Source organism: Tachypleus tridentatus, chromosome 7 (assembly GCF_004210375.1).
Source record: "Tachypleus tridentatus isolate NWPU-2018 chromosome 7, ASM421037v1, whole genome shotgun sequence".
Classification (NCBI taxonomy): domain Eukaryota; kingdom Metazoa; phylum Arthropoda; class Merostomata; order Xiphosura; family Limulidae; genus Tachypleus; species Tachypleus tridentatus.
This window is the reverse complement of record NC_134831.1, coordinates 73,748,174-74,286,510: the sequence shown is the minus strand read 5'-3', so window position 1 is coordinate 74,286,510 and position 538,337 is coordinate 73,748,174. Positions and strand designations below refer to the sequence as shown.

The following is a 538,337-nucleotide window of genomic DNA, read 5'->3' as shown; positions in this document are numbered from 1 at the left end:
GGAGGAAACTTTCTCATTTATGTAGCACAACTGCACGACACATGATCGGTCATTCTCGTTTCACATAGGTAGGTCCAAAACCTCTAGAAATTACCGGTACAGCTATTGAAGGACATTGTCCCAAAATCCTGAAATAAACTCACTTTATGCAGTGTTTTTCAGAAGACCAAATTAATGGTTCTTCTTGACCAGTGGCGGCGCCAAGATATTTTCATTGGAGGCGAACTGAGCTAAACTGTGGAAGGGCTTCCCAAAATGCCATCAATATGAAGTATAGATGGTAAATTATAATAATGGAGTTGGTCTGATAGCTGTTTTGTCATCAGCAGTAGTTTTTCTATGTCCATCAGACTGGTTACGAACTGCTGATCTAGGAGGATGCACAGGCCCTTTGATTCAATGGCTCTGTGGACATTGTTCCCCTCCACAAGACGCTTTAGGGTTGTCACAATGGCAGGGAGAGTTCTTTTCACAGCCGGACAAGCAGCATGTTGGCAAGCCCATCTTGTGTCTCACAGTCACTTCAACTCTATGTGCTGGTTCACGGGTTCAAGCTCCTTCTGTACCTTCAGAAATTCTTCATGCACAACCGATGTAGAGAAGAATTTGTGCAGCTTCTGAATTGTCACAAAGAACTCTGCTGCAGCCTGGACGTTGTGCACACAATCAACTAGCACAAGGTTGAGCCTGTGTGCTTAGCAGTGGACATACACAGCCTGAGACACCTCTCTCCTGAACCTCTCCTGTATGCCACTGATGTGCCCTGACATGACTGCAGCTCCGTCATAGAACTGGCCAATGCAGGCATTATGGTCAATACCACATTTAGCCAGAGTCCCCATGATTTTCTTGAGCAATGAATCTGCATCCAGACCATCAGCAGCTGTGAAGTCCAGGAACTCCTCGTGAAGGCTCTGTTGGTGGAGGTACCTTACCACAATGGACAGCTGTTCTTATTTGCTCACATCCTTTGTTTCATCCACCATTAGAGAAAAATGCTCAGCTTTCATGACTTCTTTGCTGATATCCTTCCTGATCATTCTAGCTATGATGTCAAGCTGTTCGTTTTGGATATCATGGTGCGTGTACTTGGCATTGCCAGGACCACTCAGCTTCTTCTTCACGATTTCATCATACCTGGAAATCATGTCAAGAAGTTCCAGGAAATTTCCCCTGTTATCTGACTGACTACCTTCCCTGTTATCACTCTGGGCTTCATTCTGGCAGGCTGTGTAGAGCAGTGCATCTATCATGGTTCTTATGTAATGTCGGTTTTTCTCCAGAGTTTTAGCATGACTTGCATCGAGAGCATGTTGGATCCTTGCACCCTTTGTTTTCTACAATTTAAACTCTGTCCCAGCTTACATGGCAAACTTGTGTCCTGCAGAGTTATCATGGGACTTCAGTGATGTAGTCGCCTTCTTCCAGTTCAGGAAGTCTTTATGGGTGAAGGACTTTTCAGTTTACTGAAGTGTGTGTGACTAAAAAGATGACATGCAAAGCAGAATGCAGCGTCTTGGGTCACAGAGTACTCCAGTCACGAGTGCTGATCACGCCAATTCTTGTCGAATGACCTGTACTGGCTGCTGTATTCTGTCGCCGGGTATCTCTTCAAGTCTGAACATGTAGGACCACCATCTGGAAGCTGGCTCAGGTCCTTGGGTCCTGGTGATAGTTTTTCACCCTGGGTGTGACTGGTGCCCTCTTGCAGCTGGGGTCCCGCACTAGTCGTGTCTGCATTATCATCATCACGATCACCACTTTCCTCCTCACTTGTACCATATGTGTTTGTAGGACCATCTACTCGCTGCCTCTTCTTGGGTAGCAGGTAGTGTTGTATAATCAACCCTATATTTTGGTGGGTGATGTTTGACTCTTGTCTTGTGTGTTGGTGTCCTTGTTTGAAAACATGTCGCTGATTTTGACTTCCTTTTATTAATCGAAACTGAGTGTATGTTCCAGTGTGAGGCCGAGTACCAGAGAGAGCGAGAGCCACGTAAACAAACATAACTCCCTTTTATACAGAGCATGCGAATGTCAAAGTGACCCCCGAACCGTCTGACTGCTAGTATCACTTGTTCATTCCAAGTTGTGTTACTTTGTATGAAAAGAATGGGAATTTCTCTCCTTATATTGGCATTAGGGCTTACAAAGGATATTCATTTTAAACATCGGAATATAAGGAAAAAGATATAACATACATACTATTGGGTCATTTCATGAATAAGGAACAAATAACAACTAAACATAGTTCAACAGTACGAACAACTGCTCTGCGGCATTGAAATCACCAAATTATATTAATAGCACATGAAAATCCAGAACATATTCGTGAAATACTGTCAGAGAAAGTGTTTATCTTTAACCATATAGCACAAGTACTTCATTAGAGGGTAGTGATAATGTAAAATTACAGGGCTAATTAGGGAACACAAACACAGCTTTGATAGGGCATGTTATAAAACTGTGGGCAGCTAATGAGAGTGAGTGTGGAGTGTGGCTGGCATATGGATCTCGATCGGGCTGAGCCGATCGTTAGCCGTACGCAGAGCGTACGCCATGGTCAGTGGCTCAGTGACCATATGCTTAAGGTGTTCGAGGCGGGAATCGCGTGCTCGAACAAAGCAAACCCGCGACATGGATATTGAATGGTCATAGTAGCACCAAAACAAAATGTCTAAATATCAGTTGATCTTCACAGAAAGGCTGGTTTCTTCATAAGTTCACATTATTCATACAGGGCAAACTGTGATTGTGATATTCTTATTATCATAAGTGTGACAAGCACCTGTTACAATAATGTAATTACTACATTACATTAAATTAGGCACTTCTAAATAGTCCAATGACAATTTCAAATTTCATTCTAGAATTGTTTAGGAGTATTATTTGTTCAGTTAACATATAAGGTTATTATCTAATGATAAGTATAACATTAATTGGATTGTAAGTCACAATTAAGTGACTTAATTAAGTGTATGCCACAATCATCAGTACAATTTTGGATGGCTGATACACAATGCAAAATGATCTCACATAGAACACAACACCAGCTAAATGCTTCATAGTTTTGATCTATACACAATACACTTATACATGCATGCTATGTTTTACTTTCGATAAAAGATAAATGAAATTAATGGGTAAATACCTGTGAAATCTTTGGTTTATCAAGTAAAATCCCTGATGATCTGTTGTAACTTAAAATCAACGTGGTTGTCTAATCTTCGTCAAAGCTCAAGATAGCATGGCATTACACAGGGAGCGGCAATACAACACATGAGTTTCAGTGCATTCAGTAAGTTGCTATGGGACACATGACACATACTTCCGTCTTAATGAAGACGTTGAGTTCTACAGATCTATGTCTCTTTGATGTTAATTGTTAAGCAACAACGACGATTGTGTTTTCCATATTTTATGAATATATGTTGGTAACGATATTGGGGGGCTGAGGGGTTTGGCTCATTTGGAGGGTTCAAGCTTCCCGTCCCCCCTGGCGCCGCCACTGTTCTTGACCGTGTGTTATTTGAAAATCTACACATATTCAGAAGTAAACATTTTATATAGAAAAACGCTATAACACAATTCCTGTCTTCGTTACCTTAGACTTGTTCCAAGCTAACAATAAACTTTTAGTTTTAAAACCAATAAACTTCAGTTTTGCACTGGTCAAGAATTATGTTAACCCTTTCTCACTTCATGAAATATTTTTGTACCACATCTGTCACAACCCTCAAACCATGGGTACGTATTTGAAACATACTCTTTTAAACAAAATAAATGTGATAAATAAGCTTTTTCAACACAAAATACTGCATAATCCGAAAATAAAACCTTCAAAAAGATATACACATACACACACATGTACAAATTACTCTTTAAAAAATAAATTATATTTATGTTAACCGTTTAGCATTGAAAACTACATGTTCAAATTATTCTTTGGCAATGAGAAAAATTACCCTTCAATTATAAACATCAAGTTTTAAATATAAACATTAATACAAAAATGCCCTTTATCAAAGGCAATCTACCTCTTTAAAACAAATCGGTCTAATGCACAATGCATGATCAGAAAACAAAACAAAAGAGAAAATGTCCTTTACAAAAATTGTACATTACAAACAGACCTTTTACAACAATAATTGAAATAATACAAGTACACTTGAGGAAAACATCATAATGATAGAAATCGCTTTCAGAACGAAAAATATAGTACCTTACATTAAAATAATATATAAGTATCAAGTACACGTCACATGTTTAAATACAAGAAATCAACTCGTCAATCAGGGAAATAAATACAAAACTCTTCAGTTAATAGTGAAAGTCACACTTGAAAATAAACCTCAGACAAAATCCATGTGTATTCATAAAAATCAATAATTCCATATATATCATGGTCATATTATTACTCACGATATAGTATGCGTACATACACATATATATATATACTACATAAATGAACGTGAAACTCTCACATCTAAATATAAAATGTAAACTTTAACTACATACCGAAATTCTGAAAGAAATTACAGGAATAAAATAGTTAAATAAAAATAATCTGCAAGACATATACATATTTACAAGAATCACTGGGAGTAGTACCACAGCTTCCCAATGGTGGGGCTCCTGAATGGACTCCTGCCATAAATGTCCTGATGTCAGTAGACATCGGTTTGACATGGATCATCTGCTTGACAAGTTCGGTTGTACAGAGGTTGGCCATTAGTTGGTCTGCTAACTTTGTTGCTTTGATATTTAAGTTTCTAGATCATAAAAAGAGCCCATCAAACCACACGATAAAGGACTTCACTAACTGGGGATTTCTTCAGCAATGATATATCTTCTTATGATAGTGTTTATCAGAGATTTTTGGCACACAAAAGAATAAAACATATGCTTTTGGTCAAATAAAACAAATTTGCCGGAAGCATCCTTAATTGATTCTCTAGTTAAAGTCAAGATTGAAAACGTAAAATTGGTGAATCTGGAAATTGAGTGAGCCCATAATTAGCTGTGACGACCATTACACACTTCCTAAAACTAACTGTAAAAAACCCTAAAAAACACAGTCTCGAACTAAAGCATTTAAAAACAAGAGCAATCAGAGAGACTGAATACCCTCCGCTCGTTGCTCCTATTCGAGAATGCATGTGTTTATATTAGGTGTCAAATTTCACCTTCAAAAACTAAGAAATCCTTCTTTTCAGATCACGAATGGTCAACGTTTCGGATAATTTTCGATAGTGTAATGAGGAATTTCAGTTTTAATGTACCCATGACATTTGGTACAAATCCCATCATACGTTACAGAGGCCCGGCATAGCCAAGCGTGTTAAGGCGTGCGACTCGTAATCCGAGGGTCACGGGTTCGCATCCCCGTCGCGCCAAACATTCTCGCTCTTTCAGCCGTGGGGGGCGTTATAATGTGACGGTCAATCCCACTATTCGTTGGTAAAAGAGTAGCCCAAGAGTTGGCGATGGGTGGTGATGACTAGCTGCCTTCCCTCTAGTCTTACACTGCTAAATTAGGTACGGCTAGCACAGATAGCCCTCGAGTAGCTTTGTGCGAAATTCAAACGAACTTTACAGAGTTATTAATCCAAAACCACGAAAATGCTCTATCACTACATTATAAAAATGTTTCAAAGTTATCCATAATTCGGATATGGATTAGGATACGGACTAAATTTTGGAAGAGCTGCCTCATACTGGCTTCTCATCTTATGTGAAATTTTTGTGTACATCGGTCTGTTAGTTTTCGAGATAAGCGTGCGGAAACACACACGAACGCTATTTGTGTGCTTGTAAACTCTTTTAATAATATGAAATATCCACATATCTTACTATTTCATATACATGTTATTAAAAAACAACAACAAAATTTTATGTAGGTACTAATCCTCCACTTTAAACAAAGGTTATTTACTACAACACTTCTTCTAAAAAAACTTCCACTTACTTGGTCATGTTTTTATGTTACGTTTTTCTGGAGTGGGGTCATACTTATTTCAAGAGATGGTACAGATGCTTTTACAGTTTAGTCAGTGGAGTATTTAGGTAGGAGTACTTGGTCTTAATGAGCAAACATTGATAATTGTATTCTATGTAAAATTGTATAGGACCCACAAAAATTATTAGCTCCTGGGCCTACACAATCTTAAATCCACCACTGAATTTAAGATATTTTATGGACTTATTTTCCTTGAATACGTTTGTCTAAAAATTGTAGTATACTATATTAGGGCTCTTCTCTGGCTTAGCCTGTAAATATGGTATTTATTATTTTTTTTCTATTACTTGTCCTTTGTATAAGTTTATTTCTAGCCCAGAAAGCCAGTCAGGGTTATAATGCAGATCAAAGCCAGCTAGTAAGTAATAGAAACAAATAATTTAGTTATAGCAAATAAAGGATACTTTTTATGTGTAAATTTGTGTACTTTTACTTCCTCTGCATAACATTTCTGAAATCTATGAAGTATGGTAACTCAAAATATTTCTGGTAGATATTTGTATATATGAAAATACACACTTTAGAGTACCTTGTAGAACCAGATTCTATAACTCAGCAGTTCCATTGCATGAAAAAACCACAAGTCGTAACATATCTACACGAGGGCTATCTGCGCTAGCCGTCCCTAATTTAGCAGTGTAAGACTAGAGGAAGGCAGCTAGTCATTAGCACCAACCGCTAACTCTTGGGCTATTCTTTTACCAACGAATAGAGGGATTCCCCGCTTCGTTATAACGCCCCCACGACTGAAAGAACGAGCATGTTTGGTATGATGGGGATTCAAACCCGCGACCTTCATATTACGAGTTGTTATAATGTAACGGTTTATCCCACTATTCGCTGGTAAAAGAGTTGGCAGTTGGCGGTGATGACTAGCTGCCTTCCCTCTAGTCTTACACTGCTGAATTAGATACAGCTTGCGCAAATATCCCTCTTGTATCTTTGCGCGAAATTCAAAAACAAACAATTTTATAATAATCCTAACTTCAAGCGCCTAGTAGCAAACATCAAAGTTAAAACATTGAAACTATAGTTTACAACAATACATATATGGAAACAATTAAGTAAGTATTTACGCTTAGGATGTTTTTCTTTTTTTTCTGTACGTATACTTGATTACCTCTACTTGTTTGGTTAGTTTATATTTATAAATTAATCCGGCACAAAAGTAGCCAAAAGAATTACATTATTTCTTCGGTTTTGTACATTGTGGAAAGCCAGTAAGTGAACCTGTGTAAAGTGAATTATTATATAATTGTACGTGTTTTTGATTACGTATGAAATATTTATCCTGTTAACTCTTCATATAGCTGAAAGTGTTTTACTTTCCATGTTTAAGTACAGTTTAGAAGGAAACAATTTTATTACTCCAATAATGTGTAACAATTAAGATCAAATTGTGACATTCAACAACGAAGAATCTTTCGCAACCTCAATAGGCCTAATTTGAAATCATGGCGGATGGAGTAGACATAGATTTGTATGCAGAGGATCTGGAACATGATTTTAACCAGGTGAGTGTTTAAAAATACACCTAACCACTTAGTTATACTACGTAAGATATTTTAATATTTATGAACTTTGTTTTAAATTTAAATGTGTTTTAGTATAAGAACATGCGCTAACTACAGTCCTTAGGCTTCCCACTTACAACGATTAACACTAAGAATACTACCATTACCAGTGAAATTAAAATTAAAAAATAAAACCACTGCATGATGTTTCGCAATCAGTGTTCAAGTACAGTTTGTAGCGCTAGTACTAGTAAAATTGTAGTAATAATATAACTTTTAAGTACTATTATTACTATAATAAGTACACGTACTAGGTTTAACATTAACATTAATAGTCATAATACTGTTGCTGTTGGAAAGGTAACTTACTCCGTTAAAGTAATATACTGAATGTGAATACAATGTTAATTTAATTGTGTACAGATGACATGCAAAAATAGACATTAACATTTTGTTTATAGAAATCAATTTCTACGTATTTAGATATAAATTGATTGTGATAAAACAGTGTCAAAATATTTTGATATCTGATAGCTATTATTTTGACATCTGATAACTATAATTATGATACCATTTTGAAAAGTCATTTTTTGTTTTCCCTAACTAAGATATTATTACTGGTAGTACTATTAGTAATATTGGTTTATAGAATTGTAAAGCAAAGGTATTAGGTATGAGATTTGAAATGAAGGATTATTGTAAGTGTTAGTTATTAAGAAAGAAGTATTTACGTTAAGAATTGAAATTACTGATCTATTGTTATTTGGTAGCTACTGAGAATTTAAAACATTTAAATTATTTAAACTAGTAATATTTAAGTGTAACTGATTTCTCGGTTTACATCATAGCTGCATTGCTTAATAGTATCAGTATTACTTTAGTAATGAAATTTTATTTTAAGACTTGTGTACAATTTAATCTACAAACTGTGAAACAGATGTAACTTTCTAGTTAGATTCATTCATTTTCCAGGAAATATAAAAGTATTTTTGTCTCTAATAATGGGTTTATAAGTTCTATGGAATATCACAATCTTATCAAACCATTACATCTTATTTACTTGAAAATTGTTAAGGTGTAATTGAAACACCAGACTGTATTGACCACCATTAGTTTTACCTCATTGGAAAGAGCTTAGCATACATGGTCAATGTTAACAATGTAATAATTCTGTATATATAACTAAGTTATTAGCTTACATTAGATTTTGTTAATTACTTTGTTATATTTGACATTGTTGTGACTTCATTTTCTAAGCATTATTCTATTATTGAACGTTCTTAAATGTTATTCCATTTACTTTTGGTTGTTATGGAAAATTTAACTTTTACATCCTGTAGCTTATCCAATGTTTTATTTAAGTAATAGAGGTTAGTTGTATTAGACATATCATATAGTACGTTTGATATATAATTTATCTTTACAACATTTCACATTATTATATTATAATCAGTGTACAATTATTCTAGCTAATTATTGTGAGATTCAGTTATTCATTTAATTGTTTATTATATATTTTTTTTGTGTCTTCATTAACACTGGTATTTACTGGCATTATTAATAATGTCCTACCAATTGACTTTGCATTTTAACGGTAACATGTTCTCGCAATTTATCTAGGATGTCTGGCCTTTCTGAAAGTACACTGTTTAATTGGTTGTTATTAACCAAACAATGATTTTAAGGAGAATTGTAGAAAAATTTCTTGTATGTCGTCATGCTGATGTTACGAATATTAATTCTATAACAGTTAGTGTTTATGTGTTCTGTAAGTGAGACTTGTGCTATTCTTTTCTTAATGCTATTTTCATTAATAGTATTGATTAAAAAGTTGCTTTTTCAATAGGTTAGCAAGTGTTTGGATTAGTTTATGTTCAGGTATGGTAGAAACCATAGAATAGTAAGAGCTTAAGAGGAGTTTGGTTGAGTTGTTGAGACATTAGGGTTGGATATAGAAATTAAGGGGGAAAAATAGCGCTCATTTAATTGTGTAAACTTTTAGGAATATCCAGTGGTTGCTAGTTACTGTTTTACATATCTTATTCTGACTTGAATAATAATCATCATAACTTAGCTTAAAGATGAAAAAATCTCATTTTTAATAAAAAATATGCATTAGTATTATAGATGTACAGCTGAGTACCAGGTTACAATTCTAGAAATTGTGCCAACTGGCACTGATTTTTCATGTGGAGATTGGCCATCTTGCAGGAGGTAAAAGAGAGTTCATTTACTGATGTAACATTCTTGATCTATAATATCCCATTGATTCCTGATCTTTTATTTTTCCTAACTAATCCATGTGATGCTTTGTGTTTCAGCAGCTTCATTGACTCTGAATTTTAATGTGATGTAAACCTTCTGTGGTTCACACTTTTGCCTTATTTAGTGCAGAATACATTAATATCCTTCTGCTGTTGTTATGCCAGAATTGATATAAGGGGCTTTTCTTTTCAGCTTGTTAGTTTCCTTAATTAGTTTTATCCATACATTGCCTGTTACCTATTACTACAGCTAGGCAGTTAGTTGAATTTGTAAATGTATTGATTAATCATTAGCCTCATCAATCAGTTATTCCCACATTATACATATGTATTTGGAATAACTGGACACACTGATTTTTTTCAGTAAATCAAGAAGCAATGAGTCTCCAAATTTAGTTGAGGAATTTCTATACTGTAAGTGTGTAATTTGTGGGAAACTTGGTATGGAACGAAAACCTGAAATGATCAATATGGGTTGAACAAGTGTCAAATAATGCAGAAAAGTGAAGACAGATGTAATATTTCCTTTTCAAGTTAAGAAACTAACACTTGTTAACATTTGAATTGTAAACTGTTTTGATGTCAAGGTAAAGATATGCAAGCTTTGAACCATTCAGTATACAGAGGAATAACTAAATAAAGTTTTTTTCAACATATGGTATGTATAACTTGGCTGGTTCTATCAGCAAGTCTTTCTTGTCAACGGTTCAACATATTTGTTAGAGAAGAGCAACAGCAACATAACTTGAAAGTTGTACATCAGTTAGAAAGTGTATGAATTTGTTGGTGTCTTCAATACATATATTTTTGAGTGCAAACAGAAGTACATTTATTTTAACCCATAATCATACCTAGAATGTGCTATTCCTTGAAAAGATGAACTGAACTTGATAGCAAAAGAAATTACTTTTACCAAAAACTTTGAATGCTCCAAATTTAAAAATTTTGAATTTAAAAAGCAATATGTTTTTACAAGCTATTTTGTTCATATTTAATATAATATCATTAATTTTACTGTCAAGGCCAAAAACTTTAGGATTTTAAGCTGTAAAATCTTGTTATTAAGATGTAGGGAGATAAGAATTCTTTAAAAGTGTAACCAAATCATAATTATCAGTAGTGGTTAAAACAAGAAAAATAACAAGGAATTTCATGATTAAAATGTTTACTGAAATTGAACTTGTTGGATTAAACTACACTGATATTTATTTTGTGAATGTGTTTAAAAAGGTTGAAAAATTCCTTATCAAATATGGTTGGATGGGTTGTCAAAAAAAATAAATTTAATCTATATACTCTGTGTTTTGGTTAATATTGAGGGCAGTTGGAAAGGTCAAACATATCTGTAATAGAAGCAGTTTTCTTTCTTTAGTATGATAGTAAATCTGTCAGAACTTATCTTGAGTGGAGGATATTGTCAAGAGTTTGGAAAAAAAGAGATTAATCATTATTTTGGAAATCGGGACTGGATTCAGTGATCAGTTTTCTGTTTTGATAAAGGCTATTTTGGAGCCAGGGCATCACTTAATGTCCTTTAATGTGTAAAATTATGTGGGCACTCCACCAAATTCTGATAATCGTGAATATACCAAATGTATACATCTCTATTAGAACATAGAAATTTGTTGAAGATATGATGATTTCTTGAACGAAGGCTGGAATTATGTTTGTAGAATTTATTATTATAGACAGTATTAATATCATTAGAATTTTTTGTTTACTGTTTTATTTTAGGTTTGTTTCATATACCATCAACAACTAAAAGTTTTTATTAAAGTTGTTGTTACTCCTGTTGTAATGTGAAAGTAAAAAAATTTAATGTTTCAAAGAAATGCAAATGGTATGACATCACAATATAATGATATTTTATGTGAAGTTTGATTATCCTAGTATTGTTCATTTCTTTTGTTTCCAAGCCATTGATTTGACTTTTCAGTAGGGTTGATTTAAAAAGAATAAAAAGGGGTACTTAAATATATTTATAAATATGAACTTGTTTTTAAATATACATGATAAAAATAATTATGAATTTTAATACTTTGAAGTTTTTATGATTATTAAAAATATTTTTACAGGAGACCATTTTTTATGGATTATGGAGTTTTTAATTGGAACTTTTAGCATTGAAGGAATGACCATGTTACATAAAATAGGATTATTTTTCTTTCCAGGAAGGAGATTACAACCATGACTCAATATTGACCTTTATGATGATGTTATTACTGCTTCTACAGGAGATATAGGTCATCCTGATGAGGTGTGTAATAAATATCCTTTCATAGCTTTTTGTAAATGCTTTGATCTAAAATGTATATTTGTTTTCTGACCGTTTCTTGGTTTTAAGGGTAGACACTTTTATTAACTTTATTGCTTGAATGAAGTGTCGAATGTATCTCTTGGGAAATGAACCACTATTATTGTAATGATACAAAGCTTTTTATTTACAAGACTGTTGGGTGTTCCTCTGTAGGTTTAATATCTATTAATGCAAGACCCTTGTATTGAAAATAAAACCTATAAATTCATTTTGAATGTCATTTTTAGTGACTTTTGCTTTCCTTTTTAATAATAATCTAATTAGAATGTAATTATTTACAATTATATTTTTACCTTTATCCATCTAGAGTATTTATTGCTTGCACCATGTAGTCATTATATGACCTACACTTTATCAAACTTTTGTATTGTCTATTTTGGTGTCCATTTTTCTGTTTTGTTCTGACTAGCATTTTAGAGCATGGAAGACACTCACCAGAAAATTTGAACTGGCACTTTTCATTGCAGGTTTTTATTAGCTTATATACAACAACACTTATATACAACTTATATACAAATAAAAGATATAATTAGGTGCATCCTGTATAAGTTTGGTGAGAAGGATAGAGAAAGGTGTCCACAGTATTAGGAATCAGGAGCTCAACTGAGGGTTGCTGGAACACAGGGAAAAGTTTATAAATAGAAATTAACATTGATTACTGCATGTGTGAACTGTTCCAGTGTTCCATGTTTTTGAAATTATTAATTTAGAAGATTGGCTGATGTCATTAATTCAACCTTGTTCATGTTTTTTGTTTTTTTTTAAATAATCACTTCTTAAAGAAATATCATTGCATTTGATTTAGGGCTTAGTGATTAACTCAGTTACTTGATATAAATAATAAACTTTGAGCATTGATTGCATCAACTAATGTTACATCAAATTATCAATTAATTGAATTGTACGTTTATGATTATCATAATTTTACCATCGTAACTCACAGAAACAAGTGTCCAGTTGGTAATTTGCTGATTCAAAATAACAGATATTGGCTCATGTCTCACTTAAATATTATTTTGTAGAAAATCGTGAATAATGTTTTACCCATGATAATCATATTATTCTTTACCTCTAACTAGTGGAGTACCATGTGCTCTTAAGTTTACTGTCCCAATTTCTAGTGAATATGCACCTAAAGTAGTCACCTGTTTGGTTACCTTGATGTATTTGTGTATTTTCTCTTCACATCAACATATTTGATTATCTTTATATAGTTCTTTGATGCATTTATGTTTCTATGGATTTTACAGTGGATGACCAAAATCAAGCTCATGTAACTTATTTTAACCTACACCTAATAGTCACGTCACTGGTAACTGTTATTTGATATTTTTCCAGTTGATAATCAATTTCAGGAAGTAATGTGTATTTTCACCAACAAAATATTAGTAGCTGTAGTTGAATATTCTTGCAAACATTTGTTGGAAGAAACACACACAAAATTGTCATATTTTCAGTTTTGGTACAGCTCTTGTACTTCATTGTGTAACTTGCATGTATGATCTTACATTGTGTAACTTATTGGTTTGATAAATTTTTGTGGTTTTCAGTTAATGATTAAAAGAAATAACTTAATTCTAAATTATATCTGCAGACATCTAAATCAAGGATGGTTCAAAACTGTGGTTAAAAAAACAAAACCAAATTAGCCTGCTGTGAGAATAATTGATTAGTTGAAAGTAGTTTATCAGTGAGATTGATGATTAATCACTAGGAACATTTCACGTATCATTCTAGCTCTAATCACGTGTTGTAAAGTCATGATTATGACAAAATATTAAAACCCATACATGCAATTTTAGAATAACTAGCTGAATACATGTGGTGCAAGCACATTAAATCTGCATGTGACATATTCATGATATCATATCTGCACTCTGAGAATGGAGAAAAATAAAACTATCTGTAACACAAAACAGAGGAGAAATGTGAAAATCATGACCTGACTGAAAATCTACATGCACACAGGATAAAAATCTCTCAAAGTTGGGGTTGCACATCACATAATAAAAAGTTTTTTCCAGTATCATATAAGCAAACACTATTACTCTATGATAACAGTAATTTACAAGAGTTTATTATATCAGATGTCAACTCCTTAAAGTGATAATTTTTGAAAGGCTACTTGCCAAAATATTCATTGTTATGAAAATAATTTACCCTACTAGTATTTTGGGTAGCATGTCTTCATAAATATCCTAATATCATTTCTCTTTAAGTACATTATAATTTTCTTGTCTATCAAAATTTTAAATGCTTTAGTGTTGAAATATTTTATATTAACATGAATTACTAAACAATTTTAAGTTTTGATGGCAAATTCTTGTAATAATTGTTGAGTTCATAAACTTTTGTTGTTTTTGTCCTTAATAATCACAGTCATTATTGTAACAGCTGCAGTTCATATCTAGTCTTATCTTAATCTTTATAACATGTTTTATAGTTTGGGATAAACCAGGATGGAGTTTCTACAAGATCAGTGCCATCAAGTGGAGGGCCTCCCACAAAACGTGTAGCTGTTTATGTGGGCAACCTCACCTGGGTAAGTTTCTTGTGTGGCACAGGTTAACTTTTAAAAGAATGTTATTGGAAACTTTTATCTCGTGCAAGTATAATTTTATTTTCTATCCAGAAATGTTTTTCTTGATTAACATTTTGGGAAATCTAATAGTTGAATCTAGTGCCTTTTGACTAGTAAACTTTCCAGCATTTCACTTTATATAAATAAATCATTACCAGTTACGTTAGGCGATTAAATAATGCAGTTCTATCAGGAAATAACTTGTTATAACTATCAGAGGGTACCTGGTAAAGAAGCAAAAATGTTATAAAGGACAATGTACCCCTTCCTTCATTCATTAGTTATTGAATCACTAATGATCTTGTCATATGCAGACTGTCCTTTCATTCTCTTCTTACCATAAATCATAGAACAAAGCAGCCCATATGTGTCACTGGACAGTTTATTGTTTCCATACCAAAATTTTCAGTACTTGAACCAGCCACTAGTATAGCGGTATGTCTATGGATTTACAATGCAAAAATCGGGGGTTCAGTTCCCCTCGGTGGGCTGAGCAGATAGCCCGATGTGGCTTTACTATAAGAAAACATCTATACAGTAAGAAGTTTATTTTTATTTTCTAGGAGATTGGTTTGTTGTTGATTTAGTAGCTAGTTTGAGGTATATTAACAATGTGCATCCAACTTGTGAAGGATTTCCTCAGATCTGGGGCTTTTATTAAAAATATAGGAAAATATAAAAAGAAATAAAAACAAAGAAAAATAAAGCAATGAATTGGTTGTCATTATCAAAGTTAATTAAACATGGTAGCAGCAGGAATAACTGATATACGATGTTGGGTTATAGCTGCAACTAGGTATGAATAATTTCAGTTCTATAGAAGAGAAACTTTATATAGTTGTTAAGTAGGTAACTAATTTAATGCGCACTTACAGCTTAGCCATTGACAAGATATCTAATCTGTATCATATAAAGAGCCAATCTTGAGTTACTTATCACTTCTGAAGAGTTTGGTCTTTTTACTTCAGCTGCTTCTATTATCAACTCTACTAATTTCATGTAGAGTTCTCATATAGCTCTTGTGAAACATTAAATGTCATCTCATTCTGTTGTAAGGAATAACTTTTATGAACCACAACTTTGATATCTATACATTTGTCATGTGGCTTTTCTGTCCTGGTAACCATGAGTACATCCATCACTATTTTTGGTTAAGTATGATCCCCTGTACTAATGCACCTCAGAATGACTGGTATGGTTATTAACACTTACTAATAAAGCAGAGAACAATGTTTCAATCTTCTCAAGTAGAAGTGTTAATAACCATACCAGTCCTTTTAAGATATATTTTAACTTGAAGTGGATTTTTCGTCATCAAGGATCCCTTGTACTGTTATTAGGATGTTGTTGGTGGGACGTTGCCTGGTTAGTTTGACGGTCAGTCACAGTGTAAATTACCAACATATAACTCTTGGCTGGTGCAGATTATTTTCACAGTGAGAGCAATCCATTAATATTTACACTTTTTCCCATCTTTTTGTTAATTGTTTCCAGTATTGTATGTTATTAACTTCTGTCAAAATTAAGGATTTTATAATATGGGTTTTCACATGTATTGAAACACTGCTACGTATTTAAATATGTATGCCATTTATCTCTACTTTTCTAACTTGTTTCATGTAAACTTAACAGTGTGAAAGCAAATCATTTTTAATAAGGTCTAAGTATAACATCTGTATATTTTATGATTTTGTAAGCTTAATGAAAATAACTTGCTGTTTCAAGCTAAAACTAGTTACTAACAGCTTAGATAAACACTGTCAGGTCAAAAAGAAGTGTTTTATTTTTGCCAAAAAACTGTTAATGTTTGATTAGCTTACTGGATGCAAGTAATTAGAAATAACTTGAATAATTCACTCTCTATTTACAACTTAAATATTTAATAAAGTAGTTGTTTTCATGTGTAAATTCAATTTTCAAGTGTGAGTTAATATTTTTTAAACTGTTGTAATTTTAATGCTTATTTAAATTTTTGCATTGTTTTAAAATTAATTTTCTCTGTTGATCCAAGCCAGTTTTTCTTATTTAGTCTTTCATATAATGCTTAATTTCATCATTCTCAGTCAGCTTATAAATAAATGGGAATTCTGTGATTTTTTACAAAGTGTTCACATAATTCTGAACATCTTAGAATTATGTTCCTGTCTGTTTAACTTGAAGACTTAGAAATATGTTCTTGGTAACTCCTTATAAAGGTGAAAAAGCAACAAAAAACATGCTTAGATCTTGTATTTTTCTTGGTTTGGAACATATTGTGACAAAGCAAAATGTCTAGGAGTCTTGCAAAGCTTTACTGTCATGCTTGTTTTGGGTTTTAGTGGACTACAGATCAAGGCGTCATTGATGCCATCAACAAACTTGGTGTCAACGATGTTTTGGGCGCCAAGTTCTATGAAAATAGAGCTAATGGACAGTCAAAAGGGTAAGGAAATTGCAATGTTTGGTTGTGTATCTACAGTTATTAACTATGTGAAACATGTTGCAACATAATGTGTTTACATAAGGCCAGAAAATTCTGTTAATATATAATTATGCATTGTATTACATGTACTCAAACATTTATGCCTTTAAAAAATGGCATATTACTTCAAATTAAATCAAAAGTAAACTGTGATTAATGTACTATCCTGTTCAGTTTTGTGGAGACAAAGAGCTAAATGTTCACATGTGGTAAGGCCTGGCATGATTGGGTGGGTAGGGTGCTTGACTCATAATCTCAGGGTCGTGGGTTCAAATCCATGTCACACCAAACATGCTCGCTCTTTCAGACATGGGGTTGTTATAAGTTAACAGTAAATCCCACTATTCATTGGTAAAAGAGTAGCTCAAGAGTTGGTGGTGGGTGCTAATAACTAGATGCCTTCTTTGTAATATATCACTACTGAGTTAGAGATGGCTAGTGCAGATACTCCTCATGCAGCTTTACGAAATTCTAAAACAAACAAGTAAATCATGTGTAATGTAAGATGTGAAGAAGGGTTCAGTTCCTTGTTTCATTTTTTTTCGACAGGTAGTTGCAGTCCATAAAAGTTTTCACATCTACTTTGGTAAAAAGTTGATAAAATTGGGTATTTTAATGCCCTGTTTGCCTAGTATGAAGACAATGTAATTAGATCCCCTCTCCTCCCATTATATTATCAAATATCTATCTAATCTGTATGTGAAAACTTCAATCCTCATATTTACTGTTTGTAGTACAACACTGCAAAATTTCACATATTCACACATAAAAGCAGTTTCCTTCATCACTAATTACTGAAATACAATCCTTGAAATGGGATTCTCAAAACACATATTTCAGTAACTTAGAAGTTTCAACTCTCTTTTTTTGTTTCTTTCTCTGCCACAGTTATAAGTTAACAATTCTCCTAGTATCAGTTTTATTTTTATTTGCACAATAATTAAAAGTAGAATATTCTTTCTTTATGGTGGTATAGGTATTTCCAAACTCCCATGACTGAGAGAGACAGTATGTGCTAATGGCAGTGAAAAACTGTATAAACTGATTACTTTAAAGTTTTGTAGGGAGATTTTCTTTCCATATATTTATTTTATTGGTATTTTGAAATGCCACTATAAGAAGAACATTGTTTTCATTTGTATTTTAAGGATTGTTAGTAAGGTACTGTGAGAGAAACCTATAAATGCTTATTTATAACAATTGTGCTACAGAGGTTGGAATGTTTTTTTTTTTGTATTGGAACAATTTTACACTCACAAATATTTAAGTTGTAACAACCACAGTTAACATAAAGTTATGGTGTAATGGATGGATCAAAATGACATTTAGACATTGCTTGGCATTTTATGAGTAGTATGATTCCACCAAAAATTCACTCTGTTTGAGAATGGTATGTAACAACCCTTTATGATAAAAAGAAACAATGACAAAAAACAAAACACATTCAGATCACAAGAGTAGACTCAATCAGGATTTTAGAATGTTCATGACACCAAAAATAATGGGATATGGATCATTTTGGGAACTCTGGACCATTAAGAAAAAGGCTTCAACAGCCTATACCTTTGGCATGCGATCAGACTGTTGGAACAGACAGGTTTATTTTGTTCATGATATAAGCAGTTCTCTCCAGTTACCAAACACAAATAACAGATACTTGTGGGTTGAAAAATAGAGTTTCCTCTGTTTTACGTTATTTTTTACCACTAGAGAAATTCTAAAGTCAATTTTAAATATTAACTCCAACTATATTTCCACAGTTTTTGAAATATAGCTGGAATCAAAACTGGTGTAATACAGTTTAAGGTAACAAATAAAATCAACTTTAAAATTTTTCAAGTGGTAAAAAAATAATTTTAACTCCATAATATTTTAGAATCAATATTTTGTCATTTTCTGGCATTATTTATCTAGTGTGATGTTTGAAGTTAAGTATGAAGTTACACAATGAGCTATCTGTGTTCTGCCAACCATTGGTATCAAACCCAGTTTCTAGCATTGTAAAGACTAGACATACTGTAGTGAGTGTAATGTATGAAGGAAAAAAAGTTTGTATTTTCATTTCTGTACAGCTTTGGAGATTTACCTCTCAACAAAACAGTCCACTTGTTTATGTGTTTCAGAACTGTTCTGTTCATCCTAGAGGATAATTATTTTTATAAGAAACTATTGCCTGTTGAGAACATATCACCTATTTCTTGATTTTCTGTCACATTGTTTAGTCTTTGTACAGGCCTTGTATTGTTTCAGTACAGTTAGATAAATCAAGGGTTGTAGATCAGATATATAGGTTTAAGAGTTTTTTGTTTTTTTTAAGTTTCTGTAAATGTTGTTCAATTCATTTGTAAATTGTGAAAGGATTTAAGAGATCAATTATATTGGTTTTAAAGCTGCACAAATGTTTTTCAGTGAGAATAAATCATATAATTTGAGAAGGAAATTTGTACATTTTAAAGATGGGTTGAATAGGTAATAAAGAACATTATTGCAAGTTTAACACTCCTACGAAAAGACGTTTCTAGTCCTGATTTCTCCAAGCCCGTTTCCCTGGCTGTGGTTTCGCTAGATAGTAGATAGGGACAGTGGGAATCTCGTTAATCCATTCATCAATGGATTTAAATGGCAATTTCATTTAAATACAAAATTATTAGCCTAATATTAATAACCTTTCAAGTTGCTCTGGGGCCTATTAGGCCCCACTTTTCGTAGGAGTGTTAAAACTGCAACAAATGTATGGTGTTTTGAGAAGGTTTTATGATCATCAGGTACAAACAGTGTTCTTAGACACAGGAGTGTGTGTGTTTATGTTTGTGTATATGTATAGACACAGTTTGAAATGAAAGTGATATGGCAGGAGATAGCTTAGGGCTTAACAAATATATCTTTTTAAATACATATTATGGTTTTATTGAGTTGCAGTGCAAGTAAACATGAGTTGTTTTTTATTATTCACAAAATGTCATTAAATTTGATAAATTTAAGTAAATATACTTTCATCTCAGTATCTTAGGCAATTGAAAAATACTTTGATAGTTGAAATCTTTATTGAATATTATCTTTGTCTTTTCTATTCAATAGATAATTAGATAATTCTTAACCAATAATTTTATTTTTAGAGTATTTTAACTAATATATTTGTTAGGGTGGTATTACCACCCATTTTCTATACCTCTTTGTAACTAATTACACTTCGTAGTTTGGAGTTTCAAAAGTACATGAAGTTGTTTTCTTTTTTAATTGTTAGCTTGAAACAGTGGCTGAATTTTTCTTTCTTTAGGTTTTGTGTAGTTTCATTAGGATCTGAAACTTCATTCCGAATTGTCATGGACAAACTTCCAAAAAAGTGAGTACAGATGAATCTTCTGGTCATTTGTTCTTTGTCATATGCTCAAAGGTTGAATTAATAATTAATTTTAACTTGTCAGTGCTTTCATTTCTGTTTTGCAGTTTGATTAAGATTTGTAATTATATTACTCAGTAATATTAATGCTGTATAATTATGTAATTCTTAACTGTTTACCTGTTTTATTACTGGATTTTAAAGAATATTTGTACTGTATTGTATGTCTTGTGTATTTATTTCACACTTTAAGTGTGAACTTTTCTGTATTATGTGGCTCCTAATCTGATCAAATGTAAATGCTGAAGTAAATTTGTAGGTTCACAGTTGTGGTATGTAAATTATGGTATGTTAAAAATATGAATGCTACTTTGCTTCCTGGAGTGTTGTAGCTCACCATCATTGTACAAAGTGCAATAAGCTATAAGTATTTAGATTACCTGTAATTGATAAATTAGTGTGCTCATGATAACCAATATGATAATAACTACTGTGTTTATCCTATTGTTTGATTTATATATTTTTCTATTCAGAGAACTTCATGCACAAAACCCTGCTGTAACACCATACAACAGACAGAGCTTGAACCACTTTGAAATGCAGGCTAGAAAACCATCTCCAGGTAAATAAAACCCATAAACTTTTATTGAAGAACTCTAATAAATTAATATTAAAGAATAGAAAAGATTTTCATCTCTTCAGTGGTCACAATATTCGAAAATAAAAATTATTCAAAAATATTTATAAAAAACGAACAACAAATAATTATTATATGAACATTCTATCCTTAGCCATGATATTTTCATTTTTCCCTGCATTACTTGCATAACTTTTTGTGTAGGTATGTCATTAAGAGCTAGGGGCTAGGACTTTCTTTGTCACCTTGTAGCTCAGCTGCTTTCACTTTTTATATAATAGAAAGTAGAAGCAGCCATTATTACAATGTAGTTTTCAGAATGGTATACAGGTAGAAATTATTTCTTTAAGTCTATAACCTACTTTCTTTTGGAAATGACACAAAATTGGAACAAATCCTTGTACTTGAAGCTTGAAGATTTCAGACAGGATAAATTAATTTCTTTTCCTTGGAACACAGTAAATATAATTAATTATGATGAGCAGTTAAATTCATAATAGGAAGTTATGTGTTTTGCTGCAAGGGCACTTGCAGCACTAAACCCCTGTAAGGATTTGAAAGGCTTTGAGAAATGATTTTTAAATACAGTCCACTCTTACAACTACATGTGTTTAATAATTTTCTTTCATGTATTTCCTCACTCCATCTGTTGCACTTCATTTAGTATAAAAATCTGTCTACTTATTTTGGAAAATTTTAAATTTGTTTTCTAATTTGATTTATCAATTTTGACAGTAAGTTAATAGCAGTTAGCACATTCCAAATTAAATTCAAATCAAATTTTAAAATTTTCCTACTAGAAGGTAGGAAACTGGCTGACAGCACTTACTACCACCTTTTTTATTTTGTTGTTCAATTGCTGATGGAGGGAAGGCAGCTCGCAGCATCTACTACTAGAATTTTTTTTTTTTGTCTTTGCTTGTATGAGCTATGATTTGAGAAAACAGTTGATTTTGCTTAACTTTGTGAAGATAATATAAATTATATGATATAATTTTGTTTTATCTTTGTGTTATTGGTATTTTTTTCTTAGGAACTCCTGGTCGAGAAGGAATGGGAAGAGGAGGATCATTGGGTGGAGGAATGAGGGAGAGAGATGGGAGAGGAGACAGAGGGCAGCTTAATTTGAATAGAGGAATAAGTAATGGCCCACTACCTTTTCTCCCTCAACAGCGTATTCATGGACCTCCAGTGGGCCCACCACTTACACAAGGACCATCACCACCTCAATTTCATCAAGGTGCTTTTTTTATTTTCTTTTGTAAAATCATATTTATTTCCTCTATGCTTTACACTCTACTGAGACATAGATGAACTAAAACATGCATATTATACCCCTTCTTATCTCATCCAATCTTTCACAAAATGTCAGTAATTCTCTGACATTTGCTATTGGATCATTTATAACTAATTACAGTGGAATCCCTCTAAAGCAGCCACCTTTGGGACTGAGACAAACTGGCCTGACTAGAGGGGTGGCCTGATTACAGGGGTTCCACTGAACATAATTAGGGATTATGCAAACAAAAAAAGGGACTGTAATTGAGTGACTGCTTAGAGGGTTTCACTGTAAAACAAAAAGTTCTGCTTTACATGATTCCTTTGGGAGCTAGTTCATTCAGATGCCAGGTTTGGAAATATTTAGTCTCAGTTTCATTGTTTATGTTAATGGTGTTTATCTTGATTAACTAATTATATTTTGAAATTTATTTATAGCATAGTTATAAAGCTGGTTGAATTATATTAGTTTTAGGACATTACACTTTTTTTGTGTGATAGTATTTTGTTTAAATTGCATTTTTGAAATAAGAATTTAAAATGTTTTTGACCACCAGCATCAAGGTCTATAGTGCTTTGCCTGTTAATGGCAGAGAGGCAGATTCCATACATAGGATTAAATTTCTGTATTTATGTGAATGTTTTTTATTTATTGTTATAAAGGTAAATAAAATGTAAAAATTAAAACCTTATTAGGTTATATAAGAACATTTAAATGAAAACAAAAGTTAAATGAAATTTCTTGTTATAGTCCATCAAAGTACACTTATCATGAGGATGATTGTGGCATGCTCGTAACTTGATTGTTTGTTTGTACAATGATTTATAGCTGTTGATAAATGGCTTTTGATGTACTCCAAGATGGTGCAAGTGCAGCCATAAAACAACAAGACTAAATGAAACCAGATTTAAAAAGTCTTAACTTTGACTGCAAGAATATAAAGTATGTAATTACGAGCTAAATGTGCAGTCATTATAGAGTTTATAATTTAGATTTCATATTTTTTAACTTTTCATTTTACCCTACATTGCCAATTTTTGCTACAGTTAGTGTTGTGATAGAGAGAATAACAAATGAATGAAACATTACCATGGTGTTATGATAGAGAGAATAATAAATGAATGAAACATTACCAAGAAAATCATTGGATGTTTGTTTAGTAGGCACTAGATATTATGTGAATGAAATATGAAAACTGGAGGTTGAAAACAAGTATTAATTAAAAATTATTATTATTTTGTGTGTGTGTGTGTGTGTGTGTGTGTGTGTGTAAAACAGACTTTCATGCTTTTTAAAAGCTTGCCAGATTTATTTAAAGATACAACTAATAATTTTAGAAATATAGTAAACATTAATTTTCCAATATGGGTACTCTGTGCATTTTTAACCCTATCAAGGCAACGCCATTTTTAAACTACTTTCTGCACATATTACTGTGTAAAATTGAAACTTTAATTAAATTGCTTTAATTTTTTTTTTCCTTTTTATGAAGTTATTATATTAAATAATGGTTATTACAAATAATGATTTATATACAAAGTTTTAAGAATTTGCAAACAATATTGTCTTCTATCCTATCCAGAACTTTGTGAGATGTCTTATTAATGGTTCAAAACAAGCGAATTACGAATTGTTTTACTAAGTTCTGATAATTTTAAAATAATGAAACTAATAAAAAAGAAGAAAAAAAAATCTTAAGAAGATTTCTCTTCCATGGGAGCAGCACCTCCACCATCACATATCCATCACCAACAGGGTCCACCACAACCTGGACCTTTACCAATGCTTGGCCCTCCAGGAATGCCTCCACCACGAGGCATTCAAAGACCTCTACCACCTTGTCCAGGAGTTCCACCTCCAGGGCCACCTGCAAACATAAGAGTGGTGAGATTAAATTCACACTTCTTCCTAGGTATCAAGTATAAAAAAGTTTTTTTTTTATTTGAAAGATGCTATTGTATTATTTTAACATTTTAGAGATTATACTCTGATATATTTGCTATGATTGAATGAACTAAAATTATTCATATGTCAATTTCTTGAATCTTTTTAAAGCTGTTGAAGAATGCAAATATTTGAGTATATGTGTTACATTATTCAGATCCCTGATTTAGTAATGTTATCCTTTGTGAAATTACATGAAAAATAGTAACTTTAACAGCAAATACAAGCTTTTTCGAAATCTCTAGGAAACTGCGAGTACTGCATTATATGCATTTTTAGAGCTTTATATAGCTTGGTGTTTAGAGCATTAAGTTCACAATCTGTGGGTCATGTGTTTGAATTCTATCATTAAACATGTTTGCTCTTACATGTGTAGGGGTGTTATAATGTGATGATTAATCTCATTATTGTTGGAAAAAAAAATCCCCAAAATTAGAAGTGGGTATTTTTTGACGAGTTGCCTTCCCTCTCATCTATCATTTCTAAATTATGGATGGCTAGCACACGGAACCTTCAAATGTCTTTGTGCAAAATTCAACAAATAGACAGTTAATTTTTCAAGTAGATAGTATACTACATGTGAATAGAACAAACACTTAATATAACCAGCTGAGTGAAGATTTTTTTTGCTTATGATTTAGCCTCCTCCAAATGGTCTACCACCACATGGACTCAGAGGTCCTCTACCTCCTGATACTCGAGGACCACCACTACCACGGAATGAATGGGATAGACCTCCAGGTATAGAGCTTTTGATAACTCTTAAAGTGCTTATAGATGTTATTTTGTTACAAAACTGGATTTTTGAATATATTTCTAACCACCTATATGTATTTTAACTTTAATTTGATATTGTTCAAAACATCCCAATGTATTTTTAAACATCAAATTAACTTGATTTTTGTGATATCAGATCTTTGAAATGTCATGATCATTTAACAAAAGAGTTGTTTAAATTCTGGAAAAGAAATCATAGCATGGAAGGTGCAAACTATGTTGTCATTCAGTGTGAAAATAATCTCTTGGACATTTATTTCTCATGATTTCAAAATCTGACAACATAACTGGTATAACATACGTGTGTTATCCTTCTTAGCTTATTAAACATTTTAGACAATGTAAATATTGAATTTAACACTGAACTACAAAATTTTGTCTTGAGCTTAAAAACAACTTTGGAACAGTGAAGTTGATGTCTAATTTTAAGAACTTGTACTGAAATTGTGGCATTAGTTACATTATTGTACCTATATATTATAAGAGCAATATAAATAAGAAGTTACTGGTTGTAAATGAACAACTATACAAAAGAAACATTTTTGAAAATTTTAGTATATATTAAAATTGTTTCTGGGGATTCATAAACAAGGATTTTAGAAAATTTAGGTTTTGAAGATAATTAATGTACTTTATGTTTATAGAAATGTTAGGTTTTGAAGATCACTTGGGTGTGAGGTCTTACAAGTTATGGAAATATGGTTTGAAGGCTGTTGAGATTGACAAAAAGTTTGTGGTTGTGATATCATTAGAGCTGTGAGGTAAAAGAGCCATGGAAATGTTAAATTTGAAGGATAACTAAGGTGTTTATCCTGGTAGAGTTAGGGCAGGAGCCAAAATATCTAGATTAGTAAAGTTGCATTATGTATTAATTATTATGTGGTATAGAATCTTTGTTGCAATATAGTTTACATTAATTCTACACAAAATTATTTTGTAGAAGTAGTAATGTATCTGTTGACTTCAGTGAGACAAGCACAGTTATGAACTTTCTGATCTTCATTTGTTCCAGGGGACAAGCAGATTCAAAACTGTTTGTTTGATTAGAAATTCTTGAAAATAGTTATTGATGTTTCTGTTCTCTGTAAATTATAAAAACTTTAAAATTTTGCATATTTTGGGCTTACAAGTTTTAATATCTAGCAGATATATAGGAAGTTTTGAGTTTCAACATTATTAATAATAAAATCTAGTGCTAGTGAAGGTAAAACTTGTGCTACCAAGGTTTTGGAAGAAATCTTTAAACATGGTAACTTTCAATAAAAATGGGCATCTCATACCCTTGCAGCATCAAGACAGTCTCTACCAGTTGTCCATGTATAGCACTCATGTGACCATTATTACCCCAACAGTCAAGAAATTGCACATAGATATTTTAAATCAATGCCACTAGCTATATTCAGTCATACTTCAGTATTTTTGTGCTGGAAAAAAGTACAAAAAGACGTGTGAAATATGGAACAATTATAACAGTAAGATCTGTTCCCCATCATTGAACATTTGGAAAATAATTTTAAATGTGGAGACTAAAACAGTCATGTTTTTTTTTGCATTTGGTCAAGGATTTCAAGCTAACAAACCATTGAACTACAAAATATGGAATAGAATAATCTATTTGCTGTACATTCATTACCAACAGTTCTGTGCCATCTCTGACAGCAGGCCCATTCTGGACTATTTAAGCTTTTTGTTACCACCAAATTATATTTGAGAATTTAGTTGGACAGTTCAAATGGATAGATTGAGAAATCTACTGCAAACTACAATAAGAAAGTATCATGGAAGGCATGGCTCAGCTAAAATCATTTTGCATGAGTTTAAAAGTATCAGCTTTAATGCCATCGACTCTTTTGCGATGGGGTTTTTATAATGTACATGAGTTCATCTACACACTTGCACACATTAAATGTTTGCACTATAACATTTGATAGAGAATGTGCATCTTCACAAAATGTGATAGGTAATTTAGTAAAGAGTACAAGTATTTTCTGTACAAAATATCTGATTTGTTTATGAAAGTATCGAGTCTGTTTCATTACTAGTTTGAGTGTAAAGTGATTTCATGTTATGATTAAAAAAGACTATTCTGTGTCCTACAAATCTCAAATATTTTATTTATCTCTTAAAAACTCCTAATTACATGTTCAGTATTTGTTTTCAGTAAGACTTCATATTTTGTTATTTTCTATACTCTAACTATGTGGGGTCTGTCACTTGACCAGCCTCATAACCATCATAAAAAAAAAGGGGGGAATAAATATAAATTATGATTCTATGTGCTTGAATTACTACACATTATAATATGAAAATACAAATGTTTAATCTAAGTTGTTTGTATTGATGTAGTGCATGTGCACTCACATTATGTATCCAATAATATAAAACTGACCTTTAGTCTTCCCTGTTTTTGCTGTGTTTTAGTGGACTAGTAATTTGTAATATACAGTTACATTTCAATTATATATTATTACTATTTAGAAATAAATTATTAAACTTGTTTTTCTTAAAATAATTAACAATATAAATCAAGAATAAAAGCAAACAAGTATTTCTTCTCATTATGACTTTTGAACTTGATTGCTGCTGGATGTAAGTTGCTAATCCTCTTAAAATTTTGCATGTGAAGGATATCAAACAAAAAATTGTTTGTTTTATATGTACAGATGAATAACTAAAAAAATCATAAATAATTATACTGATACCATAGGATTCCAATTTAATTTATTAAGCTTAGTAACTAAAATTTATTTAGATAAAAAAAATATGAAACTTTGAGCAAGCTAAAGAAACAACCTACTTTCTTGAAATCTTGGTTTGAAAGAACATTGTAGCCTTTTCTCACATTAATATGGGTGAGAAAACCACTAGGGGGACATTCTAAACTGTTGATTGGTTATTCACATATCATATATTGAAGTAGGTGCACGTAAGGGACCATTTCCAAAAATGAAGACTTGAACTTAACCCACCATGTTTGGTTTGGTACATAAGCAATATCTCAGAGAAATAAAAATATATGAGGTTCTTATTTTGTATTATAGCTTGTTAATGTTAGTAATTTGAGTTCATAATTTGTGCAGAACTATAGATATAGTATTCTAATATTACCAACATCAAATTTTGAACATTGTTGTATTCAATGAACCATGTGACTCACTAAAATTTGTAATTAGATGTGTTCTTTTAATATTCACTTTTAAATTAAAAAATTTAACTCATATGTAACATTGAAGTTTGAATTATAATCTACAATTGGATTTGAAATTTATTAACATAAGTTCATGAAATAGTAGCTCAATAAGATTTTGAATTCATCTCTACAAATCAAATGATATGGTCTTTGACCTGTGACCTGTCCCAAAAGGGTTAAGTAACCTTCCAACTGAAAGCCATATGAACTGTTGCACATTATGAGCTGCTTTTTTCAACTGATTTTGAATGATTAATCAGAAGTATCCAGAGCAAAGTTTGATAATAGGATGTGGAGAAAAGAAGAAACCTTAGCCAAACTTGTAGAAAGTCTGGAGAGGCTTACCGAATTAATTATCATACCCTAACTCTCTTCTTGAAGTGATGGATATTTTTGGATCATGACCAATGTGTAAATGCCATAATAAATGGAAGATATGTAAATTTTGCTGAAAAAAATTTTGTGTGCATATTTAAAAGATAATCTGAAGTTGATAGTGGATCTAGAGTCTTTTAGTCATGGATAAATAAAGACATTATCTTAGTTACAGGATCATCAGACCAAGTAGTATGAAACATCATTCAGTGATGATAGTTTACAATAACTAAAACAGTTAGTTAGATGTCTAGTTACACAGAATGGAAGAAATGAGCCACAAGACAATACATGTTTCAAGTGTAAGTTAAATTAACTTTATTATTAGGAATTGTAAGCAAAAGTTAGTATCAAATAAAACTCCTCCCAAAGGATATTTAACAAGAGGAATTGTTAAAGATGTAGGAAACCTGACCATTATTTGAAACTATGAAGAATCAACAGCTGTTAATATATAAAAAAACAACAAAGGGCTAAGTGGATACCAAGAAACAGAAATCAGCTGGACCTACAGGTCAAAGTTTGGCTGAAAGTACCCAATCTGCCCTAAATGAGATAAAAAGCTCAATACTTAGAAAAGTATCTACAATTTCACAGGTTTATTGTTAGACAGCTTTGCAGCATTTTGATTGTCACTGTTTCTACAACTATGGTAGTTGGATCTGATTTGACAATAAAAGATGGAAAATTTTCACAGCAACAATGCAAAAAGGTGGAATGATGCTAACAGCAAATGAATATTAAGTTCCAGCAAGAAGGAAGTATAAAGTTACCCTTACATAGAAGGTTTCACCTTGTGATATATGGATGATCAACATTGAGAAAGAATGCATATTGAGAAAAGGCTTCATGCTGCAACACAGATGCAAGATTAGGCTAGCTTCAAATAGCTTATATTCTGTAATCAGGATATCTGTGTGCATTACATGAAAATAACTATAATAAAGATATTCTTTTCTGTAACAAAAAGGAAAACAGTCATTGTACCACCAAAAATTGAATTACTCATATCAGGACTTGTTAAAAAACAAATTTACATCTAGTGACTTGACCATAATAGAATTAAATATTTTGGCATGTTTTGGTGGAGATTAATAATTAATTTTATGATTTGTTGTGTTCATGACCACAACAAATCATACATTAGAGTCTGATTTGGATAGGGCATTGCAAGGTATAAGGTTGTACAGGTGATTCTTCCACACCAAAGAACATTAGAACTTGTCACCTTTGAGGATAGATGTTGGAAGTTTGTTGTCAAATCTTTACAAAAGGACATCTTACTATCTCATAAGAGGTGTATGAACTGAGCTATGGATATCTTATATGTTATAAGTGTCAGAGATTATATAACTTGTTCACAGAATATCAAGATACCTCCTCCAATGGACTTCATGACTTTTGTTTAACAAGTAAAACATCCTGTAAAAATTGATGAGCACAATCAGTTGATTAGCTGTGAAATTTTATAAGTTTACTCGTGTGTTAATATTTCCATTGGAACATCATTTTTCAACTTAGTCATACAACTAACACTGGACGCACGTAATATGTTTCAATATAATTCACACTTTTATTATGGGTTCATTTAAAAGTGATAGACAATTTTGTTATTCAGATCTGAGATCCAGACAAAACCCTGTAGTAGCAGGTGTTGTTAACTGGCTGGCTGCATGTAGCCCATGTCTGCATGAGGTGTTATGCAGATTAAAATTTTATCTAACATTGGCTATTTTTGTTAGAAGTTTTCATATGTAAGCTTGTAATCAAAATGCCATACCTAAAGAGCCTCATAGTATTAAATGTTATTATTTCTATGTAGGGTATTTAAAATAAAAGAATTGCTTTAAAAAGTATGATTAATAAAATAGTTGTATGAGGGTAGGTTAGTATTTTGTTCTAGCTTCTTCAGTTCTTTCAATCTTAAATTCTATTACCCATCTTTGATTTTGTTTACATATGTGATATTTCAGAGCAATGGTCTATCACATTAGAAGGAAAAGTAAAATGGTAATTGATTTAGTAAAAGCTGCACTGTAAATGTAAACAATCTATGAAGAATTCTGATCAGTTATGTAAATCTTTGTCGTTGATTTTTTACTTGCAAAGCAGCTCATAAAACAGTCTTGACGAAACTCTTTTTACATGAAGTATCATAATTAAACCTTGCCAATCAACTAAAATACATCTTTTAAAAACAATTTTATTTCTCTAAATTTTATAATTGGTACCCTAATGTTTGATTAATTAACTAGATACTGTGTATATATCCTTAGCTGCACATGTATGCAGAAATTAAGACACGAAGGTGTTACACAAATTATGTTTCTTTATATAAACATTGATAGATGGGAAGCTTCTTTGTGGTATCTAATTTTTTACAAGATTAGTCCTTCAGCATGGTTTTGTTTCTGTACATGATGTATTTGCACAATTTTTGGTAAGTTCTTACCAGGGTCCCAGGCTCTCACTTTTTTTTCAGTGTATAATAGATAAAATTTAATAAACTCAAAAATAAGAAGTGAAAAAAGCATCTCAGTGTCAATGAAAACTTTTATTTACAATGTACACATCATGCTGTTTCCCTTATGAGTCATTGTCTGCAGTGCTTAACATTTTTATAAAATATCCATTTTTCATCTCCAGTCACTAACCTGTACAAAAAGAGGTGAGTTGTATTCGTGAGAGTGCAGAGAAGTGCAAATGTGCACTCTTGCTCTAAGGTTGGCTTGTGTCCAATTATGGGGGATCCATTTTCCAAGTTTTGACACCTTTCCAAACTGTTGCAGATGTGAGCTGTTGAATGAGTTGAATTAAGCTTCTGTGCTAGTTCTTCAACTGTTACAACACAATCTTCATCAAGTGAGGCTGGCAGCAAGTCACCATTAAACTCAACATGATGACCTAAACGTGACGCATCACTTAAGCTGTAGTCACCTGATCTGAACTCCTGAAACCACCTTCGACACTTTCTTTCATTGAGAGACTCCACACCATAAACACCTTGAATGTTTTGTGTAGTTTCTGCTGCACTATTGCTTTTTTTAAACTCATAAAGCATTATATGCCTAATGTGCTCCTCAGACACATCCATCTTCTTAAAGGTTTAGTTGATTAATGATCTGAAAAATGGAGTTGGGTTAGTTTCATTTATTTGTCTGAATATTTTTATACACATCTTACTACATATTTTAGTCATTAAAGCCTTCTACAAAAACAGAAAGTGCATCATCATTTCTGTCTTTGTGGAAGGCTTTAAAACTTAAAGTTTTTGAGTTAGATGAAGTAAGGCAAATAACAATAACTTTTACATTTTCTTTACTTTTATAATAATAAATACAGAATACACTTCAAAAACAAGAGATACAATACTTACTTTTCTTTTTGACTGCCAATAAAACTTAGCCCTACTTTTTTATACTAATTGTTCTAGTGCATTAAATAATTTTCACTTCATTACATAATGCACACCAAAGAACACAGAATAATAATAATATACAAAAAAGAAACTGTTCCTTAACTATCACATTTTTATGGCTTTCTAACTGTGTGACAGAAGTTATTAAAATTCAGCTAAGCTTATTGATGTGTTTCCCATGGAAACAGAGTTTGAACTGGAAGTAAAATAGACAATTCTCTGTATAGACAATAACACAATATAATACATCATTTGATAAAAAAAAAAACGTAATTAAAATTATTGGCAAGCTCTGATGACAACATTATGATGAGTAATTTACATCAAATTTTGTTCTTGTTTGAGAGGTGGTAAAATATTAGAAAAGAGGGAAGACAGGTAATTAGTTTTTTTTTGTAGAAGGAGAGATTGAGATTTTTTTTCATTTGATCATGAAACTAAGAACTTAAGTTTTAAGTAATACAAAACTTTGATATATTATCTATGTTTTGGTGCTGAGTTTATTTATATAAATCGACAGTAAAGTAGTCTAATTAAATTTTGAATACAACTCTATGAGAGGTCGTGACAAAGTTCTAAACAAAGTGCATGTGCTTGCCTAGCATATAGAATGTTTTGTAATGTGAATTGGGTGCCTTGGGGGACCAAATCTTGTGTGTCTTGGCAAATTCATTTGCATAAAGGACCTGGAATTTTGGTTAACTAGAACCCTTTCAGTGTATTATCAGTGTGTTTGATGTCTGACCATGTGTGAAAATATTGTTCTTTTTTTTTTTTTAAATAATCAATGGTAAAATATTTTCAGCCCAACTTTATTTATGAAATGAACTATAAAAGAGATGCTAATGAAATATCTTTACGTCACATCTATTAACTAGTAAAGGAAAAGGCGATGTTAGGTCAGCCTCGTGTTTTTTTATTTCCCTTTTAATTTTTATTCACCTCACTTTTGCATACCCAACACAGAACAACCGTTACCTCCAGGTGTTACTTCCATTCGACCACCACACCTTGGTCCAGCTGGTAAGTCCCTCCTATATTCTGTATTCAAGTAATTTATTGTTTGAAAAATTGTGTGTATACACAGCACGTACTGGATCATATGTTCTCTGTGAACAATCATTGTGTTACTTTATTGTTACTTTTAATTTTATAAGATCTTCTTCAGGAAATAATTTTAAAATTTACTTAAGATTAACCATTTGGCATACACAGCTGTCATCACCACAGTTATCTCTCTAGACTTGTTACATTTATTTTCAATATGCATTCAGCAATGAAAAGAGCAGTTCAGATGTGTTGTGATTCAAACCTTATTACTGGTAATTAGAATCCCAAAACGTATATGGTAATTGGAGGGTAAATTACAGTTTTTTTAACCATACTTTTATTAAGGTAAATGTGTAGAAATAAATTCTTCAAAAAACATGCTAAGTGTTCAGAATATTAATTTAGACTGCATAAGATTTATTTAAATCTTATCAGGAACATTTGTGTGATTGGGTGAGAACGAGAAGCATATTTTAGCTGATCAAAAATATTGTTAAAATTTTATTTAATCTTGTTTACTTGTGTGTTAATTTAAAAATGAGTTACTGAATATGAACCTAAATACCCACCATAAAAGAAAAATAATAGGAATTTGTATCGCATAATATTTGTGACAAGGTAAAATGCCATAATAAAATATAAATCATCTCCTCGGTTGATTGTTTGGAAGTTGGACATCTAATGATTGGAAATACAAGTACTGGCTCATTCACCCTGTGTTCATAAATGAACATTTGGTAAATGTTATTGTACGTTGTTGGAATATATGACTTTTCCATTCAACACTGGAGCAGATGCACACATACACACTGATTACTGGTAGTTTCACTTTTCATAATTGTACCATACCTGTATAATAGGGGTTGTAGTTTTTGAAGAGAGGGTACAGTACTTGTGTATATTTTTTAGACATTCAGTATAATATTATGGTGTTTTATGTTTTCATAATTAGGTAGATTTGAATTGATAAAGTTCTTGCATGATAATTAGATATTGGTCTTCTCTTGGTAATTTTTGATTTGTAGCCTTCATGACACTTAGATGTGTTGTAATTATTTATAATGGTGTTGGGTAATCTGCTTATTACAAAACTTTAAGAGGGACACACTTCAAATATGGGGGAAAACTCATAGGTTTCATAGAAGATCAACACATCTAGAACATGATCACCACAACCAATAAGAGATGGTTGACACTAATTTTGAGTGTTTAAAAGTTTAGTTCTTCTTGACCTTTCATCTGAAATAAGTTTTTGTTGTTGTTTTCTGTTTTTCTTTAAAGGGCAAATTTAGGGTCTGTCTGAAGCATGTTCTCATTGCATCAAAATGTAATAATATAAACAGTTGCAAGATAAGGCTGCTATCATGTGTGAAAATAATGACATTCCACAGAATTTATAGTTTAGTTTGCTCACTATATGCATTGCTGTTTGCAAAACTATAATTTTTCAGATTCTTCTATGAAATTGAGATGCATCTGATCCCATGTTCTTACAGTGAATGTAAACCTGTTAAATGCTGTAGGATGGAGTGAATATTATCTCTAAGAAGAATACTGCTGAAAATCTTATTTTCTATTAAATAAAGTTTTGACATTTATAGATAAACTGTTTTATGCCTTGTAGTAAGAGAGTGTATCTCACTGGATGTCTGGTAAACAAACTGTGTTTTAACCATCTGTACTCTGAATAAACATCCAGTGGTGTCAGGAAGTATCCAATCAAATGTGGAGCATTTATATTACAACAATAATGAGATATATTGAGTCAACAGAATTATGTCTGGACAAATGTGTTATCAGTTTTCAAGCAATTTTGCTTTCTGCTATAAATACTTGAAACACTTGGAGTCAGTTTCTAATACCTAGCACCTCAAATTTATCATTGGATGTTTGGGACAAGTTTTTCTTGTATATCTAACCTGATGAACATGTAATACCCTTTTCCTCACCTTCACAAAAATAATTCATTTTATTACTAGAAAAATTCTTCAGTAAGATTTCTAGAAATTTGCATAAAGTGTTGAAAAATTTATAATGGCAAAAGTTTATAATATGCACACAAATGCCGAAAAATGTGTGCTTGTAAACAACAAATCGAAACAATGTACATATATCTGTAGTTCACAAACCTTCTGCATACTACCAAACTTGTTTAAGGTATTTCAATAATATTATAAAAATACATGAAGGATCTTAGTAAGGTTTCATTGGTAGGTGTATAAAAATATATATAACACAAAAAAATTGCATAAAATAACTTTAAACTGATTTTGGTTTAGTTTATGTCAGCACTAATGTCAACCATTATTTTATCTGTTAGTCTGTGGAGTATATTACATGCTGCATTGTGAAATCCCAAAGGCTGAATATTGAAAACCATACAAATATGAATGAATATATATATATACACACAGCTCAGATTCCAAATGTGCTCTGTGCTATTCTTGACAACATTGTCCTGTCAATGGCATTGTGCTGATGAATATCCAGCATTTTGACTGAAAAGCCTATTGATATGAAGTGTTTTGTCCAAAAATAAAGTGGATTTATTAGAATTAGAAATAAATAGTTTTTCATAATATGTAATGGTTTTACTTAATAAATAGCCCACTTTCTTTTTTTATAGTTTTTTCTAGAACTTTTTTGGTGAAAGATGCAGAAAAAATGTTTTCTTAAAACAACAAAATTGAATTTGCATCTGAATATTTTGTGTGTATGTTAGTGTAATTCAAATAAAATTATTAATAATCACACACATTCAGTTTCTCTAACAACTGACAAAAGACAAAACCAAAAGTATTCACTGTTTCACTGTTTTTCAACTTATGAATCAGATGTATTTCAAAACACATTAGTATTGTTTTGCTGTTTTGCAAAATTAATCATAAAACGTGAATGTAATGTTAGCAAAACTCTAGATGTAAATGCATTTAAATTGTGCAAATATTTAGGTAATCATTACATTATTTCTTGCATCCTATGTGTATGTGAATCTCAGAATTACTGTTCTTTACTGTTTGCTGTTAAATAAAAGCAAAAATCTTAAATATTACATTCTACTTGTGTGTTTTGTGTGCAACTGAGATGGGGCAAATATATTTTTTATAAAATTTTATTATCGATGAACAAGAAATTTTTATTCAAAAATTTCATATTCTGAATGTTCTTTTGATTTTCATATAAGTAAAACATCCAAGTGCCTTCTCTCTCTCTTCTTTTTCTGATCTAATTGTGGTCCATAAATAGCTTTGAACACTTTAAATTCTGCAACTCCTTTCTGATTTACTAGTGGGATAAAATTGTATGAGATTACAAAACACACGGTAGGCTGATAAACCAATGATTATACATCTTGGATCACAGTTACTGATGAAAAACTGATCTGCAAGTAATAATATTTTATAATAGTGGTTTTTCATTAGTTTTATATTACAAATTATGATTATTTTCCAGTTACATTTAACTATGTTCTAATTATTTTTGGTTTTCTGTCTTACCAGGAATATGGAGGAGTGACATTGTTTGTTTATTCTTGAGAACTGATCTTAGCTGCTGCTTTAGTAACATTTTAAACCTGTGTGTGCAAACTTTACAAAAACCTAACTATCTAAACACTGGTTCCTTTTATTTCCATAGTGTCTCACCACCCACCAGGAATGCCACCTACAACTGCTCCTCCTCCACACAGGCCACCACCCCCTGGTATGTATTCTTTAACTGAATTGAAGGATATCTTTGTTCATGCAAACATATATTATTTGAATAACTTGTCTTTAACATTTCACTTTAAAATGAAACAGTTATTGGCTCTACAGCTTATTGTTTGTGCATAACTTTGGAAGGGAATGAAGAATTAAAAAATTTTATTGTAAGCACTGGTTTTATTTTCTAGGATATAAATTTTATATTTTCAGTACCCCTTCCAGGACATGGGATGCCTCCTACTATACCACCACCCTCAAGTCATCCTCCAGCACCACATGTCAATCCAGCCTTCTTTCCTTCACACAGCCAGCCCCAAGGCATACCATCTGGACCTCCTCCCTCATCTCAGCCTGGGGATATGTACAACCGACCTCCACCCAGTCAGTACCCAGATTATCGAGGACCTCCACTTGACAGGCAAGTTGTTACTATGTAAACTTATTGATGATAAAATTTTAAGGATAGCTGAATTTTGTGTATGTAGTTGTAAACTAAATAAATGAATAGTTTATAATAGTGATTTATTTCTACAAAAGGTGTTTCAAATTTTATATTTAAGTAAAAACAAAACATCGAATTAGCTTGCCTGGAGATGGTTTAGTCTGAAAATTCTAGAATATTTGTACAGAACAAGTACTATGATTGTAGAAATGAAATACACCATAAATGTGCTGTAAAGCAACCATGTTTATATCTTGTGTCCCAGAAGAAAGAGATTAAAGATCTGTGAATTATATGGTATATTTTTTTATGTAATTAATTTCCAAGTTTATCACTTTCTTGTTTTCTTAGTTTTAAGTCCTTTCATGCATGTAATATTCTCAAGATATTTGGTATTTTTAAATGTACAATGTTTGCTTTTTGAACTTTATTTATTTGGAGCATTTAAGTGTGTATGGATTTTCATTTATTATATTATTTGCAGAAAGCTAGGTGTCATTTGACATAAAATTGTAATGTATAAATTTTATAGTTAGCTGTGGATACTGTGTAATAAGTTGTTTTTAATTTTTAACATTCCCACAGACAAGATCATCAAACTGCACCTCTCAGTGAAGCAGAATTTGAAGAAATTATGAACAGAAATCGCACTGTCTCGAGCAGTGCAATTGCTAGAGCAGTGGCAGATGCTAGTGGAGGTTGGAAATAATTTTTAATGATAGTATATATGTTTGCAACGTGTAATTAATTTTCTGTTTTGGTAGTAATGATGAATAACACAACCACAAAAGTGACCATTAATATTTATTGAGCATTTCAAAATGCAAACAATTTCCAACTGTAAGTACAAAACAGTTATGAATGACACCATCAATATTGAATATAGTTATTTCATAAAACCATAAATAATAAAATTTAATTATGAATAGATGTATATTGTTATGAGCTCAAAGCTACTTAGGATAAATGAATGTAGTTTCATATTACAATTTGAAGTTATTCTAGAAAGACAAAAAGTATGACAAAGATTTAACTTCTTTGATGGTTACAAGGTTGGTCAAATTGACCAATCCCATTTTGAGATAGGATAGAAAAAATTTCAGATAAAATATAAAGTTTTACTAAACAAAAACTGAAATGTATTTAGAAGGATATAGGGAATTACACTAGGAAATTTGAGATTTTTGAGATGAAGAAAAGCATTTTTAATCTTAGCATGAATATTTTTTTACACATGAACTATTAAAAACAAGTACTCATTTTATTTATGGACAAATCTCTAGTTTATTACAAACACTTCAGTAAAATGTAAGATTCTTTGTATGTGAAAGACACAACTGTTAACTGAAAGACTGCCAAATTTTGTGAAGATGTACAAACTATATTGAAAGTTAGAAGTCTTAAATCTATAAAGACTTTAAACATGTAAAACGAGGTTATGTGATCAGTCAAATTGATCAAGCTCATGTTAAGATAGCTAAACATTTTAAGTATCTGATATTATGACCATTTTGTGTAAAATGGAATTTATACAAAACATATAAAATTGTGTATATGTATAACTAAATACTTTGAGATATTCACAGAAAAGAATAGTTTGAAATATCATTAAATGCTGTGTTGCTGAAGGTACATGAGTAAAATGAGTTCTCTTACATAAGGTTATAAAGTTTGTTTTGTTGCAGGGGAATATGCTAGTGCCATTGAGACCTTAGTGACAGCTATTTCATTGATCAAGCAGTCTAAGGTAGCTAACGATGACCGTTGTAAGATCCTGATAAGCTCTTTGCAGGACACTTTACACGGAGTGGAATCTAAGTCTTATGGATCACGGTAAGTACTTTAAAGAGTGAAAGAGTACCATTGGGGGTAACTTCAGTTATTGAAATTTTCATAGATTATTGCTGAAAAATATTAAATCATTGATGTTTGTATGTTTCTTAAAGCAATGGTCAGTTTTATTTATTACATCTTATCAAATTAAAAACGTTTTTTAGCAACAAAGATCGTCCAAGGTCGAGAGAAAGAGACCGCTCACACGAGAGATCCTCTCGCAGAGAGAAGTCAAGTCGCCGCGATCGCTCTCGAAGCAGGGAGAAAGAATATAGAGAAAGAAGTCGTGACCGTGATCGATACTATGAAGATCGGCACAGCAGAGACAAAGACAGAGATAGAGAACGTGAGCATAGAAGTAGCAAACATTAAACGTAAGTTCTCTGAGAAAGGTTATTTTATGGTGTAAGTTTTAAGTTTGACTTTAAGGAGAAAAGGGTTGTAAATATTTCTGTTTTTGCTTTTGACCTCAGATAATATTTCATAAGTCATAACAATATAAAAAAACAAAGATGTATACCATAGCCAGGACAAAATACTAAAAGCACATGGATATTCCTTTTTTCTTCTTACTTTCTCCTTAATAATATCCAGCAATCTTTGTAATTGTTAATATTTGCAGTTATACCTGCTTGTGACTAAACAGTTGACTGTCAGATGTATAGTACAGGAACTTAGCTCTCTCGTATCTTTTGATGGCTTTGAACAATTTGACCTTTCCAAAAGCTGTCACGTCGAACTCTTGAAGAAAACAAACAAACAAAGACAGAAACATAACAATTATCATTTAATTCCAAAATATGGTAACAAACTTTTACACTAGACAAGTTAATTTTAACAAGGTCTGATGTTAAAATTATAATGTGTATACTGTAAAAGTTTCTGTTATTGTAATTTGAATTAAAAATTCAGTTTGGTAAGCTCTTCACTAAACATTAATAACAGTTATTAAATTTAAAATTATTCTTAGAGCAACAAAATAATGTATTAAATTATTATAAGCTTCTGTCCCTGTGCAGTTAAAATATTACATATCTTATCATTATAAAGACATCACAATATTTATCTACCAGCTCATTTCTCATTGTTAATAAAGAAGTTATTGAATGCAAATTACCCCATAGACCTCCTTCTGGCATCTTATTCAATACTGGCTGAGCTGTCCTTTAGATTGTGGTAAATATAAACTGCTCATTTTCTTTTCCAGCATTGCCTTCTAGCTAAAGTGGAACTATCACTAGAGAAACTGTTTCTGTCACTGGGAGTGGAGAAGTTTGTCTCTCGCACGTCATGACTGTGATTCCTTCAAGTTAGGGGAGACATGGGCTGAAACTAAATCTGTAGGATATAGTTTAGCTAAAACTTTAATAAGTAATATAAATCTTATAAATGTTTATAGATTTTATTAATTTAGATTCAAGCCAACATGTTAAAATTCTGTGAAGTTCTGATGTAGTTTTGTATGTTCTATTTTAAAAGCAGAATGTTGTTGCCATTCATTTTGGTTTTTAAGACCCATAAGAAAATAAAATAGTAGCTATTTAAAGTTGTATACTTTTGAAGCACAGCATTGCAGAAATGTTCACAGAAGTCACAAATGTATTTTCTGCACTACTAATATTTGTATAAAATTTGATGTCATTTTGAAAACAGCTAAGAAAGTTAAAATTCATGTGGTTTATTTGCTGTTGCTGACATTATGTCCCACTACTTGTGTCAAGAAACATTGTCTGCAATCCTTTTGTAATTGCTTTTGTAGTGAGAAAAAAAAAGTTGACTAAGGAAATTGACTAGCTCAGTTTTTACCCATAAAATTGAAGATACAGACATACATTACTTTCTCTTTGGTAGTAAACATGATGATGGTGTGATAAACTCCTTTTGGAAAAATCCTCATTTATAAACATTTTTTTCCAAGACTTTATATAACTTGGAACTGAGTTAGTACTGTTTAATGCAATAAGAGTAAAAACTAAAGTTTTTTATATCAGTATTAGGTTTTATAAGTAGTATCTGAATATGTTAAGCTGCTTTAGGGATTATACATCTCAGATGTTTCAGGCCATGTCTCTCCATCCTACTGAAGTAGGGGCCTCTTTCTTGTGGTTGGATGATATAAAGTTTCTTTTTATAAATCTTGCATGAGAGAAAATAAGTTTTCCTGTAAAACATTAAACTATTAAGTATATTTTGATGAAATAACATTTCAAAAATGTTGCTATTCTATCAGTCTGAGTATCTGCAAGTAAATGTAGCACATTGTGCTTTGATCTTGGTATTTGCTAGAATAAGAGAGCATTATAAAGTTTGAACACTTCAAGAGTTGGAAGTGTGTTACACAATGAATATTTATCTCAAATTCGGGCTACTTGTTGCCTGTGATATTTACGTAGATGTGGATAAACTAATTATTTTGTAATTTATTATATTTGTATGTTTTTTTTTTATATGACACCTTGTGTAACAAATAGTATTTATACAAGCTACAAGCATGGGTAAACCTTGTGTGTGATAACTTCTACTTGGGAATGTGTTTTCACAGTTTTTATACTTGATATTGTTTTGAGGTTGAATAATAAAAGAAAAGTTATTTATTATTAAATGATTAGATTTTGTTTCAATGTTAACATTAAAAACTTTTTTTTGTATTTTCTATTAATTTGTAAAGTATATCTTGTCAAAAAACTTCTTGCTATTAAGAATTTTAATCTTATTTGTATTTGTTTCATGAGGAAGCATAGTGCTACGTATTAGTAAAATCGTAGAAGCTGTAGCTTGAATTTAAGGAGATCTGTATAAATTCGTAATGTGTAATTTTTGTTTTCGTAATTTTGTATAAATTTTGTACTTGTTTCTAGTAATGTATTTGTAAAAAGCTACCAAAGTGTGCATTATCTAAAAATAAATGTACTGATGGCATGGTTTAGTAACATTTTACTCCTCTGTATTTTAAATGTAAATGAATATTAAATCCACTGAAATAGCTATTAGAAATTTTGTGGCCATGTGGTTATGACCTAACCATTATGAACACACATCACACTTTTGATATACATACTTAACTGTCTCAGTGTATTTAAAAAAGAAAGTTGATTTGTAATTGTATTGAAATAGTCACAATACCACAGTGATAACTTTATACTGTGTTCCATTCTTGTAACAAAAGTTTCACTTTGAAGTACATATAAAGCTAGCATGCCAAAATGAATTCCACTGTCAGGAATAAATCTTATGGATATGTTGCATGTGTTGGATAGAATAGTTAAAAACAGCAACTGTAAACTAAATAATTCATCACATCTAAAATGTGCTTAAGTTTATTTATCAGTAACTTCAGATCAAAGTTATCTACTTGGATAATGCAGAACTAAATAGTAACTCAGTAATAACTAGCATAGCTAATTTAATTTGTAATTTTAAGTAGGAGAAAGTACTTCTATAAACCAAAAATTGTAATGGCTAGGATGCAGTTATTCATTGGTTAAGTACCCTTACTATTATTAGTATTTTTTTCTGCAATTCTTATGATGGTATGATAATAATAAACTAATAAATGAAAATATATTAAACATTTTAGCTGATACTGTTAATGAAAACACCATTAAATAATGGAATATAACTTACAAGACACATGAGAAGTAAGGGGGGGATAATAGACCGAAAATGCAGACTTGTTTAGGAGTAAATATGATTTGTGCAACATGCTAAAGATGTGTGTTTTGTTGTTTAATTTGCTACTGTAAAGGCTTTTACTGCTGTTTGTCTAATGTTTAATGTATTTGTATGGCAGTTTGTTTATAGTTTTAATTTATGAGAATTCCTTATTTCTACTGTCTAGATAATCATAAGTTTTTAATTCCATTTTTAAGTTAGTATACATAAAAATGAAGTTTAGATACACTTATCACCATTTTGTTTTATAGTGTAAGTAGTTTTATATTTCTCCCTATATTTGTGAAGAAAATATTCCATATTCTTAGAATTTATTGTAAATTTTTCAAAAATAGTATAGCAGGCTTGAATTGTGAATGAAGTATCGAAGTATACTTTTACATTACTTCAGTGAATGTAAATCTGTAATACAAACATGACTTGAAAATAACCTTTTAGATTATTTTAAAATTAAGGATTTTAGGAAAAACATTATTCTAGGATAGAATATAAAGATGATGGATTTAAATATGAAATCTTAGTTCTGTCAGTTAGGCCATACTTAAAACAAACAAACAAAAAAAAACTTTCTCCATGGACATTTCCAGTTAAATAATCTGAAGTGGCAAGTGATATTATTTTGCAAACATTACACACACACACACACACACACACAAGCACACACATATAAATAAATAAATTAAACAAAAAATGGTGCATTGACGGAAAGGATCCCAGGGTACAAGCTATAATGTGGGATTATAAAAGTACCCTAGGTTATGGAGGTGACTGGGGAATAGGACCCACATTACAGTGGGGATACGCTGATTATAATCCCACACTTTAGGTTGTACCCTGGAATCTTTGTAATTAGTGCAGTTTTTTAATTTAGTTTTCTTGTTTTTAAGTTATAACAAGCTAATATAATGAGTCAGAGATCTGGATTTGCTGTTTTTAAAGCAGTTCTTTGTGAATTTGCTTATTTAACTTCATTAAAATGTATTCATTTTTACTAAAATATATATATACACATATATACTGTATATATACAGAATAAGAAAAGTATTTTAGAAGTGTATTTGAACTACAGCCTTTTCTGAGTGCATGCAAGATTTAACTATGTGAAGAATATTTATAGACTCTCCAACAAATAAATAGGTTTCACTTGTACTTTATGTAACCATTCAAAAGCACTGTACACATCATGTTTTCAGAGAACACCATTCATTGACAAGGTGTTTACTGCTTATGTTTTTTCAAAGAACTCTGTCATGTTTTAGCATCAAGACCTTTGCTATGCGAATTATCATACAATGGCATTACAACAACACAAATTGTGGGTTAAGGCTGTTTATATAATCATTGTCTAAGACAGTGGCTCCCAAACTATTTTAGTCTGAAGCTCCCTTGATATGAATTAAAACTGTGAGGGCTCCTCCATCATATAAAATGAAAGTTATCAATTTAAAAAAAACAAAAAACCAATGAACTTTAATGATATCTGTGAAGTACTTCTGTTAAATTGTATGTTTGTAATTCAGTGGTGCCTTTTTTTTTTTATCAATTTGTATGTATCATAATTAGACCATTAGCAATTTGTTATGTTTGGGTTAAATTTGTAGACTGATGAGAAGTTAAATACACAGTTAATTTTATGTAAGGCTATATTTTTTTAATTTTAAAATACGAAGCATTCCTGTAATTTAATTAATTCAACATAGTATTTATATGGTTATTATTTATTTAGAATTAACATAATTCAGCATCTTTGTTTTGGACCCATTTTTGGTGGTCTTCAGAAAGAGTTTCACAGCTCCCACTGTTAGAAACTGTATAAACGTCCATCTAGTGATTTACCATAATGCAACATGGTTCAAAATATACAGAAGTGGCACTGTAGTATGAAGCTTCCATTGGACATACAAGTTATAGCTTGTGTTGCAGTGACATCACTATGGAGCTCATGATCATTTAGTAACTAGGACTGACTACATGTACAAGTATTGTTCTTGTAATATTACACAAGAATACTACCTTATAGCAAAAGCATAAATATGTGTATAGAAGATTGTATTGAATGCCACATGCCTGTGCAGAAGACTTGTAGCATTCCCCTGTTTCATCTGGCATTTGGTCTGGTAAGTAATGTCTCAAAAACTTCCATTTCTAAACGCAGGATTTTCTGTACAATATTGGCATTATGATTGGTCCGTTTCATCAGATGTAAAGCATATTGTATACTCATAGCATGTTTTGCATCAAAGTTCTGGAAACCAATTGAATTTTATTTTTTATTTTTATATCTTGACTTGCAGATTTACTTGCCAGTGATTCATCCAAGTACAAACAGATTGGATCAAGCATACCTTCAATCTTTTCAATAGCTGTAACGTCATGTATATCAAAGGGTGTGTCTTTCAATTTCATCCCACTGGATTAGATTGATACCATTGCAATCACTAATTCAGTGGATGCTTGTTTGAAACATGAGAATTTCTCAGCCAGATTTCTAACTACTGTGAGAGATTGTGTCATAGCATGTTTTTGTATTGTTTTTCCATGGTAGTAAGGCTTAGAGCTACATGTTGCATTGCTAGATTTAATATTGCTATGCATCCCTCTGCAAGATTCACTGAGCTATGATGTGGTGCAGTACTGAGAGTTACCAGCATATCAAAATCAAAGTATATGAATAGAGCTCTGACAGCAAGCTTCACAGTTTTTTATGTAATGTGATGATTGGGTCTACCATCTGTAAACTGAGTCAGGATTTCATCATATAATTTTATGCCATCATGGGATTTATATCTACAGAGTATCTTACAAAGTTTATTTGCATGTATAAGAGGTGTAAATAATTGAAACTATCCTTCATGGTCACGTGAACTTTTCCCTTAAAAAATAAGGTATTTTATATCCTTGTGAATATTTGTCACAAATGCAACTAAGGGGAAAAGTTCACCAATGTATAGATTGATTTGCAGCAGCATGTTTAGGACAAAACTTGGGAACAAGTATACACAGTTGTGAACCATGACTACTTGATATTGGCTCATTAACACAGTTTTGACAATTCATGATGTCAGATATTACAATGCTTTCAGTTGAATGTTCTTTTATCTCTTGGTAACAACTCTCATTCAGTATGCACCAGATGAGTAGTTTGACAAACATACTTTTGCTGCTTATATCTATCGCAGTCTTCAGGAACAGTTGCTGGCCCTCCCATGGAATGGATACAATTCCATTAACAGACATGGGTCCATAAATACAACCAGACTGTCAATCTCTTTGAGAAAATATGCAATATTGTTCACCTGATGTTGATTCCCTTTGTTGGTTTACAACAAAACCCTGGGAAAGCTATGATGCTCAGTTCTTGGTCAAATGGTATTTTCATGCTTGCTGCTACCTTTTGATCACTGTTTCATTGTGCATCTGGTCCTTTTATTCTTTGTACAGTAATTTAATGAAAACTATCAGTAATTTTTTTTTCCTCTAATGACCAAAATACAATCAGTAGAATCTTTTATAAAGTTTAAGATTGTTGTTCAATCATTCTTGAGATTCTATTCCTATTTATTTGAAATATATATTTGTAGCCTTTGTGTGTCGTTTCAAAAATTATTTATTTTTCTAGACATGCTGTTTAAGTTTATTTTTCAAAATTTAGGCCTAATTGTTTTCCTTATGAAAAAAAAACAACTTAAAAATCCTAAAAGCTTTGATTAAAGTTGAAATTAGGAATGTAGTAATATAAAACAAAGGAAATATATGGCATTGCTTTTTCTTTTGTCATTCTGACTTTTTAATCAAAATTACCAATCAATTTTTAAACTAAAAGAGATGGCCGATTTATTAATAAAAAAATCTTTCTCCTTTTTTGTTTTGGTAAGGGCATTATTAAATTTAAAGTTTTATTTTAATGTTGAATGAAACAAGAACACTTCATCACAGTAAGACTTTTGTTTTTTACCTACTCTTTTTGTATCATGCATAATTATTTCTTACAATGGTAAGAGTTACCAATAGAATATCAGTATATTACTGCTCAGGACAGTTTTTTAACATAAAATTTTGTTACAAGTTGGGTTTCTATTCTAGTCATAGTTGATAGGTCAGTGAAGTAAAAACTGAACTGTGATATCATAAAGCTTTTCACTTAACATACATGAAGAATTAAGTTTGTGTTTATTTAAGCTTATTTCACAGGATCTTAACATGCATGAAGAATTAAGTTTGTGTTTATTTAAGCTTATTTCACAGGATCTTAACATGCATGAAGAATTAAGTTTGTGTTTATTTAAGCTTATTTCACAGGATGTTTGTAAGGTTTTGTTACTGTTGTACCAAGTTATTAACCAGAATTGAGCATTCATATTTTTAATTGCAAGTGTGAATTGAACAGCATGATTTATTAAGCTGATTTGATAATGTTAAATTCTTTATCACTAAATGTGGATGAACTAGCAAAAGCTTAAACTGATACAAACTGCAATTCTCAGATAGCTATGATATGAAGTTTTATGTAGTTCTATGTTTTCATTACTTACCCAACCACTAAAAAGTTAAAGGAACTCTTGAATGTTAGAATGCTCCGATGGACAGTTTCAAACTGTTTAATTTTAAAAATATGTTAATAGAGATACAAGTATAAAAATATATTGATAATTTTAGCCATATTAATACCCTTGTCTGATTTAAAACTAGAATTTTGTATTGCTCTTTTTAGTTATTTCTGTTTTAAAACTAGAACTCTGTAATTAGTGAACTATAAAAATAAAGCAAAATATAAGTAAAAAGAGCTTTATGTAGTTAAAAATGGAAGAATAACAGAACATCCTCTTATGTTTCTCAAACTTCACATACAACAAATATTAGTTTGAAGAAAAGGATTTTAAGGTTATACACATTTGTTTATGAAAGAAGTTTTAACAATAAAAATAAATTATAAGACTAGTGTGTGTTTTCTCTAATAGACACATTTTAAATCCTCTACATCTTGGGTAAAGATATATCACAATTAAGGAACTGTTTAATTTCTATTTTAAACATCTGTACCTGGAGTTGTTTGGGCAAAACTTTGTAATGTCTTTTTAATAAAAGTTTTATCCACTTTTTTGATTTTATGCTTTGACAGGAAATTTGATATTTCATGATTACACAGTTCACAAAGCATGATTTTAACTGAAAGAAATGTGTTATTTTATGAGGAATGGCACATTAAGAACCTTTTGTTAGTTACGGAGAGTAGCTAGGTGCACCAGTCAGAGTGCATGACGTTGTTTAGTGTATTAATACTGTATCTTGCCATATCAATCAGAATTGTTGCAATACTGTGAAAAAATTGTGTCTAAAATACAAGAACATTGAAACTGATTGACATATGTAATTATTAGTGGTATTTGTAGGATGTTCTCTGTATTTGGTTTCTGGGGTGATTATATATGTAATGTTTAGTTATTTCTGTCATTTGTTTTGTAACTGTGTAATTGTCTATAAAAATATACAATTGGAAGAATAAAGGTTTATATATATATAAGGTTCAAAAGGTACAAATATATAACATTCAAACGGTATACACACACACACACACAGAGAAAAATATTCACACATTTTGAAATGTTATTGAATTCATAGGAAACATACCATGAATACAAAGTTTACAAGCCACTAATCTTGTGCTTCTAAATATACTTCTAACTTGACTTGATGCAAGTTTCTCTTTTAAAATATCATTAATTGGAAACTGTTTCTTGATAATTATCTTATCACTTCTTTTTACACTTAACTGCATTGAGTTACTGCACAAGTTTAGAAGTTTAAAATTATAAGGTATAGTTTTATGTAATATGGCTAGTCTTGAAGGTATTGTTGTAACTTAAAAATGTTTGTATTTGAGCTGATAATTTGAAAAAAACATTAATAAAATGTATTATTAGACTTAACGTGCAAACACCATTTATGGTATTACTGGGAGCATTTTAGCTTTTATTAATTTAGTGTGTTGTGAACTTTATCTGATAATCACGTCATTTTAAACATGGTGGTTTTTTTTATGTACATTACATTTCATATTAACTTTCATAATGTGTAGCAAAACAAAATGTCTGTTTTCAAATTTATGTCACAAAATGTTTTTCTGTTACAGATTAACTGATTTTTTTTTTTTACTTCAGTCGTAAAATAAGTATGAAATATTAGTGTTTTACTTGTGAAACAAGCCGTTAACATGTATGGTTTGTTCAGTTTCATGTTACAACTTACATTGATGCAATAAAGTTCAAATATCATGTATAAATACAAGAACACTGAAACTTGGTATAGACATCATTAGGATTTGTATTATATATATATAGTATTCTTTATATATAGATTACCTTGATTTTCTGATGTGTTAAATTGTTCTTGTGTGTGAACATAATAAGATGTGCCTTTACAGTTGCAGTAAGTTTCTGAAAAAATATTTATGTACCAATGTTTTTTTTCGTTTTTTTAAAGAAAATAATGTATATTTTTATTTTTTTTAAAGTTTTAGTTCTTTGGGTATAAAGTAGTGTATTTAGCTACTGAAAGCCATAACCTATGTCCTGTTATTAGTGGTCAGTGTACTAGTTGCTTTTCTTGTTGTGTATTTGACAATGCATGTATTATATTTGAACTGGTACATGTGATATACAATATATATATATAGTCTGTTAACCCTCCAAGAATGAAACTGGTAGACTTGACCAACCTTGGAACTGAAACTAAACACTATACAACTGTGAATACCACATATACTTTTTACAAAATATAGCAAACTTTAAGTAAACATGATAATCATTGTGCACCCACAACAAACAATATGGATGTTTTCATAAAACATTTCTATTAAAGATCTGCTTTCACATTTTTAAAATATTTATCAAGACAGTCTGAATTAAAGATAATTTCTATTTTAAGAATAAACAAAATTTGTTTTTTCATTTTAACTTTGCATAATCACTAGAACCTCTTAAATGAGCATCAGAAGTTTTGTTTGGTAACAATTTACAGTTTATCTTTTATTTGCTCTACTGTAATGTTAATTTAAGAGAAATATCACTGTACAATGAAATGAGAAGTTGAAATTGAAATAAAAATCACTAATATTCTGTGCTGCTACATGATTGATCAGAAAGTTCCAAATTACTTATAGTTTCAATTATTTTTTTTAACATCCAGTTTATTTTCATTTTTTGCTTTTATTGTTATACTTTGTATCATTGGAGTAATATTCTTTGTGTAAAAGAAATCATAATTGAAGCCTAATGATATAATGCTACATTTCAAAGTGTAGCTTGAGCTAGTATAGTTACAGATATTTTTTTCTTTATAAGTGTTATTAGGCTGAACTGAGAAGTTTAATATTTTTGTATAAATTATAAAATGGTAAATAAACAGAATATGTGAAAAAACAAGGATTTCTAGTACTCTTTGTACTTGGATAAAAGTATTTGATCTTACTTAAGCCTAGTTGAGTTTCACAAATTTGAGTGATTCAAAGAATAAATTAATTTAGTTTTTAAATGTGAATTTTAGAACACATAAGATACCTCCTGCACTTGAACTTCTCAAAGTACTGTATTTGGCTTTATTAAGTAAGTTATGTCAAAATTCCAAAACAAATCAAGCAACTCTTGCTGATTGAAGGATAACTGGACACATAGTTGTAAGATTTATGCAGAGAAGAGTAAACTTTTTCTATTGGTTACAAACATGCTCGTTAGCTATGTAAAGTTAATCAAACAATCTGAAAAGTCAGAGAAGAGAGCAGCCTTGATGGTGGATTAGAGAAATTTATTGATATTTTAGTAAATAAAAAAGGTTAATTTTTGATTATGATATGAATATGTTACATATTTGTTTCTGACTGGTTGGAAATGTATCAGCCTAGTTCAGAAGTTTTGAAATTATGAAGTGGATAAATTGAAATGTAAACAAATTTTGTGACACAAAAAATGAAGTTTCAGATTTTTTCAAATTTTTGTATTTAAGAAATTAATACTTAGTTTTGACCTTAATTTTTTTCTTTTACCTGTGTTTTCATGCCAAGTTTATTAAAAATTGATAGTAAAGTTGTTTAATTAAATTGTGAATGTAACAATAAAAATTCCAACTTGAACATTATGTAACTGTATGATAAGAGCTAAAACAGTGGATTCACATGTCTTGTAAATGTTTTAAGCTCAGAAACTGTTCTAATAAGTTAACTTGATTATATTTAAAAAAAGAAATTATTATGATGTTCGTTATGCTTTGATTTCTTTAATTATTTATTCTCATAATACATTATAACATTCACTTATGTTTTATATATTGTAATTGTACTTTTTATGTGGACTCTGAATGAAAACTTATTACTAGCATTACTGTAAAATTACTTCATAGTGTAACTTAATGAAACTGTGTACCATATCTAAGTTATGAACTTGTTATGATCTAAATAATTGATTTGTTTTTAAGTAATCTTGCATATTTTATGAGTGTTGAAAAAAAACGATTTAGAAATTTTTTACAGCTTTTTTTCATATTTCCACTGAATGATCTTCCCATGTGATCACTTAGACAAGTTTGTGTTTAACGTGTCTCATATTTTCCTCCAAACCTAACACAAAATATTCATATTTTGCAGTGTAATAACAGAATAAAGTAATGAACAGTGTAAAATACATTTATAATAAAATATTTTCTATCGTATTGTCTTGAGATTACCTTTTTGATTTTATGAAAAGCCCTGAAACAAAAATGTCTTCTCAAGATAAAACAAAAAAGACAAGTAAGAGACCTCCCAGAAAAGTGACAGTTAAAGTCATCTGAAAAAAATTTTTTTGGTGAATAATGTTCTGCCATATATAATTCTTCAGTTTTACAAGATCACTGGTTAGCTTTTTTTTTTTTTATACTAGTATTAACATTTGAAATACTGTTGCTAAATAACTTAAAGAAATATTTTATTTTTAAATACATTTATATTTATTAAATCACAATTTGTGCAAGTCAAAATTGAAGGAACCTAAGCATTTTTCATGAGTGGTACACCAGAGACTAGTTGTATTTAATTATATAACAATGAAACAATCTAGGTTAATTGTTCAGCTTCAGCTATTATGATTGACTGTGAAATATGTGTTATAGTTTACATGGCATGTCTGTATTTTAATATTTATCAGGAAATTTAGATTGAACAAGAATGACATTTTTTGTATTACTGTATTGATTTTATTTTATGTATGTATCAAGGTACCTTATGTGTTTAATAATTTTTGGAGTATCTTGATTATGCTAACATAAATTTTAACAGTTACAGAATGTGTTTTTTTACTGTTAAAATTTTAAATGGTGTGAGAATCAAATAATTTTTTAGGTAAACTGTAAAACTGTTTTATGTTACGAGTTAATTATATGAACAAAGCAAGTACTCAGTTCTTATACCATAAAACAAAGAAAATTCTTTTTTTTTCAAACCAATTGTATAATTTTTCTAATGCATGCTTATTTATTTATTAGTTTTTCTTTAACATTATATGTGTGTGAACTTGCTGATTTTTGTGGAGCTGTTTATATAAAAAACCAATATATATACATCTGTGTGTGTGTGTGCGTCTGTGATGTACTTTGGATCAGATCTTTTTAAAGAAGGATTTTTAATTGTTTTCGAGAAAGTACCTTTTTATTGGTTTTTCAGTAATTTTATAACTATTATTGATATGTAATCATTGTTAAAGTACGTTAGGCAATGAATATTTTAATAGTATATACGTAAAATATTGGTTAGCTTAAATTCAGATAAAGGTTTAAGAATGTTAAATATGTGAAGTGAAGAGAGCAAATCTTGTGTTTTGATTTAACACATTACTGTGACAGCTTTTAAATTTTTTTTTTACATATTAGGCTTTTCTATAACTATATGGAAGTTCTTACAGGTACTTTCTATCTTGGATTTAACTTCTGTGGTCTGTATTATATCCATTTTAGTGTTTAAGAGCCCTTTTACTCCTGTATTAATCGATTTGGCAAGTAACAGATTTAACTACTTTGCCAGTGTCACATGTAACCAAATATTATTATTGTGACTTCTAAGATTTGATTTACAGATAAGCTACTCTTGGTGTTTTATGTTGTGAATGAAGTTCAGTATCTGTAGCAGCGTAATGAATTTATCAAGATATATAATAAGCATTAACGTTAGTGTAAAAACACTTACTTTGTTTCTGTGCATTATTGTTCAGAGATGTCTGTGTTCCCTTGGATTTAAAGCAGGGATATTAAACTAATTTTACATTGCAGGCTAGATTTATTAATAAGTGATAATTCAATAGCTATATTTCATTCTTCAAAACAGTGTTGTGCAGTTAATGTGGTTTAACAATATATCTGGACTTTGTTGAATAAGAGATGCTTCTATTTCACAGCCATATTACACATGAAAATGTGGAGTGCTTTATACAAGTTTAACCTCATTAGTTTTAACACATGTAAGGAAGTAATTCTTCCAGATTATCAAGACCCTTGGATAGTCAAACCAGTCATTTTGAGTACAGTGGACATTATTGATAGCATACATTGTTCCTCATTAATGGTACTAATGATTAAAGATTGACTTGCAATTGGTACACAAAAAGCAACTCTATGTATAGTAGACTTACCATTTTATCATTTTGTGTGTCTGTAATTAATAATTGTACACATTGCGTAATCAATTTTGTTCAAACCATTTATAACTTGCAGAATACTGAGTACATATACTGCACTTTTTGTGCTAACAAACATTGCATTCTAATGATGCTGAAATTTCTGTGTTTTCATTTTCGAGCAGTGTGACTTACATTGAATGTGGCATATGCCACTGATGACCATTTACTCTCTGTTATAATTTACACACACACACACACACACATTCCAACTGTGAAAGTGTTTTGTGGTCAGTAATGATCACCCTGTTTGATGTTCTGATCAACTCCCACTTGACTGTCATGGAATCTTACAGATAAGTGAATCATGTATTCATGATAAATGTATTTTTGTTATAAGAATAGATGTGTTAATTTAGAGTGTAAATGTATGAATTATTGATTGATCTTATTACTCTGAAGATCTGTATGTGAAAGTAGTTAGAATTGTCAGTGTCTGGAGTAGTAAGGGTTCATTGTACATTACAAAGGTGATATCTGTATGGTATGTAGTTGTAAGCTCTGTTAAAAGCATTTGGAATGTGTTTTGTTAAAAATATCCCTGGAGTTTTAAGTTTAACACCCCTATCCAAGAATATAAAACTGACCAAATCCATGCCATGAAAAGATTCCATTGTCTAAGTAAGAATGAATCAAGGGCTGTTGTTACTAACATATAGTTGATGACATACAACATATATTTATAGTTGAATAATATAGATGCACAAGTCCAGAAAGTAACACAAAGGCTGAAAACTGTTTGTGCTACTCTGCTATTAGCAGTTTGGTGAATACATACAATATTACATTTGTGTGCGTGCATGTGTGTGCGCGCGCGTATAGTTCAGTTATATCGATATACAAGTCCAGAAAGTAGCTTTAACATTGAACATTGTTTGTGCTAATCTGCTATTAAAAATATGAGAATGTTGAGTGAAACTAAATTTTGCCTTTACAATACTCTGATAGTAAACAAATTACATGTAATTCATAAGTATAGGAAAATATAATGCTCTTGTTCCTTGAAATCAAAAGAGACATAGAGTATAGTAACTGTTTGTTGAGTTACAGTTAGAAACAATTACATATAAAAGGTACTTAATATTAAGTTACAATCTTTGTGTGTATGGACATGAGAGACTGTCTGTTAGTCTGTAGAGTAACACTGACACCACTGTGTGGGAAATATGTTAAACTAAACTTGTTTATTGATATAATGTGATAGGAGAACTTTTCATGAGAGATTTTATTGAATTAAAAACAAAATTTGTTTTTCATAAAATTATTGATAGGTGGTGCAATAGTTTAGCTGAAAGTAGGTACATGTTACTATGATAATAATTAATTGAGATTTAATTTTTTGTGCATTGTAAGCCCCTCCAGTATGGTATTTACTTTAAATTTTACCAAAGTTAGCATGTGGCTTTACTTTTTTAATAACTAAACTTGTGCATGAAATCAATTATTTTTGTAGACAAGATTTTAGTATATTTTACTACTTCAAGATGTCAGTAAGGATTAACTACTAAGCCTATTATATCATCTGTTGAATGATTTAAGGTAAAAACAGTACATAAGAACTTCCACATGAATATCTTCACACTTAAATGATTAAGAATTGAGGTTAAGTAATTTAAAAAGTGCTACACCATTAAGAGATTAAACACTTTTACAAAAGTGTTAAAGGTTTCAGAAAGGAAATAATCATATTTGTCCCTAAATTTTGTGTTGTGAACTGAATATTTCTAGTATCAGTCTTCAAGCAGAAATTATTTAACTATTAAATAGTAAAAAAGATAATATAAAGATAAAAAAATATAAGACAGTACCACAACTTCCTTTTTTACATGTAGTTTTTATGAATGTAAATAGTTTTGTACCTCTTTAGATATGTAAAGAGAAACTTGTACACCAGTATATGTTTTAAATTATATATTTGATAGGGTTAATTTCTGTTGGATAATATATAATTAGGTTTAAGCTATTTTTGTACACTTGTATTTAAACGTGCCACCTTATTGTAGGCGACATTAACTACTTAAGATAATTTTTAATTTCTGTTTTTTAATAAATGTTAAACTATTTGTTACATTTATTAGAATTTTATAGATACAATTGCTTAGATTTATATAATAAAAGCTATTTTACTAAGTGCAGCAATTTTATTTAACACAAAATTCAACTCATGATAGTAACAGTAGGAAGCTTTATTTTTGTTTCTGGTTTTCTAGTCCTTAAATACTTGCTTTGTTCTGAAGAACTGATGTGGTGAATTTTGATCAAATTGCAAAATGTAATGCTACTATGCACTAACTAATTTTAGAAACCTATACATATTTATGACTTTAATACACACACTGAGATTTTAGTGTGTTATCTGTATATCTATTAAATTTTTTCCTGTTAGAATGAAACCAGTAGTTGAATATAGCAGTACATCAGAAACTGGACTAATAAATGACAAGTATTATAACACAATGTGGTTGCTAAGCCTTCCTGCAATGTTTAGTAAGTTTCATAGTTCAGCCCAATACACTGAAGGCTATTTTCCCATGTTGTTACATATATATAATGCCTGTTGTGTTTCAACTACAATCAACAATTGTTAATATGTTCGATATTGGTTTATATATCATGTTATGAGGAAATGTTCATCATGTGTTACTTTGTATTTACAGTAACCTACACTTACAATTTGAAGTATTAATTATATAATAAACATATTAATGCTAAGGAAATATTGATTTATGTTTTACAGAAGATTCATATTCCAAAGGATTTTTCTTTATAAATACTCATCTACTTATTAACAAGAAAAGTTGCCATTTAAGTAATAATTAATTTTATAACTGGCACCAGAATCTTTAATTGCAATTTCAAGAAATATGATCAAAATTTTAAAGGTAATTTTTACAATTGTGTGATAATTCAGAACACTTGTATAAAATGTAACTTTAAAAATACTATTGGTAAGACAAAACTATTTTCTTGAGTATACAATGTTAATTTTTACTTATAATTAAAACCAAAATGTACATTGTTTTTAAAACATTACTAGCTGTTTGTGGATCAAAGTTGATATTATACAATGTTTGTAACTATTTTGGAAAAATTTGTTTCATGTTTATAATCATAATTGTGGAAGATGAAGTTAATTCAGACAAAGGTGTTACAAATTTTCAATGTACCAAATGGATACCTTTTTTTTATTTAATTATTGTATAATATATCATTGTTGCATTCATACATTCTACTGGTTTTGCATTTAAGCTAAAGAATAAAATGAATTTTCCAATGATCTAAATATATTTTTAGTGAACAACACTGTAGACTCTTTACTAACATCTCATGCAATATATATTAACTTCAATTTATATTTTAAGAAACATACCTATCTTAACATTCAAGAAACTAATAAATTTATTGAGGCTATGGAGATGCTGTTTTATTTAATTTATAGAGATAAACCCAATAAGAGAAAATAATATAATACTTTTAGCATTTCCAGTGGCATCATCTGAAATTTTATAGGGCTGCAAAGTATTACTATAAATTTGAATTTTGTGTAAAATTACCAAATATGTATGCTTTTTGGTGCATTAATATACAATATGGCCAAGTGACAAAGGGCTGAAGGTCTTTTAATATTTTAATAAGTCATCCTGGAGTATTAAGACTCATTTTTCTTTTTTGCACACAGCCTCTCAAGATTTACTAAATTACTTTAAAATGTATTTTTTGTTATTGGAATACACTCTCTCATTTAAATAATTTCCTTGATAGTTTTACTGGTATCTACAATGTTTTCTTGTCGAAAAAGTGTAACTTGTGTGACAGATATCGAATGTGTTTCTTTTGTTTGTTGATGCTTTTAGGCTTGCCCAGCAGAGGCATGCATGCATGCATGCATCTGAGATGGTGATACCAATTGTACCAGTTTAGTCTGAAAACCTTGGCTCTTCCCAGTTTTTGTTGCAGTTTGCTCATCATTACCCTTGCTTGAAAGTGTAATAAATAACAGCAAATATCTCATCTCCATTTGCAAGAAGTCTTTATACCACGAGTCATTACAACTTCAAGCTTCCAAACACACAAGACATGAACACCCTTCAAGTGGACCACAAACCTATTCAATAGTTTTTTGTCTATTTCCCATGCGACAGTGAACCACATTCCACAAGTGTAGCTTCCATACAGCTGGTGTTAAAAGAAATTGCCTTCATTTTGTGCTAAGTTTCTAAATACTCGAAATATTACCATGGAGCTGATTGAAAGTTTAATGTTGCCATTGTTCATTACAGGTTTATCTGTAGAAAGTACTACTTAAATAAAGGCTTGTTTGCCAATTGAGGTGTGTAAATCAAAACTAATTTTTTAGCTCTTGAATGAATATGCCAGGTTTTAATAAACAAGTTATATGAATATATTTGTTTCTATACAGGGGGTAGATTTAAATATGATAGCTAGAATATTTGTTCTTAAAGCATTGTATGAAGACTGAAATATTTCTTTTTTTAATGAAAGAGTTTGGGAGAATTAAAGTACTTACATGAGTAAACTCGATGTGTTAAAATTGTGTGCCAGACTTTGGATTGGAGAACCTCGAGTTTCAGTTTATGCTTTGTACTTTTAATTGTATTTACATTATAAAACTGCTGGATAATAATAGTATGTTAAATAGTTGGTGGTGTTGACCAGATATTTATCTAAATCAGGACCCTTTTGCCTGAAACTTAGGTTTCATATCAACCCTCATTTAAGTTAATAACATAAAAGGTCAAATATGTGTACAGATAGTAATCTTGTTCCAGGAATGCCTTCTTTCACACTAGTATATATTATATTTGCACACTTCATTATTCAGACATGATTCATTAAATTTGTTTTCCTTATGTGCAATTGCAGATCTTACACTTTTAGAGAGAATGCTATTCACAGCGTGGTCCAGTATCTGAGGTAAATGAGTTGGTTTTCCAGGTTATCATCACATTTACTCATGTTTCAACTGGAAGTTGTATTGCAGGGTATTGTCTATAAAATATATACTCTTCAAAACAAGAAACGCAAAATGGATATTTTTTTATTTTAAAGAGAAATATATGTAATAACGTTACAAGCTCAGAGTATGTAATGTTACACGTGTTAAAGCACTGATTGTCAGACCAAAATGACAATAAAAGTTGTGCACTTTGAAAACGGAGGAAAACATCGGATTTTTCGCCAAAACGCATGCGTGTCCAATAAATTTGTTTGAGGGATCTGCATGTTCTGCAAGTGCAACATGTGCAAAATCCCTATAAAAGTGACGGGTTCTCGGTTTCCATAGCTCAGTATTATGCCACCAACACGCAATACAGTTATGCCAAGACTGACTGAAGCACAACGCAACAATGCCATTGGTCACTTGGAAGCAGGCAAATCTCGATCAGATGTTGCCAGAGCTGTGAATGTCCACCAAAGCACCATCACAAGGCTATGGAATCGTCACTAACAACATGGATCAACTTGTGACCGTCCATGATCTGGCAGACCTCGTGTGACCACGCCCGCACAAGATCGCAACATTCAGTTACGTCACCTTCGAGATAGGACCACTACTGTGACGTCTACTGCCTCAATCATACCAGAGCTGCGTAGGATTTCCAATCAGACCGTATGCAACCATCTAAGAGATTCTTAGGCCCCATGTGCAACCCATCATGGTGAACACCAACGTTTTTCAACATGACAACTCCCGTCCTCACCACTGTCTTCTTGAGACACCACAACATCAACGTTCTTCCTGGCCCTCCAGATCACCAGATTTAAACCCCATCGAACATCTTTGGGACAAGTTGGACCGACTTCTGCTACGGCGACAACCTCAACCACAGACTTTACCTCAGCTTGCAGCAGCTTTGCAGGCTGAGTGGACAGCCATTCCACAGGATGTGATTCGTCATCTCATCACTTCCATGGGCAGGAGATGCCAAGCAGTTATTGATGCTCACGGGGGGCATACTCGTTATTGACGTTGAGTGATGTTAAACTTCAACTAGTGAGCGTGGACTTCGTCTTTGCAGACTTTGGATGTTCAGCAGTAAATGTGCAAAGTTTCACACATGTCATACAGAACTACTCGGAATCTTAACAATTTGTCTCATATTTTGCCTTTTGCGTTTCTTTTTTTGAAGAGTATATCATATTGTTGTCATCTGAACATTTATGACTTTGGTAAACTGAAATATCTTCCTGATCCTTGTTAAGTACAGTCTAGACAAAAAGTCTGTCCCTGCATTGAAAGTTCATGTTAACAATAGTTTTTTTGCACTTTAGTAATGAACTTATCAAATTGCAACACTCTGAAAACAAAAACTTGAAAGTTTTGTTAACGAGGATGTCACATTACAAAGAGAGATGAATCTGTCATACGTCATGAAAGTGAAGGTTGACAGAGAAATACATCTTGGATTAATAGTCGAACCTTTTGCCAGTTGGTGTCAATATATGTAAATCTAATCAAAAATACCTTATGTGTGGATATTAAGATGTGCCAAAGGTTGAATTCAGTGTGTAATTTAAAGTAATGAGATCAGAAGTGGTCGCCAAACTGGCAGCTACACTTACAGCATTGGTAAGAATTTTGCAGCAAATATTTATTCATTGGTCACATTTTTTGTTTAACTTTGCATATGATGGTGGCAAAAAAACTAACTAATGGATAAATATTTGCTATAAGTGTAGCTACTACTTTTACCATCAATTTTGATTTCTTTTATTCAGCTCTGTGTTTCACTGCACCTTTCTGATTAAATATCATTACTCTTTTGTCAGTGCACATCAACAAACCTCACCAAAAAAGGAAGCACCACTCAAGAGCAACTAACATTAGTTTTAAGACTGCAGTAGGCCTTTATAGCAACAACTAGATTCTTTAAAATATATGGTGATACTTCTTCCTTTCTAAAATAAGTGTTAATAGCTTCCTTTACTTAAGCCATGAAATTTAGATTAACAGTTTCTTGTCATCACCTCCATGTAATTAGTACAGCAGTATCAACCATCCTTATTTACATTAATTGCTTAAGCTTGTATTACCTGATGCTAAACACTCTTTAATTAGAATACTTCATAAAATTTAGTAAACCTGTGCTGAAACATTGGCAATGAATAATCAATAACAACACTATATCTGATTACTCTTTTGAAAACTTGAGCTAGAAACTGCTAATCTAGTTTGTTTGACCTAACATGCTTATGTATCTGCATGCCCTTTCACCTTAGTTTTGCTATTCTAATCAGCTATCTTTAATGCAAATGACTAAAAGTGCAAAGCTGTAATGAAAATGTTAGGCTGATAGCTCATGTGAGTTTTGGCACAGGTGTGCTCAGAACATTTGTTAAATAACTTTACTTGTGTTGGTTATATTCACACCAAATGAGTTCTGATTGTAAGTTGTAAATATTTATCAGTGTACCAAATTAAAAGTTCTTATAAGTTTGTTTTTTTTATCAAATAGTTTTTATACATTGGATGAAAAGAGGGGAAATGGAAATGTTATACCTTGGGTATTTCTTAATGGATTGCCTTGAAATTTGGTAGATGAAGCAAGAGTCCAGTAGAGTACATCCACTAAAAATATGTAGTAGTAACCCAAGCTACATAATGTGGAAAACTGCCACTCCCCTTAATACATATAACAGTACCTCATAAGTTTTGTTGTATTAGTCTGTAAAACATTGGTAAATGAACCCAATTGTTCCCAGCTGTTTACAGAAAATATTTAGTACCTATATACGTGTCCACTCTTGGATCTGCTAAGTATTGTAGGAAATAATATATTAAGTTAACTCGTGTATAATTAGTGTTATTAATACTGAATATATTACCTACATTACAATTATTGTCCATAAAAATGTAACTTGTTAAAATTTAAATTAAATCATAGTATCTGTAGTTGCCACAGAGGTAATCTTCTTGAAATATTCCCTCACCCATGGTCATGTCAACAGTGGTTACCACAAAGTTGTAGTTTCTTAATTGCATAACTAACAATATGGCAAGTTTATGGGGTACGTGATTGTTGTGACCATACAAAATGTTATACCTTATGGTTTCAATATCCCATTAGGATGACCTTGTGTCAGATCTTATAAAATGAGAGGAAAAGATGATTTTATGTACATCTGTTAATGACAGGTACCAATTAAAATACATGTTCTTCATATATAAATGTGTGTTGAGTAGTTTATATTTCCTCTAACAGTAATGGTTCTGTTTAGTTAACAAATGCACATTTTAACTTTATTCAGATGATAAAAACTTACATTACACTTTTCTGATAGATGATCTCTGTACTGTAGAATATTTTTTGAAAGATTATTTTCAACTGTATAACAAATTCCTTTCTCAAACTGTGAAAAGAAAAAGTTTAGGAATTTGTTTTTAATATTCCAGTTACTAATTTAACTTAAACAAGAGCTAACCACATAAATTTTCTTTTCTTTCATTACTTAATTTTCTGAAATGAGATACCAATATACAGAGTACACTTTAATTTCTTAAAGGTTATTTCTTTGTTGTTTGTAGTTCTCTGCTTTGGGAATTCTACATAAAACAAATAACCAGTTCTTACAGTCAAAACCACTTGACATATCTCAAAAATAGTTAAGTATATTTCTATTATGGCATAAAGTTTGAAGTTAAAAGATCAATGCTACCTAAGGGTTTCATCAGTATAATAACAATACAAACATTTGGATGTCCACTTTTATTACACTTTTCTTTCTTCTTGGTTTAAGAAGCATACAAAAGATATTTCACACAAGTTTCTTTATGCCACCATAGCTGATGCAGTAGAAGATTCACTGTAAGAGGTGAAAAAATATGAGTAATTAGATTTACCTGAATAATTAAAAATGAGTAATTAGATTTACTTGAATAATTAGAGATTTACTATACTTCATAAACTACAATCACTTCTCACAAAAATTGATATCTCTATTCCACATATTAATAGGTTAAAAGTTTGATAATGGGAAAAAACTACCCTAAATGGTAAAATGTAAGGTCCAAAAGTTATACTTTAGCAGTAAAAACACTTTTAAAGCCTGATACAATTCAAAAACTGTCTTTTTCACATGCAGGTTTGTGACGGTCTAGAAACAAAGATGAACATTTTAAGGTGGAAGAAATTAATAAAAGTACACATTAACAAAATGCCATGTACAGGAGTTGAACAAAATATTGTAAAAACTGGTGAAAGTGGTTTAACATGTGGTTAGTTTCACCTTTGCCTGTTAAAAATATTTTAATTCTTTATTGTTGAACAACTGCAAGTTCTTAAAGTGTGCTGAGAAATTAAATTTCATTCCTCATGGAAATTTGACATAAAGCATGGTGTTCATTCCAGATTATCATCTAGCCATTTTATATTATCTGATGAAAGCAGAAAAATAACTGTCTTTCTTTAACAATCTTTGACAATGTTCCTCTTTCAAAACAAGGATGTTGTGTAACCTCTGGGCCACTAGAACAGCTATTAACTGAGCTACTACATGTCTTCTTTGAATATCAGTTAAAGCCATATTTCTTTCCGATGTTGCTTGACAACTAATGTGGAACAGAAGTTTATATAATACAATACAGATCAACAAGTTAGTGGAATTATAAATCAATAAGTCAGATGAGGATCTAGTCCAGTCTACCATAATGTGGTGGTGCAACTTTGTACAATCCACCTGTGTTCCAATATTCAAACTTTGTAATTTTTAATTCATATCAACATGCTAGCATCCATTTCTTTCTGCACTAATTACGAGAGTGAATTCACTAGAAAATTATTCTAACATACAGACAAAAGGTGAATAAAAACAACTCAAACCTCTTTATACAGTTAACAATGACAAATATTGGTCTTTCCATACACAGCCAAATAAAGAGAAATACTGCTATAAAGGAAATCTAACTAAAGATATTAACTAAAACCACGTGTAATAACTGTCCTTGAAAGAGTAAGTGATTAATATGGAATCTGTACAAGTGATCCAATCTTCTCTAAAGATAAAACAAAATAATAGACCAGTACTTACTACTTCCAGTTAGGTGGAAGGATTCTTTTACTCTTGTAATAACGAGCTAATCTGTGAATTCTGCTTTCAACTAAAATCAGTCTGAATTTGGAATCTTTATCCTGTTAAAGCACAACATGGTAAAAATTATAACTGTAAGAAGAGCTAGGATGTCTCAACATTACTTAATGAGAACAATGACAATTATTACTTTAAAACAGTTTTATGTTTCTTGTCCTATTACAATCAAGACTCAGAACTGTAAAGTTAAATAAGTCTTAATGTCATAAACAAACATCCAATTCATGAAGTTTTAAGTGCAAGCAATATTATACAATTGCAGTGTGATATTCTGTTTCACAAAGAAAAAGTATCAAATTTCACAGTACCAATACTCCCAAATGTGCAAGTCCACCAATTTTTTATTATTATCATTATAATGTTTTATCAAGTGATTGATTCTCAAGTTCTACAAATCACTTATTTTTTTTCCATTCTGATATCATCCACAAACACCATTGAAGAAATTGGTAGTTTACATTAGTACAAAACAACATGGGCAGCTGTGTATGGGAGTCTTGTTTTCCTAGTTATAACTTTGAAATCATTTTGTCTCACACATACACACACACCCCTTCCCCTATGATACCTCCTGCAAACACCCATGTCTAACTAAAGTGAGAAGTGTTGCTGAAAAAATTCTGAAAATTTGGATAAGTAACTAACAAAGTACTTCTAATTCACAAGTACTTTGAAAAATTCTGGACATGAATGATACCTGGGGTTCTGTCACTTGACCCTTGTGGGTACTAAATCTAATAAAAACACCCACTATCCTTTCTTTTAAATACATCAATCTTACCTTCCTATTCCTTTCCAAATGTTTACGAATAGCAACAGCTTTTTTAATCAGGTAGTACAAGTCTTCAGGATAATCTGGAGCCAAGCCTTTAGCTTTAAGAATCCTCAGAATTTTGTTCCCTGTGACCCATCTTACTTGGGCTACTCCATGGGAATCCCTCAAGATAACACCTAAGATGTGTGTATCAATGTTCAAATACAGGATAGAGAAAAGCTAGTGGTAGTGAGTTAAACATACAATTTATTAAAATTAATCAAATACATCTTTAATACATAAAACTTTTATGGAAACAAAAATAGTTTGTTGAACTATTTAAAAGGAAAATGAAATAAAAAATATTGAACAAAGTAAATTATTTTATGACAAAAAATAAATAAAAAAAAGAAATAAAAACACCAAAAAATATCTTACAATTCTGTATCACCTCATACTTTATAAAGCTGCTTGAGAATCAGTGTTTAAACAATTATTTTATTAAAGATAAAGTTTATCTGAAGCATCTGAACTACTTTAGAGATTACATAAATCATGAATTTCACAAAGACATTAATAAAACAAATTTCAAGGAAAAAACTCATGGTATCAACTCACCAATTTGAGATGGAGTCAAACCTTTCTTTGCCAACTTGCAGATTTGTTCCTTTACATCATCTGGAGTTAGCTTTAACCACTGAAAAAAACACAACACATTATCAAACAGTATAATGAACTTAGCTACATATACAAATGGCTCCAGGTCTCTGGCAAAAATATAAATTTTGATTTTATGTTATTAAAAATATTAAAATGTAGTTAAATACAAGTTTACTCCTTCAAAAATATAAGTTACACTTGTGCAAATAATGTGTCATTTGATTTATTTCATTTCAAAGGTTACTTTTATAAATGAATACCCTCCAACATACTTAAATTATTTTATGGCACGTTTTATTCTGAAATTTAAAAAATATATAATAAAATCAGTACATTGTCACTTTTGACTGTAGTATAAAATGTTTTTATGTTACTATTCAGTACATAAAAAGTTTACAACTTTTTAGTAAGTTATTTAAAGATTTTGTAATTTTTTTATATTTCATTATGTTTTACTGCAAATACTTTTACAAAAACATTTATTTCTTTAAACTAAATCAAATATAACTTACAGTTGGAACACTGCGTCTATATGGAACAGCCGACTGGGATATACCCTTACTGAAAAAAGTGGAACTTTTTATATCAGATAGAAAGTAAAATGTTATATGTTCATATTAAATCCAATTATATATCTTAATGTCTACACTTTATGGAAATTACACTTGTCAAATCTTTTACTTAAAGTTGAATTATTATCCAACTGGATGCTCATAAAATAATTTCAAATATACGTATACAATAAACATCTGTCTAATAAATTACACTGGACAAACTGCATCAAGTCCTAGAATTCAGTAATTTATTAAGAAAAAAACGTCCTACAAGGTGAAATGTTGTTTAAAACAATTCCAGAAAACAAAACAAGGGCCTTAAAATTATAATTACTCATGAGAAAAAGAAGAGATAATAATGCAAGTATCACCTTTCAACGATATTCTGTTAAAACCACAAAAATTTAGTGGCTTTCTTGTGAAATGGTTTTATCTGTCTTTCTAGATACCACCATTAAAGTGTCAATATCTGTTTATTACTAACAGGAGGTGCAACACTATCATATTGCTTTCCATTAGAAAAAACCCAACAAAAACCACAGCATTCTGTATACAAGTCCATCTGATATATAAAATTTCCCCATGAATGAAAAGGATTATATTAAAAACAGCTACTGCAGGAAATTTATACTCAATTGTTATCACAAATTTGAAATTTTTTACCCTAGACCTAACTTGGAATATATTTTAACCATAACCATTTGTAAAATAATGCCACAGAAAGACATGTATCAGTGCCTTAAAGCAGTTCAAAAGCATAAATGCTTCTGAAAGCTAGCAAGTAAACTGATCTTAATTTAGCAAGGTTGTGATTAAGGCAGATGTCACATATACAGTTACCTTATCGTGACCCTTGCATTTCAATTAGACATTATTTTCCCTTCATTTGTACTTTCCTTGTACATAAACTTCCGTTATTATAAAACATTAGTTTTCGACCTATGTACCAGTTGATTTCCACTTAGTTTAATTTCAGTTTGTAAACTCCTGAAGTGTTAAGATGTATCTGACAGTGAGACAGTCAAATGTATTAGCAATCTGATTAGTTATTATCAACTTCATAATAGATACAATATCAATTGCTAAGAATGTATTTTTCAGGAAATAGCTTTCAACATAACTGTTAAATTTCTTCTGTCTTAATGAATGTAGTTGTTATGTGAATTATTTTGTTTTCATTTATCCTTCTATTATTTTTCATTTTAACTTGCTGTTAAATTAAGCAAACAGGATTTACTCTGGAGTCAAACTGTAGGTACTATTGTGATGAGTTTAGTTCTTTGGTTAAACTATTTTGTCCATAGCAAAGGCCTAATTATTACACAGTGTTAACTGTTAGTATTAAGAGAAATGTTTACTCTTAAACTTTTGTTTAACATGTAACTAAACACAGATGATTATTTATATTAATAAGTTAACACCTAGATAGTAGAAACAGTATTAGGAGTAAAGTTATAACACTAGAACAATTAGAGAGATGTTCCAACATCTATTCTTCAGCATCTAATGATTACACATGTCACAATATTCAAGTTGAAGTACTTTTTATTCTATCATACTTACAGCCTAGTCACTAGATGTAAAGTATTCGCTAATATGTCCCAATATGAGTATTTACCATCCTGGTGGTATTTAAACTGCCCTTCCTTTTCTAAACTATTCAAATGATATTTTGTGGTATGCCACAGGCACTGTTTAGTTTACTAGCACTATTTACTGTGATAATTTAACCAATGTACAAAAGTTTTCTTTTGCTCAAAAAATCAAGAAGCACTTGCTAAAACAGTTACACATTTGAGTGTTAGCAAAACATCAGTAGCAATGTGCAACATGTACACAAATATATTTATACTCTTTTCCATAACTTACCCAGCAGCATGCATATATCCCATCTTTACACTGTTAAAAGATATTAAAATTATACTATTATTCAAACTGATATAGCACACATAGCCCCTGTGTAGCCTCGCACAAAATTCAAAACAAACTGATATATGAAATAAAATGATTTCAGGAAGAAAAATTTCAAACGTACCCAACTTTTTCACTGTTTACATGTTTTTCGTATTCAACATTTTTACATTGTGTTGAGATTTTTCGAAGAGCTCTCAGATAGTCAAGAAACTATGATTTTGCTTTCATTCACTTGAAAGCTGCAGTGACCTCAGCTACATGATTGGTCTGTGTTACTTCTACTCCAATTACTATGCCAATCACAATTCCATGTGAAAGATGAACAACCAGCTGTCTTTAATTACACATTAGCACTGATATATTAATAACATTCAGATGGATAAATGTTCCAGCAAGTACTGCTTGATTTATAGATAATAAAATAGTGTTTCATACATTAGTTATATTACTGTAGTAAATAATGATGATACACCAAAAGAATGCCAGTGACACACCAGAAAACACAATTTGTTCTTGATGAGAAACCCACTTGAAATAAAAAATGTATCTCAGAATGGTTGGTGTAGGTATTAACACTTTTAATGATAAAGCAGAGAACAATAATTGTTAATACCCATACTAACCATTCTGAAAAACACCATTTGAATACTTGGGAGAAAGAAGAGTGGTTTAAATGCCACCCAAAAGTTAAATATTCATATAAGGACAAAGTATATGTTTTACAACTAGTGACTAAGCTATAACAGAAAAGTTCTCTATCTTACCTTCAATATTGTTACCTAGGTAAATTTCACTCTTCAGATCCAGAAGAATAGAGGAGATAAAACTTCTAAATGGTTCAATATTATTACTATACTCCTAATAAAACTGTTTCTACGATCTAGCTGTTAACTTAATGACATAAATAATAATCTGTGTTTACTTACATGTTACACTTAAAGCTAACAAAACTTTAAAAGAGTAAACATTCCCTTACCAACGTGTACTACGTAGGCCTAATTGACTGCCATTTTCGCTTCTACTTATCAAAGATGCAGAAATTTCTCAAACCCTGCTGCATACGTTTTTCTTCTAACAACACATAAATATCAAATTCATACACTACTTCGAAGACGACAAAAATACGTGAACAAATATATTTACAGACTTTCCTTCATAACTTACCCAGGAGCGTGCATACGTCCCATCTTCCCACCTTGTTACCACGCTATAAAGAGACGGTATTAAGATTATACTGTTGTTCAAATTACGATACAAAAGAGTTCAGGAGGAAAATATTTCAAGCCTATCCAGTTTTGTTTTTTTTTATCGTTGTTTATATTTATTGATAAATATATTCACATTTATTTTTTATTTTTATGGGCATAATATTTCAATTGTTAACATATTTTTGTATATTTTATTTTATTCGTTATTTAGGAAATGTTGTTTTGCAGAAAACTTTACTGAGAAGTAATTGGGTAAAAAAATAAGTTAATACGATGCAGATTATATGTTTTGTAAAATCAATTACATTTCTTTCATAATTGAATTATTTAAATCTCATTTCTTGCTGTTCTATCCTTCTTCTTAGTGATAACCATTGGGAAAATATCAAGCACTCTCTTGAGTCTATAATACTCCATAATTCAACATATGCTTGATTTCAGCACTGGTTGCATCTCTGGTGCATATGGTTATACAAACACAGCATCTAACTTCTATTATCACCATACTGAGTTCCTTTCTTTGTGTCGAATTCTGATATTTGACAGAATCCTCAGATGCTCAGAAAACCACGATTTTTCTCTACTCACTCGAAAGCTGTAATGGTCTCAACTACATTGGCCTACGCTATTTCTACCCTCATTATTGTGCCAATGACCATTCCATGTGGAAGAAGAACAGCCAGCTGTCTTTAATTGCATATTAATACTTATATATTACTAACATTCAAACTGATAACTGTTCTGGTAAATACAGCTTGATTTACGGAGAAAAGAAAACAATGTGTTTCATACATCGATTATATCATCGAGATGTAGAGTGTCTGTAACACACCAGAAAACAACATTTGAATATTTGGGAGAAAGGAGGACGGTTTAAATGTCACCAAAAAACTTAAATATTCATATCAGAACATAGGCTATGCTTTACATTCAGTGACTCAGCTATCACAGAAAAAATTATTCCAATGTTTCATAAATATTGTTACGTAAGTAATCTTCAAATGCTGAAAAACAGAGATGATACACCATTTGATTTTTTTCAATTGTTTACAGGCTTGTACTCTCCCTTTTAATAGTTTCGTTGTTATCGAGCACGTATATTTTAAGACAATTAAATAAAGGGCAAAGTAAAAACAACGTATTGGGAGCTTGCATTTTATCTAGATCTCTTTTTTTTTATTGGAGCGTCACTTAAGGGGGCCACCATTATGATTTTTTGTTCTAAATCAAAAACAAAATGAAAAACTTCTTTGGCAACTGTTTGTAAGTAAACATTAAATCAACTAAAGAAAGAACTAACCAATACTTCTATAATAACGTACTGAACTCTTGAAGACCTATTTGAAACAGATACAGCTGTAAGTAATTTTGCAGTTATCGAAAGTACGTTATAGGAAAAGAACACGTGATCGCCTACCATAACAGCGGAACACAAAATTCTACAGAAAGAACTATTAACTGTTGTTTAAGACTCATGTATTTTCCAACACTGCCTTTTGGGATAAAAAAGTTTAAACTCCAGGCAGATAATGCAACGTTGAAGTACTTAATGAATATTCAGAATTCAGTAAGGCAAATAACAAAATAGATCCACACCACTGCAGTAGTACAATTTTAATATAAATCATTGCCCAAAATAGAGCAGTTCGAATTACAATGCATTATTCTAAGGGTCCTGTATTACCAAAGAATGTAAACACTGTAAAAATATATACGCACAAATTAATAAATACAACCAACATGTAATGCAACAAAGCAGAATCCAAGTTGAGACATATTTGGATGAAAATATAATAATAATTTTGTTTGACACCAATTTGAAAAATGTTCAAATGAAATGTTTGTTTTATTTGTCTGTTTTGAATTTCCCGCAAAGCTACACGAGAGCTATCTGCGCTAGCTGTCCCTAATTTAGCAGTGCAAGATTAGAAGGAAGGCAGCTAGTCATCACCACCCACTGCCAACTCTTGAGCCACTCTTTTACCAACAAATAGTGGGATTAACCATCAAGTTATAGTGCCCCATGGCTGAAAAGACGAGCACGTTCCGTGTAACGGGGATTCGAACTTGCAACTCTCAGATTACGAATCGAGCACCCTAACCACTTGGCCATGTCGGGCCTGTTCAGATAAATGATATGAATATTAAGCCAATTAATTAATAGATCGGGAATAGTGCAGAATGATCCTTATGGTATACAATTACCCAATAAAGCCAAAGATGTAGTGAGTACATAAAGGGAGATTTACACGCCTATGAAAAGACTTATTATGTTAAAAAAGGAAAAATATATCAGTTGAGATAAATTACAACATAATTTGTATTTCTACAATGACTGCAATTAGGTGTACTTCATCACGTTGATAACCGTATAAGTTAGCTCTTTGAAAACACTGGAGAAGACAAAAGAATATTTATTTTGGGTTGATTGCTGGAAATCTGTGGAAGAGTAGTGTAAATCATGTGGACTGTGTTGTGAGTAAAAATATCCATAAATGAAACAGCATGAGCAATTATGCTATTGTTGCGTCACTTGAGAGAGCGTCTATCAATTTGCATTAGGAATAAATACATCTTATTAGTGATAGATTAATTTATCAAAATGATATATGCATGTGTTACTCAGAAGTGTGAACTCTGTTATTGGGATGGTTCTGTTGTTTGGTTTTGAATTTCGCGCAAAGCTACTCGAGGGCTATCTGCGGTAGCCGTCCCTAATTTAGCAGTGTAAGACTAAGAGAAAAGGCAGCTAGTCATCACTACCCACCGCCAACTCTTGGGCTGCTCTTTTACCAACGAATAGTGGGATTGACCGTCACTTATAACGCCCCCACGGCTGAAAGGGCGAGCATGTTTGGCGCGAAGGGGATGCGAACCCGCGACCCTCAGATTTTTTTCAGTATTTTCTGTTTGTTTGGTTTGGAATTTCGCACAAAGCTACTCGAGGGCTATCTGCGCTAGCCGTTCCTAATTTAGCAGCGTGAGAGTAGAGGGAAGGCAGCTAGTCATCGCCACCCACCGCTAACTCTTGGGCTACTCTTTTATCAACGAATAGTGGGATTAACCGTTACATTATAACACCCCCACGGCATGTGTGGTGCGATGGGGATTCGAATCCGCGACTCTGAAATCACGAGTCGAACGCCTTAACCCGCCGAGCCTCTTTATGTGACATTTTAATATCAATTGGCCAGATTATTATTTATTAGGAATACCACGTGATACAGGTCAGTTGATAACCAATAATTCATTCAAGTTATACATTTTATTCCGCACTACACCTTAATATTTTATTTTTCTTTCTAGCAATTATTGAAGATACAATATTGTTCTGAAATACAAAAAAAAAAAGTTGATTATTATTTGTATATTTATAATGTTGGCCAACAGATAACACGGTCGTCGTCTTTTTGTGAAGACTCATTTTCTTGGGGCAAGATTACATACGTAAACTTTCTTCACTCTGTCCACCTCGAGAAATCGAGCCTCGAACTACAGCGTCGTAAGTACGTAAGCTTACCGTTGACCTGCCGCAAGTCTGGATTTTTTTTACTCTAAGAAGGAAATCATTAATTTTGACTACATAAGTCTCTGGTCAAGTTCATCCACTTTTTCTAAGATGCAGTCTAATAATCTTTTGTGTGAGGTCTTACGACATTGTTGAAAAGATCTTTAAAATTCCCTCCTTTTCTGAACGACTTCTGATATTTATGTAAAATTTTGATTCTATATCCTATTTCTCATAGTCTTATTATATATTGTGCTCACAAACAGATTCTGTTGGAATTAGCAGACGACTCCTAAGTTTATTTAAAAACCTTTTTGTTAATAAAAACTTTCTTGATTAAAAGTTCATAAATTCAGTAAAGTAACTTGAAGTTTTTCTTCTGCTGAAAGCCAAAATAGGTAATTGATTTTAAATTAATTCAAGTTATATATTTTTTTACATTCAAACTAGTGATTCGATTTGGGTTGTTTCGAATTTCACGTAAAACTACACGAGGGCTATCTACGTTAGCCGTCCCTAATTTAGTAGTGTAAGACTAGAGGTAAGGCAGCTAGTAATCACCACCCATCGCCAACTCTTGGGCTTCTCTTTTACCAACAAATAGTGGAATTGACCGAAACATTATAACGCCCCTACGACTGAAAGGGCGAGCATGTTTGGTGTAAAGGGGATTCGAACCCGCGGCTTACGAGTCTAGTGCCTTAACCACCTGGCCATGGCGGGGCCTAACTAGTGATATAAAAAATCATTGAACAAATAGAAACATTAATTGATCAATAACTCACCTATTCAACAGTAGAATGATTTTTAAAACTTCATCAAATAATATTTTGTCTAGATAAACATTAAGCCTAAACAGAAACTATGTCTAACCAAAACTTATTTGGCTGTAAAATGATAAATTTTTTTCTGAAAATCAAAACAAATAAATAATCTGAATATAATACCAATTCCATTTAGATATTTCTTTACGCTGAAGTAAATAATTCAATAAACAACAAAAACATTACTTCATCAACAACTCTCTTATTATGTTATTGAATAACATTTTAACTTAAATAATTCTTACATTCTTCACCCTCTAACTGACTCCAATGGCGACAATTTTTATCGTCCAACATTAAAAACTACTCGCAGTTTATATAATGATTTCTTACAGACCATTATTTTTTGACCCTCAGTGGCCCAACGGTATGTTTGCGAACTCGCACCGCTAAAAACTGGGTTTCAATACCCGTGGTGGGCAAAGTACAGATAGCCCATTGTGTAGCTATGTACTTAATTCTAAACAAAGAAACCATTATTGGTCTCGGTTTTACATCTATAAACCAAACTTTTTAAACATTATTCCAATGAATAAGAAACGCATGTTATTATGAGACTTTTTAATATACAATATAATGATTAAAGTTCTGTAGAATATTTTTAAAACTATGTCATGGGAACGTTATAATGAGACGGTCAATCCCACTGTTCGTTGGTAAAAGAGTAGCCCAAGATTTGGCGGTGGGTGGTGATGACTAGCTGCCTTCCCTTTATTCTTATACTGCTAAATTAGAGCTGGCTAACGCAGATAGCCCTCGTGTTGCTTTGCAAGAAATTCAAATAAAACAAACAAACAAACGTACGATAGGCCTTTTTTTCTATACGTCGGCCTATTATTGTTAGATAAAATCCTCATGTCCTGTCTCTTTTATTTGATACGCCAACAACCCACAACACCTGTTTTTCCGCATACTAGATCGTTAACTTTTGTTTGTTGTAGAAATCAAACATTGTGTATGCAGTATTTTTGTTTCGAACTATGGAATGCCACATTAAAACGCGTTTCTAGTAAGAAGACTGTAATAGTATTTGAACTATATTTTGTCTGTTTAGGATTCTGTCTGGTGAATGATTTTATATACTTAAGCTAAGGTTTAGAGCACTCCTAGCATTTATCAAACAAGTTTGCGATAATTTTTAGTCGTCAGTGGCGATATACATAGAACACAAAATAAATGTTAAAGAGCAGGCTTAACCGAAACTGTTTAACTAATAACAAATACTGACGTTTCAAGTGACGTTTGTTTCAGGTACGGTTGCTTTATAGTGAGATTAGTGAGTGTCGAACATTATATCTTCCATGTTAGAAAAAAAAAAACGGCTTTACAGATTTGTAACAGCGTATTCTCGTGATCAGTATTGTTCGAATCACCTCAGTTTATCATTTATTTAACAACCTATTATTAATTAAATATTAGTTTGTTTGTAATTAAGGCTCGGCATGGCCAGGTGGGTTAAGGCGTTCGACTCGTAATCTGAGGGTCGCGGGTTCGAATCCACGTTACACCAAACATGCTCGTTCTTTTAATCCGTGGGGCGTTATAAGAATGATAATTGGTAAAAGAGTAGCCCAAGAGTTAGCGGTGGGTGGTGATGACTATCTGCTTTTCCTCTAGTCTTACACTGCTAAATTAGGGACGGCTAGCGCAGATAGCCCTCGAGTAGCTTTGCGCGAAATTAAAAACAAACAAACAAACAATTGTTTGTAATTAATGACAAAACTACACACAGGGCTAGTTGTGCTCTGTCACCACGGGTATCGCAACCCGGTTTTTAATGTTGTAAATTTGCAGAAACTCCGCTGTGCCACTGGAGGACATTAAATATTAGAACTTAATGATAATTACTAGAAATCAGCAACAACTGAAGAAAAAGAAACATAGAATTCTAACGTCCAAACAAAAAAAAAGAAATATAGAATACTAATGTCCAAACAAAGAAATAAGTTACCAAATGAAGTTACTGCATATAAAATGTCTTTAACCAAACTTAAGAATGTTAAATTTCGCTAGTGAATTTATATTAATATAACCACAATTTTTGACGGCTTCCATAAAGTAAAGAAATTTGTTTGATGTACATCTAGAATTTATACGAGTTGAGTTTTCTCTGAATTTCTCTTGCTTTCGAGACATTTTCACATCACTCCAAGTCCTGATACAATAAAGTTTTGCTTATTGAATATAACAGTTATCAAATAGGACAGCGACGTCTACAGGAGAAAATTATACAATGGGGCTGAGATTCAGATGATTTAATATTAGCGCGCTGTAGTCTGTGGGTTAACTGGTAAGTACCGTTAGATGACCTTGAAATGTATATATATAAATGAACGTGTTTAGTATTTTATTAATAGAAACTAGTTTGGTATTGTAGTGAGTACGATGTCGTTGGTAATTTCGAAACGAAAGAAGCTTAGTAAGAGATGTAATTCCATTCAGGAAATAGCTGTGAATGTCGTAATGGTAAAGTTAACCGGTAGTAGGCTTAGTACTGTAAATATGAGTTAGTATTATTAGTACTAGACATATGGTATGCATTTTATACAATTATTAATATCATTTAGTGCAGCTTTAGCTTAAAAGATATACTTTGTAGATAATTAAATTAAAAAGTCAATTTAATAAATTATTAAACCTTAAATGTATATGTAAAAAAAAAAAAAAGAAAACGGCATTTCTTCACACACAACGATTATGTTATAATTTAGAAATCAAGAACAAAAGTACATTGAGCTGTGCTTTATAAAAATATGATTTTAATTAAAGATTTTTAGGTTTACAAGGATTGAAAAACAATAGGATATTTGGAAACTTAATTTTTGAAACTAAAATATGAATCTATTAGTAATGATAAATTATTTTGTATTTGCGGGACAGTGCCATGAAACAATGTTGATGTATAAATAACATTGCGTACATAAATAAGTAATAATCTAATTTTGTGTATGCCTTCTCGAAAGTATTTGAATATGTGAAATAGGTCTCGCAAAATAAGTACAGTACTGTAGTTAACTTTAAGCTTAGTCAAGGCTGAATTAGATTTAAACACATGGTCTGTTATATTGGATTAAATTTTGACAGGGTAGGAGTCGTCTTCAGCAAAAACAGTTTTGTTTTTCCAACAAGGTTGGTTGACCTTTGGAATAGGTTACCTTCGGACGTTGTGAAGGCGGTACGTTTAAGTGAGTTTAAGAGAAATCTTAAGTATATGAATAATAAGGACTGACTTTAGGCTGTTTTTAAAATCTATTTAATAGTAGTTTAAATTAGAGGATGGAACAGCCAATATAGACTAAGAAGTCCTTTGTTATCTTAAAATCTGTGCACCAATAAACATACTTTAAAGGCATAATTTTTAGGTACAGTAATAGTAATCGTAAAACCAAAAAAGTATGAAACCGCAAGTTTTAACGAAGTAATTTTGTAATTATGTGCTGGAAGTCGTGGCCATGAACATGCCTGTAGAGTACGTTACAGTACTGTTAACTTTACCTTTGATAGATCGTATTTTATGAAATATCGCAAATAGAAACCTTACTTTGCCCAATTTTCTTCCGCAACAACCACACCCTCCAAATGGCAAAAAATATGTTTCCCAACTCAACTTGATACTTAACAAATATCAAACCTCCTGGGGTGTTAATTGTAGTAGCTTAGCTTGAGTATTAGCTCTGGATAGAGCTAATGTATTTCTTCGATATCTTAAAAATAACTTTTTTTTTTCTTTTAGCTTCTACGTTTTTTAGGTTCCAGTCTGGGTAAAGTTTAGTTTTTCTTTGAGTGTTCCCTATCCCTTTTACATCAATTTCTTTGGTACTGGATCTTGTGATACCTGTCGACTACAGTTTCAGAACGCATCTCTGGTTTCTCTGTTAGGCTTTACGTTTGTTTACATTCGTAAACATGTATAATTATATATGTACATTTATTTACCCCTCGGTGTGGATTCCTGGACGTGGTGAGGCGACCTCCCAGAGAAGGTTCTATTCTTTCAGTTTACTTCCTCTGGGATGTAAACATCCACCTATGTGTTTGTATTGCGTGGCGACTCGTGAAGAGGAGGAGAGGATCCTGGTGGTTGAGGGGTCCAACCCTAACACAACACTTTGGCCTTGAATTCCTTTTGACGGGTGGCCTTTGGGTACCCCCCTAGGGTCAATCGACTGGTTCACTTGGGCTAGGATCAACCAAGTACCAGTGTTGGATGTTCTCAATTAGTGTTGTTGTCATTGTACCTGATGCTGGTGTTGGGTATAGTGCTCACTAAACCCTGGCGTAGCTCCAGTGGCCTTGTTTGTACGGATCCATGGTGGATGGGGTCAGTGGGCACCAAAATATTCTTTCTTTATTATGGATCCTCCAAATACAAATTTAAATAAAATAGTTTAAAAACAGGCCATAGGTAAATGACCACGTCTTGAAGATTCTGAGCAGCAATCTTTAACATCTGTAACACCTGTTGTACCTCATTTTATTATACTACATTCTCTTTCAGACAAACCTTTAGGGCAGTTGTATCTCTTTTTAATTCAGAAGGGACTAGAAGAACTTGCTGGCTCTCCAAAGTCAGTAAAGAAGCTTCGATCTGGTGACATATTGGTGGAAACATCCACATCTCCACACAGTGAACTCCATTTGTATTCAAAGGCGATTGGGAATATATTGAGGTTACACATCATATTACTTTGAATTCATCATGAGGAGTTATTGTTGAGAGGGATTTGAAGAACATCCCCGAGTCAGAGATTCTCGCTGGTTTCTCCATCCAAGGAGTTGTTGTTGTTTTGATTTAAACACAGAGCTACACAATGGGCTATCTGTTCTCTGCCCACCACGGGTATCGAAACCCGGTTTTTTACGTTGTAAGTCCGCAGACATACCGCTGAGCCATTGGAAGGCCCCAAGTAGTTTCCGCAGTGAGGCGTATTTCCACTCACGAAGATGGAATTATAATGCTTACCAATGACCTCATTCTAACATTTACATTACAACGTTCACCTGCCACCATCAAGGCAGGTTATCTTAATTGCAGGGTACGGCCATACGTTCCAAATCCTCTCAGATGTTTCCAGTGTCAGCGGTTCGGTCACTTTAAGACATCATGTCGTGGTTCCTTGGCGTGTGCTCGTTGCGGTGGCAAGGACCATGATGCTTATGAGTGTGAATCGGACCCTTATTGCGTGAATTGCAATAGCTCTTACTCGTCCTACTTTGGTTCTTGCCTTAAGTGGTTGGAAGAAAAAAAATTACAGTGCTTGAAAACGATTCAAAACATTACTTACCCTGAGGTTCGAAAGTTACTGTCCACCACTTCATCTCGGTTGTGTGCTGTTGCACTTCGTTTCACTACTACAGTGGGAGTGCAGACGGATCTCTCTGTGCCTCTGAAAAAAAATCGTTCTCAAACAATATGAAAAGCCTTTTGACCTCCATGGTTAAGAAAGTTGATGAATCAATGTCAACACCCATCTCTGTCCCTACCATTGATTTCAGCAAACCCCTAGATCCACTTCCTTTGGTTCCAGGTACGGGAATTTTCTCGGGTACATCTTCTCCTGCCCAATATGAAAAACGATTCGTTCACGTCTTCAGTCGTTGGAATCTTCTTCCAACGACAGAGTCCTGCCCAATCGATCCAGGATAGGATCCTTGGAGATCTATATACCTCCCACAAATAAAGAAAAAAAGACGTGGTCGAAAACAGAAGAGCTCTCCAACCATTTTGCTTACACGTAAATATAAATGGCCACTTTAATGCAATGGAAATGTCGAGGTTTACGTTCATATCTGGATGACATCAAAGCACTGCTTACTTTTTACCATCATGCATGTACTTCTTTACAGGAAACATTTCTGAAACCTGTCGATACAGTCACCTTTCGGCAGTTTTCTCTGTATAGAAATGACAGGTTGCACGGCCTGGCATGGCCAAACGTGTTAAGGCGTTCGTGTTAAGCTTTGCGCGAAATTCAAAACAAACAAACAAATAACAGGCTGTGTGATGGACGAATACATGGAGGGGTGGCGCTGTTGGTCGATCAGCATGTGCCAATCTTGTCTTTGCCACTCGACACACCCATAGAGGCCGTAGCCATCCATGTTTCCTTGGGTCGTACCATCACTGTTTTCTCTACCTGTCTCTTGCAGAGACTTATGATCAATCAGATCTTGATGCTCTCATTGAACAGTTGCCATCTTCCTTTTTAATTCTGGGGAACTTCAATGGACATAATCCTCTTTGGAGAAGTGCTGATACTGATGGGAGGGGTTGCTCTGTGGAGTGTATGGTCTCAGATCACACCTTTCTCTTTTCAGTGCTGGTCCTTATATTTATTTTCATGCACCTAGTTAGTCCTTTACTGCTATTGATTTCTCAATTTGCTCTCCTTCACTATTCTTCCACTTTTCATGGACGATTGACAGTAACCCACGAGGCAGCGATCATTTTCCTACCATTTTGAAAGAGACTAGCCGTGATCAATGCAACGTGACCTGCGTGCCCCGATGGAAACTGGGTCAAGCCAACTGGACCTATTTCACTGCTCTTACAGAACGTGATCTTGCAATGGATAGAAGACTGCATGGCAGCACTGACTAACTGTATTATAAAGGCAGCTGTTCAATGTATTCCTAAAACCTCGACGCGTTTTCCACGATATCGTCGTCCGTGGTGGAATTCTGCCTACCACATGGCACGGAAGGCTCAAAAACGGGCTTGGGATACCTTTCATAGGTATTCTACGCTTTCGAATTTATCACTTTTCAGCAGACCCGTGCACTCGGCAGGTAAGACATCAAAGCCAGAAGGAATCTTGGATTATGTTCACAACCAGCATCTCTTCAACCACCAGTAACAAAGTCATATGGAACAAGATTCAAAGGGTCCGTGGACAGTATAATTCTGTTTCTTATTTGATCTTGCTCTCTGATAGCCAGGAAGTAGCTGATACCCGGAGCATCGCCAATACTCTAGGTGAAAGCTTTTGCCAGATATTTAGCACTTCTGCTTCATCCTCCACCTTCTGAGCCATCAAGACTCAGGCAGAGTGATAACCTCTTTCCTTTCGGGATGATTGTCTCTATGACTATAATCGCATTTTTACAATGGTGGAATTCAAACTAGCCCTTCATCAGTCTGGCAGTACATCGGTCAGACCTGATGAAATTCACTTCGAGATGCTGCACCATCTTTCTCCTGCTTCTCTTGCTATTCTTCTAATTGTTTTTAACCGTATCTGGCAGGAGAATGTTTTTCCTCATGCCTGACGCCAGGCTATTGTCCTACCTTTCTCTAAGCCTGGGAAGGATCCCAAGATTCCTTCAAACTACCGTCTAATTGCTTTGACTAGCTGTCTCTGTAAGACCTTAGAGAAACGTCATTGAAACGTCGATCAGAGAAGCCTTTCTCAAACGACAACATTTTTATCACTATTCTTTGAACTTGAGAAGGCTTATGATACTACGCGGAGGTATGGAATTTTGTTAGACTTTTACTTCTATGGGTTACGTGGCCATTTGCCATAGGAAAGAACGGGAAAGTGTCAAACTCACAGCACTTGGAATCTCTCAGAGTTGTGTTTTGAGCTTCACACTTTTCAGTATAAAGATTAATGCCATCACTGGACAACTCCCACTTACTGTTGCAAAACAGGCTCTATGTCGACGACTTCCACATGTCATGTCAGTCATCGAACATGGGTGATATTGAGCGGCAGTGTGTGGTCCACTTCAGCAAACGGTTGTAACTTTTTTCTCTCTAAAAGCGTTTGCATGTACTTTTGCAGCCAAGGTGGTATTCACCCTGATCCTGAACTCCGTGTCAGGGAAGTTGTGCTTCCGGTAGTCCCTGAGACAAAATTCTTGGGGCTTATCTTTGACCATAAGCTGACCTTTATACCACATATCAAGCAGCTACGAGTCAAATGTGCAAGAGCACTGAACATTTTCCGTGTCCTCTCTTCCACCAGTTGGGGAGTGGGTTGATGTTCTATGCTAAATACAGGGTGTTCAGAAAGTCACTGTGCACTTATATATTTATTAACAGACATGTTTCAATATAGAATACAGGAGGTAAATATGTTCATCATCAGGGACTTTGGCTCTGCACAGGGACTTTCCGCGCTTCCCTAGTCCAGAGCTTTCACAGAGAGTCTCATGAACCTCCTCTACATCTCCACCATTTGTCTTTACTGTATGCTTCAAAACTTCAATCCTTACCATAGCATCCCACCTGGAGTTGTGTTTTCCTTCCTCAGTGGGCCATGCTTTTTCAGAACAGACGATCTTACATTGCTCCTTTTGGCCATCGTATCCAGGCGCAGTTGGATGAATTGGGTCTATCCTTGGATAACATTGCTGTATCCACTGGTCAGCCCATCCTACCATGGCTTATTACAATCCCCAAATGTGACCTTTCTTTAAGCCATCTGAGAAAAGCAGATACTCCTGATTGGAAATACTGTCTGTTATTTGCTGAACATCTTTCAGACCATCCTTCCATTCCTATTTATACAGATGTTTCGCAATCAGTTGACTGTGTAGGCTCTGCCATGGTTTGTTGTGGTTTGGTGGTTGTGCACAGAATCCCCTCTACAGTTTCTGTGTTCACTACTAAACTGTACGGCAATTCTCTTGCCCTGGATCACATAGAAATTAAACAGTACTCGAATTGCACTATTTATACTGACTAACTTAGTTCTCTACTGGCCCTGGAATTGCTTCACGTTAGTTTTCGCCAATATTCAAAACTGACTGTTACATTTCTCTCTAACATCTACTTCTCTCCAGTTTTTCTGGATACCAGGCCACATTGGAATTCACGGGAACGAGCCTGTCGACACCACAGCTAAGTCCGTCTGCTCTGGCGCTATCAGTGCCGTGCCTGTTCCATATATGGACTATGATCCTCTATTCAAGGCTCGGATCCGTGCCAGTTGGCAGTGGACTTTGAGTGAGCAACGTGAAAATAAGCTTTTCCAGATAAAACCCTCTATCGGATTTTGGCCGTCTTATGTCCGGAGAGATTGAAAAGAGGAAGTTGTTCTAACTTCGCTATGGTCACAGTTTTTTACTTCATGATTTTCTTTTATCTGGGACTGATGCACCAATGTGTGGTTTGTATGATACTCAGGTCACAATAGCCCACATTTTACTGTCGTTACGACTCTCAACGACGGCACCATTTTAGACATGTTTTGCCCCAAGGTTTATCTCTAACATTGAATAGAGATTGGTGGTAGTGACAATGTTCGCCTTATAAACGTTTTTAATTGTTAAAGGTCATTAACCTTTTTAACGATATTTAAGTTTTTAATTCATAAATTAGACTTTGTTTTTTTTTTTAAACTATGATTCTTTTTTGCGCTTTAAAATACAGCTAGTTCGATACGAAATTAGAAAATGACTGTGACGTCAAACAACTCGAAACCAGGAATGGAAAGACCAACTTCAGGTGATTAACGCTGATGTTTGAACTCACCCGTCAGTCATTCTGGCGAGTTATGATAATTAAAATTATGCCACAGAAAGTCTCTCAAAACTTGTATTACTTTACTTTCTCTCTTACCGCTGTAGACTAGATATAAAAATTAGTTTTAATGCTATTTATGTTTTCAATTCAAATATTAAGCTTTGTTTTGTTTTACTTGATTCCTTTTTTAAGAATTTTAATAATTTTACTTTACTTTTTTTACCGGATGTTTGGCGCAGATAGCCTAGTTGCTTTCAAACATAAAACACCAAACAACAATCAACATTTAGTTATTTATACATAGTTATAGACATTTTGTTCACAATCAAACCTGCATATGCTTTTCTTTTCCTCTGTTTCATATTGTAATATATTTTGCCTTCCCTCGGTTGAGAGAATTTACAACGTTACAAATCTGGTTTTGATACCGGTGGCTGGCACACCACTGGTAGCCTCATCTGTATCTGTGTGTTTAACTACAAAGAAACAAAGTAATGTACTTTATACCTCGAGCTGGTATAAATATAAATTGCTTAATTTTCTAATACTCCGGGTATTAAATCCCTAATACTTAAGAAAATTCCATAGGTCAAAGTTCAGCCTGTAAAAAGGGGTTATATGTAGTAATGTAGTTGATTGTGACATAATTTCCTTTCTTAGAAAGAAGAGGGGGCAAATTGGCACAAGCTAAGTATAACTGAAACAAAAATATTCCAGGAACTTGCAGAGGAAGGTAAAGCAGTACGGTGTATAATATCCACTGCAACTTGCAGAGGAAGGTGAAGCAGTACGGTATATAATATCCACTGCAACTTGCAGAGGAAGGTAAAGCAGTACGGTGTATAATATCCACTGCAACTTGCAGAGGAAGGTGAAGCAGTACGGTATATAATATCCACTGCAACTTGCAGAGGAAGGTAAAGCAGTACGGTATATAATATCCACTGCAACTTGCAGAGGAAGGTAAAGCAGTACGGTATATAATATCCATTACCGATGAGAACGTTTGTCTAATTCCAGGGCATATCAAACCTATTGGGATAACACAGCCACAGCAGTGATCTAGGCGCTGTTTATACCATCAGTTATATAAACAAGAATTGTTATGACTTGAACTAGATTAAGCAAAGTGAAGTGTAATTATTATAAATGTTATTTAAATCGTACACAAGTCAGCACACTTTAAACTGGTATATTAGCGTTCAGCCTGCTTCATTTACAGGAAATGGGTGGATCAGCGGAAACCTACAAATTTAAGAACATATGAATTAAACACATTTTTATCAGAAGTGCTGTTGTCATTTTTTCGTTTGTCTAAAATTGATGATTTCATCCTATTCAGATAAATTAGTTACTCTACTGGTACTGAAATGATATTAAGGTAAGCAGATTCTTCACGCTACAATTAAAAACTCTTTTTTGTTACGATTTCCTTTAGTATGGTTTTCTCTCTCTCCGCGTGTGTGTGTATGTATAATACACATCTTGCTTGACTGAATTAGTGTGATCGTTAACAGATAAACCTGAAGTCGTACACTGACACAAATAACTAGATTTATACCGGTTACAGAACAATTTAGAGGGCTAATTTCAGACTAATAATGCGACGATAGTGTCCAAAGTGTTGAATAGGACCATAAATAATTTGACAAATAATTCATTTTATATGTAAAATGCATACAGCAATTAATCGTGGGATTATCTTTGTATTACTGTTGATATTCTTCGTTTATATTTTTATATGATTCATATATTATTAGAAGTGTTGTAACCAACAATCTCTGGTTGTAAATAATTTTAAAAACATGCATGATCTTGACGGTATTTTCAAGGTTAAACTAAGTATAACAATTCTATTCTAAACCCTTTCATTTAAGTGGGCCGAGTGGTTAGCATGTCCGGGTTGTGAACCTCTTGGTTCAGGGTTCACATTTTGTTGTCGCATAGCCTGCAGCATAAACCTATTCCACACTAAGGGTCGTGGGTGTGCCATAAGAGAAGCGAAAATCCAATTATTTGGGCAGTCAGTATTGGTAAGGAGGTGTTGGCGAAAGTTGTTGACTTTCCTATAATATAACAATTAAATCTTAGGGACATTTATTCATATATAGCCTTTGTGAAGAAGCTTTATGCAAAAATTCTAAACATTTGTACAGGAAGGATGTATTCGCAATATAGTGCCATCTAGCGCCACATAGTTGATACATAAGATTACTACATTCAGATTATTAGACACAGCAGAGATAATGGTAGTTTATAATAAACGGTTCATTGAATACCTTTCCTTTGAAAGAAGCAAGAGATCTAGTCTTTATCAAAAGTGCTAAGTGTTCGGCAAAAATGGCGTTTTATCAATTAATCAGATATTTTACTTTGTGTTCTGTGGAATACAGTTTGTTCTTTCCGAAACTTCTAAATGGTACTATAAAAAAACAACAACATAAAAACTCTGTCTTTCTCTTTTTTAATTGTCGTATTTCAATATGAAATCGCAGGAATATTAGTCTGTTTCTGTTTTACAGTAATTCTTATTTCATATGTAGAAAGAAAATACTTATTTATTTAGGAATTATGTGTGTATTCTTTTCTCGGTTCAAAATTCCAAATGGAATATATTTCGTTATTTTGATTGCATGCGATTTTACGACAAGGTTTTTAAATTTAAACTCGTAGAATCTTTATAAGAATTTTAAATGTGTGCAAATGGCGAACATGTTCCCTAGGAAAAAGATGTATATATATTTTTAAACAAAACCATTGTTCCTTCAATCGATAAAGCGGAAGGCTTAAAATATTCTTTGTAATGTATTTGTTTTCATATAAAACATTTTTGTGATCCCGAACTTTCAAAAACTAGGTGGTGTTCAACGCTGGTGACGATTAAAATATAAACGTTGTTGTATGGGAGCTTACTTTGTAGTATACTGCATATTGCTTCTAATCTCATGTCAGAAAATACATTATCGTTACAGGCCAAGTTGGTTATGGTCAGTCGAAAGCATTTCCACTACACAAGACTGTACCGCTCCCCGCTAGTACGGCAGTAAGTCTACGGATTTACAACGCTAAAATTAGGGGTTCGATTCCCCTCGGTGGGCTTAGCAGATAGCCGGATGTGGCTTTGCTAAAACACACACACACACACAAGACTGTGCCCATTTACTAAGAAGTTGGGATTTGATAAATGTCACATTTTTAAGAGATAAATAGCGATAATCGCTAGATAGCGCATAAAACCTTCACTAACCAAGCTGAAAGTTCTCTACACTATTTTTACACCGTGACTAAACCCACCAAATGTTAATTAGATTAGAATGTTTAAAAATAATAATATCATGACAGGCACGAATTTTTATGTACCAGAATGTACCGGCGGTAAGAGATATTAATGTCCATAAAATGAAAATTTGAGGTAAGGGTGTAATCCAAGGATCTCAATCAGCGGAGTGCCTTGGAAATTAAATAGTGTTATGTTTATTTCAAATAAAATCAAATTCTAGGCATTTCTGAGCAATAACAAATATATATTTTAATGATTTTATTCAAAATGTATCCAGTCGTATTCTGAGTATATGAACTTTATTTCACATAAAAATGTTCGACTCGCACTTTCCACCCCTTTTATCTTCACTTGACACTAATATTCTAGATTGTTTTCAGACTATGTAATTAGGCTATAGCAAATTGAGATGTATGAACTTGCATTAAACAAATGTATGCTCCATCATATAAAAGAAAGTTAATAATATAAGTGATTCTGTTAGTTTGTTACATTGTTAGGTTTCTGTATAAAGAAACAGTGTGAATCTGGCCATGATAATACAACTATGTAAAAAGAGCACAGAAGATAACTTGTTAAACTGCCATCTTTCTCAGTGTCTTATCTGCTTTTAGCGTGGTCTAACATAACTAACTATGAGGGGTGGTCTGTTATTTCGTACATAAGGATAAGTATACTTGCAAAAAACATTACAATTAATCTTCCCCTTGTGAACAAAAATGCAAACTGATGGGCCAACGGTAAATTTACGAAATTACGATGTTAAATCCAGGGTTCGATCATTGCGGCAGACTATTGGTAGTTCATTGTTTCCGATTGTTATACTACTCTTAGTTTTTGTATCAAGTATTCAATATTTCTGGACTCTTTAGAAACAACACTGACAGTATTAACACACTCTTCAATTCGTTAGCTTGGTCCATACTTAAAGGTGTTAAACTATCGTTCATATATCACTGCTCGAATTGAGGAGGAACAGAGGGTGACACCGTTCCCACTTTTAGAGTAAATACCACTTTCATCAGAACCATGATGGCATTTCGAGGCTGACTTAGGCTTAATGAAGACACATCCTTACAATTACAATTTGTTGATTATTTCTCCATCAACCAGTGGGAAAATTGTTTTGTAGTTCACTCTTTGTTTGGATCTAGTATATTTTTGTGTATGAAAGTATCTTTATAGAGTTCTCCCTGTTCAGTGCTTACAATTTGAAGAGTGTACACTGTTTGTAACAGAATTGTATTTAGAAGGTAATGTCATCACGTTAATAGCTATTCGTGGATCTTCTTCGAGATTATTTTCGGTTCTTCTGTATATATATATATATATATATATACTCTTTTACCCATTGTTCTCACTTGATAAGATCTATAATCCACTTTTATGGCCTTCACCCACTTGTTGCTTCTATGCAGGGTCTGAATTCTGATAATACCTCCATTTCTTAAAAAAATATTTTATCTTTTTAAATGACCTGTAACAATAATATGCATGTTTACCGTTTCCATCTGGAATAATTATTGGTACTAAGCTCACGAAATAAGGGTAAGTTGGCAAACATGTTGGTCTGATGGCCAAACAATCTCTGCAGAAGCGAACATTAAATTCTTTCGGTTGTTGTATTTCCCCCATCGAGTCAACCAAAGTAGGTATCCATTACTGTTTTTCGTATCATACATTTGATGTTTTCAGGGAATTTTCTGTCTTACTATTCAACTGTGCACGAAATGGTGAACTTTCCGTGTCCTAACTTAGAGTCCTAAACGAGTTCAATTCTTATCTATTGTAAGAAGAACCACTGCCTATTCTTATTTGATCACATATTTCAGGACGCGAGACAAATAGCTTTTAATTTTTGAATAGCTTCTTCTGACACTCCCTTCCTCATGTATTCCATTAATTTAAAATTCATCAGTATAATAATTCATTTTGTTGTACATCACCTTCTAATGGTTTATTATCTGTTTCTGTAGTTACGTATCAGTAACAGACATACTTTCCAAACCTTTCCATCTCACAAGGAACCAAGTAACTGTTTTTCAATTTCAGCATATTTCATTGTTGTTTAAATGAGTAATGTTAATCATATTCTATGTACTTGATTCTGAATCATATATACTGCAACAAATAAGTGTGCTCGAGTCAAAACACTTTATTACCTCTGAATTCCTCATACAAAATTAAATAGTATCAAGAAGTAGGTATTCCATGAAGATACTCTTTCCATTTAAGATATAGTTTACTTGTAAATAAATCACGTATGGAAGCTGTAACCTTACAAACACATTGGATGAGCTGCAAATAGTTAACCATAGCAAGAGGTATCTGTTCTGCTGGCTTTTTTTTTTCGAGTTAGCTGTTTCCGCTTTTGTGTATAATTTTTTTAGTCCTGATGAAGTTATAACATGACTGTTATAACCTTCGTAAGTATAGCTGTAGTTCATCTCTATTTAACTTGATTCCATTTACTCTAAATATTTGCAAAATATAGATAAACTTTTAGTTATGGCCAACAATTACTTCATCTGTGGAACCAGCATGGCCAGGTGGTTAAGGTACTCGACTCGTAATCTGAGGGTCGCAGGTTCGAATTCCCGTCACACCAAACATGCCCTTATAGTCGTGAGGGCGTTATAATGTGACGTCAATCACTATTTGTTGGTAAAAGAGTTGGCGGTGGGCGGTGATGACTAACTGCCATCCCTCTAGTCTTACACTGCTAAATTTGGGACGGCTAGCGTAGATATCCCTCGTGTAGCTTTGCGCGAAATTCAAAACAAACCATACCACAGATGAACGTTTCACCATGAATACTTACATTAAAGGATTCGACTTATTTTTACCACTTAATTTTTGTAATGTCTGCCATTGATGAGAAGTCATTCAGTCGGTATATTGACAGTTCTAATGCCTCCTAACTTTTAAGCTGTAACGTCACATAACTCGAAACCAGGACTGGAAAGGCCACTTCAGGTGAATAACGCTGGTGTTTGTACTTACCCGTTAATCATCCTGGCGAGTTATGACCATTCAACTTATGCTACAGAATGTCCTTTAAACCTAGTATTACTGTAATTTTTCTTTTACAGTTGTACACTAGATATATTAATTTGATTTAATGCTGTTTAAGTTTTAATTCAAAATTCAACTTTGTCTTGTTTTACCTCGATTTCTTTCTAAGAATTTTAATACTTTTACTTTACTTTTAACTTTGTACCGGATGTTTGGCGCAGATAGCCTAGCTGCTCTGTGGCATAAAACGCCAAACCAGCCAACCTTAACTTTTAAGTTCGGTTTAACCCTTCTTGGAGTTTTATTTCTTATTACAATTGCTACTTTATTGTTCACCAAGTGTTCTTCTTTGAACACATCTTTTAATCGATTTTCAGTGATGGCCTAATTCATGTGCCATATTTCTTTGTTTCTTTGTGTCAATTATTGGCTACAGTGTCAAAATCGTCGTTCGATCCACTTAGTATTGCTAAATATCCACAGTGATGAGTTACAATTCCATAATCTAATATCGATTTTACATTTTAGTACACAATAACAAATGCAGCACCGTATTTCTGGTTTGTTTGGGATTCGTAAGTCCTATATTTTCAGCAGGTCTGATCCCACTTCTGTTAAACATAAAGGGAGTGGCATACACAAGTATTGTTAGTCTTTTTTTTTTTTTCATTTGCGTATTTTAAAATATTATTGATTATATTATTTGTATAATATTTACGTGCGTGTAAAATTGTAATAACATTTACCAGAACAGCACGTGCAAGCAGTTTTGTTGTTGCTGATGTTGATCAGTGTAATGAGTATCTCACGTGGTTAAGAATAACCAGTTATTTCTGTTTCATAATTTAAAAGTTACTAACCTGAGAAAAAAAGCAATATGTTGATCGCATATATCAACATTAACAGTATTTAGGGAGTGAGAACCTAAAATGGTTTAACTTGTCCTTCATTCGACTTTTAAATGGTCTAAAATTGGAAATGAGTAATCCAGAGTCCTCAACTAGTCAACACAAAAGTTACGCCGTAGAATGAATTTGTATAGGTATACATTGTTTGTTTGATTTTTGAATTTCGCACAAAGCTACTCGAGAGCTATCTGTGCTAGCCGTCCCTAATTTAGCAGTGTAAAGCAGCTAGTCATCACCACCCACCGCCAACTCTTGGGCTACTCTTTTACCAACGAATAGTGGGATTGATCGAAACATTATAACGCCCCCACGGCTGAGAGGGCGAGCATGTTTGGCGCGACGGGGATGTGAACCCGCGACCCTCAGATTATGACTCGCACGCCTTAACACGCTTGGCCATGCCAGCCAAGTATACATAGTGTTTATATCCTGCTTTGGTGGAAATATTAGTGTGATTATTGTTAAAGATCAAGTTTACCCCACTTGTTGACTTCCGGGTATCAAAGTTTTGTGACCTCAAACTGACATGAAAGACTGTTAACAGAACGTTGTGGATACTAGAGACCATAAGAAGCGTGTATACATCTTACCAAAGATTGACATGAAATTGCCAGTGTTTGTAGAAAAAAATGAGGGTAGCTTTGGTTTCGTTTCTTGTACTAACATGTCATGTAGTATTGGACAAACTAAGTACCATAGTTAGTTCCTGGAGAAGATTTCCTTTAAAAATAATCATTCCACACTGATGATAATTGTGGTTTGATGTGCCTTCACATAGACATACACATATGAATATAGAATTTTTCATTGGTTAAAAATGTGACGGAAGGTAAAGCTCGTGCGATTAGTTGCTGAAATTGTCTTTTAAACTTAGAAACTAGCAATGAGTCAAACGTTAGCAAACAAAAAATACCTAGAAACCAGTGAAATATCAAAAAATAAAATATACCTTGAAACCAGTCAAACATCAGAAAACGAAAAGTTCCTGGAAACAAAATTTCAGAGAACAAAATGCACCTAGAAACCAGACAGACGTCAGAAAAAAGTGCCTAAAAACCAATCGAATACCGGAAATACAAAGTTCGTAGAAAGAAGTCAAACGTTAGAACAAAATTTATAAACGTCTTTTTAGAATTGGCAGTTAAATATAAAACTAGAACAGTTGAAAGAAATGATGTGTTTTGAGATTCGGCTGCGACGCTCAAATAAAGTTGAAGCGCTGGACAAGAGATTTTTTGACCATTAAACTAAGAATTGTTGTCCTACCTGTGGACAAGAAGACTTAAATGGTGCTACTGGCATTCGTTATATAATATAATAATTATATACATTGAATTTTGTACCTACGAAATAACGTCATTTAATAACTCGTATATTGTGCGGTTAATATTAGGGCAGATTTTAAAAGGTAATTACTCTAACGTGAAAATAATGTATAAACATTACACCTTCCACGTAAATTACTTTAAAGAATTATTACGATATTAAACAATAACATTTTAGGGTTTTACAAGAAAAAATTCTGGTCTCTGAATTACAAATTTATGTTATGTTGAAAGCTTTTATTAGTGGTCGCCAGAAACTTGTACTTTTAATCGGTGATATTGTTTCGTCGTATGTTTCTGATGTTCACGGCCACAATTCGCATTGTGTGTTGTGTGATTCTGTTGTATTAAGTACCAACAAGACTGTTTCTTGTGTGGACCTGCAAGCGAAGGTGTTTAGGTTTTGCGGACTATTGGCGGTTGTCCAAGAGCTTACATTCATGGTTTGACAAAACAAGGGGTCTTGGAGAGCGCTATAGCATAAGCTCCGTCACAGGGATTTGGGGCAAGATATCGGAAGGCAGAGGCTTTCTAGAATATATATATTTCTGGATAGTAAAAACATTGTATTATTGATGACGAGACACCCATTGCATTTTGTTTTATTTCTATCTACGTAACATTTTTGCATTATTGTGATATTTTTCTTTTATTTTGTTTCGTGTTTTGGTTGTTGTTTTTTCTCATCCTTCAAACCTGTGCATTTACTAAAACTTGTGTCATCAATCGAGGCTTCGGAAGCGCGTGACTTCTACAAAGTGTGAAACTGTGGGTACTTGCATAAGTTTACCACATGTGTAGTGTCCAGTTTTTGAACGAGAAGAGTGCATACGTCAGCAGAGAAACCCCATAGCCAAATTTTGCGGTAACATGTGATCAGCATGTATATTTCCTAATAAAAAGGTCTATGAACTTGCTTGACCTTTTTTTTTTTAATTGTCTAATTCCCAGAATGCAATTGAATTGTTCGTCAGAATACTTTTAAACTGTCGCTACTCTTCCGTCTAATCACGCGGTGTGGCCTAGTTGGGTCGCGGGTTCGAATCCTCGTCTCACAGTTTATTTTATATCTTGTTAAGTAGAGAGTTTTGAAAATATATTGTTGGATAATTTCGGTTTGGAATAAATTTAAAAACAGTTTGGTATGTTGTACAGTATTTATTCGGACGTCTCTTTACTACTTGGAAAAATTACTTTGATTTGTTATGATCGTGGTCACCATTTATATGTTTGTCATCTCAAGATTTCGTTTATTTTCATTCCATTTAGGAGATTTGCCATGGTCAGAAACTTAGTAGAATGCTGTTGTCAGTATCGCGTTTGCGCAGTACTCTTGCCAGAAAATAGCTTCTTTATACGTTCTACTTCTGGATAAAAAAACCGGTAATAAATAACTGAAAATAGCTGTACATGATCTGTAAAATAACCACCAAAAAGTAAAGTTGTTATGATAAATAACACTTACAGTTCAGAGAATGTGAGATTACATTTATTTTAAAATTAAACGGAATACTTTGAAATACACTATTGTTCTGCCACAAGAGAGTAGCTCAGAATATAACAGTTAATACTGTGGCTTTAGGCTTAAATTAAAAGTAGAAATAAAAACTACTGGTCCCTTGAGATATAACAGCAACCTTGTTGTTAGTGAGGTAGTTTAATCTAGTATAAGTCGTTAGCATGAGCGATTGATAAGTTTTACACAAGTACACATTATTCCATATGTATATACCAACTTTTATGAAGCTTCTTTTAGTTAAAAAGTTTTAAGCTGTATGCACGTGGACATAATGACCACTGTGACTTCATAATGTAATATTGTGGGCTTCATGATCTCATGTGGGTGTAACAGATTTACTGTTATACATTTATTTTAATACCTGTGTTTGTTTCAGTATGCATGTGACGTATGTTGTAAAATGTGTATTGTTCTTTAGATTTGTAGAAGATTCTCGAGAGTAAGAATCAACAATATATGCTTTACCAAAACACTAGCATATCTTCGAAAATTGTTGAACCTCGGAGAATCTCGCGTAATGAGTATATAAAAGTAAGCCATCACAAAACAAGTAATAAAATATTGTTGGTCAACTATAGTCAGCATACGATAAGCCTTGGAAGTTATAATTGTGGTTACCAGAAACTTTTATTGATTTTGAACATTACAAACCGTCAACTTTAGTGAATTAATTGTGTCGTTAGTATTTCTACGAGGACATTAGATATCTTTGTCGGTAAAAAAAAAAAAGAAGTTTGCTCATAAGCGGTGTGAGACCAGCTAAGAATAAAGTGCTAGGTATCTTAAGCGAAGTGTAACAATATCAACTCGGAATTAATTTGCTCGTCGTGTACCTGTTCTGTCGATAAAATATTCTGTTCTAGACCGGATAGAAGACTCATTATTGTTTGTAAAATTCTTCTATATAAATTATTGTTTGTAATAACCATTATTATAAGTTGTATTGTTGTTTTTGTATAATAAAATATATTTGTGTTAACAAAGAAAATTGTGTGTGTAAATCTTGTTGGCAAATATCATAAATTTGATACATATTTATATTTAATTAACTTCTAAGTTCATGTTAACATTTCCGGCTATTTGAATTTCTAACACTCCTACGAAAAGACGTTTCTAGTCCTGATTTCTCCAAGCCCGTTCACCTGGCTGTGGTTTCGCTAGATAGTAGATAGGGACAGTGGGAATCTCGTTAATCCATTCATTAATGGATTTAAATGGCAATTTCATTTAAATACAAAATTATTAGCCTAATATTAATAACTTTTCAAGTTGCTCTGGGGCCTATTAGGCCCCACATTTCGTAGGAGTGTTAATACGTAGTGTACGCAACATAATAAACTATAATATGTAACATACATCATACCAGTTACAAGTACAAGTTACTTCACATATGTAGCTCAACTTTCACGAATTTCAACCAAGTTAATAAGTAAAACCATCAGTAGTGAGCAGACAGACAAATCCCCCCCCCAAAAAAAAATGAAGTGGGCAATAAGTTCTACACAATTTCATAGATGTAATGTTTAATGAGCTAGGATAAGTGACATTTTATACAAATTGTTTAACATTATTAATACACTAATAATGTATCCCTAGTTATATCATTTGTGGGCCCATGTAAAGTATTTAATTACTGCAAAAAATAAACTATGGCTAAACACATTTTTTCTGTAGATTTTTCTGCATATTAATATTATTCAACAACATTCTTTATAATTTCTAACAGAGTATCTATGGGCTGTAGAAATGTTACAGGAATATACGCTATAAATGTTCCAGTACTTTGTACAGTCCCAATTTTTGTTAAAATAAATATTTTACTTTTCCTTCTTTTTTAAGTAACACGTGTTGTTTGAGATTAAATAATGTTTCAACAACTGCTAATTCATTTTCAAAACCCCCACAGAATGTGTATGCATCATTAGAAAAATGGATCCCACTTACCTAGACGTGGTCTGGTGTTACAGTTGGGTTGCGTTTTCTTTAAACACGACAATTCATTTATTGTATTCTGAACTTGGATTCTATAAATGTTAAGATTAAAAGGAAATCGTATGTCATATATTATTTCTTTTTTGAATAAAGTATAGTGGCCCTAAAGAAGTTATGGCTTTCTTTAAAGATTGTATAATTTCATAATTTTTTTTTGAACTCGTCCACTTTAAGTAGCAATGCTGCTTTCAAATCTCAATCTCCATAAGAGAACTAAAGGACACTATTTGATGGTTAATTCATGGTATCAAGTTAAGAAATGGTGTTTTCTTTTTGGTCTTTCCTAAGGAAATAACTGATGCCAAAGCTCAAATATACTTTTCGATGTGATCATGCATTACAGCAACTCGCTCCTGTGATTGAATGGTGCTATAAGAAAGTTCAAAAGCTTTCTGTACTATCAACAACATTCTGTATACCTCTTTTGACATATCTACTTTTGTACTCGCAAATAATGAAAGAAAACTAATAAAGTACCACAGTTGCACAGCATTTCCATTTAATTTACTTGTCGAGGATTTGGTTCAGTTGGCTTATTATGTGAAATAGTTCTTTGGAATGGGAAACATTCAGTTTTGTGTTTAGGTAATCATATATACACCATTTTACAGATTTTTAGAAAACAACTGACACCATATTGAATTCGTCTCTCAAACAAATCATACCTAAACATGGAGGTAGTTCTGGGATACATGCATAATGTTTTCTAACTCATTGAAAACAGACTTAAATTTAACTCAATCAGAATATAATATGCCACGTTGTGCAACAAGCTCAACACATCATTTGTAGCTTTCTACAGTCTTCTGTTCAGATTAAGATGTCATGATCAATATTTTTCCTGTACAAATCATGATTTTTAATCAAGCAGAAATGGTAAAATTTGACACTTCACTAATGTTTCAATTTTGTGTCTTTTCAAGTTATCTTTTTCACAGTTTTATACTTGGGCATAAGTATGTTCCTTTAGTTTTCAAAATCCTATAGTCTTTAAATAATGTGTATAATATCTTTTTTGTCCAAACAAACATTTTTTTTACAGAGCAGGACAAGTTGCAAACTATCAGTATTAATACATATAACTGACTCTAGGTTACTAGATGATAAATAAACCTCAAATTCAAAGGAACTTCAATAAAATATAAGATTTAGGTTATTATCATTCTTGTCAATAAAACCTGTTTGTCTACATTGTACTGCCATCGACAAAGTTTGTTTGTAAAATGTTTTCAAAAGGTTTCAGAGCTGGTATATGTTCGCAATATCTTATTGAAATTAAGATCGGTGTATATTGCAACTGGAGCCGCATAGTTGACCTTTGCAATACTTCGGTTTAGTATAATTTTATCTTTAAGAGCTATCTTGTGTATTAGAAATTTTCGAATATGTACACACTGTTCAAATCGATTACATCATTACATTATTTAACATTTTTTTGTTTTAATAACCGAATCTGAAACATGAAGTTTTGATTGTAACCTTAACAAAGGCATTAGTAATATTTTCTTGTAAGCAGTTTCTAACTTTATATCAAATTTTATTTTCGTCTACAAAACTATTGAATCTAACAAACTGCCTTCCTATGAATTATCATCAAAAATACATTTGTGTTGAGCAACCCTTAAAAAGTTTGACTTACTTTCTATACTCTTGCTGGTTTCTTCTTTTCCACTTGCTTCAGAATTAAACCTATTTATATGAATTGGATCTAGATTTCTTCAAGTCGTCATTTCATGTCATCTACGAAAAGTTTATTTGAATGATAATTCATTGCTTCAGCTTCATGTACAACTCAAAAAGATAAAGATGTGAGATGTGGTTTCTTAAATGCTGAAAAAAGTTCAAAAAGTATGTTTGATATTTCACATTTTTGTAAACAGGAGATAATTGTAGTTTGAGTATCTTAGTGCCACATCATTAGCTACAAACCTTGTTTAGTGATTTATCAGGTGTTGATTGTTTTAATATATTATATTACGTATTATACGTTACTTTGGATGAGTCTCCGATGTAGTGTTACGTATGTTAATATATTATTATTTCATATAACCGGAAATTTGAATCTACAAGTTAATAAAGTGTTAATATGCTTCATATTTATGTTATTTGCTGATAAGATTGACACAGATAGTTATTTTTTTAAACACAAATATATTTTAATATCAAAATACAAAAACAATGCAATTTATAATAACTGTTATAACTGGTAATTATTACAAATGACGGTTTATACACAAGAATTTTACAATCTTGCAAACTATACTGAGTCTTGTGTCTGGTCTCGAACTAAATGTTTTACCGACGTTCACGGAGAGTTAATTAATTCTTTATTGATATGCCTGTACAATTCTATGAGAATTCATACACTTTCGCCGACGACGATATCCTTATAGAAATAATAACGTCAGAAGATATTAATTGAAATTGAACATTTTGTAATGTTCTAAATCTATAACATTTCCTGGTCCATTTCTGTAGTTTCCCGATTAACAGGCGTTATTCACAATTATAGCTTCCGAGGCCTATAGCATAATGACTGTAGCTGTCCGACAATATTAACACTATTCCGTCTTTCGGCGCGTTGGTTTTTAGATAAAAATCACGCGAGTTTCTATAAATTTCAGCAATGTTCTAACGCATTTTCGTAAAAAAAAAACACGTTGTTGATTTTACTTTCAAGAATGTTCTATGAATTCCAAGAACAGACAGAACTTACGCAATACACAGTCAACAATATAAATAACAGGCAAAAAAGAAAATTACACTGAAACAAACGTAGGCACTAAATTAAATGTACAACAGTAAATATGTAACAATTATGTCTTACATTTACATGAAAATTAGAAGAAAAACATTCCAAATTTCCTGTTATATCCGTCAACTCCACAAAAAACAACAACATTATTATACGCATATTAAGTTGCATAAAGCTTATTGTGAACTGCGTACTTATTACCGTATTTTACGCCTTATAAGACGCTACATTGTGGATGACACACCCTAATTTCGAAAAGACGATTTCAAGAAAAAATATTTTGACTCAGCAATCAACACCTTGATGTAACCTTGACGTTTTCAACCTTCTGAGTAAATACAGTCAAATACATCATATTCTTTACAATATATCGACAATATTTGTTAAATTGAATGAAATTACAACCTGTATGAGAAACCGTTTCAAGCAGACCTTAAGCTAACTTGCTTTAACCCATCACTTTTGTCTTGAAAAACGCATGGGGATTTTTCAGGGTATTTTTAAAGAAGAAAGTACGTCTCACATGGCGTAAAATACGGCAACATCTCGGCTGTGAAATACGGTAATTGTAGAATAATTATTGATGAAATTTCAATAACAAGTTTATATCAAGTGACCCAAGTTCCTTATAAAATAGTATATAACTTAGAAAACAAATACCTGAGACAGAGAGTTACAGAATGCAGAGTCTGAGTTGTTAGGTCGTGATATCTGGGAGGGTCAGGTGCACACCAGATCTCTTTTTTTTTTTTTCCCATTTATGACCGTCAATATTAATTATTAATTAACCCTCTCGGTATGGGCTCGGTGTAATACACACGAGTTCGTCTGCACGTGCACACGATAAGCATTTACATTGCAACTTTTGATACAGCATGTGTATCTTCACAAAATTAGGTAGACTTTCAGTAACGATTACAGGATTTTTGTATACAAAAAATCAGTTACCAGTCTTAGTGCAAAGTAATTTCATGTTATGATTTTAAAAAATATTCTTAATCCCAAAAATCTCAAATATTATTTGAGTAATTTCTAAAACCTCCTAAATACGTTTCAAATGTTGGTTTTTGGTCAGACTTTATGCTATTTTCTGCACTCTATGTGGGTCTGTCATTTGACCAACCTCGTAAACCTCATAAAAAATGAAGAAATAAGAATTATGTTTTTTCTTGCTTGAATTACTAGATATTATAACACAAAATACTTTATTCTAAGTAGCTTAAGTCTCATAACCCTATTTATTTACACTTTTTTTATTATTTTGACCTTCCAGTCATACCTAGGAAACATTACATAACTTGCATTGATGCGGTGCACGTGCACTCATGTTACATATCCAGTAATATAAAACTGACCTTTCTGTCTTCCCTGTGTTTTAGTGAACTAGTAATTTCTAATATACAGGCACATTTCAATTATTATACATTATATATATATATATAGATTATTACTATTTAGAAATAAATTATGAAACTTATTTTTCTTTAAAACAATAAATCAAGAAGTAAAACAAACAATTATCCCTTCTCGCTACAATCTTTGAACTTGGTTGCTGATGGACGTAGGCTGCTAAACCTTTTAAAATTTCGTATGTGGAGGATATCAAACAATTTTTTTTAGGTTTTATATATACAGTTGAATAACCAAAAAAATCATAAATAATTGTACTGGTACCGTAGAATTTCATTGTAATTTATTAAACTTAGTAACTAAGATGCATTTAGATTTTTTATAAAATGAAACTTTTGACTAAAGACACAACCTACCTTCTTGAAATCTTGGTTTGAAAAAATGTGTAGCCTAAATACATTTTAAACGTTTGTTTGCAGTAAGTCTTTATATTTTATGTTTTTTTCTATACTTTAACTATGTGGTGATCTGCCACTTGACCAACCTCGTAACCATCATAAAAAATTAGGAAATAAATATAAAGTATGCTTTCGTGATAGAATGACTACAGATAGTATAACACGAAAGGTTTGTCATTAACACAAATGACCTTAAATGACCTTTTCCCGGCCATGTCCATGAATGAAAATCATCGTTTTTCCAGTTTATGTTACAACAATTCGTAGTTTGTCGTTAACACAAATGACCTTTCCCTGATGGTGACCTAAAAAGGTCGAAATGTTGTTTTGTACTTTATCTTAATTACAGTTTAAATACGTTACCAGCCGTGGTTAGAATACAAGAGGGATTCCTCAGTAACCGCGGCACTTAAAATTAATATAGGCAGGAATAGAGTAAATTAAAATATGAGATATTGGGCGTGATCAAATAATCAATGTAAAGGGTTTGAACTTCTGAGTCCAAATTTGTTATTATATCTCAAATCGATCGAGAAATGATGGAGTTTTGGGCTAAAAGTTCGTACTTAAAGAAAAACACCTGGAGTCATTATTTGAGACGCTGTTTCGCGGCTGAAAACAAAAGTCTTGTTGACTCTGCAGTCACATACTTTTGTAATTTTAATATCGTCTAAGTACTTTTAGGCAAAAATTTCGAATTTTTGGAAAACTATCTGTAGATGAGTTGAGACTAAATACTTAAATTAAAACCTTCAAATTGAATAAATTATTTCGTACAAACAAACTGTTTTAAAAACTGCTGGTATTACGGTTATTTCGCCCGAAAATTCTTTCAAATGAGAGCTTGGAAATGAACACAAAACACAGGAACAGGAATCTTGTTATTATTATTGTTATCTGAAATTGATAATTATCATTGGAGATTTTAGGGCACCCCTGTACGTGTGAGCCTTGGGTCAATTGCCAAATCCTACATCAAGTGTGATTCACCATTGGCTATTCTGCTTGCGATTCGCTTAAAATAAAGGGAGTACTGCCACTTGAGAGAAGCGTCGATATAAAATAATTTTTACAACGCCCATAAGTAGACAGGCCTAAGCAGGAAATACCATTTGAAAAGGTTTTAGTTTATCTTATTTCTGTTAGGATTTAGATTCAGATGGTCGACCACCGTTGATTTATAATACGTAGGTAGGTAGCATTTGTTTTTATATATCTAAATAATACCTGAAGCTAATATTTTAAGAATAATGTATTATACGTATGGTGTTTTAATGTCTGTTATATATCACTCTAAATCTACAGGGTGGCCCGTAAGTTCCTACCCATCTATGTGTTTTGTCTAAACAATGTTATAATACTTATGATGAGTTGAAGGCAGCTGTTAACGCGGCATTTGGAACAATAAACCCTGCTATGTTGAAGAAAATGTCTCACAGAACATGGCGTCGCATAATATTATGCAGCGAGAATGAGGGACAGCACACAGATACACTGGATACGTAAGATATATGGATGGGTAGAGACTCACGGGCAACCCTATATATTTATGAAATATTTGAAGAATCTATAACATATACACTACTCGTTTACTCATTAGTAGTGAATGATTTACGATACGAAGCCAAATTTTACATGCGAACCCTATTCATAGTCAAATCAAGATAATGCTTTTTATAGTAAAAAACTATATATTGCATATATGGTATGTTTTAGTTGTCTTTCGCTCACCATAATGTATCTGTGTTTGTGTAGGGTTTGATTATTTTAATAGTTCGTGTATATTTGTTTTTTGTCTATATGTTTTGATGTTCTTTTATTCTGTAGATACTGAACTGTTAAATAATGAACAAACTGATACTAGATCATATGATAACTAATTACAAGGATAACTATAGTGATAGGGGTTTGTGTACGTCTGTATATTACAAATAATATAGCTATCGAAAAGCTGCATATTTTGAGGGTTTTAGAAAAAGAAGTTGATACTGACCCCCTTTTTAAAACATTTATATATACCTTAGTGCAAGTTATGAGGCTCTGAACTCCTATTTACAGTATATTGTAGTTTATAACTGAATTAGTGACCACATAAATCCTGGGCTTGTTTTTTCTTGGGTTCATGTAAAGGTTTCTCGGGTTGTAACTTAGTCGTTTCTTTAATTGATCTTTACCCACATACACTTATGGCGTTCAGTAGTTAACAACTTGTCTTTTTTATTCATTTTTATCCACAATCAGTCTCTCATACCTTTCAAAATTATCGACATAAATCAGAATAAAAAAAGTAAAACTTTTCGTGTAATAATAAAAAGTGCACTTTTTGTTCTAAAGTTAGACGTGTCATCGTTATTCTAACAGATCTCAGCTTATGAATTGGTGTTAGAGAATTGGTTGACTCTGATAGTAGGAGTTTTAGTAACAACCAGGGAAGCGTATGATCTGGAATCATGTTTTACCAAATTAAGATAATAATCCTTCACTTTGTTGTTGCTTTAACTTGTGTATTAAAAGTGTACAGTTAATACTTGAAAAAAAAAGCCTAATTGTGTTTAGTTCATTACGTTACATTTGTTGTTATTTGTAAAAATTGATGTCTATACAATGTACATTAAAATAAACTCATCTTTGCACTGAGCACGTTGGGTGTTGTAGGCCACGGTTTTTCGTTAGTGAAAGTGTGTTCATTGTTGTTTATATTAGATAAATAGGTAGTATATAAATATCAGTTTATTTTAAATAACAATTACTGTTTGTTTATTTTTTTAAGTGTATCGTTCTAAGTAACAACAGCGTTCCATCAAAGTATTAGTACTGCTAAATTAGTAGTGAAATAGAAAACAATGACTCAATGTTTTGGGACTGTAATATTTCCTTTATATGTTTGGTTTTCCTTTATGGACATATTAATTTATGGGAATTTAATCTGAAAGTAATTTCAAGCAGTTAGATGAACAAATATTTTGATTATAATGTTTCCATTCTGTGTTACGGGAAAATTTGTTGATACTATGAGAAGAACGGTCAGTGACTTTTGTTCTGTTTCCTATGTGACGGTTCAATAATGTTTGTGCATCTAGACTTACAGGATTTCCCATTCTAGTAGGAGAGTTGTTGTATGTTTGGTTAATTGGGGTCATTGGCCGAAGCTGCAAGCGAACCATTGGTCAAATATTACTATTAACACAGCCGGTTCTTACCCGACCATCTCTTTTACTCTAATGAGAGAACTGGAATTTTCAACCATAATGGCACCATACGTGAAAGGGGTTCTAATTGACCATGTCAGATACCTCCTATGATTTAGGTAGCTGTTTTGATTTTGAAATACTGGTCTAAATGGTCAGATCAGTCACCTTTTAGGATTGCGAACGGGGCGAAGGGGGATAACAGTATTCCTCAACACCGCAATTACGGAAAGTTACCTTTACAAATTAAATTTCTGTTACGATATTTTTGTTTTCCTTCTTGGATCAAGGTATTTGTTCTTAGTTTTGAACTTCTTGTCTCAAAGAAAGCCGGCCATAACAAGCTGACCAAAATCTCTTCACTCCAAGTAAAATAACGTCATAACCAAGAGTGGGGTGAAGAGAAACCATGGACCTGAAAGAGTTCGTATCAGAACCACTGTCATGCGTTGGATAAAGTGTTATATCAGAGGTTCTCCTAGGATTTGGGTAACTGTCTCTTGTTTTGAACTAATGATCCAATTTGATAGGTCAAAAATCTCTCGGACTTCAGATAGCCAACCCTAGTTTTGAACTACTGGCCTAAATGGGGACATCAGAGATCTATAGGTTTTAAGTAACTGCCTCTAAATTTGAACTACTGACCAAAGGGAAAGCAACCAGCTACTAGTACTTGTCATTAAAAATGATTTATTTTGATCGTTTACCCGAATGGGAGGAGTGGCTATTGCATTTTATTACGCGCCCACAACTGTAAATATGGAAGAGCTCAACGGATCACGTGCCGAATCCCACTTCAATTAGGAACTAATTACTTGACCATGTATAGTTCAGACAAAAACTCTTAGTCCTTAAAATCTTCCACGAACCAGCATTGATTTAATATACAAATAAAATCGACGTTTTCGATTATAGTATGGTAACAAGAATTCTAAATTAATTATTGTTCATTTGTTCAAGGTGCAGGATATTTTCTCTTTCACAACTTTCTGCTTTTGGAAACTGTATTGCTTCGCTGTTTTAGATTTAATAAAAGTGTTCGTGACTATATATTTTTGTTTTTCTACCTATCTAGTACATTCCTTATTTTATAAGGATTATTCAATTTTTGATGAAACTTCTCACTTTAGCTTGATTTAAACAGCCTAACTGATCTGTTGAAAGACTGTGTATAAGTGTTTTATCAGAACTTATCACTCGTGATAAACGACAACAACATTGGATACATTCCTTATCTTTTTTATATGCAAAAACGGCTCGTTTGGGCTGAGAAAACACTTTACATAGAAGAGCGAACAACGTTTCGACCTTCTATGGTCATCGTCAGGTTCACATTCCTTATCTGTGTAGGTATAGTTGAATCTGTGGCTCGGCATGGCCAGGTGGCTAAGGCACTTCGACTCGTAATCTGAGGGTCACGGATTCGAATCCCCATCGCACCAAACATGCTCGCCCTTTCAGCCGTGGGAGTGTTATAAGGTGACGATCAATCCCACTATTCGTTGCTTAAAGAGTAGCCCAAGAGTTTGTGATAGGTGGTGATGACTTCCCTCTAATCTTACACTGCTAAATTAGGGACGGCTAGTGAAGATATCCCTCGTGTAGCTTTGCGCGACATTCAAAAACAAACAAACTTGAATTTTGTACACAATTGCTTTGTAGTTACAACTGTAATAAGCACGTATAAACTGCTTTATCGATAAAATTAATTGTAGTTACAAAATCCTATTTATACAGATTGACAACTGTTTTTATAAAATTTAAATTAGTGCAGTTGTTGTCCAAGCAATTGTTGATGTAAATAATTTTCGACCAATATTAACGCCCCCCCCCCACTCCAGTGGCACGGCGGTATTTTTGCAGACTCACACTGCTAGAAACCGGATTGCAATACCCGTTGTGGGCAAATCACAGATAAGCTCATCGTGTAACTTTGTACTTAATTCCAAAACCAATATTGAGTCTGTTCCATCCCAGCCGGCATAGGTAGCTCTAATATACACACTATAGCGAAAGGTACTGGTTATAATAGACATATGTGGTTGACATATTATCATATTATTTTTCTTCACTGTAATAATTCTTATAATTTATATATATACATATTTCTCTGATTCTCTAAGTTTTATAGTGTTAGGGTTTTGTAGCGAGCAGTTACTGTGAAGGCTTAAGGATTTAAAAGTTTTTATATATTCCAGGAAAGGTATTGCTATTTAGATTGATCGTTAAGCCTCGTTGTGTGAGTAACCGTAAATTATGTTTTCAAAGTATAATTATGAATTAAATCCACATAATGTTTGTGTGAGACTACCACCATGTCACTGGTATTTAATAGTTAATGGTAATTACACGTAGTTGGTGTAATTACTATTAATTCTGTACACAGAGCTGCATGAATTTAATTATCATTTTACTATATATATTTGTTGCCATACTCATTCTCGCATATTTAGGGTTTATTTTAAAATCAACTAGGCGTAAACAGAGCAACTAAGAACGAAATAGTGATATATGCAGTGTAATATGAAAGTTTGGTTTGAATTTCGCGCAAAGCTACTCGAAGGCTATCTGCCCTAGCCGTCCCTAATTTAACAGTGTAAGACTAGATGGAAGGCAGCTGGTCATCACCACCCACCACCAACACTTGGGCTACGCTGTTACCAATGAATAGTGGGATTGACCGTAACATTATAACGCCCCCACGGCTGAAATGGCGAGCATATTGGGTGTGATGGATATTCGAACCCGCGACCCTCGGATTACAAGTCGAATGCCTGGCCGTGACGGGCCTGTAATACGAAAGACTGATAGAAAGAAAGCATTCTGCTATATTTATTAAAAGAATTGACCTTTTTTTACACATTAGAATAAGTAGCTTCTAATGTTTTTTAGGAATACCATATATGTCAAATTACATTTATTTTATGAGGAATTTAAAACTTTCGATAGGCGAATTTCTAGAACAAGTTGACAAACTGTTCATACTCGCAAGTTTCGTTTTATTGAATGTAGTTATTTAATATTTAAATTCGACGTTCCATTACTGTACTTAGTAAGACATGTTTTATTTAGGGATAGTAGATAAAGAAAAGAAACGTGTATAAGATTAACTTGTTCTTGTTTAAGAGGACACCTTTTATGAATTCCTAAGGTCGCGATCACGTAAGGCAAATATCAATAGAACATTTTGTGGAACATACCCTAATGGCAACACTGACAGGGGTCGAGAGGGGTATTTTTCTAAATTTTAAGATTTTCAAATTAGTAACATTTTTATTATTATTAACTACTCTGTACGTTTTTTATCGATGTGCAAAACAGTGCGAAATGAAGACTTTTGCACTCTCAGTATCATCAGCGGACTCCTTTTGAAACACTCTTTTGATATTAAATCCATTGTTAATCAACCACATCATAAACCCTCAATGGCCAGTTTTGATGTAATCTCCATCTTCACCGAAGTCCCAACAACTGAAGCCTTCAAGATGGCTACAGAACTTTATATATACACGATCCCAACCCACTGACACATCTTCGCAGCAAAAAATGATCATCATTTATGGCGATCATGACACATGATGATACCACCTCACGCATATGAAAAAAATACTTTTTATGATAGCATATTCTAAATAAATGAAAGTATATTTGGTTAGTATTTTAAATTTAAAACTTAAGTATATTGGAAGATTGTAACTCTTGATGTATTATTAATATACGCTTCCCTTAATGTATTAAAATTCACAAACAAACAACGTTTTATAATACGCAATAAAAATATTTATTTAAACCGATCAAAGGTCTTGAAAGTTACTCTGTGTTTCAACTTGATTTATAGTGCAATACCTTATTAACGTTGCTACTTCGTGAAGTTGTCGATTGCTTGCTCGTGCTTTCTAGCGCCTTAACAAATAGTGGAACGTTTTGTGTTTGGTTTTTGTTTAGTGTTTGAAAAATTCATCAATTTTTAAACGGAATTCTGGGAATAACAGTTTTATCTGCGTGTGGAAGTATGTGTGTGTTTATATATATATATAGAGAGAGAGAAAGAGAGCTTTTGGGTTTAAATTGTAAAATATAAAAATGTTGAAACTTATTACTCGCTGTTAAGAGTCTGACATATCATACATAGTTGATTTTAGGTGGGGTTGTTTTGGAAGCCTAAATGAATGAGTGATTTCCAACTATCTAATTTTGTATTTTAAGTGCATATTCAAAGTAGTCTCTCTTTATAGGTGCTTTTAATTTAAGTCTAAGATACCTTAAAAAAAATCATTAAAACTTCAAGTTTCTTTTGTCTGCTTGTAGCGCAAATCTGTAGGATACTGTTTGCACTCATTTTGAACCGATAGACTACAGAGAAAGAAACTAGCCCAAAGCAACCACCACCAACTTTCAGACTACTATAATGGAGTAGTGAGTTTTGACCGTCACTCCTATAACGCACCGATATCTTCATAGGCGGAACGCGATCTTACGGCAACAACGCAAAAAAAAAAAAAGGGTTTTATTTGGGGATCTTTTGAATGAATAACAATTTGTAAGAAACAACTAGTTAAAAATGATATTATAAGCAGTCAGCAAAGAGTAATTTTTATTTCACTTAGGTAGCTGCAGTAAATAAGATGTTTGTTTTTAAGCACAAATCTACACTGTGGTCTGTTTATACTGTATCTGAAGCAGGTGTCAAAACCAGAGTTTTTGTCTTAAAAGTTACTAGAAGTACCGCTGAGCATGAATGATATTAATATTGTGCATAGGTTGAAGGTCAGCGTGTGGCAGCAATCGTAAAATATATTATTGTATTGGGGGACGTCTAGAAAACAAACATCATTAAAAATATTATCAGCATATCTAAAAAATACAAAACTATATCCCAAAACCGAGACATATTTCGGATCACTGTGTCCGACATAACACAGACTATTATAAGTACGTTTAATCAGAATGAATGCACTGACGCCTGCCTTTTCGACGCAGAGGAAACCTTCACAATGTATGAGCAAAACATGCTTCGCATGAAACTGTCGCGTGGGTTTCCAATTTTCAACTTATCAAGTAAATATTAATATATAGGACATTTTCTCAGAACATCTTATTCCTGAGGCAATTGTCTCAAGGGTGGTATGTGAGTGAAATGCCTTTTGTTGAACTAGATACACGTTTTTGTTTCCAGATGATGTGGACATGTAGAGGATAGTTGCGACAAATCTTGAGTAAACAAAATAGGAAACTTCTGCTCTCCCCTTTCAAATAATATCCTAGCGGAACACTTCTCGAGGTACCTACGTCGGTTAAATTTCTGGGCTTAACTTATGATTTTTTAACAGAATTGGACGTAAAGACATAAATGACGTCAAAACTTAAATTTGGCAAAGGGCCAATGACTTACGAAGTTTGTCTCGTAACAACATATCGAAAATATACATTGTCCAATGGTAAAGAACATCTGCCCTGAATTTTTAAACATACTAAGTCACTGTAACAACTGTGTAAATCAGTAGATTATTTCAATAAAGATTTAAACACAAACGATTTACTAAGTTCGCTGAAAACTTTCATCGTTTACGAATGATATAGATCGAAGTTTCTCTCACCATTAAATACTGTAATCTAGCTTGTATCACGGCAACTTGATATTAGATAGTTAGGTGTAAAGTTTTATTTTATAAGGGTAATTGTGCTGAAATAGAAGCATTAGTATATTTCTGTGTGAAACCATGGAATTGTTTGCGAGTATAAGATTTTGTGTTTGATCAATTGATTAAAAGCGATGTAAATGTTAATAAGAAAGAAGATTATGTTGTTCTTTGGGGGGGGGCGACATAGTCTGAAAATGACCACTTGTTAGTATGTGTGTCTGTGTGTGTTTTAATCTAGGACATTTGTGGCGCGCATGTAAAGGCTGCGTGTTTTGAAATCGCTGCTAGTGTTATAAATGACTACGGAGAATTGCGTAGGCTGTTCCTTATTTATTAAATTAGGCCCAAGCATCAACATCCTGAACATGGAGTATGAAAGTGATCCCGTTTGCACTTTATCATCTCGGGTCTTATAACCCAAATCACAACCACTGAAACAATAAAGTATGTCATCCACTTGCTTAAGAAGACAGGAAGAGGGAATTTTTGTCAGAATCTTGGACAAAAGAACGGGACTCGGAATAATTTGATATATGTGCAATACGAGGGTTGTTCAAAAAATACGCGGACTGACGTCATAAAACAAAATGTACTTTATTTAGAAGTTACAGGTCTGGGACCCCTTCAAAGTACTCTCCTCCCCAACGCACACACGTATCCCAACGGTGTTTCCACTTGTTGAAACAGTCCTGGTACGCTTCTTTTGTAATGTCCTCCAGCTCCTTCATCGCATTTGCCTTAATCTCGGGAATCGTCTCAAATCTTTTTCCTTTTAAGGGTCTTTTGAGTTTGGGGAACAAGAAACAATCGCAAGGAGCAAGGTCAGGTGAGTAGGGGGATGGGAAAGAACAGTGATTGAGTGTTTGGCCAAAAACTTACGAGTTCTGAGGGCCGAATTTCGCAGCAACGCGGTGCATCTTCAATTTTTCGGTCAAAATCTCGGAACAAGATCCAACTGATATCCCACACTCTTCAGCAAGCTCCCTGACAGTCAGACGTCGATTTGCCTGCACCAGGGTGTTGATTTTGTCGACGTGTGGGTCGTCAGTTGACGTGGAAGGACGTCCAGGACGCTCATCATCTTCAATGGACTGTCGACCATCCTTAAAACGTTCATGCCACTTGAAACATGCCGTACGCTTCAAAGCAACATCACTGTAAGCCGTGTTAAGCATAGCAAAAGTTTCAGTCGCAGATTTTCCAAGTTTAACACAAAATTTCACAGCAAGTCGTTGCTCCTTCAGGTCATTCATTCTGAAATCCGCCAAACGAAAAAATCGCACTTCACTTAAAACCGCGTAGCTAATACACAAATGAAGATATCTGCAATCGGGAAATGGTGTCGTAATCAGCTTATCTGTGCAAACCTAGCAACACCAAACGGATTCCCCTGGAACCAACTGGAGCCGCGCAATTCAAACAGTCCGCGTATTTTTTTAACAGACCTCGTATATGTTGGTGAGCATATATCGAAAGTAAACATGTGAGGGAAAATTACTGTTACACAGACTGATCTCTAAGGCTGAGATAATGGGGACATAATTAATTAATTAATTGTTTCTTGATGCTAAGGAGATTACCCTAACTAATTAGGTCCGACATGGCCAGATGGGTTAAGGCGTTAGACTCGTAATCTGAGGGTTCCGGGTTCGAATCCTCGTCACACCAAACATGTTCGCCTTTTTAGCCGTAGGGACATTATAACGTGACGGTCAATCTCACTATTCATTGATAAAGAGTAGCCCAATAGTTGGCTGTGAGTGGTGATGACTAGCTGCCCTTCTTCTAGCCTTACACTGCTAAATTAGGGTCGGCTAGCGCAGATAGCCCTCGTATAGCTTTGCGTGAAATTCAAAAACAAACCAAACAAACAAACCTGACAAATTGGAGGAAGAGGTTAACGAAACCTGACCCTCCTGGGTAGATAAACATCAATACCCAAATACCCATACAGAGAGAGAGAGAGAGCGAACCTAACAAATTAAATTGGCACTGACATCGTAATTTATGATTCAGATTGAAGTTTCATATTTTTAAAAATCTAAATATATCTTAGTTACTAAGCTTACTAAATTATAGTGGAATTCTATGGTATCACTGTAGTTATTTATCAACTGCATATATGTAATATTACAAAGTAGTAATATTAAGAAGTTTGAATTGTATAATTGTTAAATACTAGTAATCAGATTTGTGTTTTGTTTTGATAAATATTTTTCCCAAATGTTAGGTTTTAAGTAGAGATTTCCTCTTATTGACCAAGTTGTCAACTAAACTGATACATTTGATCACCACCTAGTGATACATTTGATGTAGGTATAGAGGTTTTGCAATGATGTAAAAAAATCACGTAGTCTACGCTATAGTTTATTTCGCCATATTCGAGGTCAGTTTATTTTATTCGTTTTATGTGAAAACAAATGACAAGTTGGCCTTCTACTTTTGCATTGTTTAGAGCTATGACTCATCTCAGCGATGCGGGTAACGAAGGATATGTTGTTAAATTCTATAGCCGTAGAGTTTCAGATTCACATGTTTTACCGAAAGCGATATGTTTGCTACTGGCAGGACATAGTTTTACCGAATCTCATGTTGCGTACTGTCAATTGTTTGACATCTAATATGGTTGCAATGAATAAAACAGGAAATTTCGTGACGTCACGAACAAGACCTTTAAAAAGTATTTCCTATCTATCGTGTGCTTTTCCAAGCACCTCATTAGAAAATTAAGCGCTTTGGAGACAACGAAATTAACATGTTAAACACTTTGGGCCAGTTTCTCTGACATCTTTTCCCAGAAACTTCAACAGTTATATAATTTAGTCAACCATTTCTTCATAGCTTATATTTTGATAGTGATAACTTGTGTTTTTTGGTTGGATTTCTGTTATAATCAGTGCCTCACTTTCCTAATGGCATATTATGGAATTATCTCAGTTGTGGTCCCTGAATAATTAATATATCGTTTTAGTTCTTTATGTCATCATTTTTTTTATTAATTAACGTCAAAAAGCTGTCTTTATTTCTTCCCATCAAAAGGTTTACCCTTTTGCCAAGTTTGTTTCGTTTTCGGTTCTAAGAAGACATCTAATAAAATGGAGGATTTTTTTCCACCAATTTTGATTGAACCGATTTATTTTCTCATCTCCATTTTATAATTTTTTCCGGCAGTTAAGGTTTGATCGGGATTTTATTCTGTAACCTTTTCAACTTTCACAAAAATGGACAAGACCATCTTTAGTGATGGGTGTTAATAAGCTACTTAGAGCTCACCATATGTTTTGAAAAGGAGACAACACTCTTAATAAGTGACTCACTGTAAATTGCTCATTAAATGTGTACAGTTTATTCTGCATTAAATACAATTCTTGTCTTGTAAGACTATGAAAGGAAGCTCTTTTACCAAAAGTCATCATCTGTGCTGTTGAACAACCACAGTTCGACAAGTCCTAGGATTTTCAACACAATCACTAATCAAAATCCTGACCAACCTGACAACAGTGGACAGCTGGTGCCGCGAAAGTAAGTTCCAGGCAGCTTGATGAACTGAGACTTAGGCTCTGCTTTCCTGGAAAAGAGATGTTGGGATTGGGATAAAGAGGAGCTCTCCAGGTTAGTTGAAGTATGTTCATAGATGAAAAAAAAAATCCGCCAAAGAGCAGAAAACTGTATAATAGGCACGAGAAATCATCTGACAAACAATACTAGAAGGCTGGAGAAATCATCTGACAAACAATACTAGAAGGCTGGAGAAATCATCTGACAAACAATACTAGAAGGCTGTAGGTTTGCGTTTCTTTTTGGGGTTTTTTTTTGCCACGACATATATTTCCTTGCCTCGTACTTGAATCTAAGACCTGTTGCGTTCTCTACCAAATTAGCTGAGTGCTAGTCTTTTACTGATTCTTATTAAGGCTGATTTTAATTACTCCAGTTACTAAAGGAGCACCTTATTCTCTAGAACCACTTCTCCTATGTAAACATCTATTTATATAATGTCACCTTTTTAATATATACAGAGTTTTCTTCCTTTCAGTTTAGGCCCGGCATGGCCAGGTGGTTAAGGCACTCGACTTGTAATCTGAGGGTCACGGGTTCGAATCTCCGTCACATTAAACATGCTCGCCCTTTCAGCCGTGGGAGCGTTATAATGTAACCGTCAATCCCACTATTCGTTGGTAAAAGAGTAGCCCAAGAGTTGGCGGTTGGTGATGATGACTAGCTGCCTTCTCTCTAGTCTTACACTGCTAAATTAGGGACGGCTAGCGCATGTAGCCCACGAGTAGCTTTGCACGAAATTCAAAACAAACAAACAATCCTTTCAGTTTTCAATTAACGTGTATTTAGAATCATTACTTGTTCATGCAAATATTATTAATACATTCTAGTTTGTACTTGCATTGGAACATCATATTGTCTTACAAATTAAATCTGACTTTGATTATGTAAAGTGCTTATTCTAATTTTTTGCTGGTCTTCAGTGTATATTATACAATAATGAAACTGTTGCTTATGTGTATGGTACTGGAAAAACGTTTTTATTACGCGAATCTCAACTTTGCGCAGTTTTTATCCTGTATATATGTAGATTTTCAGTATTGGTCACGTTCTTCCCGCTTCGCCTCCGTTTCTCGTCGCGGAGAACTTTATTTTTCTCCATTCGAATGTACAGAAAACATTGGCCAACTGCATTTGCTGCGCGTAGTGGAGCAACACGAAGATAAAAAGGGTCAAACGCAGATTCGACGTTTACGGAGTATTTGGGATGTTTTTGTCTTTGTTCAGATATAGCGTCATAGCGTTGTGCGGCTTTAAAACAACAGTTTTCAGTTCTGAGATCATAATAATAATACGGGGCACTCGTAACACGTCAATTTTGTCGCGGAATTTGATTCAGTATTAAGTAAATGAAAGCTGTGGTTAGTTTTTATGAAGTACTGTACCTTTATGTCATTTTAAATTAACTGAACAACTATATTAGGTTCAACACTGAATGTAAGAAACGACCTAAAACTTGTGTCTAGTTATCGCCAGTGTAGACTGTCTCTCTCTTTTCATTGGCCACTTAAGTCCAAATAGCTATCAAGCTGCACGTGTGAGGAACAGCCACATAGTACAATACAACGAGTGGAATATAGGTTTGCCTGATGTGATTGGCATAACTAGCTGAGGTGATACTATTCTTCAAATAGGCTATAAATAGGTTTAGGAGATTAAGATTACTGATACGACCCGGAAGCTATTCGTGTCTTGGAACTATTTTGTTTTTATTCAAGTCTTCTAATATTCCATATTCTGTATTTACAGCCTAAGTTCTCCATTTCACTTTTTACTTGAGTTTTAAACAATCAATTTTTATTTCATTCTTTGCTTAATTTTTAAACATTTCAACTTCTCTGTTTTCTTTCTTCACTTCTCCTTCGTTATCTTAAAGTGTGTTTTGTGTGTGTTTTTCTTTTAGCAAAGCCACAAAGGCTATCTGCTCAGCCCACCGAGGGGAATCGAACCCCTGATTTTAGCGTTGTAATTATCTTAAAGATTTTGTATAAAGTAATTTTATAATCAAATATATGTTTTCTTGTCTTATTTACACAAAATACCACCAATCAAATCCTCTGAACTTTGTGTAATTTTCCGGATTTAAACTTTCATTTTTGATTTTATTCTTCGAATTGCGTCCCCCGCTAGTACAGCGGTAAGTCTACGGATTTACAATCAGGAGTTTGATTCTCCTCGGTGGGCTCAGCAGATAGCCCGATGTGGCTTTGCCAAAAAACAAAACATATTTCTTCGAAGTGGCACAGCATCATATCTACGGGCGGACTTAAACCACTAGAACCCGAGTTTCGATACTCGTGGTGGGCAGAGAACAGATAGTCCTTTATATATCTTTGTGTTTAATAAGAAACAACAATAAAGGAAATATTGTAAATTTTCAAATCAAAATATTTTCTAAACTCTGACGCTTATTGTGAGTAATATTGTAAACTATTATCTGATTGATTTATTTTACGAGTTATTTTTTTAATGAAAAGTTTATTTTTATAAGGATTCGTTGCAGATGTTGGTGTCACTCAGAGTACATTTATTATAATAATGCTTAGTGTGTCCTCTTAAAATGCGCATGCGCCTTTCAGTGGACGTAAACAAATCATATATAAATATATTTTAGTAATCGTACAATAATGTATTGAAAGGTTATCAAAATTTTTGAAAAGCCCTGATATTAGGTTGTAGAATAACATTATAAGTTTACTTATTGAAAGCATTAAGACCTAATAGAAAAAGTACAATGTTATTTCTTTATCGCATATTTACCAGTAAAGGTACAACATTTAAACATGACCGTAAATGCCTCGCGGGTCTTTGTCAGTTTCCTTTTTAGACATGTAATTACTTTGTAAGTAGAAGTGAAAACAAAGCGAGAGGCTTTGAAGTAATGTCTATTTCTCCTTTAAACATTGTTTTTTGGTTTCACGAATGAGTCTTCTGTGGTGATGGTATTTGACAGATTTCACTATTTTATGCATCTGTATATACAATACGTATTTAATCCACGCGCTCACTGGTAATAAACGCGTGACTAAAACACGTGTTGTATAAATATATATATATATTTTCGTTCCCTTACAACTCTGTTTGTAGGCCAGTTACTATGGTACGTTTAACTATGCTCATTTTATGATTTTTAGTTTTTATTTGAGTGTTTATGTGTAAGAAAGTGATATGCTTAAATTATATTAAAGGTGACGTTAATTATGATTATACATGATTTAAATGGCCCGAGTATGTAAAAAGCAACGAACACCTTTAGATTGGTTGGTATGAAAACAATTATTTATTATAAGATTTACTTACTTGGACTCACGTGTGAGTTAGATTACATTGTCATTTTCTAAACGCTCATCGGTTCTATTACCGTGCAGCACGGAACTATCTAATGAGTTACGGAAATGCACAGTGTTCTTACCAATATCATATACAACTAGAATAGCCAGTTTTTACTACAGTTTATTCTTTAAAAAAGTATTTAATTTTAATTTTAGACCTGTAATTTTTATTGTGTAACAGCAGCTGACGTGATAGATTTTTTTTTCCTCTAAAAAAAGAAACAAACAAGACATAATAAGGATATACAGGATGGGACAAGAAGTATACGGTTAATTCATTTAGAACAAGATATAATTTATAAATTCTACTTTGAAGCAAATAATAATTAAACTGGCTTTAATAGTATTTTCTTTAGTATCTCCGTACAGTACAAAATGTACCAAGAATTCAGTAATTTTCACCCCACTTTGTTCAGACATTACTTTTCGAAAGCACGAGATGTCATACACATGGAATGCAACAAGGCAGAATGCTACACCATATATCGTTTATTTTGTATGCACAAATAGTAGTGATATATAGCGTTGAAGGAAAACTCGTAATCTCAGTGGTATTGATTGGTAGGACAATTCACAATCTCACCTTACTTTGCATTTTCTTGACAAATGATTCTATTTGTTTGTTTGCAGTTGAGCACAAAGCCACGCAATGGGTTATCTGTGGTATGTCCACCACGAATATCGAAACTCGGTTTTTAGCGATATAAGCCATCAGGCTTACCGCTGAACCACTGGGGATTGTGTGTGTGAAGACCGATCGTAATTTTTTTTCTTTCAACAGAAATATCATTCAGGTGTTAGTAAATTAGATGAATGTATATCAAAACCTCATGAAATACCACAGATAACCCTCTCCCAGTGGCACAGCGACGTGCCTGCGAACTTGCAAAGTTCAAGTCCGAGTTCCTATACCCGTGGTGGGTAGAGCACAGACAGCTCATTGTGTAGCTTTGAGTTTAATCGCACACACACACACACACACATATAATAATTTGTAGATTAACAAATTAAATATAATGATTTATTGTTCAGACTATATAGTAGTAACATGCTGCAATATCAGATATTTTAACTTTTTCATTTGTCAAACATCGGTAATCAAAGTTTTATTTTGATTTGGTGAATATTACCCCAGATGTTAGATTTCGTTAGAAGGCGTATATTTAATGCTCTGAAAGTAAGGTATTCAGTTAAACAAACTGAAGGCATATTTTTATCTACAACTAGTAAATTTATACATTATGTTGTGTTTTACATTTCATAATACACAGTATAGTTTATCTTTAGGTTAATCTCTCTTGAAGAAGTGTTGGATGTTTTGAAACATTTTTTTATATGCATGGGAACTATCATTATTGGTGTGAATTACTTTTATAGACAAGTCATTCTTGTAAGCTTCTTGTGTGCTTAATTTTATATTTGAAAGTTAGTTTGAAAATAATTCTTAGAAAGGTCAATGTGAGTGTTTGATGATAAATCTTCCAAGCATCACCCATGACCTTTGTTGCTTACGAACGTTAAATTCATGCACGCGAAAGAAGATTCCAGTTATTTCTTGCTTCAGGGCTAACCACGCGTATTTATTAAGTATCGAGTAAGGTCATTGACACGAAACTAGGCCATTCTACCTAACATACGCAACGCTGAGCTTACCTGGCTGATATATTTAAGTTGCTTGTGAGATTTGTAGATTTTCTAATTTATGTATGATACTCAAATATCAGAAACATTTATCCTGTACACACAAGATCCTTATTGTCATACATGTAGTCACGATTTTACATTATATTGTCACGTCTCTATGTTTACAGCCTTTTGTTTTCGCCCTCAAAAATCTTTGCATTTTGTGGTCTGAATTCTGTTAATTTTATTTTTGGAATTTAAGTTTATTTTGAACCATGAACCTTCCAGTGGTACAGCAGTATGTGTGCGGACTTACAACACTAGGAACGGGATTTCGATACCAGTGGTGCGCAGAGCACATATAACCCATTTTGTAGCTATGTGTTTAACTACAAACAAACCTGTTGTGCCACTTTCATTCAAACTGAGATATAAGTAGCTATGCTTTAGAACTATATATAACCAGTATGTTATTATGAACAGCATATAGGGCCATTTAGGTCACAGTTAACGCACCAGTATCTATATTTTGATGTGCTGTATATATATAACAAAATATTGTTTCTTTGTTCCGTAGTGGGAGCTTCACTTCCAAACGACGATTAAGTATATTTACCTTAACATTCTACTTAGCAACCAGGTTATTGTTAGAAACTCTTCGAAATATATAGACATATGAACTACCACACCATGCCAGCTTGTTTTTTTTTCCTTTTTCGGCTTCAATACGAGCGCGTTCTTGTTAGGCTTCGAGACGTTTATTTTCTCTTTCAGCGATTTCTTTGCGTTTTAATGATTGGTTGCAGTTCATCAGTTTGTTGCTTTCTCACACAACACTGGTTTTTCAACAATATATTATTTAGTTAATCTTTTTTTATTGATTTTTTAACCTTTGATTCTAAGTTTTGGCACTTTCGAGCAATTATTTTTTACTATATTTTTATAGTTTTTAGAGGGTGGGTGATTCAAGAAAACCTTGATAATCAGATATCAAATCTTGTTGGCACTGATAAATATAAAGTAAATTAATATTTGTCTTTTAGTTTAAATCGAATTTTGTGTCTGATTCAAATCACGGGCACGGGCCCTCAATTTATTACATTACATATTATAATTTATCTCGGACAAGTTTCCAATTTATTATGTTACGTATTACGATTTCAAATAACCTAAAATTTTAATTTAAGTGAATTGAATATCGATCTATATCAAACTTATGATATTTGCTAACAAAATTGATACACAATTTTCTTTCTTAACACATTTATTTGAATATATAAACAATAATACAATTTATTATAACGGTTATTACAAATAAACTTTTTATAAATGGAAGTTTTACAAACATACAAACAATGTTGAGTATTCTACTTGGCCTGGAACTGAATATTTTATCGATGGTTCACGATGAGCAAATTAATTATATATTGATATACAGGTATACTTCACTTGATGGGAAGTCAGCTAGTTTCTTCACAAGTGAGTTTTTTCCCCAACGAAAATATCTAATGCCCTCGTAGCAATACTGTTCCAAATCTATAAACGTTCCTGGTCAAACATTTGTAGTTTCCCGATTGATAAGCGTTAATCACCGTTATCGCTTCCGAGGTTTATAGTGTACTAACTGTAGCAAACCAAAAATATCAAACTGTCTCTTCGCGTTGCGTTGGTTACCTTTTGTAAGCTTTAAGGCGAGTTTCTTGAAAGTTCAGTTGGCCACAATATTTTCAAGACGCGCCAGCGCTTTCGTAAAACATATATTCTTGATTCTTACATTCGTAAGTATTCTACGTATTTAGAGAATAAACAGGATTTTCGCAATGCGCATTTAACAATATAAGTTACGAGCGTTTCTAAATATATTTGTGTATATATATTCATACATATATAAAACTGAAACAAACATAGATATTAAAATACATATGTAATAGTAAATCCGTTTCCCGTATTTCGGCGCACACGCTAGCTAACCTGTAGTAGACTGTTTTGATCTGAATCTTATGCTTGTTAAAATTTGTCTAGAACCATTCTCACTAGATGGTTTTATGAGTTTTCTAGTCATATCGACTGTGTGAAGGTTTATAAAGACTTGGAGATTACGTCAGCCTTATTTTAGTTGTAGATAACGTTTAAGCCTCCTTTTTTGGAAGTACTGGTGTCTAATGATTATAAACAAAGAGATCGAGTTTTACGTTCTTCGACTTGTGTCTCATGTAGTAGATAGCTGGAGTACCTGTCCCCTGGACGGAAGTTATGTAAATTCATCATTAATGAAAGGTTATCTTAGGACAGGAAAAGTTACTTACCATATATGTAATTGTAAAAAAAACAAAAAAAAACGCTAATAAGAACTGTAAAGCGCTAAAATGTGAAATCGCTAATTTGCTTGTATCTCCATTCGGATTCAATGAATTTCCATACCAATATTGGTGAAGATCTGTCATGAACCTGCGACATAGTTACATGAACATACAACAGGTAGTGCTATTATACACAGATTCAATTTCATAAGTTAATGTTTATTCTGTTGTTGTTTTATCTGCAGTATACATTAAAGGTACAACGTAGAGATATAGTTCTCTAAAGTAGTAAAATTATGGAAATAGTGTGGCTATGACAGCAGTTCCCATATCTAGTTAGGAATTATTTGTGACTACAGTCACTCTAGAGGTATACTGTAGTGATAATTCATTTATTTTCTATACTTATCTTACAAGTGCAGAAGACTGGTCGTGTATTAGAGTCGTATGGTCAAATTGAATTTTATCATTTGTACACCTTATAAATGCATTAGTTTTTTCATGTTAATAATATTCAACACTATACCAATTATTTTACGTAACTAATTCTTTGTTCATAAACTTATAATCTTTGTGAACAAATAATAATTTTTTCATAAGTTGAACTAAACTTTGCGAAGTTGTTTTCCTTGAAAGGAACTGATTACACAGAAAAGTGAAAACTGATGTCAGTAAGTTAGTGATTCATTATCAGTTTGCTACTTTAAAAAACGACAAATACATTATATTGGTTGGGTGCAGTTCAGAACACGTTAAGGCGCTCGACTCGTAACCTGAGGGTCGCAGGTTCGAATCCCGTCACACCAAACATGCTCGCCCTTTCAGCCGTGGGGGCGTTTTAAAGTTACAATCAATCCAACTTTTCGTAAGTAAAAGAGTAGCCCAAGAGTTGGCGGTGGGTGGTGATGACTAGCTGCCTTCCCTTTAATCTTACACTGCTAAATTAGGGACGGCTAGCACAGATAGCCCTCGAGTAGCTTTGTGCGAAATTCCAAAAAACAAACAAACAAACCTTTAATCTTACACTGCTAAATTAGGAACAGATAGCCCTCGTGTAGCTTTGCGCGAAATTCAGAACAAACAAACACGTGTTCTTTCGCGTTCTTAAATGTACACACATATATATATATATAAAGACATGGGCGGAGTTGTAGTTATCCACGTGACTTCCAAGCATTGGAGATGAAAAATAACAATGTAGGTTCTGTTTACGAACTTGCTATTTTTTCTACAAACAGATACGTGCTCCAAGCCCAAATATAAGCAGTATTTTTGGTCAATATATTTCTTTTTTAGTTACTTTTTAATGGCTAATTGACTCTCAAGAACTTGTTGAGAAAATTAAAGCTTGATTGTTTATTTACAAACCTTAAGTATATTTATGTATTCGCAGCATTAGTTTTATAAATCTAAGTGAACGATTGGCCTGAGCTTCACTTATTACACATAGCTTAAAATAGAAGAAATAAAAGTATTTTGTTTTCTGTCCTATTATACTGACAGCTCGTTAATCTTACAAGAAATAACTATATAATTTATATATAATGTGTAGTAGTGTTAGAGAGCACAAAACCACACTAAGAAATATTCCCAAAAAATACCGTGACACTGAAGAAGACACGAAACGCGTCGAACCTAATTTCTCTAATATCAGAACTCCCGAGAGATTTTTCTTTTGTTTGTAGTATATAGGTCAGGTATTTGTTAATATATATATATATATATATATATATATATCAAAAGATTGCGTTAAAAACATGAAGTTCAAATACCTAACTAATTATATTAGTTTGTTGTAACGTAATAACAAGCCGAAACAAAAATAAATTAAATAATAATAAACAAAAAACGCTGCACAAATAAAAAAGATTCCATGGTACAAGCTGTAGTGTGGGATATAAAATGTACCTCAGGTTTAGGAGGTGATTGAAGAAGTAGGACTCGCATTTCAGTGGGGATACACCTTTTATCAGTCTTAACCTCCATTCTCCAGTATCAGGTAACCTGAAGATGACCTAAGAAGGTCGAAACGTTGTTCTCTGCTTTATTAGTAAAAGTGTTAATACCCATACCCGCCGTCTTTGGAATACATTTTTACTTCAAGTGGGCTTCTCGTTATAATGAAAATCTTCAAAAACCAGTTCTTCGAAATAACAGTTAATTGCCTAACCAGAATTGTGACCCGGTTTTCGTCTTCCTGTTTTTGCGGGAATTAAAATAAACATTATACACCCAGTGCTATTTGTGAAAACTTGTAATACTAATTATGTACTGAACTCGTAATGCGTATGAATGTTTGTGTCTAAGAATTTTTTCGAATAGTTTACGACATAAGAAATATTTGTGAATAGAAGTGTTAGAGAGCACAAAGCCTCAGTAAGAAACATTCACAGAAAACAGTGTGACACTGAAGAAAGCACAAGAGACGTGTCGAAATTAATTTCTGTAGTATCAGAACTTCTGAGAGTTTTTTTTTGTATATAGGTCAAGTATTTGTTGAAATTCCTGCGTCTCCATCTATGCTTTCAGGTTGTGTTTGCCAACATTTGTGTCAGTTCTCTGGCTTTAGGGTGCTCAATTCATTTATCTCAATGTTTATACCAGTTCCTGTACATGGAGCACCGCTTTATGATTATATTACAAATTTTCCTTTCTATATAACCTTGGGCTTATTGTGAAGCTGTATAGATTTCGTGTTTTCGTGTAAACATGACCCTAGGCTTGTTTTCAATATTGAATGTCTCTTTCTTATGTATGTCTTTTCGTCCAAATTGATTTTTACCAACTTAGGTCAGGAGAGGCAATATCTCTCTCCAGGATGGTTGGATATTTGAAGTTAAAGATGTCCCTTGTACTTAATGACATTAAAGATTATAAACAAATTTTGAACACCAAGACCATTCGGTAAGAGACTTCTGCAAAGTCTACTCCAGCTATGATAAGCAAAGTGTAGCATCTTGTAACAGTCGAGGATTCACGAAAACAAATATCAGTAGCAAAAATCGGTTTCATGCGACAGTACACAACATAATCAAGGAGAATCTGTGTCTGGAAACAAGACTAATAAAGATTGGGGTCAACAGAATAAGGCTTCCAGTTATGCTTCCCATATCTCGAGCAGCTGGAGAATGAAGTGGATATTTATGCTGTTTCATATGAAGACATACCGATTAACTCACTGACGCTGCACTTACAAATTTTTGTTTGATAGGACTTGTGAAACAGGCAATGAGAAATTATCGCCCTCTTACACTAGAAGAATTACGGAAGGACCGGCAAGGTCAGGTGGTTAAGGCGCTCGACTCGTAATCTGAGGGTTGCGGATTCGAATCTCCGTTGCACCAAACATGCTCTTCTCTTTCAGCCGTTATAATGTGATGTGATGGTAAATCCCACTATTCGTTGGTAAAAGAGTCGGCAGTGGGTGGTGGTGAGTACCTCCCCTCCCCTAGTCTTACACTGCTAAATTATGAACGGTTAGCGCAGAGAGCCGTCGTGTAGCTTTGCGCGAAATTCAAAAACAAACAAACAAACAGAATTACGAAAAGCAAGCAGGGAGGAGTGGTGTGCTTCGGACGTGACATCTTTACGATTAAGCCTTTTGCAATGGAAACTGTGTTGCAGGACTGTTGTCAAGAACGTTAGATAGAGCTTTACCCAATGTGGTGACATGGGATGTAATGACGTGGATAGGTTCCAAAATAGTTTTATTATAACGTGTTCAATCTCTGTATAAGTAACTCTACTAAAAAACACACGCATACAGCTACATATTTGCAATAAACACTAAGTACCGAAACACTATTGTTCATAATGAACGGGCACTTAATACATCTTTAAAACTTCCTTAAAACTTCTCAATTTTGTAAAATTGAATCATTTAGTGCAGTGTCTGAAACTGGGGCTCTCTTGGATACTCAAAGGAGTCCACTTGCCGTAACAGAAATTTTATAAAGATATTTAAAAATATATGGTTTGTAAAATTAAATTTATGTGAAGTAAAACATTTAATTTTAGAATACAACTTTTCATGTACATATAATTTAGTTTTTTTTATCGAAACAAAAAAAAACCGATAAATTTTGAGGGTCCGCGAGAATGTTTTAAATTAAAAGGGGTCCTCGAGTTACTAAAGTTTGAGAACTGTTTGAAGACCAAACATTTCATTCAAGAAACAAAATCTTGAATTTTGTACTTAATAGTAATTCGAAGTATTTATGTGAATCGTATTACAGTTTGTGTTAATACTGTAGTGATTAGTAAAACAAAAGCAGAGTGGATTATTACGTTAAAACTCTTTAAAGCTGGAAACTAAGTAATTGGGTGTGTATAACACACAAAGACACACTTCCTAGCTGTAAGTACCTAACGTCATACTTTGCCCTACTTTTGTTTTGCTGTTAAGTTAAGGGACTCGGCACTACATGATTCAAGAAACCGGTCACCAGGTGGAAGCGAAGACGTTATTTTACTTATTGAAGACTTACACTTTTCTTGTTGATATTGTGAAAGGAACGTTGGCAAGACAAGTGATAATCTGTAAGTAGTGTCATCGTTTATTTACGTAATACTTAAGGCGCTTAAACTTCTAGAATTCACCTAAAATGCGAATATTGTCATTCTTAATTGTTTCTATATTACTTTAAGCAGAAAGCACTCGGAGTTTTAGTATCGACTAAAGACTGCTGTAGAACTAATTACTTCAACTTTTAAGTTTGTTGGACGTATTAAGTTTTAATAATATTCGTTGTTGAACGAAGCTGGTAAATCCCTTAACTTGTCGGAGTTAAGCCTTTTTCTACCGGCTAGGTGGACTTTTTAAAAAAGAGGTAGGGGGGTAAGTGAAACTGAAATTTGGTAAAAATAATGCATATTTAACAAGGAACTTAATGCAGTGTTAATCTGTGCAGGGTTAAAGTATTTTTTTTAAATTTAATAACCTTTTGAAATGGTAGCTTTAATATGTTATTTACATGTTATATTTATGCAGTAGGGAATTACTACAAGCCAGTGATGTGCATGTTTATTGGCACAAAGCATTGAGTGGTGTATAACCTACATTTTCATAGCAGCACTCAAACCTTCGTAGCACGTGTATTGTGATATATTCGAACGTGGCCTGATCCAGGAAGTGAACGTGTTATCTTTTTTTTTTTTTCTCTCTTTCTCTCCCTCATCGTCACAACTCCCCAAAAGGAAGAAGAATATTCATCAGGATGATTAATAACACTGACCGATAAATAAAAATGTAGTTTCTTCCTCGCTACAGTTCACTCTAGAAAATACACATTGGTCTTCATTGCTACATTATGTTGTACAGATTCTGTCGTTTATTTTAGTAATGTTGCAATATCTTGCCTACATTTTATATTTCTGTCGTAGAAAGGCAGTTTTATTACTAGCCAGTAAAGAGCATGCTTCTTTGGTACAAGGCATTGACCGGTGTATAGCTTTAAGTTTTTTCTAAAAAACATGCTAAGCACGTCATAATATTTGAACGAGATGTGGTCCAGGAAGTAAACATGTTCTGTATTAATTTTGTTGTTAATGACACAACTTTAAAAATGAAAATGCAGCGGGATTGTTGATAACACGGTTCAGGAAATAAAACGCGCTAAAAAACGCGTCATGACCTTTACTGCTATCTGATTGGTCAAAAACCTATTTCTTCTTCCTTTTCTCAAAATAATACTTTAATGAAACATTTATTGTTTTTTGAAATTAAAGTACGTAATGTCGTTATGACTTCAGTGTTTAATGTGATTTGTTTAGAGCCAGTATGTTATTAAATAGTGATTTACTAGAATCGAAGTGTAGAAATGTATCTACAGATTTGTGTGTATGTATCTATATAATATATATATCCTTGTCCTTGTGCAGGTGATTCGTGTGTCTGAAGGGGGGATTGTAAGGTCCAAGGTTCGGACCGTAATATGCAGCTAAACAACATTATCACTTCTTGCTATTCGTGTCTTGTGACCATGACGATTAAGACTAGTTGACTTTCTCTGGTCCACGTCCCTAAATTGGGTAAAAATACAAATCTCTACTGGCCCATTAGTCCATAAGGTGTCTTTCAGTTTGAAATAGCAAGTTCAATGAGGAATGGGTTGTTGAAAATAGTTATGAGTTTGTTTGTTTTTTAATTTTGGAATCCGTTTCTTAAAAGCCCGTATAAATTACCAAGTACTTATTGTTTTTGTGTTTTACTGTCTGATTACTAAACAATTTGTGCCTGGCATGGCCAGGTGGGTAAAGGCGTTCGACTCGTAATCTGAGGGTCGTGGGTTCGAATCCCCATCGCACCAAACATGCTCGCCCTTTCAGCCGTGGGAGCGTTATAATGGTACGGTCAATCCCACTATCCGTTGGTTAAAGAGTAGCCCAAGAGTTGGCGGTGGTGGCGATGACTAGCTGCCTTCCTTTAGTCTTACACTGTTAAATTAGGGAGGCTAGCACAAATAGCCCTCGTCTAGCTTTGCGCGAAATTCAAAAACAAAGTCCTTTTACTCTGTTCTGCATTGTGACTTTCTCCTTTTACTCTGTTCTGCATTGTGACTTTCTCCTTTTACTCTGTTCTGCATTGTAACTTTCTCCTTTTACTCTGTTCTGCATTGTGACTTTCTCCTTTTACTCTGTTTTTTCTCTTTTGGTGGATAACTTTTCTCCAACAAAACACTTGTTTTTTAAAGTATTTCAATTCGTATATAATAAGTTACAGAACTAGTGTTTAAGGTGTTTTCTTTTAAGAAATTCCAGAGAGCACTTTTAATATTAGGCTAATAAATTTGTATTTAAATGAAATTGCCATTAAATTGATTCATTCGTCAAATGAAATGGCAATTTCATTTAAATACAAATTTATTAGCCTAATATTAATTAGTTACTCTGTTTACATCTGTTTTTCTTCACATTCGCAATGCAGTTAGTTACTCAACATCTGTTTTTTTTATGTTGTTGTTGTTGTAAAATTGAAGCGAAAATGCACGAGATTTAACGGGATAATAATTTAATAATTCAACAAAAAATGTTTGAATCGTAGACTGTAAATAAATATTCGTAAAATTTACTACTTTGGAAAGAAATGTAAAATTAATTAATTAAGAGTTATTATTTTTGTATTAAAGATACTCAGAGAAGTTTAAAAGAACGTTTTGGTATGTTGTATTTTGATAAAAGAGTGACGTAAATGAGTACCTAAACATCTTTATATTGTTGTTGTTGTATTTATAAGACGCTTTCTATCAAAACATATTCGTTTTGTAAAAAAAAAAAGTACCAAAACAAATTAATAATTAAAAATGTATTTACACAACTTTGTTTTCATGTGTAAGGAAATTCTCTCACACATTACTAATCTCTCATAAGCTAGTATCGTTTTTATCAATCTCATGAAATAGAACCAACTTATCAAATATTTTCCATCATAAGACTACTCCTAGCAATTTGTCACGTGTGTAGAATTTTTTCGCTAATCTGCCATATACTAAAACTTTCTCGACGAATCTCTCACATATAACTATGCTCATTGAGCGAACGAGTTTCTCGTTTGCTTGGAATAGTTTTCTGATGTATTGTCTGTCTGTTGTCGGGATTTTGTCATTTGAAGGCCTGGAGACCTTTTTCTGTTCTACTTTCGCGCGCACTAGAAATATTTCTCCTATTCTCTTACTTTCTCTTTGTCCATCAAAAACTAGGAGAAATTCTGTTAATATCTACAATGTTCAATCTCCTAACTGTTTACGTTCACTGGGACTTTCTCAGTTTTTGACATGCTTGAACCATTTCGTACAGTTAATACCTACATTACATATATTTTATAAACTAGTAAAATTAGTGACAGTAGTTCAGAAATGTGTTGTAAAGTGGAGATACTTGGCTAGACATGCAGGTTTTGCAATGAAGCTGCTAAAAACAGCTCTTGTGCTGCCAAAGTCAATTCAATCTAGTAGTGGGATGCATGCTATCAGAAGATTTATATAACTTACAGTTGCTATACAGGTCAAATATGTTTTGACGGCTCTGATCATATGTCAAGCGGAAAAGTTAAAAATAGGCTCTTAAAAGCGTGATATAAGGTTTTGATTGTATAATTTAACCTTTTTGTAATACATCATTCATAAAATATATGAAATCTATTTGTAAGTCGGATTTTACCTTCTATATCTGTTAAAGTTTTTACATTGTGTTTTTATCTGATTTATTTGGAGTTGAAAGTTTAAATTTAACTTAACAATGTGTTATTATTTGTATTAGTACGATCTTTGTATAATTCCTTATATTATAACATGATACATAAACTTTCACCCCAAAATAATTTGTGTGGGACTTTCGAATGTAGCTTGAACAGAAAGTTAAAAAGTAGGAATGTTGTCGAGTTAGCACGTGTAAAATTTGTGTCAGGTGCAGGCCTGTGGAAAGAACATGAAGACAGTGCCTCTAGAAATGAAACCAGTTGCACAGAGACAGACAAATGAAAAGATGACACAAATAATATAAATAATAATAGAATACGTTTCATATTCTTAGACGTCTTTGAACTCTACCTTTTCCTGTTCATAACATTTTAACCATAGACTGATATGAATTTACCGAATTAATTAAGAACGCTGACGTCATGGTGTTTTCAAACGTACGTTAGGACAGAGGTTGCTCCGTCTTTAGGTTGCTTTTTTTTTTCATTCTTCTCTGAAATATCATTTAATTACATCGAAGTTGTAAGTTAAATCAACTTTAATATCTAAGACTATTACAACCTCAATTTCAGATTATAATTTACGAATTCGCTTTCCAAAGATTTACAGATACCAAACCTTCTGTGTTTGTATTTGTAATAATATAAATATTTTTGTTTTTATTATTGATATCACTGTTTATGTGTAGAATACGTGGGTATGCTTATATTAAAGTGCAACTATTGGTTAGTGAGCGACGCACAGGAACAAAACCTTTACACAGAGCCCCAAGAAATCTCGTTTTTCTTGGTCTCTTGTTGAGTGCGTTGATAAGAATTCGTGTCAATACTCAATAATAATTTTCCTTTTATATTTGTTACTCACATGTTTTGAAGAATGGTCATTGTTGTATTGTTCCACAGAAGCCCTAAGGAGTAGAGATAATAAAAAATAAAAACAATGATATGTAGGTTTTTTTAAAATAAATGCTAAGGTGTGCATTTTTAAGAGGGTCGGATGAACTACATAATCAGATATTTATAACCTGCTTGTTGAGGTTATTTGTGCTGTTTCTTTGCGGGACAATACATTAAATTCCACCCTTACGGTTTGACAGTATAATCGCTGTTTCACTGAATTTCTATGTATTTTTTGTAGTTTTCTTTGAAGTAATTACACGTCTCCTTGTCGTTTGTAATTTTTTATATCTTGTATTAATTCTGCCTTTTAGGCTAACAGCAACGCGAGTGCGTAGTAGAAATGGATCAGTTAAGAAAAAAAAACTGCAGCACGAGTTGTTATAGGGACCATTCTGGTTCCCACTGGTAACTTAAATGGTTGTAATAAGAGGTGAAATCATCACCATTTACCCAATATCAGTTCTTATTAATCTGTTAGTGTGTGTCGTATTGAGGATCTGTAGTTTTTAATCTCTCAGAATTTTGTTTCGTTTTGTTTTTGTAATTTAGTCTGATATTCATGGTTTATTTCACTGTTGTTTGTGTTTGCAGTTCAGTTTTTTTTATGGCCAGGGTTTTTCGTTGCTGTTATTCATTCCATTTTGAAAAACATTTTGTTAGTTACGTTTACATCTGTTTGTTTTTTCTTTTAGTCCTTAAAAAATCTTTGCATGTTCTGGTCTGCATACTATTAATTCTGTTTTTGAAACTTGGTTGTTTTTGTGTATTACGAGTCTTCCCGTGATACAACGGTATGTCTGCAGACTTAAAACGCTAGAAACCGGGTTTCGATACCCGTGGTGAATACACAACACAAATAATTCAATGCATAGCTTTGTGCTGAACTACAAACAAACATAATTTTCTCCATCATTTTATATCCAGATATTTCCATGAGGACTTTGTTCACTGATGTTTTCTGCCTGGACTTTTCATCAGGATTTTCTCATCGTTCTCAGTGTAGACTTTAACCTCTATTGTTGTTCAATCTGAGGGTCGCGGATTCGAATTCCCGTCGCACCAAATATGCTTGCAGCCGTGGGGACGTTATAATGTCATGGTTAATTCCACTATTCGTTGGTAAAAGAGTAGCCCAAGAGTTGGCGGTAGGTGGTGATGACTAGCTGCCTTCTCTCTAGTCTTACATTGCAAAATTAGGGACGGCTAGCACAGATAGCCCTCGGGTAGCTTTGTGCGAAATTCAAAACCAAACCTAAAATATCATTAATTGGAAACTGTTTCTTGATAATTATCTTATCACGTCAGTTCTTTTTACACTTGACTGCATTGAGTTACTGCACAAGTTTAGAAGTTTAAAATTATAAGGTATAGTTAGCCCTCGAATAGCTTTAGGCGAAAAACAAACTGTTGTTTTTTCATGATTTTCATTTTGTAAAAATAAGATTTAGTTTATAACTGTTTTCGAGATATTCCATTTTTTTTTAATAGTTGGTTATTACTTTTCTACATGTATTTCCTACTAGGTCATTACTGATTTCATGTTGATTTTTTGAAATTCCGTCTGTGATTTGCCCGAGATAACTGCGTGTTCAAAAAAAATATTTGCCCGATTAATTTTACGTATTAATTAGTTATTTGCCATAAGTTATCATGTTATCCTGCTTTACGATAAGCTATAAAAATACGAAATAAAAAAACTTTTTAAAACTCATTTCCAAAATAAATTAGAAAAACCGACACAGAAGATGTTAAGGTTTTCCCTTTTTGTTTTCGCCAAAATTTTTCGTTACTGTTTTTATAATCGTCAGTGCTTCCAATGCGTTGATTAAAGATTGTATATCTCGTTTTTTTCGATATCAAATTGTTATGGTTGGTTAAAACTATTTAATAGGTCCAGCATGGCCAGGTGGTTTAGGCGCTCGACTCGTAATATGAGGGTCACGAGTTCGAATCCCCGTCACACCAAACATGTTCGTACTTTCACCCGTTGGGGCATTATAATGTGACGGTCAATCCCACTATTCGTTGGTAAAAGAGTAGCCCAGAAGTTGGCGGTGAGTGGCGATTATTAGCTGCCTTCCCTATAGTCTTACACTGCTAAAATAGGGACGGCTTGCGAAGATAGCCCTCGTGTACCTTTAGGGGAAATTCAAAACGAACCAAATAAACTTTTTAATAGATATTTATGAAATATATATTTTATCTAATAAATAATCTCTCAAGTACCTCTAAAGGAGCAGTTTAAATTTTTTGAATATTTTTCCGTTACTTGTATATTTATATTTCCACCCGATATTATACTGCAATAAAAGATTTACGAACGTGACACTATTGTGTACTTTGAGTAGGAACGTTCGGTATAATAGTCTTACTGGTATAATATTGTTCAGGTTTGTTGTGTACATAATAAACCTCCTTATTTCATATTTTTAGGCGTTTTATCAAAGAGGCTGACTCCAGGAGGAAAGTTCACTCATACCTGAAGGACAACTGAAAGATATCAAGTACGTCTGTTATTAGTATTTCACTTCAAATAAAACGTGTTTACTCGGATTCTTGTATTTGTGTATTCAACTTATGCAATTGCATACTTTCCCTTTTCATCATTTTATTTCTAAAATTCACAGACTCACGATAAATTCTAGTACGCCTGTTTATATTTACCTGCCTTTGACTTCTCCCTTACGTATCCATCTGCCCTTTTACCGCCAAAAAATGTTTGAACTACAACCTTTTGAACAGAGAGAAAGAGAAAAAATGTTCATTAAACATTACTTGAAAACATTTGTGTACAAATGGCTTCATGTGTATAAACGTTCTCTGCTAATTTTGTTAGACATTCATCAGTACTTTTATTGTATTATAATTCTAATTTTAAATATAATTTTTAATTATAATATTATAATATAAAATAATTTTTAAACATAGACTGCCCCTCCCTGGGGATTTACAACGCTAAAATCAGAGGCTTTATTCCCCTCGGTAGACACAGCAGATAGCCCGATATGATTTTGATATAAGAATACACACATACACACAAAACATAGACCAGATGCTTAGAACAAGATTTCAGAGTAATGATAAAATATACTTGTACCATTTTTTCAATCTGTGTATATTAACGCAGGAGTATTTTGATGTTAAGTCATATGTATTGGAAAGAGAATTTGCTTAGAAATTTCATTGGGCTTTAGATCATGGTTTTTCAAACTATGCTCCGCGGAGCCCTTGGGCTACGCCATAGTTATCTGGGGCTCCGCGAGGAAATTTTAAAATGTTAATATTTTTTCCTAAAACTGTAAAATTGACTCAGAATACACTGTACAAAAAAGTAAAATATATCTTTAATATAATACGTTTATCGTTTACTGGGCCCTTTTGATACTTTATTCTGCCTAACGCCAGACGATTTTATATAGCTTAGGGAAGTTCTTGCGGTGAAAGTGTTAATACAATCTGAATTTAACTTCGACAGTGGGTACCACTGGTTTCTAGGCCCGGCATGGCCAGGTGAGTTAAGGCGTGCGACTCGTAATCCGAGGGTCGCGGGTTCGCATCCCCGTCGCACCAAACATGCTCGCTTTTTCAGCCGTGGGGGCGTTATAATATGATGGTCAATCCCACTATTCGTTGGTAAAAGAGTAGCCCAAGAGTTGGCGGTGGGTGGTGATGACTAGCTGCCTTCTCTCTAGTCTTACACTGCTAAATTAGGGACGGCTAGCGCAGATAGCCCTCGAGTAGCTTTGCGCAAAATTCTAAAACAAACCACTGGTTTCTAGTAGATATGGCACCATTTCAAGATTTCATGCGCCATTGGAGACAGCGAGATAGCCTAGAAATTTTCGTACGAAACATCTGTTAAACATAGATGGTGATGCCAACTCTCTGTCTTTTAAAAGCCAGATCTGAATTAGCGGCTGAATCTCGAACCAAATGACAAATGACTTTATAGCTGAAACTTGTTCAAATTTGAAACATTGGGATGCAGTATCAGTTGTTTCAATTTCAATATATATTTATATAAAGTATAATTATATTTATGACAATTATAATTGGTAATTGTTAGGTTAGATTAGATTCGTTGTAGTTTAATTAGACAAACTTGGTCATGTGAGCGTATGACGTCATTTTCATATTGTTTCATTTCGTTCGAGATTTAGACGCACGTCAGATCTAGCTTAATATTTTGAAATGTGGCTTAATTTCTATTAAAAAATAAAAATTGTAAAAATAATAGGTGTTCCTTTCCCTTTATAAAAATATGTTATTCTAGCGGCTTAGCCTATTTTCTACAAATCTTTATTTCTGACTTCGTTATGACAACACTGATCTTAGGTCAGCATGTTATTGCGCGATGATAAAACTCAAGTACTTGAACGAGTTTTTACTAAGAAGCTATTTTGTGTCCGTGAAAATACTTTTGAAGTGCCAAAGATATAACAATACCTTTTCAGACAAATTAATAATTAGTTGTCACCCTTATAACGTTTCAGTGCCTGATTATCAGTAATAAATTTGATACGAGTAAAAATCTTCCTAGGCCTAATACGAATTCATCGGCGTTATCGTCGTGTGAAAGCACTTCAATGCACGATGATACAAGAAGTACTGAAACAAAAAGAAATTAAAGTATGATGAAAGTTTTATTGAATATGGTTTCACATGGACAGGTAATGAAGATGGACTAAGTGGGTTGTGTGTTGAATGTGAAACAGCGTTGAGTAACAGTAGTTTGTATCCAGCAAAGTTAAAACGGCATCTAGAAACTAAACACTCTCAGTTAAAAAATCCAACTTCTGAGAATTACAAAAGAAAGCGTTTGCAATTAAATGCAAGTTTTGGTTTGGTTTGTTTTGAATTTCGCGCAAAGCTACACGAGGGCTATCTGTGCTAGCCGCCCCTAATTTAGCAGTGTTAGACTAGAGGGAAGGCAGCTAGTCATCACCACTCACCGCCAATTCTTGGGCTACTCTTTTACCAATGAACAGCGGGATTGACCGTACCATTATAACGTCCCCACTGCTGAAATGGCAAACATGCTTGGTGTGATCACCCTTTCAGCCGTGGGGGCGTTATAGATGCAAGGAAAGTCACAATTCGTTCATTTGTCCATCAGGACAACAAAGGTGCTCTTATTACTTCATATTGTGTTAGTTACCTATTGCAAAAACAGGTTAAGCTTATACAATTGCAGAATAATTAATAAAACCATGCGCAAAACATTTGGTAGAGTACGCGATTGATGAGAATGTTTTGAAAACATTAACTGTGTGTCCCTTTCTGATAACTCGGTTTTCGAAGAATCAAGGATATGTCAGCAGTTTGATTAACGGAGTTAATAAGGAGAGTAAAAGGGAGTCCAACGTTTTCGACACAGATGGATGAATCAACAGATGTCGCATGTTATGCGATGTCGCTTGCCTTTGTTCGCTATATTCACGAAGCTAGTTTTGAAGAAGACATGATAATTTGCAAACTTTTGCCTACTCAAACAACATTGGAAGAAAAATTTAAACTGATAGATTTATTTGTGGAAGGACATGAGATCCAATGGCAGCTTTGCTCAAGTATTTGCACTGATGGGGCTGCAGCTATAATTGGAAAATTTTCAGGCGCAGTAACACGCATAAAAAAGAAAAATCCGGACATCGAGAGTACCCACTGCTGTCTTCATCGTCATGCATTTGCAATGAAACGAATGTCAGAAGAGTTAAAAGAGGTATTGGGTGATGTCATAAAAATAGTTAATTTTGTAAAATCAAGACCAGTCAATGCGAGGATCTTCAGTTTAATCTGTGAGGATATGGGAAGTTTGCATACTGAAGTCTGGTGGCTTTCTCGGGGAAAAGTACTTGCTCGGTTTTTCTAATTACGTGATTAGATAGGTTTTATTTTATCTGAATGCAATTTTGAACTTGAATACAAATTAAGGGGCAAATTCTTATTACAGAAAGTGGTTTACCTTTCTGACATATTTGCCTATCTAAATGAACTGAATGCTACAATGCAGGATACCAGGGTAACGTACTTCAAAGCTCAGAGTAAAATGGAAGTGCTTTAACGTAACCTAAAACTTTAGGGTGGATGTATACTTATGGAAGAACTTGACTTATTCGAAAATCTGTGGGTTTTTTTATTTATGAATGAATTTTTCTTAAGTGAATATGCAAAAGTTTCAGTCTTGCAGCAGATATCTGATTTGTTTAGAACTATTGGAGAGTAATTCCCTCCTCACTTAGAAAAAATTACTATGGATTCAAAATCCCTTTGTTGATTCTGCAAATACCAACGATTTGCCTTTGAAATAGAAAGAACAGTTTATAGAAATTTCAACTGATTACACCCTAAAAACAAAATTTCAGCAAGAAGAAATTACACAATTTTGGGTTCAAATGGCCATAGTAAGTAACTGAAGTAAGTAACAGAGCTTTGAAAATTTTGATGCGTTTTCCAACAACATTTCTTTGTGAGCAAATATTTTCACTGTATACAGCTACAAAGACCAAATTTAGAAACAGGCTAAATATTAAAGATGATTTGCGCTTGCAGGTATCAACCATAACTCCAAATATTGAACTACTTTGTGAACAAAGGTAAGCTCATTCGAGCCACTAATAAATACATAAGTACAATGTATTTTTACTGACATAAATTTTGCAAGCAGAAATTTGTGAACAAGTAAGTAGAAGTCAAAATATTTCTTTAAATATTGATACATTTAGCAAATTTACATTCTAAAACCTTGAAGTGAACTTTATCTGGTGCTAGTGACCGATTATTTCTATTTTTAGTGATTTTTTCATTACAGCTCTGGAATATTTTTCTTTCTGATGTAGAGCTCCGCAGGTCTAAAAAGTTTGGGAACCCCTGGTTTAGGTAATGAGTACACCTCACTGAAATAAAATTAAATCTTTATTCACTGTACAAAGGCAGAAGGTTTCATAGAGAAGCCATATTTCAGACAGCTGAGTTAAATAGTAGTGTTAACTTTTTACAGATATGACCTGTTTATTACAAACTGTGAATCGTTCTCACGCCTTGAATTTAGTTTACATAATAGAATGGCTAGGGATTGTTAGGAACCTTCTGAATTTATCATTCGATATGAGCTTATCACTTAGAAACCAAGTTGGCCTGGTAATACTAATAGGCGCTTGTGTGTAGGGTGAAATATGATGAGTGATAACCAGATCTATGTAAGGGAATAGGGCCAGCAGTAAAATTTTAATTAAATAACCGACTACTAACCAATGGTAGGTGAGAACCGATCAAGCGAAGTTGAAGACACATGATCGTAATAAAGCAAAAGCTAGTCGAGCGTTATCGAGATACAAAACAACAAATCGGTAGCTGGTGTAATTATAGTAGAAAATTAACCAGGTGGAGATACGGTAGAAATAATATTGAAAATGATTTAAATGATGGCGGAATAACATATCGTGAAAATTACAAAACTAAAGTGAAGATGATTCATTTACATCAAGAATCGCCATCAGTGCCTCAAATGTTATTAAAATTAGCAAAGATATGTTTTTAATCTATTTGTTTCTACTATAATTTTCGGTTTTACACGCTGGCACACCCCAGTGGAACCGTATCTGTTTCCTGATGTAATAGAAGTATTCGTGGGCAGTTTTTTTTTCTAACAAAGCATTTTAACACTATATAATATAACAAGTTATGCACATGGGTACGATATGTTTAATTATCGTGTGAAGAAGAAACATAACCTAAAAAATTTGAAGATTATCGGGGCGGTCAACCTGAAAGTATAAAGTATTCAAGGGAAATAGAGAACAATGAACCACTTCAGTTTCTCTATGTTTAGTGTACAAGAATATTAACTCCGCCATGTCTAATTGTTGCAGTTTTTAAAACCAGTCTCGCACTGATAAATATCCAACTCTACAACATTTTTGTTATTTCAAAATATTCACCACTAGGTACAAAGTACTCGCTCTTTTTTCCACATCCACACAAATTTTAAACTTTCTACATTAACTTTCACGAAGGAAATCTTATTGTGGGGTGCGGGTTAGCTCTTTAGTACAATTCTAGATTTCAATTTTTGGGCGTGCGTTAGCCCTGTTGTAGATTTTGAAGCTAACGAATCGGATTCGAACCATGCGATACAGGGAAATATTCCCCGCACTTTAAATAAACGATGAGTGAATTGACAGTCAATCCCTCAGCATGCGGGCCTGCTATGGCCAGGTGGTGAAGGTACTCGATTCGTAATGTGAGGGTCGCGGGTTCGAATTCCCGTCACACCAAACATTCTCGCCCTTTCAGCTGTGAGTACGTTATAATGTGATGGTCGATCCCACTATTTGTTGGTAAAAGAGTAGCCCAAGAGTCTTCAGTGGGTGATGATGACTAGCTGCCTTCCCTCTAGTCTTACACTGCTAAATTAGGGACGGCTAGCGCAGATAGCCCTCGTGTAGCTTTGTGTGAAATTCAAACCAAACCAAACTCTCATCATGGATGATGGGTGGTAGAGTGGTGCTTGTTTTCTTGATAGTTTATAATTATGGAAGACGATAGATAACATTAGTCGACGTACCATAAATACAAAATACAAGCACAGTCTTGTAACTGATTTAACAAATAATAGACATACAGAACGGTACAAAAATGAAGAAACATCGAGGAAACTATTACTATTCAGGCACATAATAGTAGGCTACTGTCAATAGATATAAACTGTACCAATGATTAACAACCTCACGATGATGCACCAATATGCAGATGATGCAGAAAAAAGAGCACTTTTATGTCTCTAAATGACATAAAATTAAAACTGTTTTAAAGCATTATTTTCCTAACTTGAATGTAGTACGTGGTGAAAATTAATAAGTGATTGAAAAATCAAAAAGAATAAGTTATTGTCACGTTTGTTTCGTTTTGTAATGATTTCAATTAATTGCGTTTGAAATTAACGCGTTTAAGAATATATGGCAAATATGTTTTATTTTGTCAATTGATTAGTGATGTTTGAAATTACGGCACATCTTTTATATTGTCAATTGGCTAATCAGTGATGTCTGAAATTATCTATTATACTGTCACTTGGTTAGTGATGTCTTAAATGTGGCACATTATATTTTATATTAGTACTCGGTTAGTGATGTCAAAAAATATCCTACGACCATGAACTCCGGGTTTTTTGTTTGGACGTTATATGTTTAATTGTTTTATTTTATCACTATTTAACGCTATAGATGAAACCTCAAATAATTATTGGACACCGAAATTAATCCATGCATTATTTCTTTCTACTAGAAAGTTGTGCTCACTCTAAGAACTGTAGAACTAGACCTAGAATATGGCGGCTTAAGACTGAATCTGATGCATTAACGGCTGGTATGGGTATTAACACTTTTATTGATAAGCAGAAAACAACGTTTCGACCTTCCTAAGTCATTTTCAGGTTTGCCAACCGTTGTTCTCTGCTTGTCAATAAAAGTGTTAATACCCATATCTGCCGTTTTGAGATATATTTTTATTTCAAGTGTGTTTCTCTTCATCAAGAATTGCTGAACCTGATGTAACTGTGTTCGTTAGCTAGATACTATTAAGGTATAAACAAGCTGCGTATCGCATTACAGTTTAACGAGAAGTGGTCATAACTATAGTTGTTGTCGTTAGATTATGTTAACTTCACATATCATTTTGAGTTCCGCTGGTATGAAGCAATTAACTAAATACATATAAACAGTTAAAAAGAGTACAACGTCTAACTAATTAATTAAAACAAGAACCATCCTTAAAATGACTAGATGTTTCGGTGTCCTTACGTCACCATCTTCAGGAGTAAGAGTTGAAGTTTGGTCAAGACTTGTGTACTAAACTTGGACCAACTTCTTTATTCAGCACAGTACCTATGGTTTTTCCAGTATCTGTTATTTCTCTAGTATTTAAATCTGAACTCAATCTGATTAATCAAATTACCATTAGTCCCAGTCTATAACATGATATGTGCTCCATAGTGGCATAGCGGTGTGTTTGCGAACGTATACTCGTGGCGGTCAGAGCACAAATAGCCCTTTGTGTAGGTCCGTGTTTAATCACCACGAGATGTGCCTCCCGCATGTTCTGCTAAAGTCTATTTGTGTGTATGTATTGCACAAGTGTTGCTTTAACTTCCAGTTAACTAAAGTTTGCAATCTTTGCTGTACCAAATAATGAGGTAATGAATTATGCAAGTCACGGTTTATAACATCTGTTTAAAAAAATGTTTACGAATGAAGTGATAATTGTGAAACTTGCAGCTTTGTATATAATACAATTTTTTCAAAATTCCTTACACGCTGTTATCAGCTATTGAAATATGGGACGTATATTTTTTAAAACTAAACACTTGATGTTATTCCCCCTTCCCCGCCAGAGAGCGCATGACTCTCCCATTGCGGTATACAATTCTTTTTCAGCACATGTTCCCCTTGCGGCATTTTGCAGCTCTTGTCATGGATTTGTGGAGACGAAATACCGATACGATATGTAAAACATGCTAAATCGACACACCTTAAAAAAATTAGTTCTGTATATCAGATGGATACAGATAAAAGTAAGCTAGTGTTAAATGAATAATTTATTTTAACTTTCATTTTCGATAAATGTGTTAAGGATACTTTCTTTTTGTTCTTGGGGTAGGATTGTCAGGAAAAAATCCTGTTAAATAAACGTTTAAAACAGTGAAGACGTTTTCCATTAGATTTTCGGTGGCACAAAAGTAAGTTTGGGGACTTGTAACGTTAAAATTCAGGTTTCGATATCCCTGGTGGGTACAACACAGGTAGTTATAATGTAGCTTTGTGCTTAATTACCAACAAACAAACAATTGCCCCTTATTGGTCAGAAAGTTAGTTACCGATAAACGTTTCTAATATTCATTGTCTGACATTTCGGTTTCATGAAATTGATAACGGTTGTAATGTTTTAAATTATTAGTGAAACTGTGATATAAGGTCAAATACATTACTACTATTGGATAATCTCCATCAGGCATTTCTACGATAAGAAGTTAAGCTGCTGAAATGAAGATAACAGACATACCAGTAACTTGGATCATCGCTAAGTTTCGGGATATACAACGCTAAAATCCGTGGTTCGATCCTTCGCTGTGAACAGAGCGCATATAGCCCCATTCTTTAGTTTAATACACTAAAATCAACAACGACCAGTTAACAGCGACTAACGTTTATCGAGGACACACCAGCAGTAGGTTACAAAGTCTAAAGTAAACTATCATGTCATTGAAGTAAACCTTTAAATTGTAAACGATGTAAAAGAGATTTTCATACGAAATTGTAGGTCGTTCATCCGCAATATTCCTATAAAAAAACAATCTGACTTCGTGTTATTTTGAAATTAAAATTTTCGTGTAAGTATTAGTATATACACGCAATTATCTCGATAAGAAGTTACCATAGCACCTAGAGAGATTGTTTGTTTTGGAATTTCGCACAAAGCTACTCGAGGGCCATCTGTGCTAGCCGTCCCTAATTTAGCAGTGTAAGACTAGAGGGAAGGCAGCTAGTCATCACCACCCACCGCCAACTCTTGGGCTACTCTTTTACCAACGAATAGTGGGATTGACCGTCACATTATAACGCCCCCACGGCTGAAAGGGCGAGCATGTTTGGCGCGACCGGGATGCGAACCCGCGACCCTCAGATTACGAGTCACACGCCTTAACATGCTTGGCCATGACGGGCCACCTAGAGAGAAAGTAGACCTTATCCCTCACATTGTATAAAGTTAAACAATATAGAACAATAAAAGAAAATTAAAGCGGTAGAGTAGGTAAATTTCTCTTTTCTCTTAACTGTTTTTGTTTAGACACAAATTTAACGTGTCACAAACTTTAAAGTACTTTGTATACAAAAATGATATTTTAGGTTCAATCGTCGTACAGACTATTGTAACAAAATTATTACCGTTTTTTAATAGCTTTGGTTTGTTTGCCGTGCCTTTAGTTACACATTAGAAATTAATAAATGTTTTTTATGTATGTTTCATAACGATGTAACAGCAAGAGTGTAGACAAGGTTTGGATAATGGGAGGGCTCATGTGTTAAAAAAAAGATGCTCGCGTAGCGACTATTGTAGTTATGGATGATTGGTTTTATATTGAGGCTAAAAACCTAGTGGCGGGGCTCAAGGCCACGTTAACACCTTTGATTGCAATTCTTTATGTTCATATATACCCTACTACTATAACACCTTACAACCGTCTAATAACTTCACTGAGATTACATAACCCAGTTTATAACGCTTGAAACTAGGTTTCGATAGCCGTGGTATACAGATAGTCCACTGTATGGCATTGCACTTAACATCCAACCATTGTTTTCATTTTAACTCATAATTACCACAATGGAATTACAGAACTTAATGTTATATTACTACATTAAACTGTAATCGCCTTATTTACATTACATAGCCTATTAACTCATTATTACTTTGAAATGTCTGGTTAGCTGATTGCGTAAACCAGTAATGAATGAATCACTGTACTGCTACGTAGCGTAAGAGGTTTGTCTTTTCACGTTTAGTCGCCTAATGATTTCGTCGAGACCACATAACTCAATAGTTTGTTATCACTGCAAACTGTTTAATCGTTTCGTAACGAAATTTTTAAAAAATCACGCCTCATACGAGAGTACAAGTAAAATGGTAAACTGTAGCATAACATAAGTTCGGTACCCACCGTCTGCAAAGCACGAGCATTACTTTATTATCGGACAAATTCAGTTTGAATATGTTTTACAGTATAGTTTGTCATTGTTATTATTATGGTAGGTTATTTCGAACTGTTTACATTCGACACTCGAATAATTTACACAGCCCAATAACACGTATATATCAGGTCATTCTTTAAATAATGTCCGATTTTAGGTTCAGGAAAAAGAAAGGATTTCAAACGCTTTTAATGTTCTTTAATCAGTAATGTATGTTCCATTATTATTATTATTACAATTAATTACTTCCTGTCAACGATTCACAAGCTTCTAAATGCCACTGCTATAAAATTCTTGGGGTTTGGAGAAAAAAGAATGTGGAAAGGGTAGTTTTGACATCTTCGTGTGTTTCAAGCTCTTTTCCATCAAGATAGTTCTGCAAACTTTGGAATAGATGATAATCAGATGAAGCAAGGACTGGAGAATAAGAAGGATGTGGAAGTTTATCCCAGTCTAGCTCTTCAACCTTTGAAGATGTGATCCTTGTTGTTTGGGGCTGTGCATTATCCTGGTGTAACACAACAACTTTACGATTGATCAAAACAGGCCTCTTTTTCTTTCACGCAACATCCAAGTGCTCTAACTGTTGACAATAAAATCTAATGTAATCGTTACATTGAATGGCAGCAATCAAAGTGGATCACACCAACAATATCCCACCAAACACTTAACAATACTTTCCTATGTTGGAGGGCCATTTCGGGCTGTGCTTTAGTCAGTTTACCTGCACTGAGCCATTGTCTGTGGCGCTTAACATTTTTATAAAACATCAATTTTTCATTTCCAGTCACTAATCTGTCCGAAAAAAGTGAGTTACGTTCACGAGAATGTAGAGAAGTGCAAATGTGCACTCTTGCTCTAAGGTTGGCTTCTGTCAAATCATGGGAGACCCATTTTCCAAGTTTTGACACCTTTTCAAGCTGTTGCAGATGACTGTGAGCTGTTGAATGGGTTGAATTAAGCTTCTGTGCTAGTTCTTCAATTGTTACAACACAATCTTCATCAAGTGTAGCTAGCAGCAGGTCACCATTAAACTCAACAGGATGACCTGAACGTGGTGCACCACTTAAGCTGTAGTCACCTGATCTGAACGTCTGAAACCACCTTCGACATAAACACCTTGAATGTTTCGTGTAGTTTCTGCTGCACTGTTGCCTTTTTTAAACTCGTAAAGAATTATATGCCTAATGTGATGCTCAACACATTTATCTTCATAAGGATTTATTTGATTAATGATCTGAAAAAGTGGAGTTGGGTTAGTTTCATTTATTTATCTAAACATTTTTATACACGTTCTACTACATATTTTAATTATTAAAGCCTTCTACAAAGACAAAGTGCATCATAATTTCTGTCTTTGTAGAAGGCTTTAAAACTTAAAGTTTTTGAGTTAGATAAAGTAAGGCAAATAACAATAACTTTTACATTTTCTTTACTTTTATAATAATAAATACAGAATACACTTCAAAAACAAGAGATACAATACTTACTTTTCTTTCAAAGACAGAAATGATGATGCGCTTTCTGTATTACATTTTCGGACATTACTTATAGGATGACCTGATATGGGAATTAGGGTCAGCGTGGCTCAGTGTCTAGTGCTCTGGACTCGTAATAAGAAAGTTACGAACTCGATACTTGCTCGTTACACGTTTTTGTTCCTTTAATGAGACATTTTAACCCGACTACTTCAATCTATCCAGCAGTATACTTTGTACCAGCGGAGTAACCTTCGATAGAATGACGTCTTGTCCGGAAGGTTGTGCCACCATTCTGATATGTGTGTGCTCTTGAAACTGGAGCTCTGAACCGGATCCTATATGCTGTCTCAACATGGGATGGATTTAACTTAACATATATTTAAACCCTCCAGGATCTGGTTAACGAATGTAAATTATAAAGTTCTAATATCAACACAGTCAGCTGTAGCTGAAATTCTCAGAATTAGGCCTCATTAATTAACTATAATTACCAAATCAAAGTAGAGACAACCCTAGTGACTCAGCGGGAAGTCTGCACGCTTACAGTGCTACAAACCGGATTTTAATACCCATGGTGGGCACAGTACAGATAGCCCACTGTGTGGCTTTGAGCTTTATATGAGACAAAAACACTAATATTTGTTTGTCACGATTCCGTTGCGCAGTGGTCAACTTAAAATTCCACGGGCAGGGTTGAAGACGAAAAGAATGTTCCTGAACACCCCAGTTAGGGAGAGAAGTCTCTTGGCATGTATCCCTTCAAACTAAACCCCTGTCACGAACGTGTTAAATAACGGAAAACATTACAAACCTGGCATTAAAAAAGTGTGTATTTAAGCATTACTCACAAATTTGCAACAATAAAAGAAAAAAGGGTAAATCATCGGTATCAACATTTGCACTCAATTCCTGTTGATAAGTTTTACAGTTTGCCGTAAGCAAGGGGGTATTCTTTTCGCAGATTATTAGGATAAGAAATGCTAAAATAGTAAATTTACAATAAAGTCAAATCAAAGTTGTGGTTTCTAGACAGTCTAATATGGAATGAAGGCATCAGTTTTAAGTTGGGTGTTCGTAGTTCTAAACTTTTATATTTGTACAGATGTTATTAAGATAGTTTGTAAGTGTGAACTCTGCTATGTTTAAAATATCTACCACACATAGTCAAGAATAAATACAATATACCAGTAACGTGAAAATAACTTTGAATGGTCAGGGGCTCGTTGTCGAAAAAATGGATTTTCAACCGTAGCAAGAAAAACGTTTTTTTTCTAGGGTGATGGGGTGGGTTGGAGGTGTTAATGGAAACTGCGGGCTGCTCTGATACTCGTAGGGAAATATCAGGCGCGTCTTTTATTACATGTGGACGTTTTGTTATAACAGAGAAAAGAGGCAGTTTTGGGGCAGAAAGGTGGAGACTTGAATCACCAACTCCATCCTCCGTGCACGACACTGGAATTTTCAAAGAATAAAAAAAATCTAATTAATTTGTGTATAATTTATTGGTAACTTGGAACGGAATCGATTACAAGTTCTTATCTCTTGTGAAAATTGACGATCCGCGAGCATACGAGAAATCGCGAGGAATTGACATTATGTTTTATTTTAGTGGTGCATGTATACGTTCATGTATTTATTGTAATGATACTCGGTCCTCGTCTGTCCTGACAGTGGGTTTTCCTTCATTTTAACAGATGTAGATAAAAAGACCGATATATATATATTTTAATAAACACTTTGTACAACATATTAACAATTATTTGTTTGTTTGGAATTCCGCGCAAAGTTCAACGATAGCTGTTTGCGCTAGGTGTCCCTAATTTTGCAGTCTAAGACTAGAGGGTGTGTGTGTGTTTTTCGTATAACAAAGCCACAAAGGGCTATCTGCTCAGCCCACCGAGGGGAATCGAACCCCTGATTTTAGCGTAAGACTAGAGGGAAGGCAGCTACTCATCACCATCCACCGGTAACCGTTGAGCTACTCGTTTCCCAACGAATAATGGGTTTGGCCACCACAACATAACGCCCCTTCGGGGACTCGAACCTGCAACCTTTAGATTACCTAACTACCTGGCCTAATAAAAGTTAGCCACATAATTATATTACAATTTTATTCATTGATAATATTAAGCTTGCATAAAGTTTAGCTCAAGAACAAGACAAAAACGAGCACAAGTTACAGAGATAATTTGTTTCAGTGTCTAATATAGACCATACTTAACAAAGGCTAATATAATGTTAGGCCTGCGACAAGTGGACTTTATATATTTCGGAGTCTGCGATTAGATTTATTTTGTATCGTTTTAGAAATCCTGTATTTGAAGAAATACTCTTGCAGTAAAAATGATAATTTCACATCAAACGTTATGTTTGTGTGTACAATACACATGATTACTGATATCAACACAGTTTGGTTAGTTGAATATATAAACCAATAATGAATCACAGTACTATTATGTAACGTAAAAGGAATGCCTTACATTTTAAGAACGTGCTTAGAATATAATTTGTAGGTCAAGAAAAAACGCTAAGTTTTAAAACTTTAATGTTGATTACACAGGGAATTCCATTTCGGTTTAAGTACTGAGGCTTTTTTTTTCTTCAATTAAACGGTTTGGAATGCAGAAAGAGTAATTTGAAAACATGTTAACATAATTTGTAGCTTTCCAACCCCAGTTGAAAGAACGAACTGGTTCCAGGCGAGAGCGAGAGCGTAACCGAGAAATTAGAGCAAATTTACATAACTAGAAATGCTGCCTATTTTATATAAGCCTAATAAGACATCTCATAAGGAAGAAGTGAAGAAATAACAAGGACACTTAAAAACATTTCTCTAAATTTTACAATCTTCTAACGAAGTGGTTTCACACTTTCATGCGTGACACGTGACCAATAGTTGTACCTGGAACAAAGATAAACAATTGGGTTGTACTTCTTATGCTTATAGAAATTCATTTTGACATCCTAGTCCGTCATCGTGGATTGAGGTTTTTTTTTTTTGTTTTGTTTTTTTGCATCTGTAGTGACCAGTTCTAGAAAGTTCTGTATATTTAATTTCAACGTGGGGTCTTATAGATTTTGAAAAGGAGGAGTAAACTCTTACCCAGAGTGCTCTGTGCACTTACAACGCTAGAAACCGGGTTTCGATACCCGTGTTGGGCAGAACACAGTCCATTGTTTAACTTTTGTACTTAGTAACAAATGAACAGTTACCTCATGTTTGCCTTATTTATGCTTATTTTTATTCCCTTATCTGTGTTTACGAACCCTCAGAAGACCTCCATCAACACAGAAGACCCCCATCAACACTGATTTATTAAGAATATCAAGTTGGTGAGAGCAATCTTAGCTTTTCTTCGGGCGGAGTATTAAATTACTTTTTAGTTGCAGGTAATCAAAATGAACTTTTGTGAGAGACCCTTGGAAATCTTTAAAAACAACAACACACATTGGCACTTAGTGTTCGTATTTGCAAGCTTTTCCGATAAGATGATACGTTACTGTTTACAAAAGACATAAAATGATTTTTTGTGCAGAAAAGAATAATTCTGAATGAGACTTGTTTCGAAATATAGAACTATTTTTTAAATGGCCCCCGTTGACATAGTTTTGTAAGATGACAACTTGTAATGCTAGATTTCAGAATCCGGTCCTCTACGGATGGGAACAGTGTAGACATTCTTTTGCGCAAAAATGCGCGTAAAACAAGAGAGAAGATGTTCAACGCGAAGCTACATAATGGGCTGTTTGTGTTGTGCCCACCACAGGTGTAGAATCTCGTATTTTAGCGTTATAAGCCTTCAAATGTTCTATTCTGTTACTGGGGTAGGTTGGTATAGTGTTAGGATTAATACAGATAAAATTACAGGAGAGGAAGTTCTTTCAGCCAACAGTGACATAGCGGTAAGTATGAAGGCTTATAGTCTTTCTTACTTTCGTCGGCAGTGATATCTGTAGCTTCTTCAAGATATAGCATTATCAACATGTTATTAGTAAGGTTATTTATCCTGTCATATTAACTATTGTTGTACACACACACACGTGTATATATTCCAATATTTGTCGATCAACTGTGGATGGCCCGGCATGGCCAGGTGATTAAGGCACTCGACCAGTAATCCGGGGGTCGCGGATTTGAGTCCCTGTCGCATCAAACATGCTCGCTATTTTAGTCGTGGGGCGTTATAATGTGACGGTCAATCCCACTATTCGTTGGTAAAAGAATAGCCCAAGAGTCGACGGTGGCTGGTAATGACTAGTTGCCTTTCCTCTAGTTTCACACTGCTAAATTAGGGACGGCTGGCACAGATAGCCCTCGTGTAGCTTTGCGCGAAATTCAAAACAAACCAAACCATCTGTGGATGTTTATACGGAATTTTCCAACTGGGGACACGTTATTGGTGGATTCAACCAGCCCTATCTGTATCTGTTAAATTATACCCACCAATACTTACTATAATTTCGAATTTATTGAGTGTATCTTTAGTGAATCTAGGCAAGCCTTCAGTAAACAATAAAAATATATTGTTCGATTGGTTTGTTTTTAATTTCGCGCAAAGCTACACGAGGGCTATCATCTGCGCTAGCCGTCCCTATTTAGCAGCGTAAAACTAGAAGGAAGGCAGCTAGTCATCACCACTCACCGCCAACTCTTGGGCTATTCTTTTACCAAAGGATAGTGGGATTGACCGAGCATTATAACGCTACTACTGCTGAAAGGGCGAGCATATTTGGTGTGACGGGAATTCGAACCCGTAAACCTCACATTACGAGTCGAGCGCCTTAACTACCTGGCCATGCTGGCCCATATTGTTCGAATAAGCATCAGAATGTTTAGTAGAGTATTTCTATTAGAGATATACAACTGATTTTACTGAGTCGGTTTGGCTATCAAACTCTGACTGGTATGAATGAAAGTTTATTTCAGTGTTAAGAATGAAAATACGTTTTTCATCTCATACTTTTCACATTTCACTTACGTAACCTCTAGAACATTCTAAATGAAAATCAGGGTTGTTGTTTTTTTTCGGTAACACTAACTACAGAGAAAATTGAAAAATATGAAATAAAAACAAGGGTATACCCCACCCACCTCCTTAGAATGACTCCAGGTTTAACACACACAATTATTTTTTATAATAGCTTGCTGTCTCTAACCTTTTCACAACTTCTTTCAGGCCCGGCATTGCCAGGCGATAAGACACTGGACTTGTAATCTGAGGGTCGCGGGTTCGAATCTCCGTCACACCAAGCATGCTCGCCCTTTCAGCCGTGGGGGCGTTGTAAAGTGAAGATCAATCCCATAGATAGCCCTCGTGTAGTTTTGCGCGAACTTCAAAACAAACCAAAACAACTTCTTTCCTTTAAACCTCTTTTGCACCTGATCCTCCTGGGTATCTAAAATCCAACATACCCAAATACCCACAAAGAAGAAGCGAAGCGTTTAAACTTCACTCTTCTACTTTTCATTGAATTTCGTCTAACTGCTAATAAACTAGCTTAACAAAGCAATTATTTATCCGTTGAGAGAACATTTCGAGTCATGGTAAACAAAGTATTGAACTGTGATACATGAAGCATGCATAACATCCATAAGTTCTCGGATTTACAACGTGAAAGTCAGGAGTTCGATTCTTCTCAGTGTACACAGCAGCTAGCCTGATGTGGCGTTGGTGTAAGAAAACACACAGTACATAAAACAGCTTAATTAATAATAAAGTTTTTCATGTAAATTTTGTAATTGTATTTAAATTCTTTGAACTGACTTACGTTTTGAATGTTCACATTCTGGTTACTTTTATAATAATAAGTAAAATAAATACAAATGAGAAAACAAAACATTTAGTGCTTATGTGTGGGATCTTTCACTCGATCGCTGATTGGCTATTAACATCTAACTCTACTTGTTGGTAGGGTTGTTCAATGTATGTAAAAGTATTATTTTTAAATTCAAAACTGCATCTTGAATATAAAATATTGACAAAAAATATTGCACTAAATGTATTAGAATTTAACTAGGTTTCAAAAAGTCCCCTGTAGGTGGTTAAAATAAACACCACAATGGTAAAAAAGAGAAACTTTTTAGAGGGTATAGACTGGATTCTTCATGTTTCAACGTTTACTATGTCACGACCAAAAAAAATTTGAGGACTTTTTTTTACAAAATTTGTTGTCTGAATGATTCGTAAAAGTCCAGTAAATTAAAATGTTATCTTTGTCTTGGTTATAAATAATCAAAGAGCAAATCACAGATAGAATTATTAACATATTTTAAAAGACAGGAAGGTCTGGCGTATTTATATAAAACAAATAAACAAACGAAAACTTAGCAGGTACTTCGGGCCCTCCGCTAGTAGAGTGGTAAGTGTATGGATTTGCAACGCTAAAACCAGGGTTTCGATTCCCCTTGGTGGGCTCCGCATATAATCCGATGTGACTTTGCTTTAAGAAAAACACATACACAGGTACTTCGGTTTGAAAATCGCCTGGAGTTTACCAGAACCTTTAGGAGAGAACCAGGGGCGATAAGAAATATTCTGTTTTTCTTCGTCCCTTTGCATATTGGAAGAGTAAGGCTATCCATTGAAGTTCGTGTTTGGACAGATGTTGAATTTGGCATTGAAGGTTCAGTTTGGAAAGCTGGAGTGAGGGGGAGCCGGAAGAAGGTTGATGATGTTTTTTGGAGTGAGTTGAATGTTTGTAGATAATGCTTACCTTATAATTTAGAAACCAACGGCCTCTATGGCCCTTCAGGGAAGCGAGACCCGTAAATCTTATGCCTGAGAAATTTGATGAGGGGGGTAGGTTACCCAGAGAAAAGAAAAACTTCAGAAAGAAAGAAAACTAAGGAATATCTATATTATAGGTGTGTGATTTACGAGATCCTTAAATTATGTAGGAGAAGAGACAGGAATATCTATACCAGGGGTGGGGAACTTACTTTTCATAGTGGCCACAATTGTGACTAATGAAAACTTTGCAAAATGTATCAAATCATTCTTTTGTAATTGTTTCGCAAGGAGGTTTAGCTTTAATTGAAATTCATGAATAGACTGCTCACTTATTATTTTACCTCTTCCCTGAAGCTTCATATGCAAATTACTCAAGTTAGCCATCATGTCGCACAAAAAGTGCAAATCACACTGTCATGACAAAGTTTCGATTTCAGGGAAATTTTCAGTCTTACCTTTTTCAACAAGATTGTTTTTGTTTGCTTGTTTTTGAATTTCGCGCAAAGCTACACGAGGGCTATCTGTACTAGCTGTCCCTAATTTAGCAGTGTAAGACTAGAGGGAAGGCAGCTAGTCATCACCACCCACTGCCAACTCTTTTACCAACGAATAGTGGGATTAATCGTAACATTATAACGCCCCCACGGCTGGGAGGGCGAACATGTTTGGTATGACGGGGATTCGAACCCGCGACTCTCGGATTATGAGCCGAGTGCCTTAACCACCTGGCCATGCCAGGCTGTTCAACAAGATACTCTTTTATTTGAGGAAGTAAGAAAGTAAATCGTTCTACGACTTTTCTTTTACTTAACCATCATACATTTGCAACATCAGTAAAATCCTCAAAAGTACAGTTATTGCTTTACTTCAAAGACTCAACAAACTGTAGATGGATGAGAGAGCTTCCACTTCTAATATAATTCACAATTCTTACAACCATGTCCATCAAATTTTTCAATTCATCACTTTCAAACATCTGAGCACATAAATTTTCATGATGCATAATACAATGGAAAGATGGCAGTATGGATTTCACTTTATTTTCAGCTAAATGCTGCTTTAAAAGATAAACAAATCCTAATTTCGCCCCAGTCATGGCGGGAGCACCGTCTGTTGTGACAGAAACCTGTTTTGTTTTTGTTTTTAAATCCAAATTGAATTTTCTTTGACATTTCAAAAAATATTTCAAAGATGTTTTTTCCACATGCTTGATCTCGTAATCCAAAAAGGCCAAACATTTCTTCCCTCATCTGAAGATCTCAAGTTACATATCGAACCCAAAATATTAACTGTGCAGTGTCACTAACATCAGTTGACTCATTTAGTGCTTAAGAAAAATGCAAACAGTCTTTTAATTGTTAATGCAACTGATTTTCTGTCTTTTGCTAACTCTAGCATTCTGCAGACAATTGTTCTTCGACTTAATTGCAAATTATTTACCTTTTGAAGACTATCATCTTTTATTTTTGAATTGTATTTCTCCAACTGAGTTTCAATGACCACAGTAAATATTTCTTTTACTAGTTCAGCTTCAAAAGTGATTTCTTTTTTAAACTAGAATCCAAGCTACTTTATAGCTAGCTAATGTAACTAGTTCTATCGAGGATAAAAACATTTTTAGGCCTCCCTTTTGTTCATGAAGTTGTGCTTTCAGAAGGCTAATTTCATTCATATGATTTTTGTTATCAACTGGAAATTTTACATTAAATTTGTTGTGAAAACTGTTAAAGTGTTGCTTAAGGTTGCATATTTTATTATTCCTAAAAACCTTGTTACACAAAAGACAACACTGGCTTATTATTTATTTCAATCACTGCAAATTTCAACTCCCAACTTTCATTAAATTCTCGTTTCACGTTTTACCAGTCACGTGCCATTCTCTTTTCGACAGTAATGCCAGAATCAATTAAATTAAAGTAATCTGAGGGTCGCGAACCTTTTACCAAAGAATAGCCCAAGAGTTGGCGGTGGGTGGTGATGACTAGCTGCCTTCCCTCTCGTCTTACACTGCAAAATTAGGGACGGCTAGCGCAGATAGCCCTCGAATAGCTTTGCGCGAAATTCAAAAACAGACAATTAAATTCAATGGGATTAAAAACAAAATATATTTAAACACTTGAAAGTTGCACACTAAAAATATGGTTGCAAGCGCATGCAAAATAACGCACACTCGATAACAAACATCTAAACCAGACTGACATTGCAAAATAGGTGGAGTCTGTGGCAGTGATGAAGCACGCGACAGTAGCGATGACCTGAGGCAGTGCAGTTGCTGATTACGAAATTTGCGTTAAAAAAGTAAATGATGGAAAAAGTTGATTCCTAAACTCAATCTGACTACGTGGTCAGTGACCATCCCTGATCTATACTATAGGTATGTGATTTACAAGAGACATTTTATAGGAGTGCAGATACGAATATCTATACTGTAGGTATGTGACGTACAAGAGACATTTTATAGGAGTGCAGATATGAATATCTATACTATAGGTATGTTATTTACAAGAGACATTATATAGGAGTGCAGATATGAATATCTATACCATAGGTATGTGACTTACAAGAGACTTGCATTATATAAAAGTAGAGAGAAGACCTGGAATTGCAAACTCTGAGTGAATGAACGTTACATGATACAGAGAAGTAAAGAGTGAGGATTTATTTAGATTTCCTTTTAAAATTAAGAAACTAGAACTTATATGATGTTGAAATTTTATCAAAACGTAGCTTGTAACCAAAATAATTAATTATAAAGTTGTTTAATTAAAATTTGAATATAAATAAATGAAAGTTTGTGCATATTTTCCAAGCTTTGATGCTTTGTGGACTTTTATTATTTTTATGTTAACTAATACCGACGGTTGAGCATATTGTACTGAACCATTGATTTTAAATCAAACAGCATAAATACATGCCGGTCAAATCACCTGTTAATTTCTGTGGAATCGGACGTTGTGAAATTGTCGCCCTCTACACTAGATGAATTATGGAAGCAAAGGAGAGAGTATTGGTGTGCATTGTACGTAACAAGCCTTTCAACGCTGCCTTTTACAGTGAAAACTATGCTGCAGGGTTATTGTTTAGATTCACGATCGCCAGATGAAGCCTGACCGGACGACGCGACATATACTATAACGGCGTTGTGTGGCCTCAAAATTGTTTAATGCAATATATTCAAATTCTGTAACCTTGCAGTACAGTTGGTTGGCTAACGAAAAAAAGTAGCATGAATCACTAATCTTAATACAATTTACTTGACGTGAACATACTTAAATATTTACAAACATTCTAATTATTCATAATAGATGTTTTGAGTGAGCTAATTACTCACGTATATAAAGAGTCAATATTGCGTACGTAATTGATTTTAGAACTTTTCTAATAAAACAGTTGCTCAATCACTTAAGCTATATGCTAAACTCGTTTAATTGTAAGCCAGCGTATTACGTAATTACGATTTCTTGGTTAAAACATTTACTACATAATACTTAGAAAGTTCTAAGGGTCCGAATAATCGCTGTTTTTTTAGAAACCTTGTACCTAATGCTATGTATAATCAACTTTAAAGTTTTTACAAGCTGGAAAGTTTTTTATATCTTATATTTAGCCAAAAAGTGCTTTCGGCAGTCTGTCATTGTTATACAAGTGACTTCAGCATTAAAACAAATACAAAAGCTGTGATGTGTTTGTGACATTCTAATGTGCTGTCGGCCCTTCTTCTCCATGTTTACTCTTGTCGTTGTTTTTCTTTGTGTGAAATAAAGTTAATTCTCTACCATATTTCCTCGTACAGCCCAAATAAAACTGGTTCACATCATCAACAGTTACGTGCAAATTTAGAAAAACACACACAAAAAAAAACAACATGTTTAATACGCTTGAAGTTCTATAAATGTGGTCCTTCTCGTTAGAGCCGTGAAACAAAGAGAAACGGTGCACACGAGGACTTTACCTTCCAATGTAATTTTTGTGTATATCTGATTTTCTCTGGTCAATAACTTCAAGCAATCAGTAGCTCTCAAGTATCATCTGCAGGGTCGAAAGTAAGTATTTCCTTTAAAAATACTGTGATCGGTGATTTAACTTGTAATACAACTGAGATTTCTCTTGCTAAATTTATATATGTATAGATTAGGATGGTTTGACTCGGGCCAAACGTGTAGATATTAGATTTTTGGATTTTTATCCCAATTGCCTACGAAAGGGACCAGGCATGGCCTGTAGTACTTGACTGTGAACCCGAGGATTCATGGGTCACAGAATCGTGTTATTTACTTTAATACCATGGGTGCGTTATAAGAGTAAAGGTTAAATTCCATTATTCAGTTAAAGTACCCGAAGAGTTACCGGTGTGTGCTGATGTTGAATTCCCTCGAGTTTATCAGTACCAAATTAGTGACGTCTAACGCAGAGAGCCTTTGTGTAGCTTTAGTTCGAGTATCCGACAAATTTGTGTCATACCTTCTTTAAAATAAAAATTACATTCGATTTAGGGAACCTTTTATGTTTGTTACAGTGAAGTCACTTCTATAGAAAAGTAGTTTACGAAGTGAAAATTCTTCAAAGGTCGAGCTTTTAGTATGGAATAACAGTAATATTATTCGCGATGTAAGATAAACCGTTAAAGCCGTCTAAGTTACTGGATAGCAGACAAAACATGAGTAAGTGCCGTTATTCGTACTATCTCTGTGAAGTGATAGTTGGAACCGCTAACAACAAAACAGTCGAGTTGCAGGTCCGTTACGCATGCCATGATTTGAAGAGTACTCAGTACGTTTTGTTTTTTTAATATAAAAATACAAGATACGGTTTTAATCCCATTTTATTTATATATATTATATATGCTTTAAAATCAATGCATATGAAGTTCGTGCTTTAAAATGAGCTGCTCCGTGTATTCTGATCAACCTACTTTCACACCTGTGTAGCACACGTATTGTATTTCTATACCAGTGTGAATCTTACATTACAAGAAACTATGTTTGAACTAATTATACCTAATCTTTATGTTTATGGCAAAAATTTTTCCTAGGTGAATATATTTATTCATTGTGTCAAGATGTATTTCAGGACGGCTGGTATGGGTGTTAACACTTTTTTTACTAATAAAGCAGAGAACAACGTATCTTCTTGTTAACAAAGAGAAGATGACCTAAGAAGGTCGAAACGTTGTTCTCTGCTTTGTTAGTGTAAGTGTTTATACCCATACCAGCCGTCCTGAAATACATTTTAATTTCAAGTGGGTTTCTCGTCATCACTAATATTCGATGTGTCGTTAGTAACGGTGATATCAAGCACAGTGGCCAAGTCGGTCCACTTTCTGATATACAAGTGTTTACCAGTTAGTTTGTCACACTTCCTAGGATCTAAGAATATGGCTTTTGACTGTTTATTGTTCAGCACAAAGTTACATAATTGGCTATAAAAACTTGCTTTTTAACAGTATAAGCCTTCCGACTTGCCTTTGAACCACGAGGAGGAGGGAGGGAAATATATTTAAATTTATGAGTATTTTATTCAGTTTATTTAAATGATGCTTTGAATGATGACACAAAACAAATTATTATTAGAATGGATATCACAAAGACTCTTGGTATAGATAAAGTATGTTTAAGACATATATAATTCTTTTCATAATAATTGTTTGCAATTAAGCACAAATCTACACAATGGGCTATCGAACTTAAAACGCCATAAATCGGATTTCGATACTCATGGTGCGTAAGCACACATAGTCCATGTAGTTTTGTGCTTGACTATAAACCTACAATCGATGGGCTGTCTGTTCTCTGCCCACTATGGGTATCGAAATCAGGTTTCTAGCGTTATTAGTCCGTGGACATATCGTTGTGCCACCGGGGAGTTTTTAGGTACACTGGTTAAATTTATGAAACCTCTATTATAACCTGCTAGTTATGAACTAATACGTACAATTAAACATTCAAACTATGGATTATTTATGATATAGTATTTTATGAGTATCGTGTGATCAAATTTAGTTGTAAACAGTACATTTACTGAGGGCGAGCTTCGTAGGATGTTTTTTTGAATGTATTGTGTTGTAATAATAAAAAATGTTATCATAAACATATTTGCAGCATATTCAGAATTTTTATATACCTGATTAGGTTGTACATGCGCACAGGTACACAAATCTCGGAAAACAAGGGATTTCACAAAATCTTATTGGCTGAATATTAGAATAGAAACTGATTTGTGTTTGCAGTTAAGAAACAAGTTAATAAGTATGAAGAAATTGAACAAAACAGGAATATTCTAGTATATAGCTAGTTACACAATGGGTTATTTGCACTTGTCTACCATGGGGAATTGAACCCAGAATTTTAGCGTTTTATATCTGCAGACGTAATGTTTACTCACCAGGGAATGCGACAGCTCTGCTTTACGGCATTTACTGTCGCATCGGTAAACCCACATGGTCAACTTAAGTTGTCATCCAAATCAATTAACAAATGGGGAAACAGACACTGTTCAGATTGGTATCTGCCACAGAAGTGAAAGCCCTAGAATGATATTTGTAAAAGATCAGTAACATATGTACCTTTTTTAAATTAAAACCTTACTTAAAGACGTGAATTTAAAATAAAACTAAATTTGAAACTGTACTATAGGAAGGTGTAACTTACGTACAGATACGTAAACCACAATGGGTTATCCGTGCTTACGTACAAATACGCCTCACAAAGGTGCTCTTATAGAATTAAATGTTACTTCAATATACTGCTTCTAAAATTGTATCTTAAAATCACCAGTTATATTCTAGTGTAATCACCTGTGTTGCAACAGAATTGGGTAAAACAGGCCCTTAGTTTTTTTTGTAAAATAGCACCAAGATCAATGCTCACCTGTATATAGAATTTGACCTTGCTGTGTTGGCTTGATGGTTATGGCGCTCGATTTACATGCAATCTGTGGGTCGCGGTTCCAATCCAATAACGGAATATGCTCACCCTTTCAGCCTCTAAGGATACTATAATGTAACATTCACTCCCACTATTCGATTAGAGTACACCAAGAGTTGGCGGAGTGTGGCATTGACTAGCTTTGTTTCCGGCAGGTGGTTAAGGCGTTCGACTGGTAATCCGAGGGTCGCGGGTTCGAATCCCCGTCTCACCAAATATGCTCGGCCTTTTAGCCGTATGGGCGTTATAAAGTGACGCTCAATCCCACTATTCGTTGGTAAAAGAGTAGCTCAAGAGTTGGCAGTGGGTAGTGATGACTAGCTGCTTTCCCTCTAGTCATATACTGCTAAATTAGGGACGGCTAGCGCATTTAGCCCTCGAGTAGCTTTGCGCGAAATTAAAAAAAACAAACAAACATATCATGTACATGTTCCGTGAGAAGAATGTGTCTGTGTTGGTGTTTCTATATAGCTTATATAATTATTTAAACTTGTGTCGTCGGCAGCCCTTCGATAATCGAGGATGACGTAGAGAAGGAGGGGGGGTCAACGCTTGGATTGTCGACTGTGCTTCCAACTTGGAGCCCAGAATTGCTTCCCTTATACAAAACATATAGTAGAGTAAACTACACACGCTTTATATCTTCAACACAGTAATAAAATCACAAGGTATGTGAAGTAAGTTACATAAGCTTTATATCATCAACGCAATAATAATATCGTAAATGCAAATAGTAGTTTATAACCTGTATCACCAATAATATTTTAAGGTGAGAAAACAGATTTTATTTGCTTTATATCATCAGCACAGTAATAAATTCTCAAGATTAGTACATTAAAGTATGTTGGCTTTATATCATCAGCACAGTAATAAATTCTCAAGATTAGTACATTAAAGTATGTTGACTTTATATCATCAGCACAGTAATAAATTCTCAAGGTATGTAAAGTAAGTTACATAAGCTTTATATCATCAACGCAATAATAAAATCGTAAATGCAAATAGTAGTTTATAACCTGTATCACCAATAATATCTTAAGGTGAGAAAACAGATTTTATTTGCTTTATATCATCAGCACAGTAATAAATTCTCAAGGTTAGTACATTAAAGTATGTTGGCTTTATACCGTCAAAACAATAATAAATTCTCAAGGTTAGTACATTAAAGTATGTTGGCTTTATACCGTCAAAACAATAATAAATTCTCAAGGTGAGTACATTATAGTATGCTGGTTTTATACCATCAACACAATAATAAATTCTCAAGGTTAGTACATTAAAGTATGTTGGCTTTATATCGTCAACACAGTAATAAATTCTCAAGGTGAGTACATTAAAGTATGTTGGTTTTATATTATCAACACAGTAATAAATTCTCAAGGTTAGTACATTAAAGTATGTTGGCTTTATACCGTCAAAACAATAATAAATTCTCAAGGTGAGTACATTAAAGTATGTTGGCTTTATACCGTCAACACAATAATAAATTTTCAAGGTTAGTACATTAAAGTATGTTGGCTTTATATCGTCAACACAGTAATAAATTCTCAAGGTGAGTACATTAAAGTATGTTGGTTTTATATCATCAACACAGTAATAAATTCTCAAGGTGACTACACTGAGCTATATTGACCTTATATCGGCACACGAATAGAATTTCCAGGTTACAAAGTAGATGATGCAGCATTACTTTGTTTTTATTTAAATATCGGGTGTCACGTAATTCAACATGGAAGATACTGTTATTATTAGAAAAAGTTTTTGTGTCTTTGCAAGCTTAGTTTGTGCCTATTCACATGTGTATACATATATATGTGACATTTAACATTATCGATGTTCAAGCCTATTCACATGTTTATACATATATATGTGACATTTAACATTATCGATGTTCATTGTTAGAGTTTGTTCTACCCATTACTCGAAGTTTAATCAAAACGTGTGAAGCATTCTATTCCAGCGTAGTAAACCCAGTTCCAGTCTAGCTGTACATGGTGGTTTTTGATAATACGTTATGTTATATAAGATTACGCAAGAACATAGGCAGATCGAACTAGTATGTTGTTCAGTTATCTATAACATATTTATACTGTAAAAAAACAACAACAACACAACACCACTGTATGTAATTTTTGTGTTGCTGATTTATTGTTAGTAGGCTGAAAGTTGTAAGAATCGAAAATTAAAGTAATATTTTTGTAGCGTTGTGTTTTGTTTAGTGCAGCATTTTCCTTGCAAGTAATCTGCTTCTAGAAGGATAAGTGATAGCGAATATTTTATGCCTAGAGTACGGATGTTGATGAGAACGTAAAGTAAACGTAACAACAGAAAGTTGTAACGAATGGGGAACCGACCTAAAAGAGGTCAGTGCTTGCCTTAATTTTTGTACACGTATATTGAAGCGCCATCTCGTGATAAAAAATACATTTCTTCATCAAAGACTTGACCTGCCAGTGCTTTTTTGTACTGGTTGAAGGTTGTTCATGGAAATAGTGGACAAATGAATATTGTAAAACTCGGAAGTTATTTAGGGGTTTGAAATATTTCTAAAGGCTACTTAAAGACGCTGTTTATTTAAAAACATATTGCAACTTGACTTATTTTTTCTGTATTAAAATCTCAGATAATTTAACTTTAAATAAAAGTTAATAATATAGAGCGCGGAAAATATTCCTTGATAACTGTTTTTTTTTAATCCAGATCAGAAAAAAAATGAATGATTTTGTAGTAAATCTATATAGTATTTGTAAAAGTGGATTGTAAAAACATGTTGGAAGGTTTTGAAAGAAGTCTACATATCATTTAAATCCTGCTTAAAATTTAATTTTTTTTTTATTAATTGTACTGTACCTAATCCAAGTTAATTGTCTTTTCTTTTGTTTATTAATTACTAGCTGGAGTACTTATTCGCTGGACGGAAGTTATGTAAATTCGTGATTAATGAAAGTTTATCCTAGGACATAAAATGTTATTAACCTAATGTGTAATTATAATTAAAAAATAATAAAAAAACGCGCGCGCACACATGCACGCGCAAAAAATGCCAATAAAAACTTCAAAATGGAAAACCCTAAGTTTTCATGCATTTCCGACCACAAGATTGATAACGTATGTGCACTTCTGCGTGAGTCTAATGAATCTCCATGCCAGTTTTGGTGACGATACATCCACACCATGCGAAGTAGTTACGTGGACATACAACAGACTGTACTGTCATATTGAGGCCCGGTTAAGGCACTCGATTCGTAATCTGAGGATCGCGGGCTCGAATCTACATCACGACAAACATGCACGCCCTTTCAGCCTGGGGAGCGTTATAATATAACGGTCAATCCCAGTATTTGTTGGTAAAAGAGTAGCCCAAGAGTTGACGGTGGGTAGTGATGACTAGCTGCCTTCCCTTTAGTCTTATACTGCTAAATTAGGGACGGCTAGTGCAGATAGTCCTCGTGTATCTTTACACAGTATTCAAAAACAAAACTAGTTTATTGATATAGATAGTATGTATGAGTAATTCTTGGTTAATTTGAGACTTAAACAACATGAAATGTCTTCGAAGAAAATTTACGATGAATGCAGACTGTCAAATGTTTTTTGGTAAAAAATCAAATCAGATAGGAGCTGTATAGATATTTGTTGGAAAGTATAAGTCAAACGAACATAATGTGATAAATTTTGCGCCAAAAATAGGAAAAGAAACAGAAATAAGTCGAAATATTCATTTGCATGCATCTATGACTGTTTTAATTTCGCACTAAGCTACACGGGGACTATCTGCGCTAGCCATCTCTAATTTAGTAGTGTAAGACTAAAGGGAAGGCAGCTAGTCATCATCACTCACCGCCAACTCTTGAGCTACTCTTTTACCAGCGATGAGTAGGATTGACCGTCACATTACAACTTCCCCACAGCTGAGAGGGTGATCATGTTGATGTAACAGGGATTCGAACCCGCGACCCTCAGATTAGGAGTCGAGCGCCTGGCCTGTTCTATGATGTGAGGTAAGAATTCTAAAAACAAAACTTAATATACAAAATACATGCAATTTTAGCTTGTGCATAAAATATTGCAGAAATGTTTGTTTATAGTTAAGCACAAAGTTACACAAAGGACTATATGTGCTCTGCCCACAACAGATATCGAAACTGTTTCTATCGTTGTAAGTTCCTAGACATGCATGTGTCACTGGGAGTTTGGAAAAATAAAAATAACTTATTTTCGCATGTATTTGTGTCAATCTGAAAATTCTATTTTTTCTGGTTATTTTATAACACAAAAATATATATAATAACATATATATATTATATATATATAAAACTTCATGTAACGATAAACATCAGCTTCATTTCAAAAGTTTGAAATAGAAAATTCAGTGATCTATCATAAAATATAGTGTATCTGACGATTTTATGACCTTAGTTACTCAGTTTTATACATATATATCTGATGGCAATGCGTTCATAATGCAATTTATTAAAATATTATACGGACAAGATCTGGCTGAGGGTGTCGGAGATATGTTTTTATTAAGGATAAATTTAGTACATTTAACATTACATTATAGTGGCTTTATATCAACAACACACTAATAAATTCTCAAAGTCAGTAAATTATGTTGGTTTTATATCATCAACACAGTAATAAATTCTCAAGGTGAGTACAGTAAATTATATTGGCTTTATATCAACAACACAGTAATAAATTCTCAAAGTGAGTACATTAAAGTATGTTGGCTTTATATCATCAACACAATAATAAATTCTCAAGGTGAGTACAGTAAATTATGTTGGTTTTATATCATCAACACTGTAATAAATTCTCAAGGTGAGTACAGTAAATTATATTGGCTTTATATGAACAACACAGTAATAAATTCTCAAAGTGAGTACAGTATATTATATTAGCTTTATGTCATCAACACAGTGATAAATTCTGAAGGTGAGTACAGATAATTATGTTGGTTTTATATCATCAACACAGTAATAAATTCTCAAGGTGAGTACAGTAAATGATGTTGGCTTTATATCATCAGCACAGTAATAAATTCTCAAGATGACTACATTGAAGTATGTTGGCTTTATATCGTTAACGCAGTAATGAAATTATAAAGGCAAATAATATTTGATAACCTTGTATCAGCAATAATATCTTAAGGTGAGAAAAGAAATTTTATTGGCTTTATATCATCAACATTTTAAAGTTTTAACTTTTGAATAATTAATTCTTAGTAATCGGGTGTTTAGATATTTTTTTGTTACATAGATAACTTAATTGTGCTGACACAAGGAGCACCATCTTTTGTGGGTATAAAAAAGACCCACTTAAGGGTGCCGACCTCATTTTCTACGCTTTTGAACAAATACGCTTGCCGTAGGCTTTGATTTCTAGACTATAAAATTATAATACGTGATTAATGATTAGGCCTTTTGCATGTTTAAAATGAACAGTTATATATGCATATAACTATTGTGTTCCGTGAAGGTATCCAGTAGCAGACACCTGAAAGCTTGGGTTTCTTTAAGGTAACCAGGAACTTTTAAGTATGAAAATCCTTACCTTTCTTGAAGAATAACTCTTTAACATTTACATGTTAATATTTTTTTCTCACCTAAAGATGGCCAGTAACACAAGTGTTAATATTTCTGTGTTTGTCTTTTAAAGGAGACAGGGACTGGAACAGCATCTCAAAATGGCGGAAGAGGACACGTCTCCTATTGCAGCGTTTTATCAGGATCGCTCTGTTCTTATCACAGGAGCAACGGGTTTTATGGGAAAGGTAAAGTCATATAGTTTTTATTTTTGTATTAATGCTATTGTGATAAAACGTGCAATTCTATCTCTAAACACCTATGGTTAAACACCTATGTATTGATAAACTGTTTTATAAGAGTTGCATTGTTTGTGTGGCTTACGGTGTAATTTTGTATTATTCCTGTGTTATTGGACATCTCAAACACGCACTTTGGCGGTTAAATAGAAAGGATGAGGGCTAAAGCTAAATGTCAGAGGTATATTTCTGCGATAGTCACAACTCTGTGCCTCAACCAAACAAACCCTTTGAGCGTAGCTTTTAAACGTCTTAAGAAGTAATTCGTTGTGAACTTTAAACCACAAGGGTGAATAATTTTAATTTTAATTACCTTCGTTAAGTATCATAAAACATTGGGTTTTTCGTTATGGCTTCGTGATAGTGTGATATTCTCAGATTCACTGACTTTCTCTGACTTCGACTAATTCTAACAAAGAGAAATAGATTTGGACACAAGTTCACAGGCTTTAAAACAATCTTCATTTAAATCGCGCAAAAATTAAAGTAAAAGGAGATTAGTGTAAGTGTGATGCCTTTACTGGTTGAAGATGTGATGTGATGTTTAGCTACGTGAAAGATTTTAACAGTAATGGTAAAAGTAAAGTTGAAGTTCAAATTATCTGTGTTATTGTTTAGCTCTTGGAAGTTATTAAATTAAAATAATTTTTTCCCAAGTTAAGAGGACATACGATTAAATACTAACAACAACAGTGCCGTTATTGTCAAAGTGAAAGTGTTACCCAAATAACTGTCGGGCATTTACATTCTAAAGAAAGGAATTTTATGTCCCTAGGGCATCATTCGACTTGCCAGTAGAAAATATAATTACCGCGTTCTCTACAAATTGCGCTAAGTATTATAACACCAGTCTTTCGTCCTAGATAATGATCGTGATACCTTGTTGACTGACCTACTTACGTGAGTAACGGAGGCGAGAGGAAGTTATTGACTTCCTTGATTAACTTTCTGTATTTAATCCAAAATATTTAATGTGTACATGAAGTCTGGAAAAATTGGTATACATATATATAGTGTGTGTGCATGTGTTAGCTGGTTCAGTTACCTTATTTTTGATATGGTAATTGTAAGCTCTCCAACGATGTATATCGGACATTTTTTTTTAAATAATACCCAATGAGAGAGCATATTTTATCTTTTTAAATAGATGTTTGGTTTTGAATATAAAGACACAAGTACTTAATCAGTTAAGATAGTAAATTATTAACTACCTTCTACAAAGCATGGAACGTAGTTAGAAGTTAAATAACAAAAGAAAGAGAACGGTATATGCAGTTATTGTTTCTATACTTTCTGCTTCCTTAACCGGTACACTCGACTTTTGTATATATATATATATATAACAACTGAGGGGGTGGTGCCCGGTTATCTCTGTTTCCAAGCAAAGGGGCCAGAGATATTCAAACCGAAATACCTGTCAGTTTTCATGGTTTATGGTGGCAGGAACGCTTGCATATCAGAACACCAAGTAGGGCTGTTTACTTTCACCCTTTGTTCTCTACCCTAACAAACTGTTTTCTGGGTTAATGTTATATAGTAGAGTTAAGTACAGTAACACATTTAGTTTTCAGATACATAAGTGACATGAACGTGCTAATAGTTTAAGACGCACCTAATTCAAGGATCCACGTAATGGGATAAGTTAAATTTAACAAGATGAACGTAATATGCTCATGATATCAAAGTTTTAATATGTGTTGGACTTAATCAAAAGAATGTAGAAGTTATAAAAACTGAGTAAGATACATCGATTCCTTGAGGTTGGCACAGCGTTTAGCCCAGTGTGGCTTTGCTCCAAAAAGCATTGATTGAGATGTAAATAACTTGTAATTTTGGATTACACATTTAAGTGAGTATCAAAAACCTAGCAGTTTAGTCACGTGTTAACGAGTCCTGTGGGACTAAATTAAAAATTTAGTGTTTAAAAATATAATAGGCCTAATAACAGTGTCTTGTGTATAATAGTAATCAGAGAATCTTCAACTTTATGTCAGTAAATTATCGATAAAGCCTAATTTTTGTAACAGAAACTTAACTTTCTTTTTAAGTCTATGTTGACTTAGCTGTCATCTGTTTTTATAAACTAAACTTTCCTCTATATGCTTTTCATAAAAAAGTGTCAAGATCCATACAGTTTGTGAAAATTTGCAAAAACAGGTTTGATTAGAGTGGCTTAGTGATGTTTTGCTTTACGAGTAAGTAGCTCATGGCCAGTTGGTTAAAACGCTCAACTCGTAATCTGAGGGTCGCAAGTTCGAATCCCCGTCGCACCAAACATGCTCGCCATTTCAGCCGTTGGGGCGTTATAATGTGACGGTCAATCCCACTATTTGTTGGTAAAAGAGTTGGTGGTGGGTGGTGATGACTATCTGCCTGTCCTCTAGTCTTACACTGCTAAATTAGGGACAGCTATGGCAGATAGCTCTCGTGTAGCTTTGCGCGATATTCAAACAAACCAATAAAACTTGCACATGATATTTTAAACTAGCGTATTCAAAAGGACTGTTATATAGGTATGTGTTTAGAAAAGAAGATAACTTATTATGATAATAAATTTAACACAAGATAAAATAATACGAAATAGCCTGTATTAATCTAATGCATGTCTTTATTAATTCAAAACAAACCAGTATGGTTGTTTTAGAGCAGGGATCGGCAACTAACACCCAGTGGGCTGGATCTAGCCCTCAGTCCCTAAACGAAATATTACATCCACCCGGCCCGTGGTGGTCCTAAAAAAGAATTCAACTATGTAACTTTATGTGGCCCTCCATCCGCTCACAGACATAGCCTCTGGCCCCTGTGCGGAAGGAGGTTGCCGACCCCTGTTTTAGAGGGTGAAGATGTATTGGTGTTGATTGAAGGACATGTGTCTTTGTAAGAGTTGTAGTAATGCTTTCAAGAATGAAGAGAAGGCCTGAGTTTTTGGTATTTGGAAAGATAAACATTTAATTTTACAAGAGAAACTGAAGAGACATTGCAATGAAACTTTCTAATCGTAGTGAGAATAAGGATTACGGTGTGAGGTGTATGTTTTCACTTTCACGCATAGGTCATGTATAGTAATTGAAATTAATTAATTTTAACAGTTTGATTTTAACTCTTATAATATAAATCATATTTTTAATTGAGCTTTACAGCGAAACTGCTCATTAGCGTTTCCGATAAACTCTTTTTAAGAATGTTTCAAAATACGTGATTTTTTAAAATTAATTATCGTGGCCTTTGCATAGGTAACGTCCATCACGAAGGTTTGTTTGTTTTGGAATTTCGCACAAAGCTATTCGAAGGCTATCTGTGCTAGCCGTCCCTAATTTAGCGGTATAAGATAGCTAGTCATCACCACCCACCGCCAACTCTTGGGCTACTCTTTTACCAACGAATAGCGGGATTGACCGTCACATTATAACGCTCCCACGGCTGAAAGGGCGAGCATATTTGGTGCGACTGGGAATCGAACCCGCGACCCTCGGATTACGAATCGAACGCCTTAACACACTTGGCCATGTCGGGCCCCTTATGATACTTAAGAAGTTACATAAAAACCTATAAAAATGACAGAAAACAACTGGAAAGGAAAAAAAAAAGCCAATTTGATTATTTTGTGACCAACTGGAATAAGAAGATAGACAGCACGTACACAACATTTGTTATGAGAAAATGTAACTAAGATCATGAAAAGTTCTGGTTTTACAAAAGCCAGTGTTAAAATTAGGATTTAAGATCGTATTTAAACAGATCTCGTCGAGTGCGTTTAAAAAAACAACAACATATAGTTTTACAGATTTTTCTATTATATAATAAAAGAATTATTAACAAATAATTAACATTTGTTAATTAACAAATTAACAACATTTTCAAAGGAGGCAGGCCACATTTTTGTCAATACCCTGAATATATAAATAAAATTTCGTTTCTCAGGAACATGCTATATATTGGTACCTTTGGATAAAATATTAAAACAGACAATGACCATGTGAATTATATAAACCCCTGTTCGTCTTCTGAGGAAAAGTCGCCCTTTTCCCTACTGATAAATGGTATCTTTAGCATCTTTTAACGGAGGTTTTTTTTTTTTTTTTTTACTTATAATCCCGAAATATAACTTTGCAATTATTTTTTACTTAATTTTCACAGGCGTTAATAATGCCTTCGATCGCTGGAGTGTTCCCAGTTTTTCTATTCGGATCCTATCTAGCTGGCTCGGCATGGCCAGATGATTAAGGTACTCGACTCGTAATCCGAGGGTCGCCGGTTCGAATCCCTGTCACACCAAACATGTTTGCCCTTTCAGCCGTGGGGGCAGGGGCGTAGATTTTTTACACCCGATGGAGGGGATGATTTTTGCAACCACTTATGTGGACTGTTCAATTTGCAAATTGGTAATCTCTAATTACGTAAACCTGAAAGCTGTAAACATGCAGTCACAGAGTAATCTTGTTGCCACAATACTTGCATGTATACTTAGGCCTACTAACTGATACAAACTATCGCTTCGATCGAAAAGCTTAGAAGCACGCCTATATTAAAGATGTGATTCTCGTGTTCTTACCAATCGAATTATATAATTAGGCCTAGATGTAGGCTTTTTCAGTAGCCGAAATGTACAAGAACAAACACACAATTTGTAGGCCTGTGATGCAATAAAACAATTCAACAGACCAAACTGTAGGGGGGATGATTGTATGCACCATATCCCCCACCTAAAATGAAGGGGGATGTATACCCCCATCCCCCCAGGATCTACGCCCCTGCGTGGGGGCGTTATAATATGACTGTGAATCACTCTGTTTGTTGATAAAAGAGTGGCCCAAGAGTTGGCGGTGGGTGGTGATGACTAGTTGCCTTTCCTGTAGCCTTACACTGCCAAATTAGAGACGGCTAGCGCAGATAGTCTTCGTGTAGCTTTGCGCGAAATTCAAACGAAACGAAACCTACCTAACTTGACGTGATAATGATGTTGAAGACGATGTGTCATACACATACGCTATACCTGATCTGGTTGTGGGAATTCCTTGCTTAAAGGATTTTTATATAGCAGAAAAAGTGCCGAAATCTAGGAACTTCTTCCGCCTGTACTAGCGATTGAGTTGAACCAAAATGAGAACGGACAATTAAAAGGAGAAAACGTGAAATAGGACTTATTTAAATCGTGAAATCGAGCCTGACTATCTGTTTAATTGATTTGCCAATAGGGAAATAATTAAGTAACTAAATTACAGGTTTTTAGACGTTAACACGTGTGTGGCATAGTTTCTTCAACACATTGTGATTAAAATAAAAGTGGAAAGGTTTACATCTATAGTGCTGAAGTAAGAGTTAAGTTTTTATTAAAGATAAATTAAACTCGTAAGTGAAAGTAACGAAATGCCGTAACTTTCTGTTTTCACAATGTCGCTTTGCCCGGCATGGCCAGATGGTTAAGACACTCGACTCTTAATCTGAGGGTCGCGGGTTCGAATCCCTATCGCACCAAACATGCTTGCTCTTTCAGCCGTGGGGCGTTATAATGTACGTTCAATCCCACTATTCGTTAGTAAAAGAGTAGTCCAAGAGTTGGCGGTGGGAGGTGATGACTAGCTGCCTTCCCTCTAGTCTTTACACTGCTAAATTAGGGACAGCTTGTGTAGATAGCCCTTGAGTAGCTTTGCGCGAAATTTAAAACAAACAAATTTAAATACATGGACAAAAAATATGCTAGAGAGTGTATGGGTGACTGGGTAAAATAATTAGTCCCTAAAACAGAAAAATTATTATTACAGTGTCCTCTAGTTTTTAAAACTCTTAAGTCGTATGTCGATTGTAAAGAAATTGCCGTGTTTACGTGACGACTTTGAACAAGAGAAAATTCGCTATACCAGTGCAAGATCTGATCTGATCAGTACCAAAGCACGTAATCTGTTAATACAATCTTGTTGCTAAAAAAAACGCAAATTTAGCTTTTTTTAAATACAGCTTGCCAGATATTATGATGATAAAAACTGCCACTATTGTCTGCACGAATGAAATTCCGATTTTAGGATTAATAGTTAATTGCTTTTAAAGTTTCTCTTTGACAGTCATTTTCACGGAAACGTTTCTTTTGATGTGCTGTGCGTGAAAGGTATATAAGCACAATAAATAAATAATTATAGTATTCGCCAGAGATATTGCAATACAGCGATACGATACAATTTATCTATATACAACAAATTTGGCAAGTTTGACCAACCTCGTGACCATATGAAAAATACAGAATAAATCAAATGTATCATTTTTTCCCTTCGAGTTACTTCAAATTGTAACAGGAATCTACAGTTGCATGGTGCTTTAAATAACTTAAAGCTCTTAGCATTATAAATCTGTCCAAGTTTATTGCTAGGACTGTTAAATTTTGTAACAAATAATTGGTAAATCTTCTGCATTTAGATACGTATCGTATCTGCTCTAGTATTCACATGTGACATGACAAACATGAAGTTAACAATCATCTATATCGAGCCGATAGTTTGTTTGTTTTTTGGATTTCACACAAAGCAACACGAGGACCATCTGCGCTAGCCGTCCCTAATTTAGCAATGTAAGATTAGATGGAAGGCAGTTAGTCATCACTACCCACCCCCAGCGAATAGTGTGATTGAACGTCACATTATAACACTCCTACGGCCAAAAGAGCAAACATATTTGGTGTAATGGGGATTCGAACCCACGGCTCTCGGATTATGAGTCGAGTGCATTAACCACCTGGCCATGACGGGCCCCAATATCCATAAACTGCGAAGTAGTAGATGAAGGTGAAATATTAACTGCATAAGTTAAACTTGAGCTAAGTTTTCAAACAACACTTCTTTTACAAGGTAGAAGTTGAATAACAATTTAAAAAATGGTGCTTTCACAAGTAAATACGTGTAAGTGTTCAGCACTTGTAGTGTTTAACAACAAGTAAATAATTAAGATAAAATTTTGAATTATGTGAATATGAATTTTAATTATTTATGTGTTTATTTCAAAAGTGAAATTGAAAAAATATACATATTCAAGACTTTTTTCAAAATTTTTTACTTGAATGTTGACACTACCAAACTTTAGAAACAATTTTCTGAAACCACATTTGGGTAAAATTATTTTATACAACAACTAACAACTGTTTCATGAATTATCAGTTACCTTTGTGGGAACTACATTGTGATAGAATGTTGTGCCATATTTGTTTTAATAAAACTAACGTTAAAGATACTTTATCTGCCCAATTCGTTCATATTTTCCTGATAGATGACGATAACATTTTTATGAACATATTTGCCAAAATTGTGATATTTTATAAATATGTTTATGGTTTTCTTTTTGTAAATACCACACAAACCTGACCATAGGCTAGCTTGTAACTTTTTTTTTAACACCTACCTTCACCTAATTCCAGCAAATAGTTTAATGCACTTATTTGTTATTGCTATCATTATCTGCATCATTACAACCCGAATATTGCTTCCTTGTGGTTCATATTACGACCTATCTTAGTTGTCATGGGACAGAAGCATGTGAAATATTAAATCCGTATAAAAGTGTTATTGTAAAGTTAAGTTTGAAATATTCAGCATGAAATAGTAGTTTGTATGTTTGTTTAAAAAGTATTGGGAAATAGGCCTACTTGTTTGAAAAGAATGTTTTAAATGCTTAACTTCCTTGTTTCAACCAAGAATACCTGTTTAAGTTTCAATCAAATGACAGGTTTCCTTGAGACATATAAATTACAGTGTTATGATATTGACAAGGTTTATTGGTTAATTAAATCACCATTTGTAATGCATTGAGTAGTAGGGTTAAAAATTGAGATTTTTTGCTTCAAAACTTGTTTATTTTGCAAATGAAGTAAACGTTTTATTGGCAGGTTGGGTGGATGAAATATGTATAATAGTTGGTCAAATTATATACTTTCTATATTTATTGTTTTTTTATAATTATTCTTTGTCTGATAAGCACTAAACATTCTAATAATTGTATTTTTTATTACCTTGTTTGATAGTACAGAAGTATTCCTTTTGCTGTGTGTATCTTTTTTTTTTCTCTCTAGGTATTGGTGGAAAAATTACTTCGATGTTGTGGTGGAATAAAAACTATTTATGTTTTGTTGCGATCCAAAGGAGGACGAAACCCACGAGAACGGCTGGAAGAACTACTTAATGCCAAAGTACGTTGAGTATTTTAGTTTCAAATTATTTAATTAACAGACGTTTAGAGAAAAAAAAATCATCTGGGGAAAAAATATTTCTGTTCTGTATCACAGAGAATAAATTAAGTAACCTTTTAACTTTTAATTGTCAATTTGGAAAGAAAAAATACTTCATATTGCAATAATTTTAATACTTTGTTGTGGCTTTATATGTGTAATTAAACACCACAACTGTGACAAAATGAATATCTGCTGCTTAGGTTTGCCACTGTTCTGCATAATTATCATGAAAGTTTAAACAACAGAGGTGTAGGAGACAAATTAAAAGTGGGGCTCCCAAGGTTTATTTGACCAAACAGAGCTAGGCAATGTGCATCACAGGAGCACCCATTATGACCCCCAGATGTCACTCTACAATAAAATGTATTATTTTATTTTTGCAATGTTGTTTGAAAATTAACACAGTCATAATTAAAATTCCCCAGAAATTCCCATCACAAAAAAATGACATTCTTGTCCATTGTTAAATAAACCAAGTGACTAGTTTCTACTTATGTGTGGAACGAATTTTTTATGTGCATCAGTATCAAGGGAATGTACAGAGGGGGATATTTTTTGACCATTGACTTCATTGGATCATTAGGCCATTTTGCAATGCTACCTGTTGGTTATTTGGGCTTTAAGCCTAACCATTGCCAGGGACATTAAGGCCATCAGTGTGTTGAAACTTCTCACCATTACTGAGGATGTGCTCAGCTGGAATAGTAACATAATGTTTTGGGACAACATGGAACCTATTGGTCTATTACAACTATTCCATCCTCTAAACTTAATTAAAATAATTTTTAAAAAAATCTTAAGGCCAGCCTTTATCATTCACATACTTATCAAGCTTTTTCTTAAAGTCGTTTAAGTTTACTGCCTATACAACATCCAGAGGCAACCCATTCCAAAGGACAACCACCCTGTTAGAAAATGGAACTGTCTTGGTTAAAGATTCCTACCCTGCCAAAATTTATATTTTTGTCCTCAAGTACTACTATTTCCACTATTAAGTGAGGAAAAAGATGGTGCATCAACACTATCAATTACATTTACAATCTTAAACACCTTAATCAGGTCCCCTCTAATTCTTCTTTTTTAAGAGAAAACAGTTTGAGATATTTCACTTTCTCCTCGTATGACAACCCCTTCATCCCAAGCACCATTCTAGTAACCCTTTCTTGGAAACCTTTTTAATACTTAAGTGTCTTTTCCAAGATAAGGAGCCCAAGGCTGAACACAATCTTCCAAATGTAACCTAATCAGTGAGCTGTACAATGAAATTATAATATCTCTAGACTTGTACTTAATATTTCTGTATATACAACTTAAAATCATATCTGCCCTACCTCCAGCAACAGTGCACTGCTTGAATGGCTTTGGAGACTGAAAACCATTGCACCAAGATCCTTTTCTTTCATGACACTGTTAAGGTCATTCCCATCCAAATTATATTTATAATTCAAATTATGTAACCCACATGCATATCTTGCATTTATTATAATTAAAACCCATTTACTTGCTCAACTAACGAAATTATTTACATTTTGTTGGAAATCAGCATCAACCTTTTTACAGCTAGCAACAACCAGGACCATAATATCTTCAGATTTATAGTAATTTATTAACTATTCCCTTATCTATGTCATTAATGTAAATAAAAAAGAGCTGAGGCCCTATGACTTAGTTCTGAGCTGCTCCACTTGTAACATTAATACATTCTTCCATCCATCCACTTTTCTATCTAGTTTGCTAACTTATCTCCCATAACTACAGATAATTATTTTTACAAGTCCTTTATGTAGAAATTTGTCAAAGGTTTTCTGAAAATCTAGACACACCCTTGCATAAAAAAGCAGTAACCTTTTCAAAGAATGTAAAAGAGGTTTTTAAGGAAGAATTTTCATTTAATGAAACCATGTCGATTATTCAGCAAAATTCTAAATTTGGTGTCCTAATTTTCTGTTTCACCAACTTTCTAAATCTCCTGTCATACCAGTCAGTTTAAGTTTCTTGAATTTATTATACTTTCTTTTTAAAATTTTTTCTTAAACTTTTTGTAAGTCTTTATTTTTACTTGCACCAACTGTTTTCTTTCTATAAGGAATGTGTTTACCCTGAATATTCAAAAATATTCCACATCTGATCAGTGTCTCCAAATAACTCAACTGGCAAATTCACAACAGATAATTATTATTGCATCCTTTTAAAATTTGTTTTGTAATTTGTAACCAAAATATCATTATTTCTTATCTCCATATGCAGTAAAACATCAAATCTAATGAAGCAATGATCACTTGAACCCAGATGTTCTCTTATTTTTGCCCTCTTAATTATATCTTTATTGGAAGTTAACAATAAATTTAAAATAACATTGTTTTTAGCAGGTTCCTTGTCTAATTGGTGAAGAAAGCCTCACTGAACAGTTTACAAAAAGCTTTCACCTTCAATCTATGTCTATTATTAAAGCCACCCATACTTATGGCTTCATTAACAGCTGAAATCTCAATATAATTGCAAGGTTCTCTATTTTCAGCAGTGTCATCTGGTAGTCTGTAACAACTTCCCACTAAGAGCCTTTTTCCTTTATATCTACTACTATAAACCCAAATGGATTCAATCTCCTTGATGTTATCTATGACATCCTCAACTTCATTAGGATGTAATTCACATTTTACATGTAAAGCAACTCCTTCCTCCTCTAGTACTCTGTCCTTATTAAATAACCTGTAACCATGTGTTTCAAAAATATTTCTTGTCATCAGAATCATCTGTTTAACCATGTTTCAGTTCTTCCCATTACATCAAAATCCTCCATTCCTATCAGCACTCTAAAGTCATTTATTTTACTTCTTATACTTTTACCATTACAATAGTAACAATTAATCCTATTCATATAGCTAGTTCTATGTTAATATCCTGTGCTAAATATTCTGCCTTTTTTCTTTTTACATTTAGTTTTTCATAGCCCTCATCACTGCCTAGTCCTCGTTTAAAACCTTCCTTACAGATAAGTTAATAGCTTCAGCAAACGAGACAACCCTTACCTTATTTAAATGTAAACAATTCATTTCACTTGATTGGTTGTTGTGTGACTGTACAGCTTAAAGGGAACACTGCTATCAGTCTTCTTTTTTTAGTACATTTTAATTCTCTTGGTAACTGGTGCTTTGAATTATTAGTTTTTAATGTATTGTTTTCCACTGCATATGTCACTTGAGTTGTAGTAGGGAAAGTCAGATCATCCTTGCTACTGTGACTGTGAACTAAATATTAAATTATTTAGTCATAAAAGTTATAGAAACACTTTTTAAAACTAGAAAACTTATAACAATGTTAACTTTATTTATTTAAAAAAGCAATTAGAATTCTAACCTTCATAAGCATTCCATTTTTATTTATATTTTGAGAAAAGTTCCAACTGTTGTTCCTAGCTGTAGCGTAAATACAAAGTATAAGCAAATAATAATGATGGTTTTATTTTCCAAAAGAAGAAATCTCCAAAATGGCGTAGACAATCGGAAAATAACGGTTGACCTTTTTTTCTTGTAAAAGTTGAACTTTTTGAAACTAAGTGTAATGTATTAACATATATGTTTTTATAGTAAAAGGTACATATCTTCTAAGAAATATTGTTTTTTGATATTGTGATGAAGTTTTACTCAACAGATGTTTTTCACGTATCTCGATGTACGGTTTAACTTTGTAGATTTTTGATGATATAAGAGAAAACCAACCACACCAGCTGTTGAAGCTGGTTCCTATCCATGGAGACATAACTCTTCCTGGTCTTGGTATATGTTCTTCAGACGTGACACTCCTTGCAGGTGATGTTTCTGTAGTTTTTCATTCAGCAGCCACTGTTAAGTTTGATGAACCTCTTAAGTAAGTAAACTTGTGTCAGAATATTGAACCATAGTTCTGAATATTAATAGCTAATCTTTTTTTGTACATCATGGATTTAAAAAAATTCTAATTATCAAACTGTATTGGCTTACCTTATGTACAGTTTTAATTTCTATGTCTTTGAAAGCTATTCTGTTAGATAGATATCTGACAAACTTGAAAATCGAATCAAAATCTGTTTAATATCTACATATTGACCATAAGGAAACTAATAACCTAGAGACTGATGATTTATTTGTTTTAGTGGCATGGAAGGTACATTAAGTGCTTCTTTATCTGGGCTTTTAAAGTTTGGAAATTTAATTATAAATTATTGATACTGTTAATATTTAGAATTAAACTTGTGAACAAAATGACTTGCATACCAGTTATATGATATCAGTAAATATTACTTTAAGGATATCAAGCACCTAACTACATTTGATGCTATAGTTCTGGAGAAAAATTGTAGATTAATTCACAAAACTAATGTATTTGTCCATTAGGGGTCAAACTAGGTTACTGATTGATGTAACTATTGATGTGTAACAAAAGAGTAAAATCTAGTTTTTCAGTACTGACAAAATATTTCTTTTAAAAAGAATGAGAAATAGGATAAAAGTTGTGCATTTATTATTTCAGTTATTTTGAAATGTGTGGTTGTAATATATCGTGCCAAATTTGTCTAATAACTCATGTTGTGTTTTGGTGTGTGTAGTTATTATGGTTGTATTTTTCCTGATTAATTTTATTAGATTAATCAATCTTTTACACTAATTTTTTTAACCAGTTATTTAATTAATATATTAGCGATTTATATCTCTTGAGATAAAAACTTAAACTGTCATGCTTTACAAAATGGAAATCAACTTTTATTTATAACTGTTGTTTTTCAGATGCTCTGTTGAAATGAACATTTTAGGCACACGAAGACTTGTAGAACTTTGTCACAAGATGCCTCAACTGGTTGTAAGTTTTCAATAAGTTTTTCTTATTTATTTAGGATGCATCCACTATATTTGAGTTTGTAAAATTTATTGTGCAAATGTGATTAATTTTAAATCAAATTGAACTTAATTTAAATGAATCTCTGATCCAAAAGTATGTGTATTGTTGTATGTATCTGTAAATGAAATAACAGCACCAAGTTTATTTGTGTGTGTGTGTGAATAAGTTTTGTCTTTTGGATTATAACTATGCAGTTTTATTGCTTGTGAAATAACAAAACAAAATGGATAAAATTAATTTTTTTAAAATAACCTACAGACATGAAGGGATCATCTGACTTATGCTGTTATATTATTTCAACTTATAAGTTGATGTTTTTTTTCGTTTGTTAAATGTCAATTGTGCTATTAATTACAAATACGTTTATTCAAATTTATTCCCAGAGATGTTAATTTCATTCGGAATTATTGTTGTTATTACATGTATCTTACGTTTTTCACACTATTGAAATTTCTAATTCATGAACCTACTTTAATTACTGAGATTAAAATATGTTTCAGGCACTGATTCATGTTTCTACAGCCTATTGTAACTGTGACAGAAATGAAATAGATGAAGTAGTTTACCCACCTCCAGCAAACCCTCAGAAAGTTATTGATGCTTTAGAGTGAGTAATATTATTGGAATTCTGCAAGATTTAGAGTTACAGAAACTTCTGTTTTCCAATCAACTTTGTTAAAGGAATACTCATTTGTTTAAGTTAACTGAATGTGTACATGGTTGGTCCATTGAACCAGTCCTGTAATTTACAAGTCTGTTGTGAACAAAGAACAAACAAACAAATATATTACAAACATATGTTTCCACAAAGTATATCTGTGAATCGTCAACTTCTGAATGACTCTGACAAGTTGTGATGTTCATGTAAACCATAAAAATGCATCTACCCATTCTACAGTTACACTCTGTATTTAAAAAAACCTCTGAACTCCATGTTTACAGGGTTTTTCATGACCTCTGTATATTATACAGAGTACTTCTCTTTTCTACCATAAAGTGTTGCTAGATCACCAACAAAAGTAAAATAAATAGTTGATATCTCTGACATCAAATACTTGATACTGTGTTGAACGATAGATGTAAAAGGTCATGAGACATGTACACTTTGACACTGATCTCTTATGTATGGTCAATAGAACATTTTTCTCTCATAATTTGAAAACAGACAGTGTAGACAGCTTATATTTTACATGGTTCAAACGTGGATGATGGCAATTTCTATTTTATTTGAGTTTAAACTTTCTGAAACAGTGTTTAGAGACTTTCTAACAATTACTGGTTGTTTACTGAAATAAAAATATCTCACATCACGGATGCAATAAAACCCAGCTATTGAAGTTATGAACAATATCGGTAATCTGGTTAAGCTAGTATCATGAAATAACTATGCATCCAAGATAACCAAGCATTCTTTTGAAGGGTTAATACACTTTATTGTTCTAAATTCTTTTATTGTAGGTTTTTTTAATGTATTATAGATTGTATGTTGAAAAGCTGTAATTATAAAATTATAGCAGTGAAGATAATTTATGATGGACATATTATGAGGTATTAATTTGTTTTGAAGCCAAGTTTCATAATTATACATCTTATTTTTTATTCAGTTGTAATGTATCTTTACTGGACTAGATTAAAGAATTAGAACTTACTGATGTACATCTAAATAACATGAGATCTTAAAAGTAGCTTTTCTATATACTTATGATGGTATAACTTAAGGAAAAATAATTTAATGTCTTTATTTTTAAATCATAATTTTATGAATTTGTAAGTTGATAATTTGCTATTTTGATTGTTTCATAGTTAACTGTCTATATTCTAGTAATATATATTATCAAAGAGGTATGTAATGGTTCTTAATTTCCAGCTGAAAGGGTGTATAAGGAAAGGAAATTTTGTTTTGAGACCAAAATTATGGATTATTTAGAACTAATTGCTTGTAATTTGTGTTAGATGGATGGATGAAGATATGATAGCATCAGTCACTCATCAGTCACTCCTAAACTTTTGGGAGACCGCCCTAATACGTACACTTACACCAAAGCTCTTGCTGAAAATCTTCTGGTGGAGGAGTGTGGAAGTTTACCTGTGGCTATTGTTCGACCATCTATAGTTGCAGCCGCATGGAAAGAACCTCTTCCAGTTAGTACTTATGTCCTGTCTTGATGATTTAAACCAGATTGACTGACTGACTAGTTTGCATTAAGAAAGAATGCTCTTACAACATGCCCTCATATTACAAGGAAGAGCAATGATATTATTTTTAAGTTAAGGGCTGAGCATCCTACTGATATTTCACATCCTTTGTAATGATATTGTTTTGTATTTTTCAAATACAATTTTTTTTAAAAAGTTTTCTGTACTTTTACATGGTGTTAACACACAAATAAGCAACAGAATAAAATCTTTACAAAGGTCATTACTAAAATCATGTCATTGTGGAAAGACAACATCATGTAAATATTCTCATAGGTAAATGTTGTTTTTCTAATCACATGCATTTATGGAAGATTGTATACGGACAGTGCATATCTGTAGAAGCAGGCACATGGTGTTTATGTATGAGAACAGACATTTTTATGCATTTACATTATTTTGACTTGCATTATCTGTTGCTTAACTGGTGTTATTGTTTCAAAAACCTACCAGTGTTTTTATGTAGGTTATTTTGAAAAAATGTGAAAACTATGTAATAAATCCCTCAAATTTTTTGTCTTTCAGGGCTGGATTGATAATTTCAATGGACCTACAGGTCTTATTGTAGCAGTGAGTAAATAATATTAATATATGAAGTATCTCTTAAAGTTGCAGATTGTAATTTTCATTAAAAATTGTAAATTGTATGTGTAAAACTTTGTTTCTTCCAGTTAATTACATTAGTATACTGTTGATAGTTAATGTATCAACATTACGTTTAACTTAAGCCATGTAATAACTACACCATTGTTTTTCATTTTTCTCTGACTACATTCATTCTAAGACTACATTTTGGTTTCTAAAAGTGAAAAAATTATAAATGGTTGTAGACCAGCAATGGAAACTTAGTATCGAGTTCTATTAAACATACCAAATTTTAAACAACATCTAAATTCTTATGCATGCAATAAATGTAGTGATAAGGATTTTTATTTTGTGTTAACATATATTTAATATATTTTACAATGGTGTAGTAGTTGGTGATGTGATAATGTTTCCTTTGATCAAAGATACAGAAGTCATCTTTTGTTTGGAAAAACAACAACAGTGTAATGATGTTTTTCCTAAAGCAATGATACAGAAGTAGTTTAAAGAACCACTTTGTTGTAATTATTTAAAAATGCCTTACTCACTTTATTAAACATTAGTTGGGTTTGTAGTACTGATCTTCAGTTACAGTAAAGGTTGGTACCATCATCTTGTCTTAATGTATTTATATATTTTAACAAATTTATGGTAATGTATCAACTTTAACTCAGAAAAGTGTTAATATATTAACCAAGTAGTTAAAATTACTTTATCTTTTATAGAAGTTTAAGCTTCTTATTATCTGTTTTGTGTTTTCTAACTACAGACAGGGAAGGGTGTGTTAAGATCAATGCTGTGTCGACCTTGGCGGTACTGCTGATATCATACCTGTCGATGTGGTTATTAAACTTATAGTTAGTGTTGCATGGTTTACAGCAACAAAAAGGTAAGGTATCATTCTGTGGTGTGTTCAGCACACACTTAATTTAACATTATTAAGTTTTCCACATATTAATTAATTGTTTAATATTATCTAGTGCTAGTGTTAAAGCCATAGGCATTCACAGATGGACAAGGGAGGCACTTACCTCCCTAGAAGATGAGAAACATTATTCTTTTTTTTATTCACTTCACATTTCTTTGTTTCCTCTCTTCTGGAAAAATGTCTGTGAATACCTGTGATTAAAGTGTATCATGTGACATAGTAATTGCTTTAATATACAGGATGTTTGGAAAGTCACTGTGCAGTTTTCTAATCAGCATTCATTCAGTCTATTTCAAGCCAGCAACTGATAGTGGTGTTTAGAAACAAAATAAGAAGGATCCAAGCCGGGAGTCACTTTCAGCATTGTTTATAATTGTCATTCAAATTTACCTCCTGTATTCTATATTGAAACATGTCTGTTAATAAATATATAAGTGCACAGTGACTTTCCATACACCCTGTATAATGGCAATCAACACTGGTAATAAATATTTGTGGCATAATGTTATGGGTTATGTTTAATTTAATATAACTACAATAATTATTGTTTGATGTAATATTAATTCAGATATTAGGGACATTCCAAGCCCACTTAGCTAGTGCTACCAGACTGCTTCATTTTCTTATCTTACTCAATGGGTAATTAGAATAACACAAGAAGAACAGTTGTGCAAAATTTCAGATTAATATCTAAGATATCAGCAAAGTTCAATCCTCTCAAAACTGGGGAGAGCAGAAACTTTAAACATATCCTATATTTAGCCTAATTATTAGAGATTAGATGTCGTTACTCTTTGGTGGAAATTTTCACCTTTAGTTGATGATACATCAGCATTTAGAATAAAAAAACAATATTACGGTTAATATAAACATGTTATTAGTATGATCGTTTATTCATTTGAGTTTCATCACTTACTCTGTGTATGAGGTGGTTCAGTTAATATAAACATGTTATTAGTATGATGGTTTATTCATTTGAGTTTCATCACTTACTCTGTGTAATGAGGTGGTTTTATTGTTATACTAACAGAGATTACATTTTCTTGCCATTAAATGGAGAAGTTGGTAATTAAGCTATGTCATCTGTATTTACTTTCAGATAACAAAGCTATATGTGATACATAGACTACTTTTCGATATTTGATCTAACTCAGGTATATGGCTTTCTTAGCGTGTTAGCTGAACAACATAAGGTATAAACTTACTTATCTGTATGCTACACTCAAATAATGTCTCAATTCAGCTATTTTAGCCATTATAAAAATAAAACATTGTATGCTAGTAGTGTAACAAAAGTCTATCACATGAAGAATATGTTACTTCTAATGACCTTGAAAAGAGTGATACAAGGTTAACTGAACTAGGTTTTTTTAAAGAAATAAACCGTTCCTTAATTTCTGTGCCCATCTGTGTTTGAGGGTATTATTTCCTGGACTAAAACTTATTATTTTGTTTTACACGTTGACCAGTAGATCTTTTAATGTAAATTCACAAAGTAAGACGTAGAAACAATTTACAGTAACATAGAATCAAAAACTTGTACTGAAGTGCAAAATTTCTGTTAAAGTACTTTCATAGTTATAATCACTTCATTCATATTCGGTAATGATGAAAACTTTAACCAAATAGATAAAATAATTGTCTAAATATGTGACGTATATTACAGAAATTTTTGACACTATGATGTTCCTACATTACGTAGCTTTGTTAGCATTGGAGATACCAACCAAAATATTTGTGCTTGTATTTGTATAAAAATAAAACATTCCTGCAAAATGAACTCAGTCTGAGATGTTGTAATTCGAATAGTTTGCATTACTGGTTCAGTGGTGCAGCATAAATTTTTAATAGTTGGCATTTAATATTATCTGTGTTGTTAGCAATACTTTCTGACCTAATATTATGATTATGTTTGTGTGATCAAACACTTATGTGCCAGTTTTGGATATAACAAATATTAATGTGATGTAGTCAAACACCAGGTTCCTTGTAATGTTAATCTATTCTATGGAACATAATGTAAAGCTTGGGCTACTTAACTATATTGTTGTATAGGCTATAGTTTGTGATATTTTAATGATGAACACTAAAACTGCATTCCTTGGTCCCTAAGCCTCATATCTGTTAGTGAGCTATTTTTTGTGCACAAAACAAGTTTTTAAAACATTACTATTAATATGATGTTTTATCTTTTATCATCCTTTCGTTTTTAATCATTCCAATATTTGATCCATTTGGTGTGCAGCTCATAACATCTTTACCACACAGGGATCACTCTTCATAAGGTACTGAATGCCATAAAGATTTTCAATATTTTCCTAGAAAAGTAAACTTTGGGAAATATGATGTTTGCAATGACAACATTCAAGGTGCATTTAGCGACCTATATAAGGTAAATACATAATTGTTTTACAGCCTGCCACAGCAGATTATTTCTCACTAAACTATGGATAACTTTATTAACAGTTATTTAAATTAACTTTCTTTATAATTTTGTTCATTTGTAAATGGAACATAAATTTAGTCAAGTGAACTGTGAAGTCCTTTGAGGCATTGCTACAGAATTAATAAGTGTTGTGGCTATTAATTGCAACAAATATGCTATGTTAGTAGAATGGGAAAATGCCCAGCCACTGTTGTTAATAGTTCGGATCCATACATATTTATTGTTATATCCATCAGTGCACCATAGTGTGGTAATCACTGATCTGGTGCTAAAACAAGGTGGATACAGTCCCAGAAAAGACTGGAAAAATTGTGAGCACCCATAAATTATATCTAACATCTGAATATAAGCTGGTGCAAACCATGATGTTTAGCTGTAGCAACTACTGATGTTTATTGTAACAAAATCTTTGTAGGTTGTTCAAATCTGTGATTGTTTATTTGGTGATAATTGTATTCATTCATTGTATTTGATGATAGGATAAATCAACTATTCTTTTATAAGTAAAACATAAGATTTTATTGTATGCTATCAAGTTACATTGTCTTTGTTCTAAGATCAAGTTTGTATAGTTATTGTTTGAAGTAAGTATGTTCTAATGTTTTTAATAGCCAATATAATCAGACTACAAGTTAAAGGGATGTTAATTTGGTAGAATTATGAGGGAAAGGTGAAATATTATTGCATATGCAAGTCTTTAAAGTCTTGAGTTTTGCCTGATATGTCAGAGATAAAATGTTTGGAAATATGTGAACACATTGTCATGGTACATCTGTACATTTTGTAAACAGTGACATGGATTTTGAGGTAAAGACACCTATTACTATAGGTAATACCTTGTACTAATTTTTCAGCTCTCTAAAGATAATTTTAAATATTTTAGAAACTATATTTTTAAATTCTAATTTTGCTTACATTGAATAAGAAATACACTGTATCACAGGTGCAACAGCATTCTCTCCAAGATATCAGTGCCTTCCATCTAAATCATGGAGCCATATTTTATTAAGGTATTAGATGTCTCTCTTTAAAATCCCAGACATCTCTCAGTAAAGTCATGAAAACATCTTCCATAATTTTAGACATCTATTAATATGTAAAACTATACATCTCATTACAATGTAACGATTTGTATATAAATTTTGAAAACTGTGGCATGAGTTTTAAGATTAAAAACATATTGATGTTGTTATAGGTAATAATCTCTTTTTTTTTTGCAAGCCTTGAAAGATAAGTTTCAATTTATTCAGGAACTGTATTTAAAGGTTCCTTACAACTATACCATTTCTGTTTGTCCCATGCAGACCAAATAACATCATGATTTACAACTGTACTTCTGGCTCCCAGAACCGGCTCTCATGGAAAGAAGTCGAGTCCATTATCTTTTCATTAGTATATACACACCCAAGCAGAGAAGTTTTACGGTACCCTGGTGGTAGTTTCAAGAGCAATCGAATCTGGAACCAGATTTATGTATTTATTCACCACCAGATCCCAGCTCACTTGCTTGACTTTGCTGCACGATTGATGGGCCGAAAACCAAGGTATGCCAATGTTACATGAGAGAGATTACTATCATGACCTGGTATGACATTTTGTTCTGTCTGATGCAAAATTCAAAACATTTTATTTTAATTAGCAGTAACATTATGATTTTTTACATCTCTTACATAAGCTTGTCTTTAAAATAGTAGAATGTTGCTCTTTCCTCTCTTTTTTTTTTTAAATTACAATTTGAGCATAATGTTTATATGGCACCTTTCCAAGCAACTTCAGTAGTACTCTAATGAGACCTTTTATTAATAAAGCTATATCTCTCTCTCAATAATTTTATTACAAAAGTTTGAGTTCACACAAACAGAGAGATTTTGTTAAATCTAATTTTTGTTTAACTGTTAGAAAAGGACAATGTCAGTCTATAGTTAATTGTTATTGGAAATTTCTGCTACTGTATTTATTTCTCAAAATCTTTGCACCTGAATTTTTTTTTCTAATTGGTTGGGAACTTAAAGCATTTTACTTACCAAGATCTAAATGTTTTTGTTAAGTAAAATAGAACAAATAGCAGGGTGTTGTCCCTCAATAATGTTATGTTGGAAATAGTCATTTTTTATAGCAAACAATGTGTTTGGCTAAAGGGCAGACATTTTTTGTAGATTTAAATATGATGATTTGATGAACTTTTGATCTTGCAACACTTATAAATTTCTTTGGCCCTAAATGACAGAACAACTGATCCTTAACCAACAGAATGTGAAGTTTAAAGTTCCATTCAGAGAGAACAAAGTAGCGTACTAGAATGTTCGTATGAGTTAACCCTTTCACAACAGACTTGATATAAAATAAATTAGTTCATACACACATTTGCAAGCGTAAAATATTTATAACATAACTTTTAATGTTGTATGTATATCTTCAAGAAATGTGGTAGACTCCTAGTAACGATTTCAAGTCTTTTGTGCAGAAAAGATCAGATTTTTTAATGAAGTATTTTTACTGCAGATCAGTCTGTTAAAATATCAAATCTGTTTTGTTACTAGTCCAAGGGCAAGGTGATTTTCATGTCATGATTAAAAAACTATTCTCTGTCCCCAAAATATCAAGTATTATTTGTTTAATATTTAAAATCTTCTAACTACATTTCAAATGTTTCTTTTCAGTAAAATTTTATGTTTTGGCTGTTATTTTCTCTACCCTAACTATATGGGGTCTGTCAGTTTGACTGACCTCGTAACCAGTGTTAGAAATTAGGGAATAAATATAAATTACACCTTTTTCGTTCTAGAGTGACTACAGATTATAACATGAAAACACAGATGTTTAGTCAAAATAGCTTGAACTCATAATATTATACATTTATATTTATTCTTATTTTTTAATATACTGACTTTCCAGTTACGCCTGGCTGACAGTACAGAAGTTACAACAATGCATCACACGTACACTGAAGTCACCATATCCAGTAATATAACACTGACCTTTAGTCTTTACAAAGTGACCTTTCTTGGCCATGTTTTAGTGGATAAGTATTTTGTAAAATACAGTCACATATCAATTATTATACATTATATATGTATATAATTTATTACTATTTACAAACAAGCTCTTAAACTTATTTTTCTTAAAACACAGAACAGTAAATAAAGGAATAAAGCAATCAATTATCTCTTTTTGTCATGACCTTTGTACTTGGTTACTGCTTTTAGTAGTTTGCTAAACCTTAAGAAATCTTGCACTTGGAGGATGTAAAATGAAATAATTATTTTTAGGTTGTGTGTATATATATTTAAATAATCAGAAAATGATAAATTACGATATTCATACCATAAAGTTTCATTATAATTTATGAAGTTTTGTAACAAAGTTGTATTTTGATCGAAGAAAATATGAAATTTTAAGTAGATTAAAGACTCAACCTACCTCCTTGAAATCTTGTTTCAAAAGAACAAGATTGTGTCCTAACACATGAAAATGGCTGAAAAATCCATAAAGGAAGCATTGTGAGCTTTCATTTGGTTATTCACATACCATATAATCAAGTAAATGTATGTAACTGACTGTTTCCAGAAATGGAAATAAGTGAGTGGGACCAATGGGTTTGATTTTGTACATGAGTGATATCACAGCAAATAGAAAAGAATTACATATTTTATGTTATAGCTCATTAATATCAGTAATTTCAGTTCTTAATTTGTTCAAAACTATAGATTTTGTATTTTCACACTATGAACATCTAATTTAAACCATTGTTGCATTCAACATACTCTGTGACTCACCAAAATTAACATGGATATTTGTTCTTTTAGTAATTATTTTTAAATTGAAAAATTAATTAATTAATATATATATATATATATATATATAATACCAAAATTTGAATTATAATCTATAATTTGATAACAAACATGAATTCATAAAATAGTAGTTCAGTAAAATTTTCAATGCAAGTCAACAAACACAATGACATGAACTTTGACTCATGGCCTGTATCAATAGGGTTAAGATGTTTTTTAAATTTGAGTATTTTATAAGAAGTTGGCAATACAAGATATGCCAAGGTATTTAAAATCAAATTATAAATTTAGATTCTACTATGCTTATTTTATAAAAGCTGACTAGTTTTAGTATATGATAATGACATTGAGATAATGTAATATTTACATATAATTTAAGATCAATAAGGGATCTGTTTGTCCATCTAGGCTGTGCTATACACCAGACTAAACTCTAAGATAAAAATAAGACACTCAAAGCCACCCCCTAATATTCAAATATTTATCAAGTTTTTCCTTAAATTTTGTACTTAAATTAGCGTATGTTACTTTTCTGTAGCTCATATCACAATGGCACATTTTTTGTGAGATATTTTCCAAAATTTGCATATTTGAAATAGCTTTTTTGTGTGTTTCTTTTCTAATTATTGAAAAATAACAAGTATTGCAATGGAAATGTGAACTAGAGCTTTCTTTGTTGTTTTTATTCCTGAAATATCATTATGTTATATGTAATGAAAGTAAAAAATGCTATTAGTTATTACTTTTCTTCTCCCCTTTGGATAATTTTAAAAAGAACTTCTGTAGTTTCACAAGTTGGCTTAGAGATTGACAACTTAGACGACTAAAACTATGACCATTGAATTATCTGATCTAAAGTTCTCAATCATGTAATGTTTGCGAAATAGCAACAGAATAGAGCTCAAAGAATGATGTCATTGACTTCACTGAATTGTAATCTTGGATGTAGAGAACAAATAATAACACTATGTAACACATGTTACTGGATAGTATGTGTTATTTCTTAATTGCTTATGTTGCAAAATGGCCATGATTCCCATCAAACTTTGCTTTTGTGACCTGGATAATGAAATTTAGAAATTAACCTATTTTCTATGTAAAAACGGGCAAATTTGCACATTTTGAATTACATAAGGTCTGAATAAAACAACATATGAATCAAGATTTACATGTATTTATACTAAAGTTATACAAAAATGTTTAGAAGTGAGTAGTTTTTCGAGATTTGCGACTGTAATGTAAGTCACTTTCACATATCAGCCCCCAAATATAGTCTCCCATCATGTTTTCATTATACGCTCCTTGGTAGTGGCATTCAAAGTCCAGTATATCTTGGTGGAGCACTCACCTTGCTCCTCTGAGTATGCTCCCATGTTTATCTTGAATTTATCAAGATGAGTGTCAAGGATATGGTCTTTCAGGGACATTCTGCAGCCCATTTTGCTGTAGTTCTTCACCAGAGCCTCAACCAATTTCACATAATTTTTGGCTTTGTGATTTCCCAAGAAGCCCTAAACCACTGTTACTGGTTTTACAAGCTTTTTCCTCCTTCCTACTGAGCTTCTTGGGGAATTCTGTGCATTCCAGGATCTTCTTTATTTGTGGTCCAACAAAAACTCCAGCTTTGACCTTTGCCTCAGACAGCTTAGGTAAGAAGTCTCAAAGATACTTGAAGGCTGCAGACTCCTTATCAAGAGTTGTGACAAATTGTTTTATAATACCCAATTTTGTGTGCAATAGTGGGAACAACACCTTCTGGAGGTCCATTAGTGGCTCACATTTGACATTGTGCCTCCCTGCAGGGAACTCTGCAGGGAACAGACTCAGGGTCTGTTGTGGCCAGTGCTTCCTGTTGTAGTGTACTGCAGTGTCCCTGCTGTCCCAAAGGCAAAGATAATAGGGAAACTTGGTAAAGCCTCCTTGGAGACCCATCAGGAATGTCACCATTTTGAAGTCTCCAATAACCACCCAGTCATACTTCAAGGCTTCTAGCAAGGTCTTGACACTGTTGTATTCCTCTTCGAGGTGCGCTGAATGAGCCAGAGGAAGAGATGGATACTTATTCCCATTATGGAGCAGCACAGCTTTGAGGTTTCTGGATGAGCTATCAATAAAGCTATCAATTCAGGTTACAGGCGATTCAAATTGCCTCACACATACCAGATACATTGTGACAGAAATAGATCCTATCTTGACGAGTGAAGAAGCTTGAAAAATGTTGGTGATGCTTTTTCTCACTTGTGACTTGCACACTTTCATCCAACAAATCTCACTCCTTGAGCCTAGAGGTCAAAAGCTTGGCATTCAACTCTGTTAAACCAGGATCTCTGATCAAGTCATTGAGGTCTCTTTGGTCCGGGTAGTATGAATTACTCTCACCAACTGCATCTCCGAAGTTGTAATCTGAATCTTTAATGTCTACCTCCTCTTCTGATTTGCTGCTCTCTTCTGAGGATGGCTGCTTTCTCTCTGGTGGAGTTGGTACAGGGAGCTCAGGGCAGTGTGGCACTGGGGTGATGGATGATGGAAGGTCTGGATACATGATAGCAGATGCATTCTTGCCAGCCCGATGTTTGGAAGGGTCCACCATGAAGAAGTAGCAATTATTTGAGTGGTCACTGAGTTCATGCCAAATTCTTGAAATAGCAAACTTCATGGCTCTCTTTTCCTCTGTGTACCATCCTGCAAAAGAGCAAAACAAAATTGTTATTCTGAAGAATAAATTTGTTTCATCCACAATTAATGTGTAAGAGGTTCATGGAAAATATTTTGTGATATTTTTTCTACACTATTGGAAATTAAAAAAGACGTTTAAATTTTAAAAGGTTTAAAATTTGTTAACTATAAAATCTTGCTATTCAAGCAAGCAAAAATTGTCCATCTTACCTTCTAGAGTTTTTTTCAGTGTTCACAGGTATAATGATGTGCTCAGGTTTTATATGTCTTGTAGGTTTCACACATTTTAGCAGATGCTGTCACAGAGTACTTTTTCACTCTTGTCTTGATAAATTGCTATATACGTAGCAGAATGCATCTGGAGAATGCTTGCAGCTTCTTTATGCCATCTCGGATGAAATCAGATAGGTGTATGTGTTCATTTAGGCAGCTGGTACTAAACTGAAGTGGTGAGTGATGAGCCCCTGCATATATATTTCTATGGAAAGTTCTAGAAAATTCTAAAAGGTTCTTGAAATTTCTCATAATTTCTACAACATTCTTGAAAATTCTCATAAGTTCTATAACATTTTTCAAAATTCTTGTAAGTTCTGCAACATTCTAGAAAGTTCTTGAAAATTCTTTATCAGCTACTCAGCACTGAATCTACCTGGAATGTTCTAGAAAATGGGTAAATTTGAAAATTTCATTACCCAGGTCACAAAAGCAAAGTTTGAAGAGAAAAATAGGTCTTTTCCATTTACTTTAGGCATAAGCAATTGGGAAATAACACTTTCTACTCAGGAACAAAAAAAAAGTAAAAATTTTGTTACATAATGTAATTAATAATTACTATGAATTTCATGAATTGTGGTATAATAAATGTAATCTAAGTCATGTTTTGTAAACATGTCACTTTTATGGACACTTTCTGAATAAAATGTACAACTAGTACCAATTATTGTGTGCAATGAAATTTACAGCACTGCACATGAAACTGTTAGATGACCACATAATTATATGCTTCATTACCCAGCTCTTTTGAGAACACTGGCAGAAATATTATGCATTTCATGGAATATATATATGCATTAAAAAGTTAGTCCTTGGAAATTTTAAAATGTCAAAGTTTAAAAACTTCATTACAAATATGTTAAAGTGGAATGGAATTGATCCATATTTGAATGATCAAAAGAAGATAATGAAAATTAACCATTAGCAAAATAAAACTTTGGATCATATAAAATATACTAAAAAACAAAGCTAATGTTGATACTGTATTATTGACAAGTTAAGTAAAATAGAAAAAAATTAATATTCATACTTCAGTCTTCTCCACCCCTATCCTCTTTATGTCATGGTCAACTTTTAGAAGCCTTGTCTTCCCTTTCTTTAGCTATGACCATCAAATTATTCAGAACATCAGTTGCAAAACTTTATCTCCAGTTAAATTTTATTTTTTCATGGTGAAAAGTCTATTTCCAACACTGAAGTTACCTTGGCAACATCAAAACTATTACCACAACATAGACAGTCCTTTTTAATGGTTGTAATACCCACAGTGAGGTCAAACTTTATTATATCCATTAAGTTGGTTTTATTTCTGAAAAGCAACTAAATGGTACTGTGTTATATGGTAAACACAGAGAAATCAGGCTCAGGGCTTACAGTTTAAAAAATTATATCTTGTGAGATCTTGCTCCCAAGCCAGCCCAAAACAAATAATTCATAAAATTCAAATAAAATACAAAGCAGAAAATATCATTAATAATTTCCTAATTTTACAGTTTCTTTCCTTTATTAATAAAACTTATATTAAGTTATACTTAGTTATATGGTGTCTGCATGACATACTGAATTCTGAAACCGATTAATCTGACATAGTATTCTAGTGTATTTGGGATTTTAGTTAGTTGTATTTATAAAGGCTCTGGTATACCAGAAGTGATATGAAAAGTTTACAATAGATATGAAATTGACACTTATAAGTATTATACACCCTTTCATATATGTGTATTGTAATTCAAATGATAATTTCTATCAAATGTTATCCTTTGTGATACTTTTGGCAATAGTTTTGTGATTCTTTTCTGCCTACAGTGCATATTTAGTAAATGTAATTTCTTGTGAAACTAAATTCTATCTGTGCTTTTAGAAACTTTGGAAAACTTATTGCAGTTACAATTCTTTAAACTGAATTTGTGAATAGAAATTCCCAAAAACAATTACTTGGTTATTTATCAAAACCTTTTGAAATTTAATGAAATAGTTAGATCAGAAATGTTTCTACATGTCCTAGATACAGAATTATGTACATAAACAGACATGCTAAAATATTTTCGGAATTGTAGAAAACTCCAGTGCTGTAAAGCTTTCCAGAGTTTTGTGTAATTATTTTTTCTGTACTTATAAACTGTATTATATAATGAATACTTGTTATTTCCAAATATTGCAGTCCAGGACTAGAAAGGTATGTTCATCAGCCTTTTAGCATGTAAATTTGTATGGAACATCAAAATCATCTGTGGTTATGCACTCATCAGTATAGAAATTGGTTATCTTAGTTGACAGAAGGTGATAAAAAGAAATGTTTATGTTAATTTGTTGTGTAGTTCTTGAAGTATACTGTTATTTTCTCATTGATGTATTTATTGCAACCACCTGTAATTGTTTTCATGATAGTCTGTGTGCTGTCTGTCCATTGTTGATACTTTGATTGGCATCCAGTGTTAAGTATTATATTACTGAACAGTTTTTATTAATTCAATTATCATTGAAAACTGATTATTCAGCAAAGCATAAACAATGAAAAACTCAAGTTCCTTTTATTTTATTGATAAATTTATTTTCTTGCCAATTTTTTTCTGAAACTGAAAAATTCTCTTTTGAAAAAAATACAGTGCAAAAAGGTTGCATATTAAAACCTGTCATATAAAAGCAAATATGATGCAATTGTTTAACAATTATATTTGTATAAAATAAAAGTTTGAGGCTAGTGGATATATTTTGCCACTGACCTTTGTGTTTACAGGTTTTCACTTGTTGCAAGATTCTGCACACTTACTATGGTTAGGGGTTTGTTGCAAGTCTCTTTCTGAATGGTTCTGGTACCCTAACTGATGCATTTTCCTTTGCTTGTAAATGCTGTTAAGTATGAGGAATATCTTCACCTTCTAAATTCTTAATTAATAATTTAAACACATCTTTATGATCTGAGTGTGTGTGTGCGTGAATGTTTTGTATCAGTAAGGGCAATTACACATGCTTCTCAAAGTAATCAGTTGTTTTAATGGCATCACACTACTAATGAAATGCCATTTTGAAATATAGTTATGAAGCCTACTATTTCCTATCTGCAATAGTTGTCATGTGACTCATTTTAATACAATGTAATTAATTATAATGTGCAGTTTAGGGTTGAAGTAACGTATTGTATTATATTGAAAAAGAAACCAAAGAGATATTATGATTTTAGTATTGGTCAAACTGTACTTTACCTATAATGTGTATAGTTAATACTGTGAAGCTCATATTAGTAATAATAATAGCATATAGATAGTATTATATATAAGAAAAAACGGCTTGTTTGGGTTGAGAAAAGTTTTTACGTAGACTCAAACAAGCCGTTTTTACATGTATATTTCTCTACAAGTGGGTTTTCTCGACACCACTGATTATATACATAGTATTATAACAAAAAATAATTACATTTCAAGAGCTATTGGTAGTAGACACCTTGAATACATATATTATGTACATTACTTATAGGTACCTTACACTACACAGATGAGGCTCAGTTGAGTTTCAGGTCTTTTCCTTATTAAATTGGTTATAACAGTTCAATTCATGATAATAGGTTTTTACATCATTCTAATACTATATTTCCTTTTCTGAAGGAATGAAATACAACTCGTATATATTAAAATGTTGCAATTGGTGAAGTGATTTTTTGTTCTCTTGTATCTTTTTGTATTGAATTTAACTTTGAAAACGTACAGTAAAAGAAATAAAATCAATTAATGCAGACTTGAACTGAACATTTCATCGTTCAAATGCTTAAATTAGAAGCAAAATATTTTATCATTTTTTTAAATATATATATTGGCAACAAAAAATTTGTATCAGTTGATTTTCTCGAAATTATAACTTGAATATGGATTTACATTATGTCAATGCTATAATAAATTGGCAAACAATGATTTCCAAGCATATTAAAGTGATTTATTTTCCTGGGGGGTGGGGGCATACAATATATATTTTCATATCTGAAGAAGATGCCTCAATGTTCTATCGAACCATGGTAGGTTCTCCTAAAAATAAATTACTTAATTATACCAATTTATTATGATAATTAATAACATGGTGTTTGTGAGCCATTGTAGATTTGAATAACACGTTAACTGAAGAACCAAATAAAAACTGATCAATATCATTATTAAAATGAAAATTTTAGAAATTTCTTGCAACTAGATTATTTTTCAAACTCATTTCTTCATGACACTCATTTTTTGATTATTAATTGGTATTTTTAGTTAATAAGTAAATGAATATGGTTTCTATTCCAGAATGGTGCAGTTGTATTGTCGTCTCAACCGGGCTATAAACTGTTTAGAGTACTTTACAACTCATGAATGGGTGTTCCACAGTAGCAATGTTCAGACTTTGTATAAACAGCTGGTTGGGAAGGACAGAGAAGTAAATGTTTATTTATCTAGTAATTATTGTAAACAACTGAATAATGAGTGATTTGTTATATTAAAACTTATCTATGCATATAGCAAACAAATGTAAAGCATACAAAATATGGCAAACTTATCTATGTATATCTATGGTTGTTATGTATTAGAAAAAAGGGTAAGTTTTTAATAACAATGACTTAGAATTGAGTAAAAACTTTTTGTTGTAAATCTTTTACAATAAGAATATTTATGTGAATATACAATATTATTATATAGGAGCCATTTCTTAGAATGAAGAAGTTAATTTTACAGTGTGAAGCAGCAGGAATCATCCCAGTTGTATTATGACATTAAACCATCAGAAGTTATGTTTTAAACATTTATAACTTGTGACAAACATTTTGATATTTATTATATTATTTATATTGTTAATATGCTAAATTTTCATCCATCTGTTAGACTTTTGACTTTTCTATTAAAAATCTTGACTGGCCAAAATACTTTGAAGACTATGTACTGGGATCTAGGAAATACTTATTAAAAGAGGATCCCTCTACACTTCCAGCTGCTAGAAAGAGTCTTAGAAGGTAAAAAATGCATTTCTTCAGCTTGTTTCTTAATAGTACACACATTTTGTCAAATAAAAGTATAATCTGATGCTTTAAAATTGTATTCATTTATTTCATTATTATTTCAAAATTTTAAGAAAAACTTCTATCACTAAAGAAAGTTTTCTTCTTATGACAGATATAAAATAAAAGTCAGACCTGTGTAATTCATAGTGAAATAGAATGTGTTTGGACCTAAAAATGTCAGTGTGTGTGTGTATTCTGTAAGTTATAGATTAGTTCAGGATATTAACATAGTGTATTCTGTAAGTTGTAGATTAGTTCAGGATATTAACATAGTGTATTCTGTAAGTTGTAGATTAGTTCAGAATGTTAACATAGTGTATTCTGTAAATTACAGATTAGTTCAGAATATTAACATAGTGTATTATTAACATTAGTGTATTAACTGTATTCTAGTTATAGATTAGTTCAGAATATTAACATAGTGTATTCTGTAAGTTATAGATTAGTTCAGAATATTAACATAGTGTAACAGATTAGTTCAGAATATTAACATAGTGTCAGAATATAACATAGTGTATTCTGTATAGATTATTCAGAATATTAACATAGTTCAGTTATAGATTAGTTCAGAATATTAACATAGTGTATTCTGTAAATTAGTTCAGATTAGTTCAGAATATTAACATAGTGTATTCTGTAAGTTGTAGATTAGTTCAGAATATTAACATAGTGTATTCTGTAAATTACAGATTAGTTCAGAATATTAACATAGTGTATTCTGTAAGTTGTAGATTAGTTCAGAATATTAACATAGTGTATTCTGTAAATTACAGATTAGTTCAGAATATTAACATAGTGTATTCTGTAAGTTGTAGATTAGTTCAGAATATTAACATAGTGTATTCTGTAAATTACAGATTAGTTCAGAATATTAACATAGTGTATTCTGTAAGTTGTAGATTAGTTCAGAATTCAACATAGTGTATTCTATTAACATAGTGTATTCTGTAAATTACAGATTAGTTCAGAATATTAACATAGTGTATTCTGTAAATTATAGATTAGTTCAGAATATTAACATAGTGTATTCTGTAAATTATAGATTAGTTCAGAATATTAACATAGTGTATTCTGTAAGTTATAGATTAGTTCAGAATATTAACATAGTGTATTCTGTAAGTTATAGATTAGTTCAGAATATTAACATAGTGTATTTTGTAAGTTATAGATTAGTTCAGAATATTAACATAGTGTATTCTGTAAGTTATAGATTAGTTCAGAATATTAACATAGTGTTTTCTGTAAATTATAGATTAGTTCAGAATATTAACATAGTGTATTCTGTAAATTACAGATTAGTTCAGAATATTAACATAGTGTATTCTGTAAGTTATAGATTAGTTCAGAATATTAACATAGTGTATTCTATAAGTTATAGATTAGTTCAGAATATTAACATAGTATATTCTGTAAGTTATAGATTAGTTCAGAATATTAACATAGTGTATTCTGTAAATTACAGATTAGTTCAGAATATTAACATAGTGTATTCTGTAAGTTGTAGATTAGTTCAGAATATTAACATAGTGTATTCTGTAAATTACAGATTAGTTCAGAATATTAACATAGTGTATTCTGTAAGTTGTAGATTAGTTCAGAATATTAACATAGTGTATTCTGTAAATTACAGATTAGTTCAGAATATTAACATAGTGTATTCTGTAAATTATAGATTAGTTCAGAATATTAACATAGTGTATTCTGTAAATTATAGATTAGTTCAGAATATTAACATAGTGTATTCTGTAAGTTATAGATTAGTTCAGAATATTAACATAGTGTATTCTGTAAGTTATAGATTAGTTCAGAATATTAACATAGTGTATTTTGTAAGTTATAGATTAGTTCAGAATATTAACATAGTGTATTCTGTAAGATTAGTTCAGAATATTAACATAGTGTATTCTGTAAATTACAGATTAGTTATAGTGTAGTAAATTAGAATTCAGAATATTAACATAGTGTATTCTGTAAATTACAGATTAGTTCAGAATATTAACATAGTGTATTTTGTAAGTTATAGATTAGTTCAGAATATTAACATAGTGTATTCTGTAAGTTATAGATTAGTTCAGAATATTAACATAGTGTATTCTGTAAATTACAGATTAGTTCAGAATATTAACATAGTGTATTCTGTAAATTATAGATTAGTTCAGAATATTAACATAGTGTATTCTGTAAATTATAGATTAGTTCAGAATATTAACATAGTGTATTCTGTAAATTATAGATTAGTTCAGAATATTAACATAGTGTATTATGTAAATTATAGATTAGTTCAGAATATTAACATAGTGTATTCTGTAAATTATAGATTAGTTCGGATTATTAACATAGTGTATTCTGTAAATTATAGATTAGTTCAGAATATTAACATAGTGTATTCTGTAAATTATAGATTAGTTCAGAATATTAACATAGTGTATTCTGTAAATTATAGATTAGTTCAGAATATTAACATAGTGTATTCTGTAAATTATAGATTAGTTCAGAATATTAACATAGTGTATTCTGTAAATTATAGATTAGTTCAGAATATTGTTTTGGTGTGAACTCTTTTCTCTTTTTTTCACAAGCAGGTAAAGTGTAATTATGATTAATGACATTTGTCATAAGACAATAGTGTTAGACATCATTAGCAATGACTATGTCAAATATATTGTGATTGGAATACTATTATTATACCTTCTTTTAATTTTTGAAAATCTATAAGAGACTGAATAAAGAGTATAGTATTTAAAAATATAACAGGCCTAATACCCATATCTTACAATATGCTGTCATTTACACTTGGTATATTTGATGTTACAAAGAGTACCTTATTTTGTAGTTCTGCATTTGAATAGTTTTTAGTTGATGATAACATGTTTTATTTATTCATAGGTTATACCTTGCTAGTCAGCTAGTTAACTTCATTTTTCTCTTGGGCCTTTGGAGGATTCTGATGATGCGGTCAGCTGCTGCTAGACAACTCTGGTGGTTCTTCCTATCAACGTTAGTCCGGAGTTACAGACTTCTTCCTTCCCTCTTGACTTAGTAAAGACTTCTAAATCGAGATTTTTTTTGTTTTAACTCATCATTTGAAATAAGACTTGGAAGCAAGCACCTATGTGTGCCAACTTTTTTAGATAAGTTACACTTTAGTAGTAGAAACTAACAAGGTGTAAACAGTTTATTTCATAAGGACAAAACTTTTATTGTAATGTATTACATAATTTCTGCATATATATGTATATACGTATGTGTATTTAGATTTTTATATGATTCAGTTGATTGGCAAGTTCATAGTGGTATAAATGTCTGTTAATGTACTTTTCATATTTATTTTTAACCATTGCTGAAATGAATAATTGGAGCCAGCATTTAAAAAAATTGTTTGGGTTTTGCTGAAACGTTGTTAACAGATCATGACCACATAATGCAACATTAACAGAATTATATGTAATAATAAAATTACTAAGTAAGTAATTTGCAAGTAGGTGAATTCTAAGGGCTACTTGTTTTTGTAAGTCAGTCTAATATTAATATATACAAATACAGTAACAAATTACCTAAAACCATAATAACTAAAGTAACTATGACAGAGCCTTGTAACTTTCTTAAGATTTTAAATAGTTACAGATCCCAGTTCATTACAAAAGGAAAAAAATATTACACTTTTTAAAGCACAATTTTATTTGCTACAACTCTCATTATTATTGTAAACTTGTAATAGGCTGTTCATATTTCTTGGAGTCAACTTCTTTAAAATGCCACAGTTTTAAAAACTTGGAAAAGTATTTTGTGCAAGTTGTCAGTTTTGACACTATTTTTTAACCAGTTAATAACACTTTTTGTAAACACACCATGGTTTGTAGTGTGTTTCATGTTATTCATCAATTTAGAATAGGTGTTCCTTCTTTGGATTTGAAATATATTTCATAGAATCCATTAGTCTAGAGCAGTGGTTCTTAACCTTTTTCAGTGTTTGCACCCCTTTCAAATCAGTAATAATTTCTCGCACCCCCTGGAAACTTAAATATAAAAAAAGCTAAAAATACAAAGTTGATGTAATCAAAATTTTTTTTAATCTTCATACATACAGCATACCTTTTTCAAGACAAAATTCAGGGTACATAATGAAAAATTAATTTCAATTTTGTTAATGATGTTTTTATTTAGCCTGTAATGCACAGTAAACTTAGTGACTTCGTTGCTGCTGTTTTTTCTCTATGATGGCATCAAATCTTGGCGTCTTTGTACTGAGTGCCACTCGCATGTCATGTTCAGAATTCTGCCGATTTCTGCATTTTGTTTGGATGTGAAGTAGACAAGAAAATCCTTGTTCACACAAGTAAGTAGTTGCAAATGGTACCAGCACTTCAAGAGCTTTCTTCGCTAATGCAGGGTATGCTTCCAGCTGAGAAGCCCAGAAGTGTTCCAGCTGACTATTGGTGAACTCCATTTGGATTTCACGATTGTGTCTAAGGTCGATGAGATCTTCCTTGATGCCGCTGACATCTTCCAAATTCTGCATGAAAGGATTCAGGATCCAGTTGTCATAGGTTTGCAGCTCTCCACACGAGAAGTAACCCTCAAATGAAGTGCAGCATCTGCATATGTTCAACAACTTTGCAACAAAGTCTGGATGCAGGGTAGAATTTTCTGTGACTGTCTCTTCCAGGCAGGGGAAATTTGCCAAATTCCCCATCTTCACACGCTTTATCCACAAGACAAGTTTTTCTTTGAATTCAGCCAATTTTGCACTTGCAGTCACAATGTTGAGTCCCCTTCCTTGCAGAGAGAGATTGCATTCATTGAGAGCTAAAAACACATTAGCCAAATAGGCAAGCATCTGAACAAAACTAGGTTCTTTGAAATATATAGCCAGTTCTTGTACCCTTTCACGGAGAAACTGATGAATTTCTCCTCTCAGTTCAAACACACGAAACAGCACACGACCACGTGACAACCACCTCACTTCAGTGTGGTACAAAAGAACAGTGTGTTCCTGACCCATTTCCTCACAAAGTGACTGAAACAATCGATGATTCAAAGCTCAGCTGCGAATAAAGTTTACAACCTTGACACAAATATCCAGAGTTTTCTTGAGATCTGGGGGCAATGTCTTTGCTGCAAGAGAGTGACGATGAAGAAAGCAGTGAGTGATTTTCAGATTAGGAACTTCTTTCCTCATTAATGCAGCAAACCCAGAACGATTGCCCAGCATTGCTGGTGCACCATCTGTACATATTGAACCAATTTTGTCAAGGTGAAGTTCGTTTCTTGATAAAAATTCTTGTATTTTGTTAAGCACATCTATAGCTTGTGCAGTTGTCTTTAAGGACTGACAGAAAAGGAAACTTTCTTCCACTTTTTTCTCCTTCACGTAACGAACTACTGCCAATAGCTGACAACAGTTGGATACATCTGTTGATTCATCCACTTGTAGGCTAATCTTAACTGGACTAGCCTTGATGTCAGCTACAACTTGTTCCAGGTTGTCAACACTCATGTCGATGATTCAGTTATGGATTACATCATTTGACAAAGACACTTGTTGGAGTTTCTTCTCAGCTTCCTTGCCGAGAACAATCTTTGCCATTTCAAGGGCACATGGCTTGATCAGTTCCTCACCAATTGTATGGGGTTTCTTTGATTTAGCAATCTGGTATGCAACTTCATAAGAAGCACGCAGTAAAGGTTTCTCTGTTGGCGAAAATCCATAAGTCGGCAATGTGCCAACCTGATCAAACCTAGCTCTTTTGACCCTTAATGTCACAATGTCATTTCCTGCATCCCTGCCACCATGTTTGTTCTTGAAATGTTCATCAAGCTTTGATGGCTTCAAGTTCGCATTGGAGAAGAGTGTGCTGCACAGGATACACTGTGGACGTTGTGTCCCATCCTTCTCTGTAGTACAGGTGAAACCAAACTTGACATATTCGTCATTCCACTTTTGTTTCTTCGACATACTGCAGACAAATCTGGAAAAGAAACACATTCATGTGTAGGTGTTTTCTTTTTCTTTATGAATTATCTCTAAAATATGTGATGGAGAGACTGAAATACCTGGTTTAATCAGTAGATTTGTAGGCATGACAATACATTCTATGAAAATATTGTAACGGCTACACTGCTACAGTGATGATGTATGTTATGTAAACAACCCATCGCTCATTTAAATAAATGTGTAGAAAGCAAAATCTGAAATAATACATAACCAATCTTCCACCCTACTGTTATGTATCAGAAAAAAAAAATAACATTGAAACAGGGAGACCATAACTCACGTGTTGATGACACGGATGGGTGGTGTGGACTGAGACGTGATGATAACCTCCCTCTCTCTCCGTGTTGCGCACGTGTCCTGTACGCGTCCCTTCCTCGTCTATCCAAATGACATACCCGTTTGTTTACCCTGTATTGGAATCTGATGCAACTTTACCACTTCATTAGGAAATCAGGTTTAGGTTTAACTTTATCTCGGAACACTGCTGAAGCAAAAATGTTTCTTCTTAGGAGAAATATAAAGCATACTCTTATGTAAAAATATAGATTTGCTTTAATTATTCATGGGAATCATCTTCGCACCCCCTAGGGGTGCGGGCACCCCTGGTTAAGAACCCCTGGTCTAGAGTAACTCTCTTGCAAGTTTGAAATGCTTTACATTAAATTCATCAATCTGAAGTCACAATCTTTCTAAATGTTTTGAAAGTTATGTTTAATGTATATGTTTTAATTGTATCTCAAGTTAACCAAAGACTCGTATGTTTCATCTGATTTCTAGATATTCTAAACTACTAGCTTTTTTCTTTCTGATGGAAAATAATATTGGAATATCTAATATTTACAAATTTCTTACAGTACGAAAGAATGTATATATTTTGATAAAATGATTGAACTGCACAAAACTAACACAAAAAAGTCATTTTGATGTCACAAAACCATATGAAACTACAAATCCCTTTTCAAGTAGAATCATGACATGCATCAGTTTAAAAGCTCATATAATACTGGTAGTAAAAGAAAAAGCAAGGAAACAAGTAGAACAGCTGTTTCCTAGATTCAGAGTGGTATTAATTAGGAAACTATTCTGATTATAATAACAATCAAGATGTGTTCAGAGTACACAGCTTTATATATCGACCAGCTGGAGATCACACAATAGTCTGACAAAAACTTATCAAGTGGTCCAATTAATTGTTATTACATTACTGTTTGGTTTTTGCATGTTGAGATAAATGCTACCATTCATTAACGACCTTTAGTCTCATATATTGTAACATGAATTATGCATTTAATATGAACTAAACCTGGTATGAAGCATGTTTTCCATTTGTTGCTAATATTACTAGTACTGTTTATAATCTTGGATTGCTTTTTGTTGGTAAGATCTTTTCAACAAAAATGTTAGATTTTGATATAATAAATACAGCTACAAGTGTACACAAATTTCTCAGCTATCAACTGTATTTTTTAATAAATAAAGAATAATTTCTACTCACAATCAGAGTATACTTTTTTATATGTTTTGTATAAAAGTCAGGGTAAAATGAAATTAATGCCTTTTAATGTTTTCTGAAATGAACAACTCTGATAAGACTTGTAATAAAACTTGGCTTTGTATACCCCTGTTCCCCCCCACATGCAAAGAAAGTTGCATGTGACAGATTTGTGGTATAAAAACCTAGAGGGAAGGCAACTAGCCATTACCACACCCTGCCAACTCATGAGTTACTCTTTCACCAATGATTAGTGAGATTGATCATCACATTATAACACCCCCACTGTTGAAAGGGTGTGCAGATTTGATGGAATGGGGATTTAAACTCACAATCCACATATTATTAGTTGAACCCCCTAATCACCTCGTCATGCTGGGTCTTGAGAGACAAATCAGTGATTTCCTGAAAAATGAAGGGGGAAATTAAACTATTAATTTCTCTCAGGAGAGGTGCATGAACATTCTTCAGGTACTATTAATTTCTCTGAGGAGGGGTGCATGAACATTCTTCAGGTACTATTAATTTCTCTGAGGAGAGGTGGATGAACATTCTTCAGGTACTATTAATTTCTCTGAGGAGGGGTGCATGAACATTCTTCAGGTACTATTAATTTCTCTGAGGAGGGGTGCATGAACATACTTCAGGTACTATTAATTTCTCTGAGGAGGGGTGCATGAACATTCTTCAGGTACTATTAATTTCTCTGATGAGGGGTGCATGAACATTCTTCAGGTACTATTAATTTCTCTGATGAGGGGTGCATGAACATTCTTCAGGTACTATTAATTTCTCTCAGGAGGGATGCATGAACATTCTTCAGGTGCCAAGTGGTCTCTTGTATTTTGTATTTAAAATGTGTCAGAATATAAAGTATATTGTATAAATATAAGTAACAATTACTAAAATATGTTTATGTACATTTTTTAACTTTTTCACCACCAAAATGGGAAAACTGTCAAGATTTGAAGTTTAAGAGTATACACTGATAAAAATATTCTGTCAAAAACAACAACTTGCTACAGTGAATATTTAAAAATTGAAGTTAAAGAATAATATTCATGTGATATTTAAGTTCAATAAAAATTAAGCTAATCATAAAATCTGTAATTATATAGATTCATGGGAAGCAAAAACTCGGACAGTAAAAGAAATAAAACACAAGTGAATAATTAACACAAACATTATTCACAGATCAAACTGTCTTTCCTCACATACTGGTTAGTTACACTTTTCTATGGGCTAGCACGTCTAGGTGATTAGAGTGCTGAAGTTACAATTTGTGGGCCTCGGGCTCAAGTACCCATCCCACCAGACGTGCTCATCCTTTCGGCCCAGGGTGCATTATAATTTGATGGTCAATACCATTGTTCGCTGGTTTTAAAAAAAGTAACCAAAAAGAGTTGGTAGGTGGTGTTGACTAAACGCCTACCCTCTAGTCTTTCACTGCTAGTAAAGGAATGGCTATTGCAGATAGCCCTCATATAGCTTTGCGCGAAATTCGAAACAAACAAACTTCTGTTTGACTAATCTCAGAACGGCTGGTGTGAATATTAATACTTTTATTAATAAAGCGAAAAACATCGTTTCAACCTTCATAAGTCATCTTCAGGTTAACCTGAAGATACATTTTTACTTCAAGTGGATTTCTCGTCAACAAGGACTTTTATTTGATATTTTAACTGGTTGTTGGAATTACAAGGAACGTCAACACAAGATAAACGAACAAGTAGAAATCTGTTTCTTATTTCCCCAGTATAAGAGAAATTCTAATTTACCATCACACCCACACAAAAACTTTAAAAAAGTCCAGTTCCCTAACAGTCGTATAATCATTTCCCATAGATGACACGCATGACGGCCTTTAATTATTATACTAATTGAAGACAACAAACTGTAACACCGAGACTTCAGGTTGAAAGTTAAAACCTATATAAAATAAAACTCATAAATAATTACGAAATCACAGGATAGTAATAATAATTAAAGCCTAAAATCGAAATTAAAAGTTATAATTTAAATGCTAGAGGGCGCATTATGCTAAGATCAAGTTAGCTCTAAAATATTCGGAAATAGTGAGGAATGAATAGCTTTATGAAATATATAGAACAAAAATTAGATTATGTGTAAAAGTAAACGAGTTAGCTTGCAGTTAAGAATTAAGAAGATAGATGATTTTTAGCTGGTAAAATGAATCTGTATCTCTACATTGTTTGTACCTGTGTTAGTTATCGTGTATACTGAGTTACTTTTCACAAGTAAGTTTATTTTTATGTTAGTGTAGCACAGATAGCTTGGCTGTAAATGTATATCTACAACACTTTACGAAGTGTATAAGCTTGCAAAGAAACATTAGTGAGAGGAAAATTAATTTGTTACTGATACACGAGCTAGATGTTGAATTATTTTCATCGAATAATTTAACACAGGGTCCTTTCCTCAACCAAAGGTTAAATAGTGTTTTTGACAGCAGGGCAAAAACAAACAATCCCAGTAATTTTTCTTGCATATACCTTTGAAGAGCCCAGAATCTGCTGTATCTAAATATGCAATATATAAAATGGTAATGGATATCACTGTGAATTATAAGCAGTCAAAGAACACAGGGCTTTGGAGTGATAAACACTACCTTACCAGCAATAGTCATGAACACGAACTGACTATATTTTATTATTATATCAAATTATGCAGCATTTCTTATTCTCTGAAGTTTTAGATCTTGTTCTTAACATTTTGTTATAGTGGAAAGCTACTACCACCATCACTACTGTTATTGTCAACATTCAAACCGTTTTAGAGTGATGTCATAGCATCTTGGGACTTGATAGATGGACTTATTTCAGTAAGAGCCGTTAAAAGATTCCACCCAAATTGCATCTATAGTGGCTGCACAAGTTGCAAGTTGAACATAGTATCTGAGGAAATGGTGATTTATGACGACATGCCATAAATTAGCAAAGTTACAGACATGGCAAATGAGTGTTGAAGCAATTAAATGAAAATTGGTTGGGTTCTGTTCTAAAAAATGGATCCAGTGATGGGCAAAAAAGAAAAAAATAGGATTTGTAGCAGAACTGTCAACTACACAAGAAACAGTAATGTCATTAACTATGGAGTTTCTGCTGACTATGTGGTCAGTTTTTGTCCAATTTGAAAACTGTAAATTTTAATAATCATGTCTCACCATACACCTATGAACTGATGTAGTCCCACTGATGCCAATCCTTGAGGCACAGTAATAGTGTGCATGCTGGACAGTCTGGGAGAGTTCTATTAGTGAGCACATACGTCACTTAATTTTAAGTGTAAACTGAACAACTTATTTTTCATATACATGTTTTTAAATTTTGAAGAGTTGAGACAGTTTCAAATTCAGATGACGAAGCAGTAGAAGTAGAGTTTGATTTCTAAATCAGGACGGTACCAAAGTTTGTATTGAACGAGGTTGTGGTCAATTCATTTTTGTCTGAATGGGGTGATGCTTGGTATGTGCTTGTGTATATTTCTGGTGGGGCTATAGAGTTCCTGGTAGACATAGGAATTTCTAAAATCTGGGTGCGAAGCACTCTTGCCAGTAAATGCACTTTATTCTGATAAATGGTTGTAAACTTGATGTGGATGAAAAGTCATATTTCTTAATGTATTTGGGGTTTATGAGCCGTAGGATGAAGACCTTTGTTCTAAAATTGTATACTAGGGATGTATGTATTATGGAAACTAAATAAATTTTGCTTGTGTAACAGGCGAATTCAGTTTTGGTGGGCATTGGGTCTTATACTAGCTTCAATTTAGTGAGGGTCAATGAGTCACTTATGTACACTGCTAGCCAAAATCTTAAGACCAATGAACATGAAGAAAAAATATGCATTTTGCGTTGTTAGACTCAACCACTTATTTGAGTAGAGCTTCGAAAGAAGAAAATAAGAAAATGGAAAATAAAAATAAAAAACTTTTTAGCATTTAATAGAGAAAATGTAAAAATCTGAGTCTCGGAGATTTGTTGGTTAAGCTTGCCAGGGTATCTGTTGGATCTAACAACCAAGTGGGTTAAACAATCATTACTCACCATTGCATAGATACAGGCCACATAAGTCCTGTTAAACAACAAACTTTCTGGCTTTCCTTGAGATTTACAAAATAAGATAACTAGAATGTTAAAGGACGTGATCATCCAGCCCTCTGAGAGTGCATAATCAACTTCAGTGGTAGTTGCCAGGCTGTTTTATGAGTTGTTCTGTGTAAAGGCCATGATGGAATGCCTTCTCATTGCTACTGACAGATGAATTTCTGGACATGTTGAAAGGTATCTAATGGTTTAGTAATTTCGACCTGGCTCCTAAATACTGGCAGTTTGAACTGAATGGTGAAAGCAGAGCCAAAACTGCTTTTAGTACTTTCTATTTTTTTATTTTTTTTTTAGTTTTTAGTCATGTCCTTCAGACTGTACGATGTTATGGCTACATTTAAAAGGCTGAATAAGCTAGCATCTGAAGGTCTACAATGGTAGAGATGCCTGGTATATGTAGGTGATGTATTGATTGTATTGATGTTTAGCTAAATATCAGAATCTGCTGTAATGAACCTGTTTTACAGTAGAAACAAATGACAGGAAAACTGTGAGTAGAGAAAATTTCTTAACAGTCCCTATAAAGATTACAAAACCATGGTCAAGACTGGTCCTGACAATAATAGTGATACGAAGCTTACTTGGGCTGCCATCTATCGTATTATCAATGTTTTGTGGCCAATTTTTATTTTCATGATAGTGCTCACCCATGTCTGCCTTAACTAAAGCTGAAGCCTACTTCAGGTGGTCCTAAGATGTTTTATTTGTTACGTAAGATACCTTCATCAGCAGATTTAAATATTTTTCTCGACATGCTTATGACATACAGGGAGTGGAAAAAAAGTGGCCCTCCTTGAAAATGTTGTTAATTTGTTATATCTTCCATTAGATAACAAAAAATATGTAAAACTATGTATTTTTAGATCGCATTCGACGAGATATGTTCAAATACGATGCAATCCCCTAATTTTAACACTGGATTTCTTAAATATCTGAAGTGCTCATGAGTTTAGCTACTTTTTTTCATAAAAACTGTTTAAAAGGTTTTGGTGTCAAAGACTATTTTCCTTCAACTGTCATATTTATATATATTGTAATTTTAGTTGTGATCATGGTTTATTAAACCCTCCTGTACTAAAGAGGTTGAGTATGACTTGTAATATATGTATTGTACAGTGTTGTTTAGTATGTTAGTGTTTGGTTGTAAATATTGACAGACAAGTGATGTATGGACAAAATTTGAGTTAATTTGACTTATTGACTACTGTGGGTAAAGTCTGATCTCGGTTTTTGTTTTTAATTGTTCTCGAATTAGTGACTACCAGTCAGTCTGATAAGAAAGGTGGGAGAGAACTTAGACTGTAGTATGAATATATATTACATATGTTTCACTTATTTAGGTAAATAATGGAAAATAGTAAAAATGATTTTGTTTTATATAGTTTCCTGATTGGACAGAGAGTCACTCGAATGAGTTATTAACGATTGTTTTCTTTACATTTCGAACTCGGTTAAGGATTTGGTTTGGGAAGGAAGTTAGTCATCATCACCCACCGCCAACTCTTGGGCTACTCTTTTACCAACGGATAGTGGGATTCATCGTAATATTATAATGCCTCATGGCTGAAAAGACGAGCATGGTTGGTGTGACGAGGATTCGATCCCGCGACCCTTAAATTACGCGTTGAGCGCCCTAACCATCTAGCCACGCTGAGCCCTGTATGCGCCCTAACTATTTAGCCACACTAAGCCCTGTATTTTTTGTTCTGTTTTACAAGGATGAACTAAAGATCTCGTGCAGTGTTAGATTTTAGTACACTTTTCATCTTTGTTGAGAGTGAGCACAAGTCTCTCACTAGTGCTTAAGTATTTATTTACGTTCGCTTTAGTCAAACGATTTTTATAGCTTGCTTCATTTTAATTAGACGCATATCGTTGTTAGTAGAGTGTTTGCTCCGTTTTTATTAGAGTGGATTTTGAGTAAAGCTATTTTGTTAGTGAATTCCGAGTAAGCGCTTTACAGGTTTAGCGCATTTTGCCTTGTAGTGATAGATTCTTAGCTTTAACTTGGGGTTATTTTTATTCAGTGGTTTTACTTTTACTTATATTACCTAACAGAGGGAGACCATAAGGACTAACAAGAGTATTTCTCCATTATAGTTCTAATTATCTATTGTTATTTTACGTTTTTTACTTTAGAGAACATCTGATCACTAGCCCATTACAATGGCGTAAGTATACCATAATTATTGTGGAGATGTGCAAGCCAAAAGGGGTCCCAAAGGGCCTGATAAACTTAAAAAGTTCCGACAGTGGGAGAGATATGCAATTTAATTCATTTCAATTAAAGTGTTGCTACATTATTTATTTAAGTTGATTTTATTAATCAGCCAGAATTGTGCCTATAATTATAGGAAAATGAATATAGGGGGCCAATTACTTTTTATGAGGTTTCAGCATCTTTTGTACTTACGACACTGGCCCATTATATTGTATTTTTTGTGTTGTTGTTGTTTTAACTGTGTTAACAGCGACCACTATCAAATCTCTTTCTTTGTGATTTACCTGTCTCAACTTTTTGGGAAATATACATCCAAGAGCAAGATCTGATAACGTGCTGTTGCCAGTGAGCTTAAATTTCGGATCGTTATCAGAGAGATGCCATACGATTCTAATCGTAAGTGTTTGATATGAAATGAAGGTCGAAATAGCAATGCAACTTTTTTGTATGAAAAATATACTCAGTAAAACACTGATTGAGAGTCAATCTTAAATGAACTATTGAAGAAGCTATTACGGAATTCAGTTTCGTCTTATATTTGCAATTATCATTTGTATTGCACTTTAGTTAATCTTTTATAATTGGTGTGATTTTCCTTTTGATATTTTGTATTAAGAAATTGCTACTTGGTGCTGTGTTTTATTCTATAAAATTGTCCACCAGTAGCACAATAGACTTACAACGCTAAAAAGCGAGTTTCAATACCTGCAATGGGCACAGCACAGACAGTTTCTTTAGGTAGTTTCATGCTTATCTGCAAACAGAAAACAATACAGCAACATCAAAAACTAAAATATTATATTTATGGGATTAAAATATTTTCTTTAGAATATACTTATATTTTAAAGGTTTTAAAAATAAATAAATTTCAAATTTGATTTGTTTGTTTGTTTTTGAATTTCGCACAAAGCTTGTTTGTTTGTTTTTGGAATTTCGCACAAAGCTACTCGAGGGCTATCTGTGCTAGTCGTCCCTAATTTAGCAATGTAAGACTAGAGGGAAGGCAGCTAGTCATCACCACCCACCGCCAACTCTTGGGCTACTCTTTTACCAACGAATAGTGGGGTTGACCATCACATTATAACGCCTCCACGGCTGAAAGGGCGAGCATGTTTGGCGCGACAGGGATGCGAACCCGCGACCCTCAGATTACGAGTCGCACGCCTTAACGCGCTTGGCCATGCCGGGCCAATTCAAAGTTGATCATAACGACAGATTCTTTCTATATATTCAGTACAATTTGTTAGGGTTACTCTCTTTTGGTGAAAGAAAAGGAAAGATTATTTGAAATGTTTTTCTCTGTGTTTCTCACTCTAGAATTTTAAGGTAAAAGTATTCGTTCAAAATTAAAATTAAATTTTCACTTAGAAAGGAAACTTATGTGATTCATGCCTACTTTCAACAGAGTTCCTTTTTTTTTTGTCAGAATATCAACCAATCAGATCCCTTGACAGTTATCATTCGAGTCAGTTCGGATAGATGGAAATTTATCGTTGGTTACGAACGTGCTACGTATTGTTATCTGAAGTATTTAATGTACATGTTGATGCGTTGTTTTAAGTTGCAGAATAATAGGTCATTTGTGGGAAAGACCCAAGTAATTAGTACTTGTGTTTACTTTAAAACTGTATTTCACGAACAGTGATGTATCTTGGACTAGCTCTGTTCAGACGTTGTATTTTATTGTATGCTTTGATGCTGTTACCTATTTCTTTGGCCCTTAGGGAAAAAGGTAAGTTAAAGTTGAATTTTCTTGAACACAAATAACTAGAGTAAAACATTTTTATTCCATGGTTGCTATATAGCCTAAAAATGCTGACTTCAGTGTTAGTATTACCATATATACTTTCGACTAAGAAATATCAAAACAATAACGATACCAAAAACATTTTATTGTTGTTAATAAAATTAATGGTATCTCATAAAACTCAAGAATGAAACGTAATATAGGGGTTAAAGCTATATTTTTTGTAGGCTTAGGCTGGTGAATGGTATTTAACGGAAATAACAATATATAAAACGACTTAGAAATAGTATTTTCCAGCTTCTAGATGGCATTTTGGAAATCAGAAATACCGGTATAAGGAGCTCAGAAGGATTATTTAGTGTAGCTATTATGATACATTTTTTGTATTATATATATATATATTCATACTAGTCATAGCATTATACAACAAGACTCAGATAGCCTAGTTGCTTGGCGCCATAAAATGCCAAACCCACCCACCCATTTTACAGCAAACCTAATCTACAGCAGTTTCTTTTTCATTACGATAATTAACAGATACGAAGTAAAAAGTATTCAGTGTTATGCTATTGTAGCATTTGTTGTATTGTATAACTCTCCTTACACAAAACTAAAGTATTAAGTGTTATATACTTTTAGTAATTGTTATATAATTATATTTCTTACGCTGAATAACAGACACAGACCAGAAGTGTTCAGGCCTGAGTAGTTTTAGCATTCATCGTAATTATCCTACCAAAACAATCTGCCAAGTAATTCATTATATTGTATTCGCCTCCTTACGCTTATCAAGGTTGCACACTAATCGTTGATCAAAAATGTAACAGCTTTTTAAAATGTTAGTGGTATTAAACACTAAATAATACAAATAAAGTTTAGAACATTAAGCAGTTAATTCTCGTAGGTACTAAAATGAGTTGTATTAACAGCTTTGTTATTTATTTTTAATATTCACCGGGTGGTTAACGGTCCTGATGCAGCCTATGAGGCCATCATACGAAAACCATGACATATATAAAGGCCAGAATATTTTGTACTTTCTATATCATAACTCTGATATTATTGATAAATGAGATAGAAATGACATAAACTGTTTTTCTTTGTATTGATTAAGTTGTTAAATAAAATTGGTGAGATAGAGAAAGGTTATTTTCTGGTTTGATTGTCTTACAACTCCGCAACATCTACGACTTCAAAAACGTTTTTTTAAGTTACCAAAGACTGAACAGTAAGATAAGTACGCTTTGAAAGAATCAGTTGTTGTTTTGGATTATGTAATTTTGTGTTTTTCAAGAACTAGTAATTAAGTCGCTTCTATAAAGTGTGTAAGTGTAAATTTCATCGCTAAACCAATTCGTATATTAAGATTTGTGGGTTAAAAAGGAACAAAACTGTTAGCTAATGGCAACAACCAACTCAGTCACGTAGTGCTATAGTTAATTGGTAATGTTTTAAGGATGCTACCAAGTTGAACAGGAGTAAAAATTGCTTGTATCCAAGTATGGGCCTGGCTTATTTGATAGAAATAGATGCACGTGCTCTGTGTAAGGACACTGGTACTACCCACGTGAGGTTCATCATATTGTATGTTTAATCATTACAGGTAAGAAACTAATATGGTGACTTAGTACTGTATTGTGGAGCATTGAAAACTGTGTATTCTCTGATATGGTGTTCACTGTGAACTGTGATATTTCGTCTTATTTATTTCGACACTAATAGATATGAATTCGCTTTACCTGACATAACACCTACTTCTATTGTTGAGCAACTGTGAAGGTGATACTACGTATTTTTGTGTACTATAATCAAAATGAACTGCTACTTTGCTTTTATCTCTCTATACATTTACGTACCGATAAGCTACTATTGGAACGCTGTCTCATACAATAGTAGAATAATTCATTTATTTTAAATGTATGTATGTGTGTGACGTGTTTAGTACTGTTTAAGGTATTTTAGATGTATATACGTAATCATATCATATTCTCCAAGACAATGGGTAAGGCTGAAATTTCTTTCAATTTTATTGTGAAGTACTTTTCAGGCCCAGCATGGTCAGGTGGTTAAGGTACTTGACTCGTAATCCGCGGGTTCGAATCCCCGTCACATCAAACATGTTCGCCCTTTCAGCTGTGAGGACGTTATAATGTTACGGTCAATCCAACTATTTGTTGGTAAAAGAGTAGTCCATGAGTTGGTAGTTTGGTTGTTTTTTTTTTTAATTTCGTGCAAAGCTGTACGAGGGCTATCTGCGCTAGCTGTCCCTAATTTTGCAGTGTAAAACTAGAGGGAAAGCAGCTAGTCATCACCACCACCGCCAACTCTTGGGCAACTCTTTTACATTATGACTATATTATGACTATAGCGTTTTCTTTATCTGTTTTTAGAATTTTTATGTTTTTGTCTTGTTTTAGGATTTTAATGGAATTAATGTCTCTTTTTGTAAGATTGTTTTGTAGCTTTCTGTTTTATGAAATTATGTTGACGGTTTTGTGAGAAAATTCTTTGAAAAAATCGTTTAAGATGTTGTTTTTAGGTGTTTCTGGAAAATATAAATTTTTAATTTTTTTTTCTGGGAAGTTTGGCTGTTGGAAGTCAATAAAGTTGTCGAAGTTGTCTTCTTTCTGTTGATTGTTTGCGGTTGTTTTCTGTGGAAAGTATCACAGGTCTCCTGGCTAGGTGTTCTAAACATGTTTTAATTTCTAAGGTTGGAATGTACCTAGGTGGTATTGCGAAGTTGAGTCCTTTATTAAGTAGATGTATCTCGTCTGTGTTTAATTGTCGGACTAGACAAAATGAAACAATACTTCATCAACATCAATAAGTTTCCTCCACAAACCGTAGAAAAAAACATTATACGCACACACCTAGACAGAAAGCAAAATCAACTAACAAAAGTAAATATATCTCACGAATGAAAAAATCACGAAACCATATACTGCTGCATACCATATATTTCCGACATCAGCAGAAAAATAACCAACATTTGGTAAAACTAGAAACAAAATATGACATTCCAGTTAATACCAAATTTATTCAAAAACTATGCACGAAACTAAGGTCTATACTGTGTAAAAACACCCAAATACTAAATAAAGAAACAAACATAAACAAACGCAAAATTAACGAAGTCTTACTTATACAACAACTCAAGCACAAAATAAATCAATACAAAGGAACACCTTTATGCCTATATTAATAAATATAATCAAACATCTGAGCACGCCCTCTACATTACTACACTCAGTTGCACAACCCCCTTTAAACATGTGGTCAACTATCGGTCAGTTACCTCTTTCTTTGTGAACCTGACGACGACCAAAGAAGGTCGAAACGTTGTTTGCTCCTCTGCATAAAAAATTTTCTCGACCCAAACCAGCCGTTTTTACATATATAAATCTTCAAAAGAGACATTTACCAAATGGTATCACCTATTATTTAACTTAAGAAGCATAATATTTTGTTAAACTAACTCACAGATGGCCCGAGTATTTGAATTTCACAGTTTTTAAATATTTTTCTAAAGTTTATACATTTCACAATACAACTTAAATTATTCTGCATGAACTGGGAATTTTAGCAACGTGCATGAACGTTATGTTAAGGTTGCAAGTCCTTCAGTGTTGTCAGAATTGGTTTATCGTAATATTCTGCTGCACAGGAAGGTCGCGGATTACCGTGTAATCACTACTGACGTCACCAACAGTGTTTTATGGCTGTACATATAAACACACACGCATACACATACAGATTACTTAGGAATCTATTTCAGATAAATTGTTTCCGGATTTAAAAAGATGTATTTAACTTTATTTTTGGCAATATGAATCGCTACTTAAAATGTCGTGGCTAGTAAGGTTTTTCAACCAAACTGGACCAGGCGCAGTATAATTTCACTTATACTATTACATTTTGCTGTATAATACAATGAAGAGGGTCTTTTTTTTTCATTTTCTGATTGGAAAAAGGCCCACACGAACTCCAAGACTTTTTTTATTAAGATAACGTTTTAAGCTTTGAAAAACATTTTTTTTAATGTGTCAAACGTATTTTGCATCGATTTACTTTATTACGACAAATTATTATTCAATCCTTCATAACAGTATTATAGTAAGCAAATTTGCTGTGTATCCATTATACAATTGCAACAAGACAGTCGCAGAATTATTGAATATCAACAAACGTTAAATTTCAGCGTGAGACGCAGACATTAGTTTAGGCCCGGCATGGCCAGGTGGGTTAAGGCGTTCGACTCGTAATCTGAGAGTCGCGGGTTCGAATCCCGGTTGCACCATATATGCTCGCCCTTTCAGCCGTGGAGGCGTTATAATGTGACGGTCAATCCCACTATTCGTTGGTAAAAGAGTAGCCTAAGAGTTGGCGGTGGCTGGTGATGACTAGCTGCCTTCCCTCTAGTCTTACACTACTAAATTAGGAACGGTTAGTGCAGATAGCCCTCGAGTAGCTTTGAGCGAAATTCAAAACAAAAACAAGACATTAGTTTAAGTTAAATAACAAAAAAAAAAAAAGATTTCAAAGAAAAACAGCGAAACAAAAATTGGCTATCGCATTTTAAACTAAATAACTATTAAAACAGAGGAAATGGAAGATACATCCTCACTTTTTGTTCTCCCGGATTCGCTTCTCAATTAACGGAAATTCTCCGATCATACCAGTAATTTAAACATTTTAAATATATAAAATTGTAGTGTGTGTGTGAGCCAACTTGGATTTTCTTTCTTGCAACCACCATTCTTTTATATCAATAAGAAAGATGCTTATCTTCAGTTTATTGTGGGACAGCGCTAAGTTTAGAGACTGCCAAAGCTAAAACCGGGGGTTCGCATCTCTGCAGTAGACGCAGCAGATTGACCCCTTCTAGCTGAGTTCTGAAGTAAACAAATAAAACTATCTTGATATTTAAAAGAAAATTAAAACCTTTCTTCATTTGATCAGCATTTCAATCACTTCATTTGCCCAAGTAACAAGAGATAATTCTTAACTTATCCTTTTAGTATCAGTTTTTTATTTGTTTTTTCAGATAAGGAACCAACACCTCATTATTTATTTTCTCCATATGCAGCAAACCATCAAATTTAATTGAGCAGTGTTCACTTGCACCTAGGTGTTCCACATTCTTTACACTATCAACCATTTCTGTATTAGAATGGCCAAGTGGTTAAGGCACTCGACTTGTAATCTGAGGGTCGCGGGTTCGAATCACCGTTGTACTAAACATGCTCGCCCTTTCAGCCGTCGGGGCGTTATAATGTTTCGGTCAATCCCACTATTCATTAGTAAAAGAGTAGCTCAAGAGTCGGCAGTGGGTGATTATGACTAGTTGCCTTCCCTCTCGTCTTACACTGCTAAATTAGGGACGGCTGGCGCAGATAGTCCTCGTGTAGTTTTGCGCGAAATTCAGAACCAAATAAACTAACCAACCGTATTAGAATTCACAAGTAAAGTAAAAATAGCACTTTTCCGAGTATGTTCCATAACCAATGGCGAATAAAATCACCCAGAACAGTTTCAAAACCTGTCCCTCTCATGATTTTCTCCCTCGCTGGGACAGCGGTAAGTCTTCGGATTTACAATGTTAAAATCAGGGGTTCGATTCCCCTCGGTGGATACAGCAGATAGCCCGTTGTGGCTTTGCTTTAAGAAGAACACACACACATACACACACACACTAATGATTTCATTCTGCCATTTCGCAATCTATATGTCTGAAATTAAAATATCCGATAATTTCAGTCAAATTAACACATGAATTCTGTGTCTCATTGTTAAGTTTCACATTAATTTCATCAGTTTCGTCTGATTGTTTGTAACATATTCTGTGTAAAAGACAAAAACCACAATGGATTCAATCTCGCTGTTATTAGCTTTGATATTTCCAACGTGCATAAACTGAAAGCCGAAATGCTTTATTTAACAAAACCTGCTTATTACAGTTAAATCCACTATTTCTAGTCCAATTAGTACTGTTTCTAACCTTTTGAAAGTCATTATTAGCTACTGTGTAAACCTTAAGTTTCTCTTGGAACCCTGCTGTTATGCTATTCTATTGTTCTATCGCCTCTACTCTGGTTAGGAAAACTTCAAAGTTTTCTTTCAACCTCAACAAGTGGGTTTCTCGTCATCACTGATTTTCTTTCAACCTGCAAGCTCTACACATAAGTTGCATATCTTCATTACTGGGTTCATTACAAGTGTATTTCAGTCCCGAGTTCTGAAATAAAACCCACTCTTCGCATCTATTGCACCTCACAAACTGTGAGTGTTTAACACCACACCTATACTTCTCTCAACCATTAGAGCCTGATAAAGAATAATTCTCACTAAATACAGTTAACTTTGTTAAGCCTAACGACAGAGTTAAATATGCTACAGTATTTTATCACTACTTTGTCTTTTCACTAAAGTAATTAAATTTATCTTTAAAATAAATGACAAGTAACTAGTCTTTAGATGATATTTATGCTGTGATAGAATATATTTAGCCTGTTTTACAACTAACCATAAGATAAATTATAGCTAAAGTCGCCTTACACTCACTAAGTCTAATCTAACACTTATGTGTTTGTAATTAAGCACAAAGCTATATCTGTGCTCTGCCAATCACTGGTTTTGAAACCCAGATTCTAGCGGTGTAAGTCCACAGACATGCCGCTGGGGGCGCTAATCTAACGTTTTTAATACTTATACCACCAAGTCATAATTTATTACTTTAACGCTGATACTATTGCGTACCTTTATTATTAAACCAATTTATCAATTGGTTAATAATTTAGCTAATTTGTCATGAATATGTTTGCTGAACAATTCTAGCACTATTTGTAACACCTGAAAATTTTCATACAGGTCAAAGGCTTATTTCAACATCAAAGTACTTGATGACTCGTTTAAGATGTTGAAGTTATGCACTTCACTGTATCACTGTGTTGTATGGTTTGATAGAATGAGTAATATAGATTATCAAGTGTATGCTTGCAATGTTTGTTAATCCTGACCAAACAGACCAAGAAATACAGCTGGGCATGATGCATGTTTCACTGCTAGAGAAGATGTGCTACAGTGTTTACAGGAACATACAGAGTGGTTAAGGTCTACTTTAGTTGACATATACGAGTTTTCCCGTATTTAATTTTAAAAACGTGGACTTGACTGTCATATCATAATGTCCACATGGCTGAAAGGGTGAGCATTTTCGGTTACAGGATTCGAACTCTCTGCTTACAAATTGTGAGTCAAGCAACTTAACTACCAGTCCAAGTCAGGACAGACTTGTATGTTAGCAGCCAAGAAAGGCTGTCTTATGACAGAAGGGTCGCTGTAATAAGCCTGTGAAGAAACAAGTTTGGTCATGAAAGCTCATTGTTACTATGATACATGCCTATAGAAGAGAAGTAACTCAGTTTTCGACAACTCAGGTTATCAAGCAGCGAGTAACAGCATTCAAATGACGTGTGTGAGAGCATTGAAAGCATTGAGAACTAAAGCTGTACATCACTGTGGACATAACTATTGAGGATGGAGATGATGGAAGTTCATAAGAAGCTGGATGAAGATGTGTGATAGCATTGATGGTAAGCTGATTTTTGGTGATGATCATTTAAAGGGAGTTGAAACCCTTGCGTTCCAAGGAATCGAGCAGTGCTTCATAGTGAAATGTCTACAGGAGATTGGGTAGTTAATTACTCAGTTTTACTGTAGTTATGGTGATCCCTTGATTGAGAAATCAATGGCACAAAGGAATTGGCGTTTCTTAGTTTCGGGGCTATCAAAGATAACTGCAACTATACTATCTTACATTTCAGCTATGCAATTTGCATTAATCTGAAGAGGAATTATTTATACTTTGTGTTAAACTCACAGTTTCTGCAGTTTTTTTTTTCATGTCTGACGATAATAAGGTGCTATATATGTACCTAACAGAAGGGTTTTACAGCAATATCTTGGACTTACAACATCTGGATAACGAATTTGACGAGGGCGGACATTAAATTATTCTGATAAATAAAATATTATCTTTTAACAATAAAAATTGTGGGGTTGAAAAGCAAATATTAAGGTGAAGTATTCAGATATAAAATATAAAAATTATAGGATATGAACTGGTCAGGTTTTCCTGATGTATGAAATTCTTCTGTGAATACATTGTCTTCTTCTAATTCACAGAATGTCTTTTCTTTATTGTTGTTCCCATAAATAAATGGGAAAATGTTTTGGAGGATATATTAGAGGCCTCATAGTGAAGTCACTGTCTGTGATTAGATGACAACTCAGAACCAAAGGCCAGAGGCGCCATATTTAATAATTTCATAATCTTTTACAACAGTATCAAGAAGACAAAAATTATGCTCACTGTCAGACATAAAGTATAGTCAATCAGATTAACAAATAAAGGTTTTAGTTGCAATTGTTTGTTTTTTTTATTTTATCGGCAAAACAGGAAACGAGATGATGTGATATAAACATTTTCCAGACTGTTCATTTCTCCTCACCCCTAACTATAAATATATCAAGGAATTTTAAGAAAGAGGATTTGCAAGTATAAAGATCCCTGCAGTTGAATTAGGAAAGTAACTGGGATTGCTCCTTGCATTTACGACACAAAAGATCGGAGCTCCACATAAGAGGATTTACTTAAATTAAGAATATAAGACAACAAAACTATAAAAGAACAAAATGTTTCCACACAAAATTCTGTTATAATTGTCGTCCTCTCTTTTATTCCTGAATGATATGAGTTGCACACTGAAAACTAGAACATCCTAGGCAATGTCACATTCTAATGATTTGCTTTTGCTGGTAACAGATAATGGTTTTTCAGGCATGACAACTACAACTTGATATGAAATTCACTTTAGTATCCCCTCACTACAAGTATTACTGTACACTCTACAAAGTTTTTTTTTAAATGTCTAGGTTGCAATACACATCATTTTGTTGGTACAACCGAAAGGAACTTGTCAAAAGTAAAGCTTCATAAAGCTTATGCGATTTACTTCCTATCAGGATATGTTGAAAAATCTCAGTATAGTGTCATTTAAAAAGAACAGTGCCTCAAGAATAAAGCATATATATCTGAGGGACGAGTTTCCAAAAACAGTGCTTCTAAAAAGAAACCTGTGAATTGTGAAGTTACAGTTTAACTGTATAGACTTAGTGACGTGATTTTTAAAACACATAGATGTTTGAAATTAAATGAAACTTCTTAATTGCAACACAATTGTAATGAAGTAGTTCTTCTTGACTGTCTGGATGTGCAATACTGTGCAAATGTGTTGGGACAAGATAATAGTTTGTCAATCTTTCCATTTTATAAGACTAATTCCTACATGCCATTACAAAATATAAATTTTAACACTATGGTAATACTCCACTGATCCGTGTTGACAACTGGATGAGCTAGGGTGAGGATACTGATCATTCGTTAGAATTTCCATATACTTGTACCAAGGGCATGTCATAAGGGTTCTGCTTGAATGAACATAATGATCAAAGTTAGAATATGAAACAACTATGATGGTACCCCATGCAGTGTCTTAACTGTATGGAAAGAAGATAGCAAGGAGCCAACATACGATACCGGTATATGGTAGAAGAAGTCAATTTAATAGTATTGTACAAATAAACATGAATAAAAATAGTGTTTAACACTATAAATTAAGTTTTGTCAGTAGAGTAGAGAGCATAAAAGCTTTACATGATGCTGGTTGGACTCTGATAAATTACTGCAGACTTGAAATGATCCCCAAACACTGTTAAGTACACCATAAATCGTGAGACCGATACAGGTGAAAGTGAAAACAGGATAAGAAGCAGCAGAACATGTAAACTTAATGATACTTATGTTAAGTATATGTTTATGTAGCTTTCAGGACAAAAGGAAGATCTCAAGCATGAGATAAACAACCATGTACCAAATGACAGAAATGTGTCTAGATCTACAGTATCAAGAATACTGAACGAAGATGGGATATTTAGATGTGCAGCAATTAAAAACCTTCACTTCGATCTCCAGGTGTTGTCAAGAAATTGAAGTTCGCTAGAAAGTACAAAACTGCACTGTTGATGATTGGGAAAGGGTTTTATGGGTGGGTAAATCCAAGTTTGAAGTTCGGAAGAAGAAAGGTGAAAGATACTTACCTCAATGTATAGCACCTACCATAAAGTATGAGAGAGGTAGTGTGATAATTAGGGGTGTTTGTTTTCTGCCGAAAAATGGAATAATGGATCAGAATAAGTACCACCAAATACTGGTTCGTCATGTTATAACCAGTGGTTTGCGTATTATTGGTGAAAGATTCTGCTACCAAGATAATGACCACAAACACTTGCCCAACTTATGCAGAAATTACTTAGCTATGAAAGAAGCTGCTGGAGTTACTTAAATGATGTAATGGTTTCCACAGATTAATTATGTTGCAACAATGCCCGAAAGACTGTTTGCAATTATGAAAACAAAAGGAGGACACAGAAAATATTAACAGTAGATGTGCTTGAGTTTCTGTTTAACTAAATATGAAGATTAATAAAATTTGATGTTTCACCTGAAATTTACCTTCCATTGTTCTTTGAAAGTAGCCTGAAGTCTAATTTATGACGTCGTCTTAACACTGGCACAGTACTATATGGATATTCAAATAAAGTAGTTTCAGTGTAATGGATACTCTATTAGAAGCACACATTATCAGTCAATAAACTGAATGGTGGAAAGTAGTAATGGTTGACACGTAACCAGTAAACAAAACAAAATTATGTGTATGATAAACTTAGCAGTTTATTATTTCGCATGTCATCAATAACTGAAGGAATTACATCATTAAAGTGGCAGATAATGTGTTTCTTCATCTTCACGTAAACCATCATTTTGCTCTTACCGATGGCTTATTTACAGAATACAGTCTACTCAGTGCATGTTTTCTTTCTTATATAAACAGCCTCTTGTTATCATGACTTTGATATTCCTAATATATATTATACACACAGCTACTGTGATGGTTTCTCTCAGGAAAATTTTAGTGAACCAGTACCCACTGAAGGTGCAGGTCTTTAGTGGTCAGGAATTGTCACCTCGTTTCCTGTTCTAATATATTTCTATTTGTAAGGCTTGTATGGGTTACTGAAACGTGTATCTATTCCCCAAAAAAAAAAAAAACATGTTTGTTATGATAAGTAACTTCAGATTCGGAACGTACGGGGATTATAATTAAATTTCCTGTTGTGAAGATTTGTGTGTAAGAAATATTATCTGGTTCATGATTAATCCAGATTTTCGATATCCGGATTAACGAGGGTTTACTGCAAATAATACAGGACATGTATCAGGTAATCGTGATGTACTTGTTTTGTTAGTATTACACCAGTTTGAAATATGTGGGGAAAAAGGTGTTGTGTTATTTATATATTCTTTTGAGATGCGCAGAACTAGCCTATAGATTGAAAATAATAGGTCAATTTATGGATATAAAAAGTTATTTTGTTAATAAAAGTATTGATACTATATGTTTTGAAGATTTTTTTCTGTTGATTCAATTAATTCCGTATATGGTACACATATATAATAACTGAACATCTCCAAACCTCTGTGAAATCTTAGTTGTAAGTACCGGATGAATAGGATGTGTCTGATCTTGACCTGCACTAATCGTAGTTGTAAGTACCAGATGAATAAGATGTGTCCGATCTTGACCTGCACTAATCTTAGTTGTAAGTACCGGATGAATAAGATGTCTCAGATCTTGACCTTCTTTAGTCATAGTTGTAAGTACCGGATGAATAAGATGTGTCCGATCTTGACCTTCTTTAGTCATAGTTGTAAGTACCAGATGAATAAGATGTGTCCGATCTTGACCTTTTTTAGTCATAGTTGTAAGTATCGGATGAATAAGATGTGTCCGATCTTGACCTTCTTTAGTCGTAGTTGTAAGTACCAGATGAATAAGATGTGTCCGATCTTGACCTTCTTTAGTCGTAGTTGTAAGTACCAGATGAATAAGATGTGTCCGATCTTGACCTTCTTTAGTCATAGTTGTAAGTACCGGATGAATAAGACGTGTCCGATCTTGACCTTCTTTAGTCATAGTTGTAAGTACCAGATGAATAAGATGTGTCCGATCTTGACCGTCTTTAGTCGTATTTGTAAGTATCAGATGAATAGGATGTGTCTGATTTTGACCTGCATTGGTCTTAATTGTAAGTACTAGATTAACAGGATGCAGCTGACCAAAGCCTGAATTAATTGGAGGTAGTCTTGCATAGTTATGGGAATGTAATTGGAATTTTCAACATGAATGCCACTTTAAGCCCATTTTCACAAAATGACCAGATCAATGGTTGTGATGTTGAGGTGTAATCACCCCTAATTTTAAACTACTTACTAGAGGGCCCGGCATCGCCAGGTGGTTAAGGCACTCGATTCGTAATCCGAGGATCGCGGGTTCGAATCACCGTGACACCAAACATGCTCGCCCTTTCAGCCATGGGGATGTTACAATGTCACGATCAATCCCACTATTCGTTGGTAAAAGAGTAGCCCAAGAGTTGGCGATTAGTGGTGATGAATAACTGCCTTCCCTGCAAAATTAGGGACGGAAAGCGCATATAGCCCTAGTGTAGCTTTGCGCGAAATTTAAAAACAAAGTTACCAGAGGGAGGGCAATTAGGTAGTAGCACCCATCACCACGAGGCTTCCAAATACCAGATACCGTTTTTAAATACTAAGATAGTTAACATAGGTAGAAGTTTTGAGACCAAGCGTTGTTACCATAACTAATGTTTAATGGGCAATATTTTCATTATAATAGTATTTTTTATATTTTAAATTTAAGAATAACCAAGTATATAATCTAATTCAGCGGGGCTATAATATAGATAGTACCTTTTCCAGGTTTCATGAATAAATACAAATTATTAAGTGTTTTGCTTTACAAATAGTTTTCCTGTACAGTTAACTAACAGTGCTATTCAGAATAATTTAAGAGGTTCCTAACGTCACCAAACGGGTTGAAATTAAAGAAATAGTTTATTGTGAAATTAAGTAAGTTTAAATAAAAAATAATAAATGTAACGTTAGAGAACGTTTCAACAACCATAAATCTTCTGTTAGCACCAATAAAGATCTTCGTGTTGCTCAACACTTTTATCAACATGGTCATTCTATTAACGACGCTACTCTCATTGGCATTGAAACAAGATTTAAAACTAAAGCAGATAGAGAAATAAAAGAAGCTCATTGGATTTCTGATCTAAACACTGTTCAACCTTGTAGAATCAATGAAGATTGTTTGTTTTTTGAATTTCGTGCAAAGCTGCCAGAGGGCTATATGCGTTTTCCGTCTCTATTTTGCAGTGTAAGACTAGAGGGTTTGTTTTGGAATTTCGCACAAAGCTACTCGAGGGCTATCTGTGCTAGCCGTCCCTAATTTAGCAGTGTAAGACTAGAGGGAAGGCAGCTAGTCATTACCACCCACCGCCAACTCTTGGGCTACTCTTTTACCAACGAATGGTAGGTGACGTCACATTATAACGCCCCCACGGCTGAAAGGGCGTAGATCCTGGAATCAATGATCTCCGACCATTGGTTTAAATTATCTCAGAAAAAGAAAACTTTGTTCTTTGCTTATTTTTTCTTGAAATGAGAAGATAATTGTTTAAGATAATTTTTCATACCTGTTTTCTTAAATCGATTAGCATAACATCTTTTTCAGTCAGTCTCCAGGTGTCACCTTTATTTTACATAAACATCTAAGCAAAGTTTTAAATATACAAATATTTATCTATTTCTAAACTAAAATATCTGTAACATCATTTCACATATACTCTCGTCATCAGTTACATCGCATCGGAAAAAAGACGCTTACAATAGTACATAGAGAAATAAACATTTCCTGGAAAACCGGGTGATCTTCATTATGTCACTGAACTCCCTCTATATATACCACTCCTTCAATCACACCACCATTTCCAGTTTAGTCCTAAAGAAGAAAAGTCCATCTTTCGAAAGTGCTCGAGTTATAGGGTTTCTGTTTCATTTCTGTCAAGACTTCTTGAACCTACGTGTTTTTCTAACATCAAGAATAAAACTACCAAAACATTTAGGTGTTTCTTTTTTAAAATGTATACAATTAACAGAGTCAAGTACATCAAAATGAAAATTACCGTAATATTCGTGGGATTTTAAATCCCTTTTTAGTTCTCCCGAATAGTAACTTAAGTTTGTTAGTGATATTATGGCATTAGGCCTAATTTATTATTTGGAATGGACCAACGTTTTAATTGTTATACGACAGATTTCTTTTCGCTGATGAGCTTCGCAACAAGCAGTGTGGATATAACAATTTTTAAAAACTTGTATTTAGCTTCTAATAAAAACGTAACTTTGTTCATCATTTAAAGCCGGAACTTAGTGTTAGCTAGTCAAGAATCCACGACAGTTCATGATACAGTTGTTTATTACAAGAGAATGACTGTGTTTTAACGTTTCTATTTCATATCAGTGACTTAGACATAAATTGTTGTTTTAATTCTATTATCCTTTTTTCTTGGACTTACGAGTGTGTTGCTATGAATTTAAGGCGAACTAGTACAGTACTGTTCCCAGTTTGCTCATTAACACAGGCTAGCGTTAAATCACTTGTTGATGTGGTAGTTGGAAGTGGGTTTACATACTGTGTGACTAATTTCCTGTAACTCCAGTTGTTGACTAATTTTATCATTATGAAATAATATACCCCCATTTCTGTCCCTGATAGTAAATAGTTGGTGGCTGTAATCAGAAGTGTAAATATTATAAGTAATTATTTATTTAATAAGTAGTTCTGAGAGAGGACGTTAGCTCTGTTTACTCTTCCTTAATGTTAGGCTTAGTGACAAATCTGCATGTTTCCAGCGTTAAATGCTAAGTTTTCGATACCTTTGGTGGGCACAGCACATGGTTTGGTTTTGTGCTTAACAACAAACAAATGATTGTTGTGATTTTTTTTATAGATTTTAGATTTGTGACTATTTTTTCTTATTTTAAAAGCATGTTTTGAATAACTAAATTGTTTGGAATGTTGGTATCACAATTCCATTATTTACTACGTAAGTGTGCATAAAATCCTGAATATGTATTTACGTGCCTTTCAATGTATGACGTTAAATATAATCGTTTAGAACTCTATTGAAATGTAAACAGGATCGAAATAATTTTGTAAAAGAATTTACCTAGATGATCGCTAAATCGAATGCTGTAGTATGTTGGTTCTGTAAAAACAAACAATTGTATGATGTTTTACAATAGCTCCATGTTTACAGGAAACAGAATTTTGAAATAAGTGTTAGTCGTACGATACACATAAAAATATTTTTTTCTAGTTCCGCGCTGCCTGCGAACAACTTTCTCTGATGTCAGTCGTTCAGTGGATACTTACAACAGGGTGTTTGGAAAGTCACTGTGCACTTATATATTTATTAACAGACATGTTTCAATATAGAATACAGGAGGTAAATATGAATGACAATTATAAACAATGTTGAAAGTGACCCCTGTTGGCATCAATACAGGCCTGGATCCTTTTTATTTTGTTTCTAAAGATTGGTATCAGTTGCTGGCTTGAAATAGACTAAATAAAATATGATTACAAAACTGCACAATAACTTTCCGAACACCCTGTATTTCACCCAGCACTTTACAACAGACCTTTTCTTGCAAGTAGTTAGGAGTTGGGTTTCAAATCACGATTAAACAGATTAAAAAAGCACAAAGTTTCATTCAAATATTTTGCGGTATTTGTCAGGTATGGGATCTAATTGGGTTTAATCTGCTATCTTTCTCAGGAAAAATGCAGTTTACTTCGGGAGGTAGCTGGAAAACGTTTGAAGTTTCAATAAATCATTCGCTGCCGTGTGCCCCACCGATGGGTCACAATCGACTTGTAGTTATGAACCACGTGACACACCAGTGGATCACATATTTCAATTGGCGTTAATGAGTTAATTAAACATAACATAGTTACCAATATAAATATTGGGCAATTGGGGTAAGTAAAAAGTGTGGTTGGCATTATGGTAGGAATTATTAATACTACTGGTTGCAGCAAACGTGCTAGCTTCAAATATTGATTTGTTATACAATGACACTAGGCACCACTTTCTTGTGGAGAGGGTAGAGACTTGTAACCGTATCCTTCACTATATGGATGAGAATGAACGTGTGTTTTTTTTTATAATCAAGGCCACATTGGCCTATCTGCTGTGTCCATCGAGGGGAATCGAACCCCAGATTTTAACGTTGTAAATCTGTAGATTTATTGCTGTCCTAGCAGAGGACTGGATGTGGACGATGTTCCGATTTCGTTTGTGTTGTAATGTCAAAGCTCTTGTTGTTCTAAACACGCTGTTCGAGCCCCACTCCTATAGAGAACACTGAAGGCTCCTTTAGTTAAAATGTTGTGACCTTTGGCCGTTTAACCTTTAACTTTCCCAATTCACTAATATTTTAAGCTCGGAATTCACTGTAAAATAACGTTTGGAGACGGTTTGAAAACCGAAAAAAAAAAGAAATTAAAACTTTAGTGACAGGGATTTAGTTTTAAAAGGAAAGAAACTTTCCCAAACTGTAGTGTTGAGGAATACAGTTGTCCCCACTCGTGCGATAGCTTGATTGGGTAACGAAAAACGTTTTATTACAGTTGTATGTTAGACAACCTTTTGCCAGTCATCATTAGGTACATTTAAGGTTTCTTTCACTGCCCATACAAACCGTCTTTTTATTAAAGATGTATATCAGACAAGCTTTTGCCATTCATTGTCAGGTATATTTGTAATAATGTTTCTTACAAGTCGTCTCCAAACTTTATTTCACAAAATCTGGGTTCCTTGGCATCAAATGTTCTCGTGACGAGAATTCTATCGAATTGTTTAGGAATCGCCCGAGATGAAATATACGATCTCTAAACATGTTGCCTGTGGTGTCACAGTTCGTACCTGCAGCAACAAGACATTTGTAGAAGTATAAGAAAATCATTCAGAATAAATACGATTAACCCTCTTTATCAACGGAACAATATGTATCATTTTTCTACGTGTTTGCTATGGTTGGAGATTTATTTGTTGCTATGTGCAGAGTTACAATTGTTGGACATATTTACTGAATGTATTTATATAAATTACGTTGTACAAAAGAAATACGTAAACAATTCAGGTTTAAAGTTTTGGTTAAAAACTTCTTAAAAGCGGGGTTAAAAAGTTGGTATGTGTTTCGCATGTTGGTTGCTTGGAAAAATAAACAATACGGTGCCTATTTTACGCCTTGTAAGACGCACTTTGTTTAAAAATACCTTAAAAGTGATGGGTTAAGACAAGAGGTTAGCTTAGGGTCTACTCAAAATGGCCTCTCATACAGGTGATAATTCATTACTTACCAATTACATGTATTTTAAAAAACATAAAACATTCAATTTAACTAATATTGTCGGTATATTGTGAATAATATGATGTATTTGACTGTATTTACTCAGTAGATTGAAAAACGTCAAGATTACATCAAGGTGTTGGTTGCTGAGTCCATATATTTTTGCTTGGAATTGTTTTTCCAAAATTAGGGTGCATTTTCCACGGTATAGCGTCTTACAAGGCCTAAAATACGGTATTACTGTTATACTGAGGATGTGTGTAATGTAGTGTATGTGTAAGTGGTCAGTTAATTCTTAGGTGTATTTATCAAGTAATGTAATACTTCAGTGAATCGCTGCTTCTCGAAATAAATGCTTAAGTAAACAAAGGATATACACATATTAGGTTATTTTAGTCTGTGGTACAAAGTATAGTCTACAAGCCTTATCTGGTCTTGTCATAGTCTTTATGTACATAATAGTTTCTTTCTCAATATCGCTATGTGCATGCAGAAATATAACTATATAAACGATAACTTCTTAAATCAGTAAGGTTTCGCTATGTGCATGCAGAAATATAACTGTATATAAACGATAACTTCTTAAATCAGTAAGGTTTCGCTATGTGCATGCAGAAATATAACTGTATATAAACGATAACTTCTTAAATCAGTAAGGTTTCGCTATGTGCATGCAGAAATATAACTATATAAACGATAACTTCTTAAATCAGTAAGGTTTCGCTATGTGCATGCAGAAATATAACTGTATATAAACGATAACTTCTTAAATCAGTAAGGTTTCGCTATGTGCATGCAGAAATATAACTATATAAACGATAACTTCTTAAATCAGTAAGGTTTCGCTATGTGCATGCAGAAATATAACTGTATATAAACGATAACTTCTTAAATCAGTAAGGTTTCGCTATGTGCATGCAGAAATATAACTATATAAACGATAACTTCTTAAATCAGTAAGGTTTCGCTATGTGCATGCAGAAATATAACTGTATAAACGATAACTTCTTAAATCAGTAAGGTTTCGCTATGTGCATGCAGAAATATAACTATATAAACGATAACTTCTTAAATCAGTAAGGTTTCGCTATGTGCATGCAGAAATATAACTATATAAACGATAACTTCTTAAATCAGTAAGGTTTCGCTATGTGCATGCAGAAATATAACTGTATAAACGATAACTTCTTAAATCAGTAAGGTTTCGCTATGTGCATGCAGAAATATAACTATATAAACGATAACTTCTTAAATCAGTAAGGTTTCGCTATGTGCATGCAGAAATATAACTGTATATAAACGATAACTTCTTAAATCAGTAAGGTTTCGCTATGTGCATGCAGAAATATAACTATATAAACGATAACTTCTTAAATCAGTAAGGTTTCGCTATGTGCATGCAGAAATATAACTGTATAAACGATAACTTCTTAAATCAGTAAGGTTTCGCTATGTGCATGCAGAAATATAACTATATAAACGATAACTTCTTAAATCAGTAAGGTTTCGCTATGTGCATGCAGAAATATAACTATATAAACGATAACTTCTTAAATCAGTAAGGTTTCGCTATGTGCATGCAGAAATATAACTGTATATAAACGATAACTTCTTAAATCAGTAAGGTTTAATATTTGCTTGTGTTCTACACTTTCCCTACTGTGATATGTCTTTTATTTTGTATTTAAGATAAAACTACTAAGTGTATCTGCTCCCGTCCTTAATTTTACACTATTGGTCACAGATAGGGATTTAGTAAGAAGCATCTTACCACTGTCGCTTATGTATTGACTGTCACTCTTTTAGTGTACCCGCAGCTTAAAGTACATGAAATGTCTTGTGGTGTCACATCAATTCGAACGTGGATCGCCAGCTCTGAAATTTAAAACTCCATTACAAGGTTATAATGCAACTCTGAACGTAAAAACTTTCGACTGCGTGTTAGGCCTCTTGTCTGATATTCAAGCAAATGTACAAAACGCGGTTTTGCGATAACTGAACGTGAACCATGAACCTTGAGATCATAGTCCGGTACATTAATGACTTTACTACGCCCGGGTCAGAATCATATTTAATGATACGTAATATTTCGGAGTTAAATTAGTAAGGAGTTAGGGCCTTTTTGAAAGTTTTGCTTTTGTCGCAAAATGTAAATAGAGGATATACAAATGCCTGATGGGTTTTACTGTCGAATTTATTTCTAATCACTTTATTATCCATAAGCTTTCTATTTGAATAAACCTTTATTTCAACTACGTGAACACAGAACACGAAAGACTGGTCTGGTTCTTTTCCTGTCTGTACATTTTATTTATCGCTGACATGTTGCTTATACGTTCAAACATAACGTAAGGAAATACCTCAGATGGACTGATATCAGTCTTACAATTTTTAAATTTACATTTCCATAAGATTAAACTCAGACCGATATTAATTCTAGATTTAAAAAACAAACAAACCTGTATCCCCATACCCAGTTCATTAATAAAGGGGAGTCCTGGCATTAGAATTATATTAGATTAGATTTAATTGCAATAAGATTAGAAATAATAAAGATTATCGATGGTGGCGCCATCTATTTGTAAACACCTTATAATGTTATATCACAAAAAATTTACAATAAAAATACCGACTGGTTTTGCAAGTTCTGAAAATACGTAGATAATTTATAAATGTTGTTCTAGTGCCTTTTATACCATATTTCAGCTACATTGAAATTCACGTGAAAAGTTTATAAGCTATAAAACACATTAAACAAAACATTATTGACCTTGCATGGTTAGATTGCTCGCTTCGCAACTTGAGGGTTGCGGATTCTTATACTACGTCACTAAACGTACTCGCCCTTTCAGCCGTGGGTGAGTTATAGTTGGACTGTCAATTCCAGTATTCGTTGAAAAAAAGGAGCCCAAGAGTTGGCGGTAGGTGTTGTTGACTAACTACCTTTCCTCTAATCTATCACAGCAAAATTAGGAACTGCAAATATAGATAGTTATTGATTAATTTTACGTGACAGTTAAAAACGAACTAAAATAATTATTCCATTACTATAGACTACAGCTATAAATAAAATGGAGTAAAATATAATTACCACATACCGTTTGTAGTTAGGCTTAATAATAAGGCAACTTGATGAAATTGACATAAAATATAAATTACACGTGATAAAGTTAATTGATTCACTGTATTACCTACAGTTTATTGTGATCAACTTGCATAGTGAGTGTGTTTTCCTACACTAAGACCGGTTCTACTGAATACTTTAATTTGTAACCATTTCTATGATTTGCCTGAAATAACTCGGTCTTCCTCAGTATTTCAAAAAACTATTTGCCCGAGTTATTCTGGTTGCCCGGCATGGCCAGGTGGCTTAAGGTGTTTGACTCGTAAGATGAGGGTCACAGGTTCGAAGCCACGTCACACCAAACATGCTCGCCCTTTCAGCTGTGAGAGCGTTATAATGCGACGGTCAATCCCACTATTCGTTGATTAAAGAGTAGCCCAAGAGTTGGCGGTGGGTGGTGATGACTAGCTGCCTTCCCTCTAGTCTTACACTGCTAAATTAGGAACGGCTAGCGCAGATAGCCCTCGAGTAGTTTTGCGCGGAATTAAAAAAACAAACAATTAATCTGGTGAAGCCATTTTTGTCGTAGTTAATTATCTGCTCATGTTTATTGGTATGCTACAAGTACTGCTTACTAGATGGCACTGGAAATGCTGTTTGTGCTAACGTTTATCGGATTTATAATGAATCATGTGTCATAAACACTGGAGAAAATCATTGATATTTTTTACTGTAGAATTATTATTTACAATAACATATATCACTTACAACTACAGATATGTAACATATATTTATCATGTATATTTTGTGCAGAAATATTACAACAGATCATAAAAGAACTTTTGTTTCATTGGTATATACATATATAAGTATAAGCCATCAAAAAGCGAAATAAAAACCTGACCTTATGCTATCTCATTTCCATAAAATAAAACACTGATACTGAATGGGTTAATTTTTTCTTTATTTTTACTAATGTATGTGACAATACTTGTACATAAACTATGTTCTAAGAAGCATCAGTAGTCGATTGTTATATTAAAGAGGTTTGTAATTCGTAGACTAAGTCTAGAAACAAATGTGACTTTAATCAAAGAACGGAAGTTATTCTAATCAACTTGGAATTTGTTGTTGTTGTTACTGTTGTTTTTTTTAAAACTTAAAATCCGCAACCGTTAAACAAATAACGAGATAAAACATGGGAACAGTTCCTAGTTTATCAGAATGTTGGACATGTTGATACGTTTGTGTGGTAGTCATTTTATTGTAAAAGTGAATGAACCAAAGTAACCTCTTAGGGTAGAAGAGACTATTAGAGTAGAGGTTAAAAATTATTTTCAACAGAACGTACTCATAAGTTACATTTGAGAATAAAGCTTTAACAGTTAGTTTAGAGGTTAATGAAACTGTTGTTTTTTTTTTAAAGATGTGTACAACTAGAAGAACAGATATTATGATTGCGAAACAAGGAGCCTAACCACCATATCATGCCAGGCCCTTTGAAAATGAAATGATTCAGTCAAAGAGGCTGGAATATAATTCAAACGTCTTTGGAATCATGGTGATGACAAGACTAAGAAATGTGTACAATTATTTTTGGCTGTGGAATCGTGATGTGTAGGTCGACACGTGTTGATAAGTGATGGGTGCAAGTTGTTTCTAAAGTTTCCGAAGTATTGGTTTAAACAAATTTGCTATCTAGCCTTATAATAGCACTTCCATTAGCGATTTGAGTTGTTTTAAGTTTCGCGCAAAACTAGCCATCCCTAATTTAACGTGAAAGACCAGAGGAAAGACAGTCATCACCACCCATCGCCAACTCTTGGGCTACTCTTTTAACGATGAATAGTGGGATTAACCGTTACTTTATAACGCCCCCCATGGCTGAACGGGCGAGCATGTTTGGTGTGACTAGGATTTGAATTCGGGAACCTTAGATTACGAGTCGAGCACCCTAACAACCTGGCCATGTCGGGCTTGTTGGGAGAGAGGCGTACTAAAAAAGAAGACAAAAATGGTTGTTAATACAACAATAATTGTTTTTTTAAATAAACAGAGAGGTGTCATTTTCAAGTGAAATCGAATCGAATGTAACTTTGGGTATTACAATCATGGTTATTTATAGGTAAAAAATATAACCAGTAATGAACCTCTTATATTGAAATTGTTTTATAATCTAAACAAATGAATTATGTTAATTTCCAATAAAATCAGTGCTTTATTGTAAATCATATCGCGAGTGAAAAGTGTACCGTATAATCTTATCTAATACACCAGTAACATAAGTTGCATTTCCTTTTCGAACAAGCAAACTCAAACAATTTAATTGAGCGTCGTTTATATATTCATCTCCATACTGCAGGCGAGTGTTGATGTTCTTGCTTGAGTAGGAATTTGTTTACGATTTGATTTTTCCTTACCGCACTAGATGGCAGCATGCTCATATCCGTCTTTACATATATTTCTTCATTGGAATTAGGTCCATGTTTTGAACCAGGGACTGTCAGATTCATAGTTGATCTCTCGATTATCGGAATTTAGGTCGTGTGTAAACCTGGGAAGGTCAGGAGCAGTTTTGACCTTTTCCTTTTATTTAATATTGTTTTAATATCGTGGTTCCTTTTGTTTTATTGTTTATTTGTTCTTGTCAGGGCCACATCTATGAATTTTATACTGTAGCCAATGTAAGTTAAGCTCCCGAATGTGCTAACTTATTTTTACTTGGTTGTGTAATACGAGGGTTCATGAATAAGTGGGTGATGTGTGGTGTAACAGGCATTACGTGTTGTTTGACTACTTCTATTAAGATTCTGAAACTGTCTGTACTGTTCTATATATTTGATCGGCTTCGAATATAGAATTTGTTTCTGGATTGGTTGGTTCAGGTACAAATGTATTTGATCGTTGCTTTAAGGTTCAGGTGTTTCATATAGAGATTGTTAGTTTTGAAATTCGTGTACAGATACTCACGGGCTATCTGCTCTAGCCGTCTCTACTTTTGAAGCATAGACAATTATCAACAACTGCCAACTCTTACGCGACTCTCTATCAACGAGTAGCTGAAAGGGCGAACATGTTTGGAGAAGATATTCAAACCCACAACCCTCGAACTGCGTATCGAGTACTCTATCCACCAGAACTTTACCTGGAATTATTTTACTTTTAGGCCTGGCATGGCCTAGCGCGTTAAGGCGTGCACTTCGTAATCTGAGGGTCGCGGGTTCGCGCCCGAGTCGCGCCAAACATGCTCGCCCTCCCAGCCGTGGGGGCGTTATAATGTGCGGTCAATCCCACTATTCGTTGGTAAAAGAGTAGCCCAAGAGTTGGCGGTGGGTGGTGATGACTAGCTGCCTTCCCTCTGGTCTTACACTGCTAAATTAGGGACGGCTAGCACAGATAGCCCTCGAATAGCTTTGTGCGAAATTCCAAAACAAACAAACAATTTTACTTTTATTTACAGAAGATAAAAGCTCAACACAAAAGAATAATATAGACAGATGCTCATTATACCAACGATTTGTTTGTGTTTTCACCACACGTGACTGGAGGAAGAAAATGCGTCATTCATCTTCACGTTCATCAAACCCATAAGCGTTTCCAATAATATTAAATGTGTCAGTTCTTAAATGAACATAACTGAAACGTTGTAATGAGCTAGTTTATTTGTTTATTTAAAATTTTTGTATATCTACACCACGATTATGTTCATGGCCGTCCCTAATTTTGAATCGATAAACTAAAAGGCAGGCAGTTAGTCAACAGTACCCATCCTCGTCTTTCGGACTACTTTTATCAATAGTGGGTAATGAGAGCTGACATTTTATAGTGCAGTCACGGGTTCTATAGTGTGTAGCTCGTGTTTTGCGGAAATGCGACTCGAGTTATGACCCTCTGAGTCACAGTACAAGCACGTAAACCATTAGGCGACATCCTGCACACCTTAATTCACAAATATTTATAAGAAGTGGAATTCTCCCAAAGTTTCTATTGCTGGAAATTGTTATGGACTGTTATTGACTACGTTGTATTAAAGTGATTTTGGAGCTTTCCTACGATGTTACAGTACATGTTGCCATGTCTGGTCGTGCTCTTCCTGACGACTGTGCATCCTGAACAATAATTCTACAACGTAGTTTCCATTGCAAAAAGCTTCATTTTAAGCTATCATGTTTAAAGCAGATGCTTAAATGATTGATTATAACATTATAACGTCCCTACAGTTGAAAGGGGAAGCATGCTTGGTAACAGGGATTCGAACTCGCGAGCCTTATATTGTAAGTCCAGAAGTCTACCTATCAGACCATGCCAGGCCCCTAGAATAAATTCCACGAAATGTAAACTTTCTTTTCACATTTCTTGTGAAATTAACTGAGTATTACTTCTCTTCCATTCTTTGAATACGAGTTTCTGACAGCATATAATTTCCCAGCTTGATTGAAGACGCTTTCGGGCTTTCATTACGGTCGCCTTCGAAACTCCACAAAGTTACCTGATTAGCCGTGGGAAATTTCTTGTTAGTAGTAAACAGTTTTGGGGTGTTTATAATTAAGTGTTAAAGTGGGAGAAAATATTCCTGTGTTTCCGCATTATTTGGTGTTAATAGCATCTATTATTTTAAGCTTTGCGGCAAAATACACTTTACTAGTTTTCACTGCCCCCTCTAAGATTTTTCAGGTGACTTGTTGCCATGGGTGATATTGAAGACTTCGCTGAAGATGGAATGAGTGTATTCTGAAACGTTCGAACCTTGTAGATAAAATGTTTTGTGTTTTGTCAACTGTCTCTGTCTTTATTATTAGGCTTCGGATTCCCCATCATGGTGATATCGATTATTTTGATCCCACAAATTAAAAAAAAAAGTTTTGGTTTGTTTGTTTCAGTTTTGAGCAAAGTTACTGAAGGGCTATCTGCGTTAGCCGTCCCTAATTTAGCAGTGTAAGACCGGAGGAAAGGCAGCTAGGTATCACTACCGACCGCCAACTCTTGGGCTACTCTTCTACCAACGAATAGTGGGATTGACTGTAATTTTATAACGTTCCCACGGCTAAAAAGGCGAGCATGTTTGGTGTGACGGGGATTCGAACCCGTGACCCTCAGATTACGAGTCAAATACCTTAACCCAACTGACCATGCCGGGGCGTAAAAATTTTGGTTATCCAAGTTCTCAATATTTTATCTTTAAGTTGCGAAATGTATCATTAAATTTTTTTGAGCGTATTTATCCTGCATAATACTCAAAATGGTAATCTAAAAGTATATTTAGTAAATAAGGTTTAAATTCAGAAAACTGCTTTAGGTTTTATAATTTGTTTTTCTCAACATATCAAGTATATTCTTCTTTTTTTAAACATTGTCAAAATGTGATTTGAATATAATTTTATGTTGAATTTTCTTGTGTTAAACACTATCAAGTTTTGTTAGGCCCTGTTGGCCTAAATGACTGTTTCAATGAACAGAGAAAACTTTTGAAAAATGGAACAAAAATATTGAAATTATTATAAAAGAGATTTAAAACTTGTGAAATGAAACCTTCTGATTAACAATTTAAAAAATTGATGTGGTTTCTTTGAATTTCGCGCAAAACTACACGAGGGCTATTTGCGCTAGCCGTCCCTAATTTAGCAGTGTAAGGCACCTAGGTGGCGTGGTAAAAAGTGTTATTGTACATCAGTGATTATGAACAATAAATTTTGAGAACACAAACCTCTGATAGAGAGCGACTTTATAATTGTTGTTGTTATTTGTACTTATATCAATTTGTTATTTGTACCTATATCAACTTGTTGTTATTTGTACTTATATCAACTTGTTATTTGTACTTATATCAACTTGTTATTATATGTACTTATATCAACTTGTTATTTGTACTTATATCAACTTGTTATTTGTACTTATATCAATATGTTGTTATTTGTACCTATATCAACTTGTTGTTATTTGTACTTATATCAACTTGTTGTTATATGTACTTTTATCAACTTGTTGTTATTGGTACTTATATCAACTTGTTGTTATTTGTACTTATATCAACCTGTTGTTATTTGTAACTATATCGACTTGTTGTTATTTGTACCTATATCAACTTGTTGTTATTTGTACCTATATCAACTTGTTGTTATTTGTACCTATATCAACTTGTTGTTATTTGTAACTATATCGACTTGTTGTTATTTGTAACTATATCAACTTGTTGTTATTTGTACCTATATCAACTTGTTGTTATATGTACTTTTATCAACTTGTTGTTATATGTACTTTTATCAACTTGTTGTTATATGTACTTTTATCAACTTGTTGTTATTGGTACTTTTATCAACTTGTTGTTATTGGTACTTATATCAACTTGTTGTTATTTGTACCTATATCAACTTGTTGTTATTTGTACCTATATCAACTTTGTCGTGGAATTTTGTAATCGTAGCGTCAATTTTCCCTCATGACCAAAATGTAACGTAGTGTAGAATTAACCTCAGATGATACAGTTAAGATATCCTGATAAATGGCAGGAGAAACGTGCACGATTTTTCTTCTCATTACAAAACTATGACTCTCTTAAGGTATCCAAATGTCTCATCGTCTAATTAGTGACGCGCATAAATGGATTAACGAGATTCCCACTGTCCCTATCTACTATCTAGCGAAACCACAGCAAAGAGAACGGGCTTGGAGAAATCAGGACTTCTGGTGAGAAACGAAGGAAAGGTTCGTGTAGAAAGTTATCTCACTGCACGATGGAAGTGATCTTGTGAAATTTGTAAAGGCCCGTCATGGCCAGGTGGGTTAAGGCGTTCGACTCGTAATCTGAGGGTCATAGGTTTGAATCCCCATCGCACCAAACATGCTCGCCCTTTCAGCCGTGTGGGCGTTATAATGTGACGGTTAATCTCACTATTCGTTGGTAAAAGAGTAGCCCAAGAGTTGGCGATGGGTGGTGATGACTAGCTGCCTTTCCTCTAGTCTTACACTTCTAAATTAGGGACGGCTAGCGCAGATAGCCCTCGTGTAGCTCTGCGCGAAATTCAAAAACATACAAACAAATTTGTAGAAATTCTTTTATTATTTCTAAAAACAAAATCGGAAAAAAAATTGACGGTTCTTTTATTTGCTCGACGCCATTAGCACAAGTACCAATATTATTAAAATTTATATATATATATCAAATATGTGATTTTTGAATAGCAAATTTTGTTTTCAATTTATCCTCTCTGTGTATTGAGCAACAACAACATGGCGACTGATGCATTCATGAAATTCGTCAGTCATGTTGTTTCTATGTTAACTGAGGGGTGTTACACAGCAAGATGATGTTATATCATCGGAATGTGAGAGATTACACAATACGATGTGGTATCACCTGGACGTGAGAGGTTACACAACAATACGATGTGGTATCACCTGGACGTGAGAGGTTACACAACAATACGATGTGGTATCACCTGGACGTGAGAGGTTACACAGCAATACGATGTGGTATCAACCTTACTCAGGTAGTTCTGTCATGATGCAATACAAGGTAGTAAAAACAAGTTAAATACAACAGAGGTATCAGGGGTGAAGTATTTCGGACTCACCACCCTACGTCACAGTCACACGCAACGTGCCAAGCTGGAGTCCAGCTAAATGATGATACACTTACATTATAACATACCAAATTTATGTTAGTTTAGGTATATTGTCATCCATTTGGAACAAACATCGTTCTAATCGTTTTTATAATGAATCTAGAACTTGTAGCTAAAGGTTAATTGTGTTATACAATTGGCTCTGTGCACTGTACCCACCGCGGGAATCGAACTTCTATTTTCAGCGTTATAGGCTTAGCCGCGGGTGTTTTCATATTTCTAAAGATACCACACGAATACTTACCTTTATTTATGTAGCTCCCTTCACTTTGACTTTCGACATTCGAATTATTGGGTTCGATGTTTCATTTTTCAATTATTTTACGTAAATAGACTAAACTTTTTAATATTTGGTCTGTTTAAAACACGCAACTTCACAAATATATGTTGAGTATGCAGCTTGAAATTATAGTTTTTGTTTGTTTGTTTCCTTTTTAGTCACCTATTATGGTAAATGAACTTCAACGAGTCATGAGTGAAATGGAGTATCTTGGTGTGACAAAAGCTTGCTACTAACATCTTTCAAACCATGCATCTCTACATCAGTTTTCCTTTCCGGTTACTTGTTAACCACTCGCCAGCTCGGAGCCGGTGTTACTGCTAGACCAGTAATTAACAGCTGCTGCTCTTTGAACACTCACGTTTTTTAGGTGAATCCAGGTTATTCATCACTCGATCCTGTCAAATAGCACGAGATGGTTCTGAAACCCATAACTATCAATATACTGTAAACGTCCTCTCTTCCCCCATGTTTCGTTTGAAACTATAGAAGCCCCTCTTGCGTGTTATGAAGAGATAGCTCTTAACGCAATTTTCGTTATGAAAGGAATTTTAACCAGTAGCGTATTGCGAGACAGGTTGAACATGTTTTATCAACAATTCATGGTATAAATATGTTGATATTGTTTATATAGCAACTAATTTTACTTGTCGTATGAGATGCTTATATTTCAAGTTTAAATTATTGTTTTGCAGATAGTCAGTGTGTACAGTGTTTCACTATTGTAAAGCAGATAGTCAGTGTGTACAGTGTTTCAGTATTGTTAAGCAGATGGTCAGTGTGTACAGTGTTTCACTATTGTAAAGCAGATAGTCAGTGTGTACAGTGTTTTATTATTGTTAAGCAGGTAGTTAGTGTGTACAGTGTTTCAGTATTGTTAAGCAGATAGTCAGTGTGTACAGTGTTTTATTATTGTTAAGCAGATAGTCAGTGTGTACAATGTTTCAGTATTGTTAAGCAGATAATCAGTGTGTACAGTGTTTTATTATTGTTAAGTTAGGCAGTTAGTTGCAGATAGTCAGTGTGTACAGTGTTTCAGCATTGTTACAGATAGTCAGTGTGTACAGTGTTTTATTATTGTTAAGCAGATAGTCAGTGTGTACAGTGTTTCAGTATTGTTAAGCAGATGGTCAGTATGTACAGTGTTCAGCATTGTTACAGATGGTCAGTGTGTACAGTGTTCAGCAGCATTGTTAAGCAGATTCAGTGTCAGTGTGTGTACACAGTGTTTCACCATTGTAAAGCCAGATAGTCAGTGTGCAATGTACAGTTGCAGTGTTTCAGCATTGTTACAGATGGTCAGCATGTACAGTGTTCAGCATTGTTACAGATGGTCAGTGTGTACAGTGCGTACATTGTGCCAGATAGTCAGTGTGTACTATTGTAAAGCAGATAGTCAGTGTGTACAGTGTTTCAGCATTGTTAAGCAGGTAGTCAGTGTGTACAGTGTTCAGCATTGTTACAGATAGTAACCCAGTGCGTACAGTGTTTTTATTATTGTTACAGGCAGATTGCCAGTGCATGTACAGTGTTCAGCATTGTTACAGATAGTCAGTGTGTACAGTGTTCCATTATTGTTACAGATAGTCAGATAGTCAGCGTACAATGTTCAGCATTGTTACAGATAGTCACCAGTGTACAGTGTTTTATTATTGTTAAGCAGGTAGTTAGTGTGTACAGTGTTTCAGTATTGTTAAGCAGATAATCAGTGTGTACAATGTTTCAGTATTATTAAGCAGATAATCAGTGTGTACAGTGTTTTAGTATTGTAAAGCAGGTAGTCAATGTGTACAATGTTCAGCATTATTACAGATAGTCAATGTGTACAATGTTTCAGTATTATTAAGCAGATAATCAGTGTGTACAATGTTTCAGTATTGTTAAGCAGATAATCAGTGTGTACAGTGTTTTAGTATTGTAAAGCAGGTAGTCAATGTGTACAATGTTTCAGTATTATTAAGCAGATAGTCAGTGTGTACAATGTTTCAGTATTGTTAAGCAGATAATCAGTGTGTACAGTGTTTCAGTATTGTTAAGCAGATAGTCAGTGTGTACAATGTTTCAGTAAGCAAAGACATATTTGAGTGATGTATTCTTTACACAGGGAAAGCAACAGCCGCCTTATCTTATTGTGAGCTTTAAAGTTCTCGACTCCGAGCTTTTAAGTAGAAACTTTTCCATTTGCAATGATCACCAAAATAACATCAACCCACTCGTGTTGTCATTAAGCTAATTATTTCTATATAACTAGCGCTGTCCCCACTGGTACAGCGGTAAGTTTACAGATTTACAATGCTAAAATCAGGGGGTTCCATTCCCCTCGGTGGACTCAGCAGGTAGCCCCGATGTGGCTTTTGTATAGGAAGACACAAATGTCTAGTGTTTGTGTTTAAAATGCAGTGGTTTACACTTATGTTTGAGTCTTTGTTTAAACCGTTTTCTCATTAACAATATTGTTAAACATACGCATATATCTGCTACATGTTTTATTGTACATTCTGCTCTAACGGTTTCTTAACTTTCTTCAGGATGAAACATTTATGGGATTTTAACGCTGACGATGAAATTTGTAGTATTACAGTGATGCTAATATTTATTACAAAACTTTGTTTTCTACCGAACGAAAGAGTTAATTTTGTTTTGTCTGTAATTATAACTTGGAATGTTCTTCAGGGGAATCCTCTGTTGTTATCTTTTACATAGCCAAAAAATTCTTAATTCAATATATTATTCAGAGGACGCAATTTAACTATTTTTGTCTTTCTGCGCATATCCCTGTGGTGCTAAAACTCACGCTTGCTTGACCCATATAAGAGAAAGTAAGAACGCACTATTGGATGATCCATTAGCGAATGTGCTTCTACACGCATACATCGGCGATCACAAGAACCCGACAGACGCAGGCATTGTATATAGCGTGTATAAACTGAAGGACTTCCATCTCGTTCTGTTCGTGATGCGCACCTCCCACATTGCCTTACCTTGTTATCTCGTGATGGAATAATAATAATAACGGTAATACGAGAAGGCCATCAAACTAAAAGTTATAGTTTTCAAGGACGCCTTAGTACAGACATCTTTGCATTATATATAAATACTTATCACTGTTAGACCATTGTATAAAACGTTAAGGTGGAAAGTGCAAAGAAATGATTTTTGTGATGACTTTGTTTTGACACTACATACTGAGAATTGTGTTACTGTTGTTTTATTAGTTTTTGTTTTTAAGCACAAAGCTTTACAATGAGCTATCAGTGTTCTGCCCATCACGGGTATCGAAACCGATTTTAATGCTGTAAGCCTAAAGATTTACAGCTGAGCCACCGGGAAGGGGGGCAAAACACCATCTAACTTTGTTAAAATTAAATGGCGGAATAGTTCTTTATCAGAGTACGTTTTTGGTACAGTGTAATCTGTGTATTTATACGCCTCGAGAATATTAAATATTTATGGCATTTTACGCATCGTTTGTCTTGGAACTGCAAATTAAATTCACAAGATCAGGGATTTTGCTGTTTATCATACCTACGCAATCTGATTGTGTATAAGGTTGAAATTAAACTATTTTGCATTGTAAGCATAGTTTGTTTGTTTAATTTAGTGAAAAGCAATATTGGGCTGTCTGCTATATCAAACACAGTGATTCGAACCTCGAATTTTAGCGTTATAAGTATATAAAACTACCGCTGTTCTACCTGGGGACTGAAATTATAGATTCAAATACGCTTTTGTAATATTCTGTAATATTTGTTTTATTATAATTAGATTTGTACAGAAGTCAAGTTATTTCTACTGGCTCAGCATCACAGCTGGTAAGATGTACATCAAAATGCGTTTTGTCTCTTCCTTTACTTGTATTAGCCACTTCATAACTGACAGCTAGTTGATGTGTATGTAAGAACGCTTAGCTAAATACTGGTTTATTTGTTTGTTTGTTTTTTAATTCCGCGCAAAGCTACACGAGAACTGCCTGCGCTAGTGGTCCGTAATTTAACAGTGTAAAACTAGAGGGAGGTAACTAGTCATCACCACCCACCGCCAACTGTTGAGCTACTTCTTTACCAAAAGATAGTGAGATTGACCGTAATATTATAACGCCCCTACGGCTGAAAGGGCGAGCATATTTGATGTGACGGGGATTCGAATCTGCGACCCTCAGATTCCGAGTCAAGCGCCCTAACCAACTGGCCATGCTGGACATTCAGTTTTATCATTTGAAAATTTGGTCTGTACACCTGGCTTTAAAACTGCTGTTGAACAGTATTTTATGAAATGGCTACCGTATTTTACAGAACATATATTTTTCCGTTTTTCATTTTTGTATTTTTTTTTCTGTATTCCTACCGTACCGGTTTGACCCTTCAAAGTTCGCCTATTTGCACCATTTAGGTATACTTAAAAATGAAATCAGGGAGCATGCCCCCTCCCCATTTTTCCTACCTCCACCTCCTTTGGCAAAAAACGACAACAATACGCAGAATCTCACTCTTAGTACATAACGAAGTTTGGTATCTTTGTATGTAAATATTCTATATCCAAGTGTAACATCCGCACTTAACTACGACTTCAGTTTACCCTGTCTTCAAATAAAGTGGTTTAAAATTATTCGACGACACTGTTTAAGAGACTCTACCATTACAGTGGATATAACCTCCATTAGGTAGTAAACTTTTACAAGCTTATTCTATCTAAAAGCAAATAGTACCTTTAGAAAGGTGACGAGATAGAACCCATTACACGTGACAGCCATACCATTTAGGGTCAAGATAGAAGTATGTGAGCTCACAGTCAGGGATCGTCCTCTATCTTTCTTTCGTTAATTTTCGTTATTAATGTATTGAAGTGTGTTCAGCTTTTATACTTTGTAATAATTAGATTAGACGAAATCGTATGGAGACATTAACCCATAAATAACCGTAGTATTCGTCGTTTTATAGAGAAAATGTTCGACTCTTATTTATTATTTTGTTAGCTCGTTAGTTCAAATGCACCAACTGTATTTATTTTTCGACTGATGAATTATGAATCATACTAAATCTTTACTAAACGTAGTGTGGACGGAAGTCTTGTATGCTGTTATATTTCATGCTGTACTGTTCTACGGTTCATGTTTCTTCCATTTTTTCATATTACTTAATTCATAATTATCTGACTTACGTAAACAAAACAGTAAATAAATGTGCACTTTATTTATCGTATACTAGTGTTAAATGATTTATAGGGTTTATAACGTATTTTAGAAAATTTTCGCGTTATTAACGATTAAACGTCGTAATTGTTAGTTTGCCCCTAATGCTTCTCGTTTCTGAATTTTGCCACCTGTTTGGAGCCATAGCTGGAACTTCAGGTGACCAGTCGGCATGTTTTATAGTTGCTTGTTTATGTGAACCTGTCTCGACAGATTGGCATCAAACGGCGAACCTCATCTTGCACTCACTCTTTATTTTTCTATTATCTCTTCTTTCTGCTTGAATTTTTTTTCCTTTCATTCAAACCACCCAGAAGCAGACTAAGTGTGACAACATGTAAAGTGGAAATAACTATAAAAGGACAGGTGCCTATTGCGGGAATTTTTAGTGGGTAACGACTTAGTGCTCTTGTTAAATGTCCTTCAGCGTAGTGCCTTAGAAACTCCTGTTACGACATAATAGCTTAAGCTTTCTGAACATAGAAACTTGTTGAGCAGTATTTTCCACGAACAAGAACCTGACACATTATAATTTTGGCTTTGTTAATATAGAACTACAATCATATTTTGTTCCAAATGTATTATTTTATGAATAAAACAAATACTTATTTTTTGTCCTAATGTGTTTAAAAGTACTGTTAGTGGGAGGTGTGGCGTAGAACGTAGAACTTTCAAAAAGCTGAATTGATAACGTACAAGGTACGTTAAAATACAAGGAAAGGAAAATATAATATGGTAAAAGATAAATCTACATAAGTACGTGATTAAAGGTCTCTCTCTTGTACAGCGGTAAGTCTACGAATTTAACAACCCTCAAATCAGGGGTTCGATTCCCTTCGGTGGACTCTGCATATAGCTCGATGTGGCTTTGCTCTAAGAAAACACATACGTAATTAAAAACTTACAAAAACAGAGCAGACTTCAATATATTAACGTGTTTATATCTTACACAGATGATGTTAATAACAACTTGCGCAGTTTTATTAAATTATAGAACTAAAGTTCGAGCTAGCAGATGGTGATAACTTTACCATATTTTACATAAGTTATGCAGGCCTTTCGAGACTAATTATTGATTAATTAGAACTATTTCTACTTCATAATGTGAGACATAACACTTTAAATGTCCCCAGTGGCTCAGCGGTAGGTTAACAGGCTTATGACACTAAAATTCTGGTTTCGATATCCGTTGTGTAGCTTTGAGCTTACCAACAACTAACCAACCAATCGTTCTACGCAAATTTGATTTTTGAACTTCAATACCTCGAAAGACTTTTGGAGTCGATTAAATTTTCTGCACCTTCAAAGAGTGCACTAAGTTATGATAGTTTAGATTGGATAACAAAACCTAAACCTTGTTTGACTCTACCCATCGCTGATGTAGTTATTTGTTCCATTTTGTTGTTTTTCTTGGAGCTAAGAGAGAATGGTTGAGTGCAAACTGCCAGTAGGATCATACTTCTTTCTGATTGGGTGGTTGGGCTTCGTGTGTTCTGTAAATATGCGAAATAGAATTATTAATAAGCTAAATAATCAATAAATTAAAAACGCAGTGTAGAAATATTTATAGTCTTCTTTCTTGTTTGATTTTGAATTTCGTACAAAGCTACACGAGGGTTATCTGCGCTAGCCATCTTTACTTTAGCAGTATAAGACTAGAGGGAAAGCAGCTATTCATCACCACTCACCGCCAACACGTGGGCTACTCTTTTACCAACGAGTAATGGGATTCACCGTCACATTATAACGCCCTCACGGCTGAAAGGGCGAACATGTTTAATGTGACGGGGATTTGAACCCGCGACCCTCAGATTAGAGTCGAGTGCCTTAACCACCTGGCCATGTCGAGCCTATTACGTGGTTACAGTTCCATTATAAAATATACGCTGATGCATTGTTACGATTACACTAGAGTGGATTGCACACCATCAAAAAATCTTTGTCATCCATGCAATAAAACTCTTTGCCAAACCTACTAATTCATAAAAGCCACTGACCGTTTTCTGACAAGTACAACCAAAGAAATTTTAGAACTGTTAAAGAATTCACTTGTGGAACACAAAGCACCGTTCACCTTATACATCATAAAAATGCAATCACATAGTACATACACAAACAACTCTTAGAGAACGTTTCAACAACCGTAACTCTTCTGTTAACATCAATAAAGATCTTCCTGTTGCTCAACACTTTAACCATTAACGATGTTACATCGGCATGGAAACAAGATTCAAAATTAAAGCTGATAGAGAAATAAAAGAAGTGTATTGGATTTCTAAACTAAACACTGTTCAGTCTTGTAGAATCCGTTTGGCTGCTGAAGTTAGTGATTTCCGACCACTCAGAACAAAATTTTAAGTTTTTACTCATTTCGTTCATGTAGCGTGAACCCTAATTTTTGTAAAATTTGCTGTATGTATGAGATAATTTTGTATAGATTAATTAGTTTGACATCTCCATTTCAGTCAGTCTCCAGATGTCGCCTCTATTTTATTAAACACTTAAGTACAGTTTTGTTTCTACTTTTTTTTAACCATTTCTAGTACAAAATATCCGAAATACCCTTTTATATAACGACCTTTGTCGTCGGTTATATTGTACCGGAAATAAAAGACAGCTGCACATGGAAAAATGTACTAAACATTTCCTAGAAGACCAGATGACCTGAATGATGTCACTTGTATCATAAGGTTTTATAATGTTGTACCTCTCATAAGACATCAGGGCTCTTATTACACTGTGTAACAAAATTATTATTTTTAATTTTTGTTCCTGGGCAGAAAGTGTTATTTCCAAATTGCTTATGCCTAAAGTAAATGGAAAAGACCTATTTTTATCTTCAAACTTTGCTTTTGTGACCTGGGACCGTATAACGAAAACATATTTTTTTGGTGACACAGCAGCATGTCTGCGCCTTTACAACGCTAGAAACCGGGTTTTGATACCTATGGTGGGCAGAGAACATAGGGCCCGTTGTGTAACTTTGTGTTTATTTACAAACAAACAAACAAACTCATATCTTTTATTTTGTCGTTGATATAAAATAAATAAATAAACTCATAAAAACTACATCACACACTTACAAACAGTCCTTATCTATAGTTTGTATTTTCAGCTTCTATTGAACCTTAATATTGTTAATATGGTGTGATTAGAGACACTCAATATCTGACTACAGTTAAAAAAAAATTTGGTCAGTTGGGACGTAAAGACAGACAGGTGTTCTTTCGAAAATTCAGTCTGTTGTCATTTTTATAGACATATCTTAACTTTTAATAATACAAATTAAATGTAGTTAAACATGCACAGTGACACAAATACATTATTTAAACACAACCCGATAACATTTAGATACAAACTGATTTAAGTCAGTTCAGTAGACAAATTACTGATGATGTAGTCGGGCAAAAGAAAATATAACTAAACGCTGAAAATAATATGTAAAACTTAACAAATATATCTGTAAACTCATTTTGTATACATAATTCCTGATGCTTTGCCCACTGTCTATGTCCTGCGTGTTTTCCACTGAGTGGTAAATATATCTGGCTGGACTGAAGTCATCTTCATCTGAAATGGTTAGTGTTTTGTTTCCTGGTGATCCTTAAAGACGTTAGAAGAGTAATGTCCTCCTAGTAATCTTCTTATCTGTTTTCTGGCAGTGATCCTTTAAAATCTGTAGCATCAAACATGCTCGCCATTTCAGCCGTGGGGACGTTATAATGTTATAGTCAATCCCACTGTTCGTTGGTAAAAGAGTAGCCCAAGAATTGACGGTGGGTGGTGGTGACTAGCTGCCTTCTCTCCAGTCTTACACTGCTAAATTAGGGACGGCTAGCGCAGATAGCCCTTGTGTAGCTTTGCGCGAAGTTCAAAACAAACAAACAAACAAACCTTTTAAATGTGTAACCGTGAAAGGCTTTGGATCCTCGGGTATAGTGAGCTTCATAGATGTTATATGCATCATTAGTATTAATGTATAATTATTATAGGTTGAAGGACGTGGAGTCATATGTCCACATTTTCTTGCACGCGAGATTTCGGCTGTTAGGTCCCTCAGTTAGAATTTTTTTTCTCGGCTTGCTGTAATTTTTTAATTTTCCTTTGGAATATAATTTCAACAAGAGATTTTGCTTGTGGCACCTGGAGTGGTTTAATAATATCGTAGAAAATCCTTCAGATTTGTAGTATCCAGGGCACATGTTGTAGATTGTCGACACTTAGTAGTTTTTCTTGACGTGGATGTTATAACAACAACCAGTCGTTCAATAATTAGCAATAAAATTGAAGGATAGGGTTTTAACTGTTTATCAAATCGCATTTTTCTGTATATACCAGTTCGAACTAAATATTAACATCACATCACCAGATTGGTGGATCATTCTGAGCAATGGCGTCTTGTAACGAACTAGATCGTATAGGAATCAAAAAGTATTATTCCACTTTCACGCTTTGAATTTTCCATCAACACTTAACAGCATCTCGCAAAAGTATCCACTCTCCACCATTGAACGTTTTTTTAAATTGTTGTTATTCAAAACTAATGATTAAAAACCTGCATGTAAAATAGATAAATTGAAATTTGCTCACTTCATAAATATTCATTCCCCTAAGTCAGTACTTGGTGGAAGGATCTTTGGGGAAAATTACCGCTGTGAGCCATTGGGGATAGGTCTCTACCAGCTTTGCACAATGGGATGGTGTAATTTGTGTCCATTTTTCCTGGCATAATTGCCCCGATTCTGACAAGTTCGTTGGAGATCATTGATGGACTGCAATCTTCAAGTCTCGCCATAAATTTTCTGTTGAATTCAAATCAGGACTCTGACTGGGCCATTCCGGGACATTCACTTTATTTTTTTGAAACCACTCCATTGTGGCTTTGGCCAAGTGGTTTGGGTCATTGTCCTAATGAACTGTGAATTTTCAATCCAGTTTTGGATTCTTGGCTGATCCAAGCAGGTTTTCCTCTAGGAATCGTTTGTATTTTACATATCTATTTTTTCCACAGTCTTGACGAGCCTCCCCGTCTCTGGGGATGAGAAGCATCCATATAACGTGATGCTTCCTTCACCATGCTTGGCATCTGGGATGATCTTCACTGGGTAATGTACTGTATTGAAATGTACTTTGAAATTTAGACCAAAAAGCTCAATTTTTGTTCCGTCTGACCACAAAACCTTCTGCCACATGTCTGCAGTATTATTTATATGCTTTGTCGTAAATTCCATACCAGATTTAAGGTGACTATTTCACAGTAATGGTTTTTTTCTTTGCAGTTGTTCATGCACTCCAACTTTGTGTAGTGGTCGGGATATTGTCGATGTGGTTGTGGGTGGTGATGACTAACTAACTGCTTTACCTCAACTTTTACACTGCTAACTTAGTGATGGCTAGCGCAGATAGCTCTCGCGTAGCTTTGCGTGAAATAAAAATCTAAACAAATAAAAATTTAAATATATAAAGTTCTATTTCAAAGTTTAATTATTACAAGCTTAGACGGCAATAAAATGTGGAAACTTTGCAGGGGGGGTCATATTTTGCTAACTATAAAGCCCGAAGACCAGAATATTTGTGTTTTGTTTTTAAAAGCACTTATATTCAAGGTTTTCAACACTAGCTTTTTCGAACATGTTTTATATTTGATATATTTTACATATATGTATTTTCTTTCTTCGTGCTTAAAAATGTATTAATTTTTTCACAATTTAATATCGTATGTAATGGAAGACAAGCGTCGGAAATAAAGTAATAACAAGATATGAGTATCTGTGTATGTGGCATTATTATATTATTATATAAGTATCTGTGTATGTGGCATTATTATATTATTATATAAGTATCTAGCTATGTATGTGGCAGAATAAACACGAGAGAAGAGAATAAAAATGGACATAAAGTCAAAAGCGACTAAAATTTGTATTCATATCTTCAGTCTGTAATTCTACATGTGGAATGCATTTTCACGCTTTGTTTTGTATTAGTTCATTCCTCGAGCGAAAGACAGTAATAAACAAACAATAACGCAGTAAGAGTTAATACTTATATACGATTCTGTATTTTAAGTTTTAGAAAAAATATTTGTTTGTGAGATAATATGTATTATATTAGCTAGACTCCACGATCATTATGACAGAAAACATAGGTTAGAGATAGATAATTACGTGTCTGTAGTTTTATATAAACTAGAGAACTCCAGAAAGTATTATTAATAGTAATTTTTACAAGGTTTATTTTTCTTTTTTTCAGAAATTATTGTATATTACATACGTGCTACCTCCTATCAGATCCAACCATATATATCATTAAACTTGCATTTCTTCGCTATCTGAAAGAATCAAGTGAGAATTATAAATGTTTGATTTCAACCGGGAAGTTTATGCCATTAGATAAACATGTCAGTTCTATGGCTAGTTTCATGTTAGTCCATATTATGGATCTCTCATCAAGCCCCTTCCTCTCCTTCGATGGTTGAGCGGTATGTTTGTGGAGTTACAACGCTAATAACCTGGTGGGCGCAGCACAGATTGCCCATTGTGTAGATTTGTGCTTACTTACAAACAACAAAACAAACCCTCCAGTCAATCTGATAGGAGCTTAGAAGTGAGAAATTTTCTGTGTCCACTAAATTTATCGGGTAAAGAGTCTACTCTTTACTGAGTCTACTGAAACGTAGACAGCATCATTGAATATATAATTTGGTGACGAGAAACGACATTTCTGAAGATGACTTAGGAAGGTTGAAACGTTGTTCTCTGCTTTATTATTGAAAGTGTTAATATTCATATGAGCTGTTCTGAGATACAATATATAATTGTGTTGCATATATAATTCAGTTATTTCATTTGCATGTTAGCTTGATGCGTTGCTTATGTTTCGTTTACACTAACTTTGCTTTGTTTTTTGCCCATCGATTCAGTGAGGAAAACACTCTTAATTGGAGTTTAATGGTAAGTCATGAATAAAGAAAAAAGTTAAAAGTTGAAGCGTTCGTTATTTCACCCGGTAATGAATATAACAGAAACGTGACCTCGAGTTGACCTTGATAAATCAACTAAAATATCTAGGTCTTGTTGTCTATTCCCATTCCATACGGTGAAAATCTGTGTTAGCAAAGTCACCCACCAGGTGGCAAGTGATGCGTTTTTCTGACACATTTTATACATTCCTATTGTGAAACTTTGTGGAAGATTCCTGAATATCTCTCGTCAGTGTTTTAAGAAAAATATTAACAAAAATGAATTGATGGACCTAACCCTAAAAATAATAAATCAGAAACACTCAGTTCTTACAGTTTTTGTGCTTAACTATGAAGAAGGCCCAGCATAGCCAGGTGGTTAAGGCACTCGACTCGTAATTTGAGGGTCGCAGGTGCGATTTCCCGTCATACCAAAGGTGCTTGTCTTTTCAGCTGTGGGGGTTATACTGTGACGGTCAATCCCACTATTCGTTAGTAAAAGAGTGATCCAAGAGTTGGTGGTGGGTGGTGATGATTAGTTTCCTTCCCTCTAATCTTACACTGCTAAATTAAGGGCGGCTAATGCAGATAGCCCTCGTGTAGTTTTGCTCGAAATTCAAAACGAAACGAACTATAAATAAACTTTTCATAAATAAAAGATAAGTATTATAAGAGTTTAATAAGCAACTCGTGTAAACTGATGAATACAGTTAACTCTTTCATCAAGTTTTAAGGTTTAATAAATCAACGTCTTCCTATTAATAGATTGTGAATTAAATGCTGAAACAGTTTTTACAAAACAAATGCTTTTATATGCGTCTCTAGGACAAGAGATTATAACTATTTTGGAATTAGAATGTCGTGTTTTTTCGTGCAAGAGAATTTATTGCACTCTGTAGGAGTTAGGAATTCGGCTTAAAATCTGTGGATGTTGGTTGGTTTGTTGTTTTTAAGCACAACAGTTCACAATGGTCTATGTGTGGTGTACCCACCGTGGATATCGAAACCAGATTTTTAGCGTTATAAGGTTTAAGAATGTACTGCTGGGGGCTGCAACTACTTTGTTTATAAATCTAATAATTATGATATTTTAACCAAGGTGATTTAATGATTTGTTTCAGCTGTGTTTAAAAATATATTTTATAATTTCAGTTTTAAGAAACCTTCCTTATGTTGTTTTTTTTAATGTAGCAAAGCTACATCGGGCTGTCTTCTGTGTCCACAGAGGGGAATCGAACCCCTGATTTGAGCGTTGTAAATTTGTAGACTTATCGCTGTCCCAGCAGGGGACAACTTTTATGGGATAAGCAAGATTTTGTTGTGCGTTAGTTAAGAGAAATAAAAATTATGCACAACCAAATTAAAATATTTGGTTTTAGGTCTTTATTATTCAAAAAATTACGAATTGTAATTTAGTTGTGTTTAGTTTTAAAATTCTGAAATAAATAGTGTTATAGAAAAAAATTAAACATTTTGTCCTAATCCCTGAACTACAGAACAAGCAAAGCGTAATACACAGTATTAGTTGTTCTGTCTGTGTAAGTCTGATTTTGTGTCTTTAATTTTTATATTATTCGAGATATTTTTTTTATTTTAAAATACACTGATTGACTGGATTACTGAGATCCCCATACGATATCAAGTTGTACCGCTATTCCTTGTTATTGAAGCCCAAATACGATTTGGAAAAAGAATCTAAATATGCCAGGGGTCTTTTGTAGATTTTAATCCATTATTCGAAAAGAGAGATCTACAGTTTGTTGGTAGAGTATTACAGAAGCAAATTCTACAAGCAAGTACATTTCAAAGACCCAGTGATTGTGTTGGTTGAAGAAGGTGACTGAAAGAAACTGGCATCATGAGAACAAATAATTTTGCAACATTTACTTGGAAGAGGGCGTGCTGACTAAAAAAAAATAAAAAAAAATGAAGTGCAGTGTGAGGTGAACATTATCGACTCTTGATATAATTAACCCTTCTTAAAAAAAAAAAAACGTAAATGTTTCAACACCATTACATCACCTCCAGCAGTTTACACTACCGAGTCTTGTAGCTATCTTAACAGTCATGCTCACAGCTGTATCAGTGAATTAATTTAGCATAACGTTCTTTACAAGGCACAGATGAAAATGGTCGAATTCTGACCAGCTTTTACCGGATCAGTCAACTTATTCTGATGTCTTTACAATCCTGATCAACCATATTTACTTTCAGTTCAATCACCATAAGTTGGATGTCGTAGTTTTCTTATGGTAACAGACATATTCTTCTTTGGCTTTTTATCATTGATAGATCTTATTGGTTTGATGTTTTGCAGCAAGTGAAGGAAGTAGCATTTATTAATAACGCTCTTCTCGAATGGACGTTTCAAAATCAGAAAGATCCTCAATCATTGTAGACAAACAACAGCATTACTATATCCGTGTCTTTCTTAAGCAATCACTTGACATGCCATATGATTAATATGCAAATTGAGTGTTCGACGAATGTGTGAGTATGTGGGTGAGGGTTGGGGTAATAAAGCAGCCAATCACTATGATTGATGTAATTGTTTCTACTCTAGTCAATTGGCAAAGAGCATGTATATGGCACGTATACGTTTATCTAACGATACCCAAATTAGTATTAGACCTTTTATAACAAATATTTGTACTTACAATCATCATAGCACCAGCTGTCCTTAATTTAGCAGTGTAAGACTAGAGGGAATGTAGTTAGTCATTATTACATAGCACCAACTCTTGGCTACTCTTTTACTAACGACAAGTGGGATTGATGATACCGTAATAACGCCCCCATGGCTGAAAGGGCGAGCATGATTGATGTGACGGGAATTGGAACTCGCGAACGACCAAAAAAATGGCTTGACCAGATTAATTCAGGCATTTTTTTTTTTTTTTTTGAAATACTGAGGAAGACCAAATTATTTCAGGCAAATCATAGAAATGGTTACAAATTAAAGTATTCAGTAGAACCGGTCTTAGTGTAGGAAAACACACTAACTATGCAAGTTGATCACAATAAACTGCAGGTAAAATAACAAATTAAATAACTTTATCATCATTACGAATGGATCTACACACCTTGAAGTATTATGTCAAACACCCATCAATCTGTTTTTCATATGTTGAAAATTCAACACTTGTGCTATTTTATGTAAAAATATGATTCCCTTAATATTTATATCACATTATTACGCCCCCACAGCTGAAAGAGGCAAGCATTTTTGATAGAAGAATGGACTTTCGAACTCGCGAACTTTAGATTGCTAGTCAGTCATCCTAACCACTTGGCCATGCTGGACACCATATTTTCATGCACTCAGAAGAAGTTTCATTTATAGAACGAGGTAGTGCATATTTAGTGCCTTATCCTAAATGTATTATCAATGAAGATGAGGCCTGCCATGGCCAGTTGGATAAGGCGCTCGACTCCCAATCCGAGGGTCGCGGGTTCGAATCCCCGTCATACCAAACATGTTTGTCTCGCCGCCGTGGGGGCGTTATACAGTGACAGTCAATCCCACTTATCGTTGGTAAAAGAGTAGCCCAAGAGTCGACGGTGGGTGGTGATGACTAGCTGCCTTCGCTCTAGTCTTATACTCCTAAATTAGGGACGGCTAGCGCAGATAGCCCTCGTGTAGCTTTGCGTGAAATTAAACGAAGACGAAATATGACTAAGAGCTAATCTTACTCTGTAAGTCTTTTATCAGTAGTTTTAAACGTATTTTTATTAAGAAAAAGTAAATAATCTCTACGTAGAGATTTTTTTACGTTCAATGACATAACGTTAAATGGGGATGCAATATTTCGTTAAAACGCGTGAAGTTATAAATTTGGAACAGCGATATTACATTTTTTAAAACCTTGTACCATTTTTAATACAAATTTTATTCTTTAAATATCTTTTCGATTCCCTCGGTGGACTCAGCAGATAGCTCGATGTGGCTTTGCTGTAAGAAAACACACACTCTAAATATCTTTCTGCTTACTGTACTAAAACCGACAAAATTTCAGGTCACTGCAAGTCCTTGACGTGGCAAATATTTTGTTTTTAAACTCGTATCGTAATAGCTCATCGATAGAATTGTTTTGTTTACGACGTGGAAATACCAAAATAGATAAACGCACTCACGGCATATTCTCCAAAATAACGCCAGATTACTAGACTTGAGGTTTTTGTTTGTTTGTTTTTCTTAAATTTCACGAAAAGCTACACGAGGGCTGTCTGCGCTAACCATCCCTAATTTAGCTATGTAAGACTAGAGGGAAAGCAGCTAGTCATCACCACCCACCGCCAATCTTTGGCTACTCTTTTGCCAACGAATAGTGGGATTGACCGCAATAATGCCCCCACGGCTGAAAGGACGAGCATGTTTGGTGAGACGAGAATTGGAACCCTCGACCCTCATATTACGAGTCGAGTGTCTTAGCCACCTGGTTATGCCGGGCCATATTGTGCAATGACAAAGCAAATAGAATCCAAATACAAGTTACATCTGTCCACTTAAGCATTAAAGCGAGTTGTGGCGAGTCAGAAACACTGAATTATATCTTGTTTCGAAACGTGAACTGAAGCTATAATACTTAAATAGCAGTTAAATAAAAGAACTTATCCACTTTTTAGAAAGGGTCGGTTTTAAAACGTGTACTTTTGTGAAACAAAAAAACTGTCCGAAAATTCCTATAACTATATAACAGTTTGCTTTCAATGCAACGTTTTAATAATCAACACATGGTCATAGCGCAAATCAAGTCTCTCATCCAGTTTCATTGGAGTACATCCCAATAATATGCCAAAACTAATCGGTTTTGAACCACGGTTCGGCAGTGATGGTTGGCTCATTTTCAGGCCATCTCCCATCTGACACGAGACCCTGGTAAATGTGGAATAACTAGCAATTTTTTTGACAGTTTTTAGCTGTTTGTTATGGTACATTTAAAACCATCTTCTCTTCTAAAGAAGGGTTTGGCACGTGCCATTGACTACGTTATTAGTTATATCAGTTCTCTGCATTTGCTTTCCAAGTAGATTTATTTTTACGAGAATATAATAGTAAACTGTTGGGTAAATTACGTCGTGATTTCCTTGAATTTCATTGATGTTGTATTTTACTGTTTTAATACTTACAGTTTAACTCTCCCATCTTGTTACGGTGACAAAGATTCTTCACATTAGACTATTAAATGATAGTGTACAAATAGTATACGTGTTTCGTAAAAAAAGGGTCCGGCATGACCAGGTGGTTAAGACGTTCGACTGGTAATCTGAGGGTCGCGGGTTCAAATCCCCGTAACACCAAAAATGCTCGCCCTTTCAGCCGTGTGGGCGTTCTAATGTTATGGTCAATACCACTGTTCGTTGGTAAAAGAGAAGCCCAAGAGTTGGCGGTGGGTGGTGATGACTAGCTGCCTTCCCTCTAGTCTTACACTGCTAAATTAGGGATGGCTAGCGCAGATAGCCCTCGAGTAGTTTTGCCCGAAATTCAAGACGAAACAATCTTCGAAAGAAAAAGTTTTGATCACTTGTAATAACTTGCAGTATTAGTTCAAACAATGTCAATCACAGAATTCATAAGGAGCTTAAAATGCTATTTTGTTTAAATGTAAGAAGCCACAGAGTGTGCGAAATGTCTGAAACAATAGGCACTTCAACGAATTTTACAGAGTATGTTCCACAGTTTGTCCTTGTAATTCGAAACACGTTTCGAGATGGTATTTCCATTCCCTTTGAACATTGCGAACCGTGTTCGTGTCATGTTCCACGTTTCATTATATATAGCTTGCAACTTCCCAACACCTCTGTGAGTTGTTTTTTTCTTCTTTCTCCCTGAATAACTTGCATTAAGTTCGCCAGCAGCCTTCCACCGGGATCAACGTTCTTTTCCACATAAACAGGATTAACTCGACTTTTTCCTGCTGTGACATATAATCAGTCACATATCTGAAATTAGGAAAATCTGCAAACCACCTGTGGTTCCAGACCTTTTGTGCATCATGTGGAGTTCACCCCTTTGTTTTGGCCTCTTGTATTTGCATCATGATCGTAGCCCCTGACGTAAGAAATTTTCGAACGCTATCCCACATTTCATAAACATTTCAAGAATAACCTCCAATAAAGGGGATCCCATGATCTAAAATCCGCGTATCGATACCCGTGGTGGGCACAGTTTGTATAGCCTACTCTGTAGTTGTGTACGTAACAACAAATAAATAGAATTTTACGACTGTTCTTTTAGAGACACCTTCTAAATGCTGCGTTCTGGTTTCATTATAGTATGGGTATGTTGGTTTGGAACTACGCACAAAGCTATGTTTGTTTGTGTTTTTTTATAGCAAAACCACATCAGTCTATCTGCTGAGCCCACCGAGGGGAATCGAACCACTGATTTTAGCGTTGTAAATCCATAGACTTACCGCTGTACTAGCTGGAAGCAACACAAAGCTATATAATGGGCTATCTGTGTTCTGCCAACTACGGATATCGAAACCCGGTTTCTCGCGGTCCGAGTCCGCAGATATTCCACTGTGCCACTGGGTGGGGGTGTGGGGCAATATTAATATGAGTCGCACTGTACGATTTGCTTATAATTGGAGTTCTATTCCCCTCATTTAAATACAATACCTCGAATGCATGTTTGGATCTCTCTGTCTCGTGTCAACTCTTCATCCCCACACACCATCAACAGCCACAACCTCTCTGCACGTCACGAACAACCACTGAAAAGAACACCTTCATCATGCCTTATCGTCCTTAGTAATATCTTTCAAAAACTTCAAGTCAACATTTTTAAACGCAATTATTGTCACTCCAGCTAATTATTTTCACGCGCGGTGTTAAAGGGAGACAACCGTTACCCTAACACCTCTACTGGGAAGAACACGTGGTTTTCTCTGCCTTAAAACGAAATACCTGCCACGATTTGTTTTGTTTTTTAATTCGTAATCTTCAGTTTTACGGGTTCGAATTCTCTCCCTGTTAAACATGTTCGCCCTTTCAGCCTTTATACTGTGACGGTCAGTCCAACTAATTTGTTGGTAAAAGAGTAGCCCAAGAGTTGGCGGTGGGTGGTTGTAACTCGCTGCCTTCCCTTTCGTCTTACACTGCTAAATTAGGGACGGGTAGCACAGATAGCCCTCAAGTAGTTTTGCGCGAAATAAAAAAAACAACAAATTTTCACACTTCATGGGCCGTCATGACCAGGTAGTTAGGGCGCTCGACCCACAATCCCTTCCCCACCAAACATTCTCGCCCTTTCAGCTGTGGGATCGGTCAATCACACTATGTATATGCATGGACAAAAGAGTAGACCAAAAATTGGCGATGGGTGGGGATGACTAACTGCCTTCCCTTTAGTTTTTCACTACAAAATTATGGACGGTTGACGTACACATCCTTCGTGTAGCTTTGCGAGAAATTTCAAACAAGCCAAACCTGCTATTAAAAAAAAATTTAAAAGTTGTATATATAGACTGTTTTTTGTTTGAAATTCAAGTTTTTTTGTTTGTTTTTGATATGTATTTTCGAGAAGAAAAACCTTTATGAGACAGCCTATCGCCAAACAGTTGATATAAAAAACAGGACATTATATATAGTTTTAAAGAATACGTCAACCATAGATTAAAACAACCGTGAGTGATTTGGCACTTTCGGCTTGTTTTTCATTTTCTTGAAAATAGATATCCTATAGAAATGGTCTTCTAATCTGATTTTCATTAGGTCTAAAAATAACGCGTTGTATTTGTAAATCCCTATGTTATATTTAGATCTCCTGTGTTTCTCTTGTTGTCATTTTTCTTTCAACTCATTGTCAACTGTTGTCAATATTCTAGAAATAAAACATTTATTAAAGTACTTATATTTGGCGTTTTTTTTCTCTCACGATAACAAACGTATATTTTCTAAGTCTTTCATTTATTTATTTATTCAAATAATTATTAATTGATTTTAATTTCTCTTATCTTAGGTATTTTTCAGTTTAAATTTTCCGTCTCAATTATTTTACTTTATGACCTTTTAAATATTTTATTACATATTATGTTAACGCTTTGTTAATAACAGTTCTTCACCCACGGAACACTTAGAAACGTTCTTTCACTTGCCTGATATATGGTGTAGTAGCGCGTGCAGTGAAGGTATGTCATGTGGAATGTTCAAGCAGGCTTTTACACGAAATACGATAAAGACAAGAAACAGAAGAGAGATTTCAACTAAAATATTGTATCAGCTCAATTTAATTATATATAGCATTATTTTTGTTTTTGTACTTAATTACTTGCATAAATTAAACATGATGAAGATATTTTGTTATTAAAATCATACCTTGTATTTCAACCCAAGTAAAATAAGTCAAAACATTTTTCATATGGTAGAAGTGCATATTAGGTCTCGTTGTCATGGGATCCCCTGTGTTCGCAGGGACATAGGGACCGACCCTGCTAATAATAGACTAACAATTCAGTTGCAGTATTAGATTTAAGGGCACGAGGTGACTCTATGGAAGAGCTGAAGATTTCGGAATTGAGAAACTGGGTTCGAATCGATACGATATCACAAATATATTTCCTGCATTTTAAGCTTTGATTGCGTTATAGAAGTGACAGACAATCTCTAGGAATGGATAGTGGGTAGGCCCGGCATGGCCAAGCGTGTTAAGGCGTGCAACTCGTAATCTGAGAGTCGCGGGTTCGCATCCCCGTCGCGCCAAACATGCTCGCCCTTTCAGCAGTGGGGGCGTTATAATGTTACGGTCAATCCCACTATTCGTTGGTAGAAGAGTTGGCAGTGGGTGAAGATGACTAACTGCCTTCCCTCTAGTCTTACACTGCTAAATTAGGAACGGCTAGCACAGATAGTCCTTGAGTAGCTTTGTGCGAAATTCAAAAAACAAACAAACAAAACAAACAGGATTGTGGGTAGTAGGGTGCTCTGCCTTTGTTCGGGTTGCCTGGCATGGCCAGGTGGATAAGGCACTCGACTCGTAATCCAAGGGTCTCGGGTTTAAATCTCCGTCACACCAAACATGCTCGCCCTGTCAGCTGTGGGGGCGTTACAATGGTACGGTCAATTCTACTATTCGTTAGTAAAAGAGTACCCTAAGAGTTGGCAGTGGGTGGTTATTACTAGCTGCCTTCCGTTTAGTGTTACACTGCTAAAGTATGGACGGCCAGCGCAGCTTAGCCCTCGTGTACCTTTGCGCGAAATTCAAAACAAACAAATCCTTCGGATCAGTAGTTCCATGAAAATAAAAATTAAAGGCCACAATATGACCCAAAATGTAATAGATACTTGTTTTGTATAATTAAACATCGTTACACCAGCGATAAAATACACCTGAAAGTAACGAAATTCATACCTTAGACTTTAAAAAAATAGTCATTAAAATGTGTATCTACATGACTTTAACTGTGTGTTGTGTTTCGTTAATGTCATATTGCCACCTATTAATTCGAAAGGCAAATTATTTAACATTTTAAGTATATGCATACTTTTCTTATGATACATCACCTGAACATTTTGATACTTTCACATAATTTATTGTGTTCGAATACACTGAGTTGTAAGTTATGTTATAATTATTTATCTAAAATAACTTTTATTAACAAATATGTAATCAGACGTAGCTCTAGGACTGACTAAGCGAGCAGTGTCTTTACTATATGAAGATATAGTCGCATCGCATTGTTTGTCTTAGAGCAAAGCCTCATTGGGCTATCTTTTGTGCTAACTGCAGGATATCGAACCCCGGTTTTAGAGTTGTAAGTTCTTGACCTCACTGCTGCCCCATCAGCAGCTCAGTTCCCGAAATACGTGGGGAACATTTTGCTAATTTTGAATAACCTTATACGTATTAAATGATTATAATATGTTGATGTAAAAATAAACTTTTAAAAATTCCGATTATCGTTAACGAAATAGAATGTTCAATATATACATGTTTAAGTCTGCAAGGACACGCATGCTCAGATACATGTGATTTAACACCTGTCGGAATGCAAATATTTACATTTACGTGAATAAACAGAGCGGAAACGAAGGGGTTTTCGTTGCAACTGTAGGTCAGATATTTACCGGGGGAGGGACTTATTTTCACGCCGTTGTTCGGGGCCAAGATCCCGGGGTTCCTCGCTCGATGCTTGTACATACCTGTTGTGCCTCGGGTAATCCAGGCAACTAGGTTTCTTTTAGTCATTCGCTCTAAGACCCCCTGATGTGGCCTCAGCTAGAAAATGCTGCCTGAGATAGTGAATTACAGAGTAGGGTAGATAACGCGCGGGAATAACCGCTGTGTTTGCCATCATGCACGTGGTTGTTTTTTTCCACCTCTTCACACTACCTGTTCCAGACATAACTAGAATGTTTGGCTAAACTTGTGCTGGTTCTGTGACTTTCGCCATCCAGATTCGTCGTCTTCGCTTTCGTCTTAAATTGTGATAGTTACGATCCAGCTTTGTTCCAATCGGTTTTGATTTGAATCAAAATCAGGAAATAATATTTCTCATCTAGAACATGGACCGTGGAGTAACGAGAAGAAAACTGAAGCCGAGCTGATGTCTGGAAGGGTTAACGGTAGGTCTCAACGTGGACGTTACTTCTAAGAGCGCTGTCCATTCTGCACAAATCTGTGTACGAATTTTATACGAAATGTTTTCTACAACGTTTTCACACTCGGTGATTACAGAGGCCTGCGATGGTTTTTATTCTCATGAAACGTTTACAGTTTTTACAGTAATTCGTTTACGCTGGAAACTGATATATTCCTGTTTCTTCATTACGTACAAATTTTTCATACAACGGCATATTTATTGTTATATGAATGAATCGTTTTCATTGAAATCGGGTCATATTTTATTATGGTTAAAATGTTGACAACTACTGTTTTAGATTTCTCTTACCAATCGCGACATGAGAGCCGTATCGATCGTTCTAGAACCCAGATTAATGATAAAGAAATGTTCATTGTACTAAAGGAAATAATAATTTGATCTAATTTTTTTTTCCTTCGCGATTAACAAAAAAAAAATTACGTGATAAAAAAATATTATTTTCGAAATCTACGTCGCCGAATTATGGAAAATTTATAATTAAAACCGAAACAACTTTCATGAGGTTTAAATTCACAGGCCTGTTATATTTATGAACATCTTGCAATGGTCAGTCTTTCGTCATATAACCAATCAGTAAACTAGATTGAATGTTACCGAAACACTACTATTGTTTTCCAAATAGTACACTTGATTAATGGTATTGCATCGGTTCATTAATCAGTTAGTTTATTTTAACCAAATTAAACAGATATATTAGATTAAATAGTCCATAAAGACTGTGACGTCTCTTTATTGTTGTTTTTTACTGCTTGAGAGATTCTACAACCAGTGTTTGCAATTTTAAAGGACAACTAATATTTATGGAGTAAATACTATTGTGTTTTTGGACTTTGTAGTTTTTATCGTACAAGTAATTATTTTCGTTTAGTTATTCAAACTTTATAATTTCTCAGAGAAGCTGCAAACTTATCGGTGAAAATTTTTTCTCTGCACTAAAAGCACTTCCTATTTTCCTATGATGCATATGTCACGTGGTCGGTGGTTATTATTATTAATTTATTGCTTATTTATGTTAGCGAAGCTATGGGGATAGGTGACAAAGAAGGACACTCACTTTAGACATGAGGGTGGCTTAAGAACTAACAATTGCACCCATTTTACCATTAGAACTAAATTAGGAAGTGTGGCCTGCTGTCTGGTAAAACCGTAAACCTGCCTTGATCCAAGATAGTGGAGCTGGTCATTTAAAATTAATATGAAGAGTCCAGACCACAGCTGTTATACTTCATATGTTTATATTACAACTGATTAATAGAATATTTATATTGTGATTATATTTATATCTTAAATATTTTGATTTGAGAGACCACTTAACGAATTAAGAACTGATGTCCTTTATATTCTGCGTTTTGTCTGAGAGTTTGGTTGATTACTTGATTAACGTTGATAGGTTTCGTTAAAAATAAACGTTTCACACAAGACTATCAATAAACGTTTTTGTTGCAAAGTCTAAAGAGGTAACCAGTGAGTGTGTTCTATCAGCTTGTAAAAAGTGAACTGTGAAATAAACGTATGCAGCAAGTAGTTTTGAGGATTAGTTTTGTTTCTTCTAGTAGTTTTCTGCAATTAACAGTAGTACATTCCACAGACGAAGGCGTATTTCCTGAAGCTTTAGTGTTGGTTTAGAACCTTGCTGGTTTTCTCGCTCTGCTGGCAGAGAGTGGTACTACCAGTCGTGTTGGCAGCCACGAGTTTTACCTTGTCCAACAACATACTGAAGATAATATGATTTGTGACGTCGGCTTCCCTGTTGCTCGCCATTGTTGATGTGACTAATTTGTAAAGGCTAGAAGTGACCCTTGTACCCCATGCTGCTGTCTTGGATCAGTCCTCCATTTTATGGAGAACGAAAATATAAAAGGATATTTGATGTATTTTTCTCGAACATTAGAGTTAACAATACGTATATACGAGGTATCCCGAAAAGTTTGGAACCATAGGCACTTCAATGCATTTTACAGAATGTGATCCACATGTTTCTAATTCGAAATAAACTTCTCATTCTTTGACAACATCACGTGGCTGATATTGAGAAAGACTATAAGTCACCTATGATTACAGACATTACGGACACCTCGTATGTATCCATGTATAATCCCTGTTCTTAGCGAATATCGCCTATCCTAATAAACCATTAAATTTATTTTTGCCGCGGCCCAGTGGCTCATAGAATGGCTCTGTGTTTTTGTTTTGTTTTTTCAGGCACATACTTTTAGCTCATAGTCCCATCTTCTCTTTACCGATTTAAGAGCTGATAACAATTTTGGACTCGGGAGGTTTCGTATATTAATATATTCTAATTCTGCCTAGAAAAATTTCGATTTGAGGGTAGACTGTTAGAGATTCTGATAAGTAATAATATCGGATCGGGTATACGCGCGGCCGACTTTTGCTATTGTTGGCGCACAAAATATACCTAGTGAAAAGGCACAAAAGGTCTAGTACATATATTTACTCTAATCTTACCCAAAAGAATTTCAAATGCCGCGGCTATCGCGGATTCCCTCTTGTTTTTCTTTGAATTTTTAAAGTATATTATCGTATGTAGCAATTACACAACATTCGTTGTGTGATTGTCTAACTTATATTAGTTTAACAATTCAGTGTATTGACCTAACAATTATGAATTCCTTACGTATCCTAATGAACTGGTTTTCTCGAATTACTCCATATATTTAACTAACACACGTTTCACTTTTAGATTTCTAATATTTCATCACATGACAATTGAGAGTTTTGCCTCCGTGTTTTCTATTATATACGGCCCGGGATGGCCAGGTAGTTAAAACGCTCGATTCGTAATCCGAGGGTCACAGGTTCGATTCTTCGTGACACCAAATATGCTTGCTCTTTCAACCGTGTGGGCGTTATAATGTGACGGTCAATCCCACTATTCGTTGGTAAAATATAGTCCAAAAGTTGGCGGTGGGTGGTGATGACTAGCTGCCTTCCCTCTAGTCTTACACTTAAATTAGAGATGGCTAGCGCAGATAGCCCTCGAGTAGCTTTGCGCAAAATTAAAAAAAACAAGCAAACAAACAAGTAATTAAATATTTTATTTCTGTAGCTTTGTAAAAAAAACAAACCAAAAAGATTCATTAAACAATTGAATATTTTGTCTCACAGTATTTTCAACGTTTAACTGAATGTTTCGATTCTTATCATACTGTTTTTATATGCAGTACAGATAAATTTTAAACATAATTAAGATGGCATTAAAAATTAAATACTTTTTAAAATCCAGCATGGCGTCTTAGAGCTGGTATATTTCATAAGAAAGTAGATTTTAAATGCTGATAAGTTTTATATATGTTAAATCTGAGAAGTTACTGAGCCCATTGTTTTCCCGCTGGTATAGCGGTAAGTCTACGGATTTACAATGCTAAAATCAGGGGCGCAATTCCCCTCGGTGGACTCAGCAGTTGATAGCACGATGTGGCTTTGCTATATGAAAAACACACACTAAGCACGGTAAGGAGTAAAGAGTCTTATCTTTGGATGTTTTTGTCACTTCTTTGTTCTTTTGATGATTACAATCTGTTTGGGAACACTGACAGTAAAACATCTTTTTGTCCGCCAAAGTTTTTATTTATCCAAATAATTAATTTTATTTCTAGTATTTTATGTTAATCGTTTTCATTTTGCTTACAGAGAAAATACTACATGTTTGGATCTGAAATACAGTGACATATTTCTGTGGTGGAACTGGATATCTTTCTAATGATATATTTGTATATTATCCCAGTAGAAAACATATTTATTTTTATCTAAAGGTGGACAGAAGGTGTGTTTTGACCCCTGTGTGTATGTGTTCATCACCAGGATATCTCGATAATGGAACGAAAGTTGATATGTATTGGACTTTGACCCAAGTTAGAAGTGATTAATCTTTGGAGGGCCGAGGTCAACAATCAAAGTCACACCAAGGCCTCGAAAGTCCAAGAATCCCCATCTGCTAACATGGGGGACTGTTTTTTCATACTATTTTTTATCTATAATTTACTCAAAAATTATCGAATTTTGATTAAACTTTAGTGGACACGTGTAGAATATTATGTTCCAAAAGTGGTCCATGTCCATTGATAATGACAAACGTACGGACACATTTTTGTATTTTTGAGGGCCGAATATGATCAACGCTACTTGGTGGAGTTATTCGCTTCACTAAGCTGTAGTTAACTCTGAAATACAATGATGTATTTTGAAGTAGTCTTTGGACATCTTTCTAATGCTATTTCTGTACAATATCGTAGTTGAAGACACTACATTTTAAGCTGTGAAATACAGTAATTTTGTTCTGAAATATTCTTTGGACATTTTTCTAATGCTGTTTCTGTACAATATCGTAGTTGAAGACACTACATTTTAAACTGTGAAATACAGTAATTTTGTTCTGAAATATTCTTTCGACATTTTTCTAATGCTGTTTCTGTACAATATCGTAGTTGAAGACACTACATTTTAAACTGTGAAATACAGTAATTTTTTTCTGAAATATTCTTTGGACATCCATCTAATGCTGTTTAATAGTGGCAGTAATGAACATCTTCATGTGTAAAACGAGCTATATATAAACACTTGTCATCAATGAGGAAAGGTGTTCATTATTTATGACAGGTGTTTCTGGATTGGAAAAGTATTCGTGTAATATATACAATTAATCTAATGCTTTAAAACATGTAAGTTTACGTTACTGCACCCACACTTCTATGTGCTCCATAGTAGCACAACGTTACATCTACGAACTTATAGCTTTAGAAACCGTGGTGGGCAGATCACATGTAGCTCATTGTGTTGCTTTGTGCTTAAACTACAAGTAAGCATCAATAATAAACTTCTTTGTCTGAACTGTTCTCGATTTAAATGCACTGCGTGTTTGTTATTAAGCGCAAAGCTACACAATGGGCTCTCTGTGCTTTGCCCACGGCGAGGATCGAACTCTGCATTTTACTGCTAAATTGTCGTTGGCCTCACTATTTTCTTATTTATTTTATACGACGAAAATTTAAATACAGCAAGGTGTTTAGCTGCTATTTTATCTGAATTACTAAAAATGTACTAGTATTAACTAGAATGTGTGTTTTATAACTTATAAATACATTCAAGTCTCTCATATTTCAGTTTAAACAAGTGGTGCTAACAAATCTCATTAAACCTAACGAAACAAAACATATCATCTTGAATGAATTAGAGAAAAGCTTGTTTTTGTGTATCTAGAAGTACCAAAGTTATTCTCTGTCTAAGGTTTCTTAAGTTTCTTTGAAAAACTGAAATAAAAAATCGTATAAATACATCATGCTATAGATTCTGGGTTGAGACTAGTAAATGATCGTATTTTTTTACTGTTCTTCCAGTGGGTCAGCTGTAACTTTACGAAGTTGCAATCTAAAATTCTAAGGTTTGATTCTTCATGGTGGGAAACGCTCAGGTAACTTACTGCGAACATTTGTTCTAAAATAAACAATCTTTGGTTTTCTAGCTACAATAGTTCTCATTCTTCCAGTCATACCAATGTTATTAAATATTATCCCACTGTGTCAAATATAGAGTTGGATAAAGGACTTAAGAGTTGAATTATTTTAGTTTTTGATCCTAGTTTGTTGCACGATATGAGGTGTCTCATTATTTATCCTGTTGTAAGCTACGAATAAAAAAATGTTAAAGATGCACTTTAATAAAACACTACATTATACTGAGGTAAATGCGAGTCTGTTTATAGTAAAAAAAAACAAATAACTTTGGTGACATCTCGAGATTCGTCTATCATTGTCAGCCTTGTTGTGGTGAAACATGAATGTTTCAACACCCACCAACAGTTGTGTAACCATACAGCTGCTGTATAACTCAGAGTTATTATTTGCTATTTTCAGTTCCTTATTGTAATGAGGGATGAAAGTACCAATACGTACCAACAGTTCTGTAACGATGCAGTTGTATCATAAGACATACTTAATATTATGGTTGTCTGTTATTGTTGTAGTGACGGATGGAGGCGCCAGTACGTACTAACAGTTCTGTAGCGATGCAATTGTATCATAAGACACACTTAATATTTATGTCTATCTGTTCTTCTTGTAGTGAGGGATGGAGGTGCCAATACGTACCAACAGTTCTGTAACCATGCATCTGTATCATAAGACATACTTAATATTATGGTTGTGTTATTGTTGTAGTGAAGGATGGAGGTGCCAATATGTACCAACAGTTCTGTAACCATGCAGCTGTATCATAAGACATACTTAATATTTATGTCTGTCTGTTCTTCTTGTAGTGAGGGATGGAGGTGCCAATACGTACCAACAGTTCTGTAACCATGCATCTGTATCATAAGACATACTTAATATTATGGTTGTGTTATTGTTGTAGTGAAGGATGGAGGTGCCAATATGTACCAACAGTTCTGTAACCATGCAGCTGTATCATAAGACATACTTAATATTTATGTCTGTCTGTTCTTCTTGTAGTGAGGGATGGAGGTGCCAATACGTACCAACAGTTCTGTAACCATGCAGCTGTATAATAAGCCAGAGATAATACTTATGGTTGTGTATTCCTTGTAATAATTTATCGGTTTAACCTTAACACCTTTTTAGGTGAATTGTATGTACAAAAGAAAAATAATGAGAAACCTTGTGTTCTGAAATGAATAACTGTATTGTTTGTGTGTATACCATGAATTCTGGAATATAAATTTAAAGAACACGTTTCTAGCGAATGGGTATTTGTTTATTATTGCTCAAAAACAAAATTTAAACTGCTATATTTTTGGCTACAGTTTATTAAGGTTTCTTAATTTTTAGTATGTACAAACATGGTAGACTCGCTTTTCCAGAGCAAGATCTCTTAAAATCAACCTGTGTTCAAATTAGTAAACCCAACGGAACGAAATTCGTTTTTTTTTAAACTTGTAGGTGAATTTGTTTGTTGGGATTTGTTCGTCAAAATATTCGAACTTAAGTTACTAAATTGTCGTTGAGAAAGATGTCAATATATTAACTTACATTTTCACATTGAACCGAAAATTAATATTCAGTTATTACTGATTTTCAACTTGTCAGAAATAATGATGCTAAGTTAAACCTGTTTGACCTTGACCTTTGTGACTTTATTTGATTCCAGTGATATCAGATCCTTTTTCATTCTGCGATGACCTACAATTGGCACAACCATCTTGGTTGAGAGATATAGCCTCTTGGTGATAGTTTCAAGCGTGACAAAGGTATCTTTAAAAATTCCAGCTGGACACAGTACAGTCAGTAACAATTTTGATGTAATAAGACCTTTCCTGGAATGATACTCACAATTAATGTGATTTTAATACGTTCTGACTCAGATAACGGCGATTTTAGTTTACTTTTACGCCATCGCTTTATGTCATCATTCTTTGATGTGTGTGGGATTTCTCATAGCAAGATTATATCGGGTTATCTGCTGTGTCCACCGAAGGGAATCTAACCCCTTATTTTAGCGTTATAAATCCAAAGAGTTACCGCTGTTCTAGCGGAGGACTCTCTGGTGTGATTGTCATTTTTTTTTATTACGCCTGTCCAAAATTAGAACCACTTTAGCTAGACAATGACCATCAAACTACAGACTGACCATACAGTGAGTTTAAATTACTTATTTCATTCCACACGAGGATCATTTAAAAGATCACTTGTCAGGAACATTTAAGCCAACACTTAAAACAAACAATATTAACACTATATACAAATTCATTTTTAATCAAGTAGGGCCTGGCATGGCCAGGTAGTTAAAACACTCGACTCGTAATCCGAGTGTCGCGAGTTCAAATCCCCGTCACACCAAACATGCTCGCCCTTTCAGCCGTGGGGGCATTATAATGCGAGAGTCAGTCTCACTGTTCGTTGTAAAAGATTAGCCCAAGGGTTGGCGGTGGGTGGTGGTGATTTGAACCCGCGACCCTCGGATTACGAGTCGAACGCCTTAACGCGCTTGGCCATGCCGGGCCTAGACGAGTGAAGAAAACTAGTAAACACCACCTACAGCCAACTCTTGAGCTACTTTTTGCCCAGAAGTATTTAGATTAAGTTAACTGCTACGTTATAACACCACCATGACAAAAAGAGCGAGCGTATTTTGTAACGGAGTTAAATTCCGCGATCCCCAGATAGCGAATCGAACGTTTTAATCGACAGCTCATATTGGAAAGAGATATGGAATGAACAATATACAAATCTTTTGAAATTATGAAAAAAATATTGAGTAATATTTTTACTTAAGATTTTAGAAGAATGTAGAAGAAAAATGTAATTAGAAAATTCTTATTGTTTAAAATTTCAAATTAAGTTTTGAGATAATACAAACAATACCCATCGCGTACAAACAACAAACCTGAAATACTGCATTTAAGTTCAAAGGAATATTACATTAAAACTAAAACAATAATTCGAAAATAACACGAATACGACGGCCCGACATGGCCAGGTAGGTTACGGCGTTCGACTCGTAATCCGAGTGTCGCCGGTTCGAGTGCCCATCACAACAAACGTGCTCGCCCTTTCAGCCATGGGGGCATTATAATTTACGATCAATCCCACTATTCGTTGGTAAAAGAGTTGTCGGTGGGTGGTAATGATTAGCTGCCTTCCTTCTAGTCTCACACTGCTAAATTCGGGACGGCTAGCGCAGATAGCCCTTGTTTAGGTTTGCGCGAAATTCAAAACAAAACAAACACGAAGACGTTTGAGAATGAAATAATTTACTGGGATTTCATTAACTTATGTACGTTAATACGTCGCGAAACAAAATAACAGCATTTTGAAAAAATTAAATTTGGATACTTATCTGAATAGTGTACTGTGTGCAGAATGAAACTAGGAGTCGTTGCTTTCTAACAAATCGAATAACGCAATTTTTTCAACTAATACGTTGTCAGGCAAAGATAAAAGGTTTACGTTTCAGTGAAACGCTTTTGAAGAAGCTTTGAATCTAATGTGGAATATTCAATTAAAGAAAAATAAATTTGGTGGAATAAGATAGTTTATTTATAGTATTAAAATAAATTATATAGATTATTCTAGTTTTCATTAATTTTGAATTGTTATTCAAGAAATAAAAGAACAAAAACGAACCAGTGAACGACAAGGAAGTTGACAATATCAGGACTGAGATTTCAAGATTAGCTTAATAATCAGGTAAAACTAATTTATGTCACAACTTATTACGAGAAAACCAAAATATAATTAGACATCTCAGGTACCGGAAAAATACACTCATCACAAAACTGGAATAAGGAAACAGAATGGTCATTTATAACAAATAAGATCCCGTTAACAATTGTTTTATTTGACAATGTTACATTCAGACTATCAGATACGGATCTAACATATCTGATAGAAAGTAAAGTACGGATGTATTTGTTAAAACTACAAAGATAAACTTATCTCTAAAGAAACTTAAGAAGATAAATACTTAAAGCAGTGGGTTCTAAACGTGGAATATTGAACGAATTATCTAAAATTCATAAGAAAGACTCGTGTTGTCTCTAATACTGATACCTACACCTCAAGTTAGCTGATTCTTAAAAACTTTTCAGACGATCTGTTGTTTGTAATATAAATATTTACCAAGTAACTGGTTTCTGTGGAAGTTCACATACACCTCATGGTCTACAGTCAAAAGTTAGCTGATGTATTAGAAACTTTCTTGATACCCTGTTGTCCACAATCACAAGTTAGCTGGTGTATTAGGAACTTTCTTGTATTGATACTATTGTATACAATCAAAGTTAGCTGATGTATTAGAAACTTTCTTGATACCCTGTTGTCCACAATCACAAGTTAGCTGATGTATTAGGGATTTTCTTGACACCCTCTTGTCCACAATCACAAGTTAATTGGTGTATTAGGAACTTTCTTGTATTGACACTGTTGTATATAATCAAAATTTAGGTGATGTATTAGGAAATTTCTTGACACCCTGTTGTCCACAATCACAAGTTAGCTGGTGTATTAGGAACTTTTTGATTCCGTGCTGTCCAGAGAACCGATTTACTCTTGCAGTTATGATATCGAACCAGGACCAAAATCCATTTAAAATATATTGTAAAGTTATGTGGCGATTTAATTTTCAAAGAGGACTGTTAAATAAAAGGTCTAAACAGATGAAAAGTCATTGAACCTTTTCATTACTGTGACAGAAGAGCCTTACTTCATGCTTGATGAGAAAATGTAAGTTCAGTTTGATGGGATATCCACTGTGTCCAAACTGGCAACCAGTTTGGCGAATTTCTTCTTCTGTTTTCTCAAAACAATTTAGTTCGCCAGATGTCTGGGAGAATTCAGAACTATTCTATATCATATGTTGAGATAACTAAAGCTGTCATATTCAAAACATCATTTTCATAAACAAAAAAACAAAATCCAAATATAAAGGTCAGATTGTTTGTTTTTGAATTTCGCGCAAAAGTACACGAAGACTATCTGTGCTAGCCGTCCCTAATTTAGCAGTGTAAGACTAGAGGGAAGGCAGCTAGTCATCACCACCAACCGCCAAATCTTGGGCTACTCTTTTACCAACGAATAGTGGGATTGATTGTAACATTATAATGCCCCCACGGCTAAAAGGGAGAACATGTTTGTTGTGACGGGGATTCAAACCCGCGACCCTTGGATTATGATTTGCACGCCTTAACCCACCTGGCCATGCTGGGTCAAAGGTCAGATATCTAACATTAGTGTGAAAGTTACACCTGAAGAAGAACAGACATCTACCTTATTAAGTCAGCTGTGTGGTTATAAACCAGACTAGATTGTGTTCTACAATACAAGTCATTCCATGAGTGGTTCATATCTTGCTATTTCTACAATTTATTTTTTACTGTATTGTTATTTATTTTACTGTTTGAACTAGAAGTAAAGTAAGCCAGAAGTCAGATTTCTAGGGAGGTTCCTCTAGTTTTACAATGGAAGGAAAGAGTAAGATACTGTTATTCCAGGAACACAATCTGAGGTACCAGTGGTCAGTTTTAACGGTCAATCACTGTAAATATGGCTTAAAGAATAAGTTCAAAATTTCCTTTTTTGTTATCCGAAGGTCTCTGGTGACGTGATTTCTTTTGATTTTCTTTTTAGAACCAAGGCCATCCATTAATATTACTCTAAGTACCCAGACATAGCGTGTTCTATAAATCATTATCTCATACGGACCTCTTCTTGTGCGTTGGGGAAAAAAAATATTCTTGCAAAAAATACTGCACAGATTACAAAGTAATAAAAGTTATTACACATAGAATGTGAATTATCCTCTTATTTTACGACAGTAAAAGTAATAAGTTATATTGCATAAATTACAACATAATTAGTACGCATGCACTGATCCAAACGGTTTTCTCGTCTGTCATTCTCTGTTTGTAGGCATATTCCTTACAGTAACAAGTTTTCATAAATCAATAAAAAATTCTCTAAACTTTCAGACGTCTGTGGTTTAAGCAAATAATTCTGTGGCGTGGAACTCTATACTAAATATACTTTTCGTGTTCGTTTCAGAGCAGGGTAAAGCCACATTAGGTTGTCTGGTATATCCAAAACGAAGAATCGAACTCTTGATGACGAGAAATCCACTTAAAATACAAAATGTACCTCAGAACGGCTTGTATTGGTATTAACACTTTTATTGATAAGGAGCGAACAACGTATCGACCTTCCTAGGTCATCTTCAGGTTAAAAAAGAGAAAGTTTGTAACTGACCGTTGCAGAACGCATATATGTCTTAGGGACAAGAGTATAAACGGGTATGGGATTGTAGGGGCGTTACAGGTGGATGTTAGGTTATTAATTAGTATAGGTATAAAGGTGTTCCTTCGTATTGGTTTAATTTTGGTTTTAGTTGTTCTATAAGTAGGGCTTCTTTGATTTTGTGTTTGTTTATGTTTGTTTCTCTACTTAGTATCTGGGTGTTTTCTGTGGTTATGTTGTGTTTATTTGATTTTCAATGTTCAAAAGCATGTGAAGGTGACTTTTTGTGTTCTTTGAATCTAGTTTTCATTTTTCTACTTGTTTCTCCAATATAGAATTTGTGGCAGTTGCTGCATTGCATTTTATAAATTATGTTGGTGTTGTGTTTGTCAGTGTAGTTTTTACATAGTGAGGACTTTAGTTTTGTATCTGGTTTTTGAATAAATGTGGTTTTTACTGAAATGTTGTGTTTTTCCAAATGTTGATTATTCTTTCGCTGATGTTGAGAACGTGGTATGCAGCATGTTGTATCTTGAGATTTATGGTTGTTTGTGTGTTGTTGGTCTTGGTGTGTACGTTTAATTTTTCCCACGGTTTTTGGTGGAAATACTCATACCAGCCGTTAAGAGAATCGTACTCCCAGAATTTTGCCGTTGTACATTTGTAGACTTAACTCTGTCTCCCCTGAGGGCCGCACTTTTCTGTCTATACCTCCTATTTTAATAATCAAAGTTTTCACTTTATTTCAGTGCAGTACCGTTAGTATCGCTACTTATGTACATTACTGTATGACTTTTGTTTCTGCTTTCCGTATAAATGTACAACTGAACCCAAGGGATGAAGTGACACTAAGATGATTTGCTGTCCTGATAACCTATACAGTTGACACTAAGATGATTTGTTGTTATGGTAACCTATACGGTTCACACTAAGATGATTTGCTGTCCTGATAACCTATACGGTTGACACTAAGATGATTTGTTGTTATGGTAACCTATACGGTTCACACTAAGATGATTTATTGTTATGGTAAACTATACGGTTCACACTAAGATGATTTATTGTTATGGCAACCTATACGGTTGACACTAAGATGATTTATTGTTATGGCAACCTATACGGTTGACACTAAGATGATTTATTGTAATGGCAACCTATACGGTTGACACTAAGATGATTTATTGTTATGGTAACCTATACGGTTGACACTAAGATGATTTGTTGTTATGGTAACCTATACGGTTGACACTAAGATGATTTATTGTTATGGTAACCTATACGGTTGACACTAAGATGATTTATTGTTATGGTAACCTATACGGTTGACACTAAGATGATTTATTGTTATGGTAACCTATACGGTTGACACTAAGATGATTTATTGTTATGGTAACCTATACGGTTGACACTAAGATGATTTGTTGTTATGGTAACCTATACGGTTGACACTAAGATGATTTGTTGTTATGGTAACCTATACGGTTGACACTAAGATGATTTATTGTTATGGTAACCTATACGGTTGACACTAAGATGATTTGTTGTTATGGTAACCTATACGGTTGACACTAAGATGATTTGTTGTTATGGTAACCTATACGGTTGACACTAAGATGATTTGTTGTTATGGTAACCTATACGGTTGACACTAAGATGATTTATTGTTATGGTAAACTATACGGTTCACACTAAGATGATTTATTGTTATGGTAAACTATACGGTTCACACTAAGATGATTTATTGTTATGGTAACCTATACGGTTGACACTAAGATGATTTATTGTTATGGTAACCTATACGGCTGACACTAAGATGATTTATTGTTATGGTAACCTATACGGTTGACACTAAGATGATTTATTGTTATGGTAACCTATACGATCACCTTAGTCTTGTACTAATCATATACAGTTTTTTAATTACTAGATATTAATTACTAATTTGTATATATCCTGCATTTTGACTGGTGCTTTGCTGTTTACTTTAGAAAAGTATTGAAAAGGAATGGATAATGACCGAGTCGGAATTCGATTCTGAGTTTACATTTGAGCTCACTTTATTGTTGTGTACCATGTGAGGTAGTTAATGAACTTTATTGTGGTATATCATGTGAGGAAGTTAATGAACTTTATTGTGGTGTATCATGTGAGGAAGTTAATGAACTTTATTGTGGTGTATCATGTGAGGAAGTTAATGAACTTTATTGTGGTGTACCATGTGAGGAAGTTAATGAACTCATCTTAATAATTTCAAGAAGGGTATAGAAGTTCTGTTGACTGCTATGCGTTATCAGTTAAGTTCATATAAGGTAGAAGTTCTGTTGACTGCTATGCGTTATCAGTTAAGTTCATATAAGGTAGTAGTTCTGTTGACTGCTATGCGTTATCAGTTAAGTTCATATAAGGTAGAAGTTCTGTTGACTGCTATGCGTTATCAGTTAAGTTCATATAAGGTAGAAGTTCTGTTGACTGCTGTGCGTTATCAGTTAAGTTCATATAAGGTAGAAGTTCTGTTGACTGCTATGCGTTATCAGTTAAGTTCATATAAGGTAGACGTTCTGTTGACTGCTATGCGTTATCAGTTAAGTTCATATAAGGTAGAAGTTCTGTTGACTGCTGTGCGTTATCAGTTAAGTTCATATAAGGAATTTTATTTTACTGTGTATTTCATATTCCACTCTTTTTATTTTCTTTCATACTATTGTTTGTAGGGGCGGCCTTAGACCCTATGCAAGCGTAATAAGGTGGATCTAAAAATAATAAAATCAATGCGCCATGTCCCCTGATGTGTCAGCGGAAAGTTTCCTGACTTACACCTCTAAAATACGGCTTCGTTATCCGCGTTGGGCACAATTTGGGTAATCTGTTGTGCAGCTTTGTGCTTGATAAATAAAGAGAAAGACAAACCTGTCAGCTACCGCAAACGATAAAATAAACTTCACAAATGCCTCATGACACGTAATGCTCCAAAATTAAATCCTGTGTGTCTTTAAAGGGTGTAGCACAAACATCTGACAAATCAACAACAACCAACACTGACTGCATGGCTTCCATTTTTTATTTTTCATGAGTCGGAATAGCTGAAGTTCCACTGAAGATGTGTTATATGGTCGATTTCAACTTAAGTGCAAAACTACAAAATGGTCTATATATTTTCTGCTCACTACAGGTATCGAAACCCAGTTTCTAGCGATTTGAGTCCGCAGATACATCGCTGTACCATTAGGGGCCTGTTTCATATCTAAAATTACGTTTTCTGAACACATTACAGATTGAACAATCGTTTCAAACAGGTTTTTTCTCTTGTAGTTACTTACATGAAGATCGTTGATCGTAGTTTGATTTATTTCAGGTAAAATTATAATTATAATTAAATATTTGATAAAGTGATAATTAAAATAAATCAGATAAATGTAATAGTGTTTATGGAAGTTTTAGGTTTTATTGTTTGTTTTGTTTTGGAATTTCGCACAAAGCTACTCGAGGGCTATCTGTGCTAGCCGTCCCTAATTTAGCAGTGTAAGACTAGAGGGAAGGCAGCTAGTCATCACCACCCATCGCCAACTCTTGGGCTACTCTTTTACCAACGAATAGTGGGATTGACCGTAACATTATACACCCCCACAGCTGGGAGGGCGAGCATGTTTAGCGCGACGCGGACGCGCGACCCTCGGATTACGAGTCGCACGCCTTACGCGCTTGGCCATGCCAGGCCAGGTTTTATTGAATGATAGAAAACGAGTTTATTGTATGCAAAAGCTGAAACATAATGTGTGATCAATATGCTTACTAACTTTTCTGGGCTACAAAGCTGCACAATGGGCTATCTGTGCTCTGCCCACCACAGGTATCGAAACCCAGTTTCTAGAGGTACAACTCCGTAGATATGCTGCTATGTCACTAGGGAAATGGGGACATTATAATTTATAGTAGCAGTATTTTTATTGTTGTTTCGTTGTGGGTATATGGACGTGGATCACAGTCAGTATAGGTATTATTAATTAAATGCATTAACATTTGAACTCGTCAAGTCAAAAGCAGAAATCTTAGATGAGTGGTTGTGTGTTTTCCTATAGCAAAGCCTCATCGGGCTATATGCTGAGCCCACCGAGGGGAATAGAACCCCTGATTTTAGCGTTGTAAATCCGGAGACATACCGCTGTACTAGCGGGGTGCGAAATTTTAGATGAATCATGGTTCTCAGCTAATGGTGTACCAACATCTAGGGGATGGTAAGCATGCTGAGAGAATCCACAACGGTAGAAATCAAGTTTCTATAATGTATCTGTGAAGAAATGATTTTATAAAAAATTAATTTTATTTGAAAATTTCCTTAATTTCACCAATCATGACTGTCACTTTTGTGCACTAGGTCCGCAAGGTTGACTTTGGTTTGTCAGTAAAAATAAAACAAAACGGGTTCAAAACCATTGCTTCAGGTGTTCATCAGAGACTGTTGTGTCAACTTTATACCCGTTCCTTATAATGGTTCTCTACTTAGTTGACAAAACTAGTTTCACATTTAGCAGATAAAATCCAATAAGGATCTTATCGCTTATGAGATATTTAAAAGTACCAGAGCTGTGCATTTCCATCGTGTAAGTTTACATTCAACCCTTTCTTCATTATTTTTGGTATTTATCTCGTGGTTAACTAAAGTTCTTCACAGTTTCAAAGAAGAGCACGAACCCTCCCAATATTAGTAAAAACATGTTCTAAGTTGTTTGTACCTGCATTGTAATACGGCTTTTTCCGTTTATTTGTTTTTCTTGTTTTTTTAAACGGGTCTTCTCAAGTTGTTCAAAACCTTTTGCTCAGCTATTATCAATATTAACTACTGTGATTACTCTAATTTTAGGGTATTTATGGAGTACCATTGCTTTGTGTCAAGTCCCTGGTAGTGGATTCTTTATAAGTTTCTGGAGATGCACGGGAATGTTCTTCCTCAGGTCAGAATGTCATCTCAGAAATATTTTTCATCAGGTTATAATGTCGAATCATGTCTTCGCGAGCTGGTTGTTTATAAAGCTCCACAGGTGTAGAAAACAATCCACAACTGGTCTCATACACTGCTGGCCAAAATCTTAAGGCCGATGAACATAAAGAAAAGATATGCATTTTGCGTTGTTAAACTCAACCGCTTATTTGAGTAGAGACTCGAAAGATGAAAATAAAAAAGGGAAAATAAAAAAAATTAGCATTTAATAGGGAAAATGTGATCTTTGTGAAATTAACCTAAATACTAGCTGGTCAAAAGTTTAAGACCATACTGAAACGAAGCGTTAATCGGTAAACATGTAACAAACTTTAGTAATTTTTGTTCAAGCATTAGCATTGTCGACATCTCCCATTGACATCTTCTGTGTTACATTGGTTAAAAACATGGCAAAGACTAAAACATTGACAGAGTTTGAACATGGCAGAATCAACGAGCTGCAAAAGCAAGGTCTCTCTCAACGTTTCATCGCTGATGAGATTGGGTTATAAAACTGTTGTTGAAAATTTTTTAAAAGATTCTGAGGGATACGAAACGGGAATTTCAAGTAGTCGGCCCAAGAAAATTTCGCCGGCGTTGAGCAGGAGGATTCGACGGGTTGTCCGGCAAGACACAAGCCGATCGTCGAATCAGATTAAGGCCCTTACAGACGCAGAATACAGCTCAAGAACAATAAGACGGCATCTAAGAAACAAAGACTTTAAAAACCATAAACTTCTTCAAAGACCACGCCTCTTTCCACACCACGAAACAACTTGTTTAAACTTCACTGAGAAGCACCAAACATGGGATGTAGAAAAGTGGAAGAAGGTTTTGTTCTCTGATGAGAAAAACTTTAACCTGGATGGTCCAGATGGTTTCCTACGTTACTGGCACGATAAGGATATCCCACCGGAGATATTTTCTGCACGACACAGTGGAGGAGATTCCATCATGATCTGGGGTGCTTTCTCCTTCCATGGAACAATGGAGCTTCAGGTTTTACATGGACGTCAAACAACGGCTGGCTACATTGGCATGTTGGAGAGAGCATCCTTATTGACTTAAGGCCCTCGCTTGTGTGGAAATGACCGGATCTTTCAGCAGGATAATGCTGCAATCCACAATGCCCGAAGGACAAAGGACTTTTTCATGGTGAATAACGTGATTCTTTTGGACCATCCAGTGTGTTTGCCCGAACTAAACACCATTGAAAATGTTTGGGGTGGATGGCAAGGGAAGTCAATAAAAATGGGTATCAATTCCAAACAGTGCATGATCTTTATGAAGCCATCCTCACCACTTGGAATTACATTCCAGCTAGCCTTCTGCAAATCGACCATGCCAAAGCGAATGTTTGAAGTTATTTGCAATGACAGCCGTGCAACTCACTACTGAGACCTCTTGTTGGGCATTTCCTACCCTGTTTAGGACTTCTATTTGGTAAGGTCTTAAACTTTTGACCAGCTAGTATTTAGGCTAATTTCATAGTGTTCACATTTTTCCCATTAAATGCTAAAAAAGTTTTTTATTTTTTTATTTTTTGTAGGTTATGCACTCTGTGTTTATTTTCGAACATTCGTGCAATGCTCGCTTCGGAACTACTTTTGAACTGATAGACAAAAGGGAAGAACAGCACCTCCCGTCAACTCTACGGCTACTCTTATCTGACCAAATAATATGATATGACCATCACTTTATAACGCATTCACAGCTCCAGCGTTCGGAGCCCAATTTTAATTCTTGGGAGAAAAGGGGACGCGAACGCAAAACCCAGACATCCACAGTCCCTCATGTTAACCGCTGGGCCACATTCCGGTATATACTCCCTAGTTGTTAGTGCGAATTCACCAGAAACTTTAAATGATCAGGTAACATTTTAGAGTTTCTTAATCATGACAAGAAGTTCAAAACGTTGTTTTATTATAACTACACTTTATTCTTAATAAAACCGGAACCCAATAACAATAATAACATTGGAAGATCATGACAACGACTCGACTGTTGCTAGGAGATTGCTCTTCACGTGTTTGTCGCTGGTATTAGTTGTGGAATCCAAATAGAACAGCAAAAAACAAATACTGTTTACTATGCAGAAGACGTCATGCTGACAGTCCGTTTTTTGTGTTTTCCTAATAAAATGCCAGTCAGTTGCCTGTTGATTGTAACACATGTAATGTGGGTCACCTGTCAACCTTCCATTTGGCAACGTGGAAAAGTACTCCAGTAATTTACTTGGCAAGCTTGCCGATGGGCAGAAAAGTTATTTGTTGAAGATGACAGAGCACATGATGTGTTTATCTTGAGAACTAAGTGCTGTGAGTTTTCAACTCGACATTGTTTGCTGACATTGAGAACAATCGTCAAGACTGTTAACCCGAAGATGACCTAGGAAGGTTTGGTTTGTTTTGAATATCGCGCTAAGTTACTCGAGGGCTATTTGCGCTAGCCGTCTCTAATTTAGCAGTGTAATGCTAGAGGGTGTGTTTTCTTATAGCAAAGCCACGTCGGGCTATCTGCTGAACCCACCGAGGGGAATCGAACTTCTGATTTTAGTGTTGTAAATCCGGAGACTACCACTGTACTAGCGGGGGCAATACTAGAGGGAAGGCAGCTAGTCATCACCACCCACCGCCAACTCTTGGGCTACTCTTTTATCAACGAATAGTGGGATTACCCTTCACATTATAACGCCCCCACGGCTGAAAGGGCGAGCATGATTGGTGTAACAGGATTCGAACCTGCGACCCTAAGATTACGAGTCGAGTGCCTTAACCACTTGGCCATGCCGGACCCACCTAGGAAGGTAAAAACATTGTTCTCTGCTTATCAGTAAAAGTGTTAATACCCATACCAACCGAGATGCATTTTTATTTCAAGTAGGTTTCTCATCAAGAATGGATGTACAGTGACTGAGGGCTCACCCTTTCCCACCACCTGGGACGTTCAGCATTTTAGCGAGTGATTAATGAATGAAGACTCGTGGCGACACCTTAATTAATAGCTATATGACTGTAGCTCTGTAGCTTGTTATGAACAACATGAAATATGCACTTGTTCCACTTCATAAGCAGCCTAGCTCACCTACACTGATTAGGTGTTACCCGATACTGGCTAATAACGTGTTACATGCTACCTCATCTCACACTTTTTGAAATTTCCCCGAAGAAAGAGAAAAAGAGCGGCCACAAAGCGACTTTGTTTAGATTTTATATGTTTGCATGTGTTTCTGAAGTATTGCTGTTTTGACCAATCACATTGCGTTACTATTGGTGTAAATACGAGGATCAGTAATTTGATTGGTTCGCAATTCTCTCTGTTCGAAGTCATAAGAGAATAAAGATGCGACGGTGTAAATTCCAAGTGCTGCTGTTTTTACTCTTTTACAAAAGTTCATTAGAGGTCAATAATTGGTCAAGAAAACAACTCAGCTTTAGACTTTCAGTAAAGAGGTGTGATGCATCATTGACTTCATTATATCTCAAAAATTATATTAACGAATGGAAGTGTTTTCAAATGTTTTATACGTAAACTTGACGTCTGAGAAGAAATGCATTCAAGAATTGTCAGAAAAATAAAGTGAAGATAATCCAAACATCCCAGCTTAGCATGGCCAGATGGTTAGGGCGCCTGACTCACAATCTGAGGGTCTCAAGCTCAAATCCCCGTCACACCAAGAAATACTTCTCCTTTTAACCGTGGGGGCGTTATTATGTAATCGTTAGTCCTACTATTCGTTAGTAAGAGAGTATCCAAGAGTTAGCTCTCGGTGATGATGACTAGCTGCCTTCCTTCTAGTATTTCAGTGCTAAATTAGGGACGGCTAAAGCAGATAACACTCGTGTAGTGTTGGGCGAAATTAAAAAAATAAATCACATACACAAAGAGACTTACCATAATCATAAAGCAAATATTGACTTTTTATATGGACCTTTCAAAAATTTTAATCCATGGGTCCGAATATAGAAATAATTTGCTTTAGACATGATTAGTACACACGTTTTCAACAGGCCCAGCATGGCCAGGTGGTTAGGGGTCTCGACCCGCAATCTGAGAATCGCGGGTTTTGACCTCTGTTTCCCAACATGCTCGCCATGTCAGCCGTGGGTACGTTATAATGTTTTGTTTTATGTGCTGAGTAAAAAACAAGCAAGCATTTCCTTATAAAGTCAAATAGTTTGCAGATGTTTTTATAAATGTGTTACCCATTGTAACAATGGTAAATTGCGAGCTTTATGAACAAGCTATGTTTGTTTTTAGTTAACATAAATATAAACAATGGGCTATCTGTGCTCTGCTCACCGCGGGTATCGAAACTCGGTTTATAGCAGTATAAGTCCGCAAACATTCCACTTTGCGAGTCGGGGGCATGTATTCAGAAGCAAATACACACAACAAAATTTGTCAGTATTTTTGGGTGGGTCTTTATATGAAGCTATAGCTTCCACCTCAGTTGTTAGTGTTTACTTTATATGAAGCTATAGCTTCCACCTCAGTTGTTAGTGTTTACGACACATCTTTTTAAAATCGTGTTTGAAACTAAAATAATTCCGTGCGTTTCTATACATTTAAATTATGATCGTGAGAAGTGTAGTTAAATATACATAGACTGTTAGGCTTATTTCTTATTTTTCCGTATGTTTGGTGTTTTTACAGCTTGTTTTCAGAACTCCTTTCGTAGGTCTCTTGCACTCAAACAACTTTTCTGTCTCGTGAATGTGGGACGACATGGTCAAGTAATCTGACAGCCGCGGATTTGAACCTTCGTCGCACCAAATATGCTCGCCCTTCCAACCGTGGGACGTTATAATGTTACGATCAATCTCACTATTCGTTGGTAAAGGAATAGCCCAAAAGTTGGCAGTGGGTGATGACGACTAGCTGCCTTCCCTCTAGTCTTACACTGTAAAATTAGGGCTAGCACAGATAGCTCTCTTGTAGCTTTGTGCGAAATTCGGGAAACCAAGTTTCTTAACACTAATGTTTCGGAATGTTTTTCGCAAATAACCGTTATGAAAGAACGAACACTAAAAATATTCAAAAATATAAATAGTAGATTTCAAAAGACCCACAAACTCGAGCGCTTTCAAATAGTTAACTTCGTTTTAATCCCTACTGAAGAAAGTGGTCGAAGTCTGTCTGGGTCTTTGAAACGTACCGTGTTTCCTAAATCAAGACTTCAAAGTATTCTATTTCCTATAGCTATTGATATTTATACCTCACTACAAGTTATTTCTCGAGTATCACAGTATCACTATGGAAACCCCGGTGGCACCATTTCCTCTTCCTCATAAAAGTAGTTGTATCCCCTATATTTATGTCCCTTGTCGGCAGTTCTTAAGTTTGTAGGCCCTTTGGACCCCCTTTTTAACTCGCACTCCAGGCAGTTAAGGGGCATATTCACGCCACTGCTAACCACTAAATGTCTTATTGGTGAGAATGCTAATTGTTGTTTCTGGTTTATCTAGATATCTCGTCACTACGGAGGGTGATATGTAAAGCTAGTCGTGTTAAAATGGATATCACTTTCGTAACTAATAAACCATCTCCGGGTTGTATTACGAGAACTGGTTTAATAATGTTCCAGTCTTTCTGTTTTTACTTCATTTTTATTCTTTTCCGTGAGGTTCCTCACGATGCTTACAAATAATTCATTTCAGTTTTAAATGTTTGTTTGTTTGCCTGTAGTTAAGCACAAAGCTAAACTTTGGGCTGTCTATGCTGCCCACCACGGATATCGAAACCCGGTTACTAGCGTTGTAAGTCCGTAAACATACCACTGTGTAAATGCTTGGTGTATGCTGACTTACCTACTGAACATATTAACGTTCATCATAAGAGGTTCTTTTCACAGACCTGTTGAAATTATGCCATACAGGTGTTTATTTGTTTTTTATCTGCTGTTGCATATATAGATCCAACGCCTCACATTTCCGTTCTATAATACGTGATACAATGCAGCGCCCAGTGGACGTATTTCAAGCCACGTTGTCCAGATTTGTCTCGCGTCTTTCCTGGATTACCATGTGCGTGTCACTTTTGACTACATTTTAAACTCATTCCTATAAACTGGTTTAGAAGGTATTAAAATATTTGTAAAATTAAATTTATTTTTAGTCAACTAGTTTAAAAGTATTACGTCCAAACTGGTGTGCTTCGATAACTTCATTGTGACTAGATAAACCTTAATAATACTCCCCCTCGACAAAAAAGGTTTTGGTTACATTTTTAACAAATGTTAATTTTATTAAGTAACTGTTAGCTGGTGTTACTAACGTGAATCGCAGTGCATTAAAATATATTCGTTGAATTTGCGTGAGTGTCAAAAACATATCACAGTCAGCACGCTATATCGAATAAAACATATCACAGTCAGCACGCTATATCGAATAAAACATATCACAGTCAGCACGCTATATCGAATAAAACTCGCTTTGCTTCCAGTTATTGTCTTGAAATATTTCTTTCGGCCCCATGCACTTCAGATTCTGTTTTGGTCACGTCAGGTACACGGCTGTAAGAAAGAGCCGCATTTACAAGCTGGCAAAGCGTGGTTATGACTAGTTATATCTGTCATAAGATATTAATATTAGGCCTATTATAGTTTTAACACTTTATTCTTTATCTAGTCCTTTAGAGATTTTGAAGAATTAGAAGAATGTATAACAACAGTGTTTTAACCACACTGTGTTCGCCAACATAGGGCTAAAATTTGAAGTGTATTAAGAGTTTATTTGTTTGTGTTTCTGAATTTCGCGCAAAGCTACACAAGGATTATCTGCGCTAGCCGTCCTTAATTTAGTAGTTTAAGACTAGAGGGAAGGCAGCTAGTCATCACCACCTACCGCCAACTCTTGGGCTACTCTTTTACCAACGAATAGTGGGATTGACTGTAACATTATAACGCTCCCACGGCTGAAAGGGCGAACATGTTTGGTGTGACGAGGATTTGAACCCGCGACCTACAACGCTAAAAACCGTTTCGATACCTGTGGTGGGCAGAGCACAGATAGCCCATTGTGTAGCTTTGTGCTTATTTCAAAACAACAATGACATCATGTAATAACTAAAAATTACTGTTATTACGAATATAAAAAAGCAAGCTATTTATTGTACTCGTTTAGAATATACGTGACATTAGTTTGCCACAAAGTGTCTAGTTAGAAAAGACCGCATGCGATTATTAAATTCGCGCAATAAACAGTCGTTATGCGTGTTCGTCACCAGTACATTAACAGCTATAAATCTAATCTAAGCCTGGGACATTCTTTTTAGAAATTTTCCACATTCTTGGCCATTAAAGGAGATAAAACTTATCTTTTGTGAGTTAAAAGCTTTTCCCTTTTTGTCTTCTTTTTTATTGGTGTCCTTTTTCTTTTAGTAAATACGCAACATTTCCTCTCTTGTCATTCTGCTTGTTTTTCTTTGAAGTCGTTGTTTAATAATCTCTATCCATGGCATGCAGGAAGGACGATTACTGGAACCATCTGCACATTTCAGTAGTTTAGGGACATTACATCAATTCTCATAATTTTTATTTGGAACGTAACTGATCTTAAACGTAAGGTTTATGACTGTTTCAAAGAGAAGTCTTCTACATCACCAATCTTTTAAGGTATACAATTAGATGCAGAATCTGTTTAGAAAATGACAGTAAAAATTGTCTGTTATATTGGAAAACTATGCACTCGTTCAATTCATTGTTATTGTTTTTTTCTATTGTTGCACTTCTGTTTCCATTGCTCTGAGATTTTTAAAGTTTCAAAGAGGAATAAATCACTTGACACTTATTCTAAACTGGAACGGGATATCGTTTGTGGAAAGGCGACACATCACCGAGTTCTATTGAATTCAAATCTCTTTCAATTTGATGGTCACCAGAATGTCTCGTACCCTCACTTCTGCTAACTGTATAAAGTTGTCAACATTTAAAGCTGTCAGTTAATTATCACGAATGTGTTACGTTTATGCGAGTACAGACTTGTGGGTTTGGTTTGTTTTGAATTTCGCGCGAAGCTTCACGAGGTTATTTGCGCTAGCCGTCCCTAATTTTGCAGTGTAAGACTAGAGGGAAGGCAGCTAGTCATCACCACCCACTGCTAACTCTTGGGCTACTCTTTTACCAACGAATAGTGGGATTGATCGTCACTGTATAACGTCCCCACGGCTGGGAGGGCGAGCATGTTTAGCGCGACGGGGATTTGAGATATGCAAGGTCAAAGTTGATCTGTTTTTAATAATAACAGTTCAAGTATAATATACATTGTTACAGACTCGTAAATGAAACATAGAGGAGGGTAACAAAATGTTTACCTGAATTGTCATTATTAAACTTTTCATTGTGATCAACAGAATTACTGTAGTGGCTCGGCCACCAATTTTGATTTTATATCTTTTAGTCGCCATCTTTTTTTTTTCTTTCTTGGAATCAATTTGTTTTACCGCTGGGCTGTTTTGAGTTTAGGTCTTTATTATAAACAGTGATAATGATCGAGCGTAACGCAGCATTCTACGGCTGTATCTATAAATATGTAATTCAAATATCGCGGAACCTGAGGAAGAGTGTGTTACAGTTTGAAAGAGTGAAACAAATTTGACATTGGCCAAAAGTAATTAATTTTTATTTACATTCTATTAATTAATCACGCCTTCAGTCTGTCTTGTTTTTTCTTCTGTCATTACAATTCTAAAGGGTTCTATGAAATTTCGCTACTTATTACCTCTCGTGAATATGCAATCATCTTCGTCCTTCGTTTCATTCTTTTTACCGCTATAAATTATTTAGGTTTAACGATCTGTACTATGCACAGACACTACAAAGTTGAAGATCTGTACTATGCACAGACACTACAAAGTTGAAGATCTCTACTATGCACAGACACTACAAAGTTGAATAACCGACAAGTCGAACGAACTTCATAGTCCATTTGAAAGTCCTGGATACTCGGATTTCTGTTGTATCAAGCCGGGTAACAGGAATGGAGACCAACGTCTTTTGTTCAGTTTAATTTCTCGTAAGCCTGTTTAAGGTCTGTATGGCTTTTTAGGAGAATTTTCACCATCATAGTGAAAACAGGAGGTGCAGCAGTTTGCAGAAAGTATAGTTTAATAACGTGGTGTAAGGTAACATATAAGTAAGAAAACATATTTCTCTGATTTACTTAAATATTGAAAAGCTTCTCTGATGAACAAAACAAGACGCGACTTTACGACTTTTAAAACGAGTCATGCGCGGTGAAACATTCGAACTCTGTAGCTTATTGTCGAATACTTTTGTTACAGTAGGTCCAGTTCATTCCTTTACACATGGAATCTCGTGCGAAGAAATATTTGCCGAAAATTGCATATCAGAGTTGGATTCACAAGCATGAAACAAGAAATGATTCTCGCAGACCGCTATCGAAGAAAGTCAAGAGATCATCAGGAAGATGGAGCTTTGTGCGATGATGGCGAGGATGAATATTGCTAACAGAAATAGCAAATTTTGAACTTTCTAACCAAATCATTACATCAATAATCAGTTGTTGTTAAGTTTTCTCTTCTTTTTTTTTTGTAGAAAAGTGAAATCTGCCGAAACGACTTCGCTGTCTCTATGACATTTCATTTTGTACATAATTTGTGTGTATATTTAATGTTTGTACTTGTTCATGTTCGTTCATACATAGTAACATTAATGTCTTCGTGCAATAAATGAATAGAGAACCGCAGCTTTTAATGGTTTTTAACAAGTTGATGACGTTGGTTTGATTTTGAAGTCAACTGAAAGATGAGTGGTAAAATGCTTCTTCAAGGAAGAAACCACGTTGCAGGTTTGGTTCTTGTGCTAATCCATTGGCTTGTGGTTGAAACTTTCCAAACAGGAAAGTTTACGAAGAAAGGAAAAAGTTAGTAGTGTTTGTGTACTATAGTTTTAACTAGGTTTAAGTTATTCTGACTACCGTAAGACATTATTAGAAAGTTCGAAACATTTCACTAGTTGTTGTTTTTAGGATACCAGGTTTCTGATGGCTTCCTTCGGTAAACTGGTTATTTGGTGCTGTTACCTTTTAATTTATTCTGAGCATCTCCAGATTTTTCTGTTATGTTGTTCCGTATAACTAGGCATGTCCTCTCAACTTCTTGAAAGTCTAGTCATAACAAATTACTAAAACAAGACATTTTATGGAATAACATGAAACGTTTGGCTTAAAATAATATGTGCTCCTAATATGTCAGTTTTTTTTTATATCTATCTAGTTCAGAAACCTTAGTTTAGTTCCGTTATCAAGTTCATTACTAACAAAGGTAAGTTTTGTATGTTTGTGTTTCAGCGCCAACTTACAAAATAAGATGTTTTCACTGTGCCAACCGAGAGTAAGGAACCCACACCCCACACACACACGTCCATTTTCTTTTAACATTAAAGGTCCTTAAGCCTTGAGCCTTCGGAGTCTGAATTAATAGGAAACTGTCAATACGTTATTAAAATATCGCATACAAATAACCTTGTTTTAGAATTGAATTTGTATAAATAAAACATTAGCACAAACAGCACTACTCTGACGCTTTCTTGTTCAAGTTAACCATTATTCAGTTTTAGTTTATATTATAAAGTTTTTTTTATTATGATACTCGCTTCATATGACTATTATTGTGTAACAAATATTGTGTACTGGTAACAAGAACACGTGCTTACCACTGTTACATTTCGAGTAACAACAGGTTTGTGGCTGTCGTTCGCTACAAATTATATAAAATCGGGTGTTAAAATTCTGTATCATGTGTAGCCCGTAACAATAGGTGAGAGAGATTTATATTAATGTTAACACCAAGTAGAGGCACGGCATGGCCAAGTGGCTTAAAGCATTCGACTCCGACTACGAGGGTCCCGGGTTCAAATCCCCATCGTCCTAAATATGTTCGTCCTTTCAGCGGTGGGGCGTTATAATGGAACAGTCAATCCCACTATTTTTTGGTAAAAGAGTAGCCCAAGAGTTGGTGATGGGTAGTGATGACTACTTGCCTTCCCTCTACTCTAGTTTGTGAATTATTTTTTGCCATCGCTTCGGTGCATTTTTCTATCCAATATAAAACAAGTATTTGTTTTTTTTTAATAAACTGTCAAAATAATTAATTATTTAAGTCTCGGAGTAACGTTTACCCCGTATGATAAATTAAAACTTTCTTTTTATAGTAGGTTTTCAGATTGAGTTTTGCAAAACCCTTATACTTTGCTTGCCTATAAAAGCGTTAAATAGATTAATTGCCTAAAATTTATGTAGTGTCATATTTTATGTACAAAGATTAAATTGGAGTTATAAAGAACTATATTGGTTGTAATGTGATGTAAATTCCGAAACGAAATTAAACTCGCAAGAAATAGCATTTAGAATATTTAGCTTTTATTGGATTAAACAGATTGAGAAGTGAAAACGCCATATGTAAAACCTTTCGACGAGTTTCAATACCTTTATTTTAGTCGACTGAATTTTATTTTTTCAAAACGAAGCTCTTACTTGATTTTGAACCTGATATATTGGTGATTAAGACCTCCTGTAGTTTCCAATAAAAGAATTATTAGTACACATAGGCTCGGAAATAAAAGTATTTTAACCTAGAGGCAAGTCCGTGTATAATTGGCCCAGCATGACCAGGTGGTTAAGGCACTCGACTCGTAATCCCCGTCACACCAAACATCCTCGCCCTTTCAGCCGTGCGGGCGTTATAGTGTGAAGGTCAGTCCTTCTATTCGTTGGTAAAAGAGTAGTCCAAGAGTTGGCGGTGGGTGGCGATGACTAGCTACCTTCCCTCTAGTCTTACACTACTAAATTAGGGACGGCAAAGCGCAGATAGCCCTCGAGTAGCTTTGCGCGAAATTCAAAACAAACCCAACCGTGTATAATTCGATAAAGAATTGAGTTTCGGATGTTTTTAACGTTGTAAATGTGTAAAAATAAAGAATTATTTGAAAATTCTGTGATTACTTGACATACCGATTTGGGAACTTCCATCCCTTACTTATAAGTAAACCTAAGCAAATCGAAAAAGTACGATTAGGCTTCATAAAGTAGTGGAACGTATGTTATATACATTTTTATTTTTTAATTTCGTGCAAAGCTACACGAGGACTATCTGTGCTAGTCGTCCCTAATTTTGCAGTGTAAGACTAGTGAGAAAATAGCCAGTCATCACCACCCACCGCCAACTCTTGGGCTACCCTTTTACCAATGAATAGATTGACCAGAACATTATAACGTCCCCACGGCTGAAAGAGAGAGCATGTTTGGTGCAACAGGGATTACACCAAACGCGACCCTTAGATTACGAGTCGAACGCCTTAACCCACCTGCTCATGCCGGGATTGTTATATACATTGTGTTTTGAAGTGTATTTTACTCACGTAATAATGCCATATTTAGAAACAATCAGAATATTTTACACATCCTAGCACATTATTATGAGGGTCAAAACACTTTAGTTATTCTTTCACAATTGTTCCAATACTGATTTTTTTTGTATTTTAAATTTGTAGAAATAAATAATTATTTAAACATTCAGACTTTTTTATTTACTATATGCAGATTGTCAAAAGAATCAACACCTTTAGAAATTATTTTTAAAGTTTTATTGCTGTTTTTTATCGTTGATATAACACAAAATCTGACTTTTTATTCGAGTCACGAGCTTATACTCAGATGGTGTTTGAGAAAAGTGTAAAAGTTGGTTTAAAATAATTACAACTTTTAAAAACGTTAGCAGCAATACTAACAATACAATACAAAATGTATAATACTAACAATACAAAATGTGTAATATTTTAACGTATAAAAATTCCAAAATAGGGAGGATGTTAAGTATTTCAAATAATATTTAAAAATTTAGAGAAGGTGCGTGTTTAGAACCTAAATATTTGACAAAAAACAGCAAATACCATTTTATTAAATACTAATATATATATATATATATATATAAATATTTCAACACGATTTTTATTCAATTATTTATAACAGTCATATAGCTGTTTTTAAGTTTTGTTGTCTCTATCTTTTCAAGTATGCTTGGGAACAAGTTCTCGAATGTACAAACCTAACGACTTACAAAGCCACAACAAGAACCTTTTGGAACGGTATATTAATTGCACGTATGTTGAAGGGAACTTAGAGTTGACTTGGTTAACTGTAAGTATATCTCTTCTGTTCATTTTTTAATACGCAAATTAAATAACTTGTGATGTAAATGTTAAATTATAATTCCTTTAGTGACAGAATAATCAAGTTGTAACGATGTATGATTGGACAGAATAAATAAAATTTACATATTATACAGTAATATTATGACATTCATACATTGTTACTAAGGTTGGTTTACTGTTACCACTGGCTCATTCAATTAATTAAAAAAAATGCTTTCCAGATGTTCACATGTACATGGTGTCCGCAAGGGTCAGTTGGTTAGGGCGATCGACTCGTAATCTTAGGGTCGTGGATTCGAATCCCCGTCAAATCATACATGATCGCTCTTACAGCCGTGAGGGCATTATAATTTTACGACCTATCCCACTATTCGTTGGTTAAAGAATGGCCCAAGAGTTGGTGATGGGTGGTGATGACTAGCTGCCTTCCTTCCTTCTAGTCTTACACTGCTAAATTAAGGACGGTTAGCACAGGTAGCCCTCGTGTAACTTTGCACGAACAATCAAAACGAAACAAAAACACGTATCTCAAGACGGCCGGTGTGAGTATTAACACTTTTACTAATAAAGTAGATAACATTTCGACCTTCTTAGGTCATCTTCAGGTTAAGAAAGAGAGAGTTTACAACTGGTACGTTGCAGTTTGGTCATCACAAAACAGAAACACGTTTACATGATCTCTCTTTTATATAGATCATTGTGGAGAAATATATTTTAAGTCAGAAACAATTACAAAACCGTTTCATGTTAATAAGTATATGTTAAACTAATTTTATTTTCGTAGCCTTTATTCAGTAGGTAACAAATTTATCGTATTACGGTATTTTCAGATAGGTTAGTAAGATAGTTTTCCTGGTTTGATTAACTACATGTTTACGATACTTACTCTTTTGTTTATTTATATATACCTACTTTGTGCTGTTAACTGGCCAAACAATAGAAATATTCAGTTTCATCACATTAAATCATGATGCAATCCAATGTAATTAGTCAAAATACTTTTTAAATTTGATATGCGAAGTTTTTGTGTTGACAGTTTCGCGTAAAACCGACCTTAATCTTGAACTTACAGCCTAGAGGGAAGACAGCTGGTCAGCTCACTTAACACCAACTTTTACGCTATTTCTGAGTTACTGAACGTATAATTTGACCAAGAAATTATAACAGTTGTGCACTGAACAATCCGACAGTCAGAAAGGGTAGAGTAGCTCACGTGTTTCCCTCTCCCTCTCTCATCATGAATACTAAAGATGAACAATCCTTAGTGCTGAAAGGGTGTTCATGTAACGTTCAATCCCACTATTCGTTGGTAATAGAGTAGCCCGAGTGTATGTAGTAGGTGGAGATGACTAGCTGCCTTCCCTCTATAGTGTTACACTGCTAAATTATGGATGGCTAGCGCAGATAGCCCTCGAGTTGCTTTGCGCGAAATTCAAAACAAAGCCAAATCTTCCCAAAGTGTTTTGTTTCCCCAGTAAACAACGGTTATGAGTACCTTTCGTTTGTTAAATCATATCTGTTATAATAATACCAACGCTTTCTTTGTTCTTAAAGTAATCATGCACTTCGTTTAAACGGCTGCAAATATACTTTAATGGGCAATTTATACAACAGCATATTAAAAGCTCATCAAAGCTTTTAGAAAAGTCTGATGTTAGGTCGTAGAACAGTGTAGTAAGTTTACTCATTGGTACTATTAAGTACGGTAAAGTTTAGCCCTAACTTAACTAAAACAGAAAATGTACACAAACTACAGTATTAACTTATATCTTTATCGAATATAGGCCGTACTTAATAAAGGATTAATTAGTGCTAGGCCTAACAGAAGTAGATTTACAGATTTCGGTGTCTGCGATTAGAATTACTTTGTACTAATATACAAGCCCGTCAAAAATGACGTAAAACTTGCTAAAATTAAACCCTTCAATACGTTTTCAACTTTGCTGTCAGGAAATAAACATAAAGAACATTCTAGCTTAGGGAAACCAAATCCAGTCATGAGTAATATCTCCTTTATCCTTTGTCCAAGTGTTCATCGATTACGGTTATTCTCTAATCACATCAGTTTATTAATGTAATAATTCTCTTAAAACCACATTTCTTGTAAACACTCGATCGTATTTCAAAAGCTTCTCTTCATAACAGATGACAAATTAATTTCACTCAGTGCTGAATAAATCCTTGGTATAAAAACTCTTTCTTTGATAGACTTTTATATAGTAGAAAAATGTCGACATTTAGGAGCTGTTTACACCTGTGTTAGCGGTTGAGTTCAACTAAAATTGGAACGGTCAATGAAAAGAAATATTATGGGAGGAAAGGTGGAACTGAATTCATGCAATTTAGAGAAATTGTGCGACACCTGGTTTTCTAATTGTTCTAGAAATCCTGTAATTAAAGAAGTGTTGTTGCAGTAAAGATACGGTCAAATTAGTATATTTAAATGTAGGATTTCTAGAATAATCATAAAAGCCAAGTGTCGCATAATTTCTCTAAATTTTTTGAGTTACACGAGTCTAATTCCACCTTTCCTTCTATTAGATATATATGTGTGTGTGTATTATAACTATGCTTTCCATGATTGTGTTCTCATACACCACATAATCGTATTTGTTTCTTGTTTGTTCCACCAAATTTTCTAACAGATAATGTTTAATAGCAACAACATTTTTTTATGTATTTACTTTAATATGTTTTTGTAGGACGAAATTGATTTGACGTTTCTACATGACATAAGGGAAGTCACAGGCTATGTCCTGGTCTCGTTTGTAAGTGTTAAAAGGATCGTATTTCCCAGTCTGATGATCATTCGAGGTCGTAATCTCTTGATGGTAAATGGGATGCTCAAGAATCAGTCTTTTTCACTTTTCATCAACCACAGTTCCATAGAATCGATAGAGTTTCCAGCTCTTAGAGGTATTTACTCTTTCATTTGTTCGTAATGTAATTCTGTTTTTATTTCAGTGAACATATTTTCAAAATGTAAATAAAGCTGTATATTAATCATAGAAGGCTTCGCTGAAGGATAAATAATTAATTAAAATTTTTAATGGAGGACAAATTATGTGCTAAAAAAACGTGTATACAAACTTGAATTAACTTTTTGGAAATTCTTGCAGGTGCTGCATCTACCAACTATTAACCAAACTAACAGAGATCGAGATTTAGCTGCAGCCCAACATTTACAGTCTGAGTTATAAACTGCACAACTACTCAATTAAACTAGAGACTATTCTGTAAACTACACAGCTACTCAGTATTAACTAGAGACTATTATATAAACTATACAGCTACTGAATATTAACTAGAGACTATTCCATAAACTACATAGCTACTTAGTAGTAATTAGAGACTATTCTATTCAATAAAACCTTGTGAGAATTCCAATTACATCAAATGATAAACAGTTTTGTTTCACTAATTCTGCTATGCTTATTGCTTCTGATATTTTGGTCTTTAGTTTGTAGGCCCGGCATGGCCAAGCGTGTTAAGGCGTGCGACTCGTACTCTGAGGGTCGCAGGTTCGCATCCCCGTCGCGTTAAACATGCTCGCCCTTCAGCCATGGGGGCGTTATAATGTGACGCTCAATCCCACTATTCGTTGGTAAAAGAGTAGCCCAAGAGCTGGTGGTGGGTGGTGATGACTAGCTGCTTTCCCTCTAGTCTTACACTGCTAAATTAGGGACGGCTAGCACAGACAGCCCTCGAGTAGCTTTGTGCGAAATTCAAAAAAACAAACAAAAAAAAACAAACTTTAGTTTGTAATATTTATACACATTAATTACAATGTTCAGATCATTAGAGTTTTGTTTTCCTAGTAATAGAATTCTGATATTTAGTTGTATATCAGTTATCAGATGTTCCAGCTCCCATGTTGTTCTTTTAAAGGTGAATTTTCAACAGATTTAATAATTGCCTGAGAAACTGTACTTTGGTTAGGTATAATTCCTGTGTGGTTGCCATATTTTTAAACACTTTAGCTTTTGAGTAAAAAATGAAACAAAATATGCGAGTCCTCGAACTCAAGTTCCTCTCGGTTGTTCGGCTGTTTCCGTGACGTTTTACAACTATGACGTAATAGTTGCCAAACACGTTTCGTTGCGCGCCGACCATTTTGTTCCTTTCAGTGCTGGTGTTTTATGTAAATCTGTCGGTGCTTTTTTTCGGATTACATACTTTGTGAGACTATTTCTTGTTTTGACATTGCTACTTTATGTTTGTTTTAAGATAACATGGTTTACTGCGTTGCTTATGGTTGTAAAAACGGTTCGGCATCGGGCAAAAGCTTCTTTTCGTTTCCGTGCAAGAAGAAGGAACCGGCAAGGTGGCGACAGTGGGTGTGGATGGTCAATAGGAAGAACTGGACTCCTTCACACCATGCAAAGTTTTGTCAAGATCACTTTGAACGCTCATGTTTTGTGTTGGATCCCACTGTTTTGGATGACTTGAGATGATTAAGTAGGATCATAGTTTTGGATAAATAGTATCTTTAATTGTAGGTTAAACTCAAATATACTATTTTACGTTTAACTGCATCTTAAAAAATACACACTCGTGACTTGGCTCCTCATCATTCAAGTCAACAAATTCATAGTATGATGCTTCCAAGACATCGATATTCAGGCAATTTCCATCACAGCCTCGAGTCTGGGTAATGCACTCTTCATCTTTTAATCGGTTTGACACCTTGTTGTATGAGCGACAACAAACGCACTCTCTCCTGGTTGGCATCTGCTCGCATAAACCACACCTATACCTTGCACAGACATACGAAACATGTCATATAAATTATACATTTATGGTAAATATTAAATTAACTACTCAGACTGCTACATCTAGTTTGATTTCATAGACAGAATTGTGATGTATAATTAAAATTCATTTTGTTACGAGTCACAAATACCCGGTACAATGACTGTGGAAGGGCTGAGTATTAGTTACCATAGTCGGCAAAGTATAAACAAATAAAACCCAGTTTGTGATACCAATAATTTATAAACACCAGGCAGGTTTCGATATGTTTAAAACTGCACGTGAAATAATACAGACCATATTTGTTGTCATGACTTAGGCTTATCATTCTTCCACTGGAGGTATGACCGACTCGCAACCGGCCTGCGCGCTATCAGTGTCACTCACAGTACCGCTACTCTCGCACGTCGAACTGTCCTCATCACTAGAACTTGTCAGATCTGTGTCAAAAGTAACTGTTCTAGGTTCGTTCAGAGTAGGTTCGAATTGATATGACACTGTTCAGAACACAAAGTCAAAACAGACTCCGCCTCTGTTTCTCCGTATGCACTGGCCATGTTTATTTACATTCAACGCGCTGGCGTTGGCAACTATTACGTTACAGTACTTTTCCTAGTGGCAAACGTAAAAACTAAAACGTTCGGATTGCCGCTCGGAAAGGGCTCTTTCTGCACTAAGTTCTATGTTTCATTTATTAGCACATATTTTTATAAAAAATGTGAACCTGCAAAATTAATCAGTATGAGTAGTTCTTTTGACTGCAAAGTTTTCTTTTTTCTGTAAAATTCACCTTTAACATTTGATCGATTGTTGATTGCTTATAACCTGAAGGCCTTGATTACATTTTATCTATTGTCTGACACTGCAATCTCTAATTGTAAGAAAGCCAGTGAAAAGATGGGAAATGGCTAACTTTAGACCATACATATTAACAAACTTTTCACAGTACTGCTACGAAATTCAAAAAACAAACAAACAATCTGTCCCCCAACTTATTGCTATATAAGTTTACTGATTTACAATGATAAACTCTAGGCTTTGATTCCCGTCGTGGACACCGCAAATAGTTCACTGTGGCTTAAGCGGCCTTGCTTTAAAACAAATAATGTATTTCATATTCTTGGACTTCTTATGTACTGTTTCTTTCTCATTGTTCTTTTTTTAATTGCTTTATCGTGTATAGCAGGTTTCCCATCTCAGTTTGTGCCCTTCTAGTAATTTTTAATGAAAGGTAAAGCTTAGTCAAAATTCTGTCGTATCTTTACGAACAGTGATATGTCACTTATAACAAGGGTCGTGGTGTATTTTTTTTTTCCTTGTCTGGTTCTTTCAAGCTATCTAGTAAAATAATTTAACATCCGACCTGGTTATAGTCATAATTCAGGTTTTCCTTCTTTAACGTTATAGCAAACTGTTGTAACTTGTAGGCCTAAGTTTTTAGCTACGCTAGTTATAGTATGTAACGTAGTCAAAAGCAATTTACTTGTACAATTTAGCATGACGGCAAACACTGTAAACAACTTGTAGGCCTAAGTTTTTAGCTACGCTAGTTATAGTATGTAACGTAGTCAAAAGCAATTTACTTGTACAATTTAGCATGACGGCAAACACTGTAAACAACTTGTAGGCCTAAGTTTTTAGCTACGCTAGTTATAGTATGTAACGTAGTCAAAAGCAATTTACTTGTACAATTTAACATGACGGCAAACACTGTAAACAACTTTCTAGTCTGAATTTTTTGTTATTATCTCAACTAACATTACTATTACTACTAACTTAGATAAAGTAAAAGAGATAGCTAACACACTGATTAACTCTATATCTCGAAGTAACTCTATCTCTCTCTTTTTTCTTTTTCTTTTTACTATCATTTTAACTAACTCTACTCTTTAACATTACCTGTATAATCTCCGTTGAAATTCTCTAGAAAACATTTGACGTAAAATTTGAACTACGTAGTAATGCATCCTATACTTAACAAACAAATTACATTAAAAATATATGGCTTACAACAATACCATTGAAGGCTAAAAGTTTTCTGAAATTAGGCATAATTAGTACATAAATATCATATTTAAACTAAACCAGATTTTTTCTTTTATTTCTTTAGATATTCTTAATGGAAATGTTGGTTTTGTCGACAACGTTAACATTTGCTTCATTGATACTATAAAATGGAATGAAATACTAAGTGGACAGAGCTCTGATGCAATTATATATAACAGTACCAAACCAACAGACCGTCAATGTAAGTAGCTATAGCAATCGAACATTTCGTTAAACTCAAGAGTAAATTTAGATGAAAAATGGTCTGGAAAATTATTTTCGTACTATACTCGCATTTCAGTAATGTCTGAGTAGGATTCTTGGAAAACTAAGCCGAATACTGCGCTGCTGTATAGCCTGTAATATGTACCACTACTATACATACAAATTAGAATAACATTGTATACGGTTTTACATTCACAATTCAACTTTTATAACATCTACAGCTCGTCCAAGTAAAGTATAAACCTATATGATCACACAGTTGCTGCAACTTACTCATTCACTTAAAAAATGAAAGAGTGGTACAGTTACCTCATCTGTACTACAAGCCGTTGACGTGGAGTTTGACACCTGATTATAACGTTAAAAAATAATAATTTCACAATGTTTCTTAAGAGATCGCCAAATCAGTGCACACTGGTTAGACGGTAAACAAATAAATAATAAATCAGTAAACAGAGATAGCATATTTGATCTTTGACTTTCTTACCAAATTGGATGGAAGAAAGCAGACGATTGTTACAAATGGAGTTCAGTGGGATACAAATGGGGTACCTCAGGGCTCAGTTTTAGAACAAATGTTCATTTTGATTTACATCAGTGACATAGAAGAAGGAATGGTCAATTAATTATTAAAATTTGCTGATGATAAAGATCTTGGGTGTTGCTAGCTGTGAAGAGGATGCTGCTGATTTACCAAAGGATTTAGATCATTTTTTGAGTTGGGTAAATAAATGGCAGATGGGTTTTAGTTATAATAGATGCAAAACAACGCATGTGGGTTATCATAAATTGAATTATAAGTATAATTTGGATTGATATAGCCTTAAGAGTGTTATGAAACAAAGGGATCCTGGTTTAATAGTTGATCAACATCTAAAACCATCCAAGCAAAATAGGATTTTAGGTTTTATCTACATAAATAATGAATACAAGTCTAAAGAGGTTGTTTCATTGTATAGGTCACTGGTTAGGCCACATTTAGAATATTGTGTCCAGTCTTTCGCTCTTTACTTTAGGAAGGACATTGAATTGTTGGAGAGGGGGTTCAGGTTCAGAGAAGGGTTATTAAAATGGTGCCTGGGATGGAGGGGTTGTCATATGAGGAGAGACTGAAACCCCTAAAATTGTTTTCTCTTAAATAAAGAAGATTTAGAGGGGCTCTGATTAAGGTGTTTAAGATTGCAAATGGAATTGATAGTGTTGATGCATCATCGTTTTTTATATTTAACTGTGAGAAAAGTAGGACAAAAGAACAAATATAAATTGTGGTAACTAATACAATCAAATGTAATTTTTTCTAACAGGGTGGTTAGCCTTTGGATGTTGTAGAGGCAGTAAATTTAAATGAGTTTAAGAGAATGATAAGAGGTGGCTATACGATTTTTCAAACATTTATTTATTTAATAATTAGTTTAGAGGATGGGTAAGCGAAGATAAACCAATAGATTCCATGTTGTCTCAAAGAATTTTGTTATGTTACTATTATCCAGCTGTTTCTCATAAATACCTTTATATTTCTCTCTCTTTTTTTTTCTAACCAGCTCTCTACGTCTCCTATTGTTCTGTGAATCTTCCAACCTATCTTTTAAATTTCAATCTCTTTCTCGTTTATGTCTGTGGTAAGCCAATTAAGCTTCCATGTAAAAGCAAACAAACAAACAAAAAAACAACTGAAGTAACACCTGTATGTACTATGATGGTTTTAGGTCCAAGTTGTCATGAATCTTGTGAGGCTGGATGTTGGGGAAAAGGACCTGAAAATTGCCAAAGGTTTTCCAAAATTAATTGTTCCCCCCAGTGCCATCAGGGACGTTGTTATGGCACCAATCCTCGAGAGTGCTGCCATCTCTTTTGTGCTGGAGGTTGCACTGGACCGAAACAAAGTGACTGTTTGGTAAGTTTTAAAGTTTGATAATTTTCCACCTATTAGTCTATAAACATGGTGAATTTGTTATTTTATGTTTATATATAATTAGTGTAAAATATTGTAATATTTCTAAAATAAATTACTAGATTATACAACAGGTAAACATAATCTTTTAAGATTTTGCTAAACTAATTTCTAGTAGAGAATATTTGATGATACAAAGTCAATTAACTGATATCATGGCAAATACTGAATTATTGAGTCAGGTTAGGAAGTGAAGTTAAGTATACTAGATAAATCTTAATAACCAGTATCTTAGCTTTTGTATGTTGTTGTTTTTTATAAAATACTTTTGAAACAACAACAGTTCTCTGATATCTATATGTTAAATAACATTAAGAAATGATAATTGCAGTTACATCAGCTACTAACAGGCACTGTTAAAAAGTAAATGTATGATTTCCCAAATACTATTGACAATAAGATTGCTATTTCTGTTTTTAATTGTGTGTTTTTTTTACTAATAATCATCTTTTTATTGCAAGGACATCATGAAACTGTTATCCGCTTTAAATATTTAAACCTATTATTTTGTATTTTAACTTTTGATCATACGTCATTTTTATACCATAATTATTAATAATTGTTAGGCTAAATACCGTTATTCTAAGAGTACAGCCATAAGTCCATATGTTAACGTTAGGTAATTTTATTTTTTGTTATTACTACATTAGCAGTCGTGTGATGTATATGTTGAAATGATTAAATTAATATGAAAACAATCAAAATATTAGTCGAAACTCAGGTGAGAATGCTGTTTTATAGCATTAAAAATTTAGGACATTTGCTCTAAGAAATAATTAGATGGTTTTTTTTTTGTGAGGTTTTGGCTCTATTGCTGGAATCTTCAAGAGGCAGTGTGCTAATATTAGTCAAGTACACTTGATCAAATAGAAGTTTGTAATTTTTAAGAACTGTGCTTAACTGATCAGAAATAACTTTGGTGATTAATTACACAGTAAACAAAAATTTTAAAACCATGGATGCAGTCCTATTGTGGTCATTAAACAGTTAACCATCTTTTCAGTGCTTCTACCCAGTTCCATTGTCACATACTATGGAACTGGGTAGAAGCACTTTTTATGGAGTCATTGACCATTACGAAGCAAAGTATAAGGGAGCATCTCATAACTTCCCATGATATTGCAACAGTATTTACCCTTTCCTTGTTACCATAATACCTTCAACATAATACTTAATTACATTCCCTAACTTACTCTATACAGAGGTAAAAGGTAAATATAATGAATGCTATTTAATGAAGCAGTTTTATGTATATAAAATTTTAACATCAATATAAATAGAAATTGTTTCTGTTATGGAAAGTAATTAAGCATGGATAAATAATTAAAATATGACATTGATTTAATAAGGACAAAGGTGCTTAATATAAATTAAGTTTAAAGTACGGTAGATTGTGATATACAATCTTAATTGATTAAAAAGTTTTATCCTTTTTAGTTTTTCTCAGAGTTTTTTACTGAAGGAAAATTTCTGGGTTAACAGGCTTGTCTCAACTTTCACGATGCTGACGTTTGTAAACAAGAATGCCCTCCAATGAAGCGTTACAATCCATCAACTTATTCCTGGGAAGACAATCCTAATGGAAAATATGCTTATGGTGCAACTTGTGTTAAAAATTGCCCAGGTAGCCATAGAAATTTATCACATGTACACTCGAGTTTTGGCTGTATAACATTTTAAAGTAACATTTCTTTCTTATAAGTTTCTATGTTTCAAAATATAGAAAAATGAAATATTTTATTATGATTATTATTCTTACACATTGGAAGAAAAATATTAAAAACTTAGTATTTTGTTCTAAAATTGAAGATAATTAAAATTATTTAACATTTTTATGAAAGAAATCTCTGTGGAGTATATCATCACAATGAAAAGAACCAATTACATTTACAAAGTAAAACATGCTTATTGAAAAAGATCGAACTAAAAGAATTGTTCTTTACATTCTGGGTTAACTTAAAAATATATATATCTAAGGAATTTAACATGAATTTAAGCCTAAAATCTTTTTTAGAACTAACAGTGATTTACATATTGTTTATTCAGAACACCTTTTGAAGGATAATGGAGCCTGTGTACGGTCATGTCCATCGGACAAAAAAGCTGTTAACGGAGAGTGTGTGGCATGTGACGGTCCTTGCCCTAAATGTAAAGTTTTAAATTAATTAAGTTGTTTTTTTTTGGCTTGAAGTTGGTGAATTTAATAATGTTAAATTAAACATATTATTATTTATATCTCTGTCTTTATTATTGAATTTTACTTTAACAGTAAAGAGTAAAAGAGAGCAGAAAATTCAGTTTTCCTCCAAAATATTCTAATGTTATTTAATACTAGTCCTAGAACATTAAAACAGTGATAGAAATGTTATTAAGAATGTTAACTCATAATTTAATGCTGTTTTATGGAATAATAGTTTTGTTGTATTCTGCTTTACTTTGCATATTGATTTGACCTGAAGTATTACCTCCTGTAGAGAGTTTAGTTGAGGAGCATATCTGCTGTTTAATGGGACAGTTGGATATTAATCTGCTTTATTTTATATATATATGTAGCGTCAGGCATTAATTTCTGTGTTAGCTCTAGTTAAGAAACTTGTATATTGTCTTGTGGGACAGTTATGCTGTATCTTATCTTATTACATAGTGTGTAGATTTAGTTTGAGTTTCATTTTTGTTTTGAAGGAGTCAAAGTATAATGTATAACTGTAATCTTTGTTCTTCACTTTTCTAACTGTGCACCATTTAAATATTTTAATACAATAAATCATTTACTTTATTTTTAATTTTCATTCTATCGTAATGCAATAATCCATAATATTTTAATCAGCTATAGCGTTTCTTTGTATTCCATATACAAAGCTGTTTTCCTTCTTTCAATCTACCTGTTACAAACTATTTAACTCATTCTCCCAGAAAACAAATCACTAGTTTTTGCATATATCAGCTAATTGTTTGATAGCGTATTTTTTAAAATACCATTATGTTCTAGTATATTTGTGATTATAAAATACTGCATAGTTTAAAACTTGTGAAAATGTAATTCTTGATTAAAGAGGGTGTTAATAGTTATAATTTATGTACAGTTGAAGAATGTATTCAAGCAGAGAAAGGTAACAAAAAGACAAAATGTTTGGCTGAAATTGCTGAGGACTATGTGTAAAGTGGCTATCAGTTTTCATCCAAAATTATTTATGTAAAAAAAAAAGGAAATGGTATTAGCATTGGATTTGGATCTAAAATAAGATTCTATGTTAAAAAATTCTACAATGAAAACTAAAAAGTGTACTCAATGCATTAACAAGCTGTCACAGTTTGTTAAAATATTGTATAACATTTAGAAAATGTGTAATTAAATAGTAATGTTGTTATGATCAGATTTTGGTGTATGATCAAGGACTGTATGGGAAAAGGTGTCACAAGACATTAATTTTAACTTTAAAACTGAGGAGTGTATATAATATTAGAGAGTTGTCTAAATCTGAATGTCCATTTACTATTTAAAATGAGGCCTAAGCCTGTTTAAACTATTCATGGAAAAATTCATGATGTATCAGAGATCATCCATGAAAAAGAAGTGGTGTCATAAGAACTGGATTTTGGTTGAAAGTACATAAGTAATTACTTATGGAAATCGATTTGGTTATAAAATGAAATAATAGAAGGTGTAATAATTTAATTTTGGTGTAAATTTTGCCTGGCAATGAATGGGTTTTGAAATAGTTAATAGACCAATAATATATTTTTTAAAAAGCAGTATAATACAAAAATCTTTGGGCTTAAAATCTAGGGGCACTCAGTTGTAGAATTTTAGTCTCAAAATATAGTAGTCTGAAATATGATCTGAAGGTTTGAGGCTCAAACCTTGGTCAGAGCATTTTGTCTATTTTGTGTGTTATTTTTGTACTAATATATGGTTTCAAATGCCAACTTATTGATTGATTCAATAGTTATATTTTGCTTGTAGCAATATGAAACTTGAGTTTAATCATAGTTAGCCAAATTTTCTCTCTCCCTCTCCTATTTTATTGTTGTTTTACTTTAGTGTATGCAAAGATCACATACCAAATAAAGAATGTAGCTACTTGTCTTATGAGTGAGTATTTGTACTTTACTGAAATGTATGATCTTCCATAATCTCACTGAAGCAAATAACTGCCTGAATCATGATTCCAGGTTATATAATTATTTAAAATGTTTAAACAAGTCTTAATTGCATGGGTCTGTGTGTAAGGTGGTGCAAGAGGGTAATCATAGTTTACAAGGTGTTCTAGTCTTTTAAAATGTCTCACCTTCGTACACATAAAGAATCTATTTAATTAAACTTCAGATTTTCTGAGCAGGGGTGCATCAAGTATATTTCAAGGGAGCAGTTTGAGAGGTGTATTTGGCACATGAGGCAAAAGGTTTTAGCCAGAAGAAAAGAAAATTATGTAAATACATGGCAGCTGTATTATGAATTACTGACAACAAAATAAAAACAAACAAACTTGTTTAAACATTCAATTTTTTTGTGATTTACTGACTTTAAGTTTTAACAAAACAATTGTTTAGAACATAACTGAGTTTGTAAATAATACACATAATAGAAAAATTGCAATGCAACTATATACAACAATAACTGTGTTAAAATATATTCAGCATTTACTATTAACAAGCTATTTTTATGGTGGGTAATGACACTTAGTAATGAAAAAATAACAACCCCACTATGAACTTAGTTCAGTACTTTACATTGTGACACATCAGGCTTTCATTCTGACCCTTCTGCCAATCACTTTGTTGAGTCTGTGTAGCTCTGAGGAGTTTCGCTCGTAAATAATGTGCTAGTAATTTTTTTCTTTTGAAATTCTCTACCCATCGCTAAGTTATAAGTTTCTATTTGCTAAGAAATTCTCATCGCTTGAGAATATATTATCTATGTCTCATTTCTTTCATAATTCTTCTTGTCTGTTAATGCTTTTAGTTGTCCACATTTTGTTTGCCACCCCTTTTATGATCTCACATCTTGTAGTTTGGACAATTTCTGATGAAACAAACCTTTGGAAACACATAAAGAGAAGGTTTGAATATGATTAGGTAGAACAATGAACTATTAATCCATAAGTGTTGTATCCTTTTTCTATGATATGTATATTTATTCTGAAAGGAATACTACCATGAAAACCAAATTATTTGTTGTTGTTGTTTTTCAGGCTTCATGTTCCCTACACTGCATGAAGCATTCCTTCTCTCATTAGTATTACTACTACTTTTAATACTTTTTATCAGATTCAACAAATTGAGATATGTGTTTGATAACAGCCTAAAATATTACTTTTTGTACAGATTGTTTTATGACTGTTATACATATACATTAGATTTGGGGTCAGTTTTTAAAGAAATTATTGTTTTTTATTTCACTTTCTGTATGTTTTAAAGATTAGTTAGCAAATTAGGAACATTTTGCTATCTTGGAACAAAAAGTGCTTAAAGAGTATTTATTATTAACTCATGAAAATAAATAAAAGACAGTGGGAAATATTTAGTGTTTAATAACATGTGAATCTTTTCACTTTTCTTACAGCTTGCACTGGTGTTGACGTGCTACATTCTGGAAATATTGAGAAATTCCGTGACTGTACCATTATTGAAGGATCCATTACTATACTCGAGTCAACATTTGGAAGTTACACAGATTTTGAAGAGTAAGCAACCTTTTCTTGTTTTCAATATTATAGAATAGAAAAATTGTAATATCTTTTTTTGTTATAGTACTAATTATAAAGTGAGGTGAAGTATTATAAATAAAGGAGCCATGATCTTTGAAAATCTATAAATAAGCTCTTGTTATATGCAAATACATACAGGATTAAGAGGAGAAGATTGGCATCAGAAACAAAACCTGATAAGTTGAGTAATTTAGAAAAATGAATTTTCTCCTGTCAGGGGTAAAAGGTGCTCTGGTTATTGAGTTTCTTTTCTGTTGTTATGAAATAAATGTCTTGCAAACATTGTTTGTTTTTTATTATGTAATATCTTATTTCTTTGTTTTTTGTAACATATTTCATTTTCACATACATTTAATTCTGTCTTTTTCTTTTGGTACAGAAATTCCTCAGGTGTTACTTACCCTGCAGTTCACCCTAGTCAGTTAGAAGTTTTTAGCACTTTAAAGCACGTGACTGGATTCCTCAACATTCAAGCTTCTAATCCACACTTTAAAAATCTGTCATGTTTTCGTAATTTGGAAGTGATTGGAGGTCGCCAAACTACAGAGTAAGTCCCTAATCTAAGTCAGAAATTATTATTTATTTTTTAAACAAATAATACAACCAAAAGTGTTTTGTTTCCACACAGATTTTACCATATTTCTTTATTATAAATATTCAATCCCCTTCAAACAAGAATTTGTGAAAGATAAAGTTTACTTATTTTAAAATAAAACTTGTGTAATTGTAAAAGATATAAAAATATAATAATTACAAAATTTGTAGCACAAAACCTGAAAGATAAATTGTCTTCTCAGACTGATTATGTGTACAGATATTTTAATACACTGTTCTTTTTTGCACTTTTGTATCAATACGCAGTAAAAAGTCATAATTTTTGTGATAAACCACAAGTAAAAAGCTGAAAGTTGTTAAGTCTCAAGTTGAAAGTTCAGTATTATATTACAGGTTTTAATTCTTTCCACTGTTTTAGTGTTCTTGCAGTAGAATGTTTTTGCATTTTACTGATACATTCTTCTTTGGTAAGATATGAAAACATTTTGAAACTGTTTTTATTTACTTTGTAAATGTGTGTACGTATTACGTAGTGCTTAAACTTTTGAAGAAAACAGTTATATTATTTTTAATCTCAGTGATTTGAGTTCAATTTTGTGTTATTCATTAATTAAGTTTGAACTATTTCATTACTGAAAGATAAATAAAAACTGGTATTAAAATATTTAATTTTTACTCAAATTATCTTTGAAACCATCATATAATAACTCAAAATTAAAGTGACCTCATTAACTAATTTTAATAATAATAGAATGATACTCTATGAAATTGTTTTTCTTTCTCTCAGTCAGTATGCTGCATTGTATATTGTGAAGACCTCTTTGGAGACACTAGGTCTAAAATCTTTGAAGAAAATAAGAGCAGGAAACGTTGTGATTTTTGAGAATGCCGAACTTTGTTTAGCAGACACCATCATTTGGGAAGATATTATGTTATATAATTCTAATTCTGCACTCATTCAATATAATGCTAATGAAAAGTATTGTAGTAAGTACATATATACAGATATATTTTTAAAAAAATACTATTTATCTTCACATGTATGGTGGATACTAATTTTTTTCTGAATTTATACATGTTTTAGTGTTGCTAATTTCAAACTTTAAGTGTTGTGGTAAAAACTATTGATAGGAGATGTCTTAGAAAGTGTGTATGTGTGTTTTCTTATAGCAAAGCTACATCAGGCTATCTGCTGAGTCCACCAAGGGGAATTGCACCCTTGATTTTAGCATTGTAAATCCTTAGACTTGTAGACTTACTGCTGTACTAGCTGGTGATGTCTTGGAGAGAGAGAGAGAGAGACTAAAATATAATTTGTGTTATGTTTGATAGAAAGATCAATAATAATTTGCTAATGAAAAAAGATTTATATTATCTGCATGACTGAATAATATGGCTGTAATTAGTTTGATAGTAAGTACAAATATTGACATGTAATTTCATAAAAACTGATTAATTATTTCTACTTAGAACAGATGGGTCTTGTATGTCACAATCAGTGTAAAGGAAATAATTGTTGGGGACCTCATGCAGATCAGTGTGTGTCTTGTCGAGCTTACAAGCTAGAAGATACTTGTGTGAAGAATTGTACAAACCTGGAAAAGTAAGTTTTACAATGTATTTTTAGGATTAATTTAAATGTAAACTTTTATTTTAAATTGAAGTTGTTGGACCATTGTTGATATCTTCAACTATTTGTAGACATTGTTTATTCAGATTTTTTACAAACCATCAAGTATGTTGGACATTAATAAGTGTTATATGGTCCCAACTTAGCAATATGTAAAGATTTAGGTATGTTTTTCAAAGTTATTTTATTATAATGACAGAAATAGAAACACGTTCTGAAATGTTTGAAATTGGCTTAGACAAGTGTATCAAATAATTATTTATTGGTATACTCAAAATTATAGAAGATAAAATTTAAATCACTTCTTTTCATCTTTTGAAATATGTTTTTGAGGATACCAAAACATCTAATAATTATTGCAGAACATATAGATAAGCATTATATATATATATATTTCAATTTATTCTTTAAATGTATAGTAATATGCTTTCATTTTTCATATAAATTTTTTAGAACAATTTATTATTCATACAGTTTTTCTGCTGTGAGCTAATATTTTTAATATTTAAAGTGGATTGGATAAGTGTGGGTGGAGTGTTCCTATGTTAAGCCTAATTAAAAATATGTTTTATATTAACTGTGGATATCGATTACCAAAGAGATGAAAATATCAATTCATATAGAAATCAATGAGAGTTAATATAGTGATACACTGACATAGTGTTAATAATATGAATAACAAAAATTGGACTTTCAGTGAGATCATTTGACTTTCTTTCTCTCTCTGTCTACTTTTGTATATTGTATATGTTTTAGCATTTGTTATTTCATATTTATTCATTTTCAGTAATATAGTTTTATTTTGCTTTTATTTGTATACTTTTATATGATATAATTAACAAATGGCTAGTTTTGTTTATTTCTAACTATGCTTTTGTACAAGTTATGTATATATACACTTTTTAACTTTAATATTACAATATAGTTGTTGTTTATTAACCAGTTGCAAACAGTAGTTTAGGTTGTGTATTCATACGTTAACTATGTGATCAGAGTTTAAGTATTAATAAAGCTTTCTCGTTGTAGCACTTTCCATGTAGGAAACTATGAATGTAAACACTGTCACAGTGAATGCCTAGGAGGCTGTACTGCTTCAGTAAGTTTGAAATTTGGTATGAAATACATAATAACATTGTTGCACATACAAAATATATTAAGAGTAAATGACATTGATTATTTTAACATGTGCCATTAAGGTTAAGAGAAATTATTGAAAATATACTCTTCAAAAAAAGAAATGCAAAAGGCAAAATTTGAGACATATTGTTAACAAGTTTATTCCGGGTAGTTCTGTATGACGTGTGAAACTTTGCACAGTCACTGCTGAACATCCAAAGTCTGCAAAGACAAAGTTCACGCTCGCTAGTTGAAGTTTAACGTTACTCAACGTCAATAACGAGTATGCCCCCCGGTGAGCATCAATAACTGCTTGGCATCTCCTGCCCATGGAAGCGATGAGATGACGAATCACATCCTGTGGAATGGCTGTCCACTCAGCCTGCAAAGCTGCTGCAAGCTGAGGTAGAGTCTGCAGTTGAGGTTGTCGCCGTCGCAGACGTCGGTCCAACTCGTCCCAAAGATGTTCGATGGGGTTTAAATCTGGTGATCTGGAAGGCCAGGGAAGAACGTTGATGTTGTGGTGTCTCAAGAAGACAGTGGTGAGTCGGGCTGTGTGAGGACAGGTGTTGTCATGTTGAAAAACGTCGTTGACGTTCACCATGATGTGTTGCACATGGGGCCTAAGAATCTCGTTGACGGATGCGTACGGTCTGATCGGAAATCCTATGCAGCCCTGGTATGGTTGAGGCAGTAGACGTCGCAGTGGTGGTCCTATGTAGCGATCTTGTGCGGGCGTGGTCACACGAGGTCTGCCAGATCGTGGACGGTCACGAGTTGATCCATGTTGTTGGTGACGATTCCATAGCCTTGTAATGGTGCTTGGGTGGACATTCACAGCTCTGGCAACATCTGATCGAGATTCGCCTGCTTCCAAGCGACTGATGGCCTTGTTGCGTTGTGCTTCAGTCAGTTTTGGCGTAACTGTATTGCGTGTTGGTGGCTTAACACTGAGCTGTGGAAACCGAGAACCCGTCACTTTTATAGGGATTTTGCACATGTTGCACTTGCAGAACATGCAGATCTCTCAAACAAATTTATTGGACACGAATGCGTTTTGGCGAAAAATCCGATGTTTTCCTCCATTTTCAAAGTGCACAACTTTTATTGTCATTTTGGTCTGACAATCAGTGCCTTAACATGTGTAACATCACAAACTCTGAGCTTGTAACGTTATTACATATATTTCTCTTTTAAAATAACAAAAATATCCCTTTTGTGTTTCTTTTTTTGAAGAGTATATAAGCGTGAATTTTTGTAAATGATAATATTCTATAACCTTGCATAGATTAATTACAAAATTTGAATCAAAGTGTACAGTGTATTAATTTTGCAGTTTGCAAAATGTTCAGAATATAAATTATGTAAAATATTTGGTCAGGGTGACTCAAAGTACGTCACAAAACGTGCCATAAATTGATTCACAGGTAAAAAAGTGATATATTTCTCCCATCACTGATGATCTGTTTTTATCTGGTTTTGGAAAGTTTTAGCAAAATAATGTTACTTTTTCATTTATATAAGATATATAAACAGAACAAAAAACTGCTGTTTATTGAAGTTAAATTCTGATGAAGAAATGATACAGGAAGTTTATTTATTTTAATAAGAAGGAAAATATTAATTTTTGGTATCAATAATTTGCTTTAATATTGATATGCACATAAGGATAGATATTGATATATAAAATAATTTGAAAGACATTCATGAATAATTTTTTCCCTTGATTGGAATAAAGATATTAATAGATGTTAAAAACTGTCTTGTTACACTTTCAGATAAATGTGGACTATTATGTGATTCTTTAGAAAGATTTGGTTAAACTATTACATCCAAAAGTGGAATCCAATAAACCTTGAGCCAAAAGTTTTGACAGCGTTAAAGCATTGAACACTTAATTTTAAGTTGTTCTAAATGTTTAAAAACAAAGTTGCTTCTTTAAACTAATGAAACAAATTTAAGAATGAATGTTACATTTTATTTGTGTGAATTAATTTTGACACCAGTGTTTTTTTGTTTATAAGGGTAATGACAACTGTATGTCCTGTTGGAATGTTAAGGATGGACCTTATTGTGTCTCCGTATGTCCGCTTACCAAATTCAGCAGTAATGGAATTTGCAAATTTTGTCATGAAGATTGTGCTGAAGGGTGAGCTGACATTTGCTGTTGCTTACTGGTTTATACTATTGTAATAATAATAATAATTAACAATTTTCACAATAGTATTAATGATGTGTAACTCATCATCATAGCTTTTTTGTAGAATACTGAGTAGATTTCTAGAATAAGTTCAAAATCATGAAGGAACAACTTCTCTCCTAGTCCTAGTTATCCACCAGAAATAAGTTGAAACAATTTTTGCCTTACTGTAGGTTAACCTCTTGTTCATACACAGGTTCTAACATCAGTGTTAAAGTAATGGATCTCCAGTGTGTCAACACTCAAGCAAACAGCTTTTCAGTTGGATTATTTATTCTTCATAAATATTATATATTCTTCATTTATTTGTTAATTAAAGGACATTCTTGTCACAGCCTATTTTAAACTAATACAGTGCTTTAATTCATTACAATGAAGCACAAGTGTAAAATATTACATATCTATATGCTGTACAATGCATATGTGATTGCTATAAGTCAACACAATATTATATTTTTTACTTGTTGCAGATTACATTTCTTTGTGTTTTATATATTTTCATCCTTCATTACCATTCAGTATGTTGCTTTCTCTTGAAATAATAATAAAGCATTCTGTCCTGACTGGGGTTTTAACCCAGCTAACATTAATCTTTCCAAGCCAGTTACATCTTTGTGACTTTGTAACTGATTTTACATTTAGAGAAACAATTTTCTTTCTATTGAAATTTTGTAATAAAATATTTTGGAATTGTTGTACATGAAGACATAATATGTAATATTGTAGAAGAAGCAGTAACAGTGTGGTTAGGTTGTGTGTGACTAAATAATCTGGAATGTTTAATCTAAGACACTTTAACATACTAGCAGAATGGTGTAATGTTTATAACCTTTTAGTTAAACTATGTCTCGTTTTGTATACTGAACAAAACTTATCTCTTAAGATATATATATATATATATATAGTATATATATATTGTGTCTGATTGTTAAACCTAAGATTGTGTACTTTTCAAGCAACATTTGTTTCAACCTATTATTAAACCTAAATACAAATAATGTTTATTGTATCCACTTTATTGTAACTTTTTAGAAAGCGATACAGATATAGAATAAGTTTATTTTATGATAGTCTTCAGCATACGTTTGCATATTTGACAGGAAATTTGTGTCTTGATATTTCACTTTTTGCAATCAGTATTAATAAAAATTTTGTTATTTATTTTTCACCTCTATTAGATCTACAAATAAAACCTAATTATGATATTTTTTAATTGAAAATATTCTTTTTCATTTTTTGTTGTGTTGTTGTAGCTGCACTGGCCCAAGCAAAATTCTGGGCCCTAACGGGTGCAATTCCTGTGATAAGGCTGTTATAACCAGTGACAAAGTGGTAAGCACATTATTTTATCTTGTGTTAGCTGTTGTTTGGCAGGCCTGTACAAATTTATGAACTGAACTATTTAGCTTAATAAGTTATGCATCAAATCTAAATTGATAAAAGAGGTAAAACTTAGTGAATTCCTAAGTTGGTTACATAGAATGCAGATTCTTATTCTTCAATTCTCTTGACAAAGGAAGCTGAAAGTTATTCACTTTTCAGTGATGACGAGAAAACCCACTTGTAGAGAAAAATATACATGTAAAATGGCTGGTTTGGGTTGAGAAAATTTTTTATGTAGATGAGTGAACAATGTTTTGACCTTCTTCGATCATTGTCAGGTTCACAAAGAAAGAGGTAACTGACCAGTAGCTGACCACATCTTTGAAGGGGGTTGTGTAGGAATGTAGAGGGTGTTCTTAGATGTTTGAATATATTTTTTAATATAGGTATAAAGGTCTTCCTTTGTATTGGTTTATTTTGGGCTTATTTATAAAATACAATGTGGTAACTGCCATGACGTCTATATTGGAGAAACAAGTAGAAAAAATGGAAACCAGATTCAAAGAACATAAAAAGTCACCTTCATACGTTTTCGAACACTGTAAGTCAAATAAACACAAGATAACCATAGAAAACACTCAAATACTAAACAAAGAAACAAACCCAAACAAACGCTAAATTAAAGAAGCCTTACTTATACAACAACTCAAACCCAAAATAAACCAATACAAAGGAACACCTTTATACTTATATTAAAAATAATATAATAAATAATAAAATAAATAATATAAAATTATATACTCAAACATTTAAGCACGCTCTCTACATTCCTACACTCAGTTACACAATCCTCTTCAAACCTGTGGTCAGTTACCTCTTTCTTTCTTTGTGAACCCAACGATGACTGAAAAATGTCGAAACATTGTTCACTCCTCTACATAAAAAAAAATTTCTCAACCCAAACCAGCCGTTTTTACATTTGTTATTCACTTTTGTATATTTCTAGAACCTAAGATAGTTAGTTCATAAACAAGATGATTAAATGCCATAATATTAAAATCTATCAAAATTTGTATGAAGCAAATTGATGGAGATAAATTGTTATAACTGCTATGAGAACCACATATTTTAACAGTGCCAACCATAATTAGTGTAACCATCCCATATACAAGAAACGTAGCTAAATTACTGTAAAATAGTACATAGAATTTAAAGAAATTAGTTCTTCATGGGGCATCTTTCCAAAGAATTTTAATGAACTATTTTAATTTTGTTTTAGGTGTGTGTGACAGCTGACCAGCCTTGCCCAGAAGGATATTACACAGAATATGTTGGGCCATCAGATAAAGTCTTAAAGAAATTGTTAGGAAAACCTGTGAGCTCACTATTTTTATTTCATTATCTTTAGCAAATAAAAACTTTTCTCAGTACATCTTGAGATAAAGAAACAAGAGTTGTGTACATTATTCCCACCTGTGCTCTATTTTCTTCCAAATCTTTTTGGATCTGGGACTTGGAACTGGTTATATTTTCTTTTTTTTAGTCTAAAAGCAGAAACATATTATAATAAATTTTCAAAAGTTTCTTAGCTGCTTTGAGATTTGATGTTTGCCTAATGTAGTCAAATACGTTACTCTTCTCTAGCCATAGTCTCAATGACACTTAAATTGTCTTCTAAACACAAAACCTGTCCCTACAGCCATCAATGTGGACTGTGCATGATCTTTTCTAAAAAAGGACTGTTTCTTATATCTAATGATTGTTTTCATGGTGTTAAAATAATAAATAAATAACACACAACATTAAAATAAATATTCAATTAAAAAGATTTTTTTTTAAATTCAAGTCAACCTATGGTTTCTAAAATATGGACTGTGCATGTTTTGACAATATTTTGAATGCATTATCGATTATGCACTTGCTAGCTCAGGCAATTCATTTATTTCCTGAAAGGTTTCAGATGGCATTCAAAATATTCTGTTTACTATAGTAGAATATCTTTTATCTTTGGCTCTGGCTTTTCAGGTGTGACTGATATACTATTGAGATATTCTGAATTGGGATGCTATTCTTTTTTGAGTAGGTTTACGTGCTATCTTGCTGTACAAATTATGCATGACACCTTTTTTGTGAAGAGATATTCCTTGATTCATTGGAGACTCAGGTTTAGCCTGCTTGTCTTTATTATTCTTGTTAACTTGCTGTTTATCCCAACCTCCTCATACTGTTTTCGTATTCCCATCCTCATCTAACCCTTGCTTGTCCTGGCTTCTGTTTGTTTTCCCAATAGCAGTTTAATTGCTACTTGAAGGTCTATCAGAAGATTACAGAATTTGGTGCAGTGAGTGCCCAGTATTTCCATTTTTGCCATATGTAGAACCTAATTACAGTGGATCAATTGGCTATACTGACCCTTTCCCTCTCCATTGTCTTTTCATCCTTTTACCCCCCCCCACCAACAGATCCTGTTCTTTTATTATCATTTACAAGAGGTGGTTAAAGACTTAATTGAGAAATAGGCCATACATAGAAGGAACAAGTTATAGATTTATCATTCCTGAAGTATTTCCTTGTGATACCCAAATTTACTTTGGAATCTTACTTGACCCTTCAGTGGGTTTTCATTCCTATGTTGTGAATGGTGAAAGGAATATGTTGGATGCCTGTCTACATTTTTCATCTCCCAGGTATCTGGACATTTCCTCTGTATTGTTATAAGAAGCATGTTTATCAGTTCTAGGCTCTGCTGTTTTGCCTGGCCTTGGCTCCTAATGCTATCTGCCTATTCGTCAGTCATTCACTTGACTGATTTATGCCAGAGGCCCTTATTTTTATCATTACATGGATGATTGTCTACTTTTGGTTTCCTCTCAGGTTAGATTTGCTGTTCATACTGACTTTCTTCTTTGAGAGGGTGCTATAGTGGGTTGACAATTCGTGTTTTTAATTCCCAACATTTAGATCTCTCTCTTTATTTACAGGATATGGCATGTCTCATTCACAGTTTATTAGTCCTTTTTTCCCTACTCCATGAAAGACTGTGGAGATGTGGACTTCTCACAAAGCCTTCGCTCTGCTTTGTTGTATCCACGTGTCACCTTTAGTGAGTGTTACTAAACCAATGGATCCTTTTTCAGGATCTGTTTTTAAGGTGTTTTGTGAGTTGTGTGCTCGTTGGAGAAGGCATTGGTTATGATAGTGGTAATGACATGCTTCTATTGGAGGAGATATGCTGCATAATCATTTACGTGTGGGTACAAAGAAGTTGAAGGTGGAATGATATTGGGGATCACTGAATATTTGTACCAATAGAGGGCAGTACTAACTGAGAAAAGCTATTTTGGGGGTATCTATCAGAAATACATTTCAGTTAAGAAAATGTTAACTTTACCATATTTTTTAAGTGACAAATTATTTTTTGAGGAGTGAATGATATAAAAAACAAATAAATTTTTTTCACTAACCAGGTAATCAGTTAAAGTGACACTTTTGACATTTCCTTCTTCTGTGGTGTGAAAAACTTGAAATCGGGAATGCACTGTTTTCGTCTCTTTTCGAGTAATATTTAGCATCACAAATATTTTGATATTCTTTAATTAGTCCACTCTATATAATATAATTACATTTTAATGCACATTTTTTAACATGTATGAGTTAGAACAAATTGTCTCCATTTGTGTGTCTTATAAAGCTTAGAGTTCACTGTTGGAAAAGGAAACTTGTAGGTTGATTAGATTGTTAAGTTAGGAGTCATCTCTCTTTAAGCGAATATCACTTTTCTTTCCATCTAGGTATGACTTCATAAAGAAACAAGATGCAGATCAGCAGTAATCAAAATTCAGTAGTTTTCTTAGATAACACTTGAGTTGTTTTTATTTCTTGAATGATTTGCCATTAATCTTACATGACACAAAATTGTTATTATGTGTTTTTGTGTTCATTAAGGTTTGCCGACCGTGTCACACTGAATGTTTAAACTGTACTGGATATGGAACACACAGATCTTTATGTGAGTGTAAAAACTACATCTCAGGAGAACAGTGTAAGTCAATGTGCCCTATTGACCATTATGCTGATAATGCTAGTCGAAACTGCCTGAAATGTGCCAATGAGTGTAGGGAATGTACAGGTCCAACCACCATGGAATGCAAAGATTGTCGTAACTTCAAAGTCTATTTAAAAGATGATAAAACAAAGGTTGGTAGAGTTATGTCTTATAGGTTCATACTTTTTGATAGGTCTTATTTTAAAATATAATGACAAAAGAGATTAGACATTTTAATATCAAAGGTAGGCTGTTAAATACTTGATCCCTCTTTTGATTTAACCCATTTTTTCCAGATTCACAAGCTGGAAAATGGTTTTTTCAAGCCATACTTTAAATGCAGTTTTTTCATGTGAAAGTTGTTTTTCTTTTGTCCATCATAACCATAACATTATATTATAAGAATCAGTCTGTTAGACATAACAAAAACATGAAGTATTATAATTATGATGATTCGGTTGTTGTGTACTTTGTAGGAATGTTTTAAATAGTGCTATATAGTGTACTCAATTTTTTGTTGAATATAAGAAAGCAATTTCTGTGTTTGTCCTAGTTTAACTGCACTATTGTGTGTCCACCTGAGAAGCCATACAGAGTTCTTCAAGAGTCACCATATTGTTCCAGTGTGGACCCATCAGAGTAAGTGTTAAAGTTCAGGAACACGTTCATACTGTAGTTAGTCATTTCACCAAAGTATTTAATTAGATGCAAAATAAACTAATAAAAATTAAAAGATGCTATATCTTTAAGACAAGTGGATTTAAATAAAGCATGTTATAATGTATTGTTTTATGTTTATTTGAACCTGAATGAATAGTCTGTTGTTAATGTTATATATTTTTTATGAAAGCTGTAAAGAGTTGTACAAAAAGATCATATGAATTGTTCACATAGATATTTCTGGCACTCATATTGTCTTTTTTCACATAAACAGCAGTGAAAGCAAATGCATTGATATACTTTTTCAGTTTCTTTTTGAATGGACTTCTTAATGAGCTTGTTATTCTCTTGGTGGAAAAACCTTTAAGTACATAGTTTTCAGGACCCTTTTACTTTGCTTTTCAATTGCTGTTTAGTAAAATCCAATCATCAAAACTTTTAAAGTTTTTTTTTTTTACAACAGCAAGGTATAAATTAAAGTACAATACTTTCTTGGATTATTGTGGACGTTTGCAGTGATGTCCTTTTCCAGCTTTATTTAAAGAAGCTGACTTCAGATATACTTAAATTATTGTTCTAGTCTTTTACTTCAGATATACTTGTTTTGTTTTTTTAATTTTGTGCAAAGCTACTCAAGGGCTGTCTGTGCTAGCTGCCCCTAATTTAGCAGTGTAAGACTAGAGGAAAGGCAGCTAGTCATCACCACCCATCTCCAACTCTTGGGCTACTCTTTTACTAACGAATAGTGGGATTGATCATAACATTATAATGTCCTCATGGCTGAAAGGGCGAGCATGTGTGGTGCGATGGAGATTCAAACTGCAACCCTCAAATTATGAGTTTAATGCTTGAACCCACCTGGCCATGCCGGGCTTCAGATATAATTAAATTATTGTTCTAGTCTTTTTATTGATGAATTGATATGAACTTCATGTCTTCTTGCTTTTGAAGTTACAATAGCTGAAATTACACAAAGCATTTTATTTTTCTTTCATAGTTTTGTTTTGAAATAGGCTAAAAATCTAAGTATTTGGAGTGAATTTAAAATGATATAAATCTTACGAAATATGAAAGTAACCAAATGCATGACTTTTCAACAGCACCAGTGAAGAAAAGAAACAACGAATAATTCTGGGTGTTACTATTGGTCCATTACTGGCTTTTTTTATTCTTGTTGTCGGAATCATATACTGGTTGCTGCAACGTGCTCGGACTAACAAAAGTACTGTAAAAATGGCTGAGGTAAGAAAGAAACATCTGTTATTTTTCTCCATAAATTGAAGAAAGAAATATATCTGAGGACAGTGCATTACACTGGTATGTTTCACTGGCACTAATATTTTACACTTCTCTCCTTGCCCAATTTATTTGGCAAATATTTTCCCTTACTTAACTACTTTTAGTGTTTTATGTGCAATATTACAGTATTTTTGGGTGGTACAAGATATTTTATAAGTTATTGTGAAATGGTTATTTGTGGTTTTATATTAGTTCTATTTCTAGTTATCACTTTAATTGCAATTCTGAATTAGCTTGATTAAATTCAAAACTTTGTGAATATTTTAACACAAAAATACTTACTGAGCTCAGCTATATCAATTTTAAAAGAATCAGTGTAAATGTATATTTAATTTTGGACAGCAAATCAAATAACATATACAAAAGGAATAATTATAAGCTGGTTTATTACTTTTTTATCACTATAAACACAAGTATTCTACCAAATAAGACAGTGTGATACCTTAAAATATAAATATTCAAATGTAGCAAACATATATGGGATGTGTTTGTATAGAAAGATGTGTATAGTAACTGTTACATGAAAAACTCGAGAGGTACCCAGTAGAGTGCATCCCTCTATCATACAGTGTTGATCATATTGGGCTCTCAAAGCATAGTATGAAAATGTGTTTGTATGTCCATCTTTTTCAGCAGACACAGACCAGTTTTGGCAGGATGCTCAAGAATAATATTCTATTTAGGTCCACAAAGTTTCATTACAATCTGATCATTTTTGATTGAGTTATAGAGCAAAAACAGTGCAAAACTTCTGTTCTCATGTTAACAGATAGAGATTTTGTGGATTTTCGTGACTTTGCTGTGGCTTTAACCTTTGACATTGACTATCCAAAACTGATCACTCCTAACTTGGGTCATAGTCCAAATGTGCACTAACATTCGTCCAAATCCATTCAAACACACATATAAACACAGTGGTGAAAACATAACGTCCATTTACCTTTTGTGACAGAAGTAATAAGTGTTTATACAGAATATTAGCTACAATAAATCATTCATATGTTCTACTGAATACTAAGCTTCATAAACTGGTTAAATACAGTGTCTCAAACAGAATCTTATAGTTAATAGTATAGTAATATACACTATCTAATAAGTGGTAGAAAGCTAGACTAAATTTATGTTAAATTTTACCCACCATAATAAATGTGAAGTAATGATAATAATAGTATTCACCCTCTTTCACAGTCCTCTGTGTACTGTTCTTGGTGTTAGTACTTAATGGGACATGAAAGATAAGTATTTGGAACAGTTTTTTTTGGACAAACCATGTCACATATGACTGGAATATTTTGTGTACCTATTAACAGAGCATGGATAGTGTATTACATTAGTCTCTGTACATGATGTTTTGGGCATTACTGTTGATAAGAGTTATCAACATCATAAGTCTATTCTGAAAATGAATGCTGTAACATCTTACGAGATTCACCCAAAACTTTTTTCCAATGGCATCTTTCAGCTGAGGAATAGCTACTGATAGTTGTGGTTAGGTTGGAATCATGAATGGTTGTTGGATTAGACTTGTATCTAAAGAAAGCCCTGTAGCCAGTAGTTAGCAGAGGTTAGGCCAGAGAAACATGGTGGAAGTCATATAGCTGAGAACCCAGTTTCATCCTGCTCTCCTGACCTTATAATTCTTCATGCATGTGTGGATAACATTTCGCTTGTGTGCTGTATGTTTCACCTTGGAGACTTCTCAGAATATGACATTATAACTATCATTTTTTTACTTTTGCTGTAATTTCAATTTGAAGTTAAACAAATAATAAGGTTAAGTTGGAGCTTTCTTTAAACAAAGTTTTCTTAAAAATTACAAAAGTTACATTTCATAGGTCATTATTTTATAAAACTAATAAAAGTAATTGATCAATGAAAGATAAACGTTTCTCCATTTATGTTTTAGTTTAAACTAAATGTCTATTTAATAATTATTATCCTATCTGCTCCACTGTAGTGTCTGAGATAAAAAAAAATACAGAAATTTAAATAACTCAGTTAGAACATATGTCACTGAACTTGAAAATGTGATGTTAAAGAAATATATAAAATTATTTAGATTTTAACACCTTTAGGATTAATTGTGTTGCAAGGTTTTTAAGATAATACATTTTTAGTAAACGTTTGTTTAGTGATTACATGTTATGCCAAAAAAAAAGAAAATAAAGATCATTGGTTATAACATAACATATAAGACAACTAGGAATCACTTGGTCCTTCAAGGATGTCATAGATCTCCCCCACCCCTTTAAGTTTCTGTAGAGTGCTGCTTTACACTACTGTTAACAGCAACTCTCTCAACAAGTCAATTAAATAGTTGGTAAAATAAAACTGTCTTAACTGAAGCCTAGCCTTCCTTTTCCTTATCTTACATTTGTATCTTATCATTCTATTCTCTTCGGAATATGGTGGAAATAATTCAGAGACTTTTATTCTATCAACCTTGTGGGTATTCTTATAAACTTTAGTAAGATTGCACCTTACTCTTCTTTTCTCAAGGAAAAGTAACATAAGAGATCTTAATTTATCCCTGGAGAATAACCTTTTTACTTCTGGAATCATCCCGGTAGTTCTCTTCTGAAATATTTCCTATAAGATAAGTACCCCTAGATACAAGGAAATCCAAACTATACACAGTTTTAGAAGTTAAGTTTAAATGCTAATTTGTATACTGATACACTGCTGGCCAAATTCTTAAGGCCAGTGAACATAAGGAAAAAATATGCATTTTGCATTGTTAAGCTCAACCACTTATTTGAGTAGAGATTTGAAAGATGAAAATAAGAAAAGGGAAAATACAAATAAACTTTTTTAGCATTTAATAGAGAAAATGTGAACACTATGAAATTAGCCTAAATACTAGCTGGTCAAAAGTTTAAGACCATACTGAAACAAAGTGTTAATCGGAAAACCTTTTAACAAAATTTAGTCATTTGTGTTCAAGCATTAGCGTTGTCAACATCTCCCACTGACATCTCCTGTGTTACATTGGGTAAAAACATGACAAAGACTAAAATGTTGACAGAGCTTGAATGTGGCAGAATGTGGAGAAGGTTCCATCATGATCTGGGGTGCTTTCTCCTTCCATGGAACAATAGAGCTTCAGGTTATACAGGGGCATCAAACAGCAGCTGGCTATATTGGCATGTTGAAGAGAGCATCCTTATTGACTAAAGGCCCTCGCTTGTGTGGAAATGACTAGATCTTTCAGCAGGACAATGCTGCAATCCACAATGCCTGCAGGACAAAGGACTTTTTCATGGTGAATAACGTGATTCTTTTGGACCATCCAGTGTGTTTGCCCGAACTGAACCCCCATTGAAAATGTTTGGGGGTGGATGACAAGGGAAGTTATAAAAATGGATGTTAATTCCAAACAGTGCATGATCTTCGTGAAGCCATCCTCACCACTTGGAATAACATTCCAGCCAGCCTTCTGCAAATGCTTATATCGACCATGCCAAAGCAAATGTTTGAAGTTATTTGCAATGACAGCCGTGCAACTCACAACTGAGACCTCTTGTTGGGCATTTCCTACCCTGTTTAGGACTTCTATTTGGTAAGGTCTTAAACTTTTGACCAGCTAGTATTTAGGCTAATTTCATAGTGTTCACATTTTCCCCATTAAATGCTAAAAAAGTTTTTTATTTCTATTTTCACTTTTCTTATTTTCATCTTTCAAAGCTCTACTGAAATAAGTGGTTGAGTCTAACAATGCAAAATGCATATTTTTTTCTTTATGTTAATTGGCCTTAAGATTTTGGCCAGCAGTATGTAACTATCTTTGGATTTTGTTACTTTGAATCTGTACATCTTATATATATCCTAGAATTGCATTACCTTAGGTGATAACAACAGAACACTTCCTCATATCCTAGAATTGCATTACCTTAGGTGATAACAACAGAACACTACCTCATATCCTAGAATTGCATTACCTTAGGTGATAACAACAGAACACTACCTCATATCCTAGAATTGCATTACCTTAGGTGATAACAACAGAACACTACCTCATATCCTAGAATTGCATTACCATAGGTGATAACAACAGAACACTACCTCATATCCTAGAATTGCATTACCTTAGGTGATAACAACAGAACACTACCTCATATCCTAGAATTGCATTACCTTAGGTGATAACAACAGAACACTACCTCATATCCTAGAATTGCATTACCTTAGGTGATAACAACAGAACACTTCCTCATATCCTAGAATTGCATTACCTTAGGTGATAACAACAGAACACTACCTCATATCCTAGAATTGCATTACCTTAGGTGATAACAACAGAACACTACCTCATATCCTAGAATTGCATTACCTTAGGTGATAACAACAGAACACTACCTCATATCCTAGAATTGCATTACCTTAGGTGATAACAACAGAACACTTCCTCATATCCTAGAATTGCATTACCTTAGGTGATAACAACAGAACACTACCTCATATCCTAGAATTGCATTACCTTAGGTGATAACAACAGAACACTACCTCATATCCTAGAATTGCATTACCTTAGGTGATAACAACAGAACACTACCTCATATCCTAGAATTGCATTACCTTAGGTGATAACAACAGAACACTTCCTCATATCCTAGAATTGCATTACCTTAGGTGATAACAACAGAACACTACCTCATATCCTAGAATTGCATTACCTTAGGTGATAACAACAGAACACTACCTCATATCCTAGAATTGCATTACCTTAGGTGATAACAACAGAACACTACCTCATATCCTAGAATTGCATTACCTTAGGTGATAACAACAGAACACTACCTCATATCCTAGAATTGCATTACCTTAGGTGATAACAACAGAACACTTCCTCATATCCTAGAATTGCATTACCTTAGGTGATAACAACAGAACACTACCTCATATCCTAGAATTGCATTACCTTAGGTGATAACAACAGAACACTTCCTCATATCCTAGAATTGCATTACCTTAGGTGATAACAACAGAACACTACCTCATATCCTAGAATTGCATTACCTTAGGTGATAACAACAGAACACTACCTCATATCCTAGAATTGCATTACCTTAGGTGATAACAACAGAACACTACCTCATATCCTAGAATTGCATTACCTTAGGTGATAACAACAGAACACTACCTCATATCCTAGAATTGCATTACCTTAGGTGATAACAACAGAACACTTCCTCATATCCTAGAATTGCATTACCTTAGGTGATAACAACAGAACACTACCTCATATCCTAGAATTGCATTACCTTAGGTGATAACAACAGAACACTTCCTCATATCCTAGAATTGCATTACCTTAGGTGATAACAACAGAACACTTCCTCATATCCTAGAATTGCATTACCTTAGGTGATAACAACAGAACACTACCTCATATCCTAGAATTGCATTACCTTAGGTGATAACAACAGAACACTACCTCATATCCTAGAATTGCATTACCTTAGGTGATAACAACAGAACACTTCCTCATATCCTAGAATTGCATTACCTTAGGTGATAACAACAGAACACTACCTCATATCCTAGAATTGCATTACCTTAGGTGATAACAACAGAACACTACCTCATATCCTAGAATTGCATTACCTTAGGTGATAACAACAGAACACTACCTCATATCCTAGAATTGCATTACCTTAGGTGATAACAACAGAACACTACCTCATATCCTAGAATTGCATTACCTTAGGTGATAACAACAGAACACTACCTCATATCCTAGAATTGCATTACCTTAGGTGATAACAACAGAACACTACCTCATATCCTAGAATTGCATTACCTTAGGTGATAACAACAGAACACTACCTCATATCCTAGAATTGCATTACCTTAGGTGATAACAACAGAACACTTCCTCATATCCTAGAATTGCATTACCTTAGGTGATAACAACAGAACACTACCTCATATCCTAGAATTGCATTACCTTAGGTGATAACAACAGAACACTACCTCATATCCTAGAATTGCATTACCTTAGGTGATAACAACAGAACACTACCTCATATCCTAGAATTGCATTACCTTAGGTGATAACAACAGAACACTTCCTCATATCCTAGAATTGCATTACCTTAGGTGATAACAACAGAACACTTCCTCATATCCTAGAATTGCATTACCTTAGGTGATAACAACAGAACACTTCCTCAATAACTTTAATGACTTATCCATCATTTGGCAGAGATGTTTTTCTTCATCCATGCTATTGAATGAGTTGTATTAAATGTCTAATCTAAATTATAATAATCTAGATGCATTTCCTTGCAATTACTATCAGGAAAGGTAATTTCCCAAATATTTATTCACCTCACCATGAAAAAGCAAATGTTCAAGTACTCATCCCCAAATATTCCACTAATAACAATGGCCCAGTTTGACTGGACTTCATTAATAACAACATAATAACAGTTTGTTTTCTTCCATTGAATCATGTTACCATAGAATTACCTAGTCTATTTATTTGCCAAAATAAATTTAAAAAAAAGGATCTACTCAAATATTTTTGACCTTCTAGAAAACTAGATGCTGAATCTATTTTTAATCGTTTAATTGTCGTACGTACCACCAGGGGATTGAAGTAGATGTGATTTAAGTCAATTCCAGTATTTCACAAAGAATGCTTAAGGTCAATAATGCTGCTAATATACTCTCTCTTAAAAACAGAAGAAAATAAAAAAATCTCAGTCTCCAACAGTAACTTTGCTGTCAGCATTTAAGAGCTCAAACCAGCATTTGAACATTTTGTTTTTCTTTAATTAACATGCTTGAAAAACAACTTTCTTCTGTTGGTTTAACACTATCAGCCAGTTGTTTCTTGTGAGCTTTCTTTAGTTTCCATAATTGAATTTAAACTTCTCAAACATATAGTATTTATCCCTGATTTTCTTCTTAATGTCTTTAATAAGCCAATTAGATTTAATATTTCTTCTTATCCTGTTTCCTTTTCTTAGGCCTATCTTGAATTTAAGACAATATGTTATAAAATTTTCACAAAATTTTCGTTTTAACTCATTTATGGAATTGATTGAGCTAATAACTCCCTATCAAAACAGAAAGTAGTCCACATTTTTGGTAAGTGCCGTGTTAAAATGTTGCAATACACTTTTTTTGTAAATTATTTTTGTCAAAGATTTTTTAGTTGAAATCTGTGAAGTGTGAATAAACGTACTATGATATCTATTCTTTATGATATATTTCAAAATATTAAAGTACATAAGCCACCCACTTATGACATAATATTTTTTTTCCTAGAAATTTACTAAACTAAACAATGAGAGTGAGCCTGTGATTCCATCTAATGTTATGCCAAACCTTGCCCAACTTCGACTGGTTAAAGAAGAAGAACTTTACAGAGGAGGTGTCTTGGGGAATGGAGCATTTGGAACAGTCTATAAAGTGAGAATTATTGTTCATATTTAAACAAAGATCTACAGAGAATGTATGTTGGAAAATATGGAATTTAGATGGCTGGATATTATAAACATGTATTTATTAGTCTATTGAAGTGATATTTTGACAGATGAAGAATTAGACTTCTGAATATGTAAGTAGTTGTATTAAATGTAATTAAGGTCTATGGGTGGCATTGACATATTAGATCATGAATAGAGGATGTTATAGTATTTTTTAAACATTTTAGTGTTTTCTGCATTCATCATTGGGCTTGGCAGTTAGGGTGCTTGAATTGCAATTTGCAGATTGCATGTTTGAATCTCATCATTGAACATATTCACTCTCTCAGCTGTAGAGGCATTATAAGGTTATTGCTAGTTCCACTTTCTAATCAGAGTGTCCAAAACGTTGGTATTGAGTAGTGTTGACTAGCTGCTTTTCATCTAGTCTGTCACTTCTATTGCTAATGTAAATAACTGTTGAGCTGCTATGCTCTAAATTTAACAAAGCAAACAGTATTTACCATCAGCATTGTAAAAAAAATTAAAAGAAAAGTTAGCATTTAGATTTTACCTTCAAGATAAAAACAAATTACAAAAAATGTGTGAATTTTTGTAATTTTCAACATTAGTACAAAATTTAAAGGTGTGTATTTTCTTGTAGCAAAGCCACATCAGGCTATCTGCTGAGTCCACCAAGGGGAATCGAACCCCTGATTTTAGCATCGTAAATCCGGAGACATACCGCTGTACTAGTGGGGGCCTTTTTAATAAAATTTGTTTCTTTGATTGTTTTTGAAATTTGTGCAAAGCTACACGAGGGCTATCTGCGTTAGCCATCCCTAATTTAGCAGTGTAAGACTAGAGGAAAGGCACCACCCACCGTGGAATTAAGGGACACATTATAACGCTCCAATGGCTGAAAGGGTGAGCATGTTCAGTGTGACGAAGATTCGAACCTGCGACCCTCGGATTACGAGTTGAGTGCCTTAACCACCTGGCCATCTGGGCTGTAAATTTAAAGATAAAGATAGAAAAAAGAATTTTTTTTTTAGATTTACGTTTCTTGTAATTATTGTGAAAGACTGAAATAAGAAACTTCTAAAAAACATTCGTTTCTCGAGTCCTTTAACAACTTTAATGGTCATGAATAGCAGTAAATACTCTTCTTTTGTGTAACATTGTTACTAAATAACTAATTTATTTGTAGGGCATGTGGATACCTCAAGGGGAAAATGTCAAAATTCCAGTAGCAATAAAAGTATTGAATGATAAAAATTCTGAGACAGGACCTTCCAATAATAATATATTTTTAGAGGTGAGTAATATTTCTAATGTAGTTTAGATTGCTATTTTACTCGAATGAAACAATATTAAAAAACTTGAGGATTATGGATTATTCTTTATATTTACAAATTAGTTTTTTTGGCATTTATTGAGTAACATGACAGAAAGTAAGAAATGCAATAAAAAATCGTAATTACGTCAGCTGATTACAATAATTATTGTGATTTTTATGAAAACTTACAATAGACAAAATTAAGAATAATATGTTTAAGGTTTATGTACTTATGTTAAATAAACTATAACTTAGTAAATAGCCAAACAGTTAGGTTGTTTTTACATGTTAAATGTAGTTGAAGTAACATGCCAAACTGCTCAGTAACAGATACATGTAATAGATTGTTTAAACAATTTAGAAAAATATGTGTCAACTTGAAATAAAGAGATAGAAATAAAATAAATGGGAATATGTCAGCAAATACATTGTTTTCTTACCAGAATAAATAAACTCTTGTTTGCTAGTAAGTAACTTTTGTAACAATTTAAATTACTACATGAGTAATTACTCATTTTATTACATCTTACACAGTCTTCAAGTCTCTTAACTTGTTCTGTGTCATTATATCCTTTAACCTGTTGTGTCATTACTTTCTTTAATCTGTTTTGTGCATTACCTTCTTTAATCTGTTTTGTGCATTACCTTCTTTAATCTGTTTTGTGCATTACCTTCCTTAATCTGTTTTGTGCATTACCTTCCTTAATCTGTTCTGTGTATTACCTTCCTTAATTTGTTCTGTGTATTACCTTCCTTAATCTGTTGTGTCATTACTTTCTTTAATCTGTTTTATGCATTACCTTCTTTATTCCGTTGTGTCATTACTTTCTTTAATCTGTTTTATGCATTACCTTCTTTAATCCGTTGTGTCATTACTTTCTTTAATCTGTTGTCATTACTTTCTTTAATCCGTTGTGTCATTACTTTCTTTAATCTGTTGTGTCATTACTTTATTTAACCTGTTGTGTCATTACCTTCTTTAATCTGTTGTGTCATTACCTTCTTTAATCTGTTGTGTCATTACTTTCTTTAACCTGTTGTGTCATTACCTTCTTTAATCTGTTGTGTCATTACTTTCTTTAACTTGTTGTGTTATTACCTTCCTTAATCTGTTGTGTCATTACCTTTCTTAACCTGTTGTGTCATTACCTTCCTTAATCTGTTGTGTCATTACCTTCCTTAATCTGTTGTGTCATTACCTTCCTTAATCTGTTGTGTCATTACCTTCCTTAATCTGTTGTGTCATTACCTTCCTTAATCTGTTGTGTCATTACTTTCTTTAACTTGTTGTGTTATTACCTTCCTTAATCTGTTTTGTGCATTACCTTCTTTATTCCATTGTGTCATTACCTTCTTTATTCTGTTGTCATTACTTTCTTTAACTTGTTGTGTTATTACCTTCCTTAATCTGTTTTGTGCATTACCTTCTTTATTCCGTTGTGTCATTACTTTCTTTAATCTGTTGTCATTACTTTCTTTAATCTGTTGTCATTACTTTCTTTAATCCGTTGTCATTACTTTCTTTAATCCGTTGTGTCATTACTTTCTTTAATCCGTTGTGTCATTACTTTCTTTAATCCGTTGTGTCATTACCTTCCTTAATCTGTTGTGTCATTACTTTATTAAACTTGTTGTGTCATTACCTTTCTTAATCTGTTGTGTCATTACCTTCTTTAATCTGTTTTGTGCATTACCTTCCTTAATCTGTTTTGTGCATTACCTTCCTTAATCTGTTCTGTGTATTACCTTCCTTAATTTGTTCTGTGTATTACCTTCCTTAATCTGTTGTGTCATTACTTTCTTTAATCTGTTTTGTGCATTACCTTCTTTATTCCGTTGTGTCATTACCTTCCTTAATCTGTTGTTATCTTTGTCTTACCTTTCTTAATCTGTTGTCATTTACTTTCTTAATCTGTTGTGTCATTACCTTCCTTAATCTGTTGTGTCATTACCTTTCTTAATCTGTTGTGTCATTACTTTCTTTAACTTGTTGTGTTATTACCTTCCTTAATCTGTTGTGTCATTACCTTTCTTAACCTGTTGTGTCATTACCTTTCTTAATCTGTTGTGTCATTACCTTCCTTAATCTGTTGTGTCATTACCTTCCTTAATCTGTTGTGTCATTACCTTTCTTAACCTGTTGTGTCATTACCTTTCTTAACCTGTTGTGTCATTACCTTTCTTAACCTGTTGTGTCATTACCTTTCTTAACCTGTTGTGTCATTACCTTTCTTAACCTGTTGTGTCATTACCTTTCTTAACCTGTTGTGTCATTACCTTCCTTTATCTGTTCTGTGTCATTACCAAATGTTTTATGAATCTATTATCTGTATATTGAGTCATTACCAAACATATTTGTGCATCATTACCAGATATATTATGAATTTGTTCTATGCAGTTATCAGATGTTTTTATGAACTTGTTTTGAATTATACCAAGTCTTTTATGAATCTATTCTGTCATTACCAAATTCTTTATACTTGTAATAATATATCTCAGAATAGCTGGTATGGGTATTAACACTTTTATTGATAAGGAGAGAACAACACATTGACCTTCCTAGGTCATCTTCAGGTTAATGCTTTTATTACATAAAATGTTATTAGTGAGATGTACCCTGATGATCCTATAATTTATTGATTTAAAATATAATTTAACTGACTTAAAAAACCTGCTAATGAAATGATGTACACATATCAGTTATTAAGTGTTTTTGTTATTAAATATTTTTTATTTGTAACATGTGTAAGCAATATTTTTACTGGCTTAAATTTTATATATATTTTACTTATGAATGTGCTAAATCTTGTTATAAAAGTATAGCTAATATTATAATAAATAAATTATCAATACTTTTGACATATATAGCTCCTATCTGATACTCTGAATTACATATTTACATCAAACTTGTGTATATAGATAAGAAATATGTTGTTATCCGAGAATATAGTTGTTTTCATTTTGTGTTCTTACTGTTGTAAGTAAATTACTATAAATAATAGTAAATACAATAAATAAATAGTTCTAAAATCGGTAGCATTTGTTTTTCATGTGAAAGTTCACTTCATTGCCATTTGTAGCAAGTAGATTGTTTATGCATTTTTGATTTACCATCATATCAAAATATATAAAACATTTTTTTTGCATGTAAACTTGTAACAGATATTTTATTTTACACTAAAAATGATTGAAATGTTAATACCATGGTTCTTGAAAACAAGCAAAGAAGCGGAATATTTATTAGAACTTTCACAAGTCCAACAGAATTAAACTCGCACTATGATAATGTCCATTCTGGACTTTTACAAATAATGCATCTGAAATCCAAACTTTGACCTGAATAACCTTTACAAAAGACGTTTAATAAAAAGAACCAAAAGGAAAAAACTTCATAAGTTATCTCAAAATATTCTTGATAATAAAAACTTAAATTTCAAGAAATACCTAATCTGAAACTTGATGTTCTCAAGTGTTTGGTTTAAGTAGTCTTCAGTTTCCTTTTATTTCCTTCAAAATGGTGTTGTTACAATTCAGCATGAGATGATTATTGGCTATTGACAAAACATTGTATCAAGTTATTTATATAAAATTACATAATGGTTTATAGACAGTCGTAGTAAAAACCAGTTAATTTATTTACATGACCATATAGAGTTATTGTAATGATGGTCACATCAGTGCCAGTTATTTCCTCTCTCTCTCTCTCTGAGAGCAGTGTTACCGTTAACTACTGGGGTGTGAGATGATGTTATATACAAACAAATTTAAGAAACAGTTCACCTAAATGACAGAGGAAAATGTGTAAAATATGCACATGATCAACAAAAATGAACGATAAACATTCTGCTGGTCAAGCTAATCTTAAATTAATAAAATATATGGTAATGGTCAGCCAGTTACAGATTGTTGATTTATGGTAGCCCTGATACTGAAGACATTTTAGACAAGGTGTTGTTGGTTTTATACGTTTATGAATTTTGTACATTGGTTTATTCAAGCCTAACTTAACAAATATAAGTTCTTGTTTTATGTATTGTTCTCTTATAAAAATATTATAACTTTTGTGTAGCTACTGCTGCACAATTTAATTAATACTGTTAACTAAATTTAACATAATCTTTGTCAAAACCTGAATTTCATAAAAATGGTTGTAACAACTTTAAAAGCAATGTAACTATAACAGGTTTTTGTAATTAAAGGTTTGTAAATCAAAACTTAATTAACTGTTATCACATATAATTTACATAATTTAAAGTAATCTCAGACTATGTACACAGAGGTTCCTGATTCTATTTTGTTTTTCCACCTGCTGGTATTGATGTGGTTTAAATTGACTGATCTCTTCATTTCAAATATTTATCCAGAGATGTAAGTTAAAAGTAGTATAATTTATATTTTTAATTGATTATTTATAATAATCAGACAGAAATATATAGTTTATACAAGTTACTCTGCATTTTTACTTTTAGATATGTAATTTCAAACTTAGTGTAATAGTTTTTGCTAAAAACAAAACTAACAATTTCTTTTACAACTAGGAAGCCAAAATCATGGCTAGCATGGACCATCTGAATGTTTTAAAATTGCTAGCTGTTTGTGTAACCTCACAAGTTATGGTTATTACTCAGCTTATGCCACTAGGCTGTTTATTAAACTATGTCCAAACCAACAAGAAAAAAATTGGTTCCAGGCCACTACTTAACTGGTGTACTCAGATTGCTAGGGTAAGTTGACCTCCTAAAATTTTAGCTGGAAAAAAGTTCATAACATTTAAAAACAAGAAGAGAAGTGACTGTAATTAACTTCTAATTCTGAACAAACTTCTTACCTGCATACAGGTAAGCACGTTATAAGTTGTGTTAAAACTAATTAAAAATAATGATATAAATGAATTATGGTATTGATGACGTAATATTTTTAATAATTAATTAATTTTTTTAGAAGTCTAATCTAAGCTCAAATCTTTTACCTTGTGCAATGTATAAACTACAATACACGTTTTTTTTTGAAATATAATGTTGTATTTTGATTAAATATCTAAACTACTGCTGAGACTTAGAGAAGAGATACAAAGGTGTTCCAATTAGAGGTGTTTTCAAAAGGTACTCTGTGAATTATATAAGACTAAGCATCACTTGGAATAAGCAAAGTTTGAGTCTGTCAAGACTTGTTTTAACTCTTCACTAAACATTAATACATTGTATCTAAGAGTTGTGAAAACGACCTTATTACCTTTAGTAGTTAATTATTAAACAAGAATATTCAATTTTCGTGACAGAAAAAGTGAATGTCCATCATATCTTATAATTCTTTCTAATGTTTTTCCCAATAGGGCATGGCATATTTAGAAGACAAAAAAGTGGTTCACAGAGATCTTGCCTTAAGAAATGTCCTATGTAAGTATATATGACAACATTCATGGAATTTGAACATTTTAAACTGACAATAACAACAAGTAAACTTGTTTAAAGAACAGGTGATGCAATTGCTCTAATGGTAACCATAATTTTTGTTAGAACTGAAAATTACTTTCACAGGCATTGAATAGCTTGATTCAACTGTGTATAAAATTAGTTTTTTTACTACTTCTTTTAACAGCTACACATATCAGATGTTCCATATTATTATCAAAATTTGAAAACATAGCCAATAATTGTTTTGTTTTTCTCTATTATACCAACAAAGTAAGCAAGGAAACAAACAAGAAACAGTAGTCTGTAAAAGTTAATACTTTTTATTTATTAAAAGACACAGCAATCATTAATTGTTGTTTATTTCATTTACCTTACAAACATATGTTAATCCATCAGTTATAGGCCAGTTACTTAGTGTAAGAATATCCAAAGTTACAGATTAGCCACTTACTAAACACAATATAAAAATTATAAAACAATTATTTAGTGGGTAAATATGAAAAGTTATAGACCTGTTATGTAATGTAACAATATCAAAGCTAGAGTCTGGCATAGTCTGTTTGAATAGGCACTTAAAAACTGCAGGTTATGATCTCTAATCCCATCACTTATCATGTTTGTCCTTTCATCTGTGGTGGCATTATAATGTGATGGTCAATCCCATTATTTATTGGTAAAATAGTAGCCCAAGATTTGGCTGTCTTCCCAGTATTTTATTCTTATATATCACCTCTAAATTAGAGATGGCTAAACTAGACAGCCTTTGACTAACTTTGTGTGAAATTCCAAAAACAAACAAACAGCACCAAAGTTATCGACAAGTTACTTAGTGTAGCAATATGAAAGGTTACAGATTAATTACTTTTAATAATAATGTGAAAGGTTATAACATGTTACTAAACACAATATTGGGAAAGCTTACTTAAACCAGTTACTTAGTGTAACAGTGTGAAAAGTATATATCACTTACTGAGTGTAACATTATGAAACGTTATACATACATTATATATCACTTACTGAGTGTAACATTATGAAACGTTATACATAAGTTGAGTAAGTTATATGAAAATGATTTTTGAGTCTAATCACATTGTTACAGTCCATGTCACTACATTTGGCCATGCTCTATCTGAGAATTGTGCATTGTGACAATAATCCTGCAGTGCAATTTCCATTGCAAATGGAAAAGGCTCCATTCTAGGACTGTTGTTTCAAAAACATTCTACAACATCATGCATATTTTTCACATTACATCTAGTATCTGAGGGTGACAGTTTTTAGTACCAGTTTCAAAAGTCTGGCCAATGGCACAGACATCCTCGAGTGCTGTGTCTCATACCTTGACCAGTATGTATTTACATGAAATAGCATGAATGTCCATTTCATTCTTCTATTACTTTAATAAATGTTTGAATTATAGGTCTGGCTTTGAGTATATATATACATGTGCACGTGTATGTATGTATGTATATATAATTTAGTGTAGCAGATGAACAGCCTAGATTGGTCAACAGGACCTCTATTGTCTTTGAATGTTATGCTATGCTTGAGGTATGTGACAGTTGAATGAACAGATAGGTCATAGAAGTAACTTTTGTACATGAGAATTGTTACTGTTATAGATAGAAATTCTTCTTTATTATGTATGTTTTTAATGTTGCCTCGGCCTCATGAGTGGCTTTATGTTCCTGGATTTCTATGTTATAAGACATCAACCATTTGGTAAAAGAATATAAAACATTATAGTGAAGTTTGTTACTTTGGTATATTAATATGAAATCTCATAGAGAAGCCACTTGGTCGGTTAATATGTAAAGTTATAGACAATTACATAATATGTTAATATGGAAAGTCATAAACCAGTTACTTAGTATAATAGTATGAAAATAATAGACACATTACTGTGTAAAGTTATAGACAAAAGACTCCAGTAATGTTTTTATTTGTCTTTATTTTACCAGCAATGTGTGAGGGATATTTCCATTTTGGAAATTCTGAATTCCCAATCTAGACACATCTTTACAGTATAAGTTTATGAGTATTTTGTGTGAGAAAGGATTATTGTATATCCTTAGTGACATTAAATTACCTACAAAATACAAAACAACAATAAAATGTAGTTCTGATAAACAATGTTCCACCATGGCTATATCAGCTCTTGTTGTTACATAAGTTATTATATAACTTACCAAACTCATTTGTAAAAGGCTGTAGGTGTGGAGTGTTACAGAAGTAGAAAAGGTGAAACATGTTACGAAGAGTGTAAAACAGAGCCATGAAAAGTTAATAGGCAAGTCATGTAGTGTATAGATGTAAAACGTGTACAGACAAAATCATATAATATTGAAAAAGTGTATAGAATAGTGACTATTTAAATGAAACCGTTAGTTATCATAACAGTTTTATTACTAAGTTTCTGACCTCTGTTTTTATTTAGTGTATAATCCTAACTGTATAAAAATCACAGACTTTGGGCTTGCAAAGCTGTTGGATATCAATGAAGAAAGTTACAAAGCTGAGGGAGGGAAGGTAAGTTGTACAAGTGTTTCAAAGTTATTGCTATAAGTTCCAGTTTGGGATAACCTCTCTAGTAACTTTTCTGTAAGTGGATCATACTTTATAATTATAAACAATGTTTTTTGATTTGAGTGAAATAGGTATACTTCACATGTTTTGATGAATTACTTTGTATCTGGAGTTCTGGGAAATGAAACATAGTAGGTTTGATTGCATTGAGAAGAAATATCAAATATTCCCTATTTCCATAAGCAGCAAAGCAGCAAAACCTAATAGAGCAACAATTACTTGCACCAAGATGTTCTCTGATTTTCATGCTGTCAACCGTTTCTTTATTAGAAGTTAACAATAAATCTTGACCAATTTGTAAATGAAACCATTTTGAACAGTTTCCATAACTTTTTCCTTGATGGTTTCACTGTAATATTTCCTAATCAGTATGTCTGAAATTAAAATCACCCATAATTTTGACCTCATTAAAAGCAGATATCTTAATGTGACTGTAAAACTTCTCACTAATTTCATCAGTGCCATCTGGTGGTCTGTTACAAATTTCTACTAAAATACTTTTTCCCTTTAGATTTGCTAATAGAAACTCAAATGTGTTCTTAGGTGTGACTGTTTGGGAACACCTTATATAACATATGTAAATCGTGATAACTAATGTTGTTATATTGTAATTTTTATTTTTTTTTCCCACTCTCACAACAAAGTCATTTTTATACATTGTTTTTGCTGTTATATATTTTTTTTACTAACCTTGTTTTTTAGATGCCACTGAAATGGTTAGCTCTAGAATGCTTACAACACTGCATCTTCACACATAAAAGTGATGTTTGGGCATTTGGTAAGTATAATTACATTGTTATATGTTTGCTTTGTTAACAGATACAAATATTTTGGACTTATTGTTTTTAAACAATGGTGTGTGTGTAAAAATTCAAATAAATTCCAAACAGACATTTTTTTTATCTGTTAATAAAATAATAACCATCAGTTTATGTTATGAACTTTTTAGAGGTTTTAATTATAAATTATTGTTTCAAAGAAAGAAAAAATGAAACAGTTATATAAAGAACATGTCTTTCTACATAAAAATGTTATGGATATAAACTTGTTTGTTTGTGCAAGTATGTATGAGTTCTATTTTATTTTTGAAGGTAGATACTTAGTTGAATATGAATAAGAATGACCTCTAGACATATATTTCTTCATTATTGTTCTTAGGCAGAATAAAAAGAATTTCAATTGTCTTTTGTTTTTAGGTGTGACTGTTTGGGAACTTCTTACATATGGTGATAAACCTTATGATCATTTGAAATCTCATGAAGTACCATACTTATTGGAAAAAGGGGAGCGTTTACCTCAACCAGCTATCTGTTCTATCGATGTTTATTTGATCATGATAAAATGTAAGCTTTTTATATTGAATCACAAATGTTAAAGTCCTCATGTACATTTTTGAAGACAAGTTTATTCTGTGTTACAGTATTTAACCAAGTAATGATTGAAATACAGTTGCAGTTAAGAGTATAGAACTACAGTACCTGGACTGCTAACTATGGTCGAATAAATATTACTTTAACAACACATATGATGAAAGTTAAGGTCACAGCGTCTTATCCTTAACCAACTACATTAATGATTTCTTACCAAACTTGTAAATGTCATATAAATATATTTATGTTCAACATAAATTTATGCACAACATATCCCTATATGTTATTTCTAATATGGCAGTGCTCTGTCTTGCAGTGTTATTGCTAAGTGATTCCAGAATTTTTGGTATAATGGTGATGCTTTAATGAAATTATTTCAAGTTTTTACAAAAATACATCAAAGACCTGCAGTAAACTTTAATGCTATTATTGGGTTGTTAGTTGATTGAATAGCAACTTGATACATTATCAGTTTTGTTAGCAAGTTCTGTTTTTAAGCTTATGGTTTATTTGCCATTTATTATACTACATTTCCCTTGTAGTAGATAACAACTTGTTTTTTGGAGGACCTCACCGGTATTCTCAGGATGAAGATAACTACTGTATTGTAATTAATTTAGTAATTAAAGTGGAAAACAATTGAACACTGATTTAAGCACTCAATCTGCTCACAGAGTAGACTACTAGTCATAAAAATTTACTTGAATTAATGTCCAAATCTAGTTTTGTTTTATAATAATTAGGTTATCCCAGTAAACAGACCAATATCCCTTAATTCAGTTTGAAAATAATCTGTGTGTTAAAAATCATATTTACATATAATCATAGGATCGTGAACAAAGTGCAGTCCACGTTGCTAATTAATTAATTTGATTTGATAAGAATTCTAATATCTACCTTTCAAATCAGGTTGGATGAAAGATGCAGAATCCAGACCTTCTTTTAGAGAATTGGCTAATGAATTTTCCAAGATGGCTCGAGATCCAGGACGTTACCTAGTGATACCAGGAGATAAACTCCTGCGTCTTCCCAGCTACACTCAACAAGATGAGAAGCATCTTATCCACACTTTTAGCATGATGAAAGAAGGTCCTGAAGTGATCATGGAAGCTGAAGAGTACTTGCAGCCAAAGAGTGTCTTTTCCAATAATTCAGACTCTTCTACACCTTTCACATCCATCACAGTAAGAAGCAGTTATTATACCTCTTTTAAAAGGTTTTTTTTTTCTTGTCAACATCTGCAAGCTTAAGAAAAATTTCTAAGGAGTAGGTGGTATAACATACTTGAAACATTTTGCTATAATAGATAACAATCTCCTTTAGGCAAATCAATTTCTTACCATTACATCGCATTACAGTTTTCAGACATATTAGTCATTAGAATTAGTAATATATCTTACGTTTCTCACTTTTTAGGCCTAATAATATATTGTATATAAGCCATGTACTAGTACTTATAAGATCTTTTACAACACTTATTTATAAGTATAACGCCAAAAGAGTTATCTGACGGTGTATGTTGTCCTGTTGATAACCTATACTACCAGAAAACTTGTCTTCATGTGATACTTCTTTAAGTGTAATAGCTACATTTTTTTATATTTAGTTATAAATGGCCATGAAAGTTATAAGTAATTATATGAATTGTTGTAGTAAAAATTATCTGTGCCCGGCACGGCCAGGTGGTTAAGGCACATGACTTATAATCCAAGGGTTGTGGGTTTAAATCCCTGTTGCACCAAACGTGTTTACCCTTTCAGCCGTGGGAGTGTTCTAATTGAATGGTCAATCCCACTATTCTTTGGTAAAAGAGTAGCCCAAGAGTTAGCAGTAGGTGGTGATGTCCAGCTGCTTTCCCTCTAGTCTTACACTGCTAAATTAGGGACGGCTAGTACAAATAGCCCTCATGTAACTTTGTGTGAAATTCAAAACAAACAAAAATTATCTGAATTCAGCATGTTTTTTTGTGTTTGTATTTTAGGTTGGCAACAACTTTAACTAAACATAATGCCATATTTTTATATTCTGATTATTTAGGAAATGTAACATGTACCATTGTGATTTACTATTATAGTTTATAGACCTGTCCAAGTCTACTGTATTTTGAGATATTTGTTTTGTATAAACAATTTATTTTTGAACATTAATTATGTTTTTAAAAAATCAAATGTTTTCATGTTATGTGTGAAATAAAATTTTTATATTAAATTATTATTTTATTTTAATTGTATTGATATTAAAGATACATATATATTTTGTAACTTGAACAGATTATCCCCATGTGCATAGATATGGGTCAAAGTATCTGTCATGACCTTTTAAAGGGTGCTATTCATGACATTATGTATTTGATGTCAGAGTTGTGAACCATTCATTTTATTTAAAATTGCTTATTTAGTTGCAATTTATGGTGAAAGAGAATGCCAGTTACAATATACAGGGATATTGAAAAATTGTAGATATATATTTCTTAGGTTCAAGAGTTTATTCAAGTGCAATATACAAACTTTATGATGGATAACAATTATTCAATTATTCACTCACCTTTCACTTTGACTTTTTAAAGTCTAAGTCAGTTTAATATTGTAATTTTACAGACATGTCTTGACAAAATATACCTTTGTAACGCATCTGATGTTTTGTGTACAACAAACTTGTACATATTATTGAAAGCTTGCCATGTTTTGTGTAGACACACATAGTATATTTAGAATTGTACTCAACATTCTTTCTCCACTGAACCAATCTTTTCATGATATGTAATAATGATTATAATAACCAAGTCGATATTGCTGAGAAGGCACTACATTTTAAAATTTTAAAATAACTGTTTTATTTCTTTGATTTCTCAGAGATGTGTGGTTGATTATGGATTTGAAAGTCAGCCTTGCTCTTCGTACAGTTCATCTGACTTTAACGTACAGCCACTAGCATCATCATCTTCTGGGTCTCAGGATCACAAGAACAAATTATCAGGATGTTACTCAATGAATCCCCTTCAAGAAGTGGGTAGAGGTAAAAGGCCATTTTACATATTGTTTTAATTAAGATCTTTGTAATCAACTGTAAAATCTTTGAAATTTTGCTTTGTGTTTAATTATAAAGAAGTGTATCACAGTTTTGATCATTTCAGGATACATTTCTCAAATATTTGTAGGCTGATTGATTAGAATTTCTACAAACATATTTTCGACGAATAAAATAAATTGTTTTCAGCTGTAATGCCTGTTTCATAAAAGCAACAATGAATCCTTATTTCTAACATTTAAGACTATTGATCCAATTGAGAGACAGATATGCTTGATATTTAACTGTATAGTTACTATAACAATCCACCTAAAATGTTTCTTTGGATGAGAGGTATTTTCAACAATATTTTTCTCTGTACTGTAGAATGTGCTTTAATCTGATGTCACTGATTGTGAACAATGACCTGATGCTAGGTTTGTATGAAGAATAGTTAAAGCAGTCTTTTAACTCTATTCCAAGATGTTTTTGAATGACTCTTGAACTGAAACTGTAGTCTGTTAAGTGTGGCTGAGACAACTGATCAAAAGCAATGTAGTAATATACCATAAAAGTGTAAACAATCTTCCAAATTTTATTTCATATTCTTTTTCCACGTTGGTTGTATTTATAAAAATCTTCTATTCACTAACCTAATACATATTTAGAATAAGGGAACTATATTGAAAGCAATTAGTACATTTAGTTTAGCAGCTGAAACTACATTTTTTTTCTGGAAATTCTAGTGGTTAGCAGATTAGACTAGGGATTCTAGGACGTCCAGTTTGAGATATGATGAAAAACACTTTTAGCTGTGGTTCCATTATAACAGGGGCAGTCAATTCCACAATTCAACTAAGAGTGGCTTCTTCAGGAGCAGATAATAACAACTGATTGCCTTCCCTCTGGTCCACAAATTGAAATAAAAGACAACTATGCCTGAACCATGGGATTTTCTGCCATAGCCAGTGTATGCATAAGGTGTTGTTTGGGTAAACAAACAAACAAACTGTACATGCTACCTCAAGAAAAAATGTAAAATCCAGGACTTGTGAATAAAAGCAGTAAAAACATTTAATAAATTTTAAAGAAGTGCAAAAAATACTTGTAAGGGTTAATTGATAAACTTGTTTCAGAAAGATTTCAAGATTGTTTATTTTACACTTTCTCTCTCTATGATTTCAGTCATTTATGTTATGAAGTAAATGTGTTTCTTGAACTCTTGTAAAAACACAAAGTGAGAGCAAGCCAGCAGAAGAACAATTTGGATATAGAGCTGGTGTTGGTGAACTCTTGTAAAAACACAAAGTGAGAGCAAGCCAGCAGAAGAACAATTTGGATATAGAGCTGGTGTTGGTGAACTCTTGTAAAACACAAAGTGAGAGCAAGCCAGCAGAAGAACAATTTGGATATAGAGCTGGTGTTGGTGAACTCTTGTAAAAACACAAAGTGAGAGCAAGCCAGCAGAAGAACAATTTGGATATAGAGCTGGTGTTGGTGAACTCTTGTAAAAACACAAAGTGAGAGCAAGCCAGCAGAAGAACAATTTGGATATAGAGCTGGTGTTGGTGAACTCTTGTAAAACACAAAGTGAGAGCAAGCCAGCAGAAGAACAATTTGGATATAGAGCTGGTGTTGGTGAACTCTTGTAAAAACACAAAGTGAGAGCAAGCCAGCAGAAGAACAATTTGGATATAGAGCTGGTGTTGGTGAACTCTTGTAAAACACAAAGTGAGAGCAAGCCAGCAGAAGAACAATTTGGATATAGAGCTGGTGTTGGTGAACTCTTGTAAAAACACAAAGTGAGAGCAAGCCAGCAGAAGAACAATTTGGATATAGAGCTGGTGTTGGTGAACTCTTGTAAAAACACAAAGTGAGAGCAAGCCAGCAGAAGAACAATTTGGATATAGAGCTGGTGTTGGTGAACTCTTGTGAAAACACAAAGTGAGAGCAAGCCAGCAGAGGAACAATTTGGATATAGAGCTGGTGTTGGTATATTTTGGCAGTGTGGAACTTCAATGAAAGAGCAAGAGAGAAAAACATAAATCTGTTAAACCGTGACTGATGCAACAGGTAACATTTAGAACTGGAGAGGAATGCAACAACCAATTAGAGTTTTGGAAAAGTGAAACGCAATAGCATGTGGTGGCTTCATGGCTCCACTACTATATATATTGCTGACGAGGACACTGTGAGAAATGTGGACACTAAGCTTGGTGTGGAAAGGATGACAAAACTGGTGGAAAAAACTGATGTAGAATTTTTATTATGTGGTTGATACTGTGGTCATGGTATGGAACATTGAGAGTTTAGAGAAAAGGCTAAAGTGATAAGAATGAGGCAAGATAGTGTGTAAAGTTTGGGCTGAAGGTAAACATGAGAAATATATATAGCTAATAAAATGAATGACCAGATATATATATGTGTATTTGAAGGTATCAAGGGTTTTAAGTATCTTGATGTGCTTGTAGGAGAACTGTTACAGTAAACAAGAGTAGAAAGACCTTTAAAATAAAATACATTAGCAGGAAGTTGAATGTTAACACTAATGTGGAGTATAGCTTATTATGGATGTGAAATCTATGAGAGAGAGCAACCAGAAAAGGGTAACAAAACTTGAGGCATGGCACTGGAGGCACTTCAAGTGAAATATAAAAACAATAAATGGTAGGAATCCTTGAGATGAAAGGCTTGTTAGCATTAATTGAAGAAAGGACAACTGACAGAATCTCTCGCTGAAGAGAAAATGTGCATAGTACTGACCACAACTGAAGGGACAATGAGTGGCAAGAATAGACAAGGAAAGAGAAAACATTATGGTGAGTAACGTCAAGAAGTGGACTGGCAGGAATTTGAAGGATGAAGCATGAAGTACTCTCCTGAAGGGGTCATGTGGCTTTTTTCTTAAACTTTGGGTTAAATCAACCATTCAGTGAACCATAATGAAGGACACTTAAATATTAGTTTAGTTAAACTATGGTTTCATCCCATTTTTAGATTTCTTGTTGAAATATTTATGTTTAAAGTAATCAATATTTTGTTTCAAGATATTCACTGTGATGAAGATGATGAAAAGTCCCACAGGAGCACTACATTACCTAGCAATCTTAAAAAGAAAGGAAGTTACTTGAAGCTTGCAGTTGATGAAGAAGATTACCTCATTCCTTCTCTTCCAACCAACCAAACAGCCAATTACATGGACTTGATTGAAGATAATAAATCAACAGGTATGTTTGTAGTTAAGACAAAGTGTAATTTTCCTGCTTTAACTAACCAAGACCTCCATAAAACACACCCATCAAAAGAGCAAGTTTCTTCTGGATTGTTTCCTGTATATTTTAAAATATTTAGTTAAAATTGTTACTCCTGTATGTATTGTATGAGGACCACTTTAGTACCATTTGTTATTTCAGATGTAAGTGTCTATTGGCTAATAGTCATCAACAGGTACAACTGTCATACATAAATCATTTAACCACATGCTACTTCTCTTGTGAGCATAATATCTTCAAAGGGCTAAGCCTATAATACAAGTTAAATTATAATGTTGTAATTCGGTAGCAAGTCACATGATGATGTTGACTGAAGTTGTGCTTATTTCCTTAACAGTTTGTTTATATTGTGGATTTGTTTTTTACAGAGGGATATGAAAGCATTGTAAGCATGTGACATCAATGTACACTGAGCTGAAACGTATAGATACCTAAGTAGAGAGTTAAAAACAAACAAACAAGAGTAATTGGAATATGGTAGCTACTATCTGTATAACATTTACTATATAGATTGGCTATACTGATTTCTAATATAGACTTATAAAACCACATTTTTCTGTATAGTATTTATATGCCATTTTTTCCATTGTACATAAATGTGTTTTGTGTTACGTATATATATATGAATAGTGTTTTCAAATAAATGGTATTGGCAAAATCAGAAAATTCTATTTATTATATCAAGGTAGCTAGTTGAGAACAATATTGATGTCCTAGTGTTGAGTGCACATGGGATTCATCAGAACTGCATAAAATAATTTCTGACTTGTGCTACCATGTTAACTTATATTTATGTAGAAATTAATTTCAAGTACTTAGTACTTTAACACTAATATTTATGCGATTTGATGCCAAAACATTTTTTCTAATAAATATTAAGTAGTTGTTTTACCTCTGTCATGCTGCCTGTAGTTGTGGGTAGTGGGAATTAATGTCACAGGACAAGCCTGCAAGGTATCTCTTTGTTAATCTGAAGAGGTACCAGTAGGGTCCACTAGAAATCTGCCATCTTTTCAAAGGGTTCCATATGAATTTTTATTACAGTACTCTAATTTCCCCAAAAGAGGGCTGAAGGCCACCTGCAGGGGTAACCTGTTTTCACTATTCACATCACTATACAGCAGTGTGTTTTCTGTCAATCAGTCAGTAGACACTAAAATGACATCATATGAGGAAAGCTTAAAGTTGCAGTTTGTGCTTTTGTGATGTCAGTAAAACATGCATTTACCAAGACTCATGAGTAGAATTATGCACTTTGTAGACTACAACACAGCATGAGAAATGAACTTGAAAAAAAAAGAAATAGAAATATTTGTTACTTTTGTTTATATCTACTCTTTAAATAGAACACTTTCAGGGACCCTACAGAAGTACATCTCTTTATATAAAGCATCAGAACAGGTAAAAACCATAAAATTACTCAATATGATGCAGATGTGTAGCCAGTCATTTCTGCACACTGAGAAAGGTGCACGTTTGTATAGTTCTGCATGAATTATTGAATAACAGGCTTAATGCTTGGACTGTGCTTCTCTTCTAACTGTGGTTTGGGAAACTGCCCCTTTTTTCCCACCATGGCTATGGCTCTGTTAAGATGTAATATTGACTGTAACTTACTGAAACATATTGGGTCATCTTTGTTATCAGATCAGTGAGAGTCATCTTTAACTTGTATAAAAAAAACTGACACTTCTCTTGTTTGGTATTGAACACAAAACTACACGATGTGGGGGTCTTCTATTATGAAATTCAATTACATTTCAGCCTTCTTCTGAAGATATCCTCTATTAATTATGTTGTGAGTAAAAGGACTTTCAATGTTAAATTCATTGTGGCTAAAATCTTGTTGAGAATTCTGAAGATGATTCTCAATTTGGCATGGCATTAAGTGAAGAAGGTCATTTACCTGTTTGATAAGCAGCTAGTGATAGTCTCGGATGGAAACAAGATTATTAATGAACTGGAAGTGTATTTATTAAAAGATGAAGTGAAACAACAATAAACTGGACAACTGGGACAAGATAATCTGAAAGTGTTTGTAAAGGAACACCAGGTCTAATTCGAAAAGAAAGAAGAAATACTGACACCACAACATGGCCTGACTAGAAAATAAAGAAGAAATACTGATTGCACAACATGGTCTAAATAGAAATAATAGAAGAAATCCTGCAGCACAACATGGTCTAAATAGAAATAATAGAAGAAATCCTGCAGCACAACATGGCCTGACTAGAAAATAAAGAAGAAATACTTACAGCACAACATGGACTAACTAGAAATACAAAAAGAATTACTGACAGCATAACATGGACTAACTAGAAATAAAAAAAGAAATACTGACAGCACAACATGGACTAACTAGAAATAAAAAAGAAATACTGACACCTCAACATTACCTGCATTCAGTCTGTTAATGAATAAGAATGACATTGAGGAAATACTAGGCATTACATATGTGTGTGTAATGTATACTGTTCCTCATATGAAAAAATATGAATGAAAAATTTTAGGTATGGTGGGGAGAGAGCAGCTACCCTACCTAAATGGCACTGGTATATGTGGATTTCACTGGATACTATTTATCAGTGAATTGCATATCAATGCTCTACCATTATGTTTTCACATGGAATATTTTTGGTTTTGTTTTTTAAATTGGAATTCATGCTTTTATTTTTATATCATTCTGTAATGATGTAGGCTATATTTTTGTAATTTGCACATTTGTGTTATTGATTTATGTAAACAAGAATCTTCCTGAAAGTTTAGAAAGTTATTTGAAATATATAAACACTGAGTTATGCTAGAGTAAATAATAACTGATTTGCTAATCTGATGATTTATTATTTAGATAACATACTTTTTGTCAGTTTTTCTGTTATTGTCAACCAGTTAGTGAGTTAGTTCAGTGTTGTGAATGTTTAATTTGTATTGCTCCAAAGAAATACATATATGAGAAGTATAGTACTTATAAGAGAAAACTGATAAGTGAAATGATTGTGTTAGCTACTATTTATGAACTCTGGCTTATCTGTGATTGTTATTCAAGTTAAGTCAAAAAACTATAGTAGAATATATAAAATGTTTTGTTACTTTGAGAAGACTGGATTTGGTGGAATTTTCTTTTATGTTTTCATGAGAGTGTGATTATTTTTGATAAAAATAAAATAGAATCTAGATAGAGTTTCAAGACAGCAACACATACTCTAAGTGAGATTGAAAACTGCTGGAAATCATGAAACATTAGAAAGAAGATGAAGAAGTGACAGAGTTTGAAGAAGACTAAGACGAGAAATATCAAACATTAAAATCAGATAAAAAACAAAGAGACATGAAGATAGAGAAAAAAGAATTTAGTAGTTGAATTACAAGAAGATAAAGGTTTGAGGAAGATCTATGATAAAAATATGTGATGGAGGATGAGCCTGAAAAATATATATAAATAAAAAATTACAGGATGTTACAGAAAGATAATAAGGTCAAATGTTATATGAAATGTACAGAAAGATAACAACAAAAAAGATTGACGAAATTGTATGAAATGAACAGAAGGATTATACAAACAAGACGAGTAAAATGTCTAAGGACATCAACAAAAGAACCTCAATGTCAAAACAAGACATCTAGAAATTGTATTCTCAAGTGCAACAATCAAATTATCACACTTCTCTCTGTATCTACTTACGAATTCTAATCTTAGAAACAATAAACAATGCAATATTTAATAGAAGCACCCATCTGGTTTACACATGTTATTACTGCTGCTGTATTATGTATGAATGAAGGACCTTCCTGGACTACTCCAGCTACATAACTACCTTGTCAAGATATGAAAGTTAGTAGTCCATTTGAACAAGATCCTTAATCAAGAAACCAACAGACTATGATGGAAATTACAATGGGAAGCATATAAGGTGCAATTTTATATAATTTTTAAAGTGAATAAATAGAATAGTGGACAACTTGTTTGTTTAAAAGAATGAGATGTAAGAACATCAAGCAACTTTCTAACGGTGGGCCATTACAACTATCAGGGACAGGTGGCTTCTTCATTAAGTACGTTTGGAGTATAATGTCAGAGGGAGTTTTCTAAGACACTCTCTAGAAGTAGAGTAAGATCTTAGCTGAACTTGCTGAAGATGTGGAAAAACTTGCCTAATTGTCTTATCCAGATATTCCATTGAAATTATAGATGGCTTGAGAACAATTTGAAAATGCCATAGAGAATGATGAAATATAAATTCAGCTAAAACAAAGTAGGTGTACATCATTAAAGGAACTATCCTTGCAGCCTAGAACTTGAATCAGTTAAAGTTTCAGGTAATTAAATGATAGAAAAACACAAGTTACGATAATTAGATCAAATCTAGAAAGTTTATGAAAGTTGAATCCTCTATAGAATCTGGAAATTTCATGCAATATATAAAAACAAGGGCATAATATAAATACAAGAATCAGTAAATTAATTGGTCAATCAGCAAAGTTATGACAACTGAAACTGGATTTACTGTAATCATGTCCTGAGGAACATCATTTAGCAAAAACTTACAAAGTGTACACAATGAAGCTAAGAAATAACTTTAATGTTGGTCATAACCTGGCCTCATAAAGACTTAAATCAGCTAGAAGGTGAAAAATTGCAATTGTTTAAATGGTGATAATATTAAAATTCTTTGCTAATTACAAAGGACTGTTTCCAAAGTTTACTAGATATTGGAAAGTATCCTAGGTTGTAGAGCAAAGAATCAACGATGAGGGTTTACAGAGTGTAGGAGGACAGTTGGTTGAAATTAAAAGTTATCCATCTTTGAAATACATTGGCAAAAGAAGAGTCAACTGGTTAAATTTACAAAAGGTAAATAAACCTGCTGAAGAACCTCTTTCTGTTCAGATCACTTCCATATTACTATCTATCTGAAGAAAACTCTTCAAGTAACAATACAGCAATTGTGAATGGACAGTTTAGAGACAGTAAATTAGTAGAAAAAAAGTATTTTGTTTTGTTAATTAAAAATCTAATTTAAGTTTGTATTGTTGTTAGATGCTGTATGATGAGTTAATTACAAGAGTAGTTGTTTATTAATTTGTTTATTGACTTCTGAGTCTGATGCAGTGAATGATTGATTACTGAGGTAGTGTGTATGTTAATTCAGTTATTGAGTTTGTGTTTTCAGTAGAGAAACTGAGGGATGTGAGGCATGTTATGTGTAAGAAAATTAGCAACTAAGTGAAGTTATTCTTCATGTTTACTTCAAACTTTGGCTTATCCGTGCATGGTATTTAATCTAATTAAAGATGTAGCAACTATGGGTGCTCACAGAATTAATTTAAAGGGGGGCAGTATATGTAGGGAATTAGTTTTTACAGTGTAAGTTAATAGACTAATATGTGTTATACATACTTAAATGCAAACACAAATTTACAGTTTTAATAAAAGTTAATAAAAATACCTGGTGTAACTATGGTGTTAAGTTTACATCATAATATACACAATTTTTGTGAAATGTAAGGAAGGCAAATGTGTCCCCTTCCTTTTGATCCATGATAGTGACGAAAACAAAATAATTTTGAAATCATTAAGCTGTCTAGAACCTATGATATATTTTCCTGAATAATTCTAAATAACCTTTCCAATAATATAAACCATTGGAACAATAGCATCTTTAACGAACAAAATGTCAATATAAGTGCTGTAAAATAGAAAGTTTACAAAATTGCCAAATGTAATTTTTTTTCATGTGATCGTTTGTATTCATCAGTATTTTTTAGTAATGGGTTTGTCATTCTAAGTCTTAACAAATGTCTGAAATGTCAAGAGTTTGTTAAGGTATTAGCATTTCATTATAGCATTTTTAGTGCATTATATGTGAATGATTTTGGAGTCTCTTGCATCATTACAATCCATGTTTTAATGTCTGAAGGTACTCTGCATGATGACCATGCATTGTGAAAGTAGTCTTGTAATGTTGTTTTCAGTGCAAATAGCTCTGTTATAAAATTGTCATATCCAATTGAGATTACTCCTTTCCGCATGCTTTCCATAATCCATTTTGTGTACAAGTATAATAGACAGTATGCACTGCAATAGTTCTTTTACATGTAAATTCATAGGAGTTGATTGGTATGTATTTGTTATGGAATACCCATTTCACAGCTACTTGAGGAATGCAGTGGTTGAATGACCAGAAGCTTTATCTTGGCAAAACCATATTCTGTTGGCTTCATTTCCAGATGAAAATCCTTCTTGAGTACTGTTGCCTGGGGCATATGAATGGCTCTTGTTAGCAATATTTGTTTTTATGGATTCTCAGTTGTTAAAATACTTACCAAGACTGGGGCACATCTTGTTGCAGGTCTCTTTCTGGATGGTTCTGATTTTTCAAGTTGATCCATATTCCTTTGTTTTCCAATCCCATTAATTATAATAAAAATTATATATTCCCAATCTGGGCACATCTTTCTAAGTTGAATGTATATACAAATATTTTGTGTCAAAAAGGGCTGTTACATATACTCCCCAATGGGAAACAATTTTCAGTGCCATCAAACCACCTACAGAATGCTAAGTGATGTCAAAATGTAGTTCTGAGACATTCTACCATGACTTTATATCAGCTGTGGTGGCTTACTGATCTGCATATTCATAATAATTTTTATATAATGTACAGAAACCTCTGTAGGCCACATACTTTCCAAGAAATGTGGTGGCAGAATAATAGTGAGCAGTATTATGTTTTATGGATCTTATCATGCTTGAAACATCTCATTTTGTAGTGTTTTGGTAAAACCTACTATTTTTTATATTTTATTCTCATTTAAAGCAAATTGTGTTTTACTATTTGTACAGATTATAAAATAATTTAACAATATAGTCTAAAAACAAAAGAAGAAGAGAAGGACTTTTCTGGCAGTTTTCAAGCCTGTACAAATGCACTGATGTAATAATAGCAATAGCATTAACTATGAGTGTTTTATTATTACTATTCAAACTATAATAGGTTTAGTTTCAAAGTGGCAGAGGTTTTTTGTTGTTTCACATAAGCCACTCCTTTGTTTTATTTTTTTTAGTTTCTGACATGATCAGTAAAAAAATCATGGACAGTTGCCAGAGTTTGTGACTTGTATTATCTGCTGGTTACAAGTAATATATAATATTTTTTTCAGATCAAAACTTCTCTTCCATTAAAAGATCTGGTCAGAACAACGAACAAAATCATTGCCTTGAGAACCTTGAGTACCTACTTATGGATGGTAGTCATAACAGTCCAGAACTGAAGAAACAATCCATAGATGGTGGGAATGAAGACATACTTTTAACTAGTGCAGACGATGAAAAAAAGCAGGAACGTTTGCCCTTAAAACCCAAAACTGATGAGACAGTTGTGTGAGCTGTCATTGTGGTATGAGACAGTTGTGTGAGCTGTCATTGTGGTATGAGACAGTTGTGTGAGCTGTCATTGTGGTATTTCTTATATATGTATGTAAATAATGCATCCCTCTGTAACTTGGCTGAGATGAAAATATTAGTTTATTTATAAATGTAATATACTTCCTGGATACTACAAGTATCATGTATGAAATGTTATTCAAAAAAAGATTTGGATCTAAACACTTTGTGTTCTTTGGAAGAAAGCTAACATCATGCTTACACACATTACCTGTATGTGTGTATATTTCGTGTTTTTCCTTTTTTAAATATATGTCTTTTATGTGATAACATTTGTACATGTTACTTTATTTTTGAATATGTTAAAAATCATTATAATTTTCATTTTCAAGACCCAAGTGTTATTGTTCTCTTTGTCTTGTCATAAAACTCTTCAGTAGTGTGATTTGTACAGTGCAGGACACGTTTTAGATCTTTTAGAATTAGATCTAAGTGTGAAAAAAGGAAGTAAGTAGTGGTTATATCACTACATCGACAGAATATATGTAACAAAGTTTGTACATCAGATGTTTCCAAGATACTAGCTAATAATAGGTCCACGGGTCTAACAAAGCTGTATGTGTGAGAGAGTTCAAAGTATACAATACCTAAAATAGAAGCTTTTAAATGTTTCTAATTTTATTAATTTAGACGAAAGGAAAATATAGTATAGTTGTTTTATCAGATATTTCACATTATCTAACCTGGAATATTATAGATAGTTGGTTGAGTTGGATTTGTATACAACCAGGCCTACCAGTGGCATCTTTGTTAGCAGCCTTTAAATTAAAGGGTTAATTTGATGAATTACAGGCTATTTTTAGTGAAATCTCATTACAGAGGTTCTATCTTATAATCAGTTAAGTTCTACAGAACCAAAATAGTTATTTCACACCTTTTACTTAATCTTTCTTTATTTTATAACTGACAATATCTATTTTGTAACTTGTCCTGTGGACTCCCATATGTAACGTCTGTTTCTTCTATCAACCACTTGGGGGACTTCAGTGGGGCATACTTCAAGTGAACTGTAGAGTTATGTAATTTTCTATAGTGTATTCTGAGGCTTATGTACGTGCCACCCTGTAAATTTATGTAAATATACATATTTGACAATTTGAAGAATGGAAAAACGGGCTGTTATGTGCTATTACAGGCTCCGTAAACAAGTGTACAGATATCAAAGGTTATAAGGTTGTGTAAGAGGCCTAAAATTAGCATATTTTCATCTATTGATACATGTTTACAAAAAAAAGTATATACTATTACATTAGTCGTACAGACATACAAAATAGTGAACGATTTTAATTTTAAATCCATGATAGGCGCTACAGAAAAACTGTCAGTGAGGTTGAAAATCAACACATTCTTTGAGGTAGTTAGTAACTTATAAACTCTCCTAACCTTAGAAGGTATATCAGTTTCATATCTGTTATAGACTTGATTATTATAATACAACGATGTAAGTATTTTACAGAAATTTATAAGGTAAAGATTAATTATTCAAAACAGAATTTTTTTGCAATTTGTCATTTGTTAGAAGTATGTTGATTTAAAAATCATAAATAACTTAATATTCTACCTTACTCAGTGTTTAAAAAAAACTAAAGATTAATGGTAATAGAAATTTCCAGTCGTTGTAAAATAAAATGATGTTGGTCATTCCCCATCATTTTATCACGATGAGAATTAGCCACCTGGTGACCTAAAGTGAAATTATTCGTCATTCAGTTCATTGAAGTAAATAAATATATAGTAGAGGTGACTTTACAATTTTACTCTTCCTAACATTTTAATTTAATACGGAGCATATTAAACAGCAATGATAATTTGTTAACACTAACATTGCATGCTTAAAACAGTGTTGGTAAAGTCTTGACTGGGAAACAAATTACTTAACGACAGGTGCTGTAAAGATATAAAAGAAGGCTAAAAACAATATATTCTCAACTCAGATATTTCAAGGCTAGAGCTCATGCTTATATCTCCCCCTTCCGGTCAATTCTGTAGTCACTTATATGTACAATACAAACCTTTTTTTTTTTTTTTTTAGCATCTTTTACAATGAAGAATAAGATGTAGGAACTTTTGTAACTTGTATTTTAACATGACAATGACCCTATGAAACACTGTGATATGTTGATATATTTTCAAATTCAATATACATTCTGTCATTGGTTACATGGAATCTTTTACCTGTGACACCAAGTGGTGTTATCATAAACTATTGTAAAATATTGTCTTATCGGTATTTATTTTAAGTAGGAGTAAAATTGGGCACAATATTTTTCTTTGTGTTTTTTAATGTCCACGAAACCACCATTCATCGCCATTTTCTGCATCTTTCAACAATCATGTACAGTTTTGTAGCTGTGGTAATAAATTATTTGTTTTGATATTCCAACGACTTCAATGCCTGAAATTATTTTCACGTACGGATGAACACCAGAAGCTGTGTTTAAGTTTAAAAAGTTAAATAATCGGGTTTAATTTTACCTAGTTTTGGTTGAAAATCGAGGTGTGTCGTGACATTTTTGTCATGTTTAGACTTGTTTGAATGTTCGGTACTATAAGTAGATGTACAAACTTCCGAAAAAAAGAAGAAAAAAATCCTTATTTTTTTGTTCCAGTCGGTTTTGGTCACAAGTGTAATAATATGTTTTTTCTCTCTATCACTTAAACATGTATAAATAATACACTTTACATATATAAGTCGTAAATGCGTGTGTACACGATAGTTGAAAATTTTGAGATGTGTGAAAGTTATTTTGCATTTTTAAGACAGATCGTATGGGTATTAACACTTTAATTAAAATAAAGTACAGAACAGTGTTAACCTGAATATGATCCAATAAGGTCGAAACGTTGTTCTGCAACGTTATTTTAATTAAAGTGCTATTACCCATACCAGACATCTTGAGAATACATTTTTGCTTCGTGTGGGTTTCTCGTCATCACGAATTATTTCAAAGTTAATTTGTTGAAATGTTTGTTTTTTCGGAAAGTATTTTTTTAAGTTTTAAGACACGATCTTTCTGATGTTATGATTAACAACATATTCCATGTCGTGAATATATACTACAATAAACTTGAAATATTTTTTTCTTTTTCAAACAATCTAATAAGCGTATAATTCGTGAAGTAAACATAACTGTAACATCAGAGTAATAAAAAACGAGCGAACACGATTTTATTTAAGCCCATATTCTTATTATAACTTGTATCATCAAAAGTATTATTTTAACTGTTATATTGTATGCTTGTATACCTGTTTTTAAATGATTCAGTAATCCTTCGTTTACTTTGAATCATTAGCGCCACCACTCTTGTGTTTTTAAAGACAGTTATAACTTAACATGACTTTATGTAAACAGTGCCTTTTGTAAGAGAGATAATAACGATTTTGTACTGTTACGTATATGAAAATGATGAATGTAAAAACTTAAGACAGTTACTGCTAATATTAGTGTCAACCTCTTATAAAAGTATGAATTAATGGTGTAATTTTACAAGACCACCTGTAGAGGGCCAGACTGTCAGTCGCCAAAGAATGGTCTCCCGAAAGCATTACAGTTCACTTAAATCTATCAGTTAATAGTACATTGATAAATAATGTAAAAAAAAAACGCGATCCACCATTCTTCAAATCTACTAATAATTTGTTTATATGATTTAAATAATTTTGTGAATTAATTGATCAATGTCGTAGTAAATGAAAACACATGCGTTCTTTCACTCATCTAGATATTTCATGACATGTGCCACTTTCTTTTACTGTTACAAATATTTTATCCCGTATCTAAAATATTGTTAGATAAATTTTATTAGAATTATATCAGACATGTTATGATGGTTCTTGTGTTTTTATAAAACTTTTTTTCCAACCTATTTAATACATAATATTTAATTATGAGTGAGCGTACATTTTTTAAGATTTATGAATTATTAAACATTTTTATAAAACCTTATATTTCGTTAAATCCACAGTAACACAGTGGGATATATGTGATGTTTCTATCGTGGGTATCAAAACCTGATTTTTAGCGTGAGAAGCTCATAGACTACTAATCTTGCTCATTTTTGTTAAATGCATTTACATATTTATAGGAGGTAGAACTGAATATAAGCGAACCTTAACTCGAAATACTCCCCCTCTTTGTCTTTCTATACATATATATATATATATCAGATATGAATGGCCCAATCAAACGATTCTTTTCACTTAAATTACCTTTATGTTTATTTGCTAATATCCTAGAGAATCTGACGTGCCAACCGCGGGACGGCGCTACATGCAGTGATTAATGATGTTAATAAACCACGTTGAGTTTATGCTAGGTTCCGTTTGGATTACGAATAATCAACACCGTTATCTTTCAAGTGAGGAAAAAAAAACACCAAAAAAACGTGGTCGCTGACTTTGTAAGTGTTCCTTTCTTGTCTGTAAATGATAGCATGGTGGAGCGCCCTCTACATTATTCATGATGAAACCTTTAAAAGTGACACATGAATCGTCTGCCTGGGTAACTGATCGAATAAGCATGTGTAGTGGAGATGGAAAGTCTTTTCTGATCATGTTTCTAAGACCAAAGATTTCGGCTATAATTCAAAGATCAGAATTTTATTCAATATTATTATGAATATATAGTTCTCTGTTTCCATTGCTGGTAAAATAGCCAAACATTAATGATACATATTTGATCTTTATTACTTTCCATAGGGAATAAAAGAACCGGATGATTTTTAAAACTTCTAAATAAATAAAAAAACAAAGAAGAGTACAGAAAATTACTATAAAAGGTTTTTTATCCTAGGTTCTGTGTGTTAGTTGTAATTTTCATATACTTTAATCATCTCATATTAACTTTGGCTATCTTACATCGACTTACTTGTTCATTTTCTCACGACTGGTTTCTAGCAGGATTTTTTTTAATAGACTGCCTCTTGAACTGTTAAAGCAATGTGTTAGTCTGATCTTTCTGTAAATGAACTTTGAGTAAATTAATCCCGCTATAAATTTAACCCTAGGGTTTTCCAAACGCAAGTTTTAAGTTTGTTCTTTTCTCTTTTTGATATTGATTTTGTTGTTTATAAATGTATACCTTATTTTGGATGTCAAAATTACGCTATATCCGGCTTTAGAAGATGGTTTATGGTTCGTTAACTTATAAATATCACACATTTTATTTCATTAACACTTTATTGAAACAACACATATGCAATTTTGATGACGCCCGTATCTTTTAAATTATTTTTGATAACCCAATAAACGTACTTAAACGTAATTACTTTGTAGACTAACGTGGTTATTGGCTGGTGAAGACATATATATATATGGCTCAGCGTAATATTTTTCATAGGTATTTGAAGTTTGCAATGGCTTTTAAGCCCAATGAAAGCTAATAAATATTTCGATAAACACTAGATTAAGGTACATAGTAGGCCAGGTGGCTAAGGCACTCGACTCTTAATTTAAGAATCGCGGGTTTGAATCTCCCACTAACCATGCTCGCCCTTTCAGTCTTAGGGGCGTTATAATGTTCGATCAATCCCACTATTCGTTAGTAAAAGAGTAGCCCAACAGTTGGCGGCGGGTGGTGATGGCGAGCTGCCTTCTCTCTAGTCTTACACTGCTAAATTAGGGATAGCTAGCGCAGATAGCTCTCATGTAGCTTTACGTGATTTCAAAACAACCCAAAACTTAAAGGAATAAGATCAGAATTGGCGGTCAAAGTGGTAACCATATTTATAACACGGCAGATATATTTTCATTTCTTACTTAGCCAGGCCGAATTTTTTGTTCAACTTGCGACATAATGGTGAGTAAAAAAAAACACAGCTTGGCTAACTCGTTGGTCTAAATATGAAACGTTGTGTTTAGTCTTGGGCTTCGTACCTTGAGAAGGATATTAAGTTACTGGAAAGAGTTCAGAGAAGTGACACTGGAATGAAAAAGTTGTCATACAAAGAATGGTTAAAACTGTTGTCTCGGTGCATAAGAATGTTAACGGAATTTGATAGTGTCAACCATTTATTTTCGTACTTCAAAACAAACGATACTCGGGAAGTTAAACTCAACTACTTCGTTTTCTAGATGATGTTTATTAATGTTGTATTTCACTTTAAGTTCTGTTTTAATTAGAATATAGCGTGCCGGGCTACGGATCGAAGGGTCCAAGGCATTGACACGAGATGCCACTAAATACAGTGTACACATTGCCCTAGTGGCGGTAGGTCCTACTCGTTGACAGCTTTTTCATCGGTCAGCAATTCAAGTTAGAGACTGCTATACATAAAGACTAGAGACCTGTAATGTGGTTATGTTTAGCCCAGAATGCGACGCTTGTGTTGAAAATTACCATTTAATTAATTTGTTTTTGAATTTCGCGCGAAGCTACACGAGGGCTATCTGTGCTAGCCGTCCCTAATTCAGCAGTGTAAGACTAGAGGAAGTCAGCTAGTCACCACCACCCACTGTCAACTCTTGGGCTACTCTTTTACCAACGAATAGTGGGATTGACCGTCACATTATAACGCCCCCTCGGCTGAAAGGGCGAGCATGTTTGGTGCAACCGGGATTCGATCCCGCGATCCTCAAAATACTAGTCGAACGCCTTAACCCACCTGGCCATGCCGGGCCCCTATTTAATTAGCCGTCGTTGGTTTAGTGCAAAGTTACACGGCAGGCTATGCATGCGTTTTATTTATTGCAGGAAGTCGAACCTTGGATTTTAGCACTTTAACTCTGTATACCTATCACTGAACCATCAGGAAACAATTTCTTTGGCATTAGGATTTTTTTTTCTCTTTACACAAAGAAATGAAAAAAATAAACCAACCCCACCTGTAGGAACAAAAAATGATATCTTGAAAAAAAAATTACGTTTAGTTTGTACACTCATACTCTACATTTAACTCAATACTCAGCAAAAATACTCAATTTGTTATAGGTTTTATTCTATCTTAATTGTTATCTAGTATTTAAACTTAAGCTAGAAGGCGGTATAACTTGATGTATAATTAATAAGAAAAGCTTGTTGGCAGACAGTGACGTAAATTGATACTTGAGGTCCAGAACGTGAGATAACCAATCATTAAATAAAAAGATCAGGGGATTCCCCCTCCCAAGTTTGTTCTTCCAGTCTCTGGTATAATACCCGACATGACTGTTAATATCATTAAATAATTATATTATCTTTATAGTTGCACGAATAACGTCATATTAACTAAAACAAGACCAAGTCTAAACTTTAATAAGAGGGATTTTCATAACACAATCAATGTTTTATAGTTCGCAATAGTTTTATTGTTTCCTGATATATAGTAATATATGATATGAAATAAAGGCAATGTTTCGAAAACTTCGTGAAATTAGTCGAGCTACTACTAAACTTGTTTGTAGTTCCACCAAAACTATCCGCCATCCCACTGTTAAACAACCGCCGTCTGGTGATACAGCCCAGCATGGCCAGGTGCTTAAGACACTCTTCTCGTAATCTGAGGGTCGCGGGTTCGAATTCCCGTCCCACCAAACATGCTCGCCCTTTCAGCCGTGGGGTCGTTATAATGTCACAGTCAATCCTACTATTCCTTGGTAAAAGAGTAGTCCAAGACTTGGCGGTGGGTGGTGATGACTAACTGCCTTCCCTCTAGTCTTACACTGTTAAATTAGGGACGGCTAGCGCAGATAGCCCTCGAGTATCTTTGCACGAAATTCAAAAAACCAAACAAAGGAACTGGTGATACAGCTGTAAATTTACTGACTTAAAGTGCTAAAATCCGGTATTACATTCTACGCAGTTGACGTAGTAGATAGTCTAACGCGGATTTATTCTAAAACAAACAATGTAAATAATTCTGTAAAATATTTATCATCTTCATTTTCAGCAAACACGTTTTATTAAGTCAAGGAACAAACCGGATATCGACTATATCCTATTTATACCTTTTAGGTTAATATAGCAGGTTTATAACACGGTCATTAACGAACGTTATTTGTGTAAAATTCTGCTTCTGTTATCTTTCTAGTTATTAAAAACATTCAGGTCGAGAATTAAGTTATAAACTTACTGACGAAACCGATATATGTAATTAATATTTTTATCATAATCAGAACATGGTTTCGTTCTGTAGAAATCGTCATTATATATTATATATACTGTGTAATTATAGTGAGTTTATTCATTCTGGATATTTAGTTAAGTTAACAATGTATATATATTTCTTTTTTTCTTGCTGAATTGCAGCATATACGTAACTTGTACTGTGTGACAATACTGGCACTTTTCCTTCGTGTTGGACGTTACCTATGCCAAGGCCATGATATTTTAGTAATATAAGTAATGTAGCAATGACGATACTGGGTCTTATGGCGCAGTGGTCAGTGGTCAGTGTGCGCGACTGTAGATTTGAGGGCTTGTAGTTATCTCCCTGATACCACAGAAATCGCCCTCAGCACTTTGAGGCCATAGGAGTGTTACAAGATTGATTACCAAATTCAGCTATTCGGAGTTACAAGAGTTAAGTTTGATAATCTTGTCGAAAAGCTAGTTTATGTATTATTGATATTATCAGTTTCATGAAAATTACATAATATCATCTTGTTGAAATGTAAAAATGGCATTTAAGCACCATTGTATTAAGTTTTGCCATGAATATATTGTCACATCAGAAATACCTAGCCAAATGGTTATGGTGCTCGACTCGTAATATGAGGGTCGGGGGTTCGTGTCCCCTCACACCACACATGCTTGCCCTTTCAACTGTGGGGGCGTTATAAAGTGACGGGTAATCTCACTATTCATTGGTAAAAGATTAGCCCAAGAGTTGGTGGTGGGTGGTGATAACTAGCTACCTTCCCTCTAGTCTACACTGCTAAACTAGGTACAGCTAACGAAGATAGCCCTCGTGTAGCTTTGCGTGAAATTCAAAAAAACAAACAAACAAATGAAAATACCAATTAAACGCGATGACACATACAAGTTAGCCAACGTTCCTTTATGTAAGGCCCGACATGGCCAGGTGGTTAAGGCACTCAACTCGTAATCTGAGGGTCGCGGGCTCGAATCCTCGTCACACCAAACATGCTCGCCCTTTCAGCCATGGGAGCGTTATAATGTGGCAGCCAATCCCACTATTCGTTGGTAAAAGAGTAGCCCAAGAGTCGGCGGTGGGTGATGAAGACTAGCTGCCTTTTCTCCAGTCTTACACTGCTAAATTATGAACGGCTCGTCCAGATAACCCTCATGTAGCTTTGCACGAAATTCAAAACAAATCCTTTATACATCAGAATTCAATTTCAAGTATTCCAGAATAATTAATGATATATTTAGCAATTTTTAGTATCGATACACATAATACTTCAGTAATACAAATGTTAAATTAATCAATGTATTTAAGAAACAGTATAACATTTCAGAAGGCCCTAAGATGTAATTAACTGATTTTTCTAATTAACAAGTTCAACAAAATAAAAATAACATTACTATTCAGTCTGGTTAGGGACATAAAATAAACCACAAGTTACCTATCTTCGAGTAATCTACAAATAAACTAGAGTTGATATTATTTTATGTCCACATATCTCACAAACTTTGGATAGGACGTGACAAGTTCAACTGTCGCAGTTAAAATAATTTAACGATTTGCAAGGAACAAGGCCTAGTTTAAAGTTAAGACCCTTATTGTGTTCAGGAAATTTGTTTAGAGTTTGTTCGTGTATCCTGCCTCTTAAGAGCTTCAAAAGTAACCACCCTGTACAATACGTTTATTTCACTTAAGCGTTGATAAATGATGGGACACTGTCTTTACCAGATCTTTATGACTTACGTCCTGTCAACAAGATTAACTTAGTACAGGTTTTAAGATGTGTGATAATTCTCACCATCACCTAATGTTATCTTTTCACACGCGAAAATTGAAAATTACCGTTTGCTCTGTGACACCATTTCGTAGGTCAGGCCAAACGCCCATTCCTTGTAAACTCACACACTTTACATAGCTATTTCATCCAGGTTTCGTAAAGCACATTCCCCCCTTTAAACCTAAATCTGGACAAGCAGGTGTGTCTATTCGAGGCTCCAACCCGCAGAGAACGTATCCTTATCTGTATTTTTTTATCGAGTGTCAAAAGGAGCGCCTATCGCAAAAGCATAGTTTGAAGGAAGCCCGTCGAGATCAGCTGTCATCCTTGAAGTTTCTGTTAAAGATTTGTAGAGAAAGATGCTTAAGATATGAAGTTTTACTGTCAGAATGCATGCAACTAGTTTCTACCCTACGTCTCTTTCCTTCAAATGTTTTATAACTAATCGTGGTGAAGCTCTCTTCGCAACAGACACTGAGATTAGCAGATGGTGTCGCCACGCAGTCTATCCTGCAAGGTCGTATTTGTGGAATTTTAATTGGTAAAAATGATTAAAGACAAAACAACAAAGATTAAGTTGTTATAGTCTGTTGTGGGTTTTTTTCGCTTAAAGTTAAGTTCAAATAAGAAGAAATAATTTTTGCTTGTTACCATATGTGCAAAATATATTTAGCATAAATCATCACTTGCGTATCAAATTCTACCATCAGGAAGTATAACAGGCATAATATACGATCCATTTGGAAAAAAAAAAGTAATTGCTGTATTGTTTTGAAAAGGTCAACAAATAATTAATTAATAAATAAAAATAGCGCATTTTCAATTATTAAAACAAACTGTGAATTCTCAACAAGTATAAGATGAAACGGAATACAAAAAATAAATTAATTAAGAGGCACTTTAGAAATATGTACAGCGTTAAATAGCTGCATAATAAATAAGATTTATTAAAATACTCTATATTTAGTTAAACTAATAGAGAATTAATAGAAACTGAGTAAAAAACACACAAATATCAGTCCAGATATTGAAGGAGTGAATTGCTGGAATTGTGTTTTACCAGCTCTTCGGTTGTGTCCAAAGATCGAGATGGCGCTGAAGATATACGGTAAAACTATTGGGTGTGACGTAGGTATATATAAGTCAGTATCTAACTTTAACTATTAATTTTGATGATGACGGCATATAACGTTGTGTGTGAAAAAAATGTATTATTTTTAGGGCTATGCTCTGTTTTTAATAAACCTTATTTATTTGAAACTGTTTAAGGTTGTATATATATTTTTAATAATGTGCATTGTTTCATGTTATATGAAAATACATTATGGAAATATAATCTTATAATTTACTGCAGCGTTATAGGCGTTAACTTTATAGTACGAAGTATTTGTATGTAGGTTAACTTCGTATACGAAATACAAATCATTCCAACAATTGTAAATGTAAGACCTTATGGTTAACTTGTTTTTTAATCAAAGGAGTGTAGTGATTTGCCCTACTAGCAAATAGAGGCTAGCCCTTCAGCTCAGTGTGTAGAGCACACTCTCCTGATTGGTCTTGAGTTCAAACGTTAGGAGCTAGCCCTTCAGCTCAGTGTGTAGGGCACACTCTTCTGATTGGTCTTGAGTCCAAACGTTAGGAGCTAGCCCTTCAGCTCAGTGTGTGGAGCACACTCTCCTGATTGGTCTTGAGTTCAAACGTTAGGAGCTAGCCCTTCAGCTCAGTGTGTAGAGCACACTCTCCTGATTGGTCTTGAGTCCAAACTTTAGGAGCAAGCCCTTCAGCTCAGTGTGTAGAGCACACTCTCCTGATTGGTCTTGTGTTCAAATGTTAGGAGCTAGCCCTTCAGCTCAGTGTGTAGAGCACACTCTCCTGATTGTTCTTGAGTTCAAACGTTAGAGCTAGCCCTTCAGCTCAGTGTGTAGAGCACACTCTTCTGATTGGTCTTGAGTCCAAACTTTAGGAGCAAGCCCTTCAGTTCAGTGTGTAGAGCACACTCTCCTGATTGGTCTTGAGTTCAAACGTTAGGAGCTAGCCCTTCAGCTCAGTGTGTAGAGCACACTCTCCTGATTGGTCTTGAGTTCAAACTTAGAAGCTAGCCCTTCAGCTCAGTGTGTAGAGCACACTCTCCTGATTGGTCTTGAGTTCAAACTTAGGAGCTAGCCCTTCAGCTCAGTGTGTAGAGCACACTCTCCTGATTGGTCTTGAGTTCAAACGTTAGGAGCTAGCCCTTCAGCTCAGTGTGTAGAGCACACTCTCCTGATTGGTCTTGAGTTCAAACGTTAGGAGCTAGCCCTTCAGCTCAGTGTGTAGAGCACACTCTCCTGATTGGTCTTGAGTTCAAACTTAGAGCTAGCCCTTCAGCTCAGTGTGTAGAGCACACTCTCCTGATTGGTCTTGTGTTCAAACGTTAGGAGCTAGCTCTTTAGGTCAGTTTGTAGAGTACACTTACCTGATTGATCTGGAGCTCAAATTTAAGGTAGCAAAACATATCGCTAGTTCGCCAGTGGGACTGCGATAAGTTTAAGGACTTAAAACGCTACAATTTGGGAGTTCAATTCCCCGCAGTGGAAATATTAGGTAACTTTGCTCTAAAAACTAACAAATAGAGAAATATATCATGGGAAATTTAAAAACATTAATAACAGCAAGTGTGAAAGTTGGGTATGTTTTAGAAGTTCAATTTACTCACAAATCTATCGCTATGGTTACAACTAATAGAATGTGATGATCTGAAATGTGGCCGAAGTATTTATCTGAAAGTGTCAATAACAAGTGTCCGTCCGTTGGCCTGATGCTGTTTGTGCATCTGTATTGCTTAGTTATTATCCATTAGCGACGACGGTAAGAAAGATTCCGTGCAACAACAGTCTGTCTGTGGGTATATTTGGGTGGGATGAAATTATTGTATAGGATATCCAAGGACAACCAGTAAATGTTTGATGGCACCCAGACCTCGCCTTCTTGGTATTTTGAATCAAGAAATTACCGAACATGAGGAAAGAGCGCGTAGAAAACGCGTCTACAACAGCTAGCGGGAAATACTGTACAAACACTTACGTATCGAAATAATAATAATAATTTAATTGAGCAATTAATCAAGAAATTATTGAACGTAAGGGAATAGCGCGTAGAAAACGCGTCTACAACAGCTAGCGGGAAATACTGTACAAACACTTACGTATCGAAATAATAATAATAATTTAATTGAACAATTAATCAAGAAATTATTGAACGTAAGGGAATAGCGCGTAGAAAACGCGTCTACAACAACCTCTTGTTTTTTATGAAAATATTTAATCGATCAGTAGATCTACACCAAAACTGAATCACGAAATGATTACATTCAACGATTTTGAAGATCGGATGTCCAAGTACGAACCCGTTGCTCATTAGTATAGAATTGAATTCTTTATGAAGAGCATATTCACGCAATGGTGTTACTACAAAGTCTGTTTATCTCAAGATATCCAAAAGACCTTTTTGACTTTAAATTAGGCCCACGGCCTTTGTTCATTATCATTTGACCATTGATAATCACTCTAACAGCTGTTTTGAATTCCTTATTGAGTCCATAAATAGTGGACTGGAATAACGAACTACTACGCATGCGTTGTAAACAGAGGTCACAGTGTATGGCCTAGTCGACCTTCCATGACAATATTCAGGGTTATAGTGTTCAGATGAGTTGTCTAATAGTGTTTCCGCAATCTTTCCTTCATGAACATGGATGATACAAACCTTGCCAATTTGTTTAACTAGTTTTCAACAACTGAAATCCTCTTGTTGTCTGCATTTCCATGAAAAACGGCAATTCGCCACAGGTACACGTCAGTGTATCAGTTGAAATGGAAACAACGACATGACGTAAAGATTGATGTTTTTCTTTAATTTGGCGCAAAACTACACGAGGGCTATCTGTGCTATCCGTGTAAGACAAGAGGAAGACAACTAGTCATTCCCATCCACAGCCAACGCTTGTGTTACTCTTTTACTAACGAATAGTGGGATTGATCAACACATTATAACATTCCCACGGCTGAAAGGGCGAGCATGTTTGATGGCAAGGGGGATTCGAACCCGCGACTCTCAGATTACTAGTCAAGCGCATGAACCATCTGGCCATGCTGGGCCTTTAACAAAAGGAAAATAACCGTCTTCAAACTATTGTTCGCTCCTGTTAGTGACGATAAGTGGTCAGTGTTGGCCATTGTAAACGATTGTTGCAGCTAACAGTTTGTCAGTGATACCATCATAACAGCACCCAGAAATAGGACAATCAAAAATATATCGCTAACGTTAAGAACCGGAAACATTACGACTGTTTATAGTTGGCAAACAACAACACACAGAAACAAGAGTCATTGACGCACTGCTAAAGCAAAATCATAAAGCACCTTCAGTACAACTTATTGTTAAGTACAAAACTACATTATGGGTCATCTGTACTGTGCTCACAACAGGTATTGAAACCTGATATTTCATGCCTTAGGCCCTCAGACTTACCGCTGGACCATTTGGAGATAGTAACTAGAGAAATATTATAATATTGCAATAAGACAAATATTTAGTCTTCTCATAAACAGCGTTTATATATTGTAAAAACTGTCCAGTCTAGGTTTGGTTTGTCTTGAATTTCGCGCAAAGCTACACAAGGGCTATCTGTGCTAGCCGTCCCTAATTTAGCAATGTAAGACTAGAGGGAAGGCAGCTAATCATCACCACCCACCGTCGACTCTTGAGCTATTCTTTTACCAACGAATAGTGGGATTGACCTTCACATCATAATGACCCACGGCTGAAAGGAAGAACATGTTTGGTGTGACGGGGATTCGAACCCGCGACCCTCAGATTACGAGGCGAATGCCTTAACCCACCTGGCCAGGCCGGGTCCTAGTTAACAATAAGAGAAGTATTCAATTGGTGTATCACTTACAATTATCTACTCATCAAAATGACTTTAACAGAGGGCTTCAATGGAAAATCTTTGACACTTGTCTTGTCGAACAGTTGTCATTTCAACTGATGCTTCAGTTGATCAGTTAATATTAATAGAAGAGCTCAACTGGTGGATTCAGTTGTTGGATCTTTAGTAACTGTCCAGTCGAACAGCTGTCATTCAAATGGTGCTTCAGTTGATCAGTTAATGTCAATAGAAGAGATCAACTGGTGGATTCAGTTGTTGGATCTTTAGTAACTGTCCAGTCGAACAGCTGTCATTCAAATGGTGCTTCAGTTGATCAGTTAATATCAATAGAAGAGATCAACTGGTGGATTCAATTGTTGGATCTTTAGTAACTGTCCAGTCGAACAGTTGTCATTTCAACTGGTGCTTCAGTTGATCAGTTAATATTAATAGAAGAGCTCAACTGGTGGATTCAGTTGTTGGATCTTTAGTAACTGTCCAGTCGAACAGCTGTCATTCAAATGGTGCTTTAGTTGATCAGTTAATGTCAATAGAAGAGATCAACTGGTGGATTCAGTTGTTGGATCTTTAGTAACTGTCCAGTCGAACAGCTGTCATTCAAATGGTGCTTCAGTTGATCAGTTAATATCAATAGAAGAGATCAACTGGTGGATTCAATTGTTGGATCTTTAGTAACTGTCCAGTCGAACAGTTGTCATTTCAACTGGTGCTTCAGTTGATCAGTTAATATTAATAGAAGAGCTCAACTGGTGGATTCAGTTGTTGGATCTTTAGTAACTGTCCAGTCGAACAGCTGTCATTCAAATGGTGCTTCAGTTGATCAGTTAATATTAGTAGAAGAGCTCAACTGGTGGATTCAGTTGTTGGATCTTTAGTAACTGTCCAGTCGAACAGCTGTCATTCAAATGGTGCTTCAGTTGATCAGTTAATATCAATAGAAGAGATCAACTGGTGGATTCAATTGTTGGATCTTTAGTAACTGTCCAGTCGAACAGTTGTCATTTCAACTGGTGCTTCAGTTGATCAGTTAATATTAATAGAAGAGCTCAACTGGTGGATTCAGTTGTTGGATCTTTAGTAACTGTCCAGTCGAACAGCTGTCATTCAAATGGTGCTTCAGTTGATCAGTTAATATCAATAGAAGAGATCAACTGGTGGATTCAATTGTTGGATCTTTAGTAACTGTCCAGTCGAACAGTTGTCATTTCAACTGGTGCTTCAGTTGATCAGTTAATATTAATAGAAGAGCTCAACTGGTGGATTCAGTTGTTGGATCTTTAGTAACTGTCCAGTCGAACAGCTGTCATTCAAATGGTGCTTCAGTTGATCAGTTAATATTAATAGAAGAGCTCAACTGGTGGATTCAGTTGTTGGATCTTTAGTAACTGTCCAGTCGAACAGCTGTCATTCAAATGGTGCTTCAGTTGATCAGTTAATATTAATAGAAGAGCTCAACTGGTGGATTCAGTTGTTGGATCTTTAGTAACTGTCCAGTCGAACAGCTGTCATTCAAATGGTGCTTCAGTTGATCAGTTAATATCAATAGAAGAGATCAACTGGTGGATTCAATTGTTGGATCTTTAGTAACTGTCCAGTCGAACAGTTGTCATTTCAACTGGTGCTTCAGTTGATCAGTTAATATTAATAGAAGAGCTCAACTGGTGGATTCAGTTGTTGGATCTTTAGTAACTGTCCAGTCGAACAGCTGTCATTCAAATGGTGCTTCAGTTGATCAGTTAATATTAATAGAAGAGCTCAACTGGTGGATTCAGTTGTTGGATCTTTAGTAACTGTCCAGTCGAACAGCTGTCATTCAAATGGTGCTTCAGTTGATCAGTTAATATCAATAGAAGAGATCAGCTGGTGGATTCAATTGTTGAATCTTTAGTAACTGTCCAGTCGAACAGTTAACATTAACTCTGAAAAAGAAATGAATAACCTAGCCACTGCTGCGGTTTTGAAAAGAAAATGTATTCTTAGCCGTGAAAACGAGTAATTTAAATCTGAGTTTTTTAACTTAATTTTCCCTGTCAGTTTTTATGAAACTCGTACCAAATTCATAATCTGATTCCTCAAAAAATAAATGAATAAACTGAGCCTTCCTGGTGGCTAGGCGGTAAGTCTGTGAGCTTATAACACTAAAAAAAAAAAAAGGTTTTCATTGGGCAGAGCTTCGTGCTTAACCAAAATCGAAAAAATAAAGATGAACGGTATGTAATTCTTAAATTGGGAGCAAAATAGTAGAATTTTAGGTTCAAATACAAAAACAATATTCATGTTTGGATCCAGAATAGTAAACACGAATTATTTTGTTCTTCAGAAGAAAGAGTCATTACTTTAAACGATAGTAATTGAACTATTTATGTAACAGAGGTCCAGTATAATATGTAATGTAATGATATGACACTACTTCAACTATATATACGTGGATATTTTATTGTTCTTACATTACAGTAAAATAGAAACTTCAGGACCGAGATGTAAACACAGAATTGAATAATAAAAATTTCCTATATACTAAAGTTTATAGTTTCTGTCTGAATATTTGTTCCTATGGCAACAACCGTCACTGGTTTGTGTCGTTCGTTCAAAGTAAGAAAAAGAAGTAAAAACCTAACTTCCAGAAGTAATAAACAGAGGAAGCACTGTGTGTCTTAGGATGTGACGTTTTCTGTTAAATGAATTCTCGTGCGTTAACCAAGAGCACGTGATAAACTCCACCATCTTTGTCAGTTCGCAGGTCCTTCCAATATGACATCCATCATGAAGAGACCTCTGTATGTACCGTTTTCTTGGTAGGCTCATCTTACATTCAGTACGTATGAAGCTAACTGTGAACTTACACATAAGTTGACAGCAAAAAAAAAAAAAAACAAACAAACAAGAAAGACAGAACATTTCAGGATCCGTCAAAATGGCTTCACATTGTTGGACAAATACAGTGTTGTGTTCGTCATCAAGGTGGTTATTATCAAATATTTGGAGTAAATAAGAGCAGGAGGGTGTTCGTTAAGAGGAATTTTAATTTTTGACAAGTTGCCTTTACCTTCTAAGCAGATTAAATCATGTCCAGAAATGCATTTGTATAAACAATACAGTTGCATCCAGCAATATGGATTTTATCACTAGCCAAGAAAAAAAGGTTCATTGAATGTCCTCCTTCTTCTGTGTGAATGATAAAGTAAATAAACTGGAAGATTTTGTTTCAAATTTGGTGGAATTTTAATTATAAAAACTTCAACAACCAATTATTATTGATTCATCCGCATTTTAGCAAAGACATAAAACGCAACTTATTTCTCATATTAATGAAATACTATGTATACTGTTACAATTTTTGGTCGCCCGCTGGTAAAGCGGTAAGTCTACGGACGTACAACGCTAAAACCAGGGGTTCGATTTCCCTTGGTGGACTCAGCAGGTGGCTTTGCTATAAGAAAACACACATACATTTTTTTGCTTTTGGTTTAGATATTTCACATACTGAATCAAACTACAAAGAAAAAACTAATAATATATCTCTTTTCACCTCAACCACACATTTGATATAAGACCTATAAAGAAACATATTATTAGACATTTTAACCATTTGTGAACACTGGTGTCAGATATTGTATTTATGAGAAGCTTATGGAGAGAAAATCGCCACCTGATCCTTCAAATAGCAAAACTTCCATATGACTTCAGATCTGCTATTCACGGTATGAACAGGTATCCTTTGTCACATACGGTCTATACAGCTGTAGCTAAAAGCGGGCACAACAGTTGAGCAAGTGTTGAGATTCTGACAACTAGTTTACGTTAGATTATTGAGATTTAGCAATTTATAGGTCGTGTTTAATGTTTCTGGTAGGAATATGGTAAACGAATGAGATTTTTTTTAGTTTTTTTTTTTTACTATCAAATATAGGTAAGTACATAAATAACAGTTTGTTATGAAGTACATGAATGAGAAAGGCAAAAAAAAACTTTGTTATTTAAACAGACGTTTTATTAGTAAAACTTGTGTTTATTTTTTCGCAACGCTTCACCGGGTTTGCTTGCCATCATGAGGTGAAATACAAGAACCAGTGCTAACCGTTTTTGTATCTCACCCGATGCTGGCAGGTATATCTGGTGAAGAGTTGTGAACGAAATAAAAATTTTACTACGTTTCGTACAACGATAAGAAAAACATGAGTGAATTTTGTGAATAGTATATTTCTTTCTAATACTTAATTAAAACTTATTGTTAAGTTTTGTCAGTGATTAATCGTTTCTTGATGTAATTATTGGAAACTATCATGATATTGGTGGAATACATAAAGTCTGAACAGCACTACACTGTGTACGACGCCATCTTTATTCTAACAACTGTTCTTACAGACTTTAGAGTTATTGTGGCCGAAGGCGGGAGGTGGCAGAAAACACGTTTTCTGTAACCTGTGAATCTCAACAAAACCTGTCAAGTCACACAGAACAGATGTAGGAACTGTCGTAATATTCGTTACCCTTTCCTGTCGAGCAGTCTAAGTGTTGCTACCATTAATCGTGTGGGTTAAAAGGATGGTGTTGTTACTGTTATCAGGAGAATAAAATTAGCAATAAATTTCTTCTACTTGTAGCTAACAATAACGAAAGCTGGTGAAATCGCAAATGAGTTATAGAGGTAATATCCACACTTCATGGAATTGGGTTTTATTTCTCACTTTATTACAACAAAGTAGAAGGAAGAAGAAAAATAAGAAACAGCTGTAGTTAATTTTAGACGTTTGAAAAATCCTGTTTTGTCTACTCTGAAAAGTGTCCATAAAATCGGGATATATGTAACATGTTTAACGATTACATCTGGAAACAACATTTAACCGAATGTCTTCATTATATGTTCATCTCAGTGTTAAAACAACATTTAACCGAATGTCTTCATTATATGTTCATCTCAGTGTTTGTAATTTTTGTTGTTTACAAATGGCGACTTTTTTCTTCGTGGTTTCGCCAATTGAACGAGTTGGTTCTAAGATTTTAACAAATACCAATAATGAACAGAGCTTTTGAATAAAATGGATCTCGATCATTCACAAGCTGAAATCAGAGATCAATGCTAAAGAAGATCAAAATCGACAAATGGTTTTAATCCCTGAGGTGTATTAACACCTGGATTAAAGATTATATTTACTTAAATCTCACAAATTACTTCTTTTCTTTCTTTGATCAATAATATATTAATAAAGACTTACACAAGAGTCTAAACATTCATTTTGATCAATAATATATTAATAAAGACTTACACAACAAGAGTCTAAACATTCATTTTGTTGAGCTTTCGCTGTTGTCTCACGTGTGACATCGCCAGACAGCTTGTCTTCAATGTAAACAACTTTCTAATTAAAATTATTATGTCAGCAGTTATTCGCATCCCACCCTTTCAAGTTGAAGCACTTTCTGCTCTATGGTCTATTTTGTCTCTGTAAGTTGACTGTAGTTGTTTACAAAATGCCCTTTTAAACTGCAATTAAAATATCTTTTACCCTGTGGTTTACTTTTGTTTTTAAGAGTTAACACTCGAGTTTTCCTAGGTCTTCACAGAGAGAGAGAGCCAATGTTTTTATGATATTTTATTTCATAAATTCATAATTCTTGGATGATTAATTCAGCTGTTTATTTGCAACTTTAATTCACTGAAGTTCCATCACCAACAAGAAAAGTTGTTTACTTTAATTTGCATGTCCTCATTCACTATAGTACCTATGAATCAGTTATATTTCAAAGAATCAATCATTTCTCATGATGTATTTATGTAAGATAATTGGCCTTTCTACATCTTCTGCATGTTCGCATATGGTCTCGTCCTTTCTCTTAACTCTGCTCTTAAACTTTTATTTGAAATTCCTTCTGGTGTTTTACCCAAAACCTGTGTGTGGAGGCAGCCGTCAATGATTATGAAAGATTACCTAATGTTATTAAAGCTGGTTGTTTTAAATGTGGCCCGGCATGGCCAAGAGGTTAGGACGCGCGACCCACAGTCTGCGGGTCGCGGGCTAGAATTCCAATCACACAAACATGTTTGCCCTTTCAGCTGTGGTGGGTGGTTATAATATAACGATCAATCCCATTATTCGTTGATAAAAGAATAGCATAAAGGCTGACGGTACCTCTAGTCTTACACTACTAAATTAAGGACGGCTAGCGCAAATAGCCCTCGTGTAGCTTTGCGCGAAATTAAAACAAAACCAAAAACAAAAAGTATTTTTAGACTCCTTTTAATATTTCTGTATCATGCTTTCTGGTTTATTTGGAAATATTTTGTTTAAACTGTTTTACTTAAAGTTACCAAAATAATCACCAGGGTTGTAACGATTTTTGTTGTTGATTTTATTATCCGGTAAATAATAATACAAAGACCAGTTAATTTAAGGAAAATGAAGTCGTTTGCTTCCTTTAATGAAACGATTTACAGTTTAATCGGTTTCACGATGTAAGCATAATCAAGGATTAGATCTAACTCATAAACAAATTTTAACAGACAGTTGTTAAATTTACTTTTGCGCTATTTCAAACCTATCTAACATAATCGATAACTCAGTACCAGATCAACAACAATAAAACGATAATGGCTGACCAAGTAAGCAACTCACTATTTAAGTGGCTGACTCGCTCATGTTTTTCATATTGCAATATTTGTTTCTCATAAAATTTCGCAAAAACCTTTTGAGACATGACGTCAACTCCAGACTCAGGACGTTTCTAAGCAACACACCTCAATACTAAGTAATAATAAAGTTCCATGTTATAAAGAATATTAATTGTCTAAAACAAGATAATTTATAACATTATTTTATAATAGTAGGTTTGTTTTCCAGTATTTTGTTAATCATAAAAGGTGCATCTCAGTTTAAAAAGTCTTGTGTACTTTGCTCTATATTCATGTAACGTTAGTAGAAAATATTATTTAAAAATGTATTTGTTTAGAATTAAGCACAAAGCTACACAATGAGCTCTTTGTGCTTTGCCCACCACGGGTATCGAAAGTCAGTTTCTAGCTGTATAAGTCTGCAAACGTGTTGCTGCGCCACTGAGAGAATTAAAATGTGTAAATAATATACCTATTTTTATTATTAATTTAGTATTATAATATTTTTATTTTTTATTTAGCATTTTCAACTTAGTATAGTGATTTAGAAATAGCCTGAATTGTTATTAGAATTATGAGAGAAATGGTACCCAGTCGACGAAACAATTCACTTACGACGGAAAGTGTACTCAGTCGAAGATTGTTTGTTTGTTTTTCTTAATTTCGCACAAAGCTATTCGAGGGCTATCTGTGCTAGCCGTACCTAATTTAGCAGTGTAAGACTAGAGGGGAGGCAGCTAGTCATCACCACCCACCGCCAACTCTTGGGCTACTCTTTTACCAACGAATAGTGGGATTGACCGTCACATTATAACGCCCCCACGGCTGAAAGGGCAAGCATGTTTAGCGCGACTGGGATGTGAACCCGCGACCCTCAGATTACGAGTCGCACGCCTTAACACGCTTGGCCATGCCAGGCCCAATGTAACCTCAGTCGAAGAAAAAATTCATTTTAATCATTATAAGTAAAAAGTGTGAAGAGTATATTGAACTAATTATACTTGTTACTCGGTTGATTTTTAGTTACTATATAGATTGGTAGCTTGCTTAGATCGGAAGCTATTTGAGAACTATTTGCGTTAACTGTTCCTGATTTACAAGTAATAACTAGAGGGAAGGCACTTAGTCAACACGACCCACAACCAACTTATGGACTACTCTTTACCAACGAATAGTGGTATCTACGGTAACATTATAAAATCTCCATGGCTGAAAGGGCGTCTAGTTTCGGCGGTGGAATTTGAACTCCGACCTGCAGAACTGTGAATCGTACCCCTAACCACCAGGCTATATCAACCTCCTATACACATCTATGTTATCAGAAGCGATTATTACACACACCTCCCTAAAATCGATCACTTTTAAAGGGCATCGCACAACCTATGTAGTGCCAAATAATGTCAAAACGTTGTACTGATACATGCCGTTATACAATGGCTTTATACCGGCTGTGATAATCACGTGTCTGACTGATTTGCATATTCAAAATCGCTTTAATACAACGTACTCAAAGCTGTATAACAACAGGTTTCATCATCCGTGCAATAAAATATGTTTTCAAGTTTCAGGAATGTTTGCAACTTTCCTTGAAAAATTTGATTAATTAAGCAGTAAATCACTTTCACATATAACAAAATGTTTGAGTGGAGCCGAACAAGTGGTTCATGAAAGCAGGTACTGATGAACAGGTCGTAAAGATCACGATGAAACAAGTGGCAGCTATAAAAATTGCTTGCTTAAAACAACCTTTAAACTGTCTGACTATTTCATAATACCAGCTGAGCAAAACTAAAGCTTATTGTCCTTATAAACCCGCCTAAGTTGCTATATATAGTTTTATGGAATGGATTAAAATTTCGATATTTCAACGAATCTTATCTAGGTAAGTAAGTGACTTTTCCAGACAAGAGTATAGAAAAAAAAAAACATGAGCCTTATCGTTATAATTATTTCACAGGATTTTTACTTTTTACGTACGAAGTCCCAATGATTTCCTTCTTATTCTAAAAAGGGTAAAATTATACATGCTTTACTTTGAGCATAAAATTATATTTAAGTGTATGCTGGCAGAGGTTCTGATAAGTAATAAAATAAACTCCAGGTACCCAATCGCGCTTAGTGTTGCTGGCAAAAAACATTCTGCTCATAAAATTTTTTGTTTTTGAATTTCGAGCAAAGCTACATTAGGGCTATCTGCGCTAACCGTCTCTAATTTAGCAGTGTAAACAAGATGGAAGGCAGCTAGTCATCACCATCTACCGCCAACTCTTGGGCTACTCTGTTACCAACGAATAGTGGGATTGATCGTAACATTGTAACATCCCTATGGCTGAAAGGGGGAGCATGTTTGGTGTCACGGTGATTCGAACCCGCAACTTTCAGATTACGAGTCTAGCGCCTTAGCCACTTGGCCATGCCGGGCCTTATACTAATAAAAATAAAACAAATAAGCATAATAAAAATAATCAAATTTTATAAAGGCAAGTAAAGATGGATACGTATATAAATGGATCTCAGAACGGCTGGTATGGGTATTAACGCTTTTATTGATAAGAAGAAAACAACATTTCGACCTTTCTTTGTTAACCTAAAGATGACCTAGGAACGTTGAAACGTTGTTTTATGCATATCAATAAAAGTGTTAATACTCATACCAGCCGTACTGAGATATATTTTTATTTCAAGTAGATTTCTCGTCATCAAAAATTACTTCACGATGCGTAGATAATTTATCTAATTATAGAAATATAGAAAAGTTTTAGTCCTATAAAAATATTGAAACGAGAAACTTAAAACTACAAAAGTTGGATTATTTAAATTTAAACAATTCTATCCCAAGTTTTGCTCAGACTAATATAATTATACTGATTTACCAAAGGAGTGAAAACTATTTTAAAATCTTAAGTCATTCCGTTTTTGTGGTTTTGACTTTGTTGTTTCAATCCTTTTTGTAGCACTAAAACTTTTTATACCGCTATAACTCGCTAGGTTACGTATATATCGAGCCTTACTTGTCTTTATAAAATTGATTGTTTTTATTAAACTTGTTTTGTTTTAATATGGTTTAATTAACAACTAAAAGACACCCTTGATAATAAGAACTGGTCATTTCAAAACATAATGATTACTTAAGCCTGAAACTGTAATTGATTTTTTCTTAATATTATGAATTGCTTACAGTTATAACATTTCATGTGTTTTTGTATTAATAGGTACTAGATTTGTTTTGCTATGACATCAGAGTTGCTTCTTGTTTGAGTCCGAGCGCGGGCCGTTAATTAGCGTGTGAAACTGCGGAATCAAGATTCCACGTTCTCGTCTCGTTATCATCAAAACAATACCACGCTCCACACGTCGAGGCTGCGGGACCGTTATAAGAGTGACTGTCAAATCCATCTGTTCAATCAGAGTAGCCCACAGATATGTGGTGGGTGGTATTGACTATCTGTCTTACTCTAGTTTGTCACTGCAAATTTGAAGTTAGTTAGCGAAGATAACCCACGAATAACTTTGCTCGAAAATCAACAAACAGACAAGCATCTTTATGAAATCGGATATGGCACACACACACATATATATATATATACACACACACATATATTTAATTATACTTGTCACAATACAGCACGTTAGGCCTATTATATTTAACACACTTGGGGATTTTAAAGAACTAAAATAATGTATACTGGTAATATTTAAAAGTTAAACCACACAATATCTTTCATATTCATTTCCGACGACGTGTTTCGCTCAATCTGGAACTCTTTAGGCCTTATGGGATACGAAGAACAATATTTATACAAGCTCTTTGTTGCATGAAGAATTCTTTTGGTGTGAATCCCTTTTACAAGCTGGCGAATCATGATTAAAATCGACTATATTTCTTTCAAAACATTTATGTTAGGCCTACTGTATTTTTAATTTAGTCCCTTGAGAATTTCCAAGATAGAAATTTCGTCTGTTCCCGTGAAGTATGAACTAACACGAGAATCTCTTTTCAGTTTATATTAATCACCAAGAAAACTAGCTGTTATTTTTTATTTAAAATATTTGGCGTAAATACAAAAACTAATAACATTATATATAAGCTTGTTTATTACGAGTTAATTTTAATTACAAAAACTTGACTTTGATGCCATCCAAATAATATTTTTAATTAATAAATGTATTTATTTTTATTATAAGTGGTTAATAATGCTAGAGTAGAAGCGGCCATCCGTTTGATCAATTTGATAAGTAATTGTTAACCTTTGGCTCTGCTAGTAATTAGTCATTCTATCACTTTACTATGTTGCAATTAGACTTTTTTGCCCTTTAGGCTCAGCTGGTAAGTAATGAATTTATCTTTAGATTCAGTTTGTAAATACACATTTCGCCCGTTGGTTAAGTTTGTCAATATATTATATAGCTCAAAAAATTGTTATTTTATCCTGCCACCTTGTTAACAGCTAGCCGTTACACTTTTATTCACGTGATATATTGTTGCTTTACCTTTTAATGTCGTTGGTAATTACTGTTGTGTTAACCTCACTAGAAGGTATAACCTTCCCTATAAAACACGGTGTAAGTTATTCTTTTAATACCGGATATATCTAAAGCTAAGGAACTCTAGATAAAAGAACGAATATAATAATAATATTAATAAAAAGGTGTGGTATAAATTTTCAAAATATGTATAGTATATTTATGAACTCAATAGATTTTTCTTTTCTTTTGTTTGTTTGTCTGGAATTAAGCACATGGCTACAAAATGGGCTATATGTGCTCTGCCCACCACGGGTATCGAAATCCAGTTTCTATCGGTGTGAGTTCGCAGAGTGTTTTTCTTTTCTTTTTAGGCCTTTGACGACCGTTTGTTTGTTTTGTTTTTGAATTTCGCGCAAAGCTACACAAGGGCTATTTGCGCCAATCATCCCTAATTTTGTAGTGTAAGACTAGAGAAAAGGCAGTTAGTCATCAACACCCACAGTCAACTCATGGGCTACTCTTTTATCCATGAACAATGGAATGTCTATGGTCAAATTATAACTCTCTGAAGGCTGAAAGGGCGAGCATGTTTGATGAGGCTGGGATTCAAACCCGCGACTCACAGACTGCGACTTGGGCGCCCTAAGCGCCTGCCAGACTTATTACATGTACACATATCAACAGAAATTAAAAGAAGAAAACTGGGTAGAAACACATGCGAATTTTATGTGTACTTTCGAAAAATTCATAAAACATTTTTTTTTTTTAATTTGTAATTAAACTTAATGTTTCACGTTCCAGATCGAAAAATGGAAATTAAAATCTTGGTGAGGACATGGAATGCTTTGTTACTGAATCGTGTTATCAAACTTTAGATTGAAGCTTTTATTACCGCGTTAGTTTTTATAGAATTTATATCTCGGATTGATCTCCATATTATTTAATAAGAGAGTAACGAGTGTAAGAGAAATGGTTAAATTTGTAATGACCAAAATATAAAGAGATTTCGTACCCAGTAGTACAGCGGTAAGTTCACGAACTTACAACGCTATAAGGGCTCGACATGGCCGGGTGGTTAAGGCACTCGACTCGTAATCCGAGGGTTCGAATCCCGGTCGCACCAAACAGGTTTGCACTTTCACCCGTGGGGGCGTTATATGTGACGGTCAATCGTACTATTCGTTGGTAAAAGAGTAGCCCAAAAGTTGGCGGTGGGTGGTGATGAAAATTGTGTGTATCAATCTTGTTGGCAAATATCATAAGTTTAATAGGTATTAACATTTACTTAACTTCAAGGTCCAGCATGGCCAGGTGGTTAAGACAATCGACTCGTAATCTGAGAGTCACAGGTTTAAATCCCGTCACACCGAATATGCTCGCCCTTTCAGCCGTGGGGGCGTTATAAGGAAATGGCCAATTCCACTATTCGTTGGTAAAAGAGTAGCTCAAAAGTTAGCGGTGGGTGGTGATGACTGGCTGCCTTCCCTTTAGCATTACACTGCCAAATTATGGACGGCTAGCACAGATAGCCCTCGTGTAGCTTTGCGCGAAATTCACAAACAAACAATACAACGCTATAAACGGGGGCTCACTTTCTTCTACTGGTCATTACAGAAAACCTACTGTGAAGGTCGGTCTACTAGGTGTTTGTTATAATAAACTTTAGTCAGGTGAAGTCGTATATTTTTTCAAATAAGTTTTGTGCGGAACTTCTGTGTTTGTTTTAACTTAATTTCTATAACTTTTCCTTTTTCTTAACTCAAGTAAAGATTACATACACCAATGTCTAGCAATCGTATCAAATTGGCCTTGGGAAGGGGCGAGTCCATCCCAAAGAATGTTACATATAATCAGTTGTAGAAAATGATATTAGATAAAGTTTCTTCGCATTTTATTTGCAATAATGGATGGTATGTACAGCGTTGGGTTCTGGTATACAGCACTTCAACGTTTTGTCTGAAGTTTGGTGGTAATTCAGGATTCCCTTTGTCTTTGTCCTGCTTAAGACGATACATAGAATTATCTCAGTGTTTGCCCTGTTCAAGGCGAGACATAATTACTTCAATGTTTGTCCTGTGCAAGACGAGACATAGAATTATCTCAGTGTTTGCCCTGTTCAAGACGATACATAATTACTTCAGTGTTTGTCCTGTGCAAGACGAGACGTAGAATTACCTCAGTGTTTGTTCTGTATAAGACGAGACATAGAATCACCTCATGGTTTGTCCTGTGTAAGACGAGACATAGAATCGCCTCATGGTTTGTCCATTGTGGACGTAGATTTAAATTATTATCTTATCCTTCACCCCTAGTAGCTACAGATTCCGTTTATGAATAAAGTTTTGATTTCTTGTTCGCTTTTACGTGTTTGTGTTTTCTGTGCTGTCCGTGTTAAATTCGATTTCTGCATTCCGTTTCCAGAATTTGTTTTACTGATACTTTTAAACTTATCTGCTGGCTATTAGCGTATATGATTACCACATATTAATGAAGTATTTCAATGCCGTATTACAGTTATTTTTAAGTCTGTCTTTTTTCAAAGAAGATTTTTTAATTCATCAAACTGAAATAGCTCATAAAAAACCACTCCTAAAACAGGATTATTTAGAATATTTTGTTGTTTAAAGAACATTCACGAGATGTCAGCACTACAGAAAAGTAACTAAGTAACTGAAAATGTTGCAAGTGGTGGTGAAAGTCTTTATTTCTGGATTTAAGAGCAAAGTCGGGTAAGACTAAACCTTCAGGTCCATTGGGCGGAGAATAGATCAGGTCGATATATTACAAAAGCTAGGCCCAGAACTTGCTGTAATAACCACTTTCTTTTATATCAAACAAAAGATTCGGGTCATACACGTGATACAAAGCAGCTTCAAGCCACGTATAAGCATACTGATATAATCACTCACGTGAAGCCGAACAGGTGCGTGGCAGACGATTTTTTATCCCTTATTTTTAAGTAAGAAAGAGAATGATGTTGTTGTTTTTGGAATTTCGCACAAAGCTACTCGAGGGCTATCTATGCTAACCGTCCATAATTTAGCAGTGTAAGGCTAGAGGGAAGGCAGCTAATCATCACCACCCACCGCCAACTCTTGGGCTACTCTTTTACCAACGAATAGTGGGATTGACCGTCACATTATAACGCCCCCACGGCTGGGAGGGCGAGCATGTTTGGCACGACTCGGGCGCGAACCCGCGACCCTCAGAAAGAGAATGAAAATACAAGAATAGAAGAAAGAAAAACGATCTATAATAACTCTGATAACACCAATGACATATTCTATATGTCACCCGACAACAAAAGCCGGTGCGCTGATAATGTTGGTTGTCATATACAAGATTGACAGCGAACTGAGATTTATTCTTTGTGCGTACTTATAAATTTCAATAACAATATCTGTAGGTTACCAAGGGAACAAAACCCAGTGCGTTGTTAGGGTTGAATGTCATATACGAGATTTACAGCGAACGAGATTTATTTTTTTGTGCGTACTGAAAGGTTTCAATAACATTATCTGCACATTACCCAGGGAACAAATGCCGATGTGTTACAAGGGTTGGATGTCATGTACGAGAAACGTTTATTGATAAAAAAAACAAACAAACGCATGTCTGTAAAAGAAACATCTTAAGCAATCTGATTTGTTTGTTTGTTTTGGAATTTTGCACAAAGCTACTCGAGGGCTATCTGTGCTAGCCGTTCCTAATTTAGCAGTGTATGTAAGACTAGAGGGAAGGCAGCTAGTCATCACCATCCACCGCCAACTCTTGGGCTACTCTTTTACCAACGAATAGTGAGATTGACCGTCACATTATACGCCCCCACGGCTGGGAGGGCGAGCATGTTTAGCGCGACGCGGGCGCGAACCCGTGACCGTCGGATTACGAGTCGCACGCCTTACGCGCTTGGCCATGCCAGGCCGTAAGCAATCCGAACATATCAAACTGGTATGTAAAGTTTGTTATGAAATTCTAAATAGCTCTGAAATTTGTGTCATAAATATATATATATATATAAAGTACAACTTCATTTAGCACGTACTGTACTTGCAAACGAAATATTCATTAAAACAAAACGAGAAAAGTAAACAAGGAGGCCATATTTATTAAAAGCGCCACCTTTGTTCCTTTGGTTAAACTACAACAAGAAATAAATATTCGTTCATAACGTAACTGTTGAGAGACCACACGATGCTAAGGAAGTTGGTTTCACAAAATGTTCCAACAACTGACAGTAACAGTTTATTTATGGCATAATACAAATTTAAAGGTAATGGAATCTTCAATTCATCATATAAGCTGTAAGAAACTAACAAGTAATTTATTAAAACACTGATATCCATTCTCAGCTAATAAAATTAGTGCTTGAAGTGTCACCAATAAACGCCCGTTTTAATCTAGAAGAACACAATTTTATTATAAACTTCTAATTGTCGATTCTGCAGCTTGCAACGTTAAACGTGTTTTGTACTAAAATGTAAAAGTGTTTCTTTCCGTGATCCTTATTTATTCAATGACTTAAGTTACATTTAGATTCTAGTAAACTTATCGTTTCGTTAAAAAATTTACCCCGTTTACGGACATACAGTGCAAAAATCCAGGGTGTGACTTCCTGTAGTGGACACAGAAGAGAGCCTAATGTGGTTTTACTCTGAAACATACAAACACATTGTTCAAAACTTAATTCGATAATTTCTAAAGTTCATAAATTACCTTTTAAGATATCTTACTTAGTTATTCTTTGAGTAATTCCAGTTTGAAAAAATTTATCTTGAGTACTAAGACTGTTGCAAATTATCACTTGATATGAAACGTAAAATCAACCCACTGGTTTAAAAAAAGTATATTCCACGTGACGAAGTCTACCAGTAATTTTAAATCTCAAAAGCTTCATGAATTACGTGAGTCTATATAATTACTTATGAGAATAAACACATATAATTTAAAAACTAAGCAAACACTGTCGCTGCCAGTTTAATGTTCGATCAAACAACACTATTTGTTTTAAAGCCCGTTCTTCTGTAACCAATAATGAAAGCAATAATTTCGTACTTCTAAAACATATTTTTTTGGAGATATTTTTGACATCAGTTTCTAGATGATCAGACAGATTTATTGTTTTACTAAAAGTAATTAATGTTAATCACATGCACTGTAAAAGTAGCAACTCCTTGGGAAGTCTTATCATCTGTCTTCAAGTTCTCAAAACATCTAGTTCTCTGCTTCTAAATACCACAGTTCGTGACATCATCGCTGATAAATTATTTCTTGTTTTTTTACCAAACGTTTCACATCATAGATGAGAGATTATTTGATTCTTTGTACCAAACTTGTGGCATCATAGCTAACAGATTTTGTGTTTCTTTGTACCCAGCTTGTGACACCACAGATAACATATTATTTGTTTCTTTTTATCCAACTTGTGACACAATCGCTGAGAGATTGTTTCTTTATTTGTACTTAGCTTGTGACATCATCACTGAAAGATTGTATCTTTCTACCCACATTGTGACATCATCACTGACAGATTGTTTGTTTCTACCCAACTTTTGACATCATTACCTACAGATTGTTGCTTTCTACGCAACTTGTGATATCATCACTTACAGATTGTTGCTTTGTACGCAGCTTGTGACATCATCATTGACAGATTGTTTCTTTGTATCCAACTTGTGACATCATCACTCAAAATTGTTTCTTTGTACCCAGCATGTGACATGATCCCTGACAGATTGTTTCTTTCCATCCAGCATGTGACATCATCACTGACATATTGTTTCTTTCCACCCAGCGTCTGACATCATCACTGAAAATTGTTTCTTTGTACCCAATTTGTGACATCATACTAACAGATTGCACATTTGTGCCCAACTTGTGACATCATCACTCAGAGATTGTTGCTTTGCACCCCACTTGTGACATCATCAATAAGAAATTGTTGCTTTGTACCCAACTTGTGACATCATCACAGACAGATTGTTTCTTTATACCGAACTTATGATATCATCACTTATAGATTGTTTCTTTGTACCCAATTTATGACATCATACTTACAGATTGCACATTTGTACCCAACTTGTGACATCATCACTCAGAGATTGTTGCTTTGTACCCCACTTGTGACATCATCAATTAAAAATTGTTGCTTTGTACCCAACTTGTGACATCATACTAACAGATTGCACATTTGTGCCCAACTTGTGACATCATCACAGACAGATTGTTTCTTTATACCGAACTTATGATATCATCACTTATAGATTGTTTCTTTGTACCCAATTTATGACATCATACTTACAGATTGCACATTTGTACCCAACTTGTGACATCATCACTGAAAATTGTTTGTTTGACCTTAGCATGTGACATCATCACTGACAGATTGTTTCTTTTTACTCGAATTGTGACATCATCGCTAACAAATAATTTTTTAGTACCCAACATGTGACATCATCACTGAAACATTTTTCTTTGTACCCAACTTGTGACATCATCACTGACAGATTATGTCTTTGTACCCAACTTGTGACATAATCACTGAGAGATTGTTTCTTTGTACCCAGCTAGGAACATCATCAATGAAGATTGTTTCTTTGCACCCAACTTGTGAAATCATCACTGGCAGATTGTTTCTTTGTACCCAACTTCTGACATCATCACTGAAAGATTTTTCTTTGTACCCAACTTGTGATATCATTACCTACATATTGTTGCTTTCTACGCAAATTATGACATCATCACTTACAGATTGTTGCTTTGTTCGCAGCTTGTTACATCATCATTGACAGATTGTTTCTTTCTATCCAACTTGTGACATCATAACTAACAAATTGTTTCTTTGCACCCAACATGTGACATCATCACTGATAGATTTTTCATTGTACCCAACTTGTGACATAATCACTGAGAGATTGTTTCTTTGTTTCAAGCTTGTGACATCATCACTGAAGATTGTTTGTTTGTACCCAACTTGTCAGAATAATCACTGAGATATTGTTTCTTTTTATCAAGCTTGTGACATCATTACTGAAGATTGTATCTTTGTATACAACTTGTGACATCATCACTGACAGATTGTTTCTTTTCACCCAACTTGTGACATCATCACTGAATATTGTTTCTTTGTACGCAATTTGTGACATCATCAAGGAAAGATTGTTTCTTTGTACCCAGCGTGTGACGTCATCACTGGCAGATTGTTTCTTTGTACCGAACTTGTGATATCATCACCGACAGATATTTACATTGTACCCAACTTTTGACATCATCACTGAAAGACTGTTTCTTTGTTCCCAAATTGTAACTTGTAACATCATCACCGACAGATTGTTTCTTTGTACCCAACTTGTGACATCATCACTGACATGTTTTTCTTTGTAACCAACTTGTGATATCATTACTGACGGATTGTTTCTTTGTACCGAACTTGTGATATATTAAACGACAGTGTGTATCATTTTACCCAGCTTGTGAGATTATCACTTATAGATTGTTTCTTTGTTCCCAGTTTGTGACATCATCACTGACAAATTGTTTCTTTGTACCCAACTTGTGATATCATTACTGACAGTGTGTATCTTTGTACCAAGCTTGTGACATCATCACTGACAGATTGTTTTTTGTGCGCAGTTTGTTACATCATCACTGAAAGATTGTTTCTTAGTACCCAACTGGTGACACCATCACTGACAGATTGTTTCTTTTCACCCAACTTGTGACATCATTACTGACAGATTGTTTCTTTGTACCCAGTTTGTGACATGACCAGTGACAGGTTATATCTTTGTACCCAACTTGTGACATCATCACTGAAGATTGTTTCTTTGTACCCATTTTGTGACATCATACTAACAGATTGTTAATTTGTTCCGGACTTATGACATCGTCACTTAGAAATTGTTTCTTTGTACCCAACTTCTGACACCATCACTGACAGATAGTTCTTTGCACAAAACTTGTGACATCATCACTGAAAATTGATTCTTTGTACCCAACTTGTGACACCACCACTGATAGATTGTTTCTTTGTACCCAAGTTGTGATATCATCACTGACAGTGTATTTTTGTACCCAACTTGTGACATTATTAATGAAAATTGATTCTTTGTACCCAACTTGTGACATCATCACTGACAGATTGTTTCTTTGTACCCAACTTGTAAGTTGTAACATCATCACTGACTGATTGTTTCTTTGTACCAAACTTGTGATATCATCACCGAGAGATATTTTCTTTGTACCCAACATGTGACATCATCACTGAAAGACTGTTTCTTTGTACCCAAGTTGTGACATCATCACTGACAGATTGTTTCTTTGTACCCAACTTGTGACATCATCACTGAAAGATTGTTTGTTTGTGCCCAGCTTGTGACATGACCACTGACAGATTGTTTCTTTGTTCCAAAATTGTACATGTACTTAACTTGTGACATCATCACTGACACTTTACATGTGATATCAACACTGGCAGATTGTTTCTTTGTACCCAACTTGTGACATCATCACTGATAGATTGTTTCTTTGTACCCAACTTGTGACATCATCACTGGCAGATTGTTTTTTTGTACCCAAGTTGTGACATCATCACTGATAGATTGTTTTTTTGTACCCAACTTGTGATATCAACACTGGCAGATTGTTTCTTTTTACCCAACTTGTGACTTTATGAGTTTCAGATGGTAATTTTTTTTGTTTCTTTTTAATCGCTCTCGAAGACATATCAGCGTTTTTCAGTTGATCGTGAAGAGACTAACTATACAAGTTAAGAATTTAAAGTTCATAAAAGTTGTTTGGTTTTTAATAACGGGTTGTTCCATTATTCAACTACGACGAATTCGAAAATAAGTTTTTTTTATCATATAAGACTTTTGTGGGTGGGGAATCAGGTAGAAAAAACTGTTTCTTAGATCAAATTTACAATAAATTTATCACATGTACAACAGAATGTGTTTGAGTCATTTACACAACCTCTCGTTGCCATAGCAACGATAAGTAATACTGGAAAAAATACTGTCCAAAAATAGCACGTAGTGCGGCATGCTAAACTATTGTATACTAGTGGTGTGTTTCTTATGATTTCGAAAACAACCGTTAAGATTCTCACGTCGCGACTGGTCTCAAGAAATCTATAGCCAGTGGTTGTCAATATTTTTAGCATAACAAAACATGACCCGATTTCAGTGAAAAATTATTCACGTGGGTAAAAGTACATGTGATATCTTGTGAAATATTTGTATATGATGGAGAAAAACTGATATTCTTTCCGGTTTCAGCGTGCAGAAATTACTGTAAAACACGTAACATTTTCAAGACAATAAAACCATCGCAGGCCTGTGTTTTAGGTTTCTGCTTTCAGAGTTAATGTTCAGTAAACAAGTTTCACTCCCAGGCTCATTATTCTTATCAAATGAATTGCGTGAACTTCTTTTCTGTACTTGTTATTTTGAATTTCGCGCAAAGCTACTCAAGGGCTATCTGTGCTAGCCGTCCCTAATTTAGCAGTGTAAGACTAGAGGGAAGGCAGCTAGTCATCACCACCCACCGTCAACTCTTGGGCTACTCTTTTGCCAACGAATACTAGGATTGACTGCCACATTATGACGCCCCAACGGCTGAAAGGGCAAGCATGTTTGGTGTGACAGGGATTCGAACCCGCCATCTTCGGATTACGAGTTGAACGTTTTAACCCATCTGGCCATGCCGGGGCCTCTTTTCTGTACTTGAATTCAAACATGAGAGAAAGAGTAACAATATTTTATAAGTAAGTGTTTATAACACTTCTGGAAGTGATTTATGGAGAAAGGTTAGTATCACTCATATGTTGGAACGTGTTTATCATCTAACGTTTCTTCAAAAGTTCAAATGTGCAACATTATAATCCATAATGTGAGCGGTTGATACTGAGAAGCAATATAGCAGCTTGGTATTGAAACCATGACTTTTCTTATACTTGGCTTCCATGTGCAAACAATCGGCCAGACCGAGCCCAATAACCGCATTACTCTAACCTTGTGTAGTAGAACTAAAGCTAATTAGCCTTGGTCAAGGGCACATTCCATCCATACCAGGAGGGCGCTCTGCCCTATCGCTTGCGACCGTGTTCATACGACAGAGAGACCTTCTGTTATCTACCTACAGCACTAGACCTGCTAGTTCTTGGGGAAGATTCAGCTGCTGTTGTTTCGAAAGGAATAATACGCAGTCTACCAGGTATACACATGATGCATGAAACAGATGTGAGGAGGCCTATAATTTAGAAAAAAATTATAAATAAAGCGGCTTATGCTCTATGATATATTATCCATTGCAAGGCCCTATCCGCATTGGAACCACGCCAAGTTTATTGAAGTTGCGAAAAGATGTTTCTACTTTTCGGGGGAATAGTGTTTTGTTAGCTAGATTGTGTTTCTTTTATTTTGTAGCGAATTTTTTTTGTTTTTTACACCGTGTTTTTCAAGCGTGCCATGTAAAAACAATCTTCGACACATTTGAAAAATTAAATATTTATAAAACTACATTTTCTTAAAAGTCTAAAAAGGACACTTAAAATTTATTTATCTGCTTGTGAAATTTCATAAATGTTGTACATTTTGCTAATTTCAAAAGATTTAGATTTCTATTTTTAACAACTTGCTCCTCACTTGTGAAGCGAGATGAAACGACTTTTGCTTGATTCACTTTAATAAGTCTTTAGCGTTTCGTTATATTTCTGAAACATTTAAAACAAAATATTTCTCTCAAGTCTAAATACTTGACATTATTGTGAAACGCTAAAAGGGATACCTTTTCTGACAAATATCTGTGACATTTGGAGGTCAAAAACAACATGTCCCTAAGGACAAATAAGCATGGTCAGTTTGGTAGCTCTATTTTAAGCCTTTTCTAATCACCAAGGTACAGCCTGCCGATAAATGTCAAGCTAAACACCTGAACTGGGGTTTTGCAAAACGTGTAACACTGAGATTATCTTGTTTATGAGGTATGTCCGTCTAAAAATAGTACATATTTTTATTTATTTGTGGGTGTATACGTGTACATTACTTCGTCATGGATTCGTACAAATAAGGTTTCGGATTTAATGAAAATTTGGTTGAGTATTGTCGTAACAAATAAATTTGTATTCCATTACGAAATCTATTCTCTGTTATTAAACAAAAACTCCAGTCTATGGCTATCTGCGAACTGCATATCAGTTCTCATTATCTCATCTAAGTCCACAGTAGGGAATATAATACAAATCGTTTACTTAATACGTAATTAAACGTAGGTTTGTTTTGGAACAAAACCACATTGGGTTATTTGCTATGCCCATCGCGGGGAATCGAAACACGGGTTTTATCGTTGTAAGTCCGTAGACTTACAGTTGTCCCATCAGAAGACTTAGATATGGGATCAGATATTCGAACCTGCAATACTCAGACAGACATAATGAGGAATTCGTTAATGAAAATGCACTAATATTTACGAGTATCTGCGATTCACGAAACACTTGCGGTAGTTTTTTTCACTTCAGTTTTACTTATTATTTTCTTTTTTTCAACTGCATTTAATCTATGCTTATTTGGAAACATTATGTGTTAGAACGCAGTCACACAAACAAACTCGTGTAGCTGTAACTTTATTTGATAAAATTACACGTAAACAATAAATTTAGTGATGGTACTTACAATAGTGTGCAGAGTACAAAACAGTTATAAATATTTGTTGTATAACATGGTTTTACGAGTTAAATAAATAAATTGAAACAATAACGAAGAATAAAACCCGTAATAAAACTTAGTAGCTAAAAAGTGGTGTTTATAGTAATCTATAAAATAAATCGAGGAAAAATTATAGTAAAGTAAATGTAAAATTGTAATGAAGACAAACTTGGCTGTTAATTTGTTTGTTTGTTTTGAATTTCGCACAAAGCTACTCGAGGGCTATCTGTGCTAACCGTCCCTAATTTAGTAGTGTAAGACTAGAGGAAAGGCAGCTAGTCATCATCACCCACTGTAAAATCTTGGACTACTCTATTACCAACGAATAGTGAGACTGACTGTCACAATATAGTGTCCCCATGGTTGAAAGGGCGAACATGTTTGGTGTGACGGGGATTCGAACCCGCGACCCGCGGATTACGAGTTGAGTGCCTTAACCACCTGGCTATGCCGGGCCGTGTTTTCTGTGAAGAAAGTGGGTTTGTTAATAGAGGTTTGAAATGAACCCCAACCAAACAAAGTTTAATGATTCCAACAAGGAACAAATTATAGCTTTGAAGCGGTGAAAAGGTCACACAAATGATTCCATAGCACATCTTATAGGCACATGACTGACCGATTCTAAAGACCAAATTGTAGAAAGAAATCAATTACGGATAAAAGAAGACACGAACAAGCACAAACCGTGTATATGATTCAGAAGTGGAATTGCTTAGTTTTCATGATTCATCATACATGCTATTCGAGACCTTGCATGTCTCAGCTTTAGTAAAGTAAAGTTACTGCAGACATAAACAGAAAAAAAAAAATTTCATCTTATATAACATTTTATACTGGCATTTATGTGCTTATTTTTACTTATGGGGATGTGATTAGTTAATGAATGAGACCTTGTCAAACAACATACCAGTGAACTTGAATGGATCCAATACGTTTAAAACGGGCTTCACAACTCGGTATGGGTTTGACGCATAAGAGTGTTTAAAGCTATGTAATAGTCCAGTATGTTCTGATATACTGTTTTATCTCAAGAGACGGCAGCGAGATCATTGACTAATGTTTTTTTTAGGTCTGTCTTAATATTTTTTACTAACTTATTTAAATAAACACTTAACTTGTCCAAGGACTGTTGATGAACAGAAATCGAGCCTAAGGAAACACACTGATGAGGTGGTCAAAGGTTATCTTAGACGTTTACACACAAAGAAGTGAGAAGTTTTTAGGCTCTGTATCTTGTTACAAAAGGAGAAGGGACCTCTAATATTTACTGTTATATCAAATTCACTCATCGACAACACGGCTAAAACCAATTTCAAGTTCGAGTAAATGTTAAGGTGTGAATATAACTTAGACAGGCTGAAGTACACAGATTACAATCCTAAACCTAAAGAAGAACCGCATTCCGTTGTAAAAGCAAATGGATACTAATTAGTGATCTCTATAGAGAGATAATAACCTAGTGAAAAAAAAATAAACACAACAAACGGAACAAATTGTCAAAAGTCTGACACAAAGGAACTAGTTCAATATATTAGTGTGTCTTCTTTAGTGTCACGTTGTATTTTGTCAGGAAAAAAAACAACAACTATACGTTGGTCTTTTGACAGTTTCTTCAATTTACTGTGGTTTTTCACTAATTGCCACACGCGATATTGTGTTCCTTCATTATTAGATAATTATCACTTTTGACTTGAAATCAATATGTTAAAAATACACTCTAAAATTACGTTATCTTTACTTCTAGCAATATAGCACTGCATTGACAGCTTCAGTGACTATTACACCAAGATCCCTTTCTGTTGAGGGAGTTACCACCTATACCAAACTTGTGATCCTTATTATGGTAAACAGGATGCATTATCTTGCACTAACTGTAATTATAGATTATTTGCTAAATCATTGCCCAACTGGTCAGTTTAATGTAATTTTTATGACATAATAGTTTTACGAGCAATAGAAGAAGAACATATGAAACTGATTTATGATAAATTAAAAATGATAACTATTAAAATGAGATAAAAGGACAAGTTAGTGTTAAGTTAGATCATGGTAAAAATTGTCGTGATTAAGAATGTACTGACAAGGAACAAAAGAAATCATGAAAAGTTAATCGGCATCCTTAAATTTGTAAAATAAAATACTTAATTAAAGGAATATAAAACAGGAACAGTTTTAAACCCCTTTGGCTAATGAACCACCCAGATGTTTTGCTAAGAGAAATATATGTTGAAAACCCAGTTTGGAAACACTCGAGCTCAGTAAATAATAGACCATGTACACATTTGAAAGATATTACACAATTAAGATCAGTAGCACCCCACCTACAGGTAGGACAACGGATGTGTCTGCGGACTTACAATGCTAAAAACCGGGTTTCGATACCCGGGTAGGCAGGGCACGGATAGCCCATGGTGTAGCTTTGTGTCTAACTACAAACCAAAATCAGATACACCTGACAATTTAAATCCTTTGGGCAGATAATAATTTGAATCGATAGTCCAAACTGTTAACATTTATTCACTCTTTTTACCTTAGAATATCTGGATAAGATAAAGTTATGGAGACCATGAAAAACATATAAAAACTCTTTCCAAATGATGTCCAGACAAGATGAGGGTCTTGGGAAAGCAATTCAGTGGTTTTCAGGTTTGTCCTCTTCTTGATATTGTGTCATCAACATCCAGGTGTTTCTCATTCCTCCCAGAAAAAAAAAAAAAATTGTTGTATGAATCAGAAGGGGGTAAGGGTTATCTCTGCTTGGAAACATAAGTCACTGGAATTAGAAGGACAAGTTTATTAAAAATATAATAAAACATGGAGCAGGGAAGAGTACCAGTTGGGTAAAAATACAGTGTAACGCTATATTCGTTGACAACTTCCAAATGAACAGACATAATAATAATTAGCACACCTTTCAACTACGGCCACCAAACTTCAATGTAAAATATCTTATGCGCATGCGCTAATAGAGCCTCGCATTTTCTAGAGGTAGTTTAACTTTAAAACATTCACAGTTTGCACAGTTCCTAGTAGCCACTGGTAAACTGGTTTCTGTGGAAAGTCATTTTCCGTTCTAAACGTGTTAGCATTCAAGCAACACATAGATTACCAACTCAAAACACTGTATGAAAGTTTTTTGTTTGTATGCTCTGTGCGTAACAATTGTAGTATTCGACGAATAGAATATAAAACTAGCGCCACCTTTCTTCAATGTTGGAAGTTACAATACACTGTAATAATATATCGATCTGTTGCTTGAACGATGTTAACACTGAATTATTTTTTTTAAGAATGATGTAATGACATCATATAACAAAAAATTAACGAGATGCTAATTATTATTTTATGTTTCGAAATAGGATAAGTGTAATTACTAAGATCCGAACCATCAATCGGATTACTAAAACTTACATACGTCAGTTCTTTGAAAACAACAGCATTACTTTCGGTATTATACCTATTAAAAAAATGTCTCGTGCGCAGCCAAGCATCAAATCAGTATATTTCAAGATAAAACAAAATTAAACTAAACTGCCAAACATAAATATATCAGAATCATGGACGTTAGGAATTGAAAATTTCGACCTGAACCTTACACTTGGTAACAGACTCGTGGAGTGAAAGTTTATTTGTTTCTTTTGATTTTCGCGCAAAGTTATACGAGGGCTATCTGCGCTAGCTGTCCCTAATTTAGCAGTGAAAGACAAGAGAGAAGGCAGCTAGTTCTCACTATCCACCGCCAACTCTTGGGCTACTCTCTTACCAACGAATAATGGGATTGACCATCACTTTATAACGCCCCCACGGCTGAAGGGGCGAGCATGATTAGTGTGACGGGGATTAGAACCCGCGACCCTAGCTATGCCGGGCCGGAGTGAAAGTACAGCTGTCTCTAGTCTCGAGCTAATTACAAGAGAGAGTACAACTATTCATAGCTTCCGCTGCCAAAATTTCTTTGTCCGACTTAGATCACAATCGAGTAGCTGACTCTCACTATTATAACGCACATCAAATAAAAGTGAGAAGCGTATTCAGAGGCATCGCGGAGAAATCTTTGGAGAAATCGTGACTCAACCCGCACACCAACGACTAGACTACGCTCGGTATCAAACAAAAATTAAGTCAAACTATTACATAGCGTTTTGGTTGAAAACAGTTGTGAAAACAAACTGAGTGAACAATGTTATGGTCTTACTTAAATAGACTTTTGCACGAATCTAAAGTATGTATCGACTCTGAACAGAGACGGACATACTGTCTGTAAAACGCTTCAACTGTAAATGGATATTTCAATAATGTGCCTAAACAAAGTCTCGGTTGTAACCAGGTGCTAGAACAAGGTGTCTACGAAATGTCATGGTCGGAAAACAACTTTTATGTAAACAATGCGTTCATGACAACGATGTATTAATTTAATTACGTGTAATCTCTTTGATCATAGATAGATGTTTAAACAAAACATAAAAACGTTATAATAATCTATATCTGTCCAGTTTAAACACACAGTAAATATACTAACCAAACCTCCGTCTTAAGATTAAAATGGCATTAAAATAATCTATGTGTCCTACATAAACACATAGTATATATATATATACAAAACTTAGTCTTGAAATTAAACAGATTATAAAATAATCTATCAGTAATGCGTCTATTCTAACCAGATAATAAGCTAACAACAAACACGACAAACAAATACATTCAATACGAAAAAATAAATATATTAATTAGAAACAATCAGTTTAAAGATATAACATCCAAATAAGTTAACCCCACGTTGTTTCCATTATAACGAAGTATCTATACAATGTCAAGTCGAAACCAAATATTCAGTGTGATCTAACTAAATAATTACTTCGTTTTAAATACAAATACAAATAACTTTTTTAAACATTGTTTAGAAGTAAGCAAGCTTGAAAGCAACCTATCCAAACAATGTTTAGAAGTAAGCAGGCTTGAAAGCAACCTATCTAAACATTGTTTAAAGCAACTAGGCTTGAAAGCAACCAATATAAACACTGTTTGAAGTAACTGGGTTTGAAAGCGACCTACCTAAACATCATTTATGTGGTAAGCATATTGTAAATAAAGTTTTAAGCATTATGCCTGTTTAACCAAACATAGCTATAAACGACGTTTCGGTCGCTAGCAGACGTTGAAATAACGTTACGGAGACAACGTTTCTGTTGGCACAAGTCTTTCAATACAGATTGCATAACCTAACCTATCTTAAATTTCATTTTTAAATACACATAACTGATATCACAAATAAAAAACCGTAAAAAAACAGTTTTAACACCTATAAATTAAATTACCGAATAACTACTACCTGTGACGTTGAAGAATTACTTATCTCAACATAAAACATTATACGTACATGTAATATATTCATAAATTAACAGGTTGTTTTTAAAATAAAAAAACAACAACAGCAAACGAAACTCTGTTTTTTTCTGAACAAACTACTGCTGTTAAACTAATTAATGGCTTAAAAAACTTAGAAGTTGGACACAACTTCTGTGACCCACACGTGTGTTGCATAGTAAACCACTGAGCAGGTCTGAAACTAGAAATGATTCGAAGGATAAGTTCATTATTTTTAGCGTAACATGAGCACATCCTAACACTCGATTAGATCATTAAATCAATCTTTTTGATTTAGTATCATTTTGAAAATGTGTTTCTACCTCTGTCGTTTAAGATTTCTCATATCCGCTCAATCTTTCAAGTTTGTAAAGACGTTAATGATAACATACTGCCCCAGCTCTAGGAAAGTAAAGTATGTTTTTAAAATACATTGTTTTATGTAAATACTTCGATGGCTTTTAACAGAAGCAGACGGTTCCTCGTGTTTGATGTTAGGCAAAATCAAACCAGGAACAATAATTATTTTCTTTCCGGCTACGTTCCCACCGGATGCTCATGCTGGAACGAGAGGCGCCTTGGTTCTTAGCTTCGCTGGTGTTAGCAGGCTATGCCGATGGTGGCGAGGCGATTGACCAACAGTCTATAGTGGGTGTTTGTATTTAAATAGGTTAGAATGAGAGAGTCGCGTCCACACCACAGGAAGCAATAGCATAAGTTCACGGAAGTTAGAAACCTGATTAGAAGAGTGTCCATAAGCAGATCTTGTAGCCTCTCCGAAGTCTTAAAGGATTGATAAGTCAACGCCCCCTAGCAGATCAGAGGTAAGTCTGGCCGCTTATAACACTAAAAACCGGGTTTTCGATAACCTCCGTGAAAAGAGCACAGATAACACGCTATGTAGTTTTATGTTTATGAACAAAGAAACAGAAATATAAGTTAACGTTAATTAAAGCTTCCCTGTAAATCGATTTCTTATCGTATGATTTAAGAAGGTACAAAGCGAACACAGTTCAGCGTCAACTGTACTCTTAAAAATGTTTGTTTTGAATTTTGCACAAAGCTACATGAGAACTGTCTGCGCTAGCCGTCCCTAATTTAGCAGTGAAGGTTAGAGGGAAGGCAACTCTTGGGCTACTCTTTTACCAACGAATAGTGGGATTGACTGTACATTATAACGCCCCCACGACTGAAAGGGCAAGCATGTTTGATGTGACGGGGTTTCGAACCAGCGACAGTCAGATTGCAAGACGCGTGCCTTAAGCACCTGGTCATGCCGGGCCTCTTTAAAAAAAATGTTTTTTGTTTATTTCTTATAGTTCAAAAAATTAAATTTCAACTTTAAATCATACGCTATAAAAATCGTGGCTATTAAAAATGATGTCGTACTTAATAAATTCAGTCTGGTTCTAGTTAAACCCGAATAGTTGTTTTCTCTTTATTGATTGTTTGTAATTAAGAACAATGGTACATCATGAGTTTTCTGTGCTCTACCAACCACGGGTATCGAAACCCAGTTTTTGCAGTATGAGTCCGCAGACATACCGCTATGCCACTAGGTAGACAGAATATTTACGTAGAAGTTTTCACAATGAAAAGCCTGAACAATTCTTAGTATTAAAAAAAATATTCTATTCACATTATGAACTGGGAGTTGATCAGTTACCCATAAGAACTTTCAATTCTAAAATGTTCTCCACAGGCTTACAACGCTACAATTCGAGTTTCGATATCCGTGGGTGGATGGGAGGGGCAAAGCACGTATAACCCTTTACGCTTAACAATAATCAACTCAAACAAAGTCCTAAAATATGTTCTTTGCTAAATGTTTAAAAGACAGGGTTGATAAGGCTCCTCAGAATGTACAAATTATATATTTAGTTTGTATTTATCATAACTTTCTTAGATAAACCCAAAAATAATTTGAATTTTTTTAATACTTGCTATTCGAAATATATAAATAATGTTACATTCTTAATAGTTACATAAAAATAAAAGTTCATAAATAGTAAATTACTTCTTTAAATTGAGTTCCAGCCCGGCATGGCCAGGTGAGTTAAGGCATGCGAATTGTAATCCGAGGGTCGTGAGTTCGCATCCCCGTCGCACCAAACATGCTTCGTCCTTTCAGCCGTGGGGGCGTTATAATGTGACAGTCAATCCCACTATTCGTTGGTTAAAGAGTATCCCAAGAATTGGCGGTAGGTGCTGAGGACTATCTGCCTTCCCTCTAATCTTACACTGCTAAATTACGGACGGTTAGAGCAGATAACCCTCGAGTAGCTTTGCGCAAAATTAAAAACAAACAAACAAGCAAACAAAATGATTTCCGCTTTAAAGATAATGATAATATTAATGAATTCAACACAATAATAATTGTCAGGTTTAAAACTTTAGTAGTTTTATAACCTCTCCCTATAACGTTAAAATACTGTTATATTTACTTCAATGATGGTAAACGAAACATGTTTTTTGATATTCTGGATTTTCATTTTACGTTTTTGAAGAGAAAAAACTGCATTTGTCTGTGCTATCGAAGTTCGAAATGCTTCAGTAAAAACAATCCACTCTTCCTTGTACCAGAATTGACATTTAAAAGAAGAAAAATTAAATTTCTAGACTTACTTCTGGTGCGTTCGATATGGACAAGATTTGTTTGTTTTGTTTTGGAATTTCGCACAAAGCTACTCGAGGACTATCTGTGCTAGCCGTCCCTAATTTAGCAGTGTAAGACTAGAGGGAAGGCAGCTAGTCATCACCACCCACCGCCAACTCTTGGGCTACTCTTTTACCAACGAATAGTGGGATAATGGGCCCAGCATGGCCAAGCTATCACTGAAATTATTATTGGTTTCAGCTTGTTTGTTTTATCAGTTAACGTGGGGAAGAAGCCTGTTGAAACATGTTTACTGGCACTCCAGAAACTATAAAAATACGGCTATTCAAGTGTTCGTTGGATTCTGTAAAAGATTAATTGGTAGAACAGGCAGAATCCTTCAGGCAGAAGATGGATCTAAAGATAACCTACAGTTGGCGGATCTTTGATTTTAAACAGCTCCTGTGGGCAAAAATAACAACCTATAATAGGGTCGGGTATGTTGAACAAACTTGCTGAAGTTTTGTCGGATTTTGTGTTTTCGCATTTTACGTTCTTCATTTTTATGAGAGAGAAGCCTTGTTATAGCTCGAACAAACTGATAATAAAAAAAAAGACTATACGTTTGCATTGTGTATAAGTACGTCTTAGTTATATTAGAGTGAAGACATTCGATGACTGGGAAAAGAAATTGGAATTCACCCTTTACAGTGTGATGTGTTTTACGGAAAGTTGTTAATTTGTTTAATCAGAATCCCACTTTATAAGGCATCCATTGTCACGTCTGAGGCTGTTACTGTTTCATTGAGTACTCTGATAGCCATTCGTATAGCTCACCCATTCCAATAATAATAAGTGAATATTTTGTAGTTATTGGACTCACGGTTCGGAGACACTAATCTTGGATCGTACCTGGCCCCTTTTAGACAGAGATTCGAGTTATGTTTACAGTAGTACATAAGTAGCCCATGAATATTAATCTAAATTTAAAAAAACGTTACGTTTAATGATCATCTTTTGACTAGAATATCGTGGATACATCCATATCTAAATGTTTTATTCTTTAATTCAACAAAACGACCTTCAAGTCATGTAGAAAACAATTATTCAGTAGAAAACTTTGAGACAATCCTTTTATTTATGTTATTATATACGGATTATTAGTGTTAAAAGACGAACATGTTGGATGAAAACGATACTTTCTTACACTAGAGATGGAGTAATCCTTTGGTCTTGGTTTTAACCCCCACCCCTTCCAGGCGCTAGCCTCGAAACAATCGATGCCAGCTACTGAAGCTATTGTTTGGCCAGGGAATATTAGTTTTTCGAACGATCTTTTCTACGGTCGACCACGAGACTGGCAGCTTCGATACTTCCTCGCTACCCTGCACATTCCGTGCTGGGAAAGTAGAGAGTATATAGAGAGGGGCTGTTTATATCGAAAGCGAGGGCGCCACTGTCGTTGTACTCTAAAAGATAACTGATAAATGGAACAGCATTTACTATAGGCGGCCAGTAAAGAAGCGAAGGAGCGACACGAGTGAAACGTGATTTGCTACGTACTGACTTTTGTATACAGGCTGTACTCGAAACAACCACGTGCTCCACGACTGTGAAACTCTACGTACTGACTTTTGTATACAGGCTGTACTCGAAACAACCACGTGTTCCACAACTGTGAAACTGACAAACGACTGCATCAATTTTCATTAATGGTCTTGTTTACGGACTATCCAAAATAGTATCAGCGTCTTAATAAGGCGTTATTGGATGACCGAAGACGGAGCAGATATTAATATGAAACCGAATGACCAAAGGTCAACCATGGTCAGGTTTATTGTTCAAACTGTCATTATAAAAATCACCTTGATTATGACCCTCAACAGCCCAGTATCTGGGAGTATTATCGAAGGTAGGGCTACTGATTTCTTTTCATTAAAGTCTGTTAGATAACAAAGTTTCATAGTTTAACTATATAAATAAACGAATACAACTTATCGTGCATGTGTATATAGCTGCCATGTTTTCATGATGTTGGTCACTCACGTACACCAAGTTTTCGTTTTTAGTAAATATAAATAGAATAAACGAAATAAAATTACAATTTTTACGTATGAAAGCATTTTCTTCGTAACAAGAATGTGTAGGAATAAACGTTTTAAGTTCCATTCTACTGGGATTTAGTAAACTTGAAACTAATTCTTAGTCTGATTTAATTAATAGTTTTAGAACTGGTAATTGCATAATTTCCTGCACAAAGTTAGAATAATTTGTGTAAGTATTTCCACAGGGAAAAAAAAATGCATCTTTTATAACACTATGTAACAAATTTTTACTTTTTCTTGTTCCTGGGCAGAAAGTGTTATTTCCCAGTTGATTATGCCTAAAGTAAATGGAAAAAACCTATTTTTCTCTTCAAACTTTGCTTTTGTGACCTGGGAGTGTATAACGAAAACATGATTTGCATTACAGTCACAAATCTTGAAAAACTACTCACTTCTAAACATTTTTGTACAACTTTAGTATAAATACATGTAAATCTTGATTTATATATTGTTTTATTCAGACCCTATGTAAATTAAAATGTGCAAATTTGCCCGTGTTTACACAGAAAATAGGTTAATTTCTAAATTTCATTATCCAGGTCACAAAAGCAAAGTTTGAAGGGAATAATAGCCATTTTCTGTATTTTTACAATATAAGAAATTAAGAAATAACACATACTATTCAAAAACAAAATTTGTGTTACATAGTGTTATAAAAGATAATGTACAAACTAGATATGATAACGTAAACATTTGAAAAGATAACAAAGTTTAAAAGTAACGCATTCTTACTTGTGATGATGTTTTCAAATAACTCGCAGACTAGAACAGTACGATATGTCTGCGGGCTTATACCGTTAAAAACCGGGTTTCGATACCCGTAGTGGACAGAGCACAGATAGCCTATTGTGCTTAACTTCCAACAACAACCTAGGACAGAAACAAAACGTGTCGTACTTAAAAGAGGAAAGAGTAGCACACGTGAACAGACTAGAATGGGGTTAGACTAAAAATGTGCCTTTCTTAATGTGCCTGACGTTAATAAAGTTTATATTTTTAGTTCATTAAAAGTACAAATGATTTTTCAAAATTTATTTTAAAATATCAAACACAGCGAAAGGAAGACCTCACTCGTTTTACAACTCTTACATGTTTTCAAAAAGAGATATACAAGAACATTCTGATTGGACGACGTTGTAAAACATGGCACGCACGTGGACTGTCGGTTGAAATCTAGGGGCCATCGTTATTATACTTCTTGCCCCACATTTTGAGATAAGAACGATCGTTAAGATGACGTATCTATTGGCTAATGTTAGGCTTAATTTCAGACATGAAGACATATTTAGTTGGCTATGACTAATCTTCGGTCACAAGTTAAAGCCGTGTCAACTTCCAAACTATTGACATTTATATATTCTACAAACTTTATGACGTTCCAAGGTATCCTTATAAAGTTATAAATATAATATTATTCCAGAATTATATCAACCATTTTCAAGCTGACAGTTCAAAAAAGTTGGAGTGTTTCAGTTGTAAATTATAATTTGTTTCATATTGTTCAGTTTGTTGTTATTGTTGTTTTTTGTTTATCATCCTTCGCAAGGTCAATCAAACGCCATTTCCTGGTCGACATGTGTATACAATCATTTCTCTTTATTTGGCAAAACGAGAAACTGTCAAAAATAATTATGTTCAAACAATAACATATACGAAAAAAACATAAACACAAAACAATAATATACAAAACACAAAACAATAGTATACAAAGTATGAACTCGAGTTACAAAATGTTACTTCCAGATACTGTTAATATGTATTTGTTATTCAGCTAACAAAATTTTGTTTAAACAATACTAAGTAACTTTTGTGTAGACGTTACAGTTTTTTTATGAAGGCATAGTTTAGTGAATGTGTGTATTGTTGCGTTGTCGAGTGGTGTTGACTGCACGAACGAATCATTTCAAGGAAAACTAACGTATATGTATGCGTTTAAAGATTAGCGGTCAATAAAAACTGGCTTTAGATCGTAGGAGCAGTCGATAAACGGGCTTGGAGTGCTCACGGTTACTAAACACCAGGTGTAAAAGTTATGGTTTTTACATGTCAACTCATGGCTTGCACACGACTGCCTGTCTCGGTACAATGAATATTTCTCAAATCATGTAAATTTACTACTTTTAAATTCAGTTTCAATGTTCATAAAGTCATGTTACATTTAGCACCTAATTCTTGTTGATGGTTATCCAAAGTTAGACCCATATTGCAAAAATGTCCTTGTCACAAAGTATCTTTGTTTGTTTGTAATTAAACACAAAGCTACACAATGGGCTATATGTGTTCTGCCCACCACGGGTATCGAAAACTAGTTTCTAGCGACATTAGTCCGCAGATATACCGCCGTTGGGGGTCGTCTGTACATTAGACATTAAGTGCATATAAATACGCTGAAAACATTTTTTTTCTCAAATTAAATAAATACAGACTTAACTACATCATGTGTTTTGGATTTGCTTCTTAAATTATATTGACCTTAAAAATGTCATAAAAAATTAAACACATGCTACAGTGTCGCTGTTTATTCATCAAAAATGAAATCATTACTGCGCAGGTCTAAATGAAGATTTGTTTGTTTTTTTGTCTTAGAATTTCGCGCAAAGCTACTCGAGGGCTATTTGCGCTAGCCGTCGCTAATTTAGCAGTGTAAGACTAGAGGGAAGGCAGCTAGTCATCAAGACCCACCACCAACTCTTGGGCTACTCTTTTACCAACGAATAGTGGGATTGACCTTCACATTATAACGGCTGAAAAGGCGAGCATGTTTGGTGCGATGGGGATTCGAACCCGCGACCCTCAAATTACGAGTCGCACGCCTTAACCCACCTGGCCATGCCGGGCCATAGATAAAGAAGCTGAACAAACTGTACCCATTTACTAACTTGTTATTTTTTCAAGACTTTTATCTCTAGATGAGTCTATGCTCCAAATACTCACTCATCTAACATTAGTTTTAAAATCAGAGCAAAGCAGCAATTTAAGAAAGACGTTTCCTTCTTTCTAAGTATAGTAATGCGCCCTAAATTTGAAATATTACAGGTTTTTTTTTTTTTGCTTTGTTTTTGTTGTTTGTTCTTTAGGCAGTGCACATTAACTCAGAATTTTGCTAGAGCTGTTAATTACTTTATTGTTTGTTCCCCAGGGAGGCAGAGGGAAATGTACAGACATAAAATCCAGAACTCGATCCCCTGTTGGACAGAGCGCAGATAGCATATTGTAAATATATTTTTGCGTTAAAATAAGTACAATTTTTTCGTTTTAGGTGTTTGAAAATTTTTATTGAAATTTAAAATATGTAATTTTTTAAATGAAAACTACCAACTAGCGGCAAAGTTGCACAACACTTAGTAGACTTTTTTTTCCCCATTCTTGAAGTCTCCATGTGGGTCAGCGGTAAGTTTACGGTCTTACAAGGCTAAAATTCGAAGTTAGATTTTTCGTGTTGGACACAGAAGATAGCTTAATGCGGCTCTGCTTTAAAAGCAAGCCCTTCTTTAGAAAGAAAAAAAAAGAGAAAAACACTAAAGTTTTTTTCTTAAAACCGTTAAGTAAATAAATAGTCCTGCCACATATAAACAGCACAATACAATTACTGAAAACTCAAAGTGTATCCACTCTGTTACACTACGCAATCTGTGTACATTAAAGTAACCAGTGAGAATAATTAATATGCGAAAATAATATAATTTCACAGCCATGTAGCATATAGTTAATGTATGTCACAGCGCTTCTTATACAACGTTTTGAGTTTGTAAGTACGTAAGGAACACATCAGCTCAGAAATTCTATAAAAATGTTATGTGTTCATAGCAAACCGAAAGCTGTTTCTTTTTAATGGAAATGTGAAACTAAATTTTAAACGTTGTGTGATTTAAATATTTAAAATTTATCATTTACGTGGTTATCAAGCAACGAAATATAAACAACAACGTGTTTTGTGTTTTTCATCTTCGCAATAGCCTGTAGTATCATTAGATTTTCTCATTAATAGTTGTATCTTACATTGACGTATTGAAACAGAATTAATGTCTTATATTAAAACGGTTTTACAGTTTGGAAGCTTTATTTACGTCATCGGTGTTCGGTGTTGTTCTCGGGTGGATCAGAGGTAAATATAAGGGTTTTTGCACTAATATTTTGGTTATGCTGTGGGCATAAACCGAACAACTAGTTGAGTAGCTTTAGCTTGACAAGAATCTAGCAGTCAATGTCACCTCGTCTAGTCACGTTCTGTCTGATGGTCCTGATTATGTACTATTTCTCTGCTGTTTGGTTTCCGCTGCAAAAGGTTCCGTCGTGTTGATGTCGTGTCCAAGACGTATCACTCCTCCCTGAGATCTTTCCATAGTCAATCTATTACATAGGGATGACGGTTTTTCTAGCACCCTTTTCAACAGTCCACTTATTATATTTTTGTTTAGACTGCTGTGAAAAACTGAGGTATATGACAGTGTAACAAATAGTACAGTTATAAAACCCATACCCTGTTGGTATCGGTTATGTCGCGTACTAGTGCTTGGTGCATATAAGTAGCTTTTGTCACTGATCCTTGTGTTTGCAGATTTTCAACTGTTACAAATTAACACATTTAGTTTGACGTACAACTTGCAGCAAATATTTTTCTGAATGGTTCTGGTAGCTCAAGTTGATCCGAAATCCATTGTCATTGATGCCAAAGGATATTTCTGTCATGGAAATCCTAAATCTACAGATAGCTCACTGTATAGCTTTGTGCTTAAGAAAAACCCAAAGAAACAATGTCAAAGTGTAGTTTAGGTACATTGAATTCCATCGCGACATTATATTGGCTATAATTGTCACGTGACTTGCTAATTTGCATACTGATATATAACACGTTTCAGTAGCTTCAGTGGTTTTTTCCAAGTACACCCTAACAAATAAACGTAATTATAGAAAACTGTCATGCGCTTAAGAACTTGTTTTATCAACAGCTTCTCGGCTGTTTCTCCATAGTTACAACTCAAGAAGATGTGATTTAGTTGTCTTGAACTTTCAACAGCGTCCTGTCGAAAAATGAAGTTGAACTCTTGTGTTATTTGATTCCATTTGTATGTGGTTTCACTACAAGCAGCAAAACACTATAAAAATAAGAATATACCAAACCTTATAAAGTCTGAAAGTACGCGGAAAGACGACCTGAAGTAGCATATTTCCTATATTACTTCTCGGCTCATTTAATATTTGTTTTCGCGTGTTTTTTTCTTCTCATTTCGCTATCTGCTTTCATGAAATCGAAGCTCCTGTCATTCGTCCCCTAGCGAATAAAACAGTTCGCGCTTCGAACCTGATTTTATAAACAGAACAAGTGGTATAGAGTTACTAATAGATATCCATGCGTTTGAACACCACTATAAATCAGTCTCCTGGTATATATTTCTCTAAAAAACTTAAATTTGTTTTTTTATTCAGTTATTTTATCTAAAGCAGATTCATGGTTATGCATGTTTTTACTGAAATGTTTACCAATGAATGGTTTCTCTACGATAAAAAAAATAAATGTATTTCTTTCTCATGTCAAGAAGAGATTGATGAGTGAACTTCTAAGTGATAACAACATTAAAGAGAAAGGAAAACGCGCATAGTAAATGAAACGTTTTTCTGATAACATGGCGGTTTCTTAAAACGCAAACGATATATGTACCAAACTTCACGCAAATGAAAAACAAATTAACTATTTGGAATATTTTAAGAGAAACACATCATACTTTTATCTCTGATTTTGTTTTACCTTGGAATATCTACAAATGTCTTTTTAAGCTCACTGCCATTGCAATAACACGCGGATATTTGGCAAATATCTTTAAAAATATAATAATACTGTATGTTGTTTATTTTATGGCCACGTAATCACTTTGTAAAGTGTAGATGGGACTTCACTAAAACTGGTATGGAGGTTCATCGGGTTCGTATATACCGGTAGATATATACAAATTTTTAATTTTGCATTTTACTGTTTTTATGGGCGTTTTGCGTTTTATCGTTTCTTCGCCCCCTGTTGATAAATCTTCACAACATTTTACATAAATGTTTGTCATGTCCATGCGGAGATACATGAAACGTTGCTGTTTCACTTTTCTTTTGCAGTTTTTTTTATGTGCATTTTTACAATTACAGTTACATTTCATTAAACATGAATTTGCATAACTTCGGTATTCCAACTAGTGTGTAACTATATTGGACGTTCAACTATTCTGACAAGCATAGAATGTGTTTATATTTTTCTTTTATTATTTGGTACACATATTTCGTCTTACCATTCTCCGAAGAACCTACACGACTATTATATCACAAAAGTTAAGTAAACCACTTAATTTAAATACTCGCCTTTCGCTTTTAACACGAAGTAAACGTAGAATAAATAACCTTGGTTTAATTTTAATCGCTGAAAATAATTCGAAGAAAAGAAAAATAAATGAGGAAACCTCGTTAATATATAATTTGATTACTTTGAAAGTTGAGTTTTTTTTCATGTAAAATAAGCTTTTTTTGTCCGTTAAAAATGCTTTCGCACAGGTGAATGCAATTGAATGTTGTGCCAAAGTTTAATAACTTCTTTCATGTCAGACGAGAATATGGTTTGTTTTTTCCTCTAACAATGCTTTTACATAAATAAATGCGGTTGGTTGTTGTAGCGAATTCGAACTGTTCCCATGTGAAATAGAAATGTGTTATTTATCTAACAATACTTACAATATAAGAGAATACTATTAGTTGTTGGACTAAATTTGAACTTTTAAATACGATTGACGGCTCTGTCAAAGTTGAACTCTTTCCATGTGAAAATAGTTTTTATTTTTGCTTTAATAATGATTTCGCACAAGTGAATACGCTCAGTTGTTCGAAGATAAGCATCTAGTTTGTACACCTGAAACAAAACAACAAAAATTAGATACGTATTTATTCTTTTAAGGAAAGCAGTTTTCAATTACGAATGCATAGTTGTAAAAACATAGAACAATATGGTGAATTCTGTTTTCATATTACGTACGAATGCACATTTAATAACATTAAATGCTTCGGTCTTGTTTTAGTTTTGTTAGTCCAAATTCTTAGTTGAAAGAGGAAAAACCTCAGTATAAACAAGTACATTTTAACACCCATTCCTTTATGTATACATGATTTCTTTTAGTTAATACACAGGAAGTTTTCAACCATTATAAATAACTAATTGGCCCGTCATGGCCAGGTGGGTTAAGACGTTCGACTCCTAATCCGAGGGTCGCGGGTTCGCATCCCCGTCGCACCAAACATGCTCGCCCTTTCAGCCGTGGGGGCGTTATAATGTGATGGTCAATCCCACTATTCGTTTCTAAAAGAGTATCCCAAAAGTTGGCTGTGGGTGATGATGACTAGCTGCCTTCCCTCTATTCTTACACTGCAAAATTATAGACAGCTAGCGAAGATAGCCCTCGAGTAGCTTTGCGCGAAATTCAAGACAAATAACAAGTTTATTTTAGTTGTGGAAATTATTTTAAGCTTCAATAAATCGCGTGTATCAGACTTATTGGCAATAGGCCATGAAGGAAACAGTAATTATGATATGAAAACAGCCATTATTTGATTTATATATATGATTAGACACAGTTACACTTTATAATGCGCACCAAGTGCTTTCGGCCTATCATATATGTTGATAGTGTTGTGCCATACTGTCTAGTTTCAGCGCCCCAAGTGGCATGTCTGCAGACTCACACCGCTAGAAACCAGATTTCGATACCCGTGTTGGGCAGACCACAGATAGCCCCCTCTGTAGGGTTGTGCTTAATTCTAACTAATCAGCCAACTAGACTTTAGTGCGAAAATATACATTGTACAAAAACCTTTACACAATCTCACAAGAGAAGAAAGCTGAGGCGTTGAGTGATAAAGAAAACAAGAGGTTCTCCTGAGCTGCCTCGTTAGTATACATGACAGTTCTAACACACCGAGAGAACTGTTAGGTGAGACTAAACGGTACAGTACACAGAACTGAATGTGCTCGTAATCCGTCCATAGAATATACATTCTCTCTAAATATGTTAAAATAACAGCACCAGTACTGTGTAATGTGTCAATTAATGTATTAATCTTGGAAAAAGTTAAAAGTATAGACATGTATATATATATTTGAATACATAAAAATTACATTCGGTCGAGAGGTCATCAACTAAAACAGATCAATCAGTGATATAAAGTAACACAAGTTTCAAAACTTCTTCCAAGTCGTTATATACTTTTTGTGTTAACACCTAAAATACAGATAAATAAAAAAGTGTTATTGGTTTGGTTTGTTTTGAATTTCGCGCAAAGCTACACGAGGACTACCTGTGCTAGCCGTCCCTAATTTAGCAGTGTAAGACCAGAGGGAAGGCAGCTAGTCATCATCACCCACCGCCAAATCTTGGGCTACTCTTTTGCCAACGAATAGTCAGATTGACTGTCACATTATAACGCCTCCACGGCTGAAAGGGCCAGCATGTTTGGTGTGACGGAGATTCGAACCCGCGGCCCTCAGATTACGAGTCGAGTTCTTTAACCACCTGGCCATGCCGGGCCAAAAAATTGTTATAAACAAACATAAAATTCAAAACTTCTTCCAAAACATTATACAATTTTGTCTTAACACCCAAAATACAGATAAATAACATGAGCATTGACATAATGTTAACAGCCAAACATTATTAAGAAATACAGTTTTATGGCATTTCTTCTTCCAACAACGTTTTGGCCCTTTTACACTACTCATATGTACCAGAAAGACAAAATAGAGATATTTAATTAATGATATAAAGTTACGTTTTTTAAACAATTGTAACCAAATTACGAAGAAAGTTTACTTAGTCCTTAAACGCCGTATTTCTGTCCTCATTGTTCACTTCTAATATGGTTCAAAATAATAATGCTGGGCGGAAGACATTTTTGTTTTGTGTTGACAACCTATGACATAGTTTTCTCTGGATTGTTGGTTTAATAAATTTCTATAACTCTCCTTGTTTTTAAAATGCACGTTATGACCTTTACACTAGTCTATTTTCTTACTGTTCTTAAAAAAAAAGTAAGAAAGGAAAAATAATTTAACGCTTGTTAACTTGCCGATGTTGTTTAAAAAAGTGCCCTCTAAAGAACTATGTAGGAAACACGAGGCCTTTCTTAACAAGTGGACACTAGAATAAAAATAATTCGAACAGTAGGTTAAGCCAGCACACTTACCCCGGGGCCCTAGTTTATCATTCACTGGTCTAGAAGGAAAACAGAAAGGAAGTAGCAACGTAGTAGATAAACCATTAAACTGTTTATGGCTTCATATACATATCATTAGTGATTATGTAGCCCACGTCTTGTACAGGATGTTGGTATTGCATTAAAAGGTATACCTTGTTATTCCAGAGTTTCTGTGAGAAGACAGATTGGGATAGAACATTTTATTATTACAAACTTACTTACTTATAACATATAATACATACCTTTGATATAATATCATGTCTTGTTTATCAAAATTTTCTTTAGTTTGATTCTCTGTATAACGCAAATATAATCATTTTGGCATCAGATACCTGCTGTACAACGACCTCCAGTGGCTTAGTTCTAAATACGAAGACTTATAACGCTAAAATCGTGTTTCGATACTTGTGGTGAGAACAGTTCAGATAACACTGTGTAGCGTTGGGCTTAACAAAACAAAACAAAAAAAAACTGTTAAATGCCATTGTAAAAAACAACAAAAAAACGCTTTATTTCGACAGTTCCAGTTGCATGGGAGCAAACACGTCTCCTAAAAACACTCTTCATTTAATCGGAGACGGTTTTAATACAATAACTGGTGAACAGAACATAATGCATTTAAATCTGTTTTGTTTCAGTTCATATACTAAAAATGCAGCTTCTTTGTCCAAGGGGAAAAATGTCTCCAGTACCAGAGAAAAGGTTCTTTGTAGGAGAGCTGTGCTAATCTCTATCCAGCTGATGCACCTCTGGACTGAGCTCACTGTGCTAATCTCTATCCAGCTGATGCACCTCTGGACTGAGCTCACTGTGCTAATCTCTATCCAGCTGATGCACCTCTGGACTGAGCTGACTGTGCTAATCTCTATCCAACTGATGCACCTCTGGACTGAGCTCACTGTACTAATCTCTATCCAACTGATGCACCTCTGGGCTGAACTCACTGTGCTAATCTCTATCCAGCTCATGTACCTCTGGACTGAGCTCACTGTGCTAATCTCTATCCAGCTGATGCACCTCTAGACTGAGCTCATTTGCTGTGATATTCTTTTACTTTTATTCATTTCTTGATGACCATTATCACATACACGTCCTCTGCTGTGTCACACATTAGTTCCTCATGTAATACAAGACTGCAACAACCTTCACTCTAAGTAAAGAAAGCTATTGGTGTAATATGTGAATAGAGTGATTTTGTTTATGGCACACAGCCTCATCATTCACTAGTTTACACTTAACAAGTTAACTGTATAATATAATATAATATAATATAATATAATATAATATAATATAATATAATATAATATAATATAATATAATATAATATAATATAATATAATATAATATAATATAATATAATATAATATAATATAATATAATATAATATAATATAATATAATATAATATAATATAATATAATATAATATAATATAATATAATATAATAATCTAATTCTCACTTTACGAGTCCTTGCCTGTTACCAGATAGAAGAGGACAGTGTCGATGATGTGGCCACAGTTCTGTCTGGTGAAACGTAAATTTGGCGTCACTTCAGATGAATCTCTTCTAACCTTCTTGCTCACCATTATTATTTTTTTTTTACATATTATTTTCAGACAGTAAAATGCCATGTATTTGTTTCCTGGAATAAACACCAAGACAGAGAGAGAGAAAAGATAAAGACTGGTCCATGGCAGGAGATGGATCAGGTGAGGCAGGAAGTTTGAGAGTAGAAATTATGACTAATTAAATTGCATTTGGACAATAAGAGGTTGGAGATAACTGAGAGACCTAATGGAAATATCTTTTCAGGATGTTTCAAAGGTCAGCTTCCAGTGTACACTATCCTTACGACTTGGATGGCATACGTGACCCATGACCTGAAAAGATATCACTTGTCCAACAATAGGAGAGGAAGCTTAATAAACTCTGGTGACAGAGTAAGAACTAAATGGTTCAGTTCCCGATAGTTCAATACAACTCTGATCTACAATTATGGATAGCCTCAAGGTGTTAACGCATAAAAAGATCTTGGTGATATATTTGCATCAACGCTGTACAATATGCCAGAAGAACCATGGTATTGTGTCTATGCATTTTCTAACTATATCTGATCACTATATCTCCATAATTAGAGGGAGATATCAACAAAAGCATATAAATCTGCTGTCTTTTAAGGAAGAAAACTAAAAGATGAGTACAAGTTTATCCAGAGGTTTTGTGGTACGTTAAATTGTAGGACCAAGTAATGCACCAATTTTGGTTTCTTTTGAGTGGTCTAGCATTAGTACTGTAGAGCATTTTGAGAATAATCAGATTGTGAAGTGAGTCTGTATGAGCAACAAACATTATCACAGGTCTAACCTTGTAGAGAATGGAGCTTATGAAGTCAGACCAACTATGAACTTCGTCACCTATGCTAAGAAATTGTACTTACTTTCAGAATGAAGCTTAACTATTCCTTGCTGTGAGAGCTCACAATGACATCTTTATATGTAAAAATCATAGAAAGTCTGCCAAAGCAATATTTGTAATGCTACCTTAGAATGAGAACCATTCGTACTTTGGTCAGTTCAATTTCTGTGTCACTGAGATTGAAAGTTGAAAAAAACTTCAGTTGGAGACCATCCAGAAAATGACATTTTGTAGATCTCACCGCCCACAAAACAAAGGAATAGTCTCAGAGAGCTAAATCAAAAACTCCATAAGGTTGTATAGAAGAGTCAGGATGAGGTCCACTTTGCTCTTCTGCTAGATCAGTAAAATGGCAGCATTACAACTTTGAAGAAGGACCTGAGTTAAGTTATCAGTGTGGATATTTGCAGCAGTCAGTTACCAGTATCTTTAAGAAGAACTGACGTAAACTTTAAAGGATCTCCTTCTGACCAGGATGGATCTGGACCATGTCAGTGAGATAAAACGACCACTTTTGTTTAGGAAGGCTTTCCATCTTCTGTTCTATAGTTGACAAGTAACGTCTTAAATTCATTTGTCATACTTTTTGTTATTTATACGCTTAAATTTAGCAGTTTTGATAAATATGTGTTGGTTTCAATGCATAGGTTTTTAGCTGTTTTCATTTCCTTGATTGAGGCTGTAAAGTGCAAATTAAGCATTTCCTTTAAATGTGGAAGAGATGTGAAAGTGAAACAATGTATACTTTTATATGTTTCTTTCTTTCTAACACAAAGCCATACACAATGGGTTACCTGCGCTCTGCCCACCGCAGAGAATCGAGCGCCAGATTTTACCGTTTAAATCCCACGAACCTACCGCTGAACCACCAGGGGAGGTTTTATATGCACATAGATTTAAAGTAAGTCATTCATATTCAGTATTCATCTTGATATAAAGAGAGTTGCGTTTATATTTTGTTATGTCCATAGGCTTGGTTTGATTTGAATTTCGCGCAAAGCTACTTGAGGGCTATTTGCGCTAGGCGTCCCTAATTTAGCAGTGTAAGACTAGAAGGAAGGCAGCTAGTCATCATCATCAACCGCCAACTCTTGGGCTACTCTTTTTACCAAGGAATAGTGGGATTGAGCATAACATTATAACGCCCCCCACGGCTGAAAGGGCGAGCATGTTTGGTGTGACGGAGATTCGAACCCGCGACCCTCTGATTACGAGTCGAACGCCTTAATCCACCTGGCCATGCCGGGCCATAAAACGTCGTAGTTATAAAAAAAGGTCCATAGGAAGATAAAGTATTTTATTTCTGTGTTTATTTGTGTTGAAGTGAAAATAATTTTGTACTTAAAAACATGTATTAAATTTGCCATTTATATTTATAGAAAGTTAAAGTATTACATTTTACTGTTGTACTGAGAGTTTGCTTGTATTTAATTTTCATATATTATTGGTAGCAGGAAGATATTTCCCATACGTGCATAAAGTATAAAATGATCATATTAATTTCGATTTTCGAAAGGTGATCAAATAATATAAATTATTTTTATTTCCTTCTTGAAAGAGCACAAAGTGATTGGCAAACATGCATTTGAATGTATATTAATAAAGATTTTAAATATATACCTTGAAAATGCTCCCCATTTGCTCATCGGCGAGTCTAAAGGTTTAATACGCTAGAAATCGGGTTTAGATATCCTTTGTGGGCAGAGCACAGATAGCCCCTTGTGTAGTTTTTTTGCTTAACAACTGAGGTTGTGGATGTGAAACTAGGAAACTTTGTACAAGTTCAGCCATGTCAGTTAAAATAGAGAGGAACTTAAGTTTAAGCCTGTGGGACTTACTAATGTGGGAGGCCTAAACCATAGAAAAAATAGATTGTTGTTTATTTAAATCTAACATGCGTAGAAATAACAGATCATTTCTTCTGTTTTTTTTTGGTACTTCACGGATGTGCTGTTATTTTGGATGTTATATTTGGAATAATGGAGGGTTGTTTTATGTGTATTTTTTTTGTCTTCGGTATTTTTGTAACTTTCACTGATGCCTGTTATTTTACTCCGGTCGGTCTGTATATGTTTTGTGATATTTGGTTATAATATGCAGATCAGGTTATTTCAAATAACTGCTTGAAATACAGTGCTTAATGTTTTATAGTGTGTAGTGTAGTAAAATATGTTGAAGGAAAGATCATGGTGACAAGTCCTAACATGTCGAAAGAAAAGATGATAGTGACATGTTCTAAAGTGCTGAAAGCAAAGATAATAGAAACAAGTTATATCATGTTGAATACTAATGATAAACTGTTGTAGATCAGAGATGTTAGGGCTAAACTTATGTCATGCATGTAGTTTGATGTATATGACATTATATGTTAAAACATAATGTATGGTATCAGAATTATTAAGTATATGATCTGCTTTAGGTAGATTGGATCAGAATAGATTTTAAACTGTCTTATTATGGTGGAATTGGATTAAGTAAAGGGTGTTAGTATGTCCGATATATTATATAACACACTAATCATAATTTACTTGTACAGTATTAGAAAGTATATTACGGTATTACTGATCGTTTATTTACTTAAGGACGAATGCACTTGGCAGTATTTTGTACTTGACAGTATTTCGTACTTGACAGTGTTTCGTACTTGACAGTATTTTGTACTTGACAGTATTTTGTACTTGACAGTGTTTTGTACTTGACAGTATTTTGTACTTGACAGTATTTTGTACTTGACAGTATTTTGTACTTGACAGTGTTTCGTACTTGACAGTATTTTGTACTTGACAGTATTTTGTACTTGACAGTGTTTTGTACTTGACAGTGTTTCGTACTTGACAGTATTTTGTACTTGGCAGTGTTTTGTACTTGACAGTGTTTCGTACTTGACAGTATTTTGTACTTGACAGTGTTTTGTACTTGACAGTGTTTCGTACTTGACAGTATTTTGTACTTGACAGTGTTTTGTACTTGACAGTGTTTTGTACTTGACAGTATTTTGTACTTGACAGTGTTTTGTACTTGACAGTATTTTGTATTTGACAGTATTTTATACTTGACAGTGTTTTGTACTTGACAGTATTTTGTACTTGACAGTGTTATAATATTTGTACATAGTTTCATGCAGTTTTGGTACGTATTCATACTATAATTCTCCCCACCAGTCTTGGAAAGGTTAATCTGTAAATAAAATGCATTTGTCTGAAACACAGAATGTCGTTTCAGTGTTAAATTACAAGAACAAATTAAATTGTAAATACAATTTTCGGTAATTCAGCTTGTTCGGTTTTATCTGCTGATTAGAGAGTTGATTATTAGGGACAAGTTCAGAAATATATGAAAATCAAATTCCACTACTTAGTTGAAACCCTAGAATATCAGATTATGTGCTTCAAAATTCATCCTTACCCTCAGTGGCTCAGCGGAAAATCTGACAGCTAAAAACAAAGTATCGAAACTCGTTGTGCAGCACAACACAAATAGCCTATCGTGTAGTTCTGCGTTTAAAAACATAGAAACAAACAAACTTGAGTCAACATCCCTAAAGCATCCCTTTTTGTTTAACAATATGAGCTTAAGATAATATTTCGTTTAATGCCTTAAACTATTAAGCAGCATGAACATTCTAGAAATGAGCTGCATAATATCATATTAGCTTCAAATGTGCATGTTAGATTGTAGTGTATTGCAGTAACACTATGTAACACAAATTTTGTTCTTGGATAGTATGTGTTATTTTTTTAATTGATTATGTTGTAAAAGTACAGAAAATGGCCATTATTCCCTTCAAACTTTGTTTTTGTGACCTGCATAATGAAATTTAGATATTAACGTATTTTCTATGTAAAAACGGGAAAATGTGCACATTTTCATTTACATAAGCTCTGAATAAAACAACATATGAATTAAGATTTACATGTATTTATACTAAAGTTGTACAAAAATATTTAGAAGTGAATAGTATTTCGAGATTTGGGACTGTAATGCAAATCACTTTCAGGTATCAGCCCCGAAATATAGTCACTTATTATGTTTTCGTTATGCGGTCCCAGATCACAAAAGCAAAGTTTGAAGAGAAAAATAGGTCTTTTCCATTTACTTTAGGCATAAGCAACTGGGAAATAACACTTTCTGCCCAGGAACAAGAAAAAGTAAAAAAATTTTCTTACATAGTGTAATCTACAATATTGTAAATATGTACCGTTCAACAAACTGAAGTATAATCAGTTCTAAACTAGAGAAAACAATATGTTTTAATAATATATACTCGAACGCGTAAGCCTCTGAAAGAGTATCTACTGAAGGATTAGATCCTCGGAATGTGTATTCTGGAATAACCCTAACATGCTATTATAACGTTTTCCTGGAGTGTTTTGCAATACTCTAATGTCACAATCTTTTTTGGTATATTTTTTACCTACTTAGCAATACTGGTTGAAGTTGACACAAACAATGCTTCTTTGTATTCTGTACCAAAGCTGGTAAAAGGGGTATATTTGTGGTATCTTTTGTGGTAAGAGGAACAAACATTATGTACATTTCTTGATGACTAAATAAACGTCACCACTAATCATTAGAATTGAAAACAGTAATTCAGTTCCTACGTCTACAAACCCCCTTTCTGTATCACGTCAAATAAACCATGCTTTATTTTGTTGTTTTTCGCACAACACATGTGTAAGGCTATGAAGGCCGACATCCAAAGAAGGAAACCAACACTACTTAATATTCTTATAGGGGGACTCCAGTTGGATTTGGCTTGGTTAATTTTAGTTTTGATTAATCTAATTCTTTTTTTTTAAAGTTGATTAAAATGCTAAAAATAATGATAGTTTGAACCAAACATTCACTGTGTTGTCCATCTAGTGAGCCACGTTCTTCAATCTGTAAACCTTATCTATCGTTATATTACTGTTAGTTTTAAATTTCGCGCAAAGCTACACGAAGGTTATATACGCTGTCCGTCCATAATTGGGACCAATTTACCAATGAATAGTGGGAACGACCGTCACGACACATTATAACCCCCACACACACACACACGGCTGAAAGGGCGAGCAAGTTTGGTGTAATGAGGATTCGAACCCGAGACCATCAGACTGCAATTCGAGCGCCCTAACCACCTGGCCATTCTATGACCTATTATACTGTTAATGGTCTTCCTTGCCCTAACGCGAAATATATTTTTGATCCTATTTGTTTTGTATCTTTTACTTGTACTTAGAGGTCAGATTGCTGTTTTCATGCGACACACAATGTGATATGTACATATATATATATATATATAATTTCTCACTGTTTACTAAAGTCAAGCAGAAAATGTGTACAATACAGTCAGTTTATGGTGGTGTTCCTTTAAACTATGCCTTTCACTGGCACAGTTGTACGTCCACAGACTTACAACGCTAGAAACCGGGTTTCGATACCCATGGTGGACATAGCACAGATAGCCCATTGTGTAGTTTTGTGCACAAACACACCTTGAAACTACTTTCGTTTTAATTAACTATACTTATCATGAGACATTAATGTTAGGCCTTTTATGTTTTTAAATACTATTTTCCTTATTTATAATAGTATATAATATTAGTATTCTAACTACACTGTATTTGCCATATCCATCGCGTTTCCCTCAATCCCTGAAAAGGCGTTGAAACCAAAACAACAATTTTTACTTCAGTTCCCTTAACTTCTCACATATATATACATATTTCCTTCTTTCTGTCACCCCTAGTGGCAGATTGGTAACTCTGAAGACTTATAACGCTGAAAACCACATTTTGACTATCGTGATTGATACAAGATAGATAGCTCATTGTGTAGTTTTGTGTCGTAACTGCAAATAAATATCGCTCCAATATCCACATAAATACTGGATCTTTAACATATGGATGTAATCTTCGAGAAATCACGTATATATTTTCATGTGTTTTAATGAAAAAAAAATTGTAATTGAAATGAGCAAAAATCGCTGAAATTCAATAGTGAGGCGCTGTTCCTCGATATTGGACTTAGATCAAACGGGGCATGTTCCAATATTCTCAGATTGAACTGGGGCAACCTGCAGTTGCTATGATGTGTTTTGACCCGCCAAAGTTCATTTAAGGTATATAGTCTGTCCAATCTGAAATCATTTTGAATACAACTTATGTCGAATTGTAAGAGAACTTTCAGAAAGTCTTTGCTTTCATAAGGTGGTGAGAGTTAACTATTTTTAATGTGCTGTCGATGCTATAAATAATATAAATACAGGGCATATTTGTTGTAGTTTTATGTTTAACAACTAATTAAACTGTCTTACAATTTCATAAATATATACAATTTTAGCCTGGAATTTAGAGGATTATTACAAAGTGTGTGTGTTTTTTTCGTATAGCAAAGCCACAAAGGGCTATCTGCTCAGCCCAGCGAGGGGAATCGAACCCCTGATTTTAGCATTGTAAATCCGGAGACATACCGCTGTACGTTATTACCAAGGGAAACTAACTCGAAATAGAAAGGTTCGTTTAAAAGGAGTCTGGTCAGAATTTTGTATGGTGTTTATGTCTGTTTTTATGTTTTAAAATGTCATTATTTGAATGTGAATTATTTTATTTTTCATATACACACAGTATTGCAACCTGCTGTGAAAATGTTCAAGAAGTCCTAAACACACCAGTATGACAGACTTCATGCTGTAACAAATGGTTGACGCAAATGGTACAGTTAAATTGTTTGTTTGGTTGTTTTTAATTTCCTGCACAGCTACACGAGGGCTACCTGCCCTAGCCGTCACTATTTTAGCAGTGTTAAGACTAAATGGAAGGCTGCTAGTCATTACCACCCATCGCCAACTCTTGGGCTACTCTTTTACCAACGAATAATGGTTTTGACCGTGACATTATATCGCCCCCAACGGCTGAAAGGGCGAGTTTGTTTGGTTTGCTGGGGATTGGAACCCACAACCCTCCGATTACGAGTTCAACGCCTTAACCACCATTACAATTAAACATATTACTCGTCATGGCTGAATCTGCTACTGTAGGTTTAATTTGTCAGCCATTTGGTACAGTCTCTGATAAATAAACGTAACTGATTTAGCTTCCTATTTTCATTTCGTTTTCGCTTCTATTCCTAAGTAATTTTGTGTTTAATTACACTTTACTGAAACATTAAAATTTCCACACACACACACCATTATTTAACTTATATTTGGTACAGAATATTTCCGTTTCGCTTGATACCAGCAGTTGTCATTTTCTTTCTCGACGGAAGGCCTGATATGGCCGGTTGGTTAGGATTCTCGGTGCAGTGTGAGGTTCACAGGTTCGAATCTCCGTCGCCAAGCATGCTTGCCTTTTCAACTGCGGAGGCGTTGTAATGTGATGATTAATCCCACTATTCGTTATTAAAAGAGCAGCCCAAGAGTTGGTGGTAGGTGGTGATGACTAGTTGTCTTTCATCGAGTCTGACACTACTAAATTAAGGATAGCTAGCACAGAAAGCCAGCCCTCTTGTAGTTTTACACGAAATTAAAAACAAAATGAACCTTTCTCGACGAATACTTTTTTTTTTCAATATTGGTGACTGTAGCCATCAACACTGTAGTTCTTATTAGTAAGATGTTACTTATCTTGACTTAACTCAGCTTTTCGTTTCTATAACAGACGGAAAGGGGCCATTGAAATTTAAAAAAATATATATAAAAGAATATAATAAAAAATGTAGGAATAGTGTAAAAATAGTAAGTTTATCTTTCTTTGTCTTTCATTTTAAAATCTCACTCAAGTGTCTCTATAGTCTATATAATGACAAACTAAGGCGGTGAGAAAACAAAATATGTTAAATGGTGTGCGAAAGATGTGAAACTTTTTTTCTCCAAATCATTTTGTAAACATCTTAATCTAACAAGATAGTTGAAGGAGCTGAGATGCAGTCTGGCAACAAGATTAACATATCTTTGTGTGTGGGCCTTAAAATTTGTTCTTGTGGTCATGGTAACGTAAACAATGCAACATTTTCTTCATTCCGATAAGTCAACTTGTATGTTAATTGGGGTTAAAGTACTAGTGTCACGCGTTTGAAATGAAGCCACCTATGTTAACTACAAATATCCATCTTAATAAAACAAACTGTGATTCGGACAATGAACTCGCATCTCCTTTCACACACGTTTAACCCCTTCACGTCCACTCACTTGAAACTGTTCGATTTATGTTGTTGTTTTGAATTTAGCACAAAGCTACTCAATGGGCTATCTGTGCTCTGCCCACCACAGGTATCGAAACCAGGTTTTAGCGTTGTAAGTCCGCAGACATACCGCTGAGCCACTGGGGGGCCGTTCAATTTATTTAATTACACTTGCCTCCCCAGTAGCTCAGCAGAAATTCTGACGGTTAATAAAGCTAAAAATCTTGTTTCTATACCTTGACGGACACAGCATTGATAGCCCGTTTTCATGTTTAACTACAAACAAACAAGCTTATAAGCGGAACTTTTTATGACAACTGTAACAATGAGACTAAAATATACTGTTACGTATTATAATTTATTTCGGACGAGTCTACAATTTATAATGTTTCGTATTTTGACGTATTAATGTTTCAAGTAATCGGGAATTTGAATTTTGGAGTAAATTAAATGTTAACATCTATCAAACTTATGATATTTTCCAACAAGATTGATTCACACAATTTCCTTTTTTTAACACAAATATATGTTGATATACAAACGAAAAAAGAAACAACACAATTTATAATAACGGTTATTAATAATAATGATCACAAATGATGGTTTGTTTGTTTGTTTTGAAATTTTGCGCAAAGCTACCTGAGGGCTATCTGCGCTAGCCGTGCCTAATTTAGCAGAGTAAGAGTCTTGGGCTACTCTTATACTAACGAATAGTAGGATTAATCGTAACGTTGTAATGCCCTCACGGCTGAAAGAGCGAGTATGATTGATGGGACGGGGATTTGAACCCGCGACCCTCAGAGTACGAGTCGAGCGCCTTAACCACCTGTCCATGCCGGGCCTGCAAATACCAGTTTATATATATAACAGTTTTACAAGCTTTCGGACAATACTGAGTTTTGTATCCGGTCTGGAACTGAATATTTTATTGACGTCCAGAGGAAGTAAATTATTTGTTGATACACCTGTACACTTTTGACGGATGGCTGGGCTTGAAGCACCCGTGAGTTTCACCAGCGAGAATACCAATGTTCTCGTAGAAATACTAACGTCCGAAGTTAGTTTACTGAAGTTAAACGGTTTGTAGTTTTCGAATTCTATAAACGTTCCTGATCTAATTTTGTAGTTTTTTTATTAATAGGTGTTAATGACCATTATAACATCCGAGGCCTACAGCACACTCAGTATAGTTAACAAATAATAATCCTCTTCCGTTTATCGTTTATCGCTAGCTGCGTTTTATATGAATCACGAGAATATCGAACATTCACCAAAGTTCGCTTAGCAACAATGCTGTCAATCACTGGTATTACAGACACACACCTAGTACATTGTTGATTCTTACGCTCAAGAATCTTCTACAAACTTTGAATACAGTCAAGAATATTTGTCACATACAAAAAAGAAAATTACACTGAAACAAGGCCGGTTATTAAAATAAACGTGTAATGGTAAATCCGTTACAACACTTACTGGTGCTTCAAAGAAAAATATTTTAAAAATATACAAAAAGTACTTTGTAATAAATATATACCATAAAGAAGTATGCGGTAAAAAGGTGTAGCTACCAGCATAAAGCCCATATGTTAATCATTACTATATTGAGTGGTAACAGGACAAATTATATGGGTCTAAACATCGCTTTCGTTACTATAGTTTTACAGTTGTAATGTATTTCATATCATTCATGTGGCATGGTGTTAGAAAACCTTGGATAAAAACCATAACTTGGCAGTTAGAGAATTACAAAAATAGGTAAACTGCACACTAAGCCATCAATGAGATAAATATGAGTTATTACTCCGTACTTAGGGCCACATTTAGGCTTAGGTAGAATAGCCAACTGCCTAGGGTAGCAAATTTAAGAAACATCAAACAAAAGCGGCAACAATAGTATGATGAATCATGTTTTTATTTAATTTTATAATACTGGGGCGTTGCAACCCGCCCCACCAGATCAAGATATCAATAAAGGAGTGCCCAGCGCATGACAACGTGATTAGTGACTTATAACTAATGCAAAGGCTTTGATTCTGGAGCTATCACGTGGAGGTGGGCGCAGCAAAAAAAAAAATTCGCCAAGGGCACTAAGCCTTAATCCGCACGAGTCCGTACACCGCATTTGTCACTGGTGTGTTCTCTTCCGTCTTACGTATTTTCTGGCAAGAAAACTGGTCAGCAACGGCGACATGACATAGGACGTTCTTGATGACGTGAAACCCGCTTGAAATAAAAATGCATCTCAGAACGACTGGTTAACCTGAAGATGAGCTAGAAAGGTCGAAACATTGTTCTCTGCTTACCAATAAAAGTGTTAATGCCCATACTAGCCGTTCTGAGATACACGGGAGCTTCGTTACTTACTGACCAGTCTTCCTATCAGAAGACGCGTGAAACAGAAAAGGATACATGAAAGTATCAAAGCTAGTTCCTCTAACGGCAAAATCTCTGATAACTTTTCCATTACCTGTGGTTTTTCATCATCTTGGACAGTAACTCGTGTTTCTTTCGACCGTTGTAACTACTTGGAAATCTCGTTTCAACTTGCAAGAACAGATTTTCATCCTGGACTTATACATGTACTATGTTGTGATTATCTGGATTATTTGATTTACTAGAATAATTTTTTATTATTTCAATGAGGTTTACAGGTTTACTCTGAGTTCTTTGTTTGTTTGTTTTTTACTATCGAGAAAGGCTAAACTTTATTAATAGCCTTGAGAAGGACTTAAAATGCTTTTTTTTTTCATCTAATCATAATCTGTTGGATTACACTTTTTGAATAACATCTGGCGAATAATGGTTTACATCTGTTGGATTACACCTGTTGAATAATATGTGGTAGACTACAACTGGCGAGGCCCAGCATGGCCAGGCTGTTAAGGCACTCGACTTGTAATCGGAGAGTCGCGGGTTCGAATCCTCATCACACTAAACACCCTCACCTTTTAAGCCGTTATAATATGACGGTGAATCCCACTATTCATTGGTAAAAGAGTAGCCCAAGAGTTGACGGTGGATAATGATGACTAGCTGCTTTCCCTCTAGTCTCACACTGCTAAATTACAGACGGCTAGCGCAGATAGTCCTCGAGTAGCTTTGCGTGAAATTCGAAACAAACAAACAATACAACTGGTGGATTAAATTGGAGTGAAATGTTCGTGGCAACAAACTTTACCAAAGTTAGCGCTTCAACAATTTTGACACACAGGCAAAAACAAAAGCATTGTATTTTGCTTTGAAGGGTAACGTTGGCAACAGAAACTTTTTAGGCCTTTTGTCTTATGGTAGGAGATAAAAATGAGAAACAAAACAAAACCCAGTAAACCTGTTATTCACAGGATAATAATGACTGACAAATTCAAAGAAACAATATATTGGCCACGATGAAAAATATCTTTGTAATACTTAAACCCATGAAGGAAACGTTTTACAAGATAAACAGATCCTAATATTAAATTTATTTGTATTTCATCAAGGGCGAAGAAAGTAAAATTAATTAGTATAGAAAGAAAAAACTATTAATATGTCAACTTTCTACGGATACCGAGTGTCAGTAATTCATTCAAACAAGCTGGATATGGAAAATATGTCAGACGTCTTTTATCTTACTTGTGGTGTGTGGTTTCTTCACACGAGATACTTGAAAGTCTTGTGATAAGTAGTTATGCTTTATTTTATCAGTAACTGCTGAGGTTCATCTCTAATTGGTCTAGATTTTGTTTATAGGAGAACTTGTATGTTTTTCTCGTAGTAAGATATTGTGCGAGACTATATAAATATTGCAGATGAGTTTTCTTCACCATGAAATGTTCTCATAAGAAATATTAAACATATTTTATTGTTCACTTGTAATCAAATATAGCGCCATCTATTGATAAATGTAAAATATTTTATTTTTCTTTTGAATCTCGCGCAAAGCTAAGCGATGTTTATCTGCGCTAGCCATCCCTAATTTAGGAATGTAAGAGTAGAGGGAAGGTAGATAGTCACCATCATCCATAGCCAACTCTTGGGCTACTCTTTTACCAACGAATAGTGGGATTGACCGTCACGTTACAATGCTTCCACGACTGAAAGACGGGGTTTCGAACACGCGACCCTCGGATTACGAGTCCTGGCCATGCTGGGCCCCTTTTAAGTTTTCTGTGTTTCGAAAATAAAGATATTACCATTTAGAATGGGAGGTAGAGTTTTGTATAAATTCGATTTATTCGTTCGGTAAGGAGTAATTATATCTTTAAACAAACAACGTTTTATCTGATAATTCTTTTCTTCAACATCATGATTGAAAGAAAATGTTAAAAAACGAATAAGCGTATCCTTTTAGCACATCATTACAGTCTTGGCAAAAAGCGTGTGTCATATCAAACCTGATAGTTTGATTATCGAACCTGTAAACGAAGACACTCTCATTGGTTCTTTTTCAAGATATAGTTTTGTTTCGCTTCTATAAGCAATCACAAAGGTGGAAGTGGTTAGGTTTCGCCAAGTAATCTAGCATAGCTAATCTTTTGGGATTAGCCAGAAAGGGAATAGAAGTTGGAAATATCCAACTGTTAACAAAATGTCGATTTGGTTTAGTTGGTAGTACTTACAGGTATAGAATAAGTCTCTCTCTTTTCTATCTTTTCTTTACGGTAAAGTTATGTATTTAGGGTCACAATATTAAATTTACCAGTTGCATAGTTAGTTAATAATAGCAACGTTTCATCCACTAAATAAAACAAACAAAAACAATGAAATTAGGACGTGACTTTGGACATGAGTATTTGGATTCGCTCATTGCTTTGGCAGTCTTTTATTGATGGTCTAAACAGAAGACAACTGCAGAAAAGTGGCTCTTAATATTATAAAAGGTAAAATTGTTAGGACAATTATAAAATGTCAAACATTGTATCAACAGTAACGTGATCTACATTTGCTCTGTTATAGTTTTTGATTTTTTTTTTTCAAATATTAACAGAACATTTTGAATATTTGGTTAAGATAATATGGCTGAACGAAAATGCTGGTTAATGTTGACCAGCTGCTTTCCGTCTAGTCTGCCACTTCATAATTGGGGACGGGTAACAAAATGAACCTCGAGCAGCTTCGGGTGAAATTGAATAAGACGAACTCATTCGAGTCTGTTTATTTGTTTGTTTTTGAATTTCGCGCAAAACTACACGAGGACTATCTGCGATAGCCGTCCCTAATTTAGCAGTGTAAGACCATTTTTACATGCAAAAACGGCTCGATGACCGAAGAAGGTCGAAACGTTGTTCGCTCTTCTATGTAAAATATTTTCTCAACCCAAACGAGCCGTTTTGCATATAAATTTCTCAACAAGTGGGTTTCTCGACATCACTGAGCGTAAGACCAGTTTTGTCAACTAGTTTTCTTTAGCCTCGTTGTGTCCTTAGTAGTAGATCCTATGAAGCAGTGTTCATTTTTACAACTTTTAGAAAACATGAAACACAATCTTTTTTTAAATAGAACTAAATCTCTAAAATTCATATTAATAAATTATTTTTTGTGAAAAACACTGATTTCAAAAATTGGCAAAAGAACCTTGGAAACTTATCCACCCCGCTATGCAATAGCCTACACGAAAATCACAAATGTTTATCAAAAACACACACTGCTAGCCAAATTCTTAAGGCCGATGAACGTAAAGAAAAATATCCATTTTGCGTTGTTAGACTTAACCACTTATTTGAGTAGAGCTTCGAAAGATGAAAATAAGAAAAGGGAACTAAAAATAAAAAATGTTTTTCGCACTTAATAAGGAAAATGTGAACTATGGAATTAGCCTAAATACTAGTTGGTCAAAAGTTTAAGTCCATACTGAAACGAAGCGTTAATCGGTAAACACATAACGAAATTTAATCAGTTGTGTTTAAGTATTAGCGTTGTCAACATCTTCCACTGACATCGCCTGTGTTACATGGGGTAAAAACATGACAAAGGCTAAAAAGTTAACGGAGTTTAAACGTGGCAGAATTGTCGAGCTGCAAAAGCAAGGTCTCTCTCAACGTGTCATCGGTGGTGAGATTTGGCGTAGTAAAACTGCTGTTGCAAATTTCTTAAAAGACCCTGAGTGATACGAAACGAAAATTTCAAGTGATCGGCCCAAGAAACTTTCGCCGGCGTTGAGCAGGAGGATTCGACGGGTTGTCCGGCAAGACACCAGCCGATCGTCGAACCAGATTAAGGCCCTTACGGACGCAGAATGCAGCTCAAAAGCAATAAGACGGCATCTACGGGAGAAAGGCTTTAAAAACCGTAAATGTCTTTAAAGGCCACGCCTCCTTCCACACCACGAAACAGCTTTTTTAAACTTTGCTGAGAAGCACCAAACATGGCACGTAGAAAAGTGGAAGAAGGTGTAGCTCTCTGATGAGAAAAAACTTTAACCTGGATGGTCCAGATGGCTTCCAACGATACTGGCACGTTAAGGATATTCCAACGAAGACATTTTCTACACGACACAGTGGAGGACGTTCCATCATGATCTGGGGTGCTTTCTCCTTCCATGGAACAATGGAGCTTCAGGTTATATAGGGGCGTCAAACAGCAGCTTGCTACATTGGCATGTTGGAGAGAGCATCCTATTTGACTGAAGGCTCTCGCTTGTGTGGAAATTACTGGATCTTTCAGCAAGACAACGCTGCAATCCACATTACCCGCAGGACAAAGGACATTTTCATGGCGAATAACGTGATTCTTTTGGACCATCCAGCGTGTTCACGCAAACTGAACCCCATTGAAAATGTGTGGGGGTGAATGGCAAGGGAAATCTATAGAAATGGACGTCAATTCCAAACAGTGCATGATATTCGTGAAGCCATCTTCATCACTTGGAATAACATTCCAGCCAGCCTTCTACAAACGCTTATATTGACCATGCCAAAGCGAATGTTTGCAGTTATTCGCAATGACGGACGTGCAACTCACTACTGAGACCTCTTGTTGGGAATTTCCTACCCTGTTTAGGACTTCTTTTTGGTATGGTCTTAAACTTTTGATCCAGCTAGTATTTAGGCTAATTTCATAGTATCCACATCTTCCCTATTAAATGCTAAAAAAGGTTTTTATTTTCCCTTTTTTATTTTCATCTTTCGAAGTTCTATTCAAATATGTGGTTGAGCCTATCAACGCAAAATGTATATTTTTTCTTTATGTTCATTGGCCTTAAAATTTTGGCCAGCAGTTTATGTTTACACGATAAGTGATAAATAGATTTTTCAAGAATAGTTTCAGTTAATTACACAAAACGTGAGAAAAATTCGACATTTTATAATCACCTTTAAATTTAAAAGGACTTATTTGTACACGTAAACAAATATTTGGTTTATTTGTTTTGTTTTTTTAGAATTTCGCGCAAAGCTACACGAGGGCTATCTGCGCTAGTCGTCCCTAATTTAGCAGTATAAGACTAGATGGAAGGCAGCTAGTTATCACCATCCACCGCCAACTCTTGGACTATTCTTTTACCAACGAATACTAGGATTTACCGTCACATTATAACGCCCGCACAGTTGAAGGGCGAACATGTTTGGTGTGATGGGGATTCGAAACCGCGACCCTCAGATAAAGAGTTTAGTGCTTTAACCACCTGGCCATGCTAAGCCTCATGTTGTAGGACATTAAAGATGGCAACTCGCAATTGCTCCCCGCTCTCACAGCGGTACATCTACAGATTTACAACGCTAAAATCAGGGGTTTGATTTCCCTCGGTGAGCTCAGTAGATAGCCCGATGTGGCTTTGTTATAAGAAACACACACGCGCGCATCTCGAAATGAGTTACACTTGTGCTCGCTTAAAGAGTTGTATAATTTCAAATGGCTAGATTAAACAAGTGTGTTGATATAAATAATACGTTGCAACTGAAGTAGAGCTTAATAACATAAATCATGAATTATCACAGAAATAGTATAAGCACTCCGAGAAATTTCCTAAGAGCAATTTGTAAATAAAAGCTGTCATACCAACCTTAATTTTACTAACCGCAGGTACAATGTAGAGCCAGATTGAGGTGTCTACAAAACGAAATTAAACGATATTGTGAATATTATGCGGAATGAACTTTTAGACTCAGCATATGCTGAGTGTGGAAACACAATTTCAAAATCTATTTATTACAAGTGTAATGGATTTACTATTGTATATTTATTTTAATATAAATTTTGTTTTAATTAGCTGTATATTTAGAAATACATGAGGTTGTAGTGTTAAATGTGTATTACGAAATTTAGAAAATTCTCGAGTGTAAGAACCAACAATTTAGTATATGTGTACATAAATACTATTGATTGCCAGTGTTGTTACCACCTGAAATTTCGAGAATCTCGCTCAAAGATTAAAATGGGAACCATCGCATCACGCAGAGAAAGTATATATTGTTGGTTTGCTACGGTCAGTATACTATAAACCTCGGAAGCTATAATTATAATAAACGCTTATCAATAGGAAAACTACAGGTATTTGACCAGGAACGTTTATATATATTTCTAACGTTACAAATCGTTTAACTTCAGCGATAAAAACTACTTAAGTGAATTGTACCGATACCACCTTGGAATTAGTACGTTCATCGTGAACCGTTCATATGATATTTAGTTCCAGACAAGATAGAAGACTCGATATTGTTTGTAAGTTTATAAAACTTTTTTTATATAAATCATCATTTGTAAAACTGTTTGTAATACCTGTTACAATAAGTTGTAGTATTGTTTGTATATTAAAATGTATTTGTATTAAGAAATAATATTGTGTGTATCAATCCTGTTGGTAAATATCGTAAACTTAATACATATTGACATTTAATTAATTCCTAAATCCAAATTATAACTTAACTTGGTTTCTGATAATTGAAATTGTAATACGTAACATAATAACTTGGAGACTCATCGAGATAAATTATAATATGTGACAAAAGAAAGTGTGTTTGCAACTAGTTAATTAAAAACAAAATCATGTTAACCCTAACTATGAAAGTAAGGCTTAGGGATGAAAGTTTTTAAAACGCTGTATTAGCAGAAATATTTAAAATAAATTAGAATTTCTCTATTAGTACAAAGAGTGCGCAATCTTACTCAAATATTAGACTTATCCTCCAGTTTTAAATAATGCTATTCAATTATATACGTTTAGAATTCACTCGTAGGTGCTACTCCTGGTATTCATAATCTATCCATAAAATTATCAGTTATCTTTGAACTAATTCGAAATCTGTCAAGAGTAGCTCGAGACAATTCTGTGTGAAAACATTAACTGTTGTTGGTGTTTTGTGAAAATAATATTTATCAAGACTACAAAACTTATCTTTATTTAAATGATATGAAGCTGGATAAAATAAGATAAACAGCTGATCTATCACTGTTATCAATAACGACAATTAGGGTAACTTTCGAACCTTTTGCATAACAGGTGTAGGGCAAATAAAAAGTGAATACGTGGATATGTGCGATAAGCTATATTTTAATTATATTTCTTCTTTATATAATATAATATTAAAATATTAAGTTTAATTAAGGCATGCCTATTCCTCAGTATTTTAATTACAGTAGTACTTAATAGTAGGATCGACAAGTATTACAAATAATTTACACACCAAAAAAAATCAACATATGGAAATCCTAAACGAAAAAAACAAAAACAACGGTTATTGAAATTATTGGTTGCGATACATTATGCACATATATACTAAATATACGCTGTAAAGATCGCTAACACTTCTAGTATAATAATTCAAAAATTCCTATTACAACAACATTTTCGTCTACTGCCTACTTCGCTGATCACGTCAGTGGGGCTAGCGCCTAGACAGCTCTGACTATCACTAAAATATGTCTCGAGCTTACCTAACTAGCTTGTCGGTATCCGCTTTGGATATTTTAATAAAAAACCTCAGATAAAATACAGATGGTAGACATATCATGCCCGTAGTTAAATATCTATTCAACCCAGTTCAACCCAACTGATGGCGCTAGTTATGGATGGATGAACGCGTGAAAGTTCCTAAAAGTAAAGTACATACTTTTATGCAAGTATGACATAAAATTTAGAAAAAAAATCATTGAAAATTATTAAACAGCAATCCTGCTACAATAAAACAATAATTTAAGCAGCAGTCACAAACTTATAAAGTTTAAATCTTGATTTGACAGCTTTATCTGTAGACCAAAGTGAGGATTAGACTTTATGAATTTTTTATTGTGGTTTTAATTCTTGTAAAAGTTATAGATTTCAGAAATATGAGTATGTCCATACCATTTTTTTAATCATCCAAGATTAATGCACCAGAGTTCACAGGCTTGATTTTTTTTTAAATCTCAGTCAGGGCTTAGATTTGTTTGTTTGTTTTTGAATTTTGCGCAAAGCTACACGAGGGCTATCTGTCCCTAACTTAGCAGTGTAAGACTAGACGGAGGGCAGCTAGTCATAACTACCCATCGTCAACTCTTGGGTTACTCTTTTATCAACGAATAGTGGGATTGACCGAAACATTATAACACCTCTCATAGCTAAAGGGTCGAGCATGTCTGTTGTGACGGGGGATTCGAACTCGCGACCCTCAGATTACGAGTCTAGCGCCTTAACCACCAGGCCATGCCGGGCCTGGAGTTAGATGAAAGTTTCATTTACCCTAGTTTAACAATGTTGCATTAAATCCTATAAACGACAAAACCATGTGGTGAATACCATAAAGCATTCTCTTTGTTTCCATCTTGATGTATTACTTGAGAAAAATAAAATTTCTAAGAAAATGCACTTAGACAGATTAAAGACAAAATTAATGGTACTTCGAAAAACAGGTCTCACTGAAAAAATTCTTTTGAGGTTGTAGTTGTGTTAGGAATAAAAATTAATAAACCTACTACGGTTTGTTTCAAAATATGCTAAGAGAGACAAGAATGGTCTTGTTAATGTTAACAATGCTAGTTTTCTGTGTGCTAGTTATACAGAGCAGTGCAGCTTCTTAACGAATTTGACGATCGTGGTCAACTTTTGTTTTTTTCTTATGGATCGTTTCATATTCAAGTTGGTGGGGATTCCCTTTGATAGCCTCAGGTTCAACACATTACTGAAACTTTTGTATTCTTCGTGCGAAAGTGGCTGGAAATAAAACTACTGAATTTGTTATTCGAAACAACAGTGCATTCAGATGGTGGATCAGCTAGAACTAGAAATTCGCTAGACCGTAACAGGCATGCAAATCAACGGTTACTGTATGGAAGAGGCTTTCACCAGCACGTTACAATAGGTTTGTGACTTTTTGAATGAGGAGAAGAGACAAAAAAAATATATGTATGTATGTAAGTAAGCAAAAAAGCGGGCGCAGAAACCTGATTAGGCATAGCTAGTACAGTGTTGCTTTATGTAAAACTTAACTTTTGAGTCTCTAGAAAGGCTGTTTATATTTTTAAGTTTTGAAATAAAACTTGATGTTATCGGTTAACGTCAATACGAGGATGTAAAGTGGGAGTTCAGTTATAACATTAACATTGGCTTTGTTTTGTACATATGAGGACGCTATTAAGACACTATTAATTACGTCTCTTCACGTGTAGGAGCGAGCTTCAGGCTGTTTTGTATTGAAATAATAATTGGTTGATATATTTATACTGTGAATATTTCTATTGTATTCTACAGTGTAAGTATCAACTGTTTCTGTTACATTTTAAGCATCAGTTGTTTCTATAGTTTCTTTTGTGTTACAGTTTAGCTACCAAACGGGTTTCAATTGTCCTGTTACAGTGTTACAAATAATTTCATTATCGTGTTAAAGTGTAGATAGACACCAACTGGACTTTAATAGTCCTGTTACGGTGTTATAATTAACTGTCAGTATTTTCTTATGACGGATACACCAACTAAGCTTCAATAGTCCTTTTACAGTGTTATAAATAACTTCCATATTGTGTTAAAGTGTAGATAGACACCAATTGGACTTTATTAGTACTGTTGCAGTGTTATAATTAACTGTCAATATTTTGTTATAACGTAGACACCAATTAAGCTTCAATAGTCCTTTTACATTGTTACAAATAACTTTAATATTATGTTAAAATGCAGACACCAATTGGTCTTTAACAGTCCTGTTACAGTGTTACGAATAACACTTTTGCAGTGTAAACACGAACTTTTCGTTTTTCTTACTAGATAAACAACAATAGTTATGTTAGTATTACAAATATCACATTCATTAGTCCGAAACATACATACGTATTTGCATTCTTGGTTACGTGATTAGAATTTTCGTTGTCTTGTGTACTTTGACGCTGAAAGTAATATTTTACTAGTTTCAATATCTCGTAATGGTCTTATTTTTTATGCGGAACCTAAATTTGTTATTTCGACTGTTAATACAGATGCTACAAGTAATTTTTTTGCACTCGTAACGACGCGAACAAAAACTCTCTTACGAATAGTGTTTGACGCATAACTTCCTACGTCCTTACAAGTTCGCTACCCGCTGACAGAAAAGCGCCTGCGAAGCACCTAGGAGATGAAATCCCATTCAACTTCTCTTCACGTATTTATAAACCGAGCTTTATTTATTGAAGGTAATTTGAACACGGTTAATAGTTTATTTGGCAAGACTGATGATCACTTGCTAGTGGTTGGGACGCACGTGCTCCAACAAATACCACAGGACTACACAAAGTCAGATGTCACGGTCAGTAAATCGTAAGTCTCGTGTTCTAAGAAATTCTTTAGTAGCGTGTATCGTGTTATGCACGATGCTTATAGTGAGTCCAAACAACTCTCCTACATCAACAGGACTAGAAGATAAATTATAGACGAAACAACGAAATAAACGAGGACTTCGTAGATACGGTTGTTAATAGATAAAAATAAAAGATAACTGTTTACGAAACATTGCTTAAAATCAAGAGCAAGCGTTTCAAAAAATGTGATCTTTTATTCTGAAATAATTTTTAAGCTCTTGAAGACGAAGTGAATGAGGCTAGAACATATTTCAATATAGAGAGCGTCTGAATTAACTGGCTTTGTTTTAGGGTCAGTATTTTGTATGGCATCCCAAAAGAGAAGGGATATTAACTTAGTAAGCTAGGGACACCGCATTAGAGGGGTGTCATGCAGTACAATGTTGGTGAAAATACTTAAAATGCAGCTTTGAGAGAAACATGGTCATGTCTATAATAAATGAAATATAAACGTTCACCACTGGAACTAGCATGTTCGGTAGCGGAGGTAAATTTATGTACATATAAAGTACACATAAAATAACTTTCTAATTGATCCAAATTAAAAATAAAAATTCATTCAGTAAAACCGAAAGTATTCGGGAGAAATAAATATATACGTTTTGAGCATTAAAAATTGTGTTCAAGTGATAACTTTCAAAATTGTTAATGAATATTTAGTTTTCCAAATTTTCGTACAGCCTTAGTATCCGGAAAGAACAGTGTATAATATCTAAATATATTTATGAAAAGAGACAGTCGTGTCCATATTCTGTTTTGAGGATAATTTTTATCGCATCTACTGTTCAGAACGTTGTGTTATATCTGAATATTGATAATTAAAACAATGTGTCATATCTAAATGCTGTTCTTTTAATAGTAAGTTAGTCTAAATACTGTTCTTTTAACTGTGTGTCATGTCTAAATGCTATTCTTTTAACTGTGTGTCATGTCTAAATGCTGTTCTTTTAACTGTGTGTCATGTCTAAATACTGTTCTTTTAACAGTAAGTTACGTCTAAATACTGTTCTTTTAACTGTGTCTCATGTCTAAATGCTGTTCTTTTAACTGTGTCTCATGTCTAAATACTGTTCTTTTAACTGTGTCTCATGTCTAAATACTGTTCTTTTAACTGTGTGTCATGTCTAAATACTGTTCTTTTAACAGTAAGTTACGTCTAAATACTGTTGTTTTAACTGTGTGTCATGTCTAAATACTGTTCTTTTAACAGTAAGTTACGTCTAAATACTGTTGTTTTAACTGTGTGTCATGTCTAAATACTGTTCTTTTAACAGTAAGTTACGTCTAAATACTGTTGTTTTAACTGTGTGTCATGTCTAAATACTGTTCTTTTAACAGTAAGTTATGTCTAAATACTGTTCTTTTAACTGTGTGTCATGTCTAAATACTGTTCTTTTAACTGTGTCTCATGTCTAAATGCTGTTCTTTTAACTGTGTCTCATGTCTAAATGCTGTTCTTTTAACAGTGTGTCATGTCTAAATAATGTTGTTTTAACAGTAAGTTACATCTAAATACTGCTATTCTGAACAGTTAATTTGTATTTCAATACTGTTTTTGGAACAGTATGTCACTTCTACGCATTGATGGTTAGAGAGGTATATATTGTCAAACGCTGCTAGATATAAAACTGTGTCACATCTCAGTTATGCCTGTTAGAACAACGTGACTTGTCTAACACTACTAAGAAGAATAGTATATCTTGTCTAAATACTGACTGTTAGAACACCGTGTCGTGTCTACATACTGACTGTTAAAACACCGTGTCGTGTCTAAATACTGACTGTTAGAACACCGTGTCGTGTCTAAATACTTACTGTTAGAACACCGTGTCGTGTCTTAATACTGACTGTTAGAACAATAAGTTACTTCTTTATAATGCCAGTTATAACCATATTTCATATCTAAATTTTGTCTTTTAGAACATTGTACCTTATCTAACTACTGCTGATTAGAACAGTGTGTCATGTCTAAGTTCTGCCTTTTAGAACATTGTACCTTATCAAACTACTGCTGATTAGAACAGTGTGTCATGTCTAAGTTCTGCCTTTTAGAACATTGTACCTTATGTAACTACTGCTGATTAGAACAGTGTGTCATGTCTAAGTTCTGCCTTTTAGAACATTGTACCTTATCTAACTACTGCTGATTAGAACAGTGTGTCATGTCTAAGTTCTGCCTTTTAGGACATTGTACCTTATCAAACTACTGCTGATTAGAACAGTGTGTCATGTCTAAGTTCTGCCTTTTAGAACATTGTACCTTATGTAACTACTGCTGATTAGAACAGTGTGTCATGTCTAAGTTCTGCCTTTTAGAACATTGTACCTTATCTAACTACTGCTGATTAGAACAGTGTGTCATGTCTAAGTTCTGCCTTTTAGAACATTGTACCTTATCTAACTACTGCTGATTAGAACAGTGTGTCATGTCTAAGTTCTGCCTTTTAGGACAGTGTTCCTTATCTAACTACTGCTGATTAGAACAGTGTGTCATGTCTAAGTTCTGCCTTTTAGAACATTGTACCATATCAAACTACTGCTGATTAGAACAGTGTGTCATGTCTAAGTTCTGCCTTTTAGGACAGTGTTCCTTATCTAACTACTGCTGATTAGAACAGTGTGTCATGTCTAAGTTCTGCCTTTTAGAACATTGTACCTTATCTAACTACTGCTGATTAGAACAGTGTGTCATGTCTAAGTTCTGCCTTTTAGGACAGTGTTCCTTATCTACATACTTCCTGTTAAAATATGTTGTATCTACACACTGTTGTTTAGAACGGCGTGTAAATGTTGCTACTTAAAACAGTTTATCGTATCTAACTTCTGGTTGATCCAGTATGGCATGTCCAAATAGTGCTGGTTAGGCCAGTGCGTCACGTTTACATACAACTCCGTTTCTTAACGTTAGTTGATACACATCAAATCAAAATGCTTAACTGGACTTAAGATTACTTGACTGTAAGTATAATGTGAAACGATTTTCTTTTTTCTTCTTATTTTCCTTTCACAAACTCAAGAATATATAAAAATAAACATTCTGTATATGATACGTAAAATAAACATTCTGTATACGATACGTAAAATAAACATCTTTGGTTGGATTCATAAATCATAGGTTCTACAGTGTCACAGCTAACTAAGAATGAACTCAGTCATAGTGTCCACTCTAAGATCAAATGTCACAAGAGATAAATTAAAGAGAATTATAGCCGGCATGTGTTCTTATAAAACAAAATTACAAACGTAATTGTTAGAAATAAATTTTTCTCTGTCAGACAAATCGCTTGATACGAAGTTTGATTTAATTTGGGTTTTTAAATTAATTTTATTAGCGCATGCAGAAGGTGAAAATTTATGGTGTTCTGTTGACCCTTGCATCATCAAATTACTTAGCATAATTACATATTGTAATATCCCATTGGAGATAAATAGAATTCACAAATGATGTTTTTTAAGCATATCTATTAATTAAGATATTGATTAGTTGATTTAAAATATTTCATGACGTGCTGTTTTATTTTATAATTAACTCTATTTCCACTATAATCTTAAATTCCTTGTTTAGTAAAAATAATCTCAGGACAAATTTTTTGAAGCTGTCAAGTGTACCGTGGAATAAAGATTCTTTCCTTATACGAAACTCTCTTGAATATATCGTGAGAATCACTGATCAATGTTAGTAAACATTTAGGTTGCTTAAGACATACACATGGTCAAGGATAACCAGACTGGCAAGACTTCCAGATCAATTGCCTTTACCAGACGAAACCGAAAGATGGTTCTTCCCACTATAAAAACTTAGCTCAGTGTAATATTACATATATATGGGTACCGTATTTTAAAATAAAATATCTCTAATATTCTATTGCGTTATAAACGAACTGAGATGGTTTGTTTTTAAGGTACAGTGCAAGATTAACCTTTCTTACTTTTAATCCAACGCCTCCAGTAGCAACGTGGTATGTCTGCGGACTTATACTGCTGAAAACCAGGTTTGATACGGTAGTGGGCAGAGCACAGATGGCCCTTTGTGCAGCTTTGTACTAAACAAAAAACAAAAAGAACTTTAATGCAGCACAAATTTATATGTAGTGAATAATTCTGATGTAGATTTTGTTTTTGATACTTTTGTATAATAAAAGTTAACAAGTACTTTATTATTATTCCTAAAAGGTCGACCAATTACGTGCAAAGTTGAAGGTGAAGAAATCAAGATTCCTTTCATTGCCAAAGAACAGTGTATATCCTGTCGTTGTCAGGTATATATACTTTTCATTGTTACGTATGTATATTCTGCTGTTGTCAGGTATGTATACCTTTTATTGTTACGTGTGTATATCTTGCTGTTGTCGGGTATCTATAACCTTGATTGTTGCGTATGTATATCCTGCTGTTGTCAGGTATGTATACCTTTCATTGTTACGTGTGTATATCCTGCTGTTGTCGGGTATCTATAACATTCATTGCTGCGTATGTATATCCTGTCGTTGTCAGGTATGTATCTCTTTTATTGTTACAGATATGCATGCCCTATTAAATTAAAATGTGAGTGCTATTTTATTTTAATCAATAAATATATAATAGAGTTCACTGTCTGTTTGCTTGCAGTATTGATGTCACAAGGTCGTATGTAGGACTGAATTAACCAACCTAGATGTAATTCTTTAAAAGATTATAAATTGATGTCTCTTCTTCACAAAAAAACAAACAAAATCGAGTTTCACTAGATAAACTATCAGATGAATGGTTTGGGTCCTTTGACAATAATGCCTAAGCTGCTCTATAAATAATGATTTCTAGTATTCAATAGACGTGATTGGCGAACAATATACAGTCATGTAAAAAAGTTAGGACACTCTATGAAAGCCTGTGTATTTTTTGTAACATTTTGGATATATAGATATTTAATCTCAATTTCAACAATACTGAGAGATTATAACTGAAGAAAAGACTTTTCAAGATCTTCTGTAAATGTAATTCTGCAAACATGCATATTCTAACTGAGGAAAAAGTTAGGACACCCTACCCCCTAGTAACTAGTGTTACCCCCCTTTGGTTGAAATAACTGCAGTGAGACGCTTCTTGTAGCCATCTACCAGTCTCTGACATCGGTCTGAAGAAAGTCTGCCCCACTCCTTAATGCAGAATTCTTTCAGCTGTGAGATGTTTGAGGGTTTCTTGCATGTACAGCCCGTTTTAAATCACCCCACAGCATCTCAATGGGATTAAGATCTGGGCTTTGACTCGGCCATTCCAGGACTCTCCATTTCTTAGTTTTCAGCCAGTCCTTGGTGGATTTACTGGTATGTTTTGGGTCATTGTCGTGTTGCAGGGTCCAGTTCCGCTTCAGCTTTAATTTTAATACAGATGGTCTCACATGATCCTCAAGCACCCTCTGATACACAGTAGAATTCATGGTGTATTCTATGATTGTAAGCTGTCCAGGTCCTGCTGCAGCAAAGTAGCCCCAAAACATGACACTTCCACCTCCATGCTTCACAGTTAGTGTGAGGTTCTTTTCCTGGAATGCTGTATTTGGTTTACGCCAAACATGTCCTCTGTTTTGATGTCCAAATAATTCAGTTTTGGACTCATCTGTCCAAAGAACATTATTCCAGAAGTCCTGGTCTTTGTCTACATTCTCTCTGGCAAACTTCAGTCTGAACTTGATGTTTCTCTTAGAGAGCAAAGGTTTCTCCTTGCACATCTCCCATGCAAGTTAAATTTGTGCAGTCTCTTTTTGATTGTAGAGGCATGCAGGTTCACATAAACAGTAGCCAGAGCCTGGTGTAGGTCCCGTGGTGACATGTTAGGGTGTTTGGAGACCTCTTTCAGCATCTTGCGGTTTGCTCTCGGGGTGAAGTTGCTTGGACGACCAGACCTGGGCATGTTGGCAGTTGTTTTGAAAGCCCTCCACTTGTTGACTATTTTCCGGGAAGTGGCTGATTTCAAAATCTTTTGGAATCTTTTTAAATTCCTTACCAGACTCATAAGCTGCTACAATTTTCTTTCTGAAGACCTCAGACAGCTCGTTTGCTCTCACCATGGTGCTCACTCTCACTTCAACAGTCAGGAGCACACCAAATTAAATGTCTGAGGTTTAAATAGGGCAAGCCTCATTCAAAATGCTGAGTAACGATCTTCTAATCATGTGGACCTGATGTGATACACCTGTGTGTGAGTTGAACCATTTTAAGTGGGAATAAATGTGGGAGTGTCCTAACTTTTTCCTCAGTTAGAATATGCATGTTTGTAGAATTACATTTACAGAAGATCTTGAAAAGTCATTTTTTCAGTTGTAATTGTTTAGTTATATTCCTATAATCTCTCAGTATTGTTGAAATTGAGATTAAATATCTATATATCCAAAAATGTCACAAAAATACACAGGCTTTCATAGGGTGTCCTAACGTTTTCACGTGACTGTAAATGCATGGGGTTTCAATGGTACTTGAGGGGTGTTGTAGCACTCTTTCACTGTTCTATCTGTGGATTGTGTTAAATCTTGTGTATATTTTTATGATTTTCACGGAGGTTTCAATATATTTTCATTGTTATGTTTGCAAATCGTGTTAAGTCAGTTATATGTTCGTAACCTTGTTTTTAGCGTGTTTTGATTATTGAGTGTGCACATTTGTTAAGTCAGGAGTATGTTCGTACGGTTATTTTCAAAAGGCTTTCGTTGTTATATATGCACATGCTGTTAAATCAGTGTTTTCGACGTGTTTTAATACAATTTCTTTGCAATATCGCAACATGTGCTATTTTACCGAGGCTCATGTTCGTATGATTGCAGGAAAAGTTATTCGAGCTGCAAATTTTGTTTACGTTTTACATTCATCGCTTATGTCGTGAAAACATACTTTTATATCAGTAAATGACGTAATCTTAATACATTTATTTTAAAATTATTTTAAAGACGAGAAAGTACTGTGTGACCGCTTATTTTGCTGTTGAACGCAAAGCTGTACAATGGACTATTTTTGCTGTGAGTAACGCGGGGATCTAAAGGAAGTTTAGCATTACTAGCCCTCAAGCTTTCTGCAGAGCCACCTTGGAACAATTCTGTGACATACATAAATATAGTGCAATTTATAATATTCATCCAAAGTGAATGAAGAAAACCGAATCCAATTTGATTTAAATTTATAAAATGGTTATTGTGCAATGTACTATTGTTTTCCTTTTTAAAAACAACATCAAAATATCAAAACTAGTTTTTGTTTGTGTGTGTGTGTGTTTTTTCCTCAATTTGTCCCATCTACTGGTACAAATTATTAAGTATCCTACCAGTCCCAGTTCTGGAATATTAGATCAAAAACTTCATTCCTGCACGAATTACAATTCTGTCTGAGTTGTTTACAAATTAGTGTTTGTTTGTTGCTAAGCACAAAGCTACACAATGGGTTATTTGTGCTATAACCATCATAGGTATCGAAATCCAATTTTTGGAGTTGTAAGGCTTCAGAATGGGGGTTGTTTGTTGTTAAGCATTACAGAATGAGCTACCTTTACTGTGCGTACGACGTGTTTCGAAACCTGGTTTTAAGCGTTATAAGCCTTTCGACTTACCTCTGAGCCACTGGGTGTCACAGGTGAGTAAATAAATCTTTTACTTTGTACTACATTTTCTATGATTCACGTTGCTAAGCCTCAACACTGTTATTTCCAGATATGTGGTTGTTCTTATTATCAAAACTATTGTTTTACTATATAACCAAAATAGAACATAAAAGTTAAATGACGAATCCTTTCAAATTAGACTATAGAATTCCTTGTATCAGTTCGCTACAACAGCCGCTTCATAAATAACACAGAATTCGTAAAAGAAATTCGAGTGATAATGACGAACTACTTGTTTGTTGTTAAGCTTCACAAGGGACTATTTGTGTAGTGCCAACCAACAGTAACAGATTCTTCATATCTACTGCTGTGGGGCGAGACGATTTTGTTTGTTTGTTTTGAATATCGCGCAAAGGTATATGAAGACTATCTGCGCTAGTCGTCCTTAGATTAGCACTGTAAAACTATATGAAGACTATCTGCGCTAGTCGTCCTTAGATTAGCACTGTGAAACTATATGAAGACTATCTGCGCTAGTCGTCCTTAGATTAGCACTGTAAAACTATATGAAGACTATCTCCGCTAGTCGTCCTTAGATTAGCACTGTAAAACTAGATGAAGACTATCTGCGCTCGTCGTCCTGAGATTAGCACTGTAAAACTATATGAAGACTATCTGCGCTAGTCGTCCTTAGATTAGCACTGTAAAACTATATGAAGACTATCTGCGCTCGTCGTCCTTAGATTAACACTGTAAAACTATATGAAGACTATCTGCGCTCGTCGTCCTTAGATTAGCACTGTAAAACTAGATGAAGACTATCTGCGCTAGTCGTCCTTAGATTAGCACTGTAAAACTATATGAAGACTATCTGCGCTAGTCGTCCTTAGATTAGCACTGTAAAACTATATGAAGACTATCTGCGCTAGTCGTCCTTAGATTAGCACTGTAAAACTAGATGAAGACTATCTGCGCTAGTCGTCCTTAGATTAGCACTGTAAAACTATATGAAGACTATCTGCGCTAGTCGTCCTTAGATTAGCACTGTAAAACTATATGAAGACTATCTGCGCTAGTCGTCCTTAGATTAGCACTGTAAAACTATATGAAGACTATCTGCGCTAGTCGTCCTTAGATTAACACTGTAAAACTATATGAAGACTATCTGCGCTAGTCGTCCTTAGATTAGCACTGTAAAACTATATGAAGACTATCTGCGCTAGTCGTCCTTAGATTAGCACTGTAAAACTAGATGAAGACTATCTGCGCTAGTCGTCCTTAGATTAGCACTGTAAAACTATATGAAGACTATCTGCGCTAGTCGTCCTTAGATTAGCACTGTAAAACTATATGAAGACTATCTGCGCTAGTCGTCCTTAGATTAACACTGTAAAACTATATGAAGACTATCTGCGCTAGTCGTCCTTAGATTAGCACTGTAAAACTATATGAAGACTATCTGCGCTAGTCGTCCTTAGATTAGCACTGTAAAACTAGATGAAGACTATCTGCGCTAGTCGTCCTTAGATTAGCACTGTAAAACTATATGAAGACTATCTGCGCTAGTCGTCCTTAGATTAGCACTGTAAAACTAGATGAAGACTATCTGCGCTAGTCGTCCTTAGATTAGCACTGTAAAACTAGATGAAGACTATCTGCGCTAGTCGTCCTTAGATTAGCACTGTAAAACTATATGAAGACTATCTGCGCTAGTCGTCCTTAGATTAGCACTGTAAAACTATATGAAGACTATCTGCGCTAGTCGTCCTTAGATTAGCACTGTAAAACTATATGAAGACTATCTGCGCTAGTCGTCCTTAGATTAGCACTGTAAAACTATATGAAGACTATCTGCGCTAGTCGTCCTTAGATTAGCACTGTAAAACTATATGAAGACTATCTGCGCTAGTCGTCCTTAGATTAGCACTGTAAAACTAGATGAAGACTATCTGCGCTAGTCGTCCTTAGATTAGCACTGTAAAACTATATGAAGACTATCTGCGCTAGTCGTCCTTAGATTAGCACTGTAAAACTAGATGAAGACTATCTGCGCTAGTCGTCCTTAGATTAGCACTGTAAAACTAGATGAAGACTATCTGCGCTAGTCGTCCTTAGATTAGCACTGTAAAACTATATGAAGACTATCTGCGCTAGTCGTCCTTAGATTAGCACTGTAAAACTATATGAAGACTATCTGCGCTAGTCGTCCTTAGATTAGCACTGTAAAACTAGATGAAGACTATCTGCGCTAGTCGTCCTTAGATTAGCACTGTAAAACTATATGAAGACTATCTGCGCTAGTCGTCCTTAGATTAGCACTGTAAAACTATATGAAGACTATCTGCGCTAGTCGTCCTTAGATTAGCACTGTAAAACTATATGAAGACTATCTGCGCTAGTCGTCCTTAGATTAGCACTGTAAAACTAGATGAAGACTATCTGCGCTAGTCGTCCTTAGATTAGCACTGTAAAACTATATGAAGACTATCTGCGCTAGTCGTCCTTAGATTAGCACTGTAAAACTATATGAAGACTATCTGCGCTAGTCGTCCTTAGATTAGCACTGTAAAACTAGATGAAGACTATCTGCGCTAGTCGTCCTTAGATTAGCACTGTAAAACTATATGAAGACTATCTGCGCTAGTCGTCCTTAGATTAGCACTGTAAAACTATATGAAGACTATCTGCGCTAGTCGTCCTTAGATTAGCACTGTAAAACTATATGAAGACTATCTGCGCTAGTCGTCCTTAGATTAGCACTGTAAAACTATATGAAGACTATCTGCGCTAGTCGTCCTTAGATTAGCACTGTAAAACTATATGAAGACTATCTGCGCTAGTCGTCCTTAGATTAGCACTGTAAAACTAGATGAAGACTATCTGCGCTAGTCGTCCTTAGATTAGCACTGTAAAACTATATGAAGACTATCTGCGCTAGTCGTCCTTAGATTAGCACTGTAAAACTATATGAAGACTATCTGCGCTAGTCGTCCTTAGATTAGCACTGTAAAACTAGATGAAGACTATCTGCGCTAGTCGTCCTTAGATTAGCACTGTAAAACTATATGAAGACTATCTGCGCTAGTCGTCCTTAGATTAGCACTGTAAAACTAGATGAAGACTATCTGCGCTAGTCGTCCTTAGATTAGCACTGTAAAACTATATGAAGACTATCTGCGCTAGTCGTCCTTAGATTAGCACTGTAAAACTATATGAAGACTATCTGCGCTAGTCGTCCTTAGATTAGCACTGTAAAACTATATGAAGACTATCTGCGCTAGTCGTCCTTAGATTAACACTGTAAAACTATATGAAGACTATCTGCGCTAGTCGTCCTTAGATTAACACTGTAAAACTATATGAAGACTATCTGCGCTAGTCGTCCTTAGATTAGCACTGTAAAACTATATGAAGACTATCTGCGCTAGTCGTCCTTAGATTAGCACTGTAAAACTATATGAAGACTATCTGCGCTAGTCGTCCTTAGATTAGCACTGTAAAACTATATGAAGACTATCTGCGCTAGTCGTCCTTAGATTAGCACTGTAAAACTATATGAAGACTATCTGCGCTAGTCGTCCTTAGATTAGCACTGTAAAACTATATGAAGACTATCTGCGCTAGTCGTCCTTAGATTAACACTGTAAAACTATATGAAGACTATCTGCGCTAGTCGTCCTTAGATTAACACTGTAAAACTATATGAAGACTATCTGCGCTAGTCGTCCTTAGATTAGCACTGTAAAACTATATGAAGACTATCTGCGCTAGTCGTCCTTAGATTAGCACTGTAAAACTATATGAAGACTATCTGCGCTAGTCGTCCTTAGATTAGCACTGTAAAACTAGATGAAGACTATCTGCGCTAGTCGTCCTTAGATTAGCACTGTAAAACTATATGAAGACTATCTGCGCTAGTCGTCCTTAGATTAGCACTGTAAAACTATATGAAGACTATCTGCGCTAGTCGTCCTTAGATTAGCACTGTAAAACTAGATGAAGACTATCTGCGCTAGTCGTCCTTAGATTAGCACTGTAAAACTATATGAAGACTATCTGCGCTAGTCGTCCTTAGATTAGCACTGTAAAACTAGATGAAGACTATCTGCGCTAGTCGTCCTTAGATTAGCACTGTAAAACTAGATGAAGACTATCTGCGCTAGTCGTCCTTAGATTAGCACTGTAAAACTAGATGAAGACTATCTGCGCTAGTCGTCCTTAGATTAGCACTGTAAAACTAGATGAAGACTATCTGCGCTAGTCGTCCTTAGATTAACACTGTAAAACTATATGAAGACTATCTGCGCTAGTCGTCCTTAGATAAGCACTGTAAAACTATATGAAGACTATCTGCGCTAGTCGTCCTTAGATTAGCACTGTAAAACTATATGAAGACTATCTGCGCTAGTCGTCCTTAGATTAGCACTGTAAAACTATATGAAGACTATCTGCGCTAGTCGTCCTTAGATTAGCACTGTAAAACTATATGAAGACTATCTGCGCTAGTCGTCCTTAGATTAGCACTGTAAAACTATATGAAGACTATCTGCGCTAGTCGTCCTTAGATTAGCACTGTAAAACTATATGAAGACTATCTGCGCTAGTCGTCCTTAGATTAGCACTGTAAAACTATATGAAGACTATCTGCGCTAGTCGTCCTTAGATTAGCACTGTAAAACTATATGAAGACTATCTGCGCTAGTCGTCCTTAGATTAGCACTGTAAAACTATATGAAGACTATCTGCGCTAGTCGTCCTTAGATTAGCACTGTAAAACTAGATGAAGACTATCTGCGCTAGTCGTCCTTAGATTAGCACTGTAAAACTATATGAAGACTATCTGCGCTAGTCGTCCTTAGATTAGCACTGTAAAACTATATGAAGACTATCTGCGCTAGTCGTCCTTAGATTAGCACTGTAAAACTATATGAAGACTATCTGCGCTAGTCGTCCTTAGATTAACACTGTAAAACTATATGAAGACTATCTGCGCTAGTCGTCCTTAGATTAACACTGTAAAACTATATGAAGACTATCTGCGCTAGTCGTCCTTAGATTAGCACTGTAAAACTATATGAAGACTATCTGCGCTAGTCGTCCTTAGATTAGCACTGTAAAACTATATGAAGACTATCTGCGCTAGTCGTCCTTAGATTAGCACTGTAAAACTATATGAAGACTATCTGCGCTAGTCGTCCTTAGATTAGCACTGTAAAACTATATGAAGACTATCTGCGCTAGTCGTCCTTAGATTAGCACTGTAAAACTATATGAAGACTATCTGCGCTAGTCGTCCTTAGATTAACACTGTAAAACTATATGAAGACTATCTGCGCTAGTCGTCCTTAGATTAACACTGTAAAACTATATGAAGACTATCTGCGCTAGTCGTCCTTAGATTAGCACTGTAAAACTATATGAAGACTATCTGCGCTAGTCGTCCTTAGATTAGCACTGTAAAACTATATGAAGACTATCTGCGCTAGTCGTCCTTAGATTAACACTGTAAAACTATATGAAGACTATCTGCGCTAGTCGTCCTTAGATTAGCACTGTAAAACTATATGAAGACTATCTGCGCTAGTCGTCCTTAGATTAACACTGTAAAACTATATGAAGACTATCTGCGCTAGTCGTCCTTAGATTAACACTGTAAAACTATATGAAGACTATCTGCGCTAGTCGTCCTTAGATTAGCACTGTAAAACTATATGAAGACTATCTGCGCTAGTCGTCCTTAGATTAACACTGTAAAACTATATGAAGACTATCTGCGCTAGTCGTCCTTAGATTAGCACTGTAAAACTATATGAAGACTATCTGCGCTAGTCGTCCTTAGATTAGCACTGTAAAACTATATGAAGACTATCTGCGCTAGTCGTCCTTAGATTAGCACTGTAAAACTATATGAAGACTATCTGCGCTAGTCGTCCTTAGATTAGCACTGTAAAACTATATGAAGACTATCTGCGCTAGTCGTCCTTAGATTAGCACTGTAAAACTATATGAAGACTATCTGCGCTAGTCGTCCTTAGATTAGCACTGTAAAACTAGATGAAGACTATCTGCGCTAGTCGTCCTTAGATTAACACTGTAAAACTATATGAAGACTATCTGCGCTAGTCGTCCTTAGATTAGCACTGTAAAACTATATGAAGACTATCTGCGCTAGTCGTCCTTAGATTAGCACTGTAAAACTATATGAAGACTATCTGCGCTAGTCGTCCTTAGATTAGCACTGTAAAACTATATGAAGACTATCTGCGCTAGTCGTCCTTAGATTAGCACTGTAAAACTATATGAAGACTATCTGCGCTAGTCGTCCTTAGATTAGCACTGTAAAACTATATGAAGACTATCTGCGCTAGTCGTCCTTAGATTAGCACTGTAAAACTATATGAAGACTATCTGCGCTAGTCGTCCTTAGATTAACACTGTAAAACTATATGAAGACTATCTGCGCTAGTCGTCCTTAGATTAGCACTGTAAAACTATATGAAGACTATCTGCGCTAGTCGTCCTTAGATTAACACTGTAAAACTATATGAAGACTATCTGCGCTAGTCGTCCTTAGATTAACACTGTAAAACTATATGAAGACTATCTGCGCTAGTCGTCCTTAGATTAACACTGTAAAACTATATGAAGACTATCTGCGCTAGTCGTCCTTAGATTAACACTGTAAAACTATATGAAGACTATCTGCGCTAGTCGTCCTTAGATTAACACTGTAAAACTATATGAAGACTATCTGCGCTAGTCGTCCTTAGATTAGCACTGTAAAACTATATGAAGACTATCTGCGCTAGTCGTCCTTAGATTAACACTGTAAAACTAGATGAAGACTATCTGCGCTAGTCGTCCTTAGATTAGCACTGTAAAACTATATGAAGACTATCTGCGCTAGTCGTCCTTAGATTAGCACTGTAAAACTATATGAAGACTATCTGCGCTAGTCGTCCTTAGATTAACACTGTAAAACTATATGAAGACTATCTGCGCTAGTCGTCCTTAGATTAACACTGTAAAACTAGATGAAGACTATCTGCGCTAGTCGTCCTTAGATTAACACTGTAAAACTATATGAAGACTATCTGCGCTAGTCGTCCTTAGATTAACACTGTAAAACTATATGAAGACTATCTGCGCTAGTCGTCCTTAGATTAACACTGTAAAACTATATGAAGACTATCTGCGCTAGTCGTCCTTAGATTAACACTGTAAAACTAGATGAAGACTATCTGCGCTAGTCGTCCTTAGATTAACACTGTAAAACTAGATGAAGACTATCTGCGCTAGTCGTCCTTAGATTAACACTGTAAAACTAGATGAAGACTATCTGCGCTAGTCGTCCTTAGATTAGCACTGTAAAACTATATGAAGACTATCTGCGCTAGTCGTCCTTAGATTAACACTGTAAAACTATATGAAGACTATCTGCGCTAGTCGTCCTTAGATTAGCACTGTAAAACTATATGAAGACTATCTGCGCTAGTCGTCCTTAGATTAGCACTGTAAAACTATATGAAGACTATCTGCGCTAGTCGTCCTTAGATTAGCACTGTAAAACTATATGAAGACTATCTGCGCTAGTCGTCCTTAGATTACACTGTAAAACTATATGAAGACTATCTGCGCTAGTCGTCCTTAGATTAACACTGTAAAACTAGATGAAGACTATCTGCGCTAGTCGTCCTTAGATTAGCACTGTAAAACTATATGAAGACTATCTGCGCTAGTCGTCCTTAGATTAGCACTGTAAAACTATATGAAGACTATCTGCGCTAGTCGTCCTTAGATTAGCACTGTAAAACTATATGAAGACTATCTGCGCTAGTCGTCCTTAGATTAGCACTGTAAAACTATATGAAGACTATCTGCGCTAGTCGTCCTTAGATTAGCACTGTAAAACTATATGAAGACTATCTGCGCTAGTCGTCCTTAGATTAACACTGTAAAACTAGATGAAGACTATCTGCGCTAGTCGTCCTTAGATTAGCACTGTAAAACTATATGAAGACTATCTGCGCTAGTCGTCCTTAGATTAACACTGTAAAACTAGATGAAGACTATCTGCGCTAGTCGTCCTTAGATTAGCACTGTAAAACTAGATGAAGACTATCTGCGCTAGTCGTCCTTAGATTAGCACTGTAAAACTATATGAAGACTATCTGCGCTAGTCGTCCTTAGATTAGCACTGTAAAACTATATGAAGACTATCTGCGCTAGTCGTCCTTAGATTAGCACTGTAAAACTAGATGAAGACTATCTGCGCTAGTCGTCCTTAGATTAGCACTGTAAAACTAGATGAAGACTATCTGCGCTAGTCGTCCTTAGATTAGCACTGTAAAACTATATGAAGACTATCTGCGCTAGTCGTCCTTAGATTAACACTGTAAAACTAGATGAAGACTATCTGCGCTAGTCGTCCTTAGATTAACACTGTAAAACTAGATGAAGACTATCTGCGCTAGTCGTCCTTAGATTAACACTGTAAAACTATATGAAGACTATCTGCGCTAGTCGTCCTTAGATTAACACTGTAAAACTATATGAAGACTATCTGCGCTAGTCGTCCTTAGATTAACACTGTAAAACTATATGAAGACTATCTGCGCTAGTCGTCCTTAGATTAACACTGTAAAACTATATGAAGACTATCTGCGCTAGTCGTCCTTAGATTAGCACTGTAAAACTAGATGAAGACTATCTGCGCTAGTCGTCCTTAGATTAGCACTGTAAAACTATATGAAGACTATCTGCGCTAGTCGTCCTTAGATTAGCACTGTAAAACTATATGAAGACTATCTGCGCTAGTCGTCCTTAGATTAACACTGTAAAACTATATGAAGACTATCTGCGCTAGTCGTCCTTAGATTAGCACTGTAAAACTAGATGAAGACTATCTGCGCTAGTCGTCCTTAGATTAACACTGTAAAACTATATGAAGACTATCTGCGCTAGTCGTCCTTAGATTAACACTGTAAAACTAGATGAAGACTATCTGCGCTAGTCGTCCTTAGATTAACACTGTAAAACTAGATGAAGACTATCTGCGCTAGTCGTCCTTAGATTAACACTGTAAAACTATATGAAGACTATCTGCGCTAGTCGTCCTTAGATTAACACTGTAAAACTATATGAAGACTATCTGCGCTAGTCGTCCTTAGATTAACACTGTAAAACTATATGAAGACTATCTGCGCTAGTCGTCCTTAGATTAACACTGTAAAACTAGATGAAGACTATCTGCGCTAGTCGTCCTTAGATTAACACTGTAAAACTAGATGAAGACTATCTGCGCTAGTCGTCCTTAGATTAACACTGTAAAACTATATGAAGACTATCTGCGCTAGTCGTCCTTAGATTAACACTGTAAAACTATATGAAGACTATCTGCGCTAGTCGTCCTTAGATTAACACTGTAAAACTATATGAAGACTATCTGCGCTAGTCGTCCTTAGATTAGCACTGTAAAACTATATGAAGACTATCTGCGCTAGTCGTCCTTAGATTAGCACTGTAAAACTATATGAAGACTATCTGCGCTAGTCGTCCTTAGATTAACACTGTAAAACTATATGAAGACTATCTGCGCTAGTCGTCCTTAGATTAACACTGTAAAACTATATGAAGACTATCTGCGCTAGTCGTCCTTAGATTAACACTGTAAAACTATATGAAGACTATCTGCGCTAGTCGTCCTTAGATTAACACTGTAAAACTAGATGAAGACTATCTGCGCTAGTCGTCCTTAGATTAACACTGTAAAACTAGATGAAGACTATCTGCGCTAGTCGTCCTTAGATTAACACTGTAAAACTATATGAAGACTATCTGCGCTAGTCGTCCTTAGATTAACACTGTAAAACTATATGAAGACTATCTGCGCTAGTCGTCCTTAGATTAACACTGTAAAACTAGATGAAGACTATCTGCGCTAGTCGTCCTTAGATTAACACTGTAAAACTATATGAAGACTATCTGCGCTAGTCGTCCTTAGATTAACACTGTAAAACTATATGAAGACTATCTGCGCTAGTCGTCCTTAGATTAGCACTGTAAAACTAGATGAAGACTATCTGCGCTAGTCGTCCTTAGATTAGCACTGTAAAACTATATGAAGACTATCTGCGCTAGTCGTCCTTAGATTAGCACTGTAAAACTATATGAAGACTATCTGCGCTAGTCGTCCTTAGATTAACACTGTAAAACTATATGAAGACTATCTGCGCTAGTCGTCCTTAGATTAACACTGTAAAACTAGATGAAGACTATCTGCGCTAGTCGTCCTTAGATTAGCACTGTAAAACTATATGAAGACTATCTGCGCTAGTCGTCCTTAGATTAGCACTGTAAAACTATATGAAGACTATCTGCGCTAGTCGTCCTTAGATTAGCACTGTAAAACTAGATGAAGACTATCTGCGCTAGTCGTCCTTAGATTAGCACTGTAAAACTATATGAAGACTATCTGCGCTAGTCGTCCTTAGATTAACACTGTAAAACTATATGAAGACTATCTGCGCTAGTCGTCCTTAGATTAGCACTGTAAAACTATATGAAGACTATCTGCGCTAGTCGTCCTTAGATTAACACTGTAAAACTATATGAAGACTATCTGCGCTAGTCGTCCTTAGATTAACACTGTAAAACTATATGAAGACTATCTGCGCTAGTCGTCCTTAGATTAACACTGTAAAACTATATGAAGACTATCTGCGCTAGTCGTCCTTAGATTAGCACTGTAAAACTATATGAAGACTATCTGCGCTAGTCGTCCTTAGATTAGCACTGTAAAACTATATGAAGACTATCTGCGCTAGTCGTCCTTAGATTAGCACTGTAAAACTATATGAAGACTATCTGCGCTAGTCGTCCTTAGATTAACACTGTAAAACTATATGAAGACTATCTGCGCTAGTCGTCCTTAGATTAACACTGTAAAACTAGATGAAGACTATCTGCGCTAGTCGTCCTTAGATTAGCACTGTAAAACTATATGAAGACTATCTGCGCTAGTCGTCCTTAGATTAACACTGTAAAACTAGATGAAGACTATCTGCGCTAGTCGTCCTTAGATTAGCACTGTAAAACTAGATGAAGACTATCTGCGCTAGTCGTCCTTAGATTAACACTGTAAAACTAGATGAAGACTATCTGCGCTAGTCGTCCTTAGATTAACACTGTAAAACTATATGAAGACTATCTGCGCTAGTCGTCCTTAGATTAACACTGTAAAACTATATGAAGACTATCTGCGCTAGTCGTCCTTAGATTAACACTGTAAAACTATATGAAGACTATCTGCGCTAGTCGTCCTTAGATTAGCACTGTAAAACTATATGAAGACTATCTGCGCTAGTCGTCCTTAGATTAGCACTGTAAAACTATATGAAGACTATCTGCGCTAGTCGTCCTTAGATTAACACTGTAAAACTAGATGAAGACTATCTGCGCTAGTCGTCCTTAGATTAACACTGTAAAACTAGATGAAGACTATCTGCGCTAGTCGTCCTTAGATTAACACTGTAAAACTATATGAAGACTATCTGCGCTAGTCGTCCTTAGATTAACACTGTAAAACTATATGAAGACTATCTGCGCTAGTCGTCCTTAGATTAGCACTGTAAAACTATATGAAGACTATCTGCGCTAGTCGTCCTTAGATTAACACTGTAAAACTAGATGAAGACTATCTGCGCTAGTCGTCCTTAGATTAACACTGTAAAACTAGATGAAGACTATCTGCGCTAGTCGTCCTTAGATTAGCACTGTAAAACTAGATGAAGACTATCTGCGCTAGTCGTCCTTAGATTAACACTGTAAAACTATATGAAGACTATCTGCGCTAGTCGTCCTTAGATTAACACTGTAAAACTATATGAAGACTATCTGCGCTAGTCGTCCTTAGATTAACACTGTAAAACTATATGAAGACTATCTGCGCTAGTCGTCCTTAGATTAACACTGTAAAACTAGATGAAGACTATCTGCGCTAGTCGTCCTTAGATTAACACTGTAAAACTATATGAAGACTATCTGCGCTAGTCGTCCTTAGATTAACACTGTAAAACTAGATGAAGACTATCTGCGCTAGTCGTCCTTAGATTAACACTGTAAAACTAGATGAAGACTATCTGCGCTAGTCGTCCTTAGATTAACACTGTAAAACTAGATGAAGACTATCTGCGCTAGTCGTCCTTAGATTAACACTGTAAAACTAGATGAAGACTATCTGCGCTAGTCGTCCTTAGATTAACACTGTAAAACTAGATGGAAGGCAGCTACTCATCACTACCCACCACCAACTCTTGTGCTACTCATTTAGCAACGAATAGAGGGTTTGATCGTGCTATATAACGCCCCCTCTTCGGCTGAAAGAGAGAGCATGTTTGGTGTGACGGAGATTGGAACCAGCGACCCTCATATTACGAGTCGAGCGCCCTAACTACCTTTCCATGCTGGGCCGGGTAGGACGAGCTACCAAAAGCCAACACACTATGAAATCATCTCTTTGTTCTGAAATTGTGCCCTATAATTATGTGATCTGACATTCTTAAGAGTATCAGAGTTGTAAGTAAAAGCAGTGTGGGTCTATATTCCTCTCAGCTATGACTGACCTAACTGATAAATTTGAAAATATTATAATATAAATAATGTTGTTGTGTACGTTATTAGCCAGGTTCTATAATTAGATTTCGATTATTTCACAGACTTTTAAAATAATTACACATTTAGTGAGATTAAATACACATATTTAACGTTTGATACAGTGCTTAAACAACGTAAACTCTTATTCTAAAGTGTTACACTCTCCAAATAAGCATTTGTATACTTTTTGTGGATTTAGAAGTCAGAAGTACAGCTCTCCATACGTTATTAGAAAACGAATGTTTTTATGTAGGTAAAAGAATGTTTTTCAAATATATTCAAGATTCACTACTGATTTCTGATGTCTCTGTTCGATTATGGTCAGATTCGGTCAGGTACGATCAGGTGGTTGTTAATAAAGAAAACGGAAAGGAAATAGAAAATTCCAGAAATTTCCTTTTACACAAGTTTACAGATTTTTAATCAACATTCTTTAAGTTTGACAGAAAAGCTGGGATACTTATTTGAAGGTAACCATGAACGGATTTTATGTGTAGCATACGTAAACAATTTGATGAGAATTACTTACAAAAACTGGAACTTTGGTAAATGTAATAAAAATTACCTGCACGTCTATCAGTTGAAGTTGCATTTGTAATAAATTATCTTTAATGTTCAGTTATAAGAAATCATTTCATCCCAGTCTTAGATTTAGGTTCTTTCGAGCCCCCAGTTTTAACGGCATGTCATTTTTTATTCTGCCTTGGGTTTATGTTGATATCATTTTCTCCTGTTGGTTTCTCAAGTTTGAAGTTTTATTTTTTCTCTCTTAAGTTCTCTGAGTTAAAGTGACGCTGTTTTTTTTTTGTTCTGCCCCCTGCACTTTAAAGTGTGTTATTCTTTTATAATCAGTCCATGGACAACCGATTTTTATTGTAGTTTGTTTGTATTTTATGTTACTCCTTGTAATGTATTTTGCCTTTTTATCGCACTTAAATTATTATGCATCACGTAGCGATAAAAATAATCAAACAAGTACTTGTTTTAGTATTGCTCATCTGTTTATCTGGTTAAAGATCGTTTGACCATTTGGTCATCTTTCTTTTATCAAATGTGACTGGCCTGCCAAAGAGAATGAATTCGAAACCGTAAGTGTTGATTTTAGTAATTTTTATCTTAACATGGTGTGGTAACCATGGAGGAAATAACTGCTATCGTTTTGCGACGTATATCCTCAACTTGGTTTCGAAAGGTGTGTGGTGCAATCAGTTTCGATGTTGCTTTAAATACTTCGGTTACTTGCAAAATACTAAAAGGCAGTCATCCAATCTTTCAAAGTAGCTACCCCAGATGGATCCACAAATGCCATAAAGGAAGATCTGTAAGCTTTTGCAAGACATTAAAGCAAATATGAAACTAAGCAGATAACCTGATGTGGCTTTGCTATAAGAAAACACACACACAAACATTTTAATTTAAGATCTTTTAACGTCCGTGGGCATTTGGACATATAAGGGTATGAACCACACACTCAACGCGTAGAATATAGCTAGCACCATAATACTACACTGCAATCTTTCACAGTTGATACAGAAATAACATGGTTGAGTTGTTTGTTTGCCTGTTTCCGGACCCCCATGTAAAAAACAACTTTTACCATTCCACAAAATTCACGACCAACCATTAATATTCCTTTGCTGACGGACTTAATATGGAGCGAACTAAGTCAAGAATTATTGTATTAATATACGTTTTACATATATTAGTCTTTCAAAGCAGTTATAACTAGTGGATACCACGCTACATAGACATCACATGTTATCACACTGTGTGCAGTAAATTCGTCGTTAATTTTTAGCAAATACGAAATCTGACACTTTCCATAATCTTAACAAGTGAATCTTTTACAATATATATATATATAAACGAATTGCAGTTGTAAAAACCGAAACAGGCTTAAGGTTTGGGTGCAAGTTGTATCATTTGGTTTTATTGGTTTAGGTTCAGTTTGACAATTACCAGACTATCGGATTTGTGATTGCTATTTAATCTCTGCACGACTAAGTACCACAAATGTGTCATTTGTGCGCTTTATGGATACGTGCTGCGCAATATTCGATGAGTTTTCAGATGCGCCAATAGTATGTTCATTTGTAGAACAGACAACCATTTAGAGGCGTAACCAACGTATACATTTAAACAGCAGAAAAATTAAGTCTTAGAGGACCAACTATTTGTTATCTTCTTAACAAATAAATAATAATAATAACCTTAGAATAAATATTTAAACCACACGATTGGAAAGAATCTGCTCAAGGTTTAAATTAACTTTTTTTTTTTTTTTTCATATCGTGATCGTTGACCCAAATGTTACAACTTGTTTGTAAGGCATCGACAACCCCAAAAAAACCTTTAAAAATTAAGGACTCTGGTCCAATATTCAAACGAAATTACTGTTAAACTATTGGTTTTCAAGAATATGTTTGTGTTTTTCTTAGAGCAAAGCCACATCGGGCTATTGGTTGTGTCCACCAATCGAACCCTGATTTTTAGCGTTGTAAATCCGTAGAAACTTACCGCTGTTCCAGACGTTTCAAGAATATTGTTATAATATTTAGCTATTCGTGTAATATGAGAAAAGTGTTTGTAGTCTTAAAAGTACCGTTCAGAACATTTGCTAAATTTATTTTAAATGTCATACCAAGCAAATCATACTTATAAATTCAGGTTTCTGATATACACCAATTTTAAAATTACATTGTTGATTAATTACTGAATTGTTCGAAATTATAAACAGTAAACATTCAATCATTAATTTGTATTTACTGTTAGTCAGTTTGTTTGTTCTCAAGCACAACGCTACACCACTGGTATCGAAATCCGGCTTTTCGTGTTATAAGCCTCCAGGGTTAAGGCTGAGCCATTGGGGAGCATACTGTTCGAAACTTCGTTAATTTATGACTAACAAATAATATACACATCATCATCATAATATCTAGAATAAAATGGTCTTTAGTCAATATGAGAAGCTCAATGAGAGATTAAGCATAACAAGTACAAGTTTGTACCCCATACTAACTCCATCCACGTGGTCGTAAATAGGCCTAGCAAACATGAAAAAGGAATATTTTAACTACAAAAACACCAGATTACTATATCTAAGGTGAAACAACTCGACAGTTTCCTACAACTGAAATTTCTCACATCAAGAATCTTTACATAACACTAAACGTACAAACATTATCAATAAATTGTAGATTTTGCAAAAGACTAGAAAAGTCAAAAGTGTCATTGATGGTAAAATCTTTACTAAAAGTCCACACAATATTTGATTATAGTTGCTAACACTTGAAACATTAAACCTTACAGAGCAATTTCACTTGTGAACTTGAAGCATATCATACATTGTATTAGATCGAGAAATAATTTCTTTATAAATACTTTCATATTTATGTTTAATATTTCCACTGAAAATAAAATTGAAGAGATACGCCCTCCTGTGGCACAGCGGCATGTCAGTGGACATACACCGCTAGAAACCGGGCTTCAATACCCGTGGTGGGCTGAGCACAGATAGCCCATTGTGTAAATTTGTGCTTAGTTTCAAACAATCAATTAATCAATCAATGAAAATATACTTTGTGACGTCTGGGACTATTTCATTTCTTGATCCATCAGTTCAAGGCTAACTGCTAAAGTCTGAGTTTGCAACACAAAGAATGCCATAATATTATTCACACATACTAAAGTTCATCTAGGTTACTTTCAGGTGAATTAAAAACCAACCAGTATTCATATCCAGTCTTATATTTCTTGAAGTAGAGCGGTTAATTTTTATCCAACTTTGTTTCTCTTGTAAGAGTTAGATCTTTGTTTAGGTTCATAATTTTTCTGGTATTATATAAGCTAATCAAAAACACCTTATGTGTGTGAGAAAAAAAGGTGCAGTGTAAAAAGGGATTGATTACGCGATTTAAAAGAAGGAAATAAAAAATGGCTGCCAACTGGTAGCTACACTTATAGCATTGTCAAGAAGTTTACAGAGATCATTCATTAGTTAGCCTGGTCGTATTTTATCAACTTGAGGTGTGATGGTGGTAAAACAAACTATATAGTCGTAGTTTTCCTCTCTAAAACAGAGTTAATAACTTCTTTTGTTGCATCGCCATGGAAGTTAGATTAACAGTTTCTCGTCATCACCCGCATGCACTCGATATAGCCATATCAAGTATCGTTATTTACGCTAATTCCTTAAGCTTATGTCACATGACGCTTAACACTTTTAATTAGGAAAATTTCACAAAATTTGCCAAATTTGTTTTTAAAAGTTGGCAATGAATAATGAATAATAACTGTCCACCCGTATGATTCTTTTGGAAACTTGAACTAGCAATTGCTAGACTGGTTTGCTTGGCCTAACCAACACTTATGTGTATGCACGTGCTTTCACCCTATAGTTTTGTGCTCTAAATTAGCCGTCTTTCATTCGAATGGCAAAGAACTACAAACAGCTGTAGTGGAAACACTGCACAAAATTTTTTTGTAAAGTTTTGCTTCCTGAAAAGTTTTTGCTGATTGTGACAGGCATCTAGTGGGTATGCACAAATATAGTTTTGGTTTTGTTTCATCACGTAGGAACTCTGAGAAATAGACAGTTAACTGTTTTACCGGCAATAACGTATTTAATTGCGTTTATGTTTCTAATACGCTATTAAGTTCAACATAATTAAAAGTGTTTTGCTCCTGATTTTCGTTTGTATTCAATGTCCGGTACATTACGTTGCAGTGTCCAATAGTAGTCAGCAAGCGTTGACGGATTCCGGTTGCCCTGATATCGTTTTTCCAATGTAGCAATGTCCTGGTGAAACTGAAGATTTCGATGAAATTGTACGTGATGGGCAAACGTGGATGTGATTTTCGTGATCAGCAGCCAAAAATCTATAAGGAACACCCAACAGTGTTCAAGAAGCAAAAACTTTGTTGTGCAGTGCAATTTGAAACGAATAGTTCGCGTGACGTTTTGTGTAGGCGTGCGCAAATATTTTGGTAAAAACTGAGTAGTTTTTGTTGAAAAACTTTACACATGTGATTTATGTTCAGACCAAATTTGACACCTGCAAAGATCTATCAGTGTACTAAATATGAAAAAAGTCCATTAAAGTTATAAGTGTTTTTTGATCAAATAAAGTTTTCTTACTTTCGGTGCAAAAAGAAAAATCCTCAATAGCTGCGGCACTTGAAATTCCTTCAGGAAAGACTAGAGTAAAGTAATCTATAAATTATTGAGCGTGGTCAAATAAATCAGTCGAAAGGGATAGACTTCCTGTACCCAAAACTATAATTAGATCTCAAATTGGCCAAGAAATGACGGAGCTATGAGCTAAAATTTTATACTTAAAAAAATAAAATAAAATTCAGAGCCACTCTTTGAGCCGTTATGCCGCGGCTGAAAACAAGAGGGAATCCTCAAACGCCGTGGTAGTTTAATTTTAGACAGGGTTAGAGTGAATTAATCTATAATACTTTTTTTTTCCTCTTTATTAATTATATTTTCGTGCACCCACACAAACAAGCGCAAGGGGCGCACATGTGCCCCATTTGAGTTTGTTACTCTTCGAGATCTCTATTTTCCTACCCTCAAATTAAAATTATTTTAGACGAAATTAGAGCAAATTAATATACTAGACTTTGGACGTGGTCAAATACATCAGTCGAAAAGGTTTGACCTATTGAGTCTAAAACTTTAATTAGCTCAAAAGGTGACAGAGCCAAACGTTCGTCCTTGAAAAGCTCAGAGCCATTTTTAGGCGTTATGCTACGGCAGTAATTAAATCTCAAATCAGTTGTAACAACAATATTGCATTGTATATAGACATTCCATAACTGCTAAATGAGTTTTATTCAAATTATAAGCTTGTTCCAGTAAGTATATGCTTTTCAGTCGTATATTGCCAACTTTCCAATACCATAAGACAATCTCACTCCCAATATAACAAATTACAATATCACTAATTCACCTTAAAAAATCGTGACACGTATTTAGTTTTTAAAGGAAAGATGTTGCACTTTCCTAAACTGGGGCGTTCAGAAATATACGCCCCCCGCTAGTACAGCGGTAAGTCTACGAATTTACAATGCTAAAAGCAGCAGTTCGATTCCCCTCGGTGGGCTCAGCAGATAGCCCGATGTTGCTTTGCTATAAGAAGCCCCCCAGTAGCACAGTGGTATGTCTGCGGACTTACTCACTACAAACCGGCTTTCGGTGCCCGTGGTGGGCAGAGCACAGATAGCCCACAGATAGTGTGTAGCTTTGTGCTTAATTCTAAACAAACGAACAAACCGAAATATATGTATATATATTATCCCCCTTCGCCCCGCTTGTGTAAAGGAAGTATTTTGATAAGGTCTTGGGGTTAAAGGTCATTGTAGAAATAGTTGGTAATTGATGACAGAAAGACTTGGTGGATGCCTGGTGGGTCGTGTCGCAGAGCGAAGACTAAGGCCGGTGAAGACAATGATGACGACGACGTTGAAGAGAAAGAAGACGACATTATTCGACAACAATCCACCTATGTATCTTGCCAAGGCACGCGATGTGTTGTTAAATTATTCGAAGGATATACATGCAATGTTGACCAAGCAAAGCCTGAATTCACGTTTACCGATTATCCTTACATCTATCAATTTAATCTATTTTCTTTTTATGGCTAGGTGGGTTAAGGCGTTCGACTCGTAATCTGAGGGTCGCGGGTTCGAATCCCGGTCGCACCAAACATGCTCGCCCTTTCAGCCGTGAGGGCGTTATAATGTTACGGTCAATCTCACTATTCGTTGGTAAAAGAGTAGCCCAAGAGTTGGCGGTGGGTGGTGATGACTAGCTGCCATCCCTCTGGTCTTACACTGCTAAATTAGGGACGGCTAGCACAGACAGCCCTCGAGTAGCTTTGTGCGAAATTCCAAAACAAACAAACCTATTTTCTTTTTATTATCCGTCTATTAATTGTCTCCTTATACGATCTGCATATCTGTTGTTATAAAAAAAGTACAAGAAGAGGTTTTAAATTTTCTTGATTTATGTTCACATATCATCACAGTTATCTCAATAATTCAGTTTGTAAACGTGTATTTCTACAGCTCACCAGCTGTTTTAAGCCTTGTTTCTGAGCACCCGTGGTCAAAGAATGAGTAATGAACTGTAGTCTTTATAGTAATATGAACTCACACGTGTTGCCTCACGTACTTCAAAGTACGCTGTTTGAGTTTCCTAGTTTTATTTTAGCAATAACCGTGAATTTTGCTTAATATATCATTCGAACCAGTTGACATGAGGCGCGCAGGTGTGTATTTGTTGTCGTTCAAACAATTCGCGTTAGCTGGGAGTGGAACTCGTCCATTTTAATACAACAACATGCTAAGTAGTAATTACCAATGTCCTTGTTTTTACTAATAGTGTCTCACAGTATGCTCGTGCGAGCTAGAACCCGACCATTGAAGGTCAAGTGTACCTTGTGGCAGAGTTTCTGATATTTTGGGTGGATGTAGTGTTGCTGGAAAACAGATTTATGTTTTTGGCGCCTAGAGAGGCGGTGATTTTTTATATTTTTGAAAGCCTAACCTAAAGCTAAATGATTTGATCAATGTTCAGTTTTCCTACGGGGCGTGCATGTAATTAAAATGAATAGTTATACATTCTATGGCACGTGCCGCAGGAATTATTATCAAGGCCCAAGCTCAGAAAAAGTAAAATCTCGAACGTTTGACTTCTAATGCGGGTAAAAATCTGTTTAGATTATATAGATACGGATACGATTTGTATATTCATGTATTGCTGTGTCTTCGGATGAAATATGTAATACGATTTTAAAACTATTTCCTGCAAAATGTAACTTTTATTTCAGCATTGTATAGTCTATCTCATTGTTTCTTTTCGAATTCGGGTAACAATATTGTTCAATCCTAAATGAAACAACTGATGCAAAAAGGATTAGGTTAATCTTTTCGACACGACTGAACTAACAGAGGATACAATTGGCTAATCCTTCTGTTAAAACTTTAATAACTGAAGAAACAATGGGCTAATCATTCTGTTACAACTTTACTAATTGAAGAAACAGTGAGCTAATCCTTCTGTTACAACATTACTAACAGAAGAAAATCCTTCTGTTACAACATGGGCTAATCCTTCTGTTACAACATTACTAACAGAAGAAACAATGGGCTAATCCTTCTGTTACAACATTACTAACAGAAAAACAAACAATGGGCTAATCCTTCTGTTACAATTATACTAACTGAAGAAACAATTGGCTAATCCTTCTGTTACAACTTTACTAACAGAAGAAACAATTGGCTAATCCTTCTGTTACAACTTTACTAACAGAAGAAACAATTGGCTTCTCCTTCTGTTACAACTTTACTAACAGAAGAAACAATGGGCTCCTCCTTCTGTTACAACTTTACTAACTGAAGAAACAATGGGCTAATCCTTCTGTTACAACTTTACTAACTGAAGAAACAATGGGCTAATCCTTCTGTTACAACTTTACTAACTGAAGAAACAATGGGCTAATCCTTCTGTTACAACTTTACTAACTGAAGAAACAATGGGCTCCTCCTTCTGTTACAACTTTAATCTAACTGAAGAAACAATGGGCTAATCCTCTGTTACAATTATACTAACTGAAGAAACAATGGGCTAATCCTTCTGTTACAATTATACTAACTTGTTACAATTATACTAACTGAAGAAGCAATTGGCTAATCCCGTTACTTTACTTCTGTTAACTGAAGAAACAATGAAACAACTTTACTAACTGGAAACAATGGGCTCCTCCTTCTGTTACAACTTTACTAACTGAAGAAACAATGGGCTTCTTCTTCTCTTACAACTTTACTAACTGAAGAAACAATGGGCAATACAAACTTTACTAACTGAAGAAACAATGGGCTACAACTTTACTAACTGAAGAAACAATGGGCTAATCCTTCTGTTACAACTTTACTAACTGAAGAAACAATGGGCTAATCCTTCTGTTACAACTTTACTAACTGAAGAAACAATGGGCTAATCCTTCTGTTACAACTTTACTAACTGGGAAACAATGGGCTCCTTCTGTTACAACTTTACTAACTGAAGAAACAACTGGGCTAATCCTTCTGTTACAACTTTACTAACTGAAGAAACAATGGGCTGGGCTTCTCCTTCTGTTACAACTTTACTAACTGAAGAAACAATGGGCTAATCCTTCTGTTACAACTTTACTAACTGAAAGAAACAATGGGCTAAGAAACAATGGGCTAATCCTTCTGTTACAACTTTACTAACTGAAGAAACAATGGGCTAATCCTTCTGTTACAACTTTACTAACTGAAGAAACAATGGGCTAATCCTTCTGTTACAACTTTACTAACTGAAGAAACAATGGGCTAATCCTTCTGTTACAATTTATTAACTGAAGAAACAATGGGCTTCTTCTTCTGAAACCTGATTACAAATATCTAGTTATGTACAAGCTACATTGTGTAAAAATATAGACGTTTTGCATGGCGTTTTTGTCAAACCAAAAGAGCTGTTCGTAATCAATGTGTGTTATGTTCTTTTGTTCGTAAGTAGGGAGAATTTCTTTATTGTATCTAGTACGTATTAAACCATTCTCGTTAGGCGCGAAATTATATTAAACGTTGTTCTTCCGTTAGTTTAACACATTAAAAAAAATTAAACTTCTTCCACTTCTCTATTAGATGAGTTTGCATGAAAAATTGCTTCATTCTCAGCAACTCTCCTTAATAAACAACAACAATAATAATGAGACGTTTCAGCAGTGAAAAGTCAGTTTTACCACTTTTTATAAAAGTTCTTAAAATATAAACTATAAATATAAGAATAACTATATAATGTGACGGTCAATCCCACTATTCGTTGGTAAAAGAGTAGCCCAAGAGTTGGCGGTGGGTGGTGATGACTAACTGCCTTCCCTCTAGTCTTACACTCCTAAATTAGGGACGGCTAGCACAGATAGCACTTGAGTAGCTTTGTGCGAAATTCAAAACAAACAAACAAACAAGAATAATTAACATGTCGTTCCATACCTTGAAGATGTTAAACTATCAAAAACAGCGCTTTTTGTTTGTTTCTAAATTTCGCGCAAAGCTACACGAGGACTACCTGCGCTAGCCGTCCCTAATTTAGCAGTGTAAGACCAGAGGGAAGGCAGCTAGTCATCACCACCCACCGCCAAATCTTGGGCTACTCTTTTGCCAACGAATAGTGAGATTGACCGTAACATTATAACGCCCCCACGGCTGAAAGGGCGAGCATGTTTGGCGCGACGGGGATGCGAACCCGCGACCCTCAGATTACGAGTCGCATGCCTTAACACGCTTGGCCATGCCGGGCCTATGCTACAGAAAGATGCGAACTCAAAGTTTGAAGCCACCATGAGAAAGTATTGATGATCAAACTTTTATGCAAGCTATTGTAAGTTTTACAAAACTTGTATAATATGAGTATCTACTACATGAAATCATTTGAGCTGCTGTTTTATCTTCGGCTAAGCACCAAAAAAAAAAAAGAAATGAAAGAAAATTAGCGGCCCATGTGACTTCTTCTAGTACATGTATATGTAATACGTACAGCAGATATTAAAAAATATGTAGTTTGAAAGAAGACTGCGAGTTATTCAGTGCTGATTAAAATTGTTTCATGTTGGAATCAATGTTGGCCTTGTAATGGGTATTGATATATGATAACTTCGTGTCCTGTTTCTTCTCTGTGTTAGCATATAGAGGTTTGTTTGTTTGTTTTGAATTTCACGCAAAGCTACACGAGGACTATCTGCGCTAGCCGTACCTAATTTAGCAGTGTAAACTAGAGGGAAGGTAACTAGTCATTACTACCCACCGCCAACTCTTGGGCTACTGTTTTACCAAAGAATAGTGAGATTGACTGTCACAATATAACGTCCCGACTGCTGAAAGGGCGAGCATGTTTGGTGTGACGAGGATTCGAACCCCCTACCCTCAGATTATGAGACGAGTGCCTTATCCACCTGGCCATGCCGGGCTCGCATATAGAGGAAGCACGGAGATTACTTAACATTTTTTGTATTTCCAAGGAAACTCCCATCTGTTCATTGGTTCCAGCTAGTAAATGGCGTTTGGTTTTGCCCATATGGGAGGACTTACAGCAGTGTTTTCCAGAGTGGGTGTCACGACACCTTGGGGTGCCGCGTCGTGCCCTGAGGGGTGTCGCCGTGTTTCCTGTAAGTTGCACAAAGTACCTCGTTATTTTTTTTATTTTTATTTATATCTGTTACATCAAATTCAGTAATATAAAATATATTAATTTGCACGATGACATGGCACGCAAAAACATTATGTAATGTCTCATATTTCTTTTGGCGCCTCCTAGTGGCACAGCAGTATCTCTGCTTACAACACTATAAATCAAGTTTCGATATACATGGTGGGTAGAGCTCAGATAGTTCTTTGTGTAGCTTTGCGCTTAACTCCAAATAAATAAACAATTCTTATTGGGCATGCGACACGGAAAATATTCGCTAACACAACTTAGTGAAGAGGGAGGGAAAGTGCCAGTTTATACTAGTTAAGTCTCGTTTCTGCAGGGACGACCAATTTTTAGTGTTTTTTTTTCTTTGTTTTTAAATTTCGCGAATAGCTACCCTAGAGCTATCTGCGCTAGTGGCCAGGGGGTTAGGGCATTTGACTCGTAATCTGAGGGTTACGGGTTCGAATTCTCGTCACACCAAACATTTTGTTACATAGTGTAATCTAATGCTAAAGGAAAAGTACAGTTTATATTACTTGTGTATTCAGCCGTGGGGGCATTATAATGTGAAGGTCAATCCCGCTATTCCTTGGTAAAAGAGTAGTTGGCGATGGGTGGTGATTGACTAACTGCCTTCCCTCTAGTCGTTCACTACTAAATTAGGAATGGCTATCGCACATATCCCCCTGTATCTTTGCGCGAAACTAAAAAAAAAAAGTTGTTTTTACTGGTGCGAAGAAGAATAAAACGAAAGACTTGAGGACAAGTGTTGTAAAATAATAAGGCTTAAAGCGATTTCTTTGAAATTTGGTATGTAATTTAACATGATCTGCGAGACTCAGGATGAACAGGGTTATTATACGGATGGTTGAAATACCCAAAGATTTTGCTTTTGTATTTTGGTCACAATATGTCGTGACGACCAACTTGGTTCTTTAAAAACAATCATTTTGCGAGAGTAACTTGTGCTCCTTGAGAAAACAAACAAAACAAAAGTCCTAATTAAACGTCCCCGTTCGGGCAGCAGTAAGTTTAAGAATTTTCAGTGCTAAAAACCCAGTGTTCACTTTCCTATTTTCGATAAAACATATAGCCTAAATGTGGTTTTGCGCCAATATAAGTTAGACATCCTATTTAAACACGTTAACATGAGATAAAATAATTATGTAAGTAGGCCTAGATTTCGTATGAAAATCTGCATTTTATAATCTATTTGCTACAATTATTTTTATTAAATCGATCCTTATATCTGTGTTTGTGGATAGATATATACATAAGTATTATATAGGTAGTGGTTTGTTTTATTTGTACAGTTTTGCCATTGAACTAAAATGCTTTAACTAGAGAATAGCAAAGAGAAAAGTATTTTGTTAGCTTTTTATACATTCTCACACACACATTCACTTATTTCCAAATGTTTCAAGACTATTTTTCACACGTCAAGTCTGATGTCTAGTATGCGACAGTAGGTACAGGTTATACATAATATACGTAAAAAAAACAAACTTTTTCCTCATGTCTGATTGCCAAATATTTTACTTGGAATTTGCAACTATCTTTGAAAAACGATTAACTCATATTTTTCATAACCGAACCATTAAGAAGAAATACTTAATATTAAAGATAATACGTATCACATCTTAGAACCTCAGAAACAGTGACAAAAAGATAGTTGCAAAAACCAACCACAAATTCTAACAATCAGACGTGAGGGACAAACTTTTTTTTATGTATATTATGCACAACCTGTTTCTAGTTTGATACAGCCTTCAGTGCTAAGGCAAGAGCTGATTATTTCCCAAACCTGTTGGGCACATTCCTACCAAAAGGTGTTTTTTGACTCCGAAATTAACAGCAAGAAAAACAAAGATGCTTGTAAAAATACATAAAGGTCCCGACATGGCCAAGTAGTTAAAGTACTTGCCTCGTAACCTGAGGTTCACGGGTTCGAATCTACACCAAACATGCTCGCCCTTTCACAAGTGGGAATGTTATAACGTCATGGTCAATCCTACTGTTCGTTGGTAAAAGAGTAGCCCAAGAGTTGGCGGTGGGTGATGATGACTAGCTGCTTTCCCTCTAGTCCTGTACTGCTAAATTAGGGACAGCTAGCTCAGATTACCCTTGTGTATCTATGCGCGAAAATCCAAACAAACTAACTAAAATAAGATACATAAAAAAGATATCCTTTCTTAGTTGATAGTTTGTATCGTTAGTAAAATTTTTGTTCTGATATTTTTTATACAGTATTACTCCTTACAGTTCAGTCACGATTACAGCTAAACGGCCGTGATTTTATATCTGACTTCACATTTCATATTATTTTAAAATAATTATTTTATCGAGTTAAGGTTACTTAAGAAATCGTTGGATGTTGTTTTGGTTTGTTTTGAACTTCGCGCAAAGCTACTCGAAGGCTATTTGCGTTAGCCGTCCATAATTTAGCAGTGTAAAACTAGAGGGAAGGCAGCTAGTCATCACCACCCACCGCCAACTTTTGGGCTACTCTCTTATCAATGAATAGTGGAATTGGCCGTAACATTATAACGCCCACACTGCTGAAAGGGCGAGCATGTCTGGTGTGATGGGGATTCGAACCCGCGACCCGCAGATTACAAGTGGAGTGCCTTAACCACCTGGCCATGTCGGGTCAGAAATACGTGGTTTTAGGTTGTTAAATCACTGGTTTGAAACAAAAAATAACCACTGAAATATACGTGCGTTTTCTAATCAATTATCTAAATATATGTTTGAAGAAGCAGGTGGTCGTTTAGAAATTACCTTTGTAAAATTTAAAAGATGTAATTGATGGCTTGAGATCCCAAAGGAAACATATGTCCTGTATTATAATCATTAGCTAAGTTTAGTTACAATTATTCAAATTTATTGGATTTTTGTATTGATTCTCTTAGTTCCGTGATCTTTCTTTTAACTAAGCATTTTAACTGTGTATGTGTTTTTCGTGTTGTTGTTTTTTTTTCAGTATTTCAGTCTGCCTTTTTTATCCTCTAGGTAGCGCAATCAGAATATGTACCTCAAGGTATGTTACCCATCCACTATGCTAACTAAGGTTAATCCTCATAGGCAAAGTAAACACTGCCCTTCTCTCTCCATTCTTTGTGACTGTAAATAAATCACTCCTTCTGCGTACAGTTATTACTGTTTCGGATAGGGTATAGAGTTTCTGCAGGGGTCCTAGCTGACACCTCACCTGCAACCCGATAGCACTCGCCCCTACGGAGCCATGAATCGTTCGACCACTTGGGCAGTTGCAAAAGTATTTACTAGGCTGACAGTTTCTTCCTAGCTCGGAATACGGAAGTAGCGCTGGTGAATGCACCAATGAGAAAAGCCCGAATTAATGAAATTAAAGGCGGCAATAGTAAACGAATAACCTGAATTCATCTTTATTTATCACCTTAGACCTTAATAACAAAAAGAGGAAAACAGTCTAGGACGTCGCCCGAATTATTCTTTCAAAGTATTGATTTTTGTTATTTTTATTTATTAATCCTTAAGAGTTGCCTATAGGTCAGATAAAGTGAATTCTTGTTGTGGCACTTTGTTGTTTTTAACTGACATAGAAATAATTAACTTATGCCTAATTACGATTCTCATTATGCTGGGAATGTAGACTGGACATTATTGTTGCTGGTTTTATTTGTAGTTAAGCTCAAAGCTACATGGTTGGCTATCTGTGCTCTGCCCACCACAGGTATCGAAACCTGTTTTCTAGCGATTTAAGTCCGCAGATATACCACTGTGCCACTGGGGAGCGTTGCTGGTTGTCTATTGAAACTTACACTTAAGAAATATTTTCAATTATTAGTATTAGTGCAAAGCTACATAATTCGCTATCTGCATTATGTCCATCATGAGGACATCGAGCCCCGGATTTTAGCGTCGTGAATTCGTAAACAAGAGGAAGATATATCTCTAACATTGAATAAAATTTTTCTGTAATGTATTTCTCTGTAATAATAACAATTAAATAACACAATATACAATATGTAAATAATACGCTTGATATTTTGTTTTATGAGCTGCTGAAAAGTTATAGTAAAACAGATTCTCCACATTTTGTTTTAAAGATGTTAGTGTTAACCGAAATGTACACGAAGTATTTCTCTGTCAGTCCTGCTTCTTAGACGTAAAATCACCATACGGTAGCAAGAGATTTTTGATGGCCTGTCCAAGAGCGAAAAGCGTTAATTGGCACTAAGTTTAAACACCTATTCACAGAATTCACACACATGGTGTCACATTAGTATTTATTTGTTGGAATGTTTTCTTTCTTACACATACTGAGCGATTCGAGTTACCGTTGATAAATAACTCAGTAATAGAGATGTTTGTAAGAAGCTGATCGTCAGCGTCATGGAGTGACGTGTTGCGGGCCTTCCATGTTGTAGTGTCATTGAGAATACTAGAGGTCAACCTAAGGCTCATGCCTTTCTAAATGGGTATTAATATGCGTCATTAAACCAAAATTGCCAATTGCAAATGCGTAGAAACTAACAAGTTAAATTTCCCAGACCAAAAGCTACCAATATCGCCCCATAATAACAACAACTCCGGGTAAGGTAAACACTCTAAAAGTATTACTGATCAATAGGAAACAATAAAAAGTGCCAACCTACTACATCACTTTGTGATGGAGACAGTATAGATAGCTAATTCTATAACTTAACAACAAACGTGTTCAAAGTGCTGCTCAGCTGTGACAAAGTCAAATATGGCGGCTTAATTGTCATTCAGAAACTTTCTGTGTTGGCGGGAACTACATGGCCAGGTAGTTAGGGCAATGAATTTTCAATCTGCGGTTCGCGAGTTCGAATCCCAAACGTGCCGTGGATGCATTGTATTGAAACGATTAATCCCATAATTTGTTGGCAAAATATTAGTGCAAGAATTGGCCGTAGGTGGTGGTGACTAGCTGCTTTCCTTCTAGCCTTACACCGCTATATTAGGGATGGCTAGCGCAGATATCCATTGTGTAGCTTTGCGCGAAATTCAAAATATATCGAACTGTTTTAGCGCGCCCTGGCGCTATTTTTTTATATGATAAAACAATATGGCGACCTATGGGGTCATGTAGTCTGAGTAGCTAGTTTATATTAATTGTAAAAATAAGTTCATATTCTTCAAGCATGTTGTTGTTACTGTGTTTCTAAATTATTCTGTAATACTTATAATAAACCTTTGTCTTTTTGAAATGCATATCTTGTGTAGGACAGAATGTCTCTTGGTTAAGGGGTGCCGTTGAGTTAAATAATAGGCTACTAATTTGAAATACTTTTGGTTAATTTTTGGTTACTTTTAGGAGTTTATCTTGGATCACACACGAAATATGCTTTCAGCTGTGGGGGCGTTACAATGTGACTATTCGTTGGTAGAAGAGTAGCCCAAGAGTTGGCGGTAGGTGGTGATGACTAACTGCCTTCCCTCTAATCTAAGACTGCTAAATTAGGGACGGCTAGCGTAGATAGCCCTCGTGTAGCTTTGCACGAAATTCAAAATAAGCAAAACAATCTTAGATCACGTTCTGTTACAGAACTGAAAAGATAAACGTGTTTTATTTTATTCATGTACATATTTTATAGATATATTCCAAACTTTATCCTTATCGTTATCTCCAGAATACAGCACAACAAAAATAGAGCTGTTATGTAGCGTAATGAATGCTCCCTAACTCTTTGCTGCAAATATCAGATCAAATGTTACTCCTGTACTACGAGTACAGCTACATTTACAAACCATAATACTTGTATCTAAACCTGATAAAGGAAACAATGTTGCCCTTCTTGATAAGTAGAATGGTGGATTTATTATGTACGACATTTGTAATGACCAAATCAAGTTTGGAAACCTTTTCTTGGACTGAAGTACTTCTCAAACATTTATTCTGATATTCGTTACAATTCAATTATACTCTTTAATTTCCATATGGGCATCCTATACGCTTTATCTATTTCACTTAAAATAACAAACCAATAAAAGCCATTATTTCAAACATTGTTACCTTCAATTGGATATTACATCATTTTCTAACGACACTATGAAAGACGTCTTTACCTTTTCTGTTTGTGCTAAGACTGTGAATTTTACCGAATCTGTATGTATATCCAGTTTTGATGTGGAATCTCTATTTGTGAACACTGAAGATTTATAATACTAAGTGGGACCTGCATAGATACTTCATTGGGTTTGTTTGTGCTGAACAACGACCAAACCAGTTTACAAATATTCCTTTTAATGAAACCATTATATTAGTTACTAGTGTAGTTTAATAAATACGTTATAAGAAACGTTACAAGAAATACGTGTAAGAATCTTCTAGATTTATTTCATTTTTAATAAAGAAATTTATGAACAAGTTGCTTTATGATCTGGTTTAACTTATACATTCTTCTATAAACAGGAACAAATCTCAGTTAGGTCATTTTCTTTTGGATTTTAAACCACTTTATTAGGCAGAACGTTTGGATAATTTTTTTCCATCTTAAAAAAAAAGAAATCAGTTTTTTTAATACCTGAACAAACAACATGAAGGACGAACTTTCTTACTGAACAAACAACATGAAAGATGAACTTTCTTACTGAACAAACAACATGAAAGATGAACTTTCTCACTGAACAAACAACATGAAAGATGAACTTTCTTACTGAACAAACAACATGAAAGATGAACTTTCTCACTGAACAAACAACATGAAAGATGAACGTTCTCACTGAACAAACAACATGAAAGATGAACTTTCTTACTGAACAAACAACATGAAAGATGAACTTTCTTACTGAAGAAACAACATGAAAGATGAACTTTCTCACTGAACAAACAACATGAAAGATGAACTTTCTTACTGAACAAACAACATGAAAGATGAACTTTCTCACTGAACAAACAACATGAAAGATGAACTTTCTTACTGAACAAACAACACGAAAGATGAACTTTCTTACTGAACAAACAGCATGAAAGATGAACTTTCTTACTGAACAAACAACATGAAAGATGAACTTTCTTACTGAAGAAACAACATGAAAGATGAACTTTCTCACTGAACAAACAACATGAAAGATGAACTTTCTTACTGAACAAACAACATGAAAGATGAACTTTCTCACTGAACAAACAACATGAAAGATGAACTTTCTTACTGAACAAACAACACGAAAGATGAACTTTCTTACTGAACAAACAGCATGAAAGATGAACTTTCTCACTGAACAAACAACATGAAAGATGAACTTTCTTACTGAACAAACAACATGAAAGATGAACTTTCTCACTGAACAAACAACATGAAAGATGAACGTTCTCACTGAACAAACAACATGAAAAATGAACTTTCTTACTGAACAATCAACATGAAAGATGAACTTTCTCACTGAACAAACAACATGAAAGATGAACGTTCTCACTGAACAAACAACATGAAAGATGAACTTTCTTACTGAACAATCAACATGAAAGATGAACTTTCTCACTGAACAAACAACATGAAAGATGAACTTTCTCACTGAACAAACAACATGAAAGATGAACTTTCTCACTGAACAAACAACATGAAAGATGAACTTTTTACTGAAATTGAAAATTAACACATGAACCCTTTCTTGGACACCCTTTTTCAATATTAAGAATAGGATAATTTCATGATAATACTTATACTGGTTTATTTACTTACTTTGAATAGGCTCGACATGGTCAAGTGGTTAAGGCACTCAACTCGTAATCTCAAGGTTTGCGTGTTGAAATCCCCGTCACACAAAATATGCTCGCCCTTTCAGCCGTGGGGACGTTATAATGTTACGGTCAATCCCACTAGTTGTTGGTAAAAGAGTAGCCCAAGAGTTGGCGGTGGGTGGTGATGACTAGCTGCCTTCCCTCTAGTCTTACACTACTAAATTAGGGACGGCTAGCGCAGATAGCCCTCGAGTAGCTTTGCGCGAAATTCAGAAACCAAACAAACAAGAAAGAAAGCTCGACTTTCTGTTTTCTGCACTAAATGTAACAGAAGTGCACATGAAAGAGCAACCAGCACAACGAAACCTGCCATCGATGCGCAGGGATCATTATCCAAGGTATTAACAACAAGTTAATACTTTTAACCCCAACTTCTATAAACTTCGATAAAATCGTCTTTTACCTTTCTTTTCTCACAAAAACGTAAGTTAAGAGATATTAATCTATCTCCATAAAATAACCCTTCTACCCCTGGAATCATCCTAATAGTATACTATTTCCAATAAGTTAATAGTCTGTTTAGATTGGCCCGGCATGGTCTAGCGCGTAAGGCGTGCGACTCGTAATCCGAGGGTCGCGGGTTCGCGCCCGCGTCGCGCTAAACATGCTCGCCCTCCCAGCCGTGGGGGTGTATAATGTGACGGTCAATCCCACTATTCGTTGGTAAAAGAGTAGCCCAAGAGTTGGCGGTGAGTGGTGATGACTAGCTGCCTTCCCTCTAGTCTTACACTGCTAAATTAGGGACGGCTAGCACAGATAGCCCTCGAGTAGCTTTGTGCGAAATTCCCAAACAAACAAAACTGTTTAGATTATTAAACCATAATTGTATATACAATACATTGCGTGAGAGATACCAGTATTATTGACTTTATAACTAGGTACAGAGCACTGGCTAGATAGCTTGAATGAGTTTTTTAATTATATGCCACATCAAATTAATTATTATATCAAAATAAACTAAAGTTTGTGATATTTCAGAAAGCAAACAAATATAAAAATAATAAAATGATTTCTACGTTTGTGCGTTATTCTTTTAATGCGTTAAATTTTATCATGTTTCACTGGATCGTCTTGAAACGCATGTCCCCATGTACCACCGTTAGAGTTACTGTGAATAGGTAACCGCTATGGAGCTGTTAAATTCTAACTGGGCAAATTGGTTGCTATTCTTGGTCTCTCTGCCTGGTGTATATGCATAAATGAGTCTGTAGTACGTAGCCGCTCACACTATCAATTGATGTGTGAAGGATAACGAAACTATTTGGGAACCGTTTGTATAACTTCTCGTGCATGTAAGAGGTGCATTTATGCCTATAGTTGTTGTAGAGTGAACTGGGGATTTTTTTTTTATGTTTCGTTTATAATTTTCTATGTCTTTGTTACTACCATTTTGGATACATTATGTGTCAATAACATTTCCGAACGACATGACCTCAATAGGCCCATAATATCTCATTCCATGTCACTAGCAATGATTCCTTGTATTACTTTCTATTTCTTAATAATTTGCCTGTCAATGGACTCCTGAATCACTTGGTATAATCATGCGTGTGCTCTAAAACTCAGACCGATGCAATAAATCGAATAAATCCGCTATAACCAATTTACGCAGTATACTAGCGTGCAAGAAACAATAGCAGTGCATTGAACTACCAGTATTTTTGTACACTAGGTGGCACTAGCATCCTTTTAATAGGTTAAACTTTTTCTATTTTCATAGAATATATTCTACAAAACTTCTTTTATCAGTTCAAAATCTGACGAGGCCTGATATGGTCAGGTGGTTAAGGCGCTCGACTCGTAATCTGAGAGTCACGAACTCGAATCCCCATCAAACCAAACAAGCTTGCTCTTTCAGCCATGTGGGCGCTATAAGGTGACGTTCAATCCCACTATTCGTTAGTAAAAGAGTAGCCCAAGAGTTGGCGGTGGATGGTGATGACTAGTTGCCTTCGCTCTAGTCTTACATTGCTGAATTATGGACAGCTAGCACACATAGACCTCGAGTAGCTTTCCACGAAATTCAAAAACAAACAAACAAAAGCTGACGAGACTTATAGCTCCTCAAAAACCAGAATTACCTTATTGAAATCGCTGAGGCTTAAGGTGGGTGTATCTACAATACCTGGCCCGGCATGGCCAGGTGGGTTAAGGCGTGCGACTCGTACTCTGATGGTCGAGGGTTTGCATCCCCATCGCACCAAACATGCTCGCCTTTTCAGCCGTGGGAACGTTAACATGTGACGGTCAATCCCACTATTCTTTGGTAAAAGAGTAACTCAAGAGTTGGCGGTGGGCGGTGATGATTAGCTGCCTTCCCCCTCTAATCTTACACTGCGAAATTAGGGCCGGCTAGCGCAGATAGCCCTCGAGTAGCTTTGCGCGAACTTTAAAATAAAAACACAGACAAACAAAACAATCTACGAACCTTATATGTAGAGAAAGCGATTTATTAAGCTTCTATCAAAAAACATAAACTTATGATTTAAGAATGTTTATTTGTTTCATAAAAGACCACTTGTTGGAAGAAATATTTAAACGTAGAATATCAAATAATTGTGTTTCAAATATCAAATAATTTCGCGTAAAGATACACGAGGGCGGTTTGCGTTAGCCTTCCCTACTTTATTAGTGTAAGAGGGAAGGTAACTAGTCAAGTCTCGGGCTACTCTTTTAATAGTGGAAGTAATCGTAACATTATACATACAGCTGAAGGGGCGAGCATGTTTGGGGTGATGGTGATTGGAACCCGCCACCATCAGATTCTAAGTCAAGCGCCCCTAACCACCTGGCGACCCCCGGGCTCAGTGATTAATCTCCTTCGAAGCAATTATTATTGGCCAGCTACTCATGTGTACAACAGCCTTGTTGCTTGATTTCACTAGAAAATCTCTCTAACCAAAAATTCAAAGACCATAAAAACAAAACAGAGCTAAATTACACAGAAACTATCTCAAAATCTATATTCAAGCAACACCCACGTCTCCTTAAATATAGTTTGTGAGAATGCATAAAAAGAAAGAGGTTTCATTATTATGCGTGGAAAACCTTACATTAACAACAGTAAGAAGGACGGAAAATTGTTGAAAACTACAATTTTTTACCGTTCAATTGTTCCAAATCACTGAATGGAAATAAAAGAGAAGGAAAACGTTAAAAGCTAATGAAACCCTTCATCCCAAGGAGACAGAAACTGTGTGATATTGTTTGCTAGAAGCTGTATTAAACCCATTGAAGATTTTTTTTGCTTATTCCATTTGTTTGAATAATGTATCTTAAAACCAAACTTATATCACAAGTAACATTTCTTTGTATCTGATTAGATCATTCGCAATTCAAATAGAACGCCCTAAAATAAACTAGGATTTGAAGTATGCTATCTTTTCGATATATATATATATAAACGTTGATGATGTTTTGAAGTATAGTACCTCAAGTCTGCCTTAGGGGTATAACTATTCTTTATTATCCGTTCTCTTGTTTCCTGCATAAAGTACTCCTGTCTGTCTACCCTACGTTGGCCAACTAGATGTTGCCTGACCCAGTCGTCATAGTTTGGAAAACACCTGCACTTTTTATTACTTAGGCGCAGACCATTGCAGCTGTTTGCGTTACGTCCGTCAACTTGGTTCTTTAAGGCCATGTTGATGTCGATCAGTCTGGCTACTCCCTGACCGTACTGGCCTTCACATAACAAGCGTGTTTTACCTCCGGGAGTTCAACTTATATTATTTAAGCCTATTATGAATTAAACATAAAACTTTTTTTTCAGGTGGTGCCTAAGATCCTAGACAATACTTAAGGATGACCGACCTCTCAGGCTTAAGACTACGTGAAACTAACTTAAGGAACTCTTTTCCATTTTTAAACAAACCAAATCTTAAATCGCTGAGATCAAGGTGTACACACAACCAAATCTGTCATTTTTTATCTTACAAATTTTTATTCGTATAAGTGACAAACATATAATTCAGAAGTACTTTTTCTGATACGGTTGGCAAAAGTTCGGTGTAATAAAACAAGAGTGTATAATTCAAAGGTATTTATTTTTCTAAAGATAAAGTTGGCAAGAGTTCGGTGTAATAAAACAAGAGTGTATAATTCAAAGGTATTTATTTTTCTAAAGATAAAGTTGGCAAGAGTTCGGTGTAATAAAACAAGAGTGTATAATTCAAAGGTATTTATTTTTCTAAAGATAAAGTTGGCAAGAGTTCTGTGTTATAAAACAAGAGTGTATAATTCAAAGGTATTTATTTTTCTAAAGATAAAGTTGGCAAGAGTTCGGTGTAATAAAACAAGAGTGTATAATTCAAAGGTATTTATTTTTCTAAAGATAAAGTTGGCAAGAGTTCGGTGTAATAAAACAAGAGTGTATAATTCAAAGGCATTTATTTTTCTAAAGATAAAGTTGGCAAGAGTTCTGTGTAATAAAACAAGAGTGTATAATTCAAAGGTATTTATTTTTCTGAAGATAAGGTTGGTGAAAGTTTCACTTTAATGTGACACCGAGATAAAATCTCTGTTGTTGTTGTTCTTTGTGTAATTCCAAAGTTAGAAAGTTTACAATTTAACATGTCGCGTTATTTAAAAACCGTTTTATAATCTAGCCGGTATTACGTACAGCGTTCTTTAAAATATTCTGGGATGAGCTAGAAGCGATAAGTCGCTTATAAAGTACAAATGAGCCATCTAGAGCTGATATTTATTTTAAAGCATTTTTATTATTGTATGGGAAAGGAAAGTTGACCTTCGTGTCAGCACACAGAAGTGGACGCAGAAGGCCATGGCCTGGAAAGGTAAGGTTGATTATTCGTTCCTTTGTTTTTGATTGTTCCTATTTTCTTTGTTATCTATTATGTTTACTGGGTGTGCAAAAATTTAGAACATGTATGTATTTAAAATTAAATCTTGCAGAACTCCTGGGTTCAACTTGTCAAAAACATCCATGCTGCTTGCGGATGCGTGTGCGTGCGATTTAATAATGTTGTCTGGTTTACTTCCGAAACTGAACATTTGTTGATGTATTCACACGACAACAAGAAAACTACTCACAGAAAGAAAAACCACTTGTTGTATAATCACCTGGTGACCTTATTAAGCGATTTATGGAATAGATGAAAGTTCGACAATAAATTCAAAGAAACTCAAGAAGTTTAAGAACTGTACTTTAAGTAAAGTATTCTCCAGACCTTGAAATAAGAACACGTTATTGTAATGCATATTTTATGTTAATGTTTGCGTCTGGAAAAAGTCATAGTGCAGAACTAAATATTCTGTTGAAATTTAAATAAAACTAACTACAGGAGAGTAGCATAGCAAAATATCTCTTGTTGTTTTTAGTGTTTGTTTTTTTTTAGTCGTTAGTAGAACTTTTGAAGAGTTTTGTAAGTTTTTGCTGCTTACGTCGTATCAACACTCTGCGACGGGTTTCACGAGATGCTATTACGTCCAATTACCTTCTGTTTTGTGGTTCACTCCATCCTGTAATTACAAGGACATTAGGTTTGGAAACTAGCTCAGCCATATGAGGTATGCCGACTAGAACACTTGAAGACGAAAGTTGCACGCAGGAAATCCGTCACGCAACTCAGGTGAAAAGTGCTCGACTCTCTCGGGTCTTTATTAAATGGAATTTCTTTTCATTTACCTTTAAATGCATACCTCGAGCACGTGACTTGATCTCACTTGGTCTTCAAAACAGAGGGGAAGAAAGGGGGGGGACACTGATAGCAGGTTCCATGAAAACGACGAAACGGAGCCACATCAGGTATGTTCAGATAAATTCATCCCGGGTTATTCCCCTATCCAGGCGGAACTAGGAGTAGAACCCATACGGCCGTTCTTCCCATATGGAAGTAAATACGTCATTTCTATGGTCAACCTGGAGCTGTGAACTGTTATAATTGACCCACATCTAACTCTGAGATATATTAACTTTCTTCTCGTGTTCTTTTTACAGCTTGCTTTTTGTGCTTCGCTTTTTTCTTACTCGCTCGCTCAGCATTTATCGTAAAAATCACAAGTATATGATACACACACATATATATATATATTAGTGCAAAATCCTGTCATAACTGACTGGAAAATATTGTTGAATGAGTAATAAAAACTATAGAATTTAAGTAAAACCACTTTGTCTACACGTCTATAAGGCACCTACTCTTCACTTATTTCATCAGTCTAGAAGTAATTTTTTAATCACCACATTTTTAGTAAAATAAAATGTTATTGTGGATAAAAGCATGCGTGCACTCCAAAAGAGATTTCAACACTACTTTTGAGTCTTTTCACTGTATTCTAGGTCAGAAATTAGAAAACATAATGCGGACATTTCGACAGAAATTTTCTACTGTGCAAAAGATAAAAAATATTTGGTAGTAATAAATTTTTATTTTGTGTGTGTGTGTGTTTTAAGGTCAAGTAGGTAATATTGGGGGGGGGGGACAAAAAGTGCTCCCCACTTGAAAACGTTGTTAATTTGTCATATATTTTATTATATAACATAAAAATATATAAAACTATATGTTTTTAGAACTCACTCGAAGAGATCTGTGTAAATATAATCTCAAATCGAATTTTACCACTGGCTTTCCTAAACACCTAAACTTTTATGATTTTAGTTACATTTTATCATACAAAGTGTAGTAAACCTGCTGTAGTTTCTGAGATCGTTTTATTCCTATTAACCTAGAAAATAATCAAACAATTGTTTCTACAATTTTGGATTCGTTAAAATATATCCTAGAAACAAGAGAATTGATGTTATGGAATGGCCAGATCGATCACCTGATATCAATCCAATTGAATGTTTATGGACTGAGTTAAACCGATTAACAAAAGATCACAAGTCAAATATGGAAGATGAACTTTTTGAAGTACTCAGAGAAGTATGGCAGTCAATCATTCAGGAATATCTGTACAAACTTACTGAAAGCATGCCATGTTGATGTGAAGCAATACTAGAATCCAAGAGAATGCTGACTAAATATTAACTTGCGAAACTGGTTTGTGTTACTTGGAGTTTCATTTTAAGTTCGGTTATCGCAGAGGAACTTGTCTGATCATTTTGTAGGTTAATTGGCATAAGAATATCTAAGAAACTACAGCAGGAGCACAACACTTTGTATGATAAAATGTAACCAAAATCATGAAAAATTCAGGTGTTTACGAAAGCCAGTGTTAAAATCAGAATTTGATATCATATTTGAACAGATCTAGTCGAGTGCATTCTAACAATATATAGTTTTATATATTTTACTGTTATCTAATAAAAGATATAACAAATTAACATTTTCAACAGATGCTGATTTTTTTTCACTCCCTGTATAAGTTAAAACACCACAAGAATACTTATTAATTAATATTTATTCATCACTTAAAACTTTTTAAACACTGACTCTATAACATTAATAATAGTCAAATTTGATACATAAACATAGCGTAAGGCTTACCTGGAACATTACTATAGTAACCTTTATTTTGCTTTTGGCTACAAGTCAAAGTTATAAAGCTTCTGAATTAAGCTACTTTGCTGTTATATCGCCGAAGGTATAAAAAAATAAAGAACAAAAAACTTCCTAACAAATCAACATGAATATTGAGCATTCAACATAGTTGGCCTAAGAAACAATCTTGTGATAGTTTTGTTGCTAAGCGACGATGTATATTGTTGAGCATTACCAAAAAAACATAAAGAGCCTAAAGGTAATCTTTACAAAGTAACAAAGGGAAAAAAAAAAGCCTTTTTTAGTTAATCATACGTAAACCGCTTCTGGCAAGCTCTGAACATCCGACTGGGCAGTAAATATAAACGAATAACACTGTAAATGTATTACGTATAAAACTATAGCAATGAGTTAATAACATTTAACCCGCTTTCCACAGACATACAAAGTCAATGTTATAATGTCGTCAGCAAATCAAATAATTTCATTTTTTGCATATGCAGTTGTAAAAGAAAAAACTACTGGCACTCGAGCAACAAATCTGAAAGTTTATAACGCTAAAGATCGGATTTCGATATCACTGATGAAAACAGCACAGATAGTCCATTGTGTAGCTTTCTGATGAATAACAAGCAAAGAAAAAAAAACTATTGTTGTTAAACTATTCTAAGAGGTTACGCTACGCTAGTTTTAAGAATAGAAGTTACGAAATTATCAGTTATTATATTTTGTTTCTTAAACGTTTTGTAAAGTTTTTACAGACCTTGAACATTAAAAGCATGTTTTAATGTTACATTGTTTTGTCGTTGTTTATGTGTTAAAAAAACATTAAGCGCAGAACTAAGTGGTATGTCGAAATATTGTGATTACTATGTATGTGTTCAAATCTTTCCACAACAGTTGTTCTTATTAAACTGTCAATACATAGCGCACCGTGGGAATTTCCTTTTTCTTCTGGTCAGTTTGGATGTAGAGAAAAATGATAATGTCGAAAAATAGATTAAAATTAGCATATAAGATTATATATTATACCTCTGGTCTTCATTCGCTTCAACAGCAGCTATAGAGTAAATAATAATGGAATAATATGTCAATTAACCTTTTCTTATATCAAGAAAAATTTATACAAGTAATTATTGTAAGTTCGCGAATAATCGATATGACCTGTTTTTTACTTGTTTGTTTTGAATTTCGCGCAAAGCTACTCAAGGGCTATCTACGCTAGCCGTCCCTAATTTAGCAGTGTAAGAGAATGCAGCTAGTCATCACCACCTAGCGCCAAGTTTTGGGCTACTCTTTTGCTAACGAATAGTGAGATTGGCCGTAAATTATAACGCCCCCACGGCTGAAAGGGCGAGCATGTTTGGTGCGAAGGGGGTTTGTTACTTTGAAATATTTAATTGCTTTAGTTGAGTCAATATCGTTTTAAGTAAGAATATCTTTGCATCACTTCTTTATGACATAACACTAGTTACTTGGGAGCAAATAGATGCTCTGGTATTACAAATGTCAATATCCAAGAAACCTCCGGTTTACCTAAATGTCTAGTTTGTTTGTTTTTTTTAAATATTGTCCAGGTAGCAAAGCATCTATTTTAACAAGTATTATCAGTACACATTTCGCTTCCAACTATGACCTTTTTTACGTCACAAGTTTCGAACTAAGAACTCGTGAAACACCGACACTCAGCTTTAGTATTATAAATCGTTCATCAACCTTCCATTCAACATGCCGACTTCTCTGCTTCGAGTGGCCAACAAGGTTATCAAAGCTTTGGCTTCACTTTAGCAATCGTGACAATGCACAAAAGTGTTATGACGGTGAGCACGTGGATATTGCCGCTAATCCTAGTTTATTGACACACACGTGCGTCATATAGCATACAGAAGATCACGAACTTCCAGGCATGCTAATTAATCATCAGCCGAAAAAAATTAACTAACGGTCATTTCGAGTAGATTACACGCGATACTGTCGTGTTACGTACACAAGTCCATGAGATATGATACTGTGAAACCTTTCTATATAAACCTTTGTTAAAGAAACGTACTAGTAAATCAAAACGGATTTCATTGGAGATCTGTATGACTTTTCAGTATTGTTTATATGTTTACTTTTTTTTATTATCGTACTTACATAGTTTTGTACGCTGTCCACACGTGTTTTGGTGTTTTTCGGAGTTTCGATGTTCTCATGGTTACAAGCATAGGTTTTCAACAATGTCGTGTTTAGAGTATTCTCGTCTTTATATATTGTCATGGTTAAAGACTTCCACAATATTCTATATTGTCGTAATTAAAGATTATAGTTTTTATTTTATTTTTCTATAGATTTGTGTGGGGTTTCCCTATTGTCATTCTTCAAGATTGTTTTGAATTTCTTTATCGTTGTGTTGAGCGATTTATATACGTTTTCTATATTGCCGTGTTTTGTAAACTACGGCGCTCCACTGTAATATGGGATTTCTTATTTTTCAAGTTTATAGTTTTGTATGGATTTTCTGTTTTATCTTATACAGAGTTTTGTGGGTTATCTACATTGTTGTGTTTAGAGATTTCATGAGTTTTTCTATAATTTCGTTTTTTAAGATATTTGTACGGATTTTTTTATATACTGTATTTATAGTCTTTTAAGGTTTTTATATTGTGGTATTTATAGATTTATATGGATTTTCTGTGTTGTCTTGTTTATGTGTTCGCATTGGTTTTCTATATTGTTGTTTTATTAGATTCATGTGAGTTTCTTTATATCACTGTTTTATTAAATTTGCAGATTATGTACACAATATGGGTTTTTTGCAATGCTGTGATTCTATACATTGTATGGGTTTTTAATATTATTTCGTTTAGAGCTTTGTATTTCTTACCTATATAGTCGTGTTTTATATATTTGATATAACTGGTACATTTGTTATTGGTTTTTACAAGTGTTGGAAGTAAGAGTTTTAAATGTATGTAATTTTTATACATAGAAATTTTTGGGTTAATAGCAAATTATTTATAGAAGAAACTTCAAAGCGGAAAATAAATAGTTCTGTACGATATGTTCAATCCGACAGATGAACTTCTGAGGTAGACAGCATATTTCCGGCATATTTTTTGTCTTATTTCAATGATCTTCAATCATCGTGGAAAAAAAAAAAAATGGCACGGGGACTAAAAGAGATTTCGAATTTGCAAATACGTGATGGTTGATTGTTAAGTTTATTACGTGTTGATATATTCACGTAAAGTATTCTAAAAATTGTAGTTGTAACGTTTAATAGCACATCGATATTGAATTAAATAAATAACTAAAATGAAACACATTGTATTTTGAAAGAATCACTTTTTTTTACTGAATACAGCTAATTAATCAATTTGGTGATATGTTAATGCACGTGAAACGAGCACTCTCAAGTTCAACACAGTCAGAGTAAGAAGTTGTTTGGGTCAGCTTATGTGAAGAGACACATTAGGTAAAAAGAACAAACCCAGTAGCGAGCGTATTCTCCAACACTGATTACTGTCCTGCAGTTGTAGGGTATTTTGTGATCAGTCGATGTACAACAATGTGGATGTTCCTGTCCATTCTTCAATCAGTGCGTTTCAACGATCTCTGATGTTGCGTGGTCGTTCGGGTGAGAGTTGACGTTCAAGACACTTAAGGAGGACTTTATGCAGGATTTAGACCAGAACTTCGTGAAATGTGGACATTATCATGCATCCTGAGAAAGTCTGATCTGTCAGAACATACATCTGGATTCAATACCATCGCATTTCAATCTGAATCTAGAAATCACAACAACACGTTCGTTTTCGTACGCCCCCCAGTGGCTGAGCGGTATGTCTTCGGACTTACAACGCTAAAAACCGGTTTTCGATACCCGTGGTGGGCAGAGCACAGATAGCCCATTGTGTAGCTTTGTGCTTAATTCAAAACAACAACGTTTTCGTACTGGTATCACTACAGCATTGTTTCATTCGCCATTAACCATCATTAATATAAAAATGACACATTGACTTATTCGTGAAGAGTTCAGGCACCCAAATGTTTTACTTCGAGTTCTAGCGATTTCGACAGAACGTCTTGTGTGGACGGACTAAATATATTTTCAGAAACTGGAGTGATTGTTGAACCGATAAATAAAGGTGTGAGTTCGTCAAGACGGATTCATTCCATATTGCTTATGTCCATGTTTTACACATAACTCTTATTAGACGTATAGTTAGCATAACACGGCTTATCCATGCACTCTGGTATGCGGACTAACTCCATGACAACGTATCAACAACGTTCCACCTATGCATGAATTCAAATTCAACTTGTTTTGCTGTTAGCGTCATGAACTTTCGCCCACATTATCACTGAATTGTGTTGAAATGGTTAACGTTAACAAAACCGAAGTAATAACCAAAATTACAGATTGCTATATCTGAATATTAAATGAGATACTGTCTTTTCAGTGCAGGTAGCACGTGCAAAATGACGGACATTCTCGCGTTCGAACACATAAAACATTCGCATAAATTATTGTGTATCGATGTTTTAAATCGCATTCGGTAATAATTTTTAGACCGTATTTAACGTTGATCATTTTAATGTTTTTAAAGTGTACACATCACTTTATTTTAAACACGTAAACATGATAGAATATTACAATCTTAAGGCAAAACGTTTACATATTCAATTATAAAATGGCCTCATAGTTGTAGCATGGCAATGTAGATGGAATTTTATAATAAACATATCATGTAGAAAATATTGCCTCCCAGTGGCACGGTGGTATGTCTGCGGAATTACAGCTCTATAATCCGTGTTTCGATACCCGTGATGTGTAGAGCACAGACATCCCGTCAGATGGCTTTGTATATATATATATATTTTTGAATTTCGCGCAAAGCTACACGAGGGCTATCTACGCTAGCCGTCTGTAATTTAGCAGTGTAAGACTAGGGGGAAGGTAACTAGTCATCACCACCCACCACCAACACTTGGGCTATTCTTTTACTAACAAATAGTGGGACTGACCGGCTGAAAGGGCAATCATGTTTCACGCTTAAAGGGAGTCGAGTACTGATTTATTTACGGATAGAACCATTGAAAATGTTCTTTTCGTATTGCTCATAGTACTTGTTAACCCAACTTTTTGCTGAAGTAGCTATCGATTTGGGTTTCTTTAGAAAAATAACAACTATCATTTTTATGTGGGCCCGGTATGGCCAAGCGTGTTAAGGCGTGCGACTCGTAATCTGAGGGTCGCGGGTTTGTATCCCCGTTGCGCCAAACATGCTCGCCCTATCAGCCGTGAGGGCGTTATAATGTAACAGTCAATCCCACTATTCGTTGGTAAAAGAGTAGCCCAAGAGTTGGCGGTGGGTGGTGATGACTAGCTGCCTTCCCTCTAGTCTTACACTGCTAAATTAGGGACGGCTAGCACAGTTAGCCCTCGAGTAGCTTTGTGCGAAATTCAAAAACAAGCAAACATTTTTATGTGTGTTTGTGTTTGTTATTTTACATTTCTGATTTTTTTTTACGCACTTGGTTTAACGGAATCAGCTCTTAAAACGTTTTGTTCATTCAGTTGTCGGCTATGTTCCGTGTCCCCCCCCCCATTATTTCATTGATGTAGAAGTTGATTTGTCTCCATTTTATCACCAGGTGACATGTATTTATTAACCCAGTTCCCTATCTGCATCTAGTTGTTGTTCATGCTTCCAGCTGCTACTACACGTTTATTGTTATCAAAAGTAATTATGCCTTTATTATTGTACTTTATCCTGCTTGTTTGAAGTTAAGTACAAAATTACACAAAAAGCTATATGTGTTCTACCCACCACGGGTATCGAAACCGAGTTCGTAGCATTGTAAGTCAGCAGATATGCCACTATACCACTGTGAGGGTGAAGGTTCTACACTTATTACTGCAACTCTCAATATACTGTCTTATGTAATTTGCATCATATTTTGTCATTATTATTTTTAATGTCTGAACAACTTAAGGCTTGTTTATTTACATTTTTGAATATTTCTTCCAATAGAATAAAAGAATAGTTTGTAATGAGAAATGTCCGAGTGAGCAGAGGAAGGACTGCTACTTTCTACTTTATGATCAGAAGCAGAGCTGTTGTGACATCTGTAAAGGTCAGTTTATTATGACGAACGGTTCGAATAAATCTGTGATACAACTTTTATGTTCAACCAATAAGTATTGATATATGTGAGAAAATATAAGAAGTATCACGATTTAAAAAACCCTACAACTCGTTTCACTTTCCTTTTATAATGATATGTATAGCACTTATTAAAATAAACATTATCGTTTCGCTAGGCTGCTCTGTTAATGGTACTATCTTCGAGAGTGGATTTACCTGGACCGATCCTAATGACCCCTGCCTAACGTTTTCGTGTGAGGTTAGTAACGTTTATGTTATACGTTATTTTTTTATTTTTTTTTTCAAATGAGATTTAAAGTGTAATGACTTTATTTTTCTATCTTGTTTTGTTAGGTTACAGAAAACATTATGTTCATATATGCTGTTAAGTGACGCTAAATATATTCTTCAAAAAAAGAAACGCAAAAAGGATATTTTTGTTATTTTAAAGAGAAAGATATGTAATAACGTTACAAGCTTAGAGTATGTGATGTTACACGTGTTAAGGCACTGATGGTCAGACCAAAATGACAATAAAAGTTGCGCACTTTGAAAACGGAGGAAAACATCGGATTTTTCGCCAAAACGCATTCGTGTCCAATAAATTTGTTTGAGAGATCTGCATGTTCTGCAAGTGCAACATGTGCAAAATCCCTATAAAAGTGACGGGTTCTCGGTTTCCACAGCTCAGTGTTAAGCCACCAACACGCAATACAGTTACGCCAAGACTGACTGAAGCACAACGCAACAAGGCCATTGGTCGCTTGGAAGCAGGCGAATCTCGATCAGATGTTGCTAGAGCTGTGAATGTCCACCCAAGCACCATCACAAGGCTATGGAATCGTCACCAACAACATGGATCAACTCGTGACCGTCCACAATCTGGCAGACCTCGTGTGACCACGCCCGCACAAGATCGCTACATCCGGTTACGTCACCATCGGGATAGGACCACCACTGCGACGTCTACTGCCTCAACCATACCAAGGCTGCGTAGGATTTCCGATCAGACCGTACGTAACCGTCTACGAGATTCTTAGGCCCCATGTGCAACCCATCATGGTGAACGTCAACGACGTTTTTCAACATGACAACGCCCGTTCTCACATAGCTCGACTCACCACTGTCTTCTTGAGACACCACAACATCAACGTTCTTCCCTGGTCCTCCAGATCACCATATTTAAACCCCATCGAACATCTTTGGGACGAGTTGGACCGACGTCTGCTACGGCGACAACCTCAACCGCAGACTCTACCCCAGCTTGCAGCAGCTTTGCAGGCTGAGTGGACAGCCATTCCACAGGATGTGATTCGTCATCTCATCGCTTCCATGGCCAGGAGATGCCAAGCAGTTATTGATGCTCACAGGGGGCATACTCGTTATTGACGTTGAGTGACGTTAAACGTCAACTAGTGAGCGTGGACTTCGCCTTTGCAGACTTTGGATGTTCAGCAGTGAATGTGCAAAGTTTCACATATGTCATACAGAACTACCCGGAATAAACTTGTTAACAATATGTCTCAAATTTTGCCTTTTGCGTTTCTTTTTTTGAAGAGTATATTTTACTTCATCATGAAATATTCTTATCTCGTTTTAACAGCTTGTTAAAAACAGACAAAACAAAAACAGACAACGTTTCTAAAATATCGATCCCCTAGCAATTACTGGTTTTTTGTTGTTTTTTTTTGAAAATACAAAGAATACAATAAGTTTGTTGTTAAGACAAAATCTGCACGGTGAACTGTTTGGGCTGAGCTTTTTGTAGGGGTTGGATTCCACATTTTACTGTTATAAACAGTGATGTATTTAGGTAGGGGCTAGAGGGGGCGCAGATCCAGGGTCCATGGTCTTAATGAGGGCGCATTGATAATTCTATGATATGTAAAATTGCGTGAGATATAGGGCCAACAAAAATTATCAGCCCCTGAGCCCACACAACCTTAAATCCGCCACTGCTTATAAACCCTCAAACTTTATCGGAGGGCATATACAGGATGTTCGGATAGTCACTTTGCAGTTTTGAAAGCAGCATTCATTCAGTCGATTTCAAGCCAGTAACTGATAGCGGTGTTTAGAAACAAAGTAAGAAGGATCCAGGCCTGTATTGATGCCAACGGGGGTCGCTTTCAACATTGTTTATAATTGTCATTCATATTTACCTCCTGTATTCTATATTGAAACATGTCTGTTGATAAATATATAAGTGCACAGTGACTTTCTGAACACGCTGTAATAAAAACCTGGTTTACTTAGTAGGAAAACATTCTTACAAGTTATATTTTTGCGTTGTTACCTCATTTTGTTTTGATCTGTGTGTATATAAAATCGATACAACTTTCATAATTCGAGATGTTTTCAACTCCTTAGTCCGGTGTCGTCACAAAAGCCAGGATCCACTGTCACATACCATGTCGAAACCACTTACCACCAGCAAGTGACGAGTGCTGTCCTTCTTGTAAAGGTAAATGTATCATACTTTTGTTCGTTTGAGTTCGTTGTCGTCTTTTCAGCTGTTTCTTTCACATAATTGAAATGTTATTCAATAGTTTAAGTATTTGTTAACCATTTTTGGTTTCTTTTCAACTTTGAATAAAGTATACAAACCCCACTGTAATGTAACTTTTTTTTCATACATATGTTTCAGTTCATTGTTAAACATCATATTACATCACAAGGATTTTTTTTCTGGATTATTTTTTACATGAATATAATTGTGAGCATTGAAACTGCTGGGCCCGGCATGGTCAAGTGTGTTAAGGCGTTCGATTCATAATCCGAGGGTCGCGGGTTCGAATCTCGATCGCACTAAACATGCTCGCCCTTTCAGCTGTGAATGTGTTATAATGTGACGGTCAATCCCACTATTCGTTGGTAAAAGAGTAGCTCAAGAGTTGGCGGTGGGTGGTGATGACTAGCTGCCTTCTCTCTAGTCTTACACTGCTAAATTAAGGACGGCTAGCGCAGATAGCCCTCGAATAGCTTTGCACGAAATTCAAAACAAACAAATCTTGAAGCTACTGTGTGTATTAAACAGTCCACATGGACTTGGTTATCGGACAGACAAAGAAACCTTATCCCCGTCACACCAAACGTGCTCGCCCTTTCAGCCGTGGGGCGTTATAATGTGTTTTTGTTAATCCCACTATTCGTGGGTGAAAGATTAGTCCAAGACTAGGCGGTGGGTAATGATAATTAGCTATCTTCTTTCTAGTATCTCACTGCTAAACTAAGGACAACTAGCGCAGATAGCCCTCGTGTAACTTTGCACGAAATTCAAATAAAAAATACGCTAAGAGACTTGCCATAAACATAAAGCAAATATTGACTTTAATATAGACCAGGTGGTTAAATCACTCAACCCGCAATCTCGGATTGTGAGTTCAAATCCCATCACTGAACATAATCTCTCTACTAGCTATGGAGACGGTGCGATCAGTCCGACTATTCGTTAGTAAAGAGTAGACTAAGAGTTAGTTGGTGGTTGGTAGTGTCGAGTGGTTTCTTCCTCTCTAATATATCACTTTTCAATTGAGAACGGTTAGCGCAGGTAGCTTTGTACGAAATTCACCGAACAATGCACAACGACTTTTATATTCGCTAATAAGTACACAGATAGTATAAGAGTAAATAATAATTATTTCTTCCTGCAATTAGATGAGTTTTATGAGGAACCGAATATTCCACTGAAGGAACAACTCTGTTTACACGTCTTTAACTTCACTGAAATCTAAAATTAAAGCCAATGTCAAACGTAAAATCTGAGAACCACAAATGGCTGACCTTTGGATAATGCTCACGATTTTGAATTTATCCATTGTTATCTATGGCGATGTCCTTTGACTTACGTAAAATCACTAAAATAAATAACCTTTCAAAAATTTCTAACTGATCTTAATGGATAATTCCGTTTTTTTTTTTCCTTTTTCAGAATCACGTGGTAATATTAAAATTTAAAGTGACGCCTAGATTGTTTACATAGTTGCAGCAAAAGAAAAAAAAACCAATAACAATAGTTTAAAATATTCTAATTACAATGAATTAAATTATGAATAATAAAAAAGCTTTTTTTTTAAGCGCTATTCCCAGCAGTAATTCATAAGTTATCAACTATTATGGTTCATAATGCCTTTCGTCGGTGAGTGTTTCATTACGAGTCGAATTGATGAATTCTGTTATTGTGCGAAAGGCTTCGTTGATAGCGGCGCGTACCACGCAAAACAAACAGTCGCAAATCTTATTCTTGGTGTAAAACCCGTGTATAGCCAATAAAGAAAGCTTTGTTAAAAGAATATAAATGTTATTGGTCTTATTGTAATGTCACACAAAACGCTGATTTTTAGATCAGTCTTCAACAGCTTAAGGATAACGCTATATATATAATATACCCGGAATGACCAGGTGATTAGGGCGCTCAACTCGTAATCTGAGGGTTGCGGGTTCGTATCCCCGTTGCATCAAACATGTTCGCCCTGTCAGCTTTGGGGTCGTGATAATGTTACGGTCAATCTCACTATTCGTTGGTAGAAGAATACCCCATGTGTTGGTGGTGGGTGGTGATGACTAGCTGTCTTCCCTCTAGTCTTACACTGGTAAATGAAGGATGGCTAGCGCAGATAGTTCTTGTGTAGCTTTGTACGAAATTAAAAACAAACAAACAAATATATATCATAATGATGAACAATAAATTATGTTTATTTTATGTTGTAATCTCTTGCAAATATCGAGTTGTTTTAACCAAGCTACGCAAAATAGTTTTACTTTTTCAACTTGGTTTATTTAAAAATAACAGTTGTAATTGGTATGCATTTTTTCAATGCATTTTTTATATATATATATACAAGAGATCTGTCTGTGTACTAAGCAGGACGTTAACTTGTAGCTTCAAAAGCTTCTACTTCACATAAATATTTGGTATTTCTAATTCTGCTAAACTTTAATGAGTTCCCAAGGGCACTATAATGCTTAACTGTTCTATAGTGACGTACATTAACGTAGTATTTAAAGATAAGAGGCTCAAAAACATAGGCCTGCTAGGAGTTATAATAGGGCTATTCGTATCGTCAGTTCTAAACTGTCTGGAAGCTTCTATAATCAATTACAAAGGCACGCAGGGAAGCATGTTTCGTCCTCTGCAACCTTGACATCTAAGGTCACCTGCATGCGATTCCTGGGCTAAACCAAGAGTTCAAATCGTCTTACTGACGGTCTGCGATGCAGCACGCTGAAACATTTTCTTTGAGAGAAACTCTTCACCTTTTTGTTTCGCAAAAATTCAGAGAAACTCAAAACTTTTAAAAACTGGAATAATACTTTTTTTAACTGTGCTAACTTTTTATGAAAATAATAATTTGTCAGTCATTAAAAAATAAACATTAAAATCGTGACAACAATTTCATTCACGTTCAAATGTCGCTACTGACCTTTGAAAGTTAGACAAGATTCGATTTTTGTTTGTTTTGTATCACTTCTCAAAACATACCATTGATAGACTAGCAGTCTTTACTAGTCTAACGAATAAGGATTAGATCAAACACCCCTCCAATCTTTATTAATTGGTAGAAAAGGGTAAAGTACCTCTCGCAGAATACTGCATTTCTTGCTTAAATTAAGGGATTCGATTTTCTGCTGTGAACAGAATGCAGGTTACCCATTATGCAGCTTTACACTAAATGAAGAACAATAGTAATCACCAGTGAGTATATTTATACTATTACTAAACATATATATATATATACATACGTTTATTCAAAATGAATTAAATAACAAAAGCTATGCTCACAAGGCATGAAACTAGAAAATTCATGGAGGAACACTTATTCTATAAAATAATTACGCAAAAAAACAAACTCCATTCTTCATTTCGTGTTGTAAAAATGCTTCACAGATGTAGTTACGATTCAAACCGTGACGATTTTATTATCTTAAAGTAAATTTCTATCTAAAAATCACGCAACTTGAGAACGAATAATTAAAAGGAAGTAAAATAGCTATCTAATCTAACACAGGCCTAGGAGATTTAAGAATAAGCCCAATTAATTTTACAATATTCTCACTTATATTTCCAGAATCAATCAAAATGTTTTATTTAAAAAAGGCTTAAGCTGCTTCTCTAATATTAATCTTTTATGCTCCAGTGGTTACCGTTAATAAATATGTCCTTTATAAGGTTTATAGATATGAATTTCTTGTTATATATGTATTGCATCGTCATATTCTTCACAATACTCTTTCAGATTCAGGTGTATGTGGGTGTGTATATATATATATATATATATATATATATATATTGTATATGCTTTCTTTCGTTACGTAGTCTATATGTTTTTTGTTCTTTTACATATCTAACAATCTCTGTCTTTAAACATTAACTTTTGACCGCTGACACACTTCTCTGTTTACTGTCCTTCCCTTATACTCCGTGATGACCGAAAGGTAATTTATTGTCCTGATTGTCTCACAGAAATATTGGACACTTTCTTTTATTATCGGAATGGCTCACACCTTCCATTAGTGGCGTATGGAATTTTGCTTGAAGGACTAGCAAGATAAACAAATCTTGTTTCTTATATGCTGGTGACAATGTTGTTTTGACACGGTGTTTCTCAACCGGTGAATTCTTGGTTTCTGTAGGTTTCTTGCATCTGTGTTTGATACAGATCTGACCGTGGTTTCTATAGATTCATTACATCCGTGGCTCATGCAAGTCTGGCCATCGTTTCTGTAGATTCCTTGCGCCTGTGTTTGATACAAGTCTTGCCATAGTTTCTGTAGACTACTTGTGTATGTGGTTGATACATGTGTTGGGTGAAACCTTTTTAAAGAAGTGCTGTATGGGAGACCAAAAGTCCATGTATTCAAATAACGAGCGATACGTGTGTTTGTGCTAATGGCTTCATATTTTTACTCTTGAACCCAAATGCTGCATAAACATCCATTTCATTCTTCAAACGTACCTCATGCTATTAGGGAAGTGAGGAGATAATTCAGTGCAATAACACTTACAAAAAGAGGAAGAGGGAAAGACTAAACTAACCTTTGCAACTGATGTACATATCGAGTAATGGTTGCATAGGTTAATAGCGATTGGTGTTCAAACAAAATTGTAATGCACAGGATTAATCACGAGCGAGTAATGACTTTAAAGGTTTAACGAAACGATTAAATACCATGTTCTGGACGTGAGATGGGAGTGGGCTTCGGTTGGTAGCTAGCTTACCGGAATGTGGATTTGATATTTTAGAGTTCGTGCTTCATTACCACAAAACACAGCACTCAGCACTTTAGAGCCACGGATGCGTTATAATAGTAAGAGACTTTTTTGATGAACGTTTTTTGTTTGTTTTTTTTAATTTTGCGCAAAACTACACAAGGGCTATCTGTGCTAGCCATTCATAATTTAGCCACGAAAGGCTAGAGAAAAGCAGTTAGCCATCACCACTCACCGCCTACACTTTGACTACTATTTCTGCCAACGAATAGTAGGATTGAGTGTTAAATTGTAACACACCCACGACTGAAAGGGCAAGCATGTTTAATGGAGTAGTAATTCGAACCTGCAACAGGTCGAGCGCTCGAAACACATGGCCATGCCGGGCCACGCACGGTTGGTGCGATTGATTAGATATCTTTTCCGTGGTTTTCAAAATTAGGGACAGCTAACGCAGGTTGTTTTTGTGTAGAATTTGGCAAATACCACAAACAAAACATCTTTATTATTCAATGTAATTATCTGGTTTTTGTTAGTTTAATCATACATTTTTAAGTATATTAACATTTTTTGTACCTAGTTTTATTTCTGTATAATACCAATTTAATTTAAAACACTACTACAGTAATCTACTTTTGTATACCTGTGTACTTTAGCAAGTTCTTATGCTCGAAAAACCTTCTGACTTGTGTCTCCTTATCTTAGAAATCTGTGATAAAATTAAACTTCGGTAGTTGTGGTGCATCAGTAATGTTAACATACACTTCAGTAGTTGTGGTGCATCAGTAATGTTAACATACACTTCAGTAGTTGTGGTGCATCAGTAATGTTAACATACACATCAGTAGTTGTGGTGCATCAGGAATGTTTACATTACACTTTAGCAGTTGGGATGCATCAGGAATGTTAACATTACACTTCAGTAGTTGTGGTGCATCAGGAATGTTTACATTACACTTCAGTAGTTGTGGTGCATCAGGAATGTTAACATTACACTTCAGTAGTTGTGGTGCATCAGGAATGTTTACATTACACTTCAGTAGTTGTGGTGCATCAGGAATGTTTACATTACACTTCAGTAGTTGTGGTGCATCAGTAATGTTAACATACACTTCAGTAGTTGTGGTGCATCAGTAATGTTAACATTACACTTCAGTAGTTGTGGTGCATCAGTAATGTTAACATACACTTCAGTAGTTGTGGTGCATCAGTAATGTTAACATACACTTCAGTAGTTGTGGTGCATCAGTAATGTTAACATACACTTCAGTAGTTGTGGTGCATCAGGAATGTTAACATACACTTCAGTAGTTGTGGTGCATCAGGAATGTTAACATACACTTCAGTAGTTGTGGTGCATCAGGAATGTTAACATACACTTCAGTAGTTGTGGTGCATCAGGAATGTTAACATACACATCAGTAGTTGTGGTGCATCAGGAATGTTTACATTACACTTTAGCAGTTGGGATGCATCAGGAATGTTAACATACATAAGGACTTTGAGAAATCTCTAGTCATACTATTATCTTAAGTAAGACTGAATATAGCACAGTGTACAAAAACTTCTTAAGTACTTCGGAAACATCTTAGATTGTGTTGAGTGTTACATAATAAGTTACAAGAGACTTCATTGCAAAATTGCCATAATACATTGAAGCTAGTTATAGCTTATTCTTTAGTATTCAAACTTGCATTCTGATTACAGACTAAAGAGTTATTAGGCATTTGTTTTCTTAACAATGGAAACACCTTTGTCTTCTGGGACTACGAAGAACACGTTTCAGATGACTATAAATTAGTTATCAATCATTGTTTCTGCATCATAATGTTTCAGTATTGTAAATCTTTTGCATACTAAGTTAGTCGTGAGTTTTATTGAAAGTTATTTTACTTTACTGGTTGCTTTTGGGTCTTAAAAGGAACTTTGTCAATTATTAAAAACATGCTGCTTATTTTTTTTACTTTCTTTGGATATAAAATAATGTTTAATAAAATGTTACAATTCACCTTTGGAACTGTAAGATTTACCTGTTTTTAGATCATCTGGGGAAATGAAAGATAATGGTAATTCAGAAATTATTAAACTCGGGTATTTCCATTTTATTTTTCTGGTTAATACAAGAATGTACAACTTTTAATTTGAAACTGAGATCGAACAGTTAGTGTAGTCTTTGATCCATCGTTCGGGACTCAACATAGCTACCTTTTCTTTCAACAAACATCTGGAGGCGATAAACAAAATTATCTGTAACTTTTGAACAGGCGATTCGAACGGTAAATACACTGAACAATATATTGATGTGACCTAATCTAAGTACAGTAGACACGTAGCATGAACACTGTTCTTGGTGAAATCACACAGAGAGTGAGGCTGGGAGATCTTGTGAACCAAGATCCACCTTGACTGATTCATTTGCTGGGGAAAATCACGACCACCTCGCGATAGATATTGAAAAGCGCCATCTTGTTGGGGATGAATTGAATAAAACATATGTTCTACACTTAGTTGAGGCACAACAAATATTTTTAACGTGATTAGATACGTTTCGGCATTGACGGTTTTTCCATTAAGGCGAAATGTTCCAGTGATGTAAGAAGACGTCAGGAGACGTCACACGTTCACATCTGGAGAGTCTCGAATGTATTGATAATTAAGAAGTTACGTTTGTTAAGCAACAATTTTTAAGCAATGTTGAATCTTCCTCTAGTTTCTTCAGCATAAGATAACAAAAATTGTTTCTTGCTTGGTAATCTTTGGTTTTCAATTCATATAGCACTTGAATATGATAAACATTAAATTTAAGATTATATTTAATAATACTGTGCACGGTTATCTTTGCCACTCCCAGTTCTATAGAAGCTCGACCATTTCTCGGACTGTTGGTCACGGCTTCATTTTTAACTCGATCAACATTCTCTTTTATTCGAACAGTTTGCTCCTTGGTGATGGTGTTGTTGTCACTGTTCCTATTTCAGTGAAGCTCTCGTGTATATTTTTAAAGTTGTTTTTGTGTGTGTGTGTATTAGAGGACGACCCTAAAAGTAACGTCGCACTACCGCAACAGATTAATACGTCTCCACCTACCCTGCTAGATTTCTTTTTTCCTCCTAGCTCGGGTACCCTGCAATGATTCACGGCGTTATAATATTACGGTCAATCCCACTATTCGTTGGTAAAATAGCAGCCCAAGAGTTGGCGGTGGGTGGTGATGACTAGCTGTCTTCCCTCTAGTCTTACACTACTACATTAGGGATGGCTAGCGCAAATAGCCCTCGCGTAGCTTTGCGCGAAATAAAAAAAAAACAAACTAAAATAATAAATTATATTAAACAAAACATCAGAGACTGCGCCATCTGTCTCTTATCAGTTTCAAGCGAAAAATTGTACATTTTCGTAATGATCAGAAAAATAAAACGGATACCTGAAAGTGGGACATCCTGTATTTTACCTGAGAGTGAGACATCCTGTATTTTACCTGAGAGTGGGACACTGTATTTTTCAAACTAATTCACATTTGGATATCGAACTCAAAAACCTCACACAGATATCACTTGTATCTAAGAAAGACAAATGAGTTAATATTATTAATACTTTTATCTGAGGTTTAGTTGTTATTAATAGCCGTCTCAAGTTGGCTGTTTTTTTCAATTTCTCACCCTTTCTGACCGTCGCTTACGTTTAAATAAAATTCACTAACGTCAGTTTTGATTTAAACTGCAGTCAAAATGATTCATAATCAACGTGTTTAAAGTTGTACTTTGTATTAATATATAACAAAGATGCCCTTTTATTGTATGTTGTTTTTACCTTTGAAAAATTACGACTGTCGAAACCTATTTACCTAGAAAGTACAGTGGACTTTGCAACCATTTGTCATATAAAATAAATTACATTCTCAGCCATTCATCTTAAACATGTCGCTTGTGGGTTCAAATTTTAACCGAAACATTGTTTTATTATGTTTATCGTGTGGCACAAGTTTGTTCTTTCGGGTTTTTTTTGTTTGTTTTTTTTCCTGGATAGAAAGTATGTGTAGTTGTACATCTCTGGTAGTTAGCCTACTCAGTGTCTCAGTGGGATGCCTGCCTTAAGGCAGTGGTAATGATAAGATGAGCTACTCAGGTGCTGATAAAGAACGAGGATGCTGAACAGTAGGTAAAGACTTGCTAGTAGAATTCACATCAAGTCATGACTATGTGAAAGTCTTTGACCACCAGTCATTTTTACGTCATAAACAACATCATAGAAATCTCGTCTTGAGTGACAGCACCTCACAAAGATATTGTTCAGTTCCTGCTCGAACAGTTTGAAATTACTATTGATCGATACATCAATGTCTTATTTTCTCCTCAAAGACTGAAAATAATATCCAGTATGTTATTGTATTGTCGCCCTAAGGTAAACACAGTCCCATTATGGATGTAAATCTTTAAAAACACTCGGGTAGATGGATCGGCGGACAGAGTAAATAAAATTTCAAAAGCGAACTGAAAAAAAAGGTACCAGTCGGTGACTGATAAAGTTAAAACAGAAAAGTCCATTAAGACAAAGAAGCTGAGAACATATTATTTAATTTGTGTTGTTGTTGTTTTGTAACAACTTATTTGTTTCGTCCACAAAGCTAATAGTATCAAGTAAACCTTGCCTCTGGTTCAACTTCAGTTTGTAGATCTTAAAGTTGACTTTTCACAGTGCTTACATGATTTCCGGTTTCATAAGTATGTTTAACCCAATGAATAGAGGTTCCCAAATTTTACGTGTCTATAATAACTATTGGAAACCACCTCACTCAGTGTCCGTTAAGGTTATAGGTCGTAAAGTAATTGTGAGAAAGATCACGATAATTTAAATAGTTAAGTTAAATGGCTCCAGATGGAGATTTCTCTTGATATGGATGTCCAGTTTTTAGTATGATAGAAAAGTTTACAATGTGCTATCGAAACCCTGTTTCTAGCATTGTAACTCTGCAGACGTGCTGCTGGAGGAGCTTAGTTATCACTACCTATGTGTGTGTGTGTGTTTTCCTTATAGCAAAGCCACATCAGGCCATCTGCTGAGCCCACCGCGGAGAATCGAACCCTTGATTTTAGCGTTATAAATCCCTAGACTTACCACTGTACTAGCGGGGGGAGGCGCGTACCTATGTGTAATATTATGATTCATTTGTTTCTTTAATTTTAGTGATTTGGGTTCAAAACTTTATTATTAAAACTAATGTATTCTGTATCTAATATATTAACTTAATTAATTAATATTATCAAATTGTTTTAATTAATATATACATATTTCATTTCTAGTTTGATTATCAATGTATTGTTATTTAACTTCAAAAGGCATAAATAACCGGGTACCAAAGAAGTACCTTAAAAAGGTTATCAATAGAAATTATGTGGCATATTTTAATAAATGTCAGCCCCGAAATGGTACAGTAGCGTGTCTACTGACTAACCTGATTTCGATACCCGTCGTGGGCAAAGCACAGATAGCCTATTGTGTAGCTTAATTACAAACAAACAAGCAAAATAGGAGCACAACCTTGTAACACAGGAATTGCTTTGTATCATCTGGATGCCTTCGCTTTTAATGATGTACAGCTTATGACGTCAAGGTTTCAATTAATGTATATACAGCTGGGCTTGACGATAGGGGAGCTTCAAAACTGTGACAATCGATTTCATTGTTTGGTTTAAAAATGAGTAGCCATATATGCTGCAGGTACTCTTACTCTGGTCAGCGGTTCCTGAATTATCTTTGAATCTCTGAACTAGCCGTTTGACCCATGTGTTCCATAAAATGCTCTTCAGTTTAAAACTACACGAGATACTAAATGTGTATGCTAAGAACTAGTTCAGATATAGTTATTATTGTTTACAGTTGCATCTTATGACCTTTACCCTTTTATATGTTTTGAGATGAAATTGTATTTAATATAATGTATATCTTTCCCACATAATTACCTTTCTATTTAAGTCCTACTAACCATTTTTACAGGGGGTAATGACAAAAAAATCAATTGTAGTGTTATATTTTGCTCACTGTTTCGAAGAGTTGATAAGAGATTTAACTGACTAAATATTTAAACTAGTTTTAAGTGTTATGCAACTGAATCCAACGTCTAATCGTTCAGTCTATGTTCAGATAGCTCAGTGAAATTTTGTATTTTGATTCAGCGCAAGGCTAAGATTTCTACGATCTGTTCACCATGGAGGAATCGAACCCCAGATTTCTGCGTTGTAAGTCCATAATATTACCCACATGTCCCACTGGGGGATATTCGAGAAAAGTTAATACGTTGTAATTTAGATTTATTTACTTGGAAAATTTGGTTTAGCAAAGAATCTGGTGTACAATTTACTTGGAGAGCTTAGTTTAATAAATGATCTGGTGTACATTTAGGTATCTTAAACGTGATCAAATTAACATAAACTTGAAATATGAAGTGAAGTTATGGTCAAGTGTTATTCTATTTACTTTCATCTGATACAATGTGTTGCATCTATTATACATGTATACACGGCGCTTGAAGCCCCGACATAAGTTTTACACTTAGTTTGAAAAAAAAAATAGTATTTTCAGATAATTTTTCTTAAAGCATAGAAAATTTCAAGTAGAAATTTTGAGGCGTTGCATAATATTTGTTGCCTTTACTGTATTACTCCTGTCGGTGTTTAATACCAATAAGCATATCTTAGATAAGCGATAATATGTTTGTACACTGTAACTAGTATAAGGCCCCTAATATCGCGCTCGAAATGCTGTGTGGCCCATCGCAGCACACAGTTGGACAGCCCTAATCCAAATGATACAATGATACACAGGAATTAATGAAAGTTTCTGGTCATGAACCACAATAATTTTTTATCTCTCGAGAAGTCCCCTAGGGGCAGAAACAAAAACTTTAAAAAATTGCATTCGTTGGGCGTAGTTTTTTAAAAGAGGCGGCACTGCCTGAAAAGAAGCTAAACAATTAGGTTCGGCCTGAAAATTCCATAATTTATATGGAACAACAAACACGAATGTTGGACTGGCAGAAAGATGTTGAAAAATATAGAAGCCTCCCAGTTTTGTGCCCATGGCAGCGGTGTGGTGAAGTATACATTGTCAAACATGCCAACAGCCAAGACGAAGGGTACTGTATCAGTGTCGCAATTCTCGCAAAACTGTTTTTAAAATAATAATAACAATAAACGTATTGTCTGGATACCTTTTACTACAACCTTTAGTTCTGTTTGTTTGTTTCTTACACAAAGCTATACAGTGGGCTATCTGTAATATGCCCACCACGGGTATCGAAATCCGTTTTGTTTTCGGTTATAAACCTTCAGAGTGACTATGAATGGGGTGAGAGGACACCTTTTGTTCTAATATGTGTGTGATGGCAATACTAAAAACATTTTCACCATTAGCTTTTGAATATTTGTATTTGTTTAAGTGCCAATTCACAGAGTGGACTATCTGGACTGTGTCCACCACAAGGACTAAACCCAAAATTTCAGCATTATAAACCCTAAAGATTATTATCGCGGAAGCAAAAATGAGCATTATCTTTGGCAACTTAAGTTATTTAAAAACTTATTGTGTATGACAATAATACTGTGTATAAAATTTTTAAATTTCATTTACTTACATAAGAACGGGTCTTGTATCAACTTCACTGAACTTGAAACTTTGGTAACGGAAGCTTAAAAATTATAATACATCTGCTAAAGGTTTTGGTCACTTTAAGACCACGGGTCCATTACAACAGTGACAGTCAAATTCCAATATTTAGTTTGATAAGAGTAACTCAAGAGTTGGTGGTAGGTGTTTTAATTATATACCCTCTATCTGCTGTGTTATTTCAAAATTAAGGGCAGTTTAGAGTATGATAAATGTGAAAAAAAAAGTATTAGTGCATCACAAATAAATAATAAAAAACGAAATTAGAAAAAATAGTTAATATATGTTTATAGAAAAGTTGTACGTGTTTCCTATAAACAGGTACAATACTAGCCAGCTGATAATCTTAATTAATAAATTACTTTACAATTTTGCTCTTTGGAATTACAGCCTTTCAAAATCAGTAGTTTTGTTAATTATAAGCCTAACATCTTCCCCAGATGTGTTTGACAGTGCATGTAAGAAGTTTTTTTCTAATTTGCTGGCATGTTACTTCAAATACAATGAAATCGATCCACAAGCAGATAGAGCCTTTAGCATCACAAAAACGTTTTATTCTGTTTAAGGTTTGTTGGAACAGGCGTGGTAGCCCGAGAAATGTTTTACCTTGAAAAGGCTGTCTGTCGGCTTCAACCAGTTTTTTCAATGATCTCTTATGCTGATAGAATGGTACGACTCTTCATTTTGACAGATCCCAATTTATTAAGACAATTAGTTATCTGGCTTAGAGATGGATTTTTTAAAGATTACCCGAAAGTCACAGACTCAATACAAAGAATCATTACTTATTTGATGGCTTTTGTAACAGTGTTAAGAGGAATGTACCGAACTGACAATCAGCGACCTCACTGAAACAAGGTTATTTTATTGTTCTGTTTATTTTATTTTTTATTGTTAAATATTTATTGCTTTTAGAAACTATCACTAATTAAAAAAAAATCGATAAGAATTGGTTTATTACTTAAAAACCATGCCGTAGATAAATAAGGTCATAAGTTATGGATAACCATAAAATTTTTGTTTTATTGTTATAGGTCATGCGATTTGAACGCTGTGTAAAGTCGTAATGCAGAAGTAGAAGTGCGTAGTGATTTTATTTTTTTAAAGTTCACTCTTTTTTTGGTACAGGACATCTTCTACCTTAGTTTATATTTCACTGATGTTGTTGGTATGTGTATGGTCATTTCAGGCTGTACCGTGGGTGGACGAAGCTATTCTGACAACCAGGAGATAGAAGTGACCCAGGCAGACCCTTGTGTACAGTGTAACTGTAAAGTAAGCCTGTAAATTTTGAATACTTTTTCTTTACTGTAATCGCTCTCTTAACAACCACATATTGTATACCCTGTAAATTTTGAATACTTTTTCTTTACTGTAATCGCTCTTTTAACAACCACATATTGTATACCCTGTAAATTTTGAATACTTTTTCTTTACTGTAATCGCTCTCTTAACAACCACATATTGTATACCCTGTAAATTTTGAATACTTTTCCTTTACTGTAATCGCTCTCTTAACAACCACATATTGTATACCCAATAGCGGAAAGCAATATTTCTTACTCTAAGTTATTTTTTTACTTATGTTCTCACTTCGTAATGTAAAAAACAAAAATAGTATAAATTAACAGAAGAAAAAATCAGTTAAGGAATATTCTCTTTCTCTGAGTTATGTGTGAGTTTTCACTTCAAACTCATGAATACTAACTCCAAACAATAAAGATCAAACCCTCTAACAACATATGCAACCAATAAAGACCTTTTTCAGCTCTCATCCAGTAAAATCTTCCACAGAACTTCCTTAAACAATGATGTTTATTTTTGTTCCCGTTCTTCTAACAGAAAGGAAATATTGTGTGCATAAAAAAAGCCTGTCCTGTCCTACCTTGTCCAGAATCTAAGTATATAACAAAACCTGGTGAATGTTGTCCAACTTGCAGAGGTAAGTGCATATTTTCTGTAGCGCGCCATCTATTAGCAATAGTAAGAATTTATATTTATTAAAAAAACACATTAGCATTGGCTAAATTTTGTATGCCTGAGTGGTTTAAACATGCTAGTCACTTTGTAGTTATGACAATAATTTGACGTGAATATGAAAATATGGAGTAGTTGAAGCCGCATATCATAAATTTGCATATTTGTGATATCAAGTCTCGAATTCATACAAGGAAATTACTAAATATGCCAATACGTTTCAACAACATCTTGTTTTACTTATTACTTTTAAATTCTCTAAAACAATTTGAGCCCCCAGTGACTCAGCGGTATGTCTGCGGACTTACAACGCTAAAAACCGAGTTTCGATAACCGTGGTGGGCAGAGCACAGATAGCCCAGTGTGTAGCTTTGTGCTTAATTTAAAACAACAACTAAAACGATTTGCTTCTTAAATCAAAACTTTTAAAAATTCTATCTATAGTACAATATTTTCTCATTCCATTTTAGACATTATTTGAATTATGGGCAGTATTTTTGAGACTATTTGGGGATTTAAAGTTTTTAAAATCATAACTCGATTACATATGAGATCTCACGCTATTTATTCACTTAACGTAAATTTTCAATTATGATTTTCAAAACACCTGTTAACGAATTGATTAATCAGTTAACAAACGCAATTACGACAGTTTGGTTGGGTTGGGTTTGGTGAGATAAGACTTAACTTCCTTCTGTAAGGTAACCTATTAAGAACATAACATCTTCACTACTGGTTGAGTTATTAAAGGATTTCACTCGTTCACATTAGAAAAGATGGGAATATTCTAATTTGTTCTTGTTTCGCAGAATCTACTGCGTTTTCCACCAAAACAGTATATGTTAGGGCCGTAAAATAATTCTATACCAATTCATTTATGTTACGAACACAAAACATTCTTCTGATGTTCATTAAATAATAATGAGGAAACTTTCAAGTGTGATTTTTTTTTAACGTGAACATAGTTATAGAAATATATCGGGGAGATAAACGTTTTATCGGACAAACAGCTCGAACGTCGCCGTCAAATAACATGAACAATTTTATTTTGAATTAAAACAGAATTATATTTAGTGAACTATTAGCACATTCTTCAGTTGTTATTTTTGTTTGATCATTCTTGTAAGCTTTTCCCTGGTGTTGATTTCCGTAAACATTTTTGTACATTCATCGATCAGAAACAGTGTAAATACAGTTAGTTATTACTAAGATAAAGACGCCTGCAGATAATGAAATGAAACATGCAGTAATTTGAGTGTTAAAAATACAGATTGTGTCGGATTTCAAACAACTTAGAAGGAAATGGAGGTCCGGCACTAATTACATTCGACCCCTTCATCAGTTTTAGTTTTATGACATAGTTGTTTGAGAATAGCTTTTTTTTTGGTACTATGTTGGAAGTTAACCTACTTTACAGCCGGAGGATTGTGGCAGGTAATTTAAGGCCCTAGTGAGATAACAGAAAATTAAATGTGCAGGAATGACACTCGGATAATAACAAAAGATTGTATACCTGCGGATATCTATTACTCTTAATTTCTTTTGAAAATTAGAGGGATTCGGGACCGCTAAATAACATAAAATGAGTATTTTTTTTACTCAAAGCGATTCTAAAGTTTGACCTCACGTAACTACAAGATAAGAGTTGGGCATTATCAACCAAAGATAACGATATTGTAGTTATACTAGAGTCTAAAAACTTGTAAAAATACACCTCTGGAAAGGAACAAGATATACACCATTAACCCCTTTCACCGAACTTAACGAGAAAGTTATTTTTACGTTTTCTTAAAAATTGTAGCGATAAGAAACTTCTTACTTCGACAACCTACATGTAATCAACAGATGGGAGCTTGTATTTAGGCAAAACCTTCTTAAGAACTGAATTTTATAGAAATAATGGAAGTTTTATTGTTTATATACTGGAAGTTAGAAAAAAATCATGTAAACTTACGTTTTGTTAATCATTCAGCTTTGCGGTGAAAGTTGAACGGAAGTAAACAAACCTTGAGTAAATATAAGCCTAATACGATTACGATATTCATACAAGTTTGTGTAAGAATTTGGTGAATTATTTTTGTTTCTATCTAGAATATCATCATTATATAGGTCCACATAAGACACTACTAAGATCATCCAAGAATATCTTAAAATCAGGGTCATCATTTCAATCTACACCACCTAGGCCTACATCAGGCTCTGCTACAATGGTTCAAGAACATTATGAATTTCAATCTACACCACCTAGGCCTACATCAGGCTCTGCTACAATTGTTCAAGAACATTATGAAACTAGGGTCATCATTTGAACTTACCTCATATTGTACAATGAACTTTCCCTAATCTAATGAAAGCTTGGTTACCATTCAGACTTACAAAATATCTCGATACTCGCTTTCAAGTGTGTGATGACAATAAAGCCTTGATTTACAGCAACGAACACGCGATATTTGTAAAATCTGATCACAGATAATAAACGCGCTGGTGTTGTAAAGTTCAATTAAATTATCAAATGAAATATTGTATTTTAACTGAAACGATTAATTTTCTATTTTTAGTAGTTCTGAAACAGGAATACTTATGAAAGCTGCTAATATAGTATCTGTTGATGAATATCCCACACTTTCAGAATTTATTTTGGCCAAGTATTGCATGTTAAAAGTTAAGTCAATTGAGTTTCAAAGAGACTGTACTCCAAACTAATGAAATATCAATCATAATAGTCTAGTTACTCTAGTAACAATATATACCATAAATTTATCTTCATGTCTCTTTCAGGAAATCGAAAAATATACGATTTCAACGGTCGCTGTTTGGTCGGAATGACTTCGATCAGACATAAGCAAAAGATAGCACTAGATCATTGCACCCACTGCACTTGTGACGTAAGTTGCACTTCTTGTGATTGTATGTTAAGGACCTTACGTGATTTTGATGAGATTCAACAGTTCTTACTCGCAGTTGTTGATTTATAAAAACTAAAACGTTCCAAACATCTTAACTGTTTATTTTAAAAGTCATCGTTTTTTCTTCCATTAAAATATGTATTCACATACGCCTAGCGCATACTTTGATTTGTAAAGAGAAACCTCAAGGTTAATTATTTGGAATTTTAGATCAGACTCACAACAAAAAAGGTACTCGACTTTCATCTTTATAACATATTTCGTAAGATTTATCATTATAACAAGTCCTTGAAACGTAACTTGGAAGTCATTCAATGTAGCATAATCAATATTTCCAAACGCTAATAATTAGATAAAAAATATTATTAAGCTCTTTCACCGATTTAAAAACAATGCTGTATTCACTAAAGTAATTTTTCATATTATTAAAAAAAATAGATAGGCCTTACAAAATCGTATACTAACCTTTATGGTTGTTTCAGTACAATTAGTACAAGTATTAATAATAATTCAGAAAAAAATAAAATCTCATGTAGATTGTCCTTGTATTTGTTTGTTTGTTTTCGATTCGTACAGAATGCTACCACAATTTGCCAAAGGACAGTATGCCCTCCTGTCCACTGTCCTCCAGAATTCCAAGAACTTTTGCCTGACCAATGTTGCTATAGATGTCGAGAACCGGAGGAAAGTAAGGCCGTGTGCATGGTCAGTGGTCACGTATATCAGGTAATAAAACCAATACAGACATAAAAATTTGAACCACGAAACAAATACAGGCATGGTAAAGCTGAGCTACGCGAGAGGAGGAGTCATGCGTATGAAATAAAGTTTTATTTCTTTACATTGGTCCGAACATATAATTCTTATATACAACGTATTCATAATGCCTAAATGCCTGATTATTTGTCTTGTCTTTGTATTATTGATTATTCTATAGATACTTTATCTTAGGCCCTTATTTACAAGTGTAGAAATAGTACTTCGTATATTTATTATTGGTTCATACTTACATAAAATAATTTATTACAGAAAGAAAGAAGACTGAAGAAACAAATTACTGTAAAAATAAGTGACTTCAGAACTATATATATATATTTATGTGTGTAAAACAAAAGTGTGTTCTTCACATCCTATAGAGTTTGGTGTGTTTTTTAATTATTTATTAGCTCTACTCGTGCTTTATGTTCATGTGGTTCGGTATAGCAAGATGGGTAGGGCGCTTCACTCGCAATCTGAGGATCACAGACTCGAATTCCTGTCCTACTAAATATGCACGCCCTTTCAGCCGCGGTGGCATTATACTGTGTCGATCAATCCCACTATTTGTTGACGGTGGGTGGTGATAACTAGCTGCCTTCTCTCTAGTTTTTTCACTGATAAATTATGGACGGCTAGCACGGATAGCTTTTGTGTGGCCTTGCGCGAAATTTAAAAAAATATACCCACCAAATTAACATGTGAAGTAAAACAATGTATTTGTGATATAAAGCTATTTCAAAAACAGATATTAAAATTATGATAAGTTAAACGTATAGATGGAGTATTCAGTTAATTAGATTTCATACGAATTAGTCTCCAAAACTAAAAGAAAAAAATCTTTCTAATACACATAGTGTATGAAACAAGCAACTAGTTTACGTGTTCTGTAAGTAAGCTATACTAGAAACCCGGTTTCGATAACCGTGGATGGCTTTCTGCTTAATTCCAAAGAAACAAATATTAAATGATAGTTTCCTTTAAGAGAATTGGTTAATGTTTAATATATACTCTTCAAAAAAAGAAACGCAAAAGGGATATTTTTGTTATTTTAAAGAGAAATATATGTAATAACGTAACAAGCTCAGAGTATGTGATGTTACACGTGTTAAGGCACTGATTGTCAGACCAAAATGACAATCAAAGTTGTGCACTTTGAAAACGGAGGAAAACATCGGATTTTTCGCCAAAACGCATTCGTGTCCAATAAATTTGTTTGAGAGATCTGCATGTTCTGCAAGTGCAACATGTGCAAAATCCCCTATAAAAGTGACGGGTTCTCGGTTTCCACAGCTCAGTGTTAAGCCACCAACACGCAACACAGTTACGCCAAGACTGACTGAAGCACAACGCAACAAGGCCATCGGTCGCTTGGAAGCAGGCGAATCTCGATCAGATGTTGCCAGAGCTGTGAATGTCCACCCAAGCACCATCACAAGGCTATGGAATCGTCACCAACAACATGGATCAACTCGTGACCGTCCACGATCTGGCAGACCTCGTGTGACCACGCCCGCACAAGATCGCTACATAGGACCACCACTGCGACGTCTACTGCCTCAACCATACCAGGGCTGCGTAGGATTTCCGATCAGACCGTACGCAACCGTCGACGAGATTCTTAGGCCCCATGTGCAACCCATCATGGTGAACGTCAACGACGTTTTTCAACATGACAACGCCCGTCCTCGCACAGCCCGACTCACCACTGTCTTCTTGAGACACCACAACTTCAACGTTCTTCCTAGTCCTCCAGATCACCAGATTTAAACCCCATCGAACATCTTTGGGACGAGTTGGACCGACGTCTGCGACGGCGACAACCTCAACCGCAGACTCTACCTCAGCTTGCAGCAGCTTTGCAGGCTAAGTGGACAGCCATTCCACAGGATGTGATTCGTCATCTCATCGCTTCCATGGGCAGGAGATGCCAAGCAGTTATTGATGCTCACGGGGAGCATACTCGTTATTGACGTTGAGTGACGTTAAACTTCAACTAGTGAGCGTGTACTTCGCCTTTGCAGACTTTGGATGTTCAGCAGTGAATGTGCAAAGTTTCGCAGATGTCATACAGAACTACCCGGAATAAACTTGTTAACAATTTGTCTCAAATTTTGCTTTTTGCGTTTCTTTTTTTGAAGAGTATATTTATGTTGTTGTTTTTAAGTTTTATATTTTTATTATAAACATTATTTTGTATTTTTAACTTAGTATGTGGATTTAGAACTAACCTGTATCTCGTAAGATGACCGAACTTCTAGTTATTACTAGGTTTACTGTCAAAAATATCGATAATAGCAAGAGTACCCAATTGATCAAATAATGCATTGTAATCTATGCAAGTGAGAAGCTAATAATAGTATATTTAATCCGATCAAAACATTTTGCATGTATGAAAACAGCCAAGTCAGAATATAGGAGGAAACAATAAGGTGTTATACCTCCCACCTCCAAAACCAAAAAGAGAGAGAAATTATGTAAAACAACAAACCTTGTAAAGGTGTTACGTTAAACAAAAAGTAGGTGAGCTAAATAGTAATAAGCTGGGGAATACGTGCCCCACATTTTTATTGCGACTTGAATAAGCCGCAAGACTAATATGAAAATGGGGCCAAGTTTTCCTCATTGTTTTCTTATTTATAAAGCAACAGCAGTAATATTCCATCCTTCCAGCTTAGCTGGAGTCATTACTGTGTATCTTCAATATGATTTTTCAGTTATGATCTGTGTTGATAGCTTGCTTTGATCAAAACTCAATATTAATTCAGTAGCTTAGTTACGAGAATATTTTTATGTTACGCACTTCATTCTCAAGTATATATTTGAAACGAGTGCTTTAAAGCCCACTAATCAAAACTATTTTCATGGAACAAATAATTAAATAAAAATAGGACAAAGAAACCTGGAAGAAAGATCGCTGTACATCTTGTTCTTGTCACGACGGTCAAATAGTGTGCGCAGTAATGGAGTGCTCCCACCCATCCTGCCCCAAGCGGCACAGACGTAAAATATTACCTGGAGAATGCTGTCCAACGTGCGTAGAAGGTAAGAATAAACAATACTCGGTGGCGAATTTTGTAACAAGCAGTATAAAAATGACAATCTATCACAGGATTTCATTTTGTTAAGCTAGCATCATAGATCACTAAAATGTTATTATAGCAATGTATGAAAGGAAGCGTTTAGACATAATCAGGAGCAAAAATTACTATAATGAAAGAACAACCCTTCAAAAATGCTAAAACATTCGATCAGAAAGGTTGTCTGCAGTAAATCATGTTTATCCGCCAATCAGAGAAGTCAATGAGCAGTAAACCCAACTAATCAGGGAAGTCAATGATCAGTAAACCAAACTGATTAAGGAATGCAATGGGTTGTAAACCAAACGAACCAGGAAAGGTAATAAGCAGTAAACCAAACTAATCAGCGAAGCAATGAGCTGTAAACCCAACTAATCAGAGAAGTCAATGAGCAGTAAACCAAACTGATTAAGGAATGCAATGAGTTGTAAACCAAACTAACCAGGAAAGGTAATAAGCAGTAAACCAAACTAATCAGGGAAGCAATGAGCAGTAAACCAAACTGATTAAGGAATGCAATGAGTTGTAAACCAAACTAACCAAGAAAGGTAATGAGCAGTAAACCAAATTTATCAGGAAAGATAATGAGCAGTAAACCAAACTGATTAAGGAATGCAATGAGTTGTAAACCAAACTAACCAGGAAAGGTAATAAGCAGTAAACCAAACTAATCAGGGAAGCAATGAGTAGTAAACCAAACTGATTAAGGAATGCAATGAGTTGTAAACCAAACTAACCAAGAAAGGTAATGAGCAGTAAACCAAATTTATCAGGAAAGATAATGAGCAGTAAACCAAACTGATTAAGGAATGCAATGAGTTGTAACCCAAACTAACCAGGAAAGGTAATAAGCAGTAAACCAAACTAATCAGGGAAGCAATGAGCAGTAAACCAAACTGATTAAGGAATGCAATGAGTTGTAAACCAAACTAACCAAGAAAGGTAATGAGCAGTAAACCAAATTTATCAGGAAAGATAATGAGCAGTAAACCAAACTGATTAAGGAATGCAATGAGCAGTAAACCAAACTGATTAAGGAATGCAATGAGCAGTAAACCAAACTGATTAAGGAATGCAATGAGTTGTAAACCAAACTAACCAGGAAAGGTAATAAGCAGTAAACCAAACTAATCAGGGAAACAATGAGCAGTAAACCAAACTGATTAAGGAATGCAATGAGTTGTAAACCAAACTAACCAGGAAAGGTAACAAGCAGTAAACCAAACTAATCAGGGAAGCAATGAACTGTAAACCCAACTAATCAGGAAAGTCACCGAGCAGTAAACCAAACTGACTAGGGAATGCAATGAGCTGTAAACCAAACTGTCTAAGGAATGCAATGAGCTGTAAACCAAACTAACCAAGAAAGGTAATGAGCAGTAAACCAAATTAATCAGGAAAGATAATGAGCAGTAAACCAAACTAATCAGGGAAGTCAATGAGCAGTAAACCCAACTAATCAGGGAAGTCAATGATCAGTAAACCAAACTGATTAAGGAATGAATGAGTTGTAAACCAAACGAACCAGGAAAGGTAATAAGCAGTAAACCAAACTAATCAGCGAAGCAATGAGCTGTAAACCCAACTAATCAGAGAAGTCAATGAGCAGTAAACCAAACTAAACAGGGAAGTCAATGAGCAGTAAACCAAACTGATTAAGGAATGCAATGAGTTGTAAACCAAACTAACCAGGAAAGGTAATAAGCAGTAAACCAAACTAATCAGGAAAGATAATGGGTAGTAAACCAAACTAATCAGGGAAGTCAATGAGTAGTAAACCAAACTGACCAGGGAATGCAATGAGTTGTAAACCAAACTAACCAGGAAAGGTAATAAGCAGTAAACCAAACTAATCAGCGAAGCAATGAGCTGTAAACCCAACTAATCAGGGAAGTCACCGAGCAGTAAACCAAACTGACTAGGGAATGCAATGAGTTGTAAACCAAACTAACCAAGAAAGGTAATGAGCAGTAAACCAAATTAATCAGGAAAGATAATGAGCAGTAAACCAAACTAATCAGGAAAGATAATGGGTAGTAAACCAAACTAATCAGGGAAGTCAATGAGTAGTAAACCAAACTGACCAGGGAATGCAATGAGTTGTAAACCAAACTAACCAGGAAAGGTAATAAGCAGTAAACCAAACTAATCAGTGAAGCAATGAGCTGTAAACCAAACTAATCAGGGAAGTCAATGAGTAGTAAACCAAACTGATCAGGAAAGGAAATGAGCAGCAAACCAAACTAATCGGGGAAGGCAATGAGCTGTAAATCAAACTAATCAGGTGAGGCAATGAGCAGTAAACCGAACTAATAAGGGAATGCAATGAGTTGTAAACCAAACTAACAAGAGAAGAAGATAATGAGCAGTAAACCAAACTAACCAGAAAAGATGACTAACTGTAAAACAAGTGAAATTATTAATAAAATGCAATGAGTTGTGAACCAAACTAACAAGAGAAGATAATGAGCAGTAAACGAAACTAACCAGAAAAGATGACTAACTGTAAAACAAGTGAAATTATTAATAAAAAATCATCTGTTGTAAAAAAATCGTATTCACTAATCAGAATAAGCAATAATCAATAAAATGTTTATAACTCTCAACCATAACACTTTAATTTGATACAAGCTATTTCGTATTGTCCAATCAGCGAAGATGTTTAGTAATTTTCTCAGAAAAGTTAAATGCAACCATTAATGTAATAAATCATCTGGCTCGAATTTTGGAAATAATTCGAATCTTATGTTATACTGTTCATGAATTTATTACGGGATGCATATAATCAGCACTATGAGGTTGAATATGTTACAGCCATTGTACTGAAGTCCGCTTCTAGAAGACGTTTTGGAGTGAAAAAGGTTATAACCACTGTACTAAAGTCCATTTCTAGAAGGCATCGCAAGGTGGGTGTGGTTAAAGTCATCGCATTAAGGTCCACTTCTAGAAGGTATTTCGAGGTGAACAAGGTTAAAGCCCCTTTACTAAGGTCCATTTGTAGAAAGTGTTTCAGGGTGAACAAGGTTAGAGCCACGGTCGTAAGGTAACACTGATAACACTTCTCAATAGAAAAACCGAAACTTTGACCACCTGAAAACTCTTTGTAAGAGATTCAGCTATTGTTCAGACAGATGCTCGTTGTTGCTTTCTTAACACTAGTTTAGGCCCAGCATGGCCAGGTGGTTAAGGCACTCGACTCGTAATCCGAGGGTCGCGGATTCGAATGCCCGTCACACCAAACATACCTGCCCTTTCAGCCGTGACGGCGTTATAATGTTACGATCAATCCCACTATTCGTTAGTAAAAGAGTAGCCCAAGAGTTGGCGGTGGGTTGTGATGACTAGCTGCCTTCCCTCTAGTCTTACACTGGTAAATTAAGAATGACTAGCGCAGATATCCCTCGTGTAGCTTTGGACGAATTTCAAACAAACAATAATTAAATGAAGCTTTAATGTTTTGTGATTGAGTTTGAGATTATTGGAAAGAAATAATACTTTTCAACAATAATGTGTATTTTTTTATTTCTCAAATATAATGTAGATATTTTTATTTTACTTCTTGTATATTAAAGTTTATTAAAATAAAAGTTATTTCGTAATGTTTCACTTGGAGTTAGCTTTATTAATGAATCTATGACTTTACGGTCATCAAGACGAGAAATGGCTTTAATGGTAAAAGTCATACCACTGGATAAATCTTACAGTAAAAACCTAAGCCTAACGTGGATGAATGAAATGTTCTTCTTTATTCTTCAGACGACGCCGTGTGTTCTGTGTTCGGTGATCCCCATTACCGGACCTTCGATGGACGTATTTTCAACTTCCAGGGTTCCTGTAAATATCTTCTAGCTAAAGACTGCAACGGAAATAAAAGCTTTTCTATCCAAGTCATCAACGACCCTCGACATTCGAAGTCATTCTCTTGGACGAAAGTTGTGAAAATAAAAGTAAGCCTAAGTCCGAATTTATGTTACCTTCTGCTAGCATGTTGAAATGACTCATAAAGTCCATTTTAATTTATAGTTCATTTTCACCCCTATCGTAAAACATAACTGATAAGTTGACTTTAAGTCTTTCATTAATTAATTCTTCGCGATAAAACCATAACCGGTTTTTCAATATGATTTATTGAATTTTCCGAGCTCAAGGTGTTGCGTATAAAACTTGAAATGTTTTATTCATAATCGTTTAGCTAGGTCAAAACAAGATCCGAATGGCTCGATTTATGAAAGTTAAGGTCAACAAAAAAAAGGTCAGCCTACCATATGTTAAACTGGGTTCCTTCTCTATAATCCAAGAAGGATACAGTATGGTAACGAGAACCAATCTGGGTAAGTGTAATACTATTTTCTGATTGAAAAAGATTAATACGTCGTGTTTTCTTGTGGGATTTCTGAAAAACTGGTTTCAGATATCGAAGATTTGATATATTTAACATATTGAAACCAATTATTAAAGATCTGTAGTTTAAACTGCCTTTATTTTACCGAAACTACTGTAACACAGAAAAACAATTAATGGTAATATTATTTAGTCTTAAAGTAATGTTTTTGTTTTCAGTTACGCCCAAAGCTACACAAAGGGCTATCCGTGCTATGCTCACCAAAGGTATCGAAACTTGTTTTTTTCAGTCTTAGAAGTTTATAGAATTACTCTTGTGTCACTGGTGGACATTTTTGAGTACATGTATTATTTTTTGAGATGCGTTAACCTGTGTAAAAAAAGTGGTAATTCAAAGTAAAATGCACATACTCTGAAACGCTTCACTTCTATGTGTATGGTAGCATTATACTAAGATAATAATAAATAGTATGAAAAATTAAATTGAAGAAATACCACGGTGAACTCGCTTGCTTTATTACCTGCTTTATATCAGAGTATGCTAAGATTTTCGTGTATATGCTGCACTCTGATAACTCCATGCCACATCTAGTAATAAAGTATTAATTTCCAAATATAAACAACTTTTTCTCGGGTAAGGTTGACATTTATCTAATCACTACTAATTTCACAGTACTACACTTACCCCTTGTATTATTTGTGGTTTAAATGTTACCTTTCTGTCTAACTTCAGCTATAGAAAGTTTTATGTTTTCTGGTTGTTTCTGACTTTATATTTTCATGCGAATGAAAAGATACCCGTGAATCTGTGCGCTTTGTCTTAATTCAAAGGGTTCGAATCCCCGTCGCACCAAACATGCTCGCCCTTTCAGCCATGGGGCGTTATAATGTTACGGTGAATCCCACTATTCGTTGGTAAAAGAGTAGTCGAAGAACTGGCGGTGGGTGGTGATGACTAGTTGCCTTCCCTCTAGTCTTACACTGCTAAATTAGGGACGGCTAGCGCAGATAGCTTTCGTGTAGCCTTGCGCGAAATTCAAAACAAAACAAACTTAATTCATCAATCTTAGTTTAAAAGAGCTCGTTTGCGCGGTCCGGTTGGAAAACTAGTTTATTGCAGCTAGAAAGATAAAAACGCAGATTAAATTGTAATCACATTCCTACAGACGCCTCTGAGCAATCATTACCTCAATGTAATACGTTTGGAATGAGCTCCTGACGAAATGCTTTGACGAAGCATAACCAAAAAGCTGTGTAATAAATTTTAATAAAAGAAATGCAGATTTGAACATAAAATATCTGACTGTTTTAAGATTGAAAATTAATTTGTTTTCGGTTGGTGCTAATTTTTTTTATCTGTATTTAGTCAAGTATATAAATAATCCGAATGGCTCTCCTAGAATTAGTTTAATCTGTTTTGAACTTATGCGATAGATGTACGAATATGAAGGGCAACATTTTGTTTTGACGCTAACGTTCTTTCGGATGTTCTTATGTGTGAAAATTTGGAGTGGCTTCTTTGAGGTGAGTGTTTTTCTGTCAGTTTCTTGGTTCTTAATTGCGGTACAACAGGAAATGTTTAGACGTTGATTTGGATTTTATGAATGTTCCTAGTGTATCGTGGTAAATTATAAGGCAAAACAAAGGTGTATGTTGTAGACGATATAGCAATTCACCTTGCTTGTCTCATTGTTAGACATCCGAGTCGCGCTAAACATGCTCGCCCTCCCAGCCGTGGGGGCGTTATAATGTGACGGTCAATCCAACTTTTCGTTGGTAAAAGAGTAGCCCAAGAGTTGGCGGTGGGTGGTGATGATTAGCTGCCTTCCCTCTAGTCTTACACTACTAAATTAGGGACAGCTAGCACAGATAGCCCTCGAGTAGCTTTGTGCGAATTTCAAAACAAACAAACGAATTAGACGTACAGCTTTGTACGGCGTATAAAAAAAATCAAAATTAATATCATTTTAAATTAATTAATAGTCTGATATTGTACTTCTTCATATCATTACGTTTAGTCACGGTAACAATGCTATCATATTTTTGGGTTTTGGTGTTTTTGTTAATTAAATTAATCATCTAAGCGGTAATTTTGAGGTTTTCTATTGGTTACTTTGTTTTGTAAATAGTTTCTCTCTCGCTTACAATTAATTTTTTATCTGAGAGGTTGACAAATATGTCGTTAAGATAATCAAGTAGCCCACAGTGGTAACGGCGATTTTTTCAAACATTAAATTACTGACGTTAATCATTGTGAATGAGAAGAATGTTCGAGAATTCGCTCTTCCCTTGGGACTACTTCCTTCATAGTTGTTGGAGCTCATTATGGTGCCATGTTCGAGAATTCGCTCTTCCCTTGGGACTACTTCCTTCATAGTTGTTGGAGCTCATTATGGTGCCATGTTCGAGAATTCGCTCTTCCCTTGAGACTACTTCCTTCATAGTTGTTGGAGCTCATTATGGGGCCATGTTCGAGAATTCGCTCTTCCCCTGGGACTACTTCCTTCATCGTCGTTGGAGCTCATTATGGTGCCATGTTCGAGAATTCGCTCTTCCCTTGGGACTACTTTCTTCATCGTCGTTGGAGCTCATTGTGGTGCCAGTTATTACGCACTGCTACCCAAAGTCGCAGTTTGAGCTGTATCCAACTTCTGCGAAAGACAAAGTCAACATCAGGTCATACATGTTCCTAGTCTTTTCTCAGACTCTCCATTGTACATGGACTCCGACTTCCAAGAAAGAGTCCAAAGTAGTAAAAGTCATTTGTAGCTGTATCAAGAGACTTTACAGCAATGTGGTGGAATGTAATTTCTGTGATACAAGTTTGTTTGACAATCGTCCTTCTAATAACCGTGATTGACTTTATATGCTTCTTTTGTGTCATTTTATAGATACTCGGATTCATTATAGCTTTTATTTTTATAAATCATGGCATAGCTCTGGATTGAGCTTGGGAATGATTCTGGGATCCATTTCTGTTCTGTACGATTTGTTAAGTTGGTTTTTTGTTTTCCATGCGGCATATAAAAGGTTTGCTTTTTTTTTGTTAAAAATGCTGTGTCCTTCGGAAAGAGTTCTCATAACTTATCCAGCCACAGGTTTTACCGTACAGATGCTGCACAGCTGAATCGTCGAGAAATTTTCCATGAACTATATATTTAAGTGCTAAACAAGTTTGTTCGTGGCGCCACTGTTCACATCTGCTGCAATGCTCATTGTATTAGCACATACAATCTCCTCAAGAAAAACATAAGTAATCCTCTGTATTCTGAAAAGTGGCAAAAATTGTTTTGTTTGTTTCCTAATTTTATAGGAATGAAGGTAATGTGGGATGGTGGAAGTTTTGTAGAGGTCTCTGTACCACCTGAGTTTAAAAACCACATGTGTGGACTGTGCGGAAACTACAATAACAATCCTCAGGACGACTTTATTACTAGAAAAGGAAACATCGTCTCAGATGTTGACATCTTCGGTAATTTCTGGCAAGTAAGGCTTAACTTGAATAACATTTTTTTTTTCTGAGCATACTTTTAAAATAACTTATTTACACTGTTTTTATGACTGTCTTAAGTGTATTTTGTTTACATGTTAAGTCTTTAAGCACAAAACTAACGCCTACTTTACAAGCGGACAAAAGATAAGAATGAAAACGAAACCAATCATTAAAAATATTTCGATATAAGAATTTTGAGAATGTAAAAATAATCACAAGTTTAAACACCTGAGTAATTGTCATATTCGTTTGAGTTGTACATATCGTTTGTTTTGTGGACTTTTAATTTACTCCAAGAATCGCAAAAACATAAAACATCTTGGCGCCTTACTCAGAAAACGATTTTGAAATTTGAATGATTGTGAAATACTAAAACTTCCAAACAAACAAAAACAGTATGAACTGATAACATGTACATCTACATTGTACAAGAAAAGTTACTGTAAGTGAGACATTTGTAACTCAGTGGACGCTAAAATAAGAGAAATCTGTTGTCTGATTAGATAGCTCTGACTTTTTTTTTTTATCTCTCCTTCCTCTAAAAGTATAAATACAGATATTATTTTTTTAGATGGGAGGAAGCTATGGAAGTTTGAACGTCAGTGAAATGTTTAACTCTAATATTCCTTATATAAAGTTGCAGTCATTTTGTTGTTATTGGCTTTTGTCTAGTTTTTTTGTGCGATAAAATTTTATGATGGTTTTTATTTCTAGAAGTATACTTTGTGAATGCAGTGACACGACCATAGGAACAGAAAAAACATTAGAACTCAAAGTTCTTACTTACATTAACGTTATTTTAAAATTTGCAGTTAAGGAAAAACGTACCCTCCTGGAAGTACTTCAGCAAAATTACGAAGAAACGAATTACATGTGTAACTAAACCTTTCATGTTATAACAATTTTCTTTGCGAAGATCAATTTAAAAATACACAGAAAATGTAGATCTGTCTTCGTTATTTTTATTTTCAGTAATAAATAAGTTAAAACACAAACTTCTTATCAGATAAAGTAGTTGAAAACTATTTGTGCAGTTGCTTAAAACGCAAGATGAAAATATATGAATATCTTTACGAATATATATATATAAATATTATAACCATAAAATATTCAAACCATAAATCAAAACACATTAACATGAAATTTAAAAATTAAAAAAAAAATGTGGTATTATAAAATGTATCCAAAGTTTTGGAGGTGACTAAGGAAGTAGGACCCACACTGCGGTGGGGATACACCGTCTATCAGTCTTAACCTCCAATTCGCTAGTCTCACATAAGAAAATTAAAACTTAGGAGGGCGAGATGTGGGTGCTGAAGCCACAGCGTCCAACATCTATTACACCCTTCATTGCCTGCAGACAGTTGTGGGAAGGTGACTGCTCTCCCAAGTTAGAATAAGAAAAAAGGTAAACATAAAAAGATGGAAATTTTGAGAGTAAATAAATAATTAAATAATGAAAATTATTAAATTATTCTGTAATAAATACAAAAATGTATTGAATAAGTACAAAGAATATAAAATCAAAGAAATTCTATTAAAATTACCAAAAAATTTTAATTACAAATAATGTCATCTAAGAACTTAGCACGACTTTATGCGGATGTGCACCTTAAGTTGCATATAAAAGCACGACAGTCACAGCAAACTATCATTTTGCTGATGTCGTGTTAATTAGTGCCTCTGCCATACTGGGGAAACCAAATGGTAGTACCTTATTTTCATTTTTTATTTTTTTTTTTCTCATTTTCCATCTTTTCCTTATTCTAACTTGGGAGAGCAGTCAACTTCCCACAACTGTCTGCAGGTAGTGTTGGACGCTGTGGGCTTCAGCACCCACATCTCGCTCTCCTAATTTCTAATTTTCTTATGTGAGACTAGCGAATTGGAGGTTGAAACTGATAGACGGTGTATCCCGACCGCAGTGTGGATCCTACTTCCTTAATCACCTCCAAAACCTAGGATACATTTTATAATACCACATTGTAGCTTGTACCCTAGGATCCCTAAAAAAATGTGCAGCGTATCTTTTTTTATTTTAAAAGTTTCATGTTAATGTGTTTTGGTTTACGGCTTCAATATTTTATGGTTAAATATAATTAATCAGAAGTTTGGATTTGCTGTTATTAATGCAGTCCTTCCTCGTGATTTTGTATATTCACATAACTTCATTTAGACTATAAATTATTTAAATTCACTATATATATATATAAGCTACTTACTCCTAACGAAGCAAATCTCACTTCTCGAAAGTATTAAGTTTTTGGCATTATTTTCTGATGGCATATTTTCATGTTCATTACACCTGATTTGAAATAACTTAAATATATATATATATGCGTATAATTGGTTTCCTACTATGAAAACATTTTGATTTAAATCTAATTTTATATTTTCGCTAGAAACAAGTTTTTTGTTTTTTTAAACGTGTATTGATAAAGTAAATGCTATAGTTCTCTTAACCCTGATTTTTTTTTTCAATTTAGAGAGGGCGAAGAGAGCGATGTAAGCCTCTTGTCTCGGCGAAAGCGAGGAGGTCGACATGCGAACACAGCTGGGATTCTCAAGTCCGAGGACTCCTAGAATGTAACATTTTGAAAATTGCTCCTGTCTTCCTTCAATGTCAAGCTCTGGTCGACCCAACACCTTATTACCAGTAAGTAATCTACACTGACTAGTTCAATTTCAACTAAAGGGGTACTCAGTGTTGATAGTATTCGACCCCCCCAAAAATACGAAAATGTGTCTGTCGTTACCAACGGAAACGGGCTATTTTCGGGAGGACAATGAGGAATAATAATCAACGTGTGTCCATCAGATGTAATCGAAATCTGATCATTTTTGACTGAGATAAAGAGCAAAAATTAGTGTGAAGAATCGGTCACCATGTTAACAGATAGAAAATTTTTTTCATAACCCAGTTGTAACCTTGGCTATCCAAAATAACTAAACACTTCTAAGTTGGACCATACACCAAATCCATTCAGCTGTTTTCGAGAAATCTTGCTGACAAACACGTAAACAAACATAGGGTTAAAAACTTAACCACAGTTACCTTCAGTACTGTAAGTGATTAATCAGGACATTTTGTGGTAACGAAATAATACGCTTATTTTTTTTTTCTTTCAGCTGTATTACTGCCTAGTTATTGAAGTGTTGGACCATAAGTTAATGTCTCGTTTGGGGATTCTATCCTGTCACGTGTGGGGAGTTGCTAGTAAATGAATATACTCTCACTGTTCCTCTTTCTCTCTGCTTCTCCACATAGACTGTATAATATTTTTAAGTTGGTGATAATAATCCCCCCTGAGGGACAGTTTGTGAGGAGGTTAAATCTACCCAAGCCTCTCATATGTGCCACCCCCGAGTCTTGCAACAGGTAACGAATACTATTTAACCTTTACCGTTTGTCACTCCTGAAAAAGAACAGTCCACTGTCCGGAAAGAAGGTCTTAGGCTTCTAGGCTTTTTGAAATGAACAGGCAGCTAAGCCATTTTAAAATAGAAATGTAATGTGCTCCAGTTTATTTACTAAATATTTTTTGTTATCAAAAATAAACAATAGATATAGTTCCTATAATTACAACAGATGCTACATTATTATTTATTAGAAACATATTAATTTAAAAAAAAAGGTTAGTTTCTTACATCTGTTTTGTTCACTCAAAACTATATTTCCTACAAACTAATGAGAAACTTGACCTCTTTACAAGAGGATATGGAATTTCCATTACTATATTTATTACAAGAATTTATTTCTAATCTAACGAGAAACATAACGATCTAACGGTTTTGTTTGTTTTGAATTTCGCACAAAGCTACTCGAAAGCTATCTGCACTAACTGTTCCTAATTTAGCAGTGTAAGACTAGAGAGAAGGCAGCTTGTCATCACCATCCACCGCTAACTCTTGGGCTACTCTTTTACCAACGAATAGTGTGATTGACCGTCACATTCTAAAACCCCCATGGTCGTTGAACAGTAGTGCTGCCTTTGGGTGCTTGGCGAGCATGTTTGGTTTGACGGGGATTTGAACCCACAACCCTCAGATTAGGAGTCGAGTGCTTGAACCACCTGACTATGCCAGGCCAATAAGAATGGAAAAAAAGCTTAAAACCGTTTCTACCTTCACTTCGTTGATTATGACAAAAGTCAGTGAGTGGTGCATGTTTCATATCAAATGTTAGTTTTCCTGTTTGTAATAAAGAAATTTTATGGTAGAATCAGTGGATGTAGAAAAAAAAACACGAAAAGTTTAAGTTGTTAAATGAAAAATCGATATACATGTACAAAAGCAAAATGTAAAAATATTTTAATATTGACAAGTTTACGTTTATTAAAACAAAACATGTTCATATGGCTGAATGAATAAAGGTTGAACGTATTATATTAAAACGATATTGGAGCCTCATCACGTTGTTACAGTACACGTCACCACGTCCGATCTTGCTTTATCTAAAGACCGTGCACCTCGACAATAACTCTGAAGTGTATTTTCCACTGAATTAAGCTGTCATGTGTAAAGCACATTATTCCTCCCTACTAACTTTTCATAAGCCATTTAGTGTACGAGGTCGTTAAACAGTGATGCTGCCTTTGGGTGCTTGGCTAGTACGTCTTCGTAAGGAACACTGTTGTCATCCGACAGTAAGAAAAAAAAATCGCATTTTAACACATCAGTAAATCCATAAATATCGAAAAATGTTTTAAATGATGTCATACAAAAACAAAAACGTTGTCAGTAAAAAAAAGAAGGCTACCTTTTGTTAGTATTTCAGTAACACCAAAAATGGTAATGTTACCCCTCCTGGTATGAAATAAACGTTTCATTTTTTCAGCTACTTAAGATATATGATGGTTGAAAAGGGGGATATGACAGAAAACCTTATCTTGGTGAACCCACACCCCACTGGCCTTGTTTCCAAGCAAAAATTCTTCTTCACTGTGTTGCTTACTCTAACCTATGACATATGGCTTTTTACATTGTATGCGTGTTTGTTTTGTTGAATTTCGCACAAAGATACTCGAAGGCTATCTCTTCGTTAGTCTTTCCTATACATGTATATTGTAACTACCAAGCCTTTTTAGAACTGACTTTTGTGTTCGTGAACTGCCACTTATTGCAAGACACTGCACAGTGCTTACCTGGGTTAGGGTTCGACTTATTGCAAGTCTCTTTCTGAATGGTCTTGGTCACTGAGGTTGATGCATACCTCTTTATTTCTCTATGCCATTAAGTACAAGGGTTACCCACGTCTTATAAAATTAAATCTCCGATCTGAACACGTCTTTTTTTTTATCTGAATTTCAGAATATTTTGCTTTGGAAAATTATTATTTTTTGTCGGCATCACACTACCTACGAAACGTCAAACAATATCAGAATATAATTGTGATACAGTTTGTTCCAAAGAGATTTTATATCGGCTATGGTTATCATGTGGCTGGCTGGTTTACATATTCAAAATTATTTTAACATAACATTTTGAGCCCTTTGTATCTGTTATAACATAGACTTCATACTTGCAAAAATAATAATATGCATTTGAGTACAGATTTACTTTGTTGTTTCTGTTGTTAAAACCTGATTTGTAGCGTTATTAGCCTTCAAAATTACCACTTAACCACAGGAAAACACGCATTTATATTATATTCATATAACCTTTCAAGTATGACTTAATACGCTTGCAGATAACAACAATATCAGGTGCAGTAACAGTGGAAAAATACTAGTTTATCCATGGATTTATGTAGTTCTTAAACATTTAGCAAACAGCATAAAAATAATAATAACAATTTAAGCTTATAGAAGTAAAGTTACTCCCAGGCTGTTATGAGATGAAAATGGAACATTAAAATTATGAATCGTTAACCTACAATGCTTATTAAATTGTCTTACAAGCTTTTTTTTTCAAACTGTCACAATAATAAACACTGCTAACACGTTCAAGAAACCAAAATAATAAAATTCCAAATCATACCACAGAAAAAACCAACAATCTATTACGACTTTCTTTATTAATGTTTCTAAAGTGTAATTCTTTGAAAATCTGTTATTTATGATATTGATAAACTACCAATATTGCAAACAACGTAAAATAAAACTGTAATTTGTCTTTAGTGATGCCTCCCCCGGTGGGACAGTTTGTTTGTTTGTTTTTGGAATTTCGCACAAAGCTACTCGAGGGCTATCTGTGCTAGCCGTCCCTAATTTAGCAGTGTAATACTAGAGGGAAGGCAGCTAGTCATCACCACCCACCGCCAACTCTTGGGCTACTCTTTTACCAACGAATAGTGGGATTGACCGTCACATTATACGCCCCCACGGCTGGGAGGACGAACATGTTTAGCGCGACGCGGGCGCAAACCCGCATCCCTCGGATTACGAGTCGCACGCCTTACGCGCTTGGCCATGCCAGGCCCGGTGGGACAGAGGTAAGTCTACGCCTTTACAACGCTAAAATCAGTGGTTGGATTCCCGTTGTGGACACAGCAGATAATCCGATGTGGCTTTGCTATAAGAAAAACACACACATGTTGTTAGTGATAAAATTATATTTAAAAAGAAAATATCCTGCTGAATATTTTATTTTATTTAACTTAAAGTAATTCTAAAAATACAAAAGTAATTAATATATTCGAATAATGAACATGAAAAAAAACATATTACAAGACAGTCTGGTAACTATGTCCGCCACAACTAATTTTCTCTTATGAAAAACTACTTAATTGACCAATGAGATAAAAAATTTAAATAAAACTAAGAATAACTAAAAAGTAAACTCAAATTCTAGGGAAATCCACAATGAAATGAAATAATTATCTTTATACATAGCGTGTAACTACAACATAAGGTAAAACGTATTTATTGTCGAATATACATAGTATAATATTTAGGGTTACAATGTTTCCCAGGATTAACCTGGCATCGTCAGGTACAACAACCACAACGAATATTATACTTTGTATATTTGACAATAAACAAGTTTTAAGTTTTTATATAACAGGGTACTTCCTTTAAGTATTTATAACACGGTATAATAAACAAATAAAAATGGGCTATTTGTTCGTTCAAAACTGTGTCTGCATGCCAACCATTGAAGAGTTTAAATCCGGAATCCTTTAATTTTCAGGAAGTCAGTTTTTCTCTTAGACTCTTGTAACTTCTTCTGACAGGAACTCATTTCTTAAGGGAACCATCCTGTTTGAAAAAAAAAAAAAAAGTCTTAATTGGTGCTCACCACATTACTTCCAAATCATAAATTTGTGTCTTCTCATATTTTTTTGTCTTCAGCACAAAGAAACCAGATTTCATCTTACCATTCCTCCGGACAGTCTTGTGAACTTCAATACCGTTCCCAATAAGTCAGTATCATTTCTTAGATAAAGAGACCAAAATATTCTTCAATATTCCAAGTGAGGCCTAACTAGTGATTTGCATACAGAGGTAATCTATACATATATAATTGTTATGAGCATTGCTATTAACGAGAACACTGCTTCAATGGCTAGAGTGGCTCATCCACCATTATGCCAAAATGTTCATCTATACTTAACATGCTATCCAGATTATCATAAGCTAAGTTCGTTACCTTGTACTAACTGTAATTAAAAGTCATTTGCCAAATTCCTGTAATATCTCAATATCTATAATACAGCTCGAAATACCGAAGAGATGAATATCATCAAACATATTTAATAATTGTGTCCCTATCAGTATAAATAATGTAAATATTTGTACTGGTAACAATAATGTGAATAAAAAAAAGCAAAAAAACTGAGCACTGAATCCAGCGTATTGCATTCGTAACAATAGTCTAGTTTGGCTGAACTACATCAACAATAATTTTGTTTTCTCCCATCCAATCATCCTAAAATTCAATTAATTAATCCTTCCTCAACCTTTGCCGTTGTTATTTTCTTATCTATCCTTTTGTGCCTTTTCCAAAGCTATTTGAAAATCTAAAAGTCAACACCATTTCCATTTTCTGCTTACGCTCGGCTTTGTCAGGTAGTTAAGGCACTTCACTCGTAATCCCAGGGTTGGGGGTTTGAATCCCCGTCGCACCTAACATGCTCGCCCTTTCAGCCGTGAGGGCGTTATAAGTTATAGACAATTCCACTATTTGTTTGTAAAAGAGTAGCCCAAGAGTTAGCGGTAGGTGGTGATATCTAGTTGCCTTCCCTCTTGTCTTACACAGCTAAATTAGGGGCAGATAGCCCTCGTGTAACTTTGCGCAAAATTCAAAACAAAGCCAAATCTTCCACTTAATAAGTAACAAATTAACAAGAAAAACATTTTTTTCCTTTTTTTCATCTGAATATCATATTTCACTACAAATTTTAAGTTTTTTTCATTAGAACATCTGGAACTTTTTCCATCACAGAAATAAAACTAACTGGTCTATAATTTCCAAGACAACTCTTATCACCTATTTTGAAAATCGAAGTGATATTAGCAGCTCTCAAATCATATGTCATATTTAATCATCTTAAAACTGTAAGAAAAGCATTAAATGATCGTGATATTTTTCAATGTCAATCTCTCACCTTATCCCAAAAAATTAATATCCACATTATCAAGTCCAATTTAAACATTTTCTTTAGAATAATCAGGGTTAAGAACATTACTAATACCTTCCTTTGTAAGAATAAACCAAATGAAATATATCTGCAAAATGTAACTCGATTATATTTATAAATAGACAAATTTGATACATTTGTTGTTGATATTCAGACAACTTAGGGGTAAATGTTGTTGATATCCGGACAGGTGGACGGTGGGTTGTAAAGATAAGGCTAATCAGTTGACCATGATGAATTACATGACTTTTTTGTTACCTGCTAATTTCAAGAGTAAAAAAAAATGTATATTGCTAAAGATGTTTTCATTACTGATGGACTGAGGTGTAGATTGTTCGATGATTCTCGTTAATTATGTTTCACTGGCATTACTTGCGAAGACTGATCAGTGACTACCGTAAACAATATAATTGTATGGCACTTAAAAAGAGCAATCAATAGAAAAATCTCATTACCTTTACCATATTCATTCATTTAATATATTTTATCTATGTTTTTGAAGCTCCTGCTTTTAATGGTTTCATAATGAACATTTTCAAGTCTTTTTTTTTTTACAGTTATTAAAGATGTTAAATAATTTTTCAGTTACTTCAATCATTTGTTTTAGCACAAGGCGGCAGAGGGCCATCGTGATGGATCGAATTCCAAATTCCAGTTATAAGGCTTCAATCTAGCTGCTGAGCTATCCAGCATAATTTTTAATGGGAAAATATCAAATGGGTTCAGTAAATATGTTACTTGGGTTACCATTTAACTTTATTTGCTGAGGTATATTTATTTATTTCTCTCTTCTTGAAATACACAACTGTTTGTTTCATTGACCTCTTCCCCTATTGAAATACACAACTGTTTGTTTCATTGGCCTCTTCCCCTACTGAAATACACAACTGTTTGTTTTTTTTCATTTACCTCTTCACTTACTGAAATGCACAACTGTTTATTTCACTGGCTCTCCGCCTATCGAAATACATAACTGTTTGTTTCATTGGCCTCTTCCCCTATTGAAATACACAACTGCTTGTTTCACTGACCTCTTCGCCTACCGAAATACAGAACTGCTTTTCTGAGCCGTGGAATGAGACGCAGTCAGAAAAGCAAAAATTGCGACCAGTACTGCGGACTTATACTATCAGAAAACGGGTTTCAGAACCCGTGATTGAAAAATTTGTATACTCACGCGAGCCACGAGCAGTAATGTCTACTAATCCAAGATAGAGGTCAATCTCTTATGATAAAAGTGCATCAGAATTAGTAAACTTACTCTCAGGAACAATGGGAAAATGGATAAATTTAATCCAGAAATCAACAACTTTAAAACGAGACCTAAACCTGAATTTGTCCTAACACACACACACACACTTTTACTTTACCCCCTACACCTCTGTGTTCGCCATATTTCCCATTTCTGTATGTGTTTGTTTGATTTTCTTGGCAAGCTAGCAGAGACTAATAACAAAAAAGTTAATAACAGTTCCCGTTAGTTTGGTTAACACTGCAACATTTATCGTTTAGGTCTTGCCTCATTGATATGTGCGAGTGCCCCTTGACAGACAAATGTTACTGTGAAGCTCTCCAAGCTTATGCCAGAGAATGTGAAAGGGCAGGAACTGTTTTCGATTGGCGGAAGGACACGGGATGTGAAAGTAAGGAAGAAATTCTTTAGTCAATTTAAAAGTGTTGTTTATTGAGTCCATGTTAGACGAATTCGATATTCGAATGTTTAATTTCTATGAAAAATGTGACACGCATTGTAACACGAAGTAGTTTTTTCACAAATCATTAACTTTAATATTTTTGGAAACAAGCACGCGGGCAGATGTGCTATTACTTCTCTTTATGATTGGCTTACGATGGACTTTTCATTTAGTTGTAAAAAATAGGGTATTGAATTTTTATATATAAAGAATTAAAAACATCAAATTAGTATCAAAAACCTTCAAAAGATAAATTTTAGCCAGTATATAGTGTTCGTTTTTGAACTTTCTTCGACTTCCTGTTTTCCATGCAATAGAAATGCTACATTTGTATTCGAATGATACAATCTAAGAATTTCCATACTGTGCTCGAATTGTGGATACTTCACGAAGGGAACTACATAAATATAGTATGTGACATTAATTATATCTATGATTAGTCACTAATTAGATCAAAATTAAGATTTAACAATAAATTTGTATAAAAGAAATATTGACAGCGAATGTTAAAACCTATTTTACCATTGGTTAACCAACGCACTGTTTAACATATGAAGAATCAGTTAAATAAATGACGTTTATTCCATCAGTAAATACACCCATATGCATATGAGTTTGTTAACATATGGGGCGAAAGTGATACTTATTTTAACAGTGGAAGTGGCGTTCTCTCTCCCTTATCCCAGAATTCGATAACTCTTTTATAGTTTGAATTGGAGAAGAAGTCAGAGTGTTTGAAAGGGTTAAACAATCTGTTTCGTAACTAATTTCTAGACTGGTACAGTTTATAGATGATATTACAATTAAAAATTACAGTTCTCAGCATGGAATGTCCAGATGAGGACATGATTACTGTACAGATTTGGAAGAAAGTTTCTTTCAGTTGTTTTGTTGTGTACTTTACCGTTGTTAAACGACTAGTCTTATGACAGCACATGTGATGTGTTACATGAAACGTTCCATAATCTAATTATATGTATAGTATACAAACTTATTAAACGTAGAGTGAGGTCTAATGTACTTTACATTTATTTCTTCTGCAACATGCAGTAACAGTGAGAAAGGTATGTTTAAGATATCCAAAACGTTATTTAATAATTATTACTGCTAATTAAGATTTAGAAAACTTTCAAATGATCAATAAGAAACAAAACTAATGATTTATTTTCAGATGCTCACTGTCCGAAAGGAGCTGTTTTTACTTCATGTGGCTCAGCCTGCAAACTGACGTGTAGGAATTATAGACAAAACAGGCCCTGTAGGCGGCGCTGCAAACCTGGCTGCATTTGTCCCGCGGGAACTGTCTTGCAAAAAAATCGATGTGTTTCAATAGATAAATGTCATTTATAGGTTCTTCATTTGAGTAAAAAACAGAAAATAAGTGATAGTGTTATAGTTTCGTCGACAAAAAAACACGTACATCCAGCAGGTCTGGGATATTCCAGTTTCCTTTATAGAAGCATCAGACAGATTCAGGTTTTATCAACTCATAAGACGGATATCACTTTCCAGACATGAGAGTAAAGAGTGTTGTGCCCAGAAAGAAAACAAAAGGATAGAATACACTGCAACAAAGGCCCTGTGACTGGAAAGAAAATGAATATAAAATACAGCTGCCCATAGTGACATCATGAATGACACACATACATATATATATATGTGTGTATGTATTAGCTATACATTCTGCTTTTCAAGGTGAAAAAAGTGCGCATGCGTTTTGTTTTGTTAACAATTAAACATGGAGGCTGCAAAACTATGTGCAATTATTATCGGCTGTTAAAAGAAAACTATTTTGTTAGCAACTGCAACATTGATATCATACAAACAATTTTTTAATTAAAAAGCACGATTGTTTTTACCTTTATGATGTTCTCGTGTGTCTTAGTTCTGTGGTTAAATCAAAATTATTTTACCATGTTTTTTTAAAGGTTTATATGTTTCAACATTGGCTTTTAACGTCGAAGTGTTTGTGTTTGAACTACCTAACTTGCGATAAAAAAAAGCTATGAGCAATCACTTTTCATGTCATAGTAAAGTTTTGATAATGTTGTATTTTTTCTTATGTGACATTCCATGAAGTTTCAAGTTTGTCATGATTCTTCAACTAAGAGCTTAATTTTTATTTTAATGGGCGTAATGGTTTGTTTTGTCAATTATTTTCTCGGTAAAAAAATTATCGTAAAATATATCTATTAATGTGTATTTAGTTTCATGTGCTGGTTCCTTTTAGTTTCATATGCTAGTTCTAGTTCCTTTTCAGTTTCATGTGCTAGTTTTTTTATCGTTCGCAGATAAGTACTTAGTATGACACATATTACTTATTACTAAGCATCAAATAATATGAAACACTAAATTTTCTTGGTAAGAAATTAATACCTGTATCTGTTCTTACAAGTCAGGCCTACGAGGTTTTTATTGTAATTTCTGTACTCTGAATCCGAAAATTACATCTATTTTTCTCCATCACGTACGGATTTTTCACAAAACGTCATATGTGGTTTTATATAAATTAACACTTTTCATCAAAATTAGGTCACATTTTGTTATACTTAAAATCTTAACAACCATTGGCTGTAATTTCTCTAGACCACTCGCGTCGTGGGAATCTTATCGATCGTTCTAGAACCACATCATAAAAACATGTTCAGTATGGTACAGCGGTTTGTCTGCGGACTCACACCACTTGAATCCGGGTTTCAATACCCGTAGTGGGCAGAGCATAGCTAGCCCATTGTATAGCTTTGTGTTTAATTCCAAACACTCAGACTGGTAAATGAAATAATAATCTGATCTAATAATTTTTTCCTTCCCGATTTGTAAAAATATATATATATGTATATTATTTTCGAAATCTGCGTGGAGGGATTATGAAAAATCTGTTATTAAAACCAAAACAACTTCTGTGAAATTTAAATTCACAGACTTGTGTGATTGGAAATAAGTAGTAAACTTAGTTACATGGTTTCTTCGTCTTTTAAATTTCGTATTCAAGTTGACCGTTTAAAAACAAAGATTTCTAAGTCTCGAAAACAGATGTGTCACGTTTTTTGTTTTGTTTTTTTACACATAATAGTTTTATGACAACTTATGATGTTCGTCAGCTTCCCTCAGAGGTTTCAGAAGCAAAGCTTTATAAGTAAGATATCGATTTAAAAAAAGGTAAATGTTTTGAATTAATTTTCTACAATTTACAGAGGCCATATAATGACATTTAAGTCATCCAGCAATATAACTATATGAAATGAATGAGAAAGTTAAAACAAAATGTCCTTCATCTACAACAAACCAGGGATCATATTTATATCATTAACTATTATTCAAGACCTTTTACTGTAAGATTTTTACCTCATAAATATAATAAAACATGTGAGTACAACTCTGTTTCTCAGTAGGAGTGGTCATTTGTTTGGACTGAAAATAATAATTGTTACAGTGATGGATGTTAAAGAAATTTCAATTTTGAAAATGAGTTCGTTTTCATGTGTCTTTTTTACCAGATTGTGTATTTAAACTGGGCCATTTGTTTTTAATTTTAGACGTAGGTTAGACGTTAGTCAGTGGAAATGTATGTTATCGGCAGGGAAGTTATATGAAGATGTTGCGTTTGATGTGGATAAATAATAAAAGTTCCTTCTGTAATGTATGTTTGTCATTAAAAAGCACCCAAAGTTAGTTTAACCCTTAAACGGCGGTTATCATCAATTTATGCTGCCACCTACAACATTCCCGCTATTTAAGGGTTAAACAAGGCGTCAGTTAAACACAACGTACTTTCACAGGTTTCATACAGAAAATTCCAAAATGTAGTTTTATCAGAAATTTTAAATGTATTTTTAAAAGAATAGTAAAACATTACCGCAAACTCACCTTTAATTTCGAGCTTTTTTCTGTAAATGATAGACACGTCTTTAAAATGTAATACGCGTTTAGTGTGCAGTTTGAAACACAAGCGTCATTATTTGACAAATTGTAGACTCGAGTGTACGTAAGTACTTATAAAGTTGTACATAGTTCGAAATGCAGTAGCTGTGTTAAGCATAGATCTTTGTCAAAATTATAAGAGTATAAACTTTCAAACCACGCCACGTTTTTCATCGTTCGTGCTTGAGATACTTATTTTCAGTGTTATATGATTAAATTGATGGTATCCATGTTTCAAAATCTTTGTTGCAAATTTCTACACTATCATGAAGATACGTGGCTATAAAAACAAACTCAACAACTCTAACTTTTAAAATATCTGTTATGTAGATGAAACGAACAATATATATATATTCAAAATAAATAATACAATTTCCGTTTAAATCATCACCATATAAAAACCAGTTAGCAGTAAACTCGAAAACAGACCAAAAACTCCTATTTTATTAATACCAAGTTTTTAAGTCAAAGTGACTGATGTATATTAGTTTAAATGTTAACTATAATTGCTATGTACGAAATATGATAATCATTTTAACAGATAGAGCTTACCAAATTGTTAACTCTGAGGTATTATTAATATACTATTAAAAAATAAAAACTGTTAGGAATATAAATTTACTAGACAGATAGCTAGCGAACCAATTAAAAAGCCAAGAAGAGAAGTAGGGAAATGTTCAACCTCCTAAAATGAAAAACGTAGTGTTTTGAAACTTAAAATCCATTTCAGTTTTTTTCTTATTTAAAGAATTACAGTTTTCAAGCACTAAGAAATATGCTGCACAGATTACTCTACGTTTTACTCACGAATTAAAATTAATTTCGTGTTCACTGACCAATTGAAAGTTAACATTCTTTACCTGAATAAAACGAAATCGCTTTACAGTCAGTTACTTAACTACAACAGATGACCCCTCTCATAAAAGGTTTTTTGTTAAATTAAGCACGAAATTACACAAAGGGCTATCCGTGTTCTGTTCACTATAATTTTTTGAGGTTAAGCACAAAGCTACACAAAAGGCTATCTGCACTCTGTTTACCACTGGTATCGAAACCCGATTTCTAGCGTTGTAAGTCCGCATATATACTGGAAAAAGTAATTAGGCACCTTACATTTGTTTACCTATAGTTAGATTTTGATTGATTCGAGTCTCTTTTTGGTTCAATTGCTGTGTTGTACTTATACCACTGTTTTCAGTTAAGCGATTAAGTGGTCTATTTGTACAGGTGTTTATCTTCATAATGAAAGAACATTAACTTAGCTCCGTTATTTCATTCTTTATAAGATATCTCGTTAAGTTAAAATGAAACAATGCGAATAAAACAAAATTTTAACACGCACCAAGAGTGATACAGTCGTTCAAGGCCCCGGCATGGCCAGGTGGTTAAGGTACTCGACTCGTAATCCGAGGGTCGCGGATTCGAATCCCCGTCACACCAAACATGCTCGCCCTTTCAGCCGTGGGGGCGTTATAATGTTACGGTCAATCTCACTATTCATTGGTAAAAGAGTAGCCCAAGAGTTGGCAGTGGGTGATGATAACTAGGTGTCTTCCCTCTAGTCTTACACTGTTAAATTAGGAAGAGCTAGCACAGATAGCCCTCGAGTAACTTTGCGCGAAATTCAAAACAAACAAACAAACAATTGTTCAAGTTGTAATTTATTAGTTTTAGTTTTTTGAGCGAAACCAATTTTAGCTCTCTTTTGTGTGTCCATCGCGAGAAACTGAATCCAACGTTTTAGTGTTCTAAGTCGGTAGACTTACAGCTGTCCCACTGAGAGAATGTACGTTTAATAATTTGCATATCTGGATAGATTTAACCTCGGTTCAAAAACATTCCGAATCCTGTGCATATTTTGGATCAAAACTTTGCATCCTGATTACGTACTTAATATTTTTAAGGGCAGTACATTATTTAGAATTTTCTTTATTCTCTATTTATTTCATTTAGTTTTGAAATTGAAATATTGGAGGCATTAATTTATAACGTTTCGATATTAATTCATTTCTAGACTAAAAAATACTCTGGAGCTGCATAAATTATTTACTTTTTTACCGCGATATAACTCGTTCGAGGTCATAATTCGTTGTTCAAATACATTTTTATATGTGTGTTTTACAATTATATATCGCATATCCAAATAAAAATTCAACAATATCTTCAATGAAAACATTACATATTTATAATGATGGCCCTCTCATGTTTGCAACTTGAACTAATAAAACAGCCACGATGACATTGTTCAGAAGTGCTACATGTGTTAAATGAACGTATAACAGTACGTGAAGTAGGTAAGTTACTACTTGTACTAATAAAAACTACATAATTTTCTTCTGCTATTTTGAAATATGTCGTCGACAGAAGAAAACCAGGAACTTAAAGCTGGTCATCCTCCAGCAGGTAGGATACATATTTTCTTCATTTAAAAATGCTAACTTGGATGTTCTCAATTCAATAAATTTAGATGTACGGAAAGACACAACAGTATGTTTGTGAATTTAGTGATGAGGGTCGTCTGGCCAAAAAAGTGGTCATATTTTTCAAGTTGCAAAAAATATTACATTTACTAATTTAGACTTCTTATCTCACTGAAACCGAAATATATATCTGATGGAGGAAATTTATGCCAGACCTACATATTATGTTATTAATATTGTGATATAAACTGAATGATAAAAACATTTCGTTAATGTTCCATATACATTATGTTATAGCGAAAAAAAAAATACAAAAAACAGCATTTATTGCACATGACTTTGTTAACGCAAGTTGGCTCTAATACAGTTATATTCTTGAGACAGAGGTCGTGTTTTTTATTTACGTTTATAGAAAAAAACAATAAATACTATACCTATACAATATGGTATAAAGCAATACCACAGTGCAGTATACTAAGAGTTTTTTTAGTTTTTACCTGCACATTTGTCTCGAGAAAGTAAGTAAAGAACGTTAAAGCCATACATTTTCGATTTTAAAAAATATGATTTTTAAAGCACCTTACTCAAATAAGAGTATGTATGAGTTGTTTGTGAAAGCAGAAGTCAGCTAAATTATTTGTTTAGTCTGCATCGGTACTACAGTGCAGGTAATATACTTGCATTAAAGTGTTATTAAATGTCAAAACCTGGCACCAACATACTATTAACCATTCTTGTGTAAGAACTAGAACCATATTATAGAGACCACACATCTCATTCATCAAAACATTTTTGTTTTCCATCACTCTCTCAAAATTTATTTTCTTCAGTACCACCTGTAGGTCATAAGATGTATTTTTTCCTCAAACTATGTGTATATGAACATTTGTATTTCTTGTATGCATCATAATTTTTTATTAAATTTAAGTTGATAATTAAATAAATATAAAGTGGCATTAAAAATGTCTGGGAAGGGGGTTTGATGGGCCTATTTTCCTTCTTTCAGTGTTATCTAGTTTTTATTTCTGTTTATTGTATTTTTCACATTTTATAATTGAATACAGTAAGATTTAACATTGAAATAAGCCATTCCACAAAGAGGTGATTTCATGAAAGCCTATGAATTGTAAAAGTTTATGTTCACAAAGTGTATTATTGCTTTTAATCTGTAATGTCATTACTTATTTAAACTTTAAAAAATGATGTCAATCAATGTTTTCTTAACATCTCCCTCCTGGGGTTTCACATTTATAAGTTTTTAAAGAGTGAAATTAAAGGAAATACCAAGAACACGTCTTGGCTTTTATTACTTGATGCATTATATGTTTTTTTCACAAGAGTGATAGAACTGTATACTTTGTTGATATTAAATTAATGGGTTTTCAGTTTCTATTAGAGGTTATACTTCCTTTACTGAGAGATTTAATATTAAGAGTGAGGCTATTACAAAGTTATTTTAAAATCTTTGCTGGAGATACTGTAGGAGAATTTCATGAAGCAAAAATATTCCAGACATTGTTACAATAAGACAAACAAGCTTCCAGCTTGTAGAAATACCAAGTCAAAAATGGTCACTGGTTCTTTCTTCAAAGGTGGGCTCCAGTTGTTATGATGCAAAAAAACAAAACAACTAATTATGTGGGGAGTCAGTATAGAAGATGTTTTGTTGTTGTTGGATGGTAGTAGAAAATAGATCAGTCTGGATAGATCAAATGTCCCTATACCTACCAAGTACTGCTTGTTGAAAGTATATACTGTGTACTACTAATATAACATATGGTTTTGTTACAACAGTTACTTTTGTTGTTATAATTATTCATTAAATTATAAACATTGTTAAAAAAAGTTGTTTATCACAATATTAAGAAATAAGTAAAACTGATCTACTAAAGGTTCAGTATAACTTTAAGTGGGTATTTTGGAAGTAAGTATGTAAACACTGTTGTCACAACTATATACCTGTCACTTCTTCCTTGATATGCAAGGTGTTTTTCTGTTGTTATTTTACAGACTTTACGTACGTGTACAGTGGTGTTGTTGTTTTTTCAAAAATTAGAATAATTTTGTTTTTAATTTATATTCTTGACTTTAAGTAAAAGCAGGAGGTATGCGATCACTCAGCATAAACCTTCAGTTCATGAGAAAGTTACAGAACCTCCAAAGAAGGAAGATGATGAGGAGGAAGAAACAGAAGTTCAAGTCAGCAAAAGGTAAACTTACTCTTTCTACTAACTTTGAATAACATTAGGTGCAATAGGTACCAAAACTTTATGAACTTGAAATATGATAGTTTCGTAAGTCATCTTACCATAGTCTATATCGAAAAGGTCTTTAAATGTTTAAAATGTAAATACAATTTATGATTATATAAAGTCTGTAGCTTATCAATTGAAGTTCATAATTTACTGAGAAGAGTTTCTTTGTGATAGATACAACTATTAAAGTTTTTGTTATAAATGTGTCAAGTTTAATTATATAAATATCTTTTTCAGTTAAGGTAAGAAATTGCTTTACACATGATTGTCTTCTGTAAAGCTTATGGTTTGTTAATAATCTTGAACATTTTCTATTTTGAAAATCAAGTTTCAGGTGCAGAATGCATTATTTTTTTACCTTACTCAATAAATATCTATTGTTGTAAGACCATTTTCTTTAAACTTTTCACTTTAGAGATAAAAACTAATCTTAAGTAGGACCTAATCTCGTGTATGTAATTGCAAGCAGAATTATGTATTGTTTTAATATTCTGTTTTGAAAATTAATTTCAGTGAAACTTTGTTTTTTTCTTAACAGGTCTCTAATATCACTATCTTGTTTCCTATATATTATCACTGATTCACTGATGAATTCTTTGATAAAACTGCAATTTTGTTTTTGTAAAATCAGTCACAAAATGAGGCTTAACATTTTGAATGAACAAATTTATAATTTTTAATGTGAAGAAAATATTTAATGTTACAATTACACCTTTAGATAAAATACGTCATTTTTATAAGCCATATTAATTTAGTTTTTTATTATTTGTTGTTTAAAATGTATGCATAGTGTTGATCATACTTAACAGTTTAATAAAAATAACTATGATAGTGTTATTTCATTTTTTTCCTTTATATGAAAAGAAATTTAACCCTTGCTTTTTCTTGTGTAACTTTTCAGTGCACCGAAGCAACAGTTGATTATATCTGGAGCTCTTGCTCGAGTAAGTTTTACACGTTTAATTGTAGCATCAATGTTTTTAAGATAAAAAATAATAAGTCAGAATAGGCAAACAATAATGCCTTCAAAAATATAAATTTTTGTCATGTTTTGTTTGTCTTAATTCAGTCATTGCATTTTGTATCATAGAATAAAACAAGGTGACATATTCCAAATATTAAAGATTTATGTTTAGTTATTTATTCACATTTTGTACTGTAGTTTAACGTAAAATTAACATACATATTTATGGTTCATTGTTGAAACATAGGAAAAAGGTAGTAAAGGTTAATGACTTCAAAACAGAAGGTAACCGATCCTAGTATGATAAATATTGTCTTGAAAGGTTATGGGAACAGAAGTTGTATGTTTTATAAAGGTAATGTTGGATCTGTAATGTGAAAAATATTCAGGTTTTATTTTTCTGAGAAATCTTAAATTATAAAATGTTTCTAATGCACATTAATTGTGTTTTTATGTGTGAAAATAAAATGTTGTGTATGTCTTAAATATTTTCCATGTTATACCTATGCTTTATACAGTACTGTTTAAAAGTGTTGAGACAAAACAATATTTTTTCATTCTTTCTATTTTATGGGACTAATTCTTCCATGCCATTATACAAAATGTAAGTTTCTACCTTATGGTAGTACTTCATGATCCCTGTTGACAACTGAATAAGCCAGGGTGATCATCTCCCTGCTGGTACAGTGGTAAATCTAAGGATTTACAATGTTAAAATCAGGGGTTTGATTACCCTCTGTGGACTCGGCAGATAGCCCAATGTGGCTTTGCTATAAGAAACACACACACACACACATGCCAGGGTGAGAATACTCATCATTTTTTTTAGAATTCCCACATGCAAACCAAGGGCATGTCATAAGGGTTCTGCTTGAATGAACATACTGATCAAATTTAGGGTCTGAAATAATCGTTATGGTACTCCATGCAGTGTCATAACTATATAGAAAGAAGCTAGCATATGGTACCAGTATATGCTAGAAGGAATCAATTTAATAGCACTCCACAAATACACCTTGATAAAAAATAGCATTTAACACTATATATTATATTTTGTTGTCATACCATGACCCCAAAAAGCAGTAGAACAGAGAGTTCACATAAAAGTTTCATGTGATGCTAGTTGGACTCTCTGACAAATTGTTGTAGACTTGAAATGCTTCCACTATCAAGCACACCCTAGATCATAAGACCAAGGTGGACAAATTTGAAAATAGGAAAGGAAGAACACCTGAACTCAATGATATTGATGTTACGTATCTTTGTTTATGCAGCCTTTGAGACAGAAGGAAAACTACCACTGATCTCAAACCTGGAATAAACAACCATGTACCAAATGACAAAAAAGTGTCCAGATGTACAGTATCAAGAATACTCAATGAAAATAGAATATTTGGATGTGTAGCAGTTAAAAAACAACTGCTTTGGTCTCCAGAAATTGAATTTTGGTGATAGGAAAAGGGTGTTATGGACAGATAAGTCCATGGTTCAAAGAGTAGGTTGTATGTCCAGCAGAAGAAAGGTGAAGGAGATTTACCTCAATGCATAGCACCTATCATGAAGCATAGGGGATGCAGTGTGATGTTTTCCTGCTGAGGTAAGAGGAGATATTTGCAAAGTAGATGGAATAATGGATGAGTGGAACTACCATCAGATAGTCACAGTATACCCAGTGGTTTGCATATTATTAGTAAATAATTCTATTGCAAAGAATATAATGACCCCAAACACTCATTCAACCTGTGCAGAAATTACTTAGCTAAGAAAGGAGTCATTCAAATGATGCAGTGGTCCTCATAGATCTGCAATCTGAACCTGATTGAGCAGATCTGGGATTTGATACATCAAAAACTAAACACATCAAAAGTTACTTCCAAAGAAATTTTATGGGAGTGTATTGTAGGCATTTGGAGTAAAATCCCAAAGAACATTTTAATGAAATATGTTGCAACAATGCTTGAAATACTGTCTGCAGTTATTAAAGCAAAAGGGTACACTCAAAATATTAACTGTTTGCTGAACTCAAGCACTTCCACTGAGTTTCTGTTGTACTAAGTGTGAATATTAATTGAATTTTGAAGGTTCACCTGTGATTTACCTTCCAATGTTTCTTGAAAGTAGACTGAAATCTAACTTTTGACTTTGCACAGTACTTTATTTAACAAAGACCACAAGGATCGACACAGACAACTAATCACCTTCATTGGTGTTTATAATATATGTATACAAGTAACCAATGTCGGCAAAACTCCCCTCACAATTTAAGTCCAATTTGGATGAAACTTTGCACAATTTTTTTTCAACATCATAAGGGGAAGTTCCTGATAGTTTCATTACAACTGGATCTCATATATTTTAAAAAATAAAATTAGTGCATGTATCCATTTTTTTAAAGAAGTTAATAACAGCTTTATATTGCATCAAAATAAAAATTATAAAAGAGATACTCATTAAGATTGAAAAAAATAATAGAACCTTATAAAATTTTTTCTTAAATTGCCTCCTTAATAGAGAAGTGCTACTTCTTTTCATTTTAATAATGCACATTTATTATTATCAACAAAATTACCACCATTTTAAAAGTTTCATTAAAAAATTAAAATGAGTTTAAAGCAGAATTTTAAAGCAAGTCTTTCCAGGGGAGAATTCAAGCTTTTGCTATGAATTGAATTGTTCTATGACTGAAGAAATTGCACATCCCTCATAGGAAGTTCATTACCTAAATATTTGCAGAGTTTTGTAGTGACTCAATCTTCATAAGTTACAAAATTATTCTTTTACTTCAGTTTGTATAAAGTGATCAAAAACATAAAAAATTACAATGCCAAAAATTTCAAAATGGAAAAGTGAATTATTTTGTAAGAACTCTGAACTTTGGACAAGGAAATGAAACATCGGGTTGCAATTTACACACAAAAAAAAAAAAAAAAAAAAAAAAAAAAAAGAATGAGACAGACTTTTTCACCAAGTTATGAGACAAGATTCATTGAAAAGAAGCCAGGAACAAACCCGAGGTTCAGAAGCAAATCAAACCACTTGTCAAGATGCAGTTAGAAGGCAGGAGCAATTTCATGACAGAGAAGCAAACCGTTCAGCTCTCCAAGATCTTAACAACTTCCCATAGAGTGATGTTTCTGCTAGCGAAAGATAGATGCAAATATTTGTATGGTCTTTGAAAAATTCACATAACTTACACACACATTATCATCATCATAAACTACTAAGGAAAACTGATAGAACATGTGTATGTTTCTTTAAACATTATTACTTCCAGTATTCCAATTTTTTCTGTCAATACAAAGCTACCAAGTTCTTAAGGTGGTTTTTTCAGTGTTCCACTATGGAGGAATATATGTTTAATACAGTATGGGTGTATGTAAATATTTATTTTGCAACTTATCCATACCTTTAACAATGGGTTCATCATCTAGGAACTTCTTTGTATATTTAATATCCAACTAAGAACATATCAATACAAATACAATATTATTTAAAAGTTTTGAGTAATTTAAACCAACTCGTATTCTTTTATAGCTAATTAAATTGATACTAACACATCTACATTTTTAACAGTTTTGCATGTTACAAAAAATCTTAGTGTGTAAATCCATAAAGTAATTCATTATTTTGGGAAATTGAAGGGATCTGTCTTTTTATGTTTATCTCTTTCTAAGTCTGAATAGTCAATTTAGTTTACATTTTTGATGTATTTAGGAAATGTGGTTTGTCAGTATATACACTTTAAATTTTAAAAGTTATAAACACTGTCACTGGTCTAACTTAATGAGAAAAAAAATCACATTAACCATTAGTCTTCACAGACCTTAAATATTTTGCAAACATTGGCACAGAAAGATGAAAGCATGTACCTGCTTGTTGTTTGCAGTAGCTTCATTGTTTGGCCAGCTTGTGTTAAATTGTTACATTAGGTGGTGAAAAAAAACAACTTGTAACACTCAGCATTCAGTTATTGATTAGTAAAGGAAAATATTTTGAGTGTTAATGGTTTTGCTTCTAAAATAATAGTTTATTTCTTGACTTATTTTTGATGATGGAATCTTCTCGGACACTGCAAGAGTGACTATGGAAAACTTTTACAGACTAATGCAGTATTAAGAAATTTCAGTTTAAGAACATTCTCCAAGGATTGCCACTTATGTCAATTTGCCCCAAAAATGACTAGTTTTATATGCCTATTGTTGTGGGTATAATACATTAAATAACTTGATTGAAAGCCCACCAATATCTTTTTTTTTTAAAGGGAGATTCAGACTTCCCTCCTGAAGCTGTCAGAGCATTTCACGAGAAGCCTACACCATCTAAAGATAATCGTAACATTTCCAACAAACCAGCTGTTATTCATCAACCAAGAAAATAACCAATACATTTTTATGATGGGAAAGTAACTTTTTTAACACTTTCCTTTCAATTTAAACTTTGGAATGGAAGTTTATCATTTGGGATGGGTTTTTGAAATTATTTTGTTTTGGTAAGTTTTAAAGAAATGTTGATTTTGAATATTTTACTCCAATTGTTTTAAATATCTCAATTATTTTTTGTTTTTTTTTTATCTCGGGAAAACTTAAGTCACAGAAATTGCACATTTTTATCTTGTTGACTGTTGTAGATTTTGTTTTCTCAAATAATTTTTGCAGTTGTAACAAAAGTAATTTTTTGTAATTATTGGGAAATTTATATCAGAATTTCTTTGTATTCTGAAATCATCCTTCTGCATTAGTACCAAAGCACTAAATACTCAAAATTGCAGCTAACAAACAAATTTGTTGCAGTATTTAAAACCTGAATGAAGCTGCAATCTTTATGCCAGAAGATAAGTTTGTGAAATAAGCAAAATTCCAAATAAATGAATTTATTTTTCAAATTAATTTTTTTTAACAAGTGGAAAACAATTAACTTTGATTTCTATCAAAATATATACACAAGTTTTAATATATACTTTTAATAATAATGCAGTTGTTCACCAAAAAAAATTCATTTTTGATATTTAGTAATTCTAAAAACGTATAAGTGAAAATAAATATTTTTTGATGTTGTAAACCACATTGTCCTGTGATACTTCACTCAAAATAAGTTAGCTGACTATTGAATTACTATCTAAATCATATGGCTGAAGAATAATCTTTTTTTTTTTATCTTCAAGAACCGGGATTGTTTAAAATTAAAGTTTATTGGAGTAACTGAAATAAAGTTTTATTTGCTATGAAAGTTGTGTTGTTGTTATTGTTATACTACAACACACTGGTATTGATTTTCCTAAAATTTTGACTACAAGAAAATAATGTATGTTATGTGATTGTAAAAAAATCCATTAGACCCTTTTCCACACATGGAAACTTTCTGCTTACCTTCTATTGTTTGTTCAATAAAACATATATAAGTTTAAACATATAAAAAATATGTTATGATCAAAATTATTTTACACTGAACATTTTCAGGCATTAAGTAAGTGAAATTTAATAAATTTATTGTAAAACTAACAATATGATTATTTCCTTCTGAAATTTTCTAAAAGCAGACTCAACTAGAACATTCTGTTTACTGTACCACATTGTTAGTTAACTCATAGCCACATATGAGGTTTTTAATTAGTTCTTTTGAAAGAATAGCTAAAGAATATCTTTCAATGTGACAGTAGTGAAAATCTGTATTCTTACTAAAGTTTCCATTTGTTTTTGTCTC

At 34.1% G+C, this 538,337-nt stretch overlaps 8 protein-coding genes and 1 pseudogene across 20 annotated transcripts; 5 read left to right on the top strand and 4 right to left on the bottom strand.

Moving 5' to 3' along the window:
• The first annotated feature begins 7,393 nt into the window (after window positions 1–7,393).
• Window positions 7,394–57,836, top strand: LOC143255981 (uncharacterized). 4 transcript variants are annotated; one of them, XM_076512487.1, is made up of 16 exons: window positions 7,394–7,533; window positions 11,969–12,054; window positions 14,558–14,656; window positions 17,014–17,117; window positions 20,434–20,499; window positions 21,030–21,118; window positions 22,167–22,373; window positions 24,136–24,296; window positions 24,998–25,097; window positions 33,083–33,139; window positions 36,803–36,868; window positions 37,081–37,288; window positions 37,898–38,010; window positions 38,998–39,145; window positions 39,310–39,519; window positions 40,353–42,139. In XM_076512487.1, the coding sequence occupies exons 5-15, from the start codon at window positions 20,480–20,482 to the stop codon at window positions 39,515–39,517; spliced, it is 1,377 nt and encodes a 458-aa protein (XP_076368602.1). In that variant the 5' UTR covers window positions 7,394–7,533; window positions 11,969–12,054; window positions 14,558–14,656; window positions 17,014–17,117; window positions 20,434–20,479; the 3' UTR covers window positions 39,518–39,519; window positions 40,353–42,139. The 4 variants fall into 4 exon arrangements, with proteins under 4 accessions (XP_076368602.1, XP_076368604.1, XP_076368601.1 ...); XM_076512486.1 differs by lacking the exon at window positions 40,353–42,139 and adding an exon at window positions 57,366–57,836 and having other exon boundaries at window positions 7,402–7,533; XM_076512489.1 differs by lacking the exon at window positions 33,083–33,139.
• A 3,911-nt stretch (window positions 57,837–61,747) lies between these two features.
• On the bottom strand, window positions 61,748–68,780 carry LOC143255982 (small ribosomal subunit protein uS15). The gene is made up of 6 exons (XM_076512490.1): window positions 68,668–68,780; window positions 65,548–65,596; window positions 64,994–65,072; window positions 64,403–64,572; window positions 63,562–63,662; window positions 61,748–62,337 (listed from the first exon to the last, which is right to left on the bottom strand). Exons 1-6 carry the CDS (start codon window positions 68,688–68,690, stop codon window positions 62,304–62,306), a joined length of 456 nt encoding a protein of 151 aa, XP_076368605.1. The 5' UTR covers window positions 68,691–68,780; the 3' UTR covers window positions 61,748–62,303.
• Window positions 68,781–100,182: 31,402 nt separating this feature from the next.
• LOC143255979 (putative fatty acyl-CoA reductase CG5065) lies at window positions 100,183–196,411 on the top strand (annotated as a pseudogene). Its single transcript, XR_013030948.1, has 15 exons — window positions 100,183–100,308; window positions 130,288–130,358; window positions 161,394–161,508; window positions 169,610–169,726; window positions 173,460–173,635; window positions 174,532–174,604; window positions 175,144–175,250; window positions 176,597–176,785; window positions 177,365–177,409; window positions 178,194–178,313; window positions 182,103–182,342; window positions 189,703–189,717; window positions 191,813–191,942; window positions 192,386–192,513; window positions 195,448–196,411. The product of XR_013030948.1 is annotated as a putative fatty acyl-CoA reductase CG5065 (transcript).
• LOC143257696 (protein FAM200C-like) lies at window positions 195,830–197,563 on the bottom strand. The gene is made up of 2 exons (XM_076516737.1): window positions 196,919–197,563; window positions 195,830–195,901 (listed from the first exon to the last, which is right to left on the bottom strand). Exons 1-2 carry the CDS (start codon window positions 197,561–197,563, stop codon window positions 195,830–195,832), a joined length of 717 nt encoding a protein of 238 aa, XP_076372852.1.
• Window positions 197,564–197,602: 39 nt separating this feature from the next.
• On the bottom strand, window positions 197,603–198,058 carry LOC143257695 (protein FAM200C-like). Its single transcript, XM_076516736.1, has 2 exons — window positions 197,972–198,058; window positions 197,603–197,890 (listed from the first exon to the last, which is right to left on the bottom strand). The coding sequence occupies exons 1-2, from the start codon at window positions 198,056–198,058 to the stop codon at window positions 197,603–197,605; spliced, it is 375 nt and encodes a 124-aa protein (XP_076372851.1).
• Window positions 198,059–198,067: 9 nt separating this feature from the next.
• On the bottom strand, window positions 198,068–198,517 carry LOC143257694 (protein FAM200C-like). Its single transcript, XM_076516735.1, has one exon. It carries the CDS (start codon window positions 198,515–198,517, stop codon window positions 198,068–198,070), a length of 450 nt encoding a protein of 149 aa, XP_076372850.1.
• A 9,414-nt stretch (window positions 198,518–207,931) lies between these two features.
• On the top strand, window positions 207,932–350,852 carry LOC143255978 (epidermal growth factor receptor-like). Of its 8 annotated transcripts, none has more exons than XM_076512477.1 (30): window positions 207,932–208,127; window positions 285,225–285,826; window positions 288,975–289,099; window positions 291,816–292,029; window positions 295,976–296,113; window positions 297,843–298,030; window positions 299,570–299,711; window positions 300,134–300,235; window positions 303,651–303,771; window positions 304,175–304,342; window positions 305,138–305,337; window positions 305,821–305,953; window positions 307,007–307,076; window positions 309,121–309,245; window positions 310,550–310,628; window positions 311,899–311,994; window positions 314,565–314,816; window positions 315,218–315,303; window positions 316,425–316,566; window positions 323,899–324,042; window positions 325,249–325,356; window positions 329,916–330,101; window positions 330,710–330,773; window positions 333,229–333,320; window positions 334,080–334,155; window positions 334,574–334,720; window positions 335,657–335,931; window positions 337,600–337,762; window positions 340,801–340,980; window positions 348,187–350,852. In XM_076512477.1, the coding sequence occupies exons 2-30, from the start codon at window positions 285,709–285,711 to the stop codon at window positions 348,408–348,410; spliced, it is 4,158 nt and encodes a 1,385-aa protein (XP_076368592.1). In that variant the 5' UTR covers window positions 207,932–208,127; window positions 285,225–285,708; the 3' UTR covers window positions 348,411–350,852. The 8 variants fall into 8 exon arrangements, 7 of the variants coding, with proteins under 7 accessions (XP_076368592.1, XP_076368594.1, XP_076368597.1 ...); XR_013030947.1 differs by lacking the exon at window positions 207,932–208,127 and adding an exon at window positions 258,697–259,230 and having other exon boundaries at window positions 337,600–337,752; window positions 348,187–348,325; XM_076512478.1 differs by lacking the exon at window positions 207,932–208,127 and adding an exon at window positions 258,711–259,230 and having other exon boundaries at window positions 285,228–285,826.
• Window positions 350,853–395,598: 44,746 nt separating this feature from the next.
• Window positions 395,599–524,685, top strand: LOC143255977 (BMP-binding endothelial regulator protein-like). 2 transcript variants are annotated; one of them, XM_076512473.1, is made up of 16 exons: window positions 395,599–395,891; window positions 432,778–432,863; window positions 481,264–481,366; window positions 481,554–481,636; window positions 483,748–483,841; window positions 497,439–497,524; window positions 498,092–498,191; window positions 501,005–501,111; window positions 501,709–501,858; window positions 504,780–504,933; window positions 508,725–508,915; window positions 509,161–509,299; window positions 512,623–512,795; window positions 515,289–515,458; window positions 522,896–523,026; window positions 524,249–524,685. In XM_076512473.1, exons 1-16 carry the CDS (start codon window positions 395,750–395,752, stop codon window positions 524,425–524,427), a joined length of 2,088 nt encoding a protein of 695 aa, XP_076368588.1. In that variant the 5' UTR covers window positions 395,599–395,749; the 3' UTR covers window positions 524,428–524,685. The 2 variants fall into 2 exon arrangements, with proteins under 2 accessions (XP_076368588.1, XP_076368590.1); XM_076512475.1 differs by lacking the exons at window positions 515,289–515,458; window positions 522,896–523,026; window positions 524,249–524,685 and adding an exon at window positions 513,615–513,716.
• Window positions 524,686–529,217: 4,532 nt separating this feature from the next.
• Window positions 529,218–537,858, top strand: LOC143255976 (death-associated protein 1-like). The gene is given in 5 exon segments (XM_076512472.1): window positions 529,218–529,401; window positions 531,512–531,529; window positions 531,532–531,628; window positions 532,575–532,617; window positions 536,899–537,858. Coding segments are annotated over 5 exon segments (327 nt in total). The 5' UTR covers window positions 529,218–529,349; the 3' UTR covers window positions 537,016–537,858.
• Window positions 537,859–538,337: the final 479 nt, after the last annotated feature.

What these genes read in the sequence shown, in the direction of transcription:
- LOC143255977 (XM_076512473.1), top strand. Translation starts at nt 395,750, where the DNA reads ATGACCGAAGACGGAGCAGATATTAATATGAAACCGAATGACCAAAGG. An exon ending in GTATATCCTGTCGTTGTCAG is followed by an intron (nt 432,864 to 481,263) that starts GTATATATACTT and finishes TTCTTCCAATAG; the next exon opens with AATAAAAGAATAGTTTGTAA. An exon ending in GAAGGACACGGGATGTGAAA is followed by an intron (nt 523,027 to 524,248) that starts GTAAGGAAGAAA and finishes ATTTATTTTCAG; the next exon opens with ATGCTCACTGTCCGAAAGGA.
- LOC143257695 (XM_076516736.1), bottom strand. Translation starts at nt 198,058, where the DNA reads ATGAGTGTTGACAACCTGGAACAAGTTGTAGCTGACATCAAGGCTAGT. An exon ending in AAGTGGATGAATCAACAGAT is followed by an intron (nt 197,891 to 197,971) that starts GTATCCAACTGT and finishes CTTTTCTGTCAG; the next exon opens with TCCTTAAAGACAACTGCACA.
- LOC143255982 (XM_076512490.1), bottom strand. Translation starts at nt 68,690, where the DNA reads ATGGGACGTATGCACGCTCCTGG. An exon ending in ATAGACGCAGTGTTCCAACT is followed by an intron (nt 65,073 to 65,547) that starts GTAAGTTATATT and finishes TGTTTTTTTCAG; the next exon opens with TGGTTAAAGCTAACTCCAGA. An exon ending in ATTTGGAAAGGAATAGGAAG is followed by an intron (nt 63,663 to 64,402) that starts GTAAGATTGATG and finishes GTGCTTTAACAG; the next exon opens with GATAAAGATTCCAAATTCAG.
- LOC143257694 (XM_076516735.1), bottom strand. Translation starts at nt 198,517, where the DNA reads ATGTCGAAGAAACAAAAGTGGAATGACGAATATGTCAAGTTTGGTTTC.
- LOC143257696 (XM_076516737.1), bottom strand. Translation starts at nt 197,563, where the DNA reads ATGGGTCAGGAACACACTGTTCTTTTGTACCACACTGAAGTGAGGTGG. An exon ending in AGAAAGCTCTTGAAGTGCTG is followed by an intron (nt 195,902 to 196,918) that starts GTACCATTTGCA and finishes TATTCATTTCAG; the next exon opens with CAATGGTTAAAAATAAATAT.
- LOC143255981 (XM_076512486.1), top strand. Translation starts at nt 20,480, where the DNA reads ATGGACAAACTTCCAAAAAA. An exon ending in TGAATGGGATAGACCTCCAG is followed by an intron (nt 25,098 to 33,082) that starts GTATAGAGCTTT and finishes TACCCAACACAG; the next exon opens with AACAACCGTTACCTCCAGGT. An exon ending in AGTGGCAGATGCTAGTGGAG is followed by an intron (nt 38,011 to 38,997) that starts GTTGGAAATAAT and finishes GTTTTGTTGCAG; the next exon opens with GGGAATATGCTAGTGCCATT.
- LOC143255978 (XM_076512477.1), top strand. Translation starts at nt 285,709, where the DNA reads ATGAGTGGTAAAATGCTTCTTCAAGGAAGAAACCACGTTGCAGGTTTG. An exon ending in AATTGTACAAACCTGGAAAA is followed by an intron (nt 305,954 to 307,006) that starts GTAAGTTTTACA and finishes TTCTCGTTGTAG; the next exon opens with CACTTTCCATGTAGGAAACT. An exon ending in ATAATAATATATTTTTAGAG is followed by an intron (nt 325,357 to 329,915) that starts GTGAGTAATATT and finishes TTTTACAACTAG; the next exon opens with GAAGCCAAAATCATGGCTAG.